The 576,716-nt window shown below is 46.0% G+C and overlaps 8 protein-coding genes, 2 non-coding genes and 1 pseudogene across 16 annotated transcripts; 8 read left to right on the forward strand and 3 right to left on the reverse strand.

The window, feature by feature from the left end:
• Positions 1-58,144: 58,144 nt before the first annotated feature.
• On the reverse strand, positions 58,145-62,787 carry NPPC (natriuretic peptide C). Of its 2 annotated transcripts, none has more exons than XM_069574700.1 (3): positions 62,555-62,787; positions 61,821-62,131; positions 58,145-58,653 (listed from the first exon to the last, which is right to left on the reverse strand). In XM_069574700.1, exons 1-2 carry the CDS (start codon positions 62,642-62,644, stop codon positions 61,841-61,843), a joined length of 381 nt encoding a protein of 126 aa, XP_069430801.1. In that variant the 5' UTR covers positions 62,645-62,787; the 3' UTR covers positions 58,145-58,653; positions 61,821-61,840. The 2 variants fall into 2 exon arrangements, with proteins under 2 accessions (XP_069430801.1, XP_069430802.1); XM_069574701.1 differs by lacking the exon at positions 58,145-58,653 and adding an exon at positions 61,021-61,615 and having other exon boundaries at positions 62,555-62,734.
• A 36,648-nt stretch (positions 62,788-99,435) lies between these two features.
• Positions 99,436-457,756, forward strand: DIS3L2 (DIS3 like 3'-5' exoribonuclease 2). 6 transcript variants are annotated; one of them, XM_069578629.1, is made up of 22 exons: positions 99,454-99,521; positions 140,978-141,106; positions 153,816-153,959; positions 154,478-154,635; positions 164,338-164,391; positions 169,538-169,639; positions 208,252-208,486; positions 247,705-247,805; positions 249,594-249,841; positions 269,984-270,157; positions 305,975-306,054; positions 336,475-336,587; positions 350,954-351,061; positions 372,291-372,524; positions 411,885-411,964; positions 445,448-445,631; positions 446,331-446,417; positions 449,448-449,595; positions 449,938-450,068; positions 450,236-450,340; positions 451,957-452,058; positions 452,698-457,756. In XM_069578629.1, exons 3-22 carry the CDS (start codon positions 153,908-153,910, stop codon positions 452,848-452,850), a joined length of 2,649 nt encoding a protein of 882 aa, XP_069434730.1. In that variant the 5' UTR covers positions 99,454-99,521; positions 140,978-141,106; positions 153,816-153,907; the 3' UTR covers positions 452,851-457,756. The 6 variants fall into 6 exon arrangements, 5 of the variants coding, with proteins under 5 accessions (XP_069434729.1, XP_069434730.1, XP_069434733.1 ...); XM_069578631.1 differs by having other exon boundaries at positions 99,485-99,629; XM_069578628.1 differs by lacking the exon at positions 140,978-141,106 and having other exon boundaries at positions 99,436-99,521.
• TRNAG-CCC (transfer RNA glycine (anticodon CCC)) lies at positions 102,456-102,527 on the reverse strand. The gene has a single exon. It is a non-coding gene; the product is annotated as a tRNA-Gly (tRNA).
• TRNAG-CCC (transfer RNA glycine (anticodon CCC)) lies at positions 214,079-214,150 on the reverse strand. The gene has a single exon. It is a non-coding gene; the product is annotated as a tRNA-Gly (tRNA).
• LOC138433146 (ubiquitin-like FUBI-ribosomal protein eS30 fusion protein) lies at positions 387,878-388,453 on the forward strand (annotated as a pseudogene).
• Positions 457,757-479,301: 21,545 nt separating the features above from the next.
• On the forward strand, positions 479,302-482,183 carry LOC138434738 (intestinal-type alkaline phosphatase-like). Its single transcript, XM_069579486.1, has 11 exons — positions 479,302-479,368; positions 479,448-479,564; positions 479,679-479,794; positions 479,986-480,160; positions 480,239-480,411; positions 480,640-480,774; positions 480,862-480,934; positions 481,032-481,166; positions 481,249-481,440; positions 481,664-481,780; positions 481,891-482,183. The coding sequence occupies exons 1-11, from the start codon at positions 479,302-479,304 to the stop codon at positions 482,181-482,183; spliced, it is 1,593 nt and encodes a 530-aa protein (XP_069435587.1).
• A 20,245-nt stretch (positions 482,184-502,428) lies between these two features.
• Positions 502,429-506,253, forward strand: LOC138434739 (intestinal-type alkaline phosphatase-like). Its single transcript, XM_069579487.1, has 11 exons — positions 502,429-502,673; positions 502,753-502,869; positions 502,984-503,099; positions 503,289-503,463; positions 503,542-503,714; positions 504,002-504,136; positions 504,225-504,297; positions 504,402-504,536; positions 504,628-504,819; positions 505,045-505,161; positions 505,289-506,253. Exons 1-11 carry the CDS (start codon positions 502,607-502,609, stop codon positions 505,582-505,584), a joined length of 1,596 nt encoding a protein of 531 aa, XP_069435588.1. The 5' UTR covers positions 502,429-502,606; the 3' UTR covers positions 505,585-506,253.
• Positions 506,254-514,578: 8,325 nt separating this feature from the next.
• LOC138434740 (intestinal-type alkaline phosphatase-like) lies at positions 514,579-517,502 on the forward strand. Its single transcript, XM_069579488.1, is given in 11 exon segments — positions 514,579-514,645; positions 514,724-514,840; positions 514,955-515,070; positions 515,262-515,436; positions 515,515-515,687; positions 515,936-516,070; positions 516,158-516,230; positions 516,329-516,463; positions 516,552-516,743; positions 516,971-517,111; positions 517,207-517,502. Coding segments are annotated over 11 exon segments (1,620 nt in total).
• Positions 517,503-524,760: 7,258 nt separating this feature from the next.
• Positions 524,761-527,690, forward strand: LOC138434741 (intestinal-type alkaline phosphatase-like). The gene is made up of 11 exons (XM_069579489.1): positions 524,761-524,873; positions 524,953-525,069; positions 525,184-525,299; positions 525,491-525,665; positions 525,745-525,917; positions 526,132-526,257; positions 526,345-526,417; positions 526,515-526,649; positions 526,741-526,932; positions 527,149-527,265; positions 527,395-527,690. Exons 1-11 carry the CDS (start codon positions 524,807-524,809, stop codon positions 527,688-527,690), a joined length of 1,587 nt encoding a protein of 528 aa, XP_069435590.1. The 5' UTR covers positions 524,761-524,806.
• Positions 527,691-560,377: 32,687 nt separating this feature from the next.
• LOC138434743 (intestinal-type alkaline phosphatase) lies at positions 560,378-563,288 on the forward strand. The gene is made up of 11 exons (XM_069579490.1): positions 560,378-560,444; positions 560,525-560,641; positions 560,756-560,871; positions 561,060-561,234; positions 561,314-561,486; positions 561,739-561,873; positions 561,960-562,032; positions 562,136-562,270; positions 562,354-562,545; positions 562,769-562,885; positions 562,996-563,288. The coding sequence occupies exons 1-11, from the start codon at positions 560,378-560,380 to the stop codon at positions 563,286-563,288; spliced, it is 1,593 nt and encodes a 530-aa protein (XP_069435591.1).
• A 2,576-nt stretch (positions 563,289-565,864) lies between these two features.
• On the forward strand, positions 565,865-568,774 carry LOC138434744 (intestinal-type alkaline phosphatase-like). Its single transcript, XM_069579491.1, has 11 exons — positions 565,865-565,931; positions 566,012-566,128; positions 566,243-566,358; positions 566,548-566,722; positions 566,801-566,973; positions 567,227-567,361; positions 567,450-567,522; positions 567,622-567,756; positions 567,840-568,031; positions 568,255-568,371; positions 568,482-568,774. Exons 1-11 carry the CDS (start codon positions 565,865-565,867, stop codon positions 568,772-568,774), a joined length of 1,593 nt encoding a protein of 530 aa, XP_069435592.1.
• Positions 568,775-576,716: the final 7,942 nt, after the last annotated feature.

A 576,716-nucleotide genomic window follows, 5' to 3' on the forward strand; every position in this document is an offset into this window, starting at 1 on the left:
CCCTTTTCAGTCTGTGATCCTGTCTTCCTGGGGATCTGTATACAGCCATGAGCAACTGACTGCTTCATTAAGTCTTTATTCTTATAGTTACGCTTGAGATTTACAGATTAGGTATATTTTTTATTATAAATTTCATTTTACATCTCCTTTACATTACCCTAAGGCCATTAAGTAGATCCTTTAAATTTATGTCTGGAACTTCCCTGGTGGTCCAGAGGTTGAAAATCTGCCTGCCAGTTCTGGGACACTGGTCTAACCCACACTCCAGGAAGAGTCCATATGCTGCAAGGCAGCTAAATCCGTGTGCTGCAACCCCTGAGCCTGTTGTCTAGGGCCTGCGAGCCTCAACTACTGAGCCCTCTTGCTGCAACTACTGAAGCACACGTACCTAGAGCCTGTGCTCCACAGCAAGAGAAGCCACTGCAGCAAGAAGCCCGCACACCGAAAGGAGTAGCCCCTGCTCACTGCAACTAGAGAAAGCCTGTGCGTAGCCAGGAACACCCAGTGCAGCCAAAAAATAAACAGATCATTTTAAAAAATGAACTTACGTGAGGTAGATTATAATGACCTTAGGACTGTAAAAGTGGGTACAATACATGGGCATTCTGAGAAGGGAGTGTTGATCTATTCAGTTCCGTTCAGTTGCGTCCGACGACTCTGCGGCCCCATGGGCTACAGCACACCACGCCTCCCTGTCCATCACCAACTCCCAGAGCTTGCTCAAACTCATGTCCATCAAGTCGGTAATGCCATCCAACCATCTCATTCTTTGTCGTCCCCTTCTCCTCCCATCTTCAATCTTCCCTACCATCAGGGTCTTTTCCAGTGCGTGTTCACATCACGTGGTCAAAGTATTGGAGTTTCAGCTTCAGCATCAGTCCTTCCAATGAATATTCAGGACTGATTACCTTTAGGATGGAGTGGTTGGATTCCTTGCTGTTCAAGGGACTCTGAAGAGTCTTCTTCAACACCACAGTTCAAAAACATCAGTTCTTCAGCATTCAGCTTTCTTATAGTCCAATTCTCACATCTATACATGACTACTGGAAAAACCAGAGCTTTGACTAGACAGACCTTTGTTGGCAAAGTAATACCTCTGCTTTTTAATATACTGTCTAGGTTGGTCATAACTTTTCTTCCAAAGAGCAAGTGTCTTTTAATTTCATGGTTACAGTCATCATCTGCAGTGATTTTGGAGACTCTCAAAGTCAGCCACTGCTTCCACTGTTTCCCCATCTATTTGCCATAAAGTGATGGGACTGGATGCCATGATCTTAGTTTTCTGAATGTTGAGTTTTAAGCCAGCTTTTTCACTCTCCTCTTTCACTTTCATCAAGAGGCTCTTTAGTTCTTCACTTTCTGCCCTAAGTGTGGTGTCATCTGCATATCTGAGGTTATTGATACTTCTCCCGGCAATCTTGATTCCAGCTTGTGCTTCATCCAGCCCAGCGTTTCTCATGATGTACTCTGCATATAAGTTAAATAAGCAGGGTGACAATATACAGCCTTGACGTACTCCTTTCCCTATTTGGAGCTAGTCTCGTGTGGATCACAGCAAACTGGAAAATTGTTAAAGATGGGAATACCAGACCACCTGACCTGCCTCTTGAGAAATCTGTATGAGGTTCAGGAAGCAACAGTTAGAACTGGACATGGAACAACAGACTGGTTGGTTCATTAGGGTTGAGAACTTTATCCTTTGGTTAAGGATGAAACCCACAATGAAGTGAACTGGGAGAGCAAAGATCAGAGGCAGCCCAAATTTTGGGGTCACTTGTTCCTGTCATATTGCTTTTTCCTAGCAAAACCCTATTAAGGTCTCATCCAGTTGGTTAGCTTTCCAAATTTTTGAGTCACAGGAAATGGGTGTCACCATGGGTATGGATCATATAAGCTGTGGAGAATGTATACAAGTGAAAGAAGTCACAGTGGAACCGTAGCAGATACTTTGGTGGGTTCTGAAGGAAGTGCTGTCCCTGAAGAGATGTTACAACAGAGAGCCCATGGAATCTAAGGAGAATGGGGCCTCATACAGTATTTCATACAGGCACTAGAGAAGGCATACCGCTGCAGGGTGGTACCTCTTGTCTCTAAACGGGCTCCGCAGAGCTGTGGGGCCATCCCATCACACACCTCTTGTCAGCTCTCACTCATTCCCTAGAGCTAAGTTGTTTTTTTTTTTTTTTTAATTGAAAGATAATTGCTTTACAGTGTTGTGTTGATTCACTGTTGTTTTAAAATCATTTATTCCACCTTACCCCCTCACTTTCAGCAGATGACTGTATTCCTACTTCAGAATGAAAATCTCACAAGATTTCTTGTGTTTCATCTACAGAATCACCTACATGCACCCTTTACATGTCTTCTTGACACAGTGGAAAACAGCCTCCTTCCACAGGAGTGTACTTTGTCCACCTGTGTGGTAGGAATCCGCCTCACCTCTTCTCCCAAGAGTTTTCACTTGTGTCTTTGGCCTCTCCTAGTGGCTGTATGAGATGGCTGGATGGCATCACTGACTCAATGGACGTGAGTCTGAGTGAATTCCGGGAGTTGGTGATGGACAGGGAGGCCTGGCGTGCTGCAATTCATGGGGTCGCAAAGAGTCGGACACGACTGAGCAACTGAACTGAACTGAAGTGGCTGTATGCAGAGAAGACAATGGCACCCCACTCCAGTACTCTTGCCTGGAAAATCCCATGGACAGAGGAGCCTGGTGGGCTGCAGCTCATGGGGTCGCAGAGTCAGACACGACTGAGCGACTTCACTTTCACGTTTCACTTTCATGCATTGGAGAAGGAAATGGCAACCCACTCCAGGATTCTTGCCTGGAGAATCCCAGGGAAGGGGGAGCCTGGCGGGCTGCCGCCTATGGGGTCACACAGAGTCGGACACAACTGAAGCGACTTAGCAGCAGCAGCAGCAGTGGCTGTATGTGATGGAGAATTTTAATGTTAAGGAGAACCTCTCTGAACCTGGTGTCTCTTTATAACTGCCACTGCTCTTTGTCTTTAACAAGTAAGTTTCTTGAGAGTTGTGTACACTTTGTTTCTACTTCCTCCTTCATCCACACCTAAATCTTCTGCCACGTGTCTCCTATTGCCAGCCACCTGCTGGTGGTTTTCTTCCCAGGTCTGTTCTCGTAGACAGTAGATGATGCCCACAGTTCATCAAATGACTTGTTTTATAGGGCTGTCGTAATGAAGCACACAGACTAGCTGGGTTAAGCAACAGAAATGTATTCACTCACAGTTCTGGAGGCTGGAGATCCAGGATCAAAGTGTTGGCAGGGTTGGTGCCTCCTGAGGCTTCTCCCCTTGGTGTGCAGACAGCACATCACCTGTTTCCTCACATGGCCTTTCTCTGAGCCTCTGCATCCCTGGTGTCCTTTCCTCTTCTCATAAAGACATCGGTCATATTAGATTAGGGCTCCACCTTTATGACTTCATTTAACCTTAATTATTTTAAAGGCCTGGTACAGTCATATCGGGGTTAAAACTTTAATATATGTAAATTTGGGGAGAACGTAATTCAGTCCCATAACACAGTTACCTGAGCCAGAACTTGGGGGTTTATCCTTAATTCCTCCTACCTCACATCTGATATACCACATCCTCACTATTCTACTTTTAGTGGGTTTTGAACCCATCTTTTCCCCATTTTTCTGCCTCTTCGTGTCTTTGAACATTCATTCATTCAGTGTACTCTGTGGATACCCACTATATGTTAGTAGTAGGAAGACAGCCAAAAAAAGTTAAAAATACGAAATTAAGAAAAGTGTCTGGAAGGAAGTGATAAAGATAAATGCAAAAATAGATTAACTGGCCAGATCAAAATTTAGTTTAAGAGGGCTTTTTAAATAATGAAAAAGACATATACCTGGAAAATCTAATTAATAAAAGGCAATAAATGAATAAAGAGAACACTTTTAAAACTGTAAGATGTTACATCAATCTATTTGAAACTCAATGATAAAGAGAATTTTCTGGAAAATTGAGTGACTGTAATTCACTCAAGAAATAAAATGCTAGAACTGGCTAAAAACCAAGAAATGAAACTTAAATGCTACTGAAGATGTATGTTTAACAAGGCTCTGAAAGTGAAAGTCAGTTGTATCCGACTGTTTGTGACCCCATGGACTGTTAGGAATTCTCTAGGCCAGAATAGTGGAGTGGGTAGCCTTTCCCTCCTCCAGAGGATCCCCCAACCCAGGGATCAGACCCAGGTCTGCAGGTGGATGCTTTACCAGCTGAGCCACCAGGGAAGCCCAGGAATACTGGAGTGGGTAGACTCTCCCTTCTCCAGTGGATCTTCCTGACCCAGGAACTGAACTGGGGTCTCCTGCATTGCAGGCGGATTCTTTACCAACTGAGCTATCAGGGAAGCCCCTAACAAGGCTTCACAAGGCTCTGGGTTCATATTATTTACTGGGTGAATTCTTGTTATTAAATGATTCAGTGATTCCCTTCATCATCATAGGCTGAACAGGTTTTTGTTTAAAAAAAAAAGGAACGGAAAACAAAAGTTTCTAGGTTAGTCCTATTAACCAAAATCTAACAAAGATAGTTTGTTTTTTTTTTTCCCTTGGTCTCATTTCATTTATGAATGTAGATGAAAAGAATTCTATAAAATTAGATATACAATCCTAAACAACCTTTTAGGAATCTAACAGAAGGATGCTTCCTTAACATGATAAAGTACCATATATATTAACTCCAGGGACCACATTGTCATTTCGGTAAATATGCCAGGATGTTCCCACTGAACCATTGGTCTTTCTGTGCTGCTGGCCATTGAGAATGAGTTGTGAATCGGAGTGTTCTGGCAGGTTCTGATGGTTCTGGCAGGAAGAGCACCTTCACTCACCTCACAAGTTTCTTGAACACCTGAAGTCTTGAGTGGGGCAGGGCCAGGGAGAGGCAATATGGCCTGCTGGTTGGGGAAGCAACTCTGCAGCAGGCAGTGTGGCTGGCCCCTCTGGCTTCTTCCTTCCTCTGTAAAGTGTTGTGAGAATTATAGGAAGCAAAGCCAGTGCTATGAGCACAGGTGTTAGTGCTGGCTAACTGACTTTCATATTTTGGTTGTAGATGTTTGCATTCCAGTGGGGTCAGGATCATGAAAAGAAAATGAAAGTGTTAGTCACTCAGTTGTGTCCAGCTCTGCAACCTCACAGACTGTAGCCCACCAGGCTCATCTGTCCATGGAATTCTCCAGGCAAGAATGCTGGAGCGGGTTGCCATCCCTTTCTCCAGGGACTCTTCCTGACCCAGGGATTGAATCCAGGTTTTCTGCATTGCAGGCAAATTCTGTACCCTCTGAACCACCAGGGAAGCCCAAGAATTTCTAAGTAATACCTAGAAGTCACCAGCAGAGGGCAGCAGTGCATCAGGATAGCAAGGGGATGGTGCTGGAACCTGAAGCTTAACAGCATATTTTGGACAAAAACACAGCCTGGCCCCTGGGGCCTTGGCATCAATGGATTAGGGAAACTTAGAACAAATAATGTGGTTAATTTCCTCTCCAAGTTGAATTATTTGTCTGAAAGTCTATAGGTGGGCTAGGAACGAGAAGAGGATAAACCAGTAGGTCCCAGAGTATCTGATTGGAGACTCAGGTTGTCGCCAGAATAATGGGATATGTGTGTGAATAAAAATGTACACCCACCCTCTAGAAAGATAGCTGAATAAGCTTCAAATATACCATTCTCTCTCTCTGAGCTGGCTCCTCCTCTGTCTCACTGAGAAATTGAAGCAGCTTGATAGGCATTGCCTGGGTAGTCATGTAGGAGTGGGGGGTCCTAGAAGGGGGCCAGCCAGTGGGTACTTCTTTGCCTCTCCCAGGAGGAAACTGGATGAGCCTCAGGGAGATGAAAAACCCCTGAAATCATATGCAGAATTGCCTATGTACTTACATTTGTGTGTTTGTTGCTCAGTCGTGTCGGACTCTCTGTGACCCCAAGGACTGTAGCCCACCAGGCTGCTCTGTCCATGGAATTCTTCAGGCAAGAATACTGGAGTGGGTAGCCATTCCCTCTCCAGGGGATATTCCTGACCCAGGGATGGAACCCGAGTCTCCTGCACCACAGGGGAATTCTTTACTGTCTGAACCACCAGGGAAGCCCTGGTAAAAAAAATTAACTTTTTAAATAATTCTAGATTCAGACATAGTTGCAAAAACAGTAGAGAGGCTCTGTGTACCTTTCACCCACTTATCCCCAGTGATAACATCTCATGTAACTTTAACCAGGAAATTAACTTTGGTTCAATTCAGGCCTTATTCCAATTCATGCACGTGTGTGTGTGTGTGTGTGTGTGTGTGTGCGTGCACGTGACATTGCTGGGCTGTGTGAGAAGCTCTGGATCTCCATCTTTTGGGCTTTGTGTAAAAGGGTACCTGTATTTGTTTAACTTATCGTTCGTAGAGCTTTCTATACTTGAAGCCTTAACATTCCTAACCATAACATCTAATTACAAGGTACAGAAAACCTCATGCAAACTGGCTCAATTTAAAAAGAAAAGAAAAAAGAAAGGGGGAGGAATATTGGTTCATGTAATGAAATCCAGAGGAATGACCTAACTGGTGCCAGTGGTTCAGGAGGTCATGCGAGAGCTCACTCCTTTTTTCTGCAGTGACCCCTCTCTGTGCACATCTCAGTTCTGGTTTTATTCTCAGACATCCTCCCTTTAGGTCCCAACAGTGGCTGTGGCTGTGGTGATTCTAGACCTTTCATTGTCATCCCACACCACAGAAGATGCAGGGTTGGGGGGGAGGGAGGGGCAAGTCTCTTCATTCCTATAGAAGTAGGATTCATTCTGATTGCACTCGCTTGGATCCAGGGCTCACACCTCAACCAATCACAGGGCCAGGAGAATGAGCTACACTAGTTGGCTCTTGCCTGGACTCCTAACCCCTCCATGAACACATGGTGATTGGGATAATTTATTGGTTTAATCTCAGACAGAAGGTTGGTTTATTCCACCCTGACTACATGGGACAGGGGAAGTGTCTGAAAAGAAATTTGGGGTGATATTACTAGAGAGTGGGAATAGAGGCTGGCAGTAAACCGTAGGTGTCCCCCATCTTTGGCATGGAGTCTGTCCCTCCCTGATCAAATCAGCTGTGACCGGGAGGACCGGACCATGTGGTACAGACATGTCTTCTGGGATAGGGGTCAGTTCTTGCTTCTGGGGAGTGATTGTTGGACAGGTGCCCCAGGAGGTCTCTACCACAGTCAGGGTTTATGTGTCTAAAACAGTGCTGCTGCTCATCTCCCCTCGCCTCAGGATGTTACCCTGGTCATGGCATTTCTAGCCACTGCCCCTGGCCTGCTGTAGGTCTTCAGGGGCCCAGGGAGCAACAGAGGAGATGCTGTGTTTGAAGCAGGATCCTGGGTTTCAACTGTATATGTTGGGCAGGGCTTGGGAGGTATTTAGGCAGGACTCCCCACAGCGCACCATGCCCACTGGCTGCCCTTGGTACCTTCCTGCTGTCCAGTGCAGACATCAGTTTCCTGCTTTGCTCCTCCCTACTCCCCACCATGAAGTCCATCCATTCCCAGTGGGCGCGGGAAGGTGGGCAAGGTGGCTTCTAGGGTCCGAGTCACTCAGGTTTATGGAAAAGGTCAGCATTTCTCCAGGCATGCTGTTCATACCATTCTAGTTTATGACTTATTTTTAATAGATACGCATCAATTTGTAAACAGTCCTTATTTTGAACATCTTCTTTTTGTGAAATAAAATACAGAAGAAAGTATGAGATAAACATAGAGTTTAATGAAGTTTAATAAGGCAAATACCCCCAGTGCTCTTGTAACCCAAGAGATGGAACATTGCAGCCACTCCGGCAGCTCCTCCATGTTGCCTGTTCCAGTGGTAGCCCCTCTCTGCCACAGCGGGAGGAACCGCCACCTGGCTTTTTCCCTGTGGTCAGGTACTCCTGTCCGCTCTCCCCTGGTGTTCTGCAAGCACTTCCGTGTCTGAAGGTGTATTCCTGATGTATCCATGGAGAGAAATGTACTCCACGTCCACCTACTCCTCCACCATCCCCATTTGACTTTTACTGCAGTCACTTCCTCATGCTTCTTGACAGTTTCATCATCCAACTGTGCATCTTTCAACTATGGTTCAGTCTTGCCCCCTTAAAAAAACCCCGATATTTTACCTCTTATAATGCACAAGTTCTTCCTCCATTGCTTTCTTTTCCTTTCATTTTACTGCTTGAGGAAACCAGGCCATCTGACTGCAGTGTTTCCCAGAGTCTGGATTTTGCTGGCTGCCTACTCTTGGGACAGTTGCTGCCCACTCTTGGGACAGTTCAGTGCGCTCCTCTGCCTTCTGTGCTTGCTGCCCATGGTCAGCTGATCTAGAGACTCCACCAGACCCAGCTTCTGTCCTTTTGACAAGGCTCTATGGGTTCCTGCACCAGCTGCCTCTCTGCTGGATGTTCTTAGCCGTGGAGGCTCAGGCCCTGGATCCATTACTTCACTGGGGGGGCCAACATGGTGATATACATTCTTTTCACTGTGCTGTGGTTCACATTTTATTGCTTATTAATTTTGTCATTCCACACAATTTGTAAGTAAATAGGCTTTGAGAAAAATATACTTGAGTTCAACAGATGATGGCAACGTTGATGAGACTGTCCCCGTGTTTTACATAATGAAAAGCACTACAGCTTCCGCCCTGCAAAATGATGATGCTATTCTCATTCCATCATTTCTTTTTCATTTATTTGCTGGAATTCTTCATAAACAGATGCTTCCTTTCATCTATCATGAGGCTACCCAGTGGTATAGCTCACAGAAGATAGGCAGGATAAATGCTCCCTTCTTTTCCTGTGTTTGCCAGTTTGCAAAATAGGGAACTGGTTCCTTATTATCCTCTGGTGGAGACCATTTCATTTTTTCAGTATCATCATGAACTCATGGATTTAAATAAATTTGGTGAGTTTTTGTTGTTGTTAAATCAATCATGTTAGATTCTTTGCGACCACCTGGATTGTCACCTGCCAAGCTCCTCTGTCCCTGGGATTCTCCACGCATGAATACTGGAATGGGTTGCCATGTCCTCCTCCAGGGGATCTTCTCAACTCAGGGACTGAACCCTCGTCTCTTGTTTGTCAGGCAGCTTCTTGGGGGTGCTTGTGTGTGTGTGTGTGTGTGTGTGTGTTTTTGATGTGGACCATTTAAAAAAATCTTTATTGAATTTGTTATAATATTGCTTCTGTTTTATATTTTGGATTTTTGGCCACGAGGCATGTGCGATCTTAGTTCCCCAACCAGGGGTCAAACCCACACCCCCTGCACTGGAAGGTGAAGTTGTAATCACTGGACAGACAGGGAAAGTCCCTCCTGGGTTCTTTTGGCACTGGTCCAGTCTGCATGTGGCTTTTCTGTGGTGGCTTGTGTGCTGTCATTTATGTCAAGATGTTCCAGGCTCCTTTTGTACATTTTCTCCCCAGACCAGCAATCAGTCACTTCTCCACACAGCTGTGACTTTTAGTGGGAAATGGTATTTCCTGACCACAGTGTGGACTCTGGGTATTCTCAGTGCTACTCAGTGGGTCGTGGTTCCTAGGTCGTTTCAGTGGTTAGAGCTAATAGATACAGATAGAATGATAGATCAAATACCTTATAAGGTCATGCTGTTATTTTCAATTAAATTTCAGAACTACAGATTTTATATTTAATCTTAAAAAAAAATTACTGCTGTATCTCTTTTCTTCCATACTGAGAATCCTGAGTTTTAGGACACAGGGGATAACACTTAAAATACCCCATAATTACTCATTTGTTTCAGGCAACATTACACACACAACAGGGAATACTAATGCTACCACCACCAGAATGATAAGTGAAAATAGTTTTAAAGTTCTCACCCCCGTTATAGCTATTGAATATCTACATCAATTGAGCCTATAGCCTCTTATACCATCTTCTCTTATTTTTAGCTTATGTTTTTTATTGAAACATAGTTGGAGTATGGGGTTCCCAGGTGACACAGGTAGGTAAAGAACCTACCTGCCAATGTAGGAGACATAAGAGACAAGGGTTCGATCCCTGGGTCGGGAAGATCCCCGGAGGAGGGCATGGCAACCCACTCCAGTATTCATGCTCGGAGAATCCCATGGATAGAGGAGTCTAGTGAGCTATAGTCCACGAGGTCACAAAGAGTTAGACATGACTGAACCAACTTAGCAGACATGCACGCCTAGCTGACGTACAGGATTACGTTAGGTCAGGTGTACTATATAACGATTTGACATTCGCATACATTTTGAAATGATCACCACAGTAAATCTGGTAACCATCTGTTCCATACAGTTCTTATAGTATTACTGACCATATTCCTTATGGTGTGTACTACGTCCCCATGACTTACTTATTGTTTAATTGGAGGTTTGTATTTCTTAATCCCTGTTGTCTGTTTCCCGCCCACCTCTCCCTTCTGGCAACCGCCTGTTTATTCTCTGTGTCCAAGGGTCTGTTTTTGTTTTATTTGTTTTGTTTTTTAGAGTCCACATTTATATTCTCTTCCTTTTACTTCTCATATTGTTTTGGTACTCCAAGTAATGTATTTAATGCTCTCTACTAGTTTTTATGCTATCTTATGCTGATGGGTCTAGTAATTTTGGCAGCCTGAGGCTTGTTTTCCAGTAAATTCTTCAGAAAGGGTTCTTAGGAACAATGTTCCCTGAGTTCTTGTATGCTGATAACAGTTTGTACCTTTTATACTTGATAGTTTTCCTGGATATAAAGTCAGTTTTCCTTGGCTTACTCTTTCACCCCCTTAGATAGGTCACACCCTTTTCTTCTGGTGCAAAGCAGTGTTGTTGAAAAGTCTGGTGATAATCTAATTTTCATTTTCTCATAAGTCACTTATTCCTTTCCCCATGGAAGTCTAAAGGACTTTTCCCCTTTAATATCCAATAAATTTACTAAAATTTACTAAGCTATGACACTGAAAGATGAACTCCCCAGATCAGGAGGAGCCCAATATGCTACTGGAGAAGAGCAGAGAAATAGCTCCAGAAGGAACGAAGGGGCTGAGTCAAAGTGAAAACAACCCCGAGTTGTGGGCGTGACTGGTGATGGGAGTAAAGGCCTATGCTGTAAAGATTCATGTTAGGTCCATGAATCATGGTAAATTGGAAGTGGTTAAACAGGAGATGGCAAGAGTGAACATCGACATTTTAGAAATCAGTGAACTAAAATGGACCTGAATGGGTGAATTTAATTCAGATGACCGTTACATCTACTATTGTGGGCAAGAATTCCTTTGAAGAAATGGAGTAGCCCTCTAGTCAACGAAAGAGTCAGTGCAATACCGTTATAATCCCAGCTGGCTTCTTTGCAGGAACTGACAAACTTACCTTAAAATTCATATGAAAACTCAAGAACATCAAAACAGTCTTCAAAAAGAAGAAAGTTGGGGGATTTATCAATTTCAAAATTTAATAAAAAGAACAATGATTAAGACAGCATGGTAGTGGCTTAAGAATAGACATATAGATCAATGGAATAGCATTTAAAGTCCACAAATAAACCTCACATTTTCAGTCAATTGAACTTTTACAAGGTTGCCAAGACAAATCAGTGTCTTTAAACCAGTGGTGCTGGGACAACTGGAAATTGAAGTACAAAAAAGTTAAAGTTGTAAACCCTCAGCACACCAGATACAAAATTAGCCCCAAATGAATCATGGACTTAAATATGAGCTACAACTATAAAATTCTTAGGAAAAAATCCACAGAAGTAAAATTTCATCACCTTTATTGGTAATGGCTTCTTAGATATAACACCAAAAGCATAAGAAACCAAGGGGAAAAAAGGTAAATTGGACTTCTGCAAAAGCTTTTGTACTTCAAAAGACACCAACAAGAAAATTAAAGGACAATCCACTGAATGAGAGAAAAGATTTACAAATTATATATCTGCTATGGGACTATATAAAAACTCTTATAGCTCAATAATTAAGACAATACAATTGCAGTATAGTAAGAAAGATGTTTGGTTCTAGTTCCTGGCACAGAGCTCCTAAAACCTTTGAAATTTCCAAAGTGATAAGGGTAAAAGTACATCTTTTGTTACTACTGGGGTGATTTGGGTGTACCCCTAGGTAGCTCAGGATGGGAACTGGTTCCCAGAAAGGCCAAGCCTTAATTTTAAGCTTGGAACTTTCAGTTCCACACCCCACCTTCAGGGAGGAGAGAAGAGCTGGAGATAGAGTTAATCACCAATGGTCGAGACTTCCATAGTGGCCTGGTGGTTAAGAATCTGCCTGCCAATGCAGGAGACACGGGTTCGATCCCTAGTCCAGGAAGATCCCACATGCCATGGAGCAACTAAGCCAGTGTGCCGCAACTACTGAGCCCGAGAGCTACAACTTCTGAAGCCTAAGTGTCTAGAGCCCCTGCTCCTCAACAAGAGAAGCTGCTGCCGTGACAAGCCCACACACCGCAACTAGAGAGTAGCCTGCGAGCAGCAAAGACCCAAAAATAAAATATGAAAGTGTTAAAAAAAAAAGCCACCAATGGGCACATTAAGTTCTCATAAGAACCCTTAAATGATGCTGTTTGGAGAGCTGATTTGTAGGTGAACATATCCATATGCCAGAAGGGTGCACACAGGGACTCTATAGGGACAGAGGCCCCTGTGCTCAGGATTCGCTGGCATTCTCCCGAGTGCTATGAGTTGTTAGCAAACTGTTGAACCTGGGGCAGGTGGGAGTCTCTGACTGTAGCCAAGTTGGACAGAATTACAGGTAACCTAGGAACTTGATCCTTGTGGCTGGTGTCTGAAATGGGCCAGTCTTAGAGGACTCAGTTCTTAAACCTATGGAATCTGATGCTCACTCCAGGTAGCGTCAGCACAGGATTAAATTGTAGGACTCCCTTCAGTTGGGGTTGGAAGGTTGGAAAAGTGAGACTGGAAACGATACCACGTGTTTGTGTCAGGAAAAAAAAAACCACTCACCAACTGAAAAATGGGCAAAGGATCTGAATAGACATTTGAAAAGGTGCCCAACATATTTTATTAGGGAAACGCAAATGAAAACCACAAATAGATACCACTCTACACTTACTTGGAGGAGGGCATGGCAACCCACCCCAGTATTCTTGTCCAGAAAATCCCATGAACAGAAGAGCCTTGTGGGCTATAGTCCATGGCATTGCAGAGAGTCTGGGCATGACTGAAGCGACTTAGCATGCATGCCACACTTACTAGAATAAGCTATCATCAAAAAGGCAGTTAATACCAAGTGAGATGAGAATGTGGAGATACGGGAAGCTTCATACACTGCTGGTGGTGATGTGAAATGGTGCAACCACTCTGGACAATATGGCAATCCTCAAAAAGTTTAACCCAGAGCTCTCATTTGACATGGCAATTCCACTCTTAGGTGTATACCCAAGAAAACTGAAAATATACATCTGCACAGAAACCTGGACACGAATGTTTGCCCTTCTCTCAGTTGAAAGGTGGTGGTCAGAGACGGATCAGGCAGACTCCTGGATGAGTGTTCTTTCCAGGCTGTTTTTGATACCACTTAGAGGACAGTCTTTTCCCTCTGTCTTCTACGTTACTGGGGAGGTGGGAAAAGCCTTATTGTAAGCCCTGAGGAGTGCTGTCAAGCACTCACCCATAACTAATCAGGCACTATTGCAGGGCCTCTGGGAATGGGGCCTGAAATGTGACTTCCAAACCGTGAAGACAGTGAGTATGGTGACAGGCATATGCATGTTTTGTTGTTTGGTCCAGCATCCCAAAGGGACAGGAGGGTGGTCATCAGTGCTTTTCTGCCATGAAGAGTGAGTCCATGGGCCTCCACATTGGAAAGTAAGTACTCTAACACAAGCATGGCAGACGCTAGGTGGCTGTCCCGCTATCTGGGCTTTCCTCTCAGAGGCATCTGAGAGATTAAATTCTATCCATGATATAGTTCACCAGAGACATTAGTCAGCTCTGACATTCTGTGACCTCATAAAAATGCGAACACTCTTTTTCTCATCCATATGTAACCCTAGAAAAAAATTAACCTGGCCTCAGCCATAATTTATATGGGCATTTAACACCTCACTTATACTTTAACACTGTCATTGAAAAACTTCCTTATCTTTGTCAGTAAATGGCACAATGGAAGTTTATTATCTGGCTCGGAAGCTTTCTTTTTATAGCTCTTTGAAGATGTATGGTCCTTCGACACACACAGGAGAGTTAAACAAACCAGCCGAACTTTCACCAAGAATGAGCTCCCATCGTGTCTCCTCCCAGCCGCCACTGACCTCAGACGTGGGGTAGCTCCTCTTGGCTGCCACCCCTGACCTCAGACCCAGGGTGTCTCCTCCCGACCGCCACTGACCTCGGAAAGACTAGAGATCTCTTCAAGAAAATTAGAGATACCAAGGGAACATTTCATGCAAAGATGGGCTCAATAAAGGACAGAAATGGTCTGGACCTAATAGAAGCAGAAGATATTAAGAAGAGGTGGCAAGAATACACGGAAGAACTGTACAAAAAAGATCTTCACGACCAAGATAATCATGATGATGTGATTACTAATCTAGAGCCAGACATCTTGGAATGTGAAGTCAAGTGGGCCTTAGAAAGCATCACTACGAACAAAGCTAGTGGAGGTGATGGAATTCCAGTTGAGCTGTTTCAAATCCTGAAAGATGATGCTGTGAAAGTGCTGCACTCAATATGCCAGCAAATTTGGAAAACTCAGCAGTGGCCACAGGACTGGAAAAGGTCAGTTTTCATTCCAATTCCAAAGAAAGGCAATGCCAAAGAATGCTCAAACTACCGCACACTTGCACTCATCTCACATGCTAGTAAAGGAATGCTCAAAATTCTCCAAGCCAGGCTTCAGCAATACGTGAACTGTGAACTCCCTAATGTTCAAGCTGGTTTTAGAAAAGGCAGAGGAGCCAGAGATCAAATTGCCAAGATCCATTGGATCATGGAAAAAGCAAGAGAGTTCCAGAAAAACATCTATTTCTCCTTTATTGACTATGCCAAAGCCTTTGACTGTGTGGATCACAATAAACTGTGGAAAATTTTGAAAGAGATGGGAATACTGAGAAATCAGTATGCAGGTCAGGAAGCAACAGTTCAAACTGGACATGGAACAGACTGGTTCCAAATAGGAAAAAGAGTACATCAAGGCTGTATATTGACACCCTGCTTATTTCACTTATATGCAGAGTACATCATGAGAAACGCTGGACTGGAAGAAACACAAGCTGGAATCAAGATTGCCAGAAGAAATAGCAGTAACCTCAGATATGCAGATGATACCACCCTTATGGCAGAAAGTGAAGAGGAGCTAAAAAGCCTCTTGATGAAATTAAAAGAGGAGAGTGAAAAACTTGGCTTAAAGCTCAACATTCAGAAAATGAAGATCATGGCATCTGGTCCCATCACTTCATGGGAAATAGATGGGGAAACAGTGGAAACAGTGTCAGACTTTATTTTTTTGGGCTCCAAAATCACTGCAGATGGTGACTGCAGCCATGAAATTAAAACACGCTTACTCCTTGGAAGGAAAGTTATGACCAACCTAGATAGCATATTGAAAAGCAGAGACATTACTTTGCCGACTAAGGTCCATCTAGTCAAGGCTATGGTTTTTCCTGTGGTCATGTATGGATGTGAGAGTTGGACTGTGAAGAAGGCTGAGCGCCAAAGAATTGATGCTTTTGAACTGTGGTGTTAGAGAAGACTCTTGAGAGTCCCTTGGACTGCAAGGAGATCCAACCAATCCATTCTGAAGGAGATCAGCCCTGGGATTTCTTTGGAAGGAATGATGCTGAAGCTGAAACTCCAGTACTTGGGCCACCTCATGGGAAGAGTTGACTCATTGGAAATGACTCTGATGGTGGGAGGGATCGGGGGCAGGAGGAGAAGGGGACGACTGAGGATGTGATGGCTGGATGGCATCATGGACTCGATGGACGTGAATCTGAGTGAACTCCGGGAGATGGTGATGGACAGGGAGGCCTGGCGTGCTGCAATTCATGGGGTCGCAAAGAGTTGGACACTACTGAGCGACTGAACTGAACTGAACTGAGCTCCCATCGTAGCAAAATTCCTTTATAAACGATACGCTTCCAAAACCATGATTCTCATCAGCTGTCCCCTGAGGCCTGGTGCTCAGACCCCCCCAGGCAGAGGCCTTGGTAGGGCGGGACTTACTTCGGGGCAGCAGGCATGTGGCTGGTATGAGGCCCATAGGTGCCTTTGCAGGACAGGGCAGGATTGTTTCTTAGGGAACTGGGGCCTGGGTGTGAGTTTGACGCCCGCTCCCATATGCTCTGCCCCACCCCCTGTGTGAATGTATGTGCTGCAGGATGGCCACCCCTCTCTCTCCTGCTTTCTCTCTCACAACACTTCAGCCCACATGAATATTCTCCTGTCATCTAGTTCTCCCTCCTGCTGCTAGTCGTCCCTGTCCATGAATCACCTTCCTTCAAGGCTAAGTCCTCCCTGAAAACTTCTCCCCAAACGTAGCCTCCACCCAGTGCCTGTCTCCTTCTGTACCTCATCTCGAGCCTCTCTTAAAGCACTTACCCAATCCCTTCTTCACCCACCTGTAGGTGCGAGACTCCCCGAGGCTCACTGGACTCTGTTCCTCTTTGTGTTACCTCTAGCCCTTGCCCTTAGTAGGTGCTCCATTTTTAATTCTTTTTAAAAAAATGAATTAGTTAATTTTTCAATTTTTTGGCTGTGCTGGGTTTTCGCTGCTGCAGGGCTTTTCTCTAGTTGCAGCGAGCGGGGGCTACTCTCTAGTTGTGGTGCGCGGGTGTCTCATGGCAGAGCACGGGCTCAGGAGTTGTGTTGCACAGGCCTAGTTGTTCCGTGGCACGTGGGATCTTCCCGGATCAGGGATTGAATCTGTATCTCCTACATCGGCAGGCAGATTCTTCACTACTGAGCCACCAGGTGCTCTATTTATAAGACGTGAGAAATGGTCTCCTGTTGCCGGTTTAAGTTGTGGATGTTTTTATTTCCAGCTGGAATGTATTTCCTATGCTATGTTTTCTTTTTTGAGAAGAACCAGTTTTCACCCCTTGCCCATGTGCTTTTAAGGACTTAGTGTTTTTATCAGCCTTTATAAACTCTTTATGTAAGTTTGCTGTAAATATTTTCCATACTTGGATAAGCCTTATGATTATGGTAAGGTAAAAGAGGAAAACTACAGAAGTTATAAATTCCTATATAATCACATCTGTTCACGTTTTCTTTTGTGGTTTCTTCCTTTGCATCTGAGTACAGTATATTCCTTTTGCCAGCAGAGTTTAATTTTACAGTCGATCAAGTTCTCTTTTGGTCTTTGTTCTAGTTGTATTCTGGGTAACACTTCCAGTGCTGATGTGCTAATAACCCAGGAGAAACTGGGGGTAACAGGCCTCCCTGTCTTCCCCCAGGAAAAGGGGCCTGGATGGTCCTGAGAAGAGGGACTCTCCTATTGTTCAGGGTTGTTCCTAACCCTTTGTCTTTACTTCCTCAGTGTTTAAAGGTTTCTGTATCTTGCCTCAAACCAATAGATTGGAGACTCATAAAAGCAAGGACCATTTTTGCCTTGTTCACTGCTATATCCCAATTGTTAGGAAAGTAACTAAAAATAAATGCTCCTGCTGCTATGGTTTTAATGTCTGTGTCCCTTCCAAAAAAAAAAAATCATATGTTGAAACCTATTATTGTTCAGTTGCTAAGTTGTGTCTGACTCTTTGTGACCCCATGGACTCTGGCACACCAGGCATCTCTGTCCTTCACTATCTCCTGGAGTTTGCTCAAACTCATGTCTATATTGAAACCTAACCCCCAAGGTAATAGTAGTAGGACATGAGGCCTTTGGGGAGTGATTAGGTCATGAAGGTGGAGCCCTCAGGATTGTAGTAAGTGCCCTTACGAGACCCCACAGAGCTAGCTCATCCCTTCCACCAGTGGGACACAGAAATCATCAGTCTGCCACCTGGAAAATGGTTCTCACTAGAACCTGACCACGCTGAACTCTGAACTATTTTTCCTCCAGAATTGTGAGAAATATTATAAATCTATGTTATTTTGTTATCATAGCCCAAATGGACTAAGATACCTGCCAACCCAGAAAAACTCTCCACAAAGGTGGAAGAGAAAGAAAACAGTTTTACTATTGAATAAACATTGAACAAGACTGCATGAACATTATAGGTATCCACCAAAGAGATTGGAAAGACAGAAAGAAATCTCAGCCTTTCATATAGCCAGGCAGAGCCAGCCCATTACATACATGTTAACTGTCTTTATCTGAAGGAAAGGTAAAACAGCTCAGATCCTTTACTTTCTTTCTTCTTCTTTTTTTTATTGGAGTATAGTTGCTTTCCAGTGTTGTGTTAGTTTCTGCTGTACAGCAAAGTGAATCAGCTATACATACACACATATCCCCTCTTTTGTGGATTTCCTTCCCATTTGCTGCTGCTGCTAAGTCACTTCAGTAGTGTCCGACTCTGTGTGACCCCATAGATGGCAGCCCACCAGGCTCTGCCGTCCCTGGGATTCTCCAGGCAAGAACACTGGAGTGGGTTGCCTTTTCCTTCTCCAATGCATGAAAGTGAAAAGTGAAAGTGAAGTCGCTCAGTCGTGTCCGACCCTCAGCGAACCCATGGACTGCAGCCTTCCAGGCTCCTCCGCCCATGGGATTTTCCAGGCAAGAGTACTGGAGTGGGGTGCCATTGCCTTCTCTGTCCTTCCCATTTAGGTCAACACAAAGCGCTAATTAGAATTCCCTATGCTATACAGTTGGTTCTTATTAGTTATCTATTTTATACATAGCAGTGTATAATTGAAAATCCCAATCCACCCCACCCCCACGTCTCCCCTTAGTATCTATATGTTTGTTTTCTATGTAAAACAGCTCAGATCTTCTCAGTCAGCAGGAAGTTGCATCTGGAGTCAAGCACCTAGGCTAAAATTCCCATAGAGACAAACAGAAGGGGGTCCCCCATATTGATGGTCACATTTCAGAGATGGCTTCAAGACCACCAAGAAAGGCATTCCAGTGGCTGCAAAACTAACAACAGACTCATTTGGCTTTTAAAAAGATTTACATACATCTCGGAGGCAGAGAAAGCATTCCAATTTCACATTTCTAAAGGGGATGCTAAAGAGGAGGGACATTCCCTTTCCCGGTGGCTCAGATGGTGAAGAATCTGCCTGCAATGCAGGAGACCCGAGTTTGATCCCTGGGTTGGGAAAATCCCCTGGAGAAGGATATGGCTACTCACTCCAGTATTCTGGCCTGGAAAACCCATGGACGGAAGAGCCTGGTGGGCTGCAGTCCATGAGGTCCGAAAAAGAGTCAGACACAACTGGCACCAAGGGAAATCAAAATTAATTTTAAATTAGGTTTGTATCTATCCTTACAGAAGCACCCAGCAGAATACATGGCACACAGTAGGTGCTCCATGAATGCATGAATACACGATCTGCTGCTTCCTTTTGGAGAGTGAGACTTGTCCTGAGCTGTCCAGGTTCTAGGAATGAAGTCCTGGCTCTGGCTCTGGGTGTTATCCTTCTCCAGGGGGAGGTGATAACCCCCTGGCCTCCAGAGCGCTTGTCTCCCACCTACTGTTCCTGACTTTTCCCCCGGGACTCAGAAGGCAGGTGAGACCAGGAGTGACAGAACCTTTGGGGTGGGGAGTCTGGGTTCGGTGGGTGAACCCTCTGCAGTGGTCTGGGAACCCCAGTGGAATCTGGGAGCTCAGGTCTGGGCCCAGTCGAGAGCCAGTCGAGAGAATCTGTCACCCTCTTTTTGAGGCCCTTGGCTTCTGAGAGTCTTCCTGCTAGTCACTTGGAGTCTCCTGGATGGGTGCCTAAGGAAATCCAAATAGGTAGCTGTCAGTGTGTGGGCAGCCTGGTCAGATCCAGGAACAAAGTCCATGGCCCCCAGTCTGAGGATTCCAACAGGGACCAGCTTGGAACTGGAGGGTGCTGGGAGTCTCCACCCAGACGCTGACGCTGGTTTCTCCCTTTGGACCAGTACAAAGTCCAAAGCTGTTCCCTGGGCATTTTCTTCATCTGTTGAGAGGAGGCAGTGGGTGTGAAATCCAGGATTTTGAGGCAGCAGTTTTCCTAGAAACCATTAAAAACCTACCATTTTAATACTTTTCCCACACAAAGGGCTTCCCAGGTAGTGCTAGTGGTAAAAACCCTGCCTGCCCATGCAGAAGACGTAAGAGACAAGGGTTTGCTCCCTGGGTTGGGAAGATCCCCTGGAGGAGGGCGTGACAACCTACTCCAGTGTTCTTCCTGGAGAATCCTGTGGACAGAGGAGCCTGGTGGGCTACAGTCCATAGGGGTGCAAAGAGTCGGACACGACTGAAATGACTTAACACACACCCAGACAAAAATTTTTTTCTGCAAGAATCTGCCTCTTCATATGAGATCACTAGGGCTTCCTCAGTAGCTCAGCAGTAAAGAATCCACCTGCAGTGCAGGAGCTGCAGGACATGCAGTTTCAACCCCTGGGTTGGGAAGATCCCCTGAGTTGGGAGGAGGGCATGGCGACCCACTCCAGTATTCTTGCCTGGAGAATCCCCATGGACAGAGGAGCCTGGTGGGCTACAGTCCATGGGGCTGCAGAGTTGGACGCGACTGAAGTGACTTAGCGCACACACATCTGATCACTAAATGAAGAGCATTTCAAAGCAGAAACCTATGTGGGGTTTTAAATTGAGATGTAGCATGATTTCTGAACTTGTCCATTGTTTGCTGAGGACAGTCACTTGTACTGAGACATCAGGGTCCACATGGAGGCCCCCTCCTTGCCCCTCTCTTGACCACATTCTGCCGTCATCAGCCCTTTTACCTGCAGGAGACAGAAAAGTGAGGGCAGCTGACTTGAAGTTCCTCCCTCCCACTCTGTTCACTCTCAGAATAAGAGAGGGTGAGACTTTGTTGTTGTTCCTGCCAGACTTTCTGCGTTTGGAGCTCTACCTAGGACTTCTTCACCACTTCTTTTCCCTACCTGACACGACTCCCTCTGCAGGTCAGGCAGCTTCTCGAGAATGTTAACGGTGCGCAGTGATGAAAGTCACTGCCTCTGTTTGAGGAATGCAGAGCTCCAGGTTCAGCATGTGCAGATTGGATGTGAAGTGTTGAGGCAGCCTAAGCATGGGTTGGAAAAGAATTTCCAGACACAGAGCATTTCAGAATGGAGGGAGTTTATTAAGAACAAAGAGCAGAGATAATGTGGGCATTGCCAGTGCAGTGGGCCAACCTCCTGACAAACCAGGGAGAGTTGACAGTTTTTGTGGGTTAGTAGTCAATTTTTAATAGCCTCAAAACAAAGAAAATTCCTGCTGGAGGTTGGTGTTAGGTGATTGGTTGGGTGCTATAGGGTGTTTACTGGAGTGGGCATCTTTGCCAAATGGGGAGTCAGGAAGCCTGTTAGTGATGATCAGGAGGTTTTGGCAAAGGGCCTCAGTCAGCTTCTGAGGTGTCCTCGATTCTGGGCTCTGCCTCTGTGGCCTTGGTGCAAGGCCTCGCACCTGCGGCCTTGGGGCAGGACTCAACATGAAGGAGAGGCACCTCGAATGCAGTAACACAGCCAGAAGACACCACTGCTTCACTCCTTCAGAATCTGATTTGTGTGACAGGAGAGACTAGGAGCTGGCAGTCGGGCTTGATTTATGTTTCAGGAGCAAAACCGAAGTTACCCTTTCGTGGTTTGCAGCTGTGTGTGTTAGTCGCTCAGTTGTGTTTGTCCCTTTGGGACCCCACGGACTTAGCCCCCCGGGCTCCTCTGTCCATGGGATTTTCCAGGTAAGAATACTGGAGTGGGTGGCCATTTCCTTCTCCAGGGGATATTCCTGACCCAGGGATTGCAGGCGAGTTCTTTACCATTAACGCCACCTGGGAAGCCCCTTGCAGCTGTAAATCACGAAACCATAGGCTACTTTAAGGAGCTCATACTGGGCATGGAGGGTACAGGCCAATAGGCTCTGTTAGACACTGCTGGTATCAACTGGTAAAACCTTCTTCCCTCAAGTGGGGAAGTCCTTTGGCATGAACGTTGGTGTTATAACTTTCTGACCCACTAATTTCCAGGCATTCTATCCTAAGACAATAATTCTATACATGGTGAAAGCTCAATGTCCAACTGTATCTAGTATAACATTATTATAACAGAAAAAAGCAGAAACAGCCTCATTATACATATGCATGGGGTTAGGTAAATATTTCATTTACTTGTGCTTTACTTTGGTTTTTCCAGCTGCAAGGAAGAGACTCATATGGGGTTTATTGCAAGGCGGCCAGGGGACTGGGACAGGCTCTCATCCTTCCTCCGGGGCTTCCTGTGGTCTGCTCCACTTTCCTTGTGCGTCTGCCCTAATCCCCCAGCTGCTCTTGACAGCCTTCATGTGCACCTAAGATCCATCACTCCTTTCCCACTTGCTTACGAATTCTCTTCCCTCCCTCCCTCTGCCCCAGCCTCCCAGATCTCCTGTCTATTTTCTCTCCTCTCTTTTGCTCTGAGGTGGAGGCACACTGGACATTCCTTAGAATACCATCGAAGACAAAATCAAAACTGCTTTTGCATCTTGTAAAACATTCCATGAAATACAAATTGTCAGCTTTTATAGACAATGAGAGGCCATGAATCTGTACATCTGTACATCAGCTAAACTAATCAGATAGGTCACTCAGAAATTGGTATGAAAATTCTAACAGTGCTAAATATTGGCAAAACAGAAGATAACTGGAATTCAAGAGAAATCGGTGTAAACTGAAAATTTCTATATGAATTGTTTTAAATTTGGAATATCTTAATATAAAAAGGAGTACGTCAAGGCTGTATATTGTCACCCTGCTTATTTAACTTCTATGCAGAGTACATCATGAGAAACGTTGGACTGGAAGAAACACAAGCTGGAATCAAGATTGCCAGAAGAAATATCAGTCACCTCAGATATGCAGATGACACCACCCTTATGGCAGAAAGTGAAGAGGAACTAAAAAGCCTCTTGATGAAAGTAAAAGAGGAGAGTGAAAAAGTTGGCTTAAAGCTCAACATTCAGAAAATGAAGATCATGGCATCCGGTCCCATCACTTCATGGGAAATAGATGGGGAAACAGTGGAAACAGTGTCAGACTTTATTTTTTTGGGCTCCAAAATCACTGCAGATGGTGATTGCAGCCATGAAATTAAGTTGCTTACCCCTTGGAAGAAAAGTTATGACCAACCTAGACAGCATATTGAAAAGCAGAGACATTACTTTGCCAACTAAGGTCTGTCTAGTCAAGGCTATGGTTTTTCCTGTGGTCATGTATGGATGTGAGAGTTGGACTGTGAAGAAGGCTGAGCGCCGAAGAATTGATGCTTTTGAACTGTGGTGTTGGAGAAGACTCTTGAGAGTCCTTTGGACTGCAAGGAGATCCAACCAATCCATTCTGAAGGAGATCAACCCTGGGATTTCTTTGGAGGGAATGATGCTAAAGCTGAAGCTCCAGTACTTTGGCCACCTCATGCGAAGAGTTGACTCATTGGAAAAGACTTTGATGGTAGGAGGGATTGGGGGCAGGAGGAGAAGGGGACGACAGAGGATGTGATGGCTGGATGGCATCACGGACTCGATGGACATGAATCTGAGTGAACTCCGGGAGATGGTGATGGACAGGGAGGCCTGGCATGCTGCGATTCATGGGGTCGCAAAGAGTCGGACACGACTGAGCGACTGAACTGAACTGAACTGAACTGAACTGAATATAAAGAGTGAAGTCAAAAGGCTAAATTGGGATAGTTTTCAACAATTTGAACATTTCTTAAAATGATGGTAAGATATTAAAAAAATATTAAACATTTAAAAAGCATATTCCCTAAAATAGTGCTTTGAAAATCAATGTACAATCTAATTTGGTGAGGTGATCACTTGGGGACCAATTGATAAAAAAGAATTGTGAGACCCCCCAAAACTGAGAGTCAGGGGGCCCTGGAAGGTCATGGGTGGTTTCTCTGTTTCCTTGTTTCTGTCTCTCTTTTGTCCCTCTGTCTCCACCTGCATCTCTCTTTCTGTCTCTGTCCCTCTCTCTCTCTCTCTGTCCCTCTGTGTTTTTCTCTGTCTCTCTCTTCTGGGGACAGCCGAGTCCCTGCTTTCCCTTAAACAGCTTCAGCTGCTTTCAGCTCCCCACTCCTCAGCTGGCAGGTGGTCCAGCCTGCCCATTGCCCCTCACTCCCCACCCCCTACTGCTCAGCGCCCCTTTACTCAAGGATTCTGTTCAGTCAATGTGTCTGATTTAAAATTCTCTGAGAGAGACTGCCTGGCTGTCTCAGGTCTGGTGTCTCTCTAACTGGGCATGGCCATGCCTTCCAGGGCAGCGAGGCTTCTGTGAAAAGGGAGTGAAGCAGGAGAGAGGGGATCGCCAACCCAGCCCTCCCCTGCCCAGCTCCTGCCCCTTGCTCTCATGGGTCCAATTTTGGAGATGCCCTCACCCTGCAGGACCGTGCAGCAATGATCCCACCCCCCATGGGTGCCTTCCTTCCCACTGGCTCTGGCTTGGGTCCTTATAGCACCTTGATGTCTAACACAAATTCCTGGTCCGTGGTCGGCCTCCCCAGCTAACATCAGCTCCTCAGGGCAGGGTTTTGTCTTGTTTAGCACTCCATCCCTGGTTCCTACAGTCATACCCGAAGCTCAGTGAATATTTGCTGAACAACTAAAATAAACTCACACCCTCCTCAGTGGGAAAAACCCAAAGTCTCCTTTGAAAGCTCAGGCACAGTGAGACCTCAAGTGACAGCTAGTCCTCTGTCCCCATTTTTCCCTCCCACCCCTGCCATTAGGCCCCCTCACGCAGCCCAGGAGGAGAGGCAAGTCTCCTGGTCTCTTTATTTTTCCAGATGAGCTTCAGAATCATTTGGGCATGGTTCCCAAAAGCTTCCACTGAGATTGTGATGGACATTGTTTAAATATATACATCAATTTGAAAAAAAAAATGACATCGTTACAATGTTGAGTCTTACCACGAGTCTCTGTATTTCCTTGTCTTCTTTTATGACCCTCAGTTTTCATATAGTTCTTGCATATTTACTGTTAAAGTCATTTTCAGGGTACTTTACTCTCACAGTTGCTATGATGGAGGTATCTGCCCCCCTTCCACCCGACTCTTATTTTCTAATTGTTCATATGGAGGAAAGGAATTGATTTGTGAATGTTTACTTTGTATCCATTCACTTCAACTAAAGTTTTATCAATCCTAAGAATTTTTCATTTGATTATCTTAGGAATAAAATCACATTATCAACAAATGACAATTTTATCTCCTTCCTTCCCTTCCTCTAGTTGAACCTCTTTTTCAGCTGTTTTTTATTGCGTTTGGCAGAGCAGATCCTTTCTTAAATAAACCTTTCATTAGGGAAGACATTTAGGACTCTACAGAATATTTAAAGAATAAAAGAATGCAAGTGACATATCTCGATTTCTGGGAAACTGCCAATGCAGTACTTAGGGGAGATTTATTGTTCCCAGGGCTTATATTAGGGAGGGGAAAAAAAAAGAGCGAAACAATAAATCAAGTCGATACCTGATGAACTTTGTTACCTTTAAGTTAGAAACTAAGAGAAAGGAGAAAAAGGAAGTAATAAATTTAGGCAAAATGGAGGAAGAAGAGAGAGAATTGATAAATTTAATCAATAGCACATGGGAAGAAATGGCCCTTCAGCCGAGTGGGGCAAAGAGGGATAGGATGGAGGAAGAGACTTGGGTCCCACCAGGCATCCTGCGGAGAAGGCAGTGGCACCCCACTCCAGTGCTCTTGCCTGGAAAATCCCATGGAGCCTGGTGGGCTGCAGTCCATGGGGTCACTAAAAGTTGGACACGACTGAGCAACTTCACTTTCACTTTTCACTTTCATGCACTGGAGAAGGAAATGGCAGCCCACTCTAGTTTTCTTGCCTGGAGAATCCCAGGGACGGGGTAGCCTGGTGGGCTGCCGTCTCTAGGGTTGTACAGAGTCGGACACGACAGAAGTGACTTAGCAGCAGCAGCAGCAGCAGCAGGCAGCCTGGCTCTTCCTTCTACTCAGATGCTGGGGGGGTGGGGGCGGTGGGGAGGTAGGTGAGCTTGAGCCAGGGGGTTCTGTTGACCTTGTGGCCACCCACTGGCCATGATCTCTTGACTGGAGTTCCTGTCCCAGCCAGCCTGGAAGTTCGTGGGGCGGGGTAGAGAATGCTCACAGTTACTGGTGGACCCGTATCCAGGAAAAGCGAGGTGCAGAGCTTGTGGTGAGCAGTGTGTGTGCCCTGTGTAACCCCCTCTAGCCTCACGCTGCTTGTTGTGTCTTCCATTCCCTCTGTCTCACTTGGTTTTAGTAACAGTTTAAAAAATTTCACCCTGATGGAGAAAAGGTTTTTCCTGCTCCCCGACCAGAGCAGGTGGGGGTCAGAAACCCTGTGCTGGCTATAGTTGGGGCGCAAGTCGGTCAGTGTGGGCTCAGAGAGGGGAGACTGGTTATGCTGGGCTCACAGGTTCTTTGGGGATTGGTTCTTTTGAGGATTTAACGTTATGTTTATCTGAAGGGGCCATTTCCCTTACAGTCAGCCTTAAAAAAATTAATAAGTCATTAGCCAAACTCTAAATAGGAGCAAATGCAAATTAATATACTCTGGAAAAAGGAAGGAACTAATACAAAACATGTTTTACAAACAAAATGAGGGGATCAGATTCTCAGCAGCCTGCTTGCATGTTTTTGTAGCAAAATGGAAATTAATCTCTTCCCAGGGGCTCATCATCCATTCCCTCGGCTCAGTGTAATATGCAGAAATTTTTTTTTTAATAGAGAAGAAAAAGCTCCCAGCTGTTTTTTTTTTCTTTTTTTCTTTTGAAGAAGCCAAGACAGAAGGACATCTTGGAGCTGGGTCTGTGGGGAGTCACTGGGTGGCCCCTTTGTTTTATGATGGAAGGAGAGTGATCTCTCATTTTCCAGGTGGGGGTCAGTGAAGAACAGGCTTAGCAGGTGCTGGCTTCCCCTGTGTGCAGAGATCTGGCACAAGCAAACCAAGGGCCTCCTGAGACCCCAGCCCCTTCTGCCTGAGATTTTGAAGTTAGGGAGGCCTGTAGAGCCATCTAACGGACTCTGGCCAAAGTTGCTTGACTGACAGGGCTATGCAGTTCCTGGCACAGTGTGGGCTAAGCCTGGAAGTCCAGCCACCCTGCTGATGTGGAGGTTTGTGAAGATGGCCTAAGGAAACTGAGGCTTTGGAGCCCCAAAGAGGGGTACCCATGGGTCAGAATCTGCAGGGGCATCACTGAAGTGGCCCTCAGCATCCTGCAGACTTTGGGACCAGTTTTCAGAGTGACGCTGGATGATGGCATCAGTGGCAAAGACGGCATCTGGCTGCCCTCATCTGGTGCATGTTAGAGAGGCCTCAGGTGGAAGCACTGAGTGTCCTGCTCATAGAAGCCTGTAGACGTGCGATTGGAAATTCAGAGAGACGTGAGACTCCTTTTTGTGTGCTAAGCTGGTAGAGTGAAGTCCTACTGTTCCTCTCAGTACACTTAGTTGCTTCAGTCGTGTCTGACTCTGTGACCCCATGCACTGTAGCTCTCCAGGCTCCTCTGTCCATGGGGATTCTCCAGGCAAGAATACTAGAGTGGGTTGCCATGCCCTCCTCCAGGGGATCTTCCCAACCTAGGGATCAAACCCATGTCTCCCACCTTGCAGGTGGATTCTTTACTGTCTGAGCCATGAGGGAAGCCCGTACCCTTAGCACCATAGACTAATTTTCAGTATTTTGCAATATCGAATTAGTTTGAGCAAATTTTAGGAAGGAAGCAGATGTTTACCACAAACACATCTAGGTTTCAAAGTTTAGAATAGAATCACATTTTCTCTAATGGTCAAATATATCTTCCAGCTGGCTTTCCTTCCAGCTTTTACTTTACTTTAAAATAGTGCTAGTGGCTGTGACAAACAGACATCAAAATACCTAGGGCTGAAACGTCTAGGAAGTCCAGGTGGGTATTGTGCTTGGCTCGCTAGCCCTCTTCAAAGCACTGATGCCTGCACCCAGGATTCTGATCTCTGCAGCATGTCGCTTCTGGGGTCATCATGCTTGTCCTGAACTGACCGAGGGGTGAGGAGTATGGAGACCCACACACGGGAGCTTTCCACAGGCCAGGCCTGGGAGCAAGACATGTCATTTCTGCCCACAGCCTACAGACTGGAACTCAGCCGCAGGCCCGCACCTCAGCACGAGGACACTGGGCAGTGAGAACCAGAGATGCCTAGGAGGAAGGGAGCGCTGCTTGGTGAACAGATCACAGTTTGTGCCCCAGATGGCACACTGATTATCACGACATCCAGAGCACCCCTCACAGACTCTGGCCTGGAAATGCCAAGTTCAGTGTAAACCTGGCGGAGCCCTTGGAACAGGTATGTTGGATGAATAAGTGAGCCATTGCTCTGCAGAGGAACGAGCTGATGACTGTGACCCTGGAGCCAACTCGCTTGCGGTGTTGAAGCTGGCTTGAGCACCTTTTCAGTTGGTGGTTCTGACAGCTTGGGTCAAGGAGCAGAATGACCTTTTTTTTTGATCTCACCATGTGGCTTGTGGGAACTTTGTTCCCTGACAAGGGATTGAACCCACACCCTCTGCATTGGAGGCAAAGTCTTTACTTCTGGACTATTAGGGAAGTCCTCAGAATGACATGTTCTTTAAGACTCACATCTGAACCATTGTTCTGGGCATGCTTCATAGCCCTTTGAGTTCCATATGCCCAGGGGATACTGGTGCAGCTCTGGCCCTTTGAGGCATCCCAAGTATTGGAGGCTCTTCTGAAGGGAGACATCTGTGCCTGCCTGGAACAGATGGGGTGGCTGTCAAACACCCCAGGAGCTCCTGTGTGGTAACCTCCGGGGGTTCCTAGAGCATGCCTGTGGGGAGCTTTGCAAAGGGGAGCATTCTTGGGAGTAGATGGGGGTTATTCCCCCAGAATACAGATGTAGGGAAAGAGTAAATTAGCCAAGATGACGGTGGTCAGGTTCTCTCGCCCCACGTTTTGTAAATACAAAATTATGTAATAGCTGAGATCACTTATATTACTGTGCATGCGTCATGGTGGACCTGCTTGACCATAGGCCACTTTGTTCTATATAAGCATCACCTGAGAAGCCCGTGTGGCTGTGTTACAGCTGTGTCCGCTGGGTTGTGCACGAGAGGAGAGAATACAGAATTTCCGCTACTAAGGCTGCCACACCAGCCAGGAGAGAATAAACATGTCTGCAGTTCCTATGGCTCCTCGAGTTTTCTTCCAGCTTCCCTGCTCATCCCCTGTCTACCCTGGGTTCAGTGAATGGTGTGCACAGTGAGAAACAGCAGGACAGTTGGCATAGGTCAGCAGGATTCCCAGCAGGTAGAGAAGCCTGAGGCACCAATGGATGGAGGAAGCCAGGGGCCACCACATAGCATGCGGTACCAGTGGCTGTGGCCCTCTTGGCATGGGCCAAGTGGAAGACTGGGAGGTAGTGGACGGGTCACTGGAGAACGTTGAAAATGTGTTATGGGCAGTGAGTTCCCATTTGCCGGACAAAGTGGCATGGACTGCTGCTGGCACTGTGGGGCAGATTTTCCAGACTTCTCTGAAAGCGAATATGGACAGTGCCCAATGTGAAACCATGCAGGTGTGCAGTGTGCAGAGATGCTTGGAAGAACTAGAGCAACGTATGCTGACATTAGAGCAAGAACCCTGTGGCCCTGAAGAACCCAGGGTCTCTGAGAGTGAGGCGGTAAGGGACAGTGATGATAAACATTATGAAACTAAGGAACGTTTTGAGACTGCGGGTCCCCACTGGTTAGAGAGGCCTGTTCTGCGGCAGGATGGGGCCAAGAAGGCATGGAAGCCCCAGGAGGCCTTGGGCACTGAGGAGGCCAGAGGGGATTAGCATTGACTCTGCAGCCATGATGAAGTCCAGGAAGGCTGACAAGGAGCAAGCAGCAATCCCACTGGAGAGAGAGAAGAAAGGAAAAAGGGAAGGGAAACCACAGGGGAGAGTTTAGAGCTGGATCAGGGCCTGCCGAGCCCATCCCTGCAGAGCCCTGAGGAGGCCACTGCATCTGCAGACAGAAACGTCACTCAGGACGGCAAGTGAAGTTCAGGATATACAGTGTGGACCTGGACTTCAGGGTGGTGAACGATGATGGGGGAAACTACTGCGATGCTTGGAGCCAACTGGAGGTCCACCCTCTCAGCCTCTACACCGGCTGGGCAGGTGGAGGAGCCTCCAGCAGATGGCGGGCGTTTTACAGACATCACACGAGATGCCATTTTAAACGATGCCCCGTCCAGCTCTTTTTGGTTCCCTAACTGCTACCTTGATAGTGGCAAGCTTGGGGAAGAGTCGAGGGACGGCAGCAGGCAAAGGGGATGAGGAGTGAGATACACCCTGAAGGGGGCCGAGCTGGTAAAGGCCCAATCCGGATATCACAAATGTGGACCGATTTTCTGGCAGCGGGAGTTGACAGGAATGAAAATGATGGACAGCCCAATGCTCCGCTCCTGGAGCTGTGGAGGCAACTGAGGCGGGAGCAGCAGTTTACCAAGTTTGGGAAGCACCCACAGCAAGAGATACAGGCGGTTCAGTTAGAAGATTACATGGCACCCAAGGATGTTCCTTTTCCGCTTTGAATAGGCCTCAGACCAAGGTGCCCACCCAAAGAGCCCAAGCCAGGCACTGGAGGCCCCATGTACAACTTGCAATTCACTGGTCACTAGCCAATGTGCAGAGAGTAACAGCCCTGGTTGACGCCGGTGCTGAACGCGGTCTTGTTTATGGCAAGCCGAAGCAGTTTCCTGGCCCTAGAGCCTGCATTGCTGGCTGTGGTGGCCAGATGATGTACACTTACTAGGCAGTGTGCTGTAAAGGCTGTGTATGGTGTGTTACTAACATCTGTTTCTCTTGCAGATTTAGGACAGTGTGAAAGCATTTGGAATCACGTGGTGGGCTGTGAACACCACAAAAATCCCCTCCTTGATGGGGTGGGCCTTGTGCCTGTTGGGGGTTTTTCTATCCTTGGCGGGGAAACAGAAACGAAAGGTGGAGTTGCCCTTGTGGGGGCTTTCCTGCAATCTCACAAGGACACAGTGTGGACTGGCCTTGCCCATGGAAGATAAAGACCCAGTCCTGGTGGGTGGCTCTTCTAGCCCCATGAGGGCAAGGACTGTAACAGGAGTTCCAGGTGATACCTGGCATTGGGTCTGGCTATGTGTTGGGGGTGTAACTGTTTGTTGTTGTAGCATCTACTGCTGTTGCAGATGGTGGGTTCAAAGATTGGTGTTAGTCGCCAAGAGAATATCGCAGAAGACAGACTGTGCGTGAGGCGAGAGACCCTGAAGGGGTGGAAAGGAGGGAAAGAGCAAATTAGCCAAGATGGCAGCGGTCAGGCTCTCTTGCCCTGCGTTTTGTAAATAGAAGGTCATGTAACAGCTGAGCTCACTTATACTGCGGCTCATGCATGTCATGGTGGACCTGCTTGACCACTGGCCACTTTTGATCTATATAAACACCACCTGAGAAGCCCTTGTGGCTGTGTTTCAGCTGTATCAACCACGAGAGGTGAGAATACAGCGTGTCTAATGCTATAGCTGCTGTGTCAGCTTGCAGAGAATAAACGTGTCTGCAGTTCCTACGGCACTTTCTTCCAGCTTCCCCACTTGCGCCTTGCTTACCTTGGGTCCAGCGAACCGTGTGCACAGTGAAGAACAGCGAGACAACAGGTAACTGCCGCAGGGTCTGGGGAAATGGGCCACGCAAAATCCAGAGCACGTTGGTCTCTCAGGTGGCACAGGAGTCCCTTTGAAGCATCTAGCACCTGGGGAAGATGCTTCGGGGGCATTAAATTTTCTCCTGAAAAATGCGCCTGCCCTCTCAGTCCCTAGGTCAACAAGGCTCTTGCTTATCTCAGTTCTTCCCAGTGGATACTCTGGAGCTGGTCCTGGTTGACTTCTGTGTGGTATGTGTGCTGGGCTCCCGCTCTGGGCCAGGCGCTGTGTTGGGCACTCAGTGGACACTGTTTCCTGGGTCCATGCAGCCCGCAGTGGGCAAGGTTCTGCTGTAGACTCTTGGTTCCAGGAGCAAGAGGCTTGCTCTGGTTGTCTCAGGCTGCGGGTGCTCCTTGAGCAATCTGGAAATTTCCAGGTGCTGTCTTCTGTGGTATCTTTTAAATGGCTATTTTGTACTATTTTACTGAAGGTGTTGGATGTGGAAAGGCACAAACTGCTTCACTGTGAATATTTTTATAGTCTTAAGGCTTTCTGTCTCCATCACAAGAATTTCCATGAATCCCTCTTAACTACTTGTAGCCTCCAGAGCACCAGAGAGGTGCCCCCAACCTAAGCTGATTCTACTTTGCTCCCTTAAAACTCAGCCTTCTCATTATGCTGACCAGTTTAATCCCCCAACACTGGGTCCTGGGCCTCCCTGGACCCCAAACCCAATAATATTCTCTGCTAAACAGAGAGCTCCCCTAGCCCATGTTTTGGAAGCACCAAAGAAGTGCCAGAGGCATTACCCTTCCCACTTTTTTTTTTACCTCCCCCACAAGCAGGTTGCCTCCATCACCTCCTCCTCCACCCCAGGCAAAGGTGTTTTCTTTATATAACAGGACAGAGAAGTGTCCTGCCACACTCCAAGCACAGGGACCCTGGGGTACCCCTGCTTGAAGATGAGCAGTTGTAGATTTAAGGCAACTCCAGGACCAGATATTCTGTCATCTGTTCAAAAGAGGAGCTTCACAACGTGGATGGACCTGAGAGTGTCCTACTGAGTGAAGTAAGTCAGACAGAGGAGAACTATCATGACATCGCTTAGAGGTGGAATCTAAAAAGAAATGATACAAATGAACTTACTTACAAAACAGAAACAGACTCACAGACTTCAATAAAGAGCTTATGGTTGCTGGGGGGAACCACAGGGGCATGGGATACTTAGGGACTTTGGGAAGGTTATGTACACACTGCTATATTTAAAATGGATAACCAACAAGGACATACTCCTTAGCACAGGGAACTCTGCTCAATGTCATGTGGCAGCCTGGATGGGAGGGGAGCTCAGGGGAGAATGGATACATGTGTATGTATGGTTGAGTCCCTTTGCTGTTCACCTGAAACTATCACAACATTGTTAATCAGCTATACCTTCAGTTCAGTTCAGTTGCTCAGTCGTGTCCGACTCTTTGCGACCCCATGAATCGCAGCATGCCAGGCCTCCCTGTCCATTACCAACTCCCGGAGTTCACTCAGACTCGCGTCCATTGAGTCAGTGATGCCATCCAACCATCTCAGAAGGAGAGACATGGAGAGCCTGAGGTAGAGCTGCTACAGCCAGCCTGCAGGCCTATGAATGTGAACTTGATGGCTGCTGCTCTCAGCCACTGAGATTTTTGAGTATGTTTGTTACCCAGCAGGACTCAGCAGGAACCTGCCTGATAACAATGTTCTCAGCCTCAAAGGCTGAGTAGTGTCAATAGCAGAGTTCTGGCTGCAGGCGTAGCCAGGGTCTGTGGAGTGAAATCCACTGTCCTTGGCGAAGGCTCCTCTTGCCTGAAATGCAACCAATTTTTCAATCTGATCTCTTCTTTTCTCTGCCAATACCTAAGCCACCTGAACATTCCTCCCCAAGCCCAGCCCCTCTACTCTACCTAATTCAGCCCCAGACCTCATGAAGACAACCAACCCAGTCCCATTCATCCCTCCTTCCCCTGAACACAGGTCGTCTGACAGCAGGTCGCTCAGCCATGCAGCCAAATTTTCACACTCTCTCTCACCCCAGTGCCCAGCCCTTGCCCCTCCATCCTTCTGTGTTAGAAGCAGGGTCTGGCATAGCCCTGCCTGCCTCTCACCCAGATTCCCCTGTTGCATTGTCCTGGCTGCCTTGTGTCACCCCTCTGCCATGCTGTGCCCTGGTCCACCCTCATGTTAGCAGGACCCAGGTGACTCCTCGAATGGAGGAGAGGATGTTGGAAGCTGAGGGGAAAAGCCCTCAAAGTGGCGAACAAGACACAGCCCATGGGTGCTTTGACCAGGCTGAACCTGGCCAGGCCTTTCCTGCCACCTCAACCTGAGAGCCTGCCGGTGGGGACCTGGGGAAGCCCAACCTTGACACTGGGTGGTGACTTAGAGCTCACAAAGACCCTTCTCCTCCTGGCAGGTGAGCATCAAGACTTCAGTCCATTCAGAGGAGAGTGGGAGGGAGGATCTGCCTAATCATGGTGAAGGAAAACAGCCCAGTGTTTCACTGGAAATATTTTACTGACTAAACTTTTTCCTAACTGGCCACAGTGCTCTAGAGGTGGATCGCTCGGATCACAGAGGAAGTCCTCTCGAGGTCAGGGCAGCTCCTGATGCCCTGACTCAGAGAATTGAAACCACCACCGGAAAAGCTGACCCCGCGAGACCCCTGTCTGCAGTGCAGTCTAGAGAACCTGCAGCCCTCCAGTGCCCAAAGCTGGGGAATGTGCCTGAAGAGAGTTTTATTGCAGGAACCAAAATTTAACCAGTGGAAGGTCTTTTTAAACAATATACTTAAATTGTGCCTCCTTTAGCAGGCATTAAAATGGAAGATGGGACAGTGTTCTTGGCTGCGTTGATCCCAGAGTCCAGGCTCCTCTTCAGGACTCCTCAGCATGTGGGAGAGGGGATTTATTGATGTGCACATGTGTTTCAGGCCTGACAGTCTGGGGGCCCACATGCCTACACAGCAAACAGCTGCCAACCTGCTGAATGGCACGTGGAGAAGCCTTTCTGAAAGGATGTCATTGTCTCCTGACCTTCTACCAGATGCCCAGAGGGGGCAGGGAAGTTAGAAAAGAGGAGTTTTAAAATGCTCAACAGATTTACCAAATCTCTGGGTAAGAGACACTAAAATACTTTGTAGAGTTATAAAAGTTAAAATAGTGTGAAATGATTAAAAAAAAAAAGAACCAGTTCCAACAGATCAGGGTTTTTTTTTTCACAATAGACTTTAGTTTGCACATGATGTCAATACAAAATAAAGGGGAAAAGAGGATCACTCTTTGAAAATAACAAATGATGAAACTTGCTGGCGAGTTTTATAGAGGAAAAGTCCTCAGAATTAGAAATGAATGTGGAGACCCAGTCCCTGAGGCAGCTCTGATACCAAAACCTGAAAAAACAAACTTTTACCAAGATGGCAAAAAGTTACCAAAGAGGAATTGAATAAATGAAAGTGCTGCACTCAATATGCCAACAAATTTGGAAAACTCAGCAGTGGCCACAGGACTGGAAAAGGTCAGTTTTCATCCCAATCCCAAAGAAAGGCAATGCCAAAGAATGCTCAAACTACCGCACAATTGCACTCATCTCACATGCTAGTAAAGGAATGCTCAAAATTCTCCAAGCCAGGCTTCAGCAATACGTGAACCGTGAACTTCCTGATGTTCAAGCTGGTTTTAGAAAAGGCTAGAGGAACCAGAGATCAAATTGCCAAGATCCGCTGGATCATGGAAAAAGCAAGAGAGTTCCAGAAAAACATCTATTTCTGCTTTATTGACTATGCCAAAGCCTTTGATTGTGTGAATCACAACAAACTGTGGAAAATTCTGAAAGAGATGGGAATACCAGACCACCTGACCTGCCTCTTGAGAAATCTGTATGCAGGTCAGGAAGCAACAGTTTGAACTGGACATGGAACACAGACTGGTTCCAGATAGGGAAAGGAGTATGTCAAGGCTGTATATTGTCACCCTGCTTATTTAACTTCTATGCAGAGTACATCATGAGAAACGCTGGGCTGGAAGAAACACAAGCTGGAATCAAGATTGCCGGGAGAAATATCAATCACCTCAGATATGCAGATGATACCACCCTTATGGCAGAAAGTGAAGAGGAACTAAAAAGCCTCTTGATGAAAGTAAAAGAGGAGAGTGAAAAAGTTGGCTTAAAGCTCAACATTCAGAAAACGAAGATCATGGCATCTGGTCCCATCACTTCATGGGAAATAGATGGGGAAACAGTGTCAGACTTTATTTTTTTGGGCTCCAAAATCACTGCAGATGGTGACTGCAGCCATGAAATCAAAAGACGCTTACTCCTTGGAAGGAAAGTTATGAGCAACGTAGATAGGATATTCAAAAGCAGAGACATTACTTTGCTGACTGTCTAGTCAAGGCTACGGTTTTTCCAGTAGTCATGTGTGGATGTGAGAGTTGGACTGTGAAGAAGGCTGAGCGCCGAAGAATTGATGTTTTTGAACTGTGGTGTTGGAGAAGACTCTTGAGAGTCCTTTGGACTGCAAGGAGATCCAACCAGTCCATTCTGAAGGAGATCAGCCCTGAGATTTCTTTGGAAGGAATGATGCTAAAGCTGAAGCTCCAGTCCTTTGGCCACCTCATGCGAAGAGTTGACTCTTTAGAAAAGACTTTGATGGTAGGAGGGATTGGGGGCAGGAGGAGAAGGGGACAACAGAGGATGAGATGGTTGGGTGGCATCACTGACTCGATGGACATGAATCTGAGTGAACTCCGGGAGTTGGTGATGGACAGGGAGGCCTGGCATGCTGCGATTCATGGGGTTGCAAAGAGTCGGACATGACTGAGTGACTGAACTGAACTGAGTGATCCTTTTGCAGGATGGAAAGTCTTTGTGGATATTAGTTCTACCCCAAATGAATAAATACATTTAACACAATTCCTATGAAAATATTTAACTTTATATAGGTATTGTAAAATTCATCCGGAAGGATAATTATCAGTTTAGTTCAGTCGCTCAGTCGTGTCCAACTCTTTTCGACCCCATGGACTGCAGCACTCCAGGCTTCCCTGTCCATCACCAACTCCCGGAATTTACTCAAACTCATGTCCATTGAGTCAGTGATGCCATCCAACCATCTCATTCTCTGTGGTCCCCTTCTCCTCCTGCCTTCATTGTTTCCCAGCATCAGGAAACATTGTCCAGTGAGTTCCAGGGTCTTTTCCAGTCAGTTCTTCGAATCAGGTGACCAAAGTATTAGAGTTTCAGCTTCAGCATCAGTCCCTCCAATGAATATTCAGGACTAAGAATAGGAAAGCATTTTTTTGGAAACAGCAATGAAATAAGGAGAAGGCTTACCTTGTCATGTATTTTTAATTGAGATAATTTATATACGCTATAATGAACACATTTTAAGTGCACGATTGAATGAATTTTGACAAATGTATACACCAACCCAGTCAAAATATAGAACATTTCCGTTTCCCCAGAAGGCTCCTGTGTGCCCCTTTAGGTTAACCTTCATCCAATACCCCTGGTCCCAACACTAGACTTGACTCAGGTGACCACTGATCTGACATTGTAGGTGAGTTTAGTTTCACTTGCTCTGGAATACCATCCGACTAGGAACTTACAGAATGTTCTCTTTTGCATCTAGTTTCTTTCCCTCAGTGTGATTGATGTCTGTGAGATTCATACACTATCAGATATAAAAATTTATTGAGCCTATAGAAATCAAAGAACTGACTCATTTGAACAGACCCTGATGCTGGGAAAGATTGAAGGCAGGAACAAAAGGGAATGACAGAAGATGAGATGGCTGGATGGCATCACGGATTCAATGGACGTGAGTCTGAGTAGACTCCCGGAGTTGGTGATGGACAGGCAGGCCTGGCGTGCTGCAGTCCATGGGGTCGCAAAGAGTCAGACGAGACTGAGCAACTGAACTGAACTGAATAGAAATCAAAACAGTGTCAGGTTAGCATAGGAATAAACAGATTGATCCACAGAATAGAAGAGAATCCAGATCTGACTCTAAGTTACAGTGGGAATTCAGTAGATAAAAAGATGGCAATTCAGATTAGTCTGGAAAGTATAGGTGAGTCAATAAATGGCCTTGGCTCATCACTGGGGAAATGAAATTAGATTCCCTCCTTTCATCTTGGGCTTTCCAGGTGGCTCAGAGGTTAAAGCATCTGCCTGCAATGCGGGAGACCTGGGTTTAATCCCTGGGTTGGGAAGATCCCCTGGAGAAGGAAATAGCAACCCCCTCCAGTATTCTTGCCTGGAGATTCCCATGGACGGAGGAGCCTGGTGGGCTATAGTCCACGGGGTTGCAAAGAGCCAGACACAACTGAGCGACTTCACTTCACTTTTCATCTTAGGCTTTCCAGGTGGCTCTAGTGATAAAGAACCTGCCTGCCAAAGCAGGAGACGTAAGAGATGCAGGTTCGATCTCTGGGTTGGGAAGATCCCCTGGAGGTGGGAATGGCAACCCACTCGAGTATCCTTGCCTGTAGAATCCCATGGACAGAGGAGCCTCCATAGAGTTGCAAAGAGTCAGACATGACTGAAGCAACTTAGCATACATGCACTGTTCATCTTATGCTGAAGTAAATGACAGATGGATTAAATATTTAAATAAAAACAAATCTGTCAAAGAAAAAATATATAAGTAAAATACTTATAGCCTTGAAGTTGGAGACGTTTCTTTAAGCATTGATCTAAAGCCTATAAATATATATGTAAGACTGGTAAAGATTCATTGTAAGATTTATCTGGCAAGTTAAATTATCTGGGGAATATAATTGCAACATATATGACAGATAAGGAGTAAATATGCTAAACAGCTTAAGAGCTACTGAAATCAATTAGGAGGCAAATACCCAAGAGGAAAATAGGCAAAGGATAAGAACAGGTCCTTCACTGAGGAAGAAATCCAAATGGCCAATAAACAAGCAGTGAGATTCAAAGAAACACAAACTATAGCAATTGTTTAGTACCTGTTTATTATTTTTTAACTATCTGATTGACTTCAAAAATGTTTCAAAGATTTCCCCCCTGGTCCAGTGGTCAGGACTTCACCTTCCAGTGCAGGGGGTGTGGGTTCCATCCCTGATTCGGGAGCTAGGATCCCACAGGCTTCATGGCCAAAAAAACAAAACATAAAGCAGAATCAATATTGTAACAAATTCAATAAAGACTTTAAAAATGGTCCATATCAAAAAAATCTTAGAGAAATAAAAGACATCCGTTTTTGGTATGCAGATTGAGACATCCATACATATTCTTCAGAAGCCTTAGTTTTGAGTGGTGCTTTATGAAATGCACTTGTGTGTGGCCCTACTTGATCTTTAGCAGCTCCATACAGTAGGAAGGTGAGGTCTGATGTTATTTTGCAGACAAAGAGCCCTAGGTTCAGTGAAGTTACTTTCCTGATGTCACAGAGATAGTAAGTAGTCAGGTGTTCATTTGTAGTTCTCTGAATGTTTATTATATCACGGCTTCTTCCTGGATATCTCAGTTGGTAAAGAATCCTCCTATAATGCTGGAGACCCCAGTTAAGTTCCTGGGTTGGAGAAGGGATAGGCTACCCACTCCAATATGCTTGGGCTTCCCTTGTGGCTCAGCTGGTAAAGAATCTGCCTGCAATGAAGACATAGGTTTGATCCCCGAGTTGGGAAGATCCCCTGGAGACAGGAAAGGCTACTCACTCCAGAATTCCATGGACTGTACAGTCCACTGGGTCGCAAAGAGTCGGACATGACTGAGCGACTTTCACTTTCAGTTTCTTAGAGCCAAGCTGGCTAAATCTTTCTTCAGTGAATTTCCATCAGTTCATAAATTTCAGAATTATTAATGTTAATATACTATGCTCTCATTTCAAGGAAAATAAATTTGATGCCATAAGAATTTCCAAGCTTGTTCCTTTTTAAAAATATATTTTTAAATTTATTTATGGCTGTGCTGGGTCTTTGTTGCTGCGCGGGCTTTCTCTGGTTGTAGTGCCTGGGCTTCATATTGCCCTGGCTTCTCTTGTTGTGGAGCACAGGCTCTAGGCGCTCGGGTTTCCATAGCTGCATCACGTGGGCTCTGTGGTTGTGACTGTCTGGCTCTAGAGCATAGGTTCAATGGCTGTAGTGTTCAGGCTTAGTTGCTCCTTGGCATATGGGATCTTGCCGGATCAGGGATCAAACCCTTGTCTCCTGCATTGGCGGGCAGATTCTTTACCCTTGATCCACTAGGGAAGCTCCAATCTTGTTTCTTAATAAACATTGCATCCATTTACCATAAGACACAATGGGCAGATTAAACATCTTAAGAAGAATGTGAGGATGACTGTCTGGTATTACTTCTTTAGTATGGCAAAGAAGCTATGAGTTACAGTGCCAAAGGTATTTTAAATTTGTGAAATTGATTAATTGGATAATCCACTCCTTCAGCAAATACATATTGCACACCTGCTCTGTGACAGGGCTCTTTTCCCGACATTTGGGGAAACAGAGCTGAGTAAGAGAGGCAAAAATCCCTGCCTGTGTGGAGCTGAGGTTCTACATTTATTTTTCAAGTACTTCAAAGCAATGTTTGTGCTAGTTTATAAAATACATGATGACTGCAATGTCTTAAATAATCTAAGTAGTATAAAAAGCAGATAATCAACACAAATTGTAGTGTAAAGTATACAAAAATGTTCACCATTTTTGCCTGAAAATTAAACTCAGAATTATAAGGATGTCATTGTTCCTTATTAGGAGTTACGTTTGCATTTTGTTCCTCTTCTCCTTGAGAAGGTATCAGAAAGCCTTCTCGGATTCACCAAGGGCAGCCCTCACCCCCATTAGGAGAGCAGGAAAGGACACGTGGGTCCCTGGACTGAGTCTGCAGGAGAAGAGGGGTCAGGCGAGAGGACTCTGGTCCTGGAGAAGGAACATGACAATGGCCTCTGCAAAGGGGAGGTAGCCAGACCCTCTTGTTTCAAAGATTTTAAAGAAAAAACTCTGACTAACCTCTTGGAGAATCCCTGAGAGACAGAGGACCTTAGTTGTAGGGCTTCTGGGAAACTGGCTTTGGAAAAACTCTGGGCATCTTGAACCAGCTCGCCCTGGAGGTGTGGTCAAGTATGTGCTCCAGACTGAGGTCCTCCTGGTGGTGCTCTGCTAGCTGGAGGTGATGCCAGCCAAAGCTCCAGACCCCTATGTGCCCAGTGCCACTGGCAGCCCGAACCTCTGTATGCCTGGTCGTTGCTGCGGGACATGGTGCCCTGCAGGCTCCTGGGGCAGTGGTGGTCAACCCCAGTCACACCCCAGAGCTTGACAGTCTCAGGGGCCACATGGAGGGGAACAAATGTTAGGGGTGCAGGGACCCGGACATCTGTCCATGGGACAGAAACACAGAAGGGAGCCAGGAGGACGCTGGTTACTTGGTGATTCAAAACACTGACTATTTTGACATGGACACATTGGCTCAAGAAAGCTAAACAGCTGTATGGTGCATCTAGAATGTTGCAGTCCTTTCCCAGCTGGTGTACATGTGCCTGTGAGCTTGGCTGGTGTGCATGTCAGCTGGCGGTGTCCTTTGCCCCTTGGACTTGATAGAAACTCAGCTTGGGTCCCATTACACATGCTGAAGACCTTCCCAGGAGACTGGCTAGATTTCTGCAGAACCTGGTGGGGCCTGCTTCCCCCAGGTCACTGCGAAGCGACCCTGCATTGCAAGCAAAGTTCATGGCTGGGGCTCAGGCCTCATCCCTCATCCCCTCAAAAGCTGAGCCATGGGAGGAGGATTTGTGTCTCAGCAAAACATCTTCAAAGGTTTTGCATCAGTGTCCTTCCTCATCATGCCCCATCCCCACCCCCCCCCGAGCCACCACAAATGGAACAACTCAGGCAGCTCAGCCTCCCAGACGCCTGTCACCTTCTATGTTCTAAAATCTCACCTTTCTCTCAAAATATCAAGGTGTTTTTCTCTACAAAGACAGCGCCTCTCCCATGGGGGTCTCTGCTGCCAGCTGTTAAACTGAGAACAAGTTCACTCCCTTTCACCTGACATTGAACCTCTGAATCAGGAAGCACGACTGGACAAGGATGAGCTGTTTGATATCAACTGTTAATTTAAAAACCAGCTATAGTTATGAAAATATTTTATGTAAGCCTCTGGCAATATACTTGGAGTTTGTTAATGATGGATATTTCAAAGGTTAAAAGGTGCATGCCAGGGACTTCCTAGGTGGTCCAGTGGTTAAGACTCTGAACTTCTACTGCAGGGGGCGTGGGTTGGATCCCTGGTCCGGGAACTAAGATCCCGCATGCAATGCGGTGTGGCCAAAAAGCAAACAAAAGGTGGAGGCTGTGTCCAGAGGTGGTAAGGTAACCTTTAACATTCTATGATGAATTGTACACTTTAAATGGCGAATTGTACGATAGCTCAATAAAACTGTTACAAAAGATCTTTAATTCCGGGGCGGCTCCTGGTGAAGAAGGACCTGAGGCCCTCCGAGAGCTCTGTCCTCCTGGGGGATCGTTTACTTGCTCCGGCACCACAGGTGGAGGGGCCACTCCACTCTGCTGAGGTGGCATAGAGCCCTCCAGAGGCACTCCATTCTTGAGCACCCACTTGCTTCAGGAAGGGGCAGTGCCGCCCTGTCCAGAGCCCAGCCGGGAGGAGAGCAGACATGAGGGAGGGGGCTTACATCTTGGCAGGGGTGCTGCCTTGGCACTGGACTTGAACTCCAACCCCTGGGAGCCTGGGGAATTGTGTGTGCTCCCACCCAGCTGCTGGGACCTTTGCTTTGTCTGCCCCACCCCTCGGGAGGGTGAATCTTGTCCCAAGCCAAATTGTCCTCATGGGCAGGGGTGGCTCTCACGAGACCGCTGAACTCTGGCCACAGTTAATTGGCCCCAGGTAGGTCTTTGACCCCTGCTAGGCCAGTTGGGGTCCAACTCTTGGACTTTTCTTTCCAGAGTGACCCCTGCCCAAGCCACCAGACCCTCTCTGATGGTAGAGCTGGGAGGGGGAAGGTGTGGAAACGGCAGTGCTCGTGGTAGAACTGAGAGCAGCCCAAGCCTGACATCAGCGAACAAGTGGGACGGGGACTGGGGGTGGAGGGAGGAGAGGGATGTGGAGTCCTCGCAGGAGGCGAGAGATGGCTCAGAGGATAGAGGTGGCTCCTCCGGGGGCCCAGCCCACATTTGGGATGTCAGCCCCACAATGTTGGGGTACAGCCTTCATCTACCCGTTGGGCCTTTGCAAGCACAGCGCCTTAGAGAGAAGGCTTAGAGTGGCCAAGAAGGGCCAGACTGAAGTGCCCAGTCCATCTTCACAAAAGTAGTCTGTGCTCGTCTCTTGGAAGGGCACTATTGTAACAATCCTTCAACAAGAGTGATGTGCTTTGGGTCTTCTTGGTTTAGCTAAAATTTTTATTTTACAGTCATGGCCATGTTACAAAATTTAGAAAAATCAACAAAAGCGTCACCCATAAACTACTACTGAGATGTTGATAACTGCTGTTTTAATTAATTTCCTAGCGTTCTTTAGTCACTAAATTGTGTCCGACTCTTCTGCGATGCCATGGACTGTAGCCCTCCAGGCTCCTCCCTCCATGGGATTCTCCAGGCCAGAATACTGGAGTGGGTTGCCATTTCCTTCTCCAGGGGATCTTCCCAACCCAGGGATGAAACCCGTATCTCCAGCACTGCAAACAAATTATTTACCACTGAGCCACCAGTGAAGCCTAGTTTCTTAGCATGCAGTTTAGCATTACACAAACAAGGCATTGGGATGGATAAACCTAAACCAGTGGTTCTCAAGGTGTGGCCTCAGGAACAGCAGCAACAGTGGCAGGGTCACCTGGGGACTTGTCAGAAATGCTGAATCTCAGGCCTCACCTTCCAAAACAGAAACTGGGGTGGGGCCCAGCCAGCTCTGCTTGAATAGATTTGATGAACTCCAATTGGGGAACCATGAGTTTGAGCAAACTCCAGGAGATAGTGAAAGACAGGGACGTTGGGCGTGCTGCAATCCATGGGGTGGCGAAGAGTCCTACACAATTTAGCCACTGAACAACAGTTGGGAAACCGTTGGTTGGCACCTTTGTAATCCCAATGCAGCCCTTCTATATTACCACCAGAGGGCACCAGCAGGCTGTGATTTTCCCCTGCCGTTGCCAACTTTTTCATTCTCTAAGGACCTGTGACAGAGACCTTGCAACACTTTATTCCTTTTTAAAAACTGGAATAAAGATTGACTGACGATATTTTGGTAATTACTGACAAACTTTAAATGCCACTCTGTTTGGGCCAAACTGAGCTGTCATTCTGGTCCTTGCTTGACTGTGGACCCAGTGTTTTGGCAGTGGTAGAACATGTTTGACAGCACTTGTTTTGTTTGGAGCATTAAGAAATGCAAAAGCATTATGGGTCAGTAGTAAAGACGATCACTCAAGCTTTTCATGAGGATGGTGCTGACGGCGAAGAAGGAAGCCCCTGCCCCTCCTAAAGTCGAAGCCACAGCAAAGGCTTTGAAGGCCAAGAAAGCTGTGCCCACAGCCACACACACACAAATAAGATCCAGATGTCACCAAGCTGCTGGTGGCCCAAAACACTGCAACTCAGGAGGCCGCCCAAATATCCTCGGAAGAGCGCCCCTAGGAGAAACAAACTTGACCACTATGCCATCATCACCATCAAGTCAGCCATGAAAAAAATAGAAGACAACACCACGCTGGTGTCCATTGTGGACGTCAGGGCCAACAAGCACCAGATGAAACAGGCTGTGAAGAAGCCCTATGACATTGTTGTGGCCAAGGTCAGTACTCTGATCAGGCCTGATGGAGAGACGGAGGCATATGTTTGATTGGCTCCTGACTATGATGCTTTGGATATTGCCAACAAAATTGGGATTACCTAAGCTGAGTCCAGCTGGCTAATTCCAAATATAAAAGTTTTCACTATGTTAAAAAAAAAAAAGATGATTGCTTAAGAAATGCTTGTATTCTATAAAAAGCAGGAGACAGCTCTTCCTTTTTGTTTCTCTGCATTTCCCACCTTTTTATAACCATGGCTGGGGGAATGCACCTTGGGCCAAGAGCCTGGCTCTCATCAGTGTCCCTTCCTCCCTCTGGTTCCCTCTTTTTTCCCTTGTTGTTATTTTCCAATCAAATGCATTGAGGTGTAATTTACATATGTGAGTGTACCCATTGGAAGTGTACAATGAATTAAATTCAATATACTTTGAAAAATGTAGTCACTGCTCCCATGGGTGTTTTTAAAAAGTGAAACTTACAGTTCAGTTCAGTTCAGTTGCTCAGTCATGTCCGACTCTTTGCGACCCTGTGGACTGCAGAACGCCAGGCCTCCCTGTCCATCACCAACTCCCGGAGTTTACTCAAACTCATGTGCATTGAGTCGGTGATGCTTCCAACTATCTCATCCTCTGTTGTCCCCTTCTCCTCCTGCCTTCAACCTTTCCCAGCCTCAGGGTCTTTCCAGTGAGTCAGTTCTTCAGATCAGGTGGCCAAAGTATTGGAGTTTCAGCTTCAGCATCAATCCTTCCAATGAATATTCAGGACTGATTTCCTTTAGGATGGACCCAGTTATTTGCCTTTTTCCATCTTCCTTCAAACACGGTGTTTGGTAGCTATTATGTCACCTGATAGGTCTTCCCTGATATCAGGGCTTCCCTGGTAGCTCAGACGGTAATCTGCCTGCAATGCAAGAGACTCCAGTTCAATTCCTGGATTGGGAAGATCCCCTGGAGAAGGGAACGGCCACCCACTCCAGTATTCTGGCCTGGGGAATTCCATGGACTCTATGGTCCATGGGGTTGCAAAGAGTCAGACACAACTGAGTGACTTTCACTTTCAAGGTACCTGAGGGCCTCCAAGCACACCTTCAGAACTCAGACCAGTGGGGCCCGGGCAGGGAATCCCTTCTTGGAAGTCCCAATAGAAGGACAGGGTCCAGCAGTGACCGGGTGGATCCAACTTGGTGACACCTCGCAGGAGCGTTTGGCTCTCTGCCTCATGTGTTTGCTGACATCCCTTTTCTGAGAACAATTCAGACCTCAGCAGTTTCTCTGAGTAGTTTGCAAAGCCCCTAGATACCTCCCTCGGGTACCCAGGTGCTCTTCCAGGTCACAGGGCTTTGCAGGGTTTTGAACAAGATGCATACGTAAAAGAGAAGTCTAGATTTTCAGAACTGGACCTTTCTTGACAAAGTAATGTTTCTGCTTTTAAATATGCTATCTAGGTTGCTCATAACTTTTCTCCCAAGGAGTAAGTGTCTTTTAATTTCATGGCTGCAGTCACCATCTGCAGTGATTTGGAGCCCCCCAAAATAAAGTCTGACACTGTTTCCACTGTTTCCCTATCTATTTCCCATGAAGTGATGGGACCAGATGCCATGATCTTCATTTTCTGAATGTTGAGCTTTAAGCCAAGTTTTTCACTCTCCTCTTTCACTTTCATCAAGAGGCTTTTGAGTTCCTCTTCACTTTCTGCCATAAGGGTGGTGTCATCTGCATATCTGAGGTGATTGATATTTCTCCTGGCAATCTTGATTCCAGCTTGTGTTTCTTCCGGTCCAGCGTTTCTCATGATGTACTCTGCATATAAGTTAAATAAACAGGGTGACAATATACAGCCCTGACGTACTGCTTTTCCTATTTGGAACCAGTCTGTTGTTCCATGTCCAGTTCTAACTGTTGCTTCCTGACCTGCATACAGGTTTCACAAGAGGCAAGTCAAGGTGGTCTGGTATTCCCATCTCTTTCAGAATTTTCCACAGTTTATTGTGATTCACACAGTCAAAGGCTTTAGCATAGTCAATAAAGCAGAAATAGATGTTTTTCTGGAACTCTTCTGAAATTTACAGAATATAGTGTCAGAAGAAAAATAAAGCAGGGTGAGGGCATAACCACCGTGTGGGTGGTAAGATGGGAAGGTATTCCAAATAAGATGGTTCAGGAGATTACAGATAAGACAGTTGGGAAGGTCTGGGTGAGAGGTTGGCATTTGAGCAAAGACCTGAATAATATTAATAAGTGAATCTATCATGAGAATATCAGCCCTGAGTGTTCACTGGAAGGATTGATGATAAGGCTGAAGCTCCTATACTTTGGCCACCTGATTCAAAGAGCCAACTCTTTGGAAAAGACTGTAATGCTGGGAAAGACTGAGATCAGGAGGAGAAGGGGAGCGACAGGGGATGAGATGGTTAGATAACACCATTGACTCGATGGACATGAATCTGAGCAAAGTCCAGGAGATAGTGCAGGACAGGGGAGCCTGGTGTGCTGCAGTCCATGAGGTCTCAAAGAGTCAGACGCAAGTGAATGACTAAGACTCACACACATGCCAATAGCTGAGGCATTATTCGGACATCTAGCTCTCTCACAGCTCTCTGAATTAGGTCTTATCCCAATTTTACAGATTAAGAAACTGAGACTCAAACAGGCAAAGATATTTGTTTGACCACATGTCTCCTAAGTTGTTTGTCATAAGTCCAAAGGGTCAGAGAGACTTAGCATAGGAAAAGACCACAGAGTGGGAACATTGTCAGAAGACAGATGGAAGCCGTGAGCCAGGGAAAATGGGCTTCGCAGAAATTAGCCCTGAATATTCACTGGAAGGACTGATGCTGAAGCTGGAGCTCCAATACTTTGGCCATCTGATCTGAAGAACTGACTCACTCACTGGAAAGACCCTGATGCTGGAAAAGGTTCAGGGCAGGTTGAGGGCAGGGGACGACAGAGGATGAGATGGTTAGATAACACCACTGACTCAATGGACTTGAGTTTGAGCAAACTTCGGGAAATAGTGAAGGACAGGGAAGCCTGGCATGCTGCAGTCCATGGTGTCACAAACAGCTGGACACGACTGAGCAACTGAACAACAACAACAGGGGTCATAAAGGAAGTCTTGAAACTTTGGTGGTGGCAAGGATGGAGACTGCGGAGAAGGCGATGGCACCTCACTCCAGTACTTTTGCCTGGAAAATCCCATGGACGGAGGAGCCTGGTGGGCTGCAGCCCATGGGGTCCCTAGGGGTCGGACACAACTGAGTGACTTCACTTTCACTTTTCACTTTCATGCATTGGAGAAGGAAATGGCAACCCACTCCAGTGTTCTTGCCTGGAGAATCCCAGGGACAAGAGAGCCTGGTGGGCTGCCGTCTCTGGGGTCGCACAGAGTCGGACACAAAGGAAGCGACTCAGCAGCAGCAGTAGCAGGATGGAGGCTGAGCAGCCATTTCTGTTGCTCTTGAGCGGCGATGTGCAGGGAGTAGGCCCAGTTCTGAATGGGGCTTTTCCTAGAGGCCTCTCTCCTTTACCACATGACTTGGATGAGACCTGTCCTGAGCACTCTGATTCTGGGACCATCTCAAGGGACAGACGCTCACATCCCCAGGCCAGCCACTTTGCCTTTGCTTACTGGAAATAAGAGTGTGATCTGCTCACAGCTCCCTGACCCTTCTGTGAGACCCCAGGGGTTTCACCCATGAGAGTCACTCATCTTCCCATCAGCAGGGATCAGCACTGGAATCTTCAGCCTGCTCTTTGCTGCCACAAACTTTCACTGAGAGCCTGTGATGTGCCAGTCACTGGGCTGGATGCTGGGAACATCAGGATGAGAAGACCTCAACCTTGCCCTTGAAGAACTTGCAGCCACTCTGGGGGAGCATCTTGGTTCTGCCCAAATGGGATTGTTCTCACTGGGAGCTAATGACTCCATCTGACTACCTGTTAGTCGGTGTCAATAGGCACAAAGACCTTTACCGCTTAGCTGAAGGAGAAAGGAGTCTGGGAGGGGAGTAGTGCTTGGATGGCCTGTAAGGACAAAGCAAAGGACAAACACAACGGTGTGATGAGAGGAGAGGGGAGAACCTGGGGTCACCGGCCACCCTCCGCCCCTGCCCCTCTCACTATGGATTGACTTCAAGACCCAAAGACCAGGGCGGCTGGTAGGGGCAGCTGAAGGAGGGGTTCATGAGATCCAACCCAGCAGCACCGCTTAGGGACCAGAGCCTCCCGCATCCCAGCCCCAGACAGGAACGCCCAGCAAGCCTCAGGGTGGCCTCAGGGGGCAGTTTCCATGTCCAGTAAGGTGGCCTTCCTGGGGCTGGGGGTTTCAACAGTGTGAGGTGGCCAGTGTCCCCTTTGAGGGCTGTGAGCCATTGACGGTCCATCTGGAGGACGGGGAGCAAAAGTGTTTGGGGATCTCCCTGAAATGACTGGGGTGGCTATGAGGGGAGGCACAGTCCTACGGGCTGTGGCAATGCAGGTCAATGAGGCCTGGCTTTCGTTGGCAGGCTGGGAAGCGTGGGTGCTCATGTGCTAGAGTGTGCCTGCACCTTGTCCTGTACTGGATTGCCCGAGAAGTTCTTTCAGGTTTTCCCAGAAGATGCTACAGAAAGACCCGAATGAACTTTTGGGCCAGCCCAGTACTTTCTGCTTCTAGAGATTCACCTGTTCCGGACCTTTCGTGTATATGGAACCATTCTATACGTGATCTTCGTGCCTGACTTCTTTCACATGATGTTTCTAAGGTTCATCTATGTTGTAGCATGAATCAGAACTCCATTTCTTTTTATTTCCAAATAATATTCTGCTGTGTGAATAGACCAGGGGCTTCCCAGGTGGTGCTAGTCGTAAAGAACCTGCCTGCCAATGCAGGAGGCATAAGAGACATGGGTTCAATCCCTGGGTCGGGAAGGTTCCCTGGAGTAGGAAGTGGCAGCCCCAGTATTCTTGCTTGGGGAATCCCATGGACAGAGGAGCCTGGGGGAATACGGTCCATAGGGTTGCATAGAGTCAGACACCACTGAAATGACTTAGCATGCATGCCCACACATGTGGCTGGACCACATTTTACTTATCTATACACTAGCTGATGGACATTTGGGTTGTGATGGACTTAAAATTTTTTTTAATTATTAATTTATTTATTACTCAAATAATTAAATGTTAGAATAGTTTTTACTAAACGGCAAACTTAAAATATAATAATGGCTTTCATACTATAAATTAACATATGAAAACATGAAGCTAGACTATTAATTAAAGCCCATATTTAATATTAATACTATAATTATATATTATAGTATTTATTATAGTAATTATTCATATGTGTGGATAAGATGCTAAGCTTGATATTAGAGCTAAGTTTGATTAATTTCTTAGTTTTAACTTTTTCACAAGCTTTTAAAATGCTAGTAGTATATCAGAACAAACTGAAGAAACTCATTTGAGATTTTTTTTGGTTATTATGAATAATGTGGCTGTGGACGCCTGTGTGTATCTATATACTTGTGTCTGTGTGCGTGCTCAGTAGTGTCTGACTCTTTTTGATCCTATGGACTGTAGCCCACCAGATTCCTCTGTCCATGGGATTGTCCCGGGAAGAATACTGGAGTGGGTTGTTATTTCCTCCCTTAGGGAGTTTTCCTGACCCAGGAATTGAACCCGCATCTCCTACATTGCAGGTGGATTCTTTCCCACTGAGCCACCGAGGAAGCCCCTATATACATGTACATACAAACATATATATGTGTATGTATACATACACACGTACATACATATATATATATCTTCATTGCAAACAAGTACAACTAAAAAGTACAAGAAATAAAAGCAGCCACCTGAAATCCCTCATGTAGAGGTAATAGCTGTCATCACTGGCAAACGTCCTACCAGATGTTATCCCATTTCTAGTCTCAGAAGTTATCTAAAAGGTTTCTTTGAGTTTGGGCCCTGCTTCCTCCCCGTTCATGGGTCATGGATCACACAGGAGAGGGACACCTTCCCCCCAACAGGCCATGGATGCAAAGCTGCTGAAGGTTCTTGGGGCCCGTGCTCTCCAACAGGAGTGTGAGTGCACCCCACGGCCTGGGAAGAAAGTATGTGTGTATACAATACTATCATACTTTTATTAACACAGAAATGCTTGCATTTATTTGAGCCCTCAGTGGTAAAGAATCTGCCTGCAACGCAGGAGATGCAGGTTGGAGCCTTGGGTCAGAAAGATCCCCTGGGGGAGGAAATGGCAACCCACTCCAGTATTCTTGCTGGGACAATCCCACGCACAGAGGAGCCTGGAGGGCTACAGTCCATAGGGTAGCAAAGAGTCAGACATGACTGAGCACGCACATGCTTGTATTTAATGTTCAGATAAATAATTATACTCAACCTTTTACTGATGGGTATGTTCAGTGATGAAAAAGAGGTAGATTCTAGTGGATTCGGCAGCCGTTCTGCAGACGGCCGTCCAAAGGCTCCCAGTCCTTCTCCGAGCTGCCTGAGCCCTGGCGGCACCGCAGCTTGCCTGCCTCACGTCTCTTTGCTCACATTCACAATTCACACCAGCCCTGGTGTCCACAGACCCCCCAAGTGACCTGAGCCCTAAGCCAGGAGAGGGAGCCCCTCAGTGCTTCTTGGGTCTCAAAACCCACCTGGGGTCCCCTACCCCAGCCTGTGCACTCAAGCCTGGGGTCTAGCTGTCCCCATCCATGGCTGCTTCATGTAGTACCCCGATGCCCTGTCTTTCTCCCAACACCCTCAGACTTGTCTGACTTTGTCCCAGGAGAGCCCTTGTTCCTCCCAGTGCTGTCACGCTCCCTGGTGTTCATCCTTTTCTGACCCTCTTGTTTAGTCTCTAGGTCGTGTCTGCCTCTTTGTGACCCCATGGACTGTAGCCCGCCAGGCCCCTCTGTTCGTGGGATTTTACCAGGCAAGAATACTGGAGTGAGTTGCCAATTTCTACCCCAGGGGATCTTCCTGACCCAGGGATTGAACTCATGTCTCCTGCATTGGCAGGTGGATTCTACACCACTGAGCCACTAGGGCAGCCTCTGACTCTCTTAGTTCTAACAAATAGGACACCTGGAACCCTGTTTCTGTCCTGCTCCTAGCTGAAGCCTTAAGGCCCCAGCAGATGAGACAAAGTGATAGAAGAGATGCCTTGGAGAGCCGGACAGCCCCGGAGATGACAGGTCTGTCCATTCTCCAGCTCCGGACCTGCTATTCCTTGGCCAGAGGAGGACGCGCTGCAGCTGTGAATTCCTCTCGGGAATGCAGTGCAGAGCTCGTGTCTGAACAGCCACTGGAGAAATGAAAGGTTTGGCTGACTCTAGTGGGGAAGCACACCTGTGCTGCCCAGTGTAATGCACAGCACTTGTACTGCCCTGAGACGCACACACATGCACACACTCACACCCCGTACACTGAACCTGAAATTCAAACCTCCAGCACACACACACACTCACACATACACCCCGTACACTGAACCTGAAATTTAAACCTCCAGCACACACACACACTCACACCGCATACACTGAACCTGAAATTCAAACCTCCAACACACACACACACTCACACTGCATACACTGAACCTGAAATTCAAACCTCCAACACACACACACACTCGCATCCCATATACTGAACCTGAGATTCAAACCTCTCTCTCTTTCACACACACACATACTTACGCTATACATTGAACCTGAAATTCAAACCTCTCTCTCTCTCTCTGTCTCTCACACACACACACACACACACACACACACTCACTCTGTACACTGAACCTGAAAATCAAACCTCTGACACACACACACACACACACACACACACACACACACACGCTCACATACCCCATATACTGAACCTGAAATTCAAACCTCACACTCGTGGGATGGGCCCGGGCTGCCATGGAGAACAGGCAGTGGACCGAGAAGCTAGCCCAGACTAAGATGTGTGCAATGGGGCCCTGTCTGGAGAAGTGGGTTTGGGTGGAAAAATCAGAATCTCTGATAAACCTGGGGGAACAAAAAGAAAGGTGAAGGTGTTTTGGAGAGAGGGTGTTTGGTAGCTGTAACATCCAGTGAAGGAGCTTATCCTCAGATTATGTTAATAGAGACCCAGAGATGGCAGAGGAAGCAGGGGAAGGAGCAAATGGGCTGAATTCTTGTCCCTCGTGTGAAGGAGCTCAGTGTTTGTTTGTGATTTTGATAATAATATAAATGTGGGTTTAATAATTTTCATGGAAAACTAAATGGAACTGCTAACAGAATTAAAAACAGGATATCTACTTTCCAAATCATTGCAGAAGATAAAAGCAAGCACCAGAGTCTACAGAAGACAAAATACTAAATTAAAAGGATCAAAAAACTTTAAAGAACCTTAAAAACACAAAGTCAAAATTCAGATGAAAAAGTTGGGCCAAGTGTAAGCAATAATGACAATAACTGTGAACAACCTAGTTTCCTTATTAAAAGGCAGAATGTCTCGAATTACATATTTTTAACCTAATACATTATAAACACACCTAAATTAAAAAAAAAATACCAGAAAGGGAAAGAATCAAAGCTTGGGCAAAGATATCAAGCACAAATAAAAATTAAGTAGGGCTGTTACCATTCACATCAGATAAAGTAGAATCTGCTAGGAAGTGGACAGCTCACAGCGAAGGAAGGATTTAAATGGTGCCTACATGTGGGTGCAGGCACTCGCTCCTGTTCCCTGAAGGGCAGGTCTCCTCCAGTTCTGGGCACAAGGGAGAACTGTGCTTCCTCAGCTCCGAAAAGTAGCTTATGGGCCACGTGACTTATTTTGGCCAGTTAAATGTGACTGTAAGTCTTGAATCCTGGGCAGAAGCCTTCGGTTCCTTGAACTCCCAGCAGGCTCTCTTCCATGTCCCATCAACTGAGGAAAAATTCTTTGGTTTGGAGGTGCCACACTGAGCCATTGAATGGTAAGGAGCTGCCCTGGAGGGTTTCCCAGCCCCACGATAGACTGTGCAAGCAGGAAATAAATATTTTAACCCACTGCAATTTTGTGGTTGTTTGTTACCACAGCAAAACCTCACATTGCCTATCTAATACATATACTAAAATTGAACCTTAATGTACTGAATAAATAACACCTATATGACTATTAAAATATAAGGACAAATAAACACCGTATCATTTCACTTATATGTGGAATCTAAAAAAATAAAACAAATATAACAAAACAGAAACAGACTCATAGATATAGAGAACAGCCTGGTTGGGGGGGAGTGCTGAGTGAAGGGTGTGGGGGTGCTGAGTGAAACAGGAGAGGGCGATAAAGAGGTACAAACTTCCAGTTACGGAATAAATAATTCACAGGGATATGACGTACAACATGGGGAATATGGTCAATGATACTGTAATCATTTTGTATGGTGACAGACGGTAACTAGACTTATTGTGGTGATAATTTTGTAATATATAAAAATACTGAAACACTATGCTGTACAGGGCTTCTGTGATGACTCAGACAGTAAAGAATCTGCCTGCAATGTAGGAGACCCAGGTTTGATCCCTGAATTGGGAAGATCCCCTGGAGAAGGGCATGGCTACCCACTCCAGTATTCTTGCCTGGAGAATTTCACGGGCAGAGGAGCGTGGCGGGCTACACCCCATGTCTGGCAAAGAGTCAGACATGACTGAGCAACTAACACTTTCACTTACATGCTGTAACACCTTGCAAATCAATTATAAATAATAATAATAAAAGAAAAAATAAGGATAAAAAGAAAAAAATCACAGTGAATTTTTCTAACACCATTATCAGTCTTCAGTGGGGCAGGAGGGACGTGAAGGGTGTAGACGGTGTGGTGGGAGCCCCAGTGAGCCTCCAGACAAGCTCAGTAAAGATACGAAGGTGGGAACCACTCCTAGAACGGAAACTGCCGGTCACACAGCACCCACACTTTGTTTTGTTGTTTTTAAAATATTTTTATTTGTTTGCTTGGCTGCACCAGGTCTTAGCTGTGGCCCGTGGGATCTTTGATCTTCATTGCGGCAAGCAGGATCTTTAGTTGTGTCAAGCGGGATGTCGTTTCCTGACCAGGGATTGAACCCAGGCCCCCTGCATTGGGAGTGTGGAATCTAAGCCACTGGACCACCAGGAAAGTCCCGTGCCCATACTTTGGACCCAGTCAATCTTCTGTCTCCTACAATCAAGACAATCAGTGGCCTCTGGGGAGGTGATAGCACCCCTACACCTCCTGCAGGCCTCATTCTTGCAGGAAGGAGGTGTATGTAGGACCCCGGGCTCGAGCGACATCCCTCTGGTGCTTTGTGATTCTGTCTGCCTCCCACCCTACCCACCCTGCAGGCTGCAGAACCCGGGCTCCCCTGCTGGCTGGCTTCTGGTGGGTTTAGCCAGCTGAAGGCACCAGCGAGAGACGGATGGAGCTGGGAGAGAAGCTGGGGTATTTCTGCCTCATTCTGCCCTGCATTGACACAGCTCCGACTCCAGGACAGTCCCTCCCTTTGCCCCCAGGGAGAACCTGACTTCCCACTGGCTCCTCCATCACACCTGCCCACACCTCTATCGCTTCAGTTAAACTTCCTCATGTGAACCATCTGAGTCGAATCCCTTTTCAGAGGGGACCCTGACTTGCTCCCTCCCTTCTTACATCATCCCTGTCTGGGGGTGGGCTTCCTTAGTCTGCCCCTTGCCACCCGCCTGGACTAAGAGCTTTTCCTATGGAAGAGCAGGGCTCTGACTGGGTCCTGATATTGTCCCCCCCACCTCGATCACCCCCAGACTGGCCTGCTTGTGTGCAGCCCAACTTTGGACCACTTGTTTGGCATTAGGGGAGGACCTCCCATGTTTCAGGCAGAGGTGGGGAGGCTTCTGGAACCTGCCTGGCTGAGGACCTGGAGGCTCTGCCTCCCCAGCCACCATCACCTCTATGGTAGGGGTAGGGTGGTACCTCTTGCGAAAACACAGGCTTGAGAGATGGGGTCTGTCCTCCAGGTGTATTTGGGAGCCCAAGGTGGGTTCCTGGGCCCCACCTGCCAAACAGAGCTTCTGTGTATTACCAGCCACAGTATCAGGGAGTTTCAACCAGGCAGATCCCCCATTCCTCGCCCTGACTCCCCAACAACTGAGAGCTTCAGGGAAGGGAATGTCTTCCTCCAGGACATCTGAGTCCTGAGGCCTTCCAGGGCCTGAAATTCTTTTAGCTTCTGCTCAACTGGCCGCATCCTAGAAGACCAGGACTCCATGGGACTCATCCCTGGAACTGATAGGACCAGCTGGTGGCCATCCTGGTGGGAGAGAAGCTGCAGGTGCCCCAGGCAGCTCTGATGGTGAGATCTTCCGTGGAGAGGAACGAGGCCGAAAGTTGGCCTGGAGGACCGAAAGCCTTGGACAATACCACTCGGAAAATCTCTGCAGGTTTCAAAACGTTTCCTGGGGCTGATGGACTACCTGTTAATCCTTCCCAGCTTTCCAGCCGAAACTCATGGCTGGGCTGACAAGGAAGCAGTTGGAGGACTTCAGGTTTAGATGTCAAAGGAGGACTTGCCTTCTGGCAGCATCCTCAGACAACAGGCGAGGGGCTGGCCTCCACTGGCGGAAGGCTGGATTGGCAACAGAGAGTCACGCGTGTTGTGTGTATGTGTGTTAGTCGCTCAGTGGTGTCTGACTCTGCGACCGCATGGACTGTAGCCGGCCTGGCTCCTCTGTCCACGGAATTCTCCAGGCAAGAATACTGGAGTGGGTTGCCATTCCCTCCTCCAGGGGATCTTCCCAACCCAGGAATAGAACCCAGGTCTTCTGCATTGCAGGCAGATTCTTTACAGTCTGAGCCACCAGAAGCCCATCATGCATGTTGTTTGCAGCTGATCCAGGGATGAGAGCCACTTAGGAGGAGACTCTGTGGTGCTTGGGCCCCAGGATCCTGGGTGTCCAGATACCGTCCACGGAGAAAACCTTTTACTTCCGGTGGCAGCTCCTTGAATCCCGGAACTCGCCATTCCTTGTATCTGGGCTTTGGAAGATATGCCTGCCTCCCTACCAGTGAAGCCCACAGTGGACCTGCTGCCTTCCTCCTCCTACTACTCTGGCAGCACCCCTCAGCATCCTCTGGCAAGGGGTCTGCAGACAGCACAGCAAACTAGGCACTGGCGAGTCCTGGGTACGGCAGCCCCTCACCCTCATTTGACCTGGCATCCGAGTTCTGAGCCACAGAAGCGGGGTGAGACCGAGGAAGAGAGCCAGGCCCTGGTGAACTCGGCTTAAAAAAGGGCCCCCGGACAGTGGTGGAAATCAAGGGATGGGAAGAAGGTCCCTTGTCTCCCCAGCTGGAACAAGACTTCAAAGCTGTTTCCTTACCTAGGTGAGGTCACTGTGTTGGCCATCTGCCCACCCGAGAACCCGCTGCTCAGGGAAGAGAGGTCAGGGGCTCAGATGTCCGTGGAAAAGCCGGGTGCCACAGGCCACTTCCCTACCCTCAGCAGTAGCAGCATGGGGCTTCTTGGGTGGCTCAGACAGTAAAGAATCTGCCTGCAATGCAGGATACCTGGTTTCGATCCCTGGGTCGGGAAGATCTCCTGGAGAAGGGACTGGCAACCCACTCCAATCTTCTTGCCTGGAGAATTCCATGGACAGAGGATCCTGGCTCCACTGGCCACTACACAACACCCATCCCCAGCCAATTTTCCTCTGAAGACACTTGGACAGGCCCGCTGACCCCATGATCTTGGGGCCACAACCACTCTGGATCCCCCTGAAAGGAGTCATGCCCGCCTGGCAGAACCAGCCCCGGAGGCTCTATTTGTCCTTGTTTTCACCAAACTAGGGACAGAAGGCAGACGAGGGAGCTCCCACGAGAAGCATGTACCAAGGATAGAGTGAGATTAGCTTGAAATGACTTAAATTTCCTGATGGCTTCAGAAGAGATTCTAAATATTCATAATTTCTCATGCAAGGCTCCATAGGGCGTATGAGCCAAACTTGTGAACAGCTTCAGGTGAAAAGAAAACCTACATCCCCCTCAAAAAGCACATCACACGATGCAAATAGGAAACCAACCACAGAATATGTTCTTTCTGAGATCCTTGGCCTTTCCCCGCCAAGCCTGGAGAAAACCACCCACCCCATAATTCCTTGAGCTGAGATTCATAAGGTAACCGTACCCACTCCACAAGTTACACAGGAACCTTCTAAATCTCCCCAAAGCAGAAAGGACATGTTCAGTTATTTGTTTCCTCTAATAACAGAGAGAAGATGGAGTAGAATTAGAGGGCCCTCTGTTAGCTAAATTTAATTTTAATTTAATTCACCACATCTGACTTCTCAGCTGTCCAGTGTCCTGAGCAGAGCTTCCTGACACGGCCGAGATGATCAGAATCACTTGGGACAAAAGCCACATGGCCAATCCTATCCTGGGAGACACGGATTCAGTGGATTGGGGGTGGGTGGGAGAAGGAATCTGTATTTTTAACAAGATTCCTGGAGGATTTGGATACAAATCAATCCAGAATTGGGAACATGGCTGCTAGATCCATTCAGAGGCAAAATCCTTGTCTCCACCTCTTCCCTCCTCCTCAGACTAATTACTAAAAAAGAAGTGCCATGAGTAAATAAAGACAGCTTTCAAGATCTTCATGGAATGAGTTTGTTTTTTTTTTTTACATTTTTCAACTAGTTAAGACAAAAACATTACAATGATTGACTTCTTTCATTTAGTTACATAAATAAAATTTTTATAAATATCTCTTTATAAACAATATAAATAGCTTTACAACATAAATACATTTATGCATGACATGAATTTACAAACAGCAATGTTTTACAGCTGGTTTTGTCAGTCTCTTAAAAACTGTCCCTTGTCATCGCGTTGGTGTAGGTGTGTGTGTTTCATGTATATAATATATATATAATATATAACTTTTTATTTTTCAGTAAAAAAAAAACAACAAATGATAAAGTCATACCCCCCTCCCTAAATAATCATAAAACAGCTGGTGTTGTGTATTCCCAGTACCAGGAAAAAAAAAAAAAAAAAGAAATGTAAAAGCCACATTGCGCTGGAGGTGCTTCCAGATGCGAGGAGGCTGATGACCAAGGGTGACCTCAGCAAAACGCAGCAAGTCCCCAATCCTGAAACACAGAGGGCCAGGGGAACTCAGCTGAGAAAGCCCAGCCTGCCTGCAGGGCACATCTAGAACCTTCTTCCCACTCCAGCTGTAGCAGGAGGCGTAGTCCCTCCACCTCTGCCCTACAGGCCCTGACTGAGGCCTTGCTGCAGAGGGATAAGGCCCTTCCACTCAGGTCCTCCCCAGGCCTTCAGCCGTCACCTGCTGTGTCCTTGGCAGCTCCTGTTCAAGCACAGGTGGAACCAGAAAGTCAGCCAGCCCTCCGACCCCTCTGTCTAAGTGCAGGCCTTGCCCTGGGTGCTCAGTGGGACACAGTGAGGGAAGGGGAAGGGAAAACTCCTCCGCCTCCCCTTCATTTTAGCTACAATGCAAACCCTCGGTCAGGTGCTTGCCTTGGCTTTATAAGTCTGGGGGACAATGGAGGGAAGGGGGAGAGAAGCGTCTGAAGAGCGGGGAATTCTGGGCCCAAATCCTGACTCGGACAAGTACTTCTGGGATGGCTCTGGAGAGCTTTTTAGGCTTGCTTTCCTCACCCATAAAATGGGATAATAGCCACCTCCCAGGGCTGCCACACAGGGCACTGGCAGGATGTCTGGGTCACAGCGGCCCAGTAAACAGCACTTCCTTCCCCAGTTGGCTTCTCCTCAGAAAGGGTCCCTTTCAGAAGCAGAGGAAAGGGCATCAGGCACCTGCCCTGGGGAGATGAGTGGGTGTGCTGGGTTAGCAGAGGCATCTGATGGGGGCTGCACCCGGTCTCTGCTAGTGGATGTGAGGGCGAACGGGTGTGAGGGTCCCCCGGGACTGGAGGGGCCACCTCAGAGGCACGGTGGTGGACAGCATGAGCAGAGGGACCCTGGGCCTCAAGGCCTTGGTGAGCTCTCCCCCAGCCCCCTTCTCTGGGCGTCCCATGTGTTTAAACAGATGATAGATGTGTGTGAGGTGTTCATTCAGGCACCCTCCACACCTCATCTCTGTCATTAGCATTTTATAATCAAGGCTATAACCATCAGCGATAGTCATTATGGCGGCTGGTTAGAGCCAAAGCCAACTCCTGAGTGGAGACATGGCCACTGCTTTGGAAGAGCTTTCATCAATAGGGAACCCTAAGCTGTCTTTCCTTTTTTAGCCCAGACAGTGAGATAGCTGGGGCATCTCCACTAGGAGGCTGCTGGCAACAGGAAGGATGCTCTGCCTTCTCACTGCGATAGGGGTGAGGGTAGGGCTGAGATGGTTGTGGATGTTGGAGGTTAGCGTTCAGCTAAAAGAGAACTTCCAGGCAGTTGACAAACCTCCTCAGTCAAAGGGGTCAAGAAGTCTTAGCATCCCCAATTCCTCCTTCAAGGTCCTTCTCCCCATGCCCACCTGGTACCCACAGAAAACCACATCTGAGAACAAGGAACCTACGGGGACGTGCACAGCAGGCTCTTGACCTGATGCCAGGACCTTATCCCATCCTCTGCTAACTCATAATACCATTTGTTTGGATTCTCAAGTTGGAACTTGATGCTTAAATCACAAGTTGAAAGTCTAAGGCCTGTGGCTCCATCTCTTCGTTGCTGAGATAGGAGAGAATAGAACAAATCCATCACAACGGTAGCTTCTAAAGACTGGGGCACACGTGCTAGAATCACAGCAAGTCAAGATCTCAGACGGATGAAGCCCTTGCAGGAGGAACATACAGCCTGGCCATGTCTGGCTGCAGAGGAAAGACACCAGCTAAATGCTAGGGCAGGTGGGTGAGGAGTACCCCTAAGTTGAGGCAAGTTTTGTGGGTCATTGACAGACATTTTTCAGAGCCCCTTTGGGCATCTTACAGACCCCAGATCATCTTTGGCTAGCATCTGGCCCTTAATGTGCTCATTAGTTCACAGACAACTATAGCTCAGGTGAGGTTTTCTGTATCGAAGCCTCAGGCATTGTGCTGGAGAGCTTCAGAGAGGGGAACTCTTGTCCTCTGGGGGGAAGACAGCGTGGACACTGATATGGCTTCTGGGATGAGAGAACAGCTTGGTCTGGAGTGGGACAGAAAGGCTGTGGGACAGGGAATGACAGCAGCTGGCCGCAGGCAAGGCTGGACACTGGGAGGGGTCAGATTCTAAAGCAGCTGAATGTCAGTTTCAGAGGCTGGATGTTGTTTGTCCACGGACACTGATGGGCAGCGGGGATGGAGAGGATGGGGAAAGGAGGGAAGGACCTTGGCTCAGTACCTTGCCAGGATGCAGTGCTCGGCAGGGGCAGAAGGTAGCATGGGGGTTTCCAGCCTGGTGGAGGGGGAGAAGGCTATGCCAGAAACCCAGGTGTGGAGCCTAGGCGTGGTGGGGGTGGCGGGTAGGGGGTGGGGAGGAGCTCAGTTTGGGATATGTTTGAGTTTGAGGTTGGGGCAAAAAAAGATTTATTTTAGTTTCTGTTTCCTTGCCCTGAAATAGTGCCACGAACACTGAGGGTGGATCCTGAAGTCACACGGATTGCAGCAGCGTCAGGACCCTGGACAGGCCAGCTTGCCCACAGCCACGGTTTAGAGACCCAGACAAGAATCAGAATGCTCTGGGGCTGAAATGCCCCATGGTGATGCTAACAAGTGGCTATTCTGTCTATTGGGAGGGGCAGGTGTCACCCCAAGTCTGTCGCATCACAGGGACAACAGACCCAGGGAGCTGTCCTGACCCCTGGGCTGCTTACTACCCAGCACCATGATGCAGTGGCTGGCAAACGAACTTACCCTTGACTTGTATGTATGCCCTTCCTGCTTTGCTCCCACAAACCGAGGATCACCCCTCAACCTTGCCCCTCCCCGCCCCCAGTTGGAGAACTGGGGCCAATGCTGCTGGTTGCTTTGTGGTCCTGGGGTGGGTGGGACCCCACCAAGCTGTCTCTGATTCTCCAGAGGAAGTCAGATGGGTTCATCCATGCTGAGCCATTTCTGACCTTGCCAAAGTTCCCGATTACTTTTCCCTCATTTTCTCCATCTGTAAAATGGGATGATAAATGTCCCTGGGGCAAAAGTCAAGCACACACACAGTCCTATGTCCGGATGGGCTGGTCGTGAGGAGGAAAGGTCCCAGGGCCACGGGATCAGAGGGGAACCGGCCTGCGGGAGGGGGTACAGGCTTGGCTCTGGGGGCTTCGCGGGGCGTGCAAGAGCGCCCAGAGGCCAGGGTTGGTGGTACTCACCGCCGCCAGGGGTCGCCGCACTAACAACCCAGGCCGCTCATGGAGCCGATCCTGTCCAGCTTGAGGCCGAAGCAGCCCTTGGACAAACCCTTCTTGTTGCCTCCTTTGTATTTGCGCGCGTTGGGGTGCTCGTGCAGCAGGCGGGTCCACGCCGCCCGGGACTTGGTGTCCACGCGCAGGTCCCGAAGCAGTCGCGACCGGTCGTCCTTGAGATTGGCGCCGCCGCCCCCGGGAGTCTTGTCGCCCTTCTTCTGACCGCCGCCCGCAGCCTGGGGCTCGGCCACCTCCTCGCCGGGCGGAGTTCGCGGGACCTTCCAAGGGAAAGGACGAGCAGGTCAAGGCACGCGCCGTGGCAGCGCGGGGGACTCTGCGGGGCAGCTGATGGTCTGGCGCGGAGTCCTGAGAACGCCCGTCACAGGTGTCCTGCAGCTCGGCCCTGCGTCCACCTGCCTCGGGGCCGCCGTGGTCCGCTCTCTCGGGGAGCCCTTTGCCCTCCTCTCCTTTGCCCCTTGCGGCGCTGACCACTCTGTGGTCGGGGCTGCGCATTTGTAGACGCTATCCCGAGTCCGGGCTTCGAGGGCCCCCCAGCTGTCCCCCGCGCGCATCTCAAGGGAGAGAGCCTTCTTTCCGCCCCCACTGCTCTCACCCCTCATCCCGGTGCGCCACGCCCTCCTAGACACCCCAGCCCTCCCATTGCCCCTCACAGGTTCCGACGTCCCCGCGACAGTACCCACCTTTGGCGGCGCCCCGGGCTTGGCTTCGGAGGGCCGGAGCGAGAGAAGCGAGAGCAGCAGGGCGCAGGCCAGCAGCTGGGAGAGGTGCATGGTGCCCGTGGGGTGCCTGGGCGCAGACGGACGGCAGCGACGGTGCGCGGGGCCGGCGGGCCGACCGGCAGGCGAGCGCGGAGCAGTCTGGCCGGGCTGCGATGCGGTCGCGGGTCCCAGTGCTGCGCGGCGCCGGCTGGGTGCGCTCTGAGTCCGCGGCTCCGCTCGCGCCTTTATAATCCAACCTGCCGCTGATGTCATCCTCCCGCCCACAGGGCCGTCCGGGCCAATGGCACGCGCGCCGAGGGCCGGGAGGGGGCTGCGGGGGCTCCCCCTCGGCCCCCACCCTCACCCCACCCTGGAGGGATCCCGCGGCTCGGCGGGCTCTCTCCCGACTGCGCTCCAACCTGCAAAGCGGCGCGCACAAGGGACCAAGGATTGCAGGGAGCGCGCCCTAGCATGCCAAGAGTCCATGCACCCGGTGCCCTGCGCACAAGCTTGGCCCTCAACCCACACGCTCGTCCTGGAAAGGATCAGTTTCCCTCTTTGCAGGTGCAAAGATGGGCTCAAAGGAATTAAATCACTTGACCAAAAGCACACAGCCAGAAAGTTGGCACAGTCCGAAATCCACTCAGAGCTGCCTTGTTGCCAATCTCTTTCCTCTCTTCTCGCACCTGACGGGCGAGAGGCACCGATGCCTTGAGATTGAGGAGGCGGATGGTGGAGCGGGAGGTCGGGGAGGGAGGCGCAAGAAGAGAGGGACTTGCCCGGGGCCGCGGTGCGGGGGGTGGGGGGGAGTGGGAAGCGCAAGCCCTACACCAGAGGATGCAAGCTTTTCGCCTGCGGGTGAGAGCAAAAACCAGAAAACTGCGGGTGTGTTTGAGATCCGAGTGTTCCTGCGTGTGTACCGAAGCCCCGTGTGCCGGACGCGGTGACTCTAAGTGCGTCCTCAGCCCGGGTCGGCTGCACAGAACGTCCCCGGGTCTGACCCGCCAGATGGCTCCCGTCTGCACCGGCGGGGGCGCGCCTGACCCAGTCTGCACCCACGCGAGGATCCGCAGCGTGGGGCTGTCGCTCCAGTGTCCTGTGCACCTGCACAGTCTGGGGAGCGAGCTTCACCGGACCCCGAGCCAGGTCTGGCTTCTGTGAGCCGTAACAGGTGGTCGCGTTCGCGTTCTCTGCCGCTGAGTGGTCCCCGTCTAGTTGTCGGTACACGCCCAAGTATCCCTGCCACCAAAGACTCCTCCTGGAAAGGGCGTCTCCGCAGGCTGAGGAGTTATTTGGGATGGGCAGCGGAGACAGAGGATCCTAAGAACTGAGTGAGGTGTGGGAATCTGTGACTCCGTGACTGCCTCCGAACAGGACTCAGCTGGAGAGCAGAGACCAGGGGAGGGCGCGCTGGCGAACCCCTGCGGCCAAGACGACCCGGAGGGTTGGAGGCATCCGGATGACCTTTTTCGGGGGAAGGAAGCTGCTCCCCAGGCCTGAAGGCTACTGGAGTCAAGAGGGACCGGGAGAACCAGGGGTCTCTTGGTGGATCCCATAGCAAAGGCTGATGCGAAACGATATGCTTTCTCCTCCCACCCCGGCATTCTGCGCTGGAAAGTGCAGGTCCCTTTGTTTAGGAAATAACCTACGTGTGAGGCCTGAGCTTGGGGTAGCAGATCTCCTGAACTTCAAGATGACCATCAGCAGTGTGCCCTTTCTGTTTTGATGAGTTGGCTCACCACCTCCAGGCAGCCACCCTGATTGCCTGTCTATAGTCACACTGGTACAGTGTGAGGCATCTCCTTCTATCTGAATATCTGTAGGCTGGTTCTTCCTGTCTTCTGTGTCCCTTGTTTGTACTTGGTGACAGCTGGGTAGCCATCTAGGTAGGTCTCCTCTCTCTTTGAGCTTTGAGATTACATGCAGTAAATCAACCCTGCCCCACCCCCATCCCAGGGTGGACAGAATCAACACCTTGGGCTCTACCTGCCCCCGTCTGTGGAAGAATTTTCTGGTGAGCCCTCACTTCTGAACACTGGCCTGTGGTCCTTTGGGGCAGGTCAGATCCTGGAAGAGTTACCTGTGGCATGTGGCTTCCCTGGGACAGATCAGGGTGCAGTTCCTGCTTCCCTGGGGCCTGAGAGGTGGGATGGATAGAAGAGGGAGGATTGTGCTGGAGGGACCTTCAGGGAAGGAGGTAGTCAGCACCTGACTGCCTTGGCGATGGAAGCTCCCCATCCCTCCTCCCCGTTTCCTTGCTCAGAAAGCTACAGAGAAGGCTCTCTCTGCTTCCTGGACTAGACCTGGGACTCAGATTCCTTCTTCCTATTTTTTCCTCCATAATGTCTGTTCCTTCTTGCTCTGGCCCCAGAGGCTAGACCTGGGAAAGTTGGAACCACTGAGCAGCTGAACGTGAGCTGTTTGTGGCCCTTTACTGAATGCCCAGTGTGATAACTCCTCTTGACGGCAAAGGAGAAAAGGTCACTGGGTCTCAGGAGCCTGGCCGTTCTGTAGGGAGTCTTGTCATTTGTCACTTCTCCATCCACTGATTCCCCCAAGTATTCACTGAACATCCATGCAACCTGTAGGGTTCCATCCTGGCAGAGCCCCCTCCTCCCAATCCCCAGGCAACAGACACAAGCTTTGTGGGCTGAAAAGGACAATGGCAGGGAGGCAGGCAGTTTCCCCAGCTTGGCTAGGAGGGCAAGCTTCCCAGAGAAGGAAAATTGTGTTCTGAGCTGGGAAAGGACACCTGGCAGGCAGGAGGAGAGGAAGGAGAGGAGGGAGACAGACGGAAAACAGAGTTACTCCCTTTGGGTTAATGGAGGGGGCGTGCACCCAGGCTTAGAGGGGGCAATGAAAGAAAAACACGAGTACTCAGACTTAGGGAAAGAAAGTGGGGGAGGTCTTTGGGTAAGAGTCCCCAGAGGAGGGCAGAGTTAGGAGAGAGGCAGGTAGAGACAAGGAGCTGGGATAAAGAGGGGGAGGGGCTTGTCTTCCAAGGGTTGGGGGTGTTGTGCTCCTGAGGATAAGGAGGGCAAGCAAGCTTAGGGGATGGGGCTTGATCGATGGGGCCAAAGGAGAGTGATCAGTTGTGGAGGAGGCATAGAGAGGGAGTAGGAAAAGTCAGAGCCAGGCTGAATTGTGCCAAGCTCCAGGCACCCCAAAGTAGCATGCCTGGGACCTCTTCTTTCTCCTGAACCTCTGAAAGGTAGGGACATGGAGAGAAAAGACTCCATTCTTATTGGCCCCTCTTCCTTTTTTCTCCTTCCTGCACAAGGGCAAGGTTAGATCCTTAGGCCTACCATGGGTCGGCCCTTCCAGAGGGCAGTTGATGTTCAGTCCTTTATGAGGACCCTGTAGAAATGGGTGGCTCAGTGGTAAAGAATCCGCCTGTGATGCAGAAGATGCAGGAGACTCTGGGGTTCAGTCTCTGGGTGGGAAGACCCTCTGGAGGAGGGCATGGCAATCCATTCCAGTATTCTTGCCTGGAGAATCCCCAGGGACAGAGGAGCCTGGTGGGCTACAGTCCATAGGGTCGCAAAGAGTCGGTCGCGACTGAGTACCCAAGCGCAGAGATGAGAGGGGGCCTTGATGAGGTAAGAAATGTGTGTATAACCTTTTAGGAGGCTGGGGAATGTGTGGCTGAGAGGATTGTCCAGCCCTTTCCCCAGGATGGGGAACAAGCGCCCCGTGTAACAGCGCCCCCTCCTGGTCCTGCGGAGGATTCTCAGGCACACAGAGGAGGGAAGATTGCTCCAGAGGCCCATCTGTTTTTCTCTGCAATTATTTCATCCCGAGGGGCCCCCTTCCAGTTGCATAACTTCCCAGAGAGGACACTGAACAGGCGGTGAGCAGATCTCAAGGAGGCTGGGCCGGGAAATTGCAGTGGGACCCTCGCCAATCCCATCACTGCATGGGGCCTTCAGTTTCACCACCTGAATCAGGGGGAAAAGCTTTCCTTGCGTCCTGGATGGGGGAAGATGAGTCTGGAGGCCCTGTCAAGAAGTTTCAGAATCCTAGACGAAGGCAAGAGGAAGCAGCCAGGGCAGAAGAGGGTTCTCAATGTCACACCTCCCAGGTGGGAGGGCCCTGCAACCCTGAGACTCCCAGATCTGTTGGTGATGGGGACCCATGGAGGGTGCAAGGGCACCACCTGGCCAGGTCTCCTTGAGCTTGGACCTCTTCCAGGAGTCCTGCACCTATAGGGCCTGGCTTTAGGAGAGGAGCCAGAGGCCAAGGCAGCATCATCCATCCTTCCCAGGCCAGAAATTCCAGAAAAGCTTAGCTTCATCATGCCGTGAGGTCTTTGACCCCAGGACACCCCCCACCCAGTGAACCAGCTGCCCTCTCTCTCCTTTCCCAGGGGCCCTGCCAGCACCTGCTCCAGATGGCCTCCAACCCCCATGTCCGACGCCGGCCCATGACGTCAGAGTTTATCCCTTGCAACCCCTCCTTTTTTTTCCTTTTCAAAAATAAAAGACAGACAGGCCCTGCAGATAGGCTCAGTTCCCTGGGGGTAGTGGGTGGTGGGGAGGGGGACAAGTGCTCCTCTGTGGCTATCAACAGGCAGGTGAGGGAGGAGAGGCTGAGGCCTAAACCCTGAGAAAGTGAACAGGGTGGTGAGGGAGAGGGCCCTTCCCAGCAGAAGACAGTTCAGCATCCTGACCTCAGCGTGGTGCGTGCACCAGATGTTTGCAGAGGGAATGGATTTGCTCCCAGGCTCCGTGCCCTGGGGACTGAGCTTGCCTTGGCTGGGTTTCTGCTAGAATATTGGTCATATGGAGCTTTTCCAAGCAGAGAGCTACTTCTTGCTGGCCTGGGGGGTCCCTGAGTGCAGTGAGCCCACCCTCTTGGTGGGTACCAGAAAGAGGCTGTCTACCATGTGGTCTTGGAGACAGGGTTTCAGATTCGTTGGCAGCCACAGTCTTCAAGGAAGGGGGCTTCTCCCAGGAAGAGAAGGGCCCCCAGGTGACTTCCAGAAGCCTCTTAATTTTGCCCTTTGGCAGAAGGCACTCTAGGATGGGGCTGCTGGGACCCAGGGCCACTAGGCACCTCAAGCAGTCACCTCTCTGGATTTTCCAAGCCAGAAACTCCTCTGCAGATTTCTGCTCTCAGAGTGTGTGATCACCAACTACTTTCTGGTGAACAGTCAATTTATGAAATGAAAATGACCAGAAAACCCTAGCAACAGAGGGTCATGACCAAGCCAGATGCTAACAAGGCTTGGAGGAACATACTTTTTTGCAATCTGGTCTCCACAGGGATTAGAAAACACTTTTAAGCCCAAAGTCCATAAATTGTTTGAAAACCGCCCCAGTGCCTGTGTGAATTCTTTCTTGAGCTTCATGTGCAATAATACCATACAACAAACCTTTCCTCTTGGATCGCCCGGGAAGGCCCCTGTGTCCCAGTTCAGGCTGGGCAAGGAGAAGAAGGGTCTTGCCCTACAAATGAAACCTCTTTCCCTTGTGGGTGAAGTAATTTAAGAGAGCAGGCCCCTGCTTTGAGTTGAGCAGGGTTTAGTACTTCAGATTAAGCAATTGATTTGGGGGCTTGGGGTGCTTGGAGATGGTGAGGAGGGGAGAGAGTCTGTGTGTAGTCGACGCAAGTCAATGGGTGTTTGCTGCCTGGCTCTCGGCCTATTGAAGAAGCTGAGATGCCAAATGCTTGTCCCCAAGCCCCTACCCCCACAGATTGCACTAGTGTGTGACCTGGAGTCCCCCAGCCAGATGGGCCAGCCCTAGTTTTTAAACGAGGAGCCATTCCTGAAGTCAGGGCCGTGCAGAACACTCTCCAACATGCTGCAGGAGCACTTCCTAGGGCGCCTGGGTCGCACCCCCACTGTCCTTTGTCAGGGATGTCATTGTCGCAGTGCTATTATGCAAGCTGGTGGCAGTGGCAGCCTCGTCAGACCCATTCTGTAGCTGGATTAGTCCTGGATAGGTTGTTTCCAAGCCTGATACCCACCTGCCCCCCACCCCCTTCTATGTGCTGTGTAGCATGTGGAATCTTAATTCCCTGAACAGGAATCGAACCTGTGCTCCCTGCATTGGGAGCAAGGAGTCTTAACCCCTGCACAGAGAAGTCTCTACACAATACCCTTTAAGTAGATTCTTTTCCTACTTGACCTACAGCCAGAGTCAGGATTCTTTCCTTGTAAGTAAGTACCCTGAAAGTCTTCCCAGGTGGTCCTGGTGATAAAGATCCTGCCTGCCAAATGCAGGAGACAAAGGAGATTCGGTTTCAGTCCCTGGGTGGGGAAGATCCCCTGGAGGAGGGCGTGGCAACCCACTCTAGTATTCTTGCCTGGAGAATTCCATGGACAGAGGAGCCTGGCAGGCTACAGTCTAAAGGGTTGCAAAGAGTCGGACACGACTGAAGTGACTTAGCATGCACACACAAGTACCCTGAATGATCCTCAGGGTTACCCAGGTGCTGGTACCCACAGCCCAACCTCTCCAACATTTCATTCCTGGAATAACTAGTCTGCCAGAACTGCGGCCCCGCTACCCCCACCCCCTCGACAGCGCCTGACATGAAGGTAAGGACATCTAGGGACATTGGCCTTCTTCCTGCACCTTCAGTGATGGATACAAGGGTGAAGGGACAATATGGAGAGAAGCACGAGGAGGAGAGATGGAGTGGTTCCCCTATGGAAACAGAAAGCAAATAGTCAGGACAACATTTGATGCTCGGGTCCAAGCTGCCTGTGCTGGCTGGGTTGTCCTGAAAAGTCTGTTTTAAATTATTTTATAAGATGACTAAAAATATCACCCTGATTCTGTGGGAGTAGACAGCCTCTGACCCGAGCTCACAGCCCGGTGGGGGAGAGTTAACTTCGGGAGAATGGATGTGACATAGCACATACATATTACTATATTAAGCAAATATTTTTAACTTCAGCACCTTCTTACCCCATTAGATCCAAATGTGTTTCTCAAGCAGAAAAGTCTTCATGGAGCTAAAAGCAACACGGGGTGGTGAGTGATGTGTTATGAGAAAATCCAGGAAGCTGGGTGGTGGCTGAGTCAGGAAAGCGGGGGGTGGAGGGCTGAGAGTCTGCACTCTGGGCTGGGAGAAGGGGCACCAGGCTTCAGAGAACAGGGCCCGGGTCAAGGAGACCAGAGGCTGGGGTCCTGCCCCTTCTTTCTACCGGAGGATCTTGACTCAGAGGAATTAAGCATCGTACGCTGGCCATCCTGACCCCAGGACCCCAGGTGCTAGGCCCTGCATGGACCGTGGGCATGCCACCTCCTCTTCGTCCTCTTCGAGTTTTCATATGGTGCGGCCTGCAGGGCAGCAGAGAAGCTGTCAGGCCGGGATGGCCTGGCCAGGGCTGATCACTGAGAACCGGCTGGGAGGTGAGGGTCACGGACAAGGGTGTGAGACCCTTGGGACTGGTTTCTGAGCCCTGCTGGGGCAGGAGACGGTGTAGGACTGCCTGGTTTCAAATAGAAGGGCCTGGCCTGGACCTGAAATGCTGTGGGATCTTGGTGTCATGACTCTGCAGAGCACCGTCTCTTTCCGGGCTGGTTGATGCCCACGGGCCTCTCCTCAGGTTCAGCACGGACAGTGGGGACCCAGCCCTGGCACCTGCGGGGCTTCCTTCTCCGCTCCTGTCAGCTTCTCAGGGGCCTCCTGTGTCTATCTCAGTAGCCCCAGCTTCCTGCCTGTCACAGAGTGGGCACTCCATAAATGCTCAGAGATGAGCGGCCAGCACTGTCCTAGGCCAGGGCAGGGGGCAGCCTGGGCAGACACAGCCTCTGTCCTTGTTGGGGGGAAGGTGCTGGCAAAATGACCAGTTGCCCCCACTTTGCAAATGGGGTCGTGGAGGCACTGACCAGCCACCCGCTCTGCCCTCAAGCCATGCTACTCGGGCCTCTTCAGGCTGCTCCAGTCTAATGGGTGAGCTGGCCGGACTCCACGAGTCACGGGGATGGGCTGGGAGCAGGCGCCCCCTCCCCGCGAGCATCTGCTGGGAGGAACAGCTGTCTCCACGCTGCGCTCGGGCTCCCGTGGGAACGTGGGGAGCGGCTTGGCAGAGGCGCGGACACGGCTCCCCGGCCACTCTGGGGCCATCCATGGGGTGGGAGTGGGACTTTGAATCCTGGGGCCTTTGTCGTATCCGTCAGCAGCTGGTTCTCCAGGACGGTACTGTCCCTCTCCTCATTCTTTCCTATTTAATTTCTGGGAGGTCTGGATGGGGCAGGCCTGGATCGCTTGGAAACCCTGGGGTCGTAAGGTCTGGGGAAACAGCTCTAATGTCAGGAAAGCAGCTTCGGTGTGTGTGTGGGGGGGTGGGGCGGGGCAGGGTGTCACGTGCAATTAGGTGGTCTGCGGCTACAGCCGCTGGCATGGGAGGTGGGTTCTGAAAGAGCAAAGCAAGGAGCCACCTACACAGGAAAAGAGCCAGGCCAGGGAGACCCTAAGGAGATGATGCTGGCGGGCAGCTTGGCGTGGGGTGGGGTTGGGGGGTGGGGAGTGTGGCTGGGGTAGCAGAAGACCCACCCTGGATTTCCAGCAGCGGGGGCCTGGCCCAGAGTGAGTCCCTCACACCTGAGATGCATGAGTGAGCTAGCTTTGACCCATCTGGAGAAGGAACCTGGCTGCACCCCCTAGCCATGCTCCCCTCCCCCCAGGCTGCCAGGGAAACCACCCTTTCTGCCTCCAGCAGGGGTTCTCCCAGGCTCTGACCCCCTCCCCCGGCATCTCCTCTGGCTGACACCCACCTGGGAGGCTGGGGCTCAGGGCTGCTGCGGAGTCTGGGACTGAGACGGAAACAAAGACGGTGGCGCGGGGGTGGGCAGGGGTCTGTCTGGTCACAGAGGCTGAGCAGTTCTCAGAACAGGCAAGGCCATGACAGGGGTGTGGGGCAGACTGGGAGGGCCCGTTCACCTCCAGGACCTTGACCGCACTCACACACAAGTCTCTGTTCTTCTGCGGAACCATGGAGTGGGAGTCAGGGCAGCCCTGTGTCTCCCGGGGGCACGGGGCAAGGAGCAGGAGGCTGGGAAAAGAGCTGCCCCTGGCTGTTATCTGACCTCAGGAGGACTTGCCCAGCAGCGATGAGCTCATGGCGCAGGGGCAGAGCTGGGTGGTGACAGGAAAAGGATGGCAAGTGTTCGCTGAAGACCTGGAGGCGTGGGGCTTTCACATGAGCTCATGAGATAAGACGTGCCCCAGGCCAGGAGCCGGCGGGCAGCTGTGTCCTGCAGAAGGCGCCCCTGCTGCCTGCCCTGCCAGCCCTCTACCCTTCGTACACCTGCTCTCACTCGCTTGGAAATCTGGGGCTGAGACCTAAGAATCCAGTCTGCAGATGACCTGGGCAGCATCCAGCTTACGTGGGTAGAATGCTGAAGGTTCTTCCTAGACTTTGTTTCTAATTTTTATGGCGTATAATTGATTTACAAAGTTGTGTTAGTTTCTGTGGCACAGCAAAGTGAATCAGTTACATGGTACATATACACAGATCCACTCTTTTTTAAAGATTCGTTTCCCATATAGTTCATTACAGAGCATTGGGTAGAGTTCTCTGTTATACAGTAGGTTCTTATTAGTTGTCCATTTCCTATCCGAGGGGATATTCCTGACCCAGGGATCAAACCCGCATCTCCTGCGTCTCCTGCATCGACAGGTGTATTCTTTACTGCTGCAGCACCTGGAAAGCCATTTTACATACGTGTATGTCAGTCCCGAGCTCCCAATTTATTCCTCTCCCCCACTTTCTTCCTTGATAACCATAAGCTTGTTTTCTACATCTATGACTCTATTTCTGTTTTGCAAATAAGTTCATTTGTGAAAGTTCTTTTGTGAAATCAGTCCTTTAAAAAATAGAATATTTACCCAATGATACAACGTGAGTTCACCAAAAATGTCAAACCTACAGCAAATGGGCAAATACTTCTACTATTCTCCTAGACTTTCAGATACTTCTGGCAAAGTTTATGCTTAGTTAGAATCGATGTGCACTGATTATCTTGTGATCAACTTTTTCATGCAGTGTTATTTTGTATAATTTTTTCCATAAGTTTTTCTGATGCAAAGAGTGACTCACTCATTGGAAAAGACCCTAATGCTGGGAAAGATTGACAGCAGGAGGAGAAGGGGGCGACAGAGGATGAGACGGTTGGATGGCATCTCTAGCTCAATGGACATGAGCTTGAGCAAACTCCAGGAGCTAGTGAAGGACAGTCAAGTCTGGTGTGTTGCAGTCCATGGGGTCACAAAGAGTCAGACATGGCTTCGTGACCAAACAAGTAGTCTGACATAGTAATGGTTCACAGTCAGGATTTGGGCTGTCTTAAGTGTTGTGTGCTTGCAAATCATATAGGTAAAACATCTTGATACGAATAGGGTTTTTCTTTTTCCCTTCCCTCCCTTCCTTCTTTCCTTCCCTCCTCCTCTCCCTTCCTCCCTCTCTTTCTTCCTTCAATCAGGGGAACTGCTGGTTAAAAGGTTTGATGATGTCAGTGTGTTGTGGTTTGGTAGCTCTTCATCAGCTCTGGGCCGATGGGCATGATCTAGTACGTGTGCCGTATATTCTTTTTCAAGTCCTCTGCTAATGCCATATCTGTATTTGTATTTGCCAGAGGCTGGGCTTTCTTAAACTTCTAAAAATCAGTTTCATATGTATTTTGATATTATTTTTCATATTTATCATGAAGTGTTCTTCCACTCCATTGCTTTTCTTTATATAGAGATGTTTGCAAATTTTAAAAATGTGTTCTATTCTTATAGCCTCCCATACTTTCTTTAATTACATACTTATATGGTTACTTGACTCAAATCTTTCTCCCCAAGGGCATCTGTTCTTGAAGATGCCCCATTGCAATCCCAGTACCCAGTCTGAGGAAGTCCACTACAGAGGTTAAAGTGGGGGCCACGAGGTGGCTTTGATTCTTGTGAACTGGGTATTTTTACCTACATCATGGAGCTTCCCAGGTGGTGCTAGTAGTAAAGAACCCACTTGCCAGCGCAAGAGACATGAGACGTGGGTTTGATCCGTGGGTTGGGAAGATCTCCTGGAGGAGGGTGTGGCGAGCCACTCTGGTATTGCTGCCTGGAGAATCGCTTGGACAGAGGAGCCTGATGGGCTACAGTCTATGAGGTCACAAAGAGTCAGACACGACTGAAGCGACTTAGCACGCACACACACATGCACTTATACTGTACAGATAGGAAACTGAGCTCACCGATGTTCAGAGGTCTGTTTCCTCTGAAACCCACACTTCGTCCTGACACCAGTGTCTCAGTAGACAGGGTGGGAAAACACTTTTATATTCTTCTACTGTGGGTTTATTTTTTTAACGGTTGTGTATGTGTATACAAGTGTGGATTTAACTTTAACCTGTCTGGAATGTTTTGTTATAAATGGTCTGAGTAAGCATTTGCTATTCACATGCCATTATTATCCATTTCCCTTATGAATGTAGCGATAATTATTTCTTTCACCATTCTATTTTCACCTGATTTGTTACATATTAAATACAGATAAGTGTGTTTACATCCTCTACCATCAAGTTTTGACAACTGCCACATACGTTCTGTAGACTGGTATGTATTTTCTGGTTTTGCCTTCAAATTAAAAAAATTCCTGAACAGTTGCATTTCTGTATAAATGTTCTTCAGTTCAGTTTAGTCGCTCAGTCATGGCCAACTCTTTTCGACCCCATGAATTGCAGCACGCCAGGCCTCCCTGTCCATCACCAACTCCCAGAATTCACCCAGACTCACGTCCATCGAGTCAGTGATGCCATCCAGCCATCTCATCCTCTGTCGACCCCTTCTCCTCCTGCCCCGATCCCTCCCAGCATCAGAGTCTTTTCCAATGAGTCAACTCTTCACATGGGGTGGCCAAAGTACTGGAGTTTCAGCTTTAGCGTCATTCCTTCCAAAGAAATCCCAGGGCTGATCTCCTTCAGAATGGACTGGTTGGATCTCCTTGCAGTCCAAAGGACTCTCAAGAGTCTTCTCCAACACCACAGTCCAAAAGCGTCAGTTCTTCAGCTCTCAGCTTTCTTCACAGTTCCACTCTCACATCCATACATGATCACTGGAAAAACCGTAGCCTTGACTAGACGGACCCTAGTCGGCAAAGTAATGTCTCTGCTTTTGAATATCCTATCTACGTTGCTCATAACTTTTCTTCCAAGGAATAAGCGTCGTTTACTTTCATGGCTGCAGTCACCATCTCCAGTGATTTTGGAGCCCAGAAAAATAAAGTCTGACACTGTTTCTACTGTTTCCCCATCTGTTTCCCATGAAGTGATGGGACCAGATGGCATGATCTTCGTTTTCTGAATGTTGAGCTTTAAGCTGACTTTTTCACTCTCCTCTTTCACTTTCATCAAGAGGCTTTTTAGTTCCTCTTCACTTTCTGCCATAAGGGTGGTGTCATCTGCATATCTGAGGTTATTGATGTTTCTCCCGGCAATCTTGATTCCAGCTTGTGTTTCTTCCAGTCCAGCGTTTCTCATGATGTACTCTGCATAAAAGTTAAATAAGCAGGGTGACAGTATACAGCCTTGACGTACTCCTTTTCCTGTTTGGAACCAGTCTGTTGTTCCATGTCCAGTTCTAACTGTTGCTTCCTGACCTGCATGTAGGTTTCTCAAGAGGCAGGTCAGGTGGTCTGGTATTCCCATCTCTTTCAGAATTTTCCACAGTTGATTGTGATCCACACAATCAAAGGCTTTGGCATAATCAATAAAGCAGAAATAGATGTTTTTCTGGAACTCTCTTCCTTTTTCCATGATCCAGAGGATGTTGGCAATTTGATCTCTGGCTCCTCTGCCTTTTCTAAAACCAGCTTGAACATCTGGAAGTTCACGGTTCACATATTGCTGAAGCCTGGCTTGGAGAATTTTGAGCATTTTTAATATAAATTTAAAAAAATTAAATTTAATTAGTTGTATTTTATTTCCATTTAAACTTTTCTTCCCAGGTGGCTCAGGGTAAAGAAACTGCCTGCAATGCAGAAGATTCGGGTTTGATCCCTGGGTAGGGAAGATCCCCTGGAAAAGGGAAAGGCTATCCACTCCAGTATTCTTGCCTGGAGAATTCCATGGTCAGAGGAGCCATGGGGTCACAAAAGGTCAGACACGACTGAGTGGCTAACACTCTCACTTTCAGACTTTTCTTTTGGATTTTTAATTTTACTGCATGGTGGTCAGAGACTAGTTTTCATTCCAATCCCAAAGAAAGGTAATGCCAAAGAATGCTCAAACTACCGCACCATTGCACTCATCTCACATACTAGTAAAGTAATGCTTAAAATTCTCCAAGCCAGGCTTCAGCAATATGTGAACCGTGAACTTCCAGATGTTCAAGCTGGTTTTAGAAAAGGCAGAGGAGCCAGAGATCAAATTGCCAACATCCTCTGGATCATGGAAAAAGGAAGAGAGTTCCAGAAAAACATCTATTTCTGCTTTATTGACTATGCCAAAGCCTTTGATTGTGTGGATCACAATCAACTGTGGAAAATTCTGAAAGAGATGGGAACACCAGACCACCTGACCTGCCTCTTGAGAAACCTACATGCAGGTCAGGAAGCAACAGTTAGAACTGGACATGGAACAACAGACTGGTTCCAACAGGAAAAGGAGTACGTCAAGGCTGTATACTGTCACCCTGCTTATTTAACTTTTATGCAGAGTACATCATGAGAAACGCTGGACTGGAAGAAACACAAGCTGGAATCAAGATTGCCGGGAGAAACATCAATAACCTCAGATATGCAGATGACACCACCCTTATGGCAGAAAGTGAAGAGGAACTAAAAAGCCTCTTGATGAAAGTGAAAGAGGAGAGTGAAAAAGTCAGCTTAAAGCTCAACATTCAGAAAACGAAGATCATGCCATCTGGTCCCATCACTTCATGGGAAACAGATGGGGAAACAGTGGAAACAGTGTCAGACTTTATTTTTCTGGGCTCCAAAATCACTGGAGATGGTGATTGCAGCCATGAAATTAAAAGACGCTTACTCCTTGGAAGGAAAGTTATGACCAACCTAGATAGCATATTTAAAAGCAGAGACATTACTTTTCCAGCAAAGGTCCATCTAGTCAAGACTATGGTTTTTCCAGTAGTCATGTATGGATGTGAGAGTTGGACTGTCAAGAAAGCTGAGCGCCGAAGAATTGATGCTTTTCGACTGTGGTGTTGGAGAAGACTCTTGAGAACCCCTTGGACTGCAAGGAGATCCAACTAGTCCATTCTAAAGGAGATCAGTCCTGGGTGTTCTTTGGAAGGAATGATGCTAAAGCTGAAACTCCAGTACTTTGGCCACTTCATGCGAAGAGTTGACTCACTGGAAAAGACTCTGATGCTGGGAAGGATCGGGGGCAGGAGGAGAAGGGGCCGACAGAGGATGAGATGGCTGGATGACATCACCAACTCAATGGATGTGAGTTTGAGTGTACTCTGGGAGTTGGTGATGGACAGGGAGGCCTGGCGTGCTGTGATTCACGGGGTCGCAAAGAGTTGGCCACGACTGAGCGACTGAACTGAAGTGACAGAGACTAGAATGCACAATATTTCAAAGATTTGACATTTTCTTTATATTTGAATACATGTTATTTTTATAACTATTTCTTGGGCAGTTAAAAATAGGACTGTTTTCTGTAGAGTACAAAATGTAATATATGCAACTTAATTAAATTTTCTATGTTCTTTTTCTTTTTTGTCAACTGATTTGTGATAGAGTACTAGGAGTGAATAAAACCCCCATTTATTTGATCAATGACATTTCCATACTTGACTGGCCATTACTGTTGGCTGTGCCCCTCTGAAGCATGTCCTCCTTTGGAGAAATCTTCCTCTACTCCCACCTTGTGGTATTATTAGGGTCTACTAATCTCAGTGAGGAGAAGGAAATGGCAACCCACTCCAGTATTCTTGCCTGGAGAATCCTGTGGACGGAGGAGCCTGGTGGGCTGCTGTCCATGTGGGTCGCACAGAGTTGGACATGACTGAAGCGACTTAGCATGTATGCATGCATTGGAGAAGGAAATGGCAACCCACTCTAGTATTCTTGCCTGGAAAGTCCCAGGGACAGAGGAGACTGGTGGGCTGCCTTCTATGGGGCTGCACAGAGTTGGACACGACTGAAGCAACTTGGTATGCATGCATTCAATCTCAGTGACCTGTCTGTTTGATCAGAGATATGGGCACATGGTTTAGATCTCACCAGGCTCGGGTATCTAAATTGGCCAATGACAGAAGCCCAGCTCAAGCTGGAAAGGACTTTCTTGTTTGCATAGCTGGGAAGCCCAGGGAGGGTGGCTGTTAGCTAATCCCAACCAGGTCAGTTCAGTTCAGTCGCTCAGTTGTGTCTGACTCTTTGCAACCCCATGGACTGCAGCACACCAGGCCTCCCTGTCCATCACCAACTCCTAGAGCTTACTCAAACTTATGTCCATTGAGTCAGTGATGCCATCAAACCATCTCATCCTCTGTCGTCTCTTTCTCCTCCTGCCTTCAGTCTTTCCTAGCATCAGGGTCTTTTTCAATGAGTTAGTTCTTCGCATCAGGTGGCCAAAGTATTGGAGTGTCAGCTTCAGCATCAGTCCTTCCAATGAATATTCAGGACTGATTTCCTTTAGGATGGACTGATTGGATCTCCTTGCTGTCCAAGGGACTCTCAAGAGACTTCTCTAACACCACAGTTCAAAAGCATCGTCTTCAGTGCTCAGCTTTCTTTATAGCCCAACTCTCACAACCATACATGGCTACTGGAAAAACCATAGCTTTGACTAGATGGACTTTTGTTGGCAAAGTAATGTCCCAACCAGGTACAAGGGTTCAAATAGTGTCTCTTTCTCCCTACACCTCTCTTCTGCCTCTGCGGAATGACTGTTCTCTTCCACCATGGGGGACCTTTCTTCATATGCTGGGAGATACCCTCAGGTATCTTCCTCCACTCTATAGATAGAATATTATAGAAGGACCACCTGGTCCCATTTGACTTGAGCCTCCAATCACTGTGGCCAGGAAGATGGTTTTTCATAGGCTGGCAAGTTTTAGCTCAAGTGCCCATTTCTGGGGCCAAGAGGTGGGGTTTGGAGATTGCCAGCCCCAACAGAAACGTGCGAAATGAGGAAAGAATGAGTCTCCAAAGGAAGTCTGATACTGTTACCAGAAGAGGGAGGGAGAACTGAGGAACAATAGTGTCTACCGCAAGGTACCTCCCCCGGCTATGTGATTGACTCAGTGGTGGGCATGCGACTCATGCTAGGCCCCTTCAGAGAACTTGCAGGGACTTCCCCTCTCTGGAGCTGGCAGGGAAGAAACCTCTTTCCTGTAGTGCATAAGGTGGTCAGCCTAGAGCTGCTCGTGGGTGTTCAGTTTTGGGGGTTCCCATTGTACTGAAGCTGGGCGAACTTGGGGAAATAGCTGAGGGCATTGGAACTTTCTATAGAAAGGAATTTGGTCCCCTCCAGCCCAGAGGGGTGGTGGTGGGGTTGATTTCCCATAGTCATAGTCCCCCAGGTGAGCCTCAAACATTGTAATGTTTAAAAAAATTATGAAGGTTTTTCATTATATTCTAACTTTTGAAAAATGAAAATAGTTTTTTTTTCCTGATTAATATGTGACTGGTGTTGCATCACCAAGTTCACACGTCAAGATTTTTTATGTTAAGGTTGACCAGAAAATTCTGGAAATCTTTTTTCTTGTCCATTTCCTGAGCCAGTCTGAGAAGATAAAGTCTTAAGTGATCACTATAACACGAACAAGACAATGATGCAGATGGATGTGTGAGCCACCACCTCAAAACAGGCACTGTTCACATTTTAGTTGATATCCTTCCATATGGTTTTCTACATATATACATATAAAGAAGCATATATATATATATTTATTATTTTAAACATTTTTTCTGCTATTTTTTAATTGGAGGATCCTTGCTTTATAATACTGTGTTGGCCTCTGCCATACATCAACATGAAGAACACCATGGAAACATATACATTACCCTATGTAAAATAGATAGCAAGTGGGAATTTGCTGTGTGACACACGGAGCTCAACCCAGTGCTCTGTGACAACCTAGAGGAGTGGGAGATGGGAGGGGAGGTGGGAGGGGGCATCAGTGACTGATACCAGTGACTGATTCATGTTGATGGATTTTAAACTTTTTACTTTGTGTTGGGGTATAACCGATTAACAGTGTTGTGATAATTTCAGGGGAACAGGGAAGGGACTCCCTATGGCTTCCAGGGAGGCCATACATACACATGTATCCATGTATCCCCCAAACTCCCCTCCCATCCAGGCTGCCACATAACACGGAGCAGAGTTCCCGGTGCTATACAGTAGGTCCTTGTTGGTTATCCATTTTAAATATAGCAGTGTGTACAAGTCCATCCCAAACTCCCTAACTATCCCTTCCCCTTCCCTCCAGTCCCCTGCCCAGAACCATAAGTTTGTTCTCTAAGTCTGTGAGTCTCTTTCTGTTTCGCAAGCAAGTTCATTTGTAAAAGGTGCATATATTTTAATAACGAAGTGCTTGTGAACCATAACACTGTTTTGTAGTTTCCTTTCCCGCTTAACCAGAAACTCCTGAGCACTCTCTATGTGGCGGGTCCTGTGCTGAGCACTTGGATCGACTCAAGTCACATGACTATGTATAGGTGTATGTCATCATTCTCTACGCATTCTATGTGAGGGGGTCTCAGCTTACTTAGTCACTTTCTTAGTGATGAATGTGTGCTTTGTTTTCGTATTTTTACTCTCATAAATGTAAGAACAGGACCACAGTTGAGCTTAGATCTTGCAGTATAGTGTGATTATCTTAATGGGATCAGAGACTCAGACCCCAACCCCGGAGAGGCTGGAGAGGAGAGGCCCCTGCAGTGAGTGGGTATTTCCTGCGGCAGGAAGTGAAGAATAGGGAGGGTAGTGGAAAAACATCCTTTCTCTGAACTCATGGTTGCGTCAGTGGGGCCTGGCTCTGCCTAAATGAGAGGGCCCGAGCCCAGTTCTGAGGAGAGTGATGACTGCCTCTGGCCGAATGGAAGCAGGGGATTCCGGTAAGTGACCCTGGCCTGGGGCTGGGCCCGCACCGGTCATTATGTTGCTGTCTGTACTGTGCTTGCTGTCCAGTTACCGGCACCTTCAGGCAACCTGACCTCTGCTCTCTGGGGGAAATTAGGAGTGGGTCCCATGTTCTGGATGGCCTGAGTGGCCTAAGGGGACTGTGTCCCTGCTCTCAAGGCCAGATCAGGAGTAACAGGAGCATTATTAGGTTACAACATATCCATTTAAAAAGGCTTCTGATACATATTGAGCAATTGCTCTCCAAAAAGTTCCAGTATACTTAACACTCCTCGCACCAGCAGGGTGAGAAGCCCCTTTCAGAACCCTCACCAGCACTGGGTGTTACATCTTTTTTCACCTGTGTTCTTCTGGGGTGTGAGGAAGGACCATCCCATGAGCTTTGTTGTGGTGGCAGCATGAGTGGTTTTCTCTTTTTCTTCTTTTTAAAATATTCCCTTGCCTACGGGGAGGCTGAACATCCTCTCGTGAAGTCACGGGCCATTTGCAAAGCTTGGTCAATTTCCACTTCATATTCATTGCTCATCTTCCTATTCAGTTCCGTTCAGTTCAGTCGCTCTGTCACATCCGACTCTTTGCGACCCCATGGACTACAGCACACTAGGCTTCCCTGTCCATCACCAACTCCCGGAGCTTGTTCAAACAGTATTTTTTTACTCCTAATTGATTTGTAATGGCTCTTTGTGTGTGTGTGTGTGTGTGTGTGTGTGTGTGTGTATGCTCAGTCGCTCAGTTCTGTCTGACTTTTTGGGACCCCAGGGACTGTAGCCTGCCAGGCTCCTCTGTCCATGGGATTTTCCAGGCAAGAGTACTGGAGCAGGTTGCCATTTCCTCCTCCAGGGGATCTTCCGAACCCAGGGACTGAACCTGGGTTTCCCGCATCTCCTGCATCGGCAGGCAGATTCTTTACCACTGAGCCACCTGGCTTTTCAGATATCAGGAACATCGTGCCTTTGCTTCTCACATATAAAAATCCTGCTTTTCAGTTTCTGCTTTGACTTTTAAACATTTGTGAATACCATATGGAAGTCTCAAATTTTCATATAGTCAACTCCATCATATTTTGTCATGGTTTCTAGCTTTGGTGTCATTTTTAGAAAGGCCTACCTTTTCACCTCCCAGGATAAAATAAACATAGCCTTCCCTAGAACTTTTATGGAGTTTTGTTATGTGTTGGTGTATGTGTACATTTTTACTTTTAATCCATCTGGAATTTATTAGGGTGTGAGGTAGGGATCCAGCTTTACTTTTTAATATGGAAAAATTTAACACAGGTGTTACCAATCACCTACCACAATCATTTAAAAAATCCAAATAAAGCATAAAACATCTAACTTTAGACAATTATTATTTCTTGATGAAAACTCCAGGCTAGCGTTATTTACAGAACACACTGCCAGACCCAGTAATTAAATTTTTTGAATTCCTTAAGTTGTTTAGCTACAAGCCTGTCATCAGTTGAGAAAGTTTTGTCCAGAAAGCACTATTTTTAAGAAAAAAATTACTGATGCTTAGCCATCTTTTCCTGGCAGTACTTAGGTAGCAGCCCTAGCCATTAACTGGGTCCACACTAGCTCATGGCAGTCAGTCCATGTCACAGGAGGGTGTGTAACTTTTCACTCTCTCTAGTGCAGTGTTCTGTGGGGCACCGTTGGGAGAGGTGAGTATCCAGCTTATCCAAAGAAGACATCAGTTTGGCAGAAACCAACACAGTATTGTAAAGGAGTCATCCATCAATTAGAAATAAATAAATTTGAAAAACAACATCAAGTCATTAAAATACAACTGAAGAAGCTTCATTGATGGGCCAGTGGTTAAGACTCTGCCCTTCCACTGCAGAGGGCATTGGTTCAATCCCTGGTCAGGGAATTAGGATCCTGCATGGTATGCATAGCCCTGCAAAATTATATATATAATATAAATTATATAATTTATTACATATATTTGATATAAATATTGTAATATTTTATAATATACTATGTGCTGTGCTGTGCTTAGTCTGACTCTTTGTGACTGCATGGACTGTAGCCCACCAGGCTCCTCTGTCCACGGGATTCTCCAGGCAAGAACACTGGAGTGGGTTGCCATGCTCTCCTCCAGGGGATCTTCTCAACCCAGGGATTGAACCCAGGTCAACTGCATTGCAGGCAGATTCTTCACTGTTTGAGACAGCAGGGAAGCCCAATATACTATAAAATACAGTATAAAATATTTATTATATATATATGTACATACATACACAAAACTTAAAGAGAAAGGAGAGCCGTATCCAACCGTTTTACTTTGCTTGAGATTCTATCCGATCAGTGTTTCTCTTTGTAACCAAAGTAGTCTGGTCCAGGGCCTTGGATGGTTAAACTCTAGATCTGTGTGAGGAGCTGGGCTCCTTCTGAGCAACTTGGGCTCAGATCCACACTGATTCTGCCCCTGGAGCCGAAGCTAAGGAGAGAGCTTTAGACAAGGTGATAAATGGTCAAAGCCACCTAAAATCTCTTCATGAAGTGATGAAGAATACGAGAGGACTCTGAGTGGCAAAGTGACCGAGAGCCCAACTGCTCCCAGAGGCCCAACATTGGGTCACAGTGTGGATTTGCTCTGCAACACTAACATGCAAGAAATGCTACATTTTTCTATTTTTCTGGATCAGATTAAACATGGTTCAGCCTGCAGCTCTTCTAGTGATAGGATGGTCAATTTCATCATTGTTGGGAGTCACTTGTCTACCCTAGGACTCCTCAAGCATCCTGGGGTGGGAGTCATTGGAGTCAGGCTCATGGCAACTCAGAGGGTTAAACTGGGAGAATTTAGTGAAGGGATTATTCACAGGATAAAGGAAGTAATGGGGGATAGTGACAGAGAGCTGGTACGTGAAAGAGGAGCCTTTCAATACTACTTTTAAACAAAGAAAGTAGCTACTGCCAGAATCATGGCCAAGCGGGGCAGAGAGTGGAGAGGACAGATTTGGGAGGTGAGCGGGTGAGTGGAGAATAACCAGCATGAGGACCTATGGGATTGCTGAAAGAAACCCTCCCAGCCTGTGGTCACTTGGGGTTCCCGTGCCCCGGTGTAGGGAATCGAGTCCTCCCAGGGAGGACTCACTCCCATCTCTGGTCATCCAGGTTGAATGGCACCTTGCCTAGGCCCCCGGGGCTTACCTGTGTGTGCACAGGAAAGGCTGCACTGCCTTGGGGTGCTGGTGCTCTCCCTGGACACTCCGGCAACGTGGGGAGGCAGCCCCCTGCTACTGCTCTCACCCAGGTACCCCTGTGGGAGAGCTCACCTCCAACGTGGCAGCAGAGGCAGCAGAAAGTCTGCACCAGCATCACAGGAACCGTGTTTCGGAGCCACTGCAGGGGCTCCCCTGGTGTCAGGCGCTGCAGTTGCACCACGGCCTGCAGGGCCAGGGGCTGGGTCCACCTCGGCATGGGGGCTACAGGGTGGGAGGCACCAAGGCCCATGAGTGAGGCTGGAAGTGGGAGCAGAAGTGGGGTGGAAATCTAAAGCGGTTAAGGATTCTGGTCCTGAGGGACTGTCTGTATTTCTGCTTCCCCAGCGGGTCGCCAGAGGGGAACCAACAGGACAGATTCAGGACATAGGCAAGCACCCTAGGAGGCCCTGACAGATTAGGGGAGGCTTCACCTTCAAATAGACTGGCCTTCCTGCTGGCAAGGTGGGGAGGCCCCAAAGGCAGGGTAACGTGGCCCTGAATGAATGTGGGATCCTCCTTGTCTGCCAAGCAGGCCATGTCTACAGCTTTCCCACTACCTTGGTTTTGATATTGTGAAAATAATCAGTGTTTCTTGGGAAAACAGAAATGGATGCATGAAGTCCATCAACTTGCTTATATAAACCTGAAATTGAACACAACCTTGAGCTGTAATTGCCTTTTGAAAAGTCACCTTATCTGGTGGAGAGCTTTGAGTTTAGCCAATCATAAGGAAAGCTCCTTTTATGATATTGTCCCTGTGAAAAACAGAGTGCCAAATTTTTATCATAAGTCTATGCTTTGGACAAGTTTACATCTCTGGAAGGAGAAATTCACTTGACATTTTGAAAAGTTGTCCCAGAGGCAAAAAAATCTTCTCATTTTTCAGTGACTCAATATAAGTTTATAGAAATATTACAGACATGCTTCAGAGATATTGTGGGTTTGGTTCCAGAACACTACAATAAAGCCATATCATAATAAAGCAAGTCAAATGAATTTTTTGATTTTCCACTGCACATAAAAGTGACATTTATACTATACTGTAGTCTATTAAGTGTGCAACAGCATTATCTCTAAAAAAAAAGTACATACCTACCTTAATGTAAAAATACTTTATTGCTAAAAAGTGCTAACCATCATCTGAACCTTCAGTGAGTCACAGTAGTAACATCAAAGATCCCTAATCACCGATGCCTAGACTACAGCAATGATGAGAAAGTCAGTGGTATCATGACACCAGAATGTGACCCAGAAACACGCATCTGTACTGTGTCTGGAGAGAAGTGAGGTAGTGTGGTCCCTCCCAGGCCTGGCTGCCTGTACCTGCAGACCTTGAGCTGGCGGGGAAACCTAGCTCAGGGTGAGGGGGGAGAAGCCCTTAGTTTCCTCCAGAGGCTGACTGATTTGGGGACAGCATGGTTACCTCACAGGTGGCAGCTCCCTGGTGGCAGAAGGAACCAAAGGCAGGAATAGAAGAGAGACTGGCCTCCAGGCTGCAACTCCCCCAAATGTGGGAGTTTCTTTGTCTTGGTCTCTCTCAAGAATCCCTCCACTTGCCAAAGGTGCCCCTCCCCAGAGTGTGTTTTCTTAATATGTTCAGTGGCAAAGTGAGAACACTTCATTAAAAAAAATAAACCCACTGGCAGTTTCCTGGCAGTCCAGCGGTTATGGCCGGAACTCTCACTACTGAGGGACTGGGTTCAATCCCTGGTCAGGGAACTAAGATCCCGCAAGCTACACAACATGGCCAACAAACAAATACCACGCATGCTAAGTTGCATTAGTTGTATCCAACTTTTGCGACCCTATGATCTGTAGCCCGCCAGGCTCCTCTGTCCACGGGAATTCCCCAGGCAAGAATACTGCAGTGGGTTGCCACACCCTCCTCCAGGGGATCTTCCCAACCTAGGGATTGAACCTGTGTCTCTTATGTCTTCTGAATTGGCAGGCGGGTTCTTTACCACTGGCCCCGTCGGGGAAATCCAAACAAAAACCCCATGTCTGGAAATAGGTATTTTCAGACTGAAAACTTGCTCTTCTCTGCAGATAGATGGGCTGGCTGGTAGGGAAGATGTTGGCCAGTATTTTCGAACAGAGTCTAGGGATGATTTTTCTTCAAGAAGAACAAAACTATGACACCTGAACCAGGTGAGTGAGTTCACTGTCTATCTTTTCTCCCCATGGTTGGATACTTGCCATCCATAATATTTAGACAAAAGTGTAAATGCTCTTTTTACAGCTTTGGACAAGATAACACTGGTGAATATGATGCTTGATATTTAGTCAAAAATTCTCAGGGACAGAATCAGGCAGTGGGAAGCCCCAGGCTTCCCCCTCATGCCTGTCTGCAGGGCCCAGCCCTGTGGATGACCCCTTGCAGTGGCAGGAGAGATTCTAAGCTGGTAGCCAGAAAAACAGCCTGATCCAAAGAGGGGAAAACAGGAAGGGGGAGCTACGATACAGATCAGAGAGGGGTGCTTGAACAGAGCTCTTGAGGACAGATGACATCTGGCTTCATGGTGGTATCCATAGCACCTAGGCCTCTGGTAGGTACCTTGTAATATATCCTCTGGATAATGTTTAAGATAATTGTCTTTATCCTCATCTCACAGATGAGGAAACAGACTCTGACCAAGTGGTCTGCTCAAGGCCATAGGATGTCAGTGGTAGATGTGGGATTCAGAGCTTCCTGATCTACTACACCTGGTTGTCTTCACACAGAGCAGACACCATGAAAATGTTAGCTGGATGGATGGAGGGATGATGGATGTTGGGATGGAGGAAACTGGTAACAGAGAGAGGAGCTGGGTGCTGTCGGAAGACTTATTCACCAGCTACTCTTTAGTATCTCTTAAATTTTGCACTAGATGAATGTATTGCTTTACAAAATGAATATATGAAATAACAAGGATTTATATCTTCCAGGCAGAATGAAGATGGCACTAGTGGTGAAGAACCCATCCGCCACTGCAGGAGACAAAAGAGTCATGGGTTCGATCCCTGGGTTGGGAAAATCTCCTGGAGGAGAGCATAGCAACCCACTCTAGTATTCTTGCCTGGAGAATCTCCATGGACAGAGGAGCCTGGAGGGCTATGGTCCATAGATTTGTAAAGAGTCAGACATAAATGAAGCAATGTAGCACACACACAAGTAGAATAAAAGGCCACTCCTGAAAGATTAAAAATCAGCTTAGCTTCAGTTTTCAATTAGAATATTCAGTTTTCAGCTTAGAATATTCCCAAAATATTCTAAGCAGCAAGATGCCCTCGCTGTTGTTTCACTCCTGTACATTACAAATAAATGAGACAAACATAGACAGGAAATTGTGTATAGCAAGAATGACAGAAAATGGTTAATATAACATTAAAAAAATAATTTCATTGATCTATTTGTTTCTGGCTGTGCTGGGTCTTCGTTGCTGCACAGGCTTTTCTCTCGTTGCAGCGAACAGGGGCTACTCTTTAGTTGTGGTGCAGGGGCTTCACTGTGGTGGCTTCTCTTGTTGAGCCTGAGCTCCACAGTACTTGGGGCACGTGGGCTCAGTAGCTGTGGCTCCCGGGCTCTAGAGCACAGGCTCGGTAGTTGTGGCACGTGGGCTTAGTTGCTCCGCAGCTTATGGGGTCTTCCTGAATGAGGGATGGAATCCATGTCTCCCACGTAGGCAGGCAGATTCTTTACCTCAAACTTCCAGGAAAGCCCAATATTACACTTTAATAGGAGATTTTACAGAGTATTTGGATTGAAGGTCTTAATAGAGAATTGGGTAAACTCATGAAAAAAAATATACTCAGAAGAAAATACATTTACATACAGTATCTGCTGCTGCTGCTGCTAAATTGCTTCAGTCGTGTCCAACTCTGTGCGACCTCATAGACAGCAGCCCACCAGGCTCCCCAGTCCCTGGGATTCTCCAGGCGAGAACACTGGAGTGGGTTGCCATTTCCTTCTCCAATGCATGAACGTGAAAAGGGAAAGTGAAGTCGCTCAGTCGTGTCCGACTCTTAGCGACCCCATGGACTGCAGCCCACCAGGCTCCTCCATCCATGGGATTTTCCAGGCAAGAGTACTAGAGTGGGGTGCCATCACCTTCTCTGTTATAGTATCTAAGATAAGCGTAATAAGTAAAAATTAAGTTATTTATTAGAGCAAAAGATTGGAAATAATCTATGAATCTAACAATATGCTATAATTATTCTGGTCAAATAGCTAATGGAAAATTCATGTAGGCTACTACACATTTACTTAAACTGATGCCATAGAATTTTATTTGTTGACATGTTATGTGAATCTCTTCAAGTTTTTAAAGTGAAAAAGTTACAAAACACTGTTGAAGCATATTCTAATGGAGGACTCACTTTTCAGTTTTCAATTTCAGAACTTACGATAAAGCCACAACAGTCATGACAATGTGGCACAGGCATGAAGACAGATCAATGGACTAGAACTGAGCCCGGAAATAAATCCATATATGTTAACTGATTTTGACAAGGATGCTAAGATCATTCAATGGGAAAAAATAGTCTTTTGAACATTGGGACAACTGGACAACTGTGTTCAAATGAGTGAAGTTAGACCTCTATCTCACTTCACATACAAAAATTTATTCAAAATGGATCAAAAATCCGAACATGTGTGCTAAAAGTATAAAATAGTTGGAAGAAAACATAAATCTTTATGACCTTGCATTAGGCAACAGTTTTTCTTAAGATATGATACACTAAGGACAAGCAACCAAACGAAAAATAGATAATTTGGACTTCACCAAGCTTAAAGCTTACTTTTCATCAAAGAACATTATTAAGGTAGTGAAAAGACAACAGTCCAGACGAGAGAAAATATTTGCAAAAAATACATTTGATAAGAACCTAGAATCCAGAATACATAAAGAATTCTTACAATCCAGCCACAAAAAGACAATCCAATTAAAAATGAGCAAAGGACTTGAATAGAAAGTTCTCCAAAGAAGATATACAAATGGTCAATAAACATCATTACTAGCCATTATGGAAATGCAAATTAAAACTACAATGAGATGCCACTTTACTAGACAGTACTCCATTCGAATGACTGTGTTTAAAAAGTGGAAAATAACAAATGTTGTCGAGGTTGTGGAGAAATTGGGACACTTATACACTGTTGGTGGGAATATAAAATGGCACTGTTATATGACCCAGTCCATACTACCAAGCAATTTTACTCCTATATATATATGCCCCAAAGAATTGAAAATGTATGTTCATGCAAAAACTTGTACTTGAATGTTCATAGTAGCTTTATTCATAACAGCCAAAAACTGGAAACAACCCAAATGTCCATTAACTGATGGACAAAGAAAATGTGATATATATATATGAATATGATTTTACAATAAAAAAGAATGAATCAGCGACCATATTATAATGTGGATGAATCTTGAAAACATTATGCTAAGATAAATAGTTTTTTCAGTAGTCATGTATGGATGTGAGAGTTGGACCATAAAGAAAGCTGAGTGCCGAAGAATTGATGCTTTTGAACTGTGGTGTTGGAGAAGACTCGTGAGAGTCCCTTGGACTGTAAGGAAATTAAACCAGTCCATCCTAGAGGAAATCAGTCCTGAATATTCATTGGAAGGACTGATGCTGAAGCTGAAACTACAATACTCTGGCCACCTGATGTGAAGAACTGACTCATTAGAAAAGACCCTGATGGTGGGAAAGATTGAAGGTGGGAGGAGAAGGGGACGACAGAGGATGAGGTGGTTGGATGGCATCACTGACTCAATGGACATGAGTTTGAGTCAGCTCCGGGAGTTGGTGATGAACAGGGAAGAGTGGTGTGCTGCAGTCCACTGGGTCACAAAGAGTCGGACACGACTGAGCGACTGAGCTGAACTGAAGATAAAGAAGCCAATCATAAAGGGCCATATATTGTATGATTCCATTTATATAAAAAGTCCAGAATAGGGAAATTCATAGAAACAAAAAGTAGATTGCGATTGGCTAGGGCTGGAAGGATGGGAGGGAAATGGGGAGTGCTCGTGGCATGGGATTTCTCTTTTGGGGTGGTTAAAATGTTCTAAAATTTATCGTGGTGATGGTTGTACAACACTGTGACTATACTATAAAGAACCAAATTGTACACTTTAAAATGGTGAATTTTATGTTATGTGAATTATATCTCAGTTTAAATTTTCAAAAAAGTATATTTCAATCTAAATCCAAATGTATGTCTACCTACCTACGAATGTATGTATGTGTGTTTGTATGTATCTATCTACCTACAGGGACTTCCCAGGTGGCTCAGTGGTAAAGAATCTGCCTGCCAGTGCAGGAGATAGAAGAGATGCAGGTTTGATCCTTGGCTGGGGAGGATCCCCTGGAGTAGGAAATGGCAACCCACTCCAGTATTCCTGCCTGAAAATTTTCCTGGGCAGAGAAGCCTGGTGGACGAGGGTTCACGGGGTCACAAAGAGCCAGACACGACTAACACACATTCACACATCTACCTACCAGTCTGTCTCATTTTGGGTACTGGAATTATATCTACATTTTGAGTTGCTTCTTCACGTGAATATTTATAATTTATATACTGCTACTGCTGCTAATAAAACAAAGAAAAAAAATAAAAGAAAACGCTAAAATATACATGGAACTGCTAAGATACAATTTGTAAAAGAAGGGATGTAAAATAGTTGCCCATTGTGCAGCTCTGCAACATAAAGATACGGTGCTAGGAACAGAATAAAGCGAAAACAAACGCGCAAAAGTGGTAAAATTATGTATGAGGTAAAAGTTGTAAAACCTTTTTTTGTGTTATAATCTTTACCTTTACAAGTAGGCAGAAAGTGAACATATTTGTCTTAAATTAATTGAGGTTTTGTTTATTAAGTTGCTATTGAAAATGTTAATGACAACAATATCAAGTCTGGATGCTTTTCCCCTAAAATTCAGTCATTCATTCTACCAATCTTCATTGAATAGGTTTTAGATATTTCTTTTTCCCCAAAACTTATTATTTTTGTATTGGGGTATAGCTGATGAACAAGCAATGTTGTGACAGTTTCAGATGAACAGCGAAGGGACTCACCCATACATACACATGTATCCAGTTTTCCCCCAGATTTTCCATATTTCTTGTGAATTTTTCTTTTTGCTCATCTTTTCCTGATGTTTTGAATTTTCTTCTTGTTTGGTTTTATTCAAAGTTATGAATTCCTTTTAATTTTAAAATGTATTCAATTTTAACTTTGAATTGTATTTCTTAATAATTGAAACATTTTTGTGTTTATATAGTCTTTAGGTTTTTGTATATCTTATATTTTCTTGGGTACTTGACTGTACTTGTGGTTTGAAAATATTATATTAGTTCATTTTTAATTGTTTTGCATCTTAGCAGATATTCTTATTTTCCAATTAATTTATTTGATTTCATATTTGTTCCTGTTCCTTTAAAAATTTGTTACTTATATCTTTAAAAAAAATTTAGGTGTAAATTTAGTTGATATTTTTTTCCCTTTTTCTTTCTTGTTATCATAAGCCTGAAAGATACCAGAATTCTCTCAATGCAGCTTTAACTGTGTATCCAATATCTCTTGTTTGTTTGTCTTAAAAGTAACATCCCCATATTTGGTGTTGCCTTTTCAACCTATTAATAATTGTTCCATCACAGACCTTTCTTCCATTCTTGCCTGGTCATGTGCATATAGGTGGCATACCGGTTTTCTCTCCAATTTTATTGTCTGAGAAAGTATGTGTAAAGTCTTTGTGTGCTAGGTCGCTTCAGTCATGTCCGACTCTTTGTGACCCTATAGACTGTAGCCTGCCAGGCCCCTCTGTCCATGTGATTCTCCAGGCAAGAATACTGGAGCAGGTTGCCTATACCCTCCTCCATGGGCGCTTCCCAGCCCAGGGATCGAACCCATGTCTCTTATGTCTCCTGCACTGGCTGGCGAGTTCTTTACCACTCGTGCTAGAATCTTTATCTATTGTTGAGTATCTTTATCTTCAAAATTGCAGTTCATTTCTGTGAAAGCCTAATGCACATTTGAGAAAGCTCCCTATTTCCCAATTTTTTCTTTTTGGATTAGATCCTCTAATCACCGTTTTGTAGAAGGGAAAAGGAGGCCCCCTCACCACCACCCCAAGGTGTAGGGACTTGCTGACAATCCCTCAGCGGGGCTGGGTCAGAGCCTGTTTTGGGGGCCAATGAATGGAGTATTGTGGAGAGTTTCTGCAAGCAAGCTCCAACAGCACCCTGCCTTTGCTGGCGCTCCGTTCTGTTGAAAAGCTACAGAGCAGGGGGCCCTTGGGCCAAACAGCTTGTTTTGCCGGACTTCCCCTGCAGCCTCCCTGCTGTACACAGCATTATACTGACCTGCTGTCTCAGGCTTCTCCTTGCCCCTGCCTGAAGAAAGGATTATTTCCTAGGATGCTAGCTTCTCATGAAAACAGTCCTCCAGTGGGTCCTGCCATTGGTGTTCAGGGCATGCCCAGGTTTGCGGAATCGTGGGATAAACATAACTTATTCAGTCAAGCTGGGACCCGCTACTTTTGCTTTTGTGCAAGCCTGACTTATCTGAGCCAGGCTTTTAAATTATTCTCTCCCTTTTTCTTTTTTTTAAAAAACAAAATTCATAGGTGTGGATTTGTCTTTTTAATCCAGTCTATGATTCTATTTTTTTTTTCAAATCTTTAATTCTTACATGCGTTCCCAAACATGACCCCCCCCCCATTTTTTTTTAATAGGAGAATTTAGTCTCTTTACGTGTAATCTTATAATTGTTCTAATTGTATTACTCTGTATTTTTCTCAGTTAATAAAATTTTGTTTTCTCTTTAACTTAAAATAGGATTTCTTTTGGATGCTGTGTCGTTTGATTCATTTAACTAAGATCAGATGTAACATTTTCTGAACAACTCAGCTTCCCAGTGTTTTTACTATATTTTCATTTATCCATCAAGTGACTGTGCACATTTATCTGTTCTAATTTAAAAAATGTTTTTCTTATAAATAGATTTAGAATTATTTTTGTCATTCTCTCAACTTCTTCAAGTCCTCTTTGGTCAAATCTTCTTGGTTTGATTTTGGCCTTTAGAAAAGTTAAATATTTAAAAATACACTATCACACTGAATGGCAACCATAGCTTTATATCATTGCTTTTCAGGCTAGGATATGCATATCTGTGGAGACAGGCTATAATATAGTGCATGAAACTATCACTACTCCCTTCATTGAAATTTTGTTCCCCTCTCCTCCAGTAAGTCTGCACCATGCACACACACACATTCCCCGCCCACTCCAGCCCCTAAGAAAGGTATACACTTAAACCCTAATTCTCTTTCCCTTGCTCAGCTAATTGGCTCCAGGAGACCCCCAGCCCAACTCATAGACTGGCGTGAGCCAATCAATAAGATGTTTTCTCTCTAGAATTCTAGAATTCAGAGACTCAATCAGGGTTGGACACTAAAAAGGGAGAAACAGATTCACCCTTCACTGAAATTGTTCCCCACCCCAACCCCACACATGAGTCCTTGGAAGAGTGTTGATATCTGAAAAAAACAAAACAAAACAAACAAACAAAAAAAACGGGTTTAGTTAGGAAGAGAAAGTGCCAAGGAGAACTTTGGTAGGCTCCAGTGTCTGCTCTAAAAGGAAGAATAAAAGCTGCTTATGTCAATTAGGACCATCATTTATAAGATACTTTGCTATTATATACTTCTAAGAGCAACTACTATATAGGATAACTACGTGTTAAATAATATTAACAAACACATGTATTTCACTATGTGCCAGGCACTGTTCTAGGTCCTTCACATATATCGACTCATTCAAATCTCATATAAGCCTTGTGAGATGTTATCATCATCATCAACAATCAGAGTTGCAACTTGAGAGTGCCTTTTCTCTTACACTAGCTTCTTGTGTGGCTGGGATCTAGCAGGACACGAGGCATACAAGAAGAGTAAAATTCTGTCCTATACATATCCCCCTCTGCAGTAAATTCTCCAGCAAAGAAAAGTATAAGCATTCTGGGTTTGGGGAATGAAATACGACTCTTTACTTTCTCATTTAAAGTGCAATCATTGTTAGATGACATTTGCAGTTGCTGAGATATATGTATAATTCAAGTCCAAAACCAGAAAAAATAGGCAAGATGGAAGATCAGAGAAATAAAAATTAAAATAAGATGATGAGGGAGTATAAAAATTAAGACAAATTTAAAGCTAAAGATGTGGAAATAAACATTCAGGAAGAATAACACTGTAAATGAGGGCATTTTCTAAAATTCATATTTAAAGTAGCATATGTAAAATTAAAAAAAGAGATAAAAAGGCAAAAAACTAGAACAATTAAAAAATAAACCTAAAAATTTAAGAATAATACGTTAATGGAATCCTGATAAAATAGTGAAAATATTTAAAAAGATGAAAATTTAAATAGAAGTTAGTAGGTTAAAGAGACATTAAGGCAAAAGCTAACACCTATGAGGCAAAAAATGGGAATATTATAGAAGGATTTATTTCTTAAAAATTAGGATAAAAATAATACTATGAAGCTAGAATGTGGAGAAGGCGATGGTATCCCACTCCAGTACTCTTGCCTGGAAAATCCCATGGATGGAAAAGCCAGGTAGGCTCCAGTTCATGGGGTTGCAAAGAGTTGGACATGACCGAGTGACCTCACTTTCACTTTTCATTTTCATGCATTGGAGAAGGAAATGGCAACCCACTCCAGTGTTCTTGCCTGGAGAATCCCAGGGACGGCAGAGCCTGGTGGGCTGTTGTCTATGGGGTCGCACAGAGTTGGACTTGACTGAAGTGACTTAGCAGCAGCAGCATGAAGCTAGAAGGAACAGAAAAATGTATTTTTTTGGAATTTAAAAAATCTTTGTATTTTTATTTTTACAATGAAAAACTATTAAGTATTTTTTTGTTAAGTGCTGTATCACACATATGCATAGAAGAAATACACAGAATCAGCATCAGGATTAACAAAAGACAAAGGTCAGTAGGTCAAGACAAGAATGAGAAGACATTAGATTCATGGATCAATAAGAAAAAATAGTCAAATAGGAAAAAAAAATGAGAAAAAACAATTCACTGAAGATGAAATGCAAATGACAGTGAACATATAAAAAGCTGCCCAACCTAATAATTGGAAAAATGCAAAGTAAAAAAAAATAAGATTGTATTTTCAAGCATAGGACTAGCAGAAATTAAAAAGATTTATGATATCCAGAGCTGGCAGTGATAAGTACAAATAAGCACTCTCATACACTGTTGGTGGGAATATAAATTAATAAGCCTATTTTGAAGAGCATTTGGCAGTATCACAAAATTTCAATTTGTAACTTTTAGCCAACTAGAACTCTTTTCCACAGAAATACTTTCACATGAGAACAAACTTATGCACAGAATATTGAAAGCACCATTATTTATGATAGAGAAAATAGAATGCAAATGAAGTATCCTCCAATTCAGTAATATTGAATTAATAATTACACATTTGTACAATAAAATATTATACAGATATTAAAAAAAGTGAAGCTGAATTTCATGGATTGACTTGGAAAGATCTATAAAACATAGTGTTAAGGGAAAAAATTAAAAGCATATTGGGGATATAAATTTTTAAGACTAAATTTAAAGTGAGATGAGAACAGCATCAGACTATAAACAGACTCCAAGTTGGAAATAGTGGTCTGGACGATCTAGCTGCTGCAGTCTGGGAGGCTAAGAACAATTGATATGATGATGGTGATATATTCTGCTTACTCACAGCCCTCTAAGCCCACCATACTCTGCCTGCACAGGTATGGACTTTATAATGCATCCCACAGGTGATCTGGGCTTGATCAGCTAGTGGTAAAGAACCTGCCTTCCAAGGCAGGTAGACATAAAAGACGCTGGTTCAATTCTTGGGTTGGGAAGATCCCCTGGAGGAGGGAATGGCAACCCAGTTCAGTATTCTTGCCTGGAGAATCCCATGGACAGAGGAGCCTGGCAGGCTGCAGTCCACAGGGTCTCAAAGAGTCAGACATGACTGAAGTGACTTAGCATGCATACATGTATGCTGAGCTAAGACCTTCCAAAGTCATACTCCCAAGCCAGCAAGCACTCTTTTACTTTGGTTTTTGGAATGTGTTCTTTTTTTAAAAAAAAGTATTTATTTATCTGGCTGTGCCAGGCCTCAGTTGCATCATGTGGGATCTTTGATCTTCACTGTGGCACGCGGGATCTTTAGTTTCTGCATGCAAACTCTTAGTTGTAGCATGTGGGATCTAATTCCTTGAGCAGGGATCAAACCCAGGTCCCCTGCATTGTGGAGCGTGGAGTCTTAGCCACTGGATTACCAGGGAAGTCCTGGAATATATTCAATTCTACCTTAGATTTTTCTCTAACCTATTTGGTAGTCCTTTCACTATCTTTTAACTTCCTTCTAGGTAAAATTAGCAGGTGAAAGGCATTCAAACTGTGTTGTTGAATGAACTTATTCCATCCTATCTCCTTGAAGTTTTTGTGCTGTTTGGTCAGTACATTGTTCACACACACACACGCGTGGGCACACACACACACAGCTTTAGCACCTTGCGTCATCTTTGAGGTTGTAACCCCTTCTTACTGAACCCGAGCTGCTTGGCTATTTGCTCCTTTCACCACTACTGGTGGCAGTGGAATTGGGTGGGGGAAATGACACAGTCTATAGGGCTTGTTCTTGGACTGGGTTATTAGGGTGAGAGTTGGTGATGAGGGAAAGTGGAGTCAACAGTGATTCCTGGGTGTCTGGCTTTGAGACAAGGTGGATGTTGGTAAAGGAGAAACCCAAGTTGGGGATGCTGGTGGTTAGGAATCAGGATTGGCACAGAAAGCTCTGGGGCAACCAAAACTTAGACTTCATAACAGACACAGTTACTCCTAGGGCCAAAATGGAATTCTCCTGGAGGCAGCAGATGGCTCACTTCATATAAGAACCAGGCATGGTAACTCTGATCCTTCACTCATATGTTGGGTCTTGGGGAGCATTCCTCTAAGCCATTAACTGGCATCCATCATCCAGAGACCAGACAGACAAAGAACATCACCTGGAAACTTCCATGCCCATACCACTCTGAAAATACAGAGTTCACTCACAATTCCCTGCAGTTCTCTAAGAATATGCCCTTCATAGCAACGATAAATTTCTACCTCTTGAGGCATCATTGAGATGTCCCAGAAGCCTAGCCAAGTTGAGCCTAATGAATCACCTTGGCCCTTCAATAGAACACAGTTCTTTAGAATAGATGCTATATTCAAGGTTGCCAGGAGAATGTGGGGTGGGCTTTATCTTATACTTTATCTATTTGGATTTCCTTTTTCTAGGTCACAAGTTGACTTTGTCCCTTCTTTTCACAAAGAAATTAATTGATTTAACTTTCTTTTACTGAGTTGTAACAATTTTCTGGGCTTCCCTGTTGACTCAGATGGTAAAGATTCCACCTGCAACGTAGGAGCCCCGGGTTCAATCCCTGGGTTGGGAAGATCCCCTGGAGAAGGGAATGGTCACTCACTCCAGTATTCTTGCCTGGAGAATTCCATGGAAAGAGGAGTCTAGCAGGCTATAGTCCATATGGTTGAAATTTCCATGGGGTTGATGTTGCTTCTAGGCCCTCTTGGCCAATATGTTAGGTGTTCTAAACTCTTCAGCTACACATTTAGAATTTCATGGTTTCTTTCCATGGGTGCCTGGTCACATCCATTGTGGACAGAGTTATCAGTCTCTCAGAGAAGAATAACATTTCTCTCTTGGGCATACGCATGCACACACACACTGTAATATTTGTGATAATGGAAATCGATTGGACTTATGGACTGGGATATATGTTTGTGGGGCAAGCCTCTCATTTCAACTCACTCCAGAGTGTGTTGTGGTTACCCTTTGGCCTAAATGAAGAAGCCCAGGGTGCACTTCATTTAGACGACTTGGGGATATGTCTACCTAGCCCTGCAGCCTTCACCCTGGCTGACACCACACTTTCTGCCTGCAGTCCAATCTCAGTGAGCTATCTCTGTTAAACTTATGTGCAAAAATTGTCCTTCTCTCCTATTCCTGTTTCTAATTACTTTTGGCTTCACTTCCCATTTCTGGCCCTGAAAGCCCAGCTTCTATGTTTTCAATCCTTTATCTTTCTTCTGGATCTTCCCACCTCTGGCTCCACTGGGCTCTGTCCCATCTACTGAGTCTCTGGGCCTCCATCACATTCTGCTTCCTACCCCTGTTGAGTTTCTTCCACCCTCTACAGTTTGAATAGACAAGTTCTGCCCACAACACACCTTTGCTGAGGGTTTGGAAGGGACTTGTGTGAACATTAAAAATCAGAGGCCCAGGGGTTCTTTTATTCTTTAAACAAACATTGATTGAGGCCTTTGCATGTGGCAGGCACTGTAGATGCAAGGTTAAATAATATTTTCCACCTTCAAGGAGATCGGTTATTAGTAGAAGAATCCTGAAATCTGCAAATATGGTGACAGTGCTTTTAGGTGCATTAGGCATTCAGGGACAATTTGATGTTATCTCTTTCCCTTGTTTCAACTAGGGGCATATGGTGGTGGACTCAATCACTACACAGATTCAAGTCATTGTCAACTTTGACAACCCAGTCCTGAATTTTGATTTTTCTATGGTCACCACTGGGCTCTGGATCCACACAGCATTTGACACTGGTGATCACCTCCTTACCGAAATTCTTCTGCTGTCTTTTCAATAGTCTTTCAAACGAACACGCTGCCTGCTCTTTGGGGGTTCCTTTTCCTTTGTTCACACCTGTGATACTGTTTTCTAGGTTCCAGCCTTAACCATACTCTCTTCTCTACACAGTTTCCAGGGCAGGCCCGTACATACCTTTCTTTCAGTGGGTTTCTCAACGGGGAGCCTACTCTCCTCCCTGGATCACTCTTCCCTTCCTTTTTAACTTGGCTGAAGTCTCCATCCCTGGCTTTTCCCCACCTGAGTCTGGGTAGGCCCCCCTCGGGCTGGCTCCCCTACCTTTCTTCACTCTGAGCATCCCAGTCTGCAGGATACTGCCCGCCTGCCTGCCCTGCCACCCGCCTGTCCGTTCAGCGGGCAGGAACCACGCCTGGGTGGTCCACCTCTGTATCCCAGGGCCAGCCCTGCACCTAGCTAGCTCTGAGCAGGTGTAACCGAGCGTGGAGTTAAGTCAAGGGATGAGTTTTTAAAAAAACTTGTCACAGGAAAGGACCGGCGGGGCTACACCCGGGAGCTAGAAGCTGCGGGCTGGAGGCGTCGGCGGCGAGGATAGCGGGGGGTGGGGGGCCATAGGGGGATGGGGGAATAGGGGAGTGGGCGGCTGTGAGAGGCAGTTCAGCTGGGCACGGTACCGAAGACTGGGGCTGGGCGCGATCAGGAGCAGGGGCGGGAGGTCGCCCGCCAGCCGCTGGCCCGGGAGCAGGGGGCCAGCATCTAGAGCCACTGGCTACAGCTGGCCCCCGGGAGAGCCCTCCGCTAGGGCTCTGCTGCCGCCGCCGCCGCCGCCGCAACAGAACTACCGCGGAGACCACCGCTGCGGCCGCGCGCGCTCACCCTCGCGCTTCGCTTTTGGCCCCTCCCGGCCACCGTTGCTCTCTACAACTCGACGCCCGTGACCCGGAAGAGCATTCTCCTTAGCAACTGCGGGAAGGCGGCGGCGCTGGCTTCCCGGGAGCCACGGTGAGGCCTCCCCGCCCCCGGACCCCCTGCGCCCGCGCGCCCACCTCGACCCCTCCCCAGAATCGACCCCGGGGCTGGCCTTCAAGGCCACCGCGACCCTTCGGGGAGGTAGGGGCACCTGCGCCGGCGGCCAGACGCAACTGCTCTCTGTCTCTGGCATCGATTCCCCGGCCCTGGCCTCGCCCCTGCCCACCCCACGCCCCCTGCTCAGGGCCCACCTGGTCTCCCAGGCCCGGCTCCTCACGCCTGAGCAGCGCCGACCCTCCCTTGTACCCAGTATGATGCCCTGGGAGGAAAAGTAGAGTTAAACAGCCTGTTGCTTACTGTTTAACTCGGGACCCTTCCCGAGGTTCGGGTTACCTGTGGACACATTCTGTTGGGTCCTGATAGATGTTTGGGATTGACAGGGGAGGGGCGCCTTAGGATTCCTGACCAGCAGCCACTTTGCTGTAATACTTGATGTTTGCCTGTTGCTTTGCGCCTTCCAGAGTGGTATACTTTTATCTGCTTCGTTGATCGTGGAGACTCATCTAGTTCAACATTTCGAACTGGTCCTTTAGCTGGGAATTAGCTTTCTGGTTTTTAGTTTATTTGTGCTGTGCTGAGTCTCGTCGGAGTCTTTGCGACCCTATGGACTTGTAGCCCGCCAGGCTGCCCTGTCCACGGGGATGCTCCAGGCGAGAGTATTGGAGTGGGTTGCCATGCCCTCCTCCAAGGGATCTTCCCAACCCAGGGATGGAACCCAGGCCTCCCGCATTGCAGGCGGAATCTTTTACTGTCTGAGCTACCAGGGAATCCCAAGAATACTGGAGTGGGTAGCCTGTTGCTTCTGCAGGGGAACTTCCCAACCCAGAAATTGAACCGGGGTCTCCTGCATTGCCGGCAAATTCTTTACCAGCTGAGCTACCTGGGAATTTTAGTTTATTTAGTATTCTGTGAGTTAGATTTTGTGTCTTAATAGTTTTCTACAGAAGGAACTCTCCTTGGGACTGAGTAGATTTTGGGAAAAAAGACTCAAGTGACATTTACCACGTTAAAAAAGTAGGGACAGGTGTTGTTAATATCTCTGATTTACATGTGAAAACAGTTTCAACACAATAGTAAAATCCCAGCTGGCCTGTTTCCAACCCCCCGACCCCCTCCCCCCCCACCACCCCCAGCTCCACCCCAGAAATTGACAAAGTAAAATTTATATTAAAATACAAAGGACTGAAAACCTCCCTTAACTGAGTTTTAAGCGGTGGGACTAAGGATGCTCTAAGCCAGCAAGTCCTAATCTTTTTGGCACCAGGGACTGGTTTCCTGAAGGTAATTTTTCTGGGGTTGCATGGATGGCGTTGGTTGATTCAAGTACATTACATTTATTGTGCATTTCATTTCTAGTATTACATTATGATGTATAATGAAATGGGGCTTCCCAGGTGGCACTAGTGGTAAAGAACCCGCCTGCCAATGTAGGAGATGTAAGCTAAGACATGACGGATCGATTCCTGGGTGGGAAAGAACCCCCGGAAGAGTGCATGGCAACCCGCTCCAGTACTCAGGCCTGGAGAATCCCATGAACAGAGAAGCCTGGAGGGCTGTAGTCCATAGGGTCACAAAGAGTCGGAAGCGACTTAGCATGAACGCTCATAAAATGGAATCGTTTTACATATAATGGAATAGTACAACTCACCATAGTGCAGAATCAGTGGGAGCTCTGAGCTTGTTTTCCTGCAACTGGATGGTCCCATCCAGGGGTGCTGGGGGACAATGACACCTGAAGTGTGTTGCTTACGTCAGTCTACTCCACAGTCTTGTTTTGGTTCGAGCTCCTGTGAGAATCGAATGTGGCTGCTGATCTGTCAGGAGGTGGAGCTCAGGCTGTAATAGGAGCGATGGGAAGCGGCTATAAATACACAGGAAGCTTCGCTTGCTTTCCGGCGATTCACTTCCTGCTGTGCTGCCCAGCTCCTAACAGGCCACGACCCCTACCATGGGCTTTGGGGACCCCCTGCGCTAAGCCTTATTTGAACGTTATTGGATAACGACATTATAATTAATCCAATGGTAATGGAGATAAAACTGAGGCATATGAACAATTTTTGGAAATATTATTTGGGACTAAAATGCAGGAGTTTAAATATAAAAATCCATTATTCAAAAGAGTATAATTTCATTTCAGTTAAGTATTTATTAAGTGCTTAGAATGCTCAGTATTTGCTTAGAGACAGAAGGGCCAGGGAAATTTATACAGGCATTTGAGTTGACTTTTTTGTTTTTTTAAAGAATTGAGTAGGGACTTTAGGCTCAGTTGCTTTGGGCGTTCTCCAAGATTGATTGTGAAGATGCACAAACTCCTAAGGAAACATTCTGTGATATTTTATTATTTTCTTATAGATTTGGTGCCCATTCACTTATTCAACAGGTATTTGAGTGCTTAGTTGGTACTAGGTGCTGAGTTTAGCATTGGAAATGGGGGAAAGTGAATGCATGCAAGATAGTCGTGATCAGCAGATTCCAGCAGATTAACCACATGAATGTAAAACTGCAACAGTGACAAGTATTTGAGTTAGGGAAGTCCTAGAAGTGACATTTGAACTGAGATCTGAAGGATACACAGGAAAGAAAGAATGTTCCAGTCAGAGCAGATGCAAGGGTAAAAAGACTCTGTGATGGCAGGGTTCATGGAGATAACTGGGGACTTAAGGTACAGGCCTATGCATGGATCAGGAAGCATACAGAAGAACCTGGGGGGAGAGGGGTCTGGTGAAGTGGGCCAGAAGGTGCTGGGCCTTGCAAGCAGGTAGAAGAGTTTTTCTTTATTCTTGGTATAAAGAGAAGCTTCCATACAGTTTTTTAAAAATTAAATTAAATTTTAATTTATTTGGTCACGCCAGGTGTTAGTTGTGGCACGCAGGATCTGTGATCTTTGTTGTGGCATGTGGGATCTAGTTCCCTGACCAGGGATTGAACCTGGGCCCCTGCAATGGGAGCACAGAGTCTTGGCCATTGGACCACCAGGGAAGTCCCTGTACAGTTTTCCTTGGAGCCCTAGACTAGATTGTGGGTGGGGATGACACACTTAGATTGTGTTTGACTAGCCTGCTTTGTATTTTCTACCATCACTTAGTGTTTGTGTTGTCTTCTTTTGGTTTTCTCGCTCCTTAAGTTTTATTGTAGTTAAGGAAACCTGCTTGTACCATTAGCAAGGTGCGTCTACTATTTTTTTCCAATTTAGGGAAAAAAGGAATTGTAGAGATTAGGACTGAACACTGAAGTTAGTCAATTTGAAATATTTTTGCATTAGTATGACTGCCAGGGCACTAAATTCTGTGACTCTTTTTTTCTAATTGTAGTTTAAAAAAGTGCATAGTCTAAAATTTACCCTCTTGACCATTTTTAAGTGTACAGTTAACTGTATTTACACTGTTGTGTAACATTGCTCACCCTGTTTCATCTTAAAAAAACCAATCTCTGTACCCATTGAACAATTCCCTATTTCTCCTTCCCGCCAGCTCCTGGCAGTCACCATTCTACTTTCTGTTATCATGATTTCGACTACTCCAGATACTTCAGAGAAGTGAAATTATACAAGCTGTGTCCCCTGTACCTTCCTTCATATTCCTCCTCTGCACATGTCCTTCCTTCTCCCATCAGTCAGTTCAAATCCTGCCTGTCCTTTTCCCTCTCGTTATGGCATGTATTCGCCCATGGCAAATACCTGAGTTCCCCTGCACAGTTTGATGAAAAAGCCGTCAGAAAAGAAAAAGAACACGTTAAACTTTTTAGCTTGACTGATTTATTTTGAGACAAAGATTTGTGCTTATTTGTGAGTTTTATTACTGCTTAGTGGTTTTGAAAGAATCGTATTTATACCACATTTTATAGTGTTCACCTCACAACGCTTACAGACCAGTTGATTTTAGGTATTGGATTGGAAAGGATTTTGAGGTGGCTCAGTATTTTAAGTACAAAAATGGTATAGCAAAGGATTTTCTTGTGTGGGGAATATTTGTAAACTTTTGTTTTCAGTTTCCACATTTATCTCAAACTTTGGTTTTCTGTAATGTTGACCAGCCTTAGAGGATCAACCTCATAGGATCCAAGTTGCAGAGTGTCCTTTTATTTTAACCTTCAGAAGTACTTTGTTTTCTCTGGGGAGTTTCTGTAGGAAATGAAGCTCGTTTTCATTCAAATACTGTTGAGCACATGTGCAAATCCCGCTATGGGCCTGGAATGGTTCTGTGACTCCCTCTGCGGTCTGGCCATCTGTGCCATTGTTGGTAATGTGAAGGATGCGCAGGCAGAATTCTTGTTATCTCTGTTAGACTGAGGGCGGTGGGAGCTACACAGGATGCTCCTCTGTGTTGTGTCACAAGAGGTAGAGGATTTGACAACAAGAGCTTTTCAGAGAGCATTTAATTTGGAACCATAGCAAGAACTGGATGCCCCAGAGCTGCAATTAGGTGATTAACTCATAGATTTAGTCAAGTGCAATCAACCACTAGTCCAAAAACACCCCCCCCCGTTTTAAAAAATTGTGATAAAATACACAAAATCCAAAATTTGCCATCTTATCCATTTTCCGTGTGCTGTTCAGTGGTATTAAATATATTCATAATGTCTTGCAGTCATCATCATTCATCTCCAGAACTATTCATCCTGTAAAACTGAAACTCTTTACCCATTAAACCATGACTTATATTCTTCCCAGCCTCTGGCAACTGTTCATCTACTTTCTGTCTCTGATCTTGAGTACGAAAAGTACCTCATATCAGTGGCATCACACAGTATTTGTCTTTTTGTGCACGTGTTCTCAGGGTTCGGGCTTCCCTAGTGCCTGCAATGCGGGAAACCCAGGTTTGATCCCTGGGTCAGGAAGATCCCCTGGAGAAGGGCATGGCACTCCAGTATTCTTGCCTGGAGCATCCCATGGACAGAGGAGCCTGGCAGGCTATGGTCCATATGGTTGCAAAGAGTCGGACACGACTGAAATGACTTGGCATGCATGCACACATGAACCCATGTCTGATTTCAAAGTCCATGATCCTTCCACAACTCTGCATTGTGCATGCTAAGTCGCTTCAGACTCTGCGACACTGTGGACCATAGCCCATCAGTCTCCTCTGTCCATGGAATTTTCCAGATAAGAATACTGGAGTGGGTTGCCATACTCTCCTCGAGGGGATCTTCCCAATCCAGGGATCGAACCCTCATCTCTTAAGTCTCCTGCATTGGCAGGCGGGTTCTTCACCACTTGGAAAAGGGAATGGCAACCCACTTCAATATTCTTGCCTGGAGAATTCCATGGACAGAGGAGACTGGCGGGCTGTAGTCCATGGGGTTGCAAAGAGCTGGACATGACTGAGCAACTAATACTTTTTTTTACCACTACCACCACCTGGGAATCCCACCCTGAATCATCCTACTTCTCTGAGTCAGGTTCTGATTTCAGCATGAATGCTAGATGTATCAACATCAACCTAAGATCGAAAGGAGCCCCAAGGAAAAGGGCAAGTAATGAAGTAGGTGGATACAGTAGGAAGTCACCTGTTCCCTGTGGTTTGAAGAATCCTTCAAATGAAGGACAGTAACTGTTGGCATATTTAAGAGACTTGAGAGCTTGGGTGCCCAAACCAGGAAGAGGCAGGAAGTTATATAATGCTAACTGAGGAACTTTGCTGTCTCCCATTAGGCTTTGATGAGGAAGAGGTTTCTAGTGATTGTCTAGGTGCTGAGGGATTTGCAGAGAATCTCCAAACATTTCTGTGTAGTTTCATGTCTTTTAGAGAGCATTTCTCTGCGTGGGAATAGTTGCTTCTTTCTCACTTTGCCATGGTCCGCCTTAGTCAGTTTCAGAGTGTTGAAAATATGAAACTGTAGTAGCAGTTGTACCAGGAAGGAGATAACAACACATGGTATTTTTGTTTAATCCAATTTAAGATCCATAATTTACATGGTGGTTATTCTTTTTAGTTATCTTACATTTAAAAAATGAAAATATATTTGCATTGTTCATGTATCTTTTGCTGCATTAAGACATTTGTTACCATGATTTACTGAATTTTGTCAGTTCAAATCAGTCTTGCTTAGTATTTTGCAAGTAAAGATGCTCTGTGAATTTTATAACTATACATTATTCGGGCTTCCCAGGTAGCTCATATGGTAAAGAATCTGCCTGCAATGCAGGAGACCTGGGTTTGATCCCTGAATTGGGAAGATCCCCTGGAGAAGGGCATGACAACCCACTCCAGTATTCTTGCCTGGAGAATTCCATGGACAGAGAAACCTGGTGGGCTATAGTCCATGGGATTTCAAAAGTTTGGACACGACTGAGTGACTAACACATACATTATTAGCAGGAAATACTTTTAATAATTGGACCATGAAGCATTATTAATTATTTGTTAAGACCATGTTTTTATAAAGCTGGTTTACTGAGATATAATCAATATATATAAACAGTACTTATAAAAAATTTGTAATTTATAAAATTTTGATAGATATATGGACTTATGAGACTGTCATCACAGACAGGATAGTGAACATATCCATCTCCCCCAAAACTTTCATTACATCCTTGGCTCCTTGACCCCCATCCAAGACAACTACTGATTATTCTGTAATTATATATTAATCTTGTTTGGTAGAATTTCCTAGAATGTTATATAAATAGAATCATATAGTCTGTGGTTATGCTTCTTTCACTTAGCATGATTATTTTGATATTCATTCTTTAGTATGTCAGTAGTTGATTCCTCTTTAATGCTGAATACTATTCCTTTGAAGGGATATACTGCAGTTTATTGATACATTCACGTATTGTTGGACATATTGGTCATTTCCAATTTTTAGTTGGTAACAAATGAGGTTGTTATGAAAATTTGTGTACCAGTCTTTCTGTATGGATATGTACTTTTATTTGTCTTGGTTAAGCACATAGAAGTAAAATGGCTAGATCATGTGGTAGGAACATACTTTTAAAGAAACTGTCAAAATTTTCTAAAGTGGCTGTACTCTTTTGCTTTACCACCAGCAGTGTATAAGAGGTCCAGTTCTTCCACATCCTTGCCAACACTTGGCATGGTCAGTCTTTTCAATTTTAGTCTTTCTTATGGATGTGGAATGGTATCTCATTGTGATTTTAAATTGTATTTCTCTAAGGACTAAGATGTTGTGTGTCTTTTCATGAGCTTATGTCCTTTCCATATAACTTCTTTGGTGAAATGGACAAAAAATGGTTTGTCCATTTTTAATTGAGTGTGTTTTCTTATCACTGATTTTTAGAACTTCTTTATATATTCTGGATGTATATCCTTTTTCAGACACAGGATTTGCAAATGTTTTCTCCTCAGTTCAATCCAGTCTCTCAGCTGTGTCTGACTCTGTGAACCAATGGACTGCAGCACGCCAGGCTTCCCTGTCTATCACTAATTCCCGGACCTTACTCACACTCATGTCCATCAAGTCAGTGATGCCATCCAACCATCTCATCCTCTGTTGTCCCCTTCTCCTCCTGCCTTTAATCCCTCCCAGCATCAAGGTCTTTTCCAGTGAGTCACTTCTTCCCATCAAGTGGCCAAAGTATTGGAACTTCAGCTTCAGCATCAGTCCTTCTAATGAATATTCAGGACCGATTTCCTTTAGGATTGACTGGTTTGATCTCCTTGCAGTCCAAGGGACTCTCAAGAGTCTTCTCCAACACCACAGTTCAAAAGCATCAATTCTGTGGCACTCAGCTTTCTTTATGGTCCAACTCTCACATGCATACATGATTACTGGAAAAACCATAGTTTTGATTAGACAGACTTTTGTTGGCAAACTGAAGTCTCTGCTTTTTAATATGCTGTCTAGGTTGGTCATAGCTTTTCTTCCAATGAGCAAGCTTCTGTTAACATCATGGCTACAGTCACCATCTGCAGTGATTTTGGAGCCCAAGAAAATAAGTCCATCACTGTTTCCATTGTTTCCCCATCTATTTGCCATGAAGAGATGGGGCCAGATGCCATAATCTTAGTATTTTGAATGTTGAGTTTTAAGCCAGCTTTTTCATTCTTCTCTTTAACTTTTATTAAGAGACTCTTTAATTTCTCTTCACTTTCTGCCGTAAGGGTGGTGTCATCTGCATATCTAAGGTTATTGATATTTCTCCTGGCAATCTTGATTCCAGCTTGTGCTTCCACCAGCCCGGCATTTTGCATGATGTACTCTGCATTTAAGTTAAATAAGCAGGGTGACAATATACAGCCTTGACGTACACCTTTCCCAATTTGGAACCAGTCAGTTGTTCCATGTCCGGTTCTAACTTGCTTCTTGACTTGCATACAGATTTCTCAGGAGGCAGGTAAGGTGGTCTAGTATTCCCATCTCTTGAAGAATTTTCCACAGTTTGTTGTAATCCACAGTCAAAGGCTTTGACATATTTAATAAAGCAGAAGTAGATATTTTTCTGGAACTCTCTTGCTTTTTCGCTGATCCAGCGGATATTGGCAATTTGATTTCTACTTCCCTGGTGGCTCAGACGGTAAAGCATCTGTCTACAATGTGAGAGACCTGGGTGTGATCCCTGGGTTGGGAAGATTCCCTGGAGAAGGAAATGGCAACCCACTACAGTACTCTTGCCTTGAAAATCCCATGGATGGAGGAGCTTGGTGCAGGCTACTGTCCATGGGGTCCCAAAGAGTCGGGCACGACTTAGCGACTTCACTTTCTTTCACTTTCCTCTGCCTTTTCTAAATCCAGCTTAAATATCTGGAATTTCACTGTTCACATACTGTTGAAGCCTAGTTTGGAGAATTTTGAGCGTTACTTTGCTAAACGTGTGAGATGAGTGCAATTGTGCAATAGTTTGAGCATTCTTTGGCATTGCCTTTCTTTGGGATTGGAATGAAAACTGACCTTTTCCAGTCCTGTGGCCACTGCTGAGTTTTCCAAATTAGCTGGCATATTGAGTGAAACACTTTTACAGCATCATCTTTTAGGATTTGAAATAGCTCAACTGGAATTCCATCACCTTCACTAGCTTTGTTTGTAGTGATGCTTCCTAAGGCCCACTTCACTTCGCATTCTAGGATGTCTGGCTCTAGGTGAGTGATCACACTATTGTGGTTATCTGGGTCATGAAGATCTTTTTTGTATAGTTCTTCTGTGTATTCTTTCCACCTCTTCTTAATATCTTCTGCTTCTGTTAGGCCTATACGGTTTCTGTCCTTTATCGTGCCTATGTTTGCATGAAATTTTCTTGACAGGATCTCTAGTCTTTCCCATTCTGTTGTCTTCCTCTATTTCTTTGCGTTGATCACTGAAGAAGGCTTTCTTATCCCTCCTTGCTATTCTTTGGAACTCTGCATTCAAATGGGTATATCTTTCCTTTTCTCCTTTGCCTTTTGCATCTCTTCTTTTCTCAGCTATTTTTAAGACCTCCTCAGACAACCATTTTGCCTTTTTGCATTTCTTTTTCTTGGGGATGGTCTTGATCACCGCCCTGTGCACAGTGTCTTAAACCTGTGTCCCTAGTTCTTCAGGTAGGCACTCTATCAGATCTAATCCCTTGAATCTGTTTGTTACTTCCGAACAGAGTTCATGATGTGAGCCACAATCAGCTCCTGGTCTTGTTTTTGCTGACTATATAGAGCTTCTCCATCTTTGGCTGCAAAGAATGTAATCAATCTGATTTTGGTATTGGCCATCTGGTGATGTCCATGTGTAGAGTCGTCTCTTGTGTCATTGGAAGAGGGTGTTTCCTATGACTAGTGTGTTCTCTTGGCAAAACTGTTAGCTTTTGCCCTGCTTCATTTTGTATTCCAAGGCCAAACTTGTTTGTTAGTCCAGGTATCTCTTGACTTCCTACTTTTGTATTCCAGCCCCCTATGATGAAAGGACATCTTTTTTTTTGGTGTTAGTTCTAGAATGTCTTGTAGGTCTTCATAGAACCTTTCAGCTTCTTCAGCATCAGTGCTTGGGGCACAGCCTTGGGTTACTGAAATATTGAATGGTTTGCCTTGAAAATGAACAGAGATCATTCTTGCACCCAAGTACTGCATTTCGGACTCTTTGGTTGACTATGAGGGCTATTCCATTTCGTCTAAGGGATTCTTGCCCACAAGAATTTAATTTAATTTAATTCATCTGAATTAAATTCACCCATTCTGGTCCATTTTAGTTCACTGATTCCTAAAATGTTGTTGATGGGCTTCCCTGGTGGCTCAGAGGTTAAAGTGTCTGCCTCCAATGCGGGAGACCTGGGTTTGATCCCTGGGTCGGGAAGATCCCCTGGAGAAGGAAATGGCAATCCACTCCAGTATTCTTGTTTGGAGAATCCCAGAGACGGAGAAGCCTAGTAGGTTACAGTCCACGGGGTTGCAAAGAGTCGGACACGACTGAGCGACTTCACCTTCACCTTAAAATGTTGATGTTCACTCTTGCTATCTCCTGTTTGACCACTTCTAATTTACCTTGATTCATGGACCTAACATTCCAGGTTCCTATGCAATATTGCTCTTTACAGCATTGGACTTCTATCACCAGTCACATCCACAACTGGGTGTTGTTTCACTTTGACTCTGTCTCTTCATTCTCTCTGGAGCTATTTCTCCTCTCTTCTCCAGTACCATATTGGGCACCTACTGACCTGGGGAGTTCATCTTTCAGTGTCACATCTATGCCTTTTCATACTGTTCATGGGGTTCTCAAGGCAAGAATACTGAAGTGGTTTGACATTCCTTTCTCCAGTGGACCACGTTTTGTCAGAACTTTCCACCATGTTTTCTCCTAATTTGTTTTTATTCTCTTAAATGATGACTTTTGAAGAGCAGTTCTTAATTTTGATGAAGTCCAACTTAACAATTTTTTCTTTTATGGATTCTGCTTTTCTTGCTTAAAAACTTTCTTTGCCTATTTTCACAATAATATGTTTGTAATATGTTCTAGAAGCTTTAGTTTTAGATTTTACTTTTAGCCCTATATCCCTGGTGGCTCAGATGGTAAAGAATCTGCCTGCAATGCAGGAGATCTGGGTTTGACCTGGGTCAGGAGTATCCCCTGGAGAAGGGAATGGCAACCCATTCCAGTATTCTTGCCTGAAGAATTCCATGGACAGAGAAACCTGGTGGGCTACAGTCCATGGGTTTGCAAAGAGTCTGACAGGACTAAGTGACTAATACTTTCACTTTACTGTAGACGTGTGATCTACTTTCAGTTAATTTTTATACATAGTGCAAGGTAGGGATCAGAGTTCACTTTTAAGTATATGGAATCTGATTGTTCTAGAACTGTTTGTTGAAAAGACTATATTTTCACTAAATTCCCTTGTACCTAGGTTATACCACAGTTGAAAATTTGTATATGTTTTTGGTTCCATTTCTGGAATTTTTTTTGTTTTCATTCATCTGTTGATCTGTATTGATGCCAGTACTATGCTGATTTGATTACTAGAGCTTTGTAAAAAAGACTTGAAGTCAGACAGTGTAAGTCCTTCAGCTTTGCTGTTCTTTCTGCAGACTTTGGCTCTTTGAGGTCCTTTTCATTTCATATTAATTTTACAGTCAGCTTGTGAGCTTTTCATAAAACTCTGCTTGAGAATTTGATTCAGGTTGTATTGTATCTATCAATAATTTGGGGAGAATTGCCATCTTAATGTAATCTCTGTGGTTGTGGCATACAGGCTCAGTAGTTGCAGTGCATGGGTTTTAGTTGCTCTGCAGCATGTGGGATCTTAGTTCTCAGACCAGGGATTGAACCTGTGTCCCGTCCCCTGCATTGCAAGGCAGATTCTTAACCCCTGGACCAGCAAGGAAGTCCCCAACACAGCTTTTTTATATATGTCAACTGCTACATGCTTCTGATTCAGAGATGTAGACTTTAAAATTTCCCTTCATTCCTTAGTACAGTCTTGCACATAATTCATTTCTAGGTTTATTGATTGATTAATAACATTTTCTTGCATAGCACTCTTCAGTTCAGTCACTCAGTTGTGTCAGACTCTTTTAAGACCCTATGGACAGAAGCACACAAGCCTTCCCTGTCCATCACCAACTCCCAGAGCTTGCTCAAACTCATGTCCATCGAGTCAGTGATGCCATCCAACCATCTCATCCTCTGTCGTCCCCTTCTCCTCCTGCCTTTAATCCTTCCCAGCATCAGAGTCTTTTCCAATGAGTCAGTTCTTTGCATCATGTGGCCAAAGTATTGGAGTTTCAGCTTTAGCATCAGTCCTTCCAATGAATATTCAGGACTGATTTCCTTTAAGATTGACTGGTTTGATCTCCTTGCAGTTCAGGGGACTCTCAAGAGTCTTCTCCAGCACCACCTTTAGTTCATAGCACCCTTCTGTTCAGTTCAGTTGCTCAGTCGTGTCTGACTCTTTGCGACCCTGTGGACTGCAGCACGCCAGGCCTCCCTGTCCATCACAAATGCCAAGAGTTTACTCATACTCATGCCCATTGAGTTGGTGATGCCATCCAACCTTTATTAGTATTTGTGATTGCATTGCTTATTGTATAAGAAGTCTTAAATCTTGTGTTCATAAAATTCCTTCTGAAGAAGTCAGCATACTTTACGCTAATTCATTTATTGATTGTGTCAGCAGTCAGCTTACCATACCCTAAGAGTATCCCACTTTCTCAGGCATCTAGAATCCTGCTTCAACTTAAGGGTCATTGTATAATCTTGTGTTGTTGTAATGAAAGGAATGCTCAGATGACAGTGTTGTGGGCAGAGCCCAAGCCTGTTTCTTTGGGACTTTTTTACTTCTGGCTGCTAGTAGGAAGGAGTACATGTGATACTGTCTTTGCACTCACAACTGCCCACCACATGCAGAATTGGTCCTGACACTTCAAGTGCTCAACTGGACTCACTCTGATCTGTATATATCAGAGGAATTGAGAGCTGAGGTTTCATCCAGGATTTCATTATGTTTCAGTTGGTTAAAAAATAATTAATGGAAAAATGTCTTATTGTTCAAGTCACATCATTCTTCTTGCAGGGCTTTTAATTATTTTCAGCAAACCTTTTTACTATTTGGTTCCGACAACTGCCCTTCTTTCTGGAGCCCCCTGAAGTGATCACTGGTGGTTCTCAGTGAGTTTCGTCAAAGAGCACACACATGTCTTTTGCTGTAAACCCTCTCTACCCCTATGAGTTCCTTGCTGATGCAACTTCAGAAGAAAAGATGAAAATTAAGGCTTTCTAACTCCCTACCAGGTGACTGGGCTTCCCTGGTGGGCTCAGCGGCAAAGAATCTGCCTGCAGTGCAAGCAGACACAGGTTTGATCCCTGGGTCGGGAAGATCCCCTGGAGAAGAGATGGCAGCCACTCCAGTATTCCTGCCTGGGAAGTCCCATGGACAGAGGAGCCTGCAGGGCTATAGTCCATGGGGTCGCAAAGAGTCAGAGGCAACTGAGTGATTAAAACCGCCACCAACAGGTGTCTAGGAGTTATTTTCTAGATTTGAGTATGAATGGAGCCTCATTGTTTTTGATTTGTATTTTTTAATGACTAATGATGTTGGACATCTTTTCATGAACTTCTTGGCTATTAATATATCTTTTCTGAAAGAATGTCTATTCACATTCTTTGCCCATTTTTTCTTCCATTTGATTTTTAAGGTCAGCTTCTTAGTTTCTGTAAAAAAGTTGTGATTGGAATTCAGTTGTGCTTAGGTTGGATTTTTTGACTTATCTGACCTGTGCCCCATGCATTGGAAGCACAGAGTCTTAACTGCTGCACCGCCATGGAAGTCTCAGTTCCTCAACATTTTGTGCTTTTGGTTGTTACTTAGAATTGATCTTTTATCCTCTCATATTTTAAAATTAATTATTGTGGGCATATAGGAATTTTATTGATAATTTGTTGTTGAATCTGCCTTTTCTGTCATTCTTGCTGAAATCATTAGTCTTAATAATTTGTGAGTTTATCCTTTGAGATTTTTCAAGATAGGCAGTCATATTATCTGTAAATATTGAAAACCTCTTGAATTACTGAACCAACTTGATTTATGAGAAAGCATAATTATTTTTAATCAACAAATCTAGACTGTTTTTATTATTAGTGAATAGAGTTAAAAAATAAATGTATATATAATGTTTGACAAAAGTAGTTCATGCTCTTATAAGAAAGAAAAAACCAAACATTACTAAAATGTATGCATTAAAGTGAGAATCCTTAGTAGTCCTACTTTCTGAAGAGAATGATCATTATGAATGTGCTGTGTCTGAGTGGGAGTTTCCTTTCTTACACTTTGGGAAGCAAAGGCAATTAAAGAGATGGTTCATTGCTAGACTGCTGGCATTTTTAGGATGGTGTAGGCCAGTGCCATATTTTATTTGAGAATTTAATCCCCTGCTGTTTTTGGAATGAAAATGTTACAAGAGAGTTGAATTTATATTAAAATAAGATGAAGGAAATTCTTCCATTTCTTAAAATTCTATGCCATTCTTTCCTTCTCTAATAGGCTCCATGCTCTTCAAGAACTATGAAAATAATTTATTTCCTTCTATCCTTTTTGCTTCTTAACTGAGGATGTTTCTTGTTATCCTGGGAGACCTCGAACTTAGCAGGAACGTATAAGGACTCTGTGTAAGGACCGAGACATGGTCTTGGCTTTTGCCTAGGATGCACCACACAACAGATCCACCTGGAGGAAATGGACTGGGCTGATGGTCGTTTAGCAGCAGCTCGAATTTGAAATGGGGGCTCATGTGAGAGGCCCTGACTAGAAATGGATGGATTAAACGTGATTCTACTCTAGAATGAGCTTCACTGACTGTGAAATTGGAATTCATAGGAGAGAGAAACCTCTTGAAAATGTTCCTGAGGTCTGCAGAAGGATGCACTCTTAGAGTCTCCTAGAGCTGATTGAAGGGATTCTAGCTCCTGGCAAGATGGAGATTCAGAGCTGGAAGAAACCTTAGATCTTCATCTTTATATCTGGCTTAGGCTTGTTCCAAGTACTTGAAGCTTTGGGGAATTGGAAAATAGGTTAGAATCTGCTTTCTAGAATCTTTGGGTTCTCAAGTGAAGTGAGGACTGGATACTGAGGAAGAGCAAATCAGAGAAAAATAAACACAATACTTAATGGGGGAGAACTGGGAATACATTGTTTTGGAGAAGCTTATTAGAGGTAGTCATTATATTCCTGGGGAAAAAATTTAGGTATTAAAAAATAATTGCAAATGTCTTATGTAAACAATTTAAAAGTATATACAAATAGAACAAAATTCTTTTTTACAAAATTTTCTAATTGATTATTCAGTTCAGTTCAGTTGCTCACTCAGGTCCGACTCTTTGTGACCCCATGGAAATTGATTATTAGTGGAATATAATAAAAAGACTGTTGACTTTTATATACAGATCTTCTTTATGATGGGATCCTTGTTCAGTCACTAAGTCACATCCGACTCTTTGAGATCCCATGGACTGCAGCACACCAGGCTCCTCTGTCCTCCACTATCTCCCAGAGTTTGCTCAAATTCATGTCCATTGAGTTGGTGATGCTCTCTAACCATTTGATCCTCTGGCGTCCCCTTCTCCTGCCTTCTGTCTTTCCCAGCATCCAATGAACTGGCTGTTCACATCAGGTGGCCAAAGTATTGGAGTTTCAGCTTCAGTCCTTCCAATGAATATTCAGAGTTGATTTCCTTTAAAATTTAGTGGTCTGATCTCCTTGCAGTCCAAGGGACTCTCAAGAGTCTTCTGCAGCACCACAATTCAAAAGCATCAGTTCTTTGTCACTTAGCCTTCTTTATGGTCCAGTCCTCACATCCATACATGACTACTGGAAAAATCATAGCTTTGACTAGATGGACCTTTGTTGGCAAAGTGATATCTCTGCTTTTTTAATACCCTGTCAAGGTTTGTCATAGCTTTTCCTTCAAGGGGCAAGTGTCTTTTAACTTCATGGGTGCAGTCACTATCTGCAATGCTTTTGGAGCCCAAGAAAATAGCTTTGTCACTGCTTCCACTTTTTACCCTTCTATTTGCCATGAAGTGATGAGACTGGATGCCATCATCTTGGTTTTTTGAACATTCAATTTCAAGCCAACTTTTTTACTCTTCTCTTTCACCCTCATCAAGAGGCTCTTCAGTTCTTCACTTTCTGCCATTAGAGTGGTATCATCTGGGATTACTTCTCAAATCAGTGAACCAGCGAACTTGCTTAGTCATAATTGACCCTTTGCATCCATGGACTGTAGCCTACCAGGCTCCTCCATCCATGGGATTTTCCAGGCAAGAGTACTGGAGTGGGTTGCCGTTTCCTTCTCCATTACTACACCTAACCTACCTAACTGGGCTTTCCTTGTGGCTCAGTTGGTAAAGAATCCTACTCCAGTTTGGCTCCTGGGTCGGGAAGATGCCCTGGAGAAGGGAAAGGCTACCCACTCAAGTATTCTGGCCTGGAGAATTCCATGGACTGTATAGTCCATGGGGTCGAAAAGACTTTCACTTAACTTCACTTAACCTACCTACCTAACATCATAGCATAGCCTTGCCACCTTAAACGCATTCAGAACACTTACATTAGCCTTCAGTGGTGCAGAATCATCTAACACAAAGTCTGTTTTATAATAAAGTGTTGACTAGCTCATGAAATTTATTGAATGCTGTACTGAAAGTGAAGAACAGAAGGGTTGTCTGGGTCCAGAATGATTGTACGTGTATCAGTTGGTCACCCTTGTAAGAGTGTGGATGACTGCTTGCTGCAGCTCATTGCTACTATTCAGTATCACAGTAGATCATCTCCCATATATTACTAGCCTAGGAAAAGACCAAAATTCGAAGTAGAGTTTCTACAGAAACTGTGTGTCGCTTTCACACTGTTGTAAAGTTGAAAAACCTTAAGTCAGTTCCAGATAACAACCATCTGTGTTGTATTTGGACACTACTGAACTCATATTGTAATACTTTATCACTTGATTATGTTGGATTTTCTAGGTAGATGATGATTTCATTTATAATTGATCATTTTGTCTCTTTCCTAATATTTATATTATGCTTTTTGTCATATGGCAACAACTAGCTTCTTTAGAACAATACTGAATAACAGTATTATAGCTGGCAGCCTTTTCCTGTTCTCAGAATGCCTCTAGTGCTTTACCATTATCCGTGAATTATTTTCTGGCTGTTTGTTGTTTTTAACTTTTATCCTTTTTAAGCTTTACTTTTAAATTAGGCTCTTTGTTTTGAGATACTTGTGGAATCACATGCAGTTGTAAGAGAGAAGCATACAGAGAGATCCTGTGTGCATTTCACCCAGTTTTCTCTTGTTGAGCTATAGTATATCACCACTTGGAAACTAATTATCAATACAACTCACCCATCTTATTGCAATTTTACCAGTTTTATTGTACTCTCTGTCTCTGTATGTATTTCATTCTGTCACATCTGTAGTTTTGTATGATTACCACCACAGTCAAGACAGAGAAGAATCCTTGACTCGAGGGATCTCTTGTCTTACACTTTCATAGCCGTAGTCATTTCCCTTGCTCTCTGCCTCCCTGAACCCTGGCAGCCACTAAACTCTCTCTGTAATTTGTTGTTTCAAGAATGCTTTGTACATGGGACGAGATACGTAGTACATAACCTCTGAGACTGACTTTTTTCAGTCAAAGTGGTTCCTTTGTGATTTCTCCAGCTTGTTGCATGTAGCAGTAGTTTGTTCCTTTTTACTGCTGAGCGGTATTCCGTGGCATGGATGTACCATCACTTACTTAATCATTCACCTGTTGAAGGGCAGCTGGGTTGTGTTCAGTGTTTGGCTGTCATGAATAAAGTTGCTATAAACATGCATAAGCAGGTTTTTATGTGAACCTAAGTTTTCAGTTCTCTGGGATAAATGGCCAAGAGTGCATATACCCTTTTTGTGCTTACTCACCCTCCCTCTGTCTCATCCTCTACACACAGGCACACACACATATATAAAATAAAAGTTTTCTTGAGCTTCTTGAGATTATTGTGCATGATTGCATACGATTACCCCTAAATACTTCGGTCAGTATTTTCCAGGAGTAGGGATATTTTTTACACACCTAAAGAAAAGTTATCAACTTAGTTCATTTAACACTGATACAACTTTGATCATCAGTTCAGTCTCTCAGTAGTGTCCGACTCTTTGCAACCCCGTGGACTGCCGCACGCAGGCCTCCCTGTCTGTCACCAGCTCCTGGAGTTTACTCATAGGCCCTCTCTTACAAGTTGTCAGCTGGTCCAGTAAAGTCTCTTTCAGCATCTTCCCCCTCGAGGATAGGCTCTGTTGAGGGGACACACGTGGCATTTGCTTGCCATATTTCTCTTGTTTCCTTTAATCTTGAACAGTTCTGTAGTCTTTTTTGTTTTTTATGACATGATAGGTTTTGAAGAAGACAGCCTTTTTTTCTTTTTAAATATGCTGTTCCTCATCTGGTTTGTCTGGTGTTTCCTCATGGTTAGATTCAAATTGTGCATTATTTTGGTCTGAGTGCTGCTGGGGTCCAGCCCTGGTGGATCCAGGGAATTCGAAGGTGGGGACGGTGTTGGTGTCCTCGGAAAAATACATATTTAATTACAGATATATAGAGAGATTAGAAACGGATAGTGTAGTATGAAGATTAGTGGAGAAAAAGAGGCTGAATAACTTGGATTACATGGAACAGCATCCATGCTCCAGATGGGAATGCAGCCAGAAAAACAGGGAGCAAGAAAGAAACGACATGGGGGAATCAGTCTTTCTGGAAACTGATCCGATTTCTTTATTTTTGGGTTTGCTTATATACCTTTTGTTACATATAGGGATGAATACAGGGTCACGCGGGGGTCAGCAGTCCTGACCTTTATCAAAATCAGGTGCTTCACATAAAAAGGTCTTAGGGATTTTATGATCCTTTCTTTCTGATAACCAAAAAACTTATTTTTTCCAAGGGTGTTTTTTCTTAAACCAGGCACCACCCTCCAAATAAAGTTGCATTCCTATAGGGTGAGGGTGTAGTGAGTTACAATCAAGAAAGGAATTTATTTAACCCAAGGTTAACATGATTAATCTTAAAGGTTAATACTTATTTCTCCTATATGCTTAAAGGTTAATACTTTATTTCTCCTGTATGTTAGTTATATTCGTTATAAGGGCAGGGAACATGGAGATTTAGCAGCAAACATCAGCCCAACAAATGAAAATCCTTTTTTACCAATGTTCCCCTTAAGATCTATTTAGTCTTAAGATAGTGATAAAGTTCCATTTTTACATAGCAAGGACACAGTGATTTATAACAAAGTACAGTGATCTATTACAAAAGAGAAAATTCATTAACTCAAAAAGTCTAGTATTGCTAACCTTAAAAACTACTATATTTCCTTTTCTATATTCCAGATACATTGATTAATATATTCCCAGGTGCCTAAGGATATGGAGGCCTGGTGGCAGTCATTGACTCAACAATGAGAAAAGCCCTATGCTAATTAAGACTCTCAAAATACTCCAAAACTCTCTGTGCTGTTTATGGTTGAGAGGTAGTAAACAATCATGTGCATAGTGGCAGGAGTATGGATAATCCTGTCACACAAGCTAGTCTGTCAGCAGAGAGGTTTGACCTGAGACATCCCTGTCCCACCCAGAGCAGGGAATTAGCAGCAATTATTGACACAACAAATGAAAAACCCTTCACCAATATAATTCCTAACCAACCCACTATACTAATAATTTCTAACTCCCCAAAAGAATTTGCCTTTAGTAAATCTAAAACATCTTGTGCCTCTCAGGTTGGGAGGCTGTAAACAATCACATGTGGCCGGATGAACCTATACAGGTGGGCTAGATAACCTTCAGAGGAGTCCCTAAGCTGAAACACTCTTGCCACGCCCAGGAATTTTTATTGCCTTGGAGCTGCACGTTTACTCCTTCTCCGAGAGAAACGGTTATTGGGGAGAGCCCCCCGTAAAGTCAGAGGTGTAGGTGAGAGCTTAAAACAGACTCTGGTTTTGGGGTAGATGCTTGGGAACAGGGGGTTTCCTGAGGCTTGATCACGCCCTTGCGTATGCCAAGCCTCCTTCCTCATGACCTTTGCCATGGGCAGAGTTCCTCACGCTGGCTCCCGGCAGAGTGCTACATAAGAGGTGTTGCTTCCTTGGCATAGATCTTATCATATCAGAAGAAAATTTCTTTTTAGTCCTAGTTACTAAGAAGTCTTAATTAAGAATGGGAGTTGGGTGCACATCGTTAGAGCTTGGAGTTGAGGCTGTTGGCTGGCCAGTGAATTCACAGATGTAGGTCGTGTACTGTGTGAGCGGCAAGAGTGACTGGCTCAGAGAGTGGAGTTTGATAGTAATCCTTGCTCCAACTAGAAAGAAAATGAAATGGATGTGGGACTTGATCAGTGCCTCTTGTCTTTTAGCTTGATGATAGCTTGATTCCATTGCATTAATTTACTGTATAGTGAATATGTTCTTAATGTTAGAATAAACGTTCTGTACCATGCATGCATGGAATATAATTTTTAACGTTTAAATGCTGGATAGATGTTTTATTTCATTTGGGTTTTGCGTTTATGTTTGTAACAGATTCTTCTGTAATTCTGTATGTGAAAGAGCGTGTGTTCTTTCTTTGTCACATTTGGTATCAAGTTTATTAATTATCCTTAGAGCATAAATCCAAAAGTTTTTTTAAACCCCTCTCTCCCTCCAGCAGTTTAAATGACACTGAAATTACCTGGCTCTGAAACGATCTGAACCCAATGCATTTTGGGGAGGGCTTGTGGGTCTTTGGCAGCATTTTCTAGTTTCTGTTCTGGTTAAAGATCTATATAGGTTTTTACCTCTTCTTGGGCTTCCCTAATGGCTCAATGGTAAAGAATCCGCCTGCAATGCAGTAGACGCAAAAGTTAATGCGGGTTCCATCTCTGGGTTGGGAAGATCCCCTGGAGGAGGAAATGGCAACCCACTCCAGTATTCTTTCCTGGAAAATTCCATGGACAGAGGAGCCTGGTGGTCTACAGTCCATGGGGTTGGAAAGAATTGGTCATGACTGAGCGGAGCAGAGCCTGCCTGAGAGGACTTCTTCATCTACAGAATTGATCAATTCTGCTTCGTGCAGCTACCGTACCCTTTGCTCTTTTGTGACTATAGTTATAGTCTACTGGAACTATTTTTGCTTATGTCTTTTTCTATTATATTCTGTGTCTTTTAAGGGGAGACTCTGTGTCATCTTTGCATATAGTGTTAGCACACTGCTTGGCTCCGTAGATTCTCAGATGCTTGTTGAATGAGTACAAGGTGTATTTAGAGGACTGTGAGAAAATTAGTTGAAACAGAAGGTTCTTACAGGAGTATGCAGGATGTTGAGCCAGGATGGGCCAGCAGAGATGATGGAGCAATTTGAGTGTTTGGCTGAGGAGTTCGGGTTTTTTTAGTTACGAGACAGATAGAGAACAGAGGCAAGAGGAGAGAAGGTCGTTTATTATTGTTGTGCTAAAGAGACTGGTTAAAATTTCATTATAGTATTAAAATTATTTTTAGTTTTTTAAAATCTTTTTGTGTGGATGCTGGTTTATCAAATAAAGATTGCTGCCAAGGTGAAATAAATAGCTTTATATTAATAATGTGTGCCTCATCGCTCAGTCATATCTGACTCTCTGCGACCTCATCCAGGACCTCATCTGCGACTGTAGTCCACCAGGCTCCTTTGTCCCTAGGGATTCTCCAGGCAAAAATATTGGAGTGGGTTGCCATGCCCTCCTCCAGAGGATCTTCCCAACCTGGGGATCGAACCCCAGTCTCCCACATTGCAGGCAGATTCTTTACTGTCTGAGCCAGCAGGGAAGTCCATGAATGCTGGGGTGGGTAGTCTATCCCTTCTCCAGGGGAACTTTCTGACCCAGGAATCAAACCAGAGTCTCCTGCATTGCGGGTGGATTCTCTACTAGCTGAGCTACCAGGGAATGCTTATTGAGTGCTTACTGTCTGCCAGTTACTGCTCTGAGAACTTTGCATATATTACCTCATTTAATACTCAAGACAGTTCCACATGCTAGCTTTTATTACTGCCTGTTTTAGATGGTGAAACAGGCACAGAGACATCAAGTGACTTGCCGAAAGCCTCAGCTTTTAAGTGGTAGAACAGGATTCAAACCTGGGCTTTTTGGCTTCAGAAGTCTTTTAACTACTAAATTCTACTTTCTTCCATTAGCCTTTTAGCCTATTCTAGTAGTACTCAGCCCTCTGGAATCTGGCATTTTAACCTTAAATTAAGAACCAGGGAACCATTCTCTGTGTTAACTGACATAAGCAAGTATTATTTGACTTGTTTTACAATAGATGATCTATTTAGTAATAACTTAAATGTTTCATCTGTTGCTTCAAATGAGAACTAAAATTAAGCCTATTCTGCATCTGATTAGCATTTAAGTTACTTTTTGAAAGTATTAAATATTTGAAATGAAGTTCTAAATACCTAACAGCTGGTTGTCTTAGCAAGTTAGAAGTGAGTGTTCAGAGGAAACCCTGTTAAGTTGTCTGGCCCTTGTCCTTCAGGCCAGGTAAGAATTATTCCAACATAATGTTCTTCAGTGCTTGGTCTAGTCTTTGTTAATTGTCTCAAAGAAGGAGCTCCACTCTCTCTGAAGGAAGGTAATTTTCTGATCTCCGATCTGTCTGGGAGTTTTTCTTTGCAATTAGTTGTGGAGATCAAAATGTGCTTTGTTCTTTTTAAGGTCACTACCATCTGAAGTAGTACAAAATACATGTGTGTGGGTTTCCCAAGATTACAGTTGCCGTGGGAATCGTAACTTTGGAATTCCTCACATCTGGATTAATGCCGTGTACACAGAGGCTCTGTGTGAATATAGGTTTCCTGTTTTATGTGGATAGGGCAGTAGCAAGGTCTTAATAGTGGAGCTTCCCCTAAGTGACAAGTTGAACTCTCGTAGCTGAAGTTTTAAAGTGACCCTAAGACCCTGAGCTTTGCTGTGGAGCTGTTGTCCAGTGTTCTGCTCATCTGCTGGGAAGGCTTATGTCAGTGCTGGGAAACTCAAGCTCTGGAGTGGAAGTGGAGGCCCAGCTAATTTCCTGCTACCTGTAGACTTTAAGTTTGTTTTGTCTCCCTGAGAAGCAAGGGTTCCAGTGCTGCTGTTTTGAGTTCTGTTTTTGAAGCAGTGAGAAGGAAGGCCGCAGGTCTGTCTTTGTTGCATTTCAGTATTGTTGGAATTGTTTCAGTTATTTGTTTTCTTGGATTGTCCTGTTTCTCTGCTATCTACCTGAAGTTCAGTTCAGTTCAGCCGCTCAGTCGTGTCCGACTCTGCGACCCCATGAATCGCAGCACGCCAGGCCTCCCTGTCCATCACCAACTCCCAGAGTACACTCAGACTCACGTCCATCGAGTCAGTGATGCCATCCAGCCATCTCATCCTCTGTCGTCCCCTTCTCCTCCTGCCCCCAATCCCTCCCAGCATCAGAGTCTTTTCCAATGAGTCAGCTCTTCCCATGAGTGGACAAAGTACTGGAATTTCAGCTTTAGCATCCCTCCTTCCAAAGAAATCCCAGGGCTGATCTCCTTCAGAATGGATTGCTTGGATCTCCAAGGGACTCTCAAGAGTCTTCTCCAACACCACAGTTCAAAAGCATCAATTCTTGTGCTCAGCCTTCTTCACAGTCCAATTCTCACATCAATACATGACCACAGGAAAAACCATAGCCTTGACTAGATGGACCTTAGTCGGCAAAGTAATGTCTCTGCTTTTGAATATGCTATCTAGGTTGGTCATAACTTTTCTTCCAAGGAGTAAGCATCTTTTAATTTCATGGCTCCAATCACTATCTGCAGTGATTTTGGAGCCCCCCGAAAATAAAGTCTGACACTGTTTCCACTGTTTCCTCATCTATTTCCCATGAAGTGATGGGGCCGGATGCCATGATCTTCATTTTCTGACTGTTGAGCTTTAAGCCAACTTTTTCACTCTCCACTTTCACCTTCATTAAGAGGCTTTTTAGTTCCTCTTCACTTTCTGCCATAAGGGTGGTGTCATCTGCATATCTGAGGTTATTGATATTTCTCCTGGCAATCTTGATTCCAGCTTGTGCTTCTTCCAGTCCAGTGTTTCTCATGATATACTCTGCATAGAAGTTAAATAAGTAGGGTGACAGTATACAGCCTTGATGTACTCCTTTTCCTATTTGGAACCAGTCTGTTGTTCCATGTCCAGTTCTAACTGTTGCTTCCTGACCTGCATACAGATTTCTCAAGAGGCAGGTCAGGTGGTCTGGTATTCCCATCTCTTTCAGAATTTTCCACAGTTGATTGTGATCCACACAGTCAAAGGCTTTGGCATAGTCAGTAAAGCAGAAATAGATGTTTTTTTCTGGAACTCTCTTGCTTTTTCCATGATCCAGCGGATCTTGGCAATTTGATCTCTGGTTCCTCTGCCTTTTCTAAAATCACCTTGAACATCAGGAAGTTCACGGTTCACATATTGCTGAAGCCTGGCTTGGAGAATTTTGAGCATTACTTTACTAGCATGTGAGATGCGTGCAATTGTGTGGTAGTTTGAGCATTCTTTGGCATTGCCTTTCTTAGGGATTGGAATGAAAATTGACCTTTTCCAGTCCTGTGGCCACTGGTGAGTTTTCCAAATTTGCTGGCATATTGAGTGCAGCACTTGCACAGCATTATCTTTCAGGATTTGAAACAGCTCCACTGGAATTCCATCACCTCCACTAGCTTTGTTCGTAGTGATGCTTTCTAAGGCCCACTTGACTTCACATTCCAGGATGTCTGGCTCTAGATGAGTGATCACGCCATCGTGATTATCTGGGTCATGAAGATCTTTTTTGTACAGTTCTTCTGTGTATTCTTGCCACCTCTTCTTAATATCTTCTGCTTCTGTTAGGTCCATACCATTTCTGTCCTTTATTGAGCCCATCTTGGCATGACATGTTCCCTTGGTATCTCTAATTTTCTTGAGGAGATCTCTAGTCTTTCCCATTCTGTTGTTTTCCTCTGTTTCTTTGCATTGGTCGCTGAAGAAGGCTTTCTTATCTCTTCTTGCTATTCTTTGGAACTCTGCATTCAGATGCTTATATCTTTCCTTTTCTCCTTTGCTTTTCGCCTCTCTTCTTTTCACAGCTATTTATAAGGCCTCCCCAGAGAGCTATTTTGCTTTTTTGCATTTCTTTTCCATGGGGATGGTCTTGATCCCTGTCTCCTGTAGAATGTCACTAACCTCATTCCATAGTTCATTAGGCACTCTATCTATCAGGTCTAGGCCCTTAAATCTATTTCTCACTTCCATTGTATAATCATAAGGGATTTGATTTAGGTCATAACTGAATGGTCTAGCTGTTTTCCCTATTTTCTTCAATTTCAGTCTGAATTTGGCAATAAGGAGTTCATGATCTGAGCCACAGTCAGCTCCTGGTCTTTTTTTTTGTTGACTGTATAGAGCTTCTCCATCTTTGGCTGCAAAGAATATAATCAATCTGATTTCGGTGTTGGCCATCTAGTGATGTCCATGTGTAGAGTCTTCTCTTGTGTTGTTGGAGAAGTTATTGATTATCAAGTCCATGGTGATGGTCTCATGAGTGGTAGAGGTTTTTATCTTGGAAACAGAGTTTTGAAAACCCTGCAAACCCTAGAGTCACCATCTTTCAAACATACATTAAATGGTGTGAACATGGAACGTAGTTTCTCTACAAAAAGGAGGACTGGCAGCAGTTTGTCTTCGTAAGGCCTCTTTCAGGTCTCCTGGTACTGGGTGCTCACCTGACAGACCAGATCCAAAGTCCGCAGATTGGCTGAGTGTCATTAAAGTGCCCTTGTCTTTCTATCTGTGGTCTGCATTTTGTCTTAGTCTTTTTGCTGTTTAGGATTTTAGGTCTGGCATTCTCCCAGGTGCCTTGAATGATATTAGAATTCTTCTCTGTGACTTTGAGGGGACAGTGCAACTGCTTCTGAGTTTGCATGTCTTCTGGAATGTCCTGCGAAATGCCATGGCGACCTTGTGTTGGAGGCAGGAGCACGGTCCTTAGTGAGACCTTATCTTGCTTGGGGCTGAATCTGTAGGTTCAGTTCAGTTCAGTCGCTCAGTTGTGTCTGACTCTTTGTGATCCCATGGTCTGCAGCACATCAGGCTTCCCTGTCCATCACTAACTCCTGGAACTTCCTCAGAGTTATGTCCATCCAGCCGGTGATGCCATCCAACCATGTCTGTAGGTAGAAAGTTCCAGATGTTTGTGGCTGCAGCCCTGAGAGCAGGCATTGGTGTAGCAACACCTTCCTGAGAAGAAAGTCAGATAGAACTGACATTAAAAAAGAGTAAAGAAAAAACAAAAAGTAAAAGAGAGTAAAGAAGTAATAGAAGCCAGGTTAATGTTAATCTCTTGTTTAACGTTTAAGAAAAAAGTAGTTTTTATGGAATCTCCAGTTGAAATAATATGAACCTAGGGATGTGAGAGTTGGACTGTGAAGAAAGCTGAGCACTGGAGAATTGATGCTTTTGAACTGTGGTGTTGGAGAAGACTCTTGAGAGTCCCTTGGACTGCAAGGAGATCCAAGCAGTCCATCCTAAAGGAGATCGGTCCTGGGTGTTCACTAGAAGGACTGATGTTGAAGCTGAAACTCCAATACTTTGGCCACCTTATGCGAAGAGTTGACTCATTGGAAAAGACTCTGATGCTGGGAGGGATTGGGGGCAGGAGGAGAAGGGGATGACAGAGGATGAGACGGCTGGATGGCATCACTGACTCGATGGATGTGAGTCTGAGTGAACTCCGGGAGATGGTGATGGACAGGGAGGCCCGGCGTGCTGCGCTTCATGGGGTCACAAAGAGTTGGACACGACTGAGCGACTGAACTGAACTGAACAAAACTGAGGGAAGACTGTTTTAAATTATTGTATATTTTAGTCATTTTGCCCAGTTGATTATAGATTTCTGAAAGTAACATTTTTCCAAATTGCCGTGGTAAAATTGGACATATGAATAAGCTTTGTAGCTTTTTTCCTTTGTCTTATTAATTTTGAGATTAATGTATGTGGCTCGATGATGGCTTTTATTATCATTCACATTTTGCACATAGCTGGTGGATGAGTTACTTTTCAGCTCAATGATTAAATTAGTTGCTTCTGTACCACAGCATGAAATTCGGACTAAAGCTGTTAGGATAACCTTGCTCCATAAAATGTGTGCTTTATGTAAGTAAAGGCCTTAAGTGATAATATTAATTTTTATTGAATTATTTGCTGAGTAGAATATTTTACCATTTATGATTTGTAATTTAGAGTTTTTAAAAGGGAAATTAAAAGTCTTCTCACATGCTTCAGCATGGTTTAGTATATGTATGTGTGTATGGGGGAGGTGAAGTGCTCTGTGTGTATAGGGGTGGATGAAGTAACTGAGTATTGGTGATTACATGAGTATACATTCATTACATCTTTCTGCTTTGTGATTGTTTTAAAATTTCCAAAATGAAAGATAAAAAAGTCTTCCCCAAAGTAATGAAAATTTTAGGCAGACTTTTTGTTTGAAAACAGGGGTTAGGAGTTCATGAAATACATGTCACAATTTTCAGTACCTTCTGAGTAGCTTTTTCAGTGCTGCTAAAGTACTGTCCTGAGTTACTTCAGGCAAGAGAATATTGTTTTATCCTATTATTGCCCGAGTTTACTGATCATGGAGAAGATATTCCAGTGTGACCACCCTCTCATATTATGAAAATAAAACCTTTTTTTTTTTTTTTAATGAGACACTTTCTTTTGCTATTTGGAACTGAGCATGAATTCTGATACCAGTGGATGCTTTCTTGTGTTGGTTTAGATTCTGATTTGTTTTAAAAAAAACGAAGTTTTTCTTGAGTCCCTGCCCCTTTAGATTTCACAAGTTTCTCTATCTGTTCCCTCCCACACAGGATGAGAAGAGATTTTTCCTCGTTTCCTAAAGGTGCTTTTGTTCAGCCTGAGCCTTTTGCTACTTTGGCTAGAATTTGTCTTCAACGTCTGTACATTTATCCCCAAAAGAGAAGATAGAATAAATTTCAGGGATTTGAAAGTACCAACTGGTATGAAAGTCTTTAAAGCATAAGAAGTAATCTTGTTCCAATTTAGAAATTCTGTAGGTGACTTTAATCGTAATAATATAATATGGAAGAGAAATATAAGATTGAATTTATAATATAATTCTGTACAAAGTACACATGAGAAATGAAGCTGTTTGTTGAAAAATGGGGCAACTTCCACCTCATAACATTTTGGAGCCTTATTTGGTAGCAAAGTTTATATTTGAGAAGATCCTGGATGATCTTTTTCAATTTTGGTTTTGTATGCTGCTGCCTCATAGAAAATCTTACACTTATGGTTGTGTAATTTATGATCTGAACTCTGGTTCTTCAGTGACATTAAGATGATTCTGTCTTTATCCTTAATGTCCTTCCTGCCTTTATTGATGTACTGCTGTGTATTATCAAGACGTGAACATATTAAACTTACGAATTCAGATAATGTTACAATAAGCACTATGGTTCTAGAGTATTATATGAATTTAGAAGAGAATTTCATAAACAGGGGAAAGGTACACTTGCTTTAAGAATTTTCTTAAATTCTGGAATATGGGGAAATGTTTTAGTATTTTGAAGCTAACTATTATTATTGCCTTTTAAAATATTAGTTGGGAAACATTACATAGACTTTTCTTTCTTTTTTAGCAGTGTCAAAGTTTATTGCCAGATTGTCTTTTTAATTCCTACTGTGACATTAGGCTGTGATCACTTATCATCACGTTATCAACAACATTTATTTAGTGTCTACTTTGTAGGGCACTGTGTAGAAACAAGCATAAGACATGGTTCCTGCTCTACAGTAATTTATAGTTGTTGAAGAGTAACAGGACAGCTTTTTTTTTTTAGATATAGTTGATATACAATAGTATGTATAGAAAGTTTCAGGAATACAACATAGTGTTTCACAATTTTTAAAGGTTATTCTTCACTTATACTCATTATAAAATATTGGCTAAGGGCATCTGTTTTAATTACTTCATTCTTTATGTGCCAGCCCTACTAAGGGCTGGGATATAGTGGTAAACCAAATGGACAAGGCCTCACGCTCACAGAGCTTACATTCTAGATCTGAGAAGAGCTCCAATATTCAACATGTTGAGTAAAAATTTTAAAAATTACCATTCAGCTATGTCAATGACCAGGTCCTAGAAATGAAAAAAGAATACTAGTTTTTTTCTTTATGGATGATGTCATAGAATCTAAGACTCAATTTGGAGTTTTATTTTAGAAGTTGTGGGGGTTGGGCCAAGGTTTATTTTTTTGTCTATTGATGTTCATTTACTCCAGCGCCATTTGTTGAAAAGGCTGTTTTTCCTCCCTTCCCTTGCCTTGCACCTCTGTCAAAAATCAGTTGGCTGTATTTGCGTGGGTCTGTTTCTACGTTCTCTGTTGTTTCATTGGTCTGTGGGTCTGTCTCTTATCATACTGTCTTGATTCCTGTAGCTTTAGAGCTTAAAATTGGGCACTTTATTCCCTTTTTCTCCCCTCATTATTTTGGTTATTCTAGTTCCTTTGCATTTCCATATAAATTTGAAAATAAGCTTGTCTATATCTTAAGGAAATTGTGGGATTCTGATAGGAATTGTGTTGAATTTATTTATTTTTTAAAATCTTTTATTAAGGAAAAAAAACCCCTCCCATGTCCCTCCCCATCCCATCCCACTGGGTCATCCCAGTGCACCATCCCTGAGCACCCTGTCTCATGCATCGAACCTGGACTGGCGACCTGTTTCACATGAAAATATACATGTTTCAATGCTCTTCTCTCAAATCATCCCACCCTCGCCCACTCCCACAGCGTCCTAAAGACTGTTGAATTTAAAAATCAGTTTGAGGGAGTTTCCTGGTGGTCCAGTGATTGGGACTTGGTGGTTTCGCTTCCATAGGTCTGGGTCCAATTCCTGGTCAGGGAACTAAGATAAGCTTGGCAAAAAAAAAAAAAAAAAAGTCAGTTTGGGTAGAATTGACCTCTGTACTATGTCTTAATCTGTTAGTGTTGATATCTTACCACTTCTATTAAAATGTGGGAAACTTACCACCATTTAGGCCCCTTTATCTTCCCTACTTTCTAATTAGTTGTCTTAAATATCTTCTTTACGTACATTGAGGATCACATCAGACAATATACTTTTGTTTTTAACTAAATTTGGAAAACTCAGCAGTGTCCACAGGACTGGAAAAGGTCAGTTTTCATTCTAATCCCTAAGAAAGGCAATGCCAAAGAATGCTCAAACTACCGCACAATTGCACGCATCTCACATACTAGTAATGCTCAAAATTCTCCAAGCCAGGCTTCAGCAATACGTGAACCATGAACTTCCAGATGTTCAAGTTGGTTTTAGCAAAGGCAGAGGAACCAGAGATCAAATTGCCAACATCTGCTGGATCATGGAAAAAGCAAGAGAGTACAGAAAAACATCTATTCTGCTTTATTGACTATGCCAAAGCCTTTGACTGTGTGGATCACAATCAACTGTGGAAAATTCTGAAAGAGATGGGAATACCAGACCACCTGACCTGCCTCTTGAGAAACCTATATGCAGATCAGGAAGCAACAGTTCAAACTGGACATGGAACAACATACTGGTTCCAGATAGGAAAAGGAGTACGTCAAGGCTGCATATTGTCACCCTGCTTATTGAACTTCTGTGCAGAGTACATCATGAGAAACGTTGGGCTGAAAGAAGCACAAGCTGAAATCAAGCTTGCCGGGAGAAATCTCAATAACCTCAGATATGCAGATGACACCACCCTTATGGCAGAAAGTGAAGATAAACTAAGAAGCCTCTTGATGAAAGTGAAAGAGGAGAGTGAAAAAGTTGGCTTAAAGCTTAAAACATTCAGAAAATGAAGATCATGGCATCTGGTCCCATCACTTCATGGGAAATAGATGGGGAAACAGTGGAAACAGTGTCAGACTTTTTTTTTCTGGGCTCCAAAATCACTGCAGATAGTGATTGGAGCCATGAAATTAAAAGATGCTTACTCCTTGGAAGGAAAGTTATGACCAACCTAGATAGCATATTCAAAAGCAGAGACATTACTTTGCCAACAAAGGTCTGTCTAGTCAAGGGTATGGTTTTCCAGTGGTTATGTATGGATGTGAGAGTTGGACTGTGCAGAAAGCTGAGAGCCAAAGAATTGATGCTTTTGGACTGTGGTGTTGGAGAAGACTCTTGAGAGTCCCTTGGACTGCAAGGAGATCCAACCAGTCCATTCTAAAGGAGATCAGTCCTGGCTGTTCTTTGTAGGACTGATGTTGAAGCTGAAACTCCAATGCTTTGGCCACCTCATGTGAAGAGTTGACTCATTGGAAAAGACTCTGATGCTGGGAGGGATTGGGGGCAGGAGGAGAAGGGGACGACAGAGGATGAGATGGCTGGATGGCATCACCGACTTGATGGACATGAGTTTGGGTGAACTCCTGGAGTTGGTGATGGACAGGGAGGCCTGGCCTGCTGCAGTTCACAGGGTCGCAAAGAGTCGGACACGACTGAGTGACCGAACCGAACATGTTAAACTATCTAATGTTAAAAACTCAAGAGGAAAAGCAGTATAGTTTCATTTACCTATGAAGTTAATCACCATTAGTTACTTTTTACTTCTAAAAATTTTAATTCTTTTAAAATGTGTCTTTTTGTAAGGGTCTTTCAGTTGTTTGTATTTTTTCTTTTATTTCTTTATGTACAATATAGTTTTAAAATATTATGTACTTGTAATCTTTATGACCCCACATTCCTTTGCACCACATTTTTCTGTTTTTGATTTCTGGTTATGGTGGCGCTCTTCCTCATGTGTTTTCTAAGTACTTTTCAGGCTTTTGACTGTGGGAATATTCTGAAGCGAATAGTTGTGATGATTCTTTTGGTTCAGCCAGCACCCTGGTAGGCTGCAGTCCATGGAATCGCTAAGAGTCAGACACAACTGAGCAACTTCACTTTCACTTTTCACTTTCATGCACTGGAGAAGGACATGGCAACCCACTCCAGTACTCTTGCCTGGAGAATCCCAGGGATGGGGGAGCCTGGTGGGCTGCCGTCTATGGGGTCGCACAGAGTCGGACGCGACTGAAGCGACTTAGCAGCAGCAGCAGCAGCAGCACCCTGGGACACTACCAGTGTGGGGTCACTTTAAGTTAGTGCCTGGGTTTGGGGTTGGCATGGCTACAGTGCATGAATGCAGGCCTGTGGTTATGAATCTTCTGGGGCAGCTCTCTTTTGCTCCCATTTGGAGCCCAGGTTGATACAGGCACATCTCTTGATTTTTTTTTTTTTATCAGTAGGTGTATTTTTTTCTGGCCTACTTTTTCACTGATTGGCTGCCCCTCCGTGGTCTTGAGTTTTACACGGGCTGACCTCTGCTCGGCTGCGTTTCCCACCGCCCGGGCTTTGTCTCCTTCCCCCTTGTAGCTTTATAGGCCTTTTGGTTCTTGGTTCTGATGCCAGGACATGCTCCCACGGTCTCTGTAGCCTCAGTTTCTACATATTCTGGTTTCTACCTCTCATTTGATTTTTAGCTCCAGGGGATTTTCTTTTCTCTCTCGAGAGCTCAGCTGTGCTCTCTCAAGTTCGTAATATTTTGTTCAGCGGTTGTAGTAATTTGGTATCAGAAGGTTTTTTAGAGAATATTGACTCCAGTGTGTTACCAGAAATAGACTGTTTCTGACACATCATTTGATAGATCATAGATTGTTGGGATAGGGACTTATTCCTGGTTCTTTTAGAACTGGTTCCCTGGGACAAAGGTTGTCATCTCTCAGGCGGGGCTATGGATGTGACCCTTGCTCTTCGAAGGAAGAACTGTGGGTGTCTGCAGCCGTACTGTCTTGTCTGCCAAGGAGGTAGAGTCTCAAGAAGAGGTGGAATTTTCATCTGTGTGTCAAGTGTTAACACCAAGGTCAAGTGAGATCAAGTCCGAAAACTGACAGGATTTCACAATCTGGAGATTTTTGCCAGAACATTCTCCAAGGAATGGAGGGGAAGAAGCCTACTGTGTTTTTTTAATCTCTGGGAGGATTGTCCTTAGTCCAGGCAATTCCTGTTTTTCTCAGAGAGGATGACTTCTTGTTTATCAGTATGTGGCTGTTTATTTTATAGTCTCTCATTTGGATGCTCTCTGGGTTCCAAACCTGCCTTAGATAGTTTATTTCTGTTTGTTATAAAAACTGGACTCAGCCATAGAGTGTCAGACCTGTCTAGTGTGTACTTGTTCTGAAAACTTTCCTTTATATCTCCTCAAATGAGGTAATCAGGATACAGAACTGACAAGGTAAGAGCTGAGCTGAAATATTAAAGTAAGAGAGAGAAAATACGAGGTATTGCCATTTTTTGCATGAAGTTTCTGTTATGTGGAGTTTTCTAAAATAATTACAAAAAATTTCGAACATACAAAATATAGAAAGTAGTTCATCACCTTCATTTTTTACCAAATTCAAGAATTTTTTCACTTTTGCCTTATTTATTCATATTTTATATCTCTTTCCTTTAATGAAATATTTTCAAGAAATCTCTGGTGTCGTTTATTTTCTATACACATACATATACCTATGCAATATGTAAATTGTCATACAGAGTCACAAAGCCATTGTCACACCTGATACAGACTTGACAATTCTGTGGTGTCATCTACTGTATTGAGAATATTAATGAGGTCCCTTTTTAAAAGCTCTTCAAACATTCTGAGATTGTTTCTCCGTTGTTGTCTTTGCGCTTGTCATTCCCTCCGCCCAGAAGGCCGTATGCTGAGACCTTCACGTGGATTCTGTGTCATTCAGATCTTTGCTTGGGATTAACTTTTCACTCGAGGCTTTTCTAATTGCTAGGGGTATAGTTGTGCCCTCTTTCCCCATCTCACTTGTTACTACCTCATCATTCTATTTCACTGCCTTGTTGTCTGTTCACTTGTTTATTGTCTTCTCCATCCCCTAGATTATCAGTACTATGAGAGGAGAGACCTTGTCAGTCATGCATTTATTGCTCTGTGCTCAGGGCCTGACGAGGTCCCTAGGATATATTAGGTTGGTGCAAACATAATTGGGGTTTCAGACTGTGACTTTTAAATCATTGTAGCTAGGCTCAAAAACATCTTTAATAATTAAAATAAGAACTGTTGTAATCAACACGTTTTTGCCAAGAAGAAATAAGTGTGTTCATTCCTGTAGTATAAAAATCTGTGCTTTGGGATTTAACAAACTCTTGGAAAGCATTTTCTGTCTCCTGCTGGTTGTGGAAGTGGTTTCCCTGCAAAAAGTTGTCGATATGCTGGAAGAAGTGGTTGGCAAGAGGTCAGGTGAATATGGCCGACGAGGCAAAACTTCATAGGCCAATTTGCTCAACTTTTGAAGCATTGGTTGTGCGACGTGTGGTTGGGCATTGTTGTGGAGAATTGGGCCCTTCCTGTTGACCAATGCTGCCGGCAGACATTGCAGTTTTTGGTGCATCTCATCACTTTGCTGAGCATACATCTCAGATGTAATGGTTTTGCTGGGATTCAGAAAACTGCAGTGGATCAGACTGGCAGCAAACCACCAAACAGTGGCCATGAACCTTTTTTTGGTGCAAGTTTGGCTTTTGGGAGGTGCTTTGGAACTTCTTCTCGATCCAGCCACTGAGCTGGTCATCACTGGTTGTCGTGTAAAATCCACTTTTCGTTGCACATCACAATCTGATCGAGAAGTGATTCATTGTTGTTGCATAGAATAAGAGAAGATGACACTTCAAAACAAAGATTTTTTTGATTTTTGGTCAGCTCATGAGGTACCCACTTACTGAGCTTTTTCACCTTCCAATTTGTTTCAAATGCTGAATCACTGAAGAAATGGTCAACGTTGAGTTCTTCATCAACTTGTCCTCTAGTTCTAAGAGGAACAGCTTCGATGATCCTCTCAATTGGGTTGTCAACCTCCAGTGGCTGGCCACTGTGCTCCTCATCTTCAAGGCTCTTGTCTCCTGTGCAGGACTTCTTGAACCGACCACCACTGCACTGTAGGTTCATTAGCAGTTCCTGGGCCAAATGTGCTGTTGTTGAGAGTTGTCTCCGCTGCTTTACGGCCCATTTTGAACTCAAATAAGAAAATCACTTGAATTTGCTTTTTGTCTAACATTTCTCTGAAAAAGTGAAAGTGAAAGTCGTTCAGTTGGGTCCAGCTCTTTGCAACCCCATGGACTATACATCCATGGAATTCTCCAGACCAGAATACTGGAGTGGGTAGCTGTTCTCTTCTCCAGGGGATCTTCCCAACCCAGGGATCGAACCCAGGTCTCCTGCATTGCAGGTGGATTCTTTACCAACTGAGCCACAGGGAAGCCCTAGTCTAAAATAAATATAAAATAAACATCAAATAATAAATTATTAGCAAAAAAACATCAAGTGAGAAATGCACATTAAAATGATACAGAACGAAATCACATTTAGTTAAGGATGTATTTCAGTATCAAATGGCAAAGTTCAACAATGCAAAATCATAGTTACTTTTGCACCAACCTAATAGTAATAAAGTACATATTTAGCAACAGGTCAGCTATTAAGGAGATTCCAGAATTTTCTTAGTATTTTATAACGATTATCTCTTCCTACAACTGATTCTCATTCCAGAGCTTTTCTTTTCTCAAGAGCTTTAACCAACAGCTGTGTTTGCAAAAAGTGCTGGTTTGTTGTCCCTTTCAGGACATTCAATCTTTTAAATCCTCCAAATATTTTGTAAAATGTAAGTGAGTAAAGTCACTTCTGACCTGTTGAGAGGCCGTGTTTTTATTGACATAACTCTCATTTGAGATCACTTTATTAGAGCCTGCAGCTAATAAATCTCTTGGCCCATGTGAAACAGGATGAAATGATTTTCTAGAACACGTATCCTTTAACTGATTATTTGAGCTTCTTTTATTTAGTATATCATTTGTATGATGTTAGGGAGTGTTTTTCAATTGATACATTGTTAGCTCTTGGCAATGTTCTTTAGCATGATAAAATTATAACTCAATAAACAAATATGGTTTTATAATTAAAAACTTGTATTATTTTTGAAGATGTGTAATTTTAGACCAACAGAAAAGATGTGAGAATAGTACAAAATATTACTCTCTACCTTTTACCAGATTCCTCAGCATTAATATCTTACCACATTTAGTTTAATAGCCCTTCCCACTTGCCCTTTGTTTGGAGCTATTTGAGAGTAACTTGCAGATAGTCAGAACATAGCCTTTCTCTTTTGTGATCATTATGCAAGGATCAAAATCAGAAAATTAACATTGATATAATGCCATTAGCTAATTTATAGATCTTATTCACACATCTTCAAGTTTCCCAATCCTGGATTGCGAGTTGCAAAGAATTGTCATGTGTCTTTAGTTTCCTTTAACTTGGGAATTTTTCCTTTAATGAATTTAACATTTTTGAAGATTATAGACCAGTTATTTTGTAGCAGGTCTCTTAGTTTGGATTTAATTGATGTTTCACAAGTGACGTTTTTCTTAATGTGTCCTATCAGGAGGCATATGATATTGATTTGTCCCATTACAAGTGTTTACTTTGATCACTTGGTTAAAAGTGGTCTTCCAGATTTCTCTACCATCAACATATGCTTTTCCTCTTTGTTTTCAATAAGTATCTTTGAGGCTATTTTCAGACTATTTAATATTCTATTCCTGAAATTTTCACCCACTAGTTTTAACATCCATTGATGAATATTAATTAATTATGATTATTACCAATGGTAATTTTCCAATTCCATCATTTTTTTCTACATTTACTATTTGGGGTTCTTAGGTAAGGAAAGCTTCCCCCATTTTATTTATTTACATATTTGTCTTTTTCAGTATGAACTCATGGATTCTCTTTTAATGGGTTATATATAATCTGTTATCATGTAAAATTTTTGATACTTAAAAGTTGTCATAATTTTGGCCAGTAGGAGACTTTTTAACTGCCTCCTGTGAACTTTTGATATGTCCCCCTCATTTTTTGCGTCTTTCCTTTCTTTCTGGAACAACAAGACATTCTCGGCCAGGGCTTGGCAAACTTTTTCTGTAAGTGGCCAGATAGTAAATATTTTTGGCTTAGTGGGCCGTATGGTCTCTGTTGAAACTACTTGACTCCACCCTCACAGCAGGAAAGCAACCGTAGACAATTTATAAATGAATGAGCATGGCTGTGTTCCAATAAAACTTTATTTACAAAGACAGGTGGCTGATTGGATTTGGCCTGTGGGCTGTAGTTTGCCAACTCCTTTTCTAGGCTAACTTTGTACTTTCCCTTCTGCAGTCTCAGAGTTGGCCCTTTTTCTAAGGAGCCTTGATTCCTTTCAACAGTGAGACATGGACCCCAGATATGCTCATTGCTACTGGAATATCACTGATTCCTGGCCCTCTTAGAAGACAGTTAGGTAATATATAAATATATACATACATACTTGTATTACATTTGTGTGTGTGTATGCAATACAGACATATATATTTGCATATTATTAACCACTGAATTACAGTGATAGCTCCAATTGCATTTCTGTACTGTGGGGTTTGTTCAAGCCTTTCTACTTTCTATATTTCTTTCTCCAACATTGAAACACCTTGCTCTTATTATCTACAATAGTACCAATAAGTAAACAAATATTTACTTATTTCTTCAAGCCTAGACTATACAGAAAGAGTTGCTAACTCATATCTCTGTGAAAAACTAATCTATGATTAGAATTTAATTCTCATTTACCCTTCTTTTTTGTCTTTAGCCTTAGGGTTTAGTTAAATAATATGCTTAAAAGTTACTTGGGTTAGTTTTGTCCCTCCATTCCTTTATTATGTTGTATTTTCTCATTTTAAATATAGTAAGGATCACTTGTTTTTATTTGTACTGCATTTTAGCTATTTCCCCCATTCTTATTTTATTTTATGTTGCTTTTTTTTGAGTATGTGAAACATGAGTATGATTTCAAAAGTTAGAATATACAAGAAGGCATATGCAGTAGTGTTACATCGATTTCTTTTAGTGAGAAAAATTCCAGTTCCTAGTTTTCTCCTTTTTACCCTGTTCTCACCTACCCCCTGTAGTTATCTAGTCTCATTAGTTCTAATTTATTATTTTGTGTGTCTTTTTGCACAAACGAGCATATGTTTGTGTGTAATTTTTGTTTTTCCTTTTTTATATATATATAAAAGGAAGCGTACTGTGCTTATGATCTGTCCTGTAATTAATTCACAGGCTCATAAGCTGATGAAATTAGAACACTTGTGTGTGGTGAAATGAGTGACTTCAGCTGAATCAAGGTACTGCAGGAGTGAGTGGGGACTTCATCTGGTTATGGTCAAGTTGACCCAAGAACAGGAAGCAGACTGGACTCACTCAGACTTTCCGCTTTAGGTTGAAAAGACAGTAATGATTTTGGCAGCAGGGGTCTTCATATCGTTCTCTCTCTCTCGGGACTATTCTAACCTACTCTCGTGCCCTCCAGTCTAGCAGCTGCCCTCTATGCCCAGTGCATTTGTGATCCTGGAGCCTCCTTTCTCTGTTATCTTGGGCTTTGTACTTCTTTTGTGCTGTGTTTCTTCCTCATTGTACCCCATGGCATCCTTTTTCTTAGTTTACTTTGTCATTTTGTGGAGCATATCCTTTTTTTAGCTTCATAAGAAAATAATATGTGAATTTTTTTAGATCTATACTTCTGAATGTCTTTTATTCTACTCCCCCGTATTTGATTTTTAGTTTGACTGCATATAGAATTCTAGGTTAGAAATCATCTTCCTTAAATTTTTTTTTAGTATTTTATTGAGATCTAATTTATGTACATTAAATATTTCTAATACTTAACAGTTTTTTCTGAGGATCCAGTTTTTGCTCTGGTATCCCTTACCTTCAGTCTGAAGAATTTCCTTTGGTGTTTCTTGTACTACAGTTATGCTGGTGATGGATTTCCTTGGTTCCTCTTTATCTGAAAATTGTTTTTATTTTGTGTTCATTCTGAAGAATATTTTTAATGGATGTAGAATTCAGGTTCGATAGTTTTTTTCTTTCAGCTCTTTAAAAATGTTGTCCTGTTGTCTTCTGGCTATCATGAAAGAAGTTGATGTGTGCTATGTCACTTCAGTTGTGTCCAACTCTGTGCGACCATATGGACTGTAGCCTGCCAGGTTCCTCTGTCCATGGGATTGCCCAGGCAAGAAATACTGGAGTGGGTTGCCATTTCCTTCACTAGGGGATTTTCCCAACCTAGGGACTGAACCCAAGTCTCTTAGGTCTCCTGCATTGGCAGGCGGATTCTTTAGCTGTAGTGTCACCTGGGAAGCCCCTAGGAGATGATAAGAAGATGTTTTAGAAGTGCTGACAGTGTTCCACTGTCTTCTGGATGGCTTGAAAGAAGACAGTAAGAAAGGATAAGAGGAAATTCCCTGGTGGTCCAGTGGTTGGGACAACAAGCACTCACTGTTGAGGGCCTGGGTTCAATCCCTGGTCTCAGAAATAGGATCCCATAAACTACGCGTCATGGCCAAAAGAAAAAAATAAAAAAGATAAGAAATCTGCTGCCATTTGAATGTATTCTCTTCTGTGCAGTGTACCATTTTCCTTTGGTTGTTTTAGATTTTGTCTGTATCTTTCGCTTTTAGCAGTTTGGTTATGATGAGTCTATATGTAGTTTTCTTTGAAGTTTTCCTTTTGAAGCTTCTTTTCATTGAGCTTCTGAAAGAGATGGGAATACCAGACTACCTGATCTGCCTCTTGAGAAATCTGTATGCAGGTCAGGAAGCAACAGTTCGAACTGGACATGGAACAACAGGCTGGTTCCAAATAGGGAAAGGAGTACGTCAAGGCTGTATATTGTCACCCTGCTTATTTAACTTATATGCAGAGTACATCATGAGAGATGCTGGACTGGGTGAAGCACAAGCTGCAATCAAGATTGCTGGGAGAAATATCAATAACCTCAGATATGCAGATGACACCACCCTTATGGCAGAAAGTGAAGAAGAACGAAAGAGCCTCTTGATGCAAGTGAAAGAGGAGAGTGAAAAAGCTGGCTTAAAGCTCAACATTCAGAAAACAAAGATCATGGTATCTGGTCCCATCACTTCATGGCAAATAGATGGGGAGATAGTGGAAACAGTGTCAGACTTTATTTTGGGGGGCTCCAAAGTCACTGCAGATGGTGACTGCAGCCATGAAATTAAAAGACGCTTACTCCTTGGAAGAAAAGTTATGTCCAACCTAGATAGCATACTAAAAAGCAGAGATATTACTTTGCCAACAAAGGTCTGTCTAGTCAAGGTTGTGGTTTTTCCAGTAGTCATATATGGATGTGAGAGTTGGACTATAAAGAAAGCTGAGCACGGAAGAATTGATGCTTTTGAACTGTGGCGTTGGAGAAGACTCTTGAGAGTCCCTTGGACTGCAAGGAGATCCAACCAGTCCATCCTAAAGGAGATCAGTCCTGGGTGTTCATTGGAAGGACTGATGTTGAAGCTGAAACTTCAATACTTTGGCCACCTGATGTGAAGAGCTGACTCATTTGAAAAGACCCTGATGCTAGGAAAGATTGAGGGGAGGAGGAGAAGGGGACGACAGAGGATGAGATGGTTGGATGGTATCACCGACTTGATGGGCATGGGTTTGGGTGGACTCCGGGAGCTGGTGATGGACAGGGAGGCCTGGCGTGCTGTGGTCCATGGGGTTGCAGAGAGTCAGACATGACTGACTGACTGAACTGAACTGAACTGAGCTTCTTGAATCTATATATTTATGTCTTTTACACCAAATCTGGGATGTTTTGGTCAACATTTGTTTTACGTTTTTGGACTCATTCTCTATCTTTTGAAACTCCAAGTACCAATATGTTTGGTCTTTTGACATTATCCCTTAAGTCCATAAGACTCTGTTCATCTCTTTGTTCAATTTTTTCCATTTTTCAGATTGTATAATATGTATTAGTAAATTTAAGCTCATTGATTTTTAAATTTTTATCTCTGTTTTGCTATTAAGATTATCCCCTGAATTTTTAGTTTCAGCTATTGTATTTTTCGGTTTTAAAATTTCCATTTTTAAAGTAAATTTTATTTTTCTGTTGAGATTTTCTATCATTTTATTCATTCACATGTCTTTTCCTTTACCTCAGAGAGCATAGGATTCATGGCTGGCTTAAAGTCCTTGTCTTTAATTCTAACCTCTGTGTCATTTGGAGATTGGCATGTATTAATCTTTTTCACTTTAGAATAGGTCAGATTTTCTGGACTCCTTATATGCTTTTCGATGTGGTTACCATGGGCTTCATCTATGATGACCTATAACTGTACCTACTTGTTTTAAACTGAATGTCATATTAGTTCAGACACATTCTAAAAGATCTACTGTTTTTACTCCTCTCCCCCATATTTTATATTTTTAATGTCTTATTTTACATTTTCATGTTTATCCTTTGCTGTTTATTATAGTTATGCATGCGTGCTAAGTTGCTTCGGTGATATCTAACTCTTTGCAACCCTATGGACTGTAGCCCTCCAGGCTCATCTGTCCATGGGATTCTCCAGGCAAGAATACTGGAGTGGGTTGCCATGTCTTCCTCCAGGGGATCTTCCCGACCCAGGGATTGAACCCATGACTCTTACACCTCCTCCATTGGCAGGTGAGTTCTTTACCACTAGCACCATCTGGGAAGCACTATTGTAGTTAATAGTTGCTTTAAAATGTTTTTGTCTTTTAATCTTCATAACACTTTATTTAAGTGCTTGATATCAGCTCTTACAATTAGTTTGCCTTTCCTAGTGGGATTTTCTTTTTCCTGTAAATTGTTACTTCTTGTTATAGCCTTTTCTTTTTTACTTAGAAAAGACCCTTTAATATTTATTTTAGGATAGGTTTAGTATTGGTGAACTCTTTTAGTTTTTGATTGTCTTGAAGTTCTTTATCTCTCCTTCAGTTTTAAATGATAATCTTGCTGGTTAGAGTATCCTAGGTTCCAGGTTTTTCCCTTTCAGCACTTTGAATGTATCAGGTCATTCCCTTTTGGCTTGCAAAATTTCTCCAGAAAAATCAGCAGATAGCCTTATAGGGATTCCCTTGTGCATGACTCTTTTTCTCTTGCTGCCTTTAGGATTCTCTCTTTATCTTAAGTCTTGCTGTTTTAATTATGACACAGCTTGGTATGAGTCTACTTAGGTTCATCTTGTTTGGGTTATTCTTTGCTTTCTGTACCTTCTTCAGGTTGGGAAAGTTTTCAGCTGTAATTTCATCAAGTACGTGTTTGACCCTGTTCTCTCTCTTTTCTCTTTCTGGGACCTCTTTAATGTGAATATCGGTATGCTTGATGTTATTTCAGAGATCTCTTAAGTTGTTCTCATTTCTTAAAGGTTTTTTTTCTTTGCTGGTCTTATTGGGTGATTTCCATTATTCTGTCTTCCAGATCACCTATATATTCTTCTGTTTCACTGAGTCTGCTACTCATTCCTTACAGTGTTTTTTTCCTTTCAGTTATTGTATTCTTTATTTCTCACTAGTTCTTTTTTATATTTTCTAGTTCCTTTAAAAAAAAGTCACTGTTTTTCTATTCTTTTGCCTAATTCAGCTAATTTTCTTATTTACTAATGCTTTGAATTCTTTATCTGGTAAACTGTTTATTTCTGTTTCATTATTTATTTATTTATTTTTAGGTGTGTTCACTTGCTCTTTTAGTTGAGAACATTTCCTCTGTATTTTTATTTTGCTTAACTTTTTCTGTCTCTATGCATTTAGGTTTAAATGGCTACCTATTGAGATTTTAAAATGTGACAGTGTTCCTGTACAGTCTCTGTTTACTAAGTGCCTTCGGTGGGAGAGCTGGATTTGTTGTTAACAGGAGTAACACCTTTCTGTGGGGTGTGCTGTCACCTTGGTAGGAGGTAGGGCTGGAGATGGAGGGGCTGGGTGGAGCCAGCTGTAAGGCAGGGCTTTCCCCTCTGCTCAGTGACCATTACTTCCTTATTGGGGGTGGAGTTGGATCTCAAGCTGATGGAGCAGAAGTCCTGGAGGTTCTGATCCAAGTGGCTCTGCTCCCTTTGAGTGTGTGTATCTCCCCTCTCCCAGCACTGGTTCCCTTGCCCCAGAGGGGGTCATTGCTGGAGCAAGACGGGCCTGGGTAGACTCTGAACTCATGACAGGGCTTAGGCTGTGGTGAGCTGGCTGCCGTCACAGATTGGAACTATCCCCGTGTGCTGCCCATATAAATGCCAGCAATGGCTGCCTTTGCCATGCTGAGAGACACCACCCTGGTGTCACAGAGTCACCTCTGTGTCACACAGCCAAACTCTCTTCCCACTTGTGGTAGCCCTTGCTCCAGTGTAGAGCTGCAAGGTGAATACCTGTGCCTGTGGTATTCACTTAGCTCAGGCTTGGGCACGTGCCAGTGCAGTTGTGGGAAACTTGGCAGCCACTGGAGCAGTCTTCAGTCTGCCTTCTCCACCTTGCTTAGGATGCAAGCCAGCACTTGGGCACTCCTTGTGAGTGGAATCCAGGTGTCCTGCAGCTCTCCTGTTAGTCCGAATAGCTGTCTAACCAGCCAAGGGACCTTGTCTTCCCTGGCTTGGACCCCAGGACTAGGGCACCCAATATATGGCTCGAAACACTCACTCCCCAGGGTGAATCTCTGCCTGTGTATTCTTCCTTTTCCTCTGAATCCCCTCCCAGTGGCACAAGTCCTGACCTGATTGCTTCTCTTCCCTTCCTACTCAAATCTGTGTAGATCTTTGTTATAGCCTCAGTTGTACAGGAGTCTTTCTGCCAGTTTCCAGTTAGTTTTCTGTGAGAATTGTTCCTCATGTAGGTGTATTTTTGATATGTTTGTCAGGGGGAGGTGAGTTCATATCTTCCTTATTGCCATCTTGACTGATTCCCTCCCCACTCCCCCCAATTTGGTTTTAAGCTTTTCCAGCTTTGATGCCAAGCATGGGCTCTTCTGACGTATTTTCATCAGGGATTCACATGGTGTGATAAAAAATCTTTAGTAAGGGATTGTTTTGCCAAAAGTTTAACTTTCATTTTAGATTCAAAGGATTTGTTAACAAAAGAAACCATTTGTTGTACAAAAACATTTTCAATTTTTTTAGAAGATTATTGACTTAATTTCAATATACGGGCATTAAAAGAAAAGGAATAGAAGCAATAGAGAGAAGTAATAGTGTGTACATCACCAAATTGGGACAGCAACCTACATCTAGACTTGAACAGTGCTGGGAATTCCCACGTTAACAGCAACCTGGAGTTTCAGTTGGGAAGGGGTCCTAGGAGGTGTGTCCACTCCATGAGTGAGACTTCAGATTGCAGCTTTGAGGGCTGTTGCTTATAATTCCAGGCCACAGACTGGTATCATCATCAGTTTGCACTGCACATAAAAATACAGCTCTGCTTTTCTTTAACTTTTATAAAGCTATTTGTTTCACCTTGTGAGTCAGAAGATTTTGTTAGACCCCAGGGGGTTAGCCAGGCCCCCAGGGGCTTAAGAAATTCCAAGACCCACTCCCTTTCTTATCCTGGACTTGCTCCTTCCTGGACTTGCTCCTTCCTGGACTTCCTGGTAACAGTTGATGTGTTCGCAAGTAGGCACATAGTCCAGGCAAGGTCCAGGCAAGCTCAGAAGCTGGTCAGAGGCCTGCTGTCCTACTTCTGAAGTCTGAACAAGACTACCTCTATTTCAGTTTTCCTAACAAAGATGAGACCTGGACGATAGATGCATTAGGGTTTTAAAGAAACAAAACTGCTAGGACATGGATATTGGAGGATATTTATTATGAGGATTGGCTCATGAAGTTATGAAGGCTGAGAAGGCCCATGTTCTGCTCTCTGCAAGCTAGAGACCTAGGAAAGCAGGTGGGGTAATTCAGCCTGAGATGAAGGACTGAGAACCAGTGGGGCTGAGGGCAAGAGAAAACCAGAATCACAGCTCAAGTAATCAGACTGGAAGGGTCAAATTCTTCCTCTCTGTGTTTTCACTTCACTCAGGCAGTCAACTTATTGTATGATCCCTCCCCCTTATTAGGGAGGGTGAACTGCTTTACTGAGTCCGCCAATTTGAACGCTAATTTCATCCAGAAACACTTTCACAGATGGACTCGGAAATAATGTTTAGCCAAATTTCTGGGCACCCTAGGATCCAGTGAGGTTGACAGATAAAGTTAATCATTACAGTAGGTTAGATTAAAGAGTTGCATTGAAGAACCCTGAAGAGTTTTGCAAATGCTGTGCATTCAATATATTGTGTTTTTAGGTGAAACATGGATTTAAAGAAAAGAGATTAGTGGTTGAGAGACCAGTTAAACTGTTTTCATTTTATTACAACCTGAATTCACACAGTGCTAATCAAGTTGAAAAGGAAGGAATCTGTTTAGGATACATTTTGAAGACGGAATAGACAAAATTTGGTAATAGAATATTCTTAATGGAGAAAAAGAAATCAGATGACTACTGTTTGCTGCCTAGAGATGATAATGATGTCATTAATCTGGATGCAGTAGAAGGCTGAGAGTCTGGTTTGAAGACAATAATAACTTGAATTAGAAACATGTTGCATTCAAAGTGCTTGCCAGTATTCAGCAGGAAGTTGGAAAGTTCAAGAACTGTAGAGAGAGGGGTTGGAGATGTAGATTTAAAACTTTTTAACAGAGAAGTGAGATGAGACTTGATAGAATGTTGCAAATGGTAGAAACTGAAGAGGTACAAGAAAGAAGAGTCAACCAGGAAATCTGAGAACTGCAGAGAGAGAAGCGCGAAGAAGTGCTGTGTCCTGGATGTCAGTGGAGAAGAATGTGTAGTTCAAGGGGCTGATCAGTGGCATCTCCGTTCTAGGCAGGGCCTGGAAGACGACTGAGACTGTACCATTGATTTAGTGATGAGGATTTTCCTCCTTCAGAATACTGAAAGCCTTATTTCATTGTAGAGGTGAGGACAGAAGTCATATTCCAAGGGGGATTACAGAGTATGTCATGGGGAAATGGAGCTTATGAGTCTTGACCATATTTTCAAATTTGGCAGAGATGAGAGTGAGAGAAATGGAATGGTAGCTGGTAGCTTGAAGTGTGCAGAATGAGAGCAGGGCCAGTCCCTTAATTCGAATGTATTCTGCTGGGGGGGCTACTGTGAGAGAAAAATGAGTATGACAGAGTTCTAGAGTAGATAAAAATTGGGTGAAGAACACACATTAAGGAGGATGGGTTTTAAACCTGTAGGGATATTTCTTCCTCTCATACAGGATGAGAGGATAGGATAGATGAAATCATAAGACAGCTTTTGTCAGCGAGAAAGAAGAGTGAGTCCGTATAGGTGCGAATTGGGAATTGAAGGTATTGACTATGAATGAGAGAGTTAAGTGTTAGGTTGATACTTCTACTTCCAGTTATAGCATAGAAAATAATTTGCAACCGATCTTTCTTCTGAGAACTAGAAAAGGTCACTACCACCGTCTCTTCCTCAGCAAAGGAAAAAAAAAAAACCACTGAAAGGTATTTGAAAGGTCATAAATGAATATCTAGGAGAGAATCAAAGCTTATGTTTTGGATTGTTTGCCTCCTACAGATGTTTACTAATTTTTTTGAGGGATCAACTGAAAGACTTAGAAGCTGAGAATCTGAGTAGTGCATATGATAGTCCCTTAGGGCCAGAGTGATAAGGATTAAAATTTAGGCCCTGCTCACGTGGGAAGTGTCTGTCTACAATGCGGGAGACCCGGGTTCAATCCCTGGGTCAGGAAGATCCCCTGGAGAAGGAAATGGCAATCTACTCCAGTACTATTGCCTCGAAAATCCCATGGACAGAGGAGCCTGGTTGGCTACAGTCCATGGGGTCGCAAAGAGTCGGACACGACTGAGCCACTTCACTTTCATTTTCTTTCACATGGGAATCTGCCTGCAACGCAGGGAGACCCAGGTTCAGTCCCTGAGTTGGGAAGATCCCCTGGAGAAGGGAATGGCCACCCACTCCAGTATTCTTGCCTGGAGAATCCCATGGACAGAGGAGCCTGGAGAGCTACAGTCTATGGGGTTGCAAAGAGTCAGACGTGACTGAAGTGACTTAGTACAACAGAAGATTAGATAGAGCTGGAGAGAGAATTAATGAATTGGAGAATTACTGAAATGATTGAGGGAGACAGCAAGACGTTGAGAAGGTCAAAAGTGTGTGGTTGGAGTCCCAGATGAGGGGTTGAGAGCGAATGGGACAGAAATGATACCGAAGGAGATTTATTTGCTGGAAGCTTTCTATTGGGTTGACTGAAAAGTTCGTTTGGGTTTTTCCATAACTTCAGCCAACCCTGCATAACTGTTGAAACTTACCAAGCAGTAGATTCTCAAAACCTTACTTACTAACACCAAGCAGAATAAAAGTAAGTTCATACCTTGGTTTATTGTAGTAAACCAAACTATAGATAACTAAAAAAAAAAAAAAATTCAAAAGGCACCAGAGATGAGGAGACGTAATAGAGTATATTTTCAAAGAACCAACAAGAAGACTAATGGCTAACTTCTCAACAGACGCAGTGGAAGCCAGAAGGCAATAATGACTGACAATCTAGAATTTTAAAACCTGCAGTAATGTCCTATAAAAATAAAGATGAAATACAGATAATTTAGAATTTAGTTTTTCAGTTGCACTAGCCACTCTTCAAAATGCTCGGAAGATATGTGTGGCTAGAGGCTACTATATTGGGCAGCACAAAAAATGAAAATTTCCATCATTTCAGGAAGAATAGCAGACTGCTACTAGTATTAAAAAGATCATGAGGATATTTTAACATCCATCACCACACCCACCCACCGCCCACAGAAAAAAGGAACCTTTAAGTGAGATTGACAAATGCCTAAAAAATGCAAATTAACAAAACTGATCTAAAAAGAAATTTAAAAATTGAAACTATTTAAATGTTAATTTTTTGGGGATGTATTTGTCTGCTTGTAGTATCAGGGGAAATACTGTCTCCATAAAATTAATTGGGGGAATATTTCCCTTATTTTTTAGAAGAATTGGAAAAGGATTGGTATTTTTTCTTTCACTGTGAAGGTTCCTGGACTTTTTAAATTGAAAGATTTAAAATCACCAGTTTAATTTCTTTATTTTTTATATGTCTATTTAAAATTTCTGTTTCTTAAGTCAGCTTCAGATATTTGTGTTTTTCTAGGAATATATGCATTTCACCTAAGCTGTCTCGTTGGCATAAATTTGCTCATTGAGTCCCTTATAATTGTTTTCATTTCTATAAAGTTAGTAGACCTCTCCCTTCTTTCATTCCTGTTTTGTGGTCACCCTGTGGTGGTGGAATGGACCCCTTCCCAATTAGTAGCGTGCCTGTATTGATTGCACTCCATACATCAAGAGTTTGAGAGAAAATTTACTACTTACCCAGGAGACTCCTGGGCAAAGCAGGTTGGGTATAAGCATGTCTGGCCTGGCTTGAGCCAGGTGGAAGGAGTGAGTTACGCCTTTATAGTGGTTAGGGAACTGGAGATTCAAAGGTCCATGTGCAGGCTGGACATTTATGAAATTTGAATTTCCCCCTTGTGCCAAAAAAGGTGAGGATGCAATAGATTTTCTTACCAACCTGTCCAGGATGGGTCAAAGGGGAAGAGGGAGATGAGGCTTAAGATGAGTTAGTGGTCATGCATGAAAAAAATGGAGGCTTATTCTTTATTACAAATCCTGAATTTGAGTTAGTTTTTTTTTTCATTTTTGTTTTTTCTTCAGATTGAATAATCTTTATTGATCTGTTTTTCTATGTCTACCTATTATTTCTTCCGTTAGCTCAAATATGCTCTTGAGTTCTTCAAGTGAAATTTTCATTTCAGTATTCTTTCTTTCAACTTGAAATTTACATTTAGTTCCTTTTAAAAAATACTTTTTATCTCTTTATGGATATTTTTATTTGATGAATCATTGTCATCATGCTTTCCTTTAAAGACAGCTTCTTTTAGTTCTTTGAGCATATTTATAATAGCTGCTTTGAAGTCTTTGTTGACTGAATCTAAAAATCTAGACTCAATTAGAGATAATTTTTATTGAAACTATCCCCTGCCTCAGTGTATGGATCACGCTTTCCTATTTTTTTTCCTTTTTTTGCATATCTTATAATTTTTTGTTGAAATCTGGACATTTTTGATAATATATTCTGCATTCTGATTCCTTTTCCTTCGGAGTTGGAGGTGGTTGCTCTTTTTGTTTAGTGGCTTGCATGGGCTAATTCTGTAGAGTCTGTTTTCTCCTGTAGCATGTAGCCACGCATGTGTCTGTTCAGTTCTTTCTTTCTTGTTTTTTTTAAGCATGACTGTCTGGTAGTTGCCTCTGAGTCAGCATGTCTTAGCAGTCAGTTTATGATTAGTTAGAAGTTATGTTTTAACTCCTTGCAACAATGAGGCCCCCATCCTGTATCAGTGGTCCTGGCGAGACTTGGGAAATGTATTCAAAATTGAGGCATTATGTGGCTCTGCCCTGGCTTTTGCTTTCTGTATTTGCAAGGCTCACATTCATCCAGGGATGAGCTCTCTAGGGCCCACTCATTTCCCTCCTGTATGTTTACTGTCTTTCCTGCACACAGGAGGAAAAAGTAGATTCTTAACAAGGAACCCGTTGGTTGTCTTATTGCCTGATTCTCCCTGTTAAATTTCTGGTTAGTTTACTGGTCTGGTACTTGCCCTAACTAGTACGGCAATCTCAGACTAGCTGTGATATTGGCCTTGGCCTTCCCTGTTGTTTTGCACCTTGAGTCACTATTGTTTTTGAAAATGCCCATGGACATGGAATTCTTCTTATTCTGCTCTAAACAAATTTAGTTCCCTGTGGCCGTGGGCTTGCTTGCTGCTTTAGTAGGACTTCCACATCAAGGAACTGGGAGTAGGTGTAGGATGGTGGGAGCTCCAGCCTAAACCAGCACACATTCTCACTGTTGTTACTGAGATTGAGTAGATTTTCTTGAATAAACACTTCTCAATTTGTTGTAGCCTTTGGTTAGTATCTAGACCCTTAAAATGGTTGGTTTTGATGATTTTGTCCATATTTATTGTTAGGGGTATATAATATTTGTCAGACTCTTCATTCAGCCATCCTGGGAGATTCTTCTTCCTGCCTTCTCTTTGTTTCTCTGACTCATTTTTAAACATTTATATTTTATTTAAATCTTAGTTCAGAATATGTTATGAAGTAGGGATTTATTGGCTATTAAAAAAATAATATTAAGTACTGTTTTAGCACTACTTAACTATTTTAGTGAAAGTCTCTCAGTTGTGTCCGACTCTTTGTGAGTCACATGGACTATTGCGAGTCACATGGACTATATAGTCCATGGAATTCTCCAGGCCAGAATACTGGAGTGGGTAGCCTTTTCTTCTCCAGGGGATCTTCCCAACCCAGGGATCAAACCCAGGTCTCCCGCATTGCAGGCAGATTCTTTACCAGCTGAGCCACCAGGGAAGCCCAAGAATACTGGAGTGGGTAACCTATCCCTTCTCCAGCAGATCTTCCTGACCCAGGAATTGAACTGAGGTCTCCTGCATTGCAGGCGGATTCTTTACCAGCTAAGCTACCAGGGAATGCCTTAATTATTTTATGGGTTTCCTAATTATTTGTAATGTTAATTTTCTATTTTTTAAATGTGATACTTATTATAATCCTATTTTTTTATTCCTTCAATTATATCCTTTTCATGTGTTTTTATGATCTCTCGCTTTCCATTGGCTCCATCTTAGCTTCTGAATAGGCTCAACCTTTTCTTTCTTTAAACCTCTCATGACTTTATCTCCTTGAGTTTCTTTCCTTCACTACCCAGATTCATAAATTTCTCCCATTCTTGCTACTCATAAGGCTGACTGAGACAGGGCTAAGGTAGGTGAGATACCTAGGGCATAAACATTTAAGGAGGCGCTTACTCTTGGACTCCTGCAAGTGTGAAGTTGGCACTTGTGTGGCTTTGCCTTTATAAATATTTTATGCTACATACCTTGCTTGCCTGTCCCTAGTCCTGGTCCTGCTACTCATATTTCTCTCTAGTATATATTCATTTTAACCTGGTTTTTGTCCCAGATAGTCTTCATTTATTCAGAATTTCGAGCACTTACTCTGTACTGAACATGGGGTCTCAAGCCATCACTTCTTTCGCCCAAATGCTCTTCGTTTTCACTTTCTCAAGTCTAGTGCTTTTGCTTCCTCATGCCTACTTTTTTGTACCACGCAGCACTCTTGCCTACTACTGCATGTTCATCCTCATCCCAGCCCAGCTTTTCAGAATGTGTAGCTATTTCCGTGGCAAACACCCTCTCTAGGAGCTGGTGGGCAGTTGGGCGGTGTGGCGGTGGCACGCATTCTGGTGAAGATTAGAGAGTAGCCTGTGCTATGAGTGTGCTTGTGCTTTCAGGATAGGAGCATGCGGGTCTTCTCCAGGGGTAATGGGCTTCATAGTCTTCACTGGGAAGGGAAGAGTGCTTGTTTGTCCACCTGCTGCTTAGCATCTTATATTCCCGAAATCTTTCCGTCTCCTTTCAGTACTTTGAAACCCAAAAGCAGACTGACTCTCTGCTCTGCTCAGCTGGCCTGGCTTATTCTTGCCAACAGGGTTTCCTGGTTTTTCCCATTCTTTGCTGACTTGTTTTTCGCATGGTTTCCCTGAATGACCCTGCTTTGCTTGGTGTTCTCACTGCTTGTTCATGAAAACAAAACTCATCCAGTCATTTAAGGAATGATTATTGGGCACCTATTCTATCCTAGATACAATGGGAGCCAGTGGGGTTTACAGTAATGAACCCAACCAAACATTTCATATCTTCCTGAGCTAGAGAGGAAAGTTAGGTGCATATCACACCAACGAGATATTTGCTGTGGAAAAAAAGTTTTACGAAGGCAGCTTGCCTGTGGACTTTTGAGTTGAAATCTCTGTACCTCCGTCTCACTGGACTGGCAGTACCTGCCTTGAATTTTGAACTCTTGCCTGCATCTAGACTTGATATGATGTACCCCATTTTCAATTCTAGCTCTTGTTTTTGAATTGTCTTTCTTTTGCTTGCAGCTAGCTCCAACCCCTCGCCCCACCCTAAGGCTCCCATTATTTGTTTTCATACCCAGTAGTTGGTGCAAACCCTGAACCTGTCTTCCTTTGAAAGTTATTTTTCTCATCAGACTATATTGGTTTTTTCCCCACTATATCTTTACTAGCTTCTTTGTTATGTTTTCTACTTCTTCTCTTTGCACTTCTTAATAGTTGCCCTAACCCAGATTTTGTCCTAGGCCCTCTTCTGTATCAGCTTACCCATTTTTGGCAGTCTCTTCCATTCTAGAAAACTTTGACATACTATCTTTGTGCAAATGGCTGGCTAATTTATCTAAGTGATGCTTCAGTTTTCAAGTTTTTGAGGTAGAATTGTGTAGTTCCATGTGTAGAGTATAAATAGAGGTTATGTATTGCCACGTAGAGGGATGTAATACTTCACGTCGTTTTTATCTCCCAGCCTCCTTACTTGAAATCTCACCCAACTGCCACCTCCTTGCTCTCTTTCAGATACGCGTGGTTGCCAAGTGGTGCCAAGTTGGCCTGTGTAAGGTCATGTTCACAGTCTCTTTGTTTCCGTGTCTGCAGCTGCAGCTCTAGTTCAGGCCTTCCTTTCCTCTTACCAGTCTGTTCTGGTTCTTTCCGAAGGTGCAGCTGCTGCCAGTCTCTCTTGACTCCAGATGACTCTCAGTGCTCTGCCAGGTTAATTTTTCCTGAAATACAACTTTGATCTGTTGTTCTTCTCTTCCGCTCATTCACGCTTCAGAAATTTCCCTAATGCCTTTGAAAATGGGGCTGGTTTTCTAGACCTTCCAACTTGTTTTGTTTTCCTTGCTACTGCCTCCCTTCATATAGGCTGGACTCTGTCCAAATGGAATTAACGTTGCAAGAACCTCCCTGTGTTTTTTTGTTTGCGTGTCTGTATTTCCCTCCCCCCACCCCCGCTTTTGCAGCAGCATGCATTTCTCACATTCTCAGCTCTTCCTTAAAATCTTTCCTGAAGCTCTCAGATTTCTGGACCTCAAGGTACTCTTCTTCCATCATACAGACATGTACCCATACTTAAAAAAAATAAAGTGCTTATTACTCCCCACCTGTATTACTTGTTATTTTGTTATGATTTTTAAGTCTCCTTAACTTTTGTATCCCTCCTTGTGCCTAGCATAGTGCCTTGTGGAAACAGTTGTTGGATGAAGGAGTGGGCGAGTACATTTCTGAATAAAGCCAGTGGGACAGTCTGGACTCTGGAAGGTGCCATCCCTCTGCCTTGGTACTTGTCTCAGATCATCTGTTTCTCTCCCTTCTTGGAATTTTTCGACTTTATCTCTGACTCTCGTCATGTATCACTGAGTGGTTTGTTACTCTTGGTCTCTGTTGCTTCTTTCCTGAGTTAGTATTAATTTTGACTTAAAGAAGAATGACATCATTTTGGTGAAGGATGTGTGTGGGAAATTTAGCGGAAATGGAAGCTAGTGTTCAGAATGACATCTTGATCCATTTTATTGGAAAGCAGGCTGCCCACCCAGATTTTGGAAATTTGCAAGTATAGGCTTGAAGCCTGGGCTGGTGGCCAGCAGAGAGTAGACGGAGATGTCGTGATGACATGTTCAGTATCCAGGTGGAAGGCTGGGGTTTGGGGGACTGGCTGCAGGGCCCCACATTCCAGTCTGCTGAGCCAGGCAGCTGCTTGTATTCCTTAGGAGCAGCTGCCTGAGCTTCTGGTCAGAGCACTGTTTTGAAGTGATGGCAGGTAAGAGAAGGGAAGTAGATGTCTAACTACAATACGGCATTTTTTTTTTGAAAGCTAGTGAATCATTGGGGGTTCCATGCATAGTTTTGGACATCTGGTTGTCGCAGTAAGTTAGGTTATGTTGCTGAACTCTGAGAAATTGATTTATTTGGTTTCACAGAAGAACATCATTTGTCTAAGGTTAAATTTAGTAAATATGCATCTCTTGAGCCCTAGTTTAGTACTTATTTCATGATAGCCTTTAGATTCTAGATCTGTATACCATCTTCAAAACCATATTCCCTCCTGCTCTTGTGCATTTCACTAGCTGAACAGAACCTCAGAATTCCTTAATTTTCACTCCATTGCCCTATTTGTGGAGGTTTTTAGTAGAAGTGACTGGGCCAAGCAAGCAGGCTGTGATACCCATGAGGTTGAACGCTTTGAAAAGCAGCTCAGGACAGATGGTGTGCTTGACTAACTGCCGACCAGAAACTGACGCTGGGATCCGGTGGGGGACACCGCATTGCCTGTGCCATCCAAGTCCTGAATCTCCTAGAGCACAGAGGAGGCTTCAGGTTAACTGTCCTTCAGTCACCTGTCTCTTTTTGGTTTCAGCTAGTGACACCTGAGCTGCTCAAGGCGGGAAGAATTCAGAGCAGTGGAGGCCCTGCGGGATCTGGAGAGAGGAGGTGACCTTGGAACCAGTAATGAGCCATCCTGACTACCGGCTGAACCTCCGGCCCCTGGGGACCCCCAGAGGTAGCAAATGGAAAATGGAGTTTACTCTAGCAACTGGAAATAAAACTGGAATGGAGGCACAGGGCAGGTCTTAGGACTAAAGAGGGACTATAATCCTTTTGGTGACCTCTTAAATATTCTCCTGTAGGTTATTTACTTTAGAATTGTGTGGTTTCTTATTATCTTAATATATTGTTATAATGAGTACAGCTGTTTAATTTCCTCTAGAAAAGTGATGATCTTTTAGTAATTCATGTTTTTAAAAGTTTGTGTCTATAAACAGCAAAGCATACTGAGCCCATCACTTGTGTTCTGTTCCATGTATATTGTGGTGCTGATTTAAAATTCAGGTCTCATGTGTACATTTTATTCATGTTTTCTTACCCAGTTTTCCTTTTTATGACTATCTGAAATCATTATCAGGGGATTTTATTCTTTTTTTGGTCTTTGATTTTTTTTTTTAAAAAGGTAAAATATCCCCAGTTTTAAAAATACAGAGATGTTTGAGGAAAAAGTTGATTGCTGCCTCATGTTTCTAGGTGTGTCCTCTTTGCTTGGCCCACATGGTGTTGGTGCTTCGCCAGGTGACAAAAAGTCAAAGAGCAAGACCGCACGAGGGAAGAAAAAGAGCATATTTGAAACCTACATGTCCAAGGAGGATGTTTCAGAAGGCCTGAAGAGAGGAACACTTATCCAGGTGCTTAAAATATACTAGAAGGCTCTTCCTTGAATATATGGAATCAGAAGTAATCAATTATTCATGAAACTATTTTTCTGTGCTGTGTGCATGAAAGAAACGATGCCATTACAGGCTCAGGGCTTTCTACTTCTTGGACCTCCAGAGCAACTAGAGGTGAGAAGTGTCACAAGACCATCACAGAGTGGTCTGAGACTTGAGAGGAGGGAGTCATGACTTCCTGTAAGGGTTGTCTGCTGCTGCTGCTGCTGCTAAGTCGCTTCAGTCATGTCCGACTCTATAAGACCCCAAAGACAGCAGCCCATTAGGCTCCTCTGTCCCTGGGATTCTCCAGGCAAGAACACTGGAGTGGGTTGCCGTTTCCTTTTCCAGTGCAGGAAAGTGAAAAGTGAAAGTGAAGTCGCTCAGTCATGCCCGACTCTAGGAGTGCTTTATCGGAAGGGGTATATTAGAGCCAGGCCATGGATTGGTGCAGGTAAGTGAAGAGAAGGAGCTTCTCTTGGGGACCAGTGTGAGCTCCTAAGAGAGAAGTAGGATATAGGGTCTGGCTGTAAGATACATTGTAGGTCAGTTTGCCTGGAGCACGTGGACGCTGACTACAGAGAGTAAGGTTGAAAAGGAAACAGTAAACAGCAGCAGACAGTATTTGTTGAGAGCTTTATAGTTTGCTAGATATTTTTACAAGCTAGTTCAGCAGTTTGGCTCGGCAAAGGTTGGAGTATCCACTGTGAGCCAGGAGCCGTTGTATAGGAGCATCCCACATAGGTGCTTCCGAGATGAAGGTGGGTGAGGCTGCCTTTCCGTACGTTGAGCCTGTGGCCCCGTTGTGCAGCAGACATTTTTGTGGACAGATGATTTGAAGATAAAGGGTAAGTGCTCAGATAACAGTGTGACCAGGGTGTATGGGAGAATGTTCCGGGAAACCGGGAAACTGTAGGAGGTGACCCCTGCGGTGAATAGTGCAGGATGACTGTGGTAAATGAGTGATGTGTGTGTGGGAGGGAGATAAGGAGAGGGCGTGGCACTAATGAAGACAGGACCTGTGAAACAGTATGGAGCAGGACCGCTCAGGTCTTTTCAAGTGTGAAATCTGAGGCAGGTAGTCGGTAATGAGATGAACAGGGAGGCAAGGCCACATATCCTTTGAATTAAGTCTGTTTTATGTAATTCTTAGATTAGTATACAAACATTGCCGTGTGTTACTTGGCTCACTTGAAGATGTTGACTGTGTTCCATTTTCTCTCATTCTGAGTGTCTGGCTTCTCTATTTGTATTTGGGGCTGGAGATCCAGCCAATTAACAGATACTCTCATCTTCTTGTCCTTTTTCTTTTTTTTAATCACTTTTTGTATTTACCTGTGGGTCCAGTGCATATGCTTAATATAGACTTTGAATGAAAAATTATTTTTAACAAATTAGTTCCTCTTTATGATTTCAGAGGTACCATTGGTGTTTTTTTTTTTTTTTTTTTAAAGCATCCCTTGGTTTCCTTGATAAGGCCTCTCAGGAAAGTTAAAGCTTTAGCTGGACATTTGTTCATTCATTAATCCATTTATTTGCTGTTTATTGTTCAGCGCACACACTGCACTCCGTTCCTCTGCAGGTGTCTTGGCCCTCGTCTTGTTCCATGTATGAGAACCTGTTGTGCTTTTCCCAGTCTTATCTCCTGCCCTTCTCTTCCAGGTACGCTCTGCTCCATTCACTCTGATCTTCAAAACGTCCCCAATAAAAACTCTGCTCTTTGATTCCTCTGTGACTCTGTACACGCTGTTCCTGATGCTGGGAACGCTCTCTCCCACTATCTTAAGATAATCATGCTTGACCTTACCTGAATGTTACCCCCTTTGTGAAGCTTCACTTAATTCTCCAACCAGAATTGGTCATTATCACTTCTCCTGAAGCCAACCTTTTTGTTTACCCTTTATTCTAAACTTACTATCATTTCTTGGCATTTGAGTTTCCTCAAACAGATTGTTCACTTCCCTGTGGTCAGGGTCATGTCTTATTCCCACAGACTGGCCCAATGACTGGCATTTGATCGATGCTTAATACATTTATATCGAATGAATATTTATTTACTGACTGAGTAAAGGATCAAGGTACTGTCTTGGAAGAAGAGTGAGTGGACCCTTAGTCGTTATGACATGGAAGAAAAATCGTTTATAAAATCCATAGAGATAGGCTGAGGGAAATATTCTGCAATGGTACTATTTTTGCTCCCTCATATTAGTTTTTGCTTTTGAAACAACTCTTTGCTAATATTAAAACAAAAAGCTGATCAATATAACAACTCTGGTTCCCAGGAGTTTGTAAGTGATTCCTCCTGGCCTGTGACATCATGGGACTCTGCAGCCAGAGTATCCCCCCCACAGATGAGCGCAGTTGTTCTCTGCAGATGGGAAAGGAATGGGTTCCAGATATGAGGTCACCTTGTGAAATATACAACACTGTAAATAAGGATTTCATAGGCAGAGAAACAGTCCATCTGTGCAGGCCCTGATTGGTAAGGTAAGGAGCTAGTCAAGGAAAGATATTTGAATGCTGTGGCATTCAAATCTTAATGCTACATCTTAATTAGATGTAGCATTCGTTAACTTTTGTATGCAGACTTAAGTATATTGTGACATCCTTTGTCTTTTCCCCTTCTAAAGAAAATTTTATTGAAAGACAGAGATATTTTTTAATAGGAGTGGAATAATTATTTTATTTTCAGTGCTTTCGGTGTTGTTTTGTCATGTGTGGCGAAGAGAAGTCCACAGTGACCAAAGAAATCTCTTTCCTGTGTTTGAACTGACTGGCAACAGCACATGGTCATGTACATGCAGTTTTGAAATTTTTTTTGGAAAATGAGCTTTCCTGTTGAAAAACATATGTCCTTTTTCTCTCCATAGGTACAGTACTGGGAAGTTATTATGGGAGGTATTGGGGAAAATGAGAGTCTGGGATAGAGCGGCGTGGAAGGAGTTCAGGTTTGGGGTGGTGACCAAGGTGACATGGGTATAAAGATGGTAAAATTGGTTTGTTTCATAGTCCTAGGTGGTTCTTTGGCAAAAGATGGTTCAGGCTGAGCCCCAAGAGCTGCCTGAGGCATGAAATCAAGTTTCTCCTAGGCTAAAATGTTGGTGTAAAGTTGTTATTGGACCCTGAAGGAAATCCTTGCCCAGGAAGACAGGACAGGATGTCCTGTCTCTAGGATATTCACCATTTATTAAGAGGGAAAGTCAGCTAGAGAACATTTAGATATGAGTTAAAGAGAAGAATAGTGGGTTATAGTGGACTGCCCAGTCATTTAGAAGGAACAGATGATATTCATGACATGAATACTGGTGGGGTGGGAGAACTTCAACTCTGCAGACATGAATTAATACGCTTTAACAAGTGTCTCTTGACCACCTGCTAAGTGCCAAGCATATACCAGTGAGCAAGACAGGCATTTCTCTGGGGGAGACAGGCAAAAACAACTGAAGAAATAAAGAGAAAATTACAGTCTGTGTTGTGTGCTTATAAGAAAGCAAGAATGATGAGAGAGAATAACTATGGGGTGCCACTCTACATAGCGAGATTAGGCCTCTTTGAGGAGGTGACCTGAGTTGAGATCTGAAGGGTGAGATTGCACCAGACATTTGGAGAACTAGGAAAAGAACATTATAGGCAGTGAGATAAGTTAGTAGAAGAATGGCAAGTGGTGATTGTGAAAACTGATAAACATCTTTTACTATTGTGATTATGTAACTCACTTAATACCATTGTATCATGATTGGTCAACAGAAAGAATAATAGAACTCTATATCACCAAAACTGCCATTTAAGAGAAAAACCTGTAATCATTTTAAAAAATCCAGATGCATATCAGAATTATCTTGGAAGTTTTTGAAAAATACAGATGTGCAGATATTGCTTTCTTTTCACTAGAGCTCCAGATATGTTTCTTATGAGCAGCCATGTTAAAAACAAGTGATGACCTTTTACTTTTATCAGTTTCACGTTTTCTATTTCATATTCAGTGCTCCTATTTCATTTAGTTTATGTTTTCCAATTTCTCTATCTCTTCATTTTTTTTGATCTTCTTTCTCAAGACTATCAGGTTTAATATAAAAGCTTTTGTATAGCATATACATATAAATAATATGTATACTATATATATTTTAGAAAACTTAATCAGTTTTTGCCTAACCAAAAAAATTATGACATTTCGATTGTTTGTTTGACTTAGTATGAATAGAATGCTAGATTTCTAATTAAAACAAAAAGATATGCAACAAGCAACAAAGGTTTACTGTATAGCATAGGGAATGATAGTCAATATCTTGTAATAACCTATAAAGGAAAATAATTTCAAAAATAATATATGTGCATATGTATAACTGAATCACCTTGCTGTGCACTTGAAACATTGTAAGTCAACTATACATTGTTAAAATATATATATATTAAATTAAAAAAATGAACCTATACAAGGGAACAGATTGGAAAGTGGAAACAAACCTAATCTTGAGCTGTCATTTTATACCTCACTTGAAGCCACATAACCTTGGGTTTTTTAAACACATAAATCAATAAATACCTCTGTTCTTTTTTTTTTTTTTAAAGAATGGCAAGTGGAAAAAGGCCTAGTATTTTTGAGGACTTAGAAGAAGCCCTGTTGAATATACTGAGCAAAGGGGGTTATGTTGGGAATGAATGCGAGAGTTAGGCAGCTTCCAGTCCGTGTAGGTTCTCTAGGCTGTGTTGGAGGATTGGATTTTCTTTAAAGAACTGATGAGGAGTCATGGAAGAGTAATCAGCAGGGGAAGGACATGGTCTATCTTATGCTTTTAAAACAGCTCTCTGGCAATTGTGAGATGAACAGAGTAGAAGCTGGGAGACCACGTAAAAGGCTACCACTCTAAACCAAGCAAGAAAATATGGCGATGGCAACATGGGTGGTGGCAGTGAAGTCGGAGAGAAGTGGGTGGACGTGGAGCTAGTGCTGGCATGACCTGCTGACGAGTGAATTGTGGAGGGTGAGGCAAAGGGAGTCGTAATGGATGGCTCTGCAGTGTTTGAGCTGAGCTGCTGGATGGATGATGATGCCATTCACCAAAATAGGGCAGACTGAGGTTTGGAACTGGTACTGGTTTTTTGGGAAAAGGAACAGATGGCACAAACGAGTGAAGAGGGGTCTGGTGGTGTCTGTGGCAAATGGAGAGGAAGTCTGCAGTAGTTAAGACCAAGGACTCTAGAACCAGACTGCTTGGGCTTGAATGTGGTGTGCAAGTGGGCACCTCTCAGTTCAGTTCAGTCACTCAGTCATGTCCCACTCTTTGCAACCCCATGAATTGCAGCACACCAGGCTTCCCTGTCCTTCACCAGCTCCCAGAGCTTGCTCAAACTCATGTCCATCAAGTCAGTGATGCCATCCAACCATCTCATCCTTTGTCATCCCCTTCTCCTCCTGCCTTCAATCTTTTCCAGCATCAGGGTCTTTTCCAGTGAGTCAGTTCTTAACATCAGGTGGCCAAAGTATTGGAGCTTCAGCATCAGTCCTTCCAATGTATATTCAGAGTTGATTTCCATTAGGATTGACTGGTTTGATCTCCTTGCAGTCCAAGGGACTCTCAAGAGTCTTCTCCAACACCACAGTTCAAAAGCATTAATTCTTCAGCACTCACCTTTCTTTATGGCCCAACTCTTACATCCATACATGACTACAGGAAAAAACCATAGCTTTGATTAGATGGACCTTTGTTGGCAAAGCAATGTCTCTGCTTTTCAATATGCTGTCTAGGTTGGTCATAGGTTTTCTTTCAAGGAGTAAACACCTTTTAATTTCATGGCTGCAGTGATTTAGGAGCCCTCCCCACCTCCCCGCAAAAATAAAGTCTCTCACTGTTTCAGTTGTTTCCCCATCTACTTGCCATGAAGTGATGGGACCAGATGCCAGGATCTTAGTTTTCTGAGGCACGTCTCAGTGCCTCCATTTTCTCATTTTATAAAAAGAGAGTAATGGTACCTACCTCATAGGGTTGTTTTGAAGGTTAAATTAGTTGATAGACATAAAGCCCTTAAAACTGTGCGACATGTAATAAGCCAGTATAAGTGTTATTTGCGATTGTTTTCATTGCTGTAAGAGAAGCATCTCTTATTCAACTCAGGTGGTTGCTGCCATGTGGCTGTTTTTTTCATGAAAATCTGGAAATACATATTTATGTGTGAAATTCCTCAGTTTTAAGCATTTTCAAACATCCTGTAAGCCAAATAAAACATGTTTGTGATTGCCAAGTTAGACTCATTAGCCCAGCTATATGGTATTTTTCTACAATAATGTTCAGCTCCTTGGGTGTAGGCATGGACACTCAGGCAGGTAGTTGGAGTCAACCAAGAGTGAGGTTTCTTTAGTAGTTGACCACAAGAGGAGGAGGACCCTTGGCTCAGGGTTTGCAGGGGTGATAGATAATGACAAGCCATGGCAACTCTATAGCTGAGGAAGAAACTAAACATGGTGAGGGGAAGAGAGTGAGCTAAGAGGCAGAGTATTAGTAAATCAGGGATCTGACCAGAAGGTTTGAAGATGACAGCACCAAGGAGCTGGAGCAGGAGCCAATGAATGAACTGCTAAGGATTCTGGGGATCTGGAGAGAGACTGGGCAAAAAATGGATACTCTTAAAGTTGCAGTGGGGAAGCCAGAGGGGAGAGTTTTTCTTCTCTGGTCCTTGAGCTGTATGGGATAGGAGAGAAAAGCGGCTCCCTCTGAGAGGACTTGAAGGGAAGTGTTCCATGGTTTCCATGGAGGCAGGAGGCACCAGAGCCTTAAGCAAAAACAAAGAGATGGAGGTTGTAGGAGCCACATGTCTCAGGCCTAGGAGAGGGTTTAGGGGGAAATGAGGGGTGAGGGTTTGGGGCAAATTAGGCGATGGTCATAAAAAGGTGGAAATGGAAGTCCTAGATTTACGTAGGCAGTGAGTAAGACAAGGCATCTGCTAGACATCTCTTTCAGTTTCAAGGCCATTTCTTGACATGCTTTGCTGACAGCGTCTTCTGTCAGGCTGTGGGGATGACTGAGGTCCTCTCTGGACTCTGCTAGAGATTCTTCTTTCTTAGTGTGGTCACTCACATGGCGTTATGTTCCTGAGGTGCAGTTCGTAAAGTCTGCTGCAGTCAAATTGCAAATGCTTTTCTTGAAACAGGCTTCTCTCCCTCCTTGTACACTTTTATGTATCAGGAAGTTTGGGACAGACAATCAAGCATAGAATCTTGGGACTTCCCTGGTGGTCCAGTGACTTGGACTTCGAGGTCCCAGTGCAGAGGGGCCTGGGTTCGGTCCCTGGTTGGAAACTGGATCCCATATGCCGCAACTAAAGATCCTGTGTGCCACAACTAAGACCCAGCACAACCAAATAAACAAACACTTTAAACAAAGAATAGAATCTTTTAGGTCCTTATAATATTTGTTCTTTTACATAGAGTTGAGATATTTTATAATAACTGTTAATGGAGTATATAACCTTTAAAAATTGTAAATCACTATGTTGTACACCTGTAACTTATATAATGTTGCACATCAACTATATCTCAAAAAAAAAATCACACACACACAAAATCAGGCCAAGACACAGCCCTGAGCAAACCTGTTTCTTTCGCCTGAACCCAGTCATGGCATCTCTGAGTGCTCTATACTTAAGGAACTTTCAAAGCAGAAGGTATTCTTAGCTCTATGCTTCTTCATGTACTAACCATTCACTGGGGAAAAAAAAGAAACTTGGGTCAGAAAATGAATTTTAAAAAATCAATGAGTTTACTTTTATTTATTTGGAGTGTTTATTTCCCCTCACTAGACTGTAAGCTCTGAGGGGAGAGACTCTCTTTCCATTGTGTCCTCATCACCTAGCAAAGTGCCTGGGATACTAACTGTCAGGAAATAAGGATATATTTGTTGAGTGAGTGAATAAATGTAATAAGCTTTTTCCTCCCTCCCCCAACAAGAAACAGCTGTCCTAAAAGTGAAGTTGTAATGACATTTGTAAGAAGGGATAGGCCTCTGGGGGCTTTCCCCTGCCTCACTTCCCAGTCCCCTGTGTCTTACCCTGATATAGCATGGTGGTAGAAAAGTATTTGTTCTGTTAATCACTCTTTTTAAAAATACATATATTAAAATTTGTTTCATTGATTTATTTTTGGCTGCACTGGATCTTTGCTGCTGTGTGCGGGCTTTCTTTAGTTGTAGTGCGTGGACTTCGCGTGGTTGTGGCTTCAGCCCAGACTCTACAGCGCTCAGTCTTCAGTAGTTGCAGCGCAGGCTCAGTAGTTGCAGCTCTTGGGCTCTAGAGCACTGGCTTAGTACTTGCGGCACACAGGCTTAGTTGCCCCTGGCATGTGGGATCCTCCTGAACCCGTGCTCCCTGCCTTGGCAGCAGGGACTCTTAGCCACTGGGCCACCAGAGAAGTCCCCTCTTAATCAGTCTTGCCTGCGTTTCTCTTCTGACTTATCTTCAAAGTTTGCTTCTCCATCAAGGACCAAATCGGACACCATCTCTGGAGCCTTGCTTAGTATCCCCAACTGAAAGTAAGCTGTCTCCTCACTTGCAGCTTTCTTCATGTTTTACTCTATAAATAAAGACTGAGCTTGGTTCTCATTCTCTCTTCTACATTGTTTGTCTGAGGATCTTGCATGTAATCAGAATTCAATAAATAATTATTGAATTAAGGACTGAATGAGGGTTTGTAGTAGTCTATGTGGGATTTAATAGTAGTATAAACTGTTACATGGAAATTTGTAATTTAAACATGGTGTACCAGTGAAAGAAAGAATTACTTTCTGCTTTATTTTATGCCCTCACCTATTTTTTAATTGTGTATCTTTGAGTCTTTCAATATTTTAGGGGAGAAATGTTATTTAAAACACTTTTTCAAGACTCCCTTTGAGTCTAACTTTTAGGAAAATAACTGCCTCCATCCGTGTGTTCTAGTGGCCTTCCAGTGCAGCTGTAAGTGGGGAGGGTTACAGCTTCCTGCAAGGGCCTAAAATACTGAACTGCTATTGAAGACAGCCCCCACCTGCACCTCTGAGCATAAACAGAAGCAGACCCTGATTTGGTGCTGGAATAACATGAAGTTGAAGGCAGACTGGGTGGCCTGGCTGTTGGAGCCAGGATTCCCATTTACATTAAGAGCTGGTTCTGGACCAATTTGAATTATTGACTCATTCAGCTCTGCAGAGGGGCCCAGAGTAAAAAATATACATCGAGTATCTTGAGACTCACTCTTCAACTTGGAAGTCAACCTGTATCATTTTGAAAATTGTCACAGAAACAAGCAGTTGTGGGAAGGTCCTGTAGAATTAAAAAAGGGTGTTGTATAGTGATGCCTAATCCCCAGGTAACCTTGTTCTTTACACTTGAAGACTAGCGTATAGGGGCACAGAAAACCCCAGTAGCTGCCACTTTCCCATTTCACACCAAGCTCTGTTGCTTCTCGCCTCTACCCGTTCACTGCAAGGTGCAAGTATGAGCTTTCAGTGTTTGATGGAACTCTGTAGTATAGACATCAATATAAATCATTTTATGCATTTAATGAATAGTTCTCATACATCTAACTTGTTTCCTAGATCGAACTGTTTAATTAATTTTAACTTTTTTATTGAATAATAACATATGTATGGAAAAATCTTAAGCGTATAACTAGTTAAATTTTCACAGATTTTATTTTATTTTTTTATTTTAAAGGGTGTTTTGAGAATTAATCCAAAGAAGTTTCATGAAGCCTTCATTCCTTCCCCGGTAAGTTCAATAACTTTATAATAAACCTAATGTCATGTTTAATTTTTTAGATGTGCTATGAAACTGAAATCATATATTCTAACTAAAAAAACAGAGTAGTGAAACAGAACTGAAGATGGGCAAGGATTTGTTTCAAATTTAAATAAACAAATTTTCCTTGGGTTGACATCCCCTTCTGCCAGTCTTAAAAATCACACTTCAAATGAAAAGGATGGTATTTGTTACTGGCTGCAAGGCTCAGCTGACCCCTCACAGACAGCCACCACTTCTTAAAGGATTTATGGGTGTTTCCACTGGTTTAAGTTTAATCTTTCTTAAACAAATATGCTATCTACTTTCAATCTACTGCATGAGCTAATCTTCAGATATGTCCAAAAATAATGTGTAATGCTTTTTTTTTTTTTTGGTTAGAGTTTCTCACTTCACTTTTCCACAGGTGATAGGACTTGGTACAAGGCTCTTTACTGCTGAGTCTTTATATGCTTTCTTAGTTCATGACTCACTTGAACACACTCTCTCTGATTAAGGGATGTTCACTCTGACATCTAATTAGCAGCAGGTCTCTGGATAAGGCTTGATTGTGCAAAGCTGGAAGAGCAGTATTCTTCAGTTCTTGGCCTGTCTTTTCCAGGATGCCATAAACAGTGTGCCCGTAGCAGTAGATTTTTCACAGTGGAAGAGATTATAGGAGGAAACTTTGGCTTTTACTTGAAGAAATGGAATACATATATTTCGGTTACTGCATTTCATTATGAGAGACGATACGTTTAATGAGCATACAAGTTCAGTGGTGTATTCCATAGGTATTATTGTTGTTGTTGTTTTCAGTAACCGAAGACCTATTCCAAAGCTCAGTTTAGGCCTTTTTTCCCGTGCCCGTGTCCAGAAGCTAAGGATTCATGTTTGTATCTGAAGTTTAGGTCTTACCACTGGGTTAGATAAGCAGTATCCCATGTCACCTTATGCTCTCGTAGTCATCTTCTGTTCCCGTGACAGAACATGGTATGTATGTACTGACTGTGGTACTTAGATGAGAGAATTGAGTGTCAGCTTTGAGTTAGTAGCTTAGCTGTGGGAGCTGTTCCATCATGCAGTGGAAGCAGAGTTACATGGGTGTTAGATTTCAGAGTTTGCTCATAAGGTAAATTCACAGTCAAGAATGATAATATGCAGTGTTGGAGATGGATTAACCGTCTTTCAGAAATCTAGCATAACCAGCATTTTCTCTATATTTGAAAGAAGGATTGTTTCTTTATTGGCACACCAGTTGGAGGAGCTCAGTTGTATGAGGGGCCCCAGTGTGTGAAAATATGGATTTTTTAAGCATGAGAATCACACCTGTGCAGTAAGGAGTTGGCCCTGAGACGTACCTGGTTTCAAATCACCCATCTCCCTGCATACTGACATTTGCTCTCATTGATTTGAATGATAAGTGAAACTACATACAGTATTTTGAAAACTTCACTGCTTGCTTTCTCTCTCTCCTGAGTACCCAGTATTGAATTTCTGTAAGTTAGTCCCCTGTGAGGCCGGTTTCTGATGAATGTATGGCCTAGGACCAAAGTACAAGTGGAGGCATGAATACCTTAAATTAAATACTTAAAAGTTATACACCAGACAAACAAACTGTTAAGTGAAATATGTTCCTTGTCAAATATACCTCTGTGTTCTTGAACTTGGTTTCAAACATAGAGTTCTCAGACTACTTGGAGCTCCATGCTGAAAGGTGGCTGCACGGAGAGGGTCCACCTTCTGGCCCGCCTCTCTTCCATTCCCAGTCCTGGCTCCGTATCCCCTCTTTGCTGCCTTCCTGCCTCCTCCCCCCATTCAGTGAGAGCCCTTGCCCTCTAGGTGAGCATCTCATCCCACATCTCCAAGCTCTCCTCATACCCCTTAGAGATGCCCACCTGTTAGCTGCCTGTGGTGTGTGTGTGGGAAGACAGGCCTGGGGAAGATGCTCATATATGCCCTGGAAGTGGCTTGGGTCTGATTAAAATTCATCTGGCCTTGAGAACTCCTTACCTGATGAGGAGGGATGCAGTCAGAAGAGGGCCAGGGCAGGGGTTCTCTGAAGTGTGGGCCTACTTAGGGTCCCTTAAGTTAAATTCATGTGATTTAAATTTGCAAGTGATGTGCTGCCACTGTTTAATCTGGTTTGTTAAAGAAAGTTAAGAAGCAAAAGTCATTGATGTTTCAAGAGCTCAAGTTGTTCTACTTGAAATTGTGTTCCTGGCATGTCCTACTTAGAATTTTTTACAAAGTTGTGATATTAAGATTGGCTTATTTCTATACCTCTTTTATTCTCTTATCTGGCTATTGATGGAGTAATAAAATTGTCTCAGAGGGAGGGAAAAAGTGCTGAATGACTCACCTCTAAGTAATTAAGAACCCAGCATAGGGAGCTTAGCTTGGTGCTCTGTGATGACCTGGGGTGGGGGGTGGGGGGTGGGAAAGAGTGGCCCACGAGGGAGGGGATATATGTATACCTATGGCTGGAGAAGGCAATGGCACCCCACTTCAGTACTGGAAAATCCCATGGACGGAGGAGCCTGGTGGGCTGCAGTCCGTGGGGTCGCTGAGAGTTGGACACGACTAAGCGACTTCGCTTTCACTTTTCACTTTCATGCATTGATTGGAGAAGGAAATGGCAACCCACTCCAGTGTTCTTGCCTGGAGAATCCCAGGGACGGCGGAGCCTGGTGGGCTGCCGTCTATGGGGTCGCACAGAGTCAGACACGACTGAAGCAACTTAGCAGCAGTTAGCAGCACGGGTGATTCACTTTGTTGTACAGCAGAAACTAACACAACATTGTAAAGCAGTTATACTTTAAAAAAAAAAAAAAAGCCCAGTTGTAACTAATTGTAGATAGTGTGGTTTTGGACACTGGAACAATCCTGCATTCCAGTTTTGCGGGTTTTCTGGTCAGTTTCAGGTTTTAGAAGCATTATAGAAAGCAGTTGAAGGAAGAGATAATAGAGGCAATGAATTACATGCCTCTGTAAATTCCATCACTGGTCTAGATTTCTGAGTGTATGTAGCTCATGTACATGTCAACTGTGAACTTGTATGAACTGGAAACATGCTCACAGGTAGTCTGGGAGGTGGGCTGTGAGATCAGGGCCTGAATATTACCTGCCCCCTGCTTTACCAGGGAGAACAGAGATAGGAATTGATAGGAGATGTGGCTTCTGCTCTGACAGTAAGAAACAGAAAGTTTGCTTAATTGTAAAATAAAGGGGTAGACTAAATATTGTCTAATGTTCCTCATAACTTTAAAATTCTGAAACTTTTTGAGAAACAAAGTTAGACTAGATTTGATGAAATTTACTCTTGTTGACTCTGAAAACAGCTGAGAACTTAAACAGTGTCACTTTCTGTGTTAAAATTGCTACATATGTCAACAGGAACAGTGAATTGATTGTCAGGTATAAAAAAAGTACTTTGTTTTGGGAGAATATGTTTTAGGTTTCTTATAATTTCTACTGATGGAAAGTCGATACTCATTTTCTTATGACAAACTCAAGGTACATACAGAAGTCACGTCTATGTGTGCCTGCTGGTGTCCTGTTGTTCTCAGTGAAAGTAAGATACAGAATTAGAATAAAATCATGCGTCTTTTTCCAAAAGACTAAGATAAACCGATGTTATTGAGATGCTTTTTTATCTTCTTTACGGATAAGATAAAGAGAAGAAATAGACCAGATGTCAAAACCTGGTTTTTTATTAAAAAAAGCAAAGTTTCAGCTCAGAACTATATTGCAAAAAGTTCTATACAGCTTTTTTGTGCATCTTATCACCAAGAGGCACTCTTTGTGTATCTGTAGAATTTATGTTTGGCCCAAAGGAAGCTGTTCTATCGATGGAGGATGTTCTGACCATTACGGCATACTTGGGTTGCTTCCCAACTCCAGCCTCCTAAATACTTAGTTAGAATACCCCCAGATCGCTTTGTATTTCCAACAGATTGATCATTAACCACTTCCTCCCCGCCCATTCTTTCTGATGGGTAGAGCAAGTCTTATGGCATTCAAATAAAGGACTGAACTCTTTGGCTTTAAAAGGTAGTTAGAAGAGGTTGACTCAAACTTTAAATTTTGAGCTGCCTGTGAGTATCTTTAAAATAAGAGATTCTGTAATAGATGCAAACTTCTGAATGAATCAAGTGTGAGCTGAGTTGTGATGCAATCTACTCATAGCTCTGGATTGTTTGAGATTCAGCTCAGCTCTTCAAATTGCCGTAGATAAAATAGGTAAGCAACAAGGATTTACTATATAGCACAGGGAATTATTAGAGAAGGAAATGGCAACCCACTCCAGTATTCTTGCCTAGAGAACTCCATGGACAAAGGAGCCTGGCAGACTACAGTCCATGGGGTCACAAAGAGTCAGACACAACTGAGTGACTAACATTACGCTACATTACAGGGAATTATTATATAACCAATATCTTATAATAACCTCGAATGGAATATAATCTGAAAAAATTAATCACTATGCCGGATACCTGAAGCTAACACTACAACTCTACTTCAGTTAAAAACAAACAAACCATGATTTGCTTTCTCTGCTGCCTTCCTGGGGGGTAGAGGTGGGGGGTGGGCAGGGAATATGCTGGCTTCCTTGTAGAGAGCCCAAATCCTGGAGCTGGTTGTTTCCCCTGCCCGTGGTTGGTTTACTTAGGGTATTATATGTTGATTTTCTTCTATCTTCTTTCAAACTGTCTGCTTTTTACCTTTCCTTTTGCTTAAAAAAATTCAGTATAGAAGGGGTACCATCTGCTTTATTTTATTCAAAACAGAAAAGGATAACTTACTCCTTTCGCATTTTGGTTATGAAAGCATGCAATCCTAGTTTTTTGCTTTATATATTTTTGTTTTTGACCTGCCTGTAGTAGATCTGCTCTTATTTGGTGATTTTTTTTTTAGAATCATGTTAACCTGCTCTTATGTGTTTATCACCAATTTCTATTAGTTCTAAAGAGACTGAACTTCCTCTAGGTCTGTTTGTGGCTAAATAGCAATACCAGTGTTCCTGTTAAGTCAATGGGCAGATTGTAGAGTCTACAGTTTGTAAGCCAAGGGAGTTATTTTTGATTCCAAGCCTTGGTAAGCTGACTCTTCCATTCCATTCCTTTCTCCAACCTAGGATGGTGATCGAGACATTTTTATCGATGGCGTTGTTGCTCGTAATAGAGCCTTGAATGGGGATCTGGTGGTCGTGAAGCTGCTTCCAGAGGAGCAGTGGAAGGTGAGTTAAGTTTTCCTCTTAACAGTAGAGACTTCTCAGGGCCTTTTGCATTCCATAGTGCATCAGCGAGACAGCATAAACTGATGCAGTCCCAGACCCCTCAGGCCCTCGTTGCCTCAGAAGCAGGCCACAGAACTCTTGGGACGTAGATTCATTGGATGGGCATACACCTAATGATTTGAGTTCTCCTTGTTCCCTCCCCTGTGCTGTCTTCCCTCTCACATGCTTTGCCTTGATTTCTGGTAATTTTTCAGGTAGAAGAAAAGCTTGCAGGGGACATTCAAACCTGATAACGTGTTATCCAACATGTAATGCTGGGAGGACTGGAAAGACAAGGTCACAGGGATGGTGGCAGTCTTCACACGCTCCTGCTGCCTTTCCTGTAAACCCAGGCAGTACATGTCTAGTTCTGTGATGTCCAGTTTGGTGGTTGGGCTTCCCTTGGCAGGCAAAAATAGACTATGTATTTTTATAAAGCAGATTTGATAGCAGATGAAAATGTTTTTAATATGAGAATATTCTGGGTTTTAGTTTCTGTCTACATCTGTCAATTGAAAAGGAAGATTTGCTTTTGTTTTGACTATTGTTTTAAATAAGGATCAGGCACCAGAATAATTCATAGCAGTTTCTTTTTAATTGTATAAAACTGGTAACATATATCTAAATATTAATTTTTCTTCCTAGTATGCTTTATATCACATCTTTTATTTTATTTGGCTCAGTTTATTGCCACTTGAGATTTTGGTGTCTTCTTCAGTGAGAGGTATTAAAGCAGAGTGATTAATAGAGTGGGCTTTTAGGCGAGGCTACTTGGGTTTGCAGCTCATCTTTGCCACTTGCCTGTATAACCTTGGGTGAGTTATATAACCTCTCTGTGCTTCAAATGCCTCATCTATAGATTGGGAATAATCATAGTACCTACTTCATACCTACTTCCTAGGTTTGTCATAGGATTAAATGTGAATATATGTAAACATCTTAGAATAATTCTTGACCCATGGTAGCAGCTCAAGTTTTTATTATTAATTTTTCCAGAAATGTGGGAAATACTACCTTTTCTCAGAGCTTTGTTGAGGCATAAATTAAATTCTTTTTTGTTATCTGATAGGGCTATAGTAATTGAGTAAGACCTATGTGTCAGGGATTTGTAGGGTGCATGGACATTAGTAATGATCCAGATGGACATAGTTGTTGCTCTTATAGAGTTTTTAGTCTGGTGGGGGTGGCAGCTAGAAAGAGACAGATACTACTCACACTTACATGAATTTAAGGATACTTGATTGACTGAAGTTAAGTGCAGAGGGTGAATTATGCTAGTCCAGATCTACCCCTCCACCCTGCCCCAGCTCTCATCCCTCTGCTGTGATGTGCTTAGTCGCTCAGTTGTGTCCGACGCTTTGCGACCCCCTGGACTGTAGCCCGCCAGGCTCCTCTGTCCATGGGGGTTCTGCAGACGAGGATACTGGAGTGGGTTGCTGTGCCCTCCTCCAGGGGAACTCCCATCCCTAGTTGCTGCCAGTTGTGCAGTCTCCTTCCTTGATTCCTTGAAAGCGCCAGCTAAGGGTTGGCTCCAGGTCCTAGGAATATAGACTGATTTAGGTCATTTCCTTTTTTCTTGAAAGCATCATCTAGCAGTGTTGACCAGGTTTGAGATGACAGGAAGAGTACATTACAGTCTGGTTCAACCAGAGGAAGTATTTCTAGAGGTCATTAGAGAGCTCTGTAGGCAGCTTTATAGCAAACAGGCAGCTGTATAGTAAAGGTAAACCAGAGAAGGAACAAGAAAGATGAAGTCTCCCAACTGTTCCATTCCTGGATGTTTACCTTAGAGGAATAAAGGTATTTGTTCATATAAAGATTTATATATGAAAGTTCATAGCAGCTTTTTTAGTGATAGCCCCAGACAGATTGGAAACCACCCAAATGTCCATAAGCACGTCAACCAATTTTGTTATATCCATTCAATGGAATACAACTTAGCTGGTAAAAAAAATAATAATAATAATAATATGGTATTGATCGATATATGTAATACTTAACATGCGTGAATCTCAAAATAGTTGTGATGGGTGAAAGAAGCTAGACAGTACCTGCTTTATGATTCCTTTATATGACTAGAAAATGCAGACTGATTTATAGTGACAAAAGGCAAATCATTGGTTGCCTGAAGTGGGAGCAGGAGGGATGGATTACCTTGGGGCCCCAAAGAGACTTTTGGGGGCTCTAGGCATGTTCATTTTCGTGATGGGATAGTTTCATAATTGTGTATGTTAAGACCAATCAATTTGTGTACTTTCAATATATGTAGTTTATTGAATGACCTGTAAAAAATCCTGAAAATGAAGAAACTAATGAATGAAATAAGATATTTGGACAAATGAGTCTGGAGCTTCAAGACCAGCTTGAAGCTTGAGATGTCAATTTGGGAATCATCAGCCATATAGTGAATGAGGTCACCTAGAGAGTGTAGCCAGAGAAGGCAGCTGAATACTGCATTTTGGGGAAAGCCAACATTTAGAGCTCAGCAGGAGGATCTTTAGAGGTCCTGGAGAGAGGACTCTGTTCCTGATAAAGTGGAGTGTGAACCATGATGGTTAAATTCCACCTCTGCCTGGTTTAGAGAAAAGGCTGCTGCATTCTGAGGGTGCAAGGGGCAGAGGTCTAAGTGAAATGGTATCAACACACTCAGGTGCTCATAGTCCATATAGCCTGCTTGAATCTGGGGAGGCATTTTTTAATCTACCTTGCTTGATGACTTTTTCAGCCCTCTTGCTGGCAAGAGAAAGCTTCATGGAAGAAGTCAATATACCTTTAGCCCTTAAGCATGGAGGAGGAAGATGTTTAGTGAAATCTGTTCTCAGGATTAAGCATAGGAAGCCAAGTCCGAAGAGGGGCAGAGTCAGGATCTTTTGAAGTCCTTTTAGCAGTCATTTGTGATGTTCCTTCTTTTGTATTTCCACAGTATAAAAATTGCTTTTCAGTTAGCAGTTGCTGTTGTTTAGTTGCTAAACACGTTGACTCTTTTGGGACTCCACTGATTGTAGCCCACCAGGCTCCTCTGTCCATGGGATTCTTCAGGCAAAAATACTGGAGTGGGTTGCCATTTCTTTCTCCAGGGGAATCTTCCTGACCCAGGGATCGAACCTGCATTTCTTGCCTTGCAGGCAGACTCTTTACCCCTGAGCCACCAGGGAAGCATGCACTTCTTCAAATGGTAGTGCTCCTTGTTTATCCTTTATGTTGTCCGCTTTTAATCTCTTTAATAGCAGTCTTGTAGTAAGAAATATTGCAGAGACTAGAGTGGACCGTGGCATCTTTCAAGTCAAAAGGCTTGAGTCCCTAAATCTTTAGGGACTTTAGGCTGAGTCCCTAAATCTTGGGTGCTAGGTATTGGCTGAGACCCCAGAAATTGTGCTAGAGCTTAATTGTAGAAAAGCCTCTGGTGATTTTCTTACCAATGCCTAAGACTTGTGAATCAGCACAGAAAGAGGAACTTTGGAGCTCTCTTGGCCCTGGAGGCTGCCTTCAGAGTTACTGGAAGGTAGGCCAGGCAGCTCATCAAGAATTACAGCAGTCACTGCCCCGTGTGGGAATGCTTTCTAGGCAGATGGGTAGAGGGGAGTCTGGAGAGGAGTGGTATTCATGAAGGTGGTTTTCAGAGCAAAGCTAAGAGTAGCTGTTTGAGAAAGATGAATGCAAGACTATCTCATTAGAATTGAGGCCAATCCTATAGGCCAGTACTTGTCTCTAAGCTGCAAATGATTCAGCCCAGGGATTTTGTTCAAGTGCAGATTCTAATTCAGTAGATCTGAAGTGGTGCCCCAAATTGTGCAAGGCTCCAGTCAACATTGGTGCTACTGGTTCTGGAACCACACTGAGTAACACGGCTATACTATGTGACTCAAGAGGGAAAAAGAAAGAAGTTAGGGAGCTGGGGCTGAACTCTCTGGATCTAGGATCTGAGACTTGATTGGCAGAAAGATAGCTGAGGGAAGAAATGTGAACCTTAACACCTTGTGGCTGGGCCATGACCTCCCCCTGGCACGCTGGATCCTTTATTAATGATATCCTTTTGAGCAGAGATTGGCATGGATACAGATAAAGGTCTAGACTGGCAAGGGTGCCCCTACCCTTGGAGTTGCTGCTTGAAGTAGAGTCGGGGCAATGACAGGGGGTCTGTCAGCCTGGGTATGTGTGTAGGCCCTCTTGGGCTTTCAGAAGATTTGAAGTGTAGAGGATGGCTCAGGGTTCCTTACTTGTTCCATTTCTTTGGAGTTCCTGAGGGTCTTCACAGCTGCTGCTTGACAACTGCTTTTTATATTAAAGTCAGCCCTGTCTGCCTACCAGTGTAGGAGACGCAAGAGACGCAGGTTTGACTCCTGGGTTAGGAAGATCCCCTGGAGTAAGAAATGGCAATCTGCTCCAGTATTCTTGCTTGGAAAATTCCAGGGACAGAAGCCTGGCCTCCAGTCCTTGGGGTTGCAAAAGGGTCAGACACAGCTGAACGACTGAGCACACACACACTAAGCGCAAGTATTTTACGACTTCCCCTCCTGAAGAGGGGAGCTCTGTTGGCCGTAGCCCACCTGCGACAGTTGTTGGTGACAGGGTCAAATGAGAGAGAAGAGAATATTCAGACTGTCATCAAGAACCCCTGACATGTAGAATATAAACATCTCACAGCATACTGGCCAATTGTATTACAGGTTTGTTAGTACAAAAGCATATTGTTATCAAAGGAATCTGTAGTCAATGGTGTGAGCAAATGCGAATTAATTGGATTATTCATCTTTGCTTCTTTATGCTTGTGTGCAAACCCCTCTTGGGTATGTAAACAACAGTTCTTTTCGCTGTAGTAGTAAATAGTCAATTTATTTCACAGCATGTTTTTTGGCAAAATAGATAGCTGTGAAAATATCAAGCTGTGGAGCAGTAATAAGAAATAATTTGCTCTTATATAACAGTTTTAATTTCAGAATTCCTGTATGCTTTTGGTATGTATCTGTATTTTTTATTACAGAAATCTGATGAAGGATAGTTGAGGCAAATGATAGTTTCTTCACTTTGTCAGCTGGGAAGTTTAGTGACTTGTTTGAGAACTTGGAGTTTTGGGAACCAAAGGAAACTCCGACATCTCTCTTGATGTAGCTTATTGCTTGTTGTTTTCCTTATGCTTGCTTTTTTTTTTTAAAGTGCAGGTGTGTATGTGGATTTTTATAGGCTGAGGGTCTGTAGCTTTCCTCAGGTTTTTAAGATGGATGGTCATATCCCCAAATGGGTAGAACCATTGATCTTGATGATTCTGCCTGGAACAGTGGAGGGTACCTGAAGGCTTCTCACCCTCCACCCATCCTGCCCTGTGCTAGACGCTGGAGGTACATGCTCGAACAGGTCACATGCCTTGCTCTTAAGATGCTCATAGGCTGGTTGGAAAAGGGATGGGAACCCTGTAGCATAGTTTGTATGATGGAGATGTTGTTGTGGGAGCACTAAGCTCTTGAGATAAATGGGGACGATTTCATAGAGGTTTCATTTGAACTATGGTTTGAAAGATGGGAATGGAGAAGGAGAGAGGTTTGGCTTTTTTCTCTGGGGGAGGGGCCGTGGAATGAGAATGACCTGGGCTGAGAATTAATTTGGTAGCAGAGGGCTGTGAAAATTTCCACTTCCAGGGAGGAACACATGAAGTAAGGCTCTGTCTTCCTGCCATGCAGTTGGCTAAGTGCTGCAGCCCCTCAACCAGCGCTCTTAGACACTGGGAAGAGGAGGGAATTCCTAACTGTTATCAAGATTTCCCCCCTCCAGGAAGACTAATGTCCTTAACCCCTCATTTACTGAAGCTCCCAGAATCTTGCTCTTTGCTCTGTAAATTCTTCTGATTGCCATTTATTTGATCTTTGCCTCTTCCATTTCCTTTCCTTTCCCCATCAAGTTCATCTTCCATAATCATAAACAACCTTGCCCTTTTTAAACTCTAATAAATTAATCCTCTTATTTTACTTCTCTTAATAATCTAATACAGTACATTGCAAATAAGTTTATATAAACTCTGTGGCTGCTGCTGCTTGCTAACGTTTTAGTATTGACTGTATACCAGAAATGTGTTTATTGCCTCACACCATTCTTGAGTCTGCCCGTTTGTCTATCTCAGTTTCGTAAATGGGAAACCTGAGGTTTAGCTTAAACATCTTACTAATTTAGGTAATGTATAACCAGGGAGTGATGGAGTTGAAATTGAGTCACATCTCTTCAATTCATGATTCCATTGTTTTTTGTTATTCCGTAGATACAAAGGAGAGAGTTATTTGATCTGTAGATATGACGGTGTCATAAAAATCAACATAAATCCAGAAAACAATAATACATACTTTAGCATAAGGCAATATCCTGAGTTACCATCATGGGTAAAGAATTGACTTTATCATTTGAGATGCCCAAAGGCCTAGTATTATTCTTACACGATAAAGAATTTAGGAACAGTTAATTAGAATTTGAGTGAGTTGAGTGTTTGTATCCTGAAACTAGAGAGATATGATAGTTGCCCAGGGCATTATGGAGGCAGGTGTTAGGAACGTATCTTACCAGACATCTGCCCTACATAGTAGATAAGAAACTGAGCGCGCTCACCCAGTTATAAAGTCAAACCAAGAGATACAACCCGTTGGACAAGAATAGAATCAAAGAGGTTACAGACACCGATGCCATTCTGGCTGTTGGCACCAAGTCTCAAATTCATGGGGCATGTGACACGGGTATTCTGAAGACAAGTAGGCATTTGTCGTGTAGGGAGTATGTCCTTCTGGGACTTTGGGACAGGGTTCTAATTCTAAAGATGCGGGGCCATCTTATTACGAGAAGACTGGTAGATGCAGCCACTAGGCTGGGAGTCAAGGATAGTGTATAATCCCTAAGCTAGGACAATTGGTTAGAGCAATACTGGGGACGAGAACCAACGCAGAAGACCAACCTTGAAAACCAGAATTCTGGGTCTTTTTTGACTGTACCAAAGGAGATTTGGGAGCCCAGAACTCAACTGTGGTATCTTGGATCTGGGAGTTGGGTTCAAGCTAAGTCCTCTATATAGGAGGAGCCAGGGTTGTTTAAGTATTAACTTCTTTGCTTGATTGGGAACTAGGGTGAGCAGAATAGTTGATGCAGCCATAGTGAGTGGCCCAGAGAAAATCAGAGTAAAGGAGGCTGATAAGAGCATATTACAATTAAATCAGATGAAACTGAAACAGAAGTTGACTGGCCAATGAGTCAGGGGTGGATTTCAAGTGAAATTTCTTCTTATTGGAACTTAGCCTCTTTATTCTTTTGTCTGAATATTTAAAATATAGTAAGATAGACTGAAATAGATTTGGTATATTGATGCCCCCTGGAAAACTATAATGTTACTCATTTATCACCTAGGTATTTGTTGAATACCTGTATTGTACTGAGAAAGTAGAGTGAGAATAAATCAACCAAGCACTTTGTTCAGTTCAGTTCAGTCGCTCAGTCATGTCCAACTCTTTGCGACCCCGTGAATCGCAGCACGCCAGGCCTCCCTGTCCATCACCAACTCCCGGAGTTCACTCAGACTCACGTCCATCGAGTCCGTGATGCCATCCAGCCATCTCATCCTTGGTCATCCCCTTCTCGTCCTGCCCCCAATCCCTCCCAGCATCAGAGTCTTTTCCAATGAGTCAACGCTTCTCATGAGGTGGCCAAAGGACTGGAGCTTCAGCTTTAGCATCATTCCTTCCAAAGAAATCCCAGGGCTGATCTCCTTCAGAATGGACTGGTTGGATCTCCTTGCAGTCCAAGGGACTCAAGAGTCTTCTCCAACACTACAGTTCAAAAGCATCAATTCTTTGGCGCTCAGCCTTCTTCACAGTCCAACTCTCACATCCATACATGACTACTGGAAAAACCATAGCCTTGACTAGACGGACCTTAGTCAGCAAAGTAATGTCTCTGCTTTTGAATATGCTATCTAGGTTGCTCATGACTTTTCTTCCAAGGAGTAAGCGCACTTTGTTAGCCAAGTCTAAATTTCTCTTGGGACAGGATTATTTCATTTAGTTTACAACAGAGCAAAGTTAATACATGAATTAAGAAGGATGGAAAAACAGGGACAATTATTTGATGTTTTCTAACATGTCTTTTGTACAGTTGAAATAAGAAAGAAAACTTATTTTTATTCAGAATGCTCATACTTCAACAACGAAATAATAGAAGTATAGATGGGTATTTTGGAAAAGATTGGCACAGAAAGAACTTGAGCTTGAAAGAATAAAGGAAGTGCTGATAGGAATAACTACTCTTGTTCTACATTAAACAAACAAAAAAAAAATCAAAGTGCACATTTAATCCCTAATTTTCAATGGCTGTTCCAAATCTTCTTATGGTCACATGAAATTGGTCTAGTACAGTAAATTGTTTCCTTTGACAACTAACTTTTCCTTCAAGTGATTGTTTTAAAGTTTTGTCTTCCAAGTTCTTCTTTAAATATGCACCTATCATACTAGATTATATTTAATCCAATCTCTTATATAACCACTATCATTTTGGATTGTTCTCAATTCCAGTGGAATTAGGATTTCTTAGAACTGTTTGGTTTCTTGGCTGGTGTGGCAGGCCCAAAAAAGACTTGGAAGGTACTTCATCTTGAAGGGCAAGGTCTCCGGAGCCTCCACCCATAACAGTATGGTAGGTAAGGTATATCTACTACCATGATCAGATTTTCCCCAAATTGTTATATATACAAACCTATTTTTAACGATCTTCTTTTCTTCTTCTTTATTGCCAGCTTTCGGATCAAATACTTCAGGTTCTTGCCTGCTTTAAACATGCCTTCACATCTCTATAATTCAAATTGAAATCTCTAAAATAAGAAATGTATCATTGAAGGATAGAATCGCTTATTTGTACTGGGAAACTCCCAATTAATATTTTAGGATTATTTGCTAGAAAACTAATTCACTCCTCCTTAGATCCATAGAGATGGTTTGGTGAATTCACATTCATTGTAAGGAATGAGTTAACATAGATGAAGTACTTAAAGCAATATCGGCACATTATAAATGCACAAGAAATGTCAGATATTATTATTCTTCTTTGAAACGAGGACTGAGGGTTATAGTTTGGCCAAGATCATGTAATGACTCAAGTTTACTATTCCTAGTTCTTGAATTTACCAGTGATAACATTTACTTATAGCAGACATAAAATGCTCCTACAAAGTGTTGACATAAAATGTTAGTATTTCAGTATACATTCCTTTGAGGAAATTGCTGGATAATTGGATGGTAGGCAAGATTATGCAATGACGTGGTTTATTTCTTACTCATGCCCTTTGCCCATCACTGTCATCTAGGGTTGTGTTTTGCCTGATCATCACTCCAGAGTCCAGGCTGAATGAAACAACTGCCGTCAGGAGGAGTCCTCTAAAGTGGCAGAAGGAAACAGAGCCTCGGAGGGGCCATATTTAAAATGCCTTTGTCCTGAAGCAGCTTGTCAGTTCTGTTCACATCTCATTGGCCAGAATGAGTCACCTGACCCTGCTCAACCACAGGAGGGCCAAAAAGTACAGTTCTCCAAAATGTTTGCAGTTTGGGGTGGCAGGATATATCTGGTGAACTGCACTGATAACTGTCATGCTGGATTAATTAGATTCATTATATGTGGCATTCCTGGCTAACCATCTGAAAAACGTATGCCACTGGTCATTAGGGAAATCAGGCAAAAATTTCTACATCACTTACTATAAATTCATCCCCACTAATGAAAAAAGAACTCAGAAATACCTGAAAATGATCTAGATGGGCTTTAAGATCACCCTTAATTATGTAATTCTTGCCTTAAAGTACAATGTGTAGTACAAAGTAAATTTATTAATCTTTGAATTAAGCTAATGATATAATTTTTATAATGAAAGGCAAGGAAATTTTAAGGCATTTATTTGGTAATATTTATAAACCATAAAGGGCTTCCTGGTGGCTCGGACAGTAAAGAATCTGCCCACAGTATGGGAGACCCTGGTTCAATCCCTGGGTTGGGAAAATCTCCAGGAGAAGGGAATGGCAACCCACTCCAGAATTCTTGCCTGGAGAATTCCGTGGACAGAGGAGCCTGGTGGACTACAGTTCATGGGATCGCAAAGAGTTGGACACGACTGAGTGACTGACACACATACACACACACACACACAAAGAATTTATTGTTATTATTAGTAGTATTTTGATATTATTGCTTGCTACTGCTACTGTCAAAAATTTACATTTTTGATTTAAATTTTGTTAAAATTTTCATTTTTAAACAATTTTTCAATAGGCATATATTACCCTACCTTTTATAGAAACTAGTCATGATTTAGGACATAGACATAATTGTTTTATGAATTTAGGCAACTAGGGAGAGGAATGTGGTAGATTTGGAAACACCTACTATTTTAGTATTTTAGAGCTTAAAATGCAAGATAGAGATATAAAGTGGCAGGAGATGAGGCTGGGCTGGTAAATGGCAGGTCAGGAGAGCCACATCTGAGTTCTGCTGTTACCCTGTAGGTATTGGGGAGCCATTCAGGGATTTTGAGGAGAAGTGATGTAGTCAGATTTGAATAGTAGAATATCATTTTGGTGGTAGGGTGGAGGATTTAAAGGAAAGGAGTAAAATTGGTGGGAGATTGATAACAAAGCTATTAATATTTAAGAGTCTCAGTGAGAGATGGTAAGAGTCAGTGGCCATGAGGGTTGTAAGGAGATGAATTTAAGCCTGTTTAGTAAGATAGAACATGGCAGTTGGATATAGTAGGCAAGAGAGAAGGAAGAAGCTAGGATGACTCCTACTTTTCAGGCTTGGGTAATTCAGAGGATGATGGTACCATGTGCTAAGTTAGGAAGGGGAGCAGGGACAGATGATGGGTTTGTTTGGATATGGTGAGTTTGTGAGGCCTGGGAATGTATAGGTATGTAGAGCTAGGAGACAGTGGATATTAGGATTTGGAGTTCACAGGTGAGACCGTGGCTAGAGGTAGAGATTTGGGTAACCTCAATGACACTTGAATAAATTTCCTGGGGCTGATTTATGGAGAGATAAGGCCACTGGGAATGGAGTCTGAGGAACACCAACACTTCATGGCTGTGGAGAGGAAGAAAGATGTCGGAGACTGAGAAATGGTGTCCAGAGAGGAAGGAGGAAAACCAGGAGAGAATGTTAGGCTAGGAGCCTAAACAAGGGACATTTGAATGAGGAGAAGTAGTCCACAGTGCCCTGTTGCTGATAGACCCAGTGAGAAATTTTAATGAGAAGTTAGATTTTGCTAATATGGAGCCATCTGTGGCACAGATCAGAGCAGTTTCAGCAGGGAAGAAAAGAAAAGGCAGAAACCAAATCACAAAGAGCAAAGGACAGCACAAAGAAGGCTGAGAAAAGGTAGTAGTTCAAGGAAAGAGACACAAAGATGATGGTTACCTTTGTTTTCATATGAGAAAGAAAAACTTGACTTAAATGTAGTATCTTAAGTCAGATTTCCTAGAGGCAGAGCTTGAGATAGAAAATCTTGCCCAAGTTGTCTATTTTTAATGAAAGATTTCTGAAATATACCAAACTACTTCAAACTTAATCAGTCAAATCATGACAGATTAAAAGTTCAGATTTGAGAACAGTGTACAGAGTATGAACTAGATTTAATGCTAAAAGAAGTTGGGACTGGCTGGTAAGAGAATGAACTGATAATGCAGAGCACAGAACCAAGGGTAGGACAGGGACATGCTCTGAAGAAAACCAGATCAGATTTAGAAGCAAATGGCCTGTGAACAGTTGATGTCCCTATGGTAGCTTGGGGGACATAGGCACCTTTTAGGGTAGGAATTGGCAAACTTCTAAAAAAGACAAGATAGTAAAATGTTTGAGGCATTGTGGGCTACATGGTTCTGCTACAACTTCTCAACTCTGCCATTGTAGCGCAAAAGCAGCTATGTTCCAGAAAAACTTCATTTTCAAAGCAGCTGGATGTGGCCGGTCAGCGGTGGTTTGCTGATCCTCGTTCTAGGGGTGCATTAGACCTCATGAAGTACCTTACTCCTGCCCAACTGACCAAGAAACTGTAGGAGCCTTCACAGACTCCTGCTGCTCCTCTTAAATAGCATGACAGCTATGCTGGGAAGAGTTTTCCTGTTTTGACTCCATCTCAGTATTTCAAGCTTTTAGTTCTTGAATCTTTTGATTTTGAATTGGAAAATGTTAAGAGTCTCTAGGGAAGAATGGATTTGTGTGTGTGTGTGTGTGTGTGTATACATATATATATATATGTATACGGCTGAGTCCCTTCACTGTTCATCTGAAACTATCACAATATTGTTAATTGGCTGTACCCCAATAAAAAATAAAAAAGTTTTTTTAAAAAGAAAATGTTAAGAGTCTCTGTCTCTGTGAGTTCTTGGAGATAAGCTTGCTTGGATTCTGTGTTTTGTTTTGATTTGTTTTCCTTATAGTTTTCTCTTGAACAATAGATGTGAACATTATAGTGGCAAAATTAACCTTAACTTTGTTTCCTTACTGCTGCTTATTCCAGCTTCATTCAATTTCTCATCCAGTGTCCCTGGGCTCTACCCTTACGCTTCAGGCCTTTTTGCCATTTACTTGAGCAATAGGTAGTATGCATCTGTGCTTGAAGTGATCAGAGAGAAGATAAGCAATTTTCCACTCAGTCTGTGTAAAGTACCAAATGAGGCCTATTTGTGTTGCAGGAAAAATTGTCAGTGGCATGGTTAGAGGAGGCCTGTAGTAGATCAGCTGAAGGTCAGTGCTTGAAGCAGTTGACAAAGATCAGTTAAGGGATGAGTATAAGGCTTCAAATGGGAAGTGAGCTCATGGTCAGGAACCAAAATTTCTAGCAGGTTGGAATATAGAATGAATGGTAGAGATAAATATTTTAAAATATAGACTGTCAGCATGGTCAGGGTAGGGCTTGTCCACTAATGCAACTCCTCTATTACCTCTTTGCTGTGTACTTACTGTGAGTCAGGCATCACGCTATGCCTTAGAAATGCAATATAGAATGAGATTGGTGGGATCTGCTTCTGCACCTAAACCACAGACCATGGAAAATGACTTGAATTTTCTCAGTTCTCTCAAAGATAATACTTAAATAGTGCCATTCTAAATTCAAAGTAGAGAAGGTAACTCATTATATGTAACAGATGCCTCAGTGTATATGGGCTTAATTTTCTTGAGAAACCTGGGTTGAGAAGGTCAGTCTAGTAGAGCAGCATTGAGTGCTGAGGGCAGTATATAGTAAATCCTGGAGTGCAGTGGGCCTATAGAATAGGGGTATTCTGTTAGGCTGCAGAGGGTCTGGGAATGCTTTCTGGGGGACATGAGGTCTGAATGGAAAGTAAGCTTTAACTCCATGAAGAATAAGGAAGAGAGATTGGATGGAAAGGAGAGCCTGCTGCTGCTGCTAAGTCTCTTCAGTCGTGTCCAACCCTGTGTGACCCCATAGACAGCAGCCCACCAGGCTCCCCCGTTCCTGGGATTCTCCAGGCAAGAGTACTGGTGTGGGTTGCCATTTCCTTCAATGCATGAAAGTGAAAAGTGAAAGTGAAGTTGCTCAGTTGTGCCGACTCTTAGCAACCCCATGGACTGCAGCCTACCAGACTCCTCCATCCATGGGATTTTTCAGGCAAGAGTGGGTTGCCATTGCCTTCTCCGAAAGGAGAGCCTAGCCTGCTGTAAATCCTAAAAGTTGTTTGTTAGCTGGAATGGAGGCCGGGAGGAGGAAAGCAGTGCCTGGAGATAAGTCCTTGTCACCCGTGTTGTGGGCTCTTCCTCACTGGGCACTGGCCAAGGCTGGTTGTAGGCTCTAAGACCCTGATCTGTGAGTGTTAAGATGAGCTGGGTACTGTGGCAATTCTTGGTGCATGGTTATTTCTTTTCCTAGACCTGCTGGTAGAATGAGTTTTATAATACACTATGATGGAATTGTCAGCCCATAAACATTGTAGTCTTAGATACTTTGAGATAAGGTTGGGTTGTCTTTTGACAGTAAAGAGTTTGGTTCTTGGCAGCCTGGGTGCATTGTTTTGGGGCCTTCTGTCTCTCCTCTTCAATATACACTCAGTGTTGGGTGTGGTATTCCTTTCGGGGTGATCTGGATCTTTGCAACTCAGAGTAAGGGATGTGTACCAGGAACGTTACAGACTCTCGGGTTCTACCCCAAGACCCACTTGGGAAAAGATTCCCAAGTGATTTGTGTGAACATTTAATTTTGTGAAGCACTGATGTGGATGATTAAAGAATTAACTCTTCGGTTTTTGTTTTTAAATTACTTTGGCACTATAGAGGAGAGAGGAAGAGATATATGACACTATTATAGGAGAGTCACAAATTCAGTGTAACTTGTTGGGGCTTCAGAAATTTGAAGTAATGTTTGCCATGTTTTAGCAGAATTAGACTTTGGACTTCCCCTTACTCCCTGCTGTTTCCTCAGTTAGCTCTAGCAAATGAAGGATAGAGAGATTATTCTTGTAGCTGTAGTTAGAAAAAGTCTACTAATTAGTTTATTGAAAAAAAGATTTCAGTCTATATCTTGAGTTGCTTTTATGCCAGTGAGTTTTCTATAGCGCCGTTTCTCCCTCATTTTTGGAGTTTAGAGGAGAGGAGGGGACAGTTTTGCCTAAGGAAATTGGTTAAAATTTCTTAGGACAAATGACATTTGAATTTTAGTTTAAAAGGAGAGTTTGCCAAAAGAAAATTCAGGCAAGAAGAGAATCTTTTAGGCAAAGGAACTATGTGTTTGAATGAATATAAGCATATAATTCCTCCTGGGTCTAATCTGGTAGGGGCAAGCATTGTGTCCTATTTATGTTTATATTCATGGCACCTTGGGAAGAACATGAGCTTTTTGAGTTAGACTGGGACCTGCATTCTAGTGCATATGTGCTCAGTTGTGTCTGACTCTTTGCGACCCCATGGATTGTAGCCTGCCAAGCTCCTCTGTCCGTGGGATTTTCTAGGCAAGAATACTGGAGTGGGTTGCCATTGCTTCCTCCAGGGGAATCGAGCCCTAGTCTCCTTTGTCTCCCTCATTGCAGGCAGATTCTTCACCCCTGAGCCACCCGGGAATACTAGAGTGGGTTGCTATTTCCTCCTCCGGGGAGTCTTCTGACCCAGGGATTGAACCTGGGTCTCCTGCGTCTTCTGCATTGGCAGGTGGATCTTTACCACTGTGCCACCTGGGAAGCCCCTGCATTCTAGGCCCTTTGCTTATTGACCCTGAGGTTCGGAGACCTCATTTATAAATATGATTTATACTTAAGTTTTTTGGTAAGGGTTAATGAGCTACAGTCACCTAAAGTAGTGTCTGGGAAGTAAGTGCTTTAAAAAGTTCTTTCATTTCTTTCCCTTGTATCTAGTTTCCCAGTAACAGACGTACAGTAGGTACGGGATAAATACTTGAACGATTTTAGTGTTTCCAAACAACATGAGAAAAATGACTGATTTTGTTTCTTTTGATGTAAAATTTTGTAACTAAAAAGCACAGGGTGAATTCACTAAATTTAGTAGTCTTACAAAGCAAAAATCTGTTTTCTTAAGAATGAAGTTTAATTGTAGGAGAAAACAGCACTGGACCAAGTGAGGTTTGCTGGGTGTTTGAATATGGGAGCTGGATGTGATTTATACCCTCTGAATATCCAAGATGGACTGTGTTGATTGTAAATGTTATCTAGAATGTTTCTTCACTATGGATGATTTTTTATTTATTTTCATCTTACCTTCCTTTGGTTTGAAGAGTTAAATAAGTATGGTTATAGAATAAATTGTTCCAGGATAGTCTTTTTCTCCCCAAGGCCCAGATGCTGTAGCTCACCTACTTCTCAGTTAGTATTAGCTCAGACTGGAGTCATCCAGCCCTTTGTTCCAATTACGTTCTTACTCCTTTGAGTGACATGAAAGCCGTTCATGACCTGCCCTCTGCCCTCTTGGGCAGCCTTAAGTGTACCCTTAGACTTTAGACATGGTAGATTGGAGGTCTTTAAATAAGTACCATGCGGCTGCATGCCTGCATTTTCTTTTCACACATATTGTTTGCTTTGCTTGCAGTTCTCTGCCTGTATCTCTCCCTCTCTCCCCAACTCATCTTTCAAGACTGGGTTCACAGGTTTTTGCTGCTGGGAATGTTTCTTTTCCACAGTTGTTACCCAAGGTTGCTGTTTTATTGAATTGAAAAATCTTCAGTTTTTTTAATCCTTATTATGGAGCCTTTGTATTATTTTAGTTCACATTCCAATGGTATTTGATGTTTTCTTTTGGTTTTTATTTATTTTGCTTATCATGATTCCAATTATATGGTGATGTTAAAATTCGCAGCTACTATTTATTGAGTCCTATTCTGTAACCAGCACTCCAGTAGGGCCTTTGTAAACATTGTATATTGCAAATATAAATTACTTTGTAAGGTGGGCTGAACTGTAGTATTTATTTTTCATTATTCATGTACTCATTTCTAAACAGGCCAAAGCATATTGATTTAATTCATGAGAGGGCAATGTGTGGCAACAGATGAAAAGTCAGTCCCTAAATCAGAAAATTATTGAATTTAGGTTTTTGTTCATACTTCCATCTTCAAGGTATTTCTGTTAAGGCTGAAAAAACTTAGAAAATAGGTTGGTATCAGTTTTATTATTAAATTATTTTAAAAGTAGTTTAAAGATGTGTTTTTTTTATAATAAGCAGGCAGATACTTATATATGTATTAGTGTCTCCTTTATCATTGGTGTGATGATTCATTGAGCAAATATTCTTCTGGGTGTCTGCGGTGCACCAGATAAAGGAATAGATATGTCATTGAATATAACAGACAATGTGCTGCCCTCATGGAACATGCAGAAAGTTTATATCATCTAGTAGGCATGAGTGGATCCAGGGAAGCTTTTTTTCCAAACCTCTTTTTGTTTCTTTGTTTATGAACCCTAAGGAGATTTAACTAGATTTCCTAACATTTGGAAACTACTTTAATGCAAAAATGAGAAGTGCTTTTTAACTGTTTCTAATTCAAAGGAAAATTCTGTTCTTTCATCAGAAAAATAAGTTCTCTTTAGCTGAGTTCATTTGGGGAAAGAAAAACCAGTACTGGTATTATATAGTTGTGGTATGATTTTTGTCTTAGAATTAATAAATGACTTTGCTAAACTCATTCATTTTAGGGTTATTTGGCACATTTTATGAGGTGTAAAACTGATTAAAAATGAATCACCTTTCATTTTGTTTTCCTTTCTTCCATTTTGCCTTGCAGCCTTCCACTGATAGCTTTTGTTTCTGAGAAGCTGCATTGGGAAAAGGAATAGCTCCCTCCCTCCTTCCTTGTTCTTTAGGCCATCATCTTGAATCCCTAATGTGAGTTGAGAAACAGAATGTGCACTTATGTCTGTATGCATTTGTTTTGCCTAAAGTTTTACTTTCAAGGATTCGTTAATAAAAGAAGCCACTCCTTACATACAAATAAACAGTTTCAATTTTTATAGATTATTTGACTTAATTGCAATATACAGTCATTAAGAAAAAAGAAGTAGAAATAATAGGGAGATGTAAAAGCATTTATATCACCAAATTGGGGTGACAACTATATCTAGACTTGAACAGTGCTGGGAAGTCTCATGTTAACAGCAGTCTGGAGTCCCAGTTGGGAAAGGGTCCTGGGCAGTGCATCCACCCCACTGGTGAGACTTCAAATTACAGTTTTGGGGGCTTCCACTTAGAATCCCAGGCTGCAAACTGATATCATCATCATCAGTTTGTGTGCAGAAATACATCTCTGGTTTTACTTTAACTTTTACAATGCTGTTGGTTTCACCTTGTGAGTCATTAGACTTCTTAGACCCTGGGGGCTTAGCCAGACCTCCAGGGGCTCTAGAAATTCTAAGACCTACTCCTTGTCTCATCTGAAGTACTGTTTGCTTGCGGATAACAATTGGTGTGCTCACAGGCAGGCACATAATCCAGGCAGTGCTAGGCAGGTCAGAGGCCTGCTCTCCTGTTTCTGAAGCCTGAACAGAAGGAAAGGAGAGAGAGAATGAGACTCAAACAGTATATTAAGGAATAATGGCCAAGAATTTCCCAGAACTTATAAAAGACATCATGCCCAGATTTGAAAGACTTGAAAAAGCCCAAACAGGATTTAATACAAAGCGAATCATATGTAGGCACACTATAAGAAAACTTACCAAAGCCAAAGGGAAAATTCTTGAAAGGAGATAGGAAAATAAGATACCTTCAAAGGAACAACAGGGGAAATAAACACGGACTTTTCAAATGAAACTGATGAAAACCAGAGGATGATAGGATGGTATCTTTTAAAGTACAGAAAGGACATAATTGTGAACCTAGATATCTGTACTCAGGAAGAGTATTTTTCAAAAGTAAAAGAAAAATTTTGATGTAATAGATTTCTTGAAATGTCCAACAAAATGTTCAGAAGAAAAATAGAAAATCTGAATAATTTTATATCTAGCAAAAAATTGAATCTTTAATTCATTCTTTTAACAAGGTAAATTCCAGGGTCGAATAGCTTTACTGATGAATGCTTCCAAATATTAAAGGATGAAAAATAGCATCAATCTTAAAAAAATTTTCAGGGGAATAGAAAAATGTTTTATGAGGCCAACATATCCTTGATATTAAAAAATGACAAAGACGGTCCAATGTAAGAAAATTATAGGAAAATCTCTCATTAACAGAGATAGAAATATTAAAACAACAGGAAATTGAATCCATAGGTATATAAAAAGAATAACATATTAGGACCAAGTGGGGTTTATTCCAGGAATGGAAGGTTGGTTTAGTATTCAGAACTCAATTAATAGGGGAGGGGATGGTCCAAGAGTACAGAGTTATAGTTTTGCAAGATAAATTCTGGAGATTTGCTCTGTAGCTTAAAATTTGCTAAGAGGGTTGATCTTAAGTATTTTTACCACAAAAATAAAATTAAAGTGAGTGGGAAAAAACTTGGGAGGTGATAGATGTATCTATGGTCTTCATAATGGTAGTCATCGTTTCACTGGATGTAAACTTATCCCCAAACTTACTGACTTACATGTGCTAAATATGTAGAGCTTTCTGTACATCATTCATCATCTCAATAAAGTGGTTAAAAATAGGGGGAGAAACTCAATAAAATTAACCACATTAATAGAAGAAAAGGAAAAATCATATGATTTACCTCAGTTTTTGCAGAAAAATGTTTGGTAAAATTCAATACCCTCCCAACCCCTTTTTGGGGGCTATCAGTCAGTTGAGTTGCTCAGTCGTGTCCAACTCTTTGCGACCCCATGAATCACAGCACGCCAGGCCTCCCTGTCCATCACCAAATCCCAGAGTTTACTCAGACTCACGTCCATCGAGTTGGTGATGCCATCCAGCCATCTCATCCTCTGTCGTCTCCTTCTCCTCCTGCCCGCAATCCCTCCCAGCATCAGAGTCTTTTCCGATGAGTCAACTCTTCGCATGACGTGTCCACAGCATTGGAGTTTCAGCTTTAGCGTCAGTCCTTCCAGTGCACACCCAGGACTGATCTCCTTTAGGATGGACTGGTTGGATCTCCTTGCAGTCCAAGGGACTCTCAAGGGTCTTCTCCAACACCACAGTTCAAAAGCATCAATTCTTCGGCTCTACTATGCCAAGAAAAATCTTGTGAGATCTTAGTTCTTGAGATCTTGTGGGATCTCAGTTCCCCAGCCAGGGACTGAACCTGGGCCATGGCACTGAAAGCCCAGCATCCTAACCATTAGGCCACCAGGGAACTCCTAGTACTCATTTTTTTATAGAAGTTCATAGCAAACTAGTAATAGAAGAAACTCCTTTAATGTGATAAATACTTTTAACCAAAAACCGCTATAAAACATCGTAATTAATAATGAAACTCTGAAAGGTTTCCTTCTGATAGTCGAGGGTATAAAACAAAAATGCTCCTTATCACAACTTCTGTTCCACATTGTACCAGAAGTCATAGTCAAAGCTATAAAGCATAGTGAACAAGGCATAAGGATTGGGAAAGGAAACCAGTGGTTGTTATTTTTTGACTGCTTGATTTTATACATGAAAAAATCCAAAACAGTTAAGGCTGCTACATGCAAAGTCAGCCTGCCAAAATTATTTGTATCCCTGAATACCTATAACAAACCAATAATCATTAAAAAAATGATACCCTTTATATTAGAATATAAAAAGGAATGTCTTAGGGTAGATATAATGAAAGATTTATAAGACTGACTTCAACATGAAAAATGACATGATGTTATCAAGAGAAGTTAAAGATGCCTTAGCTAAACGTTCATGAACTGAAAGGTTTGATGTAGTAAAAATATTCTTTCCAAACTGATGTATAGATTCCATATGGTCCCAGCAAGCTCCCTGTATACTCACTCTGTTGAGATTTGTCTTCTTCTTTTTTCTAATAATAAATATATGTTGAATTTTGTCAAATGGATTTTTCTCCATCTATTGAGATGGTCAAATGATTTTTTATTTTCATTTTGTTAGTGTAACTTCATTATTTTAAAGGTGAGGAAGCTAGGATATGTTTCCAGTTAGAAGTAATGTGACATGCTTCAAGTTAAGCAAATCTAGGACCTTAGCTCTTGAGGGCTCTACTTCTGTGACTATTTCTTTAATATCACCGATGTTCTGGAATCCAGAAGGTATCAGTGCACGCTGTTTGGTTGCCATGTCATGCGTCAGTTTGGGTCAGGATGGAGGATGCTGAGAGTGGGTAGATTTCTCTGATTCTAATTAGAAACATAAGCTGATATTGAAGATTGTAGGGAGGTGCAGCCGAGAAATTCATTTAGCCATAAATGTGTACTATGCCTGTGTTTATGCTATGCCCTGGGATGTCCTTGTCATTGATTTTCATTGTTTTGGGTACTCACTTCCCAGAAATTGCTTCCTGCTGTTCCAGGTTTTTAAGACTCATGCTGGTTTATAGCCTTCCTTTTCCTTGAATCAGGATGAAATTAGATAATACCCTTACTTTTCTTAAGTGTGGAAAACAGGAACTGGACTGTATATAGTTGAATGAGTAGAAAGACAGGTTGAAGTCAGTCACTGCTTACAAAGGATCTTTGGGGTAAAATGCCCACAGATTGAAATACTGCCTAAATGGTTGAAGAAAGCTCTTGAAAATTAATGTAACAGGTGTTGCAGGTAAATGCATGTAAACATGTTTGATCCATAAAACATTTTTATTTGTGCCTGTTTTTAAAAAGACAGCTTTATAACTTAGGGTTTCTTCTTTTTTACATCTCTGATCCTGAGTTCGTAGTACTGTATTTTGGAAAAGCTAGAGATATTAAATAGTGCTTTGAGGGTAAAGCATCTCTCAGTGTTTCCATTATAAAATGCAATTTTAAAGGGTTTAGAAGTCAACTATAAAAATTTGTTCTTGGCTGATACTTTGTATACAAAAATCTCTGCCCAGGGTAATTTTCAGAAGAATTTTGCAGTGGCATAAACTGTGAGGTTATATGGCAGTACCAGCTTACATTGAACTCATTTTTTATGCTTCTATCAAAGTGGAGGAAAAATGACAGCTTTTAAAGCGATTCAAATAAAACAATATGAAAATTATATTTCTAGCTCTGTGCCTTTAGAAAGTTTTGGTTTAAAAATGTTATTCTACCAACAGAAGACTCACTATTGGCATAAGTATCCAAATAATAGCACCACCAAACCCAACGTAAGCTACCAATCAAGATGATTTTAGAGTAATTCTTCTAAAACCAGATCTTAACAGCTGATTTTGAAAGCAGCATTTGGCCCATCAGTGACTGTGTAACCCCAGGGAGATCCTTTTGGGCCCCGCTTGTTGAAAAACAGACACAAACCACAGGACTTCCTTGGTGGCTCAGATGGCAATAGAAGATGCCTGCAATGCAGGAGACACGGTTTTGATCCCTGGGTTGGGAAGATCCCCTGGAGAAGGAAATGGCAACCCACTCCAGCATTCTTCCCTGGAGAATGCTATGGACAGAGGAGCCTGGCAGGCTACCATCATGGAGTCGTAGAGTCGGACACAACTGAGCAACAAACACCTCACTTCACTGTTGAAAACTGGCTGTTTGTTTGGTACCTGAGCTTACCTGTCTGCAAATTAAGGAAAAAAAGTACTAGTGGGAAAGCAAAAATATGTTTCTTAGGTGATTGGAGACTTACCCGGTGAAGCTGGAAAGCCTCTTGTTCTTGTGACGTTCTCAAAGCTTTGGACAGGTCTTAGCTTGAAAAGGTTGACCACAGTGTAGATAAGCTCCTGGCTTTTATGTTATTGTGAATACATGTGCACTTTACAGCTTGTGGCCAGGTTTCCTTTTGTTTTTTCCCTACTTCTTCTTCAAAGTTGAAGCAGATTTCCTCAAGGGATAATTCTATATGTGGTGGCCAGACTGGTCCCAGAGCTCATAATAACTTTCTCTGGCATGTCGACTTGTGAATGTTGGGAATACAGTTCTTGTGCCTAGAGCCCATAGGGAACATTAGAGGTCTTGCCAGTTTGAAATGAAACATGACTTTGTGTGAAATATGAATGAAAAATTATATTGGGTTATATATAATTGTTCCGAAATGTAGTCTGCATGGTAGAGAAGGGATTACCTCGTTAGTGAAAGTCCTCCCTACTCTGCTGTCTAAAGGAATGATGCTATACCATACTTTGGTCCAAGCAAGATAAAAACAACAACAGGACCAACAGCAAAACCTTTTAGTTTTTGCTCTGAAAGCAAACAACTTTCTTAAACAAAAATATTTCTCAACATTTATTCAAAGATCTTGGGAGGTTTGCTTTAGATTTATAAGGTCCTCTTGTGTACCTGCTGGGGCTTATAGGTCTGGGTGTGCCGAGGTAGAAGAAAGCTTGCCTTGGCTTCATATTGCTTTCTTTACATAGAGTAAAATTTAGCCTTTTTAACATTCAGTTCTATGAATTTTAAAGCATGTGTAGATTTGTGTAACCTCTACCACAGTCAAGATAGAAAACAGTTTCATCCTACCCACAAATTCCCTCTTGTCTCTTTACTCAACACTTCCCCTTAGCCCACAGCCCCTGCCAGCCATTAATCTGTTTTGTGTCCCTGTGGATTTGCCTTTTGCAGAATGTCATATAAATGGAATTGTTTTGAGTCTGGCTTTTTCCTATTAGCATAATGCATTTGAGATTCATCCATGTTGTTTAGAGTTGCTGAATAGTATTCCATTGTATTGATGTTCCAGAGTTTGTTTACCCATACACCAGTTGAAGAACATTTGAATTATTTTCAGCTTTTGACCATTAAGAAGAAAACTGCTGTGAATGTTGCTGTATATGTCTCTGTATGAACATATGTTGTTTTTTTTTTTTCCCTCTTGGTCAAATGCCTAGAAGTGGAATTGCTGGGTCATATGGTAAGCGTATGTTTGTCTTTGTAAAAAACCATGCAGCTGTGTTCCAAAGTAGTTGTACCACTTTTCACTCCCATTAAAAATATGTGAGAGGTTCTGTTTTTCCACATCCTCACCAGGATATAGTAGTAGTATTTTAGCTGTTCTCATGGGTGGATAGTGATATTTACTTTTCGTTGTTGTAGTTGTTGATTATCTTTTGTTTTTGTGTTTTCCTGATGAAAGAATGATACTAAACAATTCGTGGGTGTGCTCACTGGCCATTCATATAAATTTAGTTTTTTCTGGGATGTCTGTGCAAGTTTTTTATGCATTTTGCAGTTGGTTTGTTTTTGTGTTAATGAACTGTAAGACTTTGTGTCCTATGAATAAAGACTTCTGAGAGGTGTGTATGTGTATATACATTTATTTATTTCAGGTCTCCTGTTACTGGTTTTTTTTTTTTTTTGTCTACTTGTTTTGTGACTTGATAAATATCTGTGATTGAGGATCTTTTTTTATGAGGTACATGTAATTTACAATCATTATAACTTGGTAATGCATTGACTCTTTAAAAATTAAAAAAAATTTATTATCTTTAAGATTTATTTGGCTGTGCCAGGTCTTAGTTGCAGTGCATGCGACCTCTTAGTTGTGGCATGTAGAATCTATGTCCCTGACCTGGGATCAAACCCAGGCCCCCTGCATTGGGAGCGTGGAGTCTTAGCCCCGGACATCGGGGAAGGCCCTGCGTTGGCTCTTTCATTAACATGAAATGTAATGCCTGTTTTTTCTTGACTTCCACTCTGTGTGATTAGTTAGCTACTTCAGTTTTATAAGAATGTTTTCCCAGGTGGGAAATAATAGAGAACATCTGACATGACATAAGAAAGGTTAATCATGGAGGAGGAGGGGTCAGTGACATAGTAGGGGAGAAGGTCCTACCCAGTGAGCAAGCACTCAAGGGAAGAAAATAGAATTCCAAGCTGGATCACTCTGTCTGTGGTTTGAGGTGGGAGGAAGGAAAGGATGGTTGCAGATACAAGTAGATTTTTTGGAGTTGGCCATACCTTAAATCTATTTTAAAAATCTAGCACTAAGCACACAGCTTATAGTGTGCCAGTAACCACTAATCAAACGTGGTTTCAGTTTTTATTATCAGTACATGAGTGTGGTAGTTAAGTGTTGGCTGACTTTTCAGATAATTGTGGTTAATCTGTTAGTAGTAAATTGGCTATATGGAACATCTTAGGTTCTGGGATTGTGGTCCTGTTTATATTAACGTCCTGAATATCCCTTGCTCTGAAACATTTTTTATTGTATACTGCCTGGTGTTTTGAAATGGTGTCTACAAATTGAGCGTATTTTTCAGTGAGGGCCAGCATAGTGAAGTATGTCTCAAGGATGTGAAATTCATTTTGCTACAGATGGTGTGAAGTGAAGGAATCTGAGGGCAGGCACTGCAGCTACGTCTCTGTACATGTAAAAACTTAAAATACAGATAATCTTTATTTGACATGTGCTCTACATCCATGAGCATGTTGTGTAAATTTTTTAGGTTTTTTTCTTTCCTGAATGATGTTATGTTCTTGCTTTGATTCCATATCAAAAATGATCATGATTCTAAAAAGGGAATGATCTTTGGTTCATGGAAACAGTTGAAAATTATTATTACAAGTAGGCTTCTACTGTGAATACAAATGCAAAGAAATTACCTTTAAAAAGAACCCCACTTTGATCATTTCTGAGGAGAACTTCAACTTTGTTCTTTACTAGGATTGAAAACTGGCCACAATCCTCAGACACAGGAGGGTATCAGTCCAGTCTACCTCCTTGCTGCAGGATTGGGCATGTGATTGATTCAGGAATGGACATGTGACCTGAATCAGTCCCAGCAATGTAGTCCTGAGACTTTTGTGCAGAGCACCTGGGCACGAATTTCTCTCTCTTTTTCCCAACTCTGGTCTCTAAAAGAATGGGATATATTCTAGAGCTATTGGAGTCCTTCTTGACACATGAAGAGAGAGGCTGCCCTGGTTTTGAAACTGATATTGAGGAAATCTGAAATCTCTCTCTCTCTACCTCTCTTCCCCACCCTCCCCCACTTCCATTCCCCCCCTCTGCAAATATCAGATGAGCCTCTCAGTCTGATCAGAATGACTCAGTTATGTAAGCTAATCAGTTACTTTAAAAAAGCCAATTCAAGTTTTTCTGTCTCTTGCAGCTAAAACAGTCATTATTAATACACTGAGTATATTTTAGAGACTTAGGTCAACATACAATAAAGAGTAAGGTTAAGAGAAAAGAAAGCACTGTGTACAGAGTTACCAGTAAATGTGTGTATTCTGTCACTAAATCTCAATAATTGTCTATTCCTTTCATGAACTCTGCTCTTGGAAGTTCTTCTATCCAGTTCTTCTCTCTCTTAGAAACTCTTCCCTAGGGTTTGCTTTCCCGCTCTTGCTTCCATCTACCTTCTTGCCCTACTGTATTTGTTCCTGAGTTTCAGAACTTGGTTTGATATTCTACCAAATTCTCTTTCCTACCTCTGTACTCTTTCCCGGCATCAAAATATTTGATACCTTGCTATGGAGAGTATTCTCGGTGGAAATCTGCTGAGTTCTGTGAATTATCCCCATTCTAAGGGGAAGTGTGCCTGCTTCCTACTCTCCTTGGTGACTAGGCACAGAGGTTTGGTTGCATCAGGGTGAGGTTGTGGGTACTTAGTTTCTTGTGGTGGCCATGAAGAAAAGAGGGCATGTATTATGAGACATCCAGAATTCTGTTTCAAGCCCTGTGATCTCTTAGGAACCATGTGCAGAAACCCTAAAGCCAGCCTCATCAGACCTCTGCGCTCTGAGAGTGATTCTTCTCCTGAGCCCAGGCCTGCTGCTGTGTAGGCTCCTTGATGAATACAGATCATTTCTCCAAGAGCCCTTTTTCCTTTTTTTCTTAAAATATTAAAAAAAAAAAAAAGCTGAACAATTTAAAAAGGGAGTTAATAGTTCTCCTAACTGTGCTTACAGAGAAATAGAAAGGAGGAATGGATCCTACTGTTCTGAGTTGTTAGAAACCTGTGTTTGAGTTGGTGTGATCTAAGCCAGGAAGCAGTTTGAAGTCTGAGTGGTGTCTAATGGAACGAATTGGCAGATAAGATTAAAATAGTTAAAAAATGTCAGTGGATACTGAGAAGGTAAGGTCTTTGAATGCTAAGTCAAAGAACAGAGAATTAGTTTCTTTAGGGAAGAAAAAACCATGAAAAATTTTGAGTAAGAAGGTAATTTAATCAGATTTTTTTTTTTTTAAATTCTGGAAATCTGTAAGATGGTGGCACTGAGAATACCAGGGAATTTGTGGAAATATAAGAGCTCTCGTAACAAAGACAAGTGAAGGGCTTGGCAAAGCAGTATGCTTGGCAGTAGAAAGAGTCAAATTTGGTTGTGAGGTTTTGAGTTTGAAAGGCCTGGAAGAAAATGCCTGTGGTATTAATAAAAAAAGAGAAGAGGAAGGGGAAATGCTTTGAGGGAAGGACTAGAGTGGCTTTTGATGGTCTGAGTTTAGGTGATAGTAGCGCATTAGGGTGGCATTGTGTTGGAGACATTGTGCTAGGTACTATATCAAGTGCTGGGAATACAACATTGAACACATGGGTGTGAAAAAGTCCCTGCTCTCATGGAGCTTGCATTTCACTAGGAAAGACATAATAATATACATACAATGCCATGTTCAATAGTGATAAGGACTGAAGAGGAAAAATAAAATAAGGAAGAGAGATGTGAATTTGGGCGTGGAGTTGAGATTTTAAATAGGGTGACCAAAGAAGGCTTCATAGAGAAAGTGAGGATGAGTAAGCGCTGAAGGACGTGAGGGTCCTTGTGAGGATCTTGGGGAATAGTGAATACATACCTAACTTGCTTAAGGAGTAGCAGAGATGCTGAGGAGGGGAGCGGTTGAAGTTGAAGTCCGAAGGATCACCCGGTAGGGGTGGAGCTCGGGTACAGCCTCTGCATCACTCAGGATCTGCCATTTAGCTCTGAGGGAGTCAGAAAGCCTTGCAGGATGTAGAGCAGAGAATTGACCTGATTTGACCGCCTTCCATGGGCTCACTCTGACTGCTGTGTTGGGAGAAGGCGAAAAGAGGACAAGAGTAGGAGCAGCCCCCTTACGAGACTCTTGCCTGTATCCAGGTGAGAGATGATGGACCTGAAACAGGATGGAGGCCATGGTGGCCACGAAGCCAGGGCTGATAGGATAAGCTGATGGCTGTGATGAGGGTGGGGGGAGAAGAGGAAGGAATTGCTTCATTGATAAGGCTAACAAGAGTTTTGTCCTGAGTAACTGGAAGAAATGGGAATAGTTTTTTCTACTTTTGTTAACTGAATAAAAGGTACTTTTGGATTAACTACTATAGGCAAACAGAATTCCCAATTAACATATATACCTTTAAGAACATCTGTAATATGTCTTTAAATTGATAGGATCCATGGTCCTGTTTTAAAATGAAAGAAGCATATTGGCAAGCCTTGTCAAGAGCTCCCTGTGGAAATATCAATTGCTTTTCTTGGCTCCAAGGTATTTCCTGAACAGTGTATTATACTTTGTCCCAAGTGTGCCATTAAGGGATTTGAAAGTTTGTTAAAACATGTGTGGCAAGTGAGTGCCGTCACTTAGGCCCAGCCAGAGAAGCCAGGAAACAAAAAGCAGCTCCTACGTGGACTTTGTGACATGCATTACCTGTGAATCAGAGGCTCAGGTGGTGGGTTAGGGAGGGCACTATCTCCAGCGCACAAAGCCAGCAGACTCTGTTGTAAACAGCCCTTTCAGTAGAAAGTGCCCGAGGACATCGGCATATATAAATCTTCTCGGAGAAGCTCCATCCTACCAAGTTGATAACAACTCCTTGCCCCCCCCAGGAATGTCATAGAATTTATTTGCTTGGAACAGAATTTTCCAGTGCTAATATAGACTTGCTCTTTTATGCGATTTAAAATAGTACTCTTCAGTGATGGCTTTTGTGTTCAGGGAAGGGTATTTCTGTATCAGTACACAGGGAGGCTTCATGTGTGGAGCTTGGGTAAGCCATCAAGATGAAATGTTACTTGGCATTTTTCTTTAGGATTCTATTTAAATTGGTTACAGGTACTCTGTCTATTGCTCCCCAGTTTAAAATACATTATATTAATTATAAAAAGATGGGGAAGAAAAAAACTAATATGAGTTTTGAAGTCACAGGTTTCTTGGTTCTGGTGAATTTGAGTTGCTCTCTGCAGTTGATCACGTATACCACTCAGTGTAGACATCACCCACCCCTCTTCTAAAAAACAGAGACATCACTTTGCTGACAAAGGTCTATCTAGTCAAAGATGTGGTTTTTCCAGTAGTCACGTATGGATGTGAGAGTTGGACCATAAAGAAAGTTGAGCACCAAAGAATTGATGCTTTTGAACTGCGGTGTTGGAGAGGACTCTAGAGAGTCCCTTGGACTGCAAGGAGATCCAGCCAGTCCATCCTAAAGGAAGTCTGTCCTGAATATTCATTGAAAAGACTGATGCTGAAGCTGAAACTCCAATACTTTTGCCACCTGATGTGAAGAACTGACTCATGGGAAAAGACCCTGATGCTGGAAAAGGTTGAAGGCAGGAGGAAAAGGGGACCACAGAGGATGGTTGGATGGCATCACTGACTTGATAGACATGAGTTTGAGCAAGCTGTGGGAGTTGGTGATGGACAGGGAAGCCTGGCGTGCTGCAGCCGATGGGGTCACAAAGAGTCAGACACGACTGAGCAACTGAACTGACTGACCCCCCCTTCTAAGGGATGGATTGGTACTTCACACTGCGGGAAGTGGTGCTTGCATCTTGGCTTTCTCTTCGTCTAGGCACTCGTGGTTTTTCTAGCTAAAACTGTTGTTTTCAAATTGGTGACAGTGTACTTTATGGTTACATTTGGGTTTATATTGAAACTGGAGTTATAATTTAGATATGAAGGTTTAGAATTATTTTAGAAAAATGCATTTATGTAGACATCTTCCAGTTTTATTCATTTGCATGTATACTTATGTTTGTGTCTTGTGATAAGTTTCATCTCTGGTGAAATAGCCAGGTTTCCAGATAGGGCAGTCATGGAGGGCAGTGCAGTATGGTGTAGACAAGCATACTCACTTTTCCTGAAGGACAACCTGCATTTTCTTGTTTCCCTCTTTTGCATGTGTGCCCTTCCCCAGCTTAGTCCCCTTTTCATGTGTTCATCTGTCCAAATCTTGAGGGAGGTGGGGCGTGCAGTGAATAAGCCAGGTTGGGAGTTGAGTGAATCTGTTTTTTGCTTTCCCTCCTCTGTTTCACAAAGGACTGGACCAGTTTACATTTACTTTGCTATATATTCTGGCTGATATTTGGTGTTATCAGAATATTTAGTTTTTGCCCATCTGTGGGTCTGTAGCGATATCTCATGGTGATTTTAATTTGTATTTCTGTGATGACTTAATGAGGCTGAGCTTCTTTCCATCTTTATTGGCTGTTTGGCAATAAAGATTCACTATTTTGTTAAGTGCCTTTAAGCCTTTTCCCCATTTGTCTGTTGGATTGTCTTTCACTGATCTATAGGCGTTCTCTATGTATTCTGGATATGAGCACTACCATGGCTTATCCTTTTAAGTTTCTTTTACATTACTGTAGGATAAAAGGAAGATTTAATGGAGTTGAATTTATCATTATTTTGTTTCATGGCAGTGCTTTTTGGTTATGTTTGAAATGTATTTCCCTATATATTTTCTCAAATATTATTTTCTAAAATTCTGCCAGCCTTTTAGATTAGCATCTTCCTTAGCCATTTTCCAATCACATGGTTGCACAGGGTCTCTGATTTAGCAAGTGTTCTTGTTTTCAAATTAGGGATGCTCCTTAAGGCCTTTTGCCATCCCATTGTTAACACAGGGCTTGTGTTCCCCTTAAATTACAGAAGTCATGCTGTACTCACTGTCCTTTTCCAAAACATGTATCTTTTCTTCCCTGTGTCTCTAGTCTCAAGATTCTGGGCTTAGGCCTATTCCTTTCAGAGGTATGCTTCTTGTTACCTCCTCTCAATTTCATCCCTAACGGGTTCTGAGGGTCCCAGCCAGGTCCTACTGAAGAGGCCACATTAATGCTCTCCAGCTTCCAGAGACTGCAGCCTGTTGGAAAAAGGGGATCACCTTTTCCTTTCATTACACTGCCATACCACCCTGTCTCCAAAAGGAGACAATAGGGAGATTAGAGATGTATCCATGGTAAAACTAACTGCAGGGTTTATTTGACGAACATTTCTCTGTGTGTGCATGTGTGTCCTTTTGTGTTTCTACTGCTCACTTTAATTGGCAGAGTTTTGTCATCTCATCCTGCCCCGTTTATGGAATGAGACTGCGAATGAAAAAGTTTTATGTGACCCAGTGATTTGGTTCCTGCAGAAACCTGTTTCTGTCCTGTCCTCCAGAGACTAGACTAAACCTCCAAGGGGGAAATAGCCCCAGTTGCAGTGTGCACTCTCAGAATAGTAAGTACAGGCAGCTGCCTTGTTCCCTCAGGTCTGTGGAGGAAACCTGAGGAAGTTTTAAAGTCCTCAGTTAACCAGGTCAATAATGTATCCATTTTCCTAAGGCCTCCCTCCTTTCATCCTGAGCTCAGAGCTTTCCAAAATACCGATCAATCTAAACTAGTAGCCTCCAGCACTAGATATTTCGTATTGTACAAATATAAATTGTATTGTACATCCACACAGAGCATTTACTGTCTACTTGTAGCTGTGCGTTCTTCTGTGGAGGAAGCGTTTATAGCTTTCATGTGATTATCAGAGGGAATGAAAATTATCAGAGGGAATTCTCAGTATGTCATCTCTGTGAAACTTCAAAATTGAGAACCACTGAACTAGACTTTCTAACTTTTTCAAGATCGGTCCCACAGAAGAAGGCCTGTAACTTTACAGATCCAGGAAAAATTGGGCTACTACTTTCTAACACTCGTACTCTTGTGTCTGGAAACTGTTCTGAAAACTCTCTTGCATCCTGATAGTCTTTTATATTCCTTTTTTCAATTTTCTACCCTTTTATCCATCTGTTTATTCCTCAGATATTGAGCACCTAGATTGATTATGCAAGTTGCTGTAGAATAATCAGATATATAATTGGCAAACATATAATCTTTAACAGATGAGGAAAATCACATGCATAGATAATACTTGTGCTTGTGCTCAGTCACTAAATTGTGTCCACTCTGTGTGACCCCAGAGACTGTAGCCTGCCAGGCTCCTCTGTCCATGGGATTTCCCAGGCAAGAATCTTAGAGTGGGTTGCCATTTCCTTCTCCAGGGAATCTTCCTGACTCAGGGATTGAACCCTCATCTCCTGCATTGGCAGGCAGATTCTTTATCACTGAGCCACCTGGGAAGTCCATAGATAAAGGGAAGTCCAATAGAGGAGGTACGTATAAATTGCTTTGGGACTTTAGAAAAGGATACCTTCCTCTGTTCTGGGGCAAGCAGCAAGGCGTGAGGAGGAAGTGAAAGACTATGTGGTGGATTCTAGGGTTATAGAATCCAAATGATTTGGGTCTTTAGAGATGGGTGGATTTTAGATATGTGTAGATGTTAAAGAAACCTGAGCACTGAAGAATTGATGCTTTTTAACTGTGGTGTTGGAGAAGACTCTTGAGAGTCCCATGGACAGCAAGGCTATCAAACCAGTCAATCCCAAAGGAAATGAGTTCTGAATATTAATTGAAAGGACTGATGCTGAAGCTGAAGCACCAATACTTTGGCAACCTGATGTGAAGAACTGACTCATTGGGAAAGACCTTGATGCTGGGAAAGATTGAAGGCAGGAGGAGAAGGGGGTGACAGGGAATGAGATGGTTGGATGGCATCACCGACACGATGGACATGAGTTTGAGCAAGCTTGGGGAGTTGGTGATGGACAGGGAAGCCTGGCGTGCTGCTGCAGTTCATGGGGTTGCAAAGAGTCAGACACGACTGAGTGACTGAACTGAAATGAGATGTCAAATGCAGTCATCTCTGGTTCTTTATTCATTCAAATGCGACTTGAGTATATATGTGACCTAGCCTTGGTCACTTTATGGAGTTTATATTTATCAGGGTAGGTGGATTCTGAACAGGTCATTTTCTAATTAATTGCTGTTTATTCATTCATTCAACAAATATTTGAGTGGCTACTAAATGTTTTACCCAACTCTTAGGATATAGCAGTAAAGAAAATAACCTCTATGCTTATGAAACCCACATCCTAGTTCAGAGACAGAAAGTAGGTAAGTATATAATAAATTGCCAGGTAGTAATAAGTGCAGTGATGATGTGGGGCTGTTTCAGTTAATGTGATCAAGAGAGGCCTCTCTGAGAGGAGGATATTTGAGCAGAGACTTAAATAGAATGAAGATAGCAATTCCTGTGAATAGCTGGACAGTTTCCTGATAGAGGGAATAGCAAATGTTAAAATCTCATGATGAAGATTTTAATGTTCTAGGAATAGCAAGGAGATCTCTGGGATTGGAGTGTAATTTGTAAAGGAAGAAACTATAGAAGATGAGAGTGGAAAAGTAGATATGGGCCAGATTGGACAAGACACCATGGCCTGGGGAGGGATGGATGTTGGGAAGCTATTGGGAGAATGGCATGGTGTGATTTGTTTTAAAAAGACAGCTCTATCTCCTTTGGTCCAAAATAGAAGTTGGGAGACCGGTTATCATAGTAGTTCCGCAAGGATATAAAGGTTGCTTGGATTTGTGCAGTGACAGTCGAAACATCACGAAGCTATATTTTCAGGGAAGGGCCAGTGGGCTGTCTTGATGGACTGGATGTGGGTGTGTGAGGGAGACAGTCAAGAGTGATGTCCCAGTTTGGTGCCGTGGGCTGAGAGAGGCAGCGCTGGGAGAGGGGTAGGATCTGGTGGGGACCAAGGGTTCTGCTGTTTGAGCTGCCAGCTGACATTCAGATGAGGTCAAGTAGGTAAATGGATATGAATCTGGAATTCAGGGAATGGTTGAGGCTAGCGTTTTAATTTTTTGGAGTTAATAGCATATAGAGAGGTTTAAAGCCACGAGACTGGATGAAATCATCTTGGGAGTGAGTGTAAATGATCCCCTCCCTAGAGGTGTTTAATGTCTTCCTCTGTTCCTTAATCACGTCAGATTCAAGTTCAATGTAGGGGAAAAATACTTCATAGATAGTGGTATGTACTTCCTAATTATATTATATCAGGAAGCAATTTGGTTCTTTCTCTTTTTTATGATATTTGTGTTAATCAGTGGGCTCAGGTATTGCTGTTCTGGTCTATCTGTTATAAAACTCCATCCCCATCAGCATTTAGCAACCATTGATGATCATTTTTGGAATCCATCATATCAATAGGGATAGCAGAAAGGTGTTAATGGGTGTCTTTCCTTCCTTCTTAATTAGCTGAAGTTCTCCTGTAAGGAAGTACTTTGCCTCATCAGCTGTTTGGTTAGCCTGAGGTACAGTCTGTACAGGAAAGGTAGGATGAGTGTTTAGAATTTCCTAAGGTTGACCAGAGACACCTCTTTCATGATGATTTCTGAGTCCTTTTGATGAGACTCCAGTAGCCTGTAAGTGCTTCCTTGTTTCTCCCATATGACAAGATCTTCCAGGTTCATCTTGCTGATTTCTTTTTCTAGACTTGAATTAGCCATTTCTCTAAGGAGTTGCACAGCCCTCTTAACCGATATATGGTATGGAAGGGTTTTAGAGTGCCTTTTGTATCCTGTGACCTTAAGGTCATCTTTCCCCCCCATAAAATTTATTCTAATGTGTACTGTGATAATAAAAATAGAATGAAAATACTTTAAAAATGCAGTGTATTGATTTATATTTTAACTACACAGTTTTGAATGGCTTGATTTATACATTAAACCCTACTACCTTAACAGCATTTTCTGCTTTAGTAACTCAAAATTGAAATTAGTGCCTAAAACACTAATTCTTGAGTATAGCTAATCTAAACCATGGAGATTGGGTTGATTTTGAAATGTGCTCTTCAGTTAAGCTCGCTGTACTCTGGTTATTGTTTCCCACTGGGCTCTTCTTCCCATTGACTCTTCCTTGAACTTAGTGTATATAAGCTAAAGCATAATTCTTCATATGTAGGTAGGCAGAATCATGGTTTTTACAGAATTCTTTTTATAGATTATTCACACATGTATACAACCATACAAAGACTACCTTTCAGTGTGGGATAGTTAAGCCTTCACACTGTATAAAGTCCATATTCTGGTTACCCCTCTAATATTTTCTCCATGGTCTGTAGGAACCAAACCCTTTGTGGAAGCCATTAGCAGCAGAAATAAAAACATAATAGAACATAATTCAGGTATGACCTAAATCAAATCCCTTATGATTATACAGTGGAAGTGAGAAATAGATTTAAGGGACTAGACCTGATAGATAGAGTGCCTGATGAACTATGGACAGAGGTTCATGACATTGTATAGGAGACAGGTATCAAGACCATCCCCAAGAAAAAGAAATGCAAAAAAGCAAAATGGCTGTCTGAGGAGGCCTTACAAATACCTGAGAAAAGAAGAGAGGTGAAAAGCAAAGGAGAAAAGGAAAGATATACCCATTTGAATGCAGAGTTCCAAAGAATAGCAAGCAGAGATGAGAAAGCCTTCCTCAGCGATCAATGCAAAGAAATAGAGGAAAACAACAGAATGGGAAAGACTAGAGATCTCTTCAAGAAAATTAGAGATACTAAGGGAACATTTCATGCCAAGATGGGCTCAATAAAGGACAGAAATGGTATGGACCTAACAGAGGCAGAAGATATGAAGAAGAGGTGGCAAGAATACACAGAACTGTACAAAAAAGATCTTCACGACCCAGATAACCACGATGGTGTAATCACTCACCTAGAGCCAGACATCCTGGAATGTGAAGTCAAGTGGGCCTTAGAAAGCATCACTACAATCAAAGCTAGTGGAGGTGGTGGAATTCCAGTTGAGCTATTTCAAATCCTAAAAGATGATGCTGTGAAAGTGCTGCACTCAATATGCCAGCAAATTTGGAAAACTTACCAGTGGCCACAGGACTGGAAAAGGTCAGTTTTCATTCCAATCCCAAAGAAAGGCAATGCCAAAGAATGCTCAAACTACCACACACTTGCACTGATCTCACATGCTAGTAAAGTAATGCTCAAAATTCTCCAAGCCAGGCTTCAGCAATACGTGAACCGTGAACTTCCAGATGTTCAAGCTGGTTTTAGAAAAGGCTAGAGGAACCAGAGATCAAATTGCCAAGATCCATTGGATCATGGAAAAAGCAAGAGAGTTCCAGAAAAACATCTATTTCTGCTTTATTGACTATGCCAAAGCCTTTGACTGTGTGGATCACAATCAACTGTGGAAAATTCTCAAAGAGATGGGAATACCAGACCACCTAACCTGCCTCTTGAGAAATCTGTATGCAGGTCAGGAAGCAACAGTTAGAACTGGACATGGAACAACGGACTGGTTCCAAATAGGAAAAGGAGTATGTCAAGGCTGTATATTGTCACCCTGCTTATTTGACTTATATGCAGAATACATCATGAGAAACACTGGGCTGAAGGAAGCACAAGCTGGAATCAAGATTTCCGGGAGAAATCTCAATCACCTCAGATATGCAGATGACACCACCCTTATGGCAGAAAGTGAAGTGAAGTGAAGTTGCTCAGTTGTGTCCGACTGTTTGCACCCCATGGACTACAGCCTTCAAGGCTCCTCTGTCCACAGAATTTCCCAGTCAAGAGTACTGGAGTGGGTTGCCATTTTCTTCTCCAGGGGATCTTCCCCACCCAGGGATTGAACCCAGGTCTCCCACATTACAGGCAGACACTTTACCTAGTGAAGAGGAACTAAAAACGAAGATCATGGCATCCAGTCCCATCACTTCATGGGAAATAGATGGGGAAACAGTGGAAACAGTGGCTGACTTTATTTTTCTGGGCTCCAAAAATCACTGCAGATGGTGATTGCAGCTGTGAAATTAGAAGACGCTTGCTCCTTGGAAGGAAACTTGTGACCAACCTAGATAGCATATTAAAAAGCATCTTTCCAGAAGACTGCATTTTACCTTATAGTAGACAGCAGACAGCATATTAAAAAGTGGAGACAATACTTTGCCAATAAAGGTCCATCTAGTCAAAGCTATGGTTTTCCCAGTAGTCATGTATGGATGTGAGAGTTGGACCATAAAGAAAGTTGAGTACCGAAGAACTGATGCTTTTGAACTGTGGTGGGTGGTGAAGACTCTTGAGAGTCTCTTGGACTGCAAGGAGATCAAACCAGTCAATCTTAAAGGAAATCAGTCCTGAATATTCATTGGAACGACTGATGCTAAAGCTGAAACTCCAGTACTTTGGCCACCTCATGCGAAGAGTTGACTCATTGGAAAAGCCTTTGATGGGGGGAGGGATTGGGGGCAGGAGGAGAAGGGGACGACCGAGGATGAGATGGCTGGATGGCATCACGGACTCGATGGACGTGAGTCTGAGTGAACTCTAGGAGTTGGTGATGGACAGGGAGGCCTGGCGTTCTGCGATTCATGGGGTCGCAAAGAGTCAGACACGACTGAACTGAACTGAACTGAACTAGGTTGGTTATAGCTTTATTTCCAAGGAGCAAGAGTGTTTTAATTTCATGACTGCAGTCATCATCTGCAGTGATTTTGGAGCCCAAGAAAATAAAGTCTGTCACTGTTTCCATTGTTTCCCATTCTATTTGCCATGAAGTGGTTAGGCCTCTCAATTATAGACACGTAGGGAAACCGCTAGAAGCTCTCTCACTTCACTCAGGTCTCTGTTCAAATGTCGCTTCATCCAGGAGGCATCCACCTTAACCACCCTGCTGGTAAACCAGCCTCAGTCTCCAGTGTCTGTATGCTTTTTCATCAGCACTTATCGCTATTAAGCTTTTTGCTGTTTACAGTGCTGCATCCTTGCCACTTAGAATAGTGCCTGGCACCATGAAAGGTGTTCCGTAATGATTTGTTGGATGAGTAAATTGTTTACCGTCTGTCTCTCCAATAGAATTCAGGCCTTATAAGGATGCCTGGTACAAGTTTGGCCTTCTAGCATTTGCTTGAAACAATGAAGTGAATGTAATACCAATGGTATTCAAATTCATATGTGTGTATGTGTGTGTGTGTGTGTGTGTGCTGCTCAGTCGCTTCAGTTGTGTCCGACTCTTTGCGACTCGATGGACTGCTGCCCGTCAGGCTCCTCTGTCTGTGGGATTCTCTAGGCAAGAATACTGGAGTTGGTTGCTGTGCCCTTCTTCATATATATGTGTGTGTGTGTGTATATATATATATATGTAAACATATATGTATGTTTATATATATGATCACATCTTGATTATATGTTTAAACTGCACATGGATTTCTCATCCAGAAATGGATTGTTGGAAGGATGTAGTCTCTAAGTAAAGTCTAGAACCGACACAGTCTGCTATCTTTTCTGCTAATGTGGATGGGCAGATTTACATATAGGGTCACCTTTTTTTCAGTGGCTAAATAACACTGGTATATGTTAATATCATGCTGATAGAAATCGAAGGGTACTGTCATATGAGTATCCCATGACTAACTCATTGAATGGATTAGTAGTGAATTCTTTTCTCTTTGCCTCATTTTTTAAAGTTGAAAAAGTTTGTCATTCTTATTTCTAGGGTAAATGTCTGTTGGTTGTGTGCTTTCTAAGCTGATCTCAGGTCTCAAAATGGAGATTAAGGGCTTATGTTTTTTATGAGCACATTTTATAAACTCTTGTTCACATTGAATTTTGTTTCTGTTTCATTTTACATTCTTGTGGTTGCGTTTGGGAATGCAGTAACATACTGTGTTGAGTTCTTCTATCCTTTCTCAACATCCTGGTTGGTCCCATGTGATGAACCCTTGTGAGGCAGGGTGGTACTTCTGGTATTCAGGTCCTTTGTGGGAGAGGGGATGAAAGTATATGTCAGAAAACTGGGAAGTGGATATCACATTAATCTTGGGCATACTGAAGAGCTGGGTTGATCATAAGGCAGTCTGTACATCTGGAAAATAAAGATTCTTTTTCAGACTACATGGTGAGTATCTATTGCTTTCGAATGTGCAGATTTTTCCTTAGGAAAGAATGAAGACAGAAGAATCTGCACTTTCCCTTTTTCTCCTCCAGTGATTTAGCAGAACATTTCAATTTTCTTCAGGTAATTAAACCGGAGAGCAATGACAAGGAAACAGAAGGTGCCTATGAGTCCGATCTCCCCGAGGAGCTCTGTGGAAGCCAGCTTCCGCAACAGTCCCTGAAAGGCTATAATGACAGTCCTGATGTCATTATAGAAGCACAGTTTGATGACAGTGACTCAGAAGATGGACATGGCAACACTCAAAATGCTCTGGTTGATGGTGTTAAGAAACTCTCAGTTTGTGTTCAGGAAAAAGGTGAGTACAGGACAGCTTTCTGACATTTTTATTTTGGTAGATTGTCTTAAAGATTGGAATTCTTTCTGGGCTACAGGATTCATCACACAGTACAATTGGTGTCTTTCCAGTTTCTAACCTGTGGGAGCTTTTAGGAAAGGGGGATCTTTGACAGGCTTCCAGCTGCTGTTTATGAGGCAGGGACAGACTGCTGCTGGTGGTTTGTGTGGTCGGTGGCTGCTGTTGTCACAACAGCTGTTGTCCCAGTGGGCTTTGCATTGTGTTGGTAGCTCACCTTGACATTCCTGTGATGAGTCCAGTCCCACCCTGTGGTTGATGGGAACAGAATTAAACCAATCATTAAATCCTTCCCCCCAAAAAGCACTTCATTTTACCCTAGAATTTGCTTTAATTTTAACTCCGAACATTTTGTCCTTAGTGATGGGAATGAAAAATGAAAAGTGTTTGAAAGTGAAAATGTTAGTCATTCAGTTGTGTCCGACTCTTGCAACCCCATGGACTATAGCCCGCCAGGTTCCTCTGTCCTTGGAATTCTCCAAGCAAGAATACTGGAGTGGGTAGCCATTCCGTTCTCCAGGGGATCTTCCCAACCTGGGTCTCCTGCATTGCAGGGAGATTCTTTACCATCTGAGCTACCAGGGAAGCCCAGTGGTGGGAATGGATCACTTTACCTGATAAGTAGATGATCCTTACAGAGTGTTTCGATTGCAAACCTTTAAAAAAGCCAGTCTTATTTTCTCTGATCAAAATTTAAACCATGAGTCCCCTGGATGCTGAAAAAGCAATTGCAGACATTTAGGGGAGGAGCTGTGACCAAAGGCTCTACCTGAGTGCACTCTGAGAAACTTAAGGGAAAGCAGCAAAAATTGGAATATTTCAATGAATAGATTTCTAGAAGGTTTTAAGTGCAGGGAATCTGTTTTCTAGCCAGATTGAGTTTTATGTATGTCGTGAAATGGAAAAAACTGACCTGGCTAGGCCAACTAGATTATGAGGTTTTTTTTAATCAGGAAGAAGTTTCTGGCACAGCCCCCATGAAAGGCTGGAAGAAACGCCAGAAGATTACTAAAGGAGGATGTTGAGCAGACACGCTGTGATAGAGACTGGTGAGCACAGTTCTCTGACTCCTGAAGAAAGTTGGAGGTGATTTCAGGAAGTGACTGCATATAAGGGTCACCCTGTGTCTCTACTGCTGATGAGGGAGTGATCTGGGGCAGTGAGCATTTTCTAAAAGCATATGTTGTGTTCTGATGCCAAGTACTGCTCATCCAGAAGGACTTTCCAACTTTGAAATTCTGTCTGAATAGGAGGCCCCTGCTTCCTCACTGCCCCACCAGGTGTGCTGACCTGAGGACACCCAGGTTCTTTCTGTTTTTGTGGCCTGTTTATAGACAACTAGTGGTTTCACTGTTCACAGCCCAGCCAATTTCATTTGGATGTTATTCCTTGAAAATTCATTCTTCTGATGTTTCTTCTTTTTTCTTTTAAAAATAGTTGGATACTGTGACCCTCTTTTGAGAGTACGTGTGTATCATAATGGCATCAATACTGTGAGTCATGTCTTTTCTGTGAGAGGACCCTAAATAGTTAAATCATTTATCAACAAGGTCACCGAGAGAGAGAGATACTTGAAGGACAAAGCCAAGGGGAGTTAGTACTTTGGAACTGATGGGGTAATTATCCCAAAACTACTTTGTGGAATCCTTGCTCAGGTGATTGAAGTTGACAGACCTCAGTAGCCTCTTTTCCCCCAGGCTCCAAGTTGAAGGGTTAAGATGCCTCAGTTTCTCATTAGTGGTTGGTGCCAATACAAGGGCAAGGAAGTATTGATGGATGGAAGTGATGGCAGAATTGGTGCCTGGGGTGGATATTTGTAATCCACTTGGCTCTTTGTTTGGGAAATTCTGATGCTGGACCTACCCTTGATATGTCATCTAGTCCCTCCATCTCTGTAAGTATCACTGAGTGTTTTCCAAGCCCACTGTATGCAGTGTTTTCCTTACTCTTTTTATGGTCTTCCTATCCTACTGTTATTTATATTGCTTCCTTACTGGCCCTGACTGAGGGAACAGCCTTAATCCTTCCCTCAGTATCTGGTACCAATTTCTCTTTCCTGCTAGCCTCTAAATAGAGAGTTGGTGAAACCGCATGGCTGTTTCTCATTTCTTGCCCTCTTGATATTTAGGAAAATTGCAATTTGCTCTTTTAAAAATCATGGTGTTTTTAGAATATTTCAACCAGCTTTTCTTCTCTGGATAGTATAAAATCTGGTTACAGTTAGGATGTTAGTACTTTTTGCACCATTTAAGGGTTTGAAATTTGTTATTGAAACAAACCATAACCTTAAGAACATCATAAACTTTTCCTATGACTTCTAGAAAGGTTCTTTGCTTTGTCTTCTAGTTACAGATGGATTATCAATCCTAATCACACTTATGTGCAGAAGAGGGCTTTTTATTTATTTTTGTTTTAATATCTTTTTTTAAAATCTGAAGCAAATGCTGTATATTGCAGTATGCATTGTATATCCCTCTTTGCCCAGGATTCATATCTTTACTGTAATTACCAGTTTCTCTGCTAAGTGAGCAAGTAACCTCAGCTGTCTGCAGCAAGTACTTTGCATTCAGAGAAAAGTTTCTCTGAGCATCTCAGACCTACATAGTAGTTTCTTCTAGAAAGACAGCATGGATCTGGATCACCCTCAACCCCTGAGAGAATGGGCCAAAGACCTGGGGCCCTTTTCTAGGTCCAGCCCCACAGCCTCTCAAGGCTAAGCTTTTACCACTTTCTGGGCAGTGGCATTATCAGCACAGGAAATGGCCATCTGGTCGAGACCAGGGGCAACCCAAATAAATATCCTTTGGTATCAAGTATTTGAGTAACAGCCACCTGATTAGCCAGCTCCTAAGGAGAGGAAAAGTCATGACTGAGTGGTCCAGTAGCTCTTTATCATACATCTTTGGGAACTTTAAGAAGAGTTTTGAATCTTGGCATTGGTGAGTCAATCAGGCTGTGACATACTTTTCCTGTTCTCTACCTTAGTAGGGTCTTGTTCAGTTTCCTGGTCTGGAAGTAGGCTTCTGCAAGTACCCTGAAGGCTTGGGTTTGAGTGTAGAGTTGGTGACATTTTAAATTCTCTCTTTTTGTCTCTGGCCGCCTTTAGCTTTTTCTTGAAGGGAGAATCCACAGGGAATCCTTGTCCCTTTATGGGGTTTGACTCAGTCTGTTACTCCTCCTGCTGAGGCCTGCTCAGGTCAACCTCAGGAATCAGGAAGAGCTACCTCACTCTCTTTTTTTTATGGCTGAGTATATTCCATTGTGTGTGTGTGTGTACACAATATTTTCTTTATGCATTCATCTGTCGATGGACTTGTCTTCCTATGTCTTGGCTTTTGTAAACAGTGCTGCTGTGAACAATAGAGGTACATGTATCTTTTTGAATTATGGTTTTGTCTGGATATATGATCAGGCTTGGGATTTCTTGATCATATGGCAACTCTGTTTTTAGTTTCTTAAGAAACCTCCATACTGTTTTCCATAGTGACTGCATTAATTTACATTCCCACCAACAGTGTGGGAGGGTTCCCTTTTCTCCACACCTATGAGGTGTCTTCTGTTTTCTTGTTCCTGCCAACAGTTTTTAAGTTTTTATCCTCTAGAGATTAAGTTCTGTAAATTGCCTTTTCATATTGTTTGCCTGTTGTTCCATCAGAGTTACTGTTCTATCGTTGATTTGCAGGAATTTCTTGTCTATTCTCCATAATAATCCCTTTTCCATTTTAGGCATTGCAAGCAACTTCTGTTTTTCTGTCCTTTATTCATTCATCTATTAACTTTATGGTGTTTTCATTGAACAAAATTTCTTAGTTTTACTGCAGTAAAATTAATCAAATACTTTATAGTTTTTTTAGTTTTTCCCTGTGCTGAGGTCACATATCCCACACAACCTTTATTAACTCCACAGTGTTACCTTTTGCTGAACTTTATGAAGTTAATTTTTTACGCTGATTGAGAGTATTATTTGGTTTCTCTCCTTTAAATTTATTTTTTTTGTTGAACCATCCTTGAATTCCTAGGATAAATCCTACTTAATCCTGATATATTTTTATTTTTTAAATATAATACTAGATTTACTTAGGTAATATATAGTGTAGGGTTTTTTTGTATTATGTTGAATAGCCCTATCATTTTCTTATCATAGGTTAGCTTCATGAAGTGTCCTGATCAGTTTTTGACTGTTTACTATTTTCCTGGAACAGCTTGTATAAGAGAGGAATTAAGTGTTCCTTAGAATTTGGTAGAACTCATTGTAAAATTATCTGCACCTGCTGTTTTTCAGAAGGTGAGATCGTTGCTCTTTCAGTCTCTTTTATACTGATTGGTCTGTTTAATCTCTCTCTCTATTTTTGGTGCCAATTCTGGCATAATTTAAGGGCAATTTATCTATTTGAATTTATGAGCACATAGATATTCCTAATACTCATTGAAAGTGAAAATTGCTCAGTCCTGTCTGACTTTTCATGACCCCCATGGACTATACAGTCCACAGAATTCTCCAGAGCAGAATCCTGGAGTGGGTATCTGTTCCTTTCTCCAGGGGATCTTCCCAACCCAGGGATTGAACCCAGGTCTCCTGCATTGCAGGGGGTTTCTTTATTAGTTAAGCCTCCAGGGAAGCCCAAGAATACTGGAATGGGTAGTCTATCCCTTCTCCAGGGAATCTTCCTGACCCAAGAATCAAACCAGGGTCTCTTGCATTGCTGGTGGATTCTTTACCAGCTGAGCTACCAGGGAAGCCCGTTAATATTCTTTAATTGTTAAAAAATTTCCTTGTGTCTGTACTTTTGCCTCCCTTTTCATTATGTATTTTAATTGTTTGACCCTTTTCTCTTTTTTCTTAACTCTTGCTTGCCAAAGATCCATCTTATTAATTGTGTGGCTAATCCTGTTTGTGATGCCAGTTGTCTTGCTCTTCACACCATGCACACTGTTGCAAGCTAATAGGCTGGAAGGAGACTCAAGGAGCCATAGGAATTGCAGACATGTTTATTCTCTCCTGGCTGGCATGGCAGCTGTAGCAGCAGCCACAACATAACCATAACGTAATAACGAAGCCATAACGTGACCTCATATAACATAACCATGATGCTGCTCCAGTGTAGCCCTGATGCAGTTCATACTGGCATTCCACGCAAAGTAGCCCATGACCAAGCGAGTGCCTTGTGATGTGCATGTACCGTGCTGTAAGTAATCTCAGCCATTACACGACCATGCGAAGTCATTGTTTACAGAACATGGGGCGAGAGGGCCTGAGAGTGTGGGGTGAGAGAGCCTGACTAGCGCCATCTTGTTAATTTACCCACGTTAATCTTTTCAAGGAGCATGATTTTTGGTTGTGTTATTCTTCTGTTTATTGTTGATGGGATGTTGTTCTTTGTATCATTGATATTTACCCTTATCATAGTCACTTAATTCCTTATTTGGGAGGGTTTCCTTTTTTGCCCTTTTCCCAACTTCTTTTTTTAAAAATTCTTTTTATTTAATTAATTTATTTGGCTGTACTAGGTCTTAGTTGCAGCATGTGTGATCTAGTTCCCTGACCAGGGATTGAACCTGGCCCTTTGCATTGGGAGCACAAAGTCTTAACCACTGGACCACCAGGGAAGTCCCTTCCCAACTTCCTCAGTTCAATAAGTCTTTGCGGCTTTTCTTGTTTCCTTTGAAATGCTTTTAAAGCTATAAATTTCCCTCTGAATACTACTTTTGCCATATCTAGGATATACCTGGATATATTTTTGTATACATACTAACCATATATGTAGTTACAAATAATAATCACTGATATTTATTGAGCATTAGCTATGTGCTAGGACCTAAATACTTTATAATTAGTGATTATAACAGATTTCTATATATTAATCTTGTATCCTGTAACATTACTGAATTCATTTGTCATCATTGGGGGTGATGTTAGCTCAGAGTTTGTCATAAATGGCCTTTATTATATTGATATATATTCTTTCCCTACCAACTTTGATGAGAATTTTTATCATGAGTGGATAATGAATTTTGTCAACTATTTTTTCTGTGTCTATTAAGATGATTATGTGATTTTTATCCTGTTTGCTAACGTATCACATTGATTGATTTGCAGATATTGACCCATTCTTGTGTCCCTGGAGTATATCCCACTTGATTACGGTATATGATCCTTTTATATATTGTTGGATTTGGTTTGCTAGTATTTTGTTGAGAATTTTCGCCTCTGTGTTCTTCCCAAATATTGGCTTGTAGGGCTTTTTGGGTCATGTCTTTGGTTTTGGTATTAGGATAATGGTGGCTTCATGGGGGTACTCTGTCCTTTTCACTTTTTTTAGACTAGTTCAGGGAGGATATTATATTAGTACTTTGTATGTTTGGTAGAATTCCCTTGTGAAGCCATACAGTCCTGGACTTTTGTTGGCTGGGAATTTTTTAAAATTACAAATGCAGTTTCACTACTAGTAATCAGTGTGTTCAAATTGTTTGTTTCTTCTTGATTTAGTCTTGGCAGTTTGTATGTTTCTAGAAATTTGTCCATTTCTTCTAGGTAATCTGATTTGTTAGTGTATAAGTGTTTGTAGTATTTCCTTATGACTTTTTTTTGGTATCTCTGTGGTATTGGTTGTTATTGTTCCTCTTTCATTTCTAATTTTGTTTGTTTGAGTTCTCATTTCTTCTTGGTGGTTCTGGTTAAAGGTTATCAATTTTGTTTATTTATTTATTTAAAAAAATAACAGCTCTTGGTTTCATTGATCTTTTCTGTTGGTTTTTCATCTCTATTTTATATCCTCTGTGATCTTTATTATTTCTTTACCACTGCTGACTTTGGGTTTTGTTTGTTCTTCTTTTTAGATGGTGGGTTAGATTGTTTATTTGAGATTTTCTTGTTTCTTGAGGAAGGCCTGTATTACTATAAACTTCCCTCTGAGAACTGATTTTGCTGCATCCAATAGAGTTTGGAAGTTGTTTCCATTTTCATTTGTCTTGAGGTATTTTCTGACTTCCCCGTTGACCCATTGGTTTTTTAGTAACATGTTGTTTAGTCTTTACATGTTTGTTCTTTGCCCATTTTTCTTTCTGTAATTGACTTCTAGTTTCATAGTGTTGTGGTTGGAAAAAGTGCTTAATATAATTTCTGTCCTCTTAAATTTGTTGAGACTTGTTTTGTGGTGTAGCATGTGATTTATCCTGGAGAGTGTTCCTTGTGTTCTTGAAAAGAATGTGTATTCTGCTGCAGTTCATTCTCATTTTCTCATGTCTGTAAAGTAAGGATCAGTAAGCTTAACTGGCCCCACAGGCCAAACCCAGTCATGTCCACTCATTTACATATTCTCTACATCCACTTTCAGGCTACAAAAAGAGCTGAGTAGTTGTGATGCAGAAGTCTGTCTTTGGGTATCCCACAAAGCTGGAAATACTTACAACTTATTTAAACCTGTAATTCTCAGGTTATTTGGTCTCAGGATACTTCTATGTTCTTAAGAATTACTGAAGACTCCAAGGTGCTCTTGCGTATGTAGGTTATATCTATCAATATTTCTGTATTTAAAATGAAAACTAAGAAAGCTTTAAAATATTGCAAAATAAGTGTATTTGCTTCTATAAGTACACAAGTCAACATTTAAGAAAAACTTCAGATTTTAAAATAGTGATTTAAAATTGGGTATTAGTGAGGTTAATGAGATTATAGTAGATAAAACAATAGCCAAAATCCAGAGGCAAAAAATGGAAGTAACATCTAAAATGTGCTTGTTTATACTTTAAATTGATTACCTTAGAAAATTCTAGAAAACACAGGATACATCGGCACACATTCCAGTAGTCATTAGAGCAGGGGGTAGCAAAGGTATTCTGTAAAGGGCCACATTGTAAATATTTCCAGCTTTGTGGGATACCCAGAGATAGACTTCTGTGTCACAACTACTTAACTCTTTTTGTAGCCTGAAAGTGGATGTAGAGAATATGTAAATGACTGGACATGCCTGGGTTTGGCCTGTGGGGCCAGTTTAGCTTACTGATCCTTATTTTACAAATATGAGAAAATGAGAGTGAAAGAGACAAATAATGTCTTAGTATTATTATGAAGAGTCTTGACCTTGTGAATCCTTTGTCAGAATCTCAGACCACACTTGTAGAACCACTGGCTTACGCTATTGAAATTGATAGTTGATGCTGAACAAGACTTTAGTGAATGTTTTAATTATATATTGTTAGGAAATGCAGCACTGCTTCAGTTCCTTAGTTTCTTGTGGTTATTGGAATGGTTTTTTGTCCATGTATTGGTACTTAAAATAATTTGGATAAAAAGTTATTGCCTCAATCCTTTTGCTCAATTGTGTGGTCTGTATATGTCTTGGTTTATCACACCTGTTCACAGTGTGAATTGCAGAATCTTTACATCCTCTTAAAATGTTCAATAGTTTATAGCATTATTGTACTTTAGAAAAAGCCAATGAGTGTTTTGTGTTTTTTAGTATTAATTTGAAAGGAAATTTTTCCAGCAATTTCCTACATATAATCATTGATACAATAAGAAAGCTATTGGTGTTGTTTTGTCTCTTTAAAATAGATACCTTAATGAATGCTCTTATATTTCCAATAATTTTCTCATTGGTGGTTTTGATTTTCTAGGTATAAAACAATTTTATCTACAAATAATTTTGCCGTTACCATTCTAATTTTATGCTTTTCATTTATTACCTCATTGCGTTGGCCATTACTTTAAGAACTGTATTACATAATGGTGGTGAATGCCTTCTTCCGGACTTTAATAGGAATGCTTCCAGTATTAAGCCATCAAGCACTGAGCCGGTTGTTGGCTTGAGACCTAGTTAACCAAGTGTCCTCTTTCTTTTCTACTTAAAGTTTATATGGGAATGGATATTGAATTTTTATTTTAAGTGCCTGTTGAGCTTCTTTCAAGATTTCATTTTTTCCCCTTTGGCTTGTTTACTTGATGATGTATATAACATTGAATAATTCTTAAATCCCTCATACAACCATGACCCTCATTTGGTCATGGTGTATAGCATGTTTTAACATGTAGCTCAGTTCTGTTTGCTAATGTTTATTTTTGATTTTTGGGTTTATAATACAAGATGTGAGTTTCTTCTTACTAGGCAGTCTTTGTTGTGTTTTGGTGTGTGTGTATATGTGCTCAGTTGCTCAGTTGTGTCTGACTGTTTGTGACCCTATAGACTGTAGCCTGTGGGATCTCCCAGGCAAGAATACTGGAATGGGTTGCCATTTCCTCTTCCAGGGAATTTTCTCCACCCAGGGAGCAAACCTGCATCTCCTGCATTGGCAGGCAGATTCTTTACCACTGAGCCACCTGGGAAGCCCTATTTCTTGGTATCAGGCTTTATTAACTTTGCGGGAAGAACTGGGAGTCTTTCTTTTTCTCACTGCTTTGGAGCAGTTAGAATAGCATTGAGAAGGATAAAGTGTTCCTGGTACTCGAACCATTTAAAGCACTGAAGGTTGAAACATGGGTTAAGACTTTATCTGGCATCTTTTTCCATGTCTAATGATTGTTTGTTTCTGTAGGGTTTTCCCCTCTTCTTGTGTTAATGTTGATAATTTGTATTTTGCAAGAAAATTATACATTTTAGCACCTATTCTAATATTAATATTTTACAATAGAGTTGTACAAAGTTTTTTTCAATTAATTTCCTCTGCATCTATAATCAAACCTTTCCGTTTGCCAGTAATTTTTTTATTACACTAGGAAGTGATGTGTCTGTTTTTTAGTAGAGATTTATTTCTCCTATTTTTATTTATTGTCTGTAATCTCTACTTTTATCTTTATACATGTTAAGTCTGAGGGAGTTAGGTGTAGTTGGAAATGTGGGTTGAATTTCACGTCATAATTTGGGCGGGAAATGTAATTGAAAGAATCATTGGTGTCTAGTTATTTCCTTGAAGAGAACCCCTCGATTCTAAGGGTTACTTTAAGGGACTCTCAGAGTGCAGGGCCTACCTGTTCTCTCCTGCCACCTGAGTTTCCCTTCTTGAAAGAAATAAATATTATCAGAGCCTGGTAGGCTGCAGTCCATGGGGTCGAGAAGAATCGGACATGACTGAGTGACTTCACTTTCACTTTTCACTTTCATGCATTGGAGAAGGAAATGGCAACCCACTCCAGTATTCTTGCCTAGAGAACCCCAGGGATGGGGGAGCCTGGTGGGCTGCCGTCTATGGGGTCACACAGAGTCAGACACGACTGAAGTGACTTAGCAGCAGCAGCAGCAGCAGCACACTGCTCCCTGCCCTACAGACTCCATAAGAAACTCTTGTAGGTTTAAAAGTCTTCCGTGTGTGTGATAAGATACATATAGCACAAAATTTGCCTTTCTAGTAATTTTAAAGTTTACAGTTCAGTCCTGCTAATTACATTCATGATTTTCAACAGCCATTACTACTATCTAGTACTATGCCCACACTTTTTAAATCATGTTACACAGAAACTCTGTAACAAGTAAACAGTAACTCCCTGTTTAATCCACCCCAGCCTCTGCTAACCACTAATCTACTTCTTCTCTTTAAATGGTCTATTCTTTTTTTTGTTTTGGTCTATTCTCGATATGGCATATATAAATATGGCATATATAAATGGAGTCATACAATATTTCTCCTTTTGTGTCTGGCTTATTTCATTTAGTCTAATGTCTTCAAGATTCATCTATATTGTCACATGTATGAGAATATCATTCCTTTTCATGACTGAGTAGTATTTCATTATGTTGAATATATATTTTGTTTATCCATTCATGTTAATGGACACTGTTTTTCTTCTACCTTTTGGCTCTTGAATAGTGAATAATGCCGAAATGAGCCTTGATGTGCAGGTATCTGAGTGAAAGGGAAAAGTGGAAGTGAAAGTCTCTCAGTTGGGTCAGACTGTTTGCAACCCCATAGACTATACAGTCCATGGAATTCTCCAGGCCAGAATACTAAATGTACTGTAAAAATGAGCACTGGTGTGCAAATATCTGAGTACCTGTTTTCAGTTCAGTTGGAATTGTATTCAGGAGTAGAATTGCTGGTTCATATGATGCTAAAGCTGAAACTCCAGTACTTTGGCCACCTCATGCGAAGAGTTGACCCATTGGAAAAGACTCTGATGCTGGGACGGGACGGATTGGGGGCAGGAGGAGAAGGGGACAATAGAGGATGAGATGGCTGGATGGCATTACTAACTCGATGGACATGAGTTTGAGTGAACTCTGGGAGTTGATGATGGACAGGGAGGCCTGGTGTACTGTGATTCATGGGGTCACAAAGAGTCGGACATGACTGGGTGACTGAACTGAACTGATTCTACTACCAGCATATTCTACTACCAGCATATACTACTACCAGCATATACTACTACTGTATTCAGTATACTACCATATACTACTACCAGCATATTCTACTACCAGCATATACTACTACTGTATTCAGGAGTAGAATTGCTTGCTGGGTCATATTCTACAACTACCTACATCACATTGCCTACACTACCTATATCAGCTGTTTGAGAAATGTGGGTATTTTTAAAAGAATTTTTAAATCATGAAATACCTAGTGATTAAAAAGGTTAACAAAGATAGAAAACCATGAGGAATGTTGAAATAATAACAGTTGCATTTGTTCCTTATTGAAATATACCTAGAGCTTGTCCAGTTCTTTCTCTGGCTTGTTGTTTTCACCTTCTCCTCTTTCCATTTTTTATCGAGTCACTCCTACCTATTTTCTCTTTGATGTTTCACTGGACCTGGGAAATTGGAGCTTCAGAACATTTTTCTAACATTACAAGTAGTTTATTTTATAGAACGTACTCTGCTCCAATCCATTCCTTACAGCACCTAGGAGTAGGCATGCTTGTCAGCCTTTTTGCTAGCACTTAAACACTGAATTATTGGGATAGAAATTTAAATAAAAGGACGTAGTCTGTATTGAGTGCAGTTCATGCTGTTACTGAGAAACAGAAGTTCCCGGGCCTCTAGCAGTCAGTTTCTATGTGTGCCTGCCCTTCTCCCAAGTAGAGGTGAATGAAGACTTGAAGGTCTCTGGAGCCACCCACTGCCCCCTAGTTCTTTTAACATTTTTTGTGGTATTACATTCCTAATTCTCTTGTTTGACTTTTAGCTTTATACTTGCCTACCTGGATTAGTTAATAATCTACTTTTGGGGTGCTTACAGATCAATATCTTTGTGTGATGGTATCATTTTCTTCCTTTTTCCAGTCATCCTTGGAATCTTTCTTCCAAGTATGTCTACTTAAACCCCTCTCTGGTACTTTTCAGGTTAGGCAAGTCCATGCTAGTGACAAGAATCATATCTGTTTACAGTTACATTAGACATCATAAAATTTTGGACCTACTTGAGTCCTAGAAGATCAAGGACTCTCCTTGACGTGTGTTAGTCTACCCCAGGGGCTTCCCGTGGAGCACTATTTCATGACAGTAAGTGAAAATAGTTCATTTACTTTAAGTAAGACGGCAAGGTCAACTTATTTTACTTTTGATACAAATGATACCAGCCCACCATGATAATACAGACTTTTCCTGCTGATCAGAGGCTCTAATGAACAGTTGTATCCTTTTGATTAAGAAGTAGGATAACATTAATTTTTGATGCATGTAAGTTACTAAAAACACTTCAAAGTGTGAGATCTGAGGCAAAAGTTAATTAAAAATGTATTGTACAAAATTCTGCTTTGATTAAAAGGTTAGAAACAACTGATCTAGTTCACCCCTTTTGTTTTACAGACGAGGAAACTGAGACTCAGAGAAGTTACTTGGCATGTCCAGTGTCCCACAGGAAGTTAGTGAGTTCATTAAAGAAAAACACCTTATACCTCTAATTACAACAGATAATTTCTCCAAATGGGTTACATTTTTTGAAGAGCAAATCATGCCAGATCAGTTTAATTTCTTTCTACAAGAATTTGTTGAGCATTGTTCATTGCCCACCTAGAGTCTATTTCCCTCTTTCCCTTTTGCCTATATACCCAGATTTTCATCTGGACATCTGCCCTTTCCCCGAATTCCTTGGACTTTGAGCTAAGTTGACCCCAGCTGCTGAGTTTCGGTTGCCTTATACCAATTGGTTAAGTTGCTTGGTCACCTTGTGCCGATAGGACTGTCTGTACTGTTCAGTATTCTCTCTAGCCACTTAGTCACGTGTGGCTGTTGAGCACTTGAGATATGTGACTGAGAAACTGAATTTTTAATTATATTACTTTTACTTTAATAATAAATAGCTCAGTGTGGTTTGTGACTACTGCATTGGGCACATTGTGGTGTCATACCATTTCCTCTTCTCGTAGGCACATGACCTAAGCTGTCTAATCAGGGTGACTCCTGTTAGAATTCTGGGATGTAAATAGTGTCCTGATGGATGTGAACACGAAACACATATCCCTGATTGGTACTGGAAGCTCTCCTATGACTTGCCAAGTGTCGTGGAGAGAAGAGTGAAGAAGCAGAAAAAACTCAGGCCTCTACAACCATCACTGGGCTGAGCCTTGGATCAACTGACTTGAGGCCTGCCTTCCTTCTGAACTTCTAATTTCATTATCCAGTGAATCACCTTTGAGATATAAGCCAGTTTATGTGGAATGTTCTGTCATCTCAGCTAAGCATTCAGACAGATACAGAGGGAACGACCAGGCAGGCATCCTGCCACTTCCTCGGTAAAGAAAGGTGAATGAACAGTAAAATCCAGATGCTTGTCCTTGAGGTAAAATTATTCCATGAGAGGAGATAAAGAAACAGACATGTGTTCTGGATCTTGACGGCCCTCTTCCCCTTCCTTGGGAACTGCCTTTACTAAAGTGGTCAATGTGCTCTGCCCTGTCCCCAGGACTTATTTGGATACTGAGTGGACATCTGACCTAAGTCATATCAATACATTGGCTGGCCAGGGACCCATGAGATTTTTTTCTCCACAGCTTGAGGACTCTAGGGAATAGCACAGGATGCATGGGGTGGAGGGTGAGGGGTAGTCTGGAGAGGAGGATAGAGAAACAGGCTGTGGTGAACTTCCGTCCAGTTATCTGTGTTTGCTAAGAGATCTGGGTAATGGGAAGTCACCCAGCATTGTTAAGGAAAGGAGACTAATTGTAAGGAAGAGGGGAGAGATTGGGGCACGGCATTGGGACCAGTTAAGATGTTTGAAGACCTGGCTGAGAGCAAAGGCAGCTGGCATGCAAGGGAAGGGATAGGGAGGCAAGACATTTTGGAACCAGAATTGACAGAGTTTGTTAGTAGATCTGATATGGGACATAAGGCAGAGGAACACTCAAGAATGAGACTAACTTGATATCTAATTAGGCAACTGCACAGGTGTTGACATCTTAAATGAGAAAAATAAGACCAGGTTTGAGATGGACGATGAATCTAGATTCTGATTACGTGTTGAATTTGAGTTGTATGGGGGACATTCAGGTTGTGACATTCAGTGAGTGATTGAAAATAGAAATATAGACCCAGAGGAGGACTGATTCGAGTTCTAAATCTGAATATTGTTAGTTAAAGCTATGGGAAATAGGAGAGATTATTGGGTAGATGGTCCACAGTTGGAGTTACCTGAAGTAGTCATTATCCTATAAACCAAGGCCTGAGCTGGTAGATATGGAAAACTCAGGGTCAAGGGTGGTGGTTGGTACGTAACTCTGATAAAGATTTTGAGAGCCTTGCACGGGGCCTAACAGAAAAGTATATAGAAATAAGTGATGACTATTTTCTAGAAATGAAGGAATGTTTCTCTTACCTTAATGAATATCAAATGATTAAAGATTATTTTTTTAAAAAAGACTGATTCTCACAAGTTATTTAAAGTAACTTTTATTCCTATCCACTCCAGTTTTCTTGGGCTTCCCTTGTAGCTTAGCTGGCAAAGAGTCTGCCTGCCATGCAGGAGACCTGGATTCGATCCCTGGATTGGGAAGATGCCCTGGAGAAGGGAAAGCCTACTCACTCCAGTATTCTGGCCTGGAGAATTCCATGGACTGTATAGTCCCAGGGGTCACAGAGTCAGACACGACTGAGCGACTTTCAAATTATTCAGGAAGGGGCTTTTTTTTTTTTTTTTTTTGCATTTAACCATTATTTTGAAAGAATGGCTTGAAAGAGACAAGTTTAGTTTTGTACTTATTGAACTGGGAAAGTGAGAATCATTACAGGTGGGGATGGTTAATGTCTTCATCCCACTTAGCTCGACCTGGGATTCTGAGCAGTTTTGTCTGTGAAGTTAGTTTTCAGGTCCTCAGACTCCAAGAAGGGAAGGCCCCATTAAGACACCCTTCCTCGTCCACCCCTCTCGTCAGCATATGCCGACTTAATTCAGTCAAGTAGTGAAGCCTTTTTTGTAGCTTAGTGTTTGACCTGCTTTCATAAGGTTTCATTTGGCTTTTTGCTTTGATGGAGACCCTTTCATTGCCACTCTGCAGATTTATGACTCATCTCTCTGACATCGGTTTCCCCTTTCAGTTCGGTTCAGTTGCCCAGTCGTGTCCAACTCTTTGTGACCCCATGGACTGCAGCACGCCAGGCTTCCCTGTCCATCACCAGCTCCCAGAGTTTACTCAAACTCATGTCCATCGTGTCAGTGATGGCATCCAACCGTCTCATCCTCCATTGTCCCCTTCTCCTCCCACCTTCAGTCTTTCCCAGCATCAGGGTCTTTTCCAAGGAGTCAGTTCTCATCAGGTGGCCAAAGTACTGGAGTTTCAGCATCAGCATCAGTCCTTCCAATGAATATTTAGGACTGATTTCCTTTAGGATTGACTGGTTTGATCTCCTTGCAGTCCAGGAGACTCTCAAGAGTCTTCTCCAACACCACAGTTCAAAAGCATCAGTTCTTTGGCACTCAGCCTTCTTTATAGTCCAGCTCTCATATCTATACATGACTACTGGAAAAACCATAGCTTTGACTGGACAGACCTTTGTTGGCAAAGTAATGTCTCTGCTATTTAATATGCTGTCTAGGTTGGTTTTCAGATAGTGCTTTAAAAAAAAAAAAACCCTCAAAAATGAATGAGTCACCTCTATCAGTTTAAGTGGAACCAGCCTCCCACCCCTGCACACCTTTCACTAGGCCCCTGAGTCAAGCTCAGCTGCCTTAGTGAAGTCTCTGAGCTCTGCCCCCAGTTAGTTGACCCCTGTCTGGCCAGTCCCCTCCACTCTGACTCATTTGCTTGAGCCAGAGGCAGCAGTCGAGTATGAACTTGATAGGCTTGGCTTGGGAGCTGATGTTCATTTCTACCCTCCTCATTTCAAGGCTCTCTTAATATCCGCTTCTGCAGACTGAACTACTATATTCTCAATTCTGCAATTCACCTAGGTTTCCCTGTACTTACTATTGCAGGTATAAGTGCTCCTTGAGCCCACTCTGGAGCATTGGGGCCAGGATCCAGACCTGTCTGGCCAGTCCTGTTTGCATCTCCACCAGGGAAGGAGGAGCCAACAAAATGTGGCAGTGCTCTTAGTAGGAAACAAAAAAGTATTGAACAAAAGCTTTCGTCAGTCATTCTTGCCTCTTAGTGCTTTTCCTTATTTGTTAAAAAAAAATTTCCTTATATGTTAAAATTTCCTAATTTGTTAAAAAAAAAAAAAAAAGCACTTGAGATGCCTGCCTTGACTTCTTCATGGGTTCTTACATAAGTCAAATGAGGTAATGGAAGGGAAAATACCTTGAAAGGGATAAAGCGTAACATTGAGTTGTGGGCCTTTTCCAAATCTTTTTTTTTTTTTTGAAGCCTGTTGCCTCTTAAAGCAACAAGTGTCAAATGAGTTTTCCTGTAGAGGTTCTCATGCCGCATGATGTCAGTGATGAGCTCTAACGGCTCTTTACGGCTGTCCTTGTCCATCAGGGGCCTCCTGCCTGTCTCTCCAGCTTATGTTCTTGCTCCTGCCCACTCAGACCTCACCTCCAACCAAACTGGACCTTATATTGTCCCTAAACACCCACTTCCCTCTTCCATCTTGGTGTCTGCATGCCTCCTCTTTTCTGCCATGCTGCTGCTGCTAAGTCGCTTCAGTCGTGTCCGACTCTGTGCGACCCCATAGACGGCAGCCTACCAGGCTCCTCATCCCTGGGATTCTCCAGGCAAGAACACTGGAGTGGGTTGCCATTTCCTTCTCCAATGCAGGAAAGTGAAAAGTGAAAGTGAAGTCGCTCAGTCATGTTGAGCGACTTTGTCGAGCAAAGTCAAGTCACTCATTCATTAGCCATGAATGCTGCCTAATTCCCCAACTCTTCCTCTGAAAATTCCTCTAACCTTCTAATGTCAACTGTCATTTGAAGTGTATATTAACTATCACTGTGTAACAAACTTGCCACAAGCTTAGTGGCTTAATAGAACATGTTTACTATCTCACATCTTCCTGTCCCGCTGACTTATCCCACTGTAGGTCAGTGGAACATAGTAAGAAATATGTACTTGGCTTCTGCATCTGGCTCCTGACCGGCTTCCCTGGTGGCTCAGCTGGTAAACAATCCACCTGCAATGAGGGAGACTGTGTTCGATCCCTGGGGTTGGGAAGATCTCCTGGAGAAGGGAACAGCTACCCACTCCATTATTCTGGCCTGGAGAATTCCATGGACTGTATAGTCCATGGGGTCGCAAAGAGTCGGACATGACTGAGTGACTTTCACTCCTGGTTCCTGATGCAGAGCTCCTAAAGACCTTGGAATTTCCTGAGTGATAGGGGTGCTTGTTCTCATATTTGGTCTTTGACCCTGGTTCCTTGACACAGAGTTCCTAAAACCCTTGTAGTTTCCCAAGTAATGGTGGTAATAGGAGCATCTTAACAGAGCTCCTACATCTCTTGGAATTTCCCAAGTGGTAGGAGCATTTACTGTTCTATGTGACAAGTCTTGGTAGACTCCTGGATAGTTCAGACTGGGGTTGTTCATGAAATGATTCTAACCGTTTCACACAATGGTTAGAAGCTTGACATTTTCAGCCCTACTGCCATCCTTCAGGGAGCAGAGAGCAACTGAAGGTTGAGTTAATAATTGTTGATGCCTACGTGGTGAAGCCTCCATAAAAAGTCCTGAACTGTGGGGTTTGGAGAGCTCATGGCTTGGTGAATACATTCATGTCCTGGAAGGGTGGTGCACCGCTCGACTCCATGGGGACAGAAGCTGCTGTGCTTGGGGTCCTTCTAGGCCTCTCTGGCTGTATCCTTTATACTAAGCAAGTCAATGTAAGTTAAGTGCTGCCCTGGGTTTTGTGATGACTCATCAGTCATAATGACGACGGATTATCAGGCCTAAGCGTGGGGCCATGGGAACCCCTCCATTTGTGGCCAACTCAGAGTGTAGGGTATCTGGAGACCCACAGCTTGTGTTTGGTGTCTAAAGTGGGCAGGGGCAGTTTAGTGGGAGTGAGCCCTTCACCTGTGATGCCTGTGCTAATCCCAGACAGTTTGTGTCAGGACTGAATTAAAGTGTAGAACGAGCAGGCAGTGTCTGCAGAGGACTGGAGACTTGCTTGGTGTGGAAACCCATACAGTTGGAATCCTAAGTATTGTGAGTAGAGGAAACAAGGTTCCCCTTTGGTCAGGAATCTGGGCATGGCCCAGCGCAGTCCTGCTTCAGGGTTTCTCACAAGGTTGCAGTCAAGGTGTTGGTCATCTGAAGGCTCTACTGGGGAAGGGTCTTCTTCCAAGTTTATGTGGTTCTTGGCTGGCCTCAGCTCCTGGTGGGCTTTTGGACTGAGCACCTGTTTCCTTGCCAGCTGCTGCCATGGGTCTCTCTGAATGGCAGCGGGCTTCATCAGATCCAGCAAGGGACAGAGTCTGTTATTAAGTGGAAGTTACAGCCTGTTGGAACCTAACCATGGAAGTGAACCATGTTGTCTTGGCCGTGTTCTGTTGGTTAGAAGCAAGTCATCGTCCTGCCTCTCTCAGAGGGAGGAGGGAGTTGTGTCATAGTGTGAAGAGCAGGAGGTGTGAGGGTCCCTGGGGGCCCTCTTTAGAGTCCACAAGAGGTTTTCCCCATGAGCCTCTACTTACTTCTTCCAACTAAATGTGTGATCTTTCCTTTCTGTGACTTCTTTTTTTCTCTGTGTGACTCTTCTTTATAGCTACTTTTTTTTTTTTTTCAGTTCACTTTCCATGACTGATATTATTGGGGTTGAATATTTTCTTTGTTTCCCTCATATAACTGTTTTTGCTCACCTTTCATCTACTTCTAACCTCCAGAACAAAGTCTTGTACTCAGGAAATGTTCTGCAAAAGATTATTCTTTCCTCCTTTGAAACTGAAGAAGGACCAAACTGGTTACTCTCCTGTCTAACACCTGAATCCTTTTTCTCCGTAGCAGCCACACAGGATCCATTATCAAACCTTCAGATTTGCCAATTAGGCATCAGCAGCAGTGACTCATCCGCATCTGTATAACCTGGCAGCAGTGACCTGCCTGATTTGCATTTAGAGCTATTCTTGTTACCTTATTAAGGAGAAGCAATTTTCCATTAAAGAAGCTTCAAACATTAGCTACTTTTGAGTGGTGCATTGTTCCGTTTGCTGGGGGCTTGATGGCTCTCAGGAATGACGTAACCTCTAAGAATTTTTTTCTTCGTTAAACTGTTTTCTTTTGCCTGGTAATGATTATTTTGGAGCCCTGCCATTTTTAGGTATTTAATAATAACAACTGAATTGATAAAGGGGGCTGGTTCTTTAGAAGCAGCATTTTAATTCTTCCCTTTTGCCCAAGCAGTGAGCTGCATCTTATTATCCCTGTTGGAAATGTTCAAGAGGATGAAATGTCACATGTGCTTTAAGGGACTTAGAACATGATATACATATATATATATATATGTTTGCTGTATGTGGGGTCTGGGCTCAAAACACAGCAAAACTCATTTTCTTTAGCTTCCCATGCTTTGAGGCCAGTCTCTACCCTCTACAATAGCACAGCACCTTTTTCAGTTTTTGAAGTTTTGATGGATAGCTAATCTTTAGAAGGCAGGTAAAGAAACATTAGTCAGACAGTGTTATTTCAGGTACTGAAAGGTAACAGGTCAAGTTTGGTCCCTTTAAGAAAAACTCAGATGGAAGTCAGCTTAAACTTGGAGGAGTCATTCATCTGTGGGAAAAATGCAGAATTAGTAAGTCAAAGCCAGCTATAGATGGGAGCACATAAGTATGTGTGCCTACATTTTGGGTCTTTGGGGAGCCATGAAGCTCAAAACCAATTAAAGCTTTAGTAGAGAGAAATTTAAAAGTGGTTTCTCCTAAGGCAAGGGAAAGATTTGGAGCAGAGCGTGCTCAAAGAAAAGCGATGTTGATGATGTAATTAATACAGTTAACAGCTGGAAATGGGAATTGGTGCAAAGCCCCATTTGAGAGGACCCTGTGAAGAACTCAAGTTTGGGCCCCCAAAGTCACTGTATCCAGGGCACAGCTTCAACTCAGGAACCTGAGTGTATCTGCATGGTCAGCCTGGTGAGAAGGGTGACCAGGTCCTGCCACAGTGAGTCCCCCCGTTCTTCATCTCTCATCAGTCTATTAATTAGAACAAGGAAGGGAACTGGTTGCCGAAGGAATTTTGTTTTTTTCCTTTTAATGCTGGAGTGTTAGTATTCTTTTCATTCATTTTTTCATCTTGTTACTCTTATGTGAAATCCTTCTTTACCAGTCTATACACATCTGTCTACTTTCAGACAGTGTTATCATCTGGTTGATAATTCCATCCTCTGCCCTAAGATGTAGAACTGGATCTCCAGCTTGAGTGGAGGAGATAGTCACACTTATATCCCATAGTTACCCAAACTCAGGATGGGCCCAGCAGCTGATCGACTTCTCCTGGTATCTTATTCAGGCACATCCCTCTAAAAGCATGTTTTCTTTTTCATTCTCCCTCCCACTGTTGTTGTTCAGTCACCCAATCGTGTCTGACTCTGCGACCCCATGAACTGCAGCAACTAATCACTTCCATTAATGCTGTTCAAATCTTGGAGGTTCTTAGGCATCATGGGGAGAGGGTAAGATTGAGGACTGAATCCTGCCCTTGTCATTTCCTAGCTGGTATCCACAAGCAAGCGTGTTATTTAATTTTTGTGATCCTCAGTTCCTAAACGATCTTTTAGAGCCTCTTCTTTAAAATTGGCATGATAAACATGCCTACCTCATTGGATTATTGGAGAATATTATGTGGGAGGGCATATAAGTCCCCTAACCCAGTGCCAGACGTGTGCCGCAGGTGCTCAGTAACTAGTTACCGTCACTGTTTTGAGCTCATGGAGCACGGTGCCCGGCATGTTCAGGGCGGCTGTTTGAGGATGCCATTCGTTTGTAATCCTCCCCTGGGGTTGTGGAACCTAGCTCTGAACGTAGTAGGTATCCTCTGCCTCCCCTAGCACTTTTCAGCAGGTGAACTGGCTTCTGTGTTTCAAAAAGCAAGAGCTGTTGCCCGCCTGCTTCCCCTCTGGAACCCCCTCAACTTTCCAGCGCCAGACAGCAACTGGCTTGTGTCCAGGCTCATCCCCCACCTGATTTATTTTGATGCCGGGAAGGCGGCCTCTCTCTGTCCTGCTGCCTGAGGTTAGTCCTTCCCTCTGGTTCTGGATCCTATCCCTTCCTGCCCAGGGTCCCCTCCTTTTCTTCATGGTGCCCTCTTCAACCACGCCTTCCTTACTGATTCTTTCCTATCAGCAGTTAACTGTGTTCAGGCTTCTCTTATCTTAAAAGCATAAAAGGAACCTTGTTGTGATTTCCTTCTCCCCCACAGCTTCCACCCTGTGCCGCGCCCACCTTCACAGCCAGCCTTCCGGAGCCTGGTGCACGCACACCCTCGACCCCTCAGTTCCCACACCCCGTGCTCTGCTTCACTCCATTTCCTCCTGTGACCTTGTCACCCCGTACACCCTGCCGACCACACTTTCCTTATTGAGAGGCTTGCTTTCTTTGGCTCCTCTGACTTCACATTTGCCTGATCGTTCTCCTACCTTTTCTGATCATGCCCTACATGCAGACTCTTCTACTTGTGCTTTCTTAGTGCTGTTCCTGCTGCTGTTCCTAGAACCACTGTGCTCTAGACTCTCTTTCCTTCTGATTCTGAACCATTTCCAAGGGAACTGGTCTGTTTGTTCATCTGTCCTATGTACACGTGTAATATGCTCTTTTTTCTCTCCCACCCAGACCTATCTCTTAAGCATCAGATCTCATAGCCATCACCTCAAACTCACCTGCACTTAGGTCCCTGCCTGGTTGCCTGAAGACTCTTCCTCTAGCTGGTCATCATACAGTAGTTTAGAGCAGTGGTTCCGCACTTTCGTGGCCATCAGAGTCCCCTGGGAGGTGTGTTCAGTGGCTCGGCCCCATCCCTGGAGAGTCTGAGTCAGTAGGTCTGGGGTGGGGATCTGAGAATTTGTCTTTCTAAGAGTTCTCAGGTAATGCTGATGTTCCTGGTCGGGGAACTATACTTTGAGAACATCTATTACAAGGAAATGAGGCAATCTTTTCCCATTCCTTGTTGTTGTTTAGTTGCTGAGTCATATCTGACTCTTTTGCGACCCCATGGACTGTAGCCCGCCAGGCTTCTCTATCCATGGGATTTCCCAGGCAAGAATACTGGAGTGGGTTGCCATTTTCTCCTCTAGGGGATGTTCCCGACCCAGGGATCGAACCCACGTCTCTTGCATCTCTTGCATTGGCAGGTGGATTCTTTACCATTGAGCCATAAGGAAGCCCATTCCCATTCCTTACTCTACCCCATGTAATCTCCCCAGCCTCCAGTTCCCCACTAGCATCTGAATAATCTGGTAAGTTGTGCCTTTTAAATACCTCTCTATTTGGAATCCTCCATTCCTTTTGCCACTAGTCTGATTTATTGAAGTCACCTGCTACCTGGCCTTTCTGCCTCCAGTTTCACTTCTAAATCTGTTTCCCATACAGCCACCGGTTAAACCATGAGCTGATTAAACCATGTCATGTTAGTCCTCTGTATGCTTCCTTCCCTAGCTCTCCATTGCCTTTGGGATAAATCCAAACTTCATGACGTTGACCTAGCCTCTGCCTACCAACATAGCACCGTTTCTTCTCCTTCCTTACTTTGCACAGAATGCACCTAGTGTACAGAAAAGCGCAAGCAATTTAGATACATACTGTATAGCAGTTACTGAGTGCATGCTGTGCTCTAGTCACTGTATATATGTTAATTTCATTTACTATTATTCCCACTAACTCTATAAGATGGGTTACATTTTACAGATGAGGAGATGTGACCCATTTTGTAGTGTTGCCATTGTCCTGCATACCAGTCCCTGTCCAGTCAGTTGAGTTCAGGGTAACAGGGTTGGATTTACTCAGAACTTACTACCAAGAGCTAATGATAATGACTATGACAACAGCAACATTAATAGTGATATCTAACAATTTTTGTTAATGTACTTTCTGCCAGGACACTACATGTAAACATAACTCACGTGTACTGTTCCTGATTTCCAAAGGAGGAAGTTGAGAGAGGAAGTAACTTGTTCAAAGTTACAAGTTCAAGATCACAGGACCTAGGTTTGATTTTAGGTCTTGGGACTCCAAAGCTCATGCTTTTAACCACTCTTGTCATTTCTGTGAGTGGAAGGAGGAAGTTATTTAGAGAGCTGTTTATCATTTGGCACCTTCTAAAATTTAAAATCCAGAGGTATCTTTCGGTGAGTTATACAGTTTTTGGCAACCCTCCTATCTCCTCATTGGAACCCACCCATATTCACCGTCTTTCTTCTAGATCTTGTCATACTGTGATGAGAAGACTTTAGACTTGGAGTCATACTGGGTTCTACTAACCATCTCCTTGGATGAACCCTGGGATAAGTTATTTTACCTCTGTGAACTGCTGATTGCTCTAAAAACCAGAAGAGTAATGCTTCCCTCATGGGGTTGCTGAGAATCAGTGTGACAGTACCTGGCTCTTCTCTCCATCCCTTGTGCTTCTGCTTAATGTACCACTGGGCACTGTCACAGTACCGTCCCTGCTCTCATAAGAAACTTCCTTGCTGCATTTCCTGCACAGGTTACTGGTGTCCCTCTCCTGTTCTCACTCCTGTCACTGCTCTCTAGGCTCTACGCTGCCACCTGAAAAATATTTCTAAGATAGAAACCTTAGTGGCTTTCTGTTGATAGTAATGGTTGACGGTTACTCAGTCATGCAACCCTCGTACTGAAACAACAAAAAACACTTGGATAAAATACAAAACCAAGACCAAACCCAACCCAGCCTTCTTCCTAAAGCATTAGAGAGCTCATAGGCATTACCATCGGAGAAGGCGATGGCACCCCACTCCAGTACTCTTGCCTGGACAATCCCATGGACGGAGGAGCCTGCTAGGCTGCAGTCCATGGGGTCACGAGGAGTTGGGCACGACTGAGTGACTTCACTTTCATTTTTCACTTTTACGCATTGGAGAAGGAGATGGCAACCCACTCCAGTGTTCTTGCCTGGAGAATCCCAGGAACGGGGGAGCCTGGTGGGCTGCCGTCTATGGGGTCGCACAGAGTTGGACATGACTGAAGTGACTTAGCAGCAGCAGCAGGCATTACCATGTTAAAATTGTAATGGAGAACCCATGCAAGAGTGCAGATTTGCCTAGCAGCTGTAGGAGACAGAAATAAAGCCTAGATTTCTCAAAAGAAACTGGGACCCCAAAGGACTACACTATCAGACTGAGGGTAGACCTGAAACATACCAGTTCTCTTGTGGAATTGCAGCCCAGGTTCAAGCTGACTTGATCAACCAAGGAATCGAGTCTTGAATCGGTTTATGGGTTGGTTGTGCCTCGGGGTATCTGGCAAAATCTAGTGGAAACTCTTTCAAAAGGAAGGTTTCTTCAGCCTAGGCCTCAAATTATTCAGTAACCAGCACATAAATATAACCAGGTACCCAAGGAAACCATACTCAAGGGCAGGAATCATCAGCAACCACAGACAACAGAAACAGCCCTTCATAGATGTCATCAGATATTGGAATCATTGCCATCTATAAAAGCTACTGTTTAAGGAAATAAAAGATAAGCTTGACTATATCTGCAAAGAATAGGAAACTGAAATGTGACATATCAAATTTAAAAAGGAGCCAAATAAAACTTCTAGAAGTAAACATAACTAATGAAATTTAAAACTCAGTGGATGAGGAAAGGTATATTAATAAAAGTTTTGAGAGAAGAACTCAATGGATAAATTTAACAGAAGACTGAATAAAGCTGAAGAGAAAAATTAACAAACTGGAAGACAGTAGGAAGAAGTTATCCAGAGTAAAGCACGGAGAAAACAAATAGGAAATGCAGAGGGAGAGGGTTAGAGACATAGAGGATAGAGTGAGGTCTAAATAAGAGACCTAGAAAGGAGATGAGAGAGAAAATGAGCCAAGGTGAAATTTAAAGGTAATGATGACGATTTCCCACAACAGTTGAGTTACCAAACTTCAGACTTATGACCAATGATTATATGTAGAATTTTAAAAAATTCAAACTTAGATACATCAAGATGAAGTTACAGAAAACCAAAGGGAAAATCTCAAAAGCAGCTAGAGAAAAAGACAGATTATCTTCAAAGGAGCAATAGGCTGACCCTTGACTCCTCATCAAATATAGTTCTGATTATGTTATTCTCAAATCTTTGAACCTGTTTCCATCCCTACAGGTAAAATACGTGCTATTCAGTGTGAAGCCTTTTGTAGTCTGGTCCCTGCAACATGTTTAGACATAGAGAACCTTTGTTCTTCTCATTTTAGTCTTGATTGTGTATCTTTACACTTGGTTTTGTCTCTTTCTGGAATGCTCTGCATGCCCATACATCTAGCCAGCTCCTACTTAGCCCTCCCGTTTCAGCTCAGGGCTTTACCGTCAAACTCTCTAGCCCCCTTCTTACTGTAGGCACCAACTCTGTGCACTTTCAGTAGTGTTTTCATTTTGCTTCCCCTTGTGGCTCAGCTGGCAAAGAATCTGCCTGCAATGTGGGAGACCTGGGTTCAGTACCTGGGTTGGGTAGATCCCCTGGAGAAGGGAAAGGCTACCCACTCCAGTATGGGGTCCCAAAGAGTTGGACACTGAGCAACTTATACTTTCACTTTCCCGCACATGAGTTTTCTGAGGACAGAACCAGGGTCATTTGTAGTGCCTGACACCCCACAGGTACCCAGAAACTTCACTGAGTTGATGCTTCAGGAAACATTTCATACTCAATGGCATACCATACTTGCTTTGAGTATGGTATGGCCTTGAGCATTTCAGGGAGTCCCATGGCCACTTAGTTCAGTTCAGTTCAGTCGCTCAGTCGTGTCCGACTCTTTGTGACCCCATGAATCACAGCACGCCAGGCCTCCCTGTCCATCACCATCTCCCAGAGTTCACTCAGACTCATGTCCATCGAGTCTGTGATGCCATCTAGCCATCTCATCCTCAGTCATCCCCTTCTGCTCCTGCCCCCAATCCCTCCAAGCATCAGAGTCTTTTCCAATGAGTCAACTCTTCTCATGAGGTGGCCAAAGTACTGAAGCTTCAGCTTCAGCATCATAACTTCCAAAGAAATCCCAGGGTTGATCTCCTTCAGAATGGACTGGTTGGATCTCCTTGCAGTCCAAGGGACTCTCAAGAGTCTTCTCCAACACCACAGTTCAAAAGCATCAATTCTTCGGTGCTCAGCCTTCTTCACAGTCCAACTCTCACATCCATACATGACCACAGGAAAAACCATAGCCTTGACTAGACGGACCTTAGTCGGCAAAGTAATGTCTCGCTTTTGAATATACTATCTAGGTTGGTCATAACTTTACTTCCAAGGAGTAAGCGTCTTTTAATTTCATGGCTGCAGTCACCATCTGCAGTGATTTGGGAGCCCCCCAAAATAAAGTCTGACACTGTTTCTACTGTTTCCCCATCTATTTCCCATGAAGTGATGGGACCGGATGCCATGATCTTCGTTTTCTGAATGTTGAGCTTTAAGCCAGCTTTTTCATTCTCCTCTTTCACTTTCATCAAGAGGCTTTTTAGTTCCTCTTCACTTTCTGCCATAAGGGTGGTGGTGTCATCTCCATATCTGAGGTGATTGATATTTCTCCCGGCAATCTTGATTCCAGCTTGTGCTTCTTCCAGTCCAGCATTTCTCATGATGTACTCTGCATAGAAGTTAAATAAGCAAGGTGACAATATACAGCCTTGACGTACTCCTTTTCCTATTTGGAACCAGTCTGTCGTTCCATGTCCAGTTCTAACTGTTGCTTCCTGACCTGCATACAGATTTCTCAAGAGGCAGGTTAGGTGGTCTGGTATTCCCATCTCTTTCAGAATTTTCCACAGCTTATTATGATCCACACAGTCAAAGGCTTTGGCATAGTCAATAAAGCAGAAATAGATGTTTTTCTGGAACTCTCTTGCTTTTTCCATGATCCAGTGGATGTTGGCAATTTGATCTCTGGTTTCTCTGCCTTTTCTAAAACCAGCTTGAACATCAGAAAGTTCACGGTTCACGTATTGCTGAAGCCTGGCTTGGAGAATTTTGAGCATTCCTTTACTAGCATGTGAGATGAGTGCAAGTGTGCGGTAGTTTGAGCATTCTTTGGCATTGCCTTTCTTTGGGATTGGAATGAAAACTGACCTTTTCCAGTCCTGTGGCCACTGCTGAGTTTTCCAAATTTGCTGGCATATTGAGTGTAGCACTTGCACAGCATTATCTTTCAGGATTTGAAACAGCTCCACTGGAATTCCATCACCTCCACTAGCTTTGTTCGTAGTGATGCTTTCTAAGGCCCACTTGCCTTCACATTCCAAGATGTCTGGCTCTAGATTAGTGATCATTTCATCATGATTATCTGGGTTGTGAAAATCTTTTTTGTACAGTTCTTCTGTGTATTCTTGCCACCTCTTCTTAATATCTCCTGCTTCTGTTAGGTCCATACCATTTCTGTCCTTTATTGAGCCCATCTTTGCATGAAATGTTCCCTTGGTATCTCTAATTTTCTTGAAGAGATCTCTAGTCTTTCCCATTCTGTTGTTTTCCTCTATTTCTTTGCACTGATCGCTGAGGAAGGCTTCCTTATCTCTTCTTGCTATTCTTTGGAACTCTGCATTCAGATGCTTATATCTTTCCTTTTCTCCTTTGCTTTTCGCCTCTCTTCTTTTCACAGCTATTTGTAAGGCCTCCTCAGACAGCCATTTTGCTTTTTTGCATTTCTTTTCCATGGGGATGGTCTTGATCTGACAGAATGTGGTCCACTGGAGAAGGGAATGGCAAGCGATTTCAGTATTCTTGCCTTGAGAACCCCATGAACAGTATGAAAATGATAGGATACCAAAAGAGGAACTCCCCAGGTCATTAGGTGCCCAATATGCTACTGGAGATCAGTGGAGAAATAACTCCAGAAAGAATGAAGGGATAGAGCCAAAGCAAAAACAGTACCCAGTTATGGATGTGACTGGTGATAGAAGCAAGGTCCGATGCTGTAAAGAGCAATATTGCATAGGAACCTGGAATGTCAGGTCCATGAATCAAGGCAAACTGGAAGTGGTCAAGCAAGAGATGGCAAGGGTGAACGTCGACATTCTAGGAATCAGCGAACTAAAATGGACTGGAATGGGTGAATTTAACTCAGATGACCATTATATCTACTACTGTGGGCAGGAATCCCTCAGAAGAAATGGAGTAGCCATCATGGTCAACAAAAGAGTCCGAAATGCAGTACTTGGATGCAGTCTCAAAAACGACAGAATGATCTCTGTTCGTCTCCAAGGCAAACCATTCAGTATCACAGTTATCTAAGTCTATGCCCCAACCAGTAACACTAAAGAAGCTGAAGTGGAATGGTTTTATGAAAACCTACAAGACCTTTTAGAACTAACACCCCCAAAAGATGTCCTTTTCATTATAGGGGACTGGAATGCAAAAGTAGGAAGTCAAGAAATACCTGGAGTAACATGCAAATTTGGCCTTGGAATGTGGAATGAAGTAGGGCAAAGACTAACAGAGTTTTGCCAAGAAAATGCACTGGTCATAGCAAACACCCTCTTCCAACAACAGAAGAGAAGACTCTACACATGGACATCACCAGATGGTCAACACCGAAATCAGATTGATTATATTCTTTGCAGCCAAAGATGGAGAAGCTCTATACAGTCAACAAAAACAAGACTGGGAGCTGACTGTGGCTCAGATCATGAACTCCTTATTACCAAATTCAGACTCAAATTGAAGAAAGTAGGGAAAACCGCTAGACCATTCAGGTATGACTTAAATCCCTTATGATTATACAGTGGAAGTGAGAAATAGATTTAAGGGCCTAGACCTGATAGATAGAGTGCCTGATGAACTATGGAATGAGGTTCGTGACATTGTACAGGAGATAGGGATCAAGACCATCCCCATGGAAATGAAATGGCCACGTAAGCAATGTCTTTTTTAAAAAACATGGAACCGCGGGGTTTGATTTTTTAATTTAATTTATTTCATTTTGGTTTTGATTGTGCTGAGTCTTTGTTGCTGCACATGGGCTTTCTCTAGTTGTGGCCGCCGGTGGCTACTCTTTGTTGAGGCGCACAGGCTGCTCATTGCAGCAGCTTCTCTTTCTGCAGAGCACAGACTCTAGGGCACTCAGGCTTCAGTAGTTGCAGTAGTGATGGCTCCTAGGCTCTAGAGTGTGAGCTCAGTATTTCCGGTGCACAGGCTTAGGTGCTCTGAGGCATGTGGAATCTTCCCAGACCTGGGATTGAACCCATGTCTCTGGCACTGGCAGGCAGATTCTTATCCACTGTACCACCTGGGAAGTCCTTAAGCGATATCTTGACATAGGTTTTCATGGCATTTCCCCTGATGCTCTGACTCTTGCTTATGTGGAGAATAGGCTGCCACCGCACCACGATCTGCCTGTCGTCATCACCTGCTCTGCCCCTTCATTACTCCCATTCCCCTGATGAACCTGCAATAACAACATCCGCTCTACCTATTGTGTGAAGTTATGTTGTGGCTCAAACGAGGTGATATATGGGAACACACTGTAAACATTCTCCTGCACCAGGTGATTTCAATAGCTTTACTTCAGAGTGAGAGGCTTGCTCAGGCTGGCAAACTTGCAGCACAGAAAATGAGGATAACGTGAATGTTTCCTGGCCCTGTGAGGACCTGTGTTGTCATTCCTACATTTCACTGGGGCCTGTAAAATAAGTTCTCCTCATTCGCTCATTTTGAGAGATCTGAGGGGAATTATTTTCATATACCAATTTATGTGACTGTTTTCATTCAATTCTTGGTGGAAATTGTAAATTTCTGTGACCATTCAGAGATGGAAAAGCTTAGATTTGTCAGAGTTTGTCACTCTTTGCATTGGAAAGGTTGAAACACCTTTTTTGCCCAATTTCTTGCTTTTTTTCACATTGCTTTCACTTAGCATCACAGTCTAATCATCTGAAAAGCCGATGAGTTTGCAAGTGTTCAGAATCATCAGCCTTGTCAATTCATTGCTTATGTATGAGAAAGCCAAATCAGAATCATTTTTAAGTAAGTGGCAATGCCAGCTCCAGCAGACCACGGTGTTTTACTTTTTGAATGTTTAAAATAGAAGTTTCAGATAATCAGTGTAAAGAGATTAGGATTTCACTGGATTTTTCCTCTTAGAGTATTTCTTGGAGAACATCATGAGCAGTTGCTGTACTTGTAGTGTGTCTAGTTTTTAGAAAGTTCTCTTTTTTAGATGAAGAATATTGGTGGTCGCTAGTTTCTAGACATTTTTAACTAGAAGGGGCCACAGAATGCATGGGGCCAGCTCTGCCTTCAGTATGGCAAAACTGAAGACTGAGGGCCACACGGCCTTTTCCTTTGTTGAGGACTGCCAGCAACTCTGCCCTATTCTAGTAATTCATCAAGGAGCTTTATTGTTCTGTCAAAGCATTCTTCCTGATATTCAATCAAAGGTCTTTTAACGTAAGCTCCTTTTCTTGTACTAGGTCATTCATAGTGATGCAAACACACTTAGCAACATCCTTCTCAGAAATTTCTCTCAGATTTTGCCTTTGTTCACTCCCACTGCCACCATCTTAATTTAGATTCTGATTGTGTCTTGCCTAGCCTGTAAACCCAGCTTTCAAAGATCTCTTTAACTGTTGTTTCTCTGCTCCAGAATACTACCAAATTCAGAGCTATAAAATGTATGTGTCCCTGGCCTTTATAGTGCTTGGTAGGATAGTATCTAAACTCTCCAGAAAGCAGGAATAGAAGGAACATACCTCAACATAATAAAAGCTATATATGACAAACCCACAGCAAACATTATCCTCAATGGTGAAAAATTGAAAGCATTTCCCCTAAAGTCAGGAACAAGACAAAGGTGTCCACTTTCACCGCTACTATTCAACATAGTTCTGGAAGTTTTGGCCATAGCAATCAGAGCAGAAAAAGAAATAAAAGGAATCCAAATTGGAAAAGAAGAAGTAAAACTCTCACTGTTTGCAGATGACATGATCCTCTACATGGAAAACCCTAAAGACTCCACCAGAAAATTACTAGAGCTAATCAATGAATATAGTAAAGTTGCAGGATATAAAATCAACACACAGAAATCCCTTGCATTCCTATACACGAATAATGAGAAAGTAGAAAAAGAAATTAAGGAAACAATTCCATTCACCATTGCAACGAAAAGAATAAAATACTTAGGAATATATCTACCTAAAGAAACTAAAGACCTATATATAGAAAACTATAAAACACTGATGAAAGAAATCAAAGAGGACACTAGTAGATGGAGAAATATACCATGTTCATGGATCAGAAGAATCAATATAGTGAAAATGAGTATACTACCCAAAGCAATTTACAAATTCAGTGCAATCCCTATCAAGCTACCAGCCACATTTTTCACAGAACTAGAACAAATACTTTCAAGATTTGTATGGAAATACAAAAAACCTCGAATAGCCAAAGCAATCTTTAGAAAGAAGAATGGAACTGGAGGAATCAACTTGCCTGACTTCAGGCTCTACTACAAAGCCACAGTCATCAAGACAGTATGGTACTGGCACAAAGACAGAAATAGAGATCAATGGAACAAAATAGAAAGCCCAGAGATAAATCCACACACGTATGGACACCTTATCTTTGACAAAGGAGGCAAGAATATACGATGGAGTAAAGACAATCTCTTTAACAAGTGGTGCTGGGAAAACTGGTCAACCACTTGTAAAAGAATGAAACTAGATCACTTTCTAACACCGCACACAAAAATAAACTCAAAATGGATTAAAGATCTAAATGTAAGATCAGAAACTATAAAACTCCTAGAGGAGAACATAGGCAAAACACTCTCAGACATACATCACAGCAGGATCCTCCATGATCCACCTCCCAGAATTCTAGAAATAAAAGCAAAAATAAACAAATGGGATCTAATTAAAATTAAAAGCTTCTGCACAACAAAGGAAAATATAAGCAAGGTGAAAAGACAGCCTTCTGAATGGGAGAAAATAATAGCAAATGAAGCAACTGACAAACAACTAATCTCAAAAATATACAAGCAACTTATGCAGCTCAATTCCAGAAAAATAAATGACCCAATCAAAAAATGGGCCAAAGAACTAAATAGACATTTCTCCAAAGAAGACATACGGATGGCTAACAAACACATGAAAAGATGCTCAACATCACTCATTATTAGAGAAATGCAAATCAAAACCACAATGAGGTGCCACTTCACACCAGTCAGAATGTCTGTGATCCAAAAATCTGCAAGCAATAAATGCTGGAGAGGGTGTGGAGAAAGGGAACCCTCCTACACTGTTGGTGGGAATGCAAACTAGTACAGCCACTATGGAGAACAGTGTGGAGATTCCTTACAAAATTGCAAATAGAACTACCTTATGACCCAGCAATCCCACTGCTGGGCATACACACCGAGGAAACCAGAATTGAGACACATGTACACCAATGTTCATCGCAGCACTGTTTATAATAGCCAGGACATGGAAACAACCTAGATGTCCATCAGCAGATGAATGGATAAGAAAGCTGTGGTACATATACACAATGGAGTATTACTCAGCCATAAAAAAGAATTCATTTGAATCAGTTCTGATGAGATGGATGAAACTGGAGCCGATTATACAGAGTGAAGTAAGCCAGAAAGAAAAACACCAATACAGTATACTAACACATATATATGGAATTTAGGAAGATGACAATGACGACCCTGTATGCAAGACAGGAAAAAAGACACAGATGTGTATAATGGATTTTTGGACTCAGAGGGAGAGGGAGAGGGTGGGATGATTTGGGAGAATGGCATTCTAACATGTATACTATCATGTAAGAATTGAATTGCCAGTCTATGTCTGACGCAGGATACAGCATGCTTGGGGCTGGTGCATGGGGATGACCCAGAGATGTTATGGGGAGGGAAGTGGGAGGAGGGTTCATGTTTGGGAATGCATGTAAGAATTAAAGATTTTTTTTTTTTATATACTTCCCAACGCCATTTTCCATCATTAGAAGTTACACAACTCCAGGACTTACAGAAGTAGTCCTGTAGACCCCCACAAGTCTTCCGGTTGCTCCTTTGGTGGCCAGGACATAAATTTAAAAAATAAAAAACTAAAAAAAAAAAACAAAAAAACTACCTTATGACCCAGCAATCCCACCGCTGGGCATACACACCGAGGAAACCAGAATTGAAAGAGACACATGTACCCCAATGTTCATCGCAGCACTGTTTATAATAGCCAGGACATGGAAACAACCTAGATGTCCATCAGCAGATGAATGGATAAGAAAGCTGTGGTACATATACACAATGGAGTATTACTCAGCCATAAAAAAGAATTCATTTGAATCAGTTCTGATGAGATGGATGAAACTGGAGCCGATTATACAGAGTGAAGTAAGCCAGAAAGAAAAACACCAATACAGTATACTAACACATATATATGGAATTTAGAAAGATGGCAATGACGACCCTGTATGCAAGACAGGAAAAAAGACACAGATGTGTATAACGGACTTTTGGACTCAGAGGGAGAGGGAGAGGGTGGGATGATTTGGGAGAATGGCATTCTAACATGTATACTATCATGTAAGAATTGAATCGCCAGTCTATGTCTGACACAGGATACAGCATGCTTGGGGCTGGTGCATGGGGATGACCCAGAGAGATGTTATGGGGAGGGAGGTGGGAGGGGGGTTCATGTTTGGGAACGCATGTAAGAATTAAAGATTTTAAAATTAAAAAATAAATAAATAAATAAACCATTTATATCTAAAAAAAAATAATAATAATAATAAACCTACCAGTTTCACTGTAAGGACCTGTGTGTTCGGTTCCGTTCGGTTCAGTTCAGTTCAGTTGCTCAGTCGTGTCTGACTCTTTGCAACCCCATGGACTGCAGCATGCCAGGTTTCCCTGTCCATCACCAACTCCTGGAGCTTGCTCAAACTCATGTCCATGTGTGTTAGGAAGTATGTTCTGCTGAGAGTGGCATTAAATCCTAAAATATCACTGACTTAAATAAGATTTATTTCTAGCTCACAGAAAAGAAGAACAGAGGTAGACAGGTCAAGTCTTGTAGGATAGCTCCATAGTCTTCAACTGTGTTGTGCTTCTCTGCACAGTAGAATGCACCTTTGACCTGTAGCCTCTAGGACCAAGATGAGTGCACGAGGGCCAGCTCTCACATCCAGATTCCAGCCAGCAAGAAGGAAGAAAGGAGAAAAGGCTGTGCCTCCATCCTTTAAATCACAACTTTAATCTTCGTCTTCCTTTACCATGTCAGGATCTTTCACAGCTCTGGGCCACTGTACCAGGGCTGCCCTTTACCTGGAATGCCCTTCAACTTTCTTTGTTCAAAACATCTGTATATCCTTCAAGTCCCAACTCACTTCCTCAGTGAATCGTTCTTTCTTCCTTAACAGTGGCAGTACATCACTCCATACTCGGGCATGTGTCAGTGCTTGAGCTTCATGAACTTACCAGCCGAAGTGGCTAGGGTTTGAATTTCTTCTCTGTGGCTTGTGCTGTGAAATATAAATATGGTTCAGTTCAGTTCAATCACTCAGCCGTGTCTGACTATTTGCAACCCCATGGACTGCAGCACCCCAGGCCTCCCTGTCCATTACCAACTCCTGGAGTTTACCCAAACTCATGTCCATTGAGTTGGTGATGCCATCTAACCATCTCATCCTTTGTCATCCCCTTCTCCTCCCACCTTCAATCTTTCCAGCATCAGGGTCTTTTCAAATAAGTCAGTTCTTTGCATCATGTGGCCAAAGTATTGGCGTTTCAGCTTCAACATCAGTCCTTCCAGTGAACATTCAGGACTGATCTCCTTTAGGATGGTCTGGTTGGACCTCCTTGCTGTCCAAGGGACTCTCAAGAGTCTTCTCCAACACCACAGTTCAAAAGCATCAATTATTCAGCACTCAGCTTTCTTTATAGTCCAACTCTCACATCCATACATGACTGCTGGAAAAACCATAGCCTTGACTAGATGGACCTTTGTTGGCAAAGTAATGTCTCTGCTTTTTAATATGCTGTCTAGGTTCGTCATAACTTTCCTTCCAAGGGGTGAGCATCTTTTAATTTCATGGCTGTATCACCATCTTCAGTGATTTTGGAGCCCCCCAAAATAGTCTGCCACTGTTTCCTCATCTATTGCCCTGAAGCAATGGGACTGGATGCCATGATCTAGTTTTCTGAATGTTGAGCTTTAAGCCAACTTTTTCACTCTCCTCTTTCACTTTCATCAAGAGGCTCTTTAGTTATTCACTTTCTGCCATAAAGGTGGTATCATCTGCATATCTGAGGTTATTGATGTTCTTGGCATATAAATAATACTTCGAGCCAGGGTCCAGATCTCTTTTCTTGAGTTCCAGAACTTCATGTTGAACTGCTTACTCAATATCATCACTTGTAGGTCTCACTGGTGGCTTCTCAAATGGAACCTCCTCTGAAATACTGATTGAACTCCTGATTTTCACCTCCTCTAGTCTTCCCTGTGCCAGCAATTCCTCCATCAACTGAGCTGAAGATATCAGAAAGCTGAAGTAATCCTTCATTTCTTACATGTAATAATCCTCACACTCTCATATTTAGTTACCACCAAAGTCTGTTAGTTCAGCCCCCAAATATGTCTTAAATTGATCATTTTAGTTCCATCTCCAGTGCCGGCCTTATAGCACTATCCTCTCGTGTCTGGACTTGGCAGTAGCTCTTCACTGGCCTCCCTACATCCACCCTCTTAGGTTGGCCCAATCTCAAGTCAGGCAGTAACTTTCTTGAACAAAATCCTTAGCCAGCTTCCTAATGTATGCAGGTTTAAACTCAGGATCCTTAACTTCTGCAGGGCCCCATCTGACTTGACTCCTGTCTACCTTTCATTTCCATTTCTTGCCACGCCTTTTCTTGCTCACGTGCTCCAGCCTATTGGTCTTTCCATTCCTTGACCGTGCCTAGGACTTCACACCTCCACCCCTTCCCAAGTACCATTCCCCACCCAGGGTCTTTTGTCCCCTTCCTCACTCCTACACACAGCTCCTCATGTCTCAACTCAAATGTCACTTGCACACAGGGCCTTTCTGTGACTTCTTAATCTAAATCCTATGTTCTCTGTTGTTCCTCCTTGCGAGTGTTCATTCTTAGCATTTATCACAGTTTGTAACTTCATATTGATCGAGTGTGTATTTATTGAATATCACTCCAATGTTAAACTGTGTGTTCCCTAAGAGCTGGGATCATCTTTCTTTTATTCACACTGAATCCTCAATGCCCAGTGCTAATAAATACACATGGAATAAATATAATAAATGGTCTTGTGATTAAACAATGCAGTAGGTTCTCTCATTAAATTGACAGCTTTGCTATTTGATATGCCAAGATGTAGGTTTGTTGGAAACTTATTGAGGTGACTCACTTTTCTAACCTGGCAGTGTGTTTCTTCACATTTATTGAACATATTTTTGGTGCTCACCTGTAAGGCTACAGGCTTCAGTTTAACTTATAATATTGGAATGCATCTTTGTCTGCACAAGCCTTATTTCTGCCAGGATATCCATATGCAGCATGCAGGGCTTCCCTGTCCTTCATTATCTCCTGGAGCTTACTCACACTCATGTCTGCTTAGTCAGTGATGCCATCCAACCATCTTAGCCTCTGTTGTCCCCTTCTCCTCCTGGCCTCAGTCTTTCCTAGCATCAAGGTCTTTTCCAGTGAATCAGCTCTTTGCATCAGGTGGCCAAAGTATTGGAGCTTCAGCTTCAGTATCAGTCCTTCCAATGAATATTCAGGGTTGATATCCTTTATGATTGACTGGTTTGATCTCTTTGCTGTCCAAGGGACTCTCAAGAGTCTTCTCCAGCAATCCTTATGAACATAGACCCTGAAAAGGTCATCTCTGAAAATCATGATTGGCCACTTCCTCTTTTTTTTTTTTTTAATGCAACCTGGCATAACCATTAGAACAGAAGAGTTGCTTATGGTTGGAATGGAATCTGAAGCAATAGTCATCTTAAGATGGGGCCATCAGTGACCATCACAGAAAGCTGCCTGCCCAGGATTTTGGGCTATCTTGGAAACCCCCTCACTACCTTTTCTTGATTGCCAGATCTTGATATCAGACATCTAGGTAGAGTATACTTGTTTGTGGTAATTCCAGCCTCCTAATCTTTCCTGAATTTACCTTGTTCTGCACAACACATTGACAAGATATGTTATAGGATAGGTCAACAATTTGTATAGGTTTTTTTTTTTCTCCCTAAGAGTGTCAATCTTCCCTGGTAGCTCAATTAGTAAAGAATCTGCCTGCAGTGCAGGAGACCTGGGTTCAATCCCTGGGTTGGGATCCCCTGGAGAAGGAAATGGTAACCCACTCCAGTATTCTTGCCTGGAAAATCCCATGGAGGGGAGGAGCCTCGTGGGCTATAGTCCATGGGGTTGCAAACAGTTGAATAAGACTTAGCAACTAAACTACCAAGAGTATAAAAAAGGTTGTTCTGGAAGCATATGATGCATTTGGAATCCTGAACTTGGTCTAAAATAAAAGATGAACTTAGATGATGACCCTCTTTTACTGATAAACATGATGATTGACAATGGGAAAGTTTTAATTTGTTTTTCTTTTCAGAAAACAGTAAGAATTCTGCTTTCAATGGGCACTAGGTAGGTAGATTTTAGCATAGATGGAAAAGCATACAGTTGATGGTTCTTAAGCCCCAGTAGGTCAGATCATGTCAGTGTTTCCAGAGTACGCCCAGAGTAAAATTGGCTTTCAGCTGAGCCTTTGCTAAGAGGCCAGTCCTGAAAAGGATTTATTTATTTATTTTGGCCATAATAATGTCTAAATGATGATAAGTACAAGTCTCTCTTAGCTAGCTGGAGTGGGTCCCACATGAATTGGTTGTGACTCCTAACATCTAGAAACTCCAGGATAGTTGGATAAGAATATTTTGTGGGGGAAATCTAATGTAACACATGAAAATATAAAATATTAAATGTTCAGAAGTGTGTAATTTGCTTTTTTTTTCATGAGTGGTTTTAATACTTCTGGTCCAGAGCCTAAATCCCTCTTTACTGGAGAGATGTGGTTTCAGTTTTTTGGGTGAATGTGCATTTTATAAGTTTTTAAGAAAGGAAATTAAACATTAAAAGACTTTAAGTACTTTACTCTTTATATAATGTCACTAAGAAAAGCCAGGAAAATCAGGGTTGGGTTTTTTATTTGTTTATTTAATAAATATAATCTATTTTCCACCATTTTGTTTGTTATGGCTGGTACCAAAGTACTTTTAAAAGTTAAACATTTATTTTGATTTTGTTTTATTTCAGCAGATGTACATATAAGTTAACATGTCTCTCTTCTTCCTTGTGGATGGGGACAGTGTATAGCATTTAGTTTTTTTGGCATTTTGACACAGGCGATTTAGTTTAATTGAACATATCTCCACTTATATGATGCCTAATATATGAATAATGTTAAACAGATAAAATGTGGCCTGCTGAGTGTGAGCATTAATACAAGTTGGTGACGTAATTGACCTTAGCCAAGTCGCCTAACCACTGTGGGCCCGGGTTTCCTTTTCTGTAAAATGAGTAGTTTGGGGTAAATGGTATCCAGGAATCCTTGCGGCTCTGAGTTTAAAAACACCATGAGTCTGTATGCCTCATACTCTGCATCTACCTGATGTCTCCTCTTCTTCTGTTCTCTTGTCTTAAATTAGGCAAAGAGGATGCTGGTGCACCAGTGATAAAAGATGAGAACACCTTCACATCACAGGACTCCAGAGTGTTACCAGAGAAGTCGCTGCAGAGATCAGCAAAGGTCTTTGCCTGTTTCTTTCACTTGTCTCGCTTGTAGCTTCTTCCTCTTGCAGGCCTTGCATACAATTCAGTTAGGACTGTAGTTGCTCAGTTCATCAGAAAAGTCAGTGGAAGCAGGGAATCATAAAAAGTGAATCTTTTAAATATATATATATATGTATATGTATATGTGTGTGTATATATATATATATATATATATATATAAAAACTTTAAGCATGTACCTATATATTCACTTGCCTGTCTTTGCCTGAAGGGCCAAGGCCCTTTCTTGGTGTATGGAGGTATTTATTGAGGTTCTGTGTTATCTTTCTGCATAAACTGCACTATAATTTCTGGTTTGTTTTATTTAAAGCAGAGTGAGAATTTAGGCACTGGTGAAGCAATATGAGTGTAGATGCCTAGATTTTTACAGTTTTTGGCTCCAATGGCTTTTATTGTTGTCATGCTGCTGCTGCTGCTGCTAAGTCGCTTCGGTCGTGTCTGACTCTGTGCGACCCCAAAGACGGCAGCCCACCAGGCTCCCCTGTCCCTGGGATTCTCCAGGCAAGAACACTGGAGTGGGCAGCCATTTCCTTCTCCAGTGCATGAAAGTGAAAAGTGAAAGTGAAGTCGCTGACCATATCTAATTCAAAAGTAAGTTTTTAATAAAGTATTTTTTAGTTCCTCCAAAGCATTTAATTTAGTTATCATAGTAACAAACCAATTTGTTTGTTTGTATTTTTTTTCCATAATTCAACTTTATTTTTTAATGATATATGCAGGTGACATACTCAGATATGGGATCAGATGCAGCTGATCCTCGCTATGGGGATAGCTCCGGGTAGAAGAAGTGGTACCAAGGGTGAAGTGTGTGAGAGCACGTGGTCTCCCCTCTTTTGGCACGTGTACCCTGGGAGTGCAGTGTTGACACTCAGTCTAGCAAGTTGGTTAGGAGAGTGTCTCCTGCATACCGACATGGGGAATTTCTAAATTATATTACATATATATTATTGCCCACCCCCCACCCAGCCAAGTACCCATTCAGTTACCTAGATCTTTATTTTAAGAAGCATTTTGAATACTAACCATATACTAGGCAACATGATAGGTGTGAAAGATTATAACGAATGGAAAGACCATGGGCTGGATCTGGCTCACAAATTTGTGCCTTAAAAAAAAAAAGAAATACTTCAGTTTTTTAATTTTTTGGCCACACCATGCAGCTTGTAGGATCTTAGTTCCCCAACCCTGGACTGAACCTGGGTCCTCGGCAATGTAGTGGTAGTGGAATCCTAACCACTGGACCACCAGGGAATTCTCACAAATTTTTGTTTGACCTATGCAATATTTAAAAATTTTGACTTAGTAGCTTTCATTTAAAAAAAAAATGGTGTGGTTTGAGTTAAAAAAGAAAATCAGGCTTCTGGCTTCTCTCGACAAAACAAAACATCTGGGAACACTGGGCCGCATTCTTAAATGACTTTGACTTTGGTCAGAACTGAGTAGAGGCAACCTCTGTAGATGGAATTTGTGATCTGCAATTTGCTGCTGCCCCCCAATGGTGCTCCCTCTATTTTTTGGGGGGGGATAGTTTCTTAGTTTGAACTAAAATTACCAGGCGAACAGTACTCATAAGCAAAACTGACACTGTGGTGAAGTCATTTAGTCACAGAGCATCACTGAGAAGTGTTTCAGTAGGACCAGAAAAACTCTTGGACCCAGCGAGGTGACCAGGTAACGTTCTGCCTTCTCCCAACTGTTGTCTAGTACTGTAGATAAACAACATATATGTATCCTCGGTATTTTCAGGTGGTTTACATCTTGGAGAAAAAGCACTCACGTGCAGCGACTGGCTTCCTCAAACTCTTGGCTGATAAGAACAGTGAACTGTTTAGGAAATATGCCTTGTTTTCTCCCTCGGACCACCGGGTGCCTAGAATATACGTGCCTCTCAAGGACTGTCCGCAGGACTTTGTGACCCGGCCCAAAGACTATGCCAACACGCTGTTCATCTGCCGCATTATGGACTGGAAGGAGGACAGCAACTTTGCCCTAGGGTAGGTGACCTTTGGCGAGAAAAACTACCGAAATCAGACACAATTTGGTTTAGGTAACATTTAGATAAACATTTTTGTGTGTATTTTAATTATTATTTCTTCATTAAAACATGGGTCCTAGGCATATTTTGCTCCTAGTTCCTCAGAAATGGCCCTTAGCTACCACCTCAACTGGTCACCTATAGGTTCCTTGAATTGCCAGGCATTCACCCTTTTTGTTTATTTCTGTTTTTTGGCGTAAAACATAAGTACATTCTAAGCCTCAACTTACTTCCTGTTATGCTATGAATCCTGTTTGTACTTATGAATTTGCAAAGAATTCATTGCATCCAACAGTCACATCCCTCCTTTCAGACACTAGTGTTAAAATATGTGAAATTGGAGGCATATTCATGGGACCTCAGTTTCCCAGGCTTAAAAACTAAGAATGTAAAGATATGTTTGAATGATGTGCTTTTTTGGTATTGATCCTTCAGAGGTTTCCTGGAGGAAGAAATGGCAACCCACTCCAGTATTCTTGCCTGGAGAATCCCATGGATCCAGGAGCCTGGCGGGCTACAGTCCATGGGGTTGCAAAAAGTCAGACACGACTGAGCAGCTAACACTTCAGAGGTTTCACTTAATAGTATTCAATGTTAAATCTCCCCGCCAAAAGCAGGGGAAGGGTGCCATGTTTTTAGGGAATCTTTCAGAAACCAATCTCACTTAAGTATAGATTCTATAGCCACAGAGCATCATCACTAGCCACTTCATTATCATCTGAAGAAGCTGCTGGACCCAGCTGTTTGAGCAAATGCTGCGCCTGTTCCCTTCTTACAATTGATGTTCATTTTGAAAGAGAAGCAGTATTAAGTTTTAGCTATATCTGTAGCCCTTTATTATGGGTGGCATCTGGTTTATGCTTCACAGGAAATGCAAATGAAGGCATAAAAGCTGGAAGAGTTTGCTCTGATGCTACTCTCAGCCTGATTTGGTGCCTTGCTGTTGGCCAGCTAACTTGTACAGGACGGACCCTCCTGGGAACGTTCCTTGGTTATGAGTGTCAACACAATGGATGGCCACCAAGTGCAGCCTTGATGAAGTTTATTCTCTGCTTAGCCTTTTATGGTTAGTGAAGAAAAGCAGGTCATATCTGTGTGTCCTAATAATGCAATTTAAAATATACTATCCTGGGACATCCCTGGTGGTCTGGTGGCTAAGACCCTACACTTCCAATGCAGGGAGCCCGGGTTTGCTCCCTGATTAGGGAGCTAGATCCCACATGCTACAACTAAAAGTTGGCATGCCACAGCTAAAATTTCCACATACAGCAACTAAGACCTCCTGGTGCAGCCAAATAAATAATGAATATATTTTATAAATATATACTATCCTGGGCCACTTTCTCAGTGATTTGAACATCACCGCTATTGATATGTTCTCAGAGACACTCAGGAGCACTTGCACTTTCTTTTCTGTTCTCAAGTGATGTGATTGCAGTGTCATAATTTTGAAGCCTAACTCATTATCCAAAAGTGACGTCAACCCTTTGAGCCCTAAATAGCCCTTCTCAGCAGCTTGCCAGTTTCTCACCATCCACTCAAAAGGGTCGATAATGGCTGTGCCACCTGGCCCTGGTGGTTGTGCCCGCCACTGTCTGCTTGGCAGTGAAAAGGGAACATTTCACATCAAGGCAGGAAATCCAGCCTTGTCTTTATCTGCCTTTCTGTCATATCCCATTGTGTATACTTGATTGGGTTACTTCCTTAGTTTTTGAGCTGTAAGGGTGTAGTCAGGGTATAGTCAGGAAATCTTCACAGACTGAGTTTCTTATTGTTCAAATGGCCCTTCAGGTGCTATTACTTCATCAAATGATGAAGCCTTACTTCATCAAAAACTCTTTTCTTGTGGGTAAAGTACAACAGTAATCAAAAAAGGAGTTGAGTCTTTGAAGCAGCAAGGACATTTGCTGAATCCAGAAAACTAGTATTTTAAAATAATAACCATATGTTGTATATAAAAAATTAAAGATTCTCCTATTTAGATGGAAAGGTGTGCTTTTTCTCTACCTTCTTACTATAAAGACAGTAAAAATTGTCTTTTATGCAAGTAAACCTGTTAAAAAGTCTTTGTGGAAAAGAGAAAATTTATCTTTGGAAGTAAAGTGCGGCAAGTTTCCACGATGCAGTTCCCTGCTGACGTCTGTCTCACGGCGGGTGCAGGCCACAGCTGTTGCCCGTTGGTGGTCGCCTTGCCATTTTGTTCTGGCTATCAGTTACTGATCTTCAGGAGCTGAGGTCACCATTTCCCAGCCAGGCGTGCTGTGCTATGGCTGCCTGGGTTTCCTTTCTCATCCTTGCTAGGTTTTGACCAGGAGTGTGGAGGTAGTGCTTGCTACAGGTATGAATGTGTGTGGTTTGCTTCCATAGAAATCACGCCTCAAAACCAAGTTTAACCAAAATGCCTTCCTTTTGAATTTGTTCTCTGCCCCAACACTCTATCCTTGAGAATTATTGAACCGCTACCTATACAGTTGCCATGGATCATCCAAGTCCAAAGCCATTTGCTTCATCTATAGTTAAATTCAGTTCACAAGACAGGTGTTAATCGTATGTGTAAGTTGCTGCTATATTATGTGAGAAATACAAAGGTAAATAAGCCCTGGTTTCTTTAGAGAAATTATAGCCTAATGCAGAAGGACTTTACATAAATGTCGTGGGGTTAATTGTTTTCTAGGAAATAGACTGCTGCTTGTACTAATTGAAGTGAAAGTGGCGGTTGGTGTAAGGAATTGGTGGTTTGCCTAAAGCCCAGGGCAGTGAGTATAGCACGTCTCATGGGGAATTCAGAACTAACAAGGTAGCAAAGGAAACAAAGCTTCTGTCTCAACCACCCTGACCAGTCCAGCCACCACACAGCATCTTTTCTTTACCCCGTTCTGCACATGAGCTGTATTTTTCTGCTCTTTTCCACACAGTAGCCATTTCCCTTCTCAATAACACACATGGCCCCCAAATGGTACTGCCCGTCCCCTGCAGGTCACACACTGAAGTCTAGAGCACAGAATTTCTAGAGTAGAAAATCTTAATTGGTCTATTGAGACAGTTATTTGCTCAACAATTTTAAACAGAGCTGGGGGGTCCAAGGTCCCATGATCCACTGCCTGATTATCAGGGACCATGGGACTCAACTCTCTTGCGTGGAATGTGAACAAAGCAGATGGATTGAATGGCCTGTCTTTTTAGCCCTATGTATAATACAAGGCAGAATGCTTTATGTTCTTCTAGGAATAAAATGCTTTTCTGAAAGTGTAGAGAAGGTGGATGAAGGGGGAAGTCTAGAGTTGTTTCTTGGAGAGTGGAAGCCTCTTTGCTAAAGAATCATTCTGACTGGGAGTCCAGAGTAGGTGGGAAGGGCCATGGCTGGAAGCAAGCCAGATGTCACACTGAGATGAGATGCGAGAACCTGAAGTGAAGGAGCCGTACAGAGGGAGTCAGAAGGAATGAAAAGAGTCAGGGGTGAGGAAGAAGCAAATTTTCTCAGACATGGTGACCAGCTGGAAATGGGGCATGAAGGAGAAGGACAGAATCTTGAATGAACTCTCAGGCTTCTGATTGGGTGACTGGATAGATAATGACAATGGCATTTAATCATGATTCACCAAGAGCATCTTTATCTCTTGCTGTTCCCTTCGCTTGTGCCTCATTGCTTGCCATTTCATTGCTAACTCTGTTCATAGCTCCAAACTTCTGCACACAGCACTTCCTTTCTCAGCAGTGGCTTTCTCCTCTCTGTAGTGTTTAGTGAAATACTCAACTTTTAAACTTAAGTCAGTTATCTGCTCAGAGAGTGTTCCCTGACTGAGTCTTCTATCATGGGTACTCCCATCATTTCTAATAATATCACTCTTACAGCTCTTGTCTGTATTACAGTTGCTTGTGTAAGTTACTTACTTAGCCATGAGCTTCTTTAGGACAAGGATACTCACTGAATGTTTACTGGCTGATCAGATAGGTAGATGAAAATGATTTGGTGACCCCAGGGTCTTTAGCCATGTTGACTAGTAAGATATTGTACCATAAATCAAACTAGAAAACATGAGTGGTTTAGAACAGAAGGTGATGAGAACCAAGGTTCTTTGGCTTCAAAATCAACACTTGATAACAACATCCAGTCAGTATATAAACTCAGGGGGGAACCCCAAGTTTGGAATTTTTAACAGAAAGGTTAAGTAGAATATGCACATTAATAGACTATATAATTTCAGTAGCTTTGGAAGGGGCCTTCAGGAGGCTGTCAGTCTTGGTGCCTCCGTCAGTGTAAGCATTGCTTCCCTGGCACTCCCAGTAGCACCAAAGTGCCAGTTAAGACGAAAGAAAGAAAGAAAGAAAGAAAGAAAGAAAGAAAGAAAGAAAGAAAGAAAGAAAGAAAGAGAGTGAAGTTGCTCAGTCGTATCCGACTCTTTGCAACCTCATGGACTGCAGCCTGCCAGACTCCTCCGTCCATGGGATTTTCCAGGCAAGAATCCTGGAGTGGGTTGCCATTTCCTTCTCCAGGGGATCTTCCTGACCCAGGATTGAACCTGGGTCTCCCACACTGCAGGCAGACTCTTTACCATCCGCACCACCAGGGTAGCCCATTTAAGGGGAGTCCAAAGAGTATTACAGTACAAGAAACTTCTGGTTGTTAAAAAGTTATTTTTTATTTTGTTCTTGGAATAGTCATGAGAGATTTCAGTTGAGCCCTATTCACCTGTGTGTATGTATATATATCATATACCACACTTTCATGAATCTTAATCCTGTAATGCTATCAAAAGCCTAAAGGTAATCTGTTCTTGAGGAACTCTCACTGGCTTCTGGGCATCACTGCTTTTTGCTATGTATCACAACATACTTAGTACTTTTTATATTTAGTACTAGAACTCTTGTCCAAGATACTTAAAAAGCCACATTTGCTTCCTTGCTGGAATGATTTGTAATTATATAATCAGACTTACAGTTTTAAGAGCTTCCCAACTCTCATGAAGGGATAACTAGAAAGTTTGGGATGGACATGTACACACTGCTATACTGAAAATGGATAACCAATGAGGACCTACCGTATAGCGCGTGGAACTCTGCTCAGTGTTGTGTCAGCCTGGATGGGAGGGGAGTTTGGGGGAGGATGGATACTTGTATATATGTGTGTATGGCTGAGTCCCTTCACTGTCAACCAAAACCATCATAACGTTGTTTTTTAATTGGCTATACCCCAATACAAAATAAAAAGTTTAATTAAAAAAAAAAAGAGCTTCCCAACTCTCTTAAGTCATTTTTTTCCTTTAGAAACTCTTACAGTTGAATTCATGCCTGTATTTTCTCAGATTTTTGTGAAATCTGTTCTCCTAAAGTCTAGAGTTTATAGTCCAAGCCTTTCCTCCCAGGATGTCATGAGCATGGAGATACCAAGATCACTTTCTCCTAGATTGGTCATAGTTTCTTCTTCTGGAATATTTAAAGATAAATCTTGAAGAAAATGGAAAAGTTTTACAGCAACTACTGTGAAAAACTTAATAGTGTTTCTTGGCAACATTGAAGACTGACTAAAGATCTATGGCATGAATTGACACAAAGCAAACTGACGTATTTTATTCCACTAATACCATAAACTAGCAAAGTTTGGCAGCTTTGAGGGCTGAGAAAGAGGAAGATGAATAGGTCAGTGCGCGTGCCACATGGGTGAAAAGCTTGGTGTTGAAGATGGGATTGTCCAGGCTTAATGTCATGGCACCACACATTTTAAGAGAGGGAATGGACAACAACTTGCATGGGAGAGGACTGGGTGAGGTGGAAGGAGGGGAAGGGGAGTTCTGATTGACGGCGCGTGTGGTGAGGAGGGAAGTGGTTGATGGGGAAGGGAACCGTTCTGGTATCTTCTTCAACTCTTGCCTTTGTACCCTTAACATTTCAGTCATCAGACCATCAGATACATTTGTTGACTGACAGAAGCAAATACTTTTACTCTTCTATTCAGGTTTCATAGATGCAACATTTCTTATGCAGTAGATATGAATTTAAGAGGTGGACATTACATTAACGTGTATTTAGGAAGATGAAACAATAACTAGGTTGGTAGAAAAAAACAAACAGGATACATTGGTTTGTTTCATGGAAGCATAGCCTATAAGATTAGTAAATTGAAAAATATCTCCATCCAGTCCTTCCCCCTGTGCAGAGTATTTCACCTTTTCAAGAGGATGTTCGTTGTCTGAAGACTCTCCTGGGGAAGAGGCTGTGTTACGTAATCCTGAAAACTTGTATTACCAAACTCAGACTTTGTAAGACCTTTTCAGGAGGAGTGACTCTATCTTGGCTGGTGGAAATGAAACAAATTAGTCTGAGGAGGGGGCTCTTTCTGTGTGACTGTTGGGCTCTACCTCGTGGCTTCTGAGGACTCACTTTGGAAAAAGCTATGTGTGCAACATTGAGAGAGCATCTTGGTCCAAACAGAGCAAAAGTGAAAGGAGTGGAAGAGAGTAGTCCTGATGTAGGCTTTGCTTCCGAGTCGTTCCCTCCTTGCACCACATGCAATCATTAACACTTCTTCCATGGTTGTCAGCTTCATCCGCAATCTTCTTGAAAATATTAAAGTATTAGAGAAGCTTAGCTACTATCAGCCTTCTCCTTTACCCCTTAAATGCTTTCAGCCTCCTCTTTGCTCCCTTCACATTGACGTTAAACTCTTTACTGTCAATCTTCTGGGCCTTCCCTAAAATCAAACGTTGTTGAGCCTTGCTTCTCTTCCGCATTTTATCATCACTAATCTGCCCAAGCTTTTTCTAAAATCCCCAGTTCCTTACTTACTGACTTTTGCTGCATCATAATACTGAGCCAGAAAAGGGGAAATGATGTGTTCTTTTCTCTTGATTTTAGAAAATAATACCTAAAATGATACAGCTCAAGTCTTTGCCACACTCTGTTTTCACTGGGTCTCGTTACTGAAGTTCCGAGCCCTAAATGCAGCCGTGTTTATTGTTTTCCACTTGCAGGTTCTCAGGGATCGGATACCATTGTGTCTGTTTGCATAGAGTTTCCAGCGTGGGCCAGTATACATGAAGGCGTGAGGGCAATAATGATAGTGACGATCACTGTAAGAGGGTAGGGCTGCCTTTCTGTGTGTAGCTGAGTTTTAAGGCTAAAACTTGATGAGCAGTTGTGATGGAAAAGGAGGATGAATGGCTTGCAACACCAGTGTTGACTGTTGCTTTTCCAGTTTTCTTTAAGGCCCAGGGGCCAATTTGTAGGACCTTCTTGTCTTAATTTCTCCTGCCTGTAGCTGGTCTTTTCCCTCGGTAAGGTTTTAATGGCACATTACCCAGAACAGTGAACCCTAAAAATGCTGATTTGTATAGAATGTTTACATGTACACATAGCTCCCAACTGTAAGGAGCTAGAAATGTTTCAGCTCTGTCCTGATTAATTTTATAGTAGGACCCAGTTGTCATGTCATGGATTGTGAATGGGAAGAGTATGTGTGGAAGAACTCTGGTGAATGAGAAAAATTGAGGTAGTTATCATTTAAATTATTCTAACTAGGAAAGCTTTCTCATATCTATTTGTTATTGCAGTAGCAAAATTTTTAGAAAATTTTAATTTTTTCCAGTATATATATGCTATAAACTTAATATTATTTAAAATATATACTATAGAAAGTGAGATATTTCCAGAATTTCATCCCCTGAAATAATCACTATTAAGGGTTTGGTATATATTTGTCTAAAATATTATTTTTAAAATATTTATTAACATCAATTGCAAAATGTGTTTCACAGTTAAAAGAATAAATGTAACATTTATGTGATTTTTGAGTTCTGGTATTTAAACCAACCCTTGAACTCACCACCCAAATTAAGGAATCTGTCACAATAGTGTTAAAACTCCCTGTGTGTTCCTCTCTATCCTAACCCCTAATGTTATCCCAAGAGGTAACCATTGTCTCAGACATATGCTATTCCTTATAATTTGCTCATATTTATGTCCCTGAAAGTGTTAGTTTTGCTTGTTTCTGAACCTTATAAAAAAATACAAATACAAGGCTACACATATTCTTCTTTGACTTGTCTTTTTTTTCTTTTAACATTATGTTTCCAAGATGCATTCATATATTTCATTCATTTTAATTCATAAAATTTCTATTTGCAGAAATATAATTTATTTATCTAGCAGTAAAGAGTAGGACTTGACTTAGCAACTGAACAGATGACAACAAATTACTAATGAGATTGAGCATCTTTTCATATATTTATAGTCATTATGTTTCCTCTCTTAGAGACTATCTCTGTGTCTTTACTCATATTTTTTCCACAGTTAATTTTTTGTTTAGATAATTTAGATTTACAGAAATTGCAAAAATGGTAGAATGTTCTTATATTCTTTACCTAGCTTTTCCTTATGTGAACATCTTATCATAGAATATTTGTCAAAACTAAGAAATTAACCCTGGTACAATACTATTACATAAAGTATAAAATTTATTCAGATCTTATCAGTTTTTCTACTAACCCGCTTTTTCTTTTCGAGATTCTGGTCCAGGATTCTACTTTGCAGTTGTCATGTCATTGCAGTTTTTCCAATTTGTGACCATTTCTCAGCCTTGTCTTCTATTTTGACAATTTTGAAGAGTACTGGTCAGGAGTTTTGTAGAGTGTTTCTCAGTTTGTGTTTGTCTAATGTTTTCTCATGGTTGGATTGAGCTTAAGCATCATTGAGAAGGATACCACAAAATGAAGTGCAGCATATCAGTGGGTACATGATATCAGTATGTATACTGGTGATGTTAACCTTGATCACTTGGCTAAGGAGCTATCTGCCAGAATCCCCAACTTTATTATTTTCCCTTATAAATATACTATTTAATATACTTGGGGTGATATTTTTGAGACTTTATAATTCTCTTTTCTTAAAATTTTACCCACTCATATTAGCATCTTTTAAAATTTGGCCTGTTTGTCATTTGATTTTCTGGAGTTAAAAAAATACCTAGAAAGTAACCTTTTAGCAGCTAATAATATGGAAAATACCTTTTCCTTGGTTTGTGAATTGTCTGTTCATGTTGTTAATGTTGACTTCTGAAAAGCAGGCACTTAAATTGCATTTTTTAGCTTTTTGGTGCTCGTGTGTAAAGTTATAATTAATTTTTTAAGTTATAATTAATTTTTTTGTGTTAATCCTTTATCCAGCCTCATTGCTAAATCCCCTTATTAATTTTAATACTTTGGATATAGTTTCCTTTGGATTTTTTCTGTAGGTAATCGTATCATTGGTAAACAGATTTTTTTCTTTCATTCAAATCCCTAAAATATTTCTTTTTCAAGTCTTCTTGAACTGGCAACTCATAATTAAAGAGGTGATATTTTTCACATCAGTAAGTAATGTCAGGTCAATTTTGAGTGAAAAAAATAGTAGCAGGCATTTTTTTTCTTGTTCTTAATTCTTTGATATGTTAATATTAGTAACTTTGCTAATGTGGCAGCTGGTTATTAAAGGACTCAGGTGTTTACTTAGGTCCACGTCATTGGGTTTTATTTGTTTGTATTTTACCATCTTCAGTTTTCTTTTCCTTTGGAGTTTCATGCAGGAATAGAGTACATTTTTCCCAGGCTCAAGAGCATTACTTTGTTTATTCATTCAACCATCTTTTACTGGGCTCTTAAGATGAACAAAGTCTCAGTGTAAGATACAGAAACAAAGAAATGTGTATTCCCTCTAGGATGATTCTCCTCATCTATTAATAAATAAGAGATGTACCTAAAACATTGTTAGACAGCTGGAAAGAGGCATGTTCCAGGAAGGAAATAGAACCAAAGGAGAGTAATAGTTCTGAGGAGCAAGAGCTGCTCTGGGGGAGGAATGGCTCCATGGCCTTGCTGCTGTTTTCTGAGGTGAATGAGCTTGTTTTGTTCTGTGGGCCTAGTTCAACATGGAAGTCATAAAGGAAGTGCCTTTAAGATAGAGATACATTGCTTAAGGAAGGAGCTGTATAGTCCTTTTATGCTCTAGAACCAGCAGTACCATGTCAGTATGTCATGGATTTGTTATTCAGTTGCCCAGTTGTGTCCAACTCTTTGTGACCCCATGGACTGCAGCACACCAGGCCTCCCTGTCCATCACCAACTCCCGGAGTTTACTCAAACTCATGTCCATTGAGTCGGGGGTGCCATCCAACCATCTCATCCTGTGTTGTCCCCTTTTCCTCCCACCTTCAATCTTTCCCAGCATCAGGGTCTTTTCTAAGCAGTCAGTTCTTTGCATCAGGTGGCCAGAGTATTCTAGGTTCAGGTTCAGCATCAGTCCTTCCAATGAATATTCAGAACTGATTTCCTTTAGGATTGATGGGTTTGATCTCTTTGTAGTCCAAGGGACTCGCAAGAATGTTCTCCAACACCACAGTTCAAAAGCAGTGCTCAACCTTCTTTATAGTCCAGCTCTCACATCCATACATGACTACTGGAAAAAATCATAGCTTTGGGTATATGAACCTTTGTTGGCAAAGTAATGTCTCTGCTTTTTAATATGCTGTCTAGGTTGGTCATAGCTTTACTTCGAAGGAGCAAGCGTCTTAATTTCATGGCTGCAGTCACCATCTGCAGTGATTTTGAAGCCCAAGAAAATAAATGTCTCTCAGTTTCCATTGTTTCCCCATCTATTTGCCATGAAGTGATAGAACCAGATGCCATAATCTTTGTTTTTTGAATGTTGAGTTTTAAATCAACTTTTTAACTCTCCTCTTTCACTTCCATCAAGAGGCTCGTTAGTTCCTCTTCACTTTCTGCCATAAGGGTGGTGTCATCTGCATATCTGAGGTTATTGATACTTCTCCTGGCAGTCTTTATTCCAGCTTGTGCTTCCTCCAGCCCGGCATTTCACATGATGTACTCTGCATAGAAGTTGAATAAGCAAGGTAACAATATACAGCCTTGATGTGCTCCTTTCCCAATTTGGAACCAGTCAGTTGTTTCATGTCTGGTATTAACTGTTGCTTCCTGACCTGCATACAGGTTTCTCAGGAGGAGGTAAGGTGGTCTGGTATTCCCATCCCTTTCAGAATTTTCCACAGTTTGTTGTGGTCCACACAGTCAAAGGCTTTGGCATAGTCAATAAAGCAGGAGTAGATGTTTTTCTGGAATTCTCTTGCTTTTTTGACGATCCAACAGATGTTGGCAATTTGATCTCTCCTTTTCTAAATACAGCTTGAACATCTGGAAGTTCTCGGTTCACGTACTCTTGAAGCCCAGCACAGAGAATTTTGAGCATTACTTTGCTAGCATGTGAAATGAGTGCAATTGTGCAGTAGTTTGAACATTCTTTGGCATTGCCCTTTTCTGGGATTGGAATGAAAACTGACCTTTTCCAGTCCTGTGGCCACTGCTGAGTTTTCCAAATTTGCTGGCATATTAAGTGTAGCATTTTAACAGCATCATCTGTTAGGATTAGAAATAGCTCAGTTGGAATTCCATTACCTCCACTAGCTCTGTTCATAGTGATGCTTCCTGAGGCCCACTTGACTTTGCATTCCAGAATGTCTGGTTCTAGGTGTATGATCACACCATCGTGGTTATTTGGGTCATTAAGATCTTTTCTGTACAGTCTGTGTATTCTTGCCACCTCTTCTTAATATCGTCTGCTTCTATTAGGTTCATACTGTTTCTGTCCTTTATTGTGCCCATCTGTGTATGAAATGTTCCCTTGGTGTCTCTACTTTTCTTGAAGAGATCTCTAGTCTTTCCCTTTCTTTTGTTTTTCTCTATTTCTTTCCATGTTCGCTTTGGAAGACTTTATTTCTCCATACTATTCTTTGGAACTCTGCATTCTTATGGGTATATCTTTCCTTTTCTTCCTTGTCTTTTACTTCTCTTCTTTTCTTAGCCCTTTATAAGGCCTCCTGAGGCAACCATTTTGCCTTTTTGCATTTCTTTTTCTTGGGAATGGTTTGATCACCCCCTCCTGTACAGTGTCACGAACCTCCATCCACAGTTCTTCAGACACTCTATCAGATCTAATCCCTTGACTCTGTTACTTCCACTGTATAATTGTAAGGGATTTGATTTAGGTCATACTTGAGTTGCCTATTGGTTTTCTCTACTTTCTCCAATTTAAACCTGTATTTTGTACTAAGGCGTTCATGATCTGAGCCACAGTCAGCTCCTGGTCTTGTTTTTGCTGACTGTTTAGAGCTTCTCCCTCTTTGGCTGCAAAGAATATAATCAGTCTGATTTTGGTATTGACCATCTGGTGATATCCATTTGTAGAGTCATCTCTCTGTGTTGTTGGAAGAGAGTGTTTGCTATGACCAGTGAGTTCTCTTGGCAAAACTCTGTTAGCCTTTGCCCTGCTTCATTTGGTACTCTAAGGCCAAATTTGCCTGTTATTCCAGGTATCTAGGAAATGGCAACCCACTCCAGTATTCTTGCCTGGAGAATCCCAGGGACGGGGGAGCCTGGTGGGCTGCCGTCCATGGGGTCACACAGAGTCGGACACGACTGAAGCGATTTAGCAGCAGCAGCAGCCAGGCATCTCTTTACTTGAACAACAACAATAAAGTTGGTTTTTAAGAGAATGGGCCAGACATTTTGATGTAACATTGAGTCATATTGTCCTAAAGCAACTGTTTCCATCTTTGCAGACAGTGAATGAAAGACAGAAATTACTTAGAACGTTGGAATATTTGAGCTCTAACAGATGAAAGTTACTTTCAGAATTCATATAAAATAAAATTTACAACCAAAATAAAAATATAAAATAGATCCTTCTGTTAGAGGAAAATATACAGTGTATAAATCTATTCTCTACTAGATTCTGCTTTTGTTTAGATCCTAAGACATGATGGATTTTAGAGTGGCAGCAGAATTTATAAGTAGGCAGCATATGATTCTTTCTGGGGCATCTAAGTTCTGAATGCATCTAAGTTTAATGCTGACCTGTTAGATTTTTATCTCCTGCAAGCTGTTCAGTCTATGCTGCTATCACATACATCTCAAGTGAATATCTGTAATAAATTATTTAAATATGGCACTTGAGAAATGTTTTCTGGAACTTAATAAAAATAAATATTAATTACTACTAATAGAAACTTGGAGTCATTGATCACAGTTGGAGGCCCTAATCAAAACATAATTTCGTGTTTATGAGCCATGTTCCAATTTCAATGAACAATTCAAGATTCTTTGGACTTAGAGCCTGGTGAAAAAAAATTGCCAGAACACAAAGCAAGAATAAAATTAAATGAGATGAAAGACACAGTGTTTTTTTCTTTAAATGTCAGCAAAGGGCTGATGATTGCAGTGACTTGTTCTGACACATACTAGGTCCATCATCACCTGCTTACTTTTGTCCTTTCCTTTCACCGTCTCACCCCAATGGAAGTGGATCCAGCACTAAGCACTAGTCTTTTTAAATTTTATTAATGTTACATTTATTAATATGATACAGTAACATTATATATTGTTATTTTTTAAAACTTAATTTGACAACCAGGTGTCTAATTATTTTGTATTAAACAGCTTCTTACCAAGAATGGCACAACGTATAATACTTTCTAGTATTTTTTATGCAACTTTGCTTTGTTTTTGCAATGGTTTCTTTAGCAGATTTTCACCCGATTCGTAGCCATAGTCATAATTGTGCTTATATACTTATCTATAAAGATAGAGCATAGGAAAATACTCTGAGAGCAGAATAAGTACAAAACAAGAAACTATGTTGAAATACATAGAAATAACATATGTGTGCATGATACAGATGGAAAAGTCAGTGAGGATGACTCGGCAGACATTTACAAAACACTTGTTTTCGTCCGAACATAAGGCTCAGTGCAGAACTGTGAGCGCTAGTCTTCTTTTGGAAAATTTCTCTGTCTCTCAGGAGGCTGTTGTTCTCACTTAGTAGTCTTTCAGAAAGGGTTTGTGAGAAGTATATTCCCTGAGTTCTTGCCTGTTAAAAAAAACCCAAAAACTTCATCTTTAAGTCCACAAACTTCAATGATAATTTTCTGTATTAGTTTTTCCTGAGACATAGTATACCATGTCTGTAAAATTTCTTTGATTTCAGGGAAATAGTCTTAATGATATTTTTGAAAACACTTTCTGTTTCACATATGTAGTTCCTTCCTTCAGGAATATGAATCATGCCAAAGTGTGTTCTCCTTCACCTGCCTTTCATATGTGTTTTCCTTATAATCTTTTCACACTCTTTGTATATACTTTCTAATTTCATTTTTCCCCACTTCTTCCAGACTTTTCTCTGTGACTCTTGTTTTTTTCAAATAGTGTCAGTTCTTCATTAATTTTATTTTTCCTTTCTACTTATTTCCTATTTCCTAGACATAGTTAGAGAACTAGAAATCACACTAGTTTTTATTTCCTTTTGTGAAATTTATGTCTTATGCACTTGGATCTTTACTTTGAGCTGTTCTTTAGTGGTGATATTTTCATAAAATTTTTGAGTTCTTGCTAGCATCTTTGGTCAAATGAGTAATTTATGTGTCTGCATGCACGTAAACTATGTTTTATTCTTCTCCCATTTCTCTTGCCTGTTTCTTCCTTTTTACATGAAGTATTTTTTTTAATAGAACACCTGGAATGGCTCCTCTTCCTGCCTCCCACTCCATCTTTAAATAATGAGTTCTTAGATTTTAGTGTTATATTTTTAAAGTTGGATATTACAGAATGCCTTCTGTTCAGGCATTTAAGCCCTCCATTACAAGCATAAGATAATCAGTTTTGACCACTGCAACCTCACCGAGTAGGAATAGGATGGCCACTGTGTTTTAAGGCGGCCTCACAAAAACTAAGACTCTTACCATGTCTCAGAATGTGTTTCTTTCATATTCTCTAATAAATGCTATAAGATCTGCTTTGTTGTTTATGCTTCTCCCAGAAACTGTGTATGCTGTTGGATTATATGTATGGTTAATTATTTTACATAGTTTTTAATACTATGGGGAGAATCATGTGAAATTGTGTTTTCTAGGCAAAACATGGTCAAATATATTGGTAATTTCATGTGTCTCAATATATGATTATCTTCTTTACATCATTACTTGCTACCCTTGAATCCTTATTTCTGAATCATCTCTCAGCTAACTTGAATTGCAAATAGTTTTTTTAGAAAATATTTTTTCGCTGTGTCTGGTCTTAGTTGAGGCAGAAATTCTTAACTACAAAATATTGAATGAGATAATATAATAAGCTTGAACAGTATTTGATAAATCTATGGATTATGATGCTTATATACCAGGGTGGGTAGAACAAATGAAGACATCAAGCCAAATCCAGAATTAGTGTTTCTTTTAATGGAGAAAGATTATTGCCCTCTCCATCAGAGGAGAGCTCAGCGAACTTCATCTGCCTTTACCAGGTTGGTGGGTCCTCCTGCCATGGTTCTGTATTAGAGGCTCAGAGTTGGACACAACTGAGCGACTTCACTTTCACTTTTCACTTTTCATGCATTGGAGAAGGAAATGGCAACCCACTCCAGTGTTCTTGCCTGGAGAATCCCAGGGACGGGGGAGCCTGATGGGCTGCCGTCTCTGGGGTCGCACAGAGTTGGACATGACTGAAGCGACTTAGCAGCAAGTGTGGTGGCCTGGTTGGCATTGGTGAGAGGAAGCTCATGTGTGGAGCTCATTTCCTGCTACCAGGTACTTTGTTCTGATGCCAGTTGAGCAAACACTGCAGTGCCTGGGGAAGGGGGTTGGTTGACATTTTCAAGGTAGAACATCTTGCCCCCACAGTGAGAATCTTATGCTGAGCATTCTCATGGAACACAAATAGCTATGCTCTAGGCCCATTTCTCCATGTCTGTCCCTCAGATGTCTTTGTCACCAGTCCTCCAATCTTTCTTCTTTCAGGTCCCTATCCATCTGGCTAAACTTGTAGCCACTGCCCATCAGGCCATCTTTCCTCAGCCAAAGTAGACCATGGATGTATTGCTTCAAGTTCTACCTGCAGGGAGGAAGTTTCTGCTCCACTGTCTTTTCAGAGACCATCCCTTAGAATGGATATACTACCAGAGTCCACTTATGATTCATGACAATGAAAGGTCAGTTGGAACTAGGCATCCAAGGTATTCAGACCTTTCTGCATCTTCCTGTATCTTGTATTTCCTAATCTTGTATTTCATATATATATATATATGAAATATATATCATATAACATATATCTATATATACATATATACATATATACATATATAGATAAATATATATGGTTTGGTTCTCTTGAGGCTTACTCTTTCTGATGTATTCCTACTTTTCATGTAAGAGACTTAGTGAGACTCTGAATTTAATGATGGTAGTGATTTATCACCCTTGATTTTTGTTTATTTGCTGTCTTAGCCTGGAAGCTGCAATAGACTCAGAAAACATTTTTGATATACGTAGGAAGTCACTGAGTTTCCATCTTAGCCTGAAATTAAGACTTTAGAGGTTGAGCACATAATTCTTTTGTTTCTATCCTCTTGGTTTTCCACATCTCTCACTGTTTCTGTGAGCTTTTGGTATCTTTCCAAAAAATTTCTTTTCAAACCAGAGTTAGTTTCTCATGCTTACACCAAGAACCAGACAAACATGTTCGTATTGGGAAATGGATGTAGAGAACAGAACCTTAGGAACTTTGAGAATAATTAATTCTTTAAGTGGGTTGGACATAACTCATGTCCCACTTGATTTTCAAAATACTAATCAGTCTCCAAAATGTCTTTTAAACTTAAAAGGCATTGACAACAGGTTTCCCAGATCCTCAACAGGAACTTCATTCTAGTGAATGAGGATAATACACAGATAATAATGTTGTCATTTTGAAAATTAGTGAGACCTGAGTTTTTAACTATCTGGATCCTTGGTTGCAAAATAGGAGAAAACAACTGTGGTTGAAAAAGGAATTTATGAGAGGGATATTGAAGGGTTCATAGTAACAGTGAGTCTTGAACGTCCTGAGAAAGTTATGGGAAGGAACAAAGGCCAACCTGGAAAGCCAAGAACAAGGTCTAGCCATTGTCTTTTATCAGGATTAGTTTGGCCACGATGGCAGTGGTTCTTACCACTGGCAAGACAGCATTGCTACTGGGCACTGCTACCAGCACTGCTTTCACTGGCAGCCCTGTAGCCACCATGAATGAATCCTAAGCACCCCTTTGTCTTTGTGTCACTGTCTTCCCATTCAAAGCCTTGAGCTGAAGCAGAGTCTTAAGTAGGAGGCTGCTCATTTCTGTAATGGGAATTATACTCCTTTGGCCCACTTACTCGCAGTGTGGAAGTCTTTCTAATTTGCATTCCTTTTCTTCATTTTCTTGCTTTATGGTTCTCACTGGGACTTTTGATACCATGTTTGGTACTATTGGTGAACAGTACCAACTGAACCAAAGAGAGTGAACTTGTTTTCTTCCTGATCTTGAGGAAAGCATTTAGACTTTCATTGTTAAATTGAGGATGTTCCTGTTCATTACTCATTTGCTGAGTGTTTTGATCATGAATAGACGTTGAATTTTGTCAAAAATTTTTTTTATTCTGTTGAGATGATTGTGTTTTTTCATTGTTTACTAGCTGAGTAATTAAATAGATTAAATTTTTGAATGTCAGACAGATCTTGAATTATTTGGCCCTTTTATATATTGCTGAACTCTGTTTGGTAATATTTCATAAGAATTTTAAGTCTGTTTTTCATGAGGGATATTGATCTCATGAATCTTTTGCCTCATTTTGGTATCAGAGTAATTCTGGCTTCATAAAACTAGTTAGGAAGTGTTCCGTCCTATTCTATATTCTGAAAGAGTTTGTGTGAAATGAGTATTAATTCTTTTGTAAAGACTTGGTAGCATTATCCAGTGAAACCATTTGGGCCTGCATTTTGTCTTTGTGGAAACATTTTAAACTGTGAATTTGGTTTCTTTAGTAGATGAAGGGATATATAGTGTTGGTATCTCCTTGACTAGTCTTAGGCAGTGTGTGTCTTTCATGGAATTTATCCATTTCATCCAAGTTATTTGATTTATTGGCCTAAAGTCATTTATAGTTCCCTTATTATTATTTTAATGCTCAAAAGATCTATAATAATGGTCCCTCTCTCATTCCTGACATTGGTAACTTATTCCTTATTTTTCTTGATCAGTCTCACCAGAAACTTACCTATTTTATTTTCTTTTCAAAGAATCAGCTTTTGATTTTATTGGTTTTCTTTATTGTTTATTAATTTTCTAGTCATTGATTTTTATTTCTTTATTATTTCCTTCCTTCTGCTTACCTGGGATCTAATTTGCTTTTCTTTTTTCAGTTTTTTAAGATAGAAGTTTAGTTCACTGACACATTTCTTTTTGTGTGTGTGTGTGTGTGATAAAGTTTTATTAAAGTTTAAAGGAGATAGAGAAAGCTTCTGACATAGGCATCAGAAGGGGGCAGAAAGAGTGCCCGCTTGTTAGTGTTAGCAATGAAGTTATATACTCTCCAGTAAATCCAAAGAATGTCTGGAGGTTGTAAAGACCTCACCAGACCTACTCCCATAATTTACATTTTAAGAGAATAGAATTAGCCAGAAGGTTTAATCTAGAGACTGTCCTCAGGCAGAATACATTGTTGTTATATAATCCTTGTTTTGTAATATGAGCATTTAAAGCTGTAGAATTTCCTCAAAGCACTGCTTTAGCTGCATCTCACAAATATTGATATATTGTATTTCATTCAGTTCAAAATATTTTCTAATTCTCTATTTATTTCTTCCTTAACCCATGGGTTGTTTAATTTTCGTATATTTGTGAATCTACCAGATAGCTTTCTTTCATTTTTTTCCCATGTATTTTTGCTGTCTTTGGCTTTTTGATGTGATTTGTGGGAAATCACCACCTACCTTTGAGAAGAAGGCACTGGTCTGAGCCACCATAGTATGTGAAATGCCCGCAGGCTGCCTCAAGCCTGTGCTGGTGGGCAGGTGTATGTATCAGCAGTGGGCTGCTCTCTCTTGGCTGGCATATGAGAAGTGGGGCCAACCGTTCTACCACCACTGCCATGTTCCAGTATTGAGGCCGAAAATGTGTTAAAAGTCTGCATATAAGGCAACCACATCCCCAGTCCTCCCATACCACTGTGTACCTGTGAACTCTAGTAGCCAGGCATCTACCCTTATATAAAGAAATGGAATCTTCTTCAAAGAAGTCAAATGGTCCCAGAGAAGGCCCTAACGCCAAAGTTAAACTCCTTGCAGGAATTACTGAAGTTAGATTCCTAGGTCACCCTGGTAGATGAATAGACCTGTGCAGTGGAGGAGGTAGCCAACTCTGGTCTCCTCAACTCTCTCAACAAAGGCAGCTGATTTAAGACTCATGTTGTATTTCCTATTGACTATCAGCATTCACCACTTAACTTTAGACTTGGCTGTATGTGGCATGCCAGTATTTACAAGAATGGAGAGTTACCAGTTTTGGTGTTTGTGTAGATGACCCACAGATAAAGAGTAAGATCAGTCCTCTAAAAGATGGAACCCTATGCATAGTGACAGGACTGTCCTGTTCAATAGAGTCTTATTTTTAATGGACCAGGACACTAAAATGTGAAGGTCATTTGCTGGGTGACTGGATTAAAGATAATTTCAGTTTTCTTCTTGTTGTATTTCTATCTTTTCTATTAATAACTTCTCTAAAGTGAATATATATAGCTTTTGTGTTCAGACAAAACGTCTTAAACCATTAAGGCAAAAATTAGTAGAATTGTGAAATAAACGAAAACATCAGATCTGATCTAGTGAGCATGACGTAAGGTATAGTCAGTGTGAAACTAGTGATTTAACAGCAAACTGGGTTGATCAGAATTGTCTCTTAAGGTGTTTACAAGAGAAGCAATTGACAAAAGCTTTCACTTCTCCACGATGAACAACTGCAGGAGTCACACAGACGGTTGTCTGGCCCTTCTCCGTGGGTCACCATTCCTGAGGAAAGGTAACAGTACACTGTAATCACAGCGTTAACAAGACATGAGTATCCTAAGCTCTTCAGCTTGGCCCCCTGTTCATCCACTGGTGATGGTGTTCCTGCTGGGGCAGGGACAGGAGAGTCTGAAAGACAACCTTAACTTAAGAGAGGAGACAGGTTGCCCGCGTTCCATTACTAACACAGTCTTTCCTGTCCGTCCTGTACACAGGCAGCTGGCGAAGAGTCTTGGGCAGGCTGGTGAAATCGAGCCTGAAACAGAAGGGATACTTACAGAATATGGTGTGGATTTCTCTGATTTCTCTTCAGAAGTTTTAGAATGCCTCCCTCAAGGCCTGCCTTGGACAGTTCCACCAGAGGAACTCAGCAGGAGAAGAGATTTAAGGTAAATATCTGAAACCCTTTAAAGAACGACACGTTTTCTACCTTTCTGTCTTCTGACTTAACTTTCTGAGGAGCTGGTCTCAGGTGTTGCCATCTTTCCACCAACACTCAAGTTCCGTACAACTGAACTCAAGTGCTCGTGTACCAGAGGTTGGCCAGTGATGCCTTGTGAGCTAAACCTAGCCTATTGCTTGTTTACTCACAGCCTTGAGCTAAGAAGGCTTCCTAGGTGGCTGAGTGGTAAACAATCCACCTGCCAATGCAGGAGACACCAGAGAGGTGGGATCCAACCCCGGGTCGGAAAGATCCCCTGGAGAAGGAAATGGCAACCCACTCCAGTATTCTTGCCTGGGAAATCCCATGGACAGAGGAGCCTGGTGGGCTACAGCCCATGGAGCTGCAAAGAGTCAGACATGACTGAGCACACTTGCATGCACTTGTGAGCTAAGAATGGTTTTTATATTTTTTCATGGTTGAAAAAAATTGAAACAATAATTTTTTATGAAAATTATATAAAATTCAAATTTCAGCATTCATAAAGTTGTCCTGAAACTTAGCCATGCTTATTTGATTATATATTGTCTTTGGCTGTTTTTTTGCAATACAATAGCAGGGTTGAATAGTTGCAACAGAGGCCATATGGCCTGCAAAGCCTAAGATATTTGCTGTCTAGCCCTTTATTGAAAATGTGTGCTGACTCTTCTTCTAGACCATTCTAACTTCAATGGGTACACTTGCCACCTTCTTTTCTCATTGCTAAGCCCCATAGGTCTGGTCCAATAAATACAGTGTTATCTTGTTAGAAGTGCCCTCCTTTATATGGGCCTCTTCAGGCACAGAGCAAAGGATTCAAGACTTCTGTGCTTGGAGCTTCACTTTAAAGCTTTACTTTTAGGTCTGGAATTTGTTGGAAAGTACTTTTGTGGTATTTTTTTAAACAACATCTTCTTTGAAGATGTTTCTTCATTGTGGGATGTTAGTTCTTTTCTGATATTTCTCTTCAGAATTTGGTTTCAGTGCTGGCATTCATTTTGGATGCCACATGGAGATATTCAGAACCAAGAAACTTTTCATACAACCCACTGAGGCTGTGGAAGGTTTTTTGCTAAGGTCATCCCGTGTCAGAGTCTTTTCCACCACCACACTTGCTCACTTCATGTAGCTGAACTTATGATACCTTAAGCTTGTGGTGCCCATTACTCCACCTAGTTTGAGAATCCTCCTTTCCAGCTCCCTCTTGCTTTTGTATCTTTTAGGAATTTACTTCTTCTTCTTTTTTTTTTTTTTTCCTTTTCTTGCCAAGGGTAGGCAAGGAAAAGGAGTTGATGGTTCCCTTTCCTACTTGTTAGTGGCTCAGATGGAACACACATTATATTTGAAGTCAGCTTTCAGCAGTAACCATTGTTCATAGAACTGCTTCTGGTCAGTTATCTTGTCAAGGATTTTGGGATCCTGAGGCCATAATCTTATTATTCTCTCTGAACCTTCTTATTCTCATATATAAATGGAGGGACTTATTTTCTGAGATCTTTTCCTAAATATAGGAATCTATTAAAAAATTAATAAGAAAAAGATAGAATGGATGACTGAATTTTCTTGTTTGAAGTGTAAGTTAGTAGAGCTAATCCTCCGTAGCTATCGACATTTTAAATGTACCTACCCTTTCAATTCATGCTATTCAAGGAAGTATATTAGGGTACATGTACATGAATGTTTGTTGCTACCTTATTGTAAAAGTGACACTGCTGATGTCCACTAGTAAAGGAATGGTTACATAACCTATGTCATATCAATAAGCTAGCATTCTCTGCCACTGTAAAAAAGAAGCTAGACCCATGTGGACTTTCCTAAAAGAATGGCCATCATATATTGCAAAGTGAAAGAAGCAAGTTTCAGAACAGTAAGAATATGAGCCTAGTTTTTAATAGTCAAATTATATAAAAACTATGTAAATGTATATGTATAATATACATGTATACATAAAAGTATATATATATTTTTTAAAAAAAAGTCCTGGAAGGAAACATCAATCTGCCGACAGTGATTATTGTGCATGGACTCAGAGAAGTGGTAGGAGGTATGGAGGCAGTATTTCACTTTTCATTTTATAAATTGCCCTATTATTCAGGTTATTTAAACAAGTAACCTTTATAACTTTTTAAAATTATGAATGGAAATATCAGAAGAGAGAGGTGCTCAGTCTTTCCAAGCCTGACTCCTAGTGTGCAGGTAAATGACAAGTCATGCCAATAGTCCCCGCAGCCAGTATTGCTAATTCCCCTCTCATGGCCCCACATTATCTTTTCCTTTGGCCTCTTGTTACCTTCCGAGTTAGACCACAGACTAGGAGGTCTTGCTCTGCAGAAGGCTTCTGTTAAAATATACCTATGTGTCCTGCAAAAGGATCCAAAGATTCAGGGAGCCTGTGGAATGCTCTCTGCCGTTAGCATAGTAACAGGGATTCTCCTTTTTCACTTTTGTAAATATCATTTTTGCCTATCACTATCTTTTTTAAATTTATTTATTTATTTTAATTGGAGGATAATTACTTAACAGTATTGTGATGGTTTTTGCCATACATCAACATGAATTGTTACAGGTATACATGTGTCCCCCCCACCCCCGAACCCCCCTCCCACCTCCCTTCCCACCCTATCCCTATGGATTGTCCCAGAACACCAGTTTTGGGTGCCCTGCTTCATGCATTGAACTTGCAGTGGTCATCTGTTTTACATATGGTAATATACATGTTTCAATACTATTCTCTGATATCATCCCACCCTTGCCTTCTCCCACTGAGTCCAAAAGTTTGTTCTTTATGTCAGTAACAGGGTTTTTTTTTTTTTTTAAAAAAAACACTTTAACTTCCAGGAGGTTTTTACCTGTCCATTATCCTCTAGAATTATTTTTCTAAAATTCAAATCTTATTCTTTTGCTTTTACTCCTTTGGCTTAAAATCTTTCACCTGCTTGTGAGGCCTAAAGTGGTAACCTCTAAACTTTGTTGGACTTGCATTTCCTGTAACTTCTGTGCCTGTATTCTAAAATTACAAGTGTATGTACTACTTCACTAATTTATTATGTTATTAACATACATAAAAGTGGAAAAATAAGAATGAAACAAATTTTAATGTATTTTATTTTACTTTAAAATGGTAGAGAAAGATGTTCATATTATCATTAATCTTTTGGTGAAAGCACTGTGATTGAATATTTTATTTTTTTATTTTGCTTGAGCAACTTGCAATATGGAAATACAAAGGTCTGAGTGTAAGTTTTTTGTATTTTGATACTTAGTTTTGGTTTTAATGGTTATCATAACTGAAAAAGATGCATCATATCTTAGGAAGAAATGAGCTGAACTCACTAAATCATGATACTCATTTTTCAATCCTATTCACTGATCATATTCAGATTCATTTTGAAATCCATCTAATAGACTTATACCTTTCATGATGTCAGTCCTTTCTTGTGGGCAAATTGAAAGGTGCTACATTTTTAGAGTTTTTAAAAATGGTTTCATTATCTTCAATTATTTTGCAGTTGGCATCTTTAAAAACTAGTTATAAAATTACATGAGAAAATTTAAGTGTACAGATATGAGCAATTTGGTACCTTATAAGATTAGGTCATTTTAGGTCCCCAAATTGTGTAATAATGAAACATTTCACAACATCCATTTTTAGAATTTTATATTAAAAACTTGAGTTTCTTGTTTTATTTTGCTTTCAAAAAGCAATAACTTTTAAAAATCATTGTTAAAAGATCACATTTACTTGAAGGGACAGATTAAGTGTATTTTTTTTTCCAAGTATCTGCTAGGGAACATATGATTGACAGTCATTGTTTTGAAATCATAATGTGGCTGATGATGAATTCATGTTAGGAGCAGAAGAAAATGTCAGCTTTGCTATTTTCATGGTATTAGTGCTATTACTATTATTAGTTTAATATTATCTTCAATCTGGATCTTTGCAATAGTCTTTTTTTAGCCACGTACCTATTTTGTAAGGATTAACTTTGCTAAAACCATAAATCCATGGTACTGGGCATGTGTCATTACCCACTGTTCATAGTTGGCTGAAAATAAAATAACCAGCAAACGTGCCAGTATCATTGCCTTTTGTGTTTTGGAACACCTGAAGGTCACCTCATTTACCACCTGATCCACACATCTTGTGAGTATGCCAGGGTTCATGTGTTTATGTAGCCACAGTAAATAATTTCTTATTTTTTTACAATAAAAAATAGAGAAGTACTTAGTATGCTGAAGTGTTTAGATCTGATTACCTTTTCCTCTCTTTGATTGGTCTTGTAATAAATTTATTTCATTTTTCTATCAATCAACAAATATTTATTGAACACCATCCACGGGCAGTAGAAATTCAACATGAGTAAAAGTAGATAATGGTTTCTGTTCTTGTGGAACTCTGTCTTGGAGCAATAGTCAAATATGGAATTATAATGGAAGAGAGATACTTGGTACAAGAATTTATAATACTGTTATTTCTTCTGCTCAGAGGTTCAGTGCCCTCAAAGAGGTTTTGCCAATATTTTTCTAGGAAAGTCAAAAGAACTAGGAATGAATCCTAATATACCCTAAGAAACATGCTATGAATAAATAATACATATTCTGTAAACTCCTAAATCAAACTTTTTTCCTTTTCCTCTCTTCTTCTCTCTATGGCAGTTTAGTCGCTAAACTGTGTTTGACTCTTGCGACTCCATGGACTGTAGCCCACCAGGCTCCTCTGTCCATGGGATTCTCCAGGCAAGAGTACTGGAGTGGTTTGCCGTTTCTTTCTCCAGGGTATCTTGCCAACCCAGGAATCAAACCCAGGTCTCCTGCATTGCACTCAGACTCTTTACCAACTGAGCTATGAGGGAAGCCTCTTGTGTTTATATATATTATATATATATAATATATGTGTACATATAATATATACCAAGTATACTAAAGCAGTCACTGGAAATGCAAAGGCAAGTAAGGCCCAGCCCTTGTTCTTCATGACTTTACTGTTCGCAAGAAGGCAGATTCATACTCAGATAAATTACAGCAGAGAATGGCAAGCCCAACAATATCCGTATGAACAAATTGCCAATGTCATTGGTGCTAGAGCTGAGATCTGAGAAATGAGCAGGCATTTCTAGAACTAGAGTGACTAAGTAGTCTTCAGTTTAGTGGCAGGCTGTGGCTGCAGAAAGGGTGGGGTGTTCCCTTAAGCCTCCCAGATCTACTGTAACAGGGCTCACAACTCCTATGGTTTTGATGGCTTCTTGACCCCCTCTGCTGGGCCGCCCTGCTATGGAGCCTGTGATGTTGCCCTGGCTCTAGCTACGTAAGGACTTCTACATACCCGTTTAGGTTTGGTATTTGAACAATTATATTTGGAACAGGAAAGTTCCATCAATCTTTAAACCTCATAATCCAATTATGTCAGTAAAATTCCAGTTTTTTAGTCCAGTGGAATTGGGGTAATATTTTGCAAACTGAAGTTGAGAGAAATAGTGTTTATTTTGAAAAGAAAAATGGTTGGTTAGCAATTTTCAAGAAGGAAGGCTGGTGTGAACTCCTAGGAGGAATCTGGCCCTTCTGATTGGGAGTACCATTTTTCTGGACCTTGGGCTTCAGTCTCTGGAGAATTGGTGCTTGCATGGCCTAACCTGCAGCTCTCCTTAGCAGGGCATTTGAGGTTAAAAAAAAAAAAAGGCAACACCAATACTGCAAGCCTTTGGGGATCAGGAGGAGAATATATCCAAGGAAACTGCTTAAAGGGGGTTGCACCAGAAGCCCAAGAAACCCCAAGGTTATTTTTGAGACTGGCTCCAATTATTTCCAATTTCATTCATATTGTTTTGCTTCCTTTGTTGCTAAACTGAAACCAAAGCTTAAAAGCTTAATTAAAGTAGAAAGTGAAAACCTAAATTATTGGAGGGGGAAAATACCATGCTAAACTGATTTTTATACTTCAGTAGTATTGTAGAAGTTTGGATCATGTCACTTTTCAGTAAAACCATGAGCTTCCTTGAAGTGGAGGTGATTTCTGTAGTTTTTCACAGCAGAACTTGTGGATATCTATTTCTTTACTATTCTCTCAATAAAAAGGAAGCCCAGTGACCTCCACTGGACCATTACAAATGCAAAACTTGGCACTTAAAATTGCTTGCTCTAAATTTTCCAATTGCTTTCCCTTTTTTTTTTCCATTTAATGTCGTTCTGCCAACTAGTGATTTTATTATTATAAACAGGACATTGTATTCACTTTTAAGAAGAAATATGAAGCTGGAGGTAAAATTACAAACTGCACCTTCTCAGCTGCCAAAATAGAAAACAATGAGCTAAAAATACTGAGCACAGAAAGGGTGCTGTGGTGAGAAATATTGAAATATCTTCAGGATGGAACTGTTCCAGATAGACAGAAATTTCCTCTCACTCCAGGTAAAACCAACCTTGAAATAGCAACTTGAAAGGAGAGACATATAATACTAACCTCTTTCAGGTCAAGCCTCTTGTGGGAAAGCTTTCAAACATAACTAACATTAAATGACTAATGATCTTGCTGTTTATCAGGAAGTCCAGTCTGATTAAATTGCCATTTAGAAAAGGTCCCTCTGGTGAGGGAGTGTGGCAGCATAGAAAGAGCACTGGAAGTCAGGGACTAGCTGGGTGACCTTGGGAAAATCAGTTACATTTGGGGAAACAGTGAGCACAGATGAAACTGAAGTTTCATCTTTGGTAAAACGGATTATTTGACCAAGTTAGGTTTTCTAAAAGGTGTTGGTAGGCTGCAAGTTCTTTGGGATTTTAATATGTGCTATGGAGAAAAAAGATCCCGTGGCCATCCTGTTTTGGGAAACATTGGGTTAATACATTTCTTATAGTATTTTTTTGTGTGGATCATCTCGTGAAACTGGTGTTCCTTAGTATACACTATGAAATTGCTAAACTAAATATCTCTCAACGTAGGTCTAATGCTGTGTGACTGTGTTTGGGATGTCCTTTCTGAATTATTCAGAGCAAACTTCTTGGATTTGAAAGAAAGTGGTATTCCACTGGTGATTATCTGCCACATTTATCTGATAAATATTGATTGTGCTTCACTGTGGGCAACAGAAGGAAATCAGGAACTGTGCTTTAAAGCACTCTCAGCTCTTCCATTGCCAAGGGAACCCCTTCTTCTCTTGCCTGGTGGGAAGCAAAGTTTAACTGTGTTAGCTGCTTAGCTGTCTCCTACTGTTGCAACCCCATGGACTGTAGCCTGCCAGGCTCCTCTGTCCAGGGAATTTCCCAGGTGAGAATACCGGAGTGGATTGCCTTTTCCTTCTCCAGGGCATCTTCCTGACCCAGGGGATTGAACCTGGGTCTCCTGCATTGCAGGTAGACCCTTTACCGTCTAAACTACCAGGAAGCCTGCAGGAAGCTGTCATTGTCATTTGAAACAGCAATGCTCTTCCCTTCATATAAATCCTAACTCACTGTTTATGAAAATACATGAAACTCATAGATAGGAACAAAGATGAATGGGTCTGAAAGTAGATCCACAAGTGGGTATTCTTAACTACAAGTACTTCAGTAGTTTGTTAACATAAAATTTTTATTGATAAGTAGCACTAAATCTCAAAGAAAATAAATAGCCAAAGATTAGTAGATTTTATCTGAACAGGTAGAAAAATGCCTGTTGACAGAGAAGACAGTATTTGAACTTACACTCAGAAATAATTTTGTACCATTTTGCAAATATGAATGCATAGGAAAGATGATTAATTTCTATACATTCTAAATACATAAAATTTGTTTGGAAGTTATACTGTAATGATTTAAAAAAACTTATTTTTATGTGGGTGGCTGAGGATTTAGAGTAAACTAGTAGGATTTAGGGATAATTAAATGTCAGAGTGGCAAAGTCTCTGAAATATTTTTTATATTGAGATATTCAAATACCATAAAATTCATCTTTTTAATGTACAATTCGAAAATTTCTTGGACATTCTTAAAATTATGAACCATCACCACTGATTTCAGAACACTTTCACCCCTTGCAAAAGAAATCCTAGACTTACTGGCAGTTGGTTCCTGTTCCCTCTCCACCCTAACTCCTAGCAACCGTTAATCTACATTCTGTCTCTATGAATTTCCCTATTCTGGACATTTCATATAAGTAGATTCATGTAATAAGTGGCCTTTGTATCTGGCTTCTTTTACTTGGCATAATGTTTTCAAGGTTCACCCGTCCTGTAGCATATGTCAATATTTCAACCCTTTTTATGGATGAATAGTATTCCACTGTATAGATACACCAAATTTTGCTTACCCATTTGTTGATGGACATTTAGGGTGTTTCTAGTTTTGGGGGGTGGTGTTTCTAGTTTTTAATGGTTATAAATAATGCTGCTGTGAATATTTGTGTACAGATTTTTGTGTGGACCTATGTTTTCAATTCTTCTGAGTGTATACCTAGGAGAGGAATTGCTGGTTCATGTCGTCACTTTGTATTTAACCTTTTGAGTAACTCAAACTTTTTTCCAAAGTGACTGCACAGCTTTACATTCCTACTAGCAGTCTGTGAGTGTCCTAATTGCTCCAAGTTTTCACCAACACTTGTTATCTGTATTTGCAATTATAGCGATTCATACAGATATGGAATAGTAGCTCTTTGACAGTATCTTGCTGATAACATTCACTGGGTGGATTGATTCTATTATCATTATAAACTGTCCTTTTTGTCTCTAGAAACAGTTTTTATCTTGAAATCTGTTTTGCTATTCGTTTAGGTACTCCGCTCTTTTTGATTATTGTTTGCATGTGTATCTATATCAAAAAGGTATAGCTATATCTCTTCCATTTTAAAAGATATAAATGAGAAATAGATTTAAGGGACTAGATCTGATAGACAGAGTGCCCAATGAACTGTGGACGGAGGTTCCTAACATTGTACAGGAGACAGGAATCAAGACGATCCCCAAGAAAAAGAAATGCAAAAAAGCAAAATGGCTGTCTGAGGAAGCCTTACAAATAGCTGTGAAAAGAAGAGAAGTGAAAAGCAAAGGAGAAAAAGAAAGATATACTCATTTGAACACAGAGTTCCAAAGAAAAGCAAGGAGAGATAAGAAAGCCTTCCTCAGCAATCAATGCAAAGAAATAGAAGAAAACAACAGAATGGGAAAGACTAGAGAGCTCCTCAAGAAAATCAGAGATACCAGGGGAACATTTCATGCAAAAATGGGCTCGATAAAGGACAGAAATGGTCTGGACCTTACAGAAGCAGAAGATATTAAGAAGAGGTGGCAAGAATACACAGAAGAACTGTACAAAAAAGATCTTCACAAACCAGATAATCACGAAGGTGTGATCACTCACACTCACCTAGAGCCAGACATCCTGGAATGTGAAGTCAAGTGGGCCTTAGAAAGCATCACTACGAATAAAGCTAGTGGAGGTGATGGAATTCCAGTTCAGCTATTTCAAATCCTAAAAGATGACGCTATGAAAGTGCTGCACTCAATATGCCAGCAAATTTGGAAAACTCAGCAGTGGCCACAGGACTGGAAAAGGTCAGTTTTCATTCCAATCCCAAAGAAAGGCAATGCCAAAGAATGCTCAAACTACTGCACAGTCGCACTCATCTCACACACTAGTAAAGTAATGCTCAAAATTCTCCAAGTCAGGCTTCAGCAATGCGTGAATTGTGACGTTCCAGATGTTCAAGCTGGTTTTAGAAAAGGCAGAGGAACCAGAGATCAAATTGCCGACATTCGCTGGATCATTGACAAATGAGAAAGAAAGTTCCAGAAAAACATCTATTTCTGCTTTATTGACTATGCCAAAGCCTTTGACTGTGTGGATCACAACAAACTGTGGAAAATTCTGAAGGAGATGGGAATACCAGACCACCTGACCTGCCTCTTGAGAAACCTGTATGCAGGCCAGGAAACAACAGTTAGAACTGGACCTGAACAACAGACTGGTTCCAAATAGGAAAAGGAGTATGTCAAGGCTGTATATTGTCACCCTGCTTACTTATATGCAGAGTACATCATGAGAAACACTGGGCTGGAAGAAACACAAGCTGGAATCACGACTGCTGGGAGAGAAATCAATAACCTCAGACATGCAGATGACACCACCCTTATGGCAGAAAGTGAAGAGGAACTAATGAGCCGCTTGATGCAAGTGAAAGAGGAGAGTGAAAAAGTTGGTTTAAAGCTCAACATTTAGAAAACTAGGATCATGACATCCGGTCCCATCACGTCATGGCAAGTAGATAGGCAAACAGTGGAAACAGTGGCTGACTTTATTTTTTGGGGCTCCAAAATCACTGCAGATGATGATTGCAGCCATGAAATTAAAAGACGCTTACTCCTTGGAAGGAAAGTTATGACCAACCTAGAGAGCATAGTAAAAAGCAGAGGTGTTGCTTTGTCAACAAAGATCCGTCTAGTCAAGGCTATGGTTTTTCCAGTGGTCATGTATGGATGTGAGAGTTGGACTATAAAGAAAGCTGAGTGCTGAAGAATTGATGCTTTGAACTGTGATGTTGGAGAAGACTCTTGAGAGTCCCTTGGATTGCAAGGAGATCCAACCAGTCCATCCTAAAGGATATCAGTCCTGGGTGTTCATTGGAAGGACTGATGTTGAAGCTGAAACGCCAATACTTGGGCCACCTCATGCGAAGAGTTGACTCATTTGAAAAGACCCTGATGCTGGGAAAGATTGAGGGGAGGAGGAGAAGGGGACGACAGAGGATGAGATGGTTGGATGGCATCACTGACTCAATGGACATGGGTTTGGGTAGACTCTGGGAGTTGGTGATGGACAGGGAGGCCTGGCATGTTGTGGTTCATGGGTTTACAAAGAGTCGGACAGGACTGAGTGACTGAACTGAACTAATGTGTGAACTCTGAAAATCACCTCCCTATCTCCCTAAGGTTTGTTATTGTTACTGTTTTATTGCCCTTTGTGACTTCACTGAACTAATTCTAATTGTGTAGAGTCTGTATTCTTTGTTGTGTGAAGTCACTAAAATTTTTGCTTTGCTAGCTTAATGGTCAGCTAATGAATGAACGGAGATTTTGTTAAATGCTTTGAACCAATAGTCTCCTAGCCTTTGCTGAGAGCCTCTGTGCATGTATTGATAGGGTCATACCTCCAATGTTCAGACGTGCACTTTACAGCTCTGCCTTAGTCTTCACTTCCTGCTGTGCAGAGCTTCAAGGTCAACCAGAGGTGAGAGCTTAAGTCCTTTTCTGGTGTCTCTTGGCATGTACACAGCCTTATGCATGTGTGCAGCTGTCTCAACCCCTAGGAATATGTCAAGTCTTTGCAAAGACCCCTGGGGAGTCCTTTAACTTTTTTGGTTAGCTTTATTTTCCAGCTGTTACTGCTATCTCAGAAATCTGTGATGTTAAATAATTGCTGCTGACTGTTTTTAGCAAGCACCTCTGAGGCTATAAGGCTTTTTGCATAGGAGTTAGATATGAGTCAGGTCAAAGTAACATGAATGGGGTTTTTCAGGGAACTGCCAGACAACTCCCAAAATGACAAGAATGCAGATTTTGGTGAGCTTTTGAACCTGTTCTGTCCCCTCCAGTGGCTGCTAGGCTGTTGGTTTTCACCAGAATTAGAAAGATGTTGGTTTTCAAGGCTACCTCAGAGCTGGGGAGAGGGCCATGGGAATAAGGCAAGTAAAAACCATACAGAGCTCACTGTTCTAATTGAAATTCATCTATTTCTCTTGAATAAATGTACATCAGATTTTTGTAGGCTTCTGGTTAATTTCTGGAATTAAGAAAAGGTTCGTTTTAACCATTTCACCAGTTACTAAAGCTTATGTGGAGAGGCCCATACTCTGCCAGCCCCAGTGCTCTCATTCTCAAGTCTCTTCACTCCTTATGCCAGGGATGGGGCGAAAAGGAGGCAACTTCCAGCACAAGGTGTTGAGAAAGACGCAAACCCACACTGAAGATAACAGAGAGGAGAGAAAGAATTTGAAAATGAGGGCCATGAGAAGTAAATGATTGTATGGGCAAATCATTCTTAACATTTAGAAATGCTGGACAGCTTGACATCTATATCAGTGGAGTGAAATTAACAATTTTATTGATAATAGGAAAAGAGGGGGATAAATTTCTTAGTTTTCTATGCAGTATCTTGTTCTGTACTTAACAATTTTACTCCGTGGTAGTTCTGTATCTTGCCCTTGCCCTGTACTGCATTTCATCCATTTTTCAGGACCCATCTTCACTACTGTGAATCTTTTGACATCTCACTCTGAAAGTGTTCTGAAGTGTGCCCCATTCTTCTTTCCCTTGACCATTTGTTCATACCTATGTTATAACACTTGCCATACTGTATTTCTAATTTACCTGTGTACAACTCTCTCTTTCTGATGGAGAGCAGTGTCCCCAAGAACAAGGACTAGATGTTACTTGCCTTTCTGTTTTTAGAAACTAATTGGTATATAATAAACCATATATGTATATATATGTATAAGATAAGGGAGAAAAAGACAAAAAGAGTTTTATATAGAAGTTTGCAGAATGTGTTAATGTATTCAGAACTGAACTGAATGTGTTTTTAAGCAAGAGTAGGAATCATTCCTATTTCTTTTTGATATTCCTAGGCAAAAATATAGATAAAACACAGTCCGGTGCCTTTAAAAAAGAAGTTGTTAAGATGTTTTCCTATCTGATTTTAACACTAAAGAGTAAAGTGTTAAAATTACTGTAATAAAATAAGGCACAACTTCTATTTCTGACAAAGATGGAGTAAACGCATTCTTCCTGGCTCTTTGTGTTAACAACTATAAACATGGGGCATAACACAACAAACACGTATAGGAAGATTCTGAAAGGAGGGGAAGAGAAGGTGGATTGCCTAGGGGGTCTCAGGACTCGAGGGCCAGCATGCCAGTGATCCCCTGGTTTTCTTATTGTCTCCTGCATATCCTAAATAGGGTACTGTGGAGATTGCCAACCTGGAATGGCCAAAAAGCACAGGAAAAGCCATCTCCAAGAGAAACCTTTCTGTTCTAGCCAAAAGACAAAGAAAAGGGTGGTCTAAAACAGAAAAGCTTTTTAGCAGTGCTCACCATACTCCAACCAAATGCCAGTGGAAAAGACACACACACACACACACCGTGGTTTCTGTGGGCCTGGGCACAGTGTTAACAGTCTCCACCCCGCCCCATCGTATCTCATGAAATCATGCCGCAGTGCTCCAATTGCTCCCTCCCTCCGCCCCACTTGGTGATGTCTGTGGAGCCATGCAGGGACTTTATTCTGCCTGCCACATTGCAGGTGACGCTGATTCCTGCTTAGGGAGATGTCTGCGGGTCTGAGCAGGGGCCTAATCTTCCCTCCCCTGCCCAGGAGAAGTGGTTGGCGGTGCTCTAATTCCCCTGCCAGAGTGTTGTCAGTGAAACTAAGCATGCAGCCGTTCCTCCTTCCCCTCCTAAGTGGAAGCAGGCATGCTCCAATTCCTTAACTGTGCTGGTGTCACTGGGGCCAAGCAGGGAGCTCACCTGTTCCATCCAGTGGAAGCAGACTATTCTGTTTCCCCCGCGTGGGTAGAACTGACAGAACCGAGAGTGGAGCTGACCTATCTGCTGTCCAGTAAAAGGAAGCATTTTCCCACTGTCCCCTGAGAGCGCTATCAGCAGCTTCCAGTGATGAGATGAGCCGCCATTCCTGCCTGGCAGCAAAGAGACTATTGGTTAGGGCCACTCACCATAACATCCTTGCCTGGTGTCAGTGGAGCTCAGGGCAAGCTGAGCCTCTGCCTTCTGCCAGCATAAACAACGTGGTGAGAGAGGGCTATTTAGCACTTACCTGCTACCCTCTCCTTGTGTCAACAGGGATTTGAGCTTCTGCCCCCAAATTATAGTGACAAAGTAGTGTACACCAGACTTTAGCTTTTCCTATTCCTGATGGCAGTGGGGCCTAGTGGGGAACTAGGCTTATACCCAGCTAATAATGGTTGATAACTTCCCAAATTTGGCCAAAGACAAGCCTACAGACTCAGTAAACTTTGCATGCCCTGTAAGGAAAAGCACATTCCTCCCTGTGTCTTCTGCTCTCGGTACTTGCATGTAGCTTTGCTTTGCTTCTGACACCAGATGTGTGTAAGAGCAAATCTTTGTTACCTTTGGTCAGACAAAGGAAAAGTGATCACAGGAAAAAACAGATTAACTAGGATAGCTGTGGTCAAAAATACAGATAACAGGTGTTAATGAGGGTGCAGAGAAATTGAAATCCTCACAGATTGCTGGTGTGAATGCAAAATGATGTAGCCACTTTGGAAAACTGTTTGGCAGTTCCTCAAAGGGTTAAACATAGAGGTAATAAGCTAGCAATTTGACTGTTAAAGAATTAGAAACATATCCACCCAAAAACTTAAATGTGGATGGATGTTCATAACAGCATCTCCTTAATAGCCAAAAGATGGAAACAACCTAAATGCCTGTCAGCTGTAAATGGGTTAACGCTATGTGGTGCATTCATTCATTGGAATATTTTTTGGCCGCAAAAAGAAATGAAGTTCAGATACATGCTGCAACATGGAGGAAACCTGAAGACGTAACGCCAAGCTAAAGGAACCAGACATAAAAGGTCGCACGGTGTACTACAGATAAGAAAGTCACATAGTGGTGGCTAGGGGCTGCAGGGAAGGGGAGGTGTGGAGTAAGTGCTAACGGGCATGCAGCTTCTGTTTTGGGTGATGAAAATATTATGAGGGTAGGTAAGGGAAATGATTATGTAACTCTGAAGTGTCCATGTGATTTCTTTCCAATTAGCAGTAATTATGCCTTGAATAAACCTCACTGGTTGCAGTACTACAGCTGTACAAAGCTTGAATTGTATATTTTAAAGAGTGAATTTTATGGGGTGTGAATTATATCTCAATAAAATTATTATTAAGGGCTTCCCTGGTGGCTCAGTGGTAAAGAATCTGCCTGCCAGTGCAGGAGACATGGGTTCAATCCCTGGTCTAGGAGGATCCCACGTGCCACGGAGTAGCTAAACCTATGTATCTCAACTATTGAGCATGTGCTCTAGAACCCAGGAACCACAACTACTGAACCCTCTTACTGCAGCTGCTGAAACCTATGTTCTAGAGCTCGTGTTCACAGCAATGAGAAGCCTGCATGCCACAACTCGAGAAAAGTTTGGGCAGCAATGAAGACCCAGCACAGCCAAAAAAATATAAATAAATAAAAAATTTAAAACCCATTGTTAAAAATCAATATATGTAATCTATCATGTCAACAGAATAAACAAAAATGTGAAATTGTAAGATCTCATCAACATTACAGAAAAGGCATTTAGAAAAAATTCAACACACATTCATACCAAAAACTCTCAGCAAACTAGACAAAGAAAAGAACATTCTTAGCTTGATTAAAAATCATCTACAAAAAACCTATGGGCGATAGGCACATTGATATACGAAACAGAATAGAAAGCTCAGGATTAGTTCCACACAAATATGCCCAATTAATTTTTGACAGAGGATCAGAAGCAATTCAGTGGAGGAAAGATAGCCTTCCAGCAAATGATGTTTGCTGGAGGAATTGAGCATATATATACAAGTGAATGATCCTTGACCTAAACCTCATGCTTTAGGCAAAAATTAACTGAAAATGGACTTCATTATAAACTATAAAACTCACAGATAAGTGTATAGAATACTTGCATGATAGAAGGTTAGTAAAGGGATGGCTTCTACTTTGCCACTTCCTTGGTGGCTCAGTGGTAAAAGAAACCACCTGCCAATGCAGGAGACATGGGTTTGATCCCTGGTGCAGGAAGATCCCCTGGAGAAGGAGATGGCAACCCACTTCTGTACTCTTCCCTGGGAAATCTCATGGACAGAGGAGCCTGGCAGGTTTCAGTACTTGGGGTTGCAAAGAATCAGACACAACTGAACACATATGCTTGCACACTTCAAAAGAGTTCTTAGACTTGACACAAAAAGCACAGTCCATGTCAGGAAAGATTGATAAATTGATTCTCAATGACATTCAGAGTTTTTGTTTTTCTGTGAAAGACTCTGTTAAGAAGATGAAAAGACAAGCTAGACTGGGAGGAAATATTTGCAAACTGCATATCCAACAAAGGAATAGTATCTATGATATGTAGAGAACCCTTAAAACTCAACAGTATAAAAGCAATCCAGTTAGAAAATTGGCAGAAGACACATGCTGCTTATGGCAAATGCATAAACAAAAAAATGTTTAAGAACTTCCCTGACTTTGGTCCAGTGGCTAAGACTCCACACTGCCAATGCAGGGTGCCTGAGTTCAATCCCTGGGCAGGGAACTAGATTCCACGTGCCACAACTGAGAGTTTGCATGCTGCAACTAAAGATCTCCCTACTGCAGTGAAGATCAAAGAAGCTGAGTGCTCCAGCTATGACTTGGTGTAGCCAAATGAATAAATAAATAATAAATATTTTTAAGTTGAATATCATTAGCCACTACTGCTACTGCTAAGTCGCTTCAGTCGTGTCCAACTCTGTGCGACCCCATAGACGGCAGCCCACCAGGCTCCTCCGTCCCTGGGATTCTCCAGGCAAGAACACTGGAGTGGGTTGCCATTTCCTTCTCCAATGCAGGAAAGTGAAAAGTGAAAGTGAAGTCGCTCAGTTGTGTCCGACCCTTAGGACTGCAGCCTACCAGGCTCCTCCATCCATGGGATTTCCAGGCAGGAGTACTGGAGTGGGGTGCCATTGCCTTCTCCGTCATTAGCCACTAGAAAATGCAAATTAAGTCTACAATGAAAATACCAGTACTTACCTATCAGAATGGCTAAAGTAAAAGCAAAAACCAAAGTCTGTGAGAAGTTCCAAGCAGAGAAAGTGATTCATTCCCACACTGCTAGTAGAAATGTAAAATGGCACAGCCACTCTGGAAAAACTTTTTGCAGTTTCTCAAAAAGCTAAATGCAACCACCATATAGCCTGGTAATTGCATTCCTAGGCCTTTATCCCAGAAAAATGAAAACTTACGGTTCACACAAAAACTTATGCACAGGTTTTCATAGCATCTTTAGTTGTAGCATCCCCAGACTGGAAACAACCCAGATTTCCTTCCGTGGGTGAATGGTTAGACGAGCTGTGGTACATCCACATCATGGAATGGTTCAGCAACAGAAAGGAATGGACTGTTGATATACACAACAATTGCATGAATCTTCAGGAAATAAGCTGAGTTAAAAAAAAAAAAAGCCAGTTTGCAAGGTTTACAGCTGTGTGATTCTATTGATGTCACTTTTTAGGAAAGACACATTTTGAAAATGGAGAATAGGTTTGTAGTTGTCAGGGACTGAGGCGTGCAGACAGGTGGGAGTTGGGTATGATTATTATTAGCAGACAACTTGAAGCATCCTTGAGATAAGATAGCATTCTTTATCTTTACTGAGGTGGTGCTTACATGAACCTCCGCGTATGATGAAATTGTTGAGGACTTCATGAATACAGGTACCAATGGGTTATCTAAATAAGATCAGTGCACTGTCTCAACGTCAACATCCTGATTTTGGTATTGTACTATAATTTTATAAGATTTACCATTGGAAGTCACATAAAAGGAAGATGTGTGTCCGACTCTTTGCAACCCCATGGACTGTAGCCTGCCAGGCTCCTCTGTCCATGTAATTTTCCTCTACAGGCAAGAATACTGGAGCCAGTTGCCATTTCCTCATCCAGGAGATCTTCCCGACCCAGGCATCGAACCCACATCTCTTGCATTGGCAGGCGGATTCTTTAACACTGAGCCACCTCAGAAGCCCCAACAGGAAGACAGCATCTCTCTATTATTTCTTACATTGTGTATTAATCAATGATTATGTTAAAATAAAAGTTTAAAATTTTTTAAAGGGGCACCAGATGAACACAAATGAGAAAGTAATTAATTTTGCATGAGGAAACTTTAAAGCCAGATAATCTTTGAACTTGATCATGAGGGATGAGTAGAATTTCCACAGGCTTTTGTCTTATTATTATTTAAAAAGGATGAGGAAAAGGTAATTAACACTGTCACTGACATCCTCTGAGAAGACCTTTCAGTAGGAGAATATGTCTGTATGTCAGTAACCTTAGGCATAGATTAAGTTCACAGAAATCTGAGGGTGTGAGTTAGAGGGCAAGAACAAAAAGTTTGGATGGAGGAAGATGAGTAAAATTTGGGTATTAAGTGCCTAGGATAATCAATAGAAGATGTCCAAGAGACAGAAAGAAAAACCTGGCACTCATGAAAGAAGTCTGGGCTGCAGATACCTACTCAGGTACGTGAAATAGTAGTTAAAGCCACAAAGTGAATGAATATACCTAGTAAGCCTATAATCGGAAAAGGGAAAGAGGACCAGTGATGGACTGTGAAGAGCTCCAACATTTAAAGGGTGGAAGCTTCTTTCACTCATTATTAGAGAAATGCAAATCAGTACCACAATGAGGTACCACTTCATACCAGTCAGAATGGCTGCGATCCAAAAGTCTGCAAGCAATAAATGCTGGAGAGGGTGTGGAGAAAAGGGAACCCTCTTACACTGTTGTTGGGAATGCAAACTAGTACAGCCACTATGGAGAACAGTGTGGAGATTCCTTACAAAATTGCAAATAGAACTGCCTTATGACCCAGCAATCCCACTGCTGGGCATACACACCAGGGAAACCAGAATAGAAAGAGACACATGTATCCCAATGTTCATCGCAGCACTGTTTATAATAGCCAGGACATGGAAACAACCTAGATGTCCATCAGCAGATGAATGGATAAGAAAGCTGTGGTACATATACACAATGGAGTATTACTCAGCCATTAAAAAGAATACATTTGAATCAGTTCTAATGAGATGGATGAAACTGGAGCCAATTATACAGAGTGAAGTAAGCCAGAAAGAAAAACACCAATACAGTATACTAACACATATATATGGAATTTAGAAAGATGGTAATGATGACCCTGTATGCGAGACAGCAAAAGAGACACAGATGTGTAGAGCGGACTTTTGGACTCAGAGGGAGAGGGAGAGGGTAGGATGCTTTGGGAGAATGGCATTGAAACATGTATACTATCATGTAAGAAACGAATCGCCAGTCTATGTTCGATGCAGGATACAGGATGCTTGGTGCTGGTGCACGCGGATGATCCAGAGAGATGATATGGGGTGGGAGGTGGGAGGGGGGTTCATGTTTGGGAACTCATGTACACCCGTGGTGGATTCATGTCAGTGTATGGCAAAACCAATACAGTATTGTAAAGTAAAATAAAGCAAAAATAAAAAATAAAAAAAACAAAAGGAAAAGGTGAGGAGCAGGCTACGGAAAGGAGGATGTTAGAAGAGTTAAAGAGAAGGCACAGGAGGTGGCAAGGGTGAGCTGCTCTGGGACAGAAGTCATTACATTCATCTATCAAGCCCTTTTCTTTGTCTTTGGGCTATCTTATGAGTTGTTTCAGTGGTATCACCAGAGCCGAAAGAGTGGAAGGGACATGAAAAAATGGGACGCTAAATACACACATGCTTTTCAAAGAGCTTTGCCACGCCAGAGGCTGTGATGGGGAGCCTGACAGAAGCAGGATCCTGAAGATGTTTGTGAGAATGAGGAGGGTTTGAGCCTGCTGGCAGGCAGCGGGTAAGGAGCCATACACATTTTTGGACTCCTCTTCGGAAATTGCCTTCAGAGCCTAAGGCACATTTTCAACAATGGCAAATCTTCATCTTTTGAGAGTGCATTTGAATTTTGGAAACAGCCAAGTCAGTTTGGAGCCAAGAGTGGTAAATCAGGTGGGTGATCAGGCTGGATAATACGACTTCAAAAAAAAAAGTATAATTATAAAGTAGTAAAACTGATTTTCTTGTGAAGCTTGTGAATTGGCCTAGAAAGTAGTTCTTACAGAACTCCAAAAACCTCTTGAGCAGTTGTGGCATGATGTGAGCAAGGGAGTGAAGTCTCTGTAGGTTTCAGAGGAAGACACTGATGTGCATAGAGGTCCTGTTACATGTGTGGTAGTTTTGTTGCATATATTTACTCATATTTGTTACATATATTCACTCAGAGTGTGCAAATGTAAAGTTGCCCTGTATTCTTTTTGCCTGAGAGGTGACCTAGTGGAATTATACCAAAGTTTGTATGTGGGAGAATCCAGAGTTTCAAATTGTGATTGTTTAAACAGTTCTCCTGTGGTCTTACAGATGTAATTAGAATTCCTAGGATAGGAGTGTTCCCACAAGCATAATAATGCTTTAAATGTGTGTTCAATTATCCTTTTCTATAGCCATATTTAATCATTTCTTTTTGAAATAGAGTTACTTTGAAAATATTAAATCACTTGCATGATCTTGACTGTTGGTCAGACCTGACGCGGTGCTGGGCGCGTAGGAGGTGCTCATTGGGTGTCCCTTTCCTGTTGTCTCTGCCTTGGGGCTTGATGCACACCAAGGACACAAGAGAAAGACCCGTTTCCTAGTAATAGATCATCTCTGTTAAGTTCTGCCAGAAATATCCAAGATAAGGAAAATTAACACATGGGAAAGTTTGAAGTTTTCATTTAGCCTTGTTGTTAATGTGGCAAATATACGTATGTGCTAAGTCGCTTCAGTCATGCCACCCCATGGACTGTAGCCCTCCAGGCTCCTCTGTCCATGGATTCTCCAGGCAAGAATACTGGAGTGGGTTGCCATTCCCTTCTCCAGGGGATCTTCCCAAACCAGGGATCGAACCTGGCTCTCCTGAATTACAGGCAGATTCTTTACCATCTGAGCCACTGGGGAAGCCCAAACACACATATACCAAAATATAATTTATTGACTGTATCCTTTGTGCTTTTTGATAGGTATAATTATTTTATACTTAAGCATTACCCTGTTTAATCATTAAAACAACCCTGTGAAAATATTGGATTGGCCAAAAAGTTAGTTTGGGATGGTACAGAAAAACCCAAATGAACTTTTTATCCAATAATCACCCCTATTCGACAGATGAAGAAACTGTGGCTCAGATGAGTGTAGTCACTTGCCCAAGGTCACATGGCTGAGAGGGGCAAAGCTTGGACTTGAATTCAGTTCTGCAGTCTAGGAACCTCTTACCACCATCTCCGTATGTCTCCACATTAAAACTCATACCCTTGATAAAACAGTAAAAAAAAAAAAATTGAGGAAAACATCAAATCAAAACAAACAAACAAACACCACATGCTTCCCCTCCCCATATTGAGAAAGGAGAAGTTAGAGCCTCCTTCAAATCTCTACTGGCCAAAAAAAATGTCATAGCATTGTACTTTGTGTAACTCTAATTACAGAAGCAATCCTAAAAATTAGTTTGTTTTTGAAATAGAAACTTGAGGGACTTCCCGGGTGGTCCAGCAGTTAAGACTCTGGGCTTCCACTGCAGGGGGCACGGGTTGGATCCCTGGTTGGAACTAGATCCCTATGCTATACAGTGCGGCACGCCCCTCCTCCCACAAGAGTAACTCAGCTGATACCCTGCCATGCCCTCCCTCTGCTTCCCAGCACCTGGTGCTCCCAGGAGTGGGCAGCGTGGAAGCATCAGCTGTAACCTGTCATGGCTTGCTAACGAGAAAGCCTTGGGGAAAGCCACACAGAGTTAGCCATTCTAGGAAACTTTCCACAGCTGTTGCATTAATTAAGACTTTTGGTCCCAAATAACAGAAACCACTGGAGCTCACTTCAGCAGAAAGGAGAATTTGTTTTAAGGATCCTGTGGTGACTCCCAGAATTCAAGGGCAGGGAACCAGGGACTGCAGTGAAGCAGGAAATCCAGAAAGGCTTCTTGCTTCACCTCCGCCCTTCACGCCCTCTACACCCCAGCTTCCCCTAACTCACACCAGCCTCTCTTGCTTCCTGCCCCTCAGGGGGATGGCTGCTGCTAAGAGCTACCGCAGCCACCCAGAAGGAGCCTTGTTTCTCTCTTCCTCTTCCCCCCTCACATACCTTCCTCTTTCTCTCACTCTCCCTGTCCTGATTCCAAATTCGAGGGTGAGAATTAAGTTTTGTCCTGCTTTGGGTTACATGTTGGTTTGGGAGAGGGAGTGTCAAGCCAGTTAACAAGCAGTCCACCACAGCTCTTGTTTCCTCCTCCCTTTATGCCGTGGTGCCACTGGTTACTTTTCTATCCCAGGAGTTTGAACATGTTAATGGCCCTGATAGCACAGGAGTGAAATACTAGAATGTAGGTTTCAGAGACAGATTTGGCTAGCGTTATCCCTCTGCCACTTACTAGGTATGTGTTCTTGGGCAAGTTACTTAAATCCTCTGAGCCTTTCTTTCTGTACAAGTTAAAAGGAATGTGCAGTTACTATATTTCTTATGAGGTCGTGGCAGGGATTAAATATAATAACACGTATAATGCTTAGCCCAGGTCTAGCATACATTATGCTTGATAAAATACTGCCCCTTTCTTCTTTCTGGTGAGCATTAAGATGCATTGCCTTGGACTTGGCAAAGGTTCTAAACCTTTCTAGGTTCTAAACCTAGAAAAATGTCTAGGGTTGTATCCTCAGGCCAGAGCTAGAGGTCCCTAGGTATCACCTGAAGTGGATTCCACTCTCACAGATAGATGGTACTTCCAGTCAAGGGGGTATTAGCTTTACCACAGCTCCAGCCTTTTTTCCTGTGGTTAGAGCTGAAGGAGCCCAATTAAAGATTCAATTCAGTAAATATTGATTATCTTTACTATTTGCAAGACCCTGAACTCTAGGTTCTAGATCCAACCAGTAAATCCTAAAGGAAATCAGTCCTGAATATTCATTGGAAGGACTGATGCTGAAGCTGAAACTCCAATACTTCGGCCACCTGATACAAAGAACTGACTCCTTAGAAAAGACCCTGATGCTGGGAAAGATTGAAGGCGGGAGGAGAAGGGGACGACAGAGGATGAGATGGTTGGATGGCATGCCTGACTCAATGGGCACAAGTTTGAGTAAACTCCAGGAGTTGGTGATGGACAGGGAGGCCTGGCGTGCTGCAGTCCATGGGGTCACAAACGAGTCAGACACGACTGAGTGAACTGAACTCTAGGTATTGTTAGAACTGAAAAGTATGTAATAGAAAGAGATAGTCCTTTCTACCAGAGATAATAAAATCTAGAAAAAGAAATGATTGATCTACACAAGTCATTAATTCAGGATGCTTGGTAGAACTGGCTTACTAAGGCATTATGTTAATGAAGATAGGTCATCTTAAGTAAGGGGGGAAAAATAGTTTAAAGCCAGATCATGGAGGATATGTAATGCCAAACTGAGGACTGTAATGTCAGGATTGCTAGAAGCCAGTGCAGATTTTTGAGAAAGCATACATTATGAGAAAGGAGTGTAATCTAATGGTGTGTTTTAGGAACTTATCCTGGTAGTCAAATGCTAAAGGATCTGAAAGGCAGGAAAGCAAGAGAGGAAGGAGACTGGAGTTCAGCTGGGGAGCTGTTTCAGTAGGATGTGAGGGTGGGATTATGAATTCGCAGTCAGTTCAAAATGTCATAAAGGCTAAAAGATGGGGATTAGGCTGAGATAGAGGAATTATGCTGGATAACTTGAACCCTGAAAGTGCAGGAAGACGTGTAGGCTGTGGATGAGGTCATTGGGGATCACTTCAGGGCTCCTCCTGTCTTGAAGTTGGAGTGGGAATGGAGAAGGGAACATTACATGGTTCACTGCACCCTGTGGCTGAGGGAGTACCTACTGTAGCTAGAGGTGCTGTATTAGAGCTTGACTTGCCTGGAGAATTTGTGGGTGTTGTTGTTGTTTTGGGGGAAAGGAAATCTAGATAAATCTCAGTGCCTTATTTGGAAACTCTGTGGAGCAAATGGTATTTTGAACACATTTTCATCCAAAATCTAAGTATTCTATGTTAAAATCAGCCCGAAAGTTGTTACCAGGCTGCTTTTTTTTTTAACTATGGAATCAGTTCTGTGAACAGTGGAAGAGAATTTTGACCTAAAAGTAATATTTAAAAGACAAGACTAGAGTTTGCTTTCCCCATTACTCATTTCTGTTAAAAGTTACAAAATCCTACTTACGTTGGCCAAAGTGATTTTTAAAGAGAGTCCCTGATCATCATGAAATACAGCTGAAATTTTTGACATTTTAGTTTGCTATATTCATGTTATTATTATTTTCTACAGTAAATTTAATTAAAATGCTTATGTGTTTTCTTAAATCTCTCACTTTTCCTGAACTAAGACTCTAGTAAATAGTCTCTGTACTTTGCAGAACTGATCGAGGTCTAATAAGGCTCATTCGTGGTGCTCTTATTCATGCTTATAATAAAATCAGTCATTTAGGGGAATACATTTTCCAGGCAGTTCCCCTGCCTCCCAGGGGAAATATTTCTAGGCCTCCCAGTGACCATGAGATTAAAAGGCTTGACAGGGAAGTCCTAGAATTCTTGAAGAACTAGGCCTTTGAAAGATTCATTGTTGTGGACTCTCCCTTTGAAAGAGACCACTTTATCTTGCTCCTAAACATCTATAGGACAGACATAGCGCTTTCTGAAAAGAAATTCTGGGTGATGCGGAAGAGCCGACTATGTAGGTAATCCAGTATGGGTAGTGTGTAATTTGAAGAATGATAGTTCCATTTTTATGGTTGCCATAACAATCATACAGTTGTGCAGAAAATGTGTATAGCTTTTATAGAAGGGAGCTGGCACCATTGTAATGATTCTTCTCATATCAGAACAACTGTTTTCAGATCTGAAAAATAGGGGTGGCTTAACCCTTCCCCAGTTAGCTCAGCATGCTCCCTGAGAAGGCTCTTTGGAGCTCCAGTGCTGTGGAAATGTATTCACCACTTACATTTGCATTTTAGCCTGATAAATGGATTGAGAATTAAGGATGATGATCCTTTCAACAGCAGGTTCTGAATTCCTGGCTTGGGAATTCAAAGGATGACTGTTCCTCAAATAGAAATCTAGGAGAGATGTCTAGACATAGTTAATTCCTTGACTTTGTGACTATTCTTAATTCTGTCCACTAGAATTTAAATCTGTCCAATACTGGCCTTTACCATTGTGCTTAAGTTGCTAATAAAGTCATATTAAAATTTGGTTTACATTTTCTGTTTTATTTAAATATATTAACTATGGCTTTTCTGGAAATTGCAAAGCCAAATTAAAAAGAGTAGTATTTTAAAGTGGTATACTCTATGTTCCTCTTTGGCTACTTTTTCCTGCTTTTGGATACTTAGAACTTGACTTTCTCTGGCATACTAAAGGGTATTCATTTTGAATAATAACTTGATGTCAGAACTCTGTATATGGATTTTAAGGCTGAGGGTAAAAAGTTGTCACATTTAGATTTGGTACCTAAAAGTGAAGTCATTGTCAATTTAATCAACCATAGAGAAATGTTTCTCAAAGAAATTTGGGGTAATTATTGGTTCCACCAAAATGCTTCTGGGCTGTTTAAATCTTAAGTTAAACTATGGAACTAAGGGGGACTAGAAGAGATTTCAGCTTCCATTTGAAATCAGACTTCTTGGTCTAATTAACTTCTTTTAACACCTTCTCTTTTGAATTCTTCTTCCAGTAAGTTAAAGTTCTCTAGTTCTGTAATGTTAGCAAGTTACTTTATCTCTCTGAGCCTCAGTTTCCCATCCATAAAAGGAGAGTGAAAAGTCACCTCTCACGAGATGATTTCTAGGTGATGTAGGGGGAGGAAAAAGCATTTTTAATGAGAGCGAGATTTCCTGTGTCTTGAGCTGAAGACCTCAGATACATATTACACATAGGAGAACTTTTCATGCCTAAACTCTTAATCTTATATTTAGGGGTTTAGATATTTGATCCCCCTATGAGAGCATTTCCTTTAAGCTTACTGTTACTTCATTTTGTCTGATTTTAAAACTTATTATGTATCAATCACTGTTCTTCCACTCTGTTTTAAAGTAACCCCAATGTGATATTTTAAATCTGGGTTATAAGAAAGTTCTACTACCCGAGGTCAAAGAAGAGAGTGAGATGTTCAGTGAGCATTTCTGGTAGAAAGACTTTCTGGACCCAGTGGAACTGGGCTGTTCTCATTGCTCCCTTAGCTGTGCAGAGCTTCGTTCTGAACACCCGCAAGCCTGGGTTTTAGACTTGGACAGGAAGTGAAAGAGCGAAGAGGACAAGGCATTCCTGATCTACACATCAACTGTTTTGGTTGAATTGTGCCCAGTAGGTCAGGGCTTTCAGATAAACTAATTGGTGGCTTCCAGGCCTTTGCATTAGCTCTTTCTTTTGCCCAAGTCTTTCTTGCATAAAAAGTCTGTGGCTTACTCCTCACCTCCTTCAAGTCATCTTCAAATGTTACCATCTCTTTTGAAGCCTGTGCTGACTATCCTATTTATAATTGTTATCAGTACTTCTAGCCCTCCTTACTCTGTTCTAATGTTCTTTTTTTTTTTTTAACCTCCATCACACTTAATTACAATACTGTTTTATTTTCTGCCGTCCCCTCTCCCACTAGAATGTAAATGGGTAAGATTCTTAACCCTGATGTTGGGAAAGATTGAAGGCAGGAGGAGAAGGGGACGACAGAGGATGAGATGGTTAGATGGCATCACCAACTCAATGGACATGAGTTTGGGTAAACTCCATGAGCTGGTGATGGACAGGGAGGCCTGGCGTGCTGCTGTTCATGGGGTCGCAAAGGGTTGGAAACAACTGAGTGACTGGACTGAACTGAACACTTAATTACAATACTGTTTATTTTCTGCAGCCCCTCCCCCACTAGAATGTAAATGGGTAAGTTTCTTTGTTCTCAAATATGTCCCAGACACCTAGAGTAGTAAATGCCCATAAACAGTGAATGGAGGAATTCTGGCCTTCTTTCTGTTAACCTCTGATAGCTTCACATTGACATTCTACTGGTTCCTACAACTTCAATTTGTTCTTGACACAAAATAAGTGAAAATTTATGAACAGAGCTGCAACTATACATAGGTATCAACCATTTAGTACAAGAAAGTCGGACACAACTTATCGACTGAACAATAACAAAAGCAAAATATCAAAGCTGACATAAGACAATAATAAATGGTCCTGATGTTTATCAAATGTATGGCATCACCACACGGAGAAAAAATTAACTTTTGGGCATTGGGCTTTTGACCTCTTTCCTGCCTATATTCTAAGGATAAAACTCCAAAGAAATCTTAACAGATACTTTGTTTCTGGCAGATATTGGCATTGTAATTCTGAAACTGTTTTGAATATGGAAGCTATGGGGAGCTGAGGTTCTCAGCGGGAGAATAAAAATGTAAATATGGAATGGGAGAAGATGAGGAAGAACTCTGTAGTGCTAGAGTACAGTCAGGTATAAATATGACTGAAATAGTATACTAGGTTTTACCATATACTAGGTTTTGCCTAGTATACTAGGTTTGTACCAGTTTCAGGTCATAAGTGGTCAAATATCAGCAATTTCACTTGACTTAACTCAGTATTTTCTAATTCTGCTCTTTAAAAGGGCCAAGTAATAACGAGCATAGCAATCTCTAAGAGCCTATCTTGGTTTCTAAGTACCGTTCATTCTCCACTGAAAGAAATTTGGTCTCCTTAGGGACATGCTGATTATTAGTCCGGGGCAGGAAATGTATAAGGTGAGCCTGAAATATTTACTGTGCCAAAAAGTATAGAAGTGCTGGAAGACTTAAGGAGACACAGCACAAGCACGTAGAGATCACTGGAAGGGCTTCCACCAGCCTGCTGCTGCTGCTGCTAAGTCGCTTCAGTCGTGTCCGACTCTGTGCGACCCCACAGAAAGCAGCCCACCAGGCTCCCCCGTCCCTGGGATTCTCCAGGCAAGAACACTGGAGTGGGTTGCCATTTCCTTCTCCAGTGCAGAAAGTAAAAAGTCAATGAGAAGTCGCTCAGTCGTGTCCGACTCTCAGTGACCTCATGGACTGCAGCCTACCAGGCTCCTCCGTCCATGGGATTTTCCAGGCAAGAGTACTGGAGTGGGGTGCCATTGCCTTCTCCACCAGCCTAGTTTGGGACAATTTGAGTATTAGAAAGAATAGTAATGGTAATGGATTATACTTCATATCATTTTTTTAAAGTCAGTGTACCTATAATAATACTCAAAGAGAAACCAGCAACAAACAAAAAAGTAGGGAGCAGAGCAGGAAAAGCTCTTGACAGAGAGTGTCTGCTAATAATACAGAAGGTTAAAGTACCATTTTATAGCTTGCAAAGCTATGATTGATTCAGGCAGAATTCATCAGTGGAAGCTAAAATCACTGGCTAAAAGGTTATTTGAACCTTTCTCTAATTGTTTTTGTGGTTTAGTTGCTAAGTCATGTCTGACTCTTTTGCGACCCCATGGACTCTCACCTACCAGGCTCCTCTGTCCGTGGAATTCTCCAGGCAAGAATACTGGAATGGGTTACCATTCCCTTCTCCACGGGATCTTACCCACACAGGGATTGAACCCACGTCTCCTGCATTGGTAGGTGGCTTCTTTACCACTGAGCCACCAGGGAAGCCATGAAAAGTTGTTTCCGAACATGATATTCACATGATCTAAAAATTTTATCCCACAGATTAGTTATTAATTAATAAAGAGTAAAAGGGAGCCAGAACGATCTGGTGTTAGCACCTTAGCAGATCAAACCTGGCACCCTGACAGCTTGTACCTTCTGAAGACATGTAGTACAAAGCACGCCGTCACCTGTGAAGGGTTCATGGCAGACGTTCCCCCTGAATCTAGTCAAGACTTAAAAGCTAACTTTCTGTTTCTTAGAAATTTAGAGATTAGTTTTGCCACATTTTATTTATTTCTGTCCTTTCCTCTCTTCCTCCTTCCATAAGAAAACAAGCTGATAAATCTAGAACATGAGACATTCTACAAAACAACTGGCCTGGACTCTTAAAAAAAAAAAGGCAGTGTTATATTTATAGAAAAAAAAAGAGGGATTCATATACACTAAACAAACTAAAGAGACACGACTACCAAACACTATGTAAACTTTGATTAGAGCCCAAGTCAGGAGGAATACAAAAAGCTAAAGAGCCTCTGTGAGAGAACTGATGACATTTAAATATGATCTGTAGATTGTATATAGAGAAGTACTTTTCATCTTAACTGTGATAGTAGTATTGTGGTTCTGCAGAAGAATGCCTTTATTCTTAGAAGACACATGCAGAAGGATAAAGGGGTAAAGTTTCCTGATCTCTACTACATAATTTAAAATAGTTCAAATGTTTAAGAAAAGCTAAGCATATGAAAAGAGGGACAGAGGGAAGAGAAAGATAAAAGAAATTTGTCAAAGTGTTGACATTTGATAAGTCTTAATGAGAGGTATATGGATGTTAATTTTACTATTCTTTAAACTTTCCTGAAAGTTTCACATTTTTCAAAGTGAAAATTGAGAAGAAAGTTAATTTTAACATCTTCTCTAAGGTTTTAACATCTTCTTTAATGTTTTAAAAATTTGTTTTCTTTATTGTTAATTGGCAGAAAATTGCTTTACAATATTGTGTAGGTTTCTGCCATACATCAACATGAATCCATAGATTCTCTAAGGTTAAACCATGGCTTTCCTGGCCTGTGCTGTGACCTCTGGCTCCCAGGGTACCAGGCTAGCCGCATCTGCTCCAGGGTGTTGGGTTTTTGAAGTATAAAAGAAGCATAGAATGGCGAGAGGTTCAGTGAATGGGTGAGTAAACAAATATAACAATGGAGACCATTTTGGTCATTTCTGACCCAGTTCTTGTCATATCACAATCCTTTGGAAAGTAACCTAACAACTACATTCATGTGGTCCGGGATTTTGCTAAAGCTGGAGGTAGACCTTCTGTGGACCTTAGATTAAAACCCTCTGAGTGGGTGAACAGATGCTCAGAGCACTGCACCCTTTCTTTATGTTCACTCTATGGCCTCACGGACTTCCCTAGTGGCTCAGACAGTAAAGACTCTGCCTGCAATGCAGGAGACCCGGGTTCGATTCCTGGGTCGGGAAGATCCCCTAGCAAAGAGAATAGACCCACTCCAGTATTCATGCCTGGAAAATTCCATGGACAGAGGAGTCTGGCAGGCTACAGTTCATGGGATCACAATGAGTCAGACATGATTGAGCGACTAACTCTTAACAGGATGGCCTCGTATGTGTCATTTCATCACTTGGGGGGAGTGGAGGGACAGATGGACCAAGATCTCTTTCTGCTTTAAATAGTCCTTAGTCTTTTTCTGTTCTGAAAAATCTGTGATTTGTGTCCGGCTTTTTAGCATCTGTTGTGGTAGTAGTCGTAAGTGAAAGAGTATTAACATATCCGCAGCTGCCATCAGAAAAAAATAAAAGGTCCAGCCCCGCTGTACTTAGAGGGGCTGATTTAGGTTTGAATGGTGCTCCCAGCTCCTTTTGCTTTTGACAGAAGTTGGCCTGTCCTGGAGGAAAATCAGTGTAAAGTAGAAGCTCGGATGAATTCAGCATCTGACTTGACTGGTTCGTCCTAGCACTCATCTGGCTGGACTCTGTACGTGATGCTCCATAGAGATGCATTATCATAGTGGAGTGCTTCAGTTCCTTAGTTATTTTTCCTGCTCCAATTCACATAAAATTTTCTGGTTTCTATATAAACTGTGTTGTTATTTTTCAGTCACTGAGTTGTGCCCAACTTTGTGACCCCAGGGAGTGCAACATACCAGGCTTCCCTGTCCATCACCAGCTCTTGGAGTTTGCTCAAACTCATGTCCATTGAATCAGTGATGCCATCTAACCATCTTATCCTCTTTTGTCCCCTTCTCTTCCTACTTTCAATCTTTCCCAGCATCAGGGTCTTTTCCAATGAGTCATCTGTTGGCATCAGGTGGCCAAAGTGTTGGAGCTTCAGTTTCAGCATTAGTCCTTGACATGAATATTCAGAGTTGATTTCCTTTAGAATAGACTGGTTTGATCTCCTTGCTGTCCCATCTAATCTAAGAAGGTGAGTAAAAATCGTAGTCTTTATCCCTTTAAGTTTATTTCTGAAATATTTTTCATCCCTTTCCATCCATTCACCATCATTGACCCAGATCTTTCTCACCAGAATTGCTTGCTAGCAAGGAGACAAACCCAGAGTCACGGACAGAGGAGGGCCTCTATAAATTTTGTTAGTCTGGAAATGGTCCCTGAACCGCAGTTTGTAAAACACTGTTTTATGAGAAAAGAAGATGGGATGAAGACAGAAAAGGACACCCTTGGAAACAATAACAACTGTGGTGTGACCACAGGGTTGGACGCCAGGAGGTCATGAGTTCTAATCCTAAATGTATTTCCCAAGACACAGTGGCAAAACTGAATGGAAAAGTGCTCAAGGGAGCCCTTTTGGTCATTTTTTTTCATTCACTTATCCATCAGCTATTCATTACATGTGTGCCTTCAGTGTGTTGGAAGAGATCTACAGGTCGGTCAGTGTCAGAGCCAGACCTTGAGGAGCTCCTAGTCTTGTCACAGTGCTGAGGCATGTGTCCATAAGTAACCCCCAGCATGCCGGGTGTAGTGGTCAGTGCTGTTGGATCGGCCCGGTTGCAGGCTTGGGCAGGGCAACTGTGGGGAGGTGACTTCTACTCTATGGAGCCACAAAGATTCCCTGGATAAAAAAAAAGCAGAGCATTGCAGCCAGGCCTTTAAAAGCTAGGTAGGTCTTAGGCGTTGGAGACTGGTGGGATGAATGTCCTAATGTTAGGAACTTCACCACCAGTGTGTGAGGGACCAGAAGGTGTAGAGAAAAGGTTGGCACATAAGGTGCGCTTTGGGAGTATGCAGTCTGATTAGAAAAACACGTGTGGGGGCTGTGTCATGAAAGGCTTTGAATTCTAAGCTGCATTTCTCTTTTCCTCAGTAAGGAATTGATGAAGGTTTTTGACCAGACTCATGCTCTAAGATGATTAATCTGGCAGCAACCATGACCTTGGGGAGAACAATTTCTGTGATGTGGTAGGGGCCACGGCCCAGATCCAGGGAGGTAAATGGTGACAACGTGGTGAGTAAGTGTTGCCGTGGAGACTGGACAGCTGCTTCCAGCTGCAAGGAGGCAGAGCGATGGGTGCCCTGAGGAGGAATAGGACATAAGGTCAGAGGAAGAGCATGTGAGTGACAGAGGAGCAGAGGTTCTTCCTATGCTTCTGCTGTTTCCTGGGATCCTTGGCCAGGTCCTAAGAGATTGCAGAAGGCTTCTAGTTATTCTTCATGTGTTCTTTTCCAGGACCAATGGCCTTGAGCAAAACAGTCTTCGAGGTTTTCTGTCACTTTAAAAAGTTTGACTAAGCCCTTGAGTCACGTGCCTTCAGAACCTGGTTACATAACCCGGCTCCGGATTGGGTTTCTGCAGCCTCATGCACTGGAGCCCTGGTTCTCTCCCTCCCCCACCTGGCACTTGATTTTCTGTGGGTCAGGGTTAGTTTCTTTCTAACCATTGTTGCGGAACTCTTTAAATATTTGGTCTCACAGGTTCTAAAATCTGGCAGGCCAGGCTGCTCCCTGCAGGTTGTGAGACCAAAGGCTTCCAGAAGAGGAGCCAGTACAATCCCAAGCATGTTAACCTAGTGTAACAGCTGCGCGGAGCACCGCCTCTGCAGGGCCGGGCTCCCAGGGCTGAGGCCAGCAGCTCCCAGCCGCTGTGGCCCGCAACCAGGAAGAGCCCTCCTGCACCACATCGTGGCCGAGTTGTAATTGTGGCGATGACAACAGATTAAATCGCTGGCTCTCAGCACTGAGGACTGGGGTTTGTCAGGGTCACTCACTGTTCCCTCGCTTCTCCCAATTTTCCATAGTGAGAGAGCAAGCTTGGAGTCCACTGCTAGAGTGCAAATGCTGGCCCGGAGCTCTCCGAGTTTTATTCTCTCTAGAAGTTAGTTCTCTTAGTAGCCTAGACTGCCTGTCTCTTTTCTTCCAGCACCCCCTCAAGATTCCGAATGTTGTAACCCCTCAATATATGTGCATATGTTTTTATATGCTGTTTTTTTAATAATGATTTAAGACCACTTGCAGATACACATATAATGCAGTGAATAACTTTTATATCAGGTTTCAGGGCAAAAGGAATGTATGAATAGGAGAGTAGGCACCCCCAGGATAAAGATTAGCTCATAAAGTTCAAATTATAAATAAGATTCTCTCGAAACAGATCACATGTTTTTTCCTGAGTTTCCTAGCAGCCAAAGCAAAGAAGGAAACTTAAAAAGGATAAAATTCACACGTGTGTGTGAGGTACAGGCAGACCATCAGCTCAGGAAAAGAAGAGGGAGTCTTTGCACTGCGTAAGCTTGTTGCGTAAGTGCCCGTGAAAGGGGCACTGAATGAGCAAGAGCAAGGCCCTCACCGGCTTCCCTGCAGTGAATAGCGCAGCCATTCGGTTGACTTCTTGCAGTGTCCCATGGGGTAGGCTTGGTGGTGAGGCCTTGTATGACAAGATTCCACTGTGATGGGTGTCTCATGGGTGCATTTATCACCCCTCAAATCTGGGAGATTTTCTGCCACAAAAAAAGTACTGAGATCAAATGACTCTGGCAAGCATTATGCGATTCCAGCATGTTGACGGCTCTGAGAAGTTCTCCAATTAAAAAATTGGCTCAGCATTTACCAAACTGATTTAATTATATGACCTTTTAAAAAAAATTAAAACACTTACTTTGGAAACACTGAAGGAAATGGCAACCCATTTCAGTATTCTTGCCTGGGAAATCCCATGGACAGAGAAGCCTGGTGGGATACAGTCCATCGGACAGTCCACGTGTCCACAAAGAGTTGTATACAACTGAGTGACTAACACTTTGATTTGATCTGAAACAAAGATCAGCACACTTTCTGCTAAGGGTCAGACAGACATTTTAGTAAACAGCCCCTGCCAAAAGTACCCACCTCAACTCTGCCATCGTATTCTAAAAGCTTGATGATGTTTTGATAAAGCTTTGTTTCTGTATGCTGAAATTTGAATTTCATACAATTTTCACATGTCATGAAATAATGTTTTTCTTCTTATTTCTTTTTCAATCATTTAAAAAGACAAAAACCATTCTTAGCTTGCAGGCTGTTCAGAAACAGGTGGCAGGCCCAGTTTGGTCTGAGAGTTGTAGTTGGCCAAACCCTGATCAAGATACTGTTTGGATGGTACATCTTCCAGCAGTCCTTCCTGAATACCATTCCTCAGAGTTGTTTTCATTCAGACTTTTATCCTTCTAGTTTAAGAGCAGATTTTCTTGAAAAAGTGTAATGGAGCATTGGTTTGAGTGCTTATGGGCTAGTCTTAAGATTTTTCTCAAAGGTTGTGTGGGCCCTCTCAGACATATACAAACTAATAATTGAAGCCTTAAAGTTTTATTCTGCCACATATGGCTGAATCATTTTGAGGCTGGAAATGCTTTAGTGAGCCTTATCTCTTTTTCATAGAAATAAAATTCTCAAAGCACCTAGAGACATTTGATTTTAAGAAAACTTAACTTCCTGGTTAAATCTCTAAGTAAACCAGTAAACTGTGGCCCTTGTCAAGCTAACAGAATATTCTTTTTGATTTTTACTAGAGGAACGTTCTTTTAGTTTCTTAAGCTGCCCTTACGGTGATTGTAGGTGGGTCAAAACTTTCCCACCACCAAGTTGGATGTTTCAGTTTCAATTAAAAAAGTATTTATTGAGTACTCAGGATTTACAGTGCAGTTTGCTGACTTTTATGGAGGATACTAAAAGGAACAAGAAACAGACAGCTTTACCTTATGAATCAAGTTCAAGAGCCTCACCAATTTAGAGCCCATTGCCATGGTATCAGGATTAATTTCACCTCGTTGTCTCTTCCCGTAAGGTTACAGTGATTACTTCCTGTCAGGATGCATTCATTACTTCCCGTCAGGTGGCATGCATTACTTCCCATCAGGATACACTCATTACCTCTGGAAGAGAGTCCAGTGGGAGTGGGGAGTGCTGACTCAAATAGCCTGACTGTGGGGAAGGGAGGGTGGTTTCTGCCAAACACCCCAACCTCCAGTCCAGTGCCTGAGTAGATGGGGCGGGCGGTATGGGGAACTAAGGACTACCCAAATCTTAGATATTTACATTGTAGGAATGGCTGGGTTAGGTGGGGCATGTTACTTGGGAAATTCTAAAGCAAAATGAGACTATCCAAGGGCTTCACAGATTTGGAATGAGATGTGCACAGGGATACTGTGGTGATAAATAGGCATGGGGTGTACTTAAGTGTATGAGCTTGGGGGAAGTATACAGTTATTTTCAAGGAAAATACAATTGTTATTAGGGCCATTTCCAAGTAGAATTGCATCATGGCCAACTAAATGGGCCCAAAGCTTTTCACAGAACCTACTCTTGGGGCTCATCCCTGTGTCATGAGTCAGGCCATTTATTCTTAGGCACATCCTGCTTTTGCAAGGCCAGGGAAGGCTAAGTCTTGCTCATACAATCCTTGAAGGACAGGTTCCCATCAGCCATCGAGAAAGAGGGAGGCAAAGAAAGGACGGACCGTCAGAGAGTTAATTTACCGAAGGGACTTGCCCCTCTTCAGATGGACTTCTTGGGAAGCCTCACTCCCAGAGGCTGCCTCACCTCCAGAGGCTGCCTCACCTCCACGTGCCCGCACCTGTTTCTCAGGATCAAGGAGAAAGAGGGGCCAGGCCACAGAGAGGAGGAGAAGGGCCCTCAGAGTCAGTACAGAGCCTTGTTAACCTCCCTAGTTCACAGTTTACTAAAGATCCCCTTCTCAGAGAGACAAGAGAGAAGTCCCTCCCCACTTTGCGTACTATTTATACATTTGCAAAATAACTGTTCTTTAAAGCTGCACTCCGGTGGGGTCAAGTTTCAGTTATTTGTGGCCTTGCTAATTATGTCTTCAATCTTTCCTAGAAAAGACTGTATCTTCACCATTGACCCGTCAACTGCCCGAGACCTCGATGACGCCCTCTCCTGCAAGCCCCTTGCTGATGGTAGGATGGGGTTTCTGGGTGGTAGGCCAGCCAGGGCAGACAGTGTAATGTGCAGGACTAAGTTTGCTCTGTCCCTGAACTTGCCCCCTGCCTCTGAGCCTCCACAAGTATATGACCTCAAGACTCCTCCCGAGCCGACTTTGGTGAGAGGTGGGAATAAGAACTGTCCTCTTAAGGGATCCTCCTCAGGCCTCAGAAGGGGCAGAAGGGAGGCCGGAAGAACTGATTTCAGGCCTGGCCCTGCAGGAAGTGCCAGAGTGGGCATGGCATGTAGAGAAGAAGCCCCTGAGCCCTGCCTGGGAGAAGCACGGAGTTCTTCGCCTGAGCTGAACGACACACAGCGGTGATTCCAGGCTCAGCAGGGTAGCAGGACAGCCCCTTTGAGGAAGCCCCTCACGGCCAGTGCCGCTCAGCAAGGGTCTTCAACCTGCCCAACAGGCTGTGGAAGGCAGTCATCAGTGGCCCTTGGAACCTTCTTTGGGGACAGAGATAGTCAGGAAAAAGTAGGATTTGAAAACTACAGTAGCGGGAAGGGAAAGTGTGTGAGGTGTGAGAAGAGTAACCCTGCTATCTGCTTCTTCACGCCCCCAACCCCAACCACCACCATGTGCTGCTCCAGCTTCTCAAGCTGCTTTCTGCCCTGCTCTGGGGTGGGCAAGAGGGTGTCTGGTGACTGCTGTGGCATGAGTCATTCTCCGGTATGGCTTTCGCCAGCCTGCCCCTGATGGTATCCACCTGTGGGGCTTAAATATGCTGCAGAGTGTTGGTGGCCCAGCGACCTGGTCTTTGCAAATCCTGCAGAGATGTTCACATATTCCATTAATATCCAGAACTCCACGGGTTCAGTGTGTTGTGTCTTCTCCATAATAGACAGGGAGGCTCTCAGTAGATGGAAAGCTGAGAGACAGAAAATACTACTGCCCAGAAATGCTCTCATCTTCTTCTAGTAAGAGTTCTCCTTGAGATGCTGGGCCATGTTGCTTGGTGTTTTCAACCACAGAAAACTGAAAGGACCAGAAGGGATAAAGGGAGAGGAAAGGTCTCATGGGAATTTCAGACGAATTACGTATTTTTACGTAAAAGTTAGAGCAGTCTACTTTAAAAAGCAAGTAGCACATTGGTTTCTTATATCTGAGCAATCTTTGCTACCTGCAAAGGCTTGGGCCTTCTCACACTCACGTCCACTCCCCTGAGCTCCAGCTGAAAAGCGTTCCCTGGCAGAAAGCCCAGTGACACTGGACCTCACTTCCTGTATTTCCTTTCTCTCCAGGTTCATAGCCCTGCTCTGTTTGTAGCCAAATGCTTGGAAACTGTTGTTTCATTTACTTTGGCCACTTCTGTAGTAGTTAATGGCGGGAGGGTGGGCCTGATCCCCATCTCCCCTGTCTCAGCTGGCCCGCATGGTATTCCCCTTGGGGGACACCAGGGAGCAGGCACATGTCCTGCCCCGCCTCAGTCCACACACTATCTGTCGTGTCTAGGGCACCAGGTTACCAGCAGAGGCTTCATGTAGGAAAATGGCAAATGTTTAGAAATTTCCAACGTATTCCAAAGAATATGCCTCATCAGACAATTGAAAACTGATTGTTTTCAAACTGCTGTTCAGGGAAAGCAGTCCCAGTGAGGGAAGTCATTTAGCAGTGCAAGGTAGAGGAAAAGGACAGGATTAATAGCTGAGAAACATTGTGATCGTTTAGAGAGACAGATCGAAGCGCCTGGACTCGAGAGGAGAGAAGTCTTAGTTGCTCAGTCATGTCCGACTCTCTGCGACCCCATCGACTGTAGCCCTTCAGACTCCTCTGTCTATGGAATTCTCCAGGCAAGAATACTGGAGTGGGTAGCCATTCCCTTCTCTGGGTATCTTCCTGACCCAGGGATCGAACCTGGGTCTCCTGTGTTGCAGGCAGATTCTTTACCATCTGAGCCACCAGGGAAGCCTGGACTGGAGATGCTGGCATTATTATTAATGGGGGTGGGGAGGACAGCTGTGGAAAAAGCAGTAATGACAGAAGATCAATGGGGGTGGATGTTGGAGTAGAGGGAGGGGAATCCAAGATGGGGCAAAAGTGCCAACCTGGATGATGAGGACGTGCAATCTGTGTGGTGGAAACTGGGAAATGAGGACAAGCTGGTTTCAGAGAGAGCATGTCTATATGGAATTGCTGCCTGATTACATGTGTTTGGGTTTCCCTGGTAGCTTAGATGGTATATGTAAGCTGCTGCAGATGCTTTGCAGAGGAGGTAGGGGACAGGTGGGCTAAATGTGTGCGGTTCATCTTGTCATATCCAGGGAGCCGTGGAGATGAGTAGATAACGCAGCAGAACTCAAAGGGTGATTTTCTTAGGATGATGGGACCGTAAGTGATTTTTCCCTTTTCCCTAGTTTCCAGATTTTCATAATGTGGTAATAATAGCTTTATAATGAAAAAATTTTGTAATAAAAAAAATTATGAGGTGCCAGAAATTACAGGCTGCCCAGTAGCCACCATCCCAGGTGATGAGATACCTTCCATCTGCTTCACTCCTCCTGCATGCCAGAGGAGTAAGGAACGTCTGGTCATTTGGCAGAGCAACAGTACAGGGACATGGAAAGGAGTCAGGGAAGAGTCTGAAAAGACCTGAGTTGGGCAGTCAAGCATTTTTTTGGTGGCACTTCTACAGTTGGCCTTTGTGACAGCAGTTTCTGCCAAGGCCATTTATCCAGGGGGATGAAAAGTGAAAGTCAATTCCAGTTTGGACTGGGGAGAGGTTGGCTAAGTTCAGGTTCCGTTAGTTAACAGTTCGTGTCAGTTCTTGCTTAGAGGAAAAACTGTTTAATGTTTCAGAAAGCAAGTGATGTTTTCTGGGCATATGTTCATCATCTGCAACCATTTTTATGTAAAGAAAACGTAAAGGCTAAATTTGCCTTTGGTCCTGTTGAAATCGTCTGAATGACTCTTCTGTGAAAATGAAACACACAGACTGAAGTAACTTATTTAGTCCTTACCCTCCCTTTCTGTAGAGTTCAGAGGCCCCCCAGGACTTGTTACGAGTATCTCTCCCATAGGTATGAGATTTAGGCATTACAGTCTGCAATGAATCCTGCAGAAATGCTATGACACCTGCTCCCCAGTAGGCTGTGGTCAGGTTAGGAAGCTGAGGAGGGGGTGCCCTCTCCCCTTGGAGGGATATTGGCCTTGGTAGAGATTCTGCTAGTCACTCGCCTGGTAGTTCCCCGCTTCTTACAGCCTGTGAACACACTCAAGGGCCCCATGAACACACTGGAGGCCCCCAGGAACACACTCGAGGGCATCATTCCCACAAGCATTACCAGCCCGCCAGCTTTAACATGGAGTCTTTCAGCTTAGCTCAAGAAAGTATTTAAAAGTGCAAACGAGAAAGACTGGTGTCATAATGAAAACACAGCACCTAAAACCAGTAAATCACACGCTGCAGTGTTTGATGGCTGTAGCAGATCACTCACCGCACACCCCACAGTTGACCTCACCAGTCAAGTGTGGGAACGTCACAGTTGTCACACTACCCTCTGCTTTTCAGATTACTTCTCCAGCGTCTGCTTATTGAATATCCAGATTGCACTTTAACTCTCTACCTGACAGGCAGCCCGTTCGGCCTTAAGATTGTGTGACTATTGGGAAATCCTCCCCGGTAATGATCTGAAATACTCTTTCTTCCTGTGACTTTCCACTTGTTGGTCTCATGTGTGGCCCTTGGGGTCCTAGAGAATAAATCTTGTCTCTCATGTGACAGCCCTCAGGTACTATATAACAGCTGTCCTGTATGTCGAACCACAGCTTCTCAGCTGAGCATCCGGTATATTTTTCTATGTCCTGTAGCTTATGAAATTTGAGCCCATTTCCCATGTCACAGAGTGACTTCTGCCTCTGTGAGTTCTGAGGTAGGTGGCTGCCTGTCTTTGGACTTCTCCGTGTCTGCCAGAGCACGGTGACTCTGTTCCAGCCAGTTCCAGCCACCCATTTTAAACCTGCCTTATTACTTTTCTCTAGTCTCTGAGAGAGGAAGTCATCAGCCAGACAAGTCAGGACTTTTATTCAGCTTTTATTCAGGCTCCCAACAGATCCTACAGGAAATTGCTGTTCTCTGCTTCTCTGGCATCTCTTTGCTTCTCTAGTGTTTTATTCTGCAATGAGTGCTCTGCCATTGAACACGGCAGGAGCAGCCTTGCCAGACCTTAGAGCTGAAGGACTGGGGAAGGAGTCGGGGGTTGGGACTGACTGCTAACAGGTTTGGGGTTTCTTTGGGGGGTGATGAAAATGTTCTGAAATGACTAGTTATACAACTCTGTGAATATACTAAAAACCATTGGAGGAAAATGAGTGAGTAAATGAATAAGAATAAATACATAAACAAATCCCTTCATCCTTGAGGCTTTCTGGAAATGGGAATTCACACCTTGACGATCACTGAACAGAAGTCTTGATGGAATACCTGGCTGGATTCCCAGAGTCGCATCCCTCTGGCCTGTCTCTCCTCCTCGCTGCTTTCATCCCTGAACCATGAAAATCCTGCCCAAAGAGCGAGCACACACCTTAGGTACTCAGCCACCTGTGCCTCTTCTCCACCCCCTCAGAGGGCAGCCGTCTGACTCACAGAAAGGAGGAACCGTCCAGCTGACCGGGTGTGAGAAAGTGCTCCCGGAGTGGCCGGCGTCCTGCCTGAGGGACCCCAGGAGAGCACTATGCCTACGGTGCTGTAGGGGGCACCAGCCTCCCTGCCGCTTTGTCTCTGTGATCTGGCTTTTGCTTTCCCTTCCCTGAGGAGGGAGGACTCGGGAGCTCTGTTCCTGGGAGCCCTTCTCACTCAGGGAATAGGAACAAGACACTAGGAGAGAGAATTCCATAGAAGTAAGAATTCCATAGAAGTCTTACCTGTGTGGTTACATGTGTCACTTGCTGAGAGTTCTTGTCATGACTCGTCACCTTTGGAGGCAGTGAGGAAGTAGGAGCTGGAAAGACTCTGCCCCTGCTGTGTGCCAAGCTTAGGCCAGAGAACCTGAGCCATAGCAGGGGGTGGGGGGTCGTAATTTTAATGAGTGGAGAGTGGTCCTGAAGGCTCTGGGTCTGCTGCTGGAAAGGGAGGGCATGGGGCTCCTGAAGGTATGAGCACGGGGTTCTGGCGAATCCTAGCAGCCAGACTGGACCCTGTTCCTGGGTTCAGTCCTGCGTCTAGAAAGATCTCACCCCACCAGTCGCTCTCCACGCCCCCTTCACATTTCCCTTTACTCTGGCTTCTTCCTTTCACAAACTTAAATCTCCATCCTGTAAAACCTTCCTCAGCCCCCTGCAGCCTCAGGAGCAGTTGTCTTCCCTTGCCCATCAAAGACCCGTCTGTACTTGCTGCAGTCACTCTCCTGTCTCCCACTTTTTTCTTATTCCCTTTGCTACGTGGCTCCAGAAAGTTCAGTGGCACAGGTTGTGCCTGATTTCAGTTCAGCAAACGTGTGCGTTGTTTCACTTTTCACCTACTCTTCTTTGGGCTCTGGCGGCTCTAGTTGCTCTTGGTCATTGGACTCTTTTTCTCTGGTTGTCCTCTTTAACTCTTCTCTATCTTCCCCCTTCTCTGTCTGCCTCATGGGAGTCTGTGGGACTTCCACTCCAGTCCCCTTCCTTCCTTGTGCCTCAGCCTTTGCGCCCTGTTCCTCTGCTTGATTGCTCTTTCCCTGGAGAGCAGCGTGGCTGATTCAAGATCTGACAGGTGGCTGTCTTCAGAAAGACCTTCGCTAGCCATCTTGCCTCTAATTTCTCCACGCCCCCAGCCCCTCTCCAACATCCTTGCTGTACTTTTTTCCTTACCACTCATCACCCAGTGACATTCTGTTGACTGTCTTCTTTCTTATCTACCTTCCCACCATCCATCCACCCCCTTGCAGTGCGAGACTCAGAGGAGGAGCTCAGTGAGTCTCTGTACCTATGCTGATGTTCATAGCCTCCCAAGAGGGGAGGGGGTTCTCAGGTAGAGGGAAGATTGTGTGCAGAGCCGCAGGTAACAGATACATGGTGATTTGGAGGGAAACACACAGAACCAGGACTCTGGACCGTGAAGTTCAAGTAGGGTGGTGGTTATAGATGAAGCAGGGAGGAGACTGAATTCTTTCATAGGTCCTGCTAGAAAATTTAGATTTTATGGAGAAGACAGCATTTAAGTTGGAGAGCAACATCATCCATCCATTCAAGAAATGAGAAATATGATTTGAGGAGCAAGGGCTCCTCTTTCTGCTGGACCTACAACAGAGGAAAAGCCCCGACAAGCTCCCTGTCCTTCCCAGTTCAATGTCAAGTAACTGTCAACCAGGAAGTATGGGAATGGCCCATGGTTGAGATGCGAGAGTGGCATGGGGGACAGACAGTAGTATTTAAACCTAGATTTGAAGAATTAATGGAGTGAGCTACACGAAAGAGTGGGTAGAAAGAACGTTTCAAGCAAAGGGAACAGAGCATGTGGAGGCCCTGAAGTACAAAGACTTTCGTACGCAAAGGAACTGGAAGTCAGCATGGCTGAACTGTGGCGGGGTAGGAGGAGCCTCTCAGGGCTTGCAGGCTCTCTTCCTGAGTGAGAGTTTTATCCCTAGTGTAATGGTAAGCAGAGAGCTTTAAGCAGGAGAGATTCGGGATCCAGCCTGCAGGTTGGAGAGCTCGCTGTGGCAGCAGTGAGGAGTCGGGATGGAGCATGGGGTTAAGATAGTCTAGGTGGGAGCTGGCAGCTGCCCCAACCAAGGCAGAGGCTGTGGAGCGAGAAGTGTGGGAGACACTAGCCAAGGGGGACATTGGGGCAGCTGCAGGAGCCTCTTAAGTGCTCTCTCGTGATGACCCTTTTCTTCCCACTCATGGAAACCAAGGCAGTCCTTATAAAATGAAGATCTGATCAGGTCGTTCCCACTGCCTCTAAGACTTCTCATCCTGCTGAGGATAAAAACCCAAGTCCTCACTGGGACCTACTGCTCTCTCTCTCTGACCGCCTCTCCTCAAGTCCTCACTGGGACCTGCTGCTGTCTCTGTCTCTGACCGCCCCTCCACCCTTCTTTCCTGCAGTCACTTTCTCACCCACACTCCTCCAGCCATCATGGCCTTGGCGCTGTCCTTCAGGTGGGCCGGGCTGCTCCTGCCTCCGCACTTGGCACTTCCTGTTCCCTCTGTCTGGATCCCCCTCCTCCCAGATCGCTCACTACTCTAAATTCTGCTCAAATGTCATCTGAAGGAAACCCTTCCTGACCACTCTGTCACTACATTCTTCTCTCCCCACCCATTTGTTGATTTTCCTTAAGGTACTTGTGTGGGTCTGCCCCCCTGGAGGTGAGCTTTATGAGAGAAAGGACTGTCCTATTGTTCACTGTTGAACCCTTAGTGCCCTGTGTACTGTGTGTTACATAGTTGACATGCATGGCAATGTTTGTAGAATGAGCAAGTTAGTAAGCTTTTGATATTATAAGTAGGAGAAGAATCTAGAATGTCATCTAAGCTTCTGGCTTGGGCAGTAGCTGGAACATAATAGAGGAAAACAATAGAATGGGAAAGACTAGAGATCTCTTCAAGAAAATTAGAGATACCAAGGGAACATTTCATACAAAGATAGACTTAATAAAGTACAGAAATGGTAGGGACCTAACAGAAGCAAAAGCTATTAAGAAGAGGTGGCAAGAATTCACAGAATAAGTACAAAAAAGTACAAAAAAGAACTTCAGGACCCAGATAATCGCGAAGGTGTGATCACTCACCTAGAGCCAGACATCCTGGAGTGTGAAGTCAAGTGGGCCTTAAGAAGCATCACTACAAACAAAGCTAGTGAAGGTGACGGAATCAGAGTTGAGCTATTTCAAATCCTGAAAGATGATGCTGTGAAAGTATTGTACTCAATATGCCAGCAAATTTGGAAAACTCAGCAGTGGCCACAGGACTGGAAAAGGTCAGTTTTCATTCCAGTCCCAAAGAAAGGCAATGCCAAAGAATGCTCAAACTACCGCACAATTGCACTCATCTCACACGCTAGTAAAGTAATGCTCAAAATTCTCCAAGCCAGGCTTCAGCAATACGTGAACCGTGAACTTCCAGATGTTCAAGCTGGTTTTAGAAAAGGCAGAGGAACCAGAGATCAAATTGCCAACATCTGCTGGATCATCGACAAAGCAAGAGAGTTCCAGAATAACATCTACTTTTGCTTTATTGACTATGCCAGAGCCTTTGACTGTGTGGATCACAATAAACTGTGGAAAATTCTGAGAGAGATGGGAATACCAGACCACCTAACCTGCCTCTTGAAAAACCTGTACGCAGGTCAGGAAGCAACAGTTAGAACTGGACATGGAACGACAGACTGGTTCCAAACAGGAAAAGGAGTACGTCAAGGCTGTATATTGTCACCCTTCTTATTTAACTTATATGCAGAGTACATCATGAGAAACGCTGGACTGGAAGAAGCGCAAGCTGGAATCAAGATTGCCGGGAGAAATATCAATAACCTCAGATATGCAGATGACACTATCATTATGGCAGAAAGTGAAGAGGAACTAAAAAGCCTCTTGATGAAAGTGAAAGAGGCGAGTGAAAAAGTTGGCTTAAAGCTCAACATTCAGAAAACGAAGATCATGGCATCCGGTCCCATCACTTCATAGCAAATAGATGAGGAAACAGTGGTTGACTTTATTTTTCTGAGCTCCAAATGACTGCAGATAATTATTGCAGCCATGAAATTAAAAGACGCTTACTCCTTGGAAGGAAAGTTATGACCAAACTAGACAGCATACTGAAAAGCAGAGACATTGCTTTGTCCGCAAAGGTCTGTCTAGTCAAGGCTATGGTTTTTCTAGTGGTCATGTATGAATGTGAGAGTTGGACTATAAAGAAAGCTGAGCACGGAAGAATTGATGCTTTTGAACTGTGGTGCTGGCGAAGACTCTTGAGAGTCCCTTGGACTGCAAGGAGATCCAACCAGTCCACCCTAAGGGAGATCAGTCCTGAATGTTCATTGGAAGGACTGATGTTGAAGCTGAAACTCCAATACTTTGGCCACCTCACGTGAGGGGCTGACTCATTTGAAAAGACCCTGATGCTGGGAAAGATTGAGGGGAGGAGGAGAAGGGGACGACAGAGGATGAGATGGTTGGATGGCATCACTGACTCAATGGACATGGGTTTGGGTAAACTCCAGGATTTGGTGATGGACCGGGAGGCCTGGCATGCTGCGGTTCTTGGGGTCGCAACGAGTAGGACATGACTGAATGACCAAACTGAACTGATGGCTTGGCTATTGTAAATAGTGCTACAGTGAACACTGGGATGTATATATCTTTTTAAATTATAGTTTAAGACTGGAAATCAGCTTTAAATGGTTATCTTAAAATTTCCTCTAGCCTGGATATTTGTAAAACATAAGATAAAATTTGCTACTTTTATTTGCATAAGGTTGAAACAGAATGTATGCTAGTGATTTTAATCTGTATTTAGAGTCACAGTCTCTCCTGTGAGAAAAGCACACAAATGTATATATACACTACATTTTTCGTAGGACTTACATTTCCAGTGGACTTCCCTGGTGTCTCAGACGGTAAAGATCCCACCTGCAATGCATTAGACCCAGGTTCAGTTGTTAGACTATATCACGTATGGGTCAGGAAGATTCCCCTGGAGAACGGAATGGCTGCACTCTGCAGTATTCTTGCCTGGAGAATCCCAGGGATAGAGGCTCCAGTCCATGGGAGTCACAAAGAGTTGGACATGATTGAGTGACTAACACTTTCACTTTACATTTCCAGCAATTTGATAGAATGGATAGCCTGAAAAACTCTTCTTCAGTAAAACTCTATCAGATGATGCATCTTTTAGAAACGTATGTCTAAGGTGGCAGTAAAGGGCTTTCTAGCCCTTAGAAGCCAAGAGTGAAACAGGAGCAGATAACTGAAGAAAGAGGTATGTGCCATCACAGCTAGTAGTATCGTCTAATATCTAGTGACCTGGAAAGTTTGCTCCAGACCTGAATTAATACTCCATGCATGGTCCATAAAATTCCAAGCCAAGTGTCTGGTTTAAAATGGCACCAAATGGACGGTTTTTCTAGAAATCAGTCCGAATCATAAGCATGTCTTTCCAGAAGAATTAACTCTTAGCCAGAGCCTTAAAGATTTGCCAGAGATAAAGTTCTAGTGAAACTGAATGTACAGAAAAGTTATGAAACATGGAATGATGCAGCTAAAGCAATACTTAGAGGAGATTTTATAGCTTTAAGTGCTTATAATAAGAAAGGAGAAAGTGTAAAAATTTGAGCCTATAAAGGTTAGCCTCACAAAGGTTCGGAGATCGCAAAAGGTAGAAGATGACTTGCCGCAGGAACATAATTGTTGATACAAGTACTGAACCAAAATATGAGAATTATCTATTATAACTGGACAGTAGACATTCCCTCTACTCCCCAAAGAAACACAGCAAACAACTCAACTCTGCTGTTCCTTTCATGCATGTCGTTGTGAAAGGCAGGATTCATTTACTTGATTAATAGAAGTTCCTGTTTCTCCTTTGGCCCTGCCAAAATGGAAAGCCTAAAAAGTAGAAACAAAATATCAAACATTGCTATTAGATCTCATTTTCAATTTTATAGTATTAGAGTTACTATTAATTGTCAAATTAAGGTCTTTCTGAAAAGTCATTATTGTTTGAAAACAATTTGCCATGTTATTGTTAACTTTCTAACAGACTTGGAAGCATATAAATATAATGATTTTAAGTGTTCAGTTTCTGTGTTATTTTATATTTTATATCATATATATTATATTTATAGTGTTCATGTTCCATAAATGTTTCAAGTATCTTTTAAATAATAATAGAAATACAGTAAATAACTTGCAAAGTAGTAGAGAGTGCAGGAAATATAAAAAGCACATATTAAAGTACAAAAAAATTAATAAGCACATCAAATTTAACAGCAGTTAAAAAGCAAAGATTGTTAGACTGGGTAAATCTAGCTATATGCTGTTTATAACTACATGCTTAAAACATGAAGATGAAAAGATTAAATGTAAAAAGATGAGGAAAGCTTTACCAATAAGGTACTAAGCGAAAGAAAGCTAGTATATTTTTTTATAATGTCTGACAAATAGCTCTTAAGATAGAAAACATTACTAAGTGTAAGGAGAGTATCTAAATGATAATTAGAAGGATCCGTTCATCAGAAAAGATAGTGTCTAAACAGTGTGCCAGGCCTTCTCTAGCCTTTTGGAATTTGGCTTCATCTCTGACAAGGTACCTTAGTTTAAGCCCTTAGATTCAGCCCCTCATATTCTTTTAGCCCGTTGGTCATGTATGCTTCTCTCTGTTTCATTCACTTCAACAAGCTGAACCCTGAAGCACCATGTTTCTAAGGGGTGTCCTTCCTAACTACTGATTACTATATTGTAAGAGGCAACTCACACTTAATTAGGAAATTTTAATTTATTAGCCATTGGAAATATATACCACATGTGGCTTAAAAATAAGATTTATGGGAATTCCCTGGTGGTCCAGTGGTTAGGACTCACCAACACTTAATCAAAAACAGTGTTCTAAACCCATTCCTTGTTTTCTAGAAGAGAACCCCTGATAACTCTAACACAGATTTTGGAAAAGAAAAATTGCACTTCAAGGCCATTTTCTACTTGGATCCATTTCTGGGTTTTGTCCCTGACATCTTTATGATGCCCAGCACTTCAAACACTATTCCTCCTACACTCCTCTTCTATGTGAAATAATTTCTAATCCTGGTTTTGAAACCCTGATTGTTGCTCTTACAGTCACTTATGTCAGAGGTCATTCTGACCTCAGGCAAATACCAGGCAACCCAAGTACTTGATCACAGACAAATCCTATTTTCATAGTATGGCTCTTGATAATGAACCTGGGAAGAGAAATGGAAAATTTCTGTAGAACCATCAGCTCGTAAGAAAGTGCATGTCTTCTCCATTCATCTAGGGCATTGGTGAGTGAACAGTTTTAGCTGTCCATGTTGAATGGCCATTTTTTTAATTGAATTGTACCTTGACTCAAAAAATCCAAGTAACTGAATAGTCATGCAAAGCCTCTGGCATGGAAGTGGGCTTCTGGGATGCTTGCCAATGAGTTCCTGTTTTGAGGACACAGAATCGAAGTGGAAAGATTAAGTGGAGAGGCAGCTCCACCGCTCTAAGTCTTATTCCTATGTTCCATTCAAATCTTGCTCGCCTGATTCCTGTGGGGTCTGGGCTTTGGAAATTCTCTTTTTTCATGGATGTCTCAGTGCACCTTGTTAAACCAAATTTGGACTGTGGCCTGTTCATCTGCTTCCAGCTCTGCTGATTGGTTCCAGTTTCCTTGCTCATTAAAGCCAAGATAATCTGGCACCCACCACTCAGGCATCCTCAAGGACCTGGCACCAGGGTAAACCTGGAGGCCAGCTAAGAAATCTCCGTGATCCAGCACATTTGATTGCCTGATGAGAGGCAGTTGTGGTCCCAAAAAGAGCACTGAAATAGGAGCAGAGCTGGGTTCTTGTCTCCTTGTTGCCTCTACTACATCACATAAGTTGGGGCATATCTGCAATCCCTCTGGAAGTCTCTTTCCCCAACTATATATGTGGTTGGACTGGACAGTTTCTCAAGTGTCCTGCAGTTCCAAAATACCGAGTATATGAAAAGCTAAAGGAGCAAAACTCCATTTGTGCCTGTTGTTGCAAAAACACAACCTAGCTTTAAAGGTTTCAGCATAAATGCCTAGAGTTGCATAGGTTCCCGATGCTTTTTCACAAAGGTAGATAGTGTGGCCACAAAATAAGAGCACAGTTCATATTCTAGAGGTGAGAATTAACCTCTCTAGGCCTGTAAAACTGGGATAATAATGCCCAATTGGAAATTGCCTGGAAGATTAAATGAGAAAATCCTTGGTACTTAGAACTGTGCCAGACAAAAAGTAAGTGCTCACTGAAAACTATCATTAGTATAACAATGGAAAGTTTAAAATTGGTGTAGAATTTTAGTAATCTTGTGCTGAAATAATAAATACTCAATTGCTGTTCAGAAGTCAAGGTGAGAACAGAATAGAGAATCCAGACACAGACCCACGTGTATATGATCACCTGGTTTGCAGCAAAGGTGCAGCATATTGAGGAAAGGATGGGTCCATCACTACCTGGATCAGTTGACTGTCCATATGGAAAAAAAATGAACTTGGACTCCGACTTCGTGCCATACATAGAAATCAGTTTCATGTGGCTCATAGCGTGAAAGGTAAAACATTAATGCTTCTGGAAGTGTCAGCTCTTCTCTAGAACATTACATAGAAAAATAACCCATGACCTTAGCAAAGATTTATGTGAGATACAAAAAGCATTAACTTCAAAGAAAAAGAGTGGTAAATTAGATTAAATTTAAGAACTGTTCATCAAAAGACATCATTAAGATAATGAAAAGGCAAGTCACAGAGGAGAAAATGTTTGTTTTACATATATTTGTGTGTGTGTATCGAGCAAAGGATTCTTATTGAGAATATGTAGAGTTAGACACTTTATAAAAGAAGATAGCCAATGGCCAAAAACATGTGAAAAAATGCTTAATATCATTAGTCCACAGGGGAAATGGAGATTCAAACCACAATAAGATATACTATGTTACTACAAGAATAGTTGACAAATTTTAGAGCTGACAACACCAAATATAATGGGAATATGGATGGATCCATGGATCTAATGGATACATTAGAACTCTCGTACACTGAAAAAGCTGACTTAAAGCTCAGCATTCAAAAAACTAAGATCATGACATCTGGTCCCATCACTTAATGGCAAATAGAAGGGGGAAAAAGTGGAAACGGTGGCCAATTTTATTTTCTTGGGCTCCAAAATCACTGCAGATGGTAACTGTGACCATGAAATTAAAAGACACTTGCTCCTTGAAAGGAAAGCTATGACAGACCTAGACAGTCAATTAAAAAGCAAAGATGTTACTTTGCTGACAAAGGTCCATATAGTCAAAGCTATGGTTTTTCCAGTAGTCACGTACAGAACTGAGAGATGGACCATAAAGAAAGCTGAGCATCGAAGAATTGATGCTTTTGAATTGTGGTACTAGAGAAGACTCTTAAGAGTCCCTTGGACTGGAAGGATATCAAAGCAGTCAATCCTAAAGGAAATCAACCCTGAATATTCATTAGAAGGACTTATGCTGAAGCCCCAATACTTTGGCCACCTGATGATGAGTGGACTTATTTGAAAAGACCCAACTCACTGGAAAAGACCCTGATGCTGGGAAAGATTGGAGGCAAAAGGGGAAGAGGACAGCAGAAGATGAGATGGTTAGATGGCATCACTGACTCAATGGACATGAATTTGAGCAAATCCCAGGAGATAGTGAAGGACAGAGGAGCCTGGTCTGCTGCAGTCCGTGGGGTTGCAGAAAGTTGGATACAACTTAGTGACTAAACAACAACAATAATGAGTAGGGAAAAAGTTAGGTACAACTACTTTGAAAAACTGTTGTAGAGTATGTAATAGATCTGGATAGATTTATTCTCCGTGACCCAGCAGTTTCATTCTTAGATGAATACCCACAGGAAGAGTACATGTGTAGAAGAATGCTGATAGCAACATTATTTATAATAGCAAAAACTAAAAACAAGTCTTTATCAACAATAAAATGGATAAATTGTACTATAGAATACTGCACAGCAATGACACAGAGTAAATTCAGACACAACATGGATAGATCTCAAAAGCACATTGAGAAGAAGGCAAATACACACATACACACAGAATACATAGTGTACAAATCCATTTATATAAAGTGTAAAGACAGGCAGAAATGACCTATGGTTATAGATTATAAAGATCAGAAAAGCAGTTATCTTTGGTGTGTATGGAGACTGAGGAGGGCCAAGAGAAGCTTCTGGAATTCTGGTTACATTCTATTTTTTGAACTAGGGGGAGGTTCAGTTCAGTTCAGTTCGTCACTCAGTTGTGTCCGACTCTTTGCGACCCCATGAACCACAGCATGCCAGGCCTCCCTGTCCATCACCAACTCCTGGAGACCACCCAAACCCATGTCCATTGAGTCAGTGATGCCATCCAACCATCTCATCCTCTGTCGTCCCCTTCTCCTCCTCCCCTCAATCTTTCCCAGCATCAGGGTCTTTTCAAATGAGTCAGCCCCTCGCATGAGGTGGCCAAAGTATTGGAGTTTCAGCTTCAACATCAGTCCTTCCAATGAACACCCAGGACTGATCTCCCTTAGGGTGGACTGGTTGAATCTCCTGCAGTCCAAGGGACTCTCAAGAGTCTTCTCCAACACCCCAGTTCAAAAGCATCAATTCTTCCATGCTCAGCTTTCTTTATAGTCCAACTCTCACATCCATATGTGACCACTGGAAAAACTATAGCCTTGACTAGACGGACTTTAGTCGGCAAAGTAATGTCTCTGCTTTTGAATATGCTATCTAGGTTGGTCATAACTTTCCTTCCAAGGAGTAAGCGTCTTTTAATTTCATTGCTGCAGTCACCATCTGCAGAGATTTTGGAGCCCAGAAAAATAAAGTCAGCCACTGCTTCCACTGTTTCCCCATCTGTTTGCCATGAAGTGATGGGACCAGATGCCATGATCTTAGTTTTCTGAATGTTGAGCTTCAAGCCAACTTTTTCACTCTCCTCCTTTACTTTCATCAAGAGGCTCTTTAGTTCTTCTTCACTTTCTGCCATAAGGGTGGTGTCATCTGCATATCTGAGGTTATTGATATTTCTCCTGGCAATCTTGATTCCAGCCTGTGCTTCCTCCAACCCAGCATTTCTCATGATGTACTCTGCAGGTACATTTAACTTTATTAAGTTAAATAAGCAGGCTGACAGTATACAGCCTTGACGTACTCTAGGGGGAGGGGTGAATACCTAATTGTGTCTCTTTTATAAAAATTCACTGAGATGTGTACTTAAGGTGTATATTCTTTATGTATTTTATGCCTCAATAAAAGTTTATTTTAAAGAGTAAAGGAGTGCCCCCAAAGTGGAAACAGCCCGAATGTCTAGGAACCAGTGAATAGTTAAATAAATGTGGTGTAGCCACATGACAGAATATTATTCAGCCATGGAAAGAAATGAAGTACTGATGCAGGCTACAACATGAATGAGCCTGGAAACCATTATGCTAGATGAAAGACAATCACAAAAGGCTGTGCACATACCGAAAGACTCCAGTTAAGTGAGATGTCCAGAAGAGACACATCTCCACAGACAGAAAGCCAATTAGTGGTTGCCTGTGGTTAGGATGGTTGGGAAGAAGCAGAGAATGACTGAAAACAGATATGGAGTTTCCTTTGGGGTTGTTGAAATGTTCTAAAATCAATTATGATAATGGTTGCACAACTCTGAATATACTAAAAACCATTGAATTGAACACTTTGAGGGAATTGTATGTGAATGAAATCTCAAGCTGCTATGAAAGCAAAAGCCAGGGGATACCAGTAGCTGTGGAATGATTACACCCCTTAGGAAAGGGCTGTCCTGTGTAGACCTGTGGCATCATGGTTAAGAACACTGATTCTAGAGTCCAGCATTGCTGTAATCCTAGCTCTGATGTTTGCTGCGTGGCATTGGGCAAATCATCACACCTCTCTGAACCTGCATGTTTTCATCTGTAAAATATGAATATTAATAGCATCTATTCCATAAAACTTTTATGAAGATGATTCATTTAACTGAGAATTATTTGAGTATTTTCTGTTTGCCAGGTCTAATCAGTGATAACTGTTGTTATAGTTGGCCAGGAGGTTTTGGATCTGAAGAGTCTTTACTCCATTTTAGTGATGGGGGTGACAAGTAAATTTGAGAGTGTGTCCTGAGGCCAGGACACATTTGCCCTGTTGTTCCACACCAACATCTTTTGCAAAATGTAAAAGAAATGTTCATTTTAGTGACCCTAAGTTATTAATGTTGAATTATATTCTGCTATTCAGAAAAGGAAGTATATAATACATTTAATAGAGGTTCCTTCCAGAAATACTAAAGCTATAAACAATTGATTATTAAAAGTTTGTCATTCAGTTATCTAGAAGATTTAGCAATTTGGAATATTTTATACAAAAACTGAGTTATAACCACAATTGACATATCCCACCAGGCTCCTCGGTCCATGAAATTTTCCAGGCAGGAATAATGGAGTGGTGGGGTGCCATTTCTTACTCCAGGGAATCTTCCCGACCCAGGGGCTGAACCTATATCTCTTGCATCTCCTGCATTGACAGGGATTCTTTACCACTAATACCATCTGCTGCTGTTGCTGCTGCTAAGTTGCTTCAGTCATGTCTGACTGTGTGACCCCATAGACAGCAGCCCACCAAGCTCCCCCATCCCTGGGATTCTCCAGGCAAGAATACTGGAGTTGGTTACCATTTCCTTCTCCAATGCATGAAAGTGAAAGTGAAGTCGCTCCGTCATGTCTGACTCCTAGCAACCCCATGGACTGCAGCCTACTAGGCTTCTCCGTCCATGGGATTTTCCAGGCAAGAGTACTGGAGTGGGGTGCCATTGCCTTCTCCAAGTACCACCTGCTGCTGCTGCTGCTGCTGCTAAGTTGCTTCAGTCGTGTCCGACTCTGTGCAACCCCATAGACAGCAGCCCATCAGGCTACCCCGTCCCTGGGATTCTCCAGCCAAGAATACTGGAGTTGGTTGCCATTTCCTTCTCCAATGCATGAAAGTGCAAAGGGAAAGTGAAGTCGCTCAGTCGTGTCCGACTCTTAGCGGTACCACCTGAGAAGCCCACAATTGATACATGGGTAATTCGAAAATAGAAAGTGACTATTGATTACAGGAGTGCATGACAGGGTTTTTGTTTCAGTGAATATGTATTGTTCCCAAAAAGGAGTCACATTCAGTCATGTTGAAAGTGATACTCTCTTTTACTTAGTCGTCTTAAAAATGTATGTTCTGTGAAGTCAATGTATAATCCCTTTTAAACGTTGCATTGAGAGTTGAGAAAGCCCATAGGAGTTGAGAAAGAAGGAATTACAAGTTAGGCAAATACCTGATACTAAGGGGTGAATCCCATAAAGTACAAGTTAAGAGCTTAGTTTTAGGAGTCTGACCTGCCTGGGCCCAGTGTCCTTATCCTTGTCTAAAGAAATCTGTCTCATGGCATTGGGAGCATCGACTGAGTTAATACAAATGAAGTGCTCTAACAAGCAGGCAATTGACACACTGTTATTATGGGAGAATCAGTATGGTGGATTCATATTGTCAATGTGCATAAATTACAGATACAATTTTTGGTTAACTTTTGTGAAGCTTTGGGCAATTAGAAAACAGTTTCTCCTTAATGCAAAGAGATTAATTCCATAAAACTGAGTAATTAGATCTCAAAGGAGCTGATTGGATATGGTGAAAAAAAATCATGAACCCCAAAAGAGTTCTCCAGAATGAGAGAAAAGCCATGAAAGGGTTTTGTCACCAGGATATGTTAAAAAGATTTTACAAGCTTTCTATACCTCAGAATTTAAGGTGACTATGAAAGGGGCTTTGGGCTTCCCTCATAGCTCAGTCAGTAAAGAATCTGCCTGCAATGGAGGAAGTTCAGTTCAGTTCAGTCTCTCAGTCGTGTCCGACTCTTTGCGACCCTATGAATCACAGCACGCCAGGCCTCCCTGTCCATCACCCACTCCCGGAGTTCACTTAGATTCACGTCCATTGAGTCAGTGATGCCATCCAGCCATCTCATCCTCTGTTGTCCCCTTCTCCTCCTGCCCCCAATCCCTCCCAGCATCAAAGTCTTTTCCAATGAGTCAACTCTTCCCATGAGGTGGCCAAAGTACTGGAGTTTCAGCTTTAGCATCATTCCTTCCAAAGAAATCCCAGGGCTGATCTCCTTCAGAATGGACTAGTTGGATCTCCTTGCAGTCCAAGGGACTCTCAAGAGTCTTCTCCAACACCACAGCTCAAAAGCATCAATTCTTCGGCGCTCAGCCTTCTTCACAGTCCAACTCTCACATCCATACATGACCACTGGAAAAACCATAGCCTTGACTAGACGGACCTTAGTTGGCAAAGTAATGTCTCTGCTTTTGAATATGCTATCTAGGTTGGTCATAACTTTTCTTCCAAGGAATAAGTGAGGTCGCTCAGTCATGTCCGACTCTTTGTGACCCCATGGACTGTAACCTACCAAGCTCCTCTGTCCATGGGATTTTCCAGGCAATAGTACTGGAGTGGATTGCCATTTCCTTCTCCAGGGGATCTTCCTGACCCAGGGATCGAACCCGGGTCTCCAGCATTGTAGACAGATGCTTTACTATCTGAGCCACCAGGGAAGTCAAGGAGTAAGCGTCTTTTAATTTCATGGCTGCAATCACCATCTGCAGTGATTTTGGAGCCCCCCAAAATAAAGTCTGACACTGTTTCCACTGTTCCCCATCTATTTGCCATGAAGTGATGGGACCAGATGCCATGATCTTCATTTTCTGAATGTTGAGCTTTAAGCCAACTTTTTCACTCTCCACTTTCACTTTCATCAAGAGGCTTTTGAGTTCCTCTTCACTTTCTGCCATAAGGGTGGTGTCATCTGCATATCTGAGGTTATTGATATTTCTTCTGGCAATCTTGATTCCAGCTTGTGTTTCTTCCAGTCCAGCGTTTCTCATGATGTACTCTGCATATAAGTGAAATAAGCAGGGTGACAATATACAGCCTTAACGTACTCCTTTTCCTATTGGGAACCAGTCTGTTGTTCCATGTCCAGTTCTAACAGTTGCTTCCTGACCTGCATACTGAAGGGATAGGCTACCCACTCCAGTATTCTTGGGCTTCCCTGTGGCTCAGCTGGTAAAGAATCTGCCTGCAATGCAGGAGACCTGGGTTCAATCCCTGGGTTGGAAAGATCCCCTGGAGAAGGGAAAGGCTACCCACTCCAGTATTCTGGCCTGGAGAATTCCATGGACTGTATAGTCTGTAGGGTCCCAAAGAGTCGGACACGACTGAACAACTTTCACTTTCATGAAAGGTGCTTTACTTTTAACTGAAAGGATGGTTGGAATTGAAGTAAGCAGTTGTCTTCTTAAAAATTTGTTTGTTTGGCTGAGCTGGGTCTTAGTTGCAGCACACAGGATCTTTGGTCTTCTAGTTACAGCATGCAGGGTCTTAGTTGTGGTTAGTTCACAGGGCTCTATTTCCCCCACGAGGGATTGAACCCGGGCCCCCTGCATTGGGAGTGTGGAGCCTTAGTCATTGAAACACCAGGGAAATCCCTGGATTAAGCAGTTGTTGATAACAGTTAACATTTTGTAAATAGTCATTTAAATACACATGGATGTTTATATTTTAAACTTCTTGAAGAGTGTTCATCTCTTTAAATTTGTATTTTGAGACACTAGTGATTATGTTTTGTTAATAGCAAGGCTTTTTAAAATAGATAAATCCATAAGTGAGTGTGTAAACATGCTGAAATTTGGTTTTCAGGCTTGTATCTTTGAAAAACCAGCCTGCTGGACTCCTGCAAGCCTCGTTACGCTTTTGCGGGCAAGAGAAATAGGCTCCTCAAGCGAGCCATATACACCAAACCTCCAGAGTGGTGGCAGAAGCCTGGAAGTCACCTTTCAGGCATGGGAATGGTTGTTTCCTATTCCACAGGGGTGGGGTAGGCCTAACTCCTGCTGCTTCATTTACTGTGCACACCTTCTGAGAGCTTGCCTGCAGAGTGCGGAGGTCCGCTCTCCTCCAGGACAGGTGGCTCGCGAGCTGCCACTGGCTCTTCCTGCCTCCTACCTGGGTGGCCAGTGGTGCTTTTCTCTTGCTGTGTGGTGAGGAGTCAGGAATAGGGGGCGGCTGCTGAGGAGGGACCCAGCATTTTGTTAGTGTGTATTAAAAAAAAAGAAACACAACAAAGTGTAAAATAAGTAACCCACTTACATAAAAATTAGAATTTATGTATTAGCAGAAAGAGAAGTCGGGGTCCTGCCCCTCAGAGAAAACGACTCTTACCATCTTGATATATTTCTTTCCAGACATTTTTAAGCTGGTTTGCATTGTTTTTACTTTAGACTTTTCATCTTTATTCCCATTCCAGCCTTTGGAAGCTGAAAACATGAAAAACGTGTATGCTGTAGGAAGGAGCAGTCCCTGTATCCTCAGGCTGCAGAGGCCTTCTGTTCCTTACAAGCGGTAACCCTCTCCTGCCTCTGTCGGCTGGCCTTCCTTTGAAAACTTGTAGCTAGTTTTACTTAACTGGATTTTTCCTTTTTAAACATTTTTTTATTTCCTTGGCTTCAACCTCTACAGTTTTTTTTTTTTAATTTTGGATAGAAAATGTTGAACACGCACAAAAGCAGACAGAATAGTATAATGAAACCCCTTGTTCCCCTCTCCCAGCCCTGGCAACCCTGAAACCATGGCCAGTCCACCCCACTCCCAGCCCACCCACCCCACCCCCACTCCCAGCCCACCCACCCCACCCACCCCACCCCCACTCCCAGCCCACCCACCCCACCCCTACTCTCAGCCCTTACATGGATCTGCGAACCTTATAACTACCTTTGAGGGTCCTTCTTGGCCCTTCTGAGCTCACTCTCTTCTGGAAGTGAGGAAGGACGAAGTGCCTGCCCTCCTGCACTCCAAACTTCTCGTGAGCCTGTGCTCTCTGTCCCAGGTCTGACCTGGGCTCTCCCCGCTCCTGAAACGCCTGGAAGTTCCCAGACGTTGGGTGTGGCAGCCTCCCATGTTCAACTCCTCATTCTCTTCCCTGTATTAATGAAGGAGGCCATCACTCAAATCATTTCGAAGGGGAAAAGTGGAATTTACTACCTGGGTGTTCCTCTTCCATGCTGTTCGTATAAATTTAAAACTTAGATTCCTGAGAATTAGATTGAACATGACAAAAATTGCTGTGTGGGCAGTTTAGTGAGCACTTGCAGATTGATAGAGCCCTTTGTAATAATGAAGGAAAAAGGTTCTGTAGGTTGCTTGGTTCCAGAAGGTGAGCTCACCAGTTATGGTGTTTGCAGCTAATGCTTCTCATTAACCCTTTGCTGGATGGCCAAAAGAAAATACAAGAAAGACAGTCCCAGACTCCTCAAATCCTAGCCTTCAGGAGAACCTAAGAAATCATCTTATATAACCCCCTTCTTATGCACGGGGACCTTACATTGCATTTAGATTTACTTGTCCTAGAATTTTTTATGTTGCCTCCTTTTAAGCTTATGAAATATTCTCAAACCATCACCACGTCATGGCCATGGACTTCTGCCATGGCTTGCTGTACCAGTGGTCAACTTTTGCATTTGATTACATAACTAAATACCACACAGAACTGGAAGACGTCAGACTTTGACTTGCCCCTCTTACCTGGCAGCCCAATCATGTTTCCACCAGAGTCAGAGGGAATTTTCTTAGCCTAACTAGAAGATGGAGTTGGTTGTGTGACTACACGGTGATCCAAGCCCAGTTGTCCCTAGCAAAGGGAGTTGGTCTCTAAAATTTAGTGGGACCAAACTAAGGTGTTAAGTTTGGCTTCCCTCGTGGCTTTCCTGGTGGCTCAGATGGTAAAGCATCTGCCTGCAGTGCAGGAGACCCAGGTTTCGATCCCTGAATAGGGAAGATCCCCTGGAGAAGGCAATGGCACCCCACTCCAGTACTCTTGCCTGGAAAAGTCCATGGACAGAGGAGCCTGGTGGGCTACAGTCCATGGGGTTGCAAAGAGTTGGACATGACTGAGCGACTTCACTAAGGTCAGGTCCTGCATTCCGATTGGGTTGCTGCCCTACGGGAGGCCCCTCCCAGCTGGGGATGTCTGGATGGCAGAAAGTCCCTTTCTCTCCATCCTCTCGATTGGCTTACCATTTCTGAGCTTCCAGAACACTGTTGGTTTTTTTTTTTCTTTTTTCACTCTCTTAAGACATGTTTTTGGGAAAACCGACCACAAGGTCAAGAGAGTGACCCTAGCCAGAGCAGCGTGTTCCCGTCACGTGGACTGGATGGAAACCAGTCTGCGGGGCAGGAAGCCCGACACCTGCTGCATCTGTCAGTGTGTCTAGTGGGCTGAGCTCCTTTTCATCTACCTCTGTTTGTCACACGTGTGACGTCACCGAAGGATTGCTCAACTTTGTTTGCCTGTTGGTGTTGTTCCTGAGAGATCGTGTTCTCCTTCAGGCCCGCTGTTTTCAGTGCATCAGTAGAACATAGTACGAGGACGAAGGCACCGACAACATGAGGAAGTGGACGTGGCATATTCAACGCGTGCACTTCTCTGCTTAAAACTCCCTGGTGGGTTCCAAGTACACGCGAAATATAAACACTTCCTCCTGGCCCATCGGGGCATCTCTCACTGGGCCTCCTCTCTAGCCTCCCGGCTTCCAGTTCCCTCCCTTCCTGTCTTCTTTCTGTTTCTGAGATGCACCCAGCCACCCCCCACTGCCCACACCCCCAGACCTTTGCTCTGGTTAGTTTCCCCCCTTGGGTGCTCTCCACTGTGTCAATACATGACTTCCTTTTATATACACAAATCTCAGCCTGTTTCCTCAGAGACACCTTTCCAAACCAAATCTGAGGTAGGTCCCAGGCGTTCTCATCACTCACTGTGTTTTATTTTCTTCCAAGTTGTTTTTGCTATGGTAAGCAATCTTAGCATTTAATTTGTTTGCTTATTGTCTTTCTCTCCCCTTCGAGAGTGTAGGCTCCACAAGAGAAGGAACCTCGTCAGTTTTGTTTACTTGTATGTCTCCAGCGCCTAGGAAAAAAACATACCTGTCATAGAGTAGGAGCCTAATAAGTATGTGTTAGTGGCTAATTGAGTGAATGAAGGTGGTTATTAGGAGCACGTTTGGGAGGAGGGTGTTGAGGATTCTGAAGTGACTTGATGCCAAGCCTTGTGGCTGTTTCACCGAGAGAAGACCCAGGGGCTGCAGACTCGGGGGTAAACATTCCGAGCTGCTGCTGCCCCCCACGGAGAGCCCCCCTCCCCGCCTCCCCCCACCCCTAGAAGAGTTGGGCCACTTCACTCGTTATTGAAGGCAGAGTGCTGTCCCTGGAGGAGATGTGGCGGCCCCGTTGGGCGTGGAACTGGGCCATCGGCGGGGGTGGGGGGGGGGCTCAGCAGGTGTTTTGGCTCTGAGGGGAGATTTGTTCACATCGGCATTGCTGTCTGAGGGTGGAGTGGGTTGCACTAGCAAGTAGTAGTTTCTCAGGCACGTTGGATGTGCAAGCGAAAGGTTGGACACATTCAGGGAAGAACCCAGTGTGGGGAGGATTCTGCACAGTTAGACCTGGCAGGGTTTACAATCCCTTTCCACCCAGAGTGGCAGCGAATCTGCCCTGTGTTTTTATTTTCTTGAGTATGTGCTCAGTCATGTCTGACTCTTTTGCAGCCCCATGGACTATAGCCCACTGGTCTTCTCTTGTGGGGTTCTCCCAGAAAGAATACTAGAGTGACTTGCCATTTCCTTCTCCGTGTCTCTTCCCGACCTTCTCTTCCTGACCCACGGATCAAACCCACATCTCTTGCGTCTCCTGAAATGGCAGGCAGAGTCTTTACCACTAGCGCCACTTCATGTGCCAGCCATGCACTCTATCTTTTCCTTGCTCTTTGTGCTGATTACAGAGGATGCGGGAGATACCTATGTCAGGACCTCCTTCCAGTGGGGGTGGGGGCTGCAGGGAGGGTGTAAGATGCTGTAGGAGACACCAAATTTGGGAGGGAGGGGGGTAACCTGGTTTAGGTCATTGGGAAAGCCTGCCAGAGGGAGCGGGTTTTACACAGGGGTCTGCAGGACTGGCGGGGGTCATCAGGAAGAGAAACAGGAGAACGCCCTGCAAGGGAGGTGATGGGTTTGAACGGTTTAAGAAGTTTGGTGACAGTTTCTGGTACTCAAGGGCTTAGGGCCAGGAAAGTTGAACGTGCTCAGGGCAGACCCACATGATAACAAATTTTGTCACGATTACTGACACAGTGACAGAGCACAGCATACAGAGAGAGGAGTGGAAGAAGCAAGCCAAAGGGCAAGAACGCTGGCAGGAGCCAGGCTAGTAAGACCTTAGAAGCCAGGACTGGGCTGCATGCTTAGGGCTGTGGGGGCCTGCAAGGTTTCCGCAGGGGGTAAAGGTGAACGCCGGTGACCCGCGTCTGGAAGGCCCTGCTCTCACTCCTGGTAAAGGGACGCTTGGTACTTTCCCTTCTGTAACAGGCTTGCCCCTTTCAGGTGCTTGGGACAGTCACTCTGCCACTGCTAAGATGACTGCAGACCAGAAGTGTGGAAAGGAGTGATTCGATCTCAGGGACTTGTAATTGAATAGGACTGGAGTTGATGGCTTAGAGGCTGTTCTGCAGTCAGTCCCTGTGACAAGAGGCTAAAGAGATGGCCGTGGGAGCAGGGATGTGGCTGCAAACAGTGCCAGGAAAAGTCCCTGACAGGACTGCTGAATCCAGAGCCAAGAATGTGGCTTCTGCTCAATGAGAAGAGACAGGGAGGGACTTCCAGCTGTGACCCACTGAGATGGAAACGTGGGATGTGTTGGCTCGTTCTGGAGTTACCCCGACAGCAGTTGCTGGTGGGGGCGGTCATAAAAGGGAGCAGAGGCTCTGGATCTGCCCCAGTTTTGAATCCAGTGTTTACTGCATTACTAGCCAGGTAACCTTAGACAAGTGACCTGGAACCTCTCTGAGCCTCAGATGACTCATCTGTGAAACATGGTTTATATGGCTATTGTCAAAACTACATGAAAGTGTGTGGAGCCCCTGGCACAAAATAGATATTAAGTAAATGGTCACTACTGCTATCCTTATCATTTTTATGATCTTTATTGTCAATGTTACGTTCATATAGTTCTAAATGACAAAACACTTTCACATGTTCTCAGTGAAGTAGAAACAGACTTCAGCTCAACTTGCTCCCACAGAATGAGGTTTTGCAACCTTCCTCTCTCATAGCCCTGGTCACACCAGACCATCACCATGTTAGTGTGTCTGCCCACCCCATTAGACTGTGGGTGCCTTAAGCAGACGGATTCTCTTACAGATGCCCAGTGCTAGAATAATCTCATGGCCCCATTTCCGTGCATCCTGGGTCTGTGTAAGGGAGCCCTTGCTCACGACCAGAGCCCCTCAGAAATAGAGCAAGTGGCTTCAAGACGTGATCTCCCCACCCGGGAGGGTTTGTCGTGGGCTGCCTGACAGGGACGCGGCTGGGATGCGGCTGAACTGACTGGGAGGCCAGCTTAGAAGAGAAGGCCCTTAAGCCCCTGCCTTGTATTCCGTCAGCGTTTTCATCGGGTGGAACCGCTCTGGTGTTCACTCCAGTTCATCCAAAGGGGCAATCGTGGAAGTCTGGGAGCCCTGTGCACAGTGAGCCACACGTGGCTGGCCTTGGGAACTCTCCCTTCCTCTGCTTCCGCAGCTCTTCAGAACTCTCAGGACTCACCTTGGCCCCAGCAGATGAACATTTTTAATGTAAAAAAAAAAAAAATTAAGGAATACTTTTATATGGAAGACAGTACTTTTTGAAACATCGAATTGGTCCTAGATGTTTTGGCAGCATGTACTACATAACCTTTTGGATTTGTATTTTCTCTTTCATAGAATAAAAACTCAAGAGTTCTGCAAGTTCACATTATGTAAATATATGTAATAAAATATTTACTTAGGGTTTCCATAAAAAAGGGTCCAAAGGAAAGAATAAGAGAGCTCCTCTTTGCTGGTTTTAGAGGCTCTTCTGGGAATCCCGAGAGAAATTTAAGCCTCTCAAATCTGTTTTGATTGGCCCCCTGCATGTTTTATCTCCTGTAATGAGCTCTTTGTCAGTTTGTCAATTTTGACTAAGGACAGAAAGTTCATGTGTAGTAACAGCACACAGACTGAATTTAAAATTATGGTTTATATCATGATGTAATAATCCTCTCTCTTTTCCTTTAGTCAATATTTACTTGGTAGGCCAGTATATTACAACTCTGACTTCAAAAGAAGACACTTTATTTTACCTTCTCCCAGTGTTGGTTTTAGATACTGGTAATACGGAAATTGGGAGTTGAGCTGTCTGAGACGCTTGGCCACATTCTCTCTGGGCTGAGTTCCTCGATCTTTGCAGGCAGGTCTCTCTGCTCCTGGTGACCCAACAACACAGCTGCGAAGCTCACACAGGGAAGCGGCTGAACTTTGAGCCACACTGGTTTTCCTCAGCCTTCCAGACAGCCCCTTCCTCTGTGAGAAATAGTCCTGTTCTGTGATCCCATAGCGGCCAACATTTCTTAGATGGATTTGGGTTTTCCCTAAAGTATTAATGTGACAAGACTGGTTGGAAAAACCTGATGCTGCCCTGTAGGAGGGTGGGCCCTGAGTGTGAGACAGATGAGAGTGGGGAATCTTAAATTCTATTTTTTCCCTGAACCTCTTATTTTAACCACCCCAAGTTTAAACACTTTTCCATTTTAAAAAATTAAGGGAAAAATCCTCCCCCACTGAAGAAAAAATAAGGGAACAGTAAATAGCTACAACAGCAAGGAGATCAAACCCTTCAATCCTAAAGGAAATCAACCTGAATATTCATTGGAAGGATCGATGCTGAAGCTCAAGCTCCAGCTCCAATACTTTGGCCACCTGATGCAAAGAACTGACTCATTGGAAAAGACCCTGATGCTGGGAAGGATTGAGGGCAGGAGGAGAAGGGGACGACAGAGGATGAGATGGTTGGATGGCATCACCAACTCAAAGGACATGAGTTTGAGCAAGCTCCGGGAGTTGGTGATGGACAGGGAAGCCTGGCGTGTTGCAGTCCATGGGGTCACAAAGAGTTGGGCATGACTGAGCGACTGAACTGAACTGAAATAGCTACACAGTTGGCAGCTAAAATGTGAGATACCTTAAGACTAATTATCCAGGTAAAGCAGAAGAAAAAGTGGTGACATGTTAGTGAGTGCCTCTGAGTCAGCTTGGCTATCAGGCATGGTTATTTTAGTGAGTCATAACCAAAAGGAAATTGATCAACAAGTGAACTTCCAAGTCTACAGGTAGGCTGGTTTCATGTTCAGCTGTGCCCTCAAGTCCAAACAAGGCCATCATGTGTCTCCCTGTGATTCTCAGCCCTGTTTTCTCTGTTAGCATAATTATGGAGCAAAGGTGTTTCCTTGACAGCTCCAGACTTACTGTCCAGAGTCTGGGGAGAGAGACCCTCTTTTCTGAAGTCCATATCAACCCCTGAAAACAGGCTCAGACGTAAAGAATAGACTTATGGACGTGGAGAGAGGGGATGAGAGGGTGAGATGTATGGAAAGAGTAACATGGAAACTTACATTACCATATGTAACATAGAGCCAACAGGAATTTGCTGTATGGCTCAGGAAACTCAAACAGGGGCTCTGTATCAACCTAGACTAGTGGGATGGGGAGGGAGATGGGAGGGGGTTTCAAAAGGGAGGGGTTCCCTGATGGCTCAGAGGTTAAAGCATCTGCCCACAATGCGGGAGACCTGAGTTCAATCCCTGGGTCGGGAAGATTCCCTGGAGAAGGAAATGGCAACCCACTCCAGTATTCTTGCTTGGGGAATCCCATGGATGGAGAATCCCATGGAGGAGCCTGGTGGGCTATAGTTCATGGTGTCACAAAGAGTCGGACACGACTGAGCAACTTAACTAATGTGTATACCTATGGCTGAGGTTCGACAGAAAGCAGCAGAATTCTGTAAAGCAATTATCTGTCAATAAAAAATAAATAAATTAAAAAAAAAAAAACAGGCTCAGAGTAAATCTACTTGGATCACATGCCTATGCCTAGACCAGTCACTATGAACCGGAATGGGGTATAGTAGAATTCTGTCAAGCACATATTTAAATGGTAAGCAGTTCCCCTGTGCTTGTATCATCAGTGCCCATGCGGCTCACTGTCTCCAAGCCTAGGGCTATTTCACAGGTGTGCTCTTTTCCATATTCTGTGCATTTTCACGTGTACATGTTGGTGTGTATGAGTATAATCACATACAGTATATCCGATAGATGATGTAGAGGATGTTCAAGAGTAAATCCTAAATGTATACCCTAACTAGCCCCCAAGCCCACTCTGATGCAATTCCCACCAGCCTGAGTCCTCGGATCAGGTCTCTGGTAGAACTGATAGAGCAGGTGGGACCTACTGAAGAAAACTCTGCCAGGAAGGGAACAGGCAATTCTAAAAGGGAAAGAAAGTAGGTCTTTTACCAGAACAGGAAAGACAACAGGCAAATACACTAATTGTTGATTCATTCACTCAGGAAGTACTTACTGAGTACCTACCATGTCAGGGACTTCCCTGGTAGCTCAGATGGTAAAAGCGTCTGCCTACAGTGCGGGAGACCCAGGTTCGATCCCTGGGTCGGGAAGATCCCCTGGAGAAGGAAATGACAACCCACTCCAGTACTCTTGTCTGGAAAATTCCATGGACGAAGGAGCGTGGTAGGCTGTAATTCATGGAGTAGCAAAGAGTCGGACACAACTGATTGACTTCACTTTCACTTTCACCGTGTCAGGCGTTCTTCTAGGCACTGGGCCTCCAGCAGTGGACTTGACACTGAAGGCACTGCCTCCCTGGAGCCTTCACTGTAGGGGCAGACAGTGAGCGCAAGAGCCAGTAAAGACGCACAGTGGTGTCTGGGAGTGATGATAGCTCTGAAAAGACCACGATAAGCATCTTCAGCTATGGGTTAGGTACTGTAGCAGCGCAGGTGGGGGAAACAGGTCAGAGCATCTTGTCTTGTTCTGGGATTCTGTCTCCATCGACCCTTACATGGTGAGAAGGATTTGGGAGGGCAAATCCTGTTGCAATTATTATCCTAAGTGTAAGAAAAAGCATGAGCCAAGCAAGCATCCAAATGGGATGAGGTAAGATACGTCCTGGGAATGGGAAGAGGTTTCCGACGACGTCTGCATAGAGAGTGCGTGGAAGATGAGCTGTAAGGCTGGCAAGGTGGATTGAGGCGAGCCCGTGCAAGGGCATGAGTAAGAGGCTCGACATCACTGGACCTGTGGTTCTGACGAGTGTTAGCAGCAGTGTGGAGGGTTGGGGTGGGGGGAAGGGTGAAGTCAAGTAGGAAGGCCAGCCCTGGGGCTGAGTGAAGGCTGGCATAGACCGAAGAGGCTTCAGGGACTAATTCCTTCTGGTGAGCTGAGGATTCATTCATCATCCAAAATGAGTCTTCTTCTGCAAGTGTACTGATGTTTTCTCAAAGAAAACTTTAGCAGTGGTAAACATCTTGTAAAAATGGTTAGTGTTGTCTATTCAGGGTAAAAAAAATCTCATATTTTGGACTACAGTGAGGAAAGTAACCCTAGCGTACACCCCAGAGGGTCAGTGGAGAGCCTGAAGGCAGCCGCCTGGGCTCCACGCCCCCTGACCTTGGAGAGCGACCTGCCTTCTCGGGGTAGATTCCCAGGAGGGGTCTCCCTGGCCTTCAGTTCCAGGCTGATCAACCTTCTTGTGCATTTACAGGCAACTTTGAAGTGGGCGTGCACATTGCTGATGTCAGTTACTTTGTTCCTGAGGGATCCAGTCTGGATAAAGTGGCTGCTGAGAGAGCTACAAGTGTCTACTTGGTTCAGAAGGTAAAAATCTAGTTTCTTGGGTTGAAAAACATGCTTCCATTATGTTCTCTTCCTTTGTTTGTTTGTCCTTTAAAAAAAAATCATGAGGAACAGCTCTTGTGTGTGCTGCTCACTCTGGATATGCCCCACTCCTGGGGTCCCAGGAGCCTGAGCCCATGCTCCTATCATGAGTGAGCCATGGCCATAGGACTTAGCCTAGGATGTCTAGTATTTACCAAGTTCCTCTCGCATGCCCAACCTGTCCACCCCAATCACTGACCCCCTCAGAAGGGGAAGGACAGGATTAACTCAGGTGGACCACAGACCTAAAGGGAAGGACTCACGTCATCCTGGCAATGTGAAGGGTGGCAGTGGATCTTTTTAAGAGGCGGTACTCTAGTGGGTTGTTTTTTACTTGGTAGAGACCTTAAAACTGTCACTGATGACTTCATGTCAGTTTTCCTGCATGGCCCTGTGGCACTACCATGCCCACTGCCTCCCCATCACATCATTTCCCAGAATGTGCCATCTGCCAAGGGTGTGTCTTTTCAGATACAAAGACAGAGGAGCCACATTCCAAACACGTGATTGGCATGGGGCCCAAGGCCTGTAAGTTCGCCCCGCTATGAGAGTATACATTCTTTCAAGTCTAAAACCAAGGTTCTGTACAAATAGAGGCATCAGCTGTGTCAGAGATTTCTCAGCCTCTCTCTCGTGTCTGGAGCCCACTTTGGCCAGGGTCACTGCAGCTTCAACATGGCTGTCATCTGAGGTTGTCACCTTGGATAATGATGATATTATATACCCCATCATTCCTCAGCTCCAGGACCTTCTAGAGCTGTGCTCTGAAGTCTGAGCACCTCAGCCGTACCTGGCAGCATGTGTGACATGTGGAAGATAGACTTCCAGACATGTCCCTGCCAGGCTCCAATAAGCCATATCAATTGGCCCCAGCCATCTACTAGCAGTAAGAATCTCTGCTGGGCAGAAGGGTTGTTGCATAGTTGAATCCTCATTCATTTTCCCAACCCAGTCCTGTACAGTCCAGCACTCCACCCACCCTTACACACATGGTCTTGGATAACTTATACCAGCAGTCTCCATGCCAACCCCAAGAGGGGTACATTCTAGAATCCCTGGACTCTGGTTTCAGCAACGTGCCTGTGTTGTGCCCACAAAGGTGTTGACAGTTCTAGAACAGGAGTCCTCAGGGACAATCCAAAAGTTCCTAGGATGTCTAGTATTTACCAGGTTCCTCTCACATGTCCACCTTGTCCACCCTAGTCACTGACTCCCTCAGAAGGGAAAGGACAAAAATTAATTCAAATGGACCACAGACCTAAATATGAAATATGAAACTATAAAACTCTTACAAGATAACACTGGGGAAGATTTAGATGCCCTCAGTTTGGCAATGACCTTTTTGATGCAATGCCAAAGGCACACCTCTGAAAGAAAAAATCGATAAGCTGGGCTTAATTAAAATTAAAAATCTCTGCTCATCAAAAGACACTCAAGAAAATTGGACATCTGATTTATTCAGGTGTTCAGCTTTGCCTGCCATTTATACTAGGTGCTCAGAACCTCCATGTAGGTGTTTTCTGCTGTTCCAGTTATGAGAATACTGAAAGAGAGGGGGATGGAGTTGATTACTGAGCTGTGAAATTCTGGGTCAGATGCTGCATAATCATTCAGACCCAGTTATAATTAACAGTGTGTTATCAGTGACAGGTAACCTCTAGGCATAGTGGTATTAAAAGACACAGAACCTTCAGTCACCCCTCAGTGGGAATGGAAAGCTGTATCCTCATCTGAATAGGAGGTGTTCTACCCCAAGGACTTAGCTTATATCCAAGCATCCATGCCCTGTCTGGCCTCTGTGGCCTGTTCAAACCTAAATGTGGTGTTTGAGGACTTCTGTTTGACCCCCATCCCACATGATGTCTATGACACCTGTGCCCAAGCCGAGGGCAGGTATAGGTGGCTTAAGGGAATGCAGCCCAAATGTGCTACCCACACAAATCACTGAACTTCAGCATGTGAGGCTTGCCGCCTGATCTCCCCTCCATGGCTGTGAAACCTGAGTCATCACCATTGCATTTCTATCCATGTGAATGAACAAGGCTGGCCCTCAATGTGTGTGTGTTTTTGGAGGGTCTGCTCAACATTTTTCAAGTTCATATCCCACTCAGTGTTCACTCACAACCAAATAAGCCCTATCAACTGGGACCAGAAGAAGTATTTATTGTTATTGTTTATTTCTACTGATGACATTCCTTGTCCACAGTTTCTCATGCCTTTATTTAATATCCTCATTCCTTGTTAGCCTCAATTTCTGAGCTTCCCCAGTAGAGGGTAGCCCACTAGTACCTAAGGAGCCATGAGTTACTTAGGAGGATATTGCAGTTCTGGTAGGCTGACCTGGAGTGAGAAATAAATCATCAAGCCTGGGTCTCATAAGGCATCCATTCAGAGTTATGGACTGAATGTTTGTTTCCCCCTCAAACTGTATATTGAAATCAATTCCAATTCCAAAGAAAGGCAATGCAAAAGAATGCTCAAACTACCACACAGTTGCACTCCTCTCACATGCTAGTAAAGTAATGCTCAAAATTCTCCAAGCCAGGCTTCAGCAATACGTGAACCTTGAACTCCCTGATGTTCAAGCTGGTTTTAGAAAAGGCAGAGGAACCAGATATCAAATTGCCAAGATCCTCTGGATCATGGAAAAAGCAAGAGAGTTCCGAAAAACATCTATTTCTGCTTTATTGACTATGCCAAAGCCTTTGACTCTGTGGATCACAATAAGCTGTGGAAAATTCTGAAAGAGATGGGAATACCAGACCACCTAACCTGCCTCTTGAGAAATCTGTATGCAGATCAGGAAGCAACAGTTAGAACTGGACATGGAACAACAGACTGGTTCCAAATAGGAAAAGGAGTACGTCAAGGCTGTATATTGTCACCCTGCTTATTTAACTTATAGGCAGAGTACATCATGAGAAAGGCTGGACTGGAAGAAACACAAGCTGGAATCCAGATTGCCGGGAGAAATATCAATAACCTCAGATATGCGGATGACACCACTCTTAAGGCAGAAAGTGAAGAGGAACTAAAAAGCCTCTTGATGTGAAAGTGGAGAGTGAAAAAGTTGGCTTAAAGCTCAACGAATTCAGAAAACGAAGATCATGGCATCTGGTCCCATCACTTCATGGGAAATAGATGGGGAAACAGTGGAAACAGTGTCAGACTATATTTTTGGGCTCCAAAATCACTGTAGATGGTGACTGCGGCCATGAAATGAAAAGACACTTACTCCTTGGAAAAAAAGTTATGACTAACCTAGATAGTATATTCAAAAGCAGAGACATTACTTTGCCGACTAAGGTCCGTCTAGTCAAGGCTATGGTTTTTCCTGTGGTCATGTATGGATGTGAGAGTTGGACTGTGAAGAAGGCTGAGTGCTGAAGAATTGATGCTTTTGAACTGTGTTGTTGGAGAAGACTCTTGAGAGTCCTCTGGACTGCAAGGAGATCCAACCAGTCCATTCTGAAGGAGATCAACCCTGGGATTTCTTTGAAAAGACTGATGCTAAAGCTGAAGCTCCAGTACTTTGGCCACCTCATGGGAAGAGTTGACTCATTGGAAAAGACTCTGATGCTGGGAGGGATCGGGGGCAGGAAGAGAAGGGGACGACCGAGGATGAGATGGCTGGATGGCATCATGGACTTGATGGACGTGAGTCTGAGTGAACTCCGGGAGATGGTGATGGACAGGGAGGCCTGGCGTGCTGCAATTCATGGAGTCGCAAAGATTCAGACACAACTGAGCAACTGAACTGAACTGAACTGAATCCCTAATGTGATGATCTTAGGACGTGGGCCTTTGGGAGGTGATTAGGTCTTTAGGGTGGAGTCCTATTGAATGAGATTAGTGCCCTTATAGGAAGAGAGCCTTGAGAAGGAAATGGCAATCCACTCCAGTATTCTTGCCTGGAGAATCCTGTGGACGGAGGAGCCTGGTGGGCTGCTGTCCACGGGGTCACACAGAGTCAGACAGGACTGAAGCAGCTTAGCATGCATGCATGCATTGGAGAAGGAAACGGCATCTCACTCCAGTATTCTTGCATGGAGAATCCCAAGGATGGAGGAGCCTGGCGGGCTGCCATCTATGTGGTCGCACAGAGTCGAACACGACTGAAGCGACTTAGCAGCAGCAGCAACAGAAAGAAAGCCCAGAGAGCTTTCTCATCACCATATGAGGATCCTGCAGGAAGGTGTCATGCCTGAACCAGGAAACGGGCCCTCACTAGACATTGAATCTGCCATCACCTTGATCCTAGGTGTCCCAGTCCCCAGAACAGTGAGAAATTAGTGTGTGGTGTTTAAGCCACCTGGTCTGTGATATTTTTATTATAGCAATCTGAATGTGATAAGATAGGCAGAATCTTTTAAAGTTGAATGTATAAATATACTTTGTGGCCTGACAGTTTTATTTCTAGGTACATACTTAACAGAAATGTGTGCACATGTTAGAAGGAAAACGTATGAGAATATTTGTTGCAACACTGTTAAAGTAGCCAAAAAACTAGAAACCATTCAATACCATCAGCTGTGGTACAGGCACTCAGCGGGATGCTGTACAACAGTGAACGACAGCACCACACACAGACATCATGGGGAAAGAAGCCAGACACACGAGAGCACACTGTGTGAGCCCGTGTACATAACGTCCGAAAACGAGCAAAGCGAGACGTCAGGATAGTGATGGCGCTCGGTGGCTTCAGTCGTGTCCAACTCTCTGTGACCCTATGGACCGCAGCCTGCCAGGTTCATCCGTCCACAGGGCTCTCCAGGCAAGAGTACTGGAGTGGGTTGCCATGCCCTTCTCCACAAGATAGCGATTACCCTTGAGGAAAGGGGCCCATCTGGTGGGGGCTTCTTACGATTCTTGGTCTGGGCCCATGAGTGTTCCGTTTGTGAAAATGCTTCAAGCTCTTCCTTATGAATGGTGCATGGGGTGTGTGTGTGTGTTGAAATCTTTTTTCTTCTGAAGCTTGCTGGGGTGACTTTCAGCATTCCACTCTGGCTCCTTTTAGTGTATGCAAGCAGCCTACTCAGGCAAAGGAACTGACCTCAGAATCCAAGACCCCCACTCAAACTTGGCTCTCCTGAGAACACAGCTCTGATGTTTGTACCTTGATGACACTTAACATAACCTCAGGTTGGAGACATCCCATCTATGCCTCCTCCCCAGAAATGCAGTTGACTCAATCCAACCTTTGTCTGGCCCAGAGCCTTACTTAGGGAAGGGAGATGAGACTTTAAAACCCCTTTTATCTGCAAAACCTATAACATTGTGATGGAAAGAGAAATAGAGGTAGCAGTCAGACTCCATGAGGTGAATAAATGTGAAACATTCTTCTCCTATAGGTTCAAATGTTTAAGAAATTTCGACCCAACTAGAGGTTCTTATTCCAAGCAGATGGCTTTCTCTTATCTAGCAGCCGCACTCTCCTTTTTATAGCCAGGAATTATATCTCAAATTCAGAAAATGAAAATGGAGTTAAGTAACTAATCAGCCTGTTTCCTTTGCTCTTCTCTTTGCTTTGGTTTTGTGACTGTCACTGTTCTAGCATTTCTCTCTGGGACTGCAGAGTTGGGGCTTTTTGGCCCTGAAAAGCCAGGAGCTGAGGGGAAGGAGGGCTCCTGCTGCCGGGCCCTGCCCCCAAGCTTGGCATTCGCGAGTGGTGCCGGCCCGCAGCCTTGGGCAGCAGCAGCTGTGCGTTCTGATTCCTTTGAACCACTGCTCTGACCTTTCTTCCTACTCATTTGTGTTTCTTAAAGGACCGTGTCCAGGAACTTTTCTGCTGTTTTCACTTGACTTTGCCTATAAAAGTCTGCTTCAAAGCTGCTGCTCTCCCCACCCCCAACCCAGGTTCCCTCTGTCTCATTTGGCAAAATCGTTTCTCTCTTTCTCGAGTTCATCAGACGGGGGCAGAGTGTGTGTTGGGGGGTGGGGGAGGGAATGCCAGTTGATTTCTCATCTGTAGGGAAGGTGGCATCAGTCTCTTTTCATTCCGTGTTACTCACCTATAGGTAACTGACGTCAGCATTATAGTCTAAGCTTGATTTGGGAAATTCTCCCATAGATTAGGACAGTATACAGTGAAACAGATCTTGGGTCCAGATACCATGTTATTGTCCAGATTAGCACCATGTGCATGCTTTCTAAGTCGCTTCAGTCATGTCCGACTCTTTGTGACCCTATGGCCCTGTAGCCTGCCAGCCTCCATGGGGAGTCCATGGGGATTCTCCAGGCAAGAATACTGAAATGGGTTGCCATGCCCTCCTTTAGGGGATCTTCTCGACCCGGGGATCAAACCCGCATCTCTTATGTCTCCTGCATTGGCAGGTGGGTTCTTTACCACTGGCGCCACCTGGGAAGCCCCAGATATCACCATACTATCTTATACATGAAATTCTTTTTGTTGGGATTTTACTCACACTAATACATATTTAGTTACTCCTTAACATTAGGGTACCCTTAGAAGGAAAGATAAATTTGTGTATTGGATTTAAATCCTGTGAAAAAGCACTCTTTTTGACAAAAGATAGATATCTGTTAGGACAGGGGACAACTGTCTACCTTAGCTTAGTCTTGTCCTGCTCAGAAGGATGTGACATCTAGCTACTTAATATCCCCAAGCTATCTTCTCTGAGAGGGAAATACAAGGCAATAATAGAATTTAAGGTAATGTTTAAAAAATAAGTGAAGAAGTTTTTAAAATAAAACCTAAACAGTTGAAACCTAAACCTAAATTTTCTGCCTGTTGGCTCAAGCACTTGTGTTATTTTAGGTGTGAAACAGCTCAAATGAAAGTTCTCCCATAAATCTCTACGATATTTTATTGGGACTGCTTTATAATAGAGATCAAAGATGGAGATTGGAAGCCCGTTTTAATATGGAGTCCAAAGAGTTTTAAGATGTTCCTTTATGACCCCAGCAGGTTGTCAGAGTGTTGATGTTTTGTTAATGTCAAACTGTGGAGCAAAGAGTTGATCAAATTCAGAATTCATGGAAGTGTTGATATGAAAAAGAAAACTCTTTAAGCAGAGATGTTGGCTGGCAGATGAATTATCTCTTCGCTGTAAGTCATTTCAGCCTGTGAGTGGGGAGCTAGCTACCTTATCGTTAAATCCTCGAAGTCCTCAGAGAACAGGAGGAAAAACTCACCAAGTTCTCAGGCTCTGATAGCCAGTGGGCACTGCTAGTGGGAGGGAGGTTTGGGAGCGGGCAGAGGCCTGGGGCAAAAGGGGCAGAAGAAGCCCCCGCAGCCTGCCTCTACCCCCCGGTGCTGGAGAACCCCCAGCAGGTCTGGCCCCTGCAAGCTGTTGTGACCCCCGTATCGCGGCTAGTCCCTCCTGTTCCTTTTTTCCTGGATGATTGATTCTTCCCCCTCTGTGGCCCTTTCCGCTGGTCACAGGGCTGTCCTGGCTAACCCGTTGCTGAACTTGGCCAGCCTGCCCGCTGTGGCTTTAGCAGATGTTTCTGCTCTGTGAGGCTAACAGAAGATTTTATAGTCTTGATGGTACCCCCACCCAGCTGTCTTGGGCAGTTTACCTAAATGATCCATTTCTCTCCACTCTCCTAAGCCCTGGTCCACAATGCTTAGAAAGTCAGTGTGGGATCTTCAGTGTCCTTTTTTCCCCTAACCGGCTTTTAAGATCTGCCCTGACCCAGCTTTGATTCTGGCCCTGAAACAGGCGTAAGAAGACTTAGCAGCCTTTAAGCCCCTTTCATTTTCTGTGCCCTGAAGTGTCACCAGTTAGCATTTGTTGAGTACTGGCTGTGTACCAGGTCTGAAAAGACAAGAGAGAGGCTGATCTTGCCCTGGGGTAGTCAGGGGAGGTAGGCAGGGAACAATGACATTACCCTGTACTACCTGTGGGTGCAGAAGTGCTCCGTGGAGAGGAAGCATCAGAGGAGAGAGAAACTGTCTCTCCCTGGGTTGGTGGTGGGAGAGGAACTTTTTCAAGAGCCAGGAAGGCTTCATCAATTGATTTTTGAGCAGTGTTTCAAATTGTGAGTGGAAAATTCCTTGCTAGACAAAAGTGGTTGGAGAGAGCATCTCAATTAGAGGTTAGAGAAAGCATGGAACATCCAAGGAACAGTATATAGTTTGGAATTGCTGGGGTATGAACTGCAGGGGGAGCCAAGAGATGAAGTTTCAAAGGCAGACCAGGGAGCTTGGGTTTCATCTTGAGGTCGAGCAAGGAAGTGACATCATCTCCTTTGACTAAGATAGAAAATCACCTTAGCCACTGTGTGGTTGAGGAACAGTGAGACCAGAGCAGAAAGGTACTTATCAGTACGAGGGCCCCTCCCCTCAGTCATGGCCCCTTGAGGCTTTGAGTAACCACCCCAAAACAGAGAGAGATCTTTGCTCACAGAATCATAGGCGAGTTGAGCACCGTGGTTGTATCCAACTGGACCCCAGAGAATAGAGCAGTAGATGTCTTCAGCCTGGTGGTTGAGGAATATCCGGAACAAGGAGCATTCACATCCGCCCCCAGACTCATCTCCTCCCAGTCTAGCAATCACATCCCACAGCAGAGAATGGCCAGGTACGTGGGAGAGGTTAGCATCCCATCAGCTCTGCCGTCTCTTTGGAGACAGGTTCTGTGGGCCCTCTGCCGGCTTCCTCTTGAGAGCTCCGGCCGCTGAACATGGAGGGTGCAGGCTCGTACTGAAGACCTCTTGGCCTTCATGATGATGTTTGGGCCTTTGCTCATTAGCCGGACGAGCAGAAAAATAAAATTTCTGAATTCAGCTCATCAGCCATTGTGGGAGATAAAGACAATGTGTCCCAATATAAATAGGATCCCAGATTATCACTGGGTGGAATTTAGTAAGAAGATTTGAAAGTCTGGAAAATGATACGGAAATCTTACCCAGAGTAATTTCAACTCTCGAACTCTGCTGCTTGTTTAGGAGACTTAGGATATGTTCCAAGACAGACGAAGGTTGCACACTCGAACAGCAGAAGGAGGAGAGGAAAGACTCCTTAGAGAGATTTCAAATGCAAAGCTTGCGGGACTGGAGCTGATTGAGTGGAGGAGGTGGGGGGGGCAGGGGCTGGGGTGGGTGGGGGGAGGACCCGCCCCTCACAGCTATTTTCTCCATCCCGCTCAGCCAGGACCTGCGCAAGACTGTCAGAGGACTTGTGGATCTGTAGAGCTGGGACAGGGAAAGTGAGAGTGTTTGAGAACTTAGAAGGAACTCTCCATGTGGGCCGCACTGAGTAATGAAGCTGAAAAAGACACTGTGGAAAACTCTCCAGGGATGAGGGATGCCTATGCATTCGCAAGATGCTGGTGACGGTCAGCGGTTCCTCACCTGCTCGAGAGCTCACTTCTGTTTCCCAGTTAGACATTGTGTGCTGTACCCAGCACCCTACCCCAGGGTCTCTCCAGGACCGCGGCAGGTCTCAAGTTCTGAAATAACAGAACTGGTACATGTGGAAGCCACTTTTCAGAGCGGCTCTCTGTCTCAGCCTCCCTCCCACAAGGGTCCCTGATGTGCTGTGCACTTGACACACGTGCCGTGTGTCACGGGGCAGTTCCAGCACACCAGCAGAGAACAGGCCCAGTTTATGAGAGGCCCTGACATGCCAAACCGTGGATGTAATTGTAACATCTTCATTCCTTTCCTTTTGGGAAATAACTGTCTACTTACAAAACTATATGGATATAAAGACTGTTTTCTCAGAAGTCCATCTGAATCCTGCCATAAGAGCTAATGAAAGCTTATTGAAAGGAATGCCCTTTAAAAATTAGGCATAATTATACTACCCCAAAAGTTTTAATGTTTAGCTTGTTTTCCTCCCTGGTGGCTCAGAGGTTAAAGCGTCTGCCTCTAACACAGGAGACCTGGGTTCGATCCCTGGGTTGGGAAGATCCCCTGGAGAAGGAAATGGCAACCCACTCCAGTGTTCTTGCCTGGAGAATCCCATGGACGAAGGAGCCTGGTGGGCTACAGTCCATGGGGTTGCAGAGTCAGACACGACTGAGCGACTTAAGTTAAGACATAAGATATCAAGCAGTGTTTATAACCTTGGGCAGCTGCTGAGTGTACCAATAGTTTTTAAGCGAAAATAGCCAAAATAGTTTAATGACAATAACAATAATAATAATGTGTGCTCAGTTGTGTTCAACCCTTTGCATCTCCAGGGACAATAGCCCACTAGGCCCCTCTGTCCATGTGGTTTTCCAGGCAAGAATGCTGGATTGGGTTGCCATTTCCTTCTCCAGGCGATCTTCCTGACCCAGGGATCCAACCCTGGCCTTCTATGTTGGCAACTGGATTCTTTACTACTAGCGCCAACTGGGAAGCAGGCTTATCCTACACTTAAAATACTAGCTGCCTATCAACTTGTTAAGTATAGATGTTTAAGTGGAAGTTTACTATGTATTTCATACAATGTTTCATGTGATAATGATAAACAGTTAATGTAGAAAAAAATAGGTGATTTGTTTTCTGGGCAAAAGTCAGTCATTCAATTGTAAACCGGAAGTGCCTGCTGTGTGTCAAAGCGCTGGACGGAGAGACAGAAACAGTTCTCACTCCTGAAGGCTGCATGGTCTAGTGGAGAGGAGAGTCACATAAAGGGGCAGTTAGGCTGAGAGCAAGAGCCATGCGTGCGTCATGAGAGCTCAGGGGGTACAGTGAGTGACAGTTTAGAGCCGCCTCAAGTCCTTTTGGAAAGAACAGGAGCAGGTAGGAGGGAGGTGTAAAACACAGGGCCTGGTCCCCTGGGGAAATCTGGAGAACTGTTTCAGAGATGCTGATGAGCTGAATCTTAAAGGATGTACAAAAGTCGGCCAGATGCGAAACTCTCAGAAAGGTGCTCCAGAAAGAGGGAACCACAGGTGCACGAGTGGAGCAGCAAGCAGGCCTGGGTGGCTCTGGTTACTGGAGGGGGCCCAAGGCAAAGACTGACAAAGAAGGAAGGTCCCCTTAGAGGACTGAAGGACCTGGCAGACCGTGGGGTGGCCAGTGAGCTGACTTCGAGCATCTCCAGTGTTGGTTTACTAATGACAGAGCCAAGACTCAGAGAATTACACTAGGTTTCCCAAATTACACAGGGTAAGACCCTTATGTCTGTCTTTTTTGTTTTTTTAGTGGTAAAGGCCTTTTTGCAAATCAAATCGTAACCCCAGTCTCCAATATGTAAAAATAGATCAGGTTGTATTTCATTAACATAAACTTCTTCCACATTTAAATGTATAACAACCTCACACCAGTCACAATGACTGTCAAAGATTTATAACAGTTATGAGATCAAGTAATGAAAACCGGTGACCTTCTTTTTATAAACTCTTCTGTTTTTGTAATAAATTTAAATTTACAGAAAAGTTGCAAAGATAGTACAGAGAGCTCCCATATACCACACACTCAGCTCCCCCCACCCTTTGCTAACATCTTACATTACCATGGTACATTTGTCATAACTGAAAAGTTGACATTGGAACATTACTATTAACTAAATCCATACTTTATTTGGATTTCCCCAGTCTTTCCACCAATTATCTTTCTGTTCCAGGGTTCAGTCCAGGGTACCACGTTGCATTTAGTTGCAATGACTTTCTTTTCACAAACACTAAAACACAAAGTCAGGAAATATGTTACATTCTCAGATGTTCAGCTGTATGATTGAAAAAAGATACTGCCTTGAACCCTTAGAAGAAATACTGCTGCTGCTGCTGCTGCTAAGTCGCTTCAATCGTGTCCAACTCTGTGCAACCCCATAGACGGCAGACCACCAGGCTCTGACGCCCCTGGGATTCTCCAGGCAAGAACGCTGGAGTGGGTTGCCATTCCCTTCTCCAATGCATGAAAGTGAAAAGTGAAAGTGAACCTGCTCAGTCGTGTCTGACTCTTCGCGACCTCATGGATTGCAGCCCACCAGGCTCCTCCATCCATGGGATTTTCCAGGCAAGAGTACTGGAGTGGGTTGCCATTGCCTTCTCCGAGAAGAAATACTAACTATATGTAAAAAAAAAAAAAAAAAAAGGTACTAAGCTTGGACTGCAAGCTTGCAGGGCAAGGAGCTTGCTGCTGAAATGCTGTGCTGTGCTTAGTCACTCAGTCGTGTCTGACTCTTTTCGATCCCATGGACTGTAGCCTACCAGGCTTCTGTGTCCGTGGAATTCTCCAAGTAAGAATACTGGAGTGGGTTGCCATGCCCTCCTCTAAGGGATCTTCTCTACCGAGGAATTGAACCCAGGTTTCTCACATTGCAGGCAGATTCTTTGACATCTGAGCCACCAGGGAAGCCCAAGAATACTGGAGTGGGTAGCCTGTCCCTTCTCCAGGGCTCTTCCCAAGCCAGGAATTGGAACCGGGGTCTCCTGCATTGCAGGTGGATGGTTTACCAGCTGAGCTACCAGTCTGGTAATGCAGTGCAGAGAAGAACCCAATAATGCACACTCAACAAACTCAGTTTACTTGGTTTTACTCAGCTTGGGCCGCCATACAGTATACCATAGACTGGGCATTTTTTTTCACAGTGCTGAAGGCTGGCAGTCCTAGAAGAAGGTGCTGGCCAGTTCGGTTCCTAGTGGAGACTCTTTTCCTGGCTTGTGTAGGGCTGTGTGGGTCTTCACAAGGCTTTCTTTCTGTGTGTGTGCAGGGCAGGGAGCCACAAATGACTTCTCTACTTATCAGATCAGGGCCCCACCCTTATGACCTCATTTAACCTTAATTACACCTAAAGACCCCACCTTTGGGAGATGACTGTATTGGGTACAGTCACATTGAGGGTTAGGGCTTCAGTGTAGGAATTAGGGGGTAGAGGAGACATGGTTCAGTCCATAGCCTAGTCCAAAGGCTGAAATTATTTGAAATCTTTACAATTTAATCCTGAGACAATATGGTATTAAAATTTTCTCCATTTTTATAGTACCTTTATGCAGGTTAATATGTGTTATTTTGCAAAACACTCAATGCATACAAGAAAATATTAATTATTTAGATCACTTTTGAATACTCATTAAATAAGCTAACAAAGAAAATACAGTGTCATCTGAACAGATGGTTCAAAAACAATAGCAAGAAAATTTTTTCAGAAGTAGGTGCCTTATAAAAAGCTGTTGGGCCTCCCTGGTGGCTCAGTGGTAAAGAGCCTGCCTGCCAGTGCAGTAGACAGGTTCAGTCCCTGATTCAGGAAGATCCCACATGCTGTGGAGCAACTAGGCCCATCTGTCACAACTATTCAGTCTGTGCACTAGAGCCTGTGTTCTGCAACAAAAGAAGCCACGGCGATGAGAAGCCCACCCACCACAGCTGGAGAAAGCCCACACAGCAACGAAGACTGTGTCCCGAGATTAAATAAACAAATAAAATTAATTTTAAAAAAAGCTGTTGCCAGAAGTCTTCAGGTGGTCATTAGGTTTTTATATACAAAAGCTGTAGCATCCTTCAGGATAATGCTGAGTAATGCCATAGTTACTAACATTTTTTGTTACTGGTGTGGGCTTTTCCATATCAAAGGTTACTGTAACGTACTAAAACAGAATAAATGTCCAACACTCTTCACACAGAGTGAGATACCACTGGGGTTTGTTTTGCTTTTGCTGAGGAAGGATCTTGACTAGCTGACTTGACCTCAGCTAGTGCACAGTTGCTGCTCCGTTGCAGCGTTCCCTTGCCTGATACCGCACATCCAGGAGGCCTGCAGTAAGTGTGTTGGGTAAACATCTGTCAATACAGCCATTTTTAGTTTGGGAGGTGGATGGGAGTCAATGATGATGTCATTAATCAAAACTATGGGAGAAAGAAAAGATTTAAAGGCAGGAGGGAGACAGTCAGAAGTATCCTCAGGATATCCAGGAAGAGCCACTCATTTTGTCTTTGGAATTTTAGAGAAAACAAATAACATTCCAGGATGGCTGTAAGTCATCATTTGAAAGTACGTTGAAGAGGATTTCTTTCTTTCTTTCTTTTTTTTTTTAATTAAAGAGGGTATACCATTGAACTGAGGTAGTTATATCCAAAAGTACAAGTCATTCTTGAGTCTTGAGCTTCAATTTTAGTATATAGTAAATGTAGTTATTTTTTTATTGCTATCATGTATTTTTCCCTGTATTACCAGTTCTCAGCTTTCTGGTTACATTCCCATGTAACAATAAAGCCTCACAGAAAAGTATCAGATAATGTGGTCTTCCTGCCGAGTTTTCAGGGAAAAGAGCTTCCACCATGTTCATCTCACCCTGGAAGCTCAGGCTATTCACCGGAAGGAACCCGCCTCTCTGGGCTGCTTCTCTGCTGGCAGGTAACTGCTGCAGATCGGGCAAAGCCGCTCATGGCCTGTTCCCTGTCCGCAGGTTGTTCCCATGCTTCCCAGGCTGCTGTGTGAAGAGCTGTGTAGCCTCAATCCCATGACCGACAAGCTGACCTTCTCTGTGATCTGGACGCTAACTCCGAAGGGCAAGGTAAGGACTTAACACACCTGTCCCTTCCGTTTGTGACTCCCTCGTAAGCACCCACTGTGTTCCTGGCGCTGGTCTGGAGCTCCGTGGTGGGAGGATGAGGGCGGCGTAAGAGCCTCCCCAGCAAGGAGGACACGGGAGAAAAGCTGTCAGTCTGCTTAGAAGGCTGAGCCTCAGTGGCGTTCAGTGTGTCATGTGAAGGAAGAAGCTGTATAAGCAGAGTCCCATGGGGGAGGCCTCGTGCAGCAGAGGGTGTCCGTGAGGGGACAGTGGGCCGGCCCTGGCTGCAGTTAGGGGAGCAGATGGGGTGAAGGGGGTCATTTGGGGAAAGGGTGGCAAGTTTGGGTAGGTGAGGTGGGCTCAAATGTCTGCAAATGCCAGGCTCCATGAATGATGGCTGTTAGGGTTCCTCTGAAGAGTCATGAGAAAGGAGACATTTTAGATTAGTGCTGGGACTTTAAGAATCCACCTGCCAGTGCAGGGTACATAGGCTCAGCCCCTCGTCCGGAAGACTGCTCATGCTTCAGAGCAGCTGAGCCTGTGTGTGCCCGAGAGCCTGTGCTACACAACAAGAGAAGCCACTGCAATGAGAAGCCTGCACACCGCAGCTAGAGACAGCCTGTGTGTAGTGATGAAAACCTAACACAGCCTTAAATAAATCTTTTTTTAAAAAAGAAAGACGAGTGCTGCATCATGGTGCTGTTTGAAGAGGAGCAAAATTTGCATGAGGTCGTGCTGTAATCAAGGCCCAAGGCGATGAAACCATGGACTGAGAGCAGAGGGGAGCAGGATGTCAGCAGCCATTCCCTAAATATAGGGAGTAAATGAGACAGATAAATGAAGGATGACTCGAGAAGAAACTAGTCCCCTCTCCCACAACAGAAGCAACTCTGAACTTCTGAAAATAGGGTAATGATTGGGGAAGCTATGGTCCCAGCTCAGTGCAGTGCTGCACAATTACTAAAGCTCTTATGGAGACCGTGTAAGAACATGGGAACTGTTTATGCTGTAATATTAAATAGAAGTTAAAAAAAAAAGATATTTAATTATAAAGAGGTTCCAAATAAAGATGGAGGATCAAATGCCTACATTTACTTTCATTCCCTCCCAAAACCTCACTAAAACAACAGTGAAGAGATTTTTTTAAAGACATAAACCCACAAGGACAAAGAGAATGGGAGAGGAGACAACAGCAACAAAAATTTGGAAGCTGGGAAGCAGATGGATGAGTGGTAACTGACTTAGCAGTCCCGGGAAAGCCAAGTCCTGAGCCAACAATAGCGAAAGCCAAGAAACAACCCAGTTTACACAGAAGAACCCTGAAGAAGTTCAGAAATTGACAGCAGCAGCTATCTCTGGGAAGCAGGGGAGAGGTGGGTGAAGAGGAGACCAACTGTATTAGTCGAAGGTTTACTTTAAAAGATTATCGCTTCCATAACCTAGTGGAAGATCAGAAATTTGTCCCCAAGACAGGATGAAGGACAGGATGCTGAACTGGGGGTCACCAAACAGCTGTGGTCATGACCCACTGGGGGAGGCTGAGTGAATGCTGGCACACCAAACATTAGAAGGCCCATCTTTTCTTCCCCGCCAACCTCAGAATTCTAGTAGCCAAGCCTATACCCTTGACTCAGAAGATAGGAAAATCTTTCTCTGAGGAATCTGAGTGGTGAAGATTTAAAGATAAAAACCTCAAGGATTTCCCAACCAACAGCTCAGCTGTATTTCCCTACAGTAAAGCTGGCGGACAATAAGCTCCACCCACTCAAGCAGAGCTTTTTAGGATTTCACTAAAGAATCAGCCTTTTTGCATTTCACTTTCCTGTATAGAGACAAGAGGAAAGCCTCTAACGTGGAACAGGAAAACCAAAGTAAACAAGTGGGGAACAACTGGAACAAAACAAGCTACGTACGGAATGGAGGGGGAAATGGCTACCGCTCTAGTATTCTTGCCTGGGAATCCCATGGACAGAGGAGCTTGGCGGCTTACAGTCCATAGGGCTGCAGAAGAGTCAGACTTGACTGAATAACTAAGCAACACATAAGGAGGAGAAACTTTTTTGTATCCTTAGAGAGTCCCTTTCTAAAAGAAAGTATCTATACTACAAGATCTAGGTACTTTGAAAAAGAAACATTCAGAAAGTGGTGGTGGGGAAGGAGCTCTTTTTAAAAAATTCCATTAACAGCATGAAATTAAAAACATGATAGAAGAAATGGAGTCTCAGGGTTCAGATTGGATGATAAAGTTGAAAAATTGTCCCAGAATAAGATGGAAAAGTAGAGCACCAGTCCAAGATATCCAGCATCTGTTCAGTGACCATTCCAGAAATAGGGAACAGAGAAAGAAAGAAGAAATCATCAACAAGATCACTCAGAGAGAGGCCCCATCACTGTAGGATGTGACCCTCCAGGCCAAAAGAGTGCACTGCCCGGCACAGTAAGGGGAACACTGTCTCCAAGCCACATTGTCATAAAGTTTCAGAGCACTGAGGACAAAGAAAAGATCCTATAGGCTACTAAGAAGAAGAATTAAAAAAAAAAAAAAAAAGAGGCTCATATAGTAGATCAGAACTCAGAAAAAACGTAAGACTTTTTTATTAGAACCCTGGAAGTTAAATGACAGTGAAGCTAAGTTCTCTAATTTCTGGAAGACTATGACCTCCACGCTAAAATCCTGTGCCTAGCTAAGCCATCGGTATAATGTGAGAGTAGGAGAGGACATTTTGAGACTTGCAAGGTCTCAAACAAAAGATGTGCATCTTACATACCCTTTCTCAGGAAGCCTTCACCAAAAAGAAAGAGTAAATCAGGAAGGAGGGAGACCTGGGACTCGGGAAACTAATAAACCCATACAATAAAGAAGTGAAAGGCTTACCTAGATCACAAGTCACCAGACTTCCTGGTCGGGGACCAGTTAGTAAACCTGGTTTTGGTTTTAGACACCATGTGGTCTGTTACAGTTACTCATGAAAGAAGAATATATAAATAATGTAAGCAGGCTGTGACCCACTAAAACTTCCCTTAAAAACAAGTGACTGACTAAATTTGGCCCACAGACCATAATTTGTTGACCCCTGACCTAGATGATGGTGAAGAAAATTCCCAGGGTACCAGCTCGATGCAGATGCAGAAAACAGGGGATCAGATTGGAGCAAGTCAGAAGGTGACCATCTGCAAGTCAGGAAGAAAGCTGGCACCAGAAACTGAATTGGCTGCCATCTCAGCCTCCAGAACTATGAGAAAGAAATTGTTCAAGCTCCCCAGTCTATGGTATTTTGTTATGGCAGCCTCAGCAGACCAACGCCACATCAACTTGACTTTTATACTGGGTTACATTAAAATCTATCCATCTGTTTTATACTTTGAATGGATCTTTTATTCATGCATGATTTTTTATCCAGTAGTCATGTATAGATGTGAGAGTTGGACCATAAAGAAGGTTGAGCACCAAAGAATGGATGCTTTCAAACTATGGGTTGGAGAAGACTCTTGAGAGTCCCTTGGACTACAAGGAGATCAAACCAGTCAATCTAAAAGGAAATCAGTCCTGAATACTCATTGGAAGGACTGATGCTGAAGCTAAAGGTTTAATACTTTGGCCACTTGATGGGAAGAACTGACTCATTGGAAAAGACCCTGATGCTGGGAAAGATTGAGGGCAAGAGGAGAGGGGGGCAACAGAGGATGAGAGGGTTAGAAGGCGTCACTGGCTCAATGGACATGAGTTTGCACAAACTCAGCCATGAAGGACAGGGAAGCCTGGTATGCTGCAGTCCATGGAGTTGCAGAGTCAGACATGACTAAGTGACTGAACTGGCTGGTGTTTTCAGACTACTACTACTACTGCTAAGTCGCTTCAGTCGTGTCCGACTCTGTGCGACCCCGTAGACCTAGGCAGCCCACCAGGCTCCCCCGTCCCTGGGATTCTCCAGGCAAGAACACTGGAATGGGTTGCCATTTCCTTCTCTCTTTTCAGACTAGTAGTCTGATTTTTTAAATGTTGACACATTTCATTATATTAAAAAGTCACATTTATTAGTGTCACTACAGATCCTAGACAAGTCTTTAAGTATTGGAAAACATGTATCATATACATGGGTATGATACAGGGTTTCCAAAATTCTGATTTTTATGATGGCTTGAATTTTATCATTAGCAATGAATAACGTTCGTTGTTTTTCTTGACGTGCCAGATGACCATAGTGTGTCACTCATCCTCCAAGTAAAAATGGTGTTCTGTAAAAAAAGATGGTCATTTCATCTCACTACTCAAAGTATGTAAATGGTTTTCCCCAAGACAGCCGTCATACTTGGCCATGCTGCTAAGTGGAAAAGACAAGTACACAAGAGTTGAGCCACAGTAAAAGCAATGAAAGCACCAAGTTCCTTACCGCTTCATCAGGAACATGCTGAAGTGAAGTAGGTTTTTTTATTTCCTGTGAGTGTGAGCCAGTGACGAGACCCTGGCCTCTGGCAGCACTTGTTGCTATTGTGTGATTCGTGCCAAGGCATCAACAGTTTTCCCCACCAGTGCTTCTGTGCCATCAATATAAATGGAACATACACAGAAAAGGCCACATGATGCCTTAGTATTAATACTATTATGAAAATAGTTTTGACCTCATGGATCCCTGAATGGAATCCACAGACCGTACTTCGAGAACCACTGTTTTAAACAATTGATGGAAAGCTTGAAGTGGATTAATGTACAGAGCAGATAGAAAAACCAACCAAATTGAAACAAAACAGTTACTAATTTCAGTAAAAATAAAAAGCTGTATAGGAAAGAATAGTAACCCTGAGTATTTACATAGTTATAATAGTTAATTCTCATAGTGATGATGTAATTTTATTGGGAGAACGAGGGCCTGGGAATGCTTATGTGTGTTTGGTTGGGGGAAGGCAGCATGTGTGGCAGGAAGAGTTAATTTGCCCCTTCTATAGTGGAAAAGTTTGTGAATGATGCCTAAAACTGAAAAATCAAGAAGAAGTAATCCGGCAGATTGTATAGAACTGTGAAAGTAGATACCAAAATAATCTACTGAGAGATGACAGTGGTTACCCCTGGGAAGGGGCAGAGGACTGCTGTTCTTCTTAACAAGCCTTTAAAACCACTTCACTGTTTAAACTGTGGCCACTTTAATTTTTTTATTTTTATTTTGAAAAATTTCAAATATACATGAAAGTGTAGAAAATAGCACAATAAATCCACCATCCCCATCTCCTAGATTTAACAACTGTCAACATTTATTTTCTTTGCTAAAGCATTTTATTTTTTTAATATAAATTTATTTATTTTAATTGGAGGTTAATTACTTTACAATATTGTATTGGTTTTGCCATACATCAACATGAATCCACCACAGGTGTACACGTGTTCACCATCCTGAAGCCCCCTCCCTCCTCCCTCCCCGTACCATCCCTCTGGGTCATCCCAGTGCACCAGCCTCAAGCATCCAGTATCATGCATCGAACCTGGACTGGCAATTCATTTCATATATGATATTATACATGTTTCAGTGTCCTCCCAAATCATCCCACCCTCGCCCTCTCCCACAGAGTCCAAGACTGTTCTATACATCTGTGTCTCTTTTGCTGTCTTGTGTACAGGGTTATCATTACCATCTTTCCATATATATGTGTTAGTATACTGTATTGGTGTTTTTCTTTCTGGCTTACTTCACTCTGTATAATAGGCTCCAGTTTCATCCACCTCATTAGAACTGGTTCAAATGTATTCTTTTTAATGGCTGAGTAATACTCCATTGTGTATATGTACCACAGCTTTCTTATCCATTCATCTGCTGACGGACATCTAGGTTGCTTCCATGTCCTGGCTATTATAAACAGTGCTGTGATGAACATTAGGGTACACATGTCTCTTTCAATTCTGGTTTCCTCAGTGTGTATGCCCAGCAATGGGATTGCTGAGTCATAAGGCAGTTCTATTTCCAGTATTTTAAGGAAATGGCAACCCACTCCAGTACCTTTGCCCAGAAAATCCCATCAACGGAGGAGCCCAGTAGGCTGCAGTCCATGGGGTTGCAAAGAGTCGGACACGACTGAGCGATTTCACTTTCACTTTTCAAGGAATCTCCACACTGTTCTCCATAGTGTCTGTACTAGTTTGCATTCCCACCAACAGTGTAAGAGGGTTCTCTTTTCTCCATACCCTCTCCAGCATTTATTGCTTGTAGACTTTTGGATCGCAGCCATTCTAACTGGTGTGAAATGGTACCTCATTGTGGTTTTGATTTGGATTTCTCTGATAATGAGTGATGTTGAGCATCTTTTCATGTGTTTGTTAGCCATCTGTATGTCTTCAACCTGTCTACTTCAGGCTCTACTACAAAGCCACAGTCATCAAGACAGTATGGTACTGGCACAAAGAGAGAAATATAGATCAGTGGAACAAAATAGAAAGCCTAGAGATAAATCCACGCACCTATGGACACCTTATCTTTGACAAAGGAGGCAAGAATATACAAGACAATCTCTTTAACAGGTGGTGCTGGGAAAACTGGTCAACCACTTGTAAAAGAATGAAACTAGAACACTTTCTAACACCATACACAAAAATAAACTCAAAATGGATTAAAGGTCTAAAAGTAAGACCAGAAACTATAAAACTCCTAGAGGAGAACATAGGCAAAACACTCTCCGACATACATCACAGCAGGATCCTCTATGACCCACCTCCCAGAATATTGGAAATACAAGCAATAAACAAATGGGACCTAATTAAACTTAAAAGCTTCTGCACAACAAAGGAAACTATAAGCAAGGTGAAAAGACAGCCTTCAGAATGGGAGAAAATAATAGCAAATGAAGCAACTGACAAACAACTAATCTCAAAAATATACAAGCAACTCCTGCAGCTCAATTCCAGGAAAATAAACGACCCAATCAAAAAATGGGCCAAAGAAGGCATACAGATGCTAAAGCATTTTAAAGCAAACCATAGACATCACATCATTTCATGCATACATATTTTCATATGTGGCTCTAAAAAATTTGGACATTTCCTTATATAACCACAATGTCATTGGCACACCTAACAGTTAATATTCGTGCCTCGGTGTCATTTAAAACCCAGTTCATAATTGCATTTCCCAGATTGTCTCCAACTGAGAGACAGTCCACTCCAATCCACAGGAGAATGAAAACAAGTTACCTACATAACATTTGGGTTTTGTGACTTTGAATATCTGATAATAAGTTCCGTTTTTAAGAGTTAAGAAGCAAACACTATCTGAAATACGAAGAAAGAAATGTGAAGACAGTAGGCCAGCAATCATATTTCTGTGGAAGTGGGAACTTGTATGGGGGAAAAAAATGAATGGAAAAAGACCAGAAGGAAATAAAATAGAATGCCAGTAGTGGTTGTATTTGGGTAGCAAGGCTATGAGTAATTTTTTCTACTTTTTTGTATTTTCTAGTGTTTTTTGAAAACATTATTGCTTCCATATTTTTATAAATGTTTATTTTTGCAAAAGTTTAACTAAACAGAAAAATAAAAGCCTAAAAGTTAGAAGAAAACTAACTTGAGTCAACAGAAAAGAACTTTGAATCTAAACTAAGCCTGCCAGGGTCAGACCCAAGAAATAAAAAGCCGCCTGATCTAATGAGCTTCTAAAATATGAGGGTCATTTAAAAAGCACTCGGAAGAGGCAGACCCTGAAAACTTGGTTGGTCTGTAGGTTTTCTGTCGGAGGCAGTGTCTGGTGACCAAGCCTTCTGGCACGGGGGGCTGGAGAGCAGGTGCAGAGGAGGCACAGGGTTCAGGAAGGGATGCTGGGCCTCTGGCAAACCCAGCCACAGAGGAAGTGTGAGGCTTTGGACCTGAGACAGTGGTGGAGTGAGACTCACTAACCATACTCCTTATGCTGTAGTCAAACATCCTACCCAGAATAAGAGGCCACACGGTGGGTTGACCTGGTCAGTTAGTCCTGGGGTGTAGTGACAATAAGTGTCTTCCTGCTCACAGTCAAGATACATGAGAGTTCAGATCCCAGACTCGTGTCCAGGAGCTAGTACTTGTTGAAGACACTGGCAAAGGAGAGCCTGAGTTGGTGGGGTTGTTGTTGTTCAGTTGCACAGTCATATCCAGCTCTTTGTGACCCCATGGACTGCAGCATGCCAGGCTTCCCTGTCCTTCACCATCTCCCAGAGCTTGCCCAAACTCATGAGTTTTTAGGGAGGGGTGGGAAAACAGATGGGGTGGTTCAGGGGGCCAGAGAGAACTTCCCAGGTGGTGCTAGTGGTAAAGAACCTACTTGCCAGTGCAGGAGACATGAGAGACATGGAGTCAGTCCCTGGGTTGGGAAAATCCCCTAGAAGGGGGCATGGCAACCCACTCCAGTATTCTTGCCTGGAGAATCCCATGGACAGAGGAGCCTGGTGGGCTGTGGTCCACAGGGCCTCAGAGTCAGACGTGACTGAAGCGGCTTAGTACAGCGGGTGAGAGAAGTGGTAAGGAGGAAAGCGGCACGCATCAAGAGCCCAGTAAGCCTGAGACTTGGTTAGTACACAGTGGTGGCTTCTCATAGTGCACGGGCTTGGACTTCCAAGGAGCTAGGGCAGGGCCAGCAGCCTCAGGCATGGCTGCCAGTCTCCCCTGGAGCTGAAGTGGAGAAAGGTTTTGTTTTTTTCCTTTATCTACTGGAATGCCTTACTTTGTAGAGCTATAGAAAGCCTATTCCAACTGTTTTTAAACACCCAGTAGATTTTTTTAAGTATCTACTAGGAAACCTTGGTGTCATATATGTTAATACTTTCCTTAAGCCAGTGTTCAGGTTTTTAGAATGGAAAACTCTGAAAGATCTGGTTTTTGGCATGTTTCTCACATATTGGTGGTAAGAGTGTTGTCCTGTGATGTAGATAGCTCTGATTCTGTTTTCCTAAGAGAAGCACACCCAGCTGAACCTTGTGCTTTGGAAGCCCAGCTCTGGACCCATGAAATCCTCTCCGACCATGTCAGTGCAGTCTCATATCTGGTTACCTCCAGCACGTCTGTCTCACTGGGCACCAAGCTCCTGCAAAACAGAGACCATGTCCACAGGCCCTGGCTCATCAGAGGCATCTCAATTTGAAGTGACCTTTGGGAAATAAACACCAACGTTACACTTTAAAGAAGGTCACAGACAATGAATCTAACTTGATACCTAAGTCCTAAAGCCTTGGAACCCTAAAATCCCAGGTCAGAGGTCAGAATAATAAAGGAAGAGTCTCGCAGTTACAGTAGCAATTCACAGCCTGTGTCTCTCGCAGCGTACCTGGCCTGTGCTGTCTGGCTCAGTCAGAATGCAAGCGTGTACCTCTTGCCCAGAGGTAAGAGGGGCCCAGTTCAGCCCCAGTCCATGGCGCACCTCTTTCAGCCACTTCCGTATCTCCCAGCCCCAGTCATTGTTGACTCTGGTCATCTTCTGACCCCTCACCTCCAGGCCAGCAGTGAGTCACCTCAGCTTTGTCTACAGCACCTCCAGATTCTGTCCTCTTCCTCACCACTGTCAGCGCTGACCACTGCCGCCAAGCTGCCCCTCCCCACCTGGACTCCAGGGGCCTCCCAACTGTCCCCCGAGCTTCGGCTCGTGCCCCACTTCATCTTCTCCCTACACAGCGGTCCGAGGGAGTCTTCTAAATCAGAAATCAGGTCTCATCTCTCTGTCCTTTTTAATGACCCTCCAGTCTCTCATTCGGAATAAAATCTAAGAAACCTTTAAAGTGGGATTTTTTTTTCCTGTTCTTTTTTTCCCTCTGTCTTCTCTGCTAGAAATGCATGGATTCTAGAGAGTTCTTGGAAGTTGAGTCTTTCCTCGTTCCCGGACCATCTTTACTCACGTGAGAAGAGTGGCTTTTAGGGTGTGGCCAAGCTCTCAGCTGTGTGGCAGCTCCCCAGGCCACCTTCCGGGACCTGACCTCAGCGGGGGTCAGCCCTTCTCAGCCGCCACCTTAGAACACCCTGCAGGTCGCTGGCCACTCCTTGTGGTTCTGGGGAGGTGTTTCCAGTCCCCACCTAACACCTCTTTCTGAACGGCAGACATTGTAGGGGAACTGTGGGATGTGCCAGTCCAGGCTGCCTTTTTTCAGCTGGACCTTCAGTGCTGCTTAGAGGGATCCTTTTATTTGTTGCTTACGTATTTGTTTCAAGCCTTTGTTCTTGGACATCCTGGCAGTGCAGTGGTTAAGATGGCGCTCCCAGCTTAGGGGCACGGGTTCTATCACTGGTTGGGGAGGATCTCACTTGCTGTGTATGGTGGCAAAAAAAAAAAAAAAAACCCAAAAAACGAATAACTTTGCAGTCAATAATAAAGGTAAATAAGTGTGAAATGGTATTAAAAAAAAAAAACTTTATTCTCGGTTCTGGCTTCCAACTTTGCTTCCACTCCTCTCTACTTCGAGATCAACCATTCCCCCAGATGATTTTCAGTTTTCCTTCTGGGAAACCAGAGAGACCAGCCAGCTGGGTCTGCTGAAGTTCCTCCCTTCAGAGTCATCCTTCCCATCTCGTGATGCAGAAAAAAACACTCCTGCTCCAGCCAGAGGGTAAGCCCTCCGTCCTCCAGATCTGAAATGGCATCAGCATCCCTCTGAACCGCTCAGAGCCTCAGTCTGTAGCCCACCTCACCCCTGCCACATCCTAGCAGTTCTCAGTGATAGCAGCTCTGCCTTTGCCAAGCGTCTCCCATCAGTCCTTCCTTTCCTGTTGCCACAGTCACTGTCCCTGCCCAAGTCCTCACCATCCTCCTTGGTTGGCAGAGACTGTTCATGGCCTCTTCATTCCATTTCCTCAGTGGTGTTAGGTGACTTTTAGAAGCTGAATCTGGTCCCGCTACACTACTACTTAATATCCTCTTACAGTGGGACAGTGGGTTATGATTATCCACAGAAGTCCGTAATCTCCAGAGCATGACCAGTGAAGACCTCCACCAACCCCTTCTCGCATTGCATGGCCATCCTTCAGCCCCTCAGCCTCTGCTGACTGGTTCATTTGGCCTCATACAGAGTTGTTCCACTACTGAGACTTTGCATATGCTTTTTCCACTTCCCAGAGTGTCCTTCCCCTCATCCCTGCTAACACGAATCCTACTAACCTATGAGACTCAGCTAAAATGCCACTTCTTCCATGAAAGTGTTAATTATTCCTTCATTCATTCATTTAGTAAATACTCATTGAAGATTTGCTGTGTTGAGACACTATAAAAGGTGTTGAAGATACAAGAATTAAATATGCACCAAAATAGAAACAGTAGTTAATTCCCAATGGTGGATTCATAGATTTTTTTTTCCTTCTCCTTTTCCCACATATATATATATATATATATATATTTTAAAGTTTTCTGCAGTGAATTGATATTGTCATTGTAGTAAAAGTAAGATTTTGAGGGTTTTTTTTTCTGTTTTTTTTTAAGTGGTGGGGGAGAGATATTGGAGTATGTTTATAGGCTGCATAGGGAGGCGAATCAGAGACGTTGCTGATGAGGAAAAAAGGAACAAAGCTTTGGAACCAAGTCATGAAGGAAAGGGCTTCCCTGGTGGCTTCCTACAGTGCAGAATCAATCCCTGGGTTGAGAAGATCCCCTGGAGAAGGAAATAGCAACTCACTCCAGTATTCTTGCCTGGAGAATTCCATGGACAGAGGTGCCTGATGAAGGAAGTGGGAATTTCAGGACCTAAACTCCAGGAGGGGTAGATTAGCTCTCACTAGGAGGATGAGGACCACAGACTTCCCTAGCACAGAGAAGGTGGAGCGTGGGGTCCCTGCTGAAATTTGGAAAGGAGGCAGGTTGGCCTTTCTGAGAATGTGCTTAGATGGGAAGACCCCCACCCTCCCTGTCAGAACCCATTTTCCCATCTTGCTGCCCCTACAGCACCTGTCAGTGCCATTTGTATACAGATCTATCATCCGACTGGACCTTAACATCATTCTTAATTTTTTTTAATCTCTTCTCCTCATACACAGCACAGGATCAAAAGCCCAAAAATGCTTAAAAATTACTTCATAAAGTGAATTGCATATCCATTTTCCGGGGCTTCCCTGGTGGCTCAGTGGTAAAGAATTCACCTGCCAAGCAGGAGACATGACTTTGAACCCTGGAGGTCCCCTGGAGGAGAAAATGGCAACCCAGTCCAGTATTCTTGTCTGGTAAATTCAGTGGATAGAGGAGCCTGACGGGCTACAGTCATGGGGTCACAAAAAGTCGGACAGTCATTAGCGACTAAAACAACAACATACCCGTTTACATAGTTCTGTTTAGCCTGCTTTATTAGAATGGTGTTTCCTTGGTAAGGATGTTTATCGCAGCAGCCTTGTCAGCACCCTGAGCTGTGTCCTGGGGTTGAGGAGGGTCTGACACAGCTGCCCGAGTGTCTTCCCCCCACTGCCTTCCCAGCTCACCCTGCTGCTAACACACCAGCTGCCACCCATGGAAATGCTGCTGCTGCTGCTGCTAAGTTGCTTCAGTCGTGTCCAACTCTGTGCGACCCCAAAGACGGCAGCCCACCAGGCTCCCCCATCCCTGGGATTCTCCAGGCAAGAACACGAGTGGGTTGCCATTGCCTTCTCCATGGAAATGCTATAGAACTTGAAAAATAAAACTAGGATCCCCCCGGGTCATCTTGTGTCTGCAGCAAGCCCACAGAGCCAAGCACAAGCGCAGGACTGTGTGGCTGGGGGCTGCAGGTCATGGTAAAGAAACAGTGCCGGGTTTTATGCCTCCTCCTAGGACACTTCAGTGGAAATCTTGCCCAATCAACTCCCAGTGAGAGACCATAGGTCCCAAGGCTGATTCTGAAAATAATAGAAAAGTTCCCAGAATATTCATTTTTAGTCCTTAGCAGAGCAGGGCAAAGTCGCTTTATTTCAGACCTATAGAGATAGCCTGCGACCAGAGGAGCCTTTGGAAGAACTGTGTTGTGTCCTTTGTGTCCTGGTTTACTAACGAAGATACCAGGCAATTAGAGGCTGACCTAAGGTCACTTCAAGGTAACAGCAGACCTGAGCACAGATTTTGCTGTGAATCCTTGAGTTTAAAGTAAAAATTCAAAATAAAATATTTTCAAGAATTAACAAAACAAGACGTATCATTTATAGGATTGTTGTCACTGTTGTTTAGTCATTAAGTCATGTCTGACTCTTTTGCAAACAAAAAAAAATTTTTTAATCAGCCATTCCTGCATTTAGAGGTTACTAATCATGAAGATGATTTAAATTTAAGGTACTTGGGCTCTGAGGTTAATAAACAACGTGTTGCTGTGCTGCATGCCTTTAAAGGACGGATGGACCTCGTTGTTGGAGAGATGACTTCCTTTGGTGTTTTTGGAAGGCTGGAACTGAATTAACCTCACTGGCTTTAGAAATCTGTGATTCTGTTTTCCCTGGGTCTTTCTGAACCCAATCCTTAGAAGCTTCCTCCATGGCTCTCCTGTGCTTTGCTCCCTCTCCCCCACCTGCAGCTTCCTTCCCACAGCCCTCAGGCCTCCCAAACAGTCCACCACCTCCAAAGATTCCTCCTGCCCGCCCCCACCCGCCTTGCAACTGTCTGCAGTAAAGGGAACACTTGTCAAAGACTTCCCTGGCTTCCCTGGTGTTTCAGATGGTAAAGAATCTGCCTGCAGTACTGGAAACCCGAGTTAAATCCCTAAGTTGGGAAGATGCCCTGGAGAAGGGAATGGCAACCCACTCCAGTATTCTTGCCTGGAGAATCCCATGGACAGAGGCCCCTGGCGGGTTCCTTGGCATTGCAAAGAGCCAGATGCGACTGGGCGACTAACACTTTCCAAAGACTGCCCAGTCGGGGTCCCTCATCCTCTGTCACAGGAATGGAATTCTCGTCTCTTGACCATATCCTGCCTTCAGACTCTTGTGCCATTTCTAACGTTTACAAGGCAGACAGTTGAGAGAGTTTCCTTATTTCTTTCATCTTTGGCTTTGAAGTTTAAGACCTTCAGGTCAAGATGCTGGAGGGGAGTAAAATTTGCCATTCCAGGATATCTTTTGGGCTTCCCCTCATAGCTCAGTTGATAAAGAATCTGCCTGCAGTGCAGGAGTCCCCTATTCAATTCCTGGGTTGGGAAGATCCACTGGAGAAGGGAAGGATAGGCTGCCCACTCCAGTATTCTTGGGCTTCCCTTGTGGCTCAGCTGGTTAAGAATCTGCCTGCAATGCGGGAGAACTGGGTTCAATCCCTGGGTTGGGACGATCCCCTGGAGAAGGGAACTGGCTACCCACTCCAGTATTCTGGCCTGGAGAATTCCATGGACTGTGTAGTCCATGGGGTCGCAAAGAGCTGGACACGACTGAGCGACTTTCACTTTGACTTTCAGGATATCTCTTGGGCATGTGGATTGTTTCAAGCTGAAAACAATCAGGACCCAAAAGACTCAGGAAGAAACTCTGACTTTACCTTCACTGTCTAAAGAATGTAGAGGACCTGCTTTCTAAAAGGGAGAGAGCTATCATCACAGATAACTCTAGGATGGACTAGGTATGGTAGACAGGAGGAACCTTTCAAAATCTGTTTTTTTTTTTAAATTCCTGTGTGTGTCCCATTGTCTCTGCCTGGTCCACACATTGTAAACATTTGTTTACCAAGCATTTGCTTTTCCACCTTCATGTGAATTTCCTTCCTCCCCTTCTAAGTCCTGAATCACTAGCCCAACATTCTCTTCTGTTATTAGCTGAAGATGGTATTTAAAGTGAAGCTTTCAGCCATTTTAGTGAGTTACTCAGCTTTCCTGAGTCTCTCCCATGTTTTGTTTGATTTTCTCCTGTTAATCTGTCTCATGACAATTTAATTCTTAGACCAGAAAAACCTGGAAGAGTAGAAAAAAATTTCTTCCTCCCCAACAATAGGAGTAGGCCTGATTATAGTCTGAGGGACAACAGACTAGGCTGGTGGCAAGTGACCTCAAACTGTAGAAGAGAACACAATTGACTCCATACAAATTAATCTTCCATAAAATTCTTGTACATACACTGCCTTATAAACTAAAACTAGCAAACACATGGCCCTCTGGTACCCATGCTCCCTCCTCAGCTTCCGAGAACTGGGTTTACCTCTTGATGGGTGTTGAGCCAAAAGACACCACCAATCCAAAGAGTGGGAGAAGGAAGGATTTATTACTTGCAGCAAGTAGGAATAACATGGGGGATCTTTCCCAAAGCAGTGTCTCCGCAGACAGCAAAATGGGGGAAGTTTTAAGCTAGGATGCATGCAGACTCCTAAAGGGGCTTCAGCCAAGGAGGGTTCAGCATAGAATTGGGGCAGAAGTTGGCAGAGTCCACATGATAGTTGATTGAAGTCACAGGCATCAGAAAAGGGCAACATCATTATTCATAGTTACTCTGGTAATTGAGTATTGTTAAGGGTAGTTAAATTTTGCAAAACAGCTTCAGGCTAATCTTTACCATTGGAACAGAATTAGGAATCTTTACAACTGATATATCATCTCCAATCTGGTTAAGTTAGCTCCCTGGCCTGGTAATAGCTGTTTGTTTTTACCTTCTTTCATTCCCTTAAAATCAACTACTGAGACCCATTCTTCTGTAAGAGCAAGCATTGTGGCCAGGCTCAGATCATCAAATGGCTTAGGCCTAAAGTGGTTTCTCTTATCTAAGAAAGTCATGTCTGGCTCACTACCTCCACGGACCCCTACCTAATCTACTTACACAGTACCCCCCACATTGAGATATTTCACTCTTCTTTCTTGAGGGGCACAGAGCCAAAAGTCATTCTTTTGTAACTACTTCTTGCTGAGAATGGGCATTGCCGTTTCCCTAGTTAGAGGAGTGAAGCTCTCTCTGCTACAGCTAGAGAAGTTTCGGGGTCCACAGAGTAGTGGCTGAATGTGCATAGCATTATTCTAGCAGGTGTAGGTGAGGCACAGCAGGAGAGGCAGTTAATAGCAACTTTGCAGCTTCACTGGCAGAGTCTTGAGCCAAGAGCCCCCTGACCCAAACCATTTTCTCTAAACTGGGAAGAGGATCCTTCAGAGGAGATTTAATTTTTTTTCATATACATCATGAGGTGAGTCATATTAGAAACTCATCAGATATAAAACCCAGCATTCAGTATGTCTTATAAGTTCCTCCTTGAACAGCTGTTAAAATATCAAGGACCACGCAGTTCTAGAGGATGACTTTTTGTATCATAGAAACTTCTGAGTTCATCGTTCTTACTGAATAAATTTCACAAAGCCCTGTGTGTGAATGATGATGTCCTCTAGTTTTTTATTTTTAATGCATTTTTTTCCCTTAATAGCCAAAGCAGATATACATTCAATAGGCCACTAAACAGGCCACTTCGGTCACTATAAACTTTAAGGTAAATCATGTATTAGCTGGAATGGCTTCCCAATACCTAACTGAGTTCGTGAAAATTTATTTTATCATTTTTCCTTTTGATTGCAAATCTCTTGGTAGGTCAGATTTGTCCCTCAATGCCAGGGTGATTGCTGCCTGGCATCCGTCATGTTCCCTGGTGCCACGCTTCCTTTTTGTTTATAAGTAGTGGCCTACTCATCAGATACAGTGAACAAGCTCAGAGGTGTGTTAATAGGGAAACATTTTATAAGCTATATGTTGTATCAGTTATACTGAATTGTCACACGGACATCATACATGCGCTTTTAGCAGTAGACTTAAAGCAAGCAATGATATTTGTTGTTATATGTCACACAGTAGTTATACTCTGTGACAGCTTCACTGGATAATTTCCTTTAGTTTTGTTGCACGTGCGCTAGTTAAGAGTACTTGATAAGGCTGCTGGGAATCTAGAATCTTCCATTTTTAGAGGAATCAGGTAGAGACAAAAGATTAATGTCTCAGTCCTACCCTCAAGTTAAAATTTACCAAGTTGGTGTAGGTTATAATTAGCTTAAGGGGAAAGGTATCCTTATATCTGGAAAACAGATGAAAAACCAACGATATTTCTTTGGGAAAGATCCCCAGTGATCTCCTTACTTGCCACAAGTAATAACTCCTTCCTTCTCTCGCTCTTTGGCTTGGTTGCATCTTTTGGTTCAACATCCACCCAGAGGCAAACCCAGCTTTTGGGTAACAGGCCCAGCCGGGCCACAGCAGGAGAGGACACAGCTAGGTCTAAATAGGAGTGTGTGGCTGACAGTGTCTCCATCTTGTCACTTACTCTGTGATCTTACCATGGTCTTCTCTGTTCTTCTTTAAGAAGGGACCTGTGCCTCACTTTGTCACCACTGGCCTGGCCAGGAGTGGGCTCAGCAGAGGAGACCCCCTGCTTGCTCCTCGCGAGCCACCCCCCTCACTACCTCTGCCCTCTGCAGTCACCAGCACCTCTGCATCATAGACATACTGCCGTCGGCCTCTCCTCACTGTCTTCGAGCACTGCCTCTTTCTGCCCAGTTTCTTTTTGGAAACGTTACTCTTGGCATCTTTGACTTTTTTTACCCCTGGGCCCTCCCCTACCCTAGGGGGGTTGCCTCGTGTTCACAGTAAGAAGAGGCAGAAATCCGTGCACCCTCCTACCCCTGATCATCTCAGCAGCCTGGTTTTGTTCCAATCAGGAAACTGTTTCTTTCTTCCTATTACATTTTTTTAAATTGAATTATAGTTGATTTACAATGTTGTGTTATTTTCTGGTGTATAGCAAAGTGGTTAGCTATATATATATATATATATATATATATATATATATATGAATATATGTATTCTTTTTATCATAGGTTATTACAAAATATTGAATATAGTTCCCTGTGCTATACAGTAGGACCTTGTTATTTATCTGTTTTATATACAGTACTGTGTATCTGCTAATCCTGAACTCCCATCCCTCCCCTGCTTTCCCCTTTGGTAACCAGATTTGTTTTCTGTGTCTGTGAGTCTGTTTCGTAAAGAAGTTCGTTTTTCTGATATATTTTTTGAACCAAATAGTTTATATACAGAAGCCCAAAGCTGTAGTGGAAGTGATTTTATATCTAATTACTTAAAATTACAAATTAACCCCATTAGCAGTGTTTTGAACCAAATATTTCTTAATGAGTCACTGACTTTTTTAGAAGCTTAAAATTTTAAATACATTTGAATGGAAATTAATAGTTTTCAAATGATATGTTTTCCCCATGACTTTGTATCTATTAAATAGAAAGTCAATATTTTACTTTCTTTACTTCACTGTCTGTCTCTTTTGTGACCTTCAGCAAGCTATACTAAAAAATAACACTTGATTTTGAGTCTTAGGTCTTTAGCACAGATCTGATCCTGGCCTCCACTTAGGAGTTAGCGTGACTTTTCACAAATCCCCAACCTCTTCTCTCAATGTAAAATGGGCCAAATAACGTACTCCCAGGTGTGTTGGACTTCCTAGGTGGCAAAGAACCTGCCTCCAATGCAAGAGATATAAGAAATGCAGGTTAGATGCCTGAGTCAGCAAGATCCCCTGGAGGAGGGCATGGCAACCCACTCCAGTATTCTTGCCTGGAGAATCCCATGGACAGAGGAGCCTGGTGGGCTACAGTCCATGGGGTCAGAGAGTCAGCCGTGAGTGAAGGGATTTAGCATGCACACACATCCAGGTGTGTTAGAGAGATTTGAGAGGGTCGGAGGTGTGAGAGCTCTGCCACCAAGCAGAGCCAGGTGGTCCCCGGTGTCAAGCCACTTCCTGTCCTACCTGGTACCAGAAAGTAGATCTTGAGGTAGGCAATATTTTCTCCTTTCTAACTAGGTTTTTTTTTTTCCCCCAGCCGGATACCTTAGTGGATATTGGCATGCTGTTTAATCCAACATCCTAAATAGCAGTGTCCTAGAGCATACGCAGGAAGCTTGCCGCCTGCAGAAAGAGAGTGACCCAAATCCTGTGATGAAATGAATGGCAGAGGAAGGCCATGATTCTTCTCTGAAGGGTTCTGTTTACGAAGCTCCTCGTGGCTTTTTTGCTTTTTCCATGAAAAACTCTTTGTCTTTTTGTCTTCTGCCACTGGCCCTGGTTACAAACCGGGCGTTGATGTGAATCCAGTTTCCAAATTGGAAATTAATGAGGTGTCCCATCCAGAGAGGCCTTCCTCCCGTTCTGTAAGGCGTGCTGGCCCCAGGAACCAACACCCCCGCCCAGTCAGGTCCCTGCTTTCCTGTTGACCTTCAGTGGGTGAGGGGGCTGTGGGCATCCTTGCCACTTCATCACAATGTGGTTTCTTGGCCTGTGAGTTTTTTTAGTCCGTGTGTCAGGTATGACTTCCAGAATCAATGGGTTGTTTTTAAGCTGCCTGGCCGTCTCTGGGCCAGGAAGTTCTTATTGGCTCTTTAGAGCTCCTACTTCAGCCCTTCGTATGTTCAAAAAGAAGGTGCAGACTCTCTGGAATGGAGGCATTAAGGGAGGGGAGGCCCAAGTAAGGTGACAGAGTTGTGGGAAGCTTCTCATCAGTGCTGAGTCCCAGGTTTGCTGGTGTTTGAGTTGTCATTGACAGATGAGGAGACAAACCGAAGGGGCAGTGGGTCCAGTGAGGAAGAAGAGGCAGCTCAGACTGAGCTCACCCTTGTTAGTGGCTAGCAAGTTTTGATCAGGAGTGGGGGACCTCAGGTTTTGCCAAGTTACAGTGAATATGTTTTAAGACTCCTTGGGATTCAAAATGGCCCCTGGTCAGGGACCAGCACTACAGAACAGGGTTTAGAGGGAGCCACTGAGCTGTTTAGACGCAGGATATATGGATGTCGGGGTGGCAGAGTATCTAGGAACCTCGTGGAACTTACTGCAAAAGTTTGTCCATAAATACTTAAAGGGAGAGGGCCTGGAGCTGTCACTAGCTTTTTAAAGTAGTTCTTGACTCACCAGTTCACATGAAAATGGATGCCCAGTCAGGGTGATCCAAGTCTCCCCACCCTCTGTGCAGTGGTGACCCCTGGTACATATGTAGGGCTTTCCTGTGTCTTCTAGGAAAAGGGGACAAAAACCCCAAGAGGCCAGATACCCTCTGACCCAGATGTCTGAGGGAGTGTGTGAGAAAAGAGCAGTGGAACTGAATGAAAAGGGACATTTCCCCAAGCTAAAGACAGACTGTCCAGCAAAATGTTGACACACGGAAGGAGGAGGATTGACCGACTGGGTTTGGAATGAGTCGTAGAAAAGGAAACAAGCTGAGTCTCCAGGGGAAATCTTTGCGACCACAAGAATGAAGAGGTTGTGGCCCCGTCATCCTAGAGGAGGTTGGAGCAGCTCCACGAGTGGGAAGTTTTCAGGAAAGATGGCTATGACGGAGGGACAAGCATGGGCTGACCTTGAAAGGGGCTCTTCTGGGGACCTGCACACACTGCTTCCCCCAGGACTGCTGGACAGTTTAATTGCCCCTACAATTTCTTCTGCATTCAGTGCATGCGCGTGTGTGCGCACATGCACACACACACATACACACAGTCCCTGGAATTGCCTCTACAATTTCTCCTGCGTTCAGCGCATACACATACACATCTCCTGAGAGCCAAAGTCAGGACCCGCTTGCCACAGCAGAAGAGTCATCAGCGCGTGCACACACATACACACACACACACACACACAGAGTCACTGGGATTGTGTCTACAATTTCTCCTGCGTTTAGCGTGCACACACACACACACACACACTCATACACACACATCTGAGAACCAAAGTCGGGACCCGCTTGCCACAGCAGAAGAGTCATCAGCATAATATTTTGAGTTGCTTGTATTTTGAGATGAGAGTAGTTTTAAAAATAATTCAGAAAGTATATTTTGAGGGTTTTTTTTAAGAACATTAAAGTCTGATATTCCAGATCAAGACTCTTCATAATAAGGCTCTTTGCACTAAACCAATGAAAAACATGAGTGGTTTCTATTGTTCACTTACCCGTGCTTAATGGCTGCCATTATAAAGAGTAGTGGTTCTTCCTTCAAAGGTAAGGAGAGGGTGTCAGAGGGGTCTCTAGCTCTTCAGGTAGAAGCTGTGTGCCCTCGAATTTTCATGGTATGGACAGCTGTGGGCTGAGCCCTCCCTGTTCCCCACTGGGGAACACCTAGTAACCCTTCAGACAGGTGTTTTCAGGAAGCCTTGTCTCTGGAGTTGGGACCGAAATGGTTTAGCTGGTAAAGGGGGAAGGGGTGGGGGGTGCTCAGATTAAAAAAAAAGCCGGTGCTCGTCCCTCCTCATTTCCTCAGTCTCTGTAGAATGTGTACAGATGAATGGTTGCGTGAAAGAAAAAACTGAAGGAAAAAAAAATTCTCTCCCTCACAATCCGTCCATCTCTGCAGATCCTCGCTGAATGGTTTGGCCGGACCATCATCCGCTCCTGCACCAAACTGAGCTACGAGCACGCGCAGAGCATGATTGAAAGCCCGACCAGGAGAATCCCGGAGAGGGAGCTGCCTGCCATCTCCCCCGAGCACACGTGTGACGAGGTGCACCGGGCTGTCTTGAACCTCCACGGAATCGCGAAGGAGTTACGCAGACAGCGGTTTGCGGACGGCGCACTGCGTCTGGATCAGGTCAGTGGCTTCCTCTTTTCAACGCCGCCCGCAGACCTGACTTCCGCCAAAGCCCAGTGTGTGCGAGAATTAGCATGGCAGCCCTGGGGCTGGTCCCTCTGTCCTTTCCTCAGTCTCTGCCCTCAAACAGTGGCGTCTGAGGCAGGCGGGAACCGCTTCCCTCGCGACTCTGCAGATACCTGGGGCCTCATGACGTGAGCCCGCTGGTCTTGTGGCAGAAGCCTCTTCCCTCAGCTCAACTCTGGCATTCCCTGGAGTCTGCCCACCCTCCTATTTATTTCTCTTTCCACAATCCCTCCCTGAATGAACCCCTGTATTCTTATTTTAACTTCTTCGTGTCCAACTCTCTGTGACCCCATGGGCTTTAGCCCAGCAGGCTCCTCTGTCCGTGGATAAGAATAGCCAGTCTCTTCACCCGGGGGTGGGGGGAGGGGCGGGGTCTTCCCAACCCAGGGATTGAACCAGGGTCTTTTTCATCTCCTGGCTTGGAGATGGATTCTTAACCTCTGAGCCACCAGCGAAGCTTATTTCTTATTTGAGCTATCAGATGCTGAAGACACCAACATTAATTTCTCTATCCCTGCCCGCCTTCCCCAGGCCCTACATCTGCCACCCGAAACTCCTCACCTGGCGCTCACTGTCCCTTCCGCCTGACACAGTGACCATCACCCCAGTGAGCTGCACACGTGGACTGTGTTCCCTTCCCTCGGCTCTCTCCAGGGGAGCTGTGTGTTTCAATGCCGCCTTTACCCCCATCCTGGCTATGCCGGTTGTACATGTTATAATTACTCACTGTAACGGAATATTAGGTACACTGATCAAGTAAGAACATTTTAAAAAGCTGCTGTTCCTGTGAAAACTAAGTTAAATTGTTTGCAAACACTTGATGAAGATGAATCTTCAGAAATTCTGCTGTTTGGTGTGATGACTATAAAAAGGAGGGGGGGAAATCATAAAATTCAGGAGGAACTTTGTACTCAGATTGCATTATAGATATCTAAGCTCTCTCTTTTAATGAAACAAAAATGATAAATTATAGGCAATGAAGTATACATAGTTTATCAGAAAAAAGTATGTAAAAATCTAATTAGCATACTCTTTTGTAAAAGTGAGGGTGAAGGGAAGTGAAATCGCTCAGTTGTGTCCAACTCTTTGCGACCCCATGGACCGTAGCCTACCAGGCTCCTCTGTCCATGGGATTTTCCAGGCAAGAGTACTGGAGTGGGTTACCATTTCCTTCTCCAGAGGCTCTTCCTGACCCAGGGATCAAACCTAGGTCTCCCGCATTGTAGGCAGATGCTTTACCGTCTGAACCACCAGGGAAATCCTAAAAGTGAGTGTATATGCATTTATATAAATTTGTTGTTATTGTTCAGTCACTTAGTCATGTCCGACTCTTTGTGAACCCATGGACTGCTGCACACCAGGCTTCCCTGTCCATCTCCATCTCCCGGAGCTTGCTCAAATTCATGTCCATTGAGTCAGTGATGCCATCCAACCATCTCATCCTCCATCGTCCCCTTCTCCTCCTGCTTTCAATCTTCCCCAGCATTAGGGCTTTTTCCAATGAACTGGCTTTTTGAATCAGGTGGCCAGAGTATTGAAGCTTCAGTTTCAGCATCAGTCCTTCCAGTGAATATTCAGGATTGATTTCCTTTAGGATTGACTGGTTTGATCTCCTTTCTGTCCAAGGGACTCTCAAGCATATTCTCCAGCACCACAGTTCAAAAGCATTATATAAATTTAAGTTAAACAAATGTTTAGTTAAGTATGATTCCCCTCTTCATCCAGTTTCTGGAAAGGCTAACCCACCATCACATCAAGCACATCAAATGAGAGAGTTCCATTACACCATTTTAGAGACCCTTCCCCATCAGATCGTTACAAAATTGGATTGAATTAAATATGTTAAGTACTCTAAATACTGTAAAAGACCATCAGTGATCTCAGCTTGCATTAGGAGGTGTCAATGTAGAAGAATGATCACAGTTTCAGATTGTTACTGATCTGTTGGCATGTTTTAGAGTGAGAATTTTATTGCTGAAAATAACTATTTTTTTCAATTATTTTTATTGGAGAATAGTTGATTTACAGTGTTGTGTTAGGTTCTGCTGTTCAGCAAAGTGAATCAATTATACACGTACATATATCCACTCTTTTAGATTCTGTTCTCATATTGTCATTACAGAGTATTGAGTAGAATTTCCTGTGCTATACAGTAGGTCCTTATTAGTTATCTATTTCATATATAATAGTGTGTATATGTCAATCCCAATGAAAATAATTTGAGATACTTGTATTCCATCAGCCCTCTCAACTTGTAGATTAGAAGCTGAAGTCCTCAAGGGTTAATTGAGTTTCTTATATGCAAGCAATCCAGATAGCCAACTCTTCATTCACTTCTCTTCCATTTACACCATGCTGACTTGAGAAAGAGAGGTTTCCCTTCCAAGAGAGAATGAAACCCTGAAGTCCTAATTAGGTTCCAGTTAATTAAGGTTTGAAAATAATGGAATTGCACCCTTGGGGCTGATTCCTTGGTTCCAGCTCAGTGGGTAAAGAACCCACCTGCCAGCGCAGGAGAGGCAGGTTCGATCCCTGGGTCGGGAAGATCCCCTGGAGGGGGAAATGGCAACCCACTCCAGTATTCTTGCTGGGACAATCCCATGGTCAGAGGAGTCTGGTGGGCTACAGTCCATAAGGTTACAAAGAGTAGGATGCAGCTAGACTTATGGCACACCAGAAAACAAGTTTGTGGACCACAGCTCTGGAAGAAGGGGCACGTTGGTCTCCTGCAGCAGGTTCCTGGCAAGATCGTTGATAAATCAACCAGACAGCCCATCCAGCAGTCCCTGCGTTTGTTCCCCTTTGCCTGCTGCCTGCATCTGCCCTCATAAAAATCCATTTTTCCCAGTGCCTTTGGCACAGACTGCTGTTTGGAGTTGCTCTCTCATGCTTTGTGTGCCCCAGTTCACTGTGTCCACATTTTTGGTGGCAGGTCTAAAAAAAATACGTCCTTCTGCCCTCCTGTAAGAGGAGACAACATCTGTGCTGCATGCCCTTGAATGCAGAAGAAATCTGCTAAGCCAGAAATTTCCCCTTTCCAAGACGTGAGTTTACCCTGATGATTTCCAGAATGAGTGAGGTGGAGGACCTGCATGGGGCCTGTTTGTTGAGTCAAGGGGAGACTGGTTCGGCAGTCACAGTAACTACCAAACAAAGCAACTTGATCACCGGGTGACTGCAGGCAGCAGCTTATTCCAGAGCTGCCTGGCCCACGTCTGAGATAATGTATTCCCCGAGCTACAGGCCACCTGGGCTGGCTCTTGTCCCCTGGGACCATCTGCCTGCAGTCCTGTGCACTTACCCAGTGTACGCTCAAGTGTTAGCAAGTTCTGTGTGAACTGTGGTGTGAAACACACCAGGAAGCACTGCCTTTGGGTCGGGTTGCTGAGAAGTCCTAGCTCAGGGAAGTGACATACCTTTGTTTCTCTGCCCCAAAGGTCAGGTCAGGTGCTGAGCGCGTTCTATTTGCTTTTTGGTTGGTTGAGTTGAAAACTATCCCCTTTTCTGCTGCCATGTTAAATCTAGAATTTAACACAGATACTTGTATTCATTTATGACAAGTTGCTAAGTCGTGTCCGACTCTTTGTGACCCATACACTGGAGCCCGTCAGGAACTTTCCAGAACGTTCCACTGTCCGTGGAACTTTCCAGGCAAGAATACGGGAATGGATAGCCATTTCCTTCTCCAGGGGATCTTCCTGATGCAGGGATCAAACTCGCATCTCCTCCATTAGCAGGCAGATTCTTTACCACTGAGCCACCAGGGAACACACACCACTCTCGTTTCTTAAAAAATGTGCAGTCTTGGTGGCCTGCTCCCTCCTAGGGGTGAAAGTGACCCTGCCTGACTCCAATGTGATAGGATGACAAGGCCTCAACTCCTTTTGGAGTTGTGGCCTGAGCCATTTCCTTCCGAAAGGTCAGCAAGGGAGGATGGTGGGGTGCCTAATAGAGCCCCTAAACAAAGACATCTTAGGGAGTACTGACTGTTTTCAGGAAACTACAGCTTTCTGGTGCTGTTCCTCCAGCCTGCCCATCCTCAGTCAGGTGAGAGTGCTTAGAGGCCACCCTGTGTGAGGGCTTCTAGAGAAGCAAGCATGACTGCGGGAGGGAGACAGCACCGCGTCTGGAGTCCCTGAAGGCGGGCAGGGCATGTGAACAGCTCCTGCTGAGCCGCTGACTTTCTGGGTTTAGAGAAAGTTGTAGTGAAGAAAGTTTGATGTTTCCATCTTCTTAACTTTGGAGGCAAATTCCTCCAAACTAATAGAACCTTTAGTAAATTCTCAGCTGCATCTTATATGGATCCCATACAGCTCAGTTTTGAAGCCCAAACTTAAAGCAGTTTCTTTGAGTGCACTTGATTATAAAGATCAACTTGGTGGGAACAGTTTTTAAATGCCTTGGGACCCAGGCTGCCATAGAAGGTATCATGGATGACCTTGACCCTGCCCAGCCTTTAAGGCAGGCTCTGCAGACTTCCAGTAGGGAACCAGTTTAGGGAAAGAGCAAGTTAGCCAAGACAGCATGGTCAGACTCTCTTGCCTCACAGCCTCTTGCTCTTGCCCCAAGTTTTGTAAATAATGGTTACGTCACAGCTGAGATCGCTTATAGCACTGCACATGTGTGTCACGAGGTACTCGCTTGGCCACTGGCTACTTTTGTTCTGTAAGCATATATAAGCTCCACCTGGAAAGCCCTTGTGATTAGGTTTGGTTATGTTCTGGCTGCTGCGTCAGCCAGGAGAAAATAAACGTGTCTGCAGTTCCTACAGCTCCTTAAGTCTTCTTCCAGCCTCTTAACTCATGCCTTGCCTACCTTGGGTTCAGCAAACAGCGCACACAGTGAGATACAGCACGGCAACAAGATAAAAACTCTTGTTGTCTTTCAGTCACTCAGTCGTGTCCGACTCTGCAGCCCCACGGACTGGCAGCACACCAGGCTTCCCTTTCTGCACTCTCTCCTGAAGTTTCCTCAAGTTCATGTCTATTGAGTCATTGATGCTATCTAACCATCTCATCCTCTGTCACCCCCTTCTCCTTCTGCCCTCAATCTTTCCCAGCATCAGGATCTTTTCCAATGAATTGGCTTTTCACATCAGGTGGCCAAAGTATTGGAGCTTCAGCATCGGTCCTGATTTAGGCTTTGTGGGCCATCTGGTCTCTGTCTCAGCTACTCAGCCCTGCTGCCATGGTGTGAAAACAGCCAGGGACAAACAGACAGATGAGCACAGCTGTGTTCCAATACAGCTAGAAGAACACTAAGAACTTTGGATTTCATATAATTTTCATGTCAAAAAATTGTATTCTTCCTTTGATTGTTTCTGAATCATTTAAAAATGTAAAAACCATTCCTAGCTCATGAGCCATGCAGAAAGTAGGTGGTAGGCCAGAGTTGACCTGTGGTCCATCATATGCTGAGCCCTGCCTAAATGAGATCCAGCTCTCTCCTCAGTCAGCTTTCAGCAGCACGTCAGCACTGCACTGGGAAACTGGGCTGGGTCCTAAAGAGAGCTTGTGCTCAGTTACCTCTCGGGATGGTTTCATGCAATTAAGCAAATTACTCCTTTGATTAGCACCATGCTTGGCAGGTCCAGTTGGAGGCCTAAAGGAATGGATCTGTTTAGCCCCAGTCCCCTTACTCTGTTTTCAGTCGGGTAGCTTTCATTAGCCTGAAGCAGAAAGAGCAGTGATTCTTAATTTCCCACCTCTGCAAGCTCAGCAGCCTCTTCACAGTCAGATCTCACCCCACCCACCCCGCCTTCCTGAGCCCACGTGCAGAGACGCTGGCTCTGCCTTCTGGTAGGGTGTGCCGAAGTCATGACTGTCAGAGCGAAGCGCGACTCTGAGGAAGCTCAGTGGCGTTTCTTCCCCAACCCTACCCCTGCTGCTCTATACAGCAGTGTATTTTGTTGAATTATGCATTTAAAACTATCGTTAAGCATGTTTCTGTTCCTCCTCTGTAATGTTGTTCGTAAGAAATGAGCATTCCAGCTCTCTGTTGTTTAATTTTTGTACAGTATGATAATTGGTGCCAGATAAGGAGGATGGAAAATTCAAAGACGCCTGCCCCTTGGAAGGAAATCTATGACAAACCTAGACAGTATATTAAAAAGCAGAGACATTACATTGCCAACAAAGGTCCATCTAGTCAAAGCTACGGTTTTTCCAGTGGTCATGTACGGGTGTGAGAGTTGGACCGTAGAGAAAGCTGAGCGCCAAAGAATTGATGCTTTTGAACTGTGGTGCTGAAGAAGACTCTTGAGAGTCCCCTGGACAATAAGGAGATCAAATCAGTCAGCCCTAAAGGAAATCAGCCCTGAGTATTCACTGGAAGAACTGATGCAGAAGCTTTGATACTTTGGCCACCTGATGCAAAGTGCCCACTTATTGGAAAATACCCTGATGCTGGGAAAGATTGAAGACAGAAGGAGGAGGAGGCAGCAGAGGATGAGATGGTTAGAGGCATCACTGACTCAATGGAAATGAATAAAAGCCAACTGCGGGAGATAGTGGAGGCTAGGGGAACCTGGCGTGCTATAGCCCATGGGATCTTGAAGAGTCACGCACGACGTAGCAGCTGAGCAACAACAAGGAGTATGGACATAACCATCCTGTCTGGCTCTTCCTGTCTTGTCCCTTATGTCCTCACTTACACACAAGAGACAGCTGTTGATCTGGCAGCTGGATGTGTTGGGAGACTTGGTCTGTATTTTCTTAGTCACAGGGTCCTCTATTCAGCCTGTCTTCAGGAAATGTTTACTAAGTACAGAAAGCAGGTATGTGGTAGGTGCTGGAAATGAACAGTCCCCGTTCTCAAGTTTACCATGCAGTGCAGGAACCAGCAGACCACACGGTAAATGCACAGTGCAGAGCTGTCCCAGGGTGCGTGAGACCGCACGGGGGAGGGTGGGCCCCATCTCGGGTTCAGGGACAACGTGCAGGGATGGTGCGTATTACAAGACTTTAAAAAGCTTGAGGGACTAGCCAGGCTCTGAACACAAGGGGGGGGTGCGTTTCAGGCAAACTGCTATTGCAGGCATGGAAGAGGTGGGAGATGGCGCCTTTGGACAGCGTCTGATTGTTACAGATCGTGGAGTGTGATGAGAGAGGACAGCTAGGGGAGAGGGCAGGGGCCAGGCTCGAATTCTGCAGGAGCGGGCATGGGAGCCACGGGACCATTTCAGACGCAGAAGGGACATGAACGGAACTGTGTTTTAGTAAGAGCTTACTGGCTGCCTCATGGAGAGTAGACTGAAAGAGAAGAAATTAAAAAAAGAAAGCTTATGTTTCAGGAGAGAGATGATGAGGGCCAAACCTGAGACTGAGAATGTGGGGAGGTAGAAAATTACAGATCGAGAGAGGAAGGAAGATTGGCAAGCCTTGACAAATTGGCAAGCCTTGTCCTAATTAGATGTGGAAGGAAGGGGTGCGGGTGCTGAGGGAGGAGAGGTGTTTTGTTTCGTTTTTTTGTCTCTGCTGCATCTTCTTTGCTATCCAGGCTCTTCTCTAGTTGCGGCGAGAGCCGGGGCTTCTTTTCTATCAGAGCACAGGCTCTAGGGCATGTGGGCTCAGCAGTTGTGTGGCTCCCAGGCTCCAGAGCACAGGCTCAGTAGTTGAGGTGCACAGGCTTAGCTGCTCTGAGGCACGTGGAATCTTCCCAGACCAGGGATTGAACCTGTGTCTCCTGCACTGGCAGGCAGATTCTTTACTACTGAGCCACCAGGGAAGTCCAAGGGAGGAGAGTTGAATCAGGGACTCAGGCTTCAGGTTCGGGCACGTGCATTGATGCAGTACTACGACTGACGAGGAAGTACCTTAGATTAGGAGAGCTGAGAAGTACCTAAATACCTTCGGAGAGGAGAGTTGAGTTTGAGGGGCCACCTGGAGACAGAACAGGTCGAGATGTGGAATAAGCTTGTGGGCATAGAGGTCTGGAGGTCGGTCGGCCGGGCTCACCTAGAGGTAGCCATTTGGGAGCCATGTCATCTCTGCCACCATAAGAATCGCTACCCTTCTCTTTCGGGTAGTGATAAACAGCACAGGAGGCTTCTACTAGAAGTTCAGGGTTCTGGTTGAATGTGGACAAGCCGTGGAGATCGTTCTAGAACCAGGGAGGCTTGAAGAGTATTTGTCACTCTGTCAGATTTCCCCCTCTTTTTTCCATTTACCAGCTTCATGATAGTCGTATAAGCAGGATTTTCATTTCCATGTGTGCACATGGAAATCCACAGCCCAGGGTCTGTGCTCTCTTGAGAGGCTCCGGGAGTGAGGCTGGGGAGGGAATAGCCTCGGGTGCCAGCTCTCAGGGGGCATGGGGCACAGGACTTCCCAGTCAGAGGGTGTTGAAGTCCTTCCTTTGAGGGAGAGAGTGACTTAGTGATCACACTTTAATTTCATGTGGAATCAGGCAAAACAGTCCACATTTATGCATCCCAAGGCATGGACGAGACTTGAAAACTTGACCTGGTTGTGTATAAACAACATTAATTACACCCACTTGTGTGAGCTGATCACTGTGTCTTGTTAGCATACACATAAAAACTAACGCATATCATTAAGTGTTGGAGTAGGCCTGCTGAGCAGCTTGTTATTATAACCCTAAACTTTCATGTGCTCACCCTCCCTTTAGGCATGTCACATAGTCATTTACTCATAATTTTCAAAAATTAGAAGGAATGCAGGGAGTAGTATTCTGGAAGTTGTTAAAAATACAGACTCAGACATGATTTCCAGCCCTCACTGGACAGATGTTTCTTGGGCTCCTAGTGTTACAACCACCGCTTCTAGTCCTACAAAGGAGCCTGAGGGCTGTGGAAGACAAACTTTCTTCTACCCTAGAGGTGCTTAGTGAATTTGTGAAGAGCTGAATTTGTGAAGAGCTCTGCACTTACAAGAAACTTCAGCAAGAAAAGCAAGGGCATAGTAAATTGACTTCCCTGGTAGCTCAGTTGGTAAAGAATCTGCCTGCAATGCAGGAGAACCCAGTTCGATTCCTGGGTTGGGAAGATCCGCTGGAGAAGGGAAGGATAGGCTGCCCACTCCAGTATTCTTGGGCTTCCCTGGTGGTTCAGCTGGTAAAGGATCTGCCTGCAATGCGGGGTAACCTGGTTCGATTCCTGGGTTGGGGAGGAAGTAAAAGACCCTGGGCTGTGGATTTACTTTCCCAGTTGGAAAGGCTACCCACTCCAGTATTCTGGCCTAGAGAATTCCATGGACTGTATCATCCATGGGGTCACAAACAGTTGGACACGACTAAGCAACTTTCACTTTCTATGTGCTTATGAGAAACTTCAGTCAGATAAAAGCAAGGGCATAGTAAGCTGACACAGGGCTAAAGGAATACCCAGCCTGATGGTTCTTAGGTAGATGGAGTTAGTGAAAGCAGGCTGCTTGGGAAGGGCAGTCCAGAATCACAAGGTGATCAGAGTGAAAGGCATGCTTGGTGAAGAAGAGCTGAGGGCCAGCCAGTGCCCACTCCATCGAGATTCAAGGGATGTGTTCCATCACACTCCTCTCCCATCTGAGTTCTGAACCCACTGAGAAATAGACATACAAGTCAGATTGAGATCAAAATCTCCCATCTATTATTGGTGAAGTTTGGATTAGAGAAAGGCAGCCTGAGCCAGTTCAGGCATTTGGAACAGCTCAGAAGTTAATGCTGTAAAAGGAAACTCTGATGGGGCAACTCGAGGGAGGAGGGGTGTGTGCTCTGCAGATAGGGCGCTGGGCACCAAGTGCTGGAATGGCCTTCGCAGCTCGGCGCCCTCCAGTGAACACTGGTAAGTAGCTGATGCTTCAGCTCTTGGTCAGAATAGCCAGGATGCATCCTCAGCAAAGGCTGAAGACTGGTATTTATATAACTTCAGAAAGTGAACGTGGCTCCCACTCGACCTCTGGAAGCTTGCCCTCCAGCTCTTTCTGCTTGCCCGTTATCCAGGCTCATCTCTTACAGAAGGGAGGACCTCCACCCCTATAGACCTGTCTTAAGTTTTCAGGGAGCTGAAGACTGAAACTCTAAATCCTGCTGCAGAGAAGCTTGCCTTGGCCAGCCCCTCCTGCCTTCCCACTTAGGGCTCCCAGAGCATCTTATTTATACCCAACACCTGTCTGGATCACGTTTTCATATTGCTTTCACGTTTTCACGTTTTCCATTCACTTCCCTGTCTCCTTTTCTGAAACTATGAGTTCCCTCGGGCTAAGGACAGCATCTGTTCATCTTTATGTCTCTAGCTGCTGCCCAGTGCTTGTTTTTAAGGGTGTTTCAAGGTCTTTAAGCATCTCTCTACACACTGGTCTTTTTGAAAAAAAAAAAAAAAACGATGGTAGTTGTGATCTGGGAGAGGGACTAGCTCTGGAAGAGAGGTGTGCTTACGTAAGAGAAGCAAACACACGTTATGAATCAGAGGCTTCCTCCTCTTCTGAATAAAAGGCTTGGGTGTTTGACTGCTTGCCAGGGCATACAGGGTTTAGGACAGGGTGTAATGAGGCCTTTCTCATGGAGGAGCTGCCTGGACAGGTGTGAGGAGCCGGGAAGCTTTAGCACCCCAGGGGGTTGGCAGTGCTTCTAAGGCTTCCTGAGCACTTCTGTGTGCACCTCTGCATCCTCAGCCTTCTGTGCCCTTGGGGAGCCTGGCAGAGCAGCTCTCAGGGGAAGGCACAGAGGCCCCCAGTGTGCCAGTCTGGAGATGGAGATGCTCAGGCTTGTCCGCAACCTGATTTGCCAGCCTAGAAAGGTGGGCCAGGCACCCATTCCCTCCCCCCCGCACCTGCCTCTTGAAAAGCATCCTTCCCGGGTGAGCTAATACCAGCTGTCATCCCCCACCTCGCTGGTGAGATGGAAATGATTCTTACCCTACGGTGGGATCCCCAGCCTAACACTTCCTCTGTGAATTCTGATAAGAGCCTGGTTTCGCTTTTAATGGAAATGATTTCCACAAGACAGGGGTTGTGTTAGTTGCTGCTGGGCTTTCTGAGAAGAGAAGATAACTCACATCACAGCTGGGGTTGAGAGTGTGCCCGGATGATTCAAACCTAAGTCCCTAGCATCTCCAGGGGGCAGTGAAGTGAGATAGTGGGCTCTCACCCCAACCAGATGATACATGAGAAGCTTCTGGGGGTCGAGCAGGGCGGTGGCTGATTCTCTCTGAGACACGAGCCTTGCAGGTTAGTGGCCTTGGCAGACGGAACGGATTTGGCTCTCCCAGGACCCTGGCTTTGGGTAATGTGCTCACAGTGAGGAAGCTCTTGGACTCGCCCCTTCTATTCACAGGACACGCTGCACGTCCTCCTCCTGCCCCCATGTCAAATCCCACGTCACTCGAACGTGAGCCAAACAGCTCCGTAAGAGGCATGGAATCCTTTGACGTTAGTAAAACCTGCACTGGAGAAAGGGAACCCTTGCAGCTGATCCTTAGATTTCAACCATGACCGCTTCTTGGGGCAGGCCCAGTTGATTTCGATTTCCGTGGTTCTGCGAGCTGGGGGCTCCGCTGCTGCTGTTCGGTCAGCCATCTGTGCTGAACCCCGCTGCCAGACCCCGCTCCCCCAAATGCCACGTTCACCTGTCACTCAAGAACCTGCTGTCTCCTCCAGCAGATTTCATGGGTAGTGAGATTTTTGTTAATATTCTGGGATGAGAAATAGGATTTGGGGGGTGATATTTTGCCAAACGAGAGCGTTTTCTTTAAAAGCCAGCTGCCATCTACCACCTCCACGATTTTATAAATGAAACAGTTTAGCACCAGTACAAAGGAAGACTTCATTTCACAGCTCAGGGCAGTCTCTTCCATTGACCTGGTTGAGCTTCATGGAAAACCTTCCTCTCGTATTGTAGATTTCAGACCAGGCTTTGAGAGCTGCTGGAGAGTTCCATCAGATCCACACGCCCCCTGGCTTCGGAGGCCCTCAGCAGTCAATTCCCCATTTCCCACCCAGCTGTCTCCCTTACTCACTCATCCTCCCCTGCCTTTGCATAGCCTAGGCCTCTACTCACTTCCCCCAGCTCCCCTGCACCCCACTTCCTCCAGAAGCCCGCTTCAGAGAGGCCGCCTCCTCCTCCGTCCATGTCTCTTGGCCTCCTTCCTCGTCTCCCCTCTCGGTGCCTGATCAGTGTCATTCATTCATGTCACCCTGTCGTCTTGTCTCTTTCTTTATTCCCTTCCCCTCCCTCGCCGTAGAAGGCAGATACCTTGCTGACACTTCTCGCTCACCCATAAATCTGCGGCGTTGGTACGGGAGAGGCAGGCCGCAAGGTGTTCCTAGCACTTGAAGTGTCCCTGTGGTCAGTGCACCCGTGGTCGGTGGTGCTCCAGGACACGGTGCCCGTTTTACAGTCTAGGACTTGAAAATATAATCCTGTTTGTTATTCCTCAGGAAATGCCCACGTTTTTCAAGAATGGCATTATTATAACCCGGTTGCTGCATTCTGTAACTGCTTCTGTTCCTGTTTTAAATGGCACATGACAGACATCTTTAACCAAAGAGAACTTAAGAGCTTTAAAAGTATTTTATAACTTTAGTTCATCCCTTTTGCCTTCTGTATTTAATTTCTCACATTAAAACATATCTACCAGATGGAGAGTACTGTGCTAGATACTGGGACCAAGAGATTAGAACGTGGCCCCAGCTCTCAGAGTAGCTTAACGTTTCATGGAGGGAACAGGGACACGGACAGAACAAGCAGGCGCACAGGGCAGGTTGGTTCGGGTGAGTGTGAAAGTGGCCACCATGGTATTTTACCTGAGGACTTTAGCTATGATTTGAAGGGACCACTTTAAGACAAGGTCATTCTGTTTTTAAGAGTTTTCTCCGGTACAAAATAAAAACTAGCAGTTTGCTGTAAGAAAATGCTAGAAATGCTGAAAGTAAATTAGAAATGATTTAATTGCCCCCTGGAGTTGTGACACCCACCCCACGTGTAATAGCTATGCTACGAGGATGTTGTTAGATTAAATAACTTGTGGTCGTAAAACACTTAGAATGGCCCCTGACACATAACAGCAAATGGATGTTAGCCGTGTGCTGGGATGCTGAGAAAGGACATGAAGCAAAGGTGCAGGGGCGAGGAAGGGTGGGCTCCTACTGCTTGGTGTGAGTGGTCCGGTTAGGTTGGGTGTGTGAAGGGAACACTGAAGTCGGAGGTGAGACTGGGGGTATCCTGAAGCACTCAAGAGCCAGTACTGATGCTGGAATCACAGGGAGAGCTGGCAAGATCTGTGAGCAAGGAAGGAGGGAAAGTCACACGTCACCCCCCACCTCCCGTCACTCAAGTGTTCCCTTGGTACAGACATACCACCGTTTACATAACCCTTCCTAATGCTGTTACTGTTAGTGTTATTATAAATAACACTCCAATTAATATTCTTATGCATTGTTAATCACAGTTGTTTCAGATTATTTCCTTGGGAATATATGCTTAGAATGACCAGATTAAAGAGGAATAGCTATTTTTCTGTGATACTTTCTCTTTTTATTAACTTCTGTGATTGTATTATAAAAGTAACACATTTGTGTTATGAAAATTTTAATTAGCAAGTAAGTGCCAAAACAAAAGCAAAAAACAAGTAAACCCCAAATAGCCTTCACCTGCTAATAACATGTTTCTAGGTATCCGAAAGCATGCACATTTTTTTGACACAAGCTGTAGGATGATTTTCCAGAGAGGTTAGACTAATTTAGATCTTTCCCCGGCAGGAAACAATAGCACATTGTCCCTGCCTCTCACCAAAGTGAGAGTTTGTGGGTTTTATTTAATCTTTGTTAATATGGTAGCTTGGAAATGGTATTTTATTATCATTTTGGCTTGCCTTTGTGTTAACTGCTTGTGGGTTCAATCCACTCTTGAGTGTTTGTATGAAAGGAAGAAGCTTCCTTCTACTATCACTACTCTCCTAAACCCTAGACACACAAGCCACAATTTTAGCCAGAATTACTCTTTTTCCCCAAGTAAGGTAATAATTTATATACAGTAAAATTTTCTCTTTTTAGTATATAGTTCTGCAAGCAAAATCACTGCAGACAGTGACTGCAGCCATGAAATTAAAAGACACTGCTTGGAAGAAAAGCTGTGACAAACCTAGATAGTGTATTGAAAAGCAGAGACATCACTTTGCCAACAAAGGTCTGTATAGTCAAAGCTATGGTTTTTCCAGTAGTCATGTATGGGTGTGAGAGTTGGACCATAAAGAAGGATGCTTTTGAACTGTGGTGCTGGAGAAGCTCTTGAGGGTCTTTTGGACAATAGGAAGGTCAAACCAGTCCATCCTAAAGGAAATCAACCCTGAATATTCATTGGAAGGACTGATGCTGAAGCTCCAATACTTTGGCCACTTGATGCGAAGAACTGACTCATTGGAAAAGACCCTGATGCTGGGAAAGATTGAAGGCAAGAGGAAAAGGAGGTGACAGAGGATGAGATGGTTGGATGGCATCACCAACTCAATGAACATGAGTTTGAGCAAGCTCAGGGAGATAGTGAAGGACAGGGAAGCCTGGCATGCTGCAGTTCATGGGGTTGCAAAGAGTCAGTCATGACTTAGCAAGTGAACAACAAGCTACACACACCACAACCGAGACACAGAACAGTTTCCTCACCCCAGAAAATTCATGCATACCCCTTTGTGTTCAGCCCCTTCCCCTACCCTGGTAACCACTCCTCTGTTTTCTCTCCCTGTACTTTTACCTTTTCCAGAAGGTCACGTAAGTAGAATCAGAACGTGGGTAGCTTTTAAGTCAAGCTTCTTTGACTTAGCATCACAGCCTTGAGGTTCACCCCTGTGTTTTGTGTGTATCAGTGTTCGTTCCTTTTAATTGTAGAGTAGTATGCCATGGTACTGGAGAAGGCGATGGCACCCTACTCCAGTACTCTTGCCTGGAAAATCCCATGGATGGAGGAGCCTGGTGGGCTGCAGTCCATGGGGTCGCGTAGAGTCGGACACGACTGAGCGACTTCCCTTTCACTTTTCACTTTCATGCATTGGAGAAGGAAATGGCAACGCACTCCAGTGTTCTTGCCTGGAGAATCCCAGGGACAGGGGAGCCTGGTGGGCTGCCGTCTATGGGGTCACACAGAGTCGGGCATGACTGAAGTGACTTAGCAGCAGCAGCAGCATGCTATGGTATAGATGTTCCACGGTTTGTCCATTTATCAGTTGAAGGATATTTGGGTTGTTTCCAGTTTGGGGCCATTATAAATAATACTGCCATAAACATTTGCCCATAGGTTTTTCTGTGATGGTTAAGTTTTCATTTCACTTGGGTAAATACCTTGAAAGTGGGACTTGCTGGGTCATGTGGTAAGTGTATATGTAACTTTATAAAAAATTGCCAGTGACGTGGCATGCAGCAGGCGGAGAGGACGTGCGTGCCCTTTCTCGACTCCCTCTTTGCGGTAGCGGTGGTGGTGTCTGCGATCTAATCGCCAGCACGCAGCTCTTAGTCCACGCCTAGGAGCTACACACTCTCGAGGTGACCGGCCAGGAGACGGTCGCCCAGATCAAGGCTCCTGTAGCCTTGTTGGAGGGCGTCTGTCCAGAAGATCAAGTCCTGCTCCTGGCAGGAATACCCCTAGAGGATGAGGCTACTCTGGGGGCTAGTGTGGGGTGGAGGCTCTGAGTACCCTGGAAGTAACTGATTGCATGCTTGGAGGTAAAGTCCATGGTTCTCTGGCCCATGCTGGGAAAGTGAGAGGTCAGACTCCCAGGGTGGCCAAGCAAGAGAAAAAGAAGACGACGACAGGCCGGGCCAAGAGGCGTGTGCAGTACAACCTGTGCTTTGTCAATGTTGTACCTGCCTTTGGCAAGAAGAAGGGCCCTAGTGCTAACTCCTAAGTCCTCTGTAATCTTGACTTTCTCTAATAAGGCCACTTAACCCAAGCAAAAAAAAAAATTGCCGGAGTGGCAATTCTGTTTTCCGGAGTGGCTGTACCACTCACCAGCAAAGTATGATAGTTCCGGTTTCTTTGCCTGCTTTTCAGCACTTGATATTAGCCAGTTTTTTGTTTGTTTGTATGTCTTAGCCCTGCTAGTAGGTGTGTAGTGGTGTTCCATTGTGGCTTTAATTTGCACTTCTCTAGTGACTAAAGACCTTGAGCTTTTTCATGTGCATATTTTCTTTTTTTGGTGATGTGTCTCTTTGTATCTTTTGCCCACTTAACTGAATTGTTTGGCTTCTTATTGCTGAGTTTTAAGAGTTCTTTTTATATTATGACTATAAATCCTCCATCAGATTTGCGAGATCTTTTCTCCCTGACTTTGTCTTGTCTTCTCATTCTCGTTTCTTTATTCCATCTCGCTTAATCGTTTTAGACTCTTTTGAAGAGCAAAAGTCTTAAATTTTGATAAAGTCTAACTTACTGAATTTTTAATGGATTGTGTTTTGGTGTCACATCTAGGAAATCTTTGCCTGACCCCAGGTCACAAAGATTTATTCCTATGTTGAAGTTTTATAGTTTTAAGATTTACATTTAGGTTCCTCACTTATTTCCTAGCCCCAGAAGTTTCTTTTAGAAAACATTTCCATTAAAGAGACAGACACCCCTGGGCAGATTTGGGGTGGATTCAGTCCTGGCAGCCTACCCAGGAAAGGTGCCCTCCAGGAACCATCTGGAAAGGAGATGTGGGCTTCAGAAACTGCCCAGGAGTGGCTGTTAAGCAGATAGGAGTTTTCTCTGGCTTAAGACTGGGCATAATAGTGAAGATTGCATCTTATAAAGGAGAGTTAGGGTACTAAGAGAAAAACCTCCAAACTTTCTGGATAAATCCTCTGACGGCTGCCCAGAGTCCGGATGGTGAATGGTGCCAAACACAGGACTTTGTCGATTACATGCAAACACCCATGTCAGTGACTCACCCGATCATGCTTTAATCTCATAACCGAGAGAGAGGCTTTTAAAAATTACTGTCAACAAGGCAGCTCGCTGGTTATGACTGCCATTGAAGTTGGGCTTTCCTCAGAACAGCTGGGGTGTAATGTGGTGGGAAGAAAGCCTGATGTGAGTGAGAGGCCAAGGACTGCTTGCCTGGGAAGGAAGGATGTGCAGCTAACGTTTGACAGAAATCTGTGAGCTGAATGACTTCAGCCAAGCTGAGTAGAGGCCTGTCATCTTTCATCCGTGGGAAAATACACTGCAGCAAAAGAATTCAGAAAACAGCACTGATTGTCAGTTTTGTGTCAGTCACTGCAGGGCAGGTAAGAAACAGTAGTCCAGAGCACACGCCAACCAGTAAAGTTGATGGGAACCAGGAGAGGATTCCTGTCCCAGTAAAGGAGAACGCATGAGAGTAGGCCGGCCATGGCTTCCCCAAGGGTCTTCCAGGCCGAGCAGTTCGGGGGTTGGAGTGTTCTGGCAGGTGCAGACCATTGGCCCAGCTGGGTCGTAGGAAGCACTCACAGAGACAGTGGGAGATGCTATTAGAAGCATGTGTGCATGCTAAGTCATTTCAGTCGTGTCCAGCTCTTTGCAACCCTGTGGACTATAGCCTGCCAGGCTCCCCTGTCCACTGGATTCTCCAGGCAAGAATACTGGAGTGGGTTGCCATACCCTTCTCCAGGGGATCTTCCAGACCCATTGATCGAACCTGTCTCTCATATCTCCTGATTGGAAGGCAGGTTCTTTACCACTAGCGCCACCTGGGAAGCCCCATTGGAAGGGTGAAAAGTGAAAGCGAAAGTCACTCAGTCATGTACAGCTCTTGGCGGCCCCATGGACTACATAGTCCATGGAATTCTCCAGGCCAAAATACTGGAGAGGGTAGCGTTTCCCATCTCCAGGGGATCTTCCCAACACAGAGATCAAACCCAGGTTTTCCGCGTTGCAGGCGAATTCTTTACCAGCTGAGTCACAAGGGAAGCCCATTGGAAATGTAACCAGGGTCAGTCTCACAGGACCTTGTTTGTTCTACCCTGGTATACAAGTTCCTTCTTGAATTCAACTTGGTACCATTGAAGTATTTATCATATGGACATGATAGAACAGGACTTTCTTTTCAGAAAGATCTCTCTGGAAGTTCTGTGGAGAATGAATTAGAAAGGGCCAGTTAGATGGCTGCAGTGGTCATCTGAGGGAGACCCCATAACCTGCAGTCATACAGCCAACAGGAAGCCACAGGTGAGGAAGACCCTGAGGAGGTGGAATCAGAACCCAAGAAAGGGAGGGGCGCCTGGATGGATGTTCCTGGGTCTCTGGGTAGTGGCCTGGATGTGGCACCACCCGGGAGAGTCCGCCCACCATTGAGGGACCAAGAGCAGGACTGAGGACCCTCTGAGCTTGAGGTACACAATGGCCATCCCATTAAAAGACACCTGCATGGCAGCCGGCCTCGGAAGCCTGGCACGTCTCCGCCACCCCACCCCAGGGGAACTGTGCCTGTTCCTGGAAGCATGAGAAATACACGTGCCTGCCCAAGTGCAGTGAGCAGGACAGGAAACATGCTATAAAGCTAGCGAGGCGGTGCGGACGCACAGAACATTGAGGAGCAGCACGTGGCACAGCGCGGAAGCCTCTGTCCCTGACCGCGAGCCAGGGCGCTGGGCAAGGCTTCCCCAGGGCACGGAGCCGGGGCAGGGCAGCCATCCTCGGGACTCAGCCTGCCACCGCCACCAACCCCTTACCTTCTCTCTCTTCCCAGCCCAGCTTTTCTCATCTTTTTTTTTTTTTTTTTAAGTGAATTCACTCTCAGTCCTTTTGAAACCCAACATGTCAGTGATAGATGAGGCAGTATTCTTTAACTTCAAAGGAGAAGAAGTGAGTGAGTGAATGCGGTCCAGGGGAGTTGAAAAGTCCAAGGGAACAAGAGACGCATGGGGTGACCCCGCCGTCAGGAGGAGCGCCCTCAACCCCACCCCTGCTGGTGCCCTGCGGAGGCCCAGACAATGCCACTTTCAATAAATCATGAAGGATCCTGAATACCCGTTTTTGTCTGTTTTCAATGAACCCTGGGCATGTTGCTTAAGATATGACCAGCCATTTGTGCTAGGTTCCCAGCTACTCAAAGGCTCGAAGTCAAGTGCTCTCTCGACTAAATAATGGAGTCTTTGCATATGAGATTTTGGGGGAGCTTTTTTTTTTTCAGATTTCCATAGCTAGTCACGGTAAAGGTGACCTTGTGGGTAGTGTGGGCCATTGTGACCCTTCACACATCCATCCTTTGAGTGATGCTGAGCTTTGTGGGGTATCCATGCAGCACCTAATTCAATCATGCGTCTGACCCCAGCCTCTCTTTGGCACTGTCCTCCTCCCTGTGCTGCTGGGTTGGGGGGAGGCTCTGCACAAACCCTAGCTGTCCTCGGGAGACATTCTGTGCTAAACAGAGAGCTCTTGGCCATCTTTCCCACTTTGGGAATTCTAGGCCCCCTGGTGACTCTGGCCTGGGGAGCCGGTGCTTGTTCTCAGGAGGGTTTGCTCATGAAGATGCCTGCTGGAAGCGCCTTTTAAGAGTCCCCGGGTAGCTTCCACACTGGAGTCTTGGAAAGCAATGAGAAAAATAACCTGGGGTCATTTAAGGGCTGGCTGGTCATTTCCTTAATCGTCTGTGACTGTTAAGAGCCTGACTTTCTATAAAGAAGCACAGAGGCTTCCTTGACTTGTTATTAATAATAACAAACAGCTAGAATTTATTGACCACCTGCCATTTGCCAAGTGCTTTCAGATGTTACCTCATTTAATCCTTAAATCTTATACCCATTTTTACAGATGAGGAAACTGAGATTTTCAGTTAACTTGTCAAAAGTCACATAGCTGGAAACAGCAGAACTGTGATAGAAACATTCCTTATTCGGCTTAATTTTTATCATCATCTCTTGTTTTATATTCTTTTATGAACCTAAACAATGGATCAAGGGCTTCCCAGGTGGTGCTAGTGCAAGAGATGTAACAGATTCAGGTTCGATCCCTGGGTCAGGAAGATCCCCTGGAGGAGGGCATGGCAACCCACTCCAGTGTTTTTGCTTAGAGAATCCCATGGGCCAAGGAGCCTGGCAGGCTATGGTCCATGGGGTTGCAAAGAATCTGACATGACTGAAGCAACTTAGCACATACCTAGCACATGAACCTAAACAATGGGTCAAGTCCTACTTATAGGATAACTTTGAAAGGTTATCTTAAAATACCATGTGATCTCATTTATACAACATTCTTAAAATAAAGGAATGATAGAACTGGAGAACAGAGTTGTGGTTGCCAGGAGTTTGGGGATGGTGGGGGACAGGGAGGTGGTCTGAGGAAGATCTCAGTGGTGAAGGAAGAGTTGTATATCCAAGTTTCAGTGAGAGTTACACGAATCTACACATGTGACTAAGTGACATAGAACTAGACACGCATATCATGCCAGTGTGTTGCCTGGATTTGATACTGTGTTAGAGTCGTAGAAGATGTCACCTTTGGTGGAAGCTGAGTGGGGCCTCTCTGTTCTGTTTTTGCTACTTTTGTAAATCTGTAGTCATCTCGAAAAGTGTGTAGTTGAATTCACCTGAGTGGGACCCCAGCCTTGCACCTGGGAAGAGGCCAGGTCTCAGCTCAGAAGGCAGTCCACATCAGAAAGCTGCAAGTGGCCTAGGAGAGGAACCCACACTAAGAAGAGGGCCCGGGATTCAGCCTCCATCCGAGCCTCTTTCATTTCATGGGAAAGGACTGAGCTGAGAGTCAGGGCTCCTGGGCTCAAGGCCCGGGGATGCAATTATGTGACTTGGGGCAGGCCTCCCAGTGTCTGTGAGCCTCCATGTCCCCAGCCATAAAGTAGGGATGGTCACAACGCTCACCCTCTGAGGTTGTTAAGAGATCCACTAAGAGGACACATTACTGTGCACACGTTTAGCACAGAAGGATTTACTGTGTGTACTCATCTTGTTACCATCGTCAGCGTGATTTTATCTGTCCCCAGGTGTACCCTCTACTTCGTAGTCAGACCAGTCTTGTATGTATTCACAGTGAACGTTCTCTCTTATTTCTCTAGTTTGGATCACTTATTATTCCAACAGTTATTTCTTGAGTGCCTGCTTTGTTGAAGACTCCTGGGGACACAGTGATGTACGTGACCTGTGTGGTCTGTGCCCAGACAGAGCCGAAGTCCTGTTTTCCCCCATTCCCTGCAGTCTCCCACTCAAATCAGGGTTTCCTGCAGACTCACAAGGCCTTGTCTTTTCCATGCAGCCACGCTAGCAGCCCTTCTCCAAGCTCCAACCGTGCTAGAGTCAGTATGACTCGCTCATCTCTGCCAGCCTGGACTGTCCTCTCCCCCTGTGCCTCCCAGGGTACCTAGCCTGGTACTGAGCAGAACAGGGAGCATCTTTAGCAAGTAGTTGCCCAAAGAACTGTAAAGTTCATGGCTAGAGGCGCCCAGGACAGTCTCTTCTGAGGCTTTCACTTTACAGATGACGGGAGGGACGGCCCATGGACTACATAATGGAGACTGGCTCTCTGGGTCCCCAACACATTTCTTCAGTAGGATATTAATAGATCCTGTATTAATCTTAGTTTTTGTTGTCGCTCTTTTTTTTTTCATTCCTGCTATCCAGTGTTTTGACTAGCTGGCTGGCACTTCTTTTAGCCTTTTGCAAACCCGGAAGCCCTTGGCTGCGGTTTTGCTCTTCTTTCTAACTGTGTGACTGAGCCGTGTCAATCAGAGGCCAAGTGCATTGAACTGGAGAGGCAGAGCCAGCCCACGTGGCTCTCTCTCCCGTGCCTTCAGTTGAGTGGGCTTACCTGGCACCCCCAGTCTGCCGGCAGGCCCCGGCCTCTGGCAGGCCCCCCCAGGCATCTCCCTTCTGTGGCCCAGCTTCTCCACCTGAAGCTGGGCGGGCGGTCTGCACAGTTTCTCACTAAGGCAACTGGCCTTCAGTTTCAGTTGTTCTTCGGTCAGACCTTTGCCAGCGAGCCCTGCAAGACTGACGCTCTGAACCCCAGTTACTGTCCTCTGTCTCTTGGAATCTAGGAGAGAGAAGTACGTGGTTGGAGCCCCAGCATCCAGCTTAGTGCCCTCTTCACAGATGAAGGAATAGCAGGTGTGGCCCCTGGGACTGCCCAGACTGCAGTTAGGTGGGTTTGGGGTCCCTTTCTGGCTCTGCCAAGTGGGTTGATAAAGCACCCGACCTTGGGTAGGCAAGCTACTTAACGTCTCTGCACCTCGGTTTCCTTGCCTGAAATGGCAGTAACAGAATCTGTACATGTGGTGTGCTCGGTGCTGTGTCTGGTTGAATGTTGGAGCCTCTTATTTCTGCTGCTAATGGCACGGCCCTACAGCCCCTCGGAGTTCTTTTTTTTTTTTAAGGTTCGTGGGGATCAAAAGCAGAAATCGATGGGGCTGTCTCTGTTGTAGCTGACAATCTAGTTGGATGGTGTGAGAGTTAAACAAATATACAGCTGGAGACATGTTTCAACTTGAGAATAAATGGGAAGAATCCGACCACGATAGAAGCAGTTTTCCCACATCCGGACTGTCAGAAGCCAGCCTCCGCCGTGCTCTAGCAGGTCGTCGCGGCCTCTTCCCTTCCCAGGCAGGGATTAACAGACAAGTTGTTGCTGGTGCAGAGGTGCAGGGCAGCTCCACCTTGAGACACATCTGCCAACCTGGCGAGGCCTTGGGAGCTTTTCTGTTGAGGCGCGAGCCTCGCGTTGGGGCACCATGGCCTCCCTGCCTGCTGCTGCAGTGGGGAGCAGCCCATCCGGAACACGGTCCAGTAGGGCTGCCTGTGACGGACGACCCCGCAGCAGCATGGCCCCCCAGCCACCACAAGAGCTGGCAGGGCTCCTGAAGCCAACGGGGAGGCCATGAAGTGTGTGTCCTCTTGCAGAGTACCCCCCTGCTGCGTGTCCTGCACACAGAGAAGAGTCTTCCCAAATACCACTCCAGTTAATAAATTGAACCCTCTTATTGTGGAAATGCCTCTTATTGTGGTATTAGAGTGATCATGTCTGGAACTGTTGGGTCTCCCCCAGTCACTTGTTCCAGTGTGCTGTCCTCTAAATTTGATCTCAACTCATTATAAGGAATAACTCTAAGGCTTATTACATCAGGAACATTTATTTGGCCATAGCCAGGTACTGTTCTAATGTGCTTTCTCTCATGTGATTTCCACACAACCCTGTGAAGTAGGTACCATTATTGTCCCCATTTTACAGAGGAGGAAACTGAGGTGCAGAGAGGTAAGGTAACTTGCCTGGGGTCGAGTTGCTCATAGGAAGTAAAGCCAGGATTTGAAACCAGCTTCTGAAGTGTCTGTACTCTTTCCTTCTCTGCCGCGTTGCTTGTTGTTTAAAGGGACCCCCCACTCACAGGTGAAATGAACTCCTTTCTAATATAAGGCCTGTGTCCCAGGCAGGAGGGTCGCTGCTAAAGGTGACCTTTTAAGAGTGCTGGAAAGAAAACCTGTCAGGTGCTCTGGACAGTTATCCTAGAGGATCCCCAAGGTCCCTGTAGTCTGTGGGGGGGCCTCTGACAGCCCCCTAAGTTCTAGCTCAGAGCCCCTTGAGAGATTACACAAATGTTGGAGGGAAAACACATTTCTGCCCAATGAAACTGTTTCCTTAAGATTATTGTGAAACTTATTCTTTTTAACATTGAACATTACGTCTAGTTTCTTAAACGATTTTCAACTCTGCGAGATTATCCAAAGATTCTCTATTACCAAAGCTGATTTTTCAGTTAGCAAGGCAAACAGAAAGTCTGCTCTGCTGGATCCGAGCCCTTTCTAATATCCTCCCCTAACCTCCTTAGATGTTTTTGATCTTTGTATATCATCCTAGCTATAAGCTGCTTTCTGTATTTTCTTTAAAGATCACAGTGCTCATCTGTTCTCTGGTTTTTGCCGTAGTTAGAATGGCACCTATTTGAGTGGTATATTGTTCAAAAAGAAAAGGCTGTTTTAAGACACTAATCATTATTTTGGACGAGAATAGAAAGCTCCCGTAACCCCAGGAATGGTTCCCCTAGGTGTCCCTTTCAGGCTGTTGTGCGCAATCGCGTGAGTGTTGTCCGATCAACAGGCATTTTGTGACTGGAGGGCTGTGGACAGTGATGGTTTTGCCAGGAGGCGCTGCTAAGCCTCTGCTGTAGGTGAAGGCAGGAGCAGGACAGTGGGGCAGATTGGCAGCCCTCAGACCAGAATGTTGTCCTGGAATACGTTGTCCAGACACTTGGCCTCATCTGGGTGGAAGGAAACACAGCGGTGTGGAATCAAGTCATGAACTTTGACGGTTGCTCTTGGCCACATAAGACAGCAGGATGCAAGGGGATTCTTCTCTGCCGCCTCTTTATGAAACATTTAAAGATGTGAGCACTGGGCCTCCTAAAATCTTCAGAGCTTCTCTTCTGACAGATTTAGCAGGAACTTATTACCATGGCTTTCTTCCAGTAAACCTAGAAAGTATCTTACATTCATCCATAAAACAAACCATGAGGATGACTGTAAAGGAACTCAGCCCCATTTTACAGGTGGGAAGGCTAAGGCCTTCAGAACCCCACACCAGCCCGGAGTCCAGGGAGGAACAGAGGCAAGGCCAGGGCTGCTGGCTTCCAGCGTGGGGTTATATAACTGCAACTCCTCAAGTCCCTGGAAACTGAGGCCAATTCCCTGGAAGATCATTCTGTTCTCTTCTGTTTTTTCAAGAATAGAGCCAGCTTGATCACTGGCTCTGAGGCTCGTGTCCCGTTTTCTTTCTTCCACAAACTGCATGCCTACCATCAGGATCCTTGTTCAGTCAAGTTGTATTCGAACTTGCCCAGATCTCCTATTTTGACGTGTGTTTGGCTTTTATTTTATTTATGTGTACTCTTAACTGTTTCCAAAACGGATTTGAGGAGACTTACAACAAAGGGAACACACAGTAAGATGAACACAGCAGAAAGAAAAATGGAAAGTCAGAAGCAAGGAGAGGAGGCAGGAGAGACAGGGCATCTAGAAGAGTGAGCATAGTTCCTGTGACCGGGCGTCATGTTTCCTGGCTCCAGTATCAGAAATGCAGAGGTAGCTTCCTGCTTTGCGGAGAAGAGAGAGATTTCATAAGGTTATTTCTTAGAACAAATCTCATTAAAAGTCAGGGGACCCTCTTCCTGGCACTACAAGCAGTTCTTCACATGAGGCTTGATCTCAGGGCCTTGTGTGTTGTAGTGGACAGATTTTACATGTTTGGCCCGTGAAGAAAGGAGGTGTGATAAGGTTATTCACAAAAACACTCGGATGAAAGTTGGATAAAACACAGCTTGAAGAAGGGAGATAAGCTAGTGAGCAAGCTCATGTCGTCTACAGATGTCACTTCCCTGCAGCCTAACCTGACTCAAGGACAGAGTTGAGTCCACTTCCCTGAGTGAGCAGGTAGCCTGTCACTTAGGCTGCTTAGGAGGCAGAAGTAATAGGACATATAGAATGTGAGCATAGTTCCTGTGATCGGGCGTCATATTTCCTGGTTTTAGTATCAGAAATGCAGAGGTAGAAACTAGGTAGCAAGGATGCTGAAGTGGGGCCCCTGCTGAGGGGATATTCTCCACAGTTTGGGGTCAGCCACAGGCTTTAGAAAGCAAATGACTAGGCCGCAGAACGGATGACATATTCTAAATGCCAAGGGACCCAGACAGTCTCTCTCCAAAATGCACAGCCAGCTCCATGCACATGGAGGGGCCACGTGCAGCCCGCCACCATCCACAGGGGCACTCCTCTGTGGAAGCAGCTTCAGGCAGCTCCCATCCCAAAGAGTGGTTGGCTTGAGCCCTAGAGCTGGGCAGAGATAGTTCTGATCTGGTCATGTCCCAACACAAGTCACCCTCTTTGGCCAGGAAGACCCTTAGACCAGCTCCTGCTGTGGGGGTGTTGAGCACCTTTGTGACACCATCCCCACCTCTGACTACGTGTGACAGCTGTAGACTTGCTCCTCATGCTTTGTGTTCCTTGTCGTCATATTTCTCAGGGATTTGAGGAGCCTAAGAGGAGGCCCAGTGACCAGGGAAGGGCCTGGTCAGGAAGGCTGGGGCAGAGGAGTGCCTTTTGTGCCAACCCAGGTGCTGGGGAGGGCAGTGAGCACTTCTGTGCTGGTCTTATCCAGTGAGAAAGACAGAGGTGCTGTGGGGCCACGCCCGGCAGAGCTCCAGTGGCCTCGCCATGCTGGTGAGCCATGAGGTAACCCTCGCATGGTGGACAGGATTGGCTTGCTGACTGAGGGAAACCGAGCGTGAACCAAGCAGGCTGTGTCTCCCGAATAAGAGCACCCTTCCCCATGGGCTTCCCTTGTAGGTCAGTCTATAAAGAATCGGCCTGCAGTGCAGTAGACCTGGATTCAATCCCTGGGTCAGGAAGATCCCCTGGAGAAGGAAATGGCAACCCACTCCAGTATCCTTGCCTGGAAAATCTCATGGACAGAGGAGCCTGGTGGGCTGCAGTCCATGGGGTTGCAAAGAGTTGGGCATGACTGAGCGACCAACACTTACTTACTCCCCATGGGTTGACCATAGCTGTGGAGACAGGTGGCTTTTCTGAGCAAGTAAAAATACCTTAGCCCTGAAGAATCTTTGACTTGTCATTCTCTTAAATGAATATTTGTTGGAGTATAAGTGCTTTACAATGTTGTGTCTGTTTCTGCCATACAGCAAAAGTGAGTCAGGTATATGTTAACATATCTCCCCTCTGTTTTGGATTTCCTTCCCATTTAGGTCAACAGAGCACAGTTCCCTGTGCTGTGCAGTAGGTTCACATTAGTCATCTATTTTATACACAGGAGTGTGTATATGTGGCCTGGTAAAGAGTTCACCTACCAATGCAGGAGACCCAAGAGACTCAGGTTCAACCCCTAGGTTGGGAAGATCCCCTGGAGAAGAAAATGGGGAAACAGTATATTCTCCAGGCAAGAATACTCACTCCAGTATTCTTGCCTGGAGAATCCCATGGACAAAGGAGCCTGGCGGGGTACAGTCCAGGGGGTCACAAAGAGTTGGACACGACTGACTGACCACACACGCATGGTGTGTATATGTCAATCTCAATCTCCCAATTCATCCCACCACCCCTTCCCCCCTTGGCATTCATATGATTATTCTCTACATCTTTGTCTCCATTTCTGCCTTGCAAATAAGATCATCTATACCCTTTGGGCTTCCCTGGTGGTTCAGATGGTAAAGAATTGCAGGAGACCCAGGTTCATTCCCTAGGTCAGGGGGAAGATCCCTTGGAAAAGGGAATGGCTACCCATCTGAGTATTATTTCTTGGAGAATTCCATGGACAGAGGAGCCTGGTGGGCTGTAGTCCATGGGGTCGCAAAGAGTCAGACACGACTGAGCAGCTTTCACTCACATACCCTTTTTCCAGATTGCACATACACACATTAATATACAATGTTTATTTTTCTCTTTCTGACTTCACTCTGTGACTTGACCTGTCATTTTGAACCTTAATGAGGATAGAACAAGCCTCTGGAACAAGGTGCGATGGAGTCAGGAGAAGTGGCCTTAAGTGAAAACACAGCTGTGGGGTTTATAGACGCCACTGCAGGGAGGCGTCATCCAGTGGGATCGGCCAGCCTCGCTATAGACTTTCCAACACTAATGAATTGGGAACTCCATGCTGAACAGGATTTAGTTTGATGGGTCGCTGTGCCAGCAGATGGATGTATTTTTCTTGAAAGACCAAGGTGCCAGAAACCTCCGTGATTACGTTACTGGAGCAAGGTTCTTTTTTGTGGTTTGTGCCGTTGAGCGTCAGGACTGCAGGATTCTCTTGCTCTTTCTCACTCTTATTTTTTCCAGGTCAGAACCAGAGCTTGGGGTGGGGAGGAAAATCCTGCTGAATGAGCAAGTTCTTTCTTAAAAAGCTCTCTCCAAGTCCAAAAAGACTTCAGTGGACTTAGGAGAAAGAAACTTAATACATTGCCATAGAATCACTGTGAACCAAGTGAAAGCCAAGTCCACAGCATCTTTGTCTTATAAAAGAAAGCAGAGAGGAGATGGAAAAAAAGGAAATAATGCTGAGGAAATCCAAACCAAACAATGAAAACTAAAGAAGAAAAACTAACGATCACCTCAGAGAGAATGTGAAGATTTCCTTCTAATAAGATTTTCTCAGTTTGCAAAACCGAGGCTCAGGTAGAAGTAACTTTTCTATTCTTTTTTAAGTGTGCCATAAATAGCATACCTGAGATGTTTGAACTGTGATGGGATTTGCCACTTTGGGCTTCAGGAAGAGTTGGACACCCTGCAGGACCCTTGGACTGTGAGGGAAAAGTCAGCTATGGAGAGGCTGGAGGTGTCCCAGCCTGGTCCCTGACCTGCGTTTGAACCTTGGTCCTAATAGCTAGCAGATTGAAGCAAGCTCACAGGCCTCCTGCAGAAACCATGTTGGTTTGAACCAGAGCAGTCCTGGCCCCAGATCCAGCACTCTGCTTTCACCAGCTACCTCTCTTGTTACACCCCTGTGAGAGGAACTCAGAGAGGGGTCATGGGGCTCGCCCTTATTCCGTCACCGAGCAGCCTGCAGAGAGGGAAACCACTCTCTTCTGCATGGCCTGCAGGTGCAGTCCAGACCATGGCCAGAAAGAGAGCTGGGTGCCCATCAGAGGCCATCTTGGTTCTGAACAAGACAGGCCATTCCTAAACTTCTTAATGCATCTCTTACCCTTCTTAGATCAGGCTAGCATTTTCAAAAGCACTGGGGTCTCTGAGATATTACGTAGCTGTTTGGAGTTTAGTACCACATGGCCTGTGTGTCTGTTCCCCAGGAGTGTGGCTGTTTGGGAATGCCAGCTGTGCACCTGAGCAGACTAAAGACCAATTTGCTCATTAGCCCAGGGGAACATCTCACAAGCCACCCTCAGCCATCTTTGTTGTCCAGTCCCATTCCTCTCTTCCAGTTATTCTCATGAATGTAATCCGGCCCGTTGGCATCCCTGGGCTGATGTACAAAGAAAGGTCTCTTTCCTTTCATGAATACATTAAATAACTCCATGGACCCCTCTGTTGCTTGGCCTGGGGCATTCGTTCTTCCCCTGAGATTCACCCGAAGGCCCTTCCTCAAGCGGTGTCTGAGAGCCCTGAGGAAGCCTGCCTCAGTCCTAAGTCAGTCAGTCTCAATGCTCATCTATTGTACCAGCTAGGAAGATGGCCCTGTAGTCTCGCTTGCCAAGACTCAAGGAGGCTGAAGGAGGACCTTTGCAGGCCCAACAACTCCAACAGGGCCTGCATCCCACATTCCCACAGTCTGTGGGGGAGGCCTCCAGCCTCTTCCGCCCACCCCAGCTCCTTCAGATCATTCACAGTGCCAGTTTCCCCAGGGCCCACCCTGAAGTAGGCAGGCAAGGTCAGAAGGGGTCCCAATAGGAGTCTCTGCCCTCCTCTGGGGTCTAGCCTAAGCCCCTGGACGCCATAGGCTCTTCTCTTCCTGCTAGAGAGACTGGCTTGTCTTTTGTCCAGAAGAAAACCTTACCTCTAAGCAGACCCATTTAAAGCCTCCCTCCTCTGCTGGTGGAAGTCGACAGAGCAGCCTTGTCACTGCCTATCGTGGTTCCTTTGCTGCCTTCCCTCCGTACGCAGTACAGGAATGTCGTGCAGTTGGAAACTGTCCTCCCAGGGAGAAGGTTGACTCATAGCGGGCTCTTCTGCTTGACATGGCACTGCTTCTGGAAAGGGAAGGCCAGACCTCATGACGTCTCAGAGCAGCTGTCATCCTGGCAGGCCAGCGGCCCAAGCCGAGCCACTTGGTGGACGGGCCCTGATTAGAGCCAGCACTGGCACAGAGGGTGGCCTCTAGGCCTGCCTGTTTCTTCACCACGCTTAGCTCATGAGGCATCTTCCATAAGTATTGTGGAGCAATGGACTGAGCTCCTCTTCAGAGGTGCTGTGAGATGGGAGCCCCTGGGCACCGAAAGGACTTGAGCCGCTGCTGGCAGTCTGGAGATACAGTGACCAAAGGCGGCCAGATGTGCACAGGCTCTCTTTACAGAAGTGAGGACTTACAAACTCCATAAAGTGGGGTGACTTCAGGAGCCTGCAGGGGGCGTGATTCTGTGTCTGTAAATGAAATGACCGGAGCAGTTTGTGGCTGACAGGTAAACAAGATGCTCTGAACCTCTGCTCTGCAGTTCAGCTCAACACCAGGCTTTGGGCACCTTCTGTGGACAGAGCTAGGGCACCGAGTGCCCAGGGTACCTGGTGAAGCTCCCACTCCTGATCCCTTGGACTCCCTGGGGAAGAACAGCCATGCCTCCAGTCCCCGGAGGAGGGAACTGGAAGATCCACTCTTACAGAGAGAATCTTGAAGGATGCGTGAGATCTTGCTGGGACGGACCAGAAGGACTCCCCCGGAAGCACACAGAAGGGCCTGGAGGTCTGATGTGCCTGGCACTGTCCAGGCTTGCAGTGAGCAGCGCGGTGTGGAAGGAGAGCATGGAGCCTTGTGGCAGGAGAAGGCCGGGCGCTCTTCCCATCGGGCCGACTCGAGCTTCTCCTCCAAGACTTCGTCCTCTCCCCCAAGGCCCTCCGTGGTGGGCTCACCCGCCTCAGCACTTGCCACCTCACCCGACCCTCGGTCGCAGCCCACATTCGATTATGCGGCAGCCAACCACAGAAGGACTGGCCTGTGTTTCATTCATTTCTATACTTCTGATGCATAGACAGCAGGAGAAGCCATCAAAGGTCCTTACAGAGGGCCATGTCATCAGGCTTGTGTTTAGAAGGATGACTCAGCTGCGTTATGGAGAGTGGATTAGAGCAAGCGGAGCCAAGGAAGTGGAGTGTGTCGGTGTCCTCGAGAGAAATAATGAGTGGTTACAAAGAGCAGCCGAGGCCCGGGAGGCTGGCAGGGAGCAGGCTCGGCTCTTGTCAAGGCCCTGGCTCTGCTCTTCTCAGGTCTTTTGAGTCTGCTTCCTTCCTGAGCTGGCTTCCTCCTCGGGCTGGTAGCAAGCGAGTTGCAACAGTTCTGGCCCTCGCGCTCAGAAGCACCCAGCAAACATTGGCCTCCACTGGATCACATGTCCCTTCCTGAACCCATTCCTAGGGCCAGGAAATGCCATGCACTGACTGGCTTAGGTTCCTGATCAGTTACTGGAATGTATGTGAGGTCACCTTAGAACTGCCAGGCCCAGCCCTGGAGACTGGATCTGCTTCCCTCTGAATCCCCTGGCCTGGGGCAGGAGGGTATAGCTGAATGAAGCTAGAGTCTCATGAGGAAGGAGAAAGTGACTGCTGCACATGCTCTTACATCTGCAGAGGGACCAGTTGGACTGATTTATTTATGTAGAACTGTTCACACAGTAGGTGCCTACACACACCCACACAACCTGAACACCTCCAGGACACGCCTTCTGAATCGGTTTATCTGGGAAACAGTCATCATCCTGAATTGATATGCGACCTCTCACGGAGGACCCCACCCCCACCCCAACCTTGGACTCTCCGTTTCTTGACCTTTCTTTCAATCTTGTGATTGACTGTTCCATCTCCAAGATCATATACAACCTACTCTCTGACCACAGCCCCCAGTCCTTCCCACTCCCTCATCCAGTTTAGTTCAGTTCAGTTCAGTCATGTCCAACTCTTTGTGACCTCATGGACTGCAGCACACCAGACTTCCCTATCCATCACCAACTCCTAGAGTTTACTCATAACTCATGTCCATTGAGTCGATGATCCATCCAACCATTTCATCCTCTGTTGTCCCCTTCTCGTCCTGCCTTCAATCATCCCCAGCATCAGGGTCTTTTCTAATGAGCCAGCTCTTCACATCAGGTGGCCAAAGTATTGGAGTTTCAGCTTCAGCATCAGTCCTTTCAATGAATATTCAGGACTGATTTCCTTTAGGATGGACTGGTTGGATCTCCTTGCAGTCCAAGGGACTCTCAAGAGTCTACTCCAACACCACAGTTCAAAAGCATTAATTGTTTGGTGCTCAGCTTTCTTTATAGTCCAACTCTCACATCCATACATGACTACTAGAAAAACCATAGCCATGACTAGACGGACCTTCATTAGCAAAGTATTGTCTCTGCCTTTTGATATGCTATCTAGGTTGGTCATAACTTTTCTTCCAAGGAGTAAGCGTATTTATTTCATGGCTGCAGTCACCATCTGCAGTGATTTTGGAGCCCCAAAAAATTAAGTCTGACACTGTTTCCACTGTTTCTCCATCTATTTGCCATGAAGTGATGGGACCAGATGCCATGATCTTCGTTTTCTAAATGTTGAGCTTTAAGCCAGCTTTTTCACTCTCCTCTTTCATTTTCATCAAGAGGCTCTTTAGTTCTTCATTTCCTGCCATAAGGGTGCTGTCATCTGCATATCTGAGGTTATTGAGATTTCTCCCAGCAATCATGATTCCAGCTTGTGCTTCATCCAGCCCAGTGTTTCTCATGATGTACTCTGCATAGAAGTTAAATAAGTAGGGTGACAATATACAGCCTTGATGTACTCCTTTTCCTATTGGAACCAGTCTGTATTCCATGTCCAGTTCTAACTGTTGCTTCCTGACCTGCATACAGGTTTCTCAAGAGGCAGGTCAGGCGGTCTGGTATTCCCATCTCTTTCAGAATTTTCCACAGTTCATTGTGATCCACAAAGTCAAAGGCTTTGGCATAGTCAATAAAGCAGAAATAGATGTTTTACTGGAACTCTTTTGTTTTTCGATGATCCAGCGGATTCTGTCAATTTGATCTCTGGTTCCTCTGCCTTTTCTAAAACCAGCTTGAACATCAGGGAGTTCACGGTTCACGTATTGTTGAAGCCGGGCTTGGGGAATTTTGAGCATTACATTGCTAGCATGTGAGATGAGTGCAGTTGTGCAGTAGTTTCAGCATTCTTTAGCAATGCCTTTCTTTGGATTGGAATGAAAACTGACCTTTTCCAGTCCTGTGGCCACTGCTGAGTTTTCCAAATTTGCTGGCATATTGACTGCAGCACTTTCACAGCGTCATCTTTTAGAATTTGAAATAGCTCAACTGGAATTCCATCACCTCCACTGGCTTTATTTGAAGTGATGCTTCCTAAGGACCACTTGACTTCTCATTCCAGGATGTCTGGCTTTAGGTGAGTGATCACACCATCGTGATTATCTGGGTCGTGAAGATCTTTTTTGTACAGTTCTTCTGTGTATTCTTGCCATCTCTTCTTATATCTTCTGCTTCTGTTAGGTCCATACCATTTCTGTCCTTTATGGTGCCCATCTTTGCATGAAATGTTCCCTTGGTATCTCTGACTTTCTTGAAGAGATCTCTAGTCTTTCCCATTCTATTGTCTTCCTCTATTTCTTTGCATTGATCACTGAGAAAGGCTTTTTAATCTCAGCTTCCTATTCTTTGGAATTCTGCATTCAAATGGGTTTATCTTTCCTTTTCACCTTTGCTTTTGGCTTCTCTTCTTTTCTCAGCTATTTGTAAGGCTTCCTCAGACAGCCATTTTGCTTTTTTGCATTTCTTTTTCTTCGGGATGGTCTTGCTCCCAGTCTCTTGTACAATGTCATGAACCTCTGTCCCTAGTTCATCAGGCATTCTGTCTATCAGATCTAGTCCCTTAAATCTATTTCTCACTTTCACTGTATAATCATAAGGGATTTGATTTAGGTCATACCTGAATGGTCTAGTGGTTTTCCCTACTTACTTCAATTTAAGTCTGAATTTGACATTAAGGAGTTCATGATCTGAGCCACAGTCAGCTTCTGGTCTTGTTTTTGCTGACTGTATAGAGCTTCTCCATCTTTGGCTGCAAAGAATATAATCAATGTGATTTTGGTGTTGACCATCTGGTGATGTCTATGTGTAGAGTCTTCTCTTGTGTTGTTGGAAGAGGGTGTTTGCTATGACCAGTGCTTTCTCTTGGGAAAATTCTATTAGCCTTTGCCCTGCTTCATTTTGTATTCCATGGCCAAACTTGCCTGTTACTCCAGGTATCTCTTGACTTCCTACTTTTGCATTCCAGTCCCCTATAATAAAAAGGACATCTTTTTTTTGGTGTTAGTTCTAGAAGATTTTGTTGGTCATCATACCATTCAACTTCAGCTTCTTCAGCATTAGTGGTTGGGTCATAGACTTGGATTCAGAGAAGGGAATGGCAACCCACTCCAGTACTCTTGCCTGGAAAATCCCATGGACAGAGGAGCCTTGTAGGCTGCAGTCCATGGAGTCGTGAAGAGTCGGGCACGACTGAGCGACTTCACTTTCACTTTTCACTTTCATGCATTGGAGAAGGAAATGGCAACCCACTCCACTATTCTTGCCTGGAGAATCCCAGGGGCGGAGGAGCCTGGTGGGCTGCTGTCTATGGGGTTGCACAGAGTCAGACACGACTGAAGCAACTTAGCAGCAGCAGCAGCATAGACTTGGATTAAGAATTAAGTTTTCTAATTTTCCTGTTACTAAGGACAGCAGATTTTATTTCATCATGTTTCTCATAAAGACTTTGGAAAATGCAAAGAAAGTTAAAACATCACTGTTGCAGTCTTGAGAGTCTCTTGGACAGCAAGGAGATCAAACCAGTCGATCCTAAAGGAGATCAACCCTGAATATGCATTGGAAGGACTGATGCTGAAGCTGAAGCTCTGATACTTTGGCCGCCTGATGAGAAGAGCCAACTTATTGGAAAAGATCCTGATGTTGGGAAAGATAGAAGGTAGGGAGAGAAGGGTATGACAGAGTTCAAGATGATTGGAGGGCATCACCAACTCAGTGGACATGAGCTTGAGCAAGCTCCTGGCAATGGTAAAGGACAGGGAAGCCTGGCATGCTGCAGTCCTGTGGGTTGCAAAGAGTTGGACATGAATGAGCAAATGAACAATGACAACAACAATTGCTGTTGCCATTTTGACATTGTTCCTTCCAGTCTTCTATGCCATCTGTGGTGTTTTTTTTTTTAATGTACTTTTTTGGGGGTATGTGATCAAATATGATTATATTCTTTGCAGCCAAAGATGGAGAAGCTCTATATAGTCAGCAAAAACAAGACCAGGAGCTGACTGTGGCTCAGATCATGAACTCCTTATTGCCAAATTCAGACTTAAATTGAAGAAAGTGGGGAAAACCACTAGACCATTCAGGTATGACCTAAATCAAATCCCTTATGATTATACAGTGGAAGTGAGAAATAGATTTAAGGGACTAGATCTGATAGATAGAGTGCCTTATAAACTATGGAAAGAGGTTTGTGACATTGTACAGGAGACAGGGATCAAGACCATCCCCTTGGAAAAGAAATGCAAAAAAGCAAAATGGGTGTCTGAGGAGGCCTTACAAGTAGCTGTGAAAAGGAAAAAAACAAAAAGCAAAGGAGAAAAGGAAAGATATAACCATCTGAATGCAGAGTTCCAAAGAATAGCAAGGAGAGATAAGAAAGCCTTCCTCAGCAATCAATGCAAAGAAATAGAGGAAAACAACAGAATGGGAAAGACTAGAGATCTCTTCAAGAAAATTAGAGATACCAAGGGAACATTCCATGCAAAGATAGTCTCAATAAAGGACAGAAATGGTCTGGACCATACAGAAGCAGAAGATATTAAGAAGAGGTGGCAAGAATACACAGAAGAACTGTACAAAAAAGATCTTCACGACCCAGATAATCACAATGGTGTGATCACTCACCTAGAGCCAGACATCCTGGAATGCAAAGTCAAGTAGACCTTAGAAAGCATCACTATGAACAAAGCTAGTGGAGGTGATGGAATTCCAGTGGAGCGATTTCAAATCCTGAAAGATGACGCTGTGAAAGTGCTGCAGTCAATATGCCAGCAAATTTGGAAAACTCAGCAGTGGCCACAGGACTGGAAAAGGTCAGTTTTCATTCCAATCCAAAGAAAGGCAATGCCAAAGAATGCTCAAACTACTGCACAATTGCACTCATCTCACATGCTAGTAAAGTAATGCTCAAAATTCTCTAAGCCAGGCTTCAGCAGTACGTGAACCGTGAACTCCCTGATGTTCAAGCTGGTTTTAGAAAAGGCAGAGGAACCAGAGATCAAATTGCCAACATCCACTGGATCATGGAAAAAGCAAGAGAATTCCAGAAAAACACCTATTTCTGCTTTATTGACTATGCCAAAGCCTTTGACTGTGTGGATCACAATGAACTGTGGAAAATTCTGGAAGAGATGGGAATACCAGACCGCCTGACCTGCCTCTTGAGAAACCTGTATGCAGGTCAGGAAGCAACAGTTCAAACTGGACATGGAATACAGACTGGTTCCAATAGGAAAAGGAGTACGTCAAGGCTGTATATTGTCACCCTGCTTATTTAACTTAAATGCAGAGTGCATCATGAGAAACGTTGGGCTGGAAGAAGCACAAGCTGGAATCAAGATTGCCGGGAGAAATCTCAATAACCTCAGATATGCAGATGATACCACCCTTATGGCAGAAAGTGAAGAGGAACTGAAAAGCCTCTTGATGAAAGTGAAAGAGGAGAGTGAAAAAGTTGGCTTAAAGCTTAACATTCAGAAAACGATGATCATGGCATCTGGTCCCATCACTTCATGGCAAATAGATGGAGAAACAGTGGAAACGGTGTCAGACTTTTTTGGGGGGGCTCCAAAATCACTGCAGATGATGACTGCAGCCATGAAATTAAAAGGCGCTTACTGCTTGGAAGGAAAGTTACGACCAACCTAGATAGTGTATTGAAAAGCAGAGGCATTATTTTGCCAACAAAGGTCCGTCGACTCAAGGCTATAGTTTTTCCAATGGTCATGTATGGATGTGAGAGTTGGACTATGAGGAAAGCTGAGTGCCAAAGAATTGATGCTTTTGAACTGTGTTGTTGGAAAAGACTCTTGAGAGTCCCTTGGACTGCAAGGAGATCCAACCAGTCCGTTCTAAAGGAGATCAGGGGTGTTCATTGGAGGGACTGATGTTGAAGCTGAAACTCCAATACTTTTGCCATGTCATTCGAAGAGTTGACTCATTGGAAAAGACCCTGATTCTGGGAGGGATTGGGGGCAGGAGGAGAAGAGGACGACAGAGGATGAGATGGCTGGATGGTATCAGCGTCTCAATGGACGTGAGTTTGAGTGAACTCTGGGAGTTGGTGATGGACAGGGAGACCTGGCGTGCTGCAATTCATGGGGTCACAAAGAGTCGGACACTACTGAGCAACTGAACTGAACTGAACTGATCAAATATGCATCTTGCTTCTTTTCATCTAACCTGAATATTTCCCCAGGTTAATAAACATTCTTTATAAACCATTTATCAGCCGTATGCTTTTCTGCACCTGACTCTAGTATGGTTTATTTAACTGTTCTGCTATTTCTGGTTTTTCAGAGTCTTTCCAATAAATAATACTGAAGTAAATAGTTTTTTAAAAAAGAAAACTCTTTCCTCTACATTTATGATACTTTTCCAAGCCATTAATTTGTAACTTGAATCACTGAATCGAAGGCTTTGAAAATTTCTAAGCAGTAGAGTCTTTGAAATGGACTAAGTGTATAGAGACCTGAATTTAGCTACAAAAAGGAAAGTAAAGAAAAAAGGGGGGCTTATAATTAACAGATATTTGTAAATAACTGCTTTCTGTTTTACTGAAAGAGGGCTGGGAAGATCCAAGCGGTGCTCTGTGGGGAAAACATGCCTTTGACTTGAAGTTCCTGGCTCCATGCTGGTGAAGCAGGGCTTGTTTCTGCTTTTTTATTTTCATCTGGGTCAGTGAGAGGACAGGCCATTCCTACAAGCTCATGTCCCTCTAAGGAAGAGGAAAGGCATCCAGAATCTAATGATGCACATCAGTAGTTGTGTCAGCAGCTTTCAGTTAAAAAAAAAAAAAAAGCTATAATAATATATCCTCCTAATGTGCAGTTAATTTTAGTTAAAAATTTCCCTGGTGATTTTTTAAAATTTAATTGAACTATTTTGGCCACACTGTGTGGCTTGCAGGATCTTAGATTGAACCCCAGACCATCACAGTAAAATCACCAAGTCCTAACCACTGGACCTCTAGCAAATTCCCTCCCTAGTGATGTTTAAACCTAGGAAATTTGTAAATCTGGTAACTATCTCTGCACTTGGAAATAAATGTTAGCGCTGCCCTAGCTGTCCAGGCCCCAGCAGGACAGACACCCTCACAGAGCTCTGGCTTCTCAGCCACACCTGAACACTCCTCTTAGAATCCGGAAAGAAACCAAGACATCATCACCAGAATCCTTGTTCCTGATCTTCCCTAATCAGGAAAAAGCTAAGGAGCGCCTCCAAGTCAACATGGCCAAAATCAGACATTGGACTGTCTGCCCGTCCCTGCGTTCAGTCCTCCAGCTCAGCAGTGGAACCACCACCTGCCTGGTTGTTAACATCAAAAACCTGAACCATCCCGACTTCCTGTTTTCTGTCCTCACATTCTCCAGCACCGAATCCATCAGCATATTCTGTCCATTCTGTTGCGGAACCTTTACTCAAGATCTCACATTGTCCATTTCTGTCCATCTCACCCACCTGCCCTCTGGTCCCAGCCCCATCACCGCTCACCTGCACTGTTCAGTTGCCTGCCACAGGGGCTCCTACTTCTGCCCTCCCCACTGCCGTCTTTTCTCTAATAGACAAAGGTCTTTTCTGTAATAGACAAAGGGATCCTGCTAAAACATAACTTTGGTCATGTCATCTACCCCTTTCTTAAAACATGTCAGAGGCTTCCCTTTGCTAGTAAGGTAAAGGTCAGAAATTTCAACATGGCTGAGAAGGCCCTGCGTACCCTGCCCTGGCCTTCCTTTCCAGCATCATTGCCCAATATACACCCCCCTCCCCCAATCCGTCCTTCAGCTCCTGCAAGTCTTGCACCCAGGGTTCTGCCAAGGAGGGCCCTCTTCTCTCCCCTCCATCCTTCCCACTGTCTAGATAACCCTGTCTTCCCACTTTCCCAGTCTAGGTCAGGTTATTTACCCCTGTAGAAACACAGGAGGTTTTTTTTTTTTCCCTTCTTCAGAGAACCTATCTAAAGTTTCTCACACACACATACACACACACACACACACACACACATGTTTTTTCCATTCATCAGCACGATTATGTGACGGATGTCTGTCTCTTCTACTAAACCACAGGATCCTCTCTGCTACTGTTCTCTGCTCTTTCCGCATCAGCTCACTCAGGGTCTGGCACCAAATAGGGGCCTTAATAAAAGTTGGTTGCTCGCCGAATGGAGAACTTGAGTCCTGGTGACAGTTCTCCTTGACACCTGTGTCCCTGTAAGGTGCAGGCTCTTCCCAGGGCGGGCAGGCCAGGTTCTCCACACCATGTCCTCTTGAGGGAAAGTGATTTTGCTTGTTTTCTTGTTTTTTTGTTTTTTGTTTTTTCATTTCAGCTGTCAGAATGAACAGAGCACACTGCCTAAAACGTACCCATTTTTCTCTTCTCTCCTTATGCAGCTAAAGCTGGCTTTCACCCTGGACCACGAGACTGGGTTGCCTCAAGGATGTCATGTCTACGAGTACCGAGACAGCAACAAGTAAGCCACTCTGTGGGAAAGCGTGTTGCCTGACCCTGTCCCTGGGGTTCCATGTACGCGGCCTCCCTGACTAAGAGATCCTCAGGGAGGCAATCACACTTTTTGTGACTGTATTAGAAAAGAGCTGGCACAAAAGTATTTCTCCTGTAAAATCTCTTTTGCCCTTCTGTATAGGGTGTGAAAATACTTGTGTCAGAACAGATGTAATGTATTAGAAGTATTGGGTTGGCCGAAAGATTAGTGCAGGGCTACGGGAAAACACAGACGAGGTTTTTAGCCAACCCAATATATTCCAAAGCGAACCTTCCTTTCCAGGCTGCAGCTCTTCTTGACCCCCCACCCCTACTTCACCTCCAATCATGGGCTTGCTTATTGGGCTCACTGTGTGACTTTTGCTGTAGTTCAGTCTGACTGTACTGTTTATAGGAGTTTGTTGTGGTAATCCGCCTGCCTTGTGAATTTGTTTTCCATTTTTTCAAATAATTTTTATTGGAATATAGTTGATTTACAATGTTGCGTTAGTTTCTGCTGTCCAACAAAGTGAATCAGTTTTCCATATACATGCATCTGCTGTTTTTTAATTTTCTTTTCCCATATAGGTCATGGCAGAGTAATGAGCAGAGTTCCCTGTGCTATGCAGCAGGTTCTCGTCAGTTATCTATGTTACATATAGTGTGCGGATATGTCAGTCCCAATCTCCCAATGTGTCCCTCCTCCTTACCTTGGGAATTTCACAGATGGGCCATTCGTGGGTACCCACAGAGGTTTAAGTTGGTGACCTTGTTCAAAGATGGCTCCTGGCATAGTTTTATACACTTCTTTTCTTCATCACAGGCTGCCTCCTTGACTGCGTGTGTTTGTCTGTGGGACAGTGAAAGTGGTGATGAGTGAGGTGAGGGGTGTGCTCTGAAGAAGACGATGAGCGTGATGAATGGCGAAGGCAGCTACCATTGAGCACCTACTATGTGTATCACAGGCGAAGGATCAGTCAGTTCAGTTCTGTCGCTCAGTCGTGTCTGACTCTTTGTGACCCTGTAAATCACAGCACGTCAGGCCTCCCTGTCTATCACCAACTCCCAGAGTTTACTCAAACTCATGTCCATTAAGGTGGTGATGCCATCTAACCATCTCCTCCTGTCATCCCCTTCTCCTGCCCTCAATCTTTCCCAGCAGCAGGGTCTTTTCCAGTGAGTCAGCTCTTCGCATCAGGTGGCCAAAGGATTGGAGTTTCAGCTTCAACATCAGTCCTTCCAGTGAACATCCAGGACTGATCTCCTTTAGGATGGACTGGTTGGATCTCCTTGCAGTCCAAAGGACTCTCAAGAGTCTTCTCCAACACCACAGTTCAAAAGCATCAATTCTTCGATGCTCAGCTTTCTTTATAGTCCAACTCTCACATCCATACATGACCACAGGAAAAACCATGGCCTTGACTCAATGGATTAGTCGAGGGATAGTACTGTAATTAAGTGTTATCCCACTTAATTCTCATGATAACCTGAAGAATTTTCTTCTATTACTATTGTATTTGCAGAAACTGAGGTCTAGGGAATGTAAGTAACTTGTTTAAGGTCACTTGCCACAGCTGAGTGAGGCAGAGTCAACATTATCACATTAACTCTGGGGCAAAAATAGATGAAAGACAACTGATGTCCCAGGGTGCTACTCAGTGATGACAAGAATAGTCCCAACCTGGACATGAGGACTAATTGTATTAAGTACCCAAGCTGGTTAGTTTTACCCAGTGGAAGAATCAAATAGGCACATGCCAATGGAATCTTCTAGAAGAAAACTTGATCTTCGTTAAGAACTCTTGCTCTGTTATTGGTGGCAGATGGGTTACTGAGTGCCTTCAAGACCAAATCTCCATTCAGATTACTTTCAAAGTGTTACTCATCTTTGTAATTTATCCTTAGGAGAATGCTATCCTAAGCTATTAATGTACCCGCAATTCCTACCAAATCAGTCATTCAGGAAAGTTGACCAAGCATCCTTTAACACCATCATTCTTTTTGGATGGCTCTGTTTCTGGAAAACAGTTGCAGGAATCTAGGCTGTTGTGTCAGAAGGCAGCCCTTCATATGACAAACTGTGGCCCTGGAAACACAATGGTGTCAGCTTCATGGCCTGACTCTCTGCTGTTTGAAAATAAGGTTGGCAGAGTTTCTGTTCAGTGGGAGAAGGGCAGTAGCTTGAAGTCCGTGTCTGAGCAGTTCAGAGGTCTGGTGACAACAACTCACATTGTCATTGAAGCTGATCAGAGAGAAGAGCCAGCTTTGTTTCTTGGCCTAATCCCCAATTCTGATAACTATCATGTTATCAGACAAAGCAATGTTGGAGAGAATGTAGGAGTTGTGAGTATTGAAAAGCTTTGACTGAAGACCTGTAAGAGAAAGGCTTTGTGCAGGAAACTGGGGAGGAACCATGATCCCGGGAAGTGTGATAGATGCCTTGGGGCCCCCCTCTGTGGTTTTCTCTTTCTCCTCTTAGAGGCAGCCTTGGGGTTCATTCTCAACCTGTGGACAAGTTTTCTACCCTCCCTGAGCCTCAAGTTTTTTCATCTCTTAAGAGCAATGGGATTAATGATACTTTTCTGATATGATTGTCATGGGGATTCACTGGGGTGACATCATCGCCCGCCTAGCACATAGAATGCTTGCAGTAAGTGTTGATGGCCTCTCCTTCCCAAACAGAAAAATCATCTCATGACTTCCCTTCTGTTTTCCCAGTGAGCTACGGCTGCAGCTTGCAGAGTACTGATGGGGGCAGAGGCTGGTGCACACGCCTCTTGCAGGCCTCAGCCGTGAGCACTCTGTCCGAAGGCAGACTAGACTCCTCTCCCCGCTGTGACCTTAAAGTCAAGCGTGGAGAACCCCCTGAGCTTGGCTGAGACATTCCTCTCTCTCCCCTGGCTCTGCCCTGTCTGTGTTTCTCTGTTCACTTTCAGGGACAATTCCTCGACTGCCTGAATCTCAACAGTGGTGTTTAGGAAGTGAGATTTCAGCCCAGCCCCTAAGGGACTCATTTTGTCTCAACCAAAAAAATGAAGGCAACAGCAGCAGAGAAATAAGGTTCTACATATAAAAGAAATTAGTGAATATTGTTGTTTTAGTCGATCAGTCTCGTCTGACTCTTTTTGTGACCCCATGGGCTGTAGCCTACCCATCTCCTCTGTCCATGGGATTTCCTAGGCAAGAATAGTGGAGTGGGTAGCCATTCCCTCCTCTGAGGGATCTTACCCACCCAAGGATCAAATTCAGGTCTCCTGCATTGCAGGCAGATTCTTTACTGTTAAGCCACCAGAGAAGCCCCAGCTGAATATTAGTTGGGTACAATTAATTATTGAAACTCCTACTTTTATCTGGGTATTCCCTGAAATATAATTTTTAATCATTTTAGTATTTATCACTGCCAAGTGCAATCCGTCAGCAAAGAAGTTTTTCTGAGTAAGTACTGAGGCTCTCACATTCTCCCCAGTGGTCTTTCCCATCAGATGGAATAGCTTTGAAAATAGGCACTCTGCTTTTCTGCTCCCTGGACTCTTGTATCCACATCCTTTCCTAGAACATCCTAGTAACCCCGATCCATGACTCCATGTCATGCCATTCTCCTTCTCCATGAAGAAGTTCCTTTCAGCCTCTGGGCTTCAAGGAAAACAGACCCTCAGACTTGTCCAATCTCTAGTAGGACCTCAACTCTGGAGGGCACAGTTCTCAGGTAAATGTTCTTTTTTTTTTTTTTTTTAAGTTTTCCTTTTCAATATTAGTTTTATTTGGCCACACCAGGTCTTGGTTGTGGCATGTGGGATCTTCATTGGTGGCAATGTGGGATCTAGTTCCCTGACCAAGGATTGAACCTTCATTGGGAGCATGGAGTCTTAGCCACTGGACCACCAGGGAAGTCCCCAGAAAAACATTCTTAAAGCTCTGAGATCATTAGGGGAAAGAAGCTGCCCTCTTGTGCCTCAGGTTAGATTAGTAAAGCCTTCTGCTCCAATTATTCTGCCAGCCTCCCAAGGCTGTTCAAATCTGCATCTAAGGGGTGTGAGGCCTCTGTCTCCCCACCGCCCTTCACAGCCCATACACCTGCAGACCACCTTCTTTTTCTCTGTTGCAGAAACTTCACCTCCCTTTTGTATGAAATCCAGTGAAGCCAGAGCTGATTCAGTCATGTTCCTCAAACTGGGTTTTGGAGATCTCTTCCTAGAGCAAGGAACAGGCCTCAAAGGATGAACAAGTGATTTATAAGAATTCAGTTCAACATTTAGTAAGCCCCTACTCCAGGCAGTATGTGTGTGTGTGAGGCGCTACGGAAACAAAGATAAATCAAGCCTGGCCCATGATTTCAAAGTGGTTGTTGTTTAGTCGCTAAGTCATTTCCAATACTTTTGCAACCCTGTGGACTGCAGCCTGTCAGGTTCCTCTGTCCATGGGATTTCCCAGGCAAGAGTACTGGAGTGGGTTGCCATTTCCTTCTCCACGGGGTCTTCTGACCCAGGGATTGAACCCACATCCGTCACATCACCTGCACTGGTAGGCAGGTTCTTTACCACTAGCGCCACCTGGGAAGTCCACTGCCCTCCTGATAGCTGTTTATGGTCTGCTCTTTGATACTCCACTCTGATTTGAGTGTTTCGTTTTTTATTTTTAATTTTTAGGTGTTATATTTGGAGCTTTTAAAAAATCAGCCTTTTTCCTGTTCTTTTTGCATGTCCTAGTTTTTCACTATTCCTATTCCTTTCATCTCTTCTAGTTATTTTGATTATACTTATTTTATAACCCTTTTCTGATTGTTCACGTATTTCTACTTCTAAGAGTATCTGTTCTCCCAAACGTGGTCTCTAAGGGTTTGGCTTTAGGTGGTTCATTTCCTCACGTGGTTTGTTCTGTTTTTTCAGGTCATCTTAAGTGGGGATTGTGTTCTCTGTGAGAGTCCCATACGTTCCTGGGTTGTGCATGTGTCCTTTCGCTGCTTTGGCGTTTATTCTGCCAGGACCCCGAGAGTTCCATAGGTCTTGCCAGTTTGACGTTAACCTCTTAGTTTAGGATTCCCAGAAGTTGGGTGGTGTGCATTCAGCCTCCACACCTACAGGCAGTCCAGGCTTGCTTAGGATCCCCATCTCAGAAAGGAGCACCTCCCCTCTGCTCCACCTACAGATAGATGTTCCTCTGGGCTGCTCAAGAGGGCTTCCCGATCCCTGTTCGAAGACCAGCAGCCCTTCCTGGGTCCTGGCTTTCTGCGGGCCTCTCAGTTCCAGCTTCCAGCAGATGGTCTCCCTCCTGTGGGCATTAAAACCTTCGCTCCTGTAACTGTATCAGGGTATCATACTCCCAGCTCCCCTTTGCTCTGGTAAAGATTACCGCTTTGACTTAGTTTCCTCTTCATTTCAAGTAACTGGCCGTTTTCCCTTCTTTCTTCCACGCTCAGTCATACACTTCGGTCAGTTCGGTCGCTCAGTTGTGTCCAACTCTTTGAGATCCCATGGACTGCAGCACCCCAGGCCTCCCTGTCCCTCACCAAGTCCCAGAGCTTGTTCAGACTCATGTCCATTGAGTCGGTGATGCCATCCAGCCATCTCATCCTCTTTCGTCCCCTTCTCCTCCAGTCATACACTTAGATAATTCTTTTGCAGTATCTTGTCCATCTTTTCCATGTGTTTGTGTTGGGAAAGAGGCCTACCTCAGTTCAGTCTACTGTCTTGTCAGAAACCAGAAGTTGAAATAAACCTTGTAAACTGTGACCCATTCAACAAGCATACAGAGAGTTTCTGCGGGACACCAGTACAGAATTAGTCACAGAGGCTGGAGAGCTGAATGAACACTCGTGTGACCCTCAGGGGCTCAGGGGCTAGTGGGAGGGACTGGGTGCCATCAGCTCTGTGATGGGATGCCTACCCACTCCAGCAAACTCATCTTCCAGCCCTGCCTGACACCTCGAGCCTGCCGTGTACACGGTGTCTCTGGGTGACAGGGCCATGCCCTGCTTCTAGAACACCAACCTTTCCCACCACCCCTTACGCCCATCTGGGTAACTTCTGCTTCTCCTTCCACCCTCAGCGAAGCGTCACTTCTTTGGGAAAGCCATTCCAACCCCTGACAGCCATTACGAAAGGCTGAATCATGAGTGTCATCTGAGTGGTCCTGTGCCCCTCCTGCCTGGCTTGCTCCGGCACTCAGTGCGCTCCAGATGCTGGTTGGCTTGTCCGCTGCCTCCTCCTGGGCTGAGTCCTTTTAAGGTCAAGGCCTTGATTGGTTTGTTTCAGCACCCCTAGTGCCTAGCCCAGGACCTGGCACATACCGCTTGACGAAGGGGTTGGGGGACCTAATTGAATCCTTTTAGAGGAGGAACCTGGCTCTTGAGAAGTCAAATCTCTTTCCAGCCTTTGTCTTTTCTTTCTTTCCTTTTTTTTTTTTTTTTTTGTGGGATTATCATGAGGATTACATTATGTCTGACGTCAGGGAAAACTGTCTCCTTGGATAGTTTATGAATTCTGAAGAACTAACACATAGAAGAAACAGGCTGCAAAAACTTCACTTGACTCTAAATATAGAGTAATTATAGTTACTTACATTACTCCGTACCATTTTTTGCCTGATAGGAGGGCATAGTAATCATTATAAAGAGCATTAAATATGCCAAGCATACTTGGAGAAGCTGAGCTGAATTGCAAGGCTGCACTTCACTCATGACCTCTAAAGTTTCTGATCCATGCAGCCTGACTGTGGTAGAGGTGACCACCTCCTGAATGCCCACAGCACACCTGCCCTGGGCTAGGGGCTTTGACCCCAAACCATCCAAGACAGATCTTAATTTTTATAACTTTACCAATTTTTTAAAAAGTCAATGAGAATATATAATTTTCACAGTTTTAGCAGATTAAATAAAATAAAGCTGAGAGAGGGGTTAACCTGCCCTGGGTCACACCATGGTCAAGAGCAGAGCCTGGATTTCACTCTAGTTCTAGCAGATTCCAGAGCTCATTGTGCCCTGTTCCTGTGAAAGAGAGGGGTGGGGAAAGGAGGCCAAGTGAGCAGAGTGTAGCCCACAGTGCCATCCTCAGGGGCCAGTCTGCTCGGGACCTCTGCCCTGCCCAGTCACCTGGGAACACAGATCCAGAGGGCCAAGACCCTGTGTCTGGACGGGGCTTCCGGTGACAGCCACCGCTCACCCCTTGCCCTTTTAATTCACTTCTTCCTCTGCTCGGGACTTGTCCTCATCCCTCACCTAAATAAACAGATGGAATATTTCCCAGCAGCCCTGACAACTTCAGACGAACACAAACCCTTCCCAGCATTTCCAGGGCTTTGGAAATGACACTCTGTGTCTGCACCTCGGACCAGATGCCAGTTCCTCGGGCTAAGGAGCGATGTAACGGGGTGAGGGGGCGGGGAGCCTGCAGACCTCCCACTGACACTGCCTGGTTAGAATGAAGAATGCCTTTCTTGTTCCTGGTGAAGCCCTTGGTGAGGAGAAAGGGGAGCTGGAAACCAAAGGTGGGGGGTGTGAGGAGAGGTCTGGGGGGAGTTGGAGGCAACTGAGCCAGAGAAAGGTGCCAGCAGTGAGCTCACAGGGCAAGCCTGCAGCTGCGGCGTGCGTGTTGGAGTCGGCCACTTGCAGGTGTGCGCTCACCGCCTGCATCGCAGCCTGGAGTGTCGGCCTGTGGTGTGTGCAGGCCCGACTCCTGCCTCAGCCTCTGGAGTAAAGATGGTGATGGGCAAGGGCTGTGCTTCTCTGCTGTCACACCGCGCAGAGAGATTGGGGTGGGGGTGGGGGGGCTCCTTTCCCTCCACCACCCCACTCCGGGCAAGAATGATATCCTGGGTGCCCAGATTCAGTGTTTCGTTGAACCTCAGTCTTCTCTATATGAAGGAAAGGAGGTATGAACACTCCCACCTAAGAGAAAAGGAAGCCAGGTCCCCAAGAGGTGCCCCGCCCCAGGTCAAACTGTAAACTGGAGGAGAGCCAGCCAGCCAGCTTCTCTCCCTGGGAATCTGCCTCAGCCACGTGATACACGGCAGGGTGGGGCCTGAACAGCTGCACAGAGTGGGGCCTGGGGCAGGGAGGGCAGCCAGGCCTGGGTCAGCGAGGCCACCTCCCGCGTGGCTTATGTTACCTCTGGGTTACTGTCACCTGCTCTCCTACCAAGGCAGTGCAGCCCACAAGTGGCAGGGCAGGGCACCTCTTGCTCAGCTGTGTTGAGTCAGCATCCTTTCGCTACCTCCTGGGAGAGTGGGGGAGGGCTGGAGCCTGAAGCCATGCTGTGAAGCACTGAATCCTTCATTGGAGATTTCCTGGGGCAGCTGGGCCAGGGCGTTCAGCCCCTAATGGATACCCCCAGCCCCTCGGCTCCTGCTGGCATTCTAAAGGGCAGAAGCAACTAGAGTGAGGAAGCATGGAAGCCAGCGGCAGTGGGGACATTGCACTGGACAGCAGCTGGGCGCAGACACAGCCTGTACACTGGCCCGTGTCTCAGCACGTAGTGTGGCTTAATACCCGCTCCACTATTTTCTTCCCTGGTCCACACACTGGAAAATAGATTCTTACATAAACTCATTTTTGAACTTTGACATGCACAGAGAAAAGTGCACAAGCCATGGGCATCTGGTTCATAGAGTATTAGAAAACAAACACACCACGCAGCTATCGCCCGGATCAAAAACTAGAGCATTTTCTGCATGCCCCTTTGTCCTCCAGAGAGGAATCCACCATCGTACCTTTGAACACTGTAGACTCGTTTTGCCGGTTTTGGACTTTGTTGCTCCATTTCTCAGTCGTGTCCGACTCTGCTTACCCCATGGACTGCAGCACACCAGGCCTCCTTCCTTGTCCTTCACCATCTCTCGGAGTTTGCTCAGATTCACATCCACTGAGTTGCCGACGCCATCCACCCATATGAATGGAATCCTTTGGCGTCTTCTCTTCTGCGTCTTCCTTTTTTCAGCTTTGTGAGAATTCATCTTTGTTGCTGCATATGTTTGTTGCTAGTTCATTCATTTTCATTGCTGTAAGACTTCCTTTGTATAAATACATTGTAATTGATCCAATCTGCGTTAATTCAGTCAGCATTTGGGTTGCTTCCACTTTGGTCCCAATTTGTATAAATAATTATGTTTATACATGTCTTTTGGTGCACACATTTCTTTTGAGCAGATACCTGGGAGTGAAACTGCTAACTCAAAGAAAATATCCACTTTAGTGGATATTGCCAAACAATTTTCCCAAGTGGCTGTACCAGCGTAACACTCCCACAGCAGCATATGAGATTTCATATATGTATTGGAGCTCCTTTTCAAATTTTGTGCCCATTACTCTTCTGGGTTTTCCATTTTTCTTGTTGACTTATCTTTCTCTCTATTCTAGGTAGGAGTCCTTTGTTAGTTATCCGTGTTGTTAATATCTTCTTCCACTCGGTAGCTTGCCTTTTCGCTCTCTTTGGTGCTGTTTAAATGAACAGAACTTCTTTATTTCAGTGTAGTTCAGTGTATCAGTTTTTTTCTTTATGGTTAATTCTTCTTATATCCCTTTTAAGAAAACTATAAAAATCATGAAAACACGTTTGTGTTAGAATTCTCTAAGAAAATCCATAGGACATATATATTTATATTTGCACTTATATTTGTAGTATGTAAAAGATTTGTTATGAGGGATTGGCTCATGTGATTATGTAGCCTGAGAAGTCCCATGACCTGCTGTCTGTAAGCTAGAGATCCAGAAAGGCTGGTGGTAGAATTTAGTGGAGTCTGATGGGAAATAGATGGGGAAACAGTGGAAACAGTGTCAGACTTTATTTTTTTGGCCTCCAAAATCACTGCAGATGGTGATTGCAGCCATGAAATTAAAAGACACTTACTCCTCGGAAGAAAAGTTATGACCAACCTAGATAGCATATTAAAAAGCAGAGACATTACTTTGCCAACAAAGGTCCGTCTAGTCAAGGCTATGGTTTTTCCAGCGGTCATGTATGGATGTGAGAGTTGGGACTGTGAAGAAGGCTGAGCGCTGAAGAATTGATGTTTTTGAACTGTAGTGTTGGAGAAGACTCTTTAGAGTCCCTTGGACTGCAAGGAGATCCAACCAGTCCATCCTAAAGGAGATCAGTCCTGGGTGTGCATTGGAAGGACTGATGCTAAAGCTGAAACTCCAGTACTTTGGCCACCTCATGTGAAAAGCTGACTCACTGGAAAAGACTCTGCTGCTGGGAGGGATTGAGGACAGGAGGAGAAAGGGACGACAGAGGATGAGATGGCTGAATGGCATCACCAACTCGATGGACATGAGTTTGAGTGAACTCCAGGAGTTGGTAATGGACAGGGAGGCCTGGTGTGCTGTGATTCATGGGGTCGCAAAGAGTCGGACACGACTGAGCGACTGAACTGAACTGAAGTGAACTGAAGGCCTGAGAACCAGGAATGTCAGTGGTAAATCACAGTCTGCAGACAGGAGAAGATGAGATGAGATGGTGAGCAGTGAGAGGAACAAACTCACTTTGCACACTTCTGTTCTATTCAGGCCTCCCACACTGGGGAGGGCAATTCACTTTATCCAGTTCTACTCACAGACAACCAGAAACACACCCTCTCAGACACACTCGGAATAATGTTTCACCTGGGCTCTCTGTGGTCTGTCTGGTTGACACATGAAAGTAACCATCAAAATGTTCTTATATTATCTTCTAGAAGCTCTGTTGTTTTACCTTTTCTATTTTAGACCCATAATCTATTCACAACTGAATTTTGAATATGTAACAGCAAATTTCTTTTTTTTTCCATATGGACATCTAATCAATCCAGCAGCATTCCCACTGCTCTCCAGGGTCACCTTCATCAAAATGGAGGGTCTCTATCCACACGGGTCTCTGTCTGCACTCTGTTCTGTTCCACTGATCTACAGGTCTCTTCCTGTGCCAATACCACACTGTCTTAATCATTGTACCTTTGTTAAAAGTCTCGATATTCAGCAGAGTTAGACTTTCCACCTTGCTCCTCCTCGGTTAAGAGCACCTAGGCTATTCTTGGCCTTTCTGTTGCCCTGTAAATTATAGAATCAGATTGTCAGTTGCCGCACATGTGCACACGACTTGCTGAGATTTATTTTGAGATTGCTTTAGATCTATAAATCAATCTGAAAAAAAAAATGAACCCTTTTACATTTCTCTTCTTCTCCATGGTATATCCCACTCTTCAGTTCAGTTCAGTCGCTCAGTCATGTCCTACTCCCCGCGACCCCATGAATTGCAGCACACCAGGCCTCCCTGTCCATCATCAACTCCCAGAGTTCACTCAAACCCACGTCCATCAAGTAGGTGATGCCATCCAGCCATCTCATCCTCTGTTGTCCCCTTCTCCTCCTGCCCCCAATCCCCGTCAGCATCGGGGTCTTTTCCAGTGAGTCAGCTCTTTGTGTGAGGTGGCCAAAGTGCTGTACATGTTTAATAGATGTGATGATAGCAGGTGTCCGTGTCTTGTTCCTGATCTCAGAGAGAAGAGTTTTTAATCACAGACTCACTTTTAAATTATGAAGACTTATGCTAAAATTCCCTTTGGTATACATTTGATTTTACTTTTTCCCAAGATGACCTTTCAGTTCAAGGCTACTTTTAAGCTTGAAATGTGGCGGTGGCAGTTTGTATGCTGCTGCTGTTGTTCAGTTGCTAAGTCTTGTCCAACTCTTTGGAACCTCATGGACTGCAGCACACCAGGCTTCCTTGTCTTCCACTATCTCCCAGAGTTTGCTCAAGTTCATGTCCATTGAGTTGGTGATGCTATCTAACCATCTCATCCTCTGTATGCTAGGAGGTAGGCAAACGGGATTTATCACAAGACTGTGACCCCTTTTTTTAACCTTGGGAGACACATTCTGCCCTGTCTGTTGTACAGAAGGATCACATGGCTGATAGAGCTGAGCAGGGATTCTAACAGGTAGTGCTGGACCCAAAGCCCAGGCTCTTCTTCCTACCCTGGGACTTCCTGGTAGAATATTGAATGTGTAGCCCTCAAGTTCACAAAATAACCGCTTGTCCTAGATCTCCAAGAGAAGAGTTGTTAGACTCCCTCACAGGCCATCTTTTCCTTTTCCCTCCCCCACGTCTCCTCCACCCTTGTCGGCTGCACATCCCACTTTCTCTCGTTTCTCGTATCATGGACGCAAGCTGGGGCAGCCGCAGTGTCATGCTGAAAGGAGCCCTGTGTGCCTGCCTGTGCCCTTGCAGGGCCACACCTGCAGCCGTCCCCAGCCAGCCGGCTGAGCCACCCACCGCACCAGGTACAAAGCCTTCCCTGGCCCCTGCTGCCGTGTGACCTTTTGTCTGGTGCCAAGGAGATGTGGGCGGTGAGGACTGAGGGCTTTCCTTCAGGTCAGGCTACTTGGGTTGCTGGTAGAACTTTGGATCTTTAAGCCACCAGCTGTCCCAGTTTGAGGATTATGGCCTGTGCAGACGCACAGAATCTTTCTTTGCTGAGAAGTGGGAAGAGGAAGGAAAAGTGCAAGGAGACTAGAGACCCAAACCGAAACAGGCCCTGGGGCTGTCAGGGGCTCCCAGGGCCCAGCCTGGCTGAGAATGTCCCTTCCTGCAGCCCAAATAACTACCCAAGGATGACCCAAGACAGAGAATTCTAGGTCACCAGGAACTCTTGAAACTAAGTACTTTGAAACTCTCAAAGATCTTATAAGAGAGAGTTCCCTTGGTTTACTTTACACAGGGCTACATTAAGCAAACAGCTTTTTTTCCCTTGTTAAATTTCCTTTGTACAACGTCCCTGTTCCCTTTCTACCTCTTTCTGTGACAGGCTGCACTTCTGTCCATTCTAGGAGCCTCTCGGGGCTGCAACCATTCAGTGTGACTTGAAGCTCTTCAATTGTTTTCTTCCAGATGCTTTTTGAACATATGGTGACATGACTGAAATCAGCATTTTTGTATTCTCTGTACCTCTCTCCATCTGCCATATACTTTTTTCCAAAATTTCTGGCACAGTCTATGTCTCTTCTGCCTCTCGGGGTGTTTGTCCATCCACAGATTCCCATTCCAGAGGAAAGACTGCTCTTTGGCTCCCCGCAAGGCTAACCTTTCTAAGTTGATGGCTCAGCCAGTTAGCTTTTAAACCCAAGGAGGCCTGCCCCTTTCCAAGACTTAAAGGAGTTCTAGAAGCTGATGGTATTCAGGCCTGTCCCCTGCTTGACGAGCAGGCCCACTCTGCTCTGGCACGTGCTGCCAGTGTGCTGCACCAACCTCTAGGGCACCTTCAGGTACTTAAGTAGCAAATGCCCCTGCGGTAAACACCCCCTCTCAGGGAACTGGAAGCCGGAGCCCAGGCCCAGGCCACAGGGCCTGCAGTACTCTGAGGGAGGTTAGCCCAGACAAGAAATGGGCCATAGGACTGTGTGCTGGCTCTGAGCCTGGAGGAAGGTGCCCGTGGCTGTCACCTCTTGCAGCTGCCTGGCAGGTAACCAGAACGTGCTTGGCTCTCTCCGCTTTTGGCTGCGCTTTCTGTGGGGAAGTGATTCTGATCTGACTTCACTGCCATTCCCCACCTCTCCCCCTGGGCCACTGTGGCTTTTTCTTGGTGGCTGGGCAGGAAGCCTCCAGAGCCTGAGGGAGTTGCTGTGCTTGATGACAGAGGCCATCAATGGATGTAAATCACTGAGATATAAATCACTGAATTTATTGGAAAGGAATTGAACACAGTTTACTCTCCCCTCTGGGCTTCCCTGATAGCTCAGTCGGTGAAGAATCCACCTGCAATACAGGAGGCCCCAGTTCGATCCCTGAGTTGGGAAGATCCCCTGGAGAAGGGAAAGGCTACCCACTGCAGTATTCTAGCCTGGAGAATTCCATGGACTCTATAGTTCATGGGGTTGCAAAGAGTTGGACACAACTGAGCGACTTTTACTTTCACTCTCCCCTCTGAGCACACTTCTCCAGTGGTGGGCACCCAGGTGGACAAGGGCCTCACAGAGTGACCAGACCAAGTGCCCAGCCCATGCCCACTGAGTTAGGCAAGAAGCACATGGCCAACTTATGCAGCTGCTCTGAAAACCCAACCCAGCAAAGCCTAGCTGAGATGCAGGACACACAGCACTCTGCTGACCACAAGCTGCCCGGGCCAGCCCCATGTGACCCCATGACCCAGGGACATGCTGGGGACTGCAGGCTCCAGATCGGCATGGCAGAGGGCGTTTCCTGAGGTTGAGGACCTCCCTGTCATCACCCTGGACCTGACGGCCTGTGGAGAGTGCTCAGAAGCAGAGCCCACAAAGGCAGCGGCACTGCTCTCCAGGCCCCAGGGGCCCGGCTCTCCCCCCGGCTTCCTCACGCCACGCTTCTCACTGGGTGTCTCACTCAGTGGTGGGCCAGCCTCGATCCTTCTCTGGACACCTTCATATTTGAACTCCCTGGAACCTTCCAGAAGGAATTGCTCTCATTTTAATTTATAGATCTGTTGTTTGCTTTAGCAGTGTCAGTTGGACATCATGTGTCCCTTTTAGTAATTTAGGATTCTTCACACTGTGTATATGGTGATACCAAAGCACTTTTCTTGGGCTCTGCTGTGCCACGAGGCTTTGCCTCTATGCTAAGTACCCCGACGGGGCCTTGTGATTTCATTTGACTTTATCGAGACTCTGCCCCAGCTGCTTTTGTGTCCACCTTGACAGTCCCAGCCCCTTATCACTTCCCCACCACTGTCCAGATGAAACCAGTAATACCCTCTCAGCCTGGTTGTAAGCATGAGGCCCGGTGGGGGAATGGTTAGCTGGGAAGCCAGGTCTAGTAGTCATAATTGTTGATCGAGAAGAGGAAAGGGTCTGAGTGAGGAACCAAGGAGGGACTTGCCTGTGAGTCACACCTGACGCCTGGCTCCAGCACCTGTGTTGGCCACCACAGGCTTTGTTAGCTGTTTCTTGCTTCTGCCCCCTGTGTCAGATACTCAGAATTGCGTATGTGGTTGAATTTTAGATCAGTGAGTTGGTGTTTTACTTTTTAAATCAACTGGAATTAAATCGCTTAATGCATTTGTCATGTTGAGAGATTCTTCCTTAGTTCTGACAGCCCTCCAGTTTCAACCCAGTCTGTTTCTTCTCGTTAGTCTTCAGTGCAAATGGTCACCATCTTGTTGTGTCATAAATATTCTAGGAAACCATCAGTGTTCTGTTCTTGAAGCTGAAGGAACTCTTTACTCCTTTAGGCTTTTTTCCTGTTGTATTTTCCAACTGTTAGATTCGTCAAGCCTAACTTGTACGTTTCTGTGTAATCATTTGCCTCAGAAACACCAGCACTTTGCTGTGTGCCCCATGAGGCAGGCTGCACCTGAGGCTTCGTGGCCCTTGGCCTCCTTGTAACAGAGTGGAGGCGGGTTTGAGGGTAGAGTGTGGAGGAATGAGTGTGAAACCACCTTCCTAAGATCCTCTGAGGGATCTGTTGCCCAAAGTGCTGGGAACACTGCTGTGGAAACTCAGTAAATAAAAGGCAAAGCAAAGAGCCAGTTCATGACTAAGAAAATTCTCACAGGGGCACGGGAGGTGGGTGTAGGAGAGTGAGTATGTGTCCGTCTCCTGACTCCCTGGGCCCAAGGGTGAGGACAGTCTCTCTGTCCCAGCCCCCCACACAACTCCTGGAGCCCACAGGTGCCCAGCAAGTGCTGAATGCTTGTTTCCAGGGAGCAGGCTGCATTTGTTCTTTGCCCCATCATGTTTTGTGTTTCCGCATTCTTCAGTATTCTAACGACACCAGACGCTTGTCACCTTAAGGTTTTCATACTAGTAAATAACATGCCGGACCCTGAGATAAGACCTTTACCATCACCCCATGGTGTGGGAAGTGGAGGTGAGGAAAGTTAGCTGTCAGGCTACGCAGGCCATGTGTGGTGGACCCCCCACCTTCCCTCTTGACTTTGACAAGCAAGAGTACTAGGAGGTTGCTGCTGCCCTCTGTGCTTTGTTCCAAAGCGAAGCTGCCCATCCATGGGGAGAAGCCTGCCTTCCTGCGTGTCTTTCCCATCCAGGCCAGACCAGGTCCTCACAGACGGCTGAGGTCAGCGCTGGTCAGAGCCCCGAAAAGACTGAGCTCGTGCCAAGAGACCACAGGATTCTTCAAGAAGCTGTTTTACATCCAGAATCGTGTTACATGCCAGATGGATCATTTCCCACTGCCAGACTTAGAAAGTGACCCCTGAAAATTCCTCAATAAGGGGAAAAGGAGGTCTGCCCATGTGCCTTGTGGGCAGAGCATTGCTGGGTGTTACCTGGATCAGATCAAGACACCTTTCCATTGTCTAGCAAACTATCGGACCCCTGCTAGTGCCAGCTACCGTGCGTCCCCAAAGCACACAGCCCACTGAGGCAGACACACCTGAAAGACAACATTCACAGGTGGTGACAAAGGCTGTGGTGGAGGTGAGCGCCCAGGCTCTGTGTGAGGTCAGCAGTGGACACTTCCCTGAGCTATGTGCTGCCTATAAGGATGTTGTAGTGAAGTCAGCAGCCAAACCTTTGTGTTGCTGCAAAATCACCAGTGGGCAGTGATTCTGCAACACTCAAATGTGACATTGGAGGAACCAAACTTGAGTTTCCCATAGATTTGCCGGGAAGTGGACTGGCATAGACACCACTGGGCAGGGAGCGTGGTCCCTCTCCACAGTGGCTATGGAAGGTCGGCCACAGCCAGGGGACCACGCAGGACCCTGCAGGGCACTGGGCAACTGTGGGCGCAGCTGGGCTGAGGTCAGAGAGCCCTGGGTGCTGTGGCCTCTGCCTGCAGGAACAGTTCTCACCCTGAGGGAGGCCCAGATGGAATGGGCTGGTCCTGCCAGTCCTGATGGCTGCCCAGGCCTGGCCTGAGCCACCTGTGAGAAGCTCCCAGAGGGCATTGCAGACGCAGAAATCTGGTCAGCTTCCCAGGTACCCAGAGGCCTCTTTTAGAGCATCTCTAGGTCCTGGAAAAGCAGGACTCTGTCTGCATCCTGGTCTGTCCTAAAAGATGGATTTGGCCTGCAGAGTGGTAGTTCGAGAAAGCAGAACCATGGGCTCCAGGCTGGCTTTGGCATCCACTGGTCTAGACCCCATTAATCCAGCTCACCTGGAGGAATGAAAGGCCTAATCCAGGTTGTTTAGGCCTTAGCTCTAAGACAGAGTTGAGGGTAGCCCCTGGAAAGGACTGGAGTCTTCATACAGCCTGTATCTGAGAGCTTCCCTCAGCCCAGAGGGAAGGGTAGGGTAGAGTCGGGGTGAAAAGCAGCAGACTCCTTGCTCACCACCCTCACCAGTGCACCAGTGTACACAGCCCGTGTGTGTGTGTGTCTGTGTGTGTGTGTGTGTCTCTAGGTGGGGATATGATGATGTTGGGGAAGCCCAGAGACCCTGGATGGGAACAAATCTGCTTAACCACTCTGAACTCAGTTCATGAAACCATGGGTCAATATTTGAAGAGCCACATAATTAATAAGAGCTCTGCCAGACTCAACACACCGCATCCCAGTGGGAGATAAGTGTTAGTTCAACAGAAACAGCCCAAGAGGAGAGATATTTTTTTGTAATCTGTTAGGTTTCATACTTAGAGTGAGGTGGTCTGCTCTGGACAAGAGTGTTCATCTATCAGGTGACCAGCAAATGAGCCCCAGCCACAGTGACACCCTATGTTGGATCTAAGTGATGACTCTCTACAGGCAAGGAAGAATTGCATTAAAGCAGATTCAGCAGGTCCCATCAGGCCAGCAGAATCTGACATAGCTTCTGTTTTGTTCCCGTGCCTGCCTTCCAGCAGAGAAAAGCTGAGGGAAGCTACAGGAACCTCACTCCTAGGCCCTTTTCCTGAGGGGGTTGCTGCTTCCACTCCCTGCCCCCAGAAGCAGGCCTCCTTCCCTCTTTTCCCTGGAGCACCAAGCAGATCCTGTCTCAGAGGTACTCGGTTCGTTCCCCAGACAGGCATTTGACTTTGTGGTTCTTGGTCTAAGCCAAGTTGAACAGCGCCTATGTGTGCCCCCTTGGCCCCGAGACACAGAGATGGGCAAGGCCTGGTCCCTAGACAGGAAAAGTGGCCTCAGAAGAGACAGTATCAATCAAGTGATGAGTTCTGGGGCTAGAATCAGCTGAGAGGACCATGGGCTGAGAACGGTGATGCCTGAACTGAGCCTTGAAAACTCAACCATGATGCATGGAGGTGGGCTAGGGCATGGTAGGCAAAGGGAGCAGCCTGGAAACCCCAGGGTGGGGCCCTAAGAAGTGTGAGTGTGCATCACCCAAGAGGAAGCCCAAAGAGAGTGCTGGTTTCCTCCTGGCTGCTGGGGGAGCTGGGCTGAGGCCAGCTGCAGGTCAGTGAGAAGTGCAGGGGTCAAGGGAGCTGCAGCCTTTGAAGGTAGACACCAGCCTGCCCTCACCTCAGCCCCTGTAAGGGCCCTTTACACAGTCAGGGGTGGGGCAGTTCTGACAATATGGAACTCCCCAGGGGAAACAAAAAAGTACCTGAATTCTTTGCCCAGCTCAGAGTTCAGTGAGGAAACGCCCTCTTGGGCCATACTTAGAAAGGCTTGTGTGAGGCTTGTCAAGGTGTCTCAGAGGCTCCCAGGGCAGGCTTCCAGACCAGACTGTCTAAGGGTTGAGATGGCCACAGCCCCATGGACAACTCTCCCTGGCATTCTGACCTGCTGGGCCAGCATGTTTCCGCAAGTGGAACAGGAGTTCAGTTCAGTTCAGTTGCTCATTCGTGTCCGACTCTTTGTGACCCCATGAATTGCAGCATGCCAGGTCTCCCTGTCTGTCACCAGCTCCCGGAGTTCACTCAAACTCACATCCATCTAGTAGGTGATGCCATCCAGCCATCTCGTCCTCTGTTGTCCCCTTCTCCTCCTGCCCCCAATCCCTCCCAGCATCAAAGTCTTTTCCAATGAGTCAACTCTTCGCATGAGGTGGCCAAAGTACTGGAGTTTCAGCTTTAGCATCAGTCCTTCCAAAGAAATCCCAGGGCTGATCTCCTTGCAGTCCAAAGGACTCTCAAGAGTCTTCTCCAACACTGCAGTTCAAAAGCATCAATTCTTCAGCGCTCAGCCTTCTTCACAGTCCCACTCTCACATCCATACATGACCACTGGAAAAACCATAGCCTTGACTAGATGGACCTTAGTCGGCAAAGTAATGTCTCTGCTTTTTAATATGCTATCTAGGTTGGTCATAACTTTTCTTCCAAGGAGTAAGCATCTTTTAATTTCATGGCTGCGATCACCATCTGTACAGGAATAGTGTTTGCCAAAAAGAGGACCACAGATGAAAGAGGCAGAAGCTTCGAGGCTTTAGCCAGTGATAGGAGAACTAGAGCAGTAGAAGCAAATTTTCTCAGCACCGTGTTCATCCCAGAGGCAGCACCAGGAGGCCGGAGCCCCAAAGGCAGATGACGGGAAGCGTTCCTATGGGGAGGTGTGGCATTGGGGGAGTCCTGTTCCTGTCCTGGCCTGCTGAGCAGAAGACAGGCAGAGGTAAAGCATGGGCTAAAGATAAGACCTCCAAGGTTACAGAAATGTCTCAGCCTGGCCGATCCCTGAGGCAGGCTTGCCTGTTTGCTGGCGCAGCATGGCCAGCCTCCGACATGGGGGCCGGGAGCCTCAGGGAGACATTCTGGCTCTCTGCGGTTACCGGGGAGCTGGCAAGCCAGGTGGGGATGAGTGGCCATGACTCCACAGCTGCTGCAACCCTTGCTGAAGGCCAGAGGTGCCCTCGACAGGAAGGAGAGACGGCAGTGGTAGTGACGCAGCATACCACCCCAGGTGCCTGACCCCTTGGGGGCCACTGTGGTCTCAGGGCAGGCCCTGTGCTCACCCCACGCTGCCAGCAGAGCCCTGGGTCGGGCACTACTCAGGCAACCCTGCTGCCCAATCCTTAGAAAGCTTAAGGCAGCAACATGGGACCACCTGAGGAAAAGCAGTGGGCGGGGCACCACTACTTTGGGAGTGGTGGTCACGTGACTTCTCGGAGCCTCCCTTGCTGATGTGAAGGGTCTAAGACTCCCTGTGAAACTCGAAAGGGCCGGCAGTGGAAATGCCCAGAGGCATCTCTGCTCATCCCTGCAAGACTCAGGCCAGGCCCCCACCCCACAGCGAGGTGGACAGTGGCTGTACCTCCAGCCTGTCCCCTCTTCTGTGAAATGGAGATCCCAGAATCCCTTCTCTCTCCCTGTCCCTCAACTGTAACGAGGGTCATGTGGCTCTCACACGTACAGACAACGTACGTTCAGTTCAGTTCAGTTGCTCAGTCCTGTCCTACTCTTTGCGACCCCATGGACTGTAGCACGCCAGGCCTCCCTGTCTGTCACCAACTCCTGGAGCTTGCTCAAACTCATGTCCATTGAGTCAGTGATGCCATCCAACCATCTCATCCTCTGTTGTCCCCTTCTCCGCCTGCCTTCAGTCTTTCCCAGCATCTGGGTCTTTTCTAATGAGCCAGCTTTTCACATCAGGTGGCCAAAGTATTGGAGCTTCAGCTTCAACATTAGTCCTTCCAACGAATATTCAGGGTTGATTTCCTTTAGGATTAACTGGTTTGATCTCCTTGCAGTTCAAGGGACTCTCAAGAGTCTTCTCCAACACCATAGTTCAAAAGCATCAATTCTTTGGTGCTCAGCTTTCTTTATGGTCCAACTCTCACATCCATATATGACTACTGGAAAAACCATAGCTTTGACTAGATGACCTTTGTCAGTAAAGTGATGTCTCTGCTTTTTAACATACTGTATAGATTTGTCATAGCTTTTCTTCCAAGGAGCAAGCATCTTTTAATTTCAAGGCTGCAGTGATTTTGGAGCCTAAGAAAATAGTCTGTCGCTATTTCCATTGCTTTCCCATCTATTTGCATGAAGTGATGAGACCAGATGCCATGATCTTAGTTTTTTGTATGTTGAATGAACCACTAGACCATTCAGGTATGACCTAAATCAAATCCCTTACGATTATACAGTTGAAGTGACAAATAGATTCAAGGGCTTAGGTCTGATAAGAGTACCTGAGGAACTATGGGCGGAGGTTTGTAACCCTGTACAGGAGGTGGTGATCCAACATTGTGAAGCACCATAGAAATGTAAGGGATTGGTCTTGCATAGGCAAGGCAAAAAACTGCAGATAAAAAACTCAGTGAATGCCTACTGTGTGCCCAACACTGTTCCAGGCCCTGGGACTCGAGGCAAATGGAGCTGGCTGATCTGGCCAGAATGAGGCCAGAGTGGGACAGGTGTGAATGGCAGGAAGGGGGCCTGGCCAGTAAAGGTGTAGGTAAGGGGAGACCTGGGGGAGCAGAAGCCAGCACAGGGCCACAGGGTGAGAAAGTAGGATTTGTGTCAGCTAGGAGCTGAGGGGCAGCATCAAGAAGGCATCTGAAAACACAATTCTTGGTTGCTCTCTGGGCCAGACTGAGCAGAGGCTGTGGAGCATGGAGACCCTCGCTGGGCCCACAGCCCTGCCCCTGCCCCAGCACTGAAGACTCGTGGCCCTGGCTCCATAGGTCTGCCTTGGGTTCAGGGTGAGAAAGAAGGACTGATGTTTTCCCAAAAGATTTGACAAGAAACGCTGTCTTCAAAGAAGCTGATCCCACCCACCTGCTTGGCTAAAACTGTAGTTCACTCTTGGGCCTTGTTCCCAAACAAAGCCAAAAAGGGCATGTCAGGGTTATGAGGAACCTCACAGGGGCCTTTGCAGGGACCGGAACCCCGGCCCATCCTGCCCAGGCAGTCTCCCTGGGTGGTTTTATACAAGACCTGCCTGCCAGTGTGCGTCCCTCCTGCGCCTTCCACCTGTCTGTCTCTTCCCAGTGGCCTCGGCACTGGTACCCACGGGAGGTCACTGTGTCGGGGCTCAGGCCCCACCCTGCTGCTGCAGCTGGGCAAAGCAGCAGCCTGTGGGGAGCTCACTGCACCCTCTACCGCCCCCCGGCACTGCAAGCCCTGATCGCCTGTGTGCCCTGGGCAGCTGCACCACCCCACCCCACCACCCCACACACACACAGGAATGCTGGTCACCCGACAGAAATCCACAATCCCACAGGGCTTGCTGGCAGTGGAGCTGATGTTCTGGGACCGGGTGGGAGGAGAAGGTGGAAACTCAGGTTCCTTCTTTATGTCAAAGGAGCCACTACTTTCCAAAAGCCTCGAATTCACAATCTGCCGTTCCAGAAAATCCTTTTCACCTGGACACGTCCCTTTCCTCCCAGTTGCATCAGGTAGGCCTGGCAGCCCCTCTCATCAAGTTGGGGCTGAGGACAGTCTTCAGAGTCAAAAAGGCTAGTGTCCTGACCACAGTCCTGCCACACCCTGGGTCTATAATCTACATGGTAAAAAAAAACACCACTTTGCCGACAAAGGTCCATATAGTCAAAGCTGTGATTTTTCTAGTAGTCACGTACAGACGTGAGAGTTGGACCATAAAGAAGACTGAGTGCTGAAGAACTGATGCTTTCGAATTGCAGTGCTGGAAAAGACTCTTGAGAGTCCCTTGGACAGCAAGGAGATCAAACCAGTCACTGCTGAAGGAAATCAACTCTGACGATTCATTAGAAGGACTGATGCTTAAGCTCTAATACTTGAGCCACCTGATGTGAAGAGCCGGTTCATTGGAAAAGACCCTGATGCTGGGAAAGATTGAAGACAGGAGGAGAAGGGGATGACAGAGGATGAGATGGTTGGATGGCATCGTCAACACAATGAACATGGGTTTGAGCAAACTCTGGGAGGTGGTGAAGGACAGAGAAGCCTGGCGTGCTGCAGTCCATGGGGTCACAAAGAGCTGGACATGACTTAGGGATGAAACAGCAACAGTCCGCATGGTCACCACGCTTGACCTTTCAGACACTCGGTTTCCCTCTGTGCAGACTGGGGCTGACACCCTCCTTCCCGAGCAAGGTTTTGTGAGCATCTGATGAAATCATGTGTCCAGCCTAAGCCCAGCAGTTGTTCTTATTTCCTTGCAGCCTTTAGTGGTCATGTGGCTGGGGTGGTGGCCCTGCCCAAGGGGAGCTGACTGTCTGGGAAGTGAGCACAGCACGCTCTTAACTTGCAAAAGCAAAGGAGCTTGAGTTCCCAGGGACATGAGTCCTGTCCTCTCTCATCTAGCTGCCTTTTATAGTGTGTGTGTGAGAAAGAAAGACCTATATGTTCCAGAACACCCCATCTCTCATGTATTTCTGTACCAAAAGCCTAATTTCTGAATCATAGTTGAGCCCTCCCAGGGTCAGTGATGACCCAGTTGGCTCCCACTGTGCTTGTCCAAATTCTGTCCATTATCCAAGGCTGCCCAAGCAGCCCCCTCTGTTGGGCTGGGGCATTAAAGGGGCCCCAGCCAGGGGGTCCAAGCCGGGCAGATAAGCCATTGCAGGGGCACCTCAGTGGCCCCCAGAGGTGGCGGAGCTTCTCTGTGGCTTGGCCCTTTCTCCTCTGGTCAGCGGCTCTGATACTAGTTGGATAGCTGCTGCAAGTGGAGGAAGATGTGTGTCATCAAAAGGCAGAGCGAGCAAGCCCTAATTACTAGCTCTTCGAGGCAGCGCAGCACAAACTGCCTCCTGGTCCTGCTTTGGGGCAATTTTTGGCCTCTGGTGCAGCCCAGGGCACTGGCTTGCCGGTGCCTCCCAGAGCTGAGCCCTGAGCCTGGAGAAGGGAACGAGGCTTCTCTAGCTTCTTTGCGCTGACAAAGGGCTTTCTGCCTGTCAGCCCAGCTCCAGGCAAGTCCCCTCCCCACTCCCTACCGCAGCCACTGGGCCTCCCTTTTGGCAGGACCCGACGCTAGAGGCTCAAGGGCCCTGCTGAACTCCCAGCCTCTGGAGACTTCTCTCGGAGCTAGAAAAAACAAGCAGCTGAAACGTGCCTCCTTGCTGCAGCTGGGCCCCGCCCGCCGAACCTATAGGAAGGCCCTGGAGGGGATCCAGCCTCCCCCGAAGAGGAAACCTGGCTCCGGCCTCACCCGCAGGGCCTGTTATGTCTGGCTCCAGAGGCCTTCTCCTCTGGGGTTTTCCATGCCTGTGAACTCGGCCCCATTCATTTCCCTGTGGTTTCATGGGAATGTCCAAAACGCTCAGCAGGTTGCAGCGAGCCCAAGGAGAAGGGTCAGCGAGAGGCCCGGGCCGCCGAAGCACCCTCTACTCAGAGGCCTGCAGCGGGGATAGAGGCCGGCTGTGGGTGGGCACCCACCTGTCAATCAGCTGAGTTTTCCTCTGGTGCGATCCGCCCCCAGCCACCCACCCACCACCCAGGCGACTCTGCCTGTGGCTCCCTCTCTCCAGGCCTCCCCTTTCCAGCTCTCCAGGGTATGAGTTCCCCCAACTGCCACCCTCCCATCTCATCCCTAGCAGCTCCCACTGTTGTGTTATTTAGCCACTGACTCTCCACCTCACCTGGGCCAGGCCCTTGCGTTTTCCACCTCACTGCACTCGGTTAGGGGCCGCAGGGAGAGCCCCCGGACCCCCTCCAGGGCTGCTCAACTTCAGAGAAGGGGCCATGCTCTGGCGCACAACTCTTGCGAGAGGCCCAGCGGCCGCCTCCACGGCCCACGCGAAGCCCAGGGGCTCCCGGCCCCGCAGAGAGGATGTGCCCAAGTGGAGAAAATGTATAGTCTTCAGAAGAAACGAATTGAAAACTGCCTGGGAGCAATTCTTATCCAATTTCCAAGTTAGCAGTTTTCACCAAGAGCTAATTGAAACTGCTCTCTGTAAGTGGCCTGATTTCCATCTGCATGAGGCTCCCGCGGAGTGTCTGCAACAAGGGCCCTGGCGGCTCAGGGCAGCAGCAAAGAAGAGCCTGTGCTTGTCGCCCCGAGTTGCTCTTGAGCTTTGAAAATGGATGCACTTTCTGGTTTGGGCAGCGGCCACGCCACTGTGCCCTGGCTGCCCGGCTCCCCAGTCATTTCCAAAGCCGCTTTCTGAGTGTTCTGGGTAGGGAAGGGGTGGGCTGAGTTCCTCACCTGGTTAGCCTGGTAAAAATGTATCTGGAAACGGAACATCCTGGGAGGCCCAGCCACTCTCGCCAGGCAGGGTTCCTTGGATGGGTGCAGAGGAGTGCGGGGGCCAAGGGCCAGGGCCGTGCCTACTGGTCGGCACAGTGCCCAGGCTGAGACCCCACTGCCAGTGCCAGCCTCGGCCGTCGTCTCTGGGAGTTCTGTGGGAGCACAGAGTAGCCCACCCAGTGTGCCCAGCCCCTCTCTGACCTCATCTGGACTGTGGCTGCCTTTTCCACGGTGCAGAAGATAGCAATCCCCACCCCAGATCAGCCCATGGAGGGTGCCCTGTCCATTGTCCCTTTTCAGGGGGCACCCCACTCCAGTATTCTTGCCTGGAGAATCCCATTGACAGAGGAGCCTGGTGGGCTGCAGTCCATAGGGTCACAAACAGTCGGACATGTCTGAGTGACTGTCATTTCACTCTGTTGACCCAGATGGGTATGGACCCTACTCTTCTCTCCTGCACCCAGTGGCCTTGAAACAACAATTTTAGGGACAGTGCCTTGGGTGAAGCTCCAAGGTTATCCAGTGCTCCTCACACAGGGTCTCCCCCCGGGTCCTCCCATCTTTTGGAAGCTTAAAACAACAATTGGAAAATATTATACAAGCCCTTCACAGCATCTCTGCAAACTCTTGCCTGTCTCACCCACACGCGTGCTGAGAGGAGTCCACACGTGACCTCCCTCACCCTTCAGTCTTTGGTTTTCTGAGCCTACGTCCCCAGCCCCATGGCCATGGCCACAGGCTGCTCCTTGCCAAGTCCTGGGCTCTCTCGCTCTCTCTTGCCTCTTCCTCCCCAGCATAAGGTCTGCATAGCAGACACCTGCCCACCTGCACCTTGCTCCCTGCTCTCACGCCCCTCGGACCTCCTCGTCCCCCTCTGCGCCCCTGCCCCCTCCGGCCTCTGTGCCCATGACCAGCTCACTCCCTCATCTGTGTGCAGCTCTGAACGCAGGCCTGCCCTGTCCTCCTCTGTCTCTGCTGTTGCCTGCAAGCCTCAGCCCCTCCGCTTCCGCCTGACTGCCCCGGGCCCCTGCTCCCTGAGCCCCAGGGCCACGTGATCTCTTCCCTGACTGTCCTCATCCAGCGTCTCCCCCAGTTCCCCCGTGCACCCCCATCCTGGAGTCTGGCTCCCCAGGGCCCGCCCTCACCTCTTAGCCCTCCTCCCTTGATCCCTTATTTTCCAGACACGCCTGATGCTTTCTTCGCTCTCCTCTATAGTTGACTCTTTCATCCTGTTTGTGTAAAGTGTTTCCCGCCTCTTGGCCATTGCTTGAGATTGATCTTAGATTTGTGAGCGTATCCCATCCCCACCCTTGCGAGGTTGGGGGCTCCTGGAGGGCAGGCTGAGGCTTCCTGAGCAGTGCCCAGGACACAGCAGAGGCAGCAGGGCCTCCAGGTCACACAGGTGGGCGGTGAATCCCAGCTGCTGGTTACGGAGCTGTGGGACCTGGGCCTGATCACCTCTTGTTTTTGCACCTTAAGCTTCCCCACGCATCAGAAAGGGATGAGAGGACTGAGAGTACAGAAAGGGGTGAAAGGCTGCGGGAGGATTTGATGGGTCTGTGGCCTGTCCACTGTCACAGGTGCTTAACAGATGTCTCTTCCCTTTCTCCTTGCACCAACCCACGGCAGCAGCTCCAAAGAAGTTTTGGAGGGTGAGGCAGTGAACAAATTAATGGCTGTAGATGGGAGACACCTTACTCTGGTTGGTTGAAATGACAAGGCCACCAGCTTCCTCTAAATAGGGATTGGTGCTCTGTAGACTTGGAAGATGGGGAAACAGCAGGCGAGGGCTGTAGGGGAATGATGTCAGTAGAGCTCTTTTCTTTGTTGTTGTTCAGTTGCTGTCATGTCTGGCTTTTTGCAACCCATGGACTACAGCACACCAGGCTCCTCTGTCCTCCACTGTCTCCTGGAGTTTGCTCAAATTCATGTCTGTGAGTCAGTAATGCTATCTAACCATCTCATCCTCTGTCGACCCCTTCTCCTTCTGTCTGCACTCTTTCCCAGCATCAGGGTCTTTCCAGTGAGTTGTCTCTTTGCATCAGGTGGCCAAAGTACTGGGGCTTCAGCTTCAGTATCAGTCCTTCCTTTGAATATTCATGGGTTTTTTTTTTCCTTTAGGATTAACTGGTTTGATCTCCTTGCAGTCCAAGAAGACTCTCACGAGTCTTCTCTAGCACCACAGTTCAAAAACATCAATTCTTCAGTGTTCAGCCTTCTTTATGGTCCAACTCTCACATCCATACATGACTGCCGGAAAAGCCGTAGCTTTGACTATACAAATCTTTGTCAGCAAAGTGTTGTCTCTGCTTTTTAATAGGCTATCTAGGTTTGCCATAGCTTTCCTTCTAAGGAGCAAGCGTCCTTTAATTTTATGGCTGCAGTCACCATCCATGGTGATGATTTTGGAGCCCAAGAAAATAAAATCTGTCACTGTTTCCACTTTTTCCCTTTCTCTTTGCCATGAAGTGATGGGACTGGATGCCGTGATCTTAGTTTTTTAATGCTGAGTTAGGGGATCAGAAATATATGTGTGAGGGCTGTGTAACCATGAAGAAAGAGGGCATCGTGGCAGGGACATGGCCCTCTGACTCCTGACTGTGCCCCTTCCTGGGAATCCTTCATCATGCACAGGTTTATTGAGCATCCACACTGTGCTGGGACTCACACTGGGCTCAGGGTAGGCGGCACGGGGTAGAAAGGGGAGACACAGCCTGTGATCAAAGGGGTGATGACAGTACGAGCTGAGTGCTGTGACAGGACAGGTCTGGGTGCTCTGGAAGCATGCAGCCACCAGGTGGGCATCTTTTGCTGCCTCCGCAGAGGAGGGGACATCAGAGAAAAAGAGATTCGAGGAGAAAGGTCTCAGATTCCAGGCTCAGGGAACAGCAGTGCAAAGGGACAGAAGCAAGAAAGAGGCTGAGAATGAGCTGGAGTGTGAGGGGTGGGGGGCAATGAGAGGGGAGAGGTGATGCTGGCACCAGACGAGGGGAAACCTCATTTTACCAAGAGGTGGAATTGTCCCAGGACAGTTGTCACCACTGAAGGGCTTCATGTGGGAGAGGGGGGGTGACCAGATTTGCCTTCAAGAAGGAAAGCATCTCTCTGGATGTGAAGACAGAAACAGCTGGGAGTGGCCAGAAGTAGGGAGGCTGGTTGCTAAGAGATGAAGGCTGTGGACCGAGGCTCTGGCATCAGGGTGGGAAGCCTCTAGGAGCTTACTCAGTTCAGTCTGCATCCTAGGTTTGGGGCACCCAGGCCAGTCACTGCTGTAGTATGCATGCTAATAGTGTAATATTTAAGACCAGGTTATTGCATGCCCATTTCTTCAGGTAAGTAAGTTGAGATTCAGAGAGGTTAAGAAATGTTTCTGAAATCACACTGCTTGTGAGTGGCAGAGCTGGGACTCAAGACAAGCTCCTGAGCTGATACCACTAACTTTTCCCCTTCTCCTGTTGCCTTGGGCTGTCCACATGCAGGATATCCTATAATTAAAAAAAAAAAAATCATGTATAATTAGACCTTAGTATTTCATACATGTTTATACCTTTTCGTTAAGTAACGTACTTCGGCAAACGTTATGCTAGACAAGGCGTCGTTGCTGCGTGAGGAGGGCGTGTCCTTGTGTGTAGGTTGCTTGTGGTCTTTCCCTGCCATCTGCTGTAGCAGGTGATTGTGACACCTCTAGGCTTGCTTACCTCCTCCCTGGGATGAGAAGCCTTCCCCTCCGGCACCCAGAAGCCCAAACACAGGTGGGTGGGGTGCTGTGGACTGAGTGCTGCTGAGCTTGCATCCTGGCATGGCCCCAGTGAGCCGTCCATGTGTTTGTCACAGCAGAGCCTGCCCCGGCTCTCCAGGTCATGGGGCCTCTGGTGGCAATGGGCTCCAGATAGATGCTCAGCCGATGCCAGGCCTGGTGCCCAGCTCTGACTATGTGGCGTGCTGTCTGGAAGGTGCTCCCAGCTGGTGGCCTTTCCTGAGCCCTATTTAGGGCAGTTGTCAGGCAGAAGCTGAGATCCAGCATACACACACACACACCGCCTTCCCTGCAGAGGGTAGTGATGATCTCCTGTGTCAGGCTGGGGCAGGGGTGGGATTACCATCAGAGCATGGACCCCGACCAGGGAGCTTGCCCGGCTCCATCCCCACTTGGGTATCAGACCCCAGTATGTGCAGTTTGCCCTCGGAGGATGTCCTAACCACCCAGGGCAGCTTGTAGCCCCATCTGAGCTCTGGCTGCGGGCCTGGGCATGCAGCTCTGCCTCTCAAAGGCAGGAGGAGATCAGGGTCAAGGGTGACAGGTCAACGGCGGGAGCTTCTTCTAACCAGCTGGTTCCTGCCCGAGCAAAGCCCTCAGCCCAAAGCTGGCCTTGGACAAGGAAACACACACTGACTGGGAGCCCAGAGATCCCTGGGCCTCGGTTCGCAGGGCTGCAGTTTACAAAGCAAGACTCTCTCCTGCCCAGAAGTTCCTGGGTTCTAAGCGGCTCCTGCCACGTCCTGGGTCCTGTGGGAGGAAGATGCTGGCCGCCCCCTGCAGGTCTGTCCAGAAACTGACCTGCGAGGGGCCCAGGGGAGCCCTGAGAGGGGCCCCTTCACTGGCCCAGATGAGAGCCCCCAAGACTGGCCAGCCCCCTTCCCTTCCGGGTGCCCAGCCCCATTGCTGACTGTGAATCTGAACTCACTAGAATCTGACTGCTGACCACTGGCCTTCCCCTTGGCCTCCTGCTCCCCGACTGCACAGGGGACCCCCCACCATCTGTGCTATGCCCTTCGCTCTCCCCTCCACCCCTGCCAGGGCTGCCCTTGGCCTCCTGCTCCCCGAGTGCACAGGGGACCCCCACCATCTGTGCTGCACCCTCCAGCTCCTTCTAGGGCTCTGCCGGCTCGGGCTCCAGGCCCCCGCTCTACTTTCTCACGTCCACACACTTGCATTTCCTCTCTCCCCTCCCTCCCACCTGCAGGGATAAGGACAGGTTGTAGGGACGTGGCCCCTGAAGCTGTCCTAGACACTAGAGGTCTGTGTCCCGTCCCTCCCAGGGGTCATTGATGTTTTTCTGGGAGGAATGCTCTCTCTGAACCATGTTGGAACGAGTTCCACAGGCTGCCCCTTAACCCCTGGCCCCTGTCCTGAGAGAAGCATGGAGATACCCAGGGCTGGGAGCCCCCAGAGGTACCAAGGGTCTCGTCCAAGGTCAGCCCCCATGACCAAGGCGTCCCCAGACTCTCTTCTCAAGGTAAACAGCAGCGCACTTGTCTCTTACCACCCCAGCTGACGCATGGGACAGTACCAGGGCCCAGGGCAGACAAGTAGTGGGGTGACTGGAGAAGCGGGGCCTAAGGGCTGTTGTCGCTGATGGGGCTCCGGGCTTCACCCCCCACCTCCTGTCCTTTCCCTTTGGGGTCTCCTCCTTAAGGTGGGGCGGGGGCAGGGGCCCTGCAGGAAATAGGGGCACGAGCACAGCTCCTGACTGGGGGGTCCACGCACATTCAGTTCCTTTGACCCGAGGCCGTGTGGGTGGGGGCTCAGGCTGGAGCCCCCAGCCCTGCCCTGCTGTGTGCTGGTCCTGGGCTGAGCTCACACAGCCCTGTCATGGGGCCATGCTGTCCCCTGCTGGCCGCGCTGTGAAATGCAGCCCAGGTCAGCCCCAAGATGCAGGCTGGAGACACCGGGCTCCCAGGAGCAGGCCGGGTGCCCACCCCACCACCACCCCGAGCCACAGCGAAACTTGGACTGCATGGGGAGACATGTCTGGATCCGCCTGACACACAACCGTGTGTGCTGAGCAGGCATTAGGTGATAATGCTCCGTAGGGTCTGACCAACAGCAGTGTGGGGAGAAAAGTGTTAGTGACTCAGTGGTGTCTGACTCTGCGACCCCATAGACTATAGCCCGCCAGGCTCCTCTGTCCATGGGATTCTCTAGGCAAAAATACTGTAGTGGGTTGCCATGCCCTTTTCCAGGGGATCTTCCAGACCCAGGGATTGAACCCGGGTCTCCTGCATTGCGGGCAGATTCTTTACCATCTCAGCCACCAGAAAGCAGAGAGGACTTGAGACTCCTCTTCAGGTGATGTATCTAAATATGGAAACCAACGCGTGGTGTCAACTGGCGCTAGACCTAGACGGGCTCAGTTGGGTCCGACTCTGCGCCCCCATGGACTATACAGCCCTTGGGTCTCTCCAGGCCAGAATACTGGAGTGGGTTGCCATGCCCTTCTCCAGGGGATCTTCCCAACCCAAGTCTCCCACATTGCAGGCAGATTCTTTACCAGCTGAGCCACAAGGGAAGCCAGGCTGACCCTCGAGAAAGTGGCTAGTCGCGCAGTAAGTGCCCAGGAGTGATGGAGGTGGCCTTCATAGAAGCATGGAGAGGTCAAAGAGGGCGTCAGATGGCAGGGATGGAAATCACAGGACCCCACGAGGAGACCCCAGGCTGGCCATTTAGCATGGAAGGTAGAAAGAGGGAAGCACCTCTCATGGGTTTTTTTTCATTTTTTTTGGCTTGGCCTTGGTGCACCAACAGCAGGATCTTAGTTCCCCAATGACCAGTGCTTGAGCCACGCCCTCGGCAGTGGAAGCATGGTCCTAGCCACAGGACCTCCAGGGAATTACCAGCACCTCCCATGTCTTTGATGCTGATGTCACACCAGGCACATTTTCCTCCTGTTGTTTCACAACCATTCTGTGAAATAAGTGCTATTGTTATCCCTGAAGAAAATGGATCAGAAGCGGTCAGTGCCTTGTTCAGGTTTCTACAGCAAGGATGTGCTGGAGCCAGGATGCATGTCTCACCTCTCGAGATTTGGTGTTCAGGTTCCCGTGTGTGAACTCAAGGGTTTTCAGCAGGAAATGATGTGCTCAGGACAGACAATAGGGAGGTCGGATGGCCGCTTGAAAGACTATTGCTGCAACTCAGTGGGGAAAGGAGAAGCTCCTTGTTCCACACACAGGCCTCCTAGATGGCAGAAGGGCCTCTGAGACCAGACCTGTGGCCTCCTTTGCCCAACCTCTGTCCTACGGTGGGCGATGGGCTGGGGGTGGCCCAGCAGGGTACCCAGAGAGGAGGAGCTGGCAGTGCAGGCATGGGTGGGCCTCCTCCCAAGGTCCAGGCCTGGCGCCGGTGGTGTCTGGCCTGGGCCATCCCACCACCCTTCCTCACGGGGAGGGCTTTGTTGAGGGGCGGACATGCTGTTGGGGGCAGCTTGTTAGACCAGAGCCAGTCCTCAGTGGGGAGGCCCATCAGGAAGGCAGGGCTCTGCCTGCTCACACTCTCATCCCCCCTCACCGGCTGTGACTTAAGAGCTTAAAGAGGGGATGGGGCTCACCTCAAGCACTGCCTGCACCTCCAGGAAGGGGACACGTATCCCTCAACTGCCGCCCAGCCTCCCGGGGCTCCTCCCTGACCTCTCCCGCCCCCATGGGAGCAGCACAGGCTTGACGTGCAGCCCAGTGTGGGCTGCACTGAGGAGGATCTCCCCTAGGCTAGGCAAGGGCCCGAGAGTCTCCCCTGCGGTGGTGGGGGATAAGGGGGGCAGGCTCTCCCATACAGTATGTTTGGGCTTCCCAGGTGGCACCGTGGTAAAGAATCTGCCTGCCAATGCAGCAGACATAAGAGACATGGTTTTGATCCCTGGGTTGGGAAGATCCCCTGGAGAAGGGCATGGCAACCCACTCCAGTATTCTCGCCTGGAGAATCCCACAAACACAAGAAGCTGGTGGGCTACCAGTCCATAGTGTCACAAAGAGTCAGACACACCTGAAACAACTTAGCATGCAGGCACACACACACTACATTTGCCTTGTCCCCAAATGCCTGAGTTTCCTCTGCCATCTGTGACTCTCCTGTTCATCCTCAGAAACCCTCATCTTTCCAGGGAGGAAAAGGAGCCAAGTGCTCCTGGGAACAGGGAGCCCTGGGTCCACACGCCTGCCTCTGCACGGCCCCGCAGAGCCCCCTGGGTTCTCCTGGCCTGCTCAGGCACAGGAGATGCTCCGAGTGTTCTGGGAGACTTCATCATTCATCAGCGATCTTTACTAAACACCTTCTCTGGGTTGGGTGAGGTCCCAAGCACTGGGGCTGCAGCCGGGAATAAGACAGGCACCCTCCCCAGACCCCCACCTGGTGGGAGACGCAGCGCACGAGCTGACCCACCAGCGGAGAGGAGTACAGACTGGTTAGTGCGGTGAGGGGCATGAGCAGAGGGATGAGGGAGAAAGCAGCTGGCAGGAGACAAGCTGGGATGTGTGCTCCATGATGACCTAGAGAGATGAGGTTGGGGCGGGGGGAGGGAGGCTCACGAGGGAGGGGGCTTATGTGTATACTCACAGCTGATTCACGTTGTTGTACAGCAGAAACCAACACCACTATTGTAAAGCAATTATTCTCCAATTAAAAATAAATTTATAAAAATATAGTGGATGCCAGGAGGGCATCTTTAAGCCAAAACAAGGATTCAAGAGAGCCAGCCAACCGATAAGTGAGAAAGAATGACCCCCCCACTTTCCCACCCCACCCCCCGCTGCAGGCTCGTGGAGGAGTTCATGCTTTTGGCCAACATGGCCGTGGCCCACAAGATCCACCGCGCCTTCCCCGAGCAAGCCCTGCTGCGGCGGCACCCCCCACCCCAGACCAAGATGCTCAATGACCTGGTGGAGTTCTGTGACCAGATGGGGCTGCCCATGGACTTCAGCTCTGCAGGGGCCCTCAACGTGAGTGCCGGGAACATGGGGGCTGGGGAGGCCCTGCTGGGGAAAGCAGGAGGTAAGCCAGGAAGCCAGGGTTCGGCAGCCAATTGCATCCCACCAGGGTCCTTGCCCTTTAGCCCTGTCTCCCCCGCAAGGGAGACAGGAGGCCCTGGGGACAAGGCCTTCATCTTGCAGGGCCTGGCGGGGAGCCCAGGAGACTGAGGGGGTGCCCTCAGGCCTAGCTATGGGCAGGGGTCCTGTGGGCAGGGATGGGCTGAGCTCAGGCTTTCTCAGGGCACTAGGGTTGGCGGAAACCAGAGGCTGTTTTTCATGGGGGGCTGTCAGATACTCCCCACCAGAACTGAGCGTCATGTGACTCAGGAACCCATGGCCTCAGCCCTGATTCCACAGCAGGGGGACCAGCCCCATCTGCTCTGGGCCTGGGGTTCCTGAGGTCAGACAGGAAGCCAGTCTATCCAGGCCAGCCAGCCAGATGTGGAAAGATTTCCCTCGAGGCAGGCCTGGCCTAGGACACAGGCTGGGGGCTGCTGGCCATCCCCCATCCTGCCACCAAACCCCTGCAGGCCACCCGTGGCCATCTGAGCAGGGCTGGGGCCCTCAGCTGGTCTTTCCTCCCAGAGCCAGGTCTCAGGTGATCAGCGGGGGACAGGGCCCCCGAGCCTCTCTCCCCAGGCCTGACTGCATTTCACATGGTTCTTCTAGAAAAGTCTGACCGAAATGTTTGGAGATGACAAGTACTCCCTGGCCCGGAAGGAAGTGCTCACCAACATGTGCTCCCGGCCCATGCAGGTAAGGCAGGGCCAGTCCTCCGTCCACCCCACCTTCCACCCCCCGCCAGCCGCCCCCCGGGAGCACACAGGACCTCTCCAGGCTCGGAGAACCTGAGGGGAGGTGTGGGGAGAGGGGCGATGTGGGGAGGATGCCCCCTGGGAAGCATGCAGAACAGGTGGCCCCTGGGCTCGCTGCCACCTCCGGCTCCGACTTGCCGGCCTGTCCTGCTCAAGGGCCCCTTGTCTGGGGCTCAGTTAGAGGAGCCGATTGAGCCTCACTTCTCCCCCTGCACAGCCCCTAGGGCTGTTTCCTGACAGCAGGAGGGGAGCCACCCCAGGCACCCCCCCCCCACCAAGACTCCAGGGCCTGGTCCCCACAGATCAGACCAGCTTGGGCTCAAATGCGGACTGGTCAGCAACTCATGGGCAGATGGGGACCTGGAGCAGGAAAGTTCACTGGTCTCCCCGAGTCCTCAGCCCCCACTGTGGCTTGGGGGCCCCAGGCAGAGAAGTCTCCTTGCCCCAGATGATCACGAGAGGAGGAATCAGGTGTGGGGCTCTGTCTGCAGCTGGAAGACAGGCTGGCCACCCAGGAGGTAGACAGTGGGCTGGCTTCTGGCCACCAGTTTCGGCCTTCGGAGGCGGAGCTTGGAGGCCCTGGGGGGCCGAGCATTTTGGGAAGGACCCCTACCCACTGGCCCCCAGTGCCCTGTCTGGTCAGCAAGAGCTGCCAGTGTGAACAGGAGCAGTGGTGGGCCCAGTGTAGCCTAGGGGTGCTGTCCAGAGGCTCTGTCACTGGGCAGATCCAGTCTGTCCACAAGAACCTCAGCAGCTCACAGCTGACTTCTGAGGCCTCTGGCTCTGCCAGGAATGGGGCCATCAGGTCCATTTGGGTCTGGCTGCCATAACCCTGCCCCCACTCACAAATGTCTGCCCCACACAAGCCACCATAAAACACCCCCCCACCACCAGTGGAGAGGGAGGGCATGCATCTCTGGCCACTGGGCTTGACACCACAAACAAGGCCAGTGGGGACCCTGTTTCCTCCACCAGCCTCTGGAAGTCACCCATCCCCAAGGTGAACCCAGCCCTGAAGCTCCAAGGGAAGGGGTCCCGTCCTCAGTCACCCAGAGCCTGACAAAGACCAGACTTGCCCTGGCCTCGCCTGCAGTGACCTCAGAGACCAGCCTTAGCCTGGGATCTGATCTCAGGGAGGGACCAGAGAGACCAGCGTGCCTGGTCCCCTGCCTCTGCCCCATTTCTGGGTCCCCATCCATTCCACTCTTCCCAGAGACACCCCCACTGCCCAAGAAGGGGCCGGGACCCTCCACCCTCCTCACCCACCTCATCTGGGGACCTGGGCCACTGCTGAGGACAAAGGCCAAATGTGGCTCCCGAGGGAGGCGGCTCCCACCTCCCTCGTCGACTCACCCCAGACGTGACCAGGGCCCGGGGGGGACCAAGCGGAGCCGGGCAGCAGAGCAGGTCAGCTCCAGCTGCGTCCTGGCTTCCAGGGCCTTCGATCACAGAGTAAATAGAGCTGGCTGTGCGTTTGGCCCAACACACGGGATGGTGTGAGGGTGTGAGAGAGTGTGAGGGTGTGAGTGTGAGGCAAGGGCGGGAGCGAGTGAACACACGTGGGTGTGACTGAGGCCCTGGCTGAGAAGCCTGGTCACTGGCTCCCAGGCATCATGGCGGCTCCAGGGACAGTGGCCCAGGCTCTCAGCACAGCTGCCCCTTGGGAGCCAGGCTGTTTGCTGCTCCCCTAGCAACACTCAGCACTCGGGTCAGGACAGGTCGTCAGGGATAAGAAGGGCCGATGGGAGGCTGGCCAACCCCTGCCTCCCTTGGCTAACGAAAGGTCAAGCCTTGGGGGCACAGGGGTGCCAGGGCGCAGGCGTGGCCATCAGCAGGTTAGGAGTCAGGGCCAGAGGGCCGGAGGTTGGTCAGTCATGACCCAAGGCAGGACCAGGGCCAGAGAGGACAAGCCAGGGACCTGTTTTGCTCTGGGTGGGGGAGTCCTGGACCTTCTCTCCTATCTCGCACTCTGGCCAGATGGGGCCATCAGGCTTGTGTCCTGATCAAGGACACTTCCGGCCCCTGGCCCGGCATGGCCATGGTTTCCCGCATAGCCACCCCCAGCCCCATCCTAGGGAGGGGCAACCAGAACTGCTCCTTCCTCCTGGGTCCTGGCAGTAACAGCCCCTAAAACCCAGCAGTGAGCTCTTGTGCACGAGGATGGGACTCCTCTCCGAAGTCCTCTGACTTCAGCCCATGGTCCCCCTACCCTTCCCCCCACCTCCCCGAGGGCTGGCATGGCTACTCCCCCAGGACTCTGAGAGAGGAGGCCTTTCAACATCTTAAGGGTTCCTAGCAAGAAGCACCGGAGAAGGCAATGACAACCCACTCCAGTACTCTTGCCTGGAAAATCTCATGGATGGAGGAGCCTGGTAGGCTGCAGTCCATGGGGTCGCTAAGAGTCGGACACGACTGAGCGACTTCACTTTCACTTTTCACTTTCATGCATTGGAGAGAAAATGGCAACCCACTCCAGTGTTCTTGCCTGGAGAATCCCAGGGATTGGGGAGCCTGGTGGGCTGCCATCTATGGGGTCGCACAGAGTCCAACAAGACTGAAGTGACTTAGCAGCAGCAAGAAGCACACGTCCTTCCCCCACCACCCCCTACCCCAGTGACTCCACTTCCAATCCCCAGCAGAGGGGTCTGGGTAAGCCCCGCACTGGGCCTCAGCAGGAGACGGGTGAGGGCCCCCATGACTCCAGTCAGCCCATGGCAGCCCCAAGGATAACCACCACCACCCCACCCCCGCCACCCCCCACCACCCCCACCCCCACCCCCCGCCTCACATGGAACAGTCCCTGGTCTCCGCAGGCCTCCCCAGCTTTGTTCAGCTGCCCACAGCCTGGCAGGTGGGCCCATGCCCCCAGTGCCCCGCCTGGTGAGTCTCCCAGGCTCGCAGAGTACACCGGACCCTAACCTGGTCTGGCCCGGCCCTGAGGTACACCCCCATTCCTCCCCCTACCCCCCAGATGGCCGTGTACTTCTGCTCAGGAGCTCTGCGCGACCCAGCCCAGTTCCGCCACTACGCCCTCAACGTGCCGCTCTACACACACTTCACCTCCCCGATCCGCCGTTTCGCGGATGTCCTGGTTCACCGCCTTCTGGCCAGTGCGCTGGGTAAGGGGGCAGCCTGGGGGAGCGGGGCGGGGGGCGGAGCCAACCACGCCCAGAGTGGGTGCCTGGCAGCTAGAGGCCACACTGCCACTGCTGGGGAGGCCTCACTGGGTGGGGTGGGCACCCTGAGCCACCGGGCAGCCTGTGCCCAGAACCTCTCCCTGTGAGCACATGCTCGGGGCCCCAGGGCCCTGACCGTGGCCACACCCCTTTCTTGGCCCTCCCGAGCCCAGCACAGGCAGGCCTCACTCCGCCTGGGCCAGTGGCACCTTGCTGCCGCATCCCGCGCCTTGACTGGCGCATACAGGGCGCCCACCGGTGAACCCCTGACCATGCTCTGCCCAGGCTACCGGGAGCTTCCAGACGTGGAGCCTGACACCTTGCAAAAGCAGGCCGACCACTGCAATGACCGCCGCATGGCGTCCAAGCGCGTGCAGGAGCTCAGTACCGGCCTCTTCTTTGCCATTCTGGTCAGGGTGAGGCCACCAGCCATCCCCGCCCCTTTCCCTCCCTGCGCCCCATCACCCTGCCTGGCGCCTACACAAGGAGTCCCCCTGGGAATCTGGCCCTTCAGCAGCTGGGGTGGGCCCTGGGGAAATGCCCCATTCCTTGGCCAGCCCTGGCTGGAGCCCTACCCCCGCAGGAGAGTGGCCCCCTGGAGTCGGAAGCCATGGTGATGGGCGTCCTGAACCAAGCCTTCGACGTGCTGGTGCTGCGCTATGGGGTGCAGAAGCGCGTCTACTGTAACGTGAGTGCCGGGCCCCAGGGGAGGCGGGATGTTCTGGGCTAATTCAGGATGCTCTGGGCCCCAGGGAGGAGTCGGGATGCTCTGGGCTAATTCAGGATGCTCTGGGCCCCAGAGAGGAGTCGGGATGCTCTGGGCAGTTTCAGGATGCTCTGGCCCCAGGGGGGTCGGGATGCTCTGGGCTGACTCAGGATGCTCTGGGCTGACTCAGGATGCTCTGGGCTGACTCAGGATGCTCTGTGCCCCAGGGGAGTCGGGATGGGCGGGCAGAGGGAGCACCAAGCTGTGTCCACTCAGCACACTCCCTTCCCACCTGCCTGTCCCTGTTCCCGCTGCGGATCTACTTTGTTTTCCCAGCATCTGCTGCGGTCTTGGCCCAGGGACAGCCCTTGTTAGATTCACGAGCAGGCAGGATGGGAACCTAGGCCAAGAGCCCCCATCCCTGTCCACATGGCGTGGTGACACCGCACCCCTCACTCACCTGTGGCGGCACCAAGTCCACTGAATGGGCCTGCTGAGACACCCAGCTGTCCTGCCTGGGGCCAGGGGTCCAGGTCAAAGGTCGGCCTTGGGCCTCTTTCCCAAGGACTCGAGCAACCAGAGACCAGGTCCGTCCCAAACCAGTGTAGGTGGCAGGGAAGGCAGGTTGGGGAGAAATTTTTTTTTTAAGGAACATGGGAAAAGGAAAGATCAGAGAGAATGGCCCGAGGCCATGCTGGAAGCTGTGTCTCCTGAAAAGAAAGAAGAGGCCAGCCTTTGTCTCTGTCCCGCCCTGGAGGCACTCTGTTTGAGGTTCTTGCTGAGGGTAGTTGGTGCCACTTGAGGAACCTGTTCTAGCTGACCTCTGACCCCGGCTGTGATTTCCTGACACCCAAAGCACTTTGGGAAGTGCAGAGCCCAGCACGGAGTGTGAAATAAACACAGTGTGAATAAAATGGACTAAAGCAGGGGAGACGATATAGAGTCCAGCAGGAATCAAGTCGGGCTTCTGTCTGGCTGTCCAGTGGTTAGGGCTCTGTACTTTCATTGCTGAAGGCAAGGGTTCGATCCCCAGTCAAGGAACGAAGGTCCCACAAGCTGCACAATGCAGCCAGGAAAACTGCTGGACTCTTGTCCTGAGGTTCATTGACACAGTGGGATTCAGGTCTCAGTCATCTCTGCTCACAGCCCAGCCCCTCCTCTGTCTGTGCTAACAGACCCAGGCTGGGAGGGGTGGCGGCCCTCCAGCCCCAGGTGCCCGGTCCACCTCCACCTACGTGGACAGTCCCTGATGAGACAGACAGGGCCGCCACCTGCCCCAGTAACACACCGAGCCCCCAGCCCCTCCCCATCCCCGTCCCTCGGCGAAGGTGGCCTGTCTCGGTGGCCTCCCCAAAGCGGGCAAGAGGCAAGAGGCGAGGATTGGAGAGGTCCTCCCCCATCAAAGGTCAAGCAGCCCAGAGCCAGGCGGCAGGGCGGGGAGCTCCATCATGGGTCAGTCAGAGGTCAGCCAAGGCGGGGACTGCTTCCAAGCACTGGGGGAAGGGGGGACCTTGCAGGCTCAGAGGTTAAGAGGCGGTGCCTGGAGCCTGAGTCCCGTGGCACAGGCATGTGCATCGCCCACCCCACCCCACATACAGATGCTGCCCCTGCGGTCCCACCATTTCCAGAAGGTGGGCAAGAAGCCAGAGCTCACGCTCATCTGGGAGCCCGAGGACTTGGAACAGGAGCCAGTGAAGCAGGTGAGGCGAGGGTGGGGCCGCCTTCCCAGATCCGCGCTGCGTCCCCGTCCGCCCAGCTCTTTGACAAGCCGCCTCCTGCCTCATGGGGTGTCCTCTTCAGGGCTCCCTTCCTAGGTCCCCCTGCCCCCACCCTGCACTCAGCTTCCCCCCCAACCCTGGGTGGGAACTCAGGTTCCCCACCTCCCCACCCTGTGGGCCCAGCCTCCTGGGATCACCACTCTGGGGAGAGGCTGGGCCTCTGCCTGCCCCTCTAAAGCAGGGGTCCTCAGCTTTGGGGTCCTTTTGAGACTGATGAACGCTGTGTAGACCTCCTACCCAGGAGGACGGATTTCACTTACAGTGGGCCTCACAGACCAGACCCAGATGGTGAAGTTTTCTCCCTGGTGCTGAGCGGCCTCCACCAGACATTGCACACAGCAGCATCAGGCTCCTTCCCTTCTCACCAGGACCCCACGGCCTCCTCGGTCCTTGAAGCACGGCTTACTGACGGGTCCGCGGAGGCCGAGACAGGCAGAGCCAAGGCCGCCGGGGCCCAGCTGGGTGCACTGGCAGAGCGGGGCTTTGGCTGAAACCCCAGCCCCTGCTGTGCCCCTGGCCAGGCCCTCCCCAGTCACCCTGCCGGGCCCTCCTCACCCTCAGGTCATCACCATCTTCAACCTGGTGGAGGTGGTGCTGCAGGCAGAGGCCACCGCCCTCAAGTACAGCGCTGTCCTGAAGAGACCGGGCACCGAGGGCCTCCTAGACCCGCAGGACCAGCTGGGGTGTGGTGACCACAAGGAGGAGCAAGACTGAAGCCACCAGCCTGGCCGCACCCCTCTCCCCCCTGCCCCTCCGCCCCCGCTGGTTTTTAGGAATAGGACCTTTTGACACCAACGGGGATTTTTTTTTTTAATTTGGTTTTTAACAACTCAGGGTTTTGTTTTTATTTTTTTCATCCTGTTCTATTTCTGCAGTGCAGTTTTTAAGCTGGAGGGGGTAGAGGGTGGGGCTGACTGGACGGAAGGCTGAGGCCTGGCCGGTACTCAGCTGCCCAGAGCTAGACCCGGTCCTCCCAGAGGCCGCCCCTCTTCTGCCCGTTACCTACTGCCCGCCCCTGCACAGGATACCAGGGGTTTTCAGCAAATCAGTGTCATGGAATAAAATCAAGTGTGAAGTGCTGTCTGGTGTGTGGGGCAGCTGGGTGCCCCTTAGACCCGTGGGGCCTGGCCCGGCTCCACCCGTCACAGCTCAGCCAGGGCGGCTGCCCTCAGGAATCTCCCATCAGGTCCAGGATGATTCATGGAGCTGGCCATGTGACAGATGGATGCCAGGGCCTCAGTCTGGCTGATTAGAAATGGAATTAGAATGCCATACAGCAAGCGCATCCATCACCCTGAGCAGATGGCTGTGTCCATCCCCACCCCCCACTTCCTCTCGGCCTGCTGGCCCTCCTTGGCCTCAGGAGGGGGGCCAGGGTCCTGTGACACCCCTACTGCCAAGGCCAGAGCTCTGGAAGGGAAATAGGTGAGGTCTGGTGGTTTGGTGATGGGTGAAGGGGTTTCTGCAGCCTGGGCAGCCTGACTGAGAGCCCGAGGGTGAGACATCTCCACCTGCCCCCCACACCTCGCCCTGGGGGATCAGCCTCCTCTCCTCCAGCTGTCCCCAAAGGCCACCCACAGAGCCTGGGACCCAAGGGCAGAGGAGAGCCTCCTCAGAGGGACACCCTCAGGGCAGAGCTGGGTCAGCATGCTGGGTGGATCCAGAGCAGCATGGCCCCAGGGTGGACACCCTTCCTCACGGCCCCAAAGCCCCGGATCCCGGTGAAGCGTAGCCAGCTTGGTCAGCAGGGAAGGTGTTTGCTGCCTGGACTTGCCAGGGAGGCAGAGGCTGGCCTCGCCCCGATGGGCCCAGAGCCGAGGGACCTGTAGCAGCCCCAGTACCTCCTCCCATTTACAGAAGGGGAGCCGCCCCCAGAAAGGGGGCAGGTCTCCAGCCAGGCCCAGCATTTGGCACCTGCCCGCCCCACACCCCCGGCCTGAGGGCCCAGAGCAAATGGCCCAGTGCTCTTCCCGCCTGACTGCAGCCGCGTCCTTCATCCACATCTGCTTAGACAGCAGGTGTCGTGGACACCATCCGAGTGCCATGCGCTGGGGCACACATCCACCAGTCCAATGAGAGACCGTTGTGGCCCCTCGCTTGGGGTTAGGGGGCCATGGATAAAGGTGGTGATGAGACACAAAGCTTGTCAAAGAGACTTCCCTGGTGGTACAGTGGATAGGTGCAGATTCCTGGTCCAGGAAGATCCCACATGCCACAGAGCAGCTAGGCCCGCCAGCCACAACTCCTGAGCCCACGTGCTGCAGCTCCTGAAGCCCGTGCACTCTGGGGACGGTGCTCCCAACACAGACTAGCCCTGCTCCCAGCAACTAGAGAGAGCCCTCGCAGCAAAGAAGACCCAAGACAGCCAAAAAAAAACGTCAAAAAGGAAGCCTGTCACTCCTTCAGCTGCCCCAGAGCACCTGCGCGTCTCCCCAGGGACCGACCTCAGGGCAGTGTGGGCAGGGGTGTGTAGATGCAAAGAAAGTCACCGCAGGACAAGGCTCCAGTGATGCTCAGAGGCTGAGGTGAGTGTTCCCAGCCGGGAAGGGGTGGCGCTCAGAAAAGGAAAGCGCTGGCCCCTGGCCCGCGTGTGTGAAGGCGCTGAGACTCCAAGCTTTCTGACATGAGCTGTGAAGGGCAGAGGTCACCAGGGTCAGAGGCACCCAGAGGATGGGCGAGGAGACACTGGTGAGGTAGGAACAGGTAGGTCCCCACGGGCCACCTATACCAGCCCGAGAGCTTGACTCTGTGCTAAAGGCCATCAGAGCCAGGGGAGGATCTCATCGGGGCCGTGATGTGATGTGACCTTTGTCCTTCACTCATTTGTCAACAACTGTGAGAGCCTCCCTGTGCCTGTGTCCTCGGGGAGCGTGGGGTCGGGAGGGGAAGTCGAGTTTCTAGAGTGGCAGGTGGTGAGTGTGGTGTGGACTGCCGGGGAGGAAAACCAGTGCTGAGGAGGGGGCACGTGTGGCTGAGATGCCCAGGAGCTGCCCGTGGCCACTTATGGGCACCCCTTAAGGCCAGAGTGGGCTTGGTCAGTGAAGGGGGCCTCTGGGGCTGTCTCCCCAGTGGACTCATCTCTTTGTGGGACCTGCTTCCCAGCTTCTAGCCCATTCCACCTTCTCAGGTTCCTAGGAGCCACCATTCTGTACCATGACGTCTCTGATAGGACTCCAATGGAGTGGACACCTGGCCAATTCTGGGGGTCTCTCCTAACTAGAATTGGGGGAAGGGGTCAGTCTCTCCCCAGGATGGTAGGCTGCGAGATACAGAAGCCTGGGTTTCCAGAAAGTCACTGCGAAAGAAGCAGTGGACACCAAGAGGAAGGGAAGCGGCTCAGAGAAGGGAGACCGAGAGCCACGCAGGCACCGGGTTTCCTCCCCAGGAGACCTGGAGGACCACCACGTAGGGGGTTTCTCTGCCTTCTGGTGGTTCACCCCCCACCAGGAGCCTTCCCGTCAGTTCCCTTCCCCCAAAGCTGCTTCACATTGGGTTTTTTTCTTCGCAATCAAAATAGGAATCTCCTTAAAGCCTCAGGATGTTACCAAAGGAAACCTGGCTCCCCTCCCCCAGTTCAGTTCAGTTCAGTCAGTCAGTTGTGTCAGACTCTCCGACCCCATGGACTGCAGCACGACAGGCCTCCCTGTCCATCACCAACTCCTGGAGCTTACTCAAACTCATGTCCATCGAGTCGGTGATGCCATCCAACCATCTCATCCTCTGTCGTCCCCTTCTCCCGCTTTCAATCTTTCCCCGCATCAGGGTCTTTTCAAATGAGTCAGTTCTTCGCATCAGGTGGCCAAAGTATTGGAACTTCAGCTTCAGCATCATTCCTTCCAATGGATACTCAGGACTGATTTCCTTTAGGTTGGACTGGTTTGATCTTGCAGTCCAAAGGACTCAAGAGTCTTCTCCAGTGCCACAGTTCAAAAGCATCAATTCTTCAGCACTCACCTTTCTTTATACCAGCGAACAGCAAAGCCAATCTACTGACATTGCTTGTGGGGAAGCAAAATTTTTTGCAGGTGCCAAGCAAGGAGGAAGGGCAACTCATACTCAAAAGACCCAGACTCCATGATGGCTTTCAGGGGAGGGTTTTAAAGGCAACATCAGGGGTGAGGGTCTGAGGTGCGAGATCCACTCATGGACCTTCTTCTGATTGGCTGGTGGTCCAGGTGCTGTTTGGGGAATCTTGGTCATCAACCTCCCGGTTCCAGGCAGTCTGGGGTCTGACTGCTTGCAGTCAGCATGTGGTCACCATCCTCCACCTGGGCAGGGGCAGGCAGCAGGTGGGCTTCATTCCTGCAGAACAGCTCAGAGATTTGTGTCGGGTTGTTAGGTATAACCTTGAGGAGGAACTAGCTCTTCTGTGACTCTGTTGTTTAAGCTCGTCTTACTTTTCTGTTTTTAAAATTTTATTTATTTGGCTGCACCAAGTCTTAGTTGTGGCATGAGGGGAAATCAGTTGAGGCATGTGGGATCTACTTCCCTGACTAGGGATCGAACTCCAGCCCTCTGCATTCAGAGTGTGGTGTCTTAACCACTGGACCACCAGGGAAGCCCCTAAGCACTTCCTTGCTTGACTGCTTCCTCTGTTTCCACATTCCCTTGGCTGTCTAGTTAGTAACTGCTTGAGTCTGTTCTTTGGAATTCAAGGAAGGCCTAGGAGACTTTCCCCCTACAAACAAGAAGTGGGGGCACAGTGGGGCTTTTGTACCCAGAAAGACTTCACGGAGCCCAGCTCAGTTTCAGTTCCCAGTTTCCTTTGATCCTCTTCAATCCTGAGGGGAACAGGGACAGAACGAGAAAAGGAATAAAGGACTTGGGTGGGGAGATTCATCATAAACACGGCCAAGGAACTCGGTTTTAGGGGGCCTCGGTTTCCGGAAGCTGCCTGTTCTGACCCCATGTCCAGTCCAGCCACCCTGGCTAATGGGTCCCAGAGTAAACCCAAGCTACTCCCTTCAAGTCCCACCCAAGTCACAAATTTGTGATGAATTAACTGTTGTTCTTCCTCGAGGCTGTTTTGGTTTGTGACACAACCATCAACTGCAGAATATCAATAAATGTAGTTCACATTGAAAAATGGGGATTCCCTGGTGGCTTGGTGGTCAAGAGTCAGCCTGCCAATGCAGGAGACGCCAGTTTGATCCCTGGTCCAGGAAGATCCCACAAACCATGGAACAACTAAGTCTGTGCACGTGAACCACTGAGCCTGTGCTATAGAGAACGGAAGCCAAAACTGCTGAAGCCCGCTCCCCCTAGGCCCATCCTCCGCAACAAGAGCAGCCACTGCGATGAGAAGCCCACGCATGTCAACGAGAGAGCTGCCTCTGCTCGTCACGACTAGAGAAGAAGCTGGCAACAACAAAGACCCAGCACAGCCAAGAATAAATAAATTTTTAAATTGAAAGATGAAAAATATATAATTTAGAAACAGTGGTAAATATCAAAATTAAAACCCAACAGAGGGGAAAATGGTTGCCTCGGAGATGGGAAAAGGCAGTGGGGGAGACAGGAACCTGCTGCTTTGCTTTATTGTAACAAACCTTGTGGAGCTTTGTGATATGTCAAACTACATTAATGTATAACTTGGATAAAAATTAAAGCTAAAACTCAATTTTTTTTTCCCTTTTTTGGGTTTCTTTTTCCTTAGCGGAAATGGGCCTACAGTGGGTTTAAAAGGTTTCTTGTACACTCAGCAAGGGGTGTATTAAGCAGTCCATTATCCCAGTAGCCAAGATAAAATTCTCGCTGACAGGAGAGCTGGTATTGCCACTTGGCTAAAATGCTGCCTAAGGTCTTTCTTTTAAAGATTCAGGTAACCGTCTGGGTGGTGACAAGGCCCGGCTGCCTCACTGGAGCCCCTAGGTGCCTTGTTCATTCTGTGTCTGCGCCCAGGCCAGGGCGGTCCCTCGGGTGAGGCTGCCGGCCCAGGGGTGGCGGCTCCACAGAAGAGCTGTGCCTCGGGGGGCCCTGGCTGCAGGAGCTGGTGGCTCAGAGTCATGGACTTCAGGGTTAAATGGAGCGGGGGGTGGGTGGGCGTGGAAGCAGATTGAATGGAAGGAGGAAGGTGCCTCCCACTACAACTCCTACCACCCTGCCACCCCCAGAAGGGAGCCTGCCTCTGCCAACTGCCTGGCCGAGCCTCCCTTCCGCCTAGGCCTCAGCTGCACCCCAGCCGGTGGCAGGCTGAGCCCGAGCTCGGTGCTGAGATGGGGCTCCACGGTCATCGAGAGTCCTCCCCAGGGACTTCCCTGGTGGTCTCGTGGCTGACTCCATGCTCCCAATGGAGGGGCCTGGGTTCAATCCCTGGTCAAGGAACTAGATCCCATGTGCTGCACGTGGCAGCTAAAGATCCCGCATGCCACATCTAACACCTGGCACAGCCGAAAAAAAAAGAATCCTCCCTAGGAATTGGGGAGTGGGGCTGTCCTGGTCTGTCTCCTGCCTTGGTGGTGGGGTGGTCCCCTTTCCTTACCCACTCCAGGCACCTGAGCCAAGTTCCTCTGTGGAAGAGAAATGCCTGGATGTTTCTCCCTGCTTAGGAGGAATGAGCCAGAGGGAAACTGTTTACACAGACCTTGATTAGGAATTGTAAAACATTTGTTTTCTGGAAATGAGCCGCTTCATTTAACATTTGGCCACTTGTGTGCGGCTTTCTATGGGCTTCCCAGGTGGTACAGTGGTAAAGAATCCTGCCAGTGCAGGAGATGCAAGAGATGGGTTCAGTCCCTGGGTCAGGAAGATCCCCCGGAGAAGGGGATGGCAACCCACTTCGGTGTTCTTGCCTGGGAAATCCCATGGACAGAGGAGCCTGGCGGGCTGCAATCCATGAGGTCTCAGAGTCAGATGCGACTGTGCACGCACACACTTGGCTCTCAGACACTCAGCTTACCTTCAGAATATCAAGTCCTGCCTTCAGGTTAGTGTTTCACCCCTTCCCCACCTCCAGAACTGCCTCTGCACCAGGCCCACGCTAACAGCCCTGTGACACAGGTCCTGCTATATTTCCCATTTTGCAGATAGAGGCATTAAGACTTGAAGAGGTTAAGTGACAAAGAATATCCGTAGTAATTGGTAGATGTTGAATGAGCTCAGGCCCCAAATCTACTGATTTCTTTCAAATCAATATTTCTCAAAGCTATAGCTGTTCCTATATCACTTTTGGGGGACCACACTACATGGCTCGTGGGATCTTTGTTCCCCAACCAGGAATCAAACCTGAGCCCTAGCAGTGAAAGGGCCAAGTCCTAACCTCTGGACCACTAGGGAATTCCTCACTTATCACCTTAATGAGTGTTTGCCATGGCCACAAGCTGCTTGTAGTATTCCTAATTTAATTTTTAACTAAATTCTGTTTGTTTTTTAATTGAAGTATTGTTGATTTGGGCTTCCCTGGTGTTTCAGATGGTAAAGAATCCACCTGCAATGCAGGAGACCTGGTGATCCCTGGGTTGGAAAGATCCCCTGGAGAAGGGAATGGCTACCCACTCCAGTATTCTTGCCTGGAGAATTTCATGGACAGAGGAGCTGGGTGAGCTACAGTGCATGGAGTCGCAAAGAGTCAGTGCTGTGTTTCATGTATAAAAGCCATTCAGTTATTTATATATATACCATATTTTACATAACTATATATTCTTTTTCAGATTTGTTTCTGTTTTAGGTTATAAGGTTGACTATAATTCCCTGTGCTATACAGTAAGCCCTTGTTGTTTCTCTATTTTATATATAGCAGTGTGTATATATTAACCCTAACCTAATTTATCCCTCCCCCTCACTTTCCCCTTTGGTAACCAAAAGTTTACAATCTATGTCTGTAGTCTATTTCTCTTAAATAAGTTCATTTGTAGCTTTTTTTTAGTTTCCACATATCAGTTCAGTTCAGTCACTCAGTCATGTCCGACTCTTTGCGACCCTATGAATCGCAGCATGCCAGGCCTCCCTGTCCATCACCAAATCCCAGAGTTTACTCAAACTCATGTCCATCGAGTCGGTGATGCCATCCAGCCATCTCATCCTCAGTCGTCCCCTTCTTCTCCTGCCCCCAGTCCCTCCCAGCATCAGAGTCTTTTCCAATGAGTCAACTGTTCGCATGAGGTGGTCAAAGTATTGGAGTTTCAGCTTTAGCATCATTCCTTCCAAAGAAATCCCAGGGTTGATCTCCTTCAGAATGGACTGATTGGATCTCCTTGCAGTCCAAGGGACTCTCAAGAGTCTTCTCCAACACCACAGTTCAAAAGCATCAATTCTTCAGTGCTCAGCTTTCTTCACAGTCCAACTCTCACATCCATACATGACCACTGGAAAAACCATAGCCTTGACTAGATGGACCTTTGTTGGCAAAGTAATGTCTATGCTTTTGAATATGCTATCTAGATTGGTCATAACTTTCTTTCCAAGAAGTAAGTGTCTTTTAATTTCATGGCTGCAATCACCATCTGCAGTGATTTTGGAGGCCAAAAAAAAGTCTGACACTGTTTCCACTGTTTCCCCATCTATTTGCCATGAAGTAATGGGACCAGATGCCACGATCTTCGTTTTCTGAATGTTGAGCTTTAAGCCAACTTTTTCACTCTCCTCTTTCACTTTCATCAAGAGGCTTCTTAGTTCCTCTTCACTTTCTGCCATAAGGGTGGTGTCATCTGCATATCTGAGGTTATTGAGATTTCTCCCGGCAATCTTGATTCCAGCTTGTGCTTCATCCAGACCAGCATTTCTCATGATGTACTCTGCATAGGAGTTAAATAAGCAGGGTGACAATATACAGCCTTGACATACTCCTTTTTCTATCTGGAACCAGTCTGTTGTTCCATGTCCAGTTCTAACTGTTGCTTCCTGACCTGCATACAGGTTTCTCAAGAGACAGGTCAGGTGGTCTGGTATTCCCATCTCTTTCAGAATTTTCCACAGCTTATTGTGATCCACACAGTCAAAGGCTTTGGCATAGTCAATAAAGCAGAAATAGATGTTTTTCTGGAACTCTCTTGCTTTGTCGATAATCCAGCAGATGTTGGCAATTTGATCTCTGGGTCCTCTGCCTTTTCTAAAACCAGCTTGAACATCTGGAAGTTCATGGTTCACGTATTGCTGAAGCCTGGCTTGGAGAATTTTGAGCATTACTTTACTAGCATGTGAGATGAGTACAATTGTGCGGTAGTTTGAGCATTCTTTAAATTGCCTTTCTTTGGGATTGGAATGAAAACGGACCCTTTCAAGACAAGCAGGTCATGGTGGAGAGGTCTGACAGAATGTGGTCCACTGGAGAAGGGAATGGCAAACTACTTCAGTATTCTTGCCTTGAGAACTCCATGAATAGTTTGAAAAGGCAAAATGCCAGGATACTGAAAGAGGAACTCCCCAGGTAGGTAGGTGCCCAATATACTACTGGGGATCAGTGGAGAAATAACTCCAGAAAGAATGAAGGGATGGAGCCAAAGCAAAAACAGTACCCAGCTGTGGATGTGACTGGTGATAGAAGCAAGATCCGATGCTGTACAGAGCAATACTGCATAGAAACCTGGAATGTTAGGTCCATGAATCAAGGCAAACTGGAAGTGGTCAAACAGGAGATGGCAAGAGTGAACGTCGACATTCTAGGAATCAGCGAACTAAAATGGACTGGAATGGGGGAATTTAACTCAGATGACCATTATATCTACTACTGTGGGCAGGAATCCCTTAGAAGAAATGGAGTAGCCATCATGGTCAACAAAAGAGTCCGAAATGCAGTACTTGGATGCAATCTCAAAAACGACAGAATGACCTCTGTTCGTTTACAAAGCAAACCATTCAATATCACAGTAATCCAAGTCTGTGCCCCAACCAGTAAGGCTGAAAAAGCTGAAGTTGAACAGTTTTATGAAGACCTATAAGACCTTTTAGAACTAACACCCAAAAAAGATGTCCTTTCATTTTAGAGGACTGGAATGCAAAAGTAGGAAGTCAGGAAACACCTGGGGGTAACAGAAAGATTTGGCCTTGGAATATGGAATGAAGCAGGGCAAAGGCTAATAGAGTTTTACCAAGAGAACGCACTGGTCATAGCAAACACCCTCTTCCAACAACACAAGAGAAGACTCTACACATGGACATCACCAGATGGTCAACACCAAAATCAGACTGATTATATCCTTTGCAGCCAGAGACGGAGAAGCTCTATACAGTCAGCAAAAACAAGACCAGGAGCTGACTGTGGCTCAGATCATGAACTCCTTATTGCCAAATTCAGACTTAAATTGAGGAAAGTAGGGAAAACCACTAGACCATTCAGGTATGACCTAAATCAAATCCCTTATGATTATACAGTGGAAGTGAGAAATAGATTTAGGGGACTAGATCTGATAGATAGAGTGCCTGATGAACTATGGACGGAGGTTCATGACATTGTACAGGAGGCAGGGATCAAGACCATCCCCATGGAAAAGAAATGTTTGGGGAGGATTTGTCAAGGTGAACACAAATCTTAAAAGTGCTTTCTTCACCTAGTAAAAGCCTTAGCCATTTGAGAAGATAAACTTATTTGAACTGGTGTTTATAAACTAGTTTTATATTATTTATTTATATTTATATATTTTTATATTAACAATATACTATACCTGGTAGCTCAGATGGTGAGGAGTCTGCCTGCAATGCCAGAGACTTGGGTTTGATCCCTGAGTCAGGAATATCCCCTGGAAAAAAGAATGGCTACCCATTCCAGTAAATTTGCCTGGGAAATCCTATGGACAGAGGAGCCTGGTGGGCTATAGTCCACGGGGTTGCAGAAGAGCTGGTCACAACTGAGCCACTAGGCACGCATATGAGATTTTGGGTTCTGTTGATTTGTTGTGTGTGTTTGTCCTGAATTGCTCAGTTGTGTCTGACTCTTCTGAAACCTCATGGACTGTAGCCCACTAGGCTCCTCTGTCCATGGGATATTTCCCAGGCAAGAATACCGGAGTGGGTTGCCAGTCCCGTCTCCAGGGGATCTTTCTGACTCAGGGACTGAATCTGAGTCTCCTGCATCTCCTGCGTTGGCAGGTGGATTCTTTACCACTGTGCCACCTGGAAAGTCCATTTATAAATTAGTCTTAAGTGGTAATACCTGATACATGAGTAAGTTTTGAAATTATGAGATCTCTGCTTCTGCTTACTTGTCGTACGTATGTTATCGATATGTCTCTACCTGTGGATGGTATACCCAGATTGGGTAGGGGTCCCTGGAGCAAGAGAACCAGAGAGACTTATATCTCTTCTCTGACATGAGAGATCTGTCTTGGCCCAAAGCCATTTCGTCACGTAAGCCTGGACACAGCACTTTCCCTTGCACAGGTCTTGGTAGTAATGATCTCAGGAGAAGGGCAAACTTATCAGACAAGAGAAATAACAATTGTAAATGTAAGAAATCAGGTATAAAGACTCCATGGCTTGTACAAAGAAGCCTGGCATGCTGCAGTCCATGGGGTCGCAAAGAGTAGGACACGACTGAGCAACTGAACTGAACTGATAAAGACTCCCAATCCTATTTCAAAGGTAAAAATGAGCCTGAAGCACTATCTTGAGCAGTTTTTGAAGAATTTAAATCATCCTCCTAAGGCGCTCAATCATCAGATCAATTGGAACCTAAGGCACATATGATGGCCTTTGTGGACCCTCATTATTTCAATCAGCTACATCTTGAACTCTGTCCATTGCCCAAGCCCCTTCCATGAATAAGCATGTACCCTTAGCATAAAAATTCCCCATTTTGCTTTTTGGGAAGAAGCTGCTTTGGGGAATATCTTTGTGTTCTCCCTACTGGCCACAAGTAATAAATCCTTCCTTCTTCTTTCTCTCGCCGCTGTCCTATGACCTTTTTAATGTACTAGCTAGCTGTGTTATTTATATCCTGTCTGTTTTATAAGATTGTTGTTTCTTAGGTTACCTGATAGGTAACCAGTTTTCTGACCAAATTAATGATGATTAAATGTCCTGAGGCAATCGATCACATATGTAGCTCTCCATAAAATTAATTGTAGTGGTACAACTCTGGTGGCTCAGTGGTAAAGAAGCTGCCTGCCAATGCAGGAGACAGGAGTTCCATCCCTGGGTTGGGAAGACCCTCTGGAGAAGGAAATGGCAACCCACTCCAGTATTTTTGTCTGGGAAATCCCATGGACAGAGGAGCCTGGGGGCTACAGTCCATGGGATTGCAAAAAAGTCTGACACGACTTAGCAACTAAGCAGCAACAACTCTAGGTATAGGAAGGAGTAACAGTGGAGGAACACTTCCTGGATCATTAGAGACTAGTAAGACAAGTGACCCAGAGAATACGCTGTTAACATGACCTCATCCAGACAAGGCACACAAATGACCTATCAATGGAATCCTCATTTGACCTAGGAATAAGAGTTCCTAACGCCATGGGATGAATTTGCCATGAGATGCTGCCTCCCAAACTTTGGTTGAACTTACGACCACAAATGGGAGAGACTATAATGACAACAACAGCCAAGGAACAGAGAGAACTCACTATCCAGTTACACAGAGGGTTAAACCAAAATCTACTGCAGACACCTAACAACGGTGTGTCCTCGGGAATTCATGATGGAAAAAACAGAGTGAGGGATTTTATATTTCAGATAAATGGGTCCCTATTCAGTTACTTCCTAGCCATTCCATTCTGCAGGGGATCTTCCTGACCCAGGGATCAAACCCGGGTCTTCTGCATCGTGGGCAGATTCTTTACCCTCTAAGCCATCAGGGAAGCCCTTCACTGGTGTTTTCCTTTTTTTTTTTTTTTTTTGCTTTCAGACAGTTAGTAAGGCAGGAGATAGATGGACTCCAGGCTCCATTTACAACTGTCCTCTTGATTACATTTCTTTGAGCAGCAAAAACATGGGCTTCAGACCAGATACTTACAACGAGTCTCCCATTTACATTTCCAGAGACAAGAGATTAGGTGGGCTTCAGGTTAGGCATTTCCTGTCAGCCTTCTGTTTGCACTTTGAAACAGAAATAACAACAGAAACAGAGTAAATAGTCAGGCTTTGTCTCCTGAGGACATTGTAAGATAACAGTCATGGCAGGAATGGAGAGGGGCTAAACCCTTGTTTGAGTAAAAGATCCATATATTTTCCATCCTGGGGGCAAGGGAGACATTGCACATGTGCATAGAGACTTCTTGGGGGTCAAAAAGGAGGGGCACCACCCCAGAATAGGCAATGCCAAAGCCCCCCATAGGCTTCTGGGCAGGATTCCATTTTGGAAAAATTTTGCACACACATATTGAGGAGGGTCCTAGGGCAGGTCAGGTGTGGGAAAAGAAACCAGATAATTTGCCAAAGGTAAACAAAGACCTGACAGAACATGGTCCACTGGAGAAGGGAATGGCAAGCCACTTCAGTATTCTTGCCTTAGAACCCCATGAACAGTATGAAAAGGCAAAATGATAGGATACTGAAAGAGGAACTCCCCAGGTCAGTAGGTGCCCAATATGCTACTGGAGATCAGTGGAGAAATAACTCCAGAAAGAATGAAGGGATGGAGCAAAAGCAAAAACAATACCCAGCTGTGGATGTGACTGGTGATAGAAGGAAGATCTGATGCTATAAAGAGCAATATTGCATAGGAACCTGGAATGTCAGGTCTGTGAATCAAGGCAAATTGGAAGTGGTCAAACAAGAGATGGCAAGGGTGAATGTCTACATTCTAGGAATCAGCAAACTAAAATGGACTGGAGTGGGCGAATTTAACTCAGATGACCATTATATCTACTACTGTGGGCAGGAATCCCTTAGAAGAAATGGAACAGCCATCATGGTCAACAAAAGAGTCCGAAATGCAGTACTTGGATGCAATCTCAAAAACGACAGAATGATCTCTGTTCGTCTCCAAGGCAAACCATTCAATATCACAGTTATCCAAGTCTATGCCCCAACCAGTAACGCTGAAGAAACTGAAGTTGAACGGTTTTATGAAGACCTACAAGACCTTTTAGAACTAACACCCAAAAAAGATGTCCTTTCATTTTAGGGGACTGGAATGCAAAAGTAGGAATTCAAGAAACACCTGGAGTAACAGGCAAATTTGGCCTTGGAATGCAGAATGAAGCAGGGCAAAGACTAATAGAGTTTTGCCAAGAAAATGCACTGGTCATAGCAAACACCCTCTTCCAACAACACAAGAGAAGACTCTACACATGGACATCACCAGATGGTCAACACCGAAATCAGATTGATTATGTTCTTTGCAGCCAAAGATGGAGAAGCTCTATACAGTCAGCAAAAACAAGACTGGGAGCTGACTGTGGCTCAGATCATGAACTCCTTATTGCCAAATTCAGACTCAAATTGAAGAAAATAGGGAAAACCACTAGACCATTCAGGTATGACCTAAATCAAATCCCTTATGATTATACAGTGGAAGTGAGAAATAGATCTAAGGGCCTAGATCTGATAGATAGAGTGCCTGATGAACTATGGAATGAGGTTCGTGACATTGTACAGGAGACAGGGATCAAGACCATCCCCATGGAAAAGAAATGCAAAAAAGCAAAATGGCTGTCTGGGGAGGCCTTACAAATAGCTGTGAAAAGAAGAGAGGTGAAAAGCAAAGGAGAAAAGGAAAGATATAAGCATCTGAATGCAGAGTTCCAAAGAATAGCAAGAAGAGATAAGAAAGCCTTCTTCGGCGACTAATGCAAAGAAACAGAGGAAAACAACAGAATGGGAAAGACTAGAGATCTCTTTAAGAAAATTAGAGATACCAAGGGAATATTTCATGGGCTCGATAAAGGACAGAAATGGTATGGGCCTAACAAGCAGAAGATATTAAGAAGAGGTGGCAAGAATACACGGAAGAACTGTACAAAAAAGATCTTCACGACCCAGATAATCATGATGATGTGATCACTAATCTAGAGCCAGACATCTTGGAATGTGAAGTCAAGTGGGCCTTAGAAAGCATCACTACGAACAAAGCTAGTGGAGGTGATGGAATTCCAGTGGAGCTGTTTCAAATCCTGGAAGATGATGCTGAGAAAGTGCTACAGTCAATATGCCAGCAAATTTGGAAAACTCAGCAGTGGCCACAGGACTGGAAAAGGTCAGTTTTCATTCCAATCCCAAAGAAAGGCAATGCCAAAGAATGCTCAAACTACTGCACCATTGCACTCATCTCACATGCTAGTAAAGTAATGCTCAAAATTCTCCAAGCCAGGCTTCAGCAATACGTGAACCATGAACTTCCAGATGTTCAAGCTGGTTTTAGAAAAGTCAGAGGAACCAGAGATCAAACTGCCAACATCCACTGGATCATGGAAAAAGCAAGAGAGTTCCAGAAAAAACATCTATTTCTGCTTTATTGACTATGCCAAAGCCTTTGACTGTGTGGATCACAATGAACTGTGGAAAATTCTGAAAGAGATGGGAATACCAGACCACCTAACCTGCCTCTTGAGAAATCTGTATGCAGGCCAGGAAGCAACAGTTAGAACTGGACATGGAACAACAGACTGGTTCCAAATAGGAAAAGGAGTACGTCAAGGCTGTATATTGTCACCCTGCTTATTTAACTTCTATGCAGAGTACATCATGAGAAACGCTGGACTGGAAGAAACACAAGCTGGAATCAAGATTGCTGGGAAAAATCTCAACCTCAGATATGCAGATGACACCACCCTTATGGCAGAAAGTGAAGAGGAACTAAAAAGCCTCTTGATTAAAGTGAAAGAGGAGAGCAAAAAAGTTGGCTTAAAGTTCAACATTCAGAAAATGAAGATCATGGCATCCAGTCCCATCACCTCATGGGAAATAGATGGGAAAACAGTGGAAACAGTGTCAGACTTTATTTTGGGGGGCTCCAAAATCACTGCAGATGGTGACTGCAGCCATGAAATGAAAAGACTCTTACTCCTTGGAAGAAAAGTTATGACCAACCTAGATAGTATATTGAAAAGCAGAGACATTACTTTGCCGACTAAGGTCCTTCTAGTCAAGGTTATGGTTTTTACTGTGGTCATGTATGGATGTGAGAGTTGAACTGTGAAGAAGGCTGAGCGCCAAAGAACTGATGCTTTTGAACTGTGGTGTTGGAGAAGACTCTTGAGAGTCCCTTGGACTGCAAGGAGATCCAAACTGTCCATCCTAAAGGAGATCAGTCCTGATGGACGTGGGTTTGGGTGAACTCCGAGAGTTGGTGATGGACAGGGAGGCCTGGCGTGCTGCGATTCATGGGGTCACAAAGAGTCGGACACGACTGAGTGGCTGAACTGAACTGAACTGACAAATCCTTAAGGAGGCTGTAAATTAGATTTTGGATGATGGAGTAGTTTGAATTTTAAAAGGCCTCTTTTCCTTTTTCCCCCTTTGGTTTCAAGTTCTACCTGATAGAGTTAACTGGGCTCAGTTTTAGGCCATTATGAACTGTATTTCCATTTCTGATTTCTAGAGGTTTGCGAGACAAGGACAGTTGCTTTTGATTCCCAAAGGAGCTGGCCTGCCACCAAAATGATGTCAAAAGATTGATTTGCCCAACTACATTATCTTTCATTTTCTACTTTATATTACTTAGAGTATTTCCAACTAAAATGGAAATTAAAAGATTTCTATATTCTAGAACTTTAGGATTCAAACTAGCATGCCTTCAAGAGTTTGCACAGGGTGTTCAGCAAAGGCCATTATTTCTGATTGGGGGTTCTGCTCAAACTCAGACCAATTCACCCTAGGAGGGAAAAAAGTCTCCATCATTGCTTTTATTAGTTCTTGGCTTTTACCAAATACTGAATGGGCTCAGGCAACCCTATTGATTTCCTTTAGCATTTTTAACTAACATTTTTGAGAGGCAGATTTATATGGGCTCTCTTACATGCCAGGCAGGGGAAGTTTTCCCAGTGAGATATAGGTCCATCCCCACAATACAATCCAGAAAAGGAGAAGTAGCCATCTTATATAAAGCTCACTCAAATACACCAATTTTATGTAAAACTGCATCTCTCAAACAAGTCCACTAACCCCAGTTTAGAAAAATGTAGAAGGCTGGAAGAAAAAAGTTACACTTCAGATATCTGACTAGCAATGACTTAGGGCAACAGTTAGACCAGTTAATCAAGTTCAAGATTGACAAGAGGCCCTGGATCCCTTGGCTCCACCACTCACTGGGGGACCCCAAAGCCTTTTATATAAGAATGGATAAAATGGTGGAGTGGGGGGATAAGGAAGGTTTCTGGGACTCCCTGCATGATGGAGACTTGTTAAGAGGGTCCTGATGGAGGCTAAGGGTAGGGGTATAAGAGTTGATGGAACTGAGATGTGCCCTACTGTTTGCCTTCTTCTGATTGGCATCTTTCATTCTAGATTGTTGGTGAAAATCTGTTGCCTGCAACAAATGTCTCCTTATTCCCATTGCTGTGCAGTGTTCCATGTATCACAGTGGGACAATTTTTTTTCCCCCTTTTTCCTGCTGATGAAAGTTGAGCTGTTTCCAACATTTTGTGTGTGTTAGTCGCTCAGTCGTGCCCAACACTTTGCAACCCCATGGACTGTAGCCCACCAGGCTCCTCTGTCCATGGGGATTCTCCAGGCAAGAATACTGGAGTAGGTTGCCATGCCCTTCTCCAGGGGATCTTCCTGACCCAGGGATCAAACCCAGGTCTCCCGCATTTGCCACGTGAGCCACCAGGGAAACCGTTTCCAGTTTTTCGCTGCTTATTAAATGGTGCTGCTGTAAATGGGTTGGCCACACATGCCACAGAGTGTGAAGGACATTTTACCCAGAGTAGAAAATCTCCATCCTGGAACGAGTGTGTCCTGATGTTGCAGGGAAGGCTTGTGTCTGCAGCGAGTACAACTCCCATCTCCCCCTTTCTCTCCAAGGCTCACAGAGTGGGGTTTTTGCTCTTGCCCACCTGGAGGTCTGTAAGAGCACCGTGTGGTTGATGCTACCTCGCTTGAATGCCTTTCTACTGTCTCCTTGGGTGAAGAAGCTCTCCAGTGGTGGGTGGACAGGCAGCTCAGGCGAAGGGGAGAGTGGTTGGCAGAGGAAGGACAGTGGCAGAAGAGGGAGCAGGGAAGGAGCTGTCCAGGGGCACTAGCAGGAGGGAGCCAGCTAGGAGGGCAGGGACCAAGCAGAGGGCAGGTTCTGAGGGCCAAGGTACCTGCCTCTCCCACCTTTCTCAGCCATGACTCCCCACCTGCCTCTGCCCAAGCGCCCCCTCCTCCAGCACCACCCCTCCAGCAGCACCTTGCAGGCAGACCTCATCCGTGGATGAGGATGGTGGAGGGCCCAGCATCTCCCCACCTCTGTGCCCTCTTCTAGCCCCTGAAGTACCAATCTTGTGACCTTGTCTTGGGAATTATTCATACTTCCAGGTCCCACAGGAAGCCACTCGACTTCCTGCTCCTCTCCCATGAGGGCCGGACATTGTAAGCAGGGTAGGTCCCTGGGCTCCAGCCGGTAAGCTGTCCACACTCTTCCTATTGCCCAGCCGAGGGGACCTCCATCCTTCCCCAGGACAGTGTTCGGGAGCATGAATAGGTCACCATGCCCGGACACTCCTAGACAGGAGGCCCCACCCTGGGTGGGTCTGTGGGGGCCCCTCTGGGCCTCAAGGATGCTTTCCATGTGGTCACTGCTCAGGAGACGTTAACTGGAATCAAGTGTCTCCTTCAAAGAGCAAGTAGGTGCCCAGCTTCTGATTTCAGTCCCTGAGGCCCTCTCTGAGGAGGGCCCCTCTCCACCGGCTCCCTGAGAGCCTCACCTCAGCCCCCTCCCCTGATCTGTGCCCAAGACCAGTATCATGAGCCCCCTCCACTAACAGCTGCTTCTGGGGCCTTCCTTTCAGCTTTGCCACCTCCCTCTGACCCCAAGTGCCACCACTGGTGCTGACTCTTCTGCAGGTAGAGCCCCAGTGTTGGGGGACTGCAATCCCTGGGGTCCCCGAGTGAACCCCAGTGTGCACTGCCCAGCTCTGCTGAGTCCAGACATTTCCCCCCGGCGAGACCTCGGGTGCCCCCCAGGCCTTGCTGTCTCTGGGTCCTTCCACAGCCCCCGGGACTGGCCCTTCCCAAGGCCGGTCTCCGATCTGCCCTTCAGGACGTGCAGAGCCTGATCCTAAAGCTCACGGACCAGAGCTGCCAGCGCCTTCACCTTCACTATGACCTCGGAGACTCTGAGCAGCTGACCTCCACAAGAATCCCCAGGAGCCCGTGACCAAACGGGGCGGCAGCACCCTACTTGCTCTCACCTGAGCCGTCCTTCCTGAACCATCCATCACTCCGGAGCCATGAGGCCACAAACTGCTGTGCTGCTGTGATCTTCTGACCAACTTTCCTGACGGCCCTTCCTTAGGGGGACTGGGAGGAGGGGTGGGGGTGGGTGGCCTGGCCTCCTCTCCTGGCCTCAGAACTGCAAGGACTGGCCTGGCTGGAGGTGAAGATACTTCATCAGAAATCCTAGGACGGCCAGGCACGCATGGCCACCCTTGTCTGGGCTAGGAGGCGAGGACGTCCCCCAGCCCAGTGCTCACTCAGCGTCCGCCGACCTCCCAGTCAACCCCCCGGGGGGTCTTAAGGAGGGTCAGCAATGCCCCAATCCCATGTGGCCCCCCAGAAAACGAGGACAAAATTAAACTTGTATTTGGTTCCTGCATCCGAGCTCCAGTGGAGACTTTCATACCATTTCTGTGAGGCTGGCGGAGGCGGAAATGAAAGGTGGAGAGGAGGGTCCAGGGAGCCACTTGCCCTAGAAAGAGAGCCTCCATTTCTGCAAACTTCTGGAGTGTGGGGGCTGGGGGTGGGTTATTCATGATCAAAGCCTGCCTGTTCCCAGCTGCTGCCCTGCTCTCCTGAGTGACAGGACTGTCACTACGTCTCAGGGGACATCCTGAGATTGAGTGGGCAGGACTCAGGCAGAAGACATCCCCCCAGGGATCCCCTGGTGCCTCTGTGGGCTCTGCACTGCCCGCATGCCAGGGGCTTAGACACAGCCCAGAGAGCCCAGGGTAGTAAATGGGGACAACGGTTGAAGGTGCTGGGCTCCAGATGAGACCCCACAGGACTAGGCCTTCTTCCCAGAGAACAGAGAGGCTGGGACAACCGTCCCCCACAGAGCAGGCTCCATGGAGCTGGCCATCCCCTGGCCCCAGGCATCCATAACCCTGGAGTGCAGGACTGGAGGTGTTATCTCTTACTGCAGAACAGAAGCCATGCTGTCTGCTGTCTGATCATCACGGGCCCCAGAGGAGGGAGTGGAACAGCTTTTCATCTCACTCAAGTGATTCAGGCCCAGAAGTGGGGAGCAAGGTGCCCTGGTGGGAACTTGGACAAACATCCTTTGTTTACCACAAGGGACACCTGGTTTGTATTAGGTCTTCAGTCCTGCTCAGGAACAGGAGAAAATTCACAAGAAACCAAGAGCGATCACAGTGCCTGATCATTTAACGTTGTCATAAGAACATTTAAGAAAACTTTATGCTCCACACCAGGCTAAAATTAAAAACTGTGACAAAACTAAATAGTGATGTGGATGCAGAGAAACGGTATCCCCCATAAGCTGCTGGTGGGGATGCAAAGTGGTGCAGCCACTCTGCTGAACTACACATGCAGCAACCCTATGACCCTATGACCCTATGACCCAGCAGCTCCACTCCTGGGCATATATCCCAGAGAAATGGAGACAAATATTCACACAGAAACGAGTCCGAGAAGATTCCTGGCTGCTTTATTTAAAACAGTCAAGCCTGGAATCAGCCCAAAGGTCCTTGCACACGTCAATGCTTAAACACGCCAGGGTGGGGGGTGGGGGCAGGGGTCCACTCACCCCGAGACTCTTCTCAGCAACACAAAGGAATCCTGGCCCTAGTGAATCTCCAGGGGATTAGTCTGAGTGAAAAGAGGCCACTCCCACAAGACTACCTGATTCCATTCATGTAGCTTACTGAGAAACACAGGAATGGGTTAGGGAAAGAGGGCAGGGTGGTTATAAAGGGGCCCTGGGGGTTGGAGCTGTTCAGACTCCTGACTATGGTGTGTTTACATGAACCCACACATGTGATAAATGGCACAGAACCCACACACATGCAAGTGAGTGCAGGTGAAATGGCAGACTGAACAGAAATGTGAAAATCTGTGACATATCATTGGAGAAGATTGGAGAAAGCATACAAGGGATATCTGTATTACTTCTTACAATCACATGTGAATCTATAGTCATTTCAAGTCAAAATTTTTAATTTAACAAAGGGACTGGGAATTCACTGAAGATGAGTCTTGCAGTAACAAAAATTTAAATTATGGCCTGATGAAAAGAACCAATCAGCTAATTAAGCACCTGCCCAAGAGTTAGTCCCTTCTGACCTTTAGCCAAGAATTTTCCAAGCACAAGACTATGTGGGGGACAGAGGCAGCTGTGGGGTGGGGGGCAGAAGCAGGAAGGAGCCCCCAGCAGGCAGGTCCTCTGGAAGCTCGAGGGTAACCTGGGTCAGTGTAGTGAGCGGGTGGGACAGCAGGTCAAGGAGGAGGAACCGGAAGCTCTGCCTGAAGGGAGGGCACCTGGGCAGGGCGCTGGGCAGGAAGATGCTAGTGGCCAGTGCAGTGTGGCTTGGGGGTAAGGGGGCCTGAGTTGGGAGGGGGCTACCCAGGTCCACTGGGGTGGGTGAGGCAGGAGGGAAGGGGTTTCTTTCTTTTGAAAAAAAAAAAAGTCTTAATTGTGGTAAAATAAAACACAACATAAATGTTACCAACTCGGGACTTGCCGGGTTGCCCAGCATTTAAGACTCCCCGCTCCCACTGGAGGGAGGACAGTTTCCATTCCTGGTCAGGGAACTAAGATGCAGAATGCCCATGGTGCAGCTGAAAAAGAAAAACAAAAAGTTACAATCTTTACCATTTTTAAGGCCCAGTTCAGTAGTGCTAAGTATTCACACTAGGTTGGCCACAGATCTCCAGAACTTTGTCATCTTATAAAACTGAAAGTCTGTATCTGTTAGATTCGATCCCTGGGTCAGGAAGATCCCCTGGAGAAGGAAATGGCAACCCACTCCAAGCCTACTCTTGCCTGGAGAATCCCACGGACGGAGGAGCCTGGTGGGCTACAGTCCATGAGGTCGAAAAGAGTCAAACACTGAGCAACTTCACTTTCACTTCTAGGAGCTTCCCTAGTGGCTCAGAGGGTAAAGCGTCTGCCTTCAATGAAGGTAGACCTGGGTTTGATCCCTGGGTCAGGAAGATCCTCTGGAGAAAGAAATGGCAACCCACTCCAGTACCTTTGCCCAGAAAATCCCATCAACAGAGGAGCCCAGTAGGCTACAATCCATGGGGTCGCAAAGAGTTGGACACGACTGAGCGATTTCACTTCACTTTTAGTCTCCCACCTCCCAGCTCCTGGCAGCCACCATCCAACTTTCTATTTCCATGCATTGACTACTAGAGATACCTAAGGAAGTAGAATCACACAGTATTTGTCTTTTTGTGAGTGTTGTTCCCCCCACCCCCCCACCCACCCCCACTGAGCATCATGTCGAGGTTCTGAAAAGTTGTTACCGAGCTGTGAAAGATGCTGGGATTCTTGGCCTCCAGAGGAGAATTCAATCTAGGGCCAGTGATGAGGCTTGATCACTCAGAGCTTTTGTGTGATAAAGTTTTATTAAAGTATAAAAGGGACGGACAAAGCTTCTGACATAGACATCAGATGGGAGCAGGAAGAGTGCCCCACTGTAGCCTTTAGCAGGATGTTACATGCCTACCCAGAGAAGGCAATGGCACCCCACTCCAGTACTCTTGCCCGGAAAATCCCATGGGTGGAGGAGCCTGGTAGGCTGCAGTCCATGGGGTCTCGAAGAGTTGGGCACGACTGAGCAACTTCACTTTCACTTTTCACTTTCATGCATTGGAGAAAGAAATGGCAACCCACTCCAGTGTTCTTGCCTGGAGAATCCCAGGGACAGGGGAGCCTGGTGGGCTGCCGTCTATGGGGTCGCACAGAGTCGGACACGACTGAAGTGACTTAGTAGTAGTAGTACATGCCTACCAGCAGGCTGTTAATTAGAGAAAGGAAATATCTCAAAACTGGCACCAGGCCCCTCACCCACAACATGCATTTTGAGATAACATTGGCACAAGGTGAGCCATCCCAGGCCATAAAACAATTGACATGAATCTTGAAGGAAGGCAGGTTTCCAAGTAAATATATAGTTTCATTAACATAGATTAGGAGAACAATGTATAAGTAAAACATATTTTACTCCAAACTAGTAAAACATCTTGGTTTGTTGAGCCCTTATTGGTTCTGAGTCTTAAGCAGAACTAACTTGAAGAAAGACAAAGTCTAGGGTAAATACATAGTTTATTAACATAGCTTAAGAAAAACATTTCCATAAGAAAAATGCATTGTTTAGCTCAAGTTTTGAGAAAAGTTAAGTTCAGGTGGAACCAGGTATTGTCATGGCAACACAGAATTTTAAGAGAAACCTACTTTTAATTTTGATGCTTTTGAACTGTGGTGTTGGAGAAGACTCTTGAGAGTCCCTTGGACTGCAAGGAGATCCAACCAGTCCATTCTGAAGGATATCAGCTGTGGGATTTCTTTGGAAGGAATGATGCTAAAGCTGAAACTCCAGTACTTTGGCCACCTCATGCGAAGAGTTGGCTCATTGGAAAAGACTCTGATGCTGGGAGGTATTGAGGGCAGGAGGAGAAGGGGATGACAGAGGATGAGATGGCTGGATGGCATCACTGACTCAGTGGATGTGAGTCTGAGTGAACTCCGGGAGTTGATGATGAACAGGAAGGCCTGGCGTGCTGCAATTCATGGGGTCCCAAAGAGTCGGAAATGACTGAGTGACTGAACTGAACTGACTGACTTTTAATTTTGTATAGAGGAAGGGAAAAATCTGACACTTACAGTTTGTTTCCTCCTGCCACCTGAGAGAGAGAGAAAAAAACATCTGACACACTTGCAGCCTATTTCCCCTGTTTAGAGACCCCTAGCCTTAAGAAATGCAAAAAAAGCAAAATGGCTGTCTGGGGAGGCCTTACAAATAGCTGTGAAAAGAAGAGAAGCCAAAAGCAAAGGAGAAAAGGAAAGATATAAGCATCTGAATGCAGAGTTCCAAAGAATAGCAAGGAGAGATAAGAAAGACTTCCTCAGCGATCAATGCAAAGAAATAGAGGGAAACAATAGAATGGGAAAGACTAGAGATCTCTTCAAGAAAATTAGAAAAATCAAGGGAACATTTCATGCAAAGATGGGCTTGATAAAGGACAGAAATGGTATGGACCTAACAGAAGCAGAAGATATTAAGAAGAGGTGGCAAGAATACACAGAAGAACTGTACAAAAAGGATCTTCACAACCAAGATAATCATGATGGTGTGATCACTCATCTAGAACCAGACATCCTGGAATGTGAAGTCAAGTGGGCCTTAGAAAGCATCACTATGAACAAAGCTAGTGGAGGTGATGGAATTCCAGTGGAGCTATTTCAAATCCTAAAAGATGATGCTGTGAAAGTGCTGCACTCAATATGCCAGCAAATTTGGAAAACTCAGCAGTGGCCACAGGACTGGAAAAGGTCAGTTTTCATTCCAATCCCAAAGAAAGGCAATGCCAAAGAATGCTCAAACTACCACACAACTGCACTCATCTCACATGCTAGTAAAGTAATGCTCAAAATTCTCCAAGCTAGGCTTCAGCAATACGTGAGCCATGAACTTCCAGATGTTCAAGCTGTTTTAGAAAGGCAGAGGAACCAGAGATCAAATTGCCAACATCTGCTGGATCATCGACAAAGCAAGAGAGTTCCAGAAAAAACATCTATTTCTGCTTTATTGACTATGCCAAAGCCTTTGACTCTGTGGATCACAATGAACTGTGGAAAATTCTGAAAGAGATGGGAATACCAGACCACCTAACCTGCCTCTTGAGAAACCTGTATGCAGGTCAGGAAGCAACAGTTAGAACTGGACATGGAACAACAGACTGGTTCCAATAGGAAAAGGTGTACATCAAGGCTGTATATTGTCACCCTACTTATTTAACTTCTATGCAGAGTACATCATGAGAAAGGCTGGACTGGAAGAAACACAAGCTGGAATCAAGATTGCCGGGAGAAATCTCAGTAACCTCAGATATGCAGATGACACCACCCTTATGGCAGAAAGTGAACTAAAAAGCCTCTTGATGAAAGTGAAAGAGGAGAGTGAAAAAGTTGGCTTAAAGCTCAACATTCAGAAAATGAAGATCATGGCATCCGGTCCCATCACTCCATGGGAAATAGATGGGGAAACAGTGGAAACAGTGTCAGACTTTATTTTTCTGGGCTCCAAAATCACTGCAGATGGTGACTGCAGCCATGAAATGAAAAGACGCTTACTCCTTGGAAGAAAAGTTATGACCAACCTAGATAGCATATTCAAAAACAGAGACATTACTTTGCCGACTAAGGTCCATCTAGTCAAGGCTATGGTTTTTCCAGTAGTCATGTATGGATGTGAGAGTTGGACTGTGAAGAAGGCTGAGCGCCAAAGAACTGATGCTTTTGAACTGTGTTGTTGAAGACTCTTGAGAGTCCCTTGGACTGCAAGGAGATCCAACCAGTCCATTCTGAAGGAGATCTGCCCTGGGATTTCTTTGGAAGGACTGATGCTAAAGCTGAAACTCCAGTACTTTGGCCACCTCACGCGAAGAGTTGACTCATTGGAAAAGACTCTGATGCTGGGAGGGATTGGGGGCAGGAGGAGAAGGGGACGACAGAGGATGAGATGGCTGGATGGCATCACTGCCTCGATGGACGTCAGTCTGAGTGAACTCTGGGAGTTGGTGATGGACAGGGAGGCCTGGTGTGCTGCGATTCATGGGGCCGCAAAGAGTTGGACACGACTGAGCGACTGAACTGAACTGAACTGAACTGAACTGAGCCTTCTTGTCCTTTACCCTCTCAGTTCATTCATGTTGTAGCGGGTGTCAGACTTTCCTTCCTTTTTAAGGCAGCACAGTATTCCACTGTATAGCTCTATCATGCTTTGTTTATCCATCCATCTGCCAGTGGACTGTTGAATTACTTGCAAGTCTTGACTATTGTGAATAATGCTACTACAAATGTTGGTGTGCAAAAACTTCTAGACCCTGCTTTCCACTCTCTGACGCTATTTTGGCTGAGCCACACAGCTTGCAGGATCTAAGTTTCCTGACAAGGTATCGAAGCTGAGCCCCCTGCATGGAGTCCTAACCACTGGACCACCAGAGAATTCTTTCTGCCTTCAAAGTTTTGGGGATACACGCCCAGAAGTGAGATTGCTGGATTGGAGAAATATCTTTTTAACCCAATCTAGGGTTGCTGAAACCTCTTAACTCCTATCACAAGCTATTCCTGTGAGTGCGGGTGGCCTGAGGAGAGAACAGATTCACCTCTGCCTTCCATCTACCTGTCTAGGGGAGCAGAGGTCTATGTCATGTACAAGGCACTGGGCCCGCATTCCTGGCCTTTCACAGGAAACACACACACACACACACACAGAGTGCCGACCGAGCCCAGCTCTCAGTAACTGAAGACACAGACAAGGCCCTCACTCTGCTGTCATCTCAATTCTCCACAGAAGAAGTTGGGCCCAGGCTCCCAGGTGCCCCTGCTAGCCCAGTGCCCACCCCACCTGCCCAGGCCAAGCCTGGTGAGGAGCTGCGTGGTGGGCAGGGCTCCCAGGCCACCCTCTCTGTCTCTGTCCCTCAGGGCATCAGGAAACCAAACCCAGGCCCTGGCCTAGTCTGTATGCTTCCAACCCCACCTCCCTGAGCACTCAGAACCAAAACTGAACACATAAGGTGAATAAAGCAGAGATGATTTTCTCACAGAACTTGGTGGGCGAGGATTAGAAGTAGCCCTGTCAGGACCATGCAAATATACCTCAGGCGAAAGACATCTGCACCCTAATCCCACCCCACTCTGAGCAGATGGCCGGGGACCATCCTGTGAGGGAGGGACCTGATTCAGATGCTTGGCCACATCTACCAGTTCTGATGTTGACAGGGCCTAAAGTCACAGGGCAGGTGAGGGGCAGGGTGTGGCCCCCTCAGGCACTCGGAGGGACATAGAGACTTTATAGCAGGAATTTAAGCTCGGCAGCCAGTGCTGCAGCCAGTCCCTGGTGCCCCAGCCTTGCCCGAGATCCGGCCTCCCCAGGTCCCATCCTGACTCTCCACCATCACACAGCCATGCAGGGGGCCTGCGTGCTGCTGCTGCTGGGCCTGCGGCTACAGCTCTCCCTCGGCCTCGTCCCAGGTAACCAGGCAGCTCCCGGCGACCTCTACTCACAGGGGCGGCCCCAGGCTGACCTGACCTCCACTCTCCCCTTGGGCAGTCGAGGAGGAAGACCCCACCTTCTGGAACCGCCAGGCCGCCCAGGCCCTCGATGTGGCTAAGAAGCTGCAGCCCATCCAGACAGCCACCAAGAATGTCATCCTCTTCTTGGGGGACGGTGAGTGCGCTAGGCTGGTCCACCCCCTGTCCCTCCACAACCCTGGAGCCCTGGGCTGCCGGCAGGCCCAGGCTGGCCCCAGGGACTCAGACCTGACACAGTGTGTACCTTCAGGGATGGGCGTTTCCACGGTGACAGCCGCTCGGATCCTAAAGGGGCAGATGGCTGGCAAGCCAGGACCTGAGACACCCCTGGCCGTGGACCAGTTCCCATACCTGGCTCTGTCCAAGGTAAGGGCCGAGTGGCCTCAGGGTGGTCTATTCCAGAGAGGTGGGTGTGGGCCTAGGGAGAAGAGTAGGAGGGAAAGCCCTAGGAGGTTTGGGGGCTGAGGTAGGGACTGAGGGCTGTGAGCATGGGCCCAGGGCCTGGGTCAGGAGCTGGGTGTCTACCCCAGCAGAGCTGAAGGCATTTATGCCCCCAGACATACAACATGGACAGACAAGTGCCAGACAGTGCAGGCACAGCCACCGCCTACCTGTGTGGGGTCAAGGGCAACTACAGAACCATTGGTGTAAGTGCAGCCGCCCGCTACAACCAGTGCAACACGACACGTGGGAATGAGGTCACGTCTGTGATGAACTGGGCCAAGAAAGCAGGTGGGCTTGGGTGTCAGCTTCCTGGCAGGGACAGGCTCAGAGACCTCGGTGGCCCACCGTGACCTCTGCCACCCTCAGGCAAGTCAGTGGGAGTGGTGACCACCTCCAGGGTGCAGCACGCCTCCCCAGCCGGGGCCTACGCGCACACGGTGAACCGAAACTGGTACTCAGATGCCGACCTGCCTGCCGATGCCCAGACGAATGGCTGCCAGGACATCGCCAAACAGCTGGTCTACAACATGGACATTGACGTGCGACATGAGGGGCACAGGGCGGGGCTGCGCAGAGGGGGTGGGACAGACACCTGTCACAGACCCAGGAAACTCACAGCCCTGGGGACTGACAGGGTCTCCATGTGTGGAGGGGGAGGAGGTGGGGACAGACCATCCCACAGACCTGGTGGGGGAGGTAGGGGCTGTGTGAGAGGAGTAAAGGGCCAGCCAGGCCCCTAACCCACCTGCCCTAATCTCTGGCTCCAGGTGATCCTGGGTGGAGGCCGAAAGTACATGTTTCCTGAGGGGAGCCCAGACTCTGAATATCCACACGATGCCAATCAGACCGGAGTCCGGAAGGACAAGCAGAATCTGGTGCAGGAGTGGCAGGCCAAGCACCAGGTGATGGGGGCTCATGGGTGCAGGGTACAGCGGGGCCGGGCCTGGGGTGTCAGGCTATGGGCTGAGGCCTGGTTCTGCCCCTCCCAGGGAGCCCAGTATGTGTGGAACCGCACAGCGCTCCTTCAGGCAGCCAATGACTCCAGTGTAACACACCTCATGGGTAACGACTCCACCCACAACCACTGCCCTCCCCACGATGGGCGCCACGGGCCCCCTGTCCCTAGCTTGCAGGTCTCCGCTTGTCCCCTTTCCCACAGGCCTCTTTGAGCCGGTTGACATGGCCTATGAGACCCAGCGAGACCACACCAAGGACCCGTCCCTGGAGGAGATGACGGAGGCGGCCCTACGAGTGCTGAGCAGGAACCCCTGGGGCTTCTTCCTCTTTGTGGAGGGTGAGTGGCAGCCCTTTGGGAACAGAGGAGTGATGAGGGCCATCAGGGCGGGTTTGGTATCTTATATGTGACTTACCTGCAGGAGGCCGCATTGACCACGGTCACCATGAAGGCAAAGCTTATATGGCGCTGACCGAGGCGGTCATGTTTGACAATGCCATCGCCAAGGCTAACGAGCTCACTAGCGAACTGGACACGCTGATCCTTGTCACTGCAGACCACTCCCATGTCTTCACTTTTGGTGGCTACCCCCTTCGTGGGACCTCCATTTTCGGTAAGCCCAGGCAAAGTGGCAGGTCCTTGTCCCTAAGTTACGAGGCTCAAACTGCTCTGAGCCAGTTCCCTCCTCTGCAAAGTGGAGTAGTAACAGCAACTGCCCTGCATCCCTCTGGTGAGGATTAAGTCACTGAACAGACAAGACCTGCCTGGGCTCAGCACACAGAAGGCACCGCAAAGGCTGGGGTCAGTGTGATCACCGGGTCCCCTCTTCCTTGCAGGGTTGGCCGATGGCAAAGCCAGAGATGGCAAGTCCTTTACCTCCCTCCTCTATAGCAATGGCCCTGGGTACCAGATGAACAGGCACTCACGACCTGATGTGGATGAAACCAAGAGCAGTGAGTGGGCCCTGGGGTGCAGGGGAAGAGGAATAGGAGGATCCTGGCTGGGAAATCAGAGGAGGGGGAGGCCGCCTCCCTGCCGGCTCTGAACTCCCATTCTCTGCCAGGGGACCCCTCACACCGGCAGCAGGCGGCCGTGCCCCTGGCTAGCGAGACCCACGGGGTTGAGGACGTGGCGGTGTTTGCACGCGGCCCGCAGGCGCACCTGGTGCACGGCGTGCAGGAGGAGGCCTTCGTGGCGCACGTCATGGCCTTTGCGGGCTGCGTGGAGCCCTACACCGACAGCAATCTGCCGGCCCCCGCTCACCCCACCAATACTGCATGCCAGGCCACCTGCCCACCTTCCCTGGCACTGCTGGCCGGGGCCCTGCTGCTGCTGCTGGCCCCTGCCCTGCACTGACCCCCACCAGCCCGAGCCTAGGGAACTCCTGCTCCCCTGCCAGAAGCTTCAGTGGACTCGAACCACCCTGGGGGCTGAGGCCCTGACTTTCCTGTGAGAGCCCTCAGTGCCCTCAGCCTCTGTGTCCCCAGATTTTGTGGGAGCCACCCCAGCCCCCAGGAAAGGCAGGGGCTCAGACCACCCAGTCTCTTCTCCCCACCCAACAGCCCTGCCTGGGGACCACACTGGCACCGGAGGTGTCCCCCACAGGGTATCAGGACCTACCAGACCCCCACTGGGGCTTCCGGGAGGCGTGGCTTCTGGTTGCCTGACTTCCGGGAGGCGTGGCTCCCGGGGAGCTGTGCCTTGCGGTCCTCCTGGAACCCACCCTGTGGGCACCTCGCTGGCCAAGGAGGCGTCTGGGGCCAGGAGCACCGGGGGGCCCCTCGACACAGAGCCCTCAATGGTCCCTCCTAGGAACCCAGTGGTACCATTACAGAGAGGAGACGGCGACACAGAGGAGAGACTTGTCCCAGGTCCCCCAGCTTCCAAGCTGGGGGAATCCCAAGAGCACTGGGGGAGCTGGGGGTGGGGACACAGGCCCCGCCCTCCTGGGAGGGAGGAAGCAGCCCCCAAATAAACTGTTGTAAGTGTGATACAGAGGGGATACATGTGGGAAGAGAAGCCCTTAGGTGGGGGCACAGAGTGTGTGTCTGTGTGAGGCGGGTCAGGGTCACATCAGGGAGGGGTTGATGAAAGGCTCACATTGAGCAAAGACCAAAGGCGGTGAGGGCGGGAGCATCGCATAAAGACATCGGGGGCTGGGGCATCGGCAGGGCCAGGTGAGGCCAGCATCTGACCGAGTTGGGGGGAGCCCAAAGGGTGAAGAAGGTCAAAGCTGAGGGAATGGGAGGATGGGGGAGGAGCTGGTATTTCATCCAGAACGTGGGAGGGGAGTGGAAGGCTGTGAGCAGGGACATAACAGGACCGGAAGACTCTAGAAAATATCCTGCTGGCTACTGAGCAGAGAAGACTCTTCTGTTTACTTGCTGTTGTGGGGGTGGGGCAGAGGTAGGAGCTGGGAAACCCACATTTCTGACCTCTCTCTGAAAACATTCCAGAGCTCCTGGTCCTATATAATTACACTGAGCATGTAATTACCCCTAAAGGAACATTTCAAAGAATTTTATACAAGTGAACAGAGCCCTTTTTTTCGATAAATTTTACAAAATTACAGATTTCTTTGTACTTTTTTACGAAGGTGTCAAATGGTATTTTGCTCTCATTGGAAATGTTAACGTGATTGAATATGCTTCCTTATTTACTAAAATTTTGATTTAAAACTGTAAACATCAATTTGAAGGCCAGGCTCTCAGTGCAGTTTATTTAGCTTTGGGTTTTATTAGCTGTCACAGATCTATGGAGCTGAATAGAAGGGCATCAGTAGCTAGATTTACTATATCGATGGACTCATTTTTTTAAAATTGCGGTACAGTTGCTTTACAATGTTGTGTTAGTTTCTGCTGTACAACAAAGTGAATCAGCTATAAAAGTGTTACTAGCTCAGTCGTGTCCAACTCTTTGCGACCCCATGGGCTGTAGCCTGCCAGTCTCCTCTGTCCGTGAAATTCTCCAGGCAAGAATAACCATGGTGGGTAGCCATTCCCTTCTCCAGGGGATCTTTCCGACCCAGGGATGGAACTCTAGTCTTCTGCATTGCAGGCAGATTCTTCACCATCTGAGCCACCTGGGAAGCCCTTATGAGTATATATATCCCTTCCCTCTTGGATCACCCTCCCACCCCCATCCCCATCCCACCCACTGAGGTCACCACAGAGCGTGAGTTGAGCTCCCAGCACTGTACACCAAGTTCCCATTAGCTGCTTTACTGGTGACCACCCACTAAAGTCCCAATCTCCCAAGCAGCACCCACCAATTGTGCGAAGGCATTTTGATACAAGGCAGCTTGCCTGGTTCTGCCTTCCCTGTTGTCAGTTAGCTGGTCCAACAAACCAAAGGGAAGGGGTTGCTTGTTTATGTTTCATAGTGTGTTAGTCGCTCATTCATGTCTGACTCTTTACGACCCCATGGACTGTAGCCCCGCCAGGCTCCTCTGTCCATGGGATTCTCCAGGGCAAGAATACAGGAGTGGGTTGCCATTCCCTTCTCCAGAGGATCTTCCTGACCCAGGGATGGAATCCAAATCTCCTGCATTGCTGGCAGATTCTTTACCGTCTGCTGCTGCTGTTAAGTCACTTCAGTCGTGTCCAACTCTGTGCGACCCCACGGATGGCAGCCCACCAGGCTCCCCCGTCCCTGGGATTCTCCAGGCAAGAACACTGGAGTGGGTTGCCATTTCCTTCTCCAATGCATGAAAGTGAAAAGTGAAAGTGAAGTCGCGCAGTCATGTCTGACCCTCAGCGACCCCCATGGACTGCAGCCCACCAGCCTCCTCCATCCATGGGATTTTCTGGGCAAGAGTACTGGAGTGGGGTGCCATTGCGTTACCATCTGAGCTACAGGTAAATCCCCCGGGTTCAAAGCCCAAGGGAACTCTGCATTTTCAAACCATGAGTTTTATAAACAGATTATTCTGGAATACATGGTGATCTTTGCACAACTTTGATTATCCTGAAAATCACTGAATTGTACACTTGAAAAGGGTGAATTTTGTGGTATATAAGCTATACCTAAATGTTAAAATGTTTCTGTTTCCAAGTTTTTTATAAATTGTGTAGGCATGAGGGATTTTTATCAGCCAAACACAGTGCTGGCCACAAGATCAAGGACAGATTCTCCAGCATCAGTTTTAATGTCTTGACCTTGAAGGGGCAGATGCAGGGGAAGTGTGCTTACTTTATTCCAAGATTTTTATTTTATTGGGTGCTCAAAATGGACAGCACTTGTCACCTCAAGAAATCTCAGCACATGGGTCTTTAAGAAAGAAAGGGAGTCAGGAAGAAAGAGGGCAGGAGGACTCATACCAGGTCCCTTCAATACCTTGCCAATAACATGGATCAAAATGTGGGGCTGATCTGGAACATTCTCATGGCCACCCCCAATCTCATTACCAAGTATCTATCATAAAGTTTCTCCTTTGCTCGGACAATCTTGGTTTTAGAAAGTCAACAACACTTACGGCTCCTACAGCTTTTTATGTATCCTCAAGGTTTCTGGATCTTCCCTGCAGTGGTTGACTGTGAATGGACCAGTGAGTGACCTGGGCAGGTTCTGCTGCCTCTGCATCTCTTATCACCCAGAATCCTTTAACATCACATCCTGTGAAGCAGCTATTCCATCAGGGGTGCCCTGACAGTGTTCTCCCCACATGACATTGCTTTCATTAAATAAATAAGAAATTAAATGTTAGAAACATATTTTCCCTGCTAGAGCTTTCCTCTAGTAGTTCACTCACGAAAAAATAGTGGATTTTATCATTTAAATATACATTATTATGTATTTCATCCAGCAAGTACCTTACACTGAGATGTGTAGAAACATCTCTACTTTCAGCCAACTGACTATGTAGCAAACCCCCCACACTGAATAATCTGCTCTAAGACTTTTGCTTCGATCTACAGCAATGTTTTCTCTACATCTTCCAAAGACATTTGTGGATGAAGAAATGCCTTTTGGTTTTGTGACAGATCATTTTCTGTTCATTGTTTCTGCCATTTTTACTGCAGCAGAAAGAATAAATGTCTGCCTGGTGGTAGGTGTTTTATGTCTTATGGTATTATGGAAGAAACTTTAAAAGAGGCTTCCAAATATTTATCATTGCTTAGGGAAATGTCATAAAGTATTAGATGGAATTATGTATCACTTTAAACTTCACTGGGAAAAAACAATGGGGGGCTGTCTTCATGTTTTGAAAGCTTAGTTGCTAACCAGGAGGGTTTCTTGCAGTTGTTGTTGTTCAGTCACTCAGTCGTGTCTGACTCTTTGTGACCCAATGGACTGCAGCACACTAGGCCTCCTATCCCTCACTATATCCTGGAGTTTGCTCAGACACATGTCCATTGAGTCAATGATGCCATCCAACCAACTCATCCTCTATCGCCCCCTTCTCCTCCTGCTCTCAATCTTTCCTGCATCAGGGTTTTTTCCAGTGAGTTGGCTGTTCACATAAGTGGCCAAAGTATTGGAGTTTTAGCTTCAGCATCAGTCCTTCTACTGAATACTCAGGGCTGATTTACTTTAGGATTGACTGGTTTGATCTCCTTGCAGTCCAAGGGACTCTCAAGAGTTTTCTTCAGCACCATAGTTCAAAAGCACCAATTCTTTGGTACTCAACCTTCTTTATGGTCCAACTCTCACATCTGTACATGACCACTGGAAAAACCATAGCTTTGACTAGATGGATCGTTGTTGGCAAAGTGATATCTCTGCTTTTTAAGAGGCTGTCTAGGTTTGTCATAGCTTTTCTTCCAAGGAGCAAGCATATTTTAATTTCATGTCTGCAGTCACCATCTGCAGTGATTTTGGAGCTCAGGAAAATAAACTCTGCCACTGTTTCTATTTTTCCCCATCTATTTGCTATGAAGTAATGGAACCAGATGCCATGGTGTTAGTTTCTGAATGTTGAGCTTTAAGCCAACTTTTTCACTCTCCTCTTTCACTTTCATCAAGAGGCTCTTTAGTTCTTCTTCACTTTCTGCCATTAGAGTACTATCATCTGCACCTATGAAGTTATTGATATTTCTCCTTGTAATCTTGATGAATGCAAAAGTAGGAAGTCAGGAAACACCTGGGGTAACAGGCAAATTTGGCCTTGGAGTACAGAATGAAGCAGGGCAAAGGCCAATAGAGTTTTGTCAAGATAATGCGCTGGTCATAGCAAACACCCTCTTCCAACAACACAAGAGAAGACTCTACACATGGACATCACCAGATGGTCAATACCAAAATCAGATGAATTATATTCTTTGCAACCAAGATGGAGAAGCTCTATACAATCAATAAAAAACAAGACTGGGAGCTGACAGTAGCTCAGATCATGAATTCTTTATTGCAGAATTCAGACTTAAATTGAAGAAAGTAGGGAAAACCACTAGACAATTCAGGTATGACCTAAATCAAATCCTTTATGATTATACAGTGGAAGTGAGAAATAATTCATGGGATTAGATCTGATAGACAGAGTGCCTGAAGAACGATGGATAGAGGTTTGTGACATTGTACAGGAGGAAGGGATCAAGACCATCCCCAAGAAAAAGAAATGCAAAAAGGCAAACTGGTTGTCTGAGGAGGGCTTACAAATAGATGAGAAAAGAAGAGAAGCTAAAGGCAAAGGAGAAAAGGAAAGATTTACCCATTTGAATGCAGAGTTCCAAAGAATAGCAAGAAGAGATAAGAAAGCCTTCCTCAGTGATCAATGCAAAGAAATAGAGGGAAAAAATAGAATGGGAAAGACTACAGATCTCTTCAGAAAATTAGAGATAACAAGGGAACATTTCATGCAAAGATGGGCACAATAAAGGACAGAAATGGTATGGACCTAATAGAAGCAGAAGCTATTAAAAGAGGTGGCAAGAATAAACAGAAGAACTATACAAAAAAGATCTTCACGACCCAGATAATCACGATGGTGTGATCACTCACCTAGAGCCAGGCATCTTGGAATATGAAGTCAAGTGGGCCTTAGGAAGCATTACTACAAACAAAACCAGTGGAGGTGATGGAATTCCAGTTGAGCTATTTCAAATCCTAAAAGATGATTCTGTGAAAGTGCCACAGTCAATGTGCCAGCAAATTTGGAAAACTCAGCAGTGGCCACAGAACTGGGAAAGGTCCATTTTCATTCCAATCCCAAAGAAAGGCAATGCCAAAGGATGCTCAAACTACTGCACAATTGCACTCATCTCACATGCTAGTAAAGTAATGCTCAAAATTCTCCAAGCCAGGCTTCAACAGTATGTGAACCATGAACTCCCAGATGTTCAGGCTGGATTTAGAAAAGGCAGAGGAACCAGAGATCAAATTGTCAACATCTGTTGGATTATCGACAAAGCAAGAGAGTTCCAGAAAAACATCTACTTTTGTTTTATTGACTATGCCAAAGCCTTTTGACTGTGTGGATCACAAGAAACTGTGGAAAATTCTTCAAGAGATGGGAATACCGGACCACCTCACCTGCCTCCTGAGAAACCTATACAGATTTTTTATTACAGAAATCTACGCAGGTCAGCAAGCAACAGTTAGAACTGGACATGGAACAAACAGACTGGTTCCAAATTGGGAAAGGAGTACATAAAGTCTGTATATCGTCACCCTGCTTAGTTAACTCACATGCAGAGTACATCATGAGAAACACTGGGCTGAATGAAGCACAAGCTGGAATCAAGATTGCTGGAGAAGTAGCAATAACCTCAGATATGCAGATGACACCACCCTTATGGCAGAAAGTGAGGAAGAACTAAAGAGCTTCTTGATGAAAGTAAAAGAGGAGAGTGAAAAAGTTGGTTTAAAATTCAACATTCAGAAAACTAAGATCATGGCCTCTGGTCCCATCATGGCAAATAGGTGGGGAAGCAATGGAAACAGTGAGAGACTTTATTTTGGGAGGCCCAAAATCACTGCAGATGGTGACTGCAGCCATGATATTAAAAGACGCTTGCTCCTTGGAAGAAAAGCTATGACCAACATAGACAGCATATTAAAAAGCAGAGACATTACTTTGCCTACAAAGGTTCGTCTAGCCAAAGATATGGTTTTTCCAGTAGTCTTGTATGGATGTGAGATTTGGACTATAAAGAAAGGTGAGCGGCGAAGAACTGATGCTTTTGAACTGTTGTGTTGGAGAAGACTCTTGAGAGTCCCTTGGACTGCAAGGAGATCAAGGAAGATCAATCTTAAAGAAAATCAGTCCTGAATATTCATTGGAAGGATTGATGCTGAAGCTGAAACTTCAATATTTGGCCACTTGATGCTCATTTGAAGAGACCCTGATGCTGGGAAAAATTGAAGGTGGAAGGAAAAGGAGACAACAGAGGATGAATGGTTGGATCGCATCACCAACTCAATGAACTTGAGTTTGAGTAAAAACTCTGGGAGTTGGTGATGGACAGGAAGGCCTGGCATGCTGCGGTCCATGGGATTGGAAAGAGTCAGACATGACTGAGTGACTGAACTGACTGAATCTTGATTCTAGCTTGAGCATCATCTAGCCCAGCATTTCACATGATATACTCTGCATATAAGTTAAATAAGCAGGGTGACAATATACAGACTTGATGTACTCCTTTCCCAATTTGGAGCCAATCTATTGTTCCATGTCCACTTCTAACTGTTGCTTCTTGACCTGCATACAGATTTCTCAGGAGGCAGGTCAGGTGGTCTGGTATTCCCATCTCTTGAAGAATTTTCCACAGTTTGTTGTGATCCACACAGTCAAAGACTTTGGCATAGTCAATAAAGCAGAAGTAGATGTTTTTCTGGAACTCTCTTGCTTTTTCAATCATCCAATGGATGAGATGGTTGGATGGCCTCACCGACTCGATGGACATGGGTTTGGGTAGACTCCAGGAGTTGTTGATGGACAAGGAGGCCTGGGGTGCTGTGGTTCATGGTGTCGCAAAGAGTCAGACACGACTGAGCAACTGAACTGAATGGATGTTGGCAATTTGATCTCTGCTTCCTCTGCCTTTTCTAAATCCAGCTTGTACATCTGGAAATACTGTTAGGGCTTGAAGGATTTTGAACATTACCTTGCTAGCATGTGAGTTGAGTGCAATTGTGCAGTAGTTTGAACATTCTTTGGCATTGCCCTTCTTTGGGATTGGAATGAAAACTGATCTTTTCCAGTTCTGTGGCCACTGCTGAGTTTTCCAAATTTGCCGGCATATTGAGTGTAGCACTTTCACAGCATTATCTTTTAGGATTTGAATTAACTCAGCTGGAATTCCATCACCTTCATCAGCTTTGTAGTAATGCTTCCTAAGGCCCACTTGACTTCACATTCCAGGATGTCTGGCACTCGGTGAGTGATCACACCGTCGTGGTCATCTGGGTCATTAAGACCTTCTTTGTACATGCTGTTACTTTTTAGAAAATATTGATTTATTTTCAGCTGCGCAGGGTCTTCGTGCTTTGTGGGGGCTCGCTCTGGTTGTGCCACGCAGGGAATGCCATCTAGTGACGCTGCACCGGCTTCTCATCGCATTGGCTTCTCTTGCTCTGGAGCAGAGGCTCTAGGCATGTGGGCCTCAGTGATCGCAAGTCATGGGCTCCTGAGGCAGGCCCAGTAGTTGTGGCTCACGGGCTTAGTTGCCCCTCAGCATATGGCATCTTCCAGGACCAGGGATGAAACCAGTGTCCCCTGCATTGACAGGGGAAGTCTTACCCATTGCATCACCAGGGAAACCCAGTTTTGTGCTGTTATTGATGAAGACCTCCAGGTACCCAGAGCAAGCTTTACCAATGACAGTGGAGGTGGGGGTGCTTCAAACAGTTTGGTTTTAATGTTTTATGTTTGGGGCTGACTTCCTGTCAGCTCTGTACCACGGGTGATGAGTATGCATCAGGAGGGAGGAAGTGGCTGCCACTTCTGTGGCTGTTCACCTGGTCTGGATTACAGGTATTATTTATGTTACAGTTTCTTTACAGGAATTTTTCATAAGCCACTTGATTGTTTGGGAAGATTCATTTGTTTAAAACTACAATAGATCATATAGTCTATAAACTTTCTTAGCTCAACACACTCAAGCCTACTCTGTCCCAATCTACCAGAAGTGAGCAAACAGGGAGGAGAAGCTGTGTCACCCCCTGCCTGTAGCATCCGTATTCTCTTCCCCAGGACACCTGAGAACCATGCTGGAGGGTGGGTGCCCGGTTGAGACCGTTGTTGATGAAAAACTAATCAGTGATGATCTAAAGAGACAGAGAATTTTATTTGACCCATGAGGATTATAACTTGGGAGAGAATCTTAAAAAAATCCAAAGGACTGTCCGTACACATTTGTGAGATAAAGGATCATACATTAAAATGGCACACTCACATATTACACAAAGTTCATCCAAGATACAGGGTTCAGATAAGCACATACAAACTAAACAACAGGTCCCAGGACTCCTTATGGGATTTGGACAGAAAAGTAACATTAAAGGAGTTACATTGCTGTGTCCGAAAAGATAACAAGAAACCCTGATCTTCAGGATAGAGCAGGTGACCGAAGCTTCCAGAAGTACAGAGTCTTAACTACTGATAGCTTATGCTGAACAGTGTCAGATTTGTGATCTCTGAAGAAGATTTCGCTTCAGGACCAGGGACCAGTCTTGATCACTCAAGAGCTTTCAGATAGCAGAGTTTTATTAAAGGAACAGAGAAAGCTTCTGACATAGACATCAGAAGGGAGATCGAAAGTGCCCCCCTAGCTAGTCTTACCAAAGCTATATACTTTTACAACATACATCTTAACAAGATTAGAGCTAGCAATAGGGAGGTCTTAACCAGATACACTCCCACAATATAAGTCTTAAGATAACAAGATTACTCAGAAGGTTCTTGTTAGGGAGAAACATGTCCTGGAGCAAGATACCTTGTTATATTGACTAAGACAAAGCAATGTAGAAAAAAAATCTTTGTCCTTTTCTCCTTGAGAGCCCCAGACCCCTTTCTTCTTCTCAAGGGCTCTGGGCCCCTTTCTCCTCTTTGGGGACCCTGGACTTTTTATCAACCTACCTAGGAATGGACTCTCTCACTACTAGACTGCCAGGGAAGTCCTAAAGTAGAGAATTTTATATCACCCAAGTGAAGATTATAACCCAATAGGAAGTCTTTCAGAAAGCTCCAAGGAATGCTCCTACACATTTTTGAAATAAAGGGACCATACATTAAAAGTAGACAGTCACATTTTACACAAAATTCACCCAAAAATAGAGAGTCCAGACAAGCACATACAAAGTGAGCAACAGGTCCCAGGACTTCTTCTGTGATTGGGAAAGAAATGGAACATTGAAGGAGTTACATTGCTGGTGTCAGAAAAAATAAAAAGCAACACTGATCTTCATGAGAGAGCAGGCACAGAGCAAGCGCTCACAGCTTCGAGAAGGTCAGCTTTATGTATAATGCAGGTGCAGGCTGAAGGTTGGGGAGGGCCCACTACAGTAGGGAGTGCATTATGCTTAGATTGTCTTGAAGAGTGAAAGTGAAAGTCACTCAATCCTGTTGGACTCTTTGTGACCCCATGGACTATACAGTCCATGGAATTCTCCAGGCCAGAATACTGGAGTGGGCAGCCATTCCCTTCTCCAGGGGATCTTCTCAACTCAGGGATCAAACCCAGGTCTCCCACACTGCAGGCAGATTCCTTACCAGCTGAGCCACAAGGGAAGCCCAAGAATACTGGAGTGGGTAGCTTATCCCTTCTCCAGCGGATCTTCCTGACCCAGGAATTGAACTGGGGTCTCCGGCACTGCAGGTGGATTCTTTACCAGCTGAGCTATAGATTGTCTTGTCCTTCACTAAATACAAATTTTATTCCATCACGACAAAGGCTCCAGCATGGAGATAGACATTAAATAGGACCAGGGCTGACTGCCAGGGTTGTTGTAGCAAGGCTGGAATGAGATAAAGCCTGGGAGAACCAGGCACAAAGTAGGCACACTGGGAGGCCTGATGTCTCTTCAGCCAACCCACTGAGATCCAAATGGGAGACCTGGAGCCCTTGGGTCCCAGACAAGACTCAGGCCAAACAACTCCCCGTGACTACAGGTGCATCACTCCCTGAAGAGTTCAGACTGGGCTCTAGGGGGCGCATCAGGTTCAGTCCCAGCCAGACCTGTAGCACAGCCCATCCCTGGCTCCTGGAGTCTCTCCTTTCTCCCACCCCTGGTCCCTGCACCAAGCCCAGAGGGGCTCTGGTGACCACACAGGATGCTCTGATGGGTAGTTACCGGCGCTGCCTGGAAACCTTGGGAGACCTCAGATAAGATGACCTTTGTCAAGACCTTGAGCCTGACACTCCCATCTAAGGCTGTGACCCCGCCTGCTTCCAGACATAGGTCTCCCCACTTGCTCAGCATCCTCAAACTGGCTGTTGTCCCTTCCAGGATGCCTCCCTCCCCCCTGTCTCCGGTAAGGGTGGAGTTGAGGACCCAGAGACCTGCAGGAAGCTGAGTCATATTCTTAGTCGCACTCTCTGATCTAAAGTGACCCAGGGCCTGCTTCCTCCAGGTGAACAGAGCTTCAGGGTTGCTCCTGCACACACGCCAGGCCACAGCTCAGAGTCCCCTTGACATGATCTCACCACTAGGGATGCCCAATCTATGCCAATGTGCCAGGCATAGTGCCCAGGAGCCAGTTGTGTGTCTCTGGAGAGGCCCCTCAATAAAACTGTGAACCATGCGGCATAGGGCCACCCAAGATAGCCGAGTCACGGAGAAGAGTTCTGACAAAATGTGGTCCACTGGAGAAGAGAATGGCAAACCACTTCAGTATTCTTGCCTTGAGAACCCCATGAACAGTATGAAAAGGCAAAAAGATAGGACAGTGAAAGATGAACTCCCCAGGTCGGTAGGCGCCCAATATGCTACTGGAGATCAGTGGAGAAATAACTCCAGAAAGAATGAAGAGACGGAGCTAAAGCAAAAACAATACCCAGTTGTGGATGTGACTGGTGATGGAAATAAAGTCCAATGCTGTAAAGAACAATATCGTATAGGAACCTGGAATGTTAGGTCCATGAATCAAGGTAAATTAGAAATGGTCAAACAGGAGATGGCAAGTGAACACTGACATTTTAGGAATCAGTGAACTAAAATGGACCAGAATGGGCGAATTTGTTTCAGATGACCATTATATCTACTACTGTGGGCAAGAATCCCTAGAAGAAATGGAGTAGCCATCACAGTCAATGAAAGAGTCCAAAATGCAGTACTTGGATGCAGTCTCAAAAACAACAGAATAATCTCTGTTCGTTTCCAAGGAAAACCATTCAATATCACATTAATCCAAGTCTATCCCCCAATGAGTAATGCTAAAGAAGCTGAAGTTGAATGGTTCTATGAAGACCTGTAAGACCTTCTAGAACTAACACCCCAAAAAAGATGTCCTTTTCATCATAGGGGACTGGAATGCAAAAGTAGGAAATCAAGAGATAACCTGAGGTAACAGTCAAATTTGGCCTTGGAATACAAAATGAAGCAAGGCAAAGGTTAACAGTTTTGCCAAGAGAACTCACTGGTCATAGCAAACACCTCTTCAAACGACACAAGAGATGACTCTACACATGGACATCACCAGACGGTCAACACCGAAACCAGATTGATTATATTCTTTGCAGCCAAAGATGGAAAAGCTCTATGCAGTCAGCAAAAACAAGACTGGGAGCTGACTGTGGCTCAGATCATGAACTGCTTATTGCCAAATTCAGACTTAAATTGAAGAAAGTAGGGAAAACTACTAGACCATTCAGATATGACCTAAATCAAATCCCTTGCAATTATACAGTGGAAGTGACAAATAAATTCAAGGGATTAGATCTGACAGACAAAGTACCTGAAGAAATATGGACGAAGCCTGGTGACACTATATAGGAAGCAATGATCAAGGTCATTCCCAAGAAAAAGAAACCCAAGGCAAAATGGTGGTCTGAGGAGGCCTTACAAATAGCTGAGAAAAGAAGAGAAGCAAAAGGCAAAGGAGAAAAGGAAAGATATACCCATTTGAATGCAGAGTTCCAAAGAATAGCAAGGAAAGATAAGAAAGCCTTTCTCAGTGATCAATGCGAAGAAATAGAGGGAAACAATAGAATGGGAAAGACTAGAGATCTTGTCAAGAAAAGTAGAGACACCAAGTGAACATTTCATGCAAAGATGGGCAGAAACAGTATGGATGTAACAGAACCAGATGATATTAAGAAGAGGTGGTAAGAATACACAGAAGAACTATACAAAAAAGATCTTCATGACCCAGATAACCACGATGATCACTCACCTAGAGCCAGACATCCTGGAATGTGAAGTCTAGTGGGCCTTAGGAAGCATCACTACAAATAAAGCTAGTGGAGTGATAGAATTCCAGTCAAACTCTCAAATCCTAAAAGATGATGCTATGAAATTGCTGCACTCAATATGCCAACAAATTTGGAAAGCTCATCATTGGCCACAGAACTGGCAACGGTCAGTTTTCATTCTAATCCCAAAGAAAGGCAATGCCAAAGAATGCTCAAACTACCACACAACTGCACTCATCTCACACGCTAGCGAAGTAATGCTAAAAATTCTCCAAGCCAGGCTTCAACAGTACATGAACCAAGAACTTCCAGATGTTCAAGCTGGTTTTAGAAAAGGCAGAGGAACCAGAGATCAAATTGCCAGCATCCACTGGATCATCAAAAAGGCAAGAGAATTCCAGAAAAACATCTACTTCTGCTTTATTGACTATGCCAAAGCCTTTGACTGTGTGGATCACAAGAAATTGTGGAAAATTCTTCAAGAGATGGGAATACCAGACCACCTGACCTGCCTCCTGAGAAATCTGTATGCAGGTCAGCAAGCAACAGTTAGAACCAGACATGGAACAACAGACTGGTTCCAAATTGGGAAAGGAGTACATCAAGTCTGTATATTGTCACTCTGCTTAGTTAACTTACATGCAGAGTACATCATGAGAAATGCTGGGCTGGATGAAGCACAAGCTGGAATCAAGATAGCCAGGAGAAATATCAATAACCTCAGATATGCAGATAACCACCCTTATGGCAGAAAGCAAAGAGGAACTAAAGACCCTCTTGATGAAGGTGAAAGAGGAAAGTGAAAAAGCTGGCTTAAAACTCATCATTCAAAAACGAAGATCATGGTATCTGGGCCCATCACTTCATGGCAAATAGATGGGGAAACAGTGGAAACAGTGAGAGACTTTGTTTTAGGGGGCTTCAAAATCACTGCAGATGGTGACTGCAGCCATGAAATTAAAAGACTCTTGCTCCTTGGAAGAAAAGCTATGAGCAACCTAGACAGCATATTAAAAAGTAGAGACATTACTTTGCCAACAAAGGTCCATCTAATCAAAGCTATGGTTTTTCCAGTAGTCATGTACGGATGTGCAAGTTGGACTATAAAGAAAGGTGAGTGCTGAAGAATTGATGCTTTTGAACAGTGGTGTTGGAGAAGACTCTTGAGAGTCCCTTGGACTGCCAGATCAAACCAGTCAATCTTAAAAGAAATGAGTCCTGAATATTCATTGGAAGGACTGATGCTGAAGCTGAAACTCCAATACTTTGGCCACCTGATGCAAAGAACCGACTCATTTGAAAAGACCCTGATGCTGGAAAGATTGAAGGCAGGAAGAGAAGGGTATGACAGAGGGTGACATGGTTGGATGGCATCACCAATTCAAAGGACATGAGTTTGAGCAAGCTCCGGGAGTTGGTGATGGACAGGCCTGGTGTGCTGCAGTCCACGGGGTCAGAAAGAGTCGGACATGACTGAGCAACTGAACTGAACTGGAGTGGTCCTTCAGGGAGGAAACGGCCACCCTCCCGTCCAGATGCTGAAGCCACCGTCCACCTCAGCAGGGAGCGCCCGGCTCTATGCTGGTTCTGGTCCTTTCTCTGCTCACCAGATGCCCCAGTTCCTGGCCATCAGCAGCAAGGCACCCCCTCCGCCCCCACCCCAGCCTGGGCTCCTCGAGCAACAAGAAAGTCGTCGCCTTCAGACCTCTGTGAGTGGTGACTGCCATGGTTTGGTCCGTGGGAAGCTAGGAGGGTTTTTTTTATTATTTATGCAAAGTAGACAAGGAGAGATGCGGTTTTGCAGCACCGGGGGACCATGGCTTGGGGATCTGAGCTGCCTGCTGCCCGGTGAATTGGCCTGAGCGGCAGCCAGAGGCTCACAGGTCCGGGCCCAGCTGAGGGCCGGGGGGGTCAGGCGCCATGTCCTTTTCCTCTGACCTGGTGAGCTCATGCTGGCCCGCAGCCCAGCTGCAGGGCTGCTCAGAGGGCTGGACCCAAGGGATGGGTGGTGTGTCCCCGCAGCCCCTACAGTGGGCACCACCCACCCTGTGCAGGAGGCAGGGAGCGTGGGGAGGAGGGAGGCATCCACAGGCCTGGCTGGGCCGGGCCCTCGTTGAGGACAGCGGGCCACAGGGAAGAGAGGGACTGAAGGACACCCCCATACTAGTGTGGGGGGACACGGTCAGTGGAACCTGAGGGTTGGTGCCTCAAGGGTGGCCTGTAACCGAGTGAGGGCTGAGAACCCCACCAGGGCCAACAAAGAGGCCCCAGATGAGCCACAAGCCGTGTCCCGTGAACACAGAAGTTGGTGTTAGGTCTGCAGGGTTAGGAGCCTGGGGTCCCCTTGAATATATGAGGCAGGGACCCCACCAGGACACCAGGGCTGAAGACCAGTTCCCAAGAGGGCTCTGCAAGATGGGTCAGGACAGAACAGGGCACAACTAGCTTTCCCCAAAGGTGAAGGGGACTTGGAATGTGGGACCCCAGCCCCTGGTGGTCTTGGACATGAGGACAGTGGCTCTGTGGCTGCTGCAGGGGCCAGTCACCCTGACCAGTCCACCCTGTCAGAGTCCTGCTCAGCTGCGTGCTGTCCAAATTCAGGGTCTCCTCCAGGAAAGGGAGCCTGCAGAGCAAGGACTTCTAAGGGGAGGATGGGCTGAGATTGATACTGTTCTGAAACCTTCAATAATCCCATGAAGGAATTTTAAATAGCACTTGTTCAGAGGCCTGCATTTTTCTGTCTACAGTCTTGGACCTATCTGGTTCTAATCAGTTTGTGTGGTCCCCTCAGGCTATGTCATTCTATTCCAAGTTGTCCCCTGCCCCCTTCCTTCCTGTTTCAAGACCAGCTAGGCAGAACATAAAAAGATGACTGATAATTAAAGAAAATCAGACATCTCATCTTAATGAAAGTTGTGATGTGATGGTTTATAGGCTGCAATATCTTTTGCTTACTGATTTGACATGGAAGGATTTTTTTCATTGACATGGACCAGCAATTGCTTGGGGCAACAGTAAAGCTGGTTAGTCAAGTGCAAGACTGGGACCCAAGGGCCTGGGTCCCTTGGATCAACCCTTCATCAGAGAGCTCTAAAGCCTTTTATATAAAATGGCCAAGTGGGTGGGGGGAGGCGATAAAAAGAAAGATTTCTGGGGCTCCTTGCAAGATGGAGACTTGTTAAGGGGGTTCTAATGGAGGCTTCCCTGGTGGCTCAGTGGTAAAGAATTCGCTTGCCAAGTAGAAGCGGGTTTGATCCCTGGGTGAGGAAGATCCCTTGGAGGAGGAAATGGCAACCCACTGCATTATTCTGGCCTAGAGAATTCTATGAACAGAGGAGCCTGGTGGGCTACAGTCCATGGGGTTGCAAAGAGCCGGACATGACTGAGTGAATAACACTTTCTAAATGTATTGCAATATACCTCCTGGGGCACGTATGCCATGGATTTTCCAGGACATTTACCCAGAGTAGAACTGAAACAGGAGAAAAGAGGGCAGGGCAAAAACTTGAAAAGAATGACATCGCCCAAGGACATGACACAGGCTGATTAGAAGCAAACAGGTCCAAGATGAGCTCACTTACAGGAGGGCTTGAGCCTCAGTATACAATCACTGTAACATGTGCACACACACACAAGCTACGTGACACACCCGCAGGCGCCTTGACAGCTCTGCGGCCAACCATCAAAGACGAAAAAGCGGGGTGGCTGTTGGCTCAAATCCTGGAAATCCTGCCCTTTCTCCTGAAGTAGATAAAATAAACTTCCCCCCTCATTGGCCTATGAAATTACCCAGCCCATAAAACTCAACACAACATATTTCAGGTCCATGCTCACCTTCTGAGACGATCAACACTCCGCCTGGAAGGCATGTTTCTCGCTACATGAATCTGCTACTAACCTATCACTTTGTCTTTCACTGAATTACTTCTGCCATAAGATATTAAGAACCTGAATTCATGAAGGATCCTGCTTTCAAATATTTAGGATTGTTGTTGCTGTTGTTCAGTCCCTAAGTTGTGTCCAAATATTTGTGAACTCATGGAATGCAGCACACCTGGCTTCCAGATCCTTCACTATCTCTCAGAGTTTGCTCAAACTCATATCCATTGAGTCAGCTCAGTCACTCAGTTGTGCCCAACTCATTGTGACTCCATGGACTTCAGCACACCAGGCTTCCCTGTCCATCACCAACACCCAGACCTTGCTCAAACTCATGTCCATCAAGTCAGCAATGCCATCCAACCATCTCATCCTCTGTCATCCCCTTCTCCTGACTTCAGTCTTTCCCAGCATCAGGGTCTTTTCAAATGAGTCAGTTCTTTGCACCAGGTGGCCAAATATTGGAGTTTTAGCTTCAACATCAGTGCTTCCAATGAATATTCAGAACAGATTTCCTCTAGGATTGATCTTCCTTGATCTCCTTGCAGTCCAAGGGACTCTCAAGAGTCTTCTCCAACACAACAGTTCAAAAGCATCAATTCTTTAACACTCACCTTTCTTTGTAGTCCAACTCTCACATCCATACATGACTACTGGAGAAACCATAGTTTGATTAGATGGACCTTGTTGACAAAGTAATGTCTCTGCTTTTTAATATGCTGTCTAGGTTGCTCATAGCTTTTCTTCCAAGGAGCAAGCATCTTTTCATTCCATGGCTGTAGTCACCATCTGCAGTGATTTTGGAGCCCCCCAAAATAAAGTCTCTCACTGTTTCCATTGCTTCCCCACCTATTTGCCATGATGGGACCAGAGGCCATGATCTTAGTTTTCTGAATGTTGAATTTTAAGCCAACTTTTTCACTCTCCTCTTTCACTTTCATCAAGAGGCTCTTTAGTTCTTCCTCACTTTCTGCCATAAGGGTGGTGTCATCTGCATATCTGAGGTTATTGATATTTCTCCCAGCAATCTTGATTCCAGCTTGGGCTTCATCCAGACCAGCATTTCTCATGATGTACTCTGCATGTAAGTTAAATAAGCAGGGTGACAATATACAGACTTGATGTACTCCTTTCCCAATTTGGAACCAGTCTGTTGTTCCACGTCAGGTTCTAACTGTTGCTTGCTGACCTGCATACAGATTTCTCAGGAGGCAGGTCAGGTGGTCTGGTATTCCCATCTCTTGAAGAATTTTCCACAATTTCTTGTGATCCATACAGTCAAAAGGCTTTGGCATAGTCAATAAAGCAGAAGTAGATGTTTTTCTGGAATTCTCTTGCTTTTTTGATGATCCAGCGGATGTTGGCAACTTGATCTCTGGTTCCTCTGCCTTTTCTAAAACCAGCTTGAACATCTGGAAGTTCTTGGTTCATGTACTGTTGAAGCCTGGCTTGGAGAATTTTGAGCATTACTTTGCTAGCGTGTGAGATGAGTGCAGTTGTGCGGTAGTTAGAACATGCTTTTGCAATGCCTTTCTTTGGGATTAGAATGAAAACTGACCTTTTCCATTCCCATGGCCACTGCTGAGTTTTCCAAATTTGCTGGCATATTGACTGCAGCACTTTCACAGCATTGTCTTTTAGGACTTGAAATAGCTCAGCTGGAATTCCATCACTTCCACTAGCTCTATTCATAGTGATGCTTTCTTTCTTTTTTTTTTTCATAGTGATGCTTTCTAAGGCCCACTTGACTTCGCATTCCAGGATGTCTAGCCCTAGGTGAGTGATCACACCATCATGGTTATTTGGGTCATGAAGATCTTTTTTGTATAGTTCTTCTGTGTATTCTTGCCACCTCTTCTTAATATCTTCTGCTTCTGTTTGGTCAATAATTAAGTTAGTAATGGCATCCAACCATCTCATCCTCTGTTACACCCTTCCTCCTCTCCTCAATCTTTCCCAGCATCAGGGTGTCTTCCAATGAATTGGCTCTTCACAAGAGGCAGCCAAAGCATTGGAGCTTCAGATTCAGCATCAGTCAGTCCAGTGAATATTCAGGGTTGATTTCTTTTAGAATTGACTGGTTTGATCTCCTTGCAGTCCAAGGGACTTTCAAGAGTCTTCTTCAGCACCACAGTTAGAAAGCATCGGTTCTTTGATGTTTAGCTTTCTTTATGGTCCAATTCTCACATTCATACACGACTACTGGAAAAACCATAGCTTTGACCTGATGGACCTTTGTGGGCAAAGTGATGTCTCTGCTTTTTAATATGCTATGTAGGTTAGTCACAGCATTTCTTCCAAGGAGCTAGCATTATTTAATTTTGTGGGTGCAGTCACCATCTACAGTGATTTAAGAGCCCAAGAAAATAAAATCTGTCACTGTTTCCACTTTTTCCTCACCTATTTGCCAAGAAGTGATGGGACCGGATGCCATGATCTTAGTTTTTTGAAGGTTGAGTTTTAAGCTAAGTTTTTCACTCTCCTCTTTCACCTTCATCAAGAGGCTCTTTAATTCCTCTTCACTGTCCGCCATTAGGGTGGTATCATCTTCAAATCTGGGGTTGTTGATATTTCTCCCAGCAATCGATTCCAGCTTGTGAGTCATCCAGTCTGGCATTATGCATGATATACTCTGCATAGAAGTTAAATAGGCAGTGTGACAATATACAGCCTTGATGTACTCCTTTCCCAATTTAGAATCAGTCCAGTGTTCCATGTCCGGTTCTAACTGTTGCTTCTTGTCCTGCATATAGGTTTCACGGGAAACAGGTAAGGTGGCCTGGTATTACCACACTTTAAAAATTTTCCACAATGTGTTGTGATCCACAGAGTCAAAGGCTTTAGCACAGTCAATGAAACAAAAGTAAGACATTTTTCTGGAATTCCCTTGTTTGTCACATTTAATCACTGGTTCCTCTGCCTTTTCTTAATCCAGCTGGTATTTCTGTAAATTCTCGGTTCCCCGCTACTAGCCCTTTATAGAGATCTTACACATACACACACAAATAGCCCAGTGCCCACCCGACCTTCCCAGGCCAAGCCTGGTGAGGTGCTGAGCAGGGGCGGGGCAGCCTGGCCACTCCAATATCTCCCTGTCTCCGGGCCTCAGGGCAACAGGAAAGCAAACACAGGCCTGGCCCAGTGGCCAGCGTCCAACCCCACCTCCCTCTGTACTCAGAACCAAACCAGGCTAAAGCTGACTTTCAAAGACGGAACATATGACCAGAAGAAAAGATGGTTCTCCCACAGGACTTGGTGAGCAGAGGGATGGGAGGAGCTCCTGAGAGGACCTGGAAAATGTTCCTCAGGCCAAAGACAACTGCACCCTAATCCCCACCCCACCCTGAGGAGACCACCTGAGAGGGAGGGACCTGCCTCCTCAGGACCGCTGCTGGCTCAGCCACACCCACCACGTCCCCCTGGCAACAGGGCTCAGAGCCACAGGGCAGGTGAGGGGCAGGGTGTGGCCACCCGGGGCCCTGGGAGGGACACGGAGGCTTTACAGGGAATTAAGCCCCGGCAGCCAGTGCTGCAGCCGGTCCCTGGTGCCCCAGCCTTGTCCAAGACCCGGCCTCCCCAGGTCCCATCCTGACCCTCCACCATCACACAGCCATGCAGGGGGCCTGCGTGCTGCTGCTGCTGGGCCTGCGGCTACAGCTCTCCCTCGGCCTCGTCCCAGGTAACCAGGCAGCTCCCGGGGAACCCTACTCACCGGGGCGACCCCAGGCTGACCCGACCTCCACTCTCCACTTGAGCAGTCGAGGAGGAGGACCCCGCCTTCTGGAACCGCCAGGCTGCCCAGGCCCTCGATGTGGCTAAGAAGCTGCAGCCCATCCAGACAGCCGCCAAGAATGTCATCCTCTTCTTGGGCGATGGTGAGTGCGCTAGGCCGGTCCACCCCCTGTCCCCCCACAACCCTGGAGCCCAGGGCTGCCGGCAGGCCCAGGCTGGCCCCAGGGACTCAGACCTGACACAGTGTGTACCTTCAGGGATGGGCGTTTCCACGGTGACAGCCGCTCGGATCCTAAAGGGGCAGATGGCTGGCAAGCCGGGACCTGAGACACCCCTGGCCATGGACAAGTTCCCCTACATGGCTCTGTCCAAGGTAAGGGCCAAGTGGCCTACTATGGTCTACACCAGAGGGGTGGGTGTGGGCCTAGGGAACAGTGTACAAGGGAAAGCCCCTGGAGGGGTGGGGGCTGAGATAGGGGCCAGGGGCTGGAGGATGGACTCAGGGCCTGGGTCAGGAGCTGGATGTCTACCCCAGCAAAGCTGAAGGCATCTCTGCCCCCAGACATACAACGTGGACAGAGATGTGCCTGACAGCGCAGGCACAACCACCGCCTACCTGTGTGGGGTCAAGACCCGTATGAAGGTCATCGGTGTAAGTGCAGCCGCCCAATTCAACCAGTGCAACACGACATATGGGAATGAGGTCACGTCTGTGATAAACCGGGCCAAGAAAGCAGGTGGGCTTGGGCATCAGCTTCCTGGCAGGGATGGGTTCAGAGACCTCAGTGGCCCACCGTGACCTCTGCCACCCTCAGGCAAGTCAGTGGGAGTGGTGACCACCACCACAGTGCAGCACGCCTCCCCAGCCGGGGCCTACGCACACACGGTGAACCGAAACTGGTATTCTGACGCTCAGATGCCTGCCCAGGCCAAGAGGGAGGGCTGCCAGGACATCGCCACACAGCTGGTCTACAACATGGATATTGATGTGAGTTGTGACATGAATGGCAAGAGGCAGGGCTGGGCAGAAGGGATGGGACACACAGCTGACAGTCCTAGGTGGCCCACAGCCCTGGGGCCTTGGGAGGTCTCTGTGTGCAGGCAGCATTGTTGGCAGAGGTTGGGGTGGGGTGGGAGTGGGGCACAATGTAAGAATTAGAAGTGGGGACAGGCCTTTCTCACAGACCTAGTGGGTGAAGAGTCTGGGGGCTCCGTGTAAGAGGAGCAAAGGGCCAGCCAGGACCCAAACCCACCTGCCCTAATCTCTGGTCCCAGGTGATCCTGGGTGGAGGCCGAATATACATGTTTCCTGAGGGGACCCCAGACCCTGAATATCCATACAATATAAGACAGAATGGAGTCCGGAAGGACAAGCGGAACCTGGTACAGGAGTGGCAGGCCAAGCACCAGGTGATGGGGGCTCACAGGTGCGGGGGTACACCGGGGCCGGGCCTGGGGTGTCCGGCTATGGACTGAGGCCTGGTTCTGCCCCTCCCAGGGAGCCCAGTATGTGTGGAACCGCACAGCGCTCCTTCAGGCGGCCAATGACTCCAGTGTAACAAAACTCATGGGTAAATCCAGCCACCCACCCCCACTGTCCTCCCCAGGAAGGGTGCCACGGGCCCCCCACCCCCATCCCCAGCTTGCAGTTCACCACTCATCCCATTTCTCAAAGGCCTCTTTGAGCCAGGAGACATGGCCTATGACATCCACCGAGACCACATCAAGGACCCATCCCTGGAGGAGATGACAGAGGCAGCCGTGCGTGTGCTGAGCAGAAACCCTCAGGGCTTCTTCCTCTTCGTGGAGGGTGAGTGGCAGCTCCTCGGGGATCAGAGGGGAAAGGGGTGGCACTCAGGGTGGCTTTTGCATCACCCACCTTCCACATGACCTTCTTGCAGGAGGCCGCATTGACCACGGTCACCATGAAAGCATAGCTTATCGGGCGCTCACTGAGGCGGTTGTGTTCGACAACGCCATCGCCAAGGCTAGCCAGCTCACCAGTGAAGCAGACACACTGACCCTCGTCACCGCCGACCACTCCCATGTCTTCACTTTCGGTGGCTACCCACTTCGTGGGACCTCCATCTTTGGTAAGCCAGGGATAGTGGCAAGTTCTTGTCCTAGGTTATGTTGCACAAAGTGCTCTTGAGTCAGCTCCCTCATCTGCAAAGTGGAGTAATAATAATAGCAGCTGCCCTGCCTGGCTCTGGTAAGGATTAAGCCAGTGAACAAACAAGAGGAGCCTGAGCTCGGCACGCAGGAGGCACCCCAAAGGATCGGGTCAGTGTGATCACGGAGTCCCCTCTACCCTGCAGGGCTGGCTGATGGCAAGGCCGGAGATGGCAAGTCCTATACCTCCCTCCTCTATGGCAACGGCCCAGGGTATCGGCTGTACATGGGCTCACGATCTGATGTGAATGAAAAGCAGAGCAGTGAGTGCAGTGGGTGGGCTCTCGGGAGTAGGGTGGGGGCGGATGGGAGGAGGGGAAGACCCCACTCGAATTCCTGGGAAGGGGAGGCGACTTCCCTTCCTTCCCTGAATCCCCTCCCTCCTCTCAGTGGACCCCGAGTACCAGCAGCAATCCGCAGTGCCCCTAGGGGGCGAAACCCACGCTGGTGAGGACGTGGCAGTGTTTGCACGAGGCCCGTGGGCACACCTGATGCACGGCGTGCAGGAGCAGACCTTCGTGGCGCATGTCATGGCCTTTGCTGCCTGCGTGGAGCCCTACACCACCGACTGCAACCCTCAGCCCCCCAGCGGTCCCTCGGACGCTGCCCACCAGGCGGCCTGCCCATCCTCACTGGCACTGCTGGCCGGGGCCCTACTGCTGCTGCTGGTGCCCGCCCTGCACTGACCCCCACCCCCCCGGGCCTCAGGGCCTCCTCCCCACCCCCAACCTTGATAGATCCAAACCACCCTGGAAGCTGAAACCCTGACTATCCTGTGAGAGCCACAGTCCTCAGTGCCCCCACCTGGGTAGCCTCAGATTTCACTGGAGCTGCCCCAGACCCCAGGAAAGGCAGGGGCTCAGACCACCCAGTCTCTTCTCCCCACCCAACAGCCCTGCCTGAGGACTAGGCAGGCACCAGAGGTGTCCCCCAGGGGACCAGGACCTACAAAGACCCCTACTGGGGGCTTCCAGGAGGCATAGCTTCGGGTTGCCTGACTTCCGGGAGGCGTGGCTCGAGGAGGCGTGGTTTCTGAGAGGGCGTGGCTCCCAGGGAGCTGTGGCTTCCCCTCCTCGTGGAACCCACCCTGTGGGCACCTCGCTGGCCAAGGAGACGTCTGGGTCCAGGAGCGCTGGGGGATCCTGGACACATAGTACTCAGCGGCCCCTCCTAGGAGACAGGGACACAGAGAAGAGGACACTTGTCCCAGGTCCCTCAGCTGCTGTGAGGGTGGCCCCAGTGCCCCTTCCAGGCTGGGGGATCCCAGGAGAAGCGGGGAAGCTGGGGGTGGGGACACAGGCCCCGCATGCCTGGGAGGGAGGAAGCAGCCCTCAAATAAACTGTTACAAGTGTGATATGGGAGTATATGTGTGGGAAGAGAAGCCCGTAGCAGGTGGGGGCACAGGGTGTGTGTGGCGGGGGATGGCGGTTTGGGGCGGGGATGTGATTTACATCAGGAGGTCAGGGAGGGTCTGATGAGGGGCTGACATTGAGCAAAGGCCAAAGGGGGTGAGGGTGGGCAGAGCAATGCTGACGGTTGTGAGGGAGCGTGAGGCCAGCAGCGGTACCAAGTTGGGGCTTTCCCCTCCCCGAAGCCAGGCTTTCACATTCTCTGAAAACAGAAGGACATTCCTGAGCCCCAGTGCTCACCCCTCCTACCTCCCTGCCTGACGCCCAGGTGGTCATCTGGTGGCTTATCACCTCCTTGGTCCTGTGAGGTCCACTCGATGCAGCCCTCAAGAGATAGGAACACACATAAACTTGTGTTTGCTTCTTGCTGCCTAGTTCCTGGGGCAGGGCGTGCGGGGGGTAGACATTCATACCACTCCCTACAGGACTCAGTTCAGTTCATTCAGTCAGTCATGTCTGACTCTTTGCAACCCCATGGGCTGCAGCATGCCAGACTTCCCTGTCCATCACCAACTCATCACCATCACCAACTCATCACCATCACCAACTCATCACCATCACCACCTCAGCTTGCTCAAACTCATGTCCATTGAGTCAGTGATGCCATCCAGCCATCTCACCTTCTGTCTCCTCCCCCCTTCAATCTTTCCCAGCATCAGGGTTGGAGGCAAAAACAGGAAGTGGGGAGGAGGTCCAGGGAACTCTTCTTCCTAGAAAGGGACCCTCCATTTATGGGAAGTGCTGGGCTTGGGGGCAGGGGTGGTTGTAGTGATTTACTTGGTAGGTCGTGTCCAGATCTTTCAACCCTGTTCCCACCAGATTCCTCTGTCCCTGGAATTTCCCAGGCAAGAATACTGGAGTGGGTTTCCCACAGGATCTTTAACCCAGGGATCAAACCCAAGTCTCCTGCATTACAAGCGGATTCTTCACTGACTGAACCCCTAGGGAAGCTCCCCCCACCAGTCGGAGAGCCTTTCTGTTCCCAGCTACTGTCCTGCTCCCCCGAGGATAGAATTCTCACTGGATCCCGCAGGGGACATCCTGAGAATGGGCGGTGGGGTGCAAGCAGAAGACATCTCCCCGTGGGTCAGCTGGGCTTCCCTCATAGCTCAATCGGTAAATAATCTGCCTGCAATGCAGGAGACCTGCGTTCGATCCCTGGGTTGGGAAGATCCCCTGGAGAAGGAAATGGCAACCCACTCCAGTATTCTTGCCTGGAGAATCCCATGGACAGGGAAGCCTGGCAGGCTACAGTCCCTGGAGTTGCAGAGAGCCAGACACAACTAAACCACCACCATCACCTATCAGCTGGTGCTGAGGTGGCCTTAACATTGCCCAGCCAGTGGCAATGCCTATGTCAATGTGAAAACTTTGTCTCACCTCTTGCTGAGCGTAGAGCCAATAGACACCACCAATCCAAACATGTGAGAAGTAAGGTTTTATTATGATTAGCCGAAACTAAGAACCCTGGATCTCTCCCAGAGCAGTGTCTCCTTGAACAGAAAGACTGGGGGAATTTTGTTTTAATCTTTGAAAATAAATATTTATTTTTAATTGATTATTGGTTTACAATATTGGTTTGCTTTCTGTCCTACATCAACATCCCTCCTTGAATCTCCCTCCCAACTCCTACCCATTCCCACCCTTCGAGGTTTTTACAGAGCCCCAGTTTGAGTCCCCTGTGTCATACAGCAAATACCCATTTAAGTCAAAGGGAGTTTTAGGCATATTCCTGAGGGGCTTGAGCAGAGGAGAATTCAGCATAGGATTGGAGCAAGTTCTATAGTTAGTGGCTCAGTCGTGTCCAACTCTTTGTGACCGATGGACGGTAGCCATCAGGCTCCTCTGTCCATGGAATTCTCCAGGCAGGATTGGTGGAGTAGGTCGTCATTTCCTGCAGGGGATCTTCCTGACTCAGGGATTGAACCCAGGTCTTCTGCATTGCAGGCAGATTCTTTACTGTCTGAGCCACCAGGGAAGCTTCATTGAAATCAAGAGGGTCGAAACCATCATTCCACCCTCCACCTGGTAGGGGCCTTCAGCAATTCGCCAAGATTTATTTGTGTAAATCCCTTAAGGAGGGATTAGAGCTCTGCTTTATCTGCACTACTGTTTGACTGCATTTTTTCCTGCATTCCTTTGTCCTCTTAAGATAAGTAATTCCTGAGACCTTTTCAAGGTCTAGCACTGAGCTCAGGCTGAGACTGAAAATAACTTAGGTCAAACTGGCTTCTCTTATGTCTTAAGCTCTTGGACAGCAAGGAGCAAGGTTTGATACCAGCCAATTCTAAAGGAAATCAACCCTGAATATTCATTGGAAGGACTGATGCTGAAGCTGAAGCTCCAATACTTGGGCAAACCTGTTTCCAAGAGCCGACTCATTGGAAAAGACCCTGATTCTGGGAAAGATTGAGGGCAGGACAAGAAGGGGGTGACAGAGGATGAGATGGCTGGGTAGCATCACTGACTCAATGGACATAAGTTTGAGCAAACTCTGGAGATGGTGAAGGACAGGAAAGCCTGGCGTGCTGCAGTCCATGGGGTTGCAAAGAGTCGGTTGTGACTGAAAAACAGCAGTAAATACCAAGAAAACCATTCCTAGTCTCTTTCTCCGGGGACTCCCTAACTTATCAGCTTACACCTACACAGGGCATCATGACAGAGGGGGCTAAGACAGGGCCCAGAGAGCCCAGGGTGGTAAATGGGGACACTGGTGGAGGGTGCTGGGCTCCAGATGAGCCCCCTCAGGGCTAGGCCTTCTTCCCAGAGAACAGAGAGACCGTCCCGCACAGAGCTGGCTCCATGGAGCTGGCCATCCCCTGGCCCCAGGCATCTAAAACCCCAGAGTGCAGGACTGGAGGTGTTATCTCTTACTGCAGAGCAGAAGCCATGCTGCCTGCTGCCTGGTCACCCCTGGGCCCCAGGGGAGGGAGCATGACAGCCTCTCATCTCACTTAGGTGACTCAGGTCCCGGGGGAAGGGGGGGGCCAGGTGCTCTGGTGGGAACTTGGACAAACATTTTTATTTGCTGCAATGACATGTGGTTTGTATTTGGTCTCAGGCCCTGCCCAGGCCCAGGACAAAATTCACAAGAAATCAAGCAGGAGCATAGCTGATGATCACTTAATGTCATCCTAAGAAGAACATTCAAAGACACTTTAGGAATTTCCCTGGTGATCCCAGTTGTTAAGAATACCTCTGCGTATGCTGGGAACCTGGGATCGGTTATCTGGTCCAAGAAGTTTCTGCATGCTGCAGGGCAGCTAAGGCTTTGTGCCACAATTACTGAGCCAGAGCTCTAGAGCCTGCTCGTCAAAACTACTGAGCCCACAAGCTCCAGAGCCTGTGCTCTGCAACAAGAGAAGTCACCACGAGGAGAAGCCCTCACATCACAGCTCAGAGTAGCCCGTGCTCAGCAACAGAGAGTCAGTACAATGGGAATAAATACAGTTTTAAAGAAGAAGCAACTTTATACTCCACTCCTATCAGAAGGGCTAAGATTGTAAAATGTCAAAAAAAACCCACAAAAACCAGCATCAACATCAAATGATGGTATGAATGGAGAGAAGCCGAATCCCTCATACATTGCTGATGGGAACGCAAAATGGTGTGGACACTGCAAAATGGTATGGCAGTTTTCTTTCTTTCTTTCTTTCTTTTTTTTTTTTTTGGAGCAGTGATTGGGATCAGGAGGAGATATTATAAAACAAAAATCAAAAACAAAAACTAAACATGCCACAACCACGAAAGTGAAATGAAAGTGCTCAGTCGTATGGACTATAGAGTACATGGAAGTCTCTAGGCCAGAATACTAGACTGGGTAGCCATTCCCTTCTCCAGGGGATCTTCCAAACCCAGGGATTAAACCACATTGCAGGCAGATTCTTTACCAGCTGAGCCACAAGGGAAGCCCAAGAAGACCGCAATGGGTAGCTTGTCCCTTCTCCAGAGGATCTTCCCCATCCAGGAATCAAACCGGGGTCTTCTGCACTGCAGGCGGATTCTTTACCAACTTAGCTATGAGGGAAGCCATTGCACTCCTGGGGGCTTACCCAGAGAAACAGTGCAATGAAATGCTCACACAGAAACCCATTCGTGAAGATGTGTGGCTGTTTCCCTTTTCTCTTTGGGCCTCGCTGTACAACTTGCAGGATCTTAGTTCCCTGACCAAGAATCGAACCAAGACCCACAGCAGGGGTAGTGCCCCTTCCTAACCCCAGGACCACCAGGGAATTCCCACAGCAGCTTTATTGATAACAGCCAAACCTGGAATCGGCCCAGAGGTCCTTCCACACGTGAACAGTTAAGCACGGCCTAGGCTCCACTCCATCCCAGACACAAGGAGTCAACTCCTGAGCCCTCCTCCAGGGAATGCCCGGGGAATTAGGGTGAGTAGGGGAAAAGCCATTCCCAAAGACTGGGTGATTCCATTCCTGTAACTTACTTGAATCGACAGGGTTTCGGGGTTTTGGTTTTTGTTTGTTTGGGTTGCACCATGCAGCATGCGGGGTCTTAGTTCCCAGGCCAGATATGGAGCACCCACTGCCAGCAGTGGAAGTGTGGAGTCTTAACCAGTGGACCAAGGGGAGTCTCTAAAATGACAACATTTTACGAACACAGGAAGCTATTAGGGACAGAGGGCAGGGATTATACAGGGGTCCTAGGGGTTGGAGCTGTTCAGTGTCCTGACTATGGTGTGATTACATGAACCCACGTGTGACAGATGGTACAGAACCCACACACACGCAAGTGAGTGCAGGTAAAACGGCCGACTCTGAACAGAAATGTGAAAATCCGAGTTATACCGTCAGAGAAGATTGGAGAAAGCATGCAAGGCATGTCTGTATTATTTCTTAAAACCACGTGTGAATCTACAGTCATTTCATGTCAAAAATTCAAATTTAACAAAGGGACTGAGAATTCACTGGACCGAAGACAAATCTTGCAGTAATAAAAATTTAACCTATGGACTGATCAAAAGAATCAATCAATTAATTAAGGGCCTACCCAGGAGTTAGTCCCTCCTGACCTTTAGCAAAGAATTTTCTGAGCACGGGACTATGCGGTGGACAGAGGCAGCTATGGGGCAGCTGGCAAAGGCAGCAAGGATGCCCCCCACCCCCAGCAGGCAGGTCCTCTAAAGCAGGGGTCTCCAACCTTTTCAGCACCAGGGACCAGTTTCCTGGAAGATAAACTTCCCACCAACTGGAAAGAAGGGGGATGGTTTCGGGATGATTCAGGTCCATTGCATTTTATTGTGCACTTTATTTCCAATCAAATTCTGCCGCTGATGTAACAGGAGGTGCCAGTCCTCAGTCTGGAAGGGTTGGGGACCCTTGCTCTAGAGGGTAAGTAGAGGATACCCTGGGTCAGCTTGCTGAGTGAGTGAACAGCAGGTCAAGGCTAGAAGAGCTCAGAGGCTCTGCCTGAGGGGAGAGCACGCTGGGGAGGGGGCTACCAAGGTCCACTGGGGTGGGAACGACTGGGAGGAAAGGCTTTTTGTTGTTGTGTTGTTGTTGGACATGTACATACTGCTGTTTAGCATTTAGTTATGTATTTTTGGCTGTGCTGGGTCTTCCTTGTTGCATGGGGTCTTTCTCTAGTGGCAATGCAGAGACTTCTCATTGCGGAGACTTCTCTCCTTGCAGAACACACGCTCTAGAAGCACAGCTTCAGCAGTTGCAGCACTTGGGCTCTGTGGCTGCAACTCATTGGCTCTCCTGCTTGCAAGCTTCTGTAGCTGCAGCTCAGGGGCTCATGAGTTGTGGCTCCCAGTGACTACAGTGTTTGGCCTTCAGTGGTTGTGGCACACAGCCTAAGTAGTTGCAGCTCCCAGGCTCTAGAGTACCAGCTCAGTAGCTGCAGCACCCAAGATTAGTTGCTCCACACCAAGTGGAATCAACTCACCAGGGATCGAACCCATATCCCCTGCACTGACAAGCAAATTCTTATCCCCTGGGCCACCAGAGAAGTCTGAAAATTTTCTTAATTCTGATAAAAAGCACCACATAGAAATGACCATCGTGGGACTTCCCTGCAGTCTAGGGTTAAATTCCACTGCAGATGGCAGTGGCACCCCACTCCAGTACCCGTGCCTGGCAAATCCCATGGACGGAGAAGCCTGATAGGCTGCAGTCCATGGGGTCATGAAGAGTTGGACACTTACTGAGCGACTTCCCTTTCACTTTTCACTTTCATGCATTGGAGAAGGAAATGGGAACCCACTCCAGTGTTCTTCCCTGGAGAATCCCAGGGACGGGGGAGCCTAGTGGGCTGCCATCTATGGGGTGGCACAGAGTCAGACAGGACTGAAGTGACTTAGCAGCAGCAGTGGCAGCAGATGGCATAGATTCCACCCATGCTTGGGGAACTAAGATTCAGAATGCTCTGTTGTGTGTTAAAAAAAAAAGAAAGAAAATTTAAACGGGAAAAAAAGTTACCATCTTCACCATTTTTATACCCAGACCATTAATGTTCTGTAGAAGAATTGATGCGTTTGAACTGTGGTGTTGGGAAGGACTTTTGGGAGTCCCTTGGACTGCAAGATCCAACCAGTCCATTCTGAAGGAGATCGGCCCTGGGATTTCTTTGGAAGGAATGATGCTAGTGCTGAAACTCCAGTACTTTGGCCGCCTTATGTGAAGAGTTGACTCATTGGAAAAGACTCTGATGCTGTGAGGGTTAGGGGACAGGAGAAGGGGACGATAGAGGATGAGATGGCTGGATGGCATCCCTGACTTTATGGACGTGAGTCTGAGTGAACTCCGGGAGTTGGTGATGGACAGGGAGGCCTGGCGTGCTGCGATTCATGGGGTCGCAACGAGTCGGACCTGACTGAGCCACTGAACTGAACTGAACGGATTCACATAGTTGGCCACAGATCTACATGACTTTGTCATCTTGTAAAACTGAAAGCCTGTATCTTGAACAAGTTCCCAGTCTCCCTCCTCCCAACTCCTGGTGCCACAGTCCAACTTTCTGATTCTAATCATCTGACTACTTGAGATCCCTAGTGAAGTAGAACCACACAGCGTTTGCCTTGTTCTGACTTTCTTCACTGAGCATCATGTCTGCAAGATTCATCCATGTGGTAGCAGGTGTGAGACTTACCTTCCTTTTTAAGGCAGCATAGTATTCCACTGCATAGCTACATCACAATTTGTTTATCCATTTGTCTGCTGTGGATGCTGGACTTGCTTGCACCTCTTGCTTCCATGAATAAGGCTGCTACAAACGTGGGTGTGCAAATTCCTTTTCCAGATCTTGATTTCAATTCTTGGGGATACACACCCAGAAGAGAGATTGCTGGATGGGAGGACTGCTTTTGAACCCAATCTGGGGTTACTGAAAGCTTTTAGCTCCTACGCTATTCCTGCGAGAGTGTGTGGCCTGTGGAGAGAACAGACTCACCCCTGGCTTCCATCTGCCTGTCCAAGGGAGCAGAGGTCAACGTCACGTATGGGGCACTGGGCCCACACCTGTCAGCCCTTTACTAGCACCTTATACACAAACAGCAGTGCAGACCCAGCACTTCAGTAACTGAAGACACAGACAAGGCCCCCAATCTGCTGTCACCTCCAGTCCCATCCTTCTCCACAGCAGAAGCTGGGCCCAGGCTCCCAGGTGCCCCCACTAGCCAAGTGCCCACACCTCCTGCCCAAGTCAAGTCTGGTGAGGAGCTGAGCAGGGGCCAGGGCAGACGGGCCACCCCATGGATCTCTGCCTCAGGGCACCAGGGAATTAACCCAGGCCCCTGGCCCAGGCTGTGTGCCTCCAGCCCACCTCCCTCAGCACTGGGAACCAAACCAGGCCAAGGCTGAACCTCAGAAAACACTGAACACATCAAGGAAGGACAGACGGTTCTCCCACAGGACTTGGTGAGCAGAGGGCTAGGAGGGAGCTCAGTCAGGACCCTGAATGTGTTCGTCAGGCCTAAGACATCTGCACCCTAATCCCCACCCCACCCTGAGGAGACAAGACAGCTGGGGATCATCCTGTGAGGGAGGGACCTGCCTCCTCAGGACCACGGCTGGCTCAGCCACACCCACGACCTCCCCCTGGCAACAGGGCTCAAAGTCATAGGGCAGGTGAGGGGCAGGGTGTGGCCACCCAGGAAACTGGGAGGGACATGGAGGCTTTTACAACAGGCAACCATAACCTCCCCAGATTTAAGCCCAGGCAGCTAGTACTAACCTGGTACCTGGTGTCCCAGCCTTGCCTGAGACCCAGCCTCCCCAGGTCCCATCCTGACCCTCCGCCATCACACAGCCATGCAGGGGGGCTGCGTGCTGCTGCTGCTGGGCCTGCGGCTACAGCTCTCCCTCGGCCTCGTCCCAGGTAACCAGGCGGCTCCTGGAGCCCTACTCAGAGGGGGCGGCTCCAGGCTGACCTGACCTCCACTCTCCCCTTGGGCAGTCGAGGAGGAAGACCCCGCCTTCTGGAACCGCCAGGCAGCCCAGGCCCTCGATGTGGCTAAGAAGCTGCAGCCCATCCAGACAGCCGCCAAGAATGTCATCCTCTTCTTGGGCGATGGTGAGTGCACTAGGCTGGTCCACCCCGTGTCCTCTCACAACCCTGGAGCCCTGGGCTGCCAGCTGACCCAGGCTGGCCCCAGGGACTCAGACCTGACACAGTGTGTACCTTCAGGGATGGGCGTTTCCACGGTGACAGCCACTCGGATCCTAAAGAGGCAGATGGCTGGCAAGCCGGGACCTGAGACACCCCTGGCCATGGACCAGTTCCCATACCTGGCTCTGTCCAAGGTAAGGGCCAAGAGGCCTCAGGGTGGTCTACACCAGAGGGGTGGGTATGGGCCTAGGGAGAAGAGTAGGAGGGAAAGCCCCTGGAGGGTTAGGGGCTGAGATAGGGGCCGGGACCTGTGAGGATGGGCCCAGGGCCTGGGTCAGGAGCTGGATGTCTACCCCAGCAAAACTGAAGGCATTTCTGCCCCCAGACATACAACGTGGACAGAAATGTACCAGACAGCGCAGGCACAACCACCGCCTACCTGTGTGGGGTCAAGACCCGTATGAAGGTCATCGGTGTAAGTGCAGCCGCCCGCTACAACCAGTGCAACACGACATATGGGAACGAGGTCACGTCTGTGATGAACCGGGCCAAGAAAGCAGGTGGGCTTGGGCGTCAGCTTCCTGGCAGGGACAGGTTCAGAGACCTCGGTGGCCCACCGTGACCTCTGCCACCCTCAGGCAAGTCAGTGGGAGTGGTGACCACCACCAGGGTGCAGCACGCCTCCCCAGCCGGGGCCTACGCGCACACGGTGAACCGAAACTGGTATTCGGATGCTCAGATGCCTGCCCAGGCCAAGAGGGAGGGCTGCCAGGACATTGCCACACAGCTGGTCTACAACATGGACATTGACGTGAGTTGTGACATGAGGGGCTAAGGGCGGGGCTGGGAAGAGATGGTGGAACACATGTCCCAGTTCCAGGCAACCCACAGTCTGGGGTCTTGCAGAGTCTCTGTGCGTTTGCCAGAATGGGGGGAGGTAACCATGTAGGAGGTACAGGTGGAGACAGGCCACTCCACAGACCTGGTGGATAGTTAGGGGCTTGTAAAGGTAGAGCCAAGGCCAGCCCCAAACCCACCTGCCCTAACCTCTGGCCCCAGGTGATCCTGGGTGGAGGCCGAAAGTACATGTTTCCTGAGGGAACCCCAGACCCTGAATACCCACAATATGGCAGACAGAATGGAGTCCGGAAGGACAAGCGGAATCTGGTGCAGGAGTGGCAAGCCAAGCACCAGGTGATGGGGGCTCATGGGTGCGGGGTATAGCGGGGCCAGGCCTGGGGTGTCGGGCTATGGGCTGAGGCCTAGTTCTGCCCCTCCCAGGGAGCCCAGTATGTGTGGAACCGCACAGCGCTCCTTCAGGCGGCCAATGACTCCAGTGTAACACACCTCATGGGTAAACCCACCACCCCCACTGTCCTCCCCAGGAAGGGTGCCACGGGCCCCCCACCCCCATCCCCAGCTTGCAGTTCACCACTCATCCCATTTCCACAGGCCTCTTTGAGCCAGGAGACATGGTCTATGACATCTTCCGAGACCACACCACGGACCCATCCCTTGAGGAGATGACGGAGGCGGCCCTGCTAGTGTTGAGCAGAAACCCTCGGGGCTTCTTCCTCTTCGTGGAGGGTGAGTGGCAGCTCCTTGCAGATCAAGGGGAAAGGGGCAGCACTCAGGGGGGGTTTGGCATCACCCATCTTTCATGACCTTCTTGCAGGAGGCCGCATTGACCACGGTCACCATGAAAGCATAGCTTATCGGGCGCTCACTGAGGCGGTCATGTTCGACAACGCCATCGCCAAGGCTAGCCAGCTCACCAGTGAAGCAGACACACTGACCCTCGTCACCGCCGACCACTCCCATGTCTTCACTTTCGGTGGCTACCCACTTCGTGGGACCTCCATTTTCGGTAATCACACGGAGAGTAGCAGGTCCTTGCCCCTAAATTACCTGGCACAGTGTGCTCTGAGCCAGTCCCCTTATCTGCCAGGTTGAGGAATATTAATACCAATTGCTCTTCTGAGCTCTGGTGAGGATTAAGTCAGTGAGCAGGCAAGAAGTGCTTGGGCTCAGCAACAGAGGCGGCGCCCCAAAGACTGGAGTCAATGTAATCACGAGGTCCCCTCCACCCTGCAGGGCTGGCTGATGGCAAGGCCGAAGACGGTGGATCCTACACCTCCCTCCTTTATGGAAATGGCCCTGGATTCCGACTGTACTGGGGCTCACGACCTGATGTGGATGAAACCGAGCAGTGAGTGCACTGGGTGGGCCCTGGGGGTGCAGGGGATGGCAGGAGGGGAGAACTCAGGCCTGGAACTCAGGCAAGGTCATGGCCACCTCCTTCCCACGCTGAATCCCCTCCCTCCTGCCAGTGGACCCCAACTACAAGCAACAAGCTGCAGTGCCCCTAGGGAGCGAGACCCACGGTGGTGAGGACGTGGCAGTGTTTGCACGAGGCCCGTGGGCACACCTGATGCACGGCGTGCAGGAGCAGACCTTCGTGGCGCATGTCATGGCCTTTGCTGCCTGCGTGGAGCCCTACACCACCGACTGCAACCCAAAGCCCCCCAGCGGTCCCTCGGACGCTGCCCACCTGGCTGCCTGCCCATCCTCACTGGCACTGCTGGCCGGGGTCCTGTTGCAACTGCTGGTGCCCACCCTGCACTGACCCCCCGCACCGGCCCGGGCCTAGGGAACTCCTGATCCCCTGCTTGGAATCTTCAGTGGACCCAAACCACCTGGAAGCTGAGGTTTGACCTTCCTGTAATATCCACAGTCCTCAGTGGCCCCATCTTGGTGGCCTCACATTTTGTGCAGATCCGCCCCAGACCCCAGGAAAGACCAGGGCTCAGACCATCCAGTATTTTCTCCTGACCTAAGAGCCCTGCCTGAGGACCAGGCTGGTACCAGTGGTGTCCCCCAAGGGGCCAGGACCTACCAGACCCGAGGTGGGGGCTTCTGGGAGGCGCGGCTTTTGGTTGCATGGCTTCCAGGGAGCTGTTGCTTCTGGGGAGCTGTGGCTCCCTGTCCTCCTAGAACCCAATCTGTGGGCACCTGGCCGGCCAAGGAGGCGTCTGGGGCCAGGACAGTTTTGGGGCCCTCGACACAGAGTCCTCAGCGGCCCCTCCTAGGAACCCAGCGGTACCATTACAGATAGTAGACAGTGACACAGAGAAGAAGACACTTGTCCCAGGCCCCTCAGCTTCTGTGAGGGTGGCCCCGGCGCCCCTTCCAGGCTAGGGGATCCCAGGAGAAGCGGGGAAGCTGGGGGTGGGGTCACAGGCCCCATCCTCCTGGGAGGGAGGAAGCAGCCCTCAAATAAACTATTCTAAGTGTGGTACAGGAGTGATATATGTGGAAAGAAAAGCCCTTAGATGGGGGCACAGAGTGTGTGTCTGTGTGTGGGTGTGTGTGGGTGTGATTCACATCAGGAGGTCAGGGAGGGGCTGATGAAGGGCTGACACTGAGCAAATATCAAAGGTGGTGAGGGCAGGAGCAATGCAGAAGACATTGGTGCACGGGCCCCGAGGGAGTCGGCAGGGCCAGGTGAGGCCAGCGGCTGGACCAAGTTGTGGTTTCCTCCTCCCCACAAAGCCAGGCTTTCACCTTCTCTGAAAACAGAAGGACATACCCCAGCCCCAGTGCTCACCCTTTCTACCTCCCTGCCTGATGCCCATGTGGTCATCTGGTGGCTTGTCACCTCCTTGGTCTCATGAGGTTGACGAGATGTGGCCCTCAAGAGAAAGGCCTTCCCTGGTGGCTCAGCTGGTAAAGAATCCTCCTGCAATTCAGGAATCCTGGGTTTGATCCCTGGGTTGGGAAGATCCCCTGGAGAAGGGAAAGGCTACGGACTCCAGTATTCTGGCCTGGAGAATTCCATGGACTGTATAGTCCCTGGGGTTGCAGAGTCAGACACGACTGAGTGAATTTCACTACTTTCAGTATAAGCCTGTGTTTGCTTCTTGCATGCCAGTTCCTGTGGGGACATTCATACCACTCCTACAGGGCTGGTGGGAGACAGAAATGAGAGGTGGAGATGAGGGCCCAAGGAGCACTTGCCCTAGAAAGACAGCCTCCATTTCTGCATTTGGGGAAGGAATGGGTTGGTTCTAGATCTTCAAAGCCTTTCTGTTCCCAGCTGCTGCCCTGCTCTCATCTGAGTGGCAGGACTGTCACTACATCTCCAGGGGACATCCTGAGATTGGGAGGGCAGGAGGCAGGCAGAGGGCATTCCCTCCCCACCCTCATGGATCCCCTGGTGCTACAAGGAGCTCAGCATTGTCCCCAGCTGACAGCGCCTACAGTGGGGCTGAGACAGGGCCCAAAGAGCCCAGGGTGGCAAATGGGGAAAATGGTGGAGGGTGCTGAGCTCCGGATGAGACCCCATAGGACAAGGCCTTCTTCCAGAGAACAGAGAGACTGGAACAACCATCCCACACAGAGCAGGCTCCATGGAGCTGGCCTGGCCTCCCAGGCATCCATAACCCTGGAGTACAAGACCGGAGGTGTTATCTCTTACTGCAGAGCAGAAGCCATGCTGCCTGCTGCCTGGTCATCCCTGGGCTCCAGGGGAGGGAGCGTAACAGGCTCTCATCTCACTCAGGTAACTCAGGCCCAGAGCGGGAAGCCAGGTGCCCTGGCGGGAACTTGGACAAACACCCTTTGTTTACTGCAAGTGACACATGGTTTGTATTTGGTCTTCAGTTCCGCTCAGGCACGGGAGAAAATTCCTAAGAAACTGAGAGCGATCGTAGCTCCTGATCATTTAATGTCATTATAAGAAGAATATTCAGAGAAACTTTAGGGACTTCCCTGGTGGTCCAGTGGCTAAGAATCCTTCTGCCAAGGCAGGGAACCCAGATTTAATCTCTCATCCAGGAAGTTCCCACATGCTGCAGGGCAACCAAATCCTAATCCCACAACGACTGAGCCAGCTCTTGAGAGCCTGCGCTCTGCAACAGAGGGAAGTCACCACAGTGAGAAGCCATCCCACTGCAACTAGAAAGGAGTCCCTGATCACTGCAAGCACAGAAAGTCCATGCTCAGCAACAAAGACCCAGGGCAGCCAGAGTAAATACTCCATACCTATCAGAATGACTAAAATTAAAAACAGTGGCAACACCAAGCAGTGTGAATGCAGAAAAACTGACTTCCTCATACGCTGCAAGTAAGAATGCAAAGTTGTGCAGCCACCCTACAAAACAGTTTGGGAGTTCTCCCCCGCCCAACCCAACCCCGGGGGAGGTGTTGGGGGGAGGTGAGATCCTAAAAAAAAAACACCAAAAAAACAGCTACACACACAGCAACCATATGACCTAGCAATTGCACTCTTGAGCATATATGCCAAAAAATGCAATGAAATGGAATGCTCATACAGAAACCTGTAAGTGCAGATTTGTGCTGTTTTTCTTTTTTCTCTCTCCTTTGGCATTCTTGCACAATTTGCAAGATCTTAGTTCCATGACCAGGAATTGAACCCAGGCCCACAATAGCAAAAATATCCATTCCTAACCCCAGGACCTCCAGGGAATTCCCACAGCAGCTTTATTTACAACAGCCAAACCTGGAATCCGCCCAGAGGTCCTTCCACATGTAAATGGTTAAACAAGACCTAGGGTCCACTCAACCCCATATACAAGGTGTCAACTACTGAGCCTTGTTCCACTAAATCCCCAAAGAATTAGGCTGAGACTTAGGAATTAGGAAAAAAAAGACCATTCCCAAAGATTGGGTGGTTCCATTCCTGTAACTTATTGGAAATGACAGGGTTTTATTTATTTATTTATTTTTTGGCTGCACCATGTAGCATGCAGGATCTTACTTAGTTCAAAGGCCAGGTATGGAACATCCACCGCCGGCAGCGGAAGTGTGGAGTCTTAACCAGTGGACCAAGAGGGAGTCCCTAAAATGACACTAGGAACACAGGAAGCTGTTAGGGACAGAGGGCAGGGTGGTTAGAAAGGGCCCTGGGGGTTGGAGCTGTTCAGTGTCCTGATTGTGGCGCGTTTACATGAACCCGCACATGTGACAGATGGTACAGAATCCACACACATGCAAGTGAGTGCAGGTAAAACGGCCGACTCTGAACAGAAATGTGAAAATCTGTGAGTCATACCGTCAGAGAAGATTGGAGAAAGCATGCAAAGGATGTCTGTATTACTTCTTAAAACCACGTATGAATCTACAGTCATTTCATGTCAAAATACACTGGACTGAAGACGAATCTTGGAGTAACAAAAATTTAACCTAATTGATCAAAAGAATTAATTAATCAATCAATTAATTAAGGGCCTGCCCAGGAGTTAGTTCCTCCTGACCTTTAGCCAAGAATTTTCTGAGCACCGGACTATGCAGGGGACAGGGGCAGTTGTGGGATGGGGGACAGAGGCAGCAAGGATGCCCCCCACCCCCAGCAGGCACTCTAAAGCAGGGGTCTCCAACCTTTTCAGCACCAGGGACCAGTTTCCTGAAAGAAACTTTTCACAAACTAGAAAGAAGGGGGATGGTTTCCGGATGATTCAAGCGCATTACATTTTATTGTGCTCTTTATTTCTAATCAAATTCCACCACTGACCTAATGGGAGGTACCAGTCCTCAGTCTGGAAGGGTTGGGGACCCCTGTGCTAGAGGGCAAGTAGAGGATACCCTGGATCAGTGCGCTGAGTGAGTGAACAGCGGGTCAAGGGAGGAGGAGCCCAGAGGCTCTGCCTGAGGGGAGGGCACGCTGGGGAGGGGCTACCAAGATCCACTGGGGTGGGCGGAGCTTGCAAGAAGGAATTTTTTTCTTTGGAAAAGAAATGTTTTTTTGACATGTACACATCACTATATTTATTTGTCTGCATGCTAAGTCCCTTTAGTGGTGTCCAACTCTTTGCAACCCTATGGACCATAGCCCGCCCCCCCCTCCCCAGGCTCCTCTTTCCCTGAGATCTCCAGGCAAGAATACAGGAGGGGGTTGCTATTTCCTCCTCCAGGGGATCTTCCCTATCCAAGGATCAAACTCATGTCAGGTCTCCTGCATTGGCAAGCGGGTTCTTTACCACTAGCACCACCTGGGAATTCTGTATTTATATATATGTTACAGGCTGTGCTGGGTCTTCCTTGCTGCACACAGGCTTTCTCTAGTTGCAGGGAGTGGGGCCTACTCTAGTTGCGGTGCCCAAGCTTCTCACTGCAGTGACTTCTTGCAGACCACAGGCTCTAGTGGCGCAAGCTCCATAGCTGTGACTTGCTGGCTTTAGGGCGGGAAAGCTTCAGTAATTGCATCACTGGGGTGAATTATCTGGGGCTCCGAGGCTCTACGGGGGAAGCCTCAGTAATTGTGGAGCACAGCCTAAGTAGTTGTGGCTCACAGGCACTAGAGCACAGGCTTAGCAGCTGTCTCGCCCAGGTTTAGTTGCTCCAGGGCACGTGGAATCTTCCTGGACCATGGATCGAACCCGTGTCCCAGGCACTGGCAGGCGGGTGGATATTATCCACTGTGCCACCAGGCAAGTCCAAAAAACATTTCTGATTTTAAAAAAAATGTAAATTTTACCATCTTGGGACTTAACCTGTGGTCCAGGGGTTAAGATTCCCCACTTCCACCACTTGGGGCAGGTTCCATCCTTTCTAAAGAAACTAAGATCCTGAATGTCTGGCTATGCAGGAAAAAAATGAAAGCTTAAAAAGGGAGAAAAAAGTTACCTTCTTTACCATTCTTATGACCCAGTTCAGTAGTGCTGTCTATTCATATAGTTGGCCACAGATCTCCAGAACTTTTTCATCTTGAAAACTGAAAGTCTGTATCTGTTAAACAAGTCCCCAGTCCCCTCCTCCCAGTTCTGGGAGGCCACCATCCAACTTTCTCTTTCTATGTATTTGACTACTAGAGCTACCTAGTGAAGTAGAATCACATAGCATTTGTCTTTTTTGCGAGTGTTTTTTTTTCACTGAGCATCATGTCTACAAGGTTCATTCATGGTGTAGAAAGTGTCAGACTTTCCTTCTTTTCTACGGTTGCATCATATTCCATTTATAGCTGTATCACACTTTGTTTATCCATCTGTCTGCTGTGGATGGTTGAGGATGCCTGCACCTCTTGGTTACTGTGAATAATGCTGCTACAAACGTGGGTGTGCAAATACCTCTTCCAGATGCTGCTTTCAATTCTTGAGGACACACAGCCAGAACTGGGATTGCTAGATGGGAGGAATGCTTTTGAACCTAACCTGGCGTTACTGAAACCTCTTAGCTCCTTATGATGAGCTACACTTGTGAGTGTGTGAACGACCTGTGGAGAGAACAGACTCAGCCCTGCCTTCCATCTATCTGTCTAAAGAAGAGGAGGTCAATGTCATGTACTGAGCACTGGACCCACCCCTGCCGGCCCTTTACAGGCACCTTACACACTAACAGGGAGAAATATCAGCAGCCTCAGATATGCAGATTATACCACCCTTAAGGCAGAAAGCAAAGAGGAACTAAAGAGCCTCTTGATGAAAGTGAAAGAGGAGAGTGAAAAAGCTGGCTTAAAACTCAACATTCAAAAAACTAAGATCATGGCATCTGGTCCCATTGTGAAGTGAAGTTGCTCAGTCATGTCTGATTCTTTGTGACCCCATGGACTGTAGCCTGCCAGGCTTCTCCATTCATGGGATTTTCCAGGCAAGAATACTGGAGTGGGGTGCCATTTCCTTCTGGTCCCATTACTTCATGGCAAATAGATGGGGAAACAACGGAAAACAGTGACAGACTTTAGATGGTGACTGCAGTCATGAAATTAAGACGCTTGCTCCTTGGAAGAAAGGCTATGACTAACCTAAACACCATATTAAAGGCAGAGGTATTACTTTACTGACAAAGGTCCCTCCAGTCAAAGCTATGGTTTTTCCAATAGTCATGTATGGATGTGAGAGTTGGACCATAAAGAAAGCTGAGTACCAAAAAAATTGATCCTTTTGAGCTGTGGTATTGGAGAAGACTCATGAGAGTCCCTTGGACCGCAAGGAGATCAAACCAGTCAATCCTAAAGGAAATCAGTCCTGTATATTCATTGGAAGGACTGACGCTGAAGCCAAAGCTCCAATACTTTGCCACCTGATGCAAAGAACTGACTCACTGAAAAAGACCCTGATGCTGGGAAAGACTGAAGGCAGGAGAAGGAGATGACAGAGGATGAGATGGTTGGATGGCATCACTGACTTGATGGACATGAGTTTGGGCAAACTCAGGGAGTCAGTGATGGCCAGCATGCTGCAGTCCATGGGGTGGCAAAGAGTCGGACATGACTGAGAAGCTGAACTGACTGATTGACTACACGTAAACATCAGTGCTCACCAGTCTGGCCTTCAGTAATTAAGACAAAGACAAGGCCCCCACTCTGCTGTCACCTCCAGCCCCATCCTTCTCCATGGCAGAGGGGCCCGATCTAGCCCAGTGCCCACTCCAGCCCAGATCAAGCCTGCTAAGAAGTAGAGTGTCTCTCTGCCTCAGGAAACCAAACCTAGGGCCCCAAGCCCAGGCTCTGTGCTTCCAAGTACACCTCCCTCAGCACCCAGAACCAACACTGAGTCTCACAAAACATACATAAGAAGAAGAGACGGTTCTCCCACAGGACTTGGTGAGCAGAAGGATAGGAGGAGCCTCAGTCAAGACCTTGAAAGTGTTCCTCAGGTCTAAGATATCTGCACCCTAATCCCCACCCCATCTTGAAGAGACAGCTGGGGACCATCCTGTGAGGGAGGGACCTGCCTCCTCAGGACTCCAGCAGGCTCAGCCACACCCACCACATCCCTCTGGCAACAGGGCTCAAAGTCACAGGGCAGGTAAGGGGCAGGGTGTGGTTACCTGGGGCACTGGGAGGGACATGGAGACTTATAGAAGGGATTTAAGCCCGGGCAGCCAGTGCTATAGCTTGTAACCTGGTGTCCCAGCCTTGCCCAAGACCCAGCCTCCCCAGGTCCCATCCTGACCCTCCGCCATCACACAGCCATGCAGGGGGCCTGTGTGCTGCTGCTGCTGGGCCTGCGGCTACAGCTCTCCCTCGGCCTCATCCCAGGTAACCAGGCAGCTCCCGGGGAACCCTACTCACCGGGGTGACCCCAGGCTGACCCGACCTCCACCCTCCCCTTGGGCAGTCGAGGAGGAGGACCCCGCCTTCTGGAACCGCCAGGCTGCCCAGGCCCTCGATGTGGCTAAGAAGCTGCAGCCCATCCAGACAGCCGCCAAGAATGTCATCCTCTTCTTGGGCGATGGTGAGTGCACTAGGCCAGTCCACCCCCTGTCCCCCGACAACCCTGGAGCCCAGGGCTGCCGGCAGGCCCAGGCTGGCCCCAGGGACTCAGACCTGACACAGTGTGTACCTTCAGGGATGGGCGTTTCCACGGTGACAGCTGCTCGGATCCTAAAGGGGCAGATGGCTGGCAAGCTGGGACCTGAGACACCCCTGGCCATGGACCAATTCCCATACCTGGCTCTGTCCAAGGTAAGGGCCGAGTGGCCTCAGGGTGGTCTACACCAGAGGGGTGGGTGTGGGCCTAGGGAGCAGAGTAGGGGGGAAAGCTCCAGGAGGGTTGGGGGCTGAGATAGGGGCTGGGGGCTGTGAGGATGGGCCCAGGGCCTGGGTCAGGAGCTGGATGTCTACTCCAGCAGAGCTGAAGGCATTTCTGCCCCCAGACATACAACGTGGACAGAGATGTGCCCGATAGCGCAGGCACGTCCACCGCCTACCTGTGTGGGGTCAAGACCAACATGAGGACCATTGGTGTAAGTGCAGCCGCCCGCTTCGACCAGTGCAACACGACACGTGGGAATGAGGTCACATCTGTGATGAACCGGGCCAAGAAAGCAGGTGGGCTTGGGAGTCAGTTTCTTGGGCAGGGAAGGGCTCAGAGACCTCGGTGGCCCACCATGACCTCTGCCACCCTCAGGGAAGTCAGTGGGAGTGGTGACCACCACGAGGGTGCAGGATGCCTCCCCAGCCGGGGCCTACGCGCACACTGTGAATCGAGACTGGTTCTCTGATGCCGACCTGCCTGCCGATGCCCAGACGTATGGCTGCCAGGACATCGCCACTCAGCTCGTCTACAACATGGACATTGATGTGCGACATGAGGGGCACAGGGCAAGGCTGGGCAGAGGGGGTGGGATACACTCTCAATACAGTTCCAGGCAACCCACAGTCCTGGGGTCTCACAGTTAACTGGTGGGGACAAACCATCCCACAGACCTGATTGAGGAGGCAGGGACTGTGTGAAGGGGGGTGAGTAAAGGGCCAGCCAGGCCCTGAACCCACCTGCCCTAATCTCTGGCTCCAGGTGATCCTGGGTGGAGGCCGAAAGTACATGTTTCCTGAGGGGACCCCAGACCCTGAATACCCAGATGAGAATGGAGTCCGGAAGGACAAGCGGAACCTGGTGCAGGAGTGGCAGGCCAAGCACCAGGTGATGGGGGCTCATGGGTGCAGGGGTACAGCAGGGCTGGGTCTGGGGTGTCGGGCTATGGGCTGAGGCCAGGTTCTGCTCTCCCAGGGAGCCCAGTATGTGTGGAACCGCACGGCGCTCCTTCAGGCAGCCAGCGACTCCAGCGTAACACACCTCATGGGTAACGACCCCACCCACCCTCACTGTCCTCCCCAGGATGGGTGCCATGGGCCCCCCATCCCCAGCTTGAGGGTCACCATTGGTCCTGTTTCCAATAGGCCTCTTTCAGCCAGGAGAAATGGCCTATGACATCTTCCGAGACCACACCACGGACCCATCCCTGGAGGAGATGACGGAGGCAGCCCTGCGTGTGCTGAGCAGAAACCCTCGGGGCTTTTTCCTCTTTGTGGAGGGTGAGTGGCAGATCCTTGTGGATCAGAGGCGTAAGGGGCGGCAGTCAGGGTGGGTCTGGCATCACTCACCTTCCACACGACCATCTTGCAGGAGGCCGCATTGACCATGGACATCATGCCAACATAGCTTATCGGGCGCTGAATGAGACGATCATGTTCGACAACGCCATCGCCAAGGCTAGCCAGCTCACCAGTGAAGCAGACACACTGACCCTCGTCACCGCCGACCACTCCCATGTCTTCACTTTCGGTGGCTACCCACTTCGTGGGACCTCCATTTTCGGTAATCCCACGGAGAGTGGCAGGTCTTTGCCCCTAAGTTACCTGGCACAAAGTGTTCTGAACCAGTTCTGCCAATTGGAGTAAAAATAGTAACTGCCCTACTTTACTCTGGTAAGGATTAAACCAGTGAACAAACGAGAGGTGCCTGAGCTCAGCATGCAGGAGGCACCCCAAAGGATGGGGTCAGTGTGATCACGGGGTCCCCTCTTCCCTGCAGGGCTGGCTGATGGCAAGGCCAGAGATGGCAAGCACTATACCTCCCTCCTCTATGGCAACGGCCCGGGGTACCGGCTGTACATGGGCTCACGACCCGATGTGAATGAAAAGCAGAGCAGTGAGTGCAGTGGGCGGGGCCTGGGGAGCAGGGTGGGGGGCGGATGGGAGGAGGGGAAGACACCACTCCGGAACTCCTGGGAGGGGAGGCCACCTCGCTTCCTTCCCTGAATCCCCTCCCTCCTCTCAGTGGACCCCGAGTACCAGCAGCAATCCGCAGTGCCCCTAGGGGGCGAAACCCACGCTGGTGAGGACGTGGCAGTGTTTGCACGAGGCCCGTGGGCACACCTGATGCACGGCGTGCAGGAGCAGACCTTCGTGGCGCATGTCATGGCCTTTGCTGCCTGCGTGGAGCCCTACACCACCGACTGCAACCCAAAGCCCCCCAGCGGTCCCTCGGACGCTGCCCACCAGGCGGCCTGCCCATCCTCACTGGCACTGCTGGCCGGGGCCCTACTGCTGCTGCTGGTGCCCACCCTGCACTGACCCCCACCCCCCCCCCGGGCCTCAGGGCCTCCTCCCCACCCCCAACCTTGATGGACCGGAAACATCCCGGAGGTTAAGATCCTGACTTTCCTGTGAGAGCCACAGTCCTCAGTGCCCCAGACCTCGGTGGTCTCGGCTATTTTGAGGAGCTGCCCCATATTCGAGGATATTCCAGGCAGGGCCGCAGACCACCCAGTCTCTTCTCCCCACCCAACAGCCCTGCCTGAGGACCAGGCTAGCACCAGAGGTGTCCCCCACAGTGGACCAGGGCCTATCAGACCCCCACTGGGGGCTTCCGGGAGGCGTGGCTTCTGGTTGCCTGCCTTCCGGGAGGCGTGGCTCCCGGGAAGTTGTGGCTTCCGTCCTCCTGGAACGGAAGGCCAGAGAGACATCTGGGGCCAGGAGTGCTGGGCAGCCCTCCAGAGTCTTCAGCAGCCCCTTCTAGGAACCCAGCGGTATCTTTACAGCGACATAGAGGAGAGGAGACTTGTCCCAGTCTCTCAGCTGCTGTGAGGATGGCCCCGGTGCCCCTGGAAGATCCCAGGAACAGCGGGAGAGCTGGGGGTGGGGACACAGGCCCGGCCCTCCTGGGAGGGAGGAAGCAGCCCTCAAATAAACTGTTTCAAGTGTGATATGGGAGTATATGTGTGGGAAGAGAAGCCCTTAGCAGGTGGGGGCACAGTGTGTGTGTGTGTTGGGGGGTGTCGGGGCAGGGGTGTGATTCACATCAGGAGGTCAGGGAGGGGCTGATGAGGGGCTGACATTGAGCAAAGGCCAAAGGGGGTGAGGGTGGAAGCTACGCAGGACAGAGCAATACTGCTGGCTCTGAGGGAGCGTGAGGCCAGCAGCGGTACCAAGTTGGGGCTTTCCCCTCCCCGAAGCCAGGCTTTCACCTTCTCTGAAAACAGAAGGACATTCCTGAGCCCCAGTGCTCACCCCTCCTACCTCCCTTCCTGACGCCCAGGTGGTCATCTGGTGGCTTGTCACCTCCTTGGTCCTGTGAGGTCCACTAGATGCAGCTCTCAAGAGATAGAGACCAATATAAACTTGCTTCTTGCTTCCCAGCTCCTTGAGGGTGTGGGCGGAGAGGTAGGGGGGACATTCATGCCACTCCCTACAGGGCTCAGTTCAGTTCATTCAGTCAGTCATGTCTGACTCTTTGCAACCCCATGGGCTGCAGCATGCCAGACTTCCCTGTTCATCACCAACTCATCACCATCACCAACTCAGCTTGCTCAAACTCATGTCCATTGAGTCAGTGATGCCATCCAGCCATCTCATCCCCTGTAGTCCCCTTCTCCCACCTTCAGTCTTTCCCAGCATCAGGGTCGGAGGCAAAAACAGGAAGTGGGGAGGAGGTCCAGGGAACTCTTCTTCCTAGAAAGGGACCCTCCATTTATGTGAAGTGCTGGGCTTGGGAGCAGGGGTGGTTGTAGTGATTTACTTGGTAAGTCATGTCCAGCTCTTGCAACCCTGTGCCCACCAGATTCCTCTGTCCCTGGAATTTCCCAGGCAAGAATACTGGAGTGGATTTCCCACAGGATCTTTAACCCAGGGATCAAACCCAGGTCTCCTGCATTACAAGCGGATTCTTCACTGACTGAACCACTAAGGAAGCTCCCCCCACCAGTCAGAGAGCCTTTCTGTTCCCAGCTACTGTCCTGCTCCCCCTGAGGATAGAATTCTCACTGGATCCCGCAGGGGACATCCTGAGAATGGGCGGTGGGGTGCAAGCAGAAGACATCTCCCAATGGGTCAGCTGGGCTTCCCTCATAGCTCAGTTGATAAAGAATCTGCCTGCAATGCAGGAGACCTGCGTTCGATCCCTGGGTTGGGAAGATCCCCTGGAAAAGGAAATGGCAACCCACTCCAGTATTCTTGCCTGGAGAATCCCATGGACAGGGAAGCCTGGCAGGCTACAGTCCCTGGAGTTGCAGAAAGCCAGACACAACTAAATCACCACCATCACCTATCATCTGGTGCTGAGGTGGCCTTAACATTGCCCAGCCAGTGGCAATGCCTATGTCAGTGTGAAAACTTTGTCTCACCTCTTGCTGAGCGTGGAGCCAATAGACACCACCAACCCAAACATGTGAGAAGTAAGGTTTTATTATGATTAGCCGAAACTAAGAACCCTGGATCTCTCCCAGAGCAGTGTCTCCTTGAACAGAAAGACTGGGGGAATTTTGTTTTAATCTTTGAAAATAAATATTTATTTTTAATTGATGATTGGTTTACAATATTGGTTTGCTTTCTGTCCTACATCAACATCCCTCCTTCTTGAATCTCCCTCCCAACTCCTACCCATTCCCACCCCTCTAGGTTATTACAGAGCCCCAGTTTGAGTCCCCTGAGTCATACAGCAAATTCCCACTTAGGTCAAAGGGAGTTTTAGGCATATTCATGAGGGGCTTGAGCAGAGGAGAATTCAGCATAGGATTGGAGCAAGTTCTATAGTTAGTGGCTCAGTCGTGTCCAACTCTTTGTGACCAATGGACAGTAGCCATCAGGCTCCTCTGTCCATGGAATTCTCCAGGCAGGAATGGTGGAGTGGGTCGTCATTTCCTTCTGCAGGGGATCTTCCTGACTCAGGGATTGAACCCAGGTCTCCCGCATTGCATGCAGATTCTTTACTGTCTGAGCCACCAGGGAAGCTTCATTGAAATCAAGAGGGTCAAAACCATCATTCCATCCTCCACCTGGTAGGGGCCTCGAGTGAAGTCGCACAGTCATGTCCAACTCTTTTTGACCCCATGGTCTGTAGCCAATCAGGCTCCTCTGTCCATGGGATTTTCCAGGCAGTAGTACTGGAGTGGATTGCCATTTCCTTCTCCAGAGGATCTTCCTGACCCAGGGATCGAACCCGGGTCTCCCGCATTGTAGACAGATGCTTTACCCTCTGAGCCACCAGGAAAGTCAGCAATTCTCTATGATTTATTTGTGTAAATCCCTTAAGGAGGGGGCTTCCCTCATGGTCACCTCCAATCTCATTACCAAGTATCTATCATAAAGCTTCTCCTTGACTCAGACAATTTTGGTTTTAGAAAGTTAACACCACCAAATGCTTCCCTCATAGTTCAGTTGGTAAAGAATACGCCTGCAACGCAGGAGACCCTTGTTCCATTCCTGGGTCGGGAAGACCCGCTAAAGCAGAATACGCTACTCACTCCAGTATTCTTGGGCTTCCCTGGTAGCTCAGCTGGTAAAGAATCTGCCTGCAATGCAGCAGGCCTGGGTTTGATTCCTGGGTTGGGAAGCTCCCTTGAAGAAGGGAAAGGCTACGCACTCCAGTATTCTGGCCTGGAGAATTCCGTGGATGGTCTTTGGAAAAACCAAAAGGCATTTCTTTATCAACGATTACTGTTGGAAGATGTAGAAAAAACACTGCCACATGGGGCCACAAAGACTCGGACATGACTGAGCAAATTTCACTTTCACCACTGATGGCTCTTACAGCATTTTATGTGCTCTGAAGGTTTCTGGATCTTCCCTGCAATGGTTGGCCATGGATGGACCAATGAATGAGCTGTGCAGATTCTGCCACCTCTGCAGCTTTTTATCATCCGGAATCCTTTAACATTACATCCTGTGGAGTAGCCATTCCATCAGTAGGTGCACTTACAGTGTTCTCCCCAAATGACAGTTTTTGTTAAACAAACGATGAACTGCTGAAAACATATATTCCCTGCTATATCTTACCTCTAGTGGCTCACTCACAGAAAAAAGGAAAAGAAAATCTGGTCTGCGTATTTCATTATTGGAACAGAATCCAGCAAATACCTTAAGCTGAGATGTGTAGAAACATCTGTGCTTTCAGCCAACTGTCCCTCCCACACTGGGTAATTTGCTCTGACACTTTTTTTTTTTTTTCAATCTACAGCAGTGTTTTTTCTACATCTTCCAACAGTAATCATTGATGAAGAGATGCCTTTCGATTTTTCGAAAGACCATTTTCTGTTCACTGTTTCTGCCATTTTTACTGCAGCCGAAAGAGTAAATGTTTGCCTGGTCTTATGTGCTTTTTGTCTTATGCTATTATGTAAGAAACTTTAAAAGAGCCTTCCAAATATTCATCATTGCTTAGGGAAATACCAAAAATACTAGTGGAACATCACTTTATTTTATTCTTTTTTTTTTTTTTTTAGCACATCACTTTAAACATCGCTGGGAAAGAACTCTCTGTGTCTGTCTTCATGTTGGGATAGCTTAGTTTTTGAATGTCTTTCTAAACAGGGGGGTTTCTTGCTGTTACTGAGAATACCTCAAATTGTGCAGAGCAAACTTTCCCCAAGCAGCAAGCTCAGAGAGGTATTGGGGTTGGGAGGGGCTCACAAACAACAGGGGAAGGGCACAGGCCTAGGTCCAAAGGCTGGAGGCCACGTGGAGTCGCCAACAGCGAGTGGGCCTGGGGCCTGGCCTCCCTGTGCCACTCGGGGTTGGAGGGAGGGAGAAGGCTCCGAGCGGCCACCAGCCACTGTAGGCACCGTCCGTCCATTACCGTCCATTACTGTCTCCTGTCCCCGCACACACGTGCCCGCCGCAGGCTGGGGAGACCCCCCTGTGCCAGGCACCGGGCCTGGCACATAGTAGGCCGTCAGTGTTTCTCTCTTCTTCACTGCTTGCCCCCGACCTGCTACAGACAAGGCCAGATGCGGGGAGGGGGGAAGCGGAGGCCGGGAAAAGGAGGTGTGGTCAGTGCGGCGTCTATGCGGGCCCTGAAGCCGCCTTCAGCTTTCCGCACTGGAACCAGACGCTCAAGAAGGAGTCTCGAGAACCAAACTTTGTCCTCGCGGATGTCCGCAGAGCCATCCCCGGCCCCGTCCTCTCTATTCAATGGCCAGAACCCTCACCAGTCCTTTTGCCAAGCCCCCGCGCCGGCGCGCCGTCCCGCCCAGGATCAGGGAGAAAGCCCCGACGGCCCTAAAGGACCCGGGACCGGTTCCGTCCCGCGTCCTCGCCCCCCGGCCCCTCCCGGCTTCAACAGGTTCTCCCCGGAACGCAAACTTGGACGAAGTTTCATCCCCGGCGCAGAGCGAGCTGGCCCGGTGCGCCCCGAGCCCTTGGTGCGCAGCCTCCCGCGTCGCGCCGGGCAGCCCGCCGAGCCCGAGCCCCGCGCCCGCGAGTCGCCGCCGCCGCCGGAGCCGGAGCCGCGAGGACGCAGACAAAGCCTGGAGGCTCGGCGCGTTGGCGGAGGTGGCTGACGGTGGCCGCGGCGGCGGCGGGCTCGGGTGCCACTTACCCGGCAGGTGCGCGCTCGGGCGGCGCGGAAACAGCGCAGATGGAGCCCGAGCCGGAGCCGGAGCCCGAGCCGGAGCCGGAGCCGGAGCCGGAGCCGGAGCCCGGGCGGAGCGGGGCGACGACGAGGGACGCCCACCGTCCTCCGCCGCCCCCGCACCGCCTCCTTCTTCCAGCCTGCATCCCGGCGGCAGCTCGAGGTGGGGGGTGCGGAACACGCTCCCCAGGGTCTGGCACCGGCTCTGGGCTCAGGGATTCCAGATTCGGCCACATCCGGAAAGGAGTGAGGGACATCTGGTACCCCAGGTTAGGAGTCTCCGCAGACCCACCCGATGCCTCTACTCAGGATGCCAAGCAAGGCCTCAAACCGAAAATAAAGAAGCCAGTGGGCCAGTCCAGCCCACAGAACTGGAGCGCCGTCCAGGGAGGACTCGCAGAAAGGCTGTGGGGGGTGCGCTGAAATAGTGCCCATACCGCCTGGCACAGTGCCTGGACCAGAGCGGACTTTAAGAAGGGGCTTTCTGAGTCCTTCCCTTTAGCTCCTGCTCTTGCTATTAGCCCTCCCCGCCCCGCCCCCCGCCCCGCGGGCGCCTGGAGGGTTGGCAGTGGTGGGGGAAGGGCCCCAGATACTGCTACAAGAAGAGGCCATCTCACCCTTGGCTGGCCCTGGTACCAACTGCTCTGGAAGTCCCTGATGGGAAGGGGACAGGTGCGCAGGGGGTGTACAATGACTAGAGGCTGATGAAAGAGCCCATCTTTCGGGAGTTGTGGGGGATGGCTGGAAGGTGGGGACTATGAATTGATCCACCCACTTCCTTCTTCAGGTCCAATTTGCTCACCACTGTACCCACAGGGATACAGGAACTTGTGTCTTCTTGGATGAATGGTACGGTTTCTATAACCCCTGCTTTCTCTGCCTTTCTCTGCTTCTAACATTCTTAGGAGGGCACCCCACAAAGCAACCCGCTCTCCCCTGCCGGCCGGATGGTTCCAGCTTGCAGGGCTGGCCTAAACAACCTGAGAGGGACATCCCTGGTGGTCCAGTGATCAAGAATCCACCTTACAATGCAAGGGACAAGGATTCAATTCCTGGTCAAGGAACTAACATCCCACATGACACAAAGAAGCTAAACCCCCGGCTGCTGTGGCTCAGCCTGGGCGTTGTGGAGCCCATGAGCCACGACTGAGACCCAGTGCAGCCACATACACACATACACAAGAATTTACCAAAAAAAACCAGGAAACAAAAACCAAAGAAATAACCTCAGAGACAGCCCAAGACTGCTATGGAGCCCCATCTGATAAAAAACCACAGCGAGGCAGGAACTAAAGTACCTAACACCCTGTGCCCTCCTTGGGGCTACTCATCAGCCTCACTACTGGCCACTGGCCATGGGTGGCCACCTCTGTCTCCATCCTGCCAGACCTTTGTCTGTCCACGTGTCTATCTCTGCTCTACCACTTTGGATATTTGCTGCCTCCATCTCTGGGCATCTCAGAGTCTTCCTTTGACCTGTGAGTTCTTCTTTCAACAAATTAATTCTGCCTAGGGAAGGTGGAGTTGTGTAGAATGTTGTGATTCCATAAAGGAGGACAGAAGGGCAGTGTCTCTTTGTGGTTTTAATCTGCATTTTTCCCTCAACATTTCGTCTCCAGGAGGATAATTTCCCAGCCTTTTCAGGCCCTGATTGGTATCATTTCTCCAGCAATGATCGCTTTTATTTTCCCTGAAATGAATGCCGTGAAATTTCCAAGAAATATAAAAACGGATATTGTCTCAGGGAGCTGACTCTCTTCCGACAGAAAGGCACAAAGGCAAACATGCTTCCCCAGGGACTCTGCTGCTCCAGCCACTGGGGGGTGGGGGACCCAGGCCCTCAGCTCCTCCTCCATCCCCCCTCCCTCCCAGGTCAGCCAGAGGACCTCCCTCCTGGCCAGCCCTCATGCACACGCTCAGCTGCCATTGATCCTTTCATCTGCCTCCCAACTGCCCTGGCCCAGCCGCCCTGTCTTCCTGGCTCTGTCTCCCCTCTCTGTACAGCACCTCACCCCCACCCCCACCCCCAGCCCAGAGGCTCCCCCAGGCCTGAGTGCAGCTTCCAGGGCCCATGGGGCCTGAGTGGGGGCTGGGCCCAGGACCCTTCAGTCCTAGACCCCCCTGCACCACCCACCAATAAAGAGGGACCAGCCCTGCCTCCAGGCACTTCCGTCCTCAGAAAGCAGAGCTGAGTGGAGGTGAGTGGAGGGCGGTAGGTATCTGGCCTCGGGCTCCCTCACTCAGGCTCCCAGTGTCCAGTGTCCCCTCTCGTCAAAATTACTCCCTGACTGAGAAGCAGGAGGATGAGAGGACATAGCCAAGCCCAGAGGAGGCAGCTGGATGCCTGGTTTGGGGGGTGGGTGGGCAGCAGGGGAGCTGGTTAGAGAGGGAAAGGGAGCAGCACTAGGGGCAGAGGTAGGGGGACCCTCTGCCTCTCCCCTTCCCAGATGGCAGCCACCCCCCCCCCCCCCGCCAGTGCTGGGCAGGACATCCCCAGGTCTGGATGCTAGGGGAGGGGTGCAACCCCTTGTGTGCCCACACTGAGGACTCAGGTCTGTTCAGCTTCCACCAAGTCAGGTGCTAAGTGCTTGACGTCACAGGAGGGCTGCTGACCTGAAGCCAGCCTGGCCCCATCTGGAGCCTATGGTGATTAGAAAGATATATAAGTACATTCTTATTTTATATAGACAGCATATTAAAAAGCAGAGACATCACTTTGCCAGCAAAGGTCCACTTCGTCAAAGCTATGGTTTTTCCAATTGTCATGTATGGATGTGTGAGTTGGACCATAAGGAAGGCTGATCGCTGAAGAATTGATGCTTTTGAACTGTGGCGTTGGAGAAGACTCTTGAAAGCCTCTTGGACAGCAAGGAGATCCAACCAGTCCATCCTAAAGGAAATCAGTCCTGAATATTCATTGGAAGGACTGATGCTGAAGCTCCAATACTTGGGCCACCTGATGCGAAGAACTGACTCGTTGGAAAAGACCCTGATGCTGGGAAAGATTGAAGGCAGGAGGAGAAGGGGATGACAGAGGATGAGAGGGTTGGATGGCATCACAGACTCAATGGACATGAGTCTGAGCAAGCTCTGGGAGATGGTGAAAGACAGGGAAACCTGGTGTGCTGCAGTCCATGGGGTCACAAAGAGTCCAAGACATGACTGACAACTGAACAACAGCAAGAACAGCAAAGTGGGACACCACAAGCTGTGTGATTTAGTGCCCTGTACCCACAGGCAAACACATCTTCCACATAAACTAGGCCCACCATCCTTGGGCTGTAAGGGGTGGAGGGGAGGCAGACCCTTGGCAGCCAGGGTTCCTGCTTGTGTATCTGCCTGGGGCTGGGACACACAGCCCCAGTGGGACACTGGTTATCTCACCCACACCTGTTTGGGCTCCAAATTCTGGCCTTATGTGGTGTCCTTCCTCTTACCCTAAGCACGGCCCACCCTGCCCACCCTCTCTGCTCTAGCTCTGCTCCATCCCCTGGGGGCTGTGCCCAGGTGGTGGCCCAGCCTTGCAACTCTACCCTCTGGCCTCAGGTCCCACCTGTAGCTTCTGGCTCAGGAGGTGCCCTGCATTCCAAACCCAGCTCATCTTTACCTTTTCTCCTCTTCCTCATTCTTTCTTGTTGTTGCTCAGTAGCTAACTCCCAAAGAGTCTCTTTGGGACCTCATGGACTGTAGCCTGCCAGGCTCCTCTGTCCATGGAATTTCCCAGGCAAGAATACTGGAGTAGGTTGCCATTTTCTTCTCCAGGGGATCTTCTTCACCCAAGGATCGAACCCTGTGTTTGATCTGTGTTCTCTACTCTTGAGAGTCCCTTGGACTGCAAGGAGATCAAACTATCAAACTAGTCAATCTTAAAGGAAATCAACCCTGCATACTCATTGGAAGGACTGATGCTAAAGTCAAAGCTCCAATTCTTTGGCCACTTGATGCAAAGAACTGACTCATTGGAAAAGACCCTGATCCTGGGAAAGATTGAAGGTAGGAGGAGAAGGGGACGACAGAGGATGAGATGACTGGATGGCATCACCAACTCAATGGATATGAATTTGAGTAAACTCCAGGGGATAGTGGAGGACAGAGAAGCCTGGTGTGCTGCAGTCCATGAGGTCACAAAGAGTTGGATACAATTGAGCGCCTGAACAACAGCAGGATGCCAGGGGCCCCAGCCCCAGGCAGACACACAAGCAGGAACCCTGGTTGCCAAGGGTCTGCCTCCCTTCCACCCCTTACAGCCCGTGGCAGGTGCTCTGTTGCTACCAGCAGTGGGCACACACCCATAGGTCCCAAGTAGCAGGCACACCTGGAGCCTCCCTCAGCCTGGCACCAAGCTCCCTCCTAGTGGGATGTCCCAGGGCCTTCTGCCCTAACTGCCAAAGTGGATTCTTGGTTTTCTACTACCAGGTAAAAAATCACCACAAATGTAGCAACTTAAAACAGCACAAGTTTATTGTTCCTATTTCTGCAGGTCAGAAGTCCAGGCACAACATGGCTGGATTCTCTGCTCAGGGCCTCAGAGGGCTGAAATACGGGTCCACTGGGGCCAAGCACTCCTCTGGGGCTCCTCTCCCAGCTCATGGGTTGTGGCTGAGTTCTGTTCCTTCAGCTGAACAATCAAAGCGCCTCTCCTTTGCTAGTTATCCACCAGGGGCTGCTCAACTTCTAGAGGCCACTGTGTCCCCTGTGTTGAGACCCCACCCCAACTCCAAAGTCAGCATTAGAATTCCCCCACGTGGAATTCTTGTCATACTTGGGATTTGACTTCCTTCATCCTCCGCCCAGAGAAGCTGTTTTTAAAGACCCTTGTAATTAAGACTGATAATCTATTTTAACATCAACTGCTTTGGAATTTTACTCACCCTCAGGTCTTTTTCCTTTAACTTGTTTGCCTCTGATCCTCAGATCTTTTGGAAACTTTAAACAGCAATCAGAAACAGTACAGAGGCTCTTCTCAACTTCTCTTCAAGCTGACTCTTGCCTCTCTCACCAACTAATGTATTTTTGTTTGTTTGGGTTTTGTTTTGGGTTTTTTATTAGATACTATTATATAAAATGAGGCTTATATTCACTTTATTTTCATGTTTTTCTTTTAAATAAACCATTATTAGGGTGAAAGTGAAGTGAAAGTCAATCAGTCGTGTCCGACTATTATGACCTCTTTACAATACATGGAATTCTCCAGGCCAGAATACTGGAGTGATAGCCTATCCCTTCTCCAGCAGATCCTCCTGACCCAGGAATTGAACCGGAGTCTCCTGCATTGCAGGGAGATTCTTTATCAACTGAGCTATTTGGGAAGGCCGTATTATTAGGGTAATAATTATTGGAGAAGGCAATGGCACCTCACTCCAGTACTCTTTTGCCTGGAAAATCCCATGGATGGAAGAGCCTGGCAGGCTTCAGTCCATGGGGTCGCAAAGAGTCGGACACAACTGAGCGACTCCACTTTCACTTTTCACTTTAGTGCATTGGAGAAGGAAATGGTAACCCACTCCAGTGTTCTTGCCTGGAGAATCCCAGGGACGGCAGAGCCTGGTGGGCTGCTGTCTACGGGGTCGCAAAGAGTCGGACACGACTGAAGCGACTTAGCAGCAGCAGCAGCAACATTTACTATTAAGAGGAGAGTGAAAAAGTTGGCTTAAAGCTCAACATTCAGAAAACTAAGATCATGGCATCCGGTCCCATCACTTCTTGGCAAATAGATGGGGAAAGAGTGGAAATAGTGGCTGACTTTATTTGGGGAGGCTCCAAAATCACTGCAGATGGTGCCTGCAGCCATGAAATTAAAAGATGCTTATTTCTTGGAAGAAAAGTTATGACCAACATAGACAGCATATTAAAAAGCAGAGACATTACTTTGCCTACAAAGGTCCATCTAGTCAAGGCTATGGTTTTTACAGTAGTCATGTATGGATATGAGAGTTGGACTATAAAGAAAGCTGAGCACCGAAGAACTGATGCTTTTGAATTGTGGTGTTGGAGAAGATTCTTGAGAGTCCCTTGGAGACTCTCAACCAGTCCCTCCTAAAGGAAATCAGTCCATGGGGTTTCCTAGGCAAGAACACTGGAGTGGGTTGCTATTTCCTTCTCCAGAGGATCTTCCCAACCAGGGATTCAACCTGTGTCTCCTGCTTGGCGGGTGGATTATTTTACCACTAAGCCAACAGGGAAGCCCCTTATAAAACTTTATAGACGTCAAAAAAAAGAGTCCCAAAAAGTCTTATTTCAAAAATTATAAACCAAAAATCAAAGTATTGACATTGGAAGAAAACTTAATAAGCCTCTTAGATAGAGTCTATAATTCATATGCTAAAACATCATGGAAACGACCAGTAAACGTGCTGAGAGGAGTCCACACGTGACCTCCCTCGCCCTTCAGTCTTTGGTTTTCTGAGCCTACGTCTCCAGCCCCACGGCCATGGCCACAGGCTGCTCCTTGCCAAGTCCAGGGCTCTCTCGCTCTCTCTTGCCTCTTCCTCCCCAGCATAAGGTCTGCACAGCGGACACCTGCCCACCTGCACCTTGCTCCCTGCTCTCACGCCCCTCGGACCTCCTCGTCCCCCTCTGCACCCCCGCCCCCTCCGCCCTCTGTGCCTGTGACCAGCTCACTCTCGGGGCCTCACCTGCGTGCAGCTCTGAACACTGGCCTGTCCTGTCCTCTGTCTCTGCTGCTGCCTGCAAGCCTCAGCCCCTCCGCTTCCGCCTGACTGCCCCGGGCCTCTGCTCCCTGAGTCCCAGGGCCACGTGATCTCCTCCCTGACTGTCCTCATCCAGCGTCTCCCCCAGCTTCCCTGCGCACCCCCATCCTGGAGTCCGGCTCCCCAGGCCCCGCCCTCACCTCTTAGCCCTCCTCCCTTGATCCCTTATTTTCCAGACACGCCTGATGCTTTCTTCGCTCTCCTCCATAGTTGATTCTTTCATCCTGATTGTGTAAAGTGTTTCCCGCCCCTTGGCCATTGCTTGGGATTCATCTTAGGTTTGTGGGTGTATCTCCACCCTCACCCCTCCACAAGGCTGGGGGTTCCTGGCGGCAGCAGTGCCTGGGACACGGTGGAGGCAGTTGAGACTTGGGGTCCAACAAGAAGGCGGTGAATCCCAGCTGCTGGTTATGGAGCCAAGGGACCTGGGCCTGATCATCATTCCTTTTTGCACCTTAAGCTTCCCCATGCATCAGAAAGGGGTGAGAGCACCTCCCAGGCTGCAGGAAGATTTGATGGGTCTGTGGCCTGTCCACTGTCACAGGTGCTTAACGGATGTCTCTTCCCTTTCTCCTTGCACCAACCCACGGCAGCAGCTCCAAAGAAGTTTTGGAGGGTGAGGCAGTAAACAAACAAATGGCTGTAGATGGGAGACACCTTACTCTGGTTGGTTGAAATGACAAGGTCACCAGCTTCCTCTAAGTAAGGATTGGTGCTCTGTAGACTTGGAAGATGGGGAAACAGCAGGGGAGGGCTATAGGGGAATGATGTCAATAGAGCTCTTTTCTTTGGCAAAGCTTTATTTTTTCAATAACCTCTAGCAGCAGGTGTTAGTGGATCAGAAGTATAAGCGTGAGGGCTGTGTGCTCACACAGAAAGAGGGCACTGTGGCAGGGACATGGCCCTCTGACTCCTGACTGTGCCCCTTCCTGGGAATCCTTCATCATGCACAGGTTTATTGAGCATCCACACTGTGTTGGGACTCACACTGGGCTCAGGGTAGGCGGCACGGGGTAGAGAGGGGAGACAAAGCCTGTTATCAAAGGGGTGATGACAGTGCGGGCTGAGTGCTGTGATGGGACAGGTCTGGGTGCCCCAGAAGCATGCAGCCACCAGGTGGGCATCTCTTGCTGGCTCCGCAAAGGAGGGGACATCAGAGAAAAAGAGATTCAAGGAGAAAGGTCTCAGATTCCAGGCTCAGGGAACAGCAGTGCAAAGGGACAGAAGCAAGAAAGAGGCCCGAGAATGAGCTGGAGTGTGAGGGGTGGGGGGCAATGAGAGGGAGAGGTGGCCTTGACACCTGACAAAGGGTGGCCTAGAAAGCCTCATTTTACCAAAAGGTGGAACTGTCCGGAGGACAGTGATTGCCGCTGAAGGGCTTCAGGCAGGAAAGAGGCATGACCAGATTAACCTTTGAGAAGAAAAGCATCTCTCCGTGGTGACAAAAACAGCTGGGAGGGGCCTGTAGTAGGAAGGCTTGTTGCTAAGAGATGAAGGCCTGGACCCAAGTGATGGCATTGGGGTGGGAAGCCTTTGGGATCTTGCTGTGTTCAGCCTGCATCCTAGGCTTGGGACACCCAGGCCAGTCACCCTCAATATGCATAAGGACCTGGTTCTTGTCTATTGCATGTCCATTGTTTCAGGTAAATAAATTGAGATTCAGAGAGGTTAAGAAATTTATCTAAAATCAAACAGCTAGTGAGGGGCAGAGTCAGCCCTCAAGGCAAGCTGCTGAGCTGGTACCACTAACCTCTCCCCTTCTCCCTTTGCCCCAGGCTGTCTACATGCAGCAAGAAAGGAAGTGGGTCGGGTGAAAAGCACACACTCCTCACTGTAGGACACTCCCACCCACCCAGCCAGAGGCCTTCTATGGCCAGCGAAAATCTGAAAGTGAAGTGGCTCAGTCGTGTCTGACTCTTTGCGACCCCATGGACTGTAGCCTATCAGGCTTCTCCATCTATGGGATTTTCCAGGCAAGAATACTGGAGATCTTCCCCAGGAGATCTTCCCAACCCAGGGATTGAACCCGGGTCTCCCACATTGTAGGCAGACGCTTTACCGTCTGAGCCACCAGGGAAGTAGTTTCTTATTGTGTCTATGGCCAGGGACACACCCAATTCCTTTCTGGACAAGGATGTGCAGCCTTTCTTTGAAGCAGGAGACATTTTAGCCCATTCCGCATTTAGCCACCAGAGCTTCATATGTGGCTCAGATGGTAAAGAATGCCTGCAATGCAGGAGACCTGGGTTCAGTCTCTGGGTTGGGAAGATTCCCTGGAGAAGTGAATGGCAACCTACTCCAGTATTCTTGCTTGGAGAATCCCACAGACAGAGGAGCCTGGCAGAGTCCATGGAGTCACAAAGAGTTGGAATGACTGAGCAACTAATATTTTCACTTTCATTTGGCCACTGTCTGACCCCTGCCAGGCACAGTGGCCTTTCCCAAATGTAACACAGGACTTCTCTTGTGGGCTAGTAGTTAAGAATCTGCCTGCTGACGCTCGGCACACAGGTTTGATCCCTGGTCTGGGAAGGTCCCACATGCCTCGGGGCAGCTAAACCTGTGTGCCACAGTCACTAAGCCTGCACTCTAGAGCCCACGAGCTGCAACTACTGAAGCCCATGAACTCTGAAGCCTGTGCTGTGCAACAGAAGAAACCACTGCAGTGAGAAGCCACACACCACGACTAGAGAGTAGCCCCTGCTTGCTGCAACGAGAGACAAGCCCTCACACAGCAATGAAGACCCAGCGCAGCCAAAAATAAATAAATAACAATTTTTTTAAAAAAAGATGTGATACAGCGAATGCTGCATCCCTGTAGCTCCTTCTCAGCAACTCCTGATGCACGTTAACAGCTTAAAGGCAAAGGGTCCTACGATTTAAAAAAAAAAGTCACATAAAATCCTAGCATTTCATACATGTTTGTTTTGATGTTTTCAAATGCAGAGATGGAGAAGGCTCTTGAGAGTCCCTTGGACAGCAAAGAGATCAAACCAGTCAATCCTAAAAGAAATCAACCCTGAATATTCATTGGAAGGACTGATGCTGAAACTGAAACTCCAATATGTTAGCCACCTGATGGGAAGAACCGACTTACTGGAAAAGACCCTGATGCTGGGAAAGATTGAAGACAAGAGGAGAAGGGGGCGACAGAGGATGAGATGGTTGGATGGCATCACTGACTCAATGGACATGAGTTTGAGCACACTCCAGGAGATAGTGAAGGACAGGGAAGCCTGGTGCGCTGCAGTCTAGGGGGTTGCAAAGAGTTCGACACAACTTATCGACCTGTTTTTATTGAACAATAAAAACAAATACCTTTTTCATTAAGTAACATTATCAAACTTTGGTAAAGACCATTCTAGACAAGGTGTCATTGCTGCGTGAGGAGGGCATGTCCTTGTGTGTAGGTTGCTTGTGGTCTTTCCCTGCCATCTTCTGTATCGGGTGATTGTGACACCTCTAGGCTTGCTCACCTCCTCCCTGGGATGAGAAGCCTTCCCCTCCGGCCCAGAGCACAGGTGGGTGGGGTGCTACGGACTGAGTGCTGCTGAGCTTGCATCCTGGCATGGCCCCGGTGAGCTGTCCATGTGTTTGTCATAGCAGAGCCCTCCCCGGCCCTCTAGGTCACAGGGCCCCTGTGGAAATGGGCTCCAGATAGAAGCTCAGCCAATGCCAGGTCTGAGACCAACCCCAGCTCTGAGCATGTGGCCTGCTGTCTGAAAGGTGCTGTTGGCTGGTGGCCTTCCCTGAGCCTTATTTAGAGCAGTTGTTCCAGGTGGCTCAGAGAGTAAAGAACCCACCTGCAATGTGGGAGACTCAGGCTCAATCCCTGTGTCAGGAAGATCCCCTGGAGAAGGAAATGGCAACTCACTGCAGTATTTTTGCCTAGAGAATCCCATGGACAGAGGAGCCTGGCGGGTTACAATCCATGGGGTCACAAAGAGTCGGATACAACTAAGTGACTACCATACACACAGAGGAGATCCAGCGACCCACCCCCCCTCCGCCCCTGCCTTCCCTGCAGAGGGGAGTGATCTTACACCTGTGTCAGGCTGGGGCAGGGGCAGGATTACCATCAGGGCAGGGGCCCCGACCAGGGAGTGTGCCCGGCTCCATCCCCACTTGGGTATCAGACCCCAGTATGTGCAGTTTGCTCTCAGAGGGCATCCTAACCACCCAGGGCAGTTTGCAGCCCCGTCTGAGCTCTGGCTGCTGGCCTGGGCCTGCAGCTCTGCCCGTCAAAGGCAGGGTCAAGGGTGACAGGTCAGCGGTGGGAGCTGCTTCTAACCAGCCTGTTCCTGCCCGAGCAAAGCGCTCAGCCCAGAGCTGGCCTTGGACAAGGAAACACACACTGACTGGGAGCCCAGAGATCCCTGGGCCTCGGTTCGCAGGGCTGCAGTTTACAAAGCAAGGCTCTCTCCTGCCCAGAAGTTCCTGGGTTCTAAGTGGCTCCTGCCACGTCCTGGGTCCTGTGGGAGGAAGATGCTGGGCGCCCCCTGCAGGTCTGTCCAGGAACTGACGCGCGAGGGGCCCAGGGGAGCCCTGAGAGGGGCCCCTTCGCTGGCCCAGATGAGAGCCCCCAGGACTGGCCAGCCTCCTCTCCTTCTGGGTGCCCAGCCCTCTTGCTGACTGTAAATCTGAACTCACTAGAATCTGACTGCTGACCGCTGGCCTTCCCCTTGGCCTCCTGCTCCCCGAGTGCATAGGGGACCCCCACCATCTGTGCTATGCCCTTCGCTCTCCCCCCCACCCCTGCCAGGGCTCCACTTGGCCTCCTGCTCCCCAAGTGCACAGGGGACCCCCCACCATCTGTGCTATGCCCTTCGCTCTCCCCCCCACCCCTGCCAGGGCTCCACTGGCTCGGGCTCCTTGGGCCCCACTCTAGTTTCTCAGGCCTGCACGCTTGCATTTCCTCTCTCCCCCTCCTTCCCACTCTTCGGGGATAAGGAAGGCTTAATGACAGGGAGATAAAGTTATGACAAACCTAGACAGCGCATTAAAAAGCAGAAACACCACTTTACCAACAAAGGTCAATCTAGTCAAAGCTATGGTTTTTCCAGTAGTCATGAATGGATGTGAGAGCTGGACTATAATTACAGAAAGCTGAGCACCGAAGAATTTATGCTTTTGAACTGTGGTGTTGGAGAAGACTCTTGTGAGTTCCTTGAGCTGCAAGGAGATCAAACCAGTCAATCCGAAAGGAAATCAGCCCTGAATATTCATTGGAAGGATTGATACTGAAGCTGAAATTCCAATACTTTAGCCACCTGATGTGAAGAGCTGACTCCTTGGAAAAGACCCTGATGCTGGGAAAGATTGAAGGCGGGAGGAGAAGGGGATGAGATGGCTGAATGGCATCACCGACTCGATGAACATGAGTCTGAGCAGGCTCTGGGAGATGGTGATGGACGGGAAAGACGGAGTGCTGCAGTCCATGGATTGCAAAGAGTTGGACAGGACTTAGCAACAGAACAACAGAAACAACAAATGACAGGTTGTGGGGACGTGGCCCCTGAAGCTGTCCTAGACACTAGGGGTCTGTGTCCCGTCCCTCCCAGGGGTCATTGATTTTTTTCTGGGAGGAATGCTCTCTCTGAACCATGTTGGAACGAGTTCCACAGGCTGCCCCTTAACCCCTAGCCCCCGTCCTGAGGGAGGCACGGAGACATCCAGGGGTGGGAGCCCCCAGAGGCACCAAGGGTCTTGTCCAAGGTCAGCCCCCATGACCAAGGCGTCCCCAGACTCTCTTCTCAAGGTAAACAGCAGCGCACTTGTCTTTCTCTTACCACCCCAGCTGACGCATGGGACAGTACCAGGGCCCAGGGCAGACAAGTAGTGGGGTGACTGGAGAAGCGGGGCCTAAGGGCTGTTGTCACTGCTGGGGCTCTGGGCTTCACCCCCCACCTCCTGTCCCTTCCCTTTGGGGTCTCCTCCTTAAGGTGGGGCGGGGGGAGGGGCCCTGCAGGAAATAGGGGCATGAGCACAGCTCCTGACTGGGGGGGTCCACGCACATTCCGTTCCTTTGACCCGAGGCCATGTGGGTGGGGGCTCAGGCTGGAGCCCCCAGCCCTGCCCTGCTGTGTGCTGGTCCTGGGCTGAGCTCACACAGCCCTGTCATGGGGCCATGCTGTCCCCTGCTGGCCGCGCTGTGAAATGCAGCCCAGGTCAGCCCCAAGGTGCAGGCTGGAGACGCCGGGCTCTAAGCAGGCCCGGTGCCCACCCCACCACCACCCCCAGCCACAGCGAAACTTGGACTGCATGGGAAGACATGTCTGGATCCGCCTGGCATACAACCGTGTGCCCCCATCCCCACTGCCAGTTTCTGGAAGCCACCCTGTCCTGGAGCTCCAAGGTAAGGGGTCCCCTCCTCAGTCACCCAGTTCAGTTCAGTTGCTCAGTTGTGTCCAACTCTCTGTGACCCCATGGACTGCAGCGTGCCAGGCCTCCCTGTCCATCTCTAATTCCCAGAGTTTGCTCAAACTCATGTCCATTGAGTCAGTGATGCCATCCAACCATCTCGTCCTCTGTTGTCCCCTTCTCCTCCCACCTTCAGTCTTTCCCAGCATCAGGGTCTTTTCCAATGAGGCAGTTCTTCGTATCAGGTGGCCAAAGTACTGGAGTTTCAGCTTTAGCATCAGTCCTTCCAATGAATATCCAGGACTGATTTGCTTTAGGATGAACTGGTTGGATCTCCTTGCAGTCTAAGGGATTCTCAGTCACCCAGAGCCTGACAAAGACCAGACTCACCCTGGCCTCGCCTGCAGTGACCTCAGAGTCCAGCCTCTGCCTGGGATCTGATCTCAGGGCTCTGCTCTCAGAGAGACCAGGGTGCCTGTTCCCCTGCCTCTGCCCCATTTCTGGGTCCCCATCCATCCCACCCTTCCCAGAGACACCCCCACTGCCCAAGAAGGGGGCCGGGGCCCTCCACCCTCCTCACCCACCTCATCTGGGGACCTGAGCCACTGCTGAGGACAAAGGCCAAACGTGGGCTCCCAGGGGAGGCGGCTCCCACCTCCCTCTCAACTCATCCCAGACGTGACCAGGGCCCAGGGGGGGACCAGAAGGGAAGCGGAGCCGGGCAGCAGAGCAGGTCAGCTCCAGCTGCGTCCTGGCTTCCAGGGCCTTCGATCACAGAGTAAATAGAGCTGGCTGTGCGTTTGGCCCAACACACGGGAGGGTGTGAGGGCGTGAGAGAGTGTGAGGGTGTGAGTGTGAGGCAAGGGCGGGAGCGAGTGAACACACGTGGGTGTGACTGAGGCCCTGGCCAAGCAGCTTGGTCACTGGCCCCCAGGCATCATGGCGGCTCCAGGGGCGGTGGCCCAGGCTCTCAGCACAGCTGCCCCTTGGGAGCCGGGCTGTTTGCTGCTCCCCTAGCGACACTCAGCGTCTCCCCCTGAGCCTCGGTCCCAACTCCCGCCCTACATGAGGCCCTTCTGACCTCAGCACTCAGGGTCTCGGTGTCAGGACAGGTCGTCAGGGACAAGAAGGGCCGATGGGAGGCTGGCCGACTGCTGCCTGCAGCGAGCCAGGGCTACTCTCTAGTTGCAGCGGGCAGGCTTCTTATTGAGGTGGCTTCTTTCCTTGCAGAGAGCAGGCTGTAGCATACTCAGGTTCAGTAGTTGTTTACTGACTTTGTTGCCCCACTGCATGTGGAGTCTTCCAAGACCAGGGATCAGACCCATGTCCACTGCATTGGCAGGCATTTTCTCATCCATTACATCACCAGGGGAGTCCCAGTAGGGATTTTTAATTTTTTTTAAGGCCTTTATATTTTTATTTACTTATTTATTTGGCCATGCCTCATGGCATGTGGGTTCTTAGTTCCCTGACTGGGGATCAACCCTTTGCCCCCTGCAGTAGAAGGGCAGAGTGCTAATCACTGGGCCATCAGGGAATTCTCTAATTTTGTTTTTAACAACTCAGGGTTTTGTTTTTATTTTTTCATCCTGTTCTATTTCTGCAGCACAGTTTTTAAGGTGGAGGATGGCAGAGGGTGGGGCTGGCCAGAGAGAAGGCTGAGGCCTGGCCGGTACTTAGCCGCCCAGAGCTAGACCCAGTCCTCCCAGAGGCCAGCCCCACTTCTGCCCAGTTGCCCACTGCCCGCCCCTATCCAGGAAACCAGGGGTTTTCAGCAAATCAGTGTCGTGGAATAAAACCAAGTGTGAAGTGCTATCTGGTGTTTGGGGCAGCTGGGTGCCCCTTAGACCCAGGATGTGGGGCCTGGCCCAGCTCCACCCCTCACAGCTCAGCCAGGGTGGCCACCCTCAGGAATCTCCCATTAGGTCCAGGAAGATTCACTGAGCTGCCCGCACGGCAGATGGACGCCAGGGCCTCAGTCTGGCTGATTAGAAATGGAATTAGAATGCCAGATGGCAAGCTCACCCATCACTCTGTGCAGGTGGCTGTGTCCATCCCCACCCCCACTTCCTCTCGGCCTGCTGGCCCCCCATGGCCTCAAGAGGGGGGACCAGGGTCCTGTGATACCCCCACTCTCAAGGCTGGAGCTCTGGGTGACCCTATCCACCTCCTTTAGTGGGATCCAGCACCCCAGCACCTCCAGTCCCCATCTGTACCCTGACAGCAGATGGGGATCCTGGGGTCCGAGCGAGGCTGGGCCTGCCCAAGGAGAGGGACCTCCAGACTGGCCTTCCTGACTAGAGGGGAAAATGGGCTCCAGGTGGCCCTGGCCTGGCCCAGCTGACTGCTTGGCACCTGCCCGGGCACCCAGTGATCCTTGGGGACCCAGGGACAAAGGTGGGAGGCACCCCATGGGGCTGTCTCTGCAGCTGGTTTGACCTAAACCTGTGCTTCTTGCTTCCTCACCAAACTTGAGAACCCCAGGTTGGCTTCCCCAGGAGTTGTCAGAAACTAGAGTGAAAACCATGTTGCCCAAGGCCCCGGCACCACCAGGCTATATCCTGGGGTGTGGGGATTGGCAAGTCACTTGATCTGGTTTCAGTGAGTTTTCTTCAAAGAAAAACTCAATATAGCACCTTGCAGGAGGGCCTCGCTGTGACTGGAGTCATGACTGGGCCTGGCTGCCTTGGTCTCAGCCACCGGCTGCCACGGTTCAGGTCCACTGTGGAGGAGACAAAGACCCACCACTGTCCCTGCTCTCAGTTCCTGTCTCAACGCCTCCAAGGCCCGGCAGGTCCTCAGTCTGTCCGTCCTGCCACCCCCACGTCTTCCCAGAAGCCCCCGTTCCCTCTCTGCTCCTACCCCAGAGCCTTCTAGGCCAAGTGTCTGGAAGGGAAATAAGTGAGTTCTGGTGGTTTGGTGATGGGTGAAGGGGTTTCTGCAGCCTGGGCAGCCTGACTGAGAGCCCGAGAGTGAGACATCTCCACCTGCCCCCCACACCCCGCCCCGGGGGATCAGCCTCCTCTCCTCCAGCTGTCCCCAAGGGCCACCCGCAGAGCCTGGGACCCGAGGGCAGAGGAGAGCCTCCTCAGAGGGACACCCTCAGGGCAGAGCTGGGTCAGCATGCTGGGTGGACCCAGGGCAGCATGGCCCCAGGCCGGACACCCTTCCTCACGGCCCCAGAGCCCCGGAACCCGGTGAAGCGTAGCCAGCTTGGTCAGCAGGGAAGGTGTTTGCTGCCTGGACTTGCCGGGGAGGCAGAGGCTGGCCTCGCCCCGATGGGCCCAGAGCCGAGGGACCTGTAGCAGCCCCAGCACCTCCTCCCATTTACAGAAGGGGAGCCGCCCCCAGAAAGGGGGCAGGTCTCCAGCCAGGCCCAGCATTTGGCACCTGCCCGCCCCACACCCCCGGCCTGAGGGCCCAGAGCAAATGGCCCAGTGCTCTTCCCGCCTGACTGCAGCCGCGTCCTTCATCCACATCTGCTCAGACGGCAGGTGCCGTGTCGTGCGCTGGGGATACACCCACAGGCTCAGTGAGAGAGACAGCCACTGTGGCCCCTCTCTTGGGGTTAGGGGACTGTGGATAAAGTGGGTGATGAGACACAAAGCTCATAAAAAAGGAAGCCTCGGTCATTCCTTCAGCGGTCCTGGAGCACCTATACGCCTCCTCAAGGAGTCACCTGGAGTCACCACAGGCAGGGATGCATAGATGCAAATGATGTCACCGCAGGACAAGGTTCTAGAAAAGTTCAGAGGTTAGGGTGTGTGTTCCCAGCTGGAAAGGGGTGGCGCTCAGAAGCAGAAAGCGGTGGCCCCTGGCCCGCGTGGGTGAAGGAACTGAGGCTCTGAGGTTCCTGACGTGAGCCGTGATGGGCAGAGGTCACCAGGGTCAGAGGGCACCCAGAGGATGGGCGAGGAGATGCTGGTGAGGTAGGAACAGATAGGTCCTCACAGGCCACCTATATCAGCCCGAGAGCTTGACTCTGTGCTAAAGGCCAGGGGAGGATCTCATCGGGGCCGTGATGTGATGTGACCTTTGTCCTTCACTTGTTTGTCAACAACCGTGATAGCCTCCCTGTGCTCATGTCCTTGGGGACCGTGGGGTCAGGAGGGGAAGTCGAGTTTCTAGAGTGGCAGGTGGTAAGTGCGTTGTGGACGGCGGAGGAGGAAAACCAGTGCTGAGGAAGGGGCACGTGTGGCTGAGATGCCCAGGAAACTCCCGTGGCCACTTGTGGGCACCCCTTAGGGCCGGAGTGGGCTTGGTCAGTGAAGGGGGCCAAAGGGCAGAGTGCTGGGGTGGAAACAGCTAGAAAGAGAGCCTAGGGGCAGAGGGCAGGCTCACCTTGGAGATGATGGGAGAGGGCTTTCTTTGCAGAGTTTGAGCAAAAGAGAGGCACAAGTCAGCATCCAGGATAGACCTAGGGGCTCAGTGGAGAGGCAGGGTCAGGGGCCAGGCCAGGTGGAGAGGAGTCAGCAGTGGAGCTGATGAGAAGCGGGCAAGTTGGGGACCAGAGTGAAGGGGAAGTGACAGGATTGCTACAGGGGCAGGTGTAGAAATGACCAGAGGGGTCTGAGTGCAGGGAGAGGCGGAATGGAAAGCCTGGGACGGTGAGTTCAGTAGGGGAGGGAAGTGGGGGTAGCCAGAGGGATGGATGTCTGAGGTCAGAAAGGTAAGAGCCCAGAAAGAGGAGGGTCCTTGGAACCGAGTCCCCCTGAAACTGTTTCCCTGCCAAGTTTATGATGAACTCTTTGTCTAGTCTTTCTCCCTTTTTTATTCTGTCCCTGTTCCCCTCAGGAATGAGGAGGATCAAAGAAAAGGGAAATTGAGGCTGAGCAGGACCCTGTGAGGCCTTTCCAGGTGCAAAAGCCCTGCCGTGTCCCCCATTTCTTGTTTCTAGAAAAAGGCTTTCATCTCCTAGGCCTTCCCTGAGTTCTGAAGAACAGACTCAAGTGTTACTAATTAGAGAAGTGAAGGAAGGGGACACAGGGAAGCAGTCAAGCTAGAAATGTAAGAAATGCTTAAACAACAGAGTCACAGGACACCTCGCTCCTTCTCAAGTTTATCCAGAACAATCTGACACAAATCTCTGAGCTGTTCTGCAGAAATGAAAACACCCACCCATCCACCCACCCAGGTGGAAAATGGTGACATCATGCCAACCACAAGCAGTTAGACCCCAGACTGGTTGGAACCTGAAGTTTGATGACCAGGATTCATAAAACAGCCCCCAGACCACCAATCAATGAGAAGAAGGTTCACAGGCTGATCACACACCTCCAACCCTCACCCCTATTGTTGACTTTAAAACCTTCACCTGAAAGCCATCAGGGAGTCTGGGTCTTTCGAGCATGAGTTGCCCATCTTCCTTGCCAGGCAACTGCATAAACGCTGTACTTTCCTTCCCCACAACCAATGTCAGTAAGTAGACTGGCTTTGCTGCTCACCGGGGGAGGGGAGCCACGTTCCCTCTGGTAACATCCCGAGGATTCAGGAAGATTCTTACCTAAGTTGCAAAGGAAAGAAACCCAATGTGAAGCAGCTTCGGGGGAAGGGAACTGACGGGAAGGCTCCTGGTGGTGGGTGAACCACCAGAAGGCAGAGAAGCCCCCCACGTGGCGGTCCTCCAGGTCTCCCAGGGCGGAAACCCAGTGCCTCCGTGGCTCTCGGTCTCCCTTCTCTGAGTAGCTTCCCTTCCTCCTGGTGTTTGCTGCTTCCTTCACAGTGACATTCTGGAAACCCAGGCGTCTGTATCTTTCAGCTTACCACCCTGGGGAAAGAGTGACTGCTCTCCCAATTCTAGTTACAAGAGACCCCCAGAGAAAATAGGCCAGGTGCCCACCCCCAGTCCCATCAGAGATGTCCTGGTACAGAATGGTGGTTCCTGGGGACCCAAACAGGTGGGAGGGATGGGTTAGAAGCTGGGGAGCAGGTCTCACAAAGAGATGAATCTACTGGGGAGACAGCTCCAGATGCCCACTGCAGTTGCTAGTACCACAGAGCTGTGATGGGCCAGGGGGCAGGAGGCTGGAATCCAGGTCAGAGGGGCTGCAATAATCCAGGTGAGATGCAGGCCTAAGAAATGGAGCAAGTCCAGGACCTTGCAAGGCCAGGTGCTGAAGTCACAGACATGGATGGACCACCAACAGAGGAGGCAGGGAGGGGGAGCCCTGGGGGAGTGGTGGGGAAAGGACAGGGCAGAGGACGGGTCTGAGCAATGGCCAGAGGTTGGGTTCCTGGGCACAGTTCAGTTCAGTTCAGTCGCTCAGTCTGTCCGACTCTTTGCAATCCCATGAATCGCAGCACGCCAGGCCTCCCTGTCCATCACCATCTCCCAGAGTTCACTCAGACTCACGTCCATCGAATCCATGATGCCATCCAGCCATCTCATCCTCTGTCGTCCCCTTCTCCTCCTGCCCCCAATCCCTCCCAGCATCAGAGTCTTTTCCAGTGAGTCAACTCTTCGCATGAGGTGGCCAAAGTATTGGAGTTTCAGCTTTAGCATCATTCCTTCCAAAGAAATCCCAGGGCTGATCTCCTTCAGAATGGACTGGTTGGATCTCCTTGCAGTCCAAGGGACTCTCAAGAGTCTTCTCCAACACCAGAGTTCAAAAGCATCAGTTCTTCGGCGCTCAGCCTTCTTCACAGTCCAACTCTCACATCCATACATGACCACAGGAAAAACCATAGCCTTGACTAGATGGACCTTAGTCGGCAAAGTAATGTCTCTGCTTTTTAATATGCTATCTAGGTTGGTCATAACTTTTCTTCCAAGGAGTAAGCGTCTTTTCATTTCATGGCTGCAGTCACCATCTGCAGTGATTTTGGAGCCCAGAAAAATAAAGTCTGACACTGTTTCCACTGTTTCCCCATCTATTTCCCATGAAGTGATGGGACTGGATGCCATGGTCTTCGTTTTCTGAATGTTGAGCTTTAAGCCAACTTTTTCACTCTCCTCTTTCACTTTCATCAAGAGGCTTTTGAGTTCCTCTTCACTTTCTGCCATAAGGGTGGTGTCATCTGCATATCTGAGGTTATTGATATTTCACCTGGCAATCTTGATTCCAGCTTGTGCTTCATCCAGCCCAGTGTTTCTCATGATGTACTCTGCATAGAAGTTAAATAAGCAGGGTGACAATATACAGCCTCGACGTACTCCTTTTCCTATTTGGAACCAGTCTGTTGTTCCATGTCCAGTTCTGTTGCTTCCTGACCTGCATACAGGTTTCTCAAGAGGCAGGTCTGGTGGTCTGGTATTCCCATCTCTTTCAGAATTTTCCAGTTTATTGTGATCCACAGAGTCAAAGGCTTTGGCATAGTCAATAATATGCAATGAAATATTATTCAGTCATGAGAAAGAAAGAGATCCTGCATTTTCAACATGAGGATGAGCCTGGAGGGCATTGTGCTAAGTTAGTCAAGCTAGTCGCAGAAAATCAAACACTGCGTCTTCTCACTAATATATGGAAGCTAAAAGGTCAAACTCAAATGCAGAGAGAACAGTGGTTTCCAAAGGTGGGTCAAAGGAGAAAAATGCAGAGATGTTGGTGAAAAGTTGCGAAGTTTCAGTTATAAGGTAAGTTCTGGGGATCTAACGTATGGCATGGTGACTCTAGTTATAACATCGTGCTGTATACTTCAACTTTGCTAACAGGGTAAATCTTAAGTGTTCTCACCACAAAAGAAACAACAATGGTACCTATGAGGTGGTTGATATGTTAATTAGGTTGATCATGGTACTTATTTCAATGTATATATCGAAACAACAAGTTGGACCTAGAGGGGAAGGATGGGGGGTGTGGGAGAGAAGCTCAAGAAGGAGGGATATATGTATACATATAGCTAATTCACTCAGTGATACAGCAGAAACACAACATTGTAAAGCAATTATACTCCAATTAAAAAAAAAGAAAACTTTTAAAAATATATAAATATTTTCTAAGACAAAAAAAAACCCTAGTTGTATACCTTAAATATATATAATGCCTATGTGTCAATTATTATAAGTGCCAATATTTTGGCCATCTGATGCAAAGAGCTGACTCGTTGGAGAAGACCCTGATGCTGGGAAAGATTGAAGGTAACAGGAGAAGGGGATGGCAGAGGATGAGATGGTTAGATAGCATCACCAAATCAATGAACGTGAATTTGAGCAAACTCCAGGAGACAGTGAAGGACAAGGGAGCCTGGCGTGCTGCAGTCCATGGGGTCACAAAGAGTCAGACACAGCTTAGCGATTGAACAACAACAACAGCAAATATGTCAATTATATGTCAATGAAGATGCTAAACAAATTAATTGATTACGTAGATATGGAGGGTACGTCCTGCCCTTTGAATCTGGACGGGCTAGGCAGAAATGTGGCACAAGGGACACTCTGGCAGCGACTTTCTGCCGCTTAGAGTCCACGCCATGTTGTGAAGAAGCTCAAGCAGCTCTGGGAGAAGCCCACGTGGATGGCGAGGGGCCAGTTTGTCAGCCATATGACTGAGCCACCTTGAGAGTAGGTCTCCTAACTCCTATCCAGGCCCCCTGGCTAAACAGTCCCAGAATAAGCACAAGGCATTCCCTTCAAACCCTGCCCAAATAGCAAATTTGGGATCAAATAAACTATCGTTGCTTCTTAAGACTGTTTTGGGTTGGTTCATTACACAACCATAACCCGCAGAATACCAATAGAGTATATCCATAAATGTAGTTTAAAAATTCAAAAACGAAGAAGTATGTGATTTAGAAACAATGGTAAATATCCACAGAAAATCCAAAAGAAAGTGAGATGGTTGCCTCAGAGAGCAGTGAGGGAGACAGGAAACTGGTTTTGTTTTATTGCTACAAACCTTACAGATCTATCTGATACTTTAAATCACGTTAATGTATAACGTGGAAAAAAATTAAAGCTAAAACTAAAAAAAAAAAAAAATTCCTTTTTTGGTTTCTTTTTCCTTAGCAGGAATGAATATGCAATGGGTTTAAAAGGTTTCTTGTACACTCAGCAAGGGGTGTATTAAGCAGTCCATTATCCCAGTAGCCAAGATAAAATTCTCGCTGACAGGAGAGCTGGTATTGCCACTTGGCTAAAATGCTGCCTAAGGTCTTTCTTTTAAAGATTCAGGTAACCGTCTGGGTGGTGATGAGGCCCGGCTGCCTCACTGGAGCCCCTAGGTGCCTTGTTCATTCTGTGTCTGCGCCCAGGCCAGGGCGGTCCCTCAGGTGAGGCTGCCGGCCCAGGGGTGGCGGCTCCACAGAAGAGCTGTGCCTCGGGGGGCCCTGGCTGCAGGAGCTGGTGGCTCAGAGTCATGGACTTCAGGGTTAAATGGAGCGGGGGGCGGGTGGGCGTGGAAGCAGATTGAATGGAAGGAGGAAGGTGCCTTCTACAACAAAGAAGGTTCTGGACATGGAGGAGGGTGCTTTCATCACTTGCCCATGACTGAGTTAGTGTGGCAGGATCATCTCTTTGAACCTTGTCTTTTTAGGGGTTTCTATGATTTGAGGGTCTTTGTTGTTTAATACGTAGAAACCCATCTTGGTTGGGGGGGGAATACATTTAAATACTTTAAAGAAGTTATTGTACTTGACCGGATTCCTGAGTTGCATCGCTTCTTTAACATTCTTAAACTGTACTTCCTCACTTCTGGAGAGCCGTCAGCCAAACACTGAAAAAGCAACAGACACCGAAGTGCGAAATGAAACATGAAACAAAAACTCTCCTTTAGCATAAATTTACCCTAATAGATTTTCAAACTAACCAAGCTTCTATTGGAATAAAATTGTCCTCATTCTTACGGTGCAAAATCAGAGTGAAATTGGTTTCGGTTCTGAGTTACAAGAGGCTCTTGACTTTCTTAGGCTTTTATTTCCACACATTATATATATCCATGTCCAAACCACCTTGCAGCACCAGAGCTGTCTTTCATATGGAATAGCCCCCATGCTTACCCAGCGCCCTCTTACCTCCCAGGCGGACACCCAGGAAGCTCAGCAACATCCCACGTGGCCCCCCAGGAAAAGAGGACAAAATTAAACTTGTGTTCACTTCCTGTATCCCAGCTGCAGTGGAAACATTCATACCACTTCTACGGGGTTGGTGGGAGGCCGAAAGGTGAGGTGAGGAGGAGGGTTCAGGGAGCACTTGCCCTAGAAAGGGAGCCTCCATTTCTCCAAATTTCTGGAGTGTGGGGACTAGGGGTGGGGTATCAATGATCAAAGCCTTCCTGTTCCCAGCTGTTGCCCTGCTCTCATCTGAGTGACAGGACTGTCACTACGTCTCAGGGGACATCCTGAGATTGGGTGGGCAGGACGCAAGCAGAAGATATCCCCCCAGGGATCCCCAGGTGCCCTGTGGGCTCCGCATTGCCCCCTGCTGGTAGTGCCTGCAGTGGGCTGCATGCGGGGGGCTGACACAGCCCAGGGAGCCCAGGGTGGTAAATGGGGATAACGGTAGAAGGTGCTGGGCTCCAGATGAGACCCCACAGGACTAGGCCTTCTTCCCAGAGAACAGAGAGACTGAGACAACTGTCCCCCACAGAGCAGGCTCCAAGGAGCTGGCCATCCCCTGGCCCCAGGCATCTATAACCCCGGAGTGCAGGACCGGAGGTGTTATCTCTTACTGCAGAACATAAGCCATGCTGCCTGCTGCCTGGTCATCCCTGGGCCCCAGGGGAGGGAGCATGACAGCCTCTCATCTCACTTAGGTGACTCGGGCCCAGAAGTGGGGAGCCAGGTGCCCTGGTGGGAACTTGGACAAACATTTTTATTTGCTGCAATGACATGTAGTTTGTGTCTGGTTTCAGGCCCTGCCCAGGCCCAGGACAAAATTCACAAGAAATCAAGCAGGAGCATAGCTGATGATCACATAATGTCATTCTAAGAAGAACATTCAAAGAGACTGTGCACTCCATACCTGTCATTGTGACTAAAATTAAAAACAGTGATGGTGGTGTGGATGCAGAGAAATGGTATCCCTCATGTGTTGCTGATGGAATCCAAAGTTATGTGGCCACTCTGCTAACAGTTGGGCAGTTCCTCTGTTTTCTTTTTTTTTTTTCTGGGGGGCGGGGGGTTGTTGGTGGTAGAAATTTCTTAATAGACAAAAACAAAACAAAACAAAAACCAAACTACACGTGCACAACCATATGACCTAGCAATTCCACTCTTGGGCATACATCCCAAAGAAATGGAAGGAAATGAAATGGTCACAGAAAAACCTGTCCTTGAAGACTGGTGGCAGCTTGAGTTAAAACAGGCAAAACTGGATCAGCCTTGAGGACCTTGCACACGAGAATGGTTAAACATGCCCTAAAATCCACTCACCCCCAGACACTGCCCAATGGCACAAAGGAGCCAGCTGGGATCCTTGCTCTGGTGGAGAGAGAATAGGAGAAAACATACAAGCATACTGTATTATTTCTTGCAACCGCATGTAAATCTACACTTAGATCAAACATCCAAATTAAAAAAAAAAAAAGGGACTGGGAACTCAAGACTAATAGGGGAATAACACACCTTTAACCTACTGGTCAAAAGAATCAATCAATTAATTAGGGGCCTGCCCAGGAATTAGTCTCTCCTGATCTTTAGCCAAGAATTTTCTGAGCACAGGATTATGTGGGGGACAGGGCAGCTGTGGGGTGGGGGGCAGAAGCAGGAAGGAGCCCCCAGCAGGCAGGTCCTCTGGAAGCTGGAGGGTAACCTGGGTCAGTGTGGTGAGCAGGTGGGACAGCAGGTCAAGGAGGAGGAACCCGGAAACTCTGCCTGAGGGGAGGGCACCTGGGCAGGGGGCTGGGCAGGAAGATGCTGGTGGCCACTGCAGTGTGGCTCCGGGGTGAGGGGGCCAGAGTTGGGAGGGGGCTACCCAGGTCCGCTGGAGTGGGTGAGGGAGGGAAGAAGGGTTTTTTTCCTTTGAAAACAATTTCTTAATTGTGATTTTAAAAAAGCACAACATAGAAGTTGCCATCTTAACAATTCTTAAGACACAGTTCAGTGGTGCTAAGTCTATTCACATGGTTGGTCCCAGACCTCCAGAACTTGGTCATTTTGCAAAACTGGAAGTCTGTATCCATTAAACAACTCCTCAGTTTCCCTTTCCTCCCAGCTACTGGCAGCTGCCATCCAACTTTTCATTTCTAATCATTTGACTGCTTGGGATGCCTTTGTTGTTCAGTTGCTCAGTCCAGTCTGACTCTTTGTAACCTCATGGACTGTAGCACACCAGGCTTCCCTGTCATTCACTTTCCCCTGGAGCTTGCTCAAACTAATGTCCACTAAGTCGGTGATGCCATCCAGCCATCTCATCCTCTGTTGCCCCCTTCTCCTCCCACCTTCAATCTTTCCCAGCATCAGGGTCTAGAAAAGACCCTGAGTCAGCTCTTCAGACTAGGTGGCCAAAGTGTTGGAGTTTTAGCTTCAGCATCCGTCCTTCCAATGAATATTCAGGGTTTATTTCCTTTAGGATTGACTGGTTTGACCTCCTTGTAGTCCAAGGGACTCTCAAGAGTCTTCTCCAACACCACAGTTCAAAAGTATCAATTCTTCAGTGCCCAGCCTTCTTTATGGTCTAACTCACATCTGTATGTGACTATGGGAAAAACCATAGCTTTGACTATATGGACCTTTGTCAGCAAAGTAATGTCTCTACTTTTTAATATACTGTTTAGGTTTCTCTTGGCTTTTCTTTCAAAGAGCTTACTTGGGATGCCTAATGAAGTAAAACCACATAGTATTTGTCTTTTTGTGGCTGATGTACTTCATTGAAACTTCCCTGATGACTCAGCAGTGAAGAATCCACCTGCCAATGCAGGAGACGTGGGATTGATCCCTGAATCAGAAAGATCCCCTGGAATTTACTATGGACAGAGGACCCTGGCAGGAAACACTCCATGGGATGGCAAAAGAGTCAGACACAACTTAACAACTAAACAAAAACCACGGCAACTGCATCACTGAGCATCATGTCCTCAAGGTTCATCCATAGAATAGGAGCTATCGAACTTTCCTTCCTTTTGAAGGCAGCATAATATTCCACTGGGGCTTCCCTGGTGGCAGATGATAAATAATTCACCTGCAATGCAGGAGGCCTAGGTTCAATCCCTGGACAAGAAGGTCCCTGGACAAGGGCATGACAACCCACTGCAGTATTCTTGCCTGGAGAATCCCCATGGACAGAGGAGCCTGGCAGGCTACAGACCATAAGGTGGAAAAGAGTCAGACGCAATGGAGCAGCTAAGCACAGTATTCCACTGTAGAGTTATATCATGCTTTGTTCATCCATTTGTCGGCTGTGGATGTTGACTTGCTTGCACCTCTTGGCTACTGTGAATAACACTGCTAAAATGTGAGCGTGCAAATACCTCTTCCAGATCTTGCTTTTAATTGCTGAGGATACACACCCAGAAGTCAGATTGTTGGATTGGAGAAATGCTTTTGAACCCAACTTGGGGTTACCGAAACCTTTTAGCACCTTATCAGAAGCTGTTCCTATGAGTGTGTGTGGCCTGTGGAGAGAACAGACTCACCTCTGCCTTCCATTTACCTGTCCAACAAAGCAGAGGTCAACTTCAGTTAATGGGGCACTGGGCCCACGCCTGTCGACCCGTTTCAGGCACCTTACACACACACACACACACACAGCACTGCAGACCCAGCACTTCAGTAACTGAAGACACAGACAAGGCCCCCAATCTGCTGTCACCTCCAGCCCTGTCCTCCACAGCAGAAGCTGGGCCCAGGCTCCCAGGGGCCCCCACTAGCCCAGTGCCCACACCTCCTGCCCAGGTCAAGTCTGGTGAGGAGCTGAGCAGGGGGCAGGGCAGACAGGCCTCCCCATGGATCTCTGCCTCAGGGCATCAGGGAACTAACCCAGACCCCTGGGCCAGGCTATGTCCCTCAGCACTGGGAACCAAACCAGGCCGAGTCTCAGGAAACACTGAACACATGAAGGAAGGAGAGACGGTTCTCCCACAGGACTTGGTGAGCAGAGGGCTGGGAGGAGCCTCAGTCAGGACCTTGAAAATGTTCCTCAGGCCTAAGACATCTGCACCCTAATCCCCACCCAACCCTGAGGAGACAGCTGGGGACCATCCTGTGAGGGAGGGACCTGAATCCTCAGGACCCCTACTGGCTCAGCCACAACCACGACCTCCCCCTGACAACAGGGCTCAAAGTCATAGGGCAGGTGAGGGGCAGGGTGTGGCCACCCAGGAAACTGGGAGGGACACAGAGACTTTAAAAGCAGGGATTTCAGCCTGGACAGCTAGTACTGACCTGGTACCTGGTGTCCCAGCCTTGCCCAAGACCCAGGGAAAGCCTTGCCCTCCCCAGGTCCCATCCTGACCCTCTGCCATCACACAGCCATGCAGGGGGCCTGCGTGCTGCTGCTCCTGGGCCTGCAGCTACAACTCTCCTTTGGCATCATCCCAGGTAATCAGGCAGCTCTCGGCACCCCCTACTCACAGGGGTTGGCCCCAGGCTGACCTGACCAACACTCTCCCCTTGGGCAGTCGAGGAGGAAGACCCCGCCTTCTGGAACCGCCAGGCAGCCCAGGCCCTCGATGTGGCTAAGAAGCTGCAGCCCATCCAGACAGCCGCCAAGAATGTCATCCTCTTCTTGGGGGATGGTGAGTGCGCTAGGCTGGTCCACCCCCTGTCCCCTGACAGGCCTGGAACACTGTAATGCCGGCTGACCCAGGCTGGCCCCGGGAACTCGGACCTGAGACACTGTGTACCTTCAGGGATGGGAGTGCCTACGGTGACAGCCACTCGGATTCTAAAGGGGCAGATGAATGGCAAGCTGGGACCTGAGACACCCCTGGCCATGGACCAGTTCCCATATGTGGCTCTGTCCAAGGTAAGGTCAACTGTCCAAGGTAAGGTCTACACTAGAGGGGTGGGTAGGGCCTAAGGAGCAGGGTAGGAGGGAAAGCCCCAGGAGGGTCTGGGGCTGAGATAGGGGCCGGGGCTGTAAGGATGGGTCCAGGGGCTGGGGCAGGAGCTGGGTGTCTACCCCAGCAGAGCTGAAGCCATCTATGCTCCCAGACATACAACGTGGACAGACAGGTGCCAGACAGCGCAGGCACGGCCACCGCCTACCTGTGTGGGGTCAAGGGCAACTATAAGACCATTGGTGTAAGTGCAGCCGCCCGCTACAACCAGTGCAACACGACAAGTGGGAACGAGGTCACATCTGTGATGAACCGGGCCAAGAAAGCAGGTGGGCTTGAGAGTCAGTATCCCGGGCAGGGACGGGTTCAGAGACCTCGGTGGCCCACCGTGACCTCTGCCACCCTCAGGCAAGTCAGTGGGAGTGGTGACCACCTCCAGGGTGCAGCACGCCTCCCCAGCCGGGGCCTACGCGCACACGGTGAACCGAAACTGGTACTCAGACGCCGACCTGCCTGCCGATGCCCAGACGTATGGCTGCCAGGACATCGCCACTCAGCTGGTCTACAACATGGACATTGACGTGCGACACGATGAGATCGGGGCGGGGCTGGGCAGAGGGGGTGGGACACTCTCAACACAGTCCCAGGCAACCCACAGCCTTGGAGTCTTGAAGGATCTCCACGGGTTTGTGGGGGTGAGGAGGGGCACCCTGTAGGAGTTACAGGTGGGGACAGGCCTTTCCCACAGACCTGGTTGGGGAGGTAGGGGCTGTGTGAGAGGAGTAAAGGGCCAGCCAGGCCCCTAACCCACCTGCCCTAATCTCTGGCTCTAGGTGATTCTGGGTGGAGGCCGAAAGTACATGTTTCCTGAGGGCACCCCAGACCCTGAATACCCAAATGATGTTAATCAGACCGGAGTCCGGAAGGACAAGCGGAATCTGGTGCAGGAGTGGCAGGCCAAGCACCAGGTGATGGGGGCTCATGGGTGCAGGGTACAGCGGGGCCAGGCCTGGGGTGTTGGGCTATGGGCTGAGGCCTGGTTCTGCCCTCCCAGGGAGCCCAGTATGTGTGGAACCGCACAGCGCTCCTTCAGGCAGCCAGTGACTCCAGTGTAACACACCTCATGGGTAACGACTCCACCCACAACCACTGTCCTCCGTGGGATGGGTGCCATGGGCCACCCCCATCCTCAGCTTGAGTGAGGGTCACCACTGCTCCCCTTTCCCACAGGCCTCTTTGAGCCGGCAGACATGAAGTATAATGTTCAGCAAGACCACACCAAAGACCCGACCCTGGAGGAGATGACGGAGGCAGCCTTACAAGTGCTGAGCAGGAACCCCCAGGGCTTCTACCTCTTTGTGGAGGGTGAGTGGCAGCCCCTTGCGGAACAGAGGCGTGATGAGGGCCATCAGGGTGGGTTTGGTATCTTATATGTGACCTTCTTGCAGGAGGCCGCATTGACCACGGTCACCATGAAGGCAAAGCTTATATGGCCCTGACTGATACAGTCATGTTTGACAATGCCATAGCCAAGGCTAACGAGCTCACTAGTGAACTGGACACGCTGATCCTTGCCACTGCAGACCATTCCCATGTCTTCTCTTTTGGTGGCTACACACTGCGTGGGACCTCCATTTTCGGTAAGCCCTGGTAGAGTGGCAGGTCCTTGTCCCTAAGTTGCGAGGCACAAAATGCTCTGAGCCAGTTCCCTCCTCTGTCAAGTAGGGTAGTAACAGCAACTGCCCTGCATCACTCTGGTGAGGATTAAGTCACTGAACAGACAAGACCTGCCTGGGCTCTGCACACAGGAGGCACTGCAAAGGCAGGGGTCAGTGTGATCATGGGGTCCCCTCTTCCCTGAAGGTCTGGCCCCCAGCAAGGCCTCAGACAGCAAGTCCTACACCTCCATCCTCTATGGCAATGGCCCTGGCTATGCACTTGGCGGGGGCTCGAGGCCTGATGTTAATGACAGCACAAGCGGTAAGTGTACTGGGTGGGGCGCTGGGAGGTGGGGACCCTGGCCACCTAGGGAACTCTAGGGAGGGGAAGCCTGCCTCCCTTGTCACATTAACTCCCCACCTTCTGGCCAGAGGACCCCTCGTACCGGCAGCAGGCCGCTGTGCCCCTGTCTAGTGAGTCCCACGGGGGCGAAGACGTGGCGGTGTTCGCACGCGGCCCTCAGGCGCACCTGGTGCACGGCGTGCAGGAGGAGACCTTTGTGGCGCACCTCATGGCCTTTGCGGGCTGCGTGGAGCCCTACACCGACTGCAATCTGCCGGACCCCGCTGGCGTCTCCGACGCCGCGCACCTGGCAGCCAGCCCGCCTTCACTGGCTCTGTTGGCCGGGGCGATGCTGCTGCTGCTGGCTCCCACCTTGTACTAACCCCCACCAGTTCCAGGTCTCGGGACTTCCCGCTCTCCTGCCCAAAATCTCCCAGCGCAGGCCCTACCAGAGCTACCACCTTGGAGTCCCCACCCCGAAGTCCTATCCTAGCGGCCACTCCCGAAGACCCGACCCGGCCCCACCACCAGAGCTTCACCTCCCAGCAGTGAAGGATTCACCTTCCAGCATTGAAGGAGCCTCAGCTCACAGCCCTTCATGGCCCAGCCCAGCCTGGAGGCTGAGGCCCTGATTTCCCTGTGACCCCCGTAGACCTACTGTCCGACCCCAACTTCAGTGGCTTGGGATTTTGTGTTCTGCCACCTCGAACCCCAGTAAGAGGACTCGGACCATCCAGACTCCCCCCACTGCCCACAGCCCCACCTGAGGACCAGGCTGGCATGGTCCCAGGGGTTCCAGGCACGGCTGGAACCCACACCTTGCCTTTCTGGTGACCCTGGGACTCTGGGGTTTCCGGGAGGCATCGCAACTGAGGAGGCGTGGTGCCCGAGGAGGTGTGGCTCCTGGGGAGCTATGGCTTCCGGTCCCCCATGAACCCACCTTGTGGGCACCTTGCCCGCCATGGAGACGTCTGGGGTCAGGAGCCCCGGGGGACCCTGGACAGAGCTCTCAGCAGCCCCTCCTAGGAACCCAGGGTACCATTACAGAGAGGAGACAGCAACACAGAGGAGAGGACACTTGTCCCAGGTCCTTCAGCTGCTATGAAGGTGGCCCCGGTGCCCCTTCCATGCTGGGAGATCCCAGGAACAGCGTGGGAACTGGGGGTAGGGACACAGGCCCCGCCCTCCTGGGAGGGAGGAAGCAGCCCTCAAATAAACTGTTCTAAGTGTGATACGGGAGTGATACGTGTGGGAAGAAAAGCCCTTAGGTGGGGGCACAGAGTATGTGTCCGTGTGTGGGGGGAGAGGAGGGAGTGGGTGATTCACATCAATAAGTCAGAGAGAGGCTGAGGAGGCTGACACTGAGCAAAGACCAAAGGTGGTGAGGGCGGGACCAACGCAGAAGGACATCGGTGCAGGGGCCCGAGGGAGTCAGCAGGGCCAGGTGAGGCCAGCGGCTGGACCAAGTTGGGGCTTTCCCCTCGCCCGAAGCCAGGCTTTCACCTTCCCTGAAAGCAGAGAGACAGTCCCCAGCCGCAATGCTTACCCTTCCTACCTCCCTGCCTGATGCCCAGGCAGTTACCTCCCTGGTCCCATGAGTTCCACTAGATGTGGCCCTCAAGAAAAAGGGCTTCCCTGTTGGTTCAGCTGGTAAAGAATCCTCCTGCAATGTAGGAGACCTGGATTTGATCCCTGGGTTTGGAGGATCCCCTGGAGAAGGGAATGGCTACCCACTACAGTATACTTGCCTGGATAATCCCCATGGACAGAGGAGCCTGGCAGGCTACAGACCATAAGGTGGAAAAGAGTCAGACATGACTGGGCAACCAAGCACAATATTACATTGTAGAGTTATATCATGCTTTGTTCATCCATTTGTCTGCATGGATGGTTGAGTCGCTTGCGCCTCTTGGCTACTGTGAGTAATGCTACTAAACTGCGAGTGTGCAAATACCTCTTTCAGATCATGATTTCAATTCTTGGGGAAACACACCAGAAGTGGGATTGTTGGATGGGAGAATGCTTTTGAACCCAACCTGGGGTTACCGAAACCTTTTAGCTCCTTATCAGAAGCTGTTCCTATGAGTGTGTGTGGCCTGTGGAGAGAACAGACTCACCTCTGCCTTCCATTTACCTGTCCAATGAAGCAGAGGTCAACTTCAGTTAATGGGGCACTGGGCCCACGCCTGTCGACCCGTTTCAGGCACCTTACACACACACACACACACACAGCACTGCAGACCCAGCACTTCAGTAACTGAAGACACAGACAAGGCCCCCAATCTGCTGTCACCTCCAGCCCTGTCCTCCACAGCAGAAGCTGGGCCCAGGCTCCCAGGGGCCCCCACTAGCCCAGTGCCCACACCTCCTGCCCAGGTCAAGTCTGGTGAGGAGCTGAGCAGGGGGCAGGGCAGACAGGCCTCCCCATGGATCTCTGCCTCAGGGCATCAGGGAACTAACCCAGACCCCTGGGCCAGGCTATGTCCCTCAGCACTGGGAACCAAACCAGGCCGAGTCTCAGGAAACACTGAACACATGAAGGAAGGAGAGACGGTTCTCCCACAGGACTTGGTGAGCAGAGGGCTGGGAGGAGCCTCAGTCAGGACCTTGAAAATGTTCCTCAGGCCTAAGACATCTGCACCCTAATCCCCACCCAACCCTGAGGAGACAGCTGGGGACCATCCTGTGAGGGAGGGACCTGAATCCTCAGGACCCCTACTGGCTCAGCCACACCCACCACATCCCCCTGGCAACAGGGTTCAAAGTCATAGGGCAGGTGAGGGGCAGGGTGTGGCCACTCAGGAAACCGGGAAGGACACGGAGACTTTAATAGCAGGGACAAAGTCTACCTACATTTAAGCCTGGGCAGCCAGTGCTGCAGCCGGTCCCTGGTTCCCCAGCGTTGCCTGAGACCCGGCCTCCCCAGGTTCCATCCTGACCCTCTGCCATCCCACAGCCATGCAGGGGGCCTGTGTGCTGCTGCTGCTGGGCCTGTGGCTACAGCTCTCCCTCGGCCTCATCCCAGGTAATCAGGCAGCTCCTGGTGCCCCGTACTCACAGGGGTTGGCCCCAGGCTAACCTGACCAACACTCTCCCCTTGGGCAGTCGAGGAGGAAGACCCTGCCTTCTGGAACCGCCAGGCAGCCCAGGCCCTCGATGTGGCTAAGAAACTGCAGCCCATCCAGACAGCCGCCAAGAATGTCATCCTCTTCTTGGGGGACGGTGAGTGCGCTAGGCCAGTCCACTCCCTGTCCCCCCACAACACTGGAGCCCAGGGCTGCCGGCTGACCCAGGCTGGCCCCAGGGACTCAGGCCTGACACAGTGTGTACCTTCAGGGATGGGGGTTTCCACGGTGACAGCCACTCGGATCCTAAAGGGGCAGATGGCTGGCAAGCCAGGACCTGAGACACCCCTGGCCATGGACCAGTTCCCATACCTGGCTCTGTCCAAGGTAAGGGCCGAGTGGCCTCAGAGTGGTCTACTCCAGAGGGGTTGATGTGGGCCTAGGGAGAGTGTAGGAGAGAAAGCCCCAAGAGCGTTGGGGGCTAAGATAGGGGCCAGGGGCTGGATGATGGGCCCAGGGCCTGGGTCAGGATCTGGGTGTCTACCCCAGCAGAGCTAAAGGCGTCTCTGCCCCCAGACATACAACGTGGACAGACAGGTGCCAGACAGTGCAGGCACGGCCACCGCCTACCTCTGTGGGGTCAAGGGCAACTACAGAACCATTGGTGTAAGTGCAGCCGCCCGCTACAACCAGTGCAACACGACACGTGGGAATGAGGTCACGTCTGTGATGAACCGGGCCAAGAAAGCAGGTGGGCTTGGGTGTCAGCTTCCTGGCAGGGACAGGTTCAGAGACCTCAGTGGCCCACTGTGACCTCTGCCACCCTCAGGCAAGTCAGTGGGAGTGGTGACCACCACCAGGGTGCAGCACGCCTCCCCAGCCGGGGCCTACGCGCACACGGTGAACCGAAACTGGTACTCAGATGCCGACCTGTCTTCCGATGCCCAGAGGAATGGCTGCCAGGACATTGCCAAACAGCTGGTCTACAACATGGACATTGACGTGCGACATGAGGGGCACAGGCTGGGGCTGGGCAGAGGGGGTGGGACACTCTCAAAATACTCGCAGGCAAACTCCAGCTCTGTGGTCTTTCGGGGTCTCCATGGGTGTGTGTGTGCATGTGTGCTGGGGCGGCATCAGGTAGGGGGTGGGGACGGGCCTTTCCCACAGACCTGGTTGGGGAGGTAGGGGCTGTGTGAGAGGAGTAAAGGGCCAGCCAGGCCCCTAACCCACCTGCCCTAATCTATGGCTCCAGGTGATTCTGGGTGGAGGCCGAAAGTACATGTTTCCTGAGGGCACCCCAGACCCTGAATACCCAAATGATGTCAATCAGAACGGAGTCCGGAAGGACAAGCGGAACCTGGTGCAGGAGTGGCAGGCCAAGCACCAGGTGATGGGGGCTCATGGGTGCGGGGGGTACAGCGGGGCCAGGCCTGGGGTGTTGGGCTATGGGCTGAGGCCTGGTTCTGCCCTCCCAGGGAGCCCAGTATGTGTGGAACCGCACAGCGCTCCTTCAGGCCGCTAGTGACTCCAATGTAACACACCTCATGGGTAACGACTCCACCCACAACCACTGTCCTCCGTGGGATGGGTGCCACGGGTCACCCCCATCCTCAGCTTGAGGGTCACCACTGCTCTCCTTTCCCACAGGCCTCTTTGAGCCGGCAGACATGAAGTATAATGTTCAGCAAGACCACACCAAAGACCCGACCCTGGAGGAGATGACGGAGGCGGCCTTACAAGTGCTGAGCAGGAACCCCCAGGGCTTCTACCTCTTTGTGGAGGGTGAGTGGCAGCCCCTTGCGGAACAGAGGCATGATGAGGGCCATCAGGGTGGGTTTGGTATCTTATATGTGACTTTCTTGCAGGAGGCCGCATTGACCACGGTCACCATGATAGCAAAGCTTATATGGCCCTGACCGAGGCGGTCATGTTTGACAATGCCATCGCCAAGGCTAACGAGCTCACTAGCGAACTGGACACACTGATCCTTGTCACTGCAGACCATTCCCATGTCTTCTCTTTTGGTGGCTACACACTGCGTGGGACCTCCATTTTCGGTAAGCCCAGGTAGAGTGGCAGGTCCTTGTCCCTAAGTTACGAGGCACAAAATGCTCTGAGCCAGTTCCCTCCTCTGTCAAGTGGGGTAGTAACAGCAACTGCCCTGCATCCCTCTGGTAAGTATTAAGTCACTGAACAGACAAGACCTGCCTGGGCTCTGCACACAGGAGGCACTGCAAAGGCTGGGGTCAGTGTGATCACGGGGTCCCCTCTTCCCTGAAGGTCTGGCCCCCAGCAAGGCCTCAGACAGCAAGTCCTACACCTCCATCCTCTACGGCAATGGCCCTGGCTATACACTTAGAGGGGGCTCGAGGCCTGATGTTAATGACAGCACAAGCGGTAAGTGTAGTGGGTGGGGCGCTGGGAGGTGGGGACCCTGGCCACCTAGGGAACTCTAGGGAGGGGAAGCCTGCCTCCCTTGTCACATTAACTCCCCACCTTCTGGCCAGAGGACCCCTCGTACCGGCAGCAGGCTGCTGTGCCCCTGGCTAGCGAGACCCACGGGGGCGAAGACGTGGCGGTGTTCGCACGTGGCCCTCAGGCGCACCTGATGCACGGTGTGCAGGAGGAGACCTTCGTGGCGCACGTCATGGCCTTTGCGGGCTGCGTGGAGCCCTACACCGACTGCAATCTGCTGGCCTCTGCCGGCGTCTCCGACGCCGCGCACCTGGCAGCCAGCCCGCCTTCACTGGCTCTGTTGGCCGGGGCGATGCTGCTGCTGCTGGCTCCCACCTTGTACTAACCCCTACCAGTTCCAGGTCTCGGGACTTCCCGCTCTCCTGCCCAAATCTCCCAGGGCAGGCCCTACCAGAGCTACCACCTTGGAGTCCCCACCCCAAAGTCCTATCCTAGTGGCCACTCCCGAAGACCTGACCCGGCCCCACCACCAGAGCTTCACCTCCCAGCAGTGAAGGATTCACCTTCCAGCATTGAAGGAGCCTCAGCTCACAGCCCTTCATGGCCCAGACTATCTCGGAGACTGAGGCCCTGATTTCCCTGTGACACCCGTAGACCTACTGTCCGACCCCAACTTCAGTGGCTTGGGATTTTGTGTTCTGCCACCTCGAACCCCAGTAAGGGGGCTCGGACCATCCAGACTCCCCCCACTGCCCACAGCCCCACCAGGCTGGCACTGTCCCCAGGGTCCCAGGCCCGGCTGGAACCCGCACCATGCCTTTAGGCGACCCTGGGACTCTGGGGTTTGGGGAGGTGCGGCTTTCCGGGAGGCGTCGTTTCCGATGGGCGTGGTTTCTTGGAGGCGTGGCTCTGTCCTGGAACCCACCCTGTGGTCAGCCGGGGCCCACGGAGAAGTCTCAGGCCAGGAGCTCCGGGGTACCCTGGACAGAGTCCTCAGCGGCCCCTCCAAGGAACCCAGTGGTACCATTACAGAGAGGAGACAGCGACACAGAGGAGACTTGTCCCAGGTCCCTCAGCTGCTGTGAGGGCGGCCATGGTGCCCCTTCCAGACTGGAGCATCCCAGTAGCAGCAGGGGAGCTGGGGACACAGGCCCCGCCCTCCTGGGAGGGAGGAAGAAGCCCTCAAATAAACTGTTCTAAGCATGATACAGGAGTGATACATGTGTGAAGAGAAGCCCATAGCTCGTCGGGGCACAGAGTGTGTGTCTGGGTGAGGGGGGTAGTGATTCACATCAGGAGGTCAGCGAGGGGCTGATGAAGGGCTGACATTGAGCAAAGACCAAAGGCAACACAGAAGGACAGTGATGCAGGACTGGGTGTGGTCAGCAGGGGGACCTAGTTGGGGGAGCCGGGTGGGTCACAGAGTCAAAGCTGAGGGAATGGGAGGATGGGGGAGCAGCTGGAATTTCATCCAGAGTGTGGGAGCGGGGTGGAAGGCTGTGAGCAGGGACAGAATAGGACCGGAAGACTCTAGAAAATATCCTGCTGACCTCTGATAAGAGAAGACTATTCTGTTTCTTTTTCTGTTGTGGGGGTGTAGGAGGGAGCTAGGAAACCAGAGAGGAAGTACAGACTCCTAACATTTCTGACCTCTGTCTGAAAATATTCAGGAGCACCCACTCCAATATAAAAACACTGAGTATGTGAAAGTGAAAGTGCTAGTCACTCACATGTGTCTTCCTCGTTTGCGACCCCATGGGCTGTAGCCTGCCAGGCTCCTCTGTCCATGGGATTCTCCAATCAAGAAAACTGGAATGGGTTGCCATTTCCTGCTCCTGGGAATCTTCCCTACCCATGGTTTGAACCCGGGTGTCTTGCATTGCAGGCGGATTCTTTACTGTCTGAGTCATGTAACCTACCCCACAGACACATTCCAAAGAATTTTATAGGATTGAAGACAGCCATATTTTCCAATACATTTTACAAAACTACAAATTTCTTTGTACTTTTACAAAGCTGCAGGGAAAGCATTTTGCTCTCACTAGAAATGTTAATATGACTGAACGTGCTTCCGTATTTACTCACATTTTGATTTCGCACTGTAAAATATCAACCTGAAGGCCAGGCTCTCAGGACAGTTTGCTTCAACTCTGGTTTTCAGTGACTGTCACAAACTATGGAGCTGAATGGAAGGAGGGCTTTACTAAATTATTGGACTGGTTTTTACACCCCACCCACCAACTGTGCAAAGGCATTTTGTTACAATGCAGCTTGTGCGGGTCAACCTTCTCTGTTGTCAGTTAGCTGGTCCAAAAAACCAAAGGTAAAGAGCTACCTGTTTATGTTTCATAAATGGGTTCAAATCCCAAGGGAACTCTTCATTTTCAAACTACATATTTTGCAAACAGATTATTCTGGAATTCATGGTGATGGTCACACAACATTGAATATTAAAAAAAAAAAACTGCAGAATAGTATACTTGAAAAAGGTGAGTTTTATGCTACATAAATGAAACCTAACTTACAAAAACAGTTCTGTTTCCAAGCTTTTAAAAAGTGTGTAGGTCCAAGTGTTGGCACAAAATCATGTCCATGGACATATTTTCAAGAATCAGTTCTAAAATCTTTACCATGAAGGGGCAGATGCAGAGAAAGTATACTTATTTTTTTCAAGCTTTTTTTTTTTTTTTTTTTAGTGCTTAAGACTGATAGTTGCTGATGAAAGAAATTTTTACATATCAGGTATGAGGAACTCATTCTGTCTTACATGAGTTCACTTGATTTTTGGCCTATCAAACATACTTCGTACATCTAATTTAATTCTTAAAAAAAGGGAACATTGAGTAGGCATAAAGAATGTCCAAGTTAAAAAAAAATTTAAAATTCCTCCCTTTCTGGGACACCAATCCTGGTCCAATCTTCGGACTCCCTCCTCAGCTGCCAAGGCCATTACTGACTCTCTTTATGTGCTGATCTGATTTTTTTTTTTAAACCTTGAAGGATTGTATCCATGACTTATTTTATTTTTTTGTTCTGACAATATGTAAAACCATGCTGAAATCCATGCCTCTCCAGAGCAGTTTCTCCCAGTTTCCTCCAGATATCAGGCTGTCTTCCAGGTGATAGTCTTCAGTTTGGCTCAAATAAAACTCTTTACAATTCCTATTAGCATTATGGATTGTTTGTAGATTATTTTCGTCAACATGTGTGTCACCTAGAGAAATATCAGCACGTTGACTTTTAAGAAGGAAGGGGAGTCAGGAAGAAAGAGGGCAGAAGGACTCACACCAGCCCCCTTCAATACCTTGACATAAAGACGGCTCATTCTGGGGGGTTAATCTGGAACGTTCTCAAGGTCACACTCAATCCCATTACCAAGACTATCATGAAGCTTCTCCCTTACTCGGACAATCTTGGATTTAGAAAGTGAACATCGTGGATGGCTCCTATTACATTTTATGTGCTCTCGAGGCTTCTAGTTCTTTCCTGCAATGGTTTGACCAGAGGTGGCCTTAGCAGGTTCTGCTGCCTCTGCAGCTTTTATCATCCTGAATCATTTTTGTTTTTTTTTTCTTTAAATCCTTCCCAACTCTTTTCTCCGCCATCCTATGTGTGGTTGAATTTGTAACTCACCACATCTTCTCACAAGACTTTCAGTCTCAAGAGATTCCTGGTCAAGACACAAAAGCAGAGTCATCCCATTCTCAATGGATTCAAATGAAAACTGGCAGTAAAATCAGGTACACCTCTAAGAGAAGACATTGGAGGAGAACCAAGCTGGGTCTACAAGAAGCCTCACACAGGAAGCGCACACATTTATATTGTGTTAAGGACTGACTCATTTGAGAAGACCCTGATGCTGGGAAAGATTGAGAGCAGGAGGAGAGGGGATGACAGAGAATGAGATGGTTGGATGGCGTCACTGACTCAATGGACATGGGTTTGGGTGGATTCTGGGAGTTAGTGATGGACAGGGAGGCCTGGTGTGCTGCATTTCATGGGGTCACAAAGAGTCGGACACGACTGAGCAACTGAACTGAACTGAAGGTCACCTACACCTACACATCAACCAACCAAATCACAATAGTGAGACCATCACTGCTGTCTGAACAGCTCATGGGAGAAATAGAACGCTTGGCTCCTGATGTTTGCTCTTTCCTCACTAGCATTCTATGTGGCTCAGGAATAAATAAGTGAAAGCTTTGTTGGAAAAAAAAATCCTTCCCACTAGCTGTTCCATCAATGGATGCACTTGCACTGTTTTCCCCACATGACATTGTTTTTTATTAAACAAAGTATGAACTGTTGGAAACACATCTTCCCTGCCACATCTTTCCTTTAGTGGATCACACACACACACAAAGTGGTTTGTGTATTTCATTATAGGAACAGAATCCAGCAGATACCTTAAGCTGAGATGTGTAGAAACATCTGTACTTTCAGCCAACTGACTGTATAGCAAACCTCCCACACTGGGTAATTTGCTCTAACACTTCTTCTTCAATCTACAGCAATGTTTTCTCTACATCTTCCAAAGGTATTTGCTGACAAAGAAATGCCTTTTGGTTTTTCGACAGATCATTTTCTGTTCATTGTTTCTGCCATTTTTACTGCAGCAGAAAGAATAAATGTTTGCCTGGTGGTAGGTGTTTTTTGTCTTGTGCTATTACGCAAGAAACTTTAAAAGAGCCTTCCAAATATTTATCATTGCTTAGGGAAATATCAAAAAGTACTAGGTAGAACAGCACATCACTTTAAACATCACGGGGAAAAAACTGTTGGGGGGTGGTGTCGTCATGTCCTGAAAGCTAAGGTTTTAAATGCCTTGCAAACCAGAGAGGTTCATGCTGTTATTGAGACTATCTCAAGGTGCTCCCAGAGCAAACCAATGATGATGGAGTTGGGGTGCTTCAAACAGTTTGGTTTTGTTTAATGTTTTATGTTTGAGGCTGACTTCCCGTCAGCTCTGTACCATGGGTGATGAGCATGTGCCAGGAGGGAGGAAGTAGCAACCACTTAACCTAGTATGGATTACAGGTATTATTTGCAGGCTCTTTACAAGAAATTTTTGTAAGCCCACTTGATTGCTTGGGAGGAATCATTTGTTTAAAACTACAATAGATCATATAATCTATAGATCTACTTAGCTAGACACACTCAACTTACTCAGTCTCAATCCACCAGAAGTGAGCAAATGAGGAAGGAACACTGCATCAGCCCCCTGCCTGCAGTGCCCACATTCTCTTCCCAGGATACCTGACAGCCATGCTGGAGGGTGGTTGCCTGGGCAAATCCATGGCAGATAGAGAAGAGATAGAGAACTTTTTTTTTTTTTTTTGACTGCACAGCATGTGGGATCTTAGTTCCCCAACCAGGAATCAAACCTGTGCCCCGTGTAGTGGAAATGCAGAGTCCTAACCACTGGCCTGCCAGGGAAGTCCCCAAGTAGAAAATTTTATTTGAGCCAAGTGGAGATTATAGCCAAGTAGGAAGTCTTTCTGAAAACTCCAAGGACTGCTCCCATACATTTTTTAAATAAAGGATCATACATTAAGAGGAGACAGCCATATTTTACACAAAGTTCACCTAAAAATACGGAGTCCAGACAAGCACATATATAGTGAGCAACAGGTCCCAGAACCCCTTATGGGATTGGGAAAGAAATGTAATGTACTAAGGAGTTACGCTGCCTGTGTCAGAAAAAATAAAAAACAACACTGATCTTCATGATAGAGCAGGCACTCACAGTTTCAAGAAGGTCGGCTTCATGTATAATGCAGGGGCAGGCTGCACGCTAGGGAGGGCCCACTATGGGCAGGGAGTGCGTTATGCTTAGATTGCCTTGTCCTGCCCCAGACATAAATTTTACTCCATCAGGATGAAGGTTCCAGGATGGAGTGAAAGTGAAAGTTGCTCAGTCATGTCTGACTCTCTGCAACCCCATGGACTATACAGTCCATGGAATTCTCCAGGCCAGAATACTGGAGTGGGTAGCTTTTCCCTCCTCCAGGGGCTCTTCCAAACCCAGGGATCGAACCCAGGTCTCCTGCATTGCAGGCAGACTCTTTACCAGCTGAACCACCAGGGAAACCAGGGCTGATGGCCCAGGTTTGTGGCAAGGCTGAAATGAGATAAAGCCTGGGAGAGCTGGACACACATTAGGCACTCTGGAAGGACTGATGTCCCTCAACCAGTTGAGATCTGAGTGGGAGACCAGTCATCTTTGGGCCTCAGACAAAACTCTCTCTTTGGAAAAAAAAAAATTATTTGGCTGTTTTGGGTTGGCTCTTACAGTATGGGCTCAATAGTTGCAGGATGTGGGCTTAGTTGCTTCTTAGCAGCAAATGGGATCTTAGTTCCCCAACTACAGATCAAACCTACATCGCTTGCACTGCAAAGTGATTCTTAACCACTGGACCACAAGAGAAGTCCTCCAGACAGGACTCTTAGGACCAACAATTCCCGATGACTAGAGGTGCATCACTCCCTACAGAGTTCAGACTGGGCTCTAGGGGGCGCGCAGGTTCAGTCCCAGCCAAACCTGTAGCACAGCCCATCCCTGATTTCTGGAGTCCCTCCTTCCCCCCACCCCACCCCGACCCCTGGTCCCTGAACCAAGCCCAGCGGGGCTCTCATGATCACACAGGATGCTTCCTGATGGGTAGGCATAGGTGCTGCCTGGAAACCTCGGGAGACCTCAGACGAGATGACCTTCATCCTGACCTTGCAGCCGATGCTCCCATCTGAGGCTGTGACCTCTCCTGCTTCCAGACACAGGTCTCCCCACCTGCTCAGCATCTGCATGACCAGGATGCCTCCCCCATCCCTGTCTCCGGTAGGGGTGGGGTTGGGGGTCCAGAGACCTGCAGGAAGCTGAGTCATATTCTTAGTCGCACCCTCTGATCTAAAGTGACCCAGGGCCTGCTTCCTCCAGGTGAACAGAGCTTCAGGATCGCTCCTGCATACATGCCAGGTCACAGCCCAGAATCCCTCGCCACCAGGGATGCCCAACCTGTGCCAACGTTCCTGGCATGGTGCCCGGGAGCCAGTTGTATGTCTCTGGAGCCACCCCTCAGGGATGAAACAGCTGCCCCACCATCCAGATATGCAGATGTTGAGGCCACCATCCACCTCAGCAGGGAGCATCCAGCTCTTTGAGGGTTCTAGCCCTTTCCCCCTTTTATGTCCCCAGTAAGAAGTGCTTTTACTAGTCATAAACACACAATGGAACTCTATTTGTAAGAATTAAAGACATGTCACTCATTTATTGGTGAGATAATTAGAAAAGCTCACCAGATGCCCCAGTTCCTGGTCATCAGCAGCAGGGCACCCCCTCCGCCCCCACCCCACCCAGGGCTCCTTGAGCGACAGGAAAGTCATCACCTTCACACCTCTGTCAGTGGTGACCGCCGTGGTCTGGTCCCATGGGAATCTAGGAGGGTTTTTTTATTATTATTTACACAAAGTAGACCAGGAGAGATGGGGCTTTGCAGTGCTACAGGACTGCAGCTTGGGGATCTGAGCTGCCTGCTGCCCGGTGAATTGGCCTGAACGGCAGCCAGAGGCTCTCAGGTCCGGGCCCAGCTGAGGGTCGGGGGGGGCAGGCGCCATGTCCTTTTCCTCTGATCTGGTGAGCTCATGCAGGGCTGCTCAGAGGGCTGGACCCAAGGGATGGGCGGTGTGTCCCCACAGCCCCTGCAGTGGGCGCCCCCCCATCCTGTGCAGGAGGCAGGGAGTGTGGGGAGGAGGGAGGCATCCACGGGCCTGGCTGGGCCAGGCCCTCATTGAGGACAGCGGGCCACAGGGCAGAGAGGGACTGAAGGACACCCCCATACTAGTGTGGGGGGACACGGTCAGTAGAACCTGAGGGTTGGTGCCTCAAGGGTGGCCTGTAACCGAGTGAGGGCTGAGAACCCCACCAGGGCCAACAAAGAGGCCCCAGATGAGCCACAAGCTGTGTCCCGTGAACACAGAAGTTGGTATTAGGTCTGCAGGGTTAGGAGCCTGGGGTCCCCTTGACCACACAGGGCTGAGATCCACCAGGGGTGGAGGCCTGATCCCATGATAGCTCTGCAGGACGGGACAGGGTGCAACTAGCTTTCCCCAAAGGCGACGTGGTATCCCCGCCCGCAGTGGTTTTCTAGGTGAGGACATCCTCCCTGCCCAGCCTCAGGGTGAAGTCCACGCTGCCAGAGTCCTGCTCAGCCACATGCCACATGCTGTCCAAATGTGGGGTCTCCTTCAGGAAAATGGAGCCTGCAGAGCAAGAACTTCTAGGGGGAGGACGGGCTGAGAGTCATACTGTTCTGAAACCTTCAATAATCCCA

This window comes from Ovis canadensis, chromosome 2 (genome assembly GCF_042477335.2).
Source record: "Ovis canadensis isolate MfBH-ARS-UI-01 breed Bighorn chromosome 2, ARS-UI_OviCan_v2, whole genome shotgun sequence".
NCBI classification, from domain to species: Eukaryota; Metazoa; Chordata; class Mammalia; order Artiodactyla; family Bovidae; genus Ovis; species Ovis canadensis.

Coding starts and splice junctions, on each gene's coding strand:
- NPPC (XM_069574700.1), bottom strand. CDS start 62,644: ATGCACCTCTCCCAGCTGCTGGCCTGCGCCCTGCTGCTCTCGCTTCTC. Junction 62,132..62,554: donor AGCCCGGGGCGCCGCCAAAG/GTGGGTACTGTC, acceptor TTCCCTTGGAAG/GTCCCGCGAACTCCGCCCGG.
- DIS3L2 (XM_069578628.1), top strand. CDS start 153,908: ATGAGCCATCCTGACTACCGGCTGAACCTCCGGCCCCTGGGGACCCCC. Junction 247,806..249,593: donor CGCTGCAGAGATCAGCAAAG/GTCTTTGCCTGT, acceptor CGGTATTTTCAG/GTGGTTTACATCTTGGAGAA. Junction 306,055..336,474: donor CTGCAAGCCCCTTGCTGATG/GTAGGATGGGGT, acceptor GTGCATTTACAG/GCAACTTTGAAGTGGGCGTG.
- LOC138434738 (XM_069579486.1), top strand. CDS start 479,302: ATGCAGGGGGCCTGCGTGCTGCTGCTGCTGGGCCTGCGGCTACAGCTC. Junction 479,565..479,678: donor CATCCTCTTCTTGGGGGACG/GTGAGTGCGCTA, acceptor GTGTACCTTCAG/GGATGGGCGTTTCCACGGTG. Junction 481,167..481,248: donor CTTCTTCCTCTTTGTGGAGG/GTGAGTGGCAGC, acceptor ACTTACCTGCAG/GAGGCCGCATTGACCACGGT.
- LOC138434739 (XM_069579487.1), top strand. CDS start 502,607: ATGCAGGGGGCCTGCGTGCTGCTGCTGCTGGGCCTGCGGCTACAGCTC. Junction 502,870..502,983: donor CATCCTCTTCTTGGGCGATG/GTGAGTGCGCTA, acceptor GTGTACCTTCAG/GGATGGGCGTTTCCACGGTG. Junction 504,820..505,044: donor TCGTGGGACCTCCATCTTTG/GTAAGCCAGGGA, acceptor TCTACCCTGCAG/GGCTGGCTGATGGCAAGGCC.
- LOC138434741 (XM_069579489.1), top strand. CDS start 524,807: ATGCAGGGGGCCTGTGTGCTGCTGCTGCTGGGCCTGCGGCTACAGCTC. Junction 526,258..526,344: donor AGTGGCAGGCCAAGCACCAG/GTGATGGGGGCT, acceptor CTGCTCTCCCAG/GGAGCCCAGTATGTGTGGAA. Junction 526,418..526,514: donor CAGCGTAACACACCTCATGG/GTAACGACCCCA, acceptor TGTTTCCAATAG/GCCTCTTTCAGCCAGGAGAA.
- LOC138434743 (XM_069579490.1), top strand. CDS start 560,378: ATGCAGGGGGCCTGCGTGCTGCTGCTCCTGGGCCTGCAGCTACAACTC. Junction 561,235..561,313: donor GAACCGGGCCAAGAAAGCAG/GTGGGCTTGAGA, acceptor TGCCACCCTCAG/GCAAGTCAGTGGGAGTGGTG. Junction 562,033..562,135: donor CAGTGTAACACACCTCATGG/GTAACGACTCCA, acceptor CCTTTCCCACAG/GCCTCTTTGAGCCGGCAGAC.
- LOC138434744 (XM_069579491.1), top strand. CDS start 565,865: ATGCAGGGGGCCTGTGTGCTGCTGCTGCTGGGCCTGTGGCTACAGCTC. Junction 566,723..566,800: donor GAACCGGGCCAAGAAAGCAG/GTGGGCTTGGGT, acceptor TGCCACCCTCAG/GCAAGTCAGTGGGAGTGGTG. Junction 567,757..567,839: donor CTTCTACCTCTTTGTGGAGG/GTGAGTGGCAGC, acceptor ACTTTCTTGCAG/GAGGCCGCATTGACCACGGT.